The following is a 576716-nucleotide window of genomic DNA, read 5'->3' on the forward strand; positions in this document are numbered from 1 at the left end:
ATAAAATCTAAACAGAACTTTGCTTTTGAAAGTCCAGTCTGCAGGCAGGCGGATCACGAGGTCAGGAGATCGAGACCACGGTGAAACCCCGTCTCTACTAAAAATACAAAAAATTAGCCGGGTGTGGTGGCGGGCGCCTGTAGTCCCAGCTACTCGGAGAGGCTGAGGCAGGAGAATGGCGTGAACCCGGGAGGCGGAGCTTGCAGTGAGCCGAGATTGTGCCACTGCACTCCAACCTGGGCGACAGAGGGAGACTCTGTCTCAAAAAAAAAAAAAAAAAAAAGGAAGTCTAGTCTGTGGGTCAGGAAACTATATATTCTATATGGCCAACTATATATTCCACTGGCCAAATCTGGTCTCTCACCAGATTTATATGGCCCATGAGATAAAAATGGGTTTTATGTTTCTGTGGTTGGAAAAATGTTAAAAGAAAAATATTTGGTGATTCATAAAAATTATATGAAATTCAAATTTCAGTGTCCATAAAAATATTGTATTGGAACACTGACATGCTCATCCACTTAAATATGACCTCTAGTTGCATTTGCGTTATGACAACAGGGTCAAAGATTTCTAAGAGAGACCATATGACCTGCAACGTCTAAAATGTTTGCTCTCTGGCCGTTTGCAAGGAAAGTTTGCCAGCCTTTGGTCTAGCCCACTTACCCTAGAGTAGAGAACAGGGGAGGGATGGGGGTGCAGAGGCAGAGTGGCAGGAACCCAACTCTTTAGCTTTGGGGGAGGAGAAGCAACAAAGGCTCCTTGGAGCCCTCAAAGACACAGGGTTTCTGAAGTCCAGGGCCAGGAAGTGGCAGAACCTCAGGTGGTTCCGCTGCCTGACTGATTCAAAGCCTTGGCTTCTGCTGCTTTACAAACCTTTGCAGACAAAGGGAGCTGCCAAGAATGAAGGCTTCCTTGGACCCGGCACTCTTGCCCTTGCTGGGTTGGACAAGAGACAACAGCTACAGTGACCTCTGGGACTGAGGAGTGGGCACCGTCCCCACTCCCCAGGTGTTTAAAAGCCCTAGTGTGATTATGTGGTTCTGAAGAAGAAGACAGACGATGCGGGATGTTGCAGTGTGTTTTCTGCAAAAAGCAGAGCCTCAGACAAAAATTTGAGTGCAAGTATTTTATTTGGAAGGTGATCCCAAGAAATATAATGAGGGGTTGGGGGATGGTAGTAAAACAATAAAGGAATAATTATGGAGAATGTTACTGCTGTGGGCGATGGGCACAATCCCGCTAGAGATTCGGCAGGATGGTGTAGCACACACCTCAGAATTGTCCCACCAGGGTGGAGACAAGGGGTATTTATCCATCAGCTTTCTCTTCTCTTTGGATGGGAGTTTTTCTTGAGGGTAGTGACTCCCTAGTAGCTCCAGCCAGCCCCTCATGGGCCAAGCAGACTCCTGGAGCCAGAGAAGCCCTCAGGGAGAGAGCTGCATGTGCCGGAGGCAGGAAGCCTTAGGCATGAATGAGATGGTACTAAAGCTATGGGAGGTTGAGGAGACAAGGGAATATGAGTGGGGCACCAAAAATGTCTACTACAGTGGGCTCCCCTTCAACCTTGGAGAGTTAGCAGCATTGGGAGAGAACATTCAAAGTAGACTTACTTCGTTCAAAAAAAATAATGATACTTCCAGCTGCTGGAGTGTGCCAGATGTTCATATATGTGCCTTAACTTCCCTGTTAAATGGCAGACTCCTCAATGTTATGCAAAAAGACACATCCTGAAGTTTTCTTAGTGGATTACTTGATAAGGAAAAAATATTAAGAGTTATTTGCTTCCTCTTTTCTTTTTCTCTGGCTATCCTCCGGTATGGATGTTATTCGCAAGAAATAGAAACGACAACAAAAGTCCTGAATAATCTAAAATAAGGTACTCTTGAATGATCAAAATTAATTACCAAAATCAGTGAGAGCTAACCAGCTCCTGATTATTATTTCCTATCTTAGATATTCTAGCCATTAGGACAGAAAACATGAAAGATACACAAATACTGTAATGTGTGCTGTATTTTAGTAACAATAAAACCTCTAAAGGTATGACTGCATTGTGGGCTTTGTTTAATGATTAAAAGAAAAAAAAAAAGGATGGTAGCATTTCCAGTTGAAATTGAATCCATCCAGCTTTCCAGATTTCAAAGGCTTTATAATGGAAGAAACAGCCCATAAGTGGGTCATGAACAATCTTGTCCATTAATCATCCCAGTCTAGCAGATATGCATGCTGGGTGCCAAGAAAATCATGAGACTCTGTCTCAAAGACAGTGTGCCTTTCTAAATTTTCTTCTTAATGTGAAAGTCTAATATTTGGGTTCAGTGATATTTTGCATTTGTATGAGAAAATGGACCCCACTCTAAGAGCAGGGATAAAGCAACACACCCAACCTTCAAGAGGCAAGAAGGATCCTTGGTAATCAGTCTCAGGTTTATACATCCAGCAATGACCTCCCTGAAAGCTGCCATTGGAAATATAATGGGCATTTCAAACTTAACTTATTCAAATTAGAATTCCTGTTTGCCTGCTCCTTCCCAGCCTCAAGTTAAAACTCTTAGGATTATCTTTGATTAATGGCTTTCTCTTTGGTATAATTGATAAGTATTATCAGCTCTTCCTCTAGCATATTTCTGAAACAGAATCACTTCTCAACACTACTGAGATAACCACCCTGGTTGTATACACTGGTTCTCAACACTACTGGTTCTCAACACTACTGGTTCTCAACACTACTCCCTGGTTCTCAACACTACTGAGATAACCACCCTGGTTGCTTTGACCACTCTAACAGCTTCCTGGTTTCATTTCCATCCACTCTTGAGCTCCTGCAATCCTCTCTGCACACAGTAGAAGAGTGATCTTCTTAAAGTATAAATCAGACTGATTGTGCAGCTCATCTGCTTAAAATCCCCTAATACTCCCCTCTACACTAAAAATAAAGGCCAAACTCCTTTCCCAAGCCTATAAACCTTCACGTGATTCTGCCCGTTATTCCAGTTATCTATTGTTGCATAACAAACTATCCCAAAATTGAGTGCTTGAAGCAACAACAATTCATTATTTCTCATGGTGCTCTAGGTTGGCTGGCCTCAGCTGGCTAGTTCTTCTGCTCCATTTGGTATTGACTGGGGTCGCTTGTATGACTGTGTTTGGTTGGGAACCCAGCTGGGGCTGAAATGTCCAACATGGTTTTCCTGACACATCTGGTGCCCTAGTTGGGATGTCTGCCTGGGCTGCTCACTCCCTCTCTACATAGTCTCTCCACATTTAGTGGTCAGGTTCAAGTTTCTTTACCTGGATGCTGAATCTCAAGACAGCAACAAAGGAAGCTGCCAGAATCAATTCTTAAAGCCTAGGCCATGACATTCCATTGGTCTATGCTATTGGTCAAATTAAGTCATAAAGTCAGCCCAGACTCAAAGGGGAGGGAAGATAGGCCCACCTCTTGGCTGGAAGAAGGATATTAATATACAAGAATGGGAGAGATTTTGGGCAGCCACTTTGGAAATAACCTTCCATACCTACCTGCCTCTCCAATCTAGTTCACATCAATCTACCCCAGTCACACTGTGCATCTTTGTCATTCCAAAAGGTGCTAAGATAGCAAGTGCTAGTGTTCCCCACAATATCCTTCCACCCATCATCTTCCAGAATAGAACTGAGTCTCAGCTAGGTTCATGGTTTCCCAGAGTAAATACTACATTTCCTAGGCTCCCTTGAAGCCAGGTATGAACATATGACCATATGATTCCATTCTGAGCAATGGAACGTCAGGAGAAGTGTCCAGTGGAAGCCTTGGTGAACCTTCCTTAGAATACAGCAGTGGCCTCTCCATTGACCTCTTCCTCCTGTGCCCTGTGCTCTTCTATGCTGGTTGGACCTACAGGGACATGGAGAATGAATGTCTTGCCAGGCTGAAGAAGCCTCAGTCTCTGAGCCCACAGGATGGCCAACCAGCCCTGGAACAATGATCCCAGGATGTTCCTTTGAGGGAAATAGACTGCTAATATGTTTAAGCTACAGTTAGAAGGTGTTTTTCATCTTTCACAGCCACTTAATCCTTACTGCTGGGCATTTGCAGTGGAGGGAACAGCAACAGCAAAGGGCCAGGGGCTGGAGAGCATCTAGAATGGGAGCAGAGCCAAGGGGCTGAGTGATTGCAGAAGAGGCAAGGGTAGCCAAATCATGTAAAGCCTGGTAGGCCTGGCTTTTCCATCTGGATGAAATGGGAAACAATTACAGAGTTTCGAGGAAGGAGTGACAAAGCCTTACCTACACTGCAGAATCACTCTTGATCTCATGTGCAGAATTGACCATGGCCGCACCATGGCAGAAGCAGAGGCTGATTAGGAGGTACTTATCTAGATGAGAGAGAGTAGTGGCATAGACCAGGGAGAGGGCAACAAAGATGGTGAGGAGTGGTCAGATCATGTGTCTAGTTTGAAGGGAGAGATGCCAGGATTTGCTGATAGATTGGATGGGATGTGGGCCATGATGGAATGGGAGGAGTCAGTGTTGGTCTAGAAGCTTTTGTTCTGAGTAACTCCCAGCTACTTGGGAGGATCGCTTAAGCCCAGTAGTTCAAGGTTACAATGAGCTATGAGCATGCGAGTGCACTCCAGCCTGGGTGACAGAGCAAGACCCTGTCTCTAAAAGAGCCCTTTGCTCTTCCTGCTCCTCCAGTGGAAATGTCTAGCAGTAAGGATTAAGTGGCTGTGAAAGATGAAAAACACCCTCTAACTATAGCTTAAACACATTAGCATTTTATTTCCTTCAAAGAAACATCCTGGGATCGTTGTTCCAGGGCTGGTTGGCCATCCTGTGGGCTCAGACTGAGGCTTCTTCAGCCCGGCAAGACATTCATTCTCCATGTCCCTGTGGGTCCATTATAGTTAGCGGCAGCTAACTTTAATGGAGTAGGTTGAGAAGGAGCCGGGTGTTTTTGCAAGAGTGAGACATTAGGAGTTTGGTTTTGAACATTGTATTAGCCAGAGTTCTCGAGAAGCAGAATGAATAGAATGTGCAAAGAGAAAGAAAAAGGTTTATTTTAAGGAACTGGCTCACACAGTTATGGAGGCTGGCAATTTCAAAATTGGCAGGAAAGCAGCTGGCTGGAGACCCAGGGAAGAGTTGACTTTACAGCTTGAGTCTGAAGGCAGCCTGGAGAACAATCCCCGCTTTCTCAGAGGACCTCAATCTTTTCTCTTACAGTTTTCAATTGATTGGATAAGGCCAACCCATATTATGGAGGGTAATCTGCTTTATTCAAAGTCTACTGATTTAAATGTTAATCACATCTCACACCTTCACAGCAATATCGAACCTGGTGTTGGACCAAACCTCTGAGCACCATAGCCTACCCAAGCTGAGAGATAAAATTAACAATTAAGGCTGGGCACAGCAGCTCACACCTGTAATCCCAGTGCTCTGGGAGGCTGAGGCAGGAGGATCTCTTGAGCCCAGGAGTTTCGAGACCAGTCTGGGCAACACAGTGAGACTCTGTCTATAAATTTTTTTTTTCACTGTTTAAGGAATTTTTATTAAAGCAAGAATTTTATAATCCAAATTACGTTTCCTTGCTCAGTTACCAATTCTGTTACTTAAAACAGAACTGGCATTTTGAGCTATTCCACAGTAAAGAATTACAAAATTAAAGAAAGGAATGCTTTAAATTTTTGTACTTTGCTGAAAATTCTTTTGCCCAGGGTCTATAAAACATTAATTTGTTTTTATATTTTACTATTTTTTGTTTTTTATTTTAAATCAATAAGTAATCTAGGACTAGCATTATGTTTGCTAGACCTGGCATTTGCTCGGTACGTAAAGTTCAAAGTTTCCTTTCCTTTTTTTATTTATTTTATATTTTGCAATGTTTTTTTTCCATAATATTTAAGTTTTTCGATATTTAGATATTTTTCTTCAGTGAAGCACAAGTTTCTTTTCGTGGTCCCTGATCAATTTTAAACAGTTGGAACACCGGTATTTTTAAGGTTGCATTTAACTGGTTGTGGTGTTGTGTGTCTGTAGACCCAGCTACTTGTGAGGATTGCCTAAGCCTAGTAGCTCAAGGTTACAATGAGCTGTGACCATTTGTCTGCACTCCAGCCTGGACGTCAGAGCAAGACCCTGTCTCTAAAAAGAGAAAACCCCATTGTGGACATGTTTAGTTATAAATGGCTTTATATAACCCAGTAGAGACGTTGAGTAGGCATTTGGCAAACATTTGAGATCATAAACATGTGCATTTTGTTTAAAGAAACAAAACTGAATGATACAGTCAACTGAGTGAGTGTAGAACGTAGAATCTTCCAGATTCCCCCACTTTTTTTTTTTTCTGTATTCTGACTGTCCTGTGACCTGGCCAGCTGCATGTTTAATATCTGAAGGTTTAAATTCAAGCTGGGGCCTTGAACATTTCCACGCACTGATAAACTTGTTTGCATTGTTGCCCAAAACTCTAAAAGGTCAAACATGTCGTTAAACACATAGAAACTAGCCCCTGTCCTGAGCCAAATTCCTTACACTTCCAGATAAACTTCATAACCCAACCCCCTCACTGGAGACATACCTGGGTAAAACATCTCTTGTATCACTGTCCCTCACAAGGAAGCTGCAGCGCCCTCTCTATATAAATTCATCTAAGAAACTCGTTGGACAATCAGCCTGGTGTTTAGTGCTTCTTTGGAATCCTCACTGGCCCCATCTCAGAACACTCTGAGGCAGTCTCTTGTGGGAACTCTCCTGCTACCACTTTTGAGGCAATTCTAGCTGCAGATTCAGCCAGATGGAACAGTAGGGAGAGACAAGAAGACACTTGAGGATTGGCATTTCAATCTTAAGAGTTAGCACAGGCCAGGCATGGTGGCTCATAACTGTAATCCTAGCACTTCGGGAAGCCAAGGTGGGAGGATCACTTGAGCCCAGGAGTTTGAGATCAGTCTGGCCAACATAGGAAGACCCTGTATCTACAAAAATAAAACAAAACAAAAAACTACTAGCCAGGTGTGGTGGCACATGCCTGTACTCCTCGCTACTTGGGAGGCTGAGATGGGAGGATCACTTGAGCCTGTGCGGTGAAGGCTGCAGTGAGCTGTAATTGCACCGTTGCACTCCAGCTTGGGTAACAGAGAAAGCCCTGTCTCAAAAAAAAAGTAATCACAAGCGAGGAAGAGTCGCCAAGGGAACTGTGAGGAAACCAGTGACTCATGAGAAATGCAAGAGAGTGAACTGTTCTGGAAGACAATGAACAAAGGGCCTTGATAAGGAAATAATCAACTGTGTCAAATTTGGCTAAGTCAAGCACGACCTGAGAATTTATCATTAAATTTGGCATCTTGGAAACCTGAAAAACCTCATGTATCAGTTTAGGTTGAACCCATGGAGAAGCAAAACCAGTAGGAGATAGCTGTTAAGAGATTTATTGCATGGAACTGGCTTACGTGATTATGGGGGACTAAGTGGATAAGTCCAAATTCCATAGATGTTAGGAAGGACAGGCCCTAATCCCCAAAGTGATGAGTACTTGGAGATTGGGTTTTAGGGAGATAATTAGGTTTAGATGATGTCACGAGGGTGGGGCCACGTGAGGACATATACAGAAGGCAACATGTGGCTTATTCAGCAATCCAGGAAGAGAACCCTCAGCAGAACCTGACGATGCTGGTGCCCTGAGCTTGGACTTCCAGGCTCCAGAACAGAACGAGAAAGAAATCTCTGTTGTTTAAGCCACCCAGTCTATGATGTTTTGTTATGGCAACCCAGGCAGACTAGTACACCATAGAAAGGCAAAATTATTATTATTTGGACATTCTGGTTTACGCACGCTTCTGGAGATTTTCAAGGGAACAATGAAACTCAATTCTACTTTTTGTTCCAGTTGAAGTAATTGTTGAGACCTGCACTGTCTAATACAGAAGCCACCAGACACTTGCGGCACTTGAGCATTTGAAATATGGCTATTCCATATTAGAAACACCAGACTTAATAAAAAATGTAAAATAGCTCACGTAAACTAAAAGTCCTAAGCCCTCCTCCACCAAGTGAATGGACACCCTCTTGGCTAAGAAGACTGACTGCAGAGAAACCTTAAAAACTAAGTTCCCGGCCACATTGGGACAAGAGGTCAGATATGCCTTCTTATTCCCCTTCCCTTTTGTGGTTTAGGCACAATAACTGACCATAATTACTGTTAAAATAGAGGTCATAAGACTGGCAGAATGGACTCTTTGTGGTAAGAAAACACCAAATTACAAACAAGACCTCCCATGCCAGGCAAGAGTTATCATGCACCACCCCCCACACCCCCACACACACTTAAAGAATAAACCAGGTTCTAACTGCCAAGGTTTTTTCCTTTTCTCCTTGCAGCTAAACAAGCACTGGCCTCAAGAGAAACAATATTAAAACAATTTGCAGCTCACCGCCAGCCGCTGACTAACTGCGCCCCCCTGTTCCAACAGCCATAATTACAGCTTTCATTGGACAAGAGGCTGATTTCAGTAACTTCCTCCTCATAAGAAAACCACAGCCATGGACTGGTTCTGGCCGGTTTACGGAGGCTGTGCACTTGGTTGCCTTTGTGTCCTAAAAAGGAGGTATAGGGCCTAATTGTAATACACTTAAATGTTAATTCTCCACCCCAAAGCACACATGGTTATATGTTACCTGCATGTTTGTTCAGTACACCTGCCTCAGGACCACCTTCATGAGTATTTGAAGCTCTTCGTATAACCTGTTGACTATGTATGTTTGGCCAACCTGTTCAACTGCAATTTCTGTCTTATTCCTCTCTCCCTCAAAGTGCCTATTTCTGGTCTTTGCTGGAAGCTACACTTCCCAGCTGGTAGGATGGCCACCTGGAAGGCTGTAAACTTTTACAAGAAATAAAGTCTCCTTTTCTAAATGTATAGATCTTGTGATTTTTCAGTTAACCCTTACTGCATATTTGTTCTTGATTACATGTTGAAAAAATATTTTGGATATATTTGGTTAATTAAAATACATCATTAAAATTAATTTTACCTGTTTCTTTTTTTTTACTTTTTAAAATGTACCTACAGGATATTTTAAATTATGTTAAATTATGTGTGTGTTTCACATTGCATTTCTAAGGGACAGTGTTGCCATTGAGATTCCTGAGATGCTCTGAGTCAACCATTCATTTCGCACTCTGGTTCTCAAAGTGTGGTCCCCTCTGACTTGAAGCATCAGCATTACTTAGGAATTTGTTAGATATACAAATACACCACCACACCTCAAACCTACAGAATCAGCATCTCCGGGTGGGCTCAGATCTGAGCACACCCTTCACACTAGTGCTTCTGAAACTGATGGGCCTGGAACGGGATTACTGGGCTTGGCAAAATTAACCTTTGCAAGAGGATCAGGTTTACTGAATTGCAAAGCAATTTAAAATATTGGTTTTTGTGCTAAAAATGTTAAAAACTAGACAAGAATATTGAAACAAAGCAAGCTGTTGTGCTCTGGAAGAGGGCTGCTTGGCTTGGCGAGGGGTTTGGACTCTTGGCGAGAGTGAGATAAATAAGTCATCAAGCCCCTCTACCATTTAGTTTAAAATGAGAGATTGGGGGATTTGATCTTATAAACTAATATTTATTGAATTTGATTTTAAACATTTCATTCTAAATCCTCACAAACACCCTTTGTGGTGGGCACTATTATCAACTTCATTTTGTGGGTAAGGAAACTGAGGCACAGCAAAGCTAATTAGCCATACTTGGCTAATTAAGTATGGTTCAAGGCCATACTTGCTGGAGTCAGAATGAATCAGCCTACAGAGAGCAGTGGGCTTAACACTGCACATATTGTCTTGCCCAGGCCTTATCTTAGCTAATCTAACTAATCTGTAAAGTGGATATTTCTACACTAGTCATTCGTGGCTCCCATTCAAATCACCTGGAGACACCTAAAACACACACTACTGCCTAGGCTCCAGCAAACTAGAGATTCTGATTCCATTGGCCTGAAGTGCACTCAGGAGGGCATAAGAGCCCCCCAGGACCTCCACAACAGCTCCCACTTGACAGGGGATGAAGAGGAGGCTGGGAGGAACAGGGTTGAACAGGTTGTCAATGGCTAAACTCAGGTTCTGTAAATTGGGCAAGGGCTTCTCCAACCGGACTGTACGCAGTCCTTGGATATCTCTCAGATGCAGGTTCCGATGCAGTAGGGCTAGATGAGGCCTGCAATCCTGCAGTCTCCAAGGGACGGTGATGCTACTGGTCTCAGAATCACACTTTGGATTTTGGACAGCACTTTGTCAGGTGCCCTGCCCCATGTGGTGTTTCCTGGCCCGCGAGAGAACTGCAGCTTTCCTGACAGTCTGGTCTGGGAGAACGTATTCTGCTGAGGTGCACCCAGATTTGGGATTCTTTAAGATCCCAGGTTTGAGATCGTTCAGTGATCTCCAAGACCCAGCCAAGGAGGAAGGCTTTGGAGCGGAGTCAGCGTTCCGTCTTCTTGAGGAAGATTCTAGGAAGCTGAAAGGAAAAAACTCAGTTACTGCCCAGAGGCAGGAATCTCCGCAACACCACCCTTCTCCAGTTTGTCTGCTCTCCTCTCACCCAAGCTCAGCCTCGGGCTTCCCACTCTTCTCATTCCCTCTGACTCCCGCCTGAGCCCTGGGGCGGGGTGTCAGGACAAGGACAAGCAGCATCTCCCTCCCAGGGGATGCACGACTTTCTTCGTCTTGCCGGAGGGTCAGACAGAAGGAATTCAAGCATTTTGATGCGCATTTCTCACGCACCCTTCTGCAACCCACTCTCACCAGTGCCCCGACTTTCAACACCAGTTCTGCCTCCTTCCTCCAAACTGGTTGGCGTGGCACGGGGTTGACCCTTGGCTTTGCAGTGCCCCGAGGTTCCGGGCGAGCACCGGATCAGAGCCCAAGTTCCCAAGTTCCCATTCCACGGGGAGATGCGGACTTTAGGTGGACCTGGAATGGAAGGAGGGTTTTCGCGGCCCGCATGCCCCCAGGGCTCTTTCCGGGAACTGGAAGGGCGAGTCCTTTGCTTCCGCAGCCTTCGGTGGGAAAAGATGCCACGTGGCGCGGCGCTGGCGGACTCAGAGGCCCCAGGCGCCCCCGGGAACTGCCACCGCGCTCAGGGCCCGTAGTCCACGGCGACAAGGGGCGTGGCGCCTGTGCTCAGACCATAAAGTGGAAAAACGGATCATAACCTCGCGTTGAGGGGAAATTCGTTTTTTTTTCTCTAAGAAACGTATCCTTCCCTAACCAAAATCCAGCACGTAGGGCCGCCCACCCCTCGGTCCCTGAGCCCACCCTCTCCCTGCTGGCACAGCCATCCCAGGTTCCGGCCCATCAAGTTGGGAAATGAGACGATCCGTCAGAGCCGGGCTCCCGGGAGCTGCAGCTGGCTCCAAGCGCGTGGCCGGAGGCGTACCCCATCTGCGCGCGTCCCCAGAGTCACCCGGGAATAACTGCGCCGCCGCCGCCGCCGCTGCCTCCTGGGCTCCCGACCTCCGCGCGCCCCGCGTTACCTCGCGTTGCCTGCTGTGGCTTTGCTGCTCTGGGCTACAAGGCCGGGCTGGCTTGGGTTGAGACTCCCGAGGCTGCAGGCGAGACGGTGGCTACAAACTTCATAGACTCTGCTGTTTCGCTGAAGAAGAAGAAAAACATTGGCTCTGGAGAATTAGATAATCCTGGGGAGGAAATAGATTTGGGCCTGGGGCCTGCGGGGGTAGGTGCCCACGCGGGGTTGCTAGGCCAAGGGACACCTCTGGTGGACAGCAGAGGCCTGGGGGATCTCACAAGCAGGGACAAGGCTGGGGCACCACCAAATCTGCTTTTAAGTTGAAACAACCCTAATGGTCACCATGGAGGAAAAAAATAACCGAATGGGGTGTTTTCACACCCTTATTTTGAGGGACTGTTGAAAAAAATCCCCAGGGCGTTTATCAGATCTGGGGCCTCCCAGAGTTCGTATCTGGCCCTCACTGGACCAGGGGAGAGAGGCCGGGGACAGGCCACCCTTGAGCGCAGCCAGACACGGGGTCTTACATCCCGCCTGCGGCATCGGGCAGCGCACCTGGCGGGCTGGACCGGGACAGGGGGTTGGTGCGCACCGGGGCTCCCAAGCAGCCTCAGAGGTGGAGACCTTCCGCGGGGAGTCGAGCCCGCGGTTTGTCTCCCGTTAAGGCGGAAGACTGGATTTTTCCTCCAGTTCCGATCGAGGGTGGAGAAGTCCCTTCTCCCGCGCCCTCATGCCCAGATTGGGGAATGAAGGGACAGCAGAAAAAAAGTCCTAACATAGCCCAGAGCCTCCAGCAGCTTTGGGCTCCCCGAGGGGTTGGAGGTAGGAGGAGGTGTGAATTTCCGTCCTGCTTCTCTGGGCCTGGAGCTTAGCTTAGCGAATAGGGACCGTACAGAGGGAACACCAATGAGTCAGTCCACCGTCTCTCCTGGTCCTGGGGCCCGAACCCACTCGTCTCCAGGGCTGGCGCCAGCCCCGCGCTCAGATATCACTTCCTCTGGGTAAGCGCCTGGGCTGTCTGCACGCCCTCGGAGCCCGCCTGGTTGGCAGTCTGCTTCGATCTCCTCTGAGCAGAATCTATTGTCTGTTTGGAAAATCTCGTACAGATCCTGGGGTTGTCCCAGGACCAAACTGCAGGGAGGATCCCCGCGCGCCCCTGGCCCTGGAACGCAGCATCCTCCCCATTTTACCTGGAGGCTAGACCGTTGGGGCTCTTCGGGGGAATTTCCCTGGGCACGGATACTGTGCTGGCGGTTTAGAAAACAAAAAGAAAAAGAGAGAAGCGAAGCCTCTGTAACCTGGTCTCCTCCCTCTCCTCTGTTTAACACCCTGCCTCCCCTACTAGTCTCCAGGCTTTTCTCTGGACAGGGGAGGGACCCGAGAAGCCTGCGGCCAGTGAGCGCCAGGATCTGTCTCATCACCCATCCTCCCCGCCCCAGAGCAAGGTCGGCAAAGCCTTCCCGGGGCATGAGAGCTCCAAAGAAAGTCTCAGAGGAGCCAAGACACGCTACTAGGAACTTTCGTCCCCCTTTAAAATTGTCAGAGAGACAAGTAAAAACAGTAACTAACTAAGGAAACAATGGACTCTTGTGACATGTGTAACTCTTCTGGATACCCGAACGCTAAAGACCCCGTGGTTCCTGTCGCCATGGCCTGAACGTACTCAACTCCGGCCCCGGGACTGACCTCTCTCCCTGAGCTTTGGAGCGAGTTTGGCCCTCGCCTTTGCAAGTAGGCATGACTTTCATCATTCATCGCTATACCCGGAGCAGCTGCTCCGATGAGCCAAGGAGCCCAACTCGGGTGCAAAGCGCCGACGTCTTTCCCAGGCTGAGGACATCGCGAGCCAGAGGTGCAGGCAGTGAGGCACCCAACAGTAGAATGCATCTTCCTTCCCGCCGGCAGAAGCTGTCAAGGCTGGAGTCCGCAGCGGCCACGCAGGCCAGCCCAAGGATACTGAGCCATAAGCAACCAGGCCCACCTACAGCCGCGCCATCCAAAGGTAACACCACAGACCACGGTCCATGTGTCCTGAGCAGCGCACACTTCCTGCACGTTCAGATATTACATTTTAATAATGAAATTCTGAGCACCCTACCCGCCATCAGCCAAAGGATATTGCTCAGATTGGGGCGTGTAGTCCTGGAGGTATCTTTTAGGAAAGGTGTGTCGAAGACCAGAGAAGTGAAGCCACTCCTTCCAGATGTTGTCGCTACTAGAGTAACAAAGTCATAACTAACATATCGCTTCTTATACTCCCATCCCGTTCGCCTTTCCAATACACTCTCCCTTTCCCACTACCTTGTTACTAAAACATCTTGCTATGCTTTTACAAGGAGAGAGAGAGAAAACAAAGTCCTAAACTCACAACATCAGAGCACTCCAGGGAATTCCAGGACTCCAGCTACAATGCAAGCAAAGTCAACAGGAGACAGTGGGCTCTGGGCTCCACTCTCACCCTCCTTCCCAAAGGCCATTAATATAAATTTTCCTTAGTTCCAAACACATCTTCAAGTTAATATGCAGATATCTTCAGATAGACAATTAAAAGAGTAACTGGCCGGTCATGGTGGCTTACACCTGTAATCCCAGGACTTTGGGAGGCTGAGGCAGGCGGATAACGAGGTCAGGAGTTCAAGACCAGCCTGGCCAAAATAGTGAAACCCCGTCTCTACTAAAAATACAAAAAATTAGCCGGGCATGGTGGCACATGCCTGTAGTTCCAGCTACTCAGGAGGCTGAGGCAGGAGAATAGCTTGAATCCAGGAGGCAGATGTTGCAGTGAGCGAAGATTGCACCACTGCACTCTAGCCTGGGTGACAGAGTGAGTCTCAAAAAAAAAAAAAAAAAAATACAGAGAGAGAGTCAATGAGTAAATAACCAAGGGAACAATGGACTCCTGTGACATCTCAGAGATTTTTAGGGTACTGCATTATCACAGAATTCAGGTAGCAAAATATGTTAAATGAGACACAGTTTGTCTAACCTTAGGCCTATTGTGACAGATGTCATTTCTTGGAGAACAGACTCATTAAAGATTTTTAAAAATCCTCAAATGAGTTTTAATTCAACCTTACAGAAAGGTGCCCTGCCCACAAGTTAACAAGGTTTTCCTCACTCCCGAGATAGCAGAGTGAATTATGTATCACTGAACAAAAATGTAAGACTGACTAGAGCAGTTAACTAATCATGGATTCAAAAGACAAAAATGATTTATTTTGTACTGAAATTTTAAGGAATCGTTACCTGGCCCCTCACCATTTACTTATTTAGGGTTTGCTATAAGGATGCAGTTCTCTATATTGCCCCATGCTGAAGGCAATTCTTCTAAATGAACTCATAAATGGTATTTTTTTCAGGACTCAGTGTGAACATAGCCAATAAAAAGGCCATTATTCCGGTGGCTTGTTTCCTCCACTGGTTACCCTTATTGCAGAAATAACCGTTGTTTCATTAGAGTAGATGCAGGAGACACCAAAGAAGTACTAGGATGAGGGAAATTATACCAAGGGCATGCAGACTGAGTGCATTGGAGCCTAAACTCAATTTACTGATTCTTTCCAAATATTCTAGGGCTTAGCAATGTATGTGCAAAATAGTCTTGTGCATACATTGCTCATGCACACATTGTACTCTTTGCTCTGGATCTAAACCCTTGTGGGATAGAAACTGGAAAATAATTCTTGTGCATACATTTGTTTTTCAGTTTCTATCCCGCAAGAGTTTAGATCCTAGAAAGGTTGCAAAGGTCTTTGAAGGCAATGGTTAAATGAAATAATTGTTCTACGACAAGCTGAACACAAGAAAATTTTGGTGAGTAGAAAGTCTGGCTTAACAGCTGTGTGCATCTTGTTTGTTTAAATTATTTCTGCTTCTGTTATTCAGGTGTGCTTCCATTGTCTGTGTGTGGGTTGCAGAGGGATGGCTTGGTGGCTGTGGGGACAACAGAGCAAGGAGTACATTTTTACACTTTACTGTAAAGTGAACTAAAACCTCAATAAACCAAATTTCAGCTGCAACAAAGCCCAGCCTTTTCCTTTTGAAGCTTATAAATACGCTTTTCTTATTAGTATTGTTCACTAATTTTCATGGTTTTGTTTCTTGATTCTACAAATACAAGTCAATTGCTTGCACAACCAAGTATATAAAGGTGCCCCTAACAACTTGAAATGTTTAATTTTATTTAGAATAAATTTTGCGTATGCCATTCTTTTGCATATGCCATTCTTTTGCATATGCCATATGTGGGTAAATTATCAAATAAGGAAATAAAATAGGAGTTCTATAGTACGTAAGGCATTGTTGATTTAGGGCCTAATTTGTTTTTTATTGCAAATGGATAAATATGGATGGATGAAGAGTTACATCTTTGCATTGATGCCCTATTCAATAGATATTTCTTCCATCTGTGTCCTTCCTTCCACCCTACATCTGTTTGTCAACTTCTTTCAAGACTCACCTTCTCCAAGAGGCCTTTTTTCATCAATTTCAACCACTCTCCCACCTGGGTGCCTATCTTACTTTTTTCCCCGTGAACATTTATGCAGACACTGTGCCAGGCTAACTGGAATCTTTATGTAAATTCCTCTTATCCAAATTGAAAGTTCTATGCAAGGGCTTCTTCTTGCGCTTTTATAAAACAGCAACCTCTCAATGGCATTAGATTCATAAAGGCTAATTCAGTAAGTATCCATATGAATTGAAAAACAGGCTTTCAAGGACCTAGAGGATCTAGAGGAGATCCTAAATCCAGTGTGTTTAGGTCACACTGCACCCTAACAGTTTCTATTGACCACCAGCAGCAATAATAAAAATTGACCCAGTCACCACCCACACAGGTGTACATATTTATGTCAATTTCTCCTACCATCTTTTAGACTTGAGAAATGAAAAGTAGAGCAAATTCTGGGGAACATCGTTAATATATTAAAATGCAATTTAATGGCAAATTTTGCTCCTTGATCACCTCTTTGCTTATTTTAGAGAACCAAAGACTTTTTTTCAGAATGATTAGAAAGATATTTAATTAATGTAGGTGAAATTTGTAGGTATAATTACTGAACTTCTATTGCAATGTATCACAGTGGATAGGATGATAAATTAATGGGTATTTGTTAGCCATATTTAAGATTAAACATTAAAAAAGTCATTAAACTGATTATGCTTTGAAAATAATCTTCCCAGAAAAAAAGGGTTAAAATTGCTTCTTTTTGTTCTTTCAACTCATTTGAGTACTCTAGGGTACACTCTCCGGTGTCAACAAAGAGATCATTTATATCAGGTATAATTTTCAAAGGAACAACCGCCTGATTTGTAAATCAACTACAACATTTTAAGATCAATGACCAATGCTACTACTCATCTAATCTTTTATTATTAAGGCAGATAATCATGAATTAATTCAGTTGATCTTTTAACAACTTAGATAGTGAAGATATCTTCAATAACATACTGCAAGAGAAATTGTCAAAATCTTTTATAGGTATCTCTCCTACTTGTGTAATGATAAATATCTTTTGGTTTTCAAAGCATCAAGCATACTAGAAGTAGTAAGTATTCAGTTAATGTTTATGGATCTATTTGTACTTTGTTTAGAATGCTTTTATACTCATTGGCCCATTTGGTCTAACTAGCCATCCCCTGAGTTATTTTCCCAATTTTTCAGATGAGAACAAATAAAATCTTTAGAAGGTCACAAAAATAATAAGTAGTGAATCCTAGACTGAAACCTACTCATTTCTGTTTTCATGAAATACTGGGGAGAGAGAGAGAGAATAAATACTTTATTACATGTCTCATTGTTTTCCAGTTTTACAGTACTACAGGAAAATAAGTGTTTAATAATAATTGCTAACATGAAAAAATGTAACACATACAAACGTTATATCTTCCACTTTCAACTGATAAGAACTGACCTTATATCAATCTTCTGTATAAAATCATTTCTGTTAAGTTCTCCTGTAAAATTTGCACCATTTCTTCTATATATAATCATCTTTGCAAAGATCTTGAGAAATGTTTGGATGAAATACTGAACTACAAACATAAAAGTCAAGATGTCGAAATATAGTGTCAATTTTAATATTACTTTATAATTTGAATTGCTAGTGATCTAATGATTGATATAGGAATAATGTTTGAAAGCCAAAAACATTATATAGATACTTTGTGGCAGATATGCCAGAATGTGATTATACTTAAAACAGCATTCTATACATTTCGAGAATGTGAATTAATGATAGAGATTTCAGGTTTCAGATTATTATTTGATATTGAATAAAGATGTTTATGGAAGTCAAAATATGGAGTAAAATATTATTTAAGGAGAAATGAAGATAATCTTCACAGAGTTAAAGCGTGTGATTTTTGTATTTTAATTCTAACTGACCATGTGACATTTGGGAAGGTCATTTAATTGATTTGAGCCTCAGTTTTGGGGTATGTACAACCACAGTAACTCATATCTTTCCTTGCCTACCCTCTAAGATTGGGGAGAATCAAATTAGATAATGCAGGTGAAATACTGCAATTTTCCCTTTAATATGACATTGTTTTATAACATTATATTACTGATGCAACATTTATTTGCATCATGAAATATCTTCTAAGGAGTAAAATATTTAGACATCACTACAATTGATGAGGACTGCATGTGTATTTTTGAAAGCTGTATTCTGATTTACAGAGCAAAAATAAAAAATAAGCAAGCCAAATATGTAAATACAGGAATTAGCCCAGTAGTATTTGTTCTTCTGTTCCACTAGAGGCTTTAGAGTAATATCAGTGTATGTTTTTCTTACATAACTATGTGACATTACTTAGGGCATAATTCTAAAATTTCTGTCCTAGGAGACACTAGATAACTCTCAAAAACTTCTGATTTGCTTGCATCCCTTTTTGGCAGAGTGGTCACAGTATAATGCTGGAGGGTAGGTGACCCCAGAGTTCAGAGTCCTCATGCTCCCGGGAGCAAAATTCACAGGAAAATAAGCCCACATGGAGCTACTGCATTGTCTGATGGCCTCGTTTGAGGAGGCGTCAATTTAACTTTAAACCCGTGAGCTCATTGAGATCAGGGGAGAGAAGGGGATGTCTCCAGATTCAGGAAACTGTTGCCATAGCATTTTCCCTTCTCTATTCCTGCATAGCCCTCCTCCCCCGAATCAGCAAAAATTTTTGCTCCACCGTTTTCTTTCGGGAACCAGATGCATTTTCAGAAGACAGTACTCCACTGATAAGGTATCTACACCACGTAATAACTGTACCTGGTAAGGAGATTTAATAAGGCTGAGGGTGGTATTAAGTTTCTCAGAACAGACTTATCTTTGCAGATGCAATTGCAGAACAGGAAACAGACCCAGGGAGAAGTTTAGGTCCCCCCAAATCTCATTGGCCCTCCGCACAAGCCAAGCCACGGCCACTCCTGCCACACAATCGGATTGCTTTCAGCACTCGCAGCCGTGGACAGCTCCCTCGCCGTGGGGTCCTTTCCTCTGCAGTGAGCTGATTTGCTCTGCCAGCAGCTGTCGGTGCCGCACTCGACACCAAGTCCAAGCCAGCGCTCACAGAATACGCGCTCCCTCCCTCCTCCTTTTCTGTCCCCCGCCCCTCGCTCACCCCGGCCCACTCCAGCGGCGACTTTGAGGGATTCCCTCTCTGGCGGCCTCTGCAGCAGCACAGCTGGCCTCATTCGGGGCACTGCGAGTATGGATCTCCAAGGAACAGCGGTCCCCAGCGTCGACAGACTTCGAGTTCTCCTGATGTTGCTCCGTGAGTAGCGATTTGGCGACTGGGAGAGAGGACGGGCACTCTTTACAGAGAACAGAGCCGGCAAAGTAAAGTCAGTTAGCTTGAGATAAAAAATATGGCCCTTAATGTTTTGCGGTTTTTTTTTTTTCTTTTAGGGGAGGAGGGAGGGCATTCCTTGCCGGTGGCAGGGAATTCCCCTGAGATCCATACACCTGTGTGGCATATTCCAGACAGAGCCTAGACAGGCCAGCTTCGGGAGGTCAGAGCATTGGCAAGAAATATTTAGTTTAAAATCCCAAGATGTAGAAAACAGCCAGCTATATTACAAACAAAGTCAGGATTTTTAATTTTTTAATTGTATTTTCATTATAAATTAACAGCGAAGGAATGAGGCTTGTTAGACCCAGACTAGAGAAACAGCTCGTAGAGCGCACAGCTGCTGGCAGAGAACTTTGTCACTCCAAAAGCCTGCAGACCACTGTCTCCCCACCCTAGCGCCCGAGACGCGTGGGATCCCTGAGCCCTGAACTGATGGAATTGTTCTGTTTGTTCCGCAGATACAATGGCTCAAATCATGGCAGAACAAGAAGTGGAAAATCTCTCAGGCCTTTCCACTAACCCTGAAAAAGATATATTTGTGGTGCGGGAAAATGGGACGACGTGTCTCATGGCAGAGTTTGCAGCCAAATTTATTGTACCTTATGATGTGTGGGCCAGCAATTATGTAGATGTAAGGAATATTTCCCCCCTCAGCTTGCTCCTAGGGCTCCAGGGCTAAGGGCACCCTTTCTCGAGGCCCTTCGAAGACGTGGGTTGCCTGCCTTCTTTCCCACACCCCGGCAAGCTGCTCCCGAATGCTGCATGGGGATTCCAGCTTGTAATGCCTTCTGCTCCCCTGCCTGCTTTGAAAGTAAACCCCCTTCTCTCCGCTTCCCTATCGGCCCGGGCTGCACGTAGAGCATCTAACCGCATGTTCCCGGAACCTGGGATGCGCGCGCGCAAAGGAGCGCCCAAGCGTGCAACCCAGAGTTTGGACGCGCCGCCCTTTACAGCCCCCGCCCCGGGGCCGGGCGAGCTGAGGGGGCGCGGGGCGTCTGTGTTCCCAGCTGATCACAGAACAGGCCGATATCGCATTGACCCGGGGAGCTGAGGTGAGGGGCCGCTGTGGCCACAGCGAGTCGGAGCTGCAAGTGTTCTGGGTGGATCGCGCGTACGCACTCAAAATGCTCTTTGTAAAGGTAACTCCGAGCCCAGCGGGCAGAGGGGCGGCAGGCTCCGCGTGGGTGTGGGAAGTGGCGGCCCGTAGGTTTAAGAACCCAGACGCTGCGGGGGCGATTGAAGCGCGCCTCCCCGGCTCAACAGGAAAGCCACAACATGTCCAAGGGACCTGAGGCGACTTGGAGGCTGAGCAAAGTGCAGTTTGTCTACGACTCCTCCGAGAAAAACCACTTCAAAGACGCAGTCAGTGGTGAGTAGAGGCTGGCATGGCTGGGGAGGGACCCTGGGAACTCGCAGAGCAGGCTTGGAGACAGAATTCCTCAGGGTTTTGGAAACCGTTCCAGGCTTTGAGGTCCCAGGCCAAGTCTTCCTCGGCTTGCTCTTTAGGGCTGAAGAGGCTGGAGCGCCCATGAGTCTTCTGGGTCTCAGGCCTTGTAGATCCTCCAGGAGCCGCAGGCGTGGGGACCCAAATGTCACCCGTGGCCTGATCCTAGATGAGAAGTCCCTTGAAGGCCTGTCGTTCTCTTGTGCTTCAAAACGACCTCTTATGATTTGGCCTTTGAAGGACCACGGAGAAGGGCAAAGCTGCGTTTTAATTTTCTTCCGCACCCTGGTTTTGTTTCTTATGCGCTAAAACTGCAAGGGGGCAGTGCGACTTTCCTTTTCGGTCAGGATGTGATGGCCTTCAGTGTCTTTTTGCGCATGGCAGCATGGCTCGCACTGGATATTCAGTCATCGACTGCAGCCACCTGAGAGTGGATTCTGCACCATGAATAATTTACCAGCGTTTCTGGCCCATCCCTCCGACAACTCACCCACATCCTCCTCGGCAAAAGGAGCGTTCACCCCCCAAATAACAATATTCCTATCTGCAGACAGGATTTAAAAGACCACATTTAAATTTATTTTATTCTTTATAAGTTGTCTATTTCACTCACAATGAGGCCTTTCATCACCCAGCCATCTGAGTCGGGAAAGGATCTTTACTGAATATATAAAAATACATGTGTCATCTTTCCCTTTTCACCCCTTTTTGTCATCACAGTAAAAGGAGGATTTTTTCTTTTTCATCAAAGTTTAGATGCAAGATGTCCCCCAGTTCATTTAGACCAAAAAGGAAAAAGGAAAAATCAAACTTAGGTCAGAAAAGGAGCAATGGGAGGCAGACCTTCAGAGGGGATTATGTGTGTAAGGACAAGCATTCAGAGGACCACCAATGTGTCCGGCTTTGTTGAGGAAGATGTTTTATTCTTTGCCAGGCCCGTGTGAAATGTGGAAAACCAAGTCACTCTTCCTTCTGTGTCTTTGGAATCTTCATTATTAGGGATTTTTTTTTCTTTTTTGAAGTGAGGTCTCACTCTGTCCACCAGTGTGGAGTGCAGTGGCACCACCATAGACCACTGCAGCCTGGAGTGAGCTACTGGGCTCAGGAGATTCTCCCACCCCAGTTTCCCCAGTAGCTGGGACTATAGGCATGTGTCACCATGCCAGACTAATTTTGTAGTGTGTGTGTGTGTGTGTGTGTGTGTGTGTGTGTGTGTATTTGTAGAGACAGGGTCTCACTATGTTGCTCTGGCTGGTCTAGAAATCTTGGGCCCAAATGATCCTCCCACCTTGACCTCTGAAAGTTCTGGGATTACAGGCAGGATCCACCATGCCCAGCCTAGGTTTTATGCGGTAACAAGGGTTGGGTTTTTAGCTATCACTCTCCTTTTCAAAAAAAGGAATTCCAAATTAACATTGAAAGAGCCCTGGCTCTCAAGAGAATGGGTGTGTTTGTCCTTCATCACCACTTGATGCCATTTGTAGAGCCCTAGCCCTGGCAAGGGAACAGAGTACAGGAGGGGTGTGGTGTCTGGAACTGAGAGGCAATAGCCACCTCTCTGGCACATTAGGTTAGGAACAATGAGGGTTCTGCCAGCAAGAGGAGCCTAACTATTGCTTTGGGCTCTTGCTGTAGCTGGGAAGCACACAGCCAACTCACACCACCTCTCTGCCTTGGTCACCCCCGCTGGGAAGTCCTATGAGTGTCAAGCTCAACAAACGATTTCACTGGCCTCTAGTGATCCGCAGAAGACGGTCACCATGATCCTGTCTGCGGTCCACATCCAACCTTTTGACATTATCTCAGATTTTGTCTTCAGTGAAGGTAAGTTTGCGGGAGATGGAGGGGAAGAAGACCTAGTTTATTTCAGGAAGGATGGGAGAGGGACCTACCAGGGCCCCAGGATGTTACCACTTGGATTTCCTCTAGGTTGAAATGACACTGCCTGCCTCTTTAATAATTTTCAAAGACTAAAAAAGCAGTAAGCTGAATGTATGAACTTTTCTCAGTAGTTCTTTCTTTCTCCCTCTCAATCTCCTCCCCTGTCTTCCTTCACTTTAGTCCTTTCTTCTCTATCTCCCTTTGTTTCCTCCTTCTTCTTTTCTTTACCTTCTTCCCTCCCTTCTTATATTTCATCTTTCCCTCTCTCCCTATCTTCTTTCCTTTGCCAAAAGATGAACCCTCATAGGGAAAAAGATTTAAAAAGCCACTTTGGAAAAAACTGTAATTTTGATGCAAACTTCCCAAGGAGAAAGCAGCTAAAATCTTTAAGAAGTTAGTTAATCTAGAGAGCTACGGATGGGGGAAGGGCCTTTGCCTTTCTGGGTCTCAGTTTCTTCTCGTTCTCTTGGATACTTCTAGCTGAAAGTTCTGCTGCTGTGAGTCCAAGTTTCTGTGCATCCAGAAGGCAGTGGGGGTGGGTGTGTATGCACTGATCATGGACTCACCAAGTCTTTCCACCGAGCACCTTCGTGAGGAGGATGTCCTTAAGCTCCAGGGAGGGAAGGGTCCCTGAAGGCTGAGCCGTTTAACACCAGCTGCTTCTGCTGAGAGTGTGGAGCAAGGCTGTTTCTCGGTCTGTTTAGCCTCTGAAAGGGGACCCAGCTGTGCTCTGGCAGGCTCAGGTCAACCACATTCTTTCATTCTCAGCACCCTTGCAGAGGTAGGGCACAAGGGGAGTCAAAATTTCTGCAATTCGTTCAAGTCAAGCAACAATTTACGTTAGGCAAGTGTGGGATAAGTGAATTCATATCATTTATTCTCTCTCCCTCACAAAGGAGGTTATTAAAATTTATATTCTGTTTATTCTACATGGAAAAAATCAGAAAAAAAATTGTGATTGCTTTGTTTATGCACATCTGGAGGTTGGAGACCTCCAGGTGAATACAACAATTCCGGCGTTCAGGATATTAGAGAATTTCCACCTTTGTCATCTATGATTATTTTCTAAGGTATCTAGCTTTCATAAAACACAGCTCCCACTCAACCTATTATGGAATAGAATGTACCACCTTCCACCTTGATTATTGAGAAGGCATTGGAGAAGTCCTAAGATAAATCGTCTTTAAGAAAAGGGCCCATTTCTTATTCACGTTTATATTATTAGCACCTAATACAGTGCTTGGCATATTGCAGATGTCCAGTTAACTTTGGCTGAATTTATATTTTGACGGTGTGGATTTAATTAGTAGAGATTTCCAAATGCTGCCATGTCATGCAAATCAGAATGTCATATATTTAGTAAAGCAGTGTCACACTTACCTGTTCAGGTGGAAGGATAGGCTATCCCATGTTAACATATTTTCTACAAAATTGAAGCTACTAAACTGTGTCAAGACCTTAACAGCTTTTAAAGATCTTTTTGTTTATGGAAGTATTTATAAAATGTAATAGTCAGTGTCTTTCTTAAACTGAAAATATTAAGCATAATCAAGTATAATTTGACTTATTATGATTACTGATGACAAGGAATTTATTATGAAAATAATTGGACTATGTAATGTTAGTTCCTAGTCCCCAGGACCCTGCCATAAATGCTTTTCAGTTTATATGGGTACTCTTAATAGTGTATAATGACTTTCTAGTTTTTGCTGATTAGCTGTTACTAGGCACTTCTTTACTTCCTGTTACCACTGGTGCTATAATTGCTGCTTCTCCTAGCTCCTTACCATTCTGTGTTATTTTTAAGTCATTGTTTATAGTTGCCTATGGCCTGAGAAATCAAACCTCATAGATTTTTAGAATTGTGTATAAAGTAAGAATAAATAAGCACTGAATAACTTTCCTAAAAATCAGTACAATTAATTGCATGGAGTAAATGGTATCTTTTGTTTTTAAACCAATTTTGATCCACTTCAAGGTCCTAGATAGGGAAGGCTGCTGGGTAGACATAGAGAGTTTGTAACTACATATAACCTCCTAAATGCAAATAGAGAAGTCACAAGCAAATGGCACTTGTCTCACCCCAGGCTTTTATGGCTAATAATTAGGATGTTCTCTCCTGTATGGTGTCCCTGGGCTTACGCCTTGACATTCCTGGGAGGTGGCAAAGCCTCATTCAGAATCACTCACTGGATCAGTGTGCCTTTGTGTGGCTGCGGTTTTTTGTTCCTGGCTCCTCCCGTCTGTTCCTCTCAGCACCTGCCCCGACTGTGTTTTGTAAGAGATCATTATTTTCGATTTGGTGGAATTTTAAAGATTCCTTTTGGGTGCCTTTTCAGGATCTAGCACTGGGTCTTTATCCCCAGAATAGAAGCTCAAGGGGCTTTCAGTGTGTGCGTGTGAGTGGAGTATGCTTGCATGGGGAGGGAATATCATGTCATATATCTGCACACTCACTGCAGGGGTGTGTCTGTGCATTCGTGTGTGTGTGTGTGTGTTTGTGTGTTCGTGTGTTTGGACCGTGGCCATTGTCCAGCTCAGCATAATGGTTTCCTGTGAAGAGTCTATTCCCTGCGTAAGGTGGTCATACCTGGCACTCTTCACACCTGTCTACTGAATAGGCCTTATGAGAAAATCAAGAAAGGGTCCACGATGTCGGTAAGTGGACACTCACAAGGGCTGAGAGCAGCCCAAATGGAGGTTGACATCTTTATCACAGGAGTCCCTTTAGTGCATTGTACTTGGCTACTACACTGATCCCCAAACGAAAGTCTCTTAGCCCAGCAATGTGCTCATGAAACTTCAGCTGCAATGTGCAATGACTGTGGTGATATTGTTAGCACACAGACTTGGGTTCTCTTAGGTCTGGGAGTGGGCCCCTAGAAGCTCTGTTGCTAGCAAGGTCTCAGGTGACACTGCTGGCTTGTGGAGCACTATAGAGAGTTTGAAGAATTAAAGGCACAATAAGCTTCATTGAGTGACACTTGGACAGGGACTTATGAGAAGGGAAGCCCCTCACAGCAGGAAACTGTCCAGAGGGAGGCTTATGGGACCACCATCCAGAAAAGGAAGAGGACAAGGGAATACCCAAAGCAGAGGGGCTTTGCAGAGGGGTTTATGTGTCCAGGTGACATCTGCTCAGCAGCACAGCAGGGAGTCCATGGGTCCCAGAGCTTCTAGAGGCAGCAGTGCCTTGGAGCCTTAGAACTCCAAGGCTGTGTCTTATCAATGGGTAACAGCTGTTGCATGAGGTTTCAAGGAGTATGCAAAGCAGGCAGGCTCTATACAGCTGCAAATTTTTTTGTTTAAGCTATTTTAAAAATAATTGGATGTGTAAAGATTTGGGAGTTTGGCGCCAACAGGTTTTGAGCTAACAGTCTCAGCCTTCAGTGAAGAAATAAACCACCTAGAGTCCAATACACAGAGGCCATCTTTGGCTCATTTATTTACCAAATACACTTTGTGCAGCAACTATCACCTCTGCAATAGAAGCTATCACCCCTGCAATCTGAGGCACTTTGTTTCTCATTTGGGGTTGATTACCTTGTTCTTCCACAATTAATTCTTGAGGGCCTCATTCAAAGGCCTGCAACTCCCTTTGAGAGCCTCATGTGATTTCTGGCTGAGATGGGAAGGGGGATGTGTTGCTGGGAGGGAACAAACCAGCCTGAGTATTCTAATACTTTGAGTAAAAGAAAACTTTTATGTATTATGTCAGAAAAAACAGAATAGAATAGGAAGGCTACCTCTATTTCCATTTATTCAGGATTCAGGTCTATCAGGCATTTAAAATACATCACATAGAGATTCGTCCCTTTTTAATTCTCTCTCAAGGGGCAAACAAAACAAAACAAAGCAAAACAAAAAGAAATGAAACAGAACTGCAGAAAGATGCTGAGATCCCCATTTACAATGGAGCAGCTGAGATACAGAGAGGTGAAGTGACTTGGTGAAGGCTTCCCTTCTAGAACCTGTCTTTGGGTGTCAGAGCTTTTGTCCTTAGTATCTCAGGGCCACAGCTGCTCCTGCTGAGTAGCTATAATCAACATGTGAGTGTGAGAGGCATTTAGAGAGTTTGTTGGGTACCCCAAATTCATGAGCTGTTTATTATTGTTCCTAGCATCATGATTGGGAGATGCCACTTAATCTGTATTTTACCCAGATCTGCGGGAACTTTAGTGTTAGTGGAAATGAACATGGCTTACATTTCTCTATATACCAGCCCCCCAGTAGAGCATCCTGTGGCAAGCTGTCATGTCACAGATGCATGAAGCGTTTGCTGATCCAGAGAGTTTTGTAGACCTGTGATTTACCTGGCACTTCCCAGTCAAGAAACATGCCACCCTAGATAGTTGGTCCTCAAGGCCTCCTGAGTAAGCAGCCAAAGGGAAATAATCTGTTATGAACACAGCTGAGAACTGTGTTGAGGACTCCAAGATGGAGCCCCAGCCTTCGGCCATGGAGTTAGCCAGTCATAGAATTCTGTGCTTCGGATACTGTCCTCTGTAGAGAGCATAGGATATGCCTCAGAATTATCTCATCTGAGGGTGAGCAACCCAGTGTTTACCCACCAAATGCCATCTATCACTGATGGTTGTTGTGGAAGCATTAATTCCCTGGGACTTCTGACCTACTTTGGAGTCAAAACCTGTTGGGATATATGGGACTGGTGAACGCTGAAAGAAGAATGGACAGTGTCTGTGTCCACTCACTACACCTAGGTACTGGGATATAAGAACTTTTTCTGCCTCGCTGAAACTTTCAGTCTAGTGGGATAGGGTGTATACAATGCATGTCATGTTCCTGGCATACAGTGGCATCAAACAACACTTGCTCTTATTATTTTTTTCTTCTCTAATACTTAAATCTTTTTTTTTTTTTTTTTTTTTTTTTTTTTTTTTTTTTTTTTGAGACGAGTCTCTCTTCGCCATGGAGTGCATGGCGATCTCGCTCACTGCAACTCGCTCGGTTCACGCATTCTCTGCTACTTCGAGTAGCTGGATACAGCGCCCCACTACGCCGGCTATTTTTTTTTTAGTAGACAGGTTCACCGTGTCTCGATCTCCTGACCTCGTGATCCCCCCTCGCCTCCCAAGGCTGGATACAGCGTGCCACCGCCCCCTCTTTTTTTTTTTTTTGAGATGGGAGTCAAGGCTGGCCTTGAACTCCTGGGCATAAGCAACCCTCCCACTTCAGCCTCCCAAGTAGCTGGGTGGTGATGCCACCGTGCCTAGCAAATGCTTACATCTTGATGAGGGTATCAGCTTGTCTGCAGTCAAAGGTCTCCAAAGCCCACTCATCTTAACAGCTTCTCAGTATACAAAATACATTTTGCTGATGTTATAGGAGTCCAGAGCCAGCACAGGGAACATATGGAAAGAGCGTCAAACCCTTTCTCTATCTTGCCCGGCCAAACAACAGGAGAAGCACAGCCAGCAAAAAGCATGCCCTCCTCTTCCAACAGTTTCAGTCCATGGTGCTAGGAGAGCTTGAGGAAGCAGAGAGCTTGCCTCTGCTTCCATTGCCTATCCCAGTGCAGTCCATTGGGGGTGCAATGAAGTGCTCTTGTAGCTTACCCCAGGGAGTCAATATTATTTTAAAATGCTGTCATGAAATAAAACACATATCTAGCAACCAGCACCTAAGATAAATTATGATTTTAGTGGGCACACTTGGGTTAAGGGTTGAGGAGACCCTTGTTGGCAACTGGCAGCTGGCAACAGATTATGGATTTATTGTTTGTCTTCATCTGGTTCTTTCCAGTGATGAGGCTGGTTTTTGTCTCTTCCAGCCACAGGCCACTTACCCTGGGCCCCTGTTGTGTGTACTCTAGAGCCCTGAGTCCACCAAGAGCAGAGGCATGAGGGACCCTAAGTCCCGTGGAGGTGGACAGGGAGTCAGGGGTTCAGGGAGATCTGAAGCCAGATGCGGTCCGGGCTAAGCCAACAGATGCTCTTCTCCCTGGCAGAAATCAGAGGCCTTCCTTGTTTTGTAATCTGTGGGTTGCATTATCAGTTTACAATACAAGATTTTAACCCTGGGGTATATATAGTTTATAGATAGAATTCAGAGAAAAAAATTTATATCTTTATTTTCACTAACTTCTGATTAATATTTAGCATTTTCTTTGTTTATAAATGAAGGTGACAGAGCACAGTAGTATTAGCAGTACCTGTGACTGTCACCAATAGAAATCATAGGTATTTTCATCTCAGTTTGTGCAGATCTTGCAAAGTAACATTTATGCTTCTCACTGCTTTATAATCATAGCCAACATATATGTGTTCCAATAAGGAAGTACATATATCGCTGTATCTGAAATTCTTTTAAAAATATTCGATGGCTGAATTTCACTTTCACTTGTAATTGCATGTATTTTATTTTTTATGCATTCATAAACATTATTCTGAGAAGGGGTCCTTAGTTTTATTATACTTGCACAAAAAAGACTACAACCTTTTCTTAGTAGGTCATGAGCAGCATTGTTTTAAATGAAACAGAATAGAATACAGCATAAATTATTAGATGCATAAAGCAAGGATAACTATTTTTTGTCAAACTTCTGCTTTAGGTCTCTGCGTGTACATATGCTCTAAGCTGCCGTGTAAAATGCTTTTTTTTTTTTTTCCCATAGGTCATAGGCAGATTAAAAACACTGACTTAAGCCTGAAAGAGAAAAGCATGTCCTGCTTTTATGGGTTCATAATCCCTCATCTAAAACCCAGATCGAACTAAAAAAAAAACAAAAAACAAACAAACAAACAAAACCTTGGTGCTAGATGGTTTTCAGAATTCAGAATATTTTAGACTTTAGGAAGACTACACAGTGCACAGTTTATATATTACATAAGACCATGGAAGAGTCAGGGCAGCCCCACGCAATCAAACATATTAATATCTCTGTTTCCTGCGGTGAAACATGTGAAACATCATACTAAGTAGGATGACTGAAAACTACAAGCAGCCTCACATTAGACTAAGTCAGGTTTTGCTGCCAAACAAGTGATTACAAAGTACTTTTGGTTTTCAGAGCTTTGTGGATTTTGAAACAGTGGCTAAGAGAGTGCGCTCAGGAATTCTTTTTTATTTGACCACTTACTGATTAGAGGTTGGTAAGTGTGGGATTTGGTATTAGCTATGATACTTTTTGACATCTTCATAGTTGATATCCTCTTTATATTGCCCTTTCCTGTGGTGTGATTAATTCTATTTTTTTTTCCTAAAGCAACAAAAGATAATTGTCTGAGAAATAAATCATGATAGTATTCTAAGCATATTTTTTCTTTCTCCTTCTTTACTATACTATATCATTTTTTCTCTATTTTTCTTAAAGAATGAGATGTGAGACATTCTTTTTATTATCGATTTAGAAATAATACTTTTGGTACTTGAGCTCCAAAGACTCCCATACTTAAAAGAAGTACATAGAAGACTTAAATGTATAAGACTTCTATCTTTATAGTGAACAATGACAGAAAAGCTATTCTGTGCCAGGCACTGTGCTTGGCCTTCTGTAGTATGATGCTTGATACTCACAGCAACCCTGTAAAGTAGGTGTCATCTCGATTTTACAGGAAACTGAAGCTTAGTAGATTAAGAGATTCACCCAGGATTGGACAGTGGAAGATCTGGGCTCTGAGCCCACTATCATCTCTTTCCCTCACAATGTTCCATTACATCTACTCCCTCTTGATGTGATGATCTGCATCTATGGAGACCACCAGAAGTTCGTGTATACCTCTATTTCTACAGCTATATCTAACTATATATCTATTTATTCATTGTTATGGTATAAACCAAGAGAAAAGAGAAAACACGACTTTACAAATTGGTCAAGGTCGTTTGGTGCCCCATCCCCAGATTCTTCCCAATCCAACTCCAACCTCCCTTCCTCCTGAAACTTTCTTAACCCCCTACCCTCCCTGTCCTGAATACTTGTAGTTGGGGCCACACAGAACACCACCTGTCCATGTTCTCCAGTGGTTTTGCTACATAAGCTCTTGCACCCAGACACAACTCTTTCTCCATTGCCTCTCCCATTCTGCCTAGGGAGGTAGATGTTTTATTTCGGGCTCCTGGCTGATTGTTTGCCTGGGTAACTAGAGTGTAAGCAGGAAGAAGTGAGCTAAAACCATGGTCTGTCTGGGTAACTATGAAATTGCTCTGTAGGGGAGAGTTAAGAAGGGAAGAGGCAGAGTCTAGAGCCACGAGGGCAACCTTGTAAAGATGCCTGGGGCCTACTCAGGTAGCAGCCTGGAATGGTGCATAGATGAGAGTCTGAAGGTCCTGAGGTCTTTGCTACTTTTTGTGAGATAATTTATTTTTTATTTTTACCATTTAACACAGACTTAGCCTTATTACTAAATAATTTGAAGTCAGTGTATTACTTAATATTTTAAAATTTTTAAAAATTCTTTGTTTCTATTCAATGTATTGTATTAAGTAAGCAAAAAATTGTATGAGATTGCCACTAGGGCCTGCAAACCAATCAAACCCTGCAATCTGTTAACATTACATGGGCAACAGAGTGTTATTGTGAGGAAAAAAAATAACCTTTGTTGTTAACAAAATTCCTACCCCACATGATTCCATTTCTATTCATTCTTCTCTTCAAAGAGGCAATATGGTGTCATATTGGAGAAGAAGACTGCCATGCTGGCATCGTGAAGTTCCAGGCCTTCCACTCTTTCTGATACACTGTGTCATCTTAGGTCTTGTCCTTGGAGCAATGGATGTATTGGTCCAGGCTGACCCTCAAAGTGCTGGGACTCATTAGAATGGAATCAAACAGTGGGGGAAAAAGTTCCCTGAAAATTCTTTTTCAACCTTTTGGTTGTAATAAGAAGAAAGGCTCGGTTTAGTCCTAATAAGTCCTTACCATTTCTCTAGCATTTGCCAAACTATCTTTTAAAAAAGCTATTTCTAGAAGAATTTCTTTTTCTATTATATACATGTGTATTACGTAGATACATATACATATATGTGTGTATATATATACACACATACATATATGTGTGTATATATATACACACATACGTGTATATATATATGTGTGTGTATATATATACACATATAAAACAGTCGTCTTTAGGTACAATTATTTTACACATTTAAGCATGTAATTTAATAAATATTGACTTATTAATACACCTGTGAAGCCATCACCACAATCAAGAAATCAACATATTCATCACCCTGGAAAGCTTCCTTGTTCCCCTTTGTAATAAGTATCCAGCTCATTGAATTTTCAGATGCTGGATGAACCTCTGCAACCAGCATGCAGTCAGGAAACCGAACTGACAAATCCTCCTTTCTGCTCCACTTTGGGATTCTGCAGCCTTTTAATGACAGTGGTTTAGGTCTGTTAAGTGCTGCCCCAACTATAAATGTTAAGTTGTTTGAGTTCAGATCAGGCTTCATTTACCCCTGGGCAAACCACTTATCGTTATGACTTGATTACCTTATGTGTAAAATGAGTATAATAATATTGTGTACCTCAGAGGGTTGTTAACCAGATAATCTTTGTGCTTAAACTGATTGTTAATTTAGGGACTAGGAATGTCAAGTATACAGCTTTCAAAGGCTGTATATGTGAATGTAAGTCTCCACTAATTGTTATTATTAGAGAGGAAAGCTCATCCCTTTTCCTTTCTGCTGATCTCAGGCAAGGTGAGAGAAGGCACTATGTCAATAGGGATTCTGGAGGAGACTGGCATACAGTAGGTACTTAATAAATGTTTACTTGGTCATCTGGACTTAAAAAAACTTGGTCTTTATGAAGAGACATGTAAAGCTTGTTTATTTTTCACTTGTGGCTCCTGATTTTGGTTAAAAGGCCACCAGTTACCCACAAGAAGCAAATGAGCCTGTTCTGGTTTCTAGGAATGTAATTCTGGTTAGCCTGACAAACTGTTTGACCACTAGAAGGTCTCCCAAGAATAGTTTTTTGTTGATGGCGGTTCTATGTAAAAAAATGGAGACTCACCACTATGAAGCTATCTTGAATTTTAGGAGGGTGAAAAATAAATCAACACTGAGGTGCTGCTAACATTTGTGTTCTTCATCTAGATGCTGGTTACATGAGATGTTCATTTGAAAAATTCATCAAGCTCTACACTTACTTAAAAATTATAGCATAATTTACATATATTACATGCACCCCTAATGTTTACCCCAGCATTATTCACAACAGCAAAGTTATAGAATCAACCTAAGTGTCCATCAACAGATGAATGGATAAAGAAAATGTGGTGCATATACACAACTGAATACTATTCGGCCATTGAAAAGAGTGAGATGGTGTCGTTTGCAACAATGTGGATGGCACTGGAACATTGCATTAAGTGAAATAAGCCAGATACAGAAAGACAAATATTGCATGTATTCACTCACATGTAGGAGCTCAATAGATTGACCTCAGGGAGTTAGAGAGATACCAGAGGCTGGGAAGGATATGGTTGTGTGTGTGTGTGTGTGTGTGTGTGTTGGGGAGAGTGGACTAAAGAGAGGTTGGTTAATGAGTACAAATATATAGTTTGATAGGAATAAGTTCTAATATTCAATAGCAGAGTGGGGTGACTATAGTTAACAATCATGTGTTGTATATTTCCAAAATAGCCAGAAGTGAGGACTTGAAACATTCTCTACACATAGAAATGATAAATTCTGGAGGTGATGAATATCCTAAATTCCCTGACTTGATCGTTACAGTGTATGCACGTAACAAAATATCACATGTATCCCATAAATATGTATGAATAGTGTGTATCAATAAAAAATAACAAAGTAATAAACAAATCTAAAATGTATGGTTTAATGCTTTTGTACCTATATTCGCAACCGTGTAAACATCACCTAGATCAAGATCTACAATAGTTCCACCACAGGTGAAAGTTCCCTTGTGTTCCTTTCCCCAGATAGAAGCACATTCTGACTTCTGTCACCACAGAGTTAGTTTTACCTGCTGTTGAACTTCATATAAATGGAATCATACAGTATGTATACACTCTTTTGTGTCTGGCAATTTTCTGTCAGCATAATATTTCTGAGATGCACCCATTTTGTTATGTGTAGCCATAGTTCATTCCTTTTTATTACTGACTACTGTTCCATTATATGAATATATGCCACAATTTATCCATTCCATTTTGATGGACATTTTGGTTGTTTCCAGTTTTAGGCTGTTATGAATAAAGCTGCTATGAACATTTATGTTCAAGTCTTTTTTATGTTGACTATGTTTTCATTTTCCTGGGGTAAATGCCTAGGAATGGGATGCTGGGTATGTTTGTCTTTATTAGAAATTATCGAACAGTTTTGCAGAGTGGTCATAACATTTCTCAACAAGGGTGTTACAAGTTCCAGTCATTCCACATCATCACCAACACTTGGTATTTTCAGTCTTTTTGAAACTTATATATTTTTATATAATGCGTTATGTGTACATATTACTTTAATAAAAAGTTAAAAATGAATCAACAATAAAAATGACGATGACTGTGTCTAATGGTGAAACTCTGAACATTTAGATAAATTATCTGGATGTTTTGTTGACATCTGCCAGGAATCCAATAATTAAATGCTGTCCTATTTAATTGATGTATTTTTATTACACATTATGTAGGAATATTAAGTGTTAACCTAGGGGTTGGTTAGGGAAAACTATTTCTGAAAAACAGTCCCAAAGCTTCCTTGAGAAATCTTTTTACATCCATTTCCCTTTTTGTTTTGTAGAACTTATGATTCAGAATATTTTGACCAGAGCTCACTGCTTTTCTTCTTTCCCATTGCAGAGCATAAATGCCCAGTGGATGAGCGGGAGCAACTGGAAGAAACCTTGCCCCTGATTTTGGGGCTCATCTTGGGCCTCGTCATCGTGGTAACACTCGCAATTTACCACGTCCACCACAAAATGACTGCCAACCAGGTGCAGATCCCTCGGGACAGATCCCAGTATAAGCACATGGGCTAGGGGCCATTAGGCAGGCACCCTCTATTCTTGCTCCCCCAACTGGATCAGGTAGAACAACAAAAGCACTTTTCCATCTCGTACACGAGATACACCAACATAGCTACAATCAAACAGGCCTGGGTATCTGAGGCTTGCTTGGCTTGTGTCCATGCTTAAATCCAGGGATGGGGGAGACTGTTTTGGATTTGTAGGGTGAAATGGCAATTATTCTCTCCATGCTGGGGAGGAGGGAAGGAGGGGTTCAGACAGCTTTCATGCTCATGGTGGCTTGGCTTTGACTCTCCGAGGAGCAATAAATGCCACTTGGAGCTGTATCTGGCCCCAAAGTTTAGGATTGAAAACAGCTTCTTTGAGGAGGAAACCCCTTTAGGTTCAGAAGAATAGGGGGTGCTTTGCTCCCTTGGACACAGCTGGCTTATCCTATACAGTTGTCAATGCACACAAAATACAACCTCATGCTCCCTGCAGCAAGACCCCTGAAAGTGATTCATGCTTCTGGCTGGCATTCTGCATGTTTAGTGATTGTCTTGGGAATGTTTCACTGCTACCCGCATCCAGTGACTTTGCAGCACAAGAAAACGATTAATGTAACTATGCAGAGTTGTTTGGACTTCTTAATGTGCCAGGTCCAAGTCAGGGGACCTGAAGAATCAATCTGTGTGAGTTTGTTTTTCAAAATGAATTAAAACACACTATTCTCTGGCCTTTGGCTGCTTTCTTGAAACAAGAAAACAAAGCTAAAATGGTTTCTTTGGTGTCCAGAGGAGAAAGAGGAAAAGATGAAGACGGATTTTGCATGTTTGCAAGAGGAAAAGCAAAGAGAGGGCAGGGAACCAATGAGGGGGAAGTCGGCTTTTCTAGGTGAAAAAAATGGATTTTTTTTGGCAAATATAAATAGTTTTAATAATGGCACCTGTTGACCAGTTGGTCTAATATTGCTTCTGATGCTTCTTGGTCTTGAGTTTGGCATTTCACTTTGGATTAAAAAGGTGGACTGGACATAGTAGCCTAAGTTGAGTTCCATTTGAAGGAAAATTCCTGGAGAAATGCACATAGTTTGAATTTCATTCACTTTCTAAATAATCATTTTTTTTCCCAGAATGTCCGAGTGGGAGTAGGGAAAAATCTTTTCTCTGGTTTTAGAGTGGAACTCTCTCCCTCCACATATACAGTCTCCACTATATGAGAGGCAGCTCATGAACTCCTCTCCCTGTCTTCAAACTGCTCACAATAGGATATCTTCAGAAGTTCATTATCCCAGCAATCTCACCAAGTGTCATCCAGTTTCTGTCCTATTACCCATTTGTTTGCTGTTCTATTAACCACAATCTTCTTGTCTTCATGATCTCTCTTCAGTGTCTGCCTCTTACCAGTGAGGGAAAAATCTCTAATTCCTCCTAAAATTTTCATGTTGCACAAGGAAAAAAATACCTTTGGTGAAAACTAAAAGATGGTTAACTCCATTCTTGTACTCATCTGTGATCTGTGATCTTCTCACCCACATTCCCCAAACTTGACAAACCATTTCCTTTTTAGCATCCCAGTATTTTCTTTAAACGTTATATTCCTTATTTGGACCCATCTGAATATTTAGGGGAGAAATGGACACTTAGATTTATCTAGGAAATCACAGTGAGTTACCATTCCCTTCTGCAACCCTTTTGAAAAAGAAATCTCAAACCTTTCTGAGTCATATGTCTGAAAGCTCCCATCTGTGTATGTTTTTCTTTAAACTTGCTTTCACAAAACATAAGGCTTATTATTAGTTTTGGTATTGTCATGTAATTACATCATTGTTATGTAAATGTACATAGCACCTACTATTGTTTTGTGCACCTATTGAGTACAGGCTGAGTAGTGCTTATAAAGTAACAAACTTGACTTTAGTTTCTGTAGGGAAAGACTGACAAGAGAACAAACAACATACAACAAACATGTCATTCTCAAAATGTCAGAGTGCCCTGAATCTTTAGAAAGTGTTGACTCATGACCACATCCGTGTGTCTCAGCTACTTCAATCTTTCCAGAATCCAAATAACAGTGATTTTTCCACAAGTAATGTGCAGGATGTATGAAAAGCCATTATTACAATTACTGTTATGATTATCAATATTGTTTACCATGCAATTTTTACCTAGCTATTTAAAAATTATATCTCAAACTCAGTCTAGTTGCCTTTGAACCGTGCCTTATTTCTCTCAGCCATGTCTTCATCTTTATCATCAACTAAACACGATAAAGGGGAGCCTCAGACATAGAGCAGGAGCAGTGGTCTCTGGACACATCTGTGCCTGGCATTCTCCCAGCTCAGAGTGTCTAGGGAGACTGACTTCACCCCGTGCCTCAGCTCTGGGCCCTCTCTCCGTATTCATTGTCATTGCCTTTGTCCTAACATTTTGCAGCTGCTCCTGGGCCAGGAATAGCCTGAGGCAATGGCCCATTTATCTGCATTGCTTCTCAAGCTTCAGAGACAGGGAAGAAAACATATAAACCACAGACGCTCAATTACCCCTTGAACTGTCATTTTTCTTTTTTACTGGGATTTTAAACACAAACGCCTGTGGGCACAAGAGGATGTTGGACCTGGTTGCTGGGTATGCCTGCCTGGAAAAGCCAGGCCAGATGGACCATATGTGGATTTCTCTTGAGGGAGGGTGACTTTGATTTAAATTCAGAGCATGGTTCTTTGCAGGATTCCCTCAGTCCCAGGAAACAGTTCCCAGTGAAACAGCCTCAGAGGGGCAGGGAGCACTCGCTTATCTGGGGCCTGAGAACGCCCTCCAAACCATCATCTCTCTCTTTTTGTCAATTGTCCAATCTTTCCGTTAGCAAAGACTTGGCAAACCACATGGGTGTGGGAAGAAACACCTGAGAAACATGAATGGAGAAAGGGGAGGAAAGATGGTAGGAGTGACCTGCAGCATCTGGGGGAAGCAGACTGCTGCCTGTGTAGGGTTGGGTTTTACCAGGCAGGTGGTTCAAACTGGCATCGTGCTCAAACACTTCCCTGGAACAAACACCAAGCAACCCGGGCCAGAGACAGCTTTAAATCGTTGTGTCTCAAAGTGCATTCAAAGGCACCCTGTATTAGAATCATCCTAGGAGACTTTTGAAAGATGTTAGTTCTAGGGCGTCATCCCAGACATTATTTGAGAATCCCTGTGGTGAGGCCCTAGAATCTGTAGTTTTACTCTGCTCCCCAGATAATGTTGATGGGGAAATGAGAAGACTTCTGGTTAAAAAGCCTTTACTCTCAATGTATGTGCAACCTTATCCAAATTATTGGGCTTCTCTGGGTTCACGTTTTTTCATCTGAAAATGAAGCTTACTCCTCCATCCTTGCAAAGTTATTTGAGGACTCATGAAGCACCTGGAAGTCCCTAGCACAATGCCTGTCACACTGGAGAGGCTCCCTAAAAATTATCATTAGTGGCATTTTGCTAATACAATTCTTAACACGTATGTTCAAATTTTACCACCAAACAAGAGGTCACAAAAGATTCAAAGGGACTAATACAAGAGTTTTAGCCAGGCGAGGAGGCTCACTCCTGTAATCCCAGCACTTTGGGAGGCTGAGGCAGGTGGATCACGAGGTCAGGAGATCGAGACCATCCTGGCTAACCCGGTGAAACCCCGTCTCTACTAAAAATACAAAAAAAATTAGCCGGGCGTGGTGGCGGGGGCCCGTAGTCCCAGCTACTCGGAAGGCTGAGGCAGGAGAATGGCGTGAACCTGGGAGGCAGAGCTTGCAGTGAGCTGAGATCGTGCCACTGCACTCCAGCCTGGGCGACAGAGCGAGACTCCGTCTCAAAAAAAAAAAAAAAGAGTTTTAAATCTGACTTCCACGGTTTTCTGTGTCAATTTATTTTGGATTCAGAGAACTGTTACGCAAGGATTCCCTTCCACCCTAGTTCAGTAAATCACTCAGGGGTTATCAGTATTGGGGTGAGGGGATCTGTCAGAGTTTATGAACGTGGATGGGAAAAAAATTACACCTCCAGTTTTTACTAACCTCAAATGAAAGGTAGAATTTCCTTCAGTGGTGAACATGGGCATTAAACCACTGCAGTCTAAGAAGACCTGTGAATTTGTTATCAATAGAAATAGCCACATTACACTTGCCAGCTATATCTGAAAACAATCATTTATACTCATTACTTTGAAATTATGGTAGTTATTTGACCCATCAAAAGATCTTGTTATTTAATGCATTATAGCCACATTTTAAAATTGTGATAATGATACTTTAATCTTTTTTTTTTGTAAGCCTACATATTTTACTTTATGCATTTAAAAAACTTTTCTGAGAAGGAGTTTATAAGCTCAGACAGCCAAGAGGGTCCAGGGTCAATGGTACTTCAGCTGTCATTTAAAGTGACAGAGCCTGTCAGGCTGTCTGCTGGGGAATGGTTTACAAAGGCACGCATGACAGATGAGATAAGAAGTACTTCTTAGCACTGATCTTGTGCTTTCTAGACGCTGCTCTGGGTACTGGGACACAGCAGTGAACAAAATACATAAGAACTCCTGCCCTCATGGAACTGAAATATGTGGGGCGTGTGTGTGTGTGTGTGTGTGTGTCTGTCTGTGTGTAAGTGTGTGCACGTGCATGTGTGTATACCTGTCTACTTAGGTACAGTTTGAGGATCCTAAATCTGAAAATCTGAAATACAAAATGCTTCCAAATTCAAAACTTTTTTTTTTTTTTTTTTTTTTTTTTTTTTGAGACGGAGTCTCGCTCTGTCGCCCAGGCTGGAGTGCAGTGGTGCGATCTCGGCTCACTGCAAGCTCCGCCTCCCGGGTTCACGCCATTCTCCTGCCTCAGCCTCTCCAAGTAGCTGGGACTACAGGCGCCCGCCACCACGCCCGGCTAATTTTTTTTGTATTTTTAGTAGAGACAGGGTTTCACCGTGGTCTCGATCTCCTGACCTCGTGATCCGCCCGCCTCGGCCTCCCAAAGTGCTGGGATTACAAGCGTGAGCCACCGCGCCCGGCCAAAAATTCAAAACTTTTTGAATGTTAACATGATGCTCAAAGAAAATGCTCGTTGCAGCATTTTGGATATCAGATTTTCAGATTTAGGATGCTCAATTGGTACATATAATGCAAATATTCCAAAAATCTGAAAAAATCCCAAATTCAAAACACTTCTTTTGGTTCCAAGTATTTCAGGTAAGGGATACTCAACCTGTATTATGATTAATGTGCTGTCATTACCTAACTCTTTGGGGCCTTGGTTAACTCAGCCTAAGTGAATCATATAAGATCTTGAAGTCTTTTCTAGCTTTAAAGTTTTTTTTCTAGCTGACAATGATGAGGCATAATGATCAAAACATTTGTCATGTGAGAAAATCAGGATAAGAAATTTCTTTGCTTTTAGAACAATATATTTTGATCCAGAAATCAGCAACCCATAGACTTTCTCATGTCCTCTTTTTGTCTTTAGTTAGGTCTATTTATGTAGGAGATGCTCTCAGGGTCCCATTCATGTTCCCTCAGCCCTTCCTAGAGGTCATTTGCTGTGTCAATTTTAGCAAAGGGAACAAACTTTGCCCATGTGCAGGGCAAGGAGAGTTGATGCTGCAGGAACAATTCTCATCTAATGATGGGTAGGAGATAATTAAATATACCAGTGGCCCCCTCAAGAAAGACAATTCTCTCAGAAGGTCGCCAATGGGATTGAGCCCCAGTTGCCTATTGTGGTATCCCATTCATTAAAACACACTTTCTTGACTTTGTTCTGCTCTTTGTCTTATTTCTTCACTCTGCCATGTTGACCTTCCTGGGATCATCTCCCAAATGAAGTATTTGTGTCTAAGTCTTTATTCGAGCTCTTCTTTTGGCAGGACCTACACCAAGATAATGTATTCATTTGACTTGAAACACAGCTCAATATGCACACATCTCAAGGATCAAATGGACTGATTTTCCTGCACAATGTGGATTTGTACTGTGTCATGTCACTTTCACAAAATTTCTCCTGCTTGTACATTTTGTATCTGCTTCAGATCAATTTGATCTTTTCTCTGCCTGGAATTTCATTACCATTTTTTTTTTTCGATGACATTGTACTGTTCATTTGATCAGTTTGACCAAGCAGTCTGAACTCATTGGGCTGTTAACTTCATGGTATGATTTAGTTTTCCACTGATTGCTACTAAATGTGTTCTTCCCCAGGGATAAAGGGGATACGAGTGTAACTCGGTCTGATTCCATCTGTCTAGTCTAGTTTAAAAATCAATCTCGTTCTAATTCAAAGATAATACATCTCTCCTTTGCTCAAGTTAAACTTCTACTAGAGGAAGAGGTAGCAACTGGGAGGTAGTGCAGGATACATGGTGTGCTCTTGTATTCCGCCTTTCTTTCTCTTAAATACCTTCTTCAAATCATGGGGTCTCGCACTAATACATGGCCCTATTCTATGTGGACCAGTGGGGAGGGGAGGTTCCAGTAACCTAGCTGGCTGTAGTCAGCTGCCTTGGAGATGCTATTGGAGGAAAGGGAGAGGCCTGAGTCTCATTTTGGTTCCACTGAAAACTACAGCTTCTGCTGTTTGGAGTGGTCTTTGTGTAGATGACATATGTGGTTTTTAGAGTAAGGGTCAGCTCCACCTTGACCCTGTCTCCATGCAGAAAAGCAGCCATATTTCCCTTCAGTTGCCCCCATGGTGCACCCCTCCAAAGCACTCTGCAAGTTGGACATCCTGTTACTTAGTTAAGTGGTTTGACACATTATCTGCTGTCCTCGCCATGTCCCATCAAACATACTCAAGGGAACTCCATGTCTTCTTCCATGCCCAGTAAAGGTAGAGGAGACCTGTCCAGGGGAGGTTGCCTCCACCTTTGTCTGCCCTGACATGCGATATACAATGCCTTTTTTTCATCCTGCTAGCTTAGGCTACTTCCTGAGGGTTTTTACCTTCCAACATTTCTGGATGGAAAATAGGCTGTTTATATACAAGTTCCCCCATCCCCCAACTTCATGAGATCAATGTTAATGTCCCCCTTGTCTCCCAAAGTGGAGGAGAGAGCCCAACATTCTCTTCTAGGCTCCCAGAGAGCTCTCACCACACCCTCTTGAATCCAGGTTCTACTATAAAGACACATGCACACATATGTTTATTGTGGCACTATTCACAATAGCAAAGACTTAGAACCAACCCAAATGTCCATCAATAATAGACTGGATAAAGAAAATGTGGCACATATACACCATGGAATACTACGCGGCCATAAAAAAGATGAGTTCATGTGCTTTGCAGGGACATGGATGAAGCTGGAAACCATCATTCTCAGCAAACTATCATAAGAACAGAAAACCAAACACCTGAACAATGAGAACACATGGACATAGGGAGGGGAATATCACACACTGGGGCCTGTGAGGGGGTGGGTGGTTAGGGGAGAGATAACATTAGGAGAAATACCTAATGTAGGTGATGGGTTGATGGGTGCAGCAAACTACCACGAGACGTGTACACCTATGTAACAAAACTGCACGTTCTGCACACGTAACCCAGAACTTAAAGTATAATAAATAAATAAATAAATAAATAATTTTAAAAAAGCCCTCAGATCAGTTTTGCATCTTTGGAACAGGGAAGTAGAATGAGAGTCTTTAGCCTTGAACCTGGCTTTCCTTGAACTTGGCCTTCCAGAATTTAGTAATTTTTTTTTTTTCAGTAGTGGTATCGATATCACCATCTTCCACTCTTTACAATCTCCAGGGATGGATATATTTGTCTTTAGGTCATGTCATCACAATGTTACATACAACTTTGTACCAACTCGTTTGCACTCCCCAAGATCATAAAGAAATCATTCTTGGTTACTCAATAAAATAAATTTGGGAAATCACTGTTTCCAATAACACAATGGGGAAAAGGCAAACATTAATTTTTATTTGCAAATGCAGTTTCTGCCAATAGTTAGTGCTCACAAAACCTTCTAAGCTACAGTAACTTTTGGTAAACTCAATGAATACTTTAAAAAATACCCGATGGTAAGAAAATTACAGAAAAATTTCCATTACACTGTCGAAAATGTTTGGAATCCAAAATCCACTATTTTCTGCAATAGTTTTTAATGTTTGTTCTGGTTTAAAAAAGATTTTCTTTTTCTTTTCTTTCTACTTCTACATAGTCCTGGTTAAATTAATACAATCTGTCTCATGAACATTTAGGACTGCCATTTTCTGGATTTAGATTGTTTTTATTCTCACATATTTATATTAATACTTCAATATTTTACATAAAACATTGATTTGCTGTGTTTTGTGAAGCAAAATCATAGATCATATTTATGGAGGCATTTCCAGTTTGAAAGAAAACTGAAAATCTAATCAGTAGAAGGTCATTTAATGCCTTTTTTCCTTTTTAGCAGTAATAAATAATTAGCAACCTATTAATTACAAAAATTCTTAATTATGCTTAGAGCAACCAGAGCGCTATCACAAATTTAAATTCATATTTGTTACAGTATGTGAAATAGTTAAGAAAAGCCTCTGTTTTTCCAGTTTGGTAACAAATGGCTTTTGTCTGATGCATAATTAATAGAAACTAATGATGACTATGTAGCTCTTCCAGAGTTTTAAAGGCAAATCTATATTGGCCTACAGTTAACATGCAAATTCATCCAACAAGCAACACAAAATGTATTGTAGTAGTCATTCATTTTTATCAACATTCAAGAAGATCTAGACAGCAGCACGACTCTCCTATGTCGGAAACACGTTATAACATGGGCACAACTGAAGTCAGATCATACCTGGTAAAGTACCCTCTTGCTAATTCATCCTCTAGAGTCAGTTCAGACTTCCAGCACGATACATGAACAATAGCGATTAATACTGTGGTACAAAGGTAAATGCAGACAAGAGTTTGGTGTGCTAGCATACAGAGTTTTAAAAATGGTGACAAATGAAACCAAACGTCTTGCCCTGTTCTCTCCTCTCCCTTTGTGAGCCTGGAATTCTCATGGTCTCACTGAAACATTCTATTATGGGAACTGAGTCCAATGATCCTAGCACTGAAATTGCTCCCTGGGAGGGAAATTTGGCCACAAGGGAACATTGTACCCATTTGAGAAAGGGCACTGAGGGAAACATTGTGGTATGCAAAACAATGGTTTGCTACTAGAGGCATTGATGGAAAACGTGATTTTTAAAAATATTTAGCTTTATCCCAAGGAGTGGTATACTGTGGCTCAAATTTTATTTCATTATTTTTGGTTGGATTAATGAAACGTGCACACTATCACCATCACTCTTAATTCTTCTTCCATCAAATAAGACACTTGTTAGGATAAGAAAGATATTTTACTAAAGCTGACGGTGATTGAGAGTCATTCAGTATTCAAAGTTCCTAAAGAATCATTGGTTCTCTTAAAGGGATAAAAAAGTAGGAAAGGCTTTGTTCAAACTCCTGCTAGTAAACAAGTATTACTTCAACTGATACAATGGCTACATGACATCAAAGTACTATAAATTATCAAAACTATCGTACAGAAAAATTACAAATTCGTTGCAAAATACATTATACTGCTACCATTAAGAAAAAAGTGCTTTTTGTTTTCCTTTCTTTCTTTTTTTTTTTTGCCAGAAAAGTATTCTTTCAATATAGAAAATCCTACATGTTACCCTGCATGTGGCTAGGATATATCATAACGGAGTTTGTACTGAGTCCTTCTGATTTGCTGGATGAAGGGCTGAAAAATATAATAATGACTTATTAAAGCCGTGCTCCAAGTGACCACACCAGCTGTCAGTGGAGAGATGCCTGTTTAAGACACAAGAAGATGCCCTGGTCTGTTGAACCCTGCCGGTCGTCACACTGTCCCACCAATTGGCTGGTCTAGAATGCACAGGCCTTTTGCATGTTCTGTGTTTCCTTTTGTTCTCCTGAATTATTCTCACGTCCTCATCTAGCTTTGCCACCTACACGAATCCTCTGCTCAGTGATGCCTGTATTGTCTCATGAGAGGGACGATGCAAGACGGTGGACCTGCTAGTTTTAAGAATGGATGTCTGAGGAGTTCCTGGGCTGTTGCTCTCTGAGAGGGCTCCCTCACCAGCATCAGGTCTAGGAACCCCCGGAGCACTGAAGAAACCTGTGAAAACACAGATACCAAGCTGAGGACTAACACAGACACCTAACCCAGTCCCCAAAATGTTTTCCCCATTCATCCTATTGACAACTTCAAATTCCAGAAAGTTACCTTAAGGAGAAGGATGTTATGAAAGCAAAAGCATGTCTTGTCTTTGTTAACATTTAGTGTTTTCCTTACCTTTTTCAAGTTTGAAATAATAGGTGTAAATGACAGCTCAACTAAGAATGAAAACTTATTTACTAAATAAAATAACAGTGGCAATCACAGTGACGAGAGCAGCTATTACAAAATATTTAGTATGTGCAGGTGCTGATCACACATGCTTGATGAAGCATAGTATAAACAGGGAGCCGTTTTATTTTTCTAACAACTGCAACCACACAGGCTCTGTGGAACACCTTTCTTTAAGAGAAACAAGCTTCTGCAAGGATATCTAACACATCTCATTTTTTTTCTTTGAAGGTCTTGTAATTTTCTTTTTAAAGGTATATCTTACATTATGTATATATTTAGAGATGAGGTCTCACTACGTTGCCCAGGCTCAAACTCCTGTGCTCAAATGATCCTCCCACCTCAGCCTCCTGAATAGTTGGGATTACAAGCATGTGCCAGCGTGCCCAGGTTCTGCTGCAGAAATACTAAGCGTATGGCTCAATAGATTTTTACATACATTTACCCCTATTTACTCTGCACTCCTATCAAGATATGGAACTTTTCTACCACTCTAGGAAGGTACTTTTAGGTCTCCTTCCTGCCAACCCCTATCTCCCTGCAAAAGGTCACCACTATTTTAATTTATAGCATAACTTGGTTTTGCTTACTTTTGTACTTTATCGAAATGGAGTCATATATTTGATTTCTTCTCCATCTGGCTTCTTTCACTCAGTGTTGTATCTGTGAGATTCATCTCTGATGTGTGGCAAAAGTTACATCTTTTAAATTACTGTGTAGTATTCACTGTCCAATTATACCACACATTATCCATTTGGAAAATAACCTTGGACTGGTTTCCAGTTTTTCGAAACCAATAGGATTAAAGGTGTTCTTGTACATGGTTTTGAAGAACATTGGCACTCATTGGGTGTGAAACTACTTTCATATGATACATTTTTAGTCACTTTTTTTTTTTTTTTTGAGATGTAGTCTCGCCGTGTCGCCTGGGCTGGGGTGCAGTGGTACAATCTGGGCTCACTGCAAGCTCCGCCTCCCAGGTTCACGCCATTCTCCTGCCTCAGCCTCCTGAGTAGCTGGGACTACAGGCCCCTGCCACCACGCCCGGCTAATTTTTTGTATTTTTAGTAGAGAAAGGGTTTCACCATGTTAGCCAGGATGGTCTCGATCTCCTGACCTCGTGATCCGCCCACCTTGGCCTCCCAGAGTGCTGGGACTACAGGCGTGAGCCACTGCGCCCAGCCACTTTTCATTATTTAGACTTAGTCCAATCCAGTAAAAATTTCAATATCTTTTTTTTGGTTTATGTTTTTGTAGGTCCACACAACCTATATGAGTGATTCTACTGGGGCTCTTCCCTAAGATTTAGGGGTGAGGAAGGAGGAGATATTACTGTTACAAACAATTCTTCTCCAAAAGGCAGCCACACACTCTCTTTTATTGTCATAAAATAGGAAGACAGGTGTGTATGGGGCCAGTGTAGTAATAGTCCTGCAGAAATGATCCTCTGAGCAAGTCCTGTGGAAATCTGGCAGCTCCTTCAGTGGTGATTCTTGGATGAAGCATCATGATTTTCTGAGCTCGTCGTAATTGGCAATCCTTGGAAAACAGGAAAGACTCCACTCGGTCTCTTACATGCATTATATTAACCATGACCTTCACTGCCCTGTACAGTCTAGCTCCTGCCCATCTCTCCGACAAGGCCTACCTTTTTCCCCTTTCTGACTTTACTCAAGCAATATAAGCCTTCTTTCTTGGCTTAAGGCCTTTCCACTTGATGCTCCCCCTGCCTGGGGACCTTTTTCTCCAAGATCTTTGCATGGCTTGTACCTTCTTCCTATTCAGGTCCCAGCTTGGTTGATCCCTCCCTAGAAAGGGCTTCCTTCACTCTTCAGCTTAAATCAATAATAGGGTTGGCTCTGTGTTCCCACCCAAATATCACCTCAAATTGTAATCCTCACATGTCAAGGGAGGGACTTGGTGGAAGGTAATTGGGTCATGGGGGCAGTTTCCCCCATGCTATTCTCAAGATAGTGAGGGAATTATCATGAGAGCTGATAGTTTTATAAGTGTCTGGCATTTCCCCTGTGCTCTCTCTCTCTCTCCTGCCACCATGTAAGACATGCCTTGCTTCCCCTTCGCCTTCTGCCATGATTGTAAGTACCCTGAGGCCTCTCCAGGCATGTGGAACTGTGAGTCAATTAAACCTCTTTTATTTGTAAATTACTCAGTCTTGGGTATTTCTTTATAGTAGTGTAAAAACAGACTCATACAACCAGCTTCCAATCCCTTCTCCTGCACACTCCATCACATCGCAGTATGTTTTTCTTTCATAGTATGTACCACACTCTGAAATTATTTTGTTTATTTGTTTGTCTATGGTTTATTATCTGTTTCCCCAACTAGAATGCAGAGTCTAGACCCCAGAGTCAGAAAATCTGGGGTCATGCATGGTGACATCCCAAGCTATTAGATGTCCCCAGCATGTAACAGATGCTGAATGAATGAGTATGGCATAGAGCACCTGATTTACTCTTCTAATCAACCCTTTGGGATACAGGCCAATCATAACCCATTTTACAGATGAAGAACTTTGGTGTAGGAAAGGCTGAGTCACTTGCCCAGTAAACGAATAGAAGAACAGAAATTTAAACCTAAGTGACTATTTCCAAAGTCCATGCCCATAAACCAGGATCCTCCTGCTGGATGTGGTAAGCCAGTCTTAAAAACCAGAGAGATATGGGAAAATCCAAAAACTATTCTGAACTTCAGCAACAGCTGCTGCTTCTCACCTTGTGTAGGTCCTTCACTCTTGGAGGTAAACTGTCCCGGATCCTCCGCATCGCCTGGAGGGGAGGTTCGTTGAAGTAGGGGGGCTCACCATCGATCATTTCTATCACCATGATCCCAAGGGACCAGATGTCCACCTGTTAGGCACACCCCACTGGTTATCTCAGGCAAGGAGAACATTCTGAAATGTCAAGTATGTCCACAGAACCTCATACTCATTCACAAATGAATATGGTACTTGTAACCTCTCAACATTTACAATACAGATTTACAGGCTAAACTGCTGGGTTACTGAGTTTTTGCTAACAATCTTTGCCTTTTATGGACAACTTCAGTGAGGGTTCCACCCATCAGACATAAATTAACATTTTTAACATTCTAAAGTTTAGTACTTTAATTTTTACTCTGTAAACTTTAGTAGTTAACTGTCTATCAGGGCAGATGAGAAAATCATCCAGTTTAATGCTATGAAAATGGAGAAGAAAGTTGTATTTAAACCATAAGCAAATAAGAAAGTTTTGACATATTTGTAACAAACTGCAAAGGGTTACCTTGCAGGATACAGAATATATTCTGATTCTTTTATTAATTTGCTTCTAAAAATAGCTCTTTTCTCCCCTACCTTGGGATTTCCTTCCCCTACCTTTTATTATCATTTCAAAACAGCATGCACAAAACCTCGCTTTACAAAAGCATTTTCAGGGATTGGAGAAAAGAAAAGGAAGAGATGACAAGCAATTAGTAAAGAATGGGAAGTCGAGACAATGAGGAGCCATCACTGTGCTATAAACTCCCAGTCCCACTCACTTCCCTGTTAGGGCCTCATTATACCTCTTATCTGATGAATGTATTGCTATTATTACCCCTTGCAGTGACCTTCACTGAGAATTTATCTCTCAGGATCACAGTGAGAAAAACAAGTTGAGGACTCATCCAAGGTCAAGCAAACAAGAGAAAGAGAAAGATTCTGCCTTAACTTATGCTGATGTCCTTAGCTCACTGCCATGCCTTCTCATGCTTCTCTTCTCCCAGATTCACCATCCACACCACAAAGTGTGGAAACACTATGCCTAGCCAAAACATACCCCTTGGCTTCCACCTGTATGTAGCCTTATGTGCCTCTAAGCTTCCACCCATCCTATTACCTCCCAAGAAGGCCCTTCCTCTACTCCTCTGGCCCTGCATTTTCACATTTCCAGGCCCTATCCCTTAAAAGATTATGAGTGATTGCTTTCATTCCAGTGGAAACAGAAATTGTGCCATGTTTTTGACGATGATTCACATATTATTTTTTTCCTATGAGAAAACACTGTGTAGGTCCTTCACTGTGAGATGTAAACTGTGTTGAAAACAGTGGCTCATTTAAATATCACCTCTATTTCGTGGCACTTTCTTTGATCCTCTTTCCTTTCTCTGAATTCTCATGCCTGCCCATCTGCATGTCTCCAGCCATTTGCAAGTTGCATTGCCTTGCTTTGTGTGTGTGCCTGCTACTGAGAGTGGGATCAGAGTTGGAGTGACTTTCCCACAGTGTCCACTGTAGGACTGCAATAAACAGCCTTTGGATAAATACTGCAGTGATCTGCCCCAGGGGTGGCCAGGCTCCCACCTGCCACAGCTTTACCTACTCTGTGCCTCATCTAGTCAGTGGGGATCAAATGTGGAGTTAAAAGTCATGGCCCCCATCTCCTGTGGTCACCAACTATCTCAGAACCAAGAGGTCCCTGAGCCTGTCCCCGGTCCTGCCACTCCTATGACTGTGACCCCCTTACCTCTGTCCCATAAGGTAGCCTAGAAATCACCTCAGGGGCCATCCAGTAGGGAGTGCCAACCAACGATTTCCTCTTCGGCACCTCTTTGGAAACTTGAGCACAGAAACCAAAATCAGACAACTTTATCTGAAAAGGAAAGGAATGCAACAAACTAGCAATTTTAAAACAATGTCTGCTAGACATGAAAATACAAACATAGAGAGTTTCAAATTTAAAACAAAACAGTCTCATCAACAGGCCTTGGGCATATCAGAGGAGGGACTGTCAGACCCTTTTATTGGAAAGGCATGGTCCATTTTAAGGGAGAAACTTCTCCCGGGCCCACCAGGATCAACTTCCAAATGTCTCAACTCCTGCTGCTTATGTTACTTCTATAAAATGATGAAACAACAACAAAAAATCTTTACAAATTAAATACACCACAAACAACAAATTTGTTACATCCCAAGACCACAAGTTTAACGTAATGTAACAGATGATGCTTTCATATACGTAAATTGCTATTCTTAATGTGAATTTCGAACAAACTGATATAATTTAGGTTCTTTTGAGTTGAGCACATTTAGATTTCTATGTACCATGAGGCGAATCAAAGAATCCATCTCTTTTCTATATTTGAAATATTACAAGGCCTTTGCTTATCCAGGATGTGGAAATGTCACTTTAAGTACTGGATACCCTTCCCTTTTTGGTTTGCTCCTTTGTCCATGACAGTTGAAGCTACCAACGTGAACATCAATGCAAGTGGAAACACAGGCATAGAACCTGGGTGTCGGCACTTGGTTGTCAGGGGTTTAAGGTGGTCATCCTAAGGGCTCAGTGTATATACATGTGATTTACCTTAGATATCATCAAGGAGGAGAAAAACTTGGAAATTTCTTTCCTAGAGCTCATGTACTCTTAAGAACATACTGCACCCTGGGTGTTAGGCACCCTGCTGGTTTATGAATTCTAGATGACCAGGATTCAGTTTATTTCTGGAAGCCATAATTTCTAGTCATGATGACCTGGTCTGAACTTCAAACAGCCTTATGAAAGTGACATCAAAGAGCCACTTAGAGTTGTTGGTGATAATAGAACACAAAAGAAAACAATGGTTCAGAATGACCACTTGAAGTTAAAAAATTTTTAAAGATCAATAGTACAGTCTCCAAGGTATGAATTCTCTCTTAATTCTCTTCACACCTCTCCAAACTTCCTCTTCCAACTTTTTTTTTCTGGCTCCACCTCTGCCGCCCACCTCTTAAACATTGAGGTTCCCTAGGGTTCTGATTTCCTTTCTCACATCTTCTCTTCTTAGATTCTCTTACTGGATACTGTTTTTCTTTCTATGCTTAGTTCAGACCTCGCTCCTCCATTCAAAACCTGTATTTCCAACTAGTGTATATTTCTGAATGGATGACCACAAGTACTTCCAAACTCGGCATCCCTCTCTCTGCTCCCAAGCTGACTCCTTTTCTATCAGTCCTGTTCTAGTGAATGACACCAACATCCACCAACATCAATCCACGAAAATCATCCTTGACTCTTCTCTCTATCTCACCCCAAGTCTTCCTGGTTAGAGTTTAAAAAAAAAAAAAAAACTATCTCTGTGGCTTCAACACCCACAATAGTGCTTGGCCCATGATAGGTTTTCAAAATCAAAATTGTTGCATGAATTGATGAGCCTCAATCATAAGAAGTGAAAGACGCCTCTGAGAATGAACAAGTGCATTCGTATATTATAAAGATCAGGATTCAGCAGAGAGGTCTGACCCAGAGACAAGATTCCCCCTGCCACACATGTTATTACGGTAACTTCCAAACATATAGCAAAGCTGAAAGAATTACAGAGTGAACATCCCTATATGCATGAGTAGATTCTATAATTATTAATGTTTTGCTGTGTGGGCTTTATCACACACCTATCTCTCTATCCATCCATCTATTCAACTAATTTTTGATGCATTTCAAACTGAATTGCTGACAGCAGTACACCTCACTCCTAATTTAGCATTAACTGGAGTTCAATGCGTTTTTTTAACAGTTTAAAAATTTACATAGCGTGAAATGTACACACTTTAGGTTTATCATGTGATGAGTTTTGACCTCCCAGTACTATCAAGATCTGGGCATTGCCGTTGCTAGGGTATGGATGAGAGGGTCCTTGGGATATGAGTGGTAGTCAAACCCTTGAAGGGCCACAGCATGAGAAAAGAAGATGGTCAAATATGAAATACTGGGCACCTAGGGTGATTGAAATTGAAGCATTACTGGAGACTGAAGAGAAAGACATCAAGAGATCAGAGAAACAATGGAGAATACATTGGGAAAGCCAAGGTGGGGATAGCAGCAGCTAGGACACGACAGGGAGATGAAACCAGGTAAGAACTGAGAGTTGCCGTTATGCTCGGCAATGAGGGCATCCCTAGTAGCCTCTAGTTTCAGGTTGAGTCAGTGGTGGAATCCAGAGAGCAGTCCAGTAGATTTCAGTCAGAGTGCTTTTCAAGAAATGAGATGTATTTTAATACAGATAGAAGAAATCCAGCATTTACAAATTGTGGTGAATATGATAATGATGACAATGATAATTATTACTGTTCTCTATAGTGGGTTGAATGTCTCCCAGAATTCACATTCATCCAAACCACAAAATGTGATCTTATTTGGAAGGGTCTTTGCAGGTCTAATTAGTGAAGGTGAGGTCATACTGGATTGAGGATAGGCCCTAAATCTCATGACTGATATAAAAATAGGAGAGGACACACAGACACATAGATAAGAAAACCATGTGAAGGCAAAGCAGAGACTGGAGGGATGAGTTTACAAGTCAAGCAACACTGAGGATTGTCACAACCACCAGAAACCTGGAGAAACATATATAAACCTTCTCCTTCAGAGCTTCCAGAAGGAATCAACACTGCCAAAATCTTGATTTTGGACCTCTGGACTCTTGAACCGTGAGAATACATTTCATGCAGAGAGAAGAAAATGCCACTCAATTGGTAGCAATTTGTTATAGCAGTCCTAGGAAATGAATACACTCACTGAGCTCTTACTACCTGCCAGGTAACACTATAAACACTTCACATGTATTATCTCATTTGACTGCTCCCAAGAAACTAACGAGGTAGGAAATATTATTATCTCCATTTTACAGAGAAGTAAGCCAAAACACAGAAGTGGTTAGGCCACTGTGCCAAGGATACAGAGCTAGTAACTGGAAGAGCCAGGATTCGGGAATTTAACCACCACTCTGTTGCTCTGAAGAGCAAAGTTACAGGCTGAAAGAAGGGAGTTCCCGGAGTGGTAGATGTTGAAGAAAGAGGAGAGAGGGAGGGTAACTGATGATAGGGTCTTTAAAGCATCCCTTCAGGAGGGATGGGATGGGATCCAGCGTCTTGCTACTTAAAGCATCATTTTCATCAATAGCAGCAGCAGCAGTGTCACCTGGGAGCTTTTTAGATTTTCGGAACCTCAGGCCCAACCTGAGACCTACTGAAGTCACAGTCTCCACTTCAACAAGATTCACAGGCCGTTGGTGTACACATTATAGCCTGAATCATAGGAGATCACAGTGCAGTCAAGAAACAGTAGAGGAAGGAGGTCACATGAACAGGTGGGGATGAAGGGGCATTTGTTTGCACAGAGTCTAATCTCTTTACCATTCTGACAAAAGCCTTAATATTTTCACCATGCCCCATCTTCCTACTGCTGACTTAAACACACTAGAGTCCACCTGAATGGTTTTTAAAGCCCTCTGTAATCTGGTGCCTTTTCATGTAGCCAGTCTTATTCCTCATGGCTTTCTGCACACACTAAAACTATTCTTAAGGACCAGGGCTGCTCCTAGAATGTAGGATTTCCAGTGCTAAAACCCAGAAAGTTCTGGGCAAATCAGAAAGAGGTGGTCATCTTATGGTCCATTCCCAACGCTGAGTTTTTTTGATGATTTTTCTTGCATATTCAACTCTTAGGCATACATCAAGGGCTTTATCAAATCTAACATTCTCCAGAATTCTTCTCAGGAGCCCATGTTGATCACTCTCCTTTCCAAATTCAGAGAATTTGGCATGCACTCAATCCTGAACTGTTTTCTGGTGCTGATTTTTCCGTCTCTAGCTAGAGATGACAATCTTTGGGGACAACAACTCTGCTTTCTGATTGCAGAGCCTTACTGTGTTCCTTAAGAGTTGGGCAAACAAACAGTAGAAACTCAGAAAACAAATGCTACTAGATTTATTTTATATTGACATACATACATAATAGTATAGCAGGTGACAGAAGGCACATTGAAGCTCTTTCTGAAAACATTTGAAGCATACTGAAGATAGCTGTTGCTAGAATCAAAGTTGGAACACAGATGAAATGAAAATAACATTTTGGAAATTACTAATGTGATTTTTTTTCATTTCCTTGTTCATGATATTCTCACTAATTGGCTTAAGGCCAGTAATTTGGACCAATGGTGGTATGATTTGAATTGGAAGGGATTAGATTATTCCCAAAGAAATGCTAGAGAAGCTGGTTAAGTAGAGGGTGATATTCACAATTTCTTATCAGGAATCAACCCCAGAGGACTCAGATCATAGAATTTCACATGTAGTATGAAAAAGAGGGCCTTGTAGTTGTGATACCTGGTCCATAATCCATGGTGCCCTATTATAAGAGGAGTCGATAATGCACAGAAGTAAAAATACTACAGTCCACCCCTTGTAGTCTGGGATAATTTGCAGAAGGGGAGAAAGAGGAGTGATGTTGACTATGTCAGGTCCCCACCTCCTTATGATGTATCACTTTTCTTCACTCCAAGAAGATGGTGGCGGGCTTCGGAAATATCTGTGTTGCATACATCCCCATACAAATAAGGGAGAGGAGAATCCCCACAAGCATGTGTTCAGAGGTAATATTCAAAATATTCAATAACCAGATTAACGTAGGCCAATTGGAACCTAGATAGAGAGTCAAGCAAAGTCCTAGAGTTACCCTGGGAAGGATTACCATTTTTAAAGGTGTGAGGAGGGTCTTGGGAAGGGGCTGGAGTGATGGAGGATAGACTAAGGACTTAAAGCAGTGGCTGTCAACCAACTAGCATGAAAATCTTGCAATATTTTAAAAACGGGTGTAGACATGCTGGTAAAACTGACTGAACACCAGCCTTGGCCATACCCCGTGTGAAAGGAAAATAAAAACTCAGGACCCCAATTCACTCTGCCAAGAGGAAAAATTGAACTAAACGCTGAGTCCTGCAAGAAGCTACCTTCTGTTTTGTTCCTAATTAGACAGCTACAGGTCATAGGTATCTCCACAGGTAGTGACTCTATGTTCACATTATATTCTGTAAAGTGCCGATTTGCTGAGCATGAGATCAATACATAACTGACAGTTCTCCTACCTGCTCCTTTTCTCTTGCAACAAGTGGATGACCATACCCTCCCTCTTTCCCCTCCAGCTCACTTTTCCCCTTTCCCTCAAACTCATCTTTGGAGAAAGGCACAGACCACAGACAGCTTCTATGAATCCATGTCTTTTTTTTTTCTTCTTCTTCTGGACATGTCCTTAACCTTGGCAAAATAAACTTCTAAATTGATTGACACCTGTCTCAGATACTGTTTCGTTTTACGCCAGCATGCAAAATGTACTCCATGGAGACACGGTGCAATAGTGTGTTTGGAAGTGAGCTTGTGGCAATGCTACTGTCTTCCATGGCCTGTGTGGGATGTGCAGGGGTTCAGAAGTTCCTCCAAATCTCAGTGAGGGAATGGGGAAGGGTCTGGCACAAGCTTGTGGTTGGGACAAGGAGGCAGCCTGTAGGGCACCTTTCAACCCATGAGTGAAGAGGCTGCAACTGTGAAGTACAGCAGAGGTGAGCCCCTGGACAGCCCAGCCACCGATAGGACCAGTCAATCCTGCTACCTGGTCACCAGTCCAGGTAGCAGGAGAGTCCAATGACAGCAAGGCAGGGAGGAGAAAGGAACAAGAAGATGCTTCTTATCTCCTTCACCCTGAGGTCCCACGAGCCATGCTTGTCTTTCCTCCCACACTCCATCTTGGGAATAAGCGAAGGTGGAGAGGAGAGGAGGGAGTAGGTGGTGGTTAAATCTGAAAGACTGGGTTTATAAAGGTATCATTTATACCTCATAATAATGGAGTTGAACTTTGATAGACAATGTTCAAATCATTGAAGCCAACTAAATTTAATGCATTGAATTAAAATAGATATTTTTGAAAAGAATCTAGCCAGTAGGACTCTGTGAAGAAGTCTGGATTAGTTTTAGGAAGCATAGAAACCATATTTGTGGTGTGTGTGTGTGTGTTTATTTCCAAAACTAGGGTGTGAGTAAATCTGCAACCCTAATACACAGAGAGTAGAGGAGGAACAAACGTTCCAGTTTTGTTTGCCTATAAATTTAAGAACCCTGAATGGTTAAGGAGGTGAATGTATCAGCATTTTGCTATTGGAAGTTTTAAATTTCAGTATCTCTAGTGTGGGTTTCTCTTTGCTGGCATGAAAAATACCCAACCCCTCAAAATCTGGCATCCTAATAACCATCTCCCTGACAAAATGTGAGATGAGCAATTGAAACTCGACACTTGGAAGTGAGGCCTGTTCTGCTGCTGTAGGAGTATAAGTGCTTTTGCATGATTCTTTACTCCTCCAAGTACATAAAAGGGACAATTTTCTAAAAGAACATAATTGCACACAACATTTGTCCAAATAAATCTACAAGTAGATAATGAGAACTCAAGTAATGAGTACAATAAAGCACTGTAGGCAGATCTTAAAAGCAAATCACATAGACGCTAAGCTGAGCCTTACTTTGGGCAGAATTGTGCAACTGGGCTGCTTAGGAAACCACTTTCATCTCACTAATGCAGTTAGGCTAAGAGAACTACCACTAGTATGTTGTCCGTCCCCTAAAAGGAGAAAATGTAGCTTGTTACACAAGGACCACACAAGGAACTTTAGTTTAGAGCTCCGACAAAGCTGCTATTTAAACGTGAGATCCTACCCATCTCTCATGTGTCCTGGCCAGGAATCAGGGTTCCCACAAAAGAATGGTGGAGGGTTGGGGGGTAGTGAGGGTAGGCCAAAGAGAGTCTATCCACAGGGCAGCTACAGGTTTAAAAGTAGAGTGTAAAAACCCTTGCTCTGTAAACTGCATGCACTCTAAAGAATTCTGTGTCTGCTCTAGGGTCTTGGCTAATGCAAAAGAGGGCTGCTTGTGTGCCTGGTTTCTGGGTGCCTCCTTGTAAGGCAATGGCACTCAATGTACAACGTATGTAGCATCAGCCTCACCTGAGAGCCTGTTAGAAATGGAGCTTCCTGGGTACCACGTAGCCTGAGTGAACCAGAATCTCTGGGGGTGGGGCCCAGGAATCTGTTTCTTGTCAAGCTTTCCAGCGGGTTCTGATGCTCAGTAAAGTTTGAGAACGTTATGGAAAAAGCAGATAACAGTGGCCAGAAAAAGTCTTCAGGCCTAAAGATGCAGATGGTGGCATTTGGAGGTGAAGCTAATGATCACTGAAATAGGAAGTTCCAGGAAGATCCGGGCAGGACACCAATGGCATTTGCTATGGTACAACTCACCCTCCTTATACCACTTCCCTTATCTCGATGTGTGAATCCAGGCACAGTGTTGCCAGACCCTTTGATTTTTCAAGGAAGACAGGAATCTGAAATTTTATATGACATCTTCCAAGTTTTGATTTGTGGCAATCAATTTATAGTAAAAAGAAAAAGAGATCATAAAGACCACCTGTGTGTGTCTCTTTACCACAAACTTATTGGACTTAGTAGGTCATGGGTTTGAATTCCAGTCAATGAATTTGTCAAAGGTCAGTCACTCACTGCTTACTGGTCCCTAAGTAATTCATTTCTCAAATGTTGGCCCTAGGCCAAGGAAAGGTCATGAAGATTCTACACAACACTTAATTACAAGGGCAGAGGAAATGCCTTCTGACTTAGCATCTACCTTGTACCTGGTATACTTCTGAAGGTTTTATACACATTACATTATTAATTCCTAAGCCACTCTATGAGATACTATTTATTTTCCTCTTTCAAACCCCAAACACCACATTCTCCCTTCTTAACACAAATTAGTGACTCGTTAGATATTATTTATGCCATAGATAATAATTGAATGATTTACTTTTAGTTGATAAAAGATAATTTGTCTAGTCTTTTGAGAGGACAAAGTATTCATTCTTTTAAACCTGAGCAATTCTCGGTCATTTTTCCTAACTTTTAAAAAAATTTTAAATTTTTTAGTTTTTTTTTTTTTGGAGACAGGGTCTCACTTTATCACACTAGTGTAGTGGTATGATCTTGGCTCACTTCAGCCTTAAACTCTAGGGCCCAAGCAATCCTCCTGCCTCAGCCTCCAGGGTAGCTAGGACTACAGACAAATGCCACCACATCCAGCTAATTTTTTAGTTTTCTTGTAGAGATGAGATGGGACTTCAATATGTTTCCCAGGTTGGTCTTGAACTACTAGGCTCAAGAAATCCTCTTGTCTCAGCCTCCCAAAGTGCTGGGATTACAGGTGTGAGCCACCACGCCCAGCCAACTTATTAATTTTTAAATAATGATAAATCCACAGGAAGTTGCAATGTGCACCCATCTCTCCCTAGTATTAGCATCTTACATGGCTACAGTACAATATCAACACCCATAAATTGATTAGGTCCAATTTATAGAACTTATTCAAATTTCATTAGTTACAAATGAACTTATTGTGTGTGTAGTGTATATAAGTATACTCTGAAATTTTATCACGTGTTGCCAACTAGTCAACTAACCGAGGGAAGGCTAGTTACCCGGTGAGTTACTACGGTGGGCAACTAGAGCTTGATCCTGCTGAGGATGTCTGGGAGACTGTGTAGAACAGTGCAAAAGTCATTGTGGCTTTTGCCACTAAAAGTAATGGCAATTACTTTTGCACCAACCTACTATAACAACCACCAAAATCAAGATACCCAACCGTATCATCAGCACAGGACTCCCTGGTGCTATTCTTTATAGACACATTCCCACAACCCCAAACCTCTGCCAACCACTCATCTGCTGTGCATTTCTATAAGTATGTTATTTCATGAATGTATGTGTGTGTATATATATATACATATGGAATCATATAGTGTGTATCATTTTGAGATTGGTGTTTTCTCACTCAGTGTAATTTCCCTGAGGTCCATCCAAGTTCTCGTGTGTATCAATTGTTTATTTTTATTGTTGAGTGGTATTCCATGATATGGATATATTAATACTATTTGTTTAATCATTCGCTCTTTGAAGGACATTTAGGTAGTTTCCACTTTGGAGCTATTATAAAGAAAACTGCTATAAACATTTGTGTACATGTTTCTGTGGGAAAATAAGTTTCCATTTCTCTGGATAAATACCTCAGAGTACACGTGCTGGTCATATGGTAAGTCCATTTTTAATTTTGAAAAAGAACTGCCAAAGTATTTTCCTGAGTGGCTGTGCCACTTTAAATTCCCATGAGCAATATGAATAAGTGTTGTTATCACTATTTTTCATTTTAGTCATTCTTATACGTGTGCAGTGATAGCTCATTGTAGTTTTAATGTGCATTTCTCAAAGGCTAATGATGTTGAACATCTTCAAACAGGAAGATAACCCAATATAACTTGTGTGGCAGGCAGTATTTTCCAAAAATGCCAACAATAATTTTGCCCATCCCGTGAGCTCTTCTTACAATATGACTTAATTTTTCTCACACTGAGGAGGACTCTATACCCCTGCCCCCTGAATCTGGAAGGGCTTGTGACCATGGTGAAAATAATGCTATGTGATTCTGAGGCTAGGTTATAAAAATGCCATGCACTTCCTCCTCGTTTTCTTGGGACACACTCTTGGGACCCGGCTGCCATGCCATGAGGAAGCTCAAGCCACATGGGGAGGCCACTTATTTTGTAGGTGTTCTGGTGGCAGCTCCAGCTAGCCTGCCTGGGCTGACTACCTGACGTGAGTGAGGATGACTTCCAGGTAACTCTGGCCCCAGGCGTTATCTAATCACAAGTCAGAGCAGCACTGTTTTGCTGAGCTTAGCCAATCCTTGGATCTATAAGTGACAATGCTAAAATGACTGTTGACTTAAGACTCTAAATGTTGAGATGCTTTGTTATAACAGCAATAGATAATTGAAAAAGTCTTCTTTTTCAATATATAATGTTGTACACTAATAGACTCATATAAAAACACACTCTAAGCCTTTTCTTGGAGTAGCCACACTCCATTTCTGCTCTCTTTTAAAAGAAAAGTTTCCTTTTCCTATAGATACTGGAGAAACCACTGGAGTCAATATGATGCACTGTTCTCAACATGAATGAGTAAACCTTGGACAAAATGGCCAAGAGGCACAAGATCCGCTCAATATGCTGTTGCTTCCTCTGCCTGGAATGCTCCTGTTTTTGGCATCCACAGGGTCCAGTCCCCCATGTCTCTGCTGTAACGCCACCACATCAGAGGGATCTCCTGACCAGCCTCCATAAGACAGCCCCCATGGCTTCCATCACTCCCCATTCTCCTTACTATGCCTAAATTAATCCCAGGAAACTTAGTACTTATCACCCCTTGTTTGGTGGGGATTTTGTTTGTTTATTTATCTATTTGTTTATTATCACATTCCCAGCCCCCAAATAAGCTCACTAGAGGAACTGATTTTGCTGTGTTCATCCCTAGGATTTAGAACTGTCTGTTACACATAGTAGACATTCAGCAAATATTCAGTAAATGAATGAGAGAACAAATCAATAAGGACTAAAAGCACCTACAATGTGTCTATTTATGTGAGCTCTTTGCGGGGTGCACACGGATGCAGGAGGTGTTTGAGACAAAGGTTCTGCTCTTGAGAATGACAACTAAATGATTTAAAAATCTTGCACATTGAGTGGAGGGGAGATCTTTAAGTAATTTGATTAAACAATGACTTCTTATCTTAGTCTCATTTCTGATTTTGATACTGGATATGATCTTACAGCAAGGAAGCTTGTACCATAAATTTCTAGAAACAGGGAAAGAAAGTCTGGCTTGAAATTACTCTGCTAGACCAGTTTAATGCTTTGCAAATTGCATTCTGACACCGTGGAGCCTTGCGTAGGTGCTTTCCTGAGTCAGGCCAGGGAGGATTCTTGACCTTTTCTCATAGCTGCCCCATTCATATGGGAGACTGAGGAAAAATGCATACACAGTCTTCTTCTTTCTGTATCCACATCCCTTTGCAATGTGACTTTGCATCTTCTCCTATCAAGAGGCAGAGTTTATATCCCTACTCCTTGAGTCTGGTCTTGGATATTTAGTAAATATAATATAAGCACAGGATTTGAAAGGGCCTACACATCAGGGCTTGCCTCCTTTGGTGCTCTTGGGAACTTTGCCACAGGTACCATGTGAATAAGTCCAGGTGACTCTGGGAGATGAGTGATACTTGGCCCTGTTACCTGCACTGTCCCTGCTGAGAGCCAGCTGACTGCCAAGCAAATGAGTAAGGCCGTCACCATAGGTTGATCACAACTGCAAGAGAGAGCTCAGCTGATGTCACATGATGCAGAGATGAGCTGGTAAAGAGATGAGTTGTCCCAGAGGAGTCAGCCCAAATACTGGCTCAGAGATATGTCAGCAAATAAATGGTAGTTGTTTTAAGCCACTAACTGTTCAGTGGATATGGCAAAACCTGACTGATACATGCTACTGTACTGTTCTTTCTTAAAAGAAGCAGTGCAATGGTTAAAGCAATGCAAAAAGCAGGACTTAAAACTCCTCATTAAACACATTCCCAAGTTTGCAAATTGTGTATACATGTACATGGAAATATGGGAAAAATCGCTAATGGGATTAGGAGTGATCTTTGTCTTATCCTCTATACTTTTCTGAGTTTACTACATTTTCTACAATAATATTTACAATCTTTTTAAAACAACAAGAAAGAAAAGCCAAAGTGCTTGGACAGTTTCTTCTGGCTGCCCTCTGATCATTCCTGGGCAATTTCTGATATGACATGAACATTTTCCATATGGCAGGGGTTGCAGGTGTGAAAGACAGGAACATCAAGGGAATGGTTGGCTCCATTCATGCCAGGGCCACTGCCTCTGGTGGGAGTTCCAGGGGGCTCAAGAGAGCCTAATGGTACAGAGCTATGCTTTGAAACTCTTCCATTTAACTAAGCCTTCCTTGGAATGTCAACTGGTTATTTCCTTGGCTGTTATATTCCATGCTCTGTGCCCTGGTGTGGCTGATGAGTTTCAGCAGAATCCCTTGTACAGGTTGCGGTGATGTGAAATACAGAAATCTGGGCCTAGAGGTTTGCCAGTGTGATAAATATCCTCTGTTTGTCCTTCTGGATCCATTTTCCTCCCTCCTCCAGGCCTTAGGAAACCAACCTATACTGACTGCATTTTGGCTCCTAGCTGATTTCAGCCAATAGGGAGCACCAGTAGGAAAGTAGAAGGAAGAAGAGTGAGGTTGGAGGATTTATTCTCTCAGCTCTCATCTTGCAGGTTCACCTTGGTTTGGCTTCTACCAAAGATCAGAGCACCCACCAGGCAGCTCCGAAATCTACAGCAATCTCCATTTTCAGATTCTAGTAGCCAGGACCTCACCTCACCGCTTCAGGCGTGGGGTAGTAGGAGTAATGTTCCATTCTAAACTACTGCACTAATCCTCATACACTATTCCTTATGATTTTTCTACATCTGCCCACGCTTTTTTAAACTGTCCTTTATTACACCATCCTCAAATTACCCAAGTGGAGTTGATCATCTGTTATCTGCATGGGCTCTGGAAGGTACTGTGGACACATGTATTCATGTGAATAGGTTGGATGCACCCTTAGAAGAGTCAGCTCTTCTCCTCCAACAAAAACGGATGTGGCAGAAAAGGAAAAGAAATAGCCATAGTTTCTATTACTTCCTATACTCATTGTTAAGGAGGCAAATTATCCATCAAAGTCAGGCAATTCTGACTAACAAGGTGACATAGAGGAAGGGATGGTAATTTCTTTTTTGTAAGCCTTCTGGGAAGAGAAGTGGGTGACTTGTGACTCAGAAAAATTAGCGTTATAAAAAAGTGTTTCTAAAAGAATTATGCCCATGACAGATAGAGTGACAAGAAAAACTACAAACGGGCCAAACATGAACATCTTACCCGGCCATCGCTTGTCAGGAGGATGGAGTCACTTTTTATGTCCCTGTGAATCACTCCTTGGTTATGAAGGTAGGAGAGAGCTCTCAGAACTGACAGGCAGACAGTAGCTATCTGTTCTTCATTCATTCTGGAAAGGAAATAACATTTAAGGAACAAGACGGGTTTAAGAACATCTTTGAAATGCTCAAGAGAGGCAGGTCCCTTGTGCTGTAGTGAAACAGTCCGCGTGCTCCAGCCCATATCTGAAAAGTCTGCAGACAAGGGAAGGAAGTCTTTGGGATCTGGCTCCCAGAACAAAGGCTTGGCACTGAGAATGACAGGGACCAAATATGAGTCAAAGGAAAGAGATCACTATTTGTCAGCTTTTTGGTCATTCATGCAAATGCACTTCCAGGAACTCTTTTATTTATTTATTTATTTATTATTTATATATATATATTTATTTATTTATTTATTTATTCATTCATTCATTCATTCATTCATTCATTCTTTGAGATGGAGTCTCGCTCTGTCACCCAGGCTGGGGTGCAGTCTTCCTCTTTTTTGAGATGGTGTCTTGCTCTGTCGCCCAGGCTAGAGTGCAGTGGCACGATCTCGGCTCACTGCAACTGCCACCTCCTGGGTCCCAGCGATTCTCTCTGCCTCAGCCTCCCAAGTAGCTGGGACTACAGGCGCCCATCATCATGCCCAGCTAATTTTTGTATTTTTAGTAGAGATAGGGTTTTACCATGTTGGCCAGCCTGGTCTTGAACTACTCCTGACCTCAGGTGATCCACCCACCTCGGCCTCCCAAAGTGCTGGGATTACAGACAGGGGCCACTGTGCGGGGCTCCATGATCTCTTAACAGATAATTCCATAGGCATCAACAAGCCTCCAGGGTCCCACAGAGTCAGCACACTGAATAGGCGGACGAAGGTTTCAGGCGTGGCTGTTAAATGATCATAAGAAAATCCTTTAACTTCCTTGGGTCTCATTTTCTTCATCTTAGAAATGGGGACTGCCACAGTTTTCAAGGCTGAGCTCAGGCAAAGTGGTCTTTGCATCTCTAATCCTCCCTCTGGGACCTACCCTACTTCCCATTCACCCTCTCTCTTCTTCCTCCAAGGAGCTAGAGGTTTTTGTCGCTTCAGGTCCCTTCTCTCAAAAGGAAATTGGACCGAGGAAGTTACTAATAACTAAGTGTGAATGGATAGTATTTTAATAAATGGACCATGGGAATGAGAAAGGAAGTAAAGCATTGGTTATGGCCTCCCATATCTCATGACTGCATCCCTGTGGAGAAAGTTTTTCCTTCTCCACAGTTTTAGAGGCAGAGGGGGAGGTCAGGTAACTGTCCAAGGTTGTGCAGCTAAGAAATGGCCAGGTCATGATTCAAACCTCACCTCTTTTTTAGTCCAGTGCACATGCTTTCCCACTTTCGCATTTTCCTACACTGCCCTCACCACTCAAATGAATGGATTTTCCTAATGAGTGAAATCGTTCAGCCACAGAGGAATCTAGGTGAGAATGTTTCGGATGGCACAGGTTGTTCAGTACCCTCAAAATGACTCATTTAGGCAGCTGCCTAACTCATCTATGTGCAAAACTTCTTCCCTATCCCATGTTAAGTAATAAATGTAAAAGAGGTCCTAAAGCAAACTATCATCCAAACAGAGAAGACTGCCAGGAGAGACAGAGGGTGTAAATGACCAGAGCCCAAATTTAAGGACAACCTTGTGAAACTCCAGTAATCCCAGGTAAATCTAAGGTCAGCAGAAAAAGGAAATGAATGGCTTTGAATTTTCATTTCAGTTTAGTTGATGCTAGAAAATCCTGATGGGATTCAAAAGTAAGGTATAAAGTGGTAGCCAATTAGAATACCAAAGGTATAAAGTTGATGAGTATGAAGAAACACACCCTTCCCCTCAAGGGGGATTTGGCCAGGCGCAGTGGCTCATGCCTGTAATCCCAGCACTTTGGGAGGCCGAGGTGGGAGGATTGTTTGAGGTCAGGAGTTCGAGACCAGCCTGGCCAACATGGCGAAACCCTGTCTCTACTAAATATACAAAAAATCAGCTGGGCATGGTGGCCCGTGTTCGTAATTCTAGCTACTCAGGAGATTGAAACATGAGAATTGCTTGAATCTGGGAGGCGGAGGTTGCAGTGAGTGGAGACCGTGCCTCTGCATTCCAGCCTGGGCAACAGAGTGAGGCTCCGTTTCAAAAAAAAAAAAAAAAAAAAAAGAAAGAAAAGAGGATTCCACAGCACCAGTCTCATACAAAGGCAGGTGACAAGAAATGTTTTTGCCTGAAACAGAGGAAGCCGACAACTTCTGTGTTCTGGGTTTTGTGGTATGTTGGTCATTATCCTGAATGGCTTTCACATGACCATTTTCACATGTGGACAAACACATTCCTCAGAGGTTTACAGTGTCTGCAGCAGGAACAAGCTCACATATACCTTCAAATTAATTCAGAACCAAGAACCACCATCTTTAGTAAAATTATTTTCTCTTGAATTCCATGAAATTTGAGTTATCTGAAGCAGGTATAAAGATTCTTTACAGGTTGACTATATCAAAAATTACTTGAATCTAACCCCTAGTCACTAACAGAAAGATCCCATTTGACTGGAACATGTGACAAATACTTCCTAATCCAATGCCTTTGAAATTAACATGGCCAACTGGAGAATGGCTGGTGCATTTCTTCTTCTACTTCTTTTCTACAGGAAAAAAGCTTGGCATGGCATAAAAAATGCTTCAGTTCTAGAGTAACCTCAAATTCAAATCCTGGCTGTATCAGTTATTAAACGTGTGGTCTTAAGAAGGATACCTTTTAAAATTTTGAGATAGAGTCTTGCTCTGTTGCCCAGGCAGGAGTGTAATGGTGCAATCATAGTTCACTGCAGCCTTGAACTTTTGGGCTCAAGTGATCCTCTCGTCTTAGCCTCTCGAGTAGCTAGGACTACAGGGACACGCCACCACACCCAGGTAATTTTTAATTTTTTTAAATAGAGACAGGATCTCGCTAAGTTGCCCAGGCTGGTCTCGAACTCCTGTGCTCACGTGATCCTCCTGCCTTGGTCTCCCAAAGTATTGAGATTACAGGCATAAGCCACCATGCCTGGCCAAGAATATTTTTCCTCTTTGAGTTGTAGCTTCATCACCTGGCAGACAGGTACATCAGCATCTGCCTCATAGAAATATGTGATGGTTACATGATTAATATATAAAGAACTTGATGGTGCTTGGCACTTTCCCTTCCCTTCTAGAACCCTCTGTTTCCTGGAAATTAGAAGGATCTGACTTAACAAGTTGTTAGGTTAGTGCTAACACTTCAGTATGTATAAGAAATACCTGAGTATTTGGGTACAGCATGGATTCTCATTTAGTTGGTCTCGGGTAGTACCTGAGATTCTGCATTTCTAATAAGCTCCCAGGTCCTCAGACAGCACTTGGAGTTGCAAGGGGTTAGATGTTTTATCAACTGATCAATAAATCATTCAATAAAGCAGTTATTTAATATCTACTAAAGGAAACTCTCTGAATTCTGAGTTTAAGATTTCGAATACCAAATATTCATGGTGTTCCTTGACACACAATTTATTTTTGCCTCTGGAGTTACTGGGTCTTTAAAAGGGAAATCAGTTGACAATCCTGGATGAGAAAATTAGAAAAGAAAATGGATTTTAGGGACACATTGTCTTGAGTGGTTTTCGTGGATACAAAATAAGAATGGAAAGGAACCTTGACAAAGGTAGAGCTGGAGACCTGAGTGGCTGTGTGAAGCTCTGGAAGGCAACAAAAAGGTTTCTCCCCTGAACATATTTTTATTTTTTGCTTTATATGTGAAAAGCAAAAAATGTATATCACATTTGCCTTATGCTTAGATCTTTCCAGCATATTTGTTTCTACCAATTAAGATGATCTTACGTGTTTTTTTGTTGGGCGTGTCTTATTGCTACACCATCAAGAGTCTGCCAGCTGAATTGTTGGTGATAAATGTCTTCACTCACAAAGCTTTATTTGGAGACGGCCTACTCCAGACTGAGAACTGTAGAGCCACGTAACATCTCATTTCAGTGGAGAAAAAACAGCATGTTCTGTCCTTCACAGACTTTCCCAGTACTTTCTTGTTACCTTGTTTTCCACCTATTATATACCTGGATCCACTTTTGATTCAGGCACCATTTCAATAACATCAGCTAACACTCAATACCTCTTCCTCATGAGAATCCTTCCTTAACTTTTTGGCATTTTATTTACCATCAAAGCCAAAGTTAAAGTTTCCCAAATGTAACATGCTATTTTTTATGCCTATTCCAAGTATGGTCCATGAACCAGCAGCATTGCCATTGCCTGGAAGTTTGCCGTAAATGCAGAATCTTACACCCCTCTCTGTTGAGTCAGGATATGCATTTTGATAAGATCCACAGTGATTTATGTGGACACTGAAATTGAAGAGGCACTGTCCTAGCACATATTCTTTCCTCTGCCTTCAATGCCCTTGTCCTCCCACTTGCCTTCTTAGTAAACTCCTATTCGTCTCTCAAAATCCATCTTAGATGTCACCTTATATTAAATAGAAATACTTATTGACTCTTTCTGAGAGATACATTTAGGTATTCTTCTATGCTACATATATATATCTTCTTAATTCTGCACAGGTATTATAATGTATTTCTCATCAGTGATGTCCCTGAGGGGATATATCTGAGCCATATTCACTTGTATGTTCTGCATCTCTAGCACTTACAAAAGAGCCTGGCACATAAAAGGTGCTCAATAAATGCTTAATGAAATGGCTGGAACTGGCACATCAGGGAGGCAAATAGCTGAAGCAATAGGCTGGTAATTAACCATTGTTACTTGCAAGCATATTTTAAAACAGAATTGCAGAATTTCTCTGTGCCACCCAGATTCATTATTTTGATACAAAACTTCGAGTGATCCTCTCCCTGTCCCTTCCTTCCCCTGGTATCCTTGGTGTCTTAGCATGCAGCAATAGTAGGGTAATTCGGGAGAATGAAATTCAGCTTTAGAAATCTCTATAGGGGACAGGACCTTCTATTATTTGTCACTGAAGCTTCATTCTTAGCAGGTTGCTTATTTTAAATCAATGGGTATTAATGTCCTTCTGAAGGCAGGGAGAACATTAACCAAATGAATGAACTATACATGCCTGAGAGCATAATGGGCCCTATGGGGAATGTGGAGGAAAGGACAGTCATATTCCCTGACTCCAAACTGCCCGCAATTTATGAAGAGTTCATAGTCACTGAGGCTTTATCCTGGAGAAGAATAAGAAGCACCTCGAATTATCTGGATAATAAAGAAGCTTACCTGGTGTGAGTCACAATGTCTGTCAAGGCACCACCTTCTAGAAACTCCATGACCACCCAGAGTTCATCGCCAACAAGGTAGCTGTTGTACATATCAACCACATTGTCATGATGGTAATCCCGCATGATCACGACCTGGAGAAACCGGAAAGATATTTTCGACTTGTGAAGGTGAAGTTGCTTTTTGTTCTCTTGTGGCCACATCTACAACTGTAAGGAAACTGATTGAGAGGTACTGATTGTGGGGAAGTTTATTCAGAAATCTATTATGGACAAAAAGCATCAAGGGTAGCTAGTAGAAATAAAAGGAATCAAGGTAGCAAATTTGAGAGAAAATGGCAGGTCACTCTGACATTGGAGAGACACAGAGAGAAAATGAAAACAAGTAGAACCAAAGCAAGGTTTGCATTCACAAGAGGGAGTTTGGTTGACTGTCTGTGGGGATATAATCAGATATCCCTAAGAGTCTTCTTTAGAATGCACTGTTCACAGTCCTCTGCTGGTTATCCTAGCAAAGGGTCACCAACTCGTAGTAACTGAGGGAATGAGTCCCACAGGTGAATGAAGTAAACTATCTATTGTTAGAACTGGAGCCACACAAGACCAACTGAACTTCTCCTTGGAAGTAGGTATAGGTTGAACTTGAGAGATATTTGGGCTGAATTCAAAGAATATATATTGAAGATAAAAATAAGTACGGCATAGATATTAAAAAGGCTAAGGAGCCTGCTTGCTGGAGAGAGCTTCCAGAAATTGCTGCCCTGTGGCTGTTTCCACTTGAGTTTTCAGAGTTAGTGTTAAATAATAAACTACAGAATTATTTATCTACATCATATTGCTCTGTGTGTTCTGGCATTATGGTTTGGAAAATAAATTCCAGAAATCAGGAATGGTGGACTGGGAAGATGCTGAAGCCCAGTCACCTGGAACTCTCTGTGAGATTTGGAGCGTGTGTAAGAGACAAGCACCCGTGGGAGCTGGAGATGTGTGGAGGCCCCTGGGGGCTTCATATGATCCTCCGTGATAAACAGAGTTCAAAATTGCAGCTGAGTGCATTTGTACAGTGCCTGTTTATGGACCAAACACCTTCTTACTTCTCAGAGAATGGGAGTCCTTACAATAGAAAGACAAAGAGGTCAAGCAGCCCTAGATTGTTCTGGGAGTTAGAAGATGTGGATTGTACATGCTTTCCTGGAGACTGACAGCTAACACTGCTACCCTGACTTGATATTTTAGGACTTAGATCTCTCATCCACAAAAACTTATCTTTCCCCTCAACGCTCTCATAAAATTACTAAAAGAATATTACTCCAAAATACTTTATGTGTTTTCTAACATAATCACTCATGTTTCCCCACCTATTTTAGAGCTCTTAAGTGATAAGTTTAAAAGGTAAATGAGAAAGTGGAAGGTAAATGTTAAAGTACAACAAATATACAGAGAAGGGTTAATTCCTTAACATATCAATAGCTCTTACACATCAATAAAACAAATGCTAGCACCCTAACTGAAAACTGTATACAGAACATATGATTTAGTGAAGAAATAAAAATGGCCTGTAACCACATAAAATTAAATTTAGCTACACTAGTAATAAAAGTGCTAATGAAAACAGTAAGGTTTATTCATGTCTAGCAGATGAACAGAGATAATGTGACAGTATCAACGACGCTATTGAAGGTGAAACAGTACTATCGGTGAGGGTCTAGATTGGTACAAACTTTCTGGAAATTAACACTGTACAACATTTCTCTAAAAAAATTTACATATCATTTGAACTGTTTATCCTACTTCTAGGAATCTAATAAATTATCAGATATGAAGCCAAAGACTTATGTGTAACAACACTCACTGCAAAATAATAAAAGTGACAAATTGGAAACAGTATAAATCAGAAACTGGTTTTAAATATGATTCATGTATATGATAGAAGATTATTAAGCCATTAAAATTGTGTTTTGACATATAGCTAATAGAATATGCTAATATATTTTATTTTACATTAATAAAAATAAGTAATGTATGCTGGTATATTTTATTAATATTAATTTTATTAGCATTAATGTTAACATTAGGTGAAATTTAGAAAGTCACAAAACCACATACACATAAAGTTACCTCAAATTTATTAAATCAGTGACTGGTTTAATAAATCTGATACATGTATATGATAGAAGATTATAAGGCCGTTAAAATGGTCATTAAATTTATTTTACATTAATAAATATAAGTAATACAGGTCAATATATTTCATTTGATATTAATTTTATTAGTATTCATGTTAATATTGATTGAAATGTAGAGAGTTACCAAACTACATATATAGAGAATTATCCCAAACAAAAGAAATTTGTAACTATAAAAGTATAGAAAGGAAACACTGAAATATTAACGTAGCCTATTCCTTGACTGGGATATCTGTGGGACATTTTCTTTACTTTCCATGTATTCCAAAGGAAGAATTCATTATTTTTATAGTTAGGAAAAATATTTTAAAGTTCCTAAAGAGTGATAGTCCATTGGTAAACTGACCCTGGTCTACTGTTTCAAAAATTGTTTATGGAGGGTATATTACGATATCAAAATAGAGTAAAACATATACATACCCACGTAGATACAGTGTAGCATAAGAGTTAGAATCTGCTAGACAGAGATTCAGATCCTAGCTCTGCAGTCAACCAGCTTGACCCTGGGCTGATCTCTTAACCTATCTGAGTCCAGGTTTCCTTGTCAAAATGGTGATAACATCTTTCTATCTCACAGAGTTGTTGTGAGGATCAAACTAGATTAATGCTTAGTACAGCGGCTGATACACATGAAGTACTTTATAGCGGTAACAGCCATATATGTGCATAGAAAAAAGACTAGAAGGAAATATTACAGGGGACGCTATTTTTGTCTTTATATTTTCAGTGCTTTTCTAATGTCCTAAAACGTACATGTGTTTAACTTTTGAAATGGGAAATAAATGTTACAAAGGAGAGAAAGGATGCCCCAAACACACCCTTTACCTCATTGAAAAGCAGTTCTCGTCTCTGTTGCTTCCGGAGGTCCATTTTCTTCACTGCAACTTGTTTCCCTGTGTGTTTCTCGGTGGCGATGCATACGATGCCGGTGGAGCCTTCCCCGATTTTGATAAAGTTGTCCAAGTATTCCCTGGGGTCTCCTGGGCTGACCACCAGCTGCAGGGCCGCCCGAAACTGTTCATGGGACACCCTGGAGGGCTGCTGGTCGGAGGAGGAGCCCCAGCTGGGCGGCGGGTAGGTGCTGGATGAGAGGCTGAGGGAGCTCAGGTAGGAAGCCGTGGAGATGTACTGCGAACTGCTCTGCAGGGAGGGGTGATGGTACAAGGTGGCTTTGTGGTACCCAGACGGGTACTGGTGACTGCTTGAGGAATAGCCCGATTTGCTTTGACTTTGAGGTAGTTTGGCAGGGCCCCTGGGGTAGGTGTCAGACCCTGACAGTGGAGGGCTGAGGACCATCTGTGCTCGATCATAATCCACCTGGGAAGACAGACATGGATAGAGAATATTCACATGCTAGATCTGAATGCCACAGCTGAGTGGTGAGTGAGCTGACCGACAGCTGGCAGAATGAGGATCACCAGTGGGAGATGAGAGGGTCTGGCTGGGGCACCAACAGGACAGGCCACACCTAGGGAAGGGCCTTCTCTGGTGCACGTGCACCACAGCTGGAGGTTACTTCACATGTGTCATATCCAAGGTGTACTTGCTCATTAAGCCCTATTTGCTTGTTCAGGAATGAAAAATCTCATCCCTCATTAAAGGACATTAGTTTTCAGCTAGCATTTTTGGGAGACATTCCAGGTGTAGGGGGCCTTTTCCCATGCTTCTGAATTCACATACTAGAGGGTGGTATGGACATATACGTACAACACAGGTATAACACAGCAGAGGTGGGTACAGGGGAAAACGTGGCTCCCTGTGCTAAGTGGTGTGAACCACAGGGTGAACATGTGCAATGTTCTCACCAAATAAGTACAAATATAATTGAGAGTGACCAGACTTTGCAGGGGTGTGTGTGAAATGAAAATGATGCTAGACCCCAAAGAGACCCCAGCAAAGAACATCCACTCTGACTTGGAAGAGTGGGATGAGGGGATTTATTGGAGGAGAACGGGGAAGCCAGTGAGGGGATTACCGGTATATGATACAATATGTAGGTCCAGCAGTCACTTCCTGGAAAGAATCAGGAAGGAGCTCTGGCCACTCCTGGACTGGCTGAGGCCAGGATGGTAAAGATACCACATCTTGTCATGTGGTATGCTCCTTGCCCAGGGCAGAAAGTGCTAATCCATCAATGCACTCTGTTTTGGAAGATCCCAGTGACAGCACAGTGCTGGATACATAGCAGGTACTCAGAAAAGATGTGTTGATTGGACATCAGGCTCTTTCTTAACGCAGTGCCCCAGAAAGTCTCTATCACTCTACCGGGTGTAAATGGAATGGCATTAACTTATCCTACTCCCCTACCATCCACCCCAAGGACCTAGATCTATTCTAATATAGTAGCTACAAGCTACACATGCCTATTTAAAGTAAACAAAAATAGATTAAAAATTAAAAATTCAGTTTCTCAATCCCACTAGTTACATTTTAAGAACTTAGTAGTTACCACATCACACAGTACACATATAAAACATTTTCCTCTTTGCACAAAGGGTTATTGGATGGCACTATTCTAGATGAATTGATTGTTCCCATGCAGCACATTCATTCATTTATTTCAAAAATTAATATTTGAGCAACTATGATGTGCTATGCACTGTTTTAGGTGTGAGGGGGAGGGTCCACCAACAGTCAAAATGAATGATATCTCTGCCCTCCTGGGGTTTATGTTCCAGAGAAGGAAACAAATAATAATAAAGAAAACCAATAAACACACAGTGTGTGTTCCAGTAGTAATGAATAATATAAAGAAAAATAAAGCAGAGTGAGGGGGTTGAAAGTAACAAGATGCCATCTTGGATAGGGTAGTCACAGAAGGACTCTCTGGAGGGGGTTCCGTTTGAGCAGAAGCCTGGCTGAGTGAGGGAAAAAGCAAGATCCCTTTCCTAGGAGGGGTGGTTTGGGCAGTGGGAGTGGCACGTGCAGGATTCTGAGGCAGATCCAGGCTTAGTTTTTGAGGAACAGCAGACGCTCAGCTATAGTGGAGAGTGTCCACGAAGGAAGATGGACCGAGAAGCTGCCGGGGACAGATCATGAAGACCTTGGCAAAGATGTTGGCTTTTGCTCCAAGTGAGGTGGGAAGCACTGGAGTTTGCTAAGCAGACAGGAATGACACAGTCTGACTCTCTCTGGCTGCTGCAGGAGAGACTTTGGTGGCAAGAGTGGAAACAGGGATACCAGCAGATTATCACAGTTAATGTGGGCTGAGATTAGGGTGGTTATTGTAGATGGGGTGAGAAATGGTGAAATCTAGGGCAAGATTTGAAGATGGAGCTGACAGGATTTGCTGATGGATTGGATGAGATCTTGAAAGACAGGAATCAAAGATGGCTATCAGGATTTTGGCCTAAGCAACAGGCCATTTAATGAGATGAGGAATCCAGGGGCAGGAACAGGCTTGTGGGTTGTGATAATCAGCTTCCAAATTGCTCTCAATGACCTGTGCCTCCTGACATTCATATTCCTATGTAGTCCCCTTCTACACTGTATTGGGATCAATCTGAGTGATCCAAGAAAAAGGCAGAGATGATGGCAAGTTCCTTTGCTTTCTTACTCACATCATTTATTTTGGCTTTCACCAGCTGCCATGTCATGAGGACACTCAAGAATCCTTTGGAAGGGCTGGCTGCAGTGGCTAATGCTTTGGGAGGCTAAAGCTGAAGGATCACTTGAGCCCAGGAGCTCAAGGCTGCAGTGAGTTATGATTGCACCACTGCACTCCAGCCTGGATCACAGAGTGAAACCTTGTCTCAAAAATAATGACAATAACCATAATAATAATAATAAAATAGAGAGGTCCATGCAGCAAGAAACTGAGGACTCCTGCTAAGAGCTAGCTAGAAATTGAGGCCTTCTGGCAAACAGCCATGTGAGCCATTCTGGAGGTGGATCCTCCAGGTCCAGTTGATCCTTCAGATGACTGTATCCCTGTTTAACATCTTGACTGTAACCTCATGAGAGATTCCAAGACACAACAAATCAATCAGCTAAGCCCTCTCAATTTGTGACCTACAGAAACTGTGAAATAGTAAATGTTTGTTATTTAAAGTTTAGGGGAAATTAGTTGAAGAGCACTATTTTTTGCTTCATGAGGCAGTTTGTTTTAAGCCATGAAGTTTTGGGATAATTTGTTATGCAGCAATATTGATAGCTAATACATGGCGGAAAATTAAGAGTTCTTTTAGCCATGTAAAGTTTGAGAGAGCGATTAGACATCCATGTGGAGGTGTCACTTAGGAGACTTAGACATGCCCCAAGTCCAGGGAAGAGTTAAGGCTAAAGACATGAACCTGAGAGTCATCAGTGCTTAGTTCATATTAAAAGCCATGATACTGAATGTATAAGAGATGGTCTGAGGACCCCAACATCTAGATACCAGAAAGAGCAGAGGGATCTTGCAAAAGGGAGCAGAGAAGGAGTGGCCAGTGCTGTAGGAAGGAAACTAAGGAAGCAAGGTGTCCTGGAGCCAAGAGAGGAAAGTATTTCTGAAGGAAGGGCTAATGAATCCTGTCAAATGCCACTGAGAAGTGGGATGGGGCATGTTGCTCATTGGATCTGGTGACATGGTAGAGGCAAGCAGGTGTTTCAAGCTCCTGCCCCATCACGTTGCATGAGAAGATGGTCATTCTATCACATCATAGAGCAATAACTGCACACAGTGGGCTCTTTAAAATTGCTACCATAGCACCATTCTCAGTCCCCCAACACTGCCCATTGGTTCTACAATGACAGTGCCTGGCCTGCTGAACATTCAGCAATGCAGCCCTTCCATCTTCAAAGACACTACACTTTACTAGGTGAATTCACCACTCAGACAGCCTTGGCATCAACCAGCAGGAACCAGGGTAGCTGCTAAGCTGCCCTCCTGCCCTGGTTGCAGAGAGAACACATGCTTTTGAGGGGCATAGGAATGAATTCAGACTGATAATTTTAGTCAAGTCAACCTCTCTGAGTCTTAGTTTCCTTTTGACTCTGATAATTTTAGTCAAATCAGCCTCTGTGAGTCTTAGTTTCCTTATCCATAAAATGGAACAATAATAATACTTACTTCCTTTGGTCACTGTGAACTCTAAAGGATCAAATGCATATCAAAGTATTCAAACAATGACTGGCCAGTAAGTTCTACTTGGTGTTATTATTATATAAGGTGCTTAGCACAGTAATGAGAATGCAAAATAAAATAAATAGTAACTGCAATATTATCAAACTAGCTAGAATTTATTGAAGATTTACAATGCCCCTGTGGTATATGTATTCCTATACATTAATACTCAAAGCAATAAGACAAGATGTCGTTAACTTTAATATATTGAACAATGTATAGTTAAAATATTCAAAAGCAAGCCGATTCTTTTCAAAGCCTCTGTATTTGTGCTACACAAGGAAAACGTGTGTGTGTGTGTGCGTTTGTGTGTACGATGGAATGGGGAGAGAGAAGTGTCAGTGTAAGTTAAACAACTGGATTCTTCCTTCAATAAGCTCCAGATTAGTCAAGTCTAGGCTAGTCAGCAAGGCCAGGGTGTGAAGGGAAATAGGGTTTTGGCTTTTATTTCTGAAAGTGTGTCCTGGGAGCCATCATTTGCCATTATCACCCTGTGTCTTCCTTGGAGGACTTGCTCCCGTACTTTCAACAAAATTGAATTCATTCCCCACAAGCATGTATAACTGATCTCTGAAGATATATTAAAAATGGGAAAGCTGCATCCTGCAGGAATCACAAACACCGCTTTGCACTAATTTAGGCCACTTTTCTTCTTTATCACCTGTCAGCAGCATTATCAGAGTCCACCCTTAACAGCCAGCATATGACATAAAGAAGAAGCCTGCCTCCACCAAGGGGACAATTTCCAGGCAAAGATGGAATGCAGAGCTCTTTGCTGAAAGCTAACCATCTTCAAAATTAGGCCATGAGACAAAAAGGTGCTGTTGTCTTTCATGGCTGCTGGTAAGAGGTGCAGACTCTTAAAAAAGCAATGGTTGAGGAACAGCCAGTATCACAAGAGACAACGTTTTGAATGAAACTCGAGGCATACTCATCAGAGAATGAACTGTTCACTTCAAGTGAGGGGACATGTGGTCTTCCCTCAGAGGACAAGTAGCTGACTCTGTGAAGGAGAAATGCACGGGTGACCCCATTTGGGGCCACCAAGGTGCTGAAGCATTGTCTTCTGTTGGATCTTAACCCACATGTGGGGTTCCATGATGGTGCGTATCACCGGCCCACACACTTTCAACAGGTCTTGTTCTTTTTATTCTGGGAATCAAGCAGGGGGCAACTGAATCCCATTTTGTGGTTGATAAAATAGAGGCACAAGGAGACGAAACTGCCTCCAAGCAATGCAGGGCAAACAGCTCCACACTTCCAAGGGGATGACATAACCTAGTTCTTCTGCCGGGGTCAGTCCTTCACTCCCAGTGGGAGGGCGCCCAGCACACTGGCCCACAGGCCAGCTCCCTTGCCTGCCTTGGCATTTCCAACATTCATTGTCACCTCCCTGGTCTGTATAATCAAGGCTGGGCATTCTCTCCTCACTAAAATACACAGCGGTTCTCCTAGGAGCCATCGTGGGGCCTCTTCTGTCAAGCAACTGCTCTGTTAGAAGTATATCCTTGCAGTGGTAACAAATATTTATAAGAATAATGATGTTTCATATTTGTTGAGTGCTTTCTACATGCCAGGGACTGTTCTAAGCACACTATGTATATTATTGCATGTAAACCTCAAGCTGGACAATTAAATAAGGTCTGTAATTCCTCCATCTTATAGATAAGAAGACTGAGGCACAGTGGGTTTAAGTAGTCATGCAAAGGTCCCAAAGCTACAAAGAAGGGAGAACTGGGATTCAAATCCAGACAGAGTCGCTTCAGTACTTGGGTCCTTGATAAATTCACAGAGACAGGAGTCAATGATGAGGGGGGGATGTGGTCTTAACAGAGGCGGGCAGAGTGGGCAATGACAACAACCACAGAGATAAAGCCTGGTCAGGGTGTTTCACTGGGGGCCCAGATGTTTGGGCAGCCTGGGGCAAAATGCAAGAATTGGACCAGAACATGATGGATGATAATGTCTAGGAGTGAGGGTGAAAGACAAATTAAGGTCTTTTTTTTTTTTTTTTGGCTTGTTTATTTTGAACAGTTTTGGCTTAGAGAAATGAGCTAAAAAAAATAAAAGGAGTAGTCATCACAGCAAAACGAGTTGATTATCTATGTACATCATTCATCATTTTCCTTTTTGTTTTGGTCAAAGCAGAACTCTGCATTGTTACAACACCACTCAGGCTTTCTTCTGTAAGTTCTTTCAAGGAAGAAAGTGCAAACTTTCCTCTGTGATGAGACCTCCTTGCCCTCTCACATCACCCTTGGACTTTCATAATCATGTAAGTGTTCCATTCTAAGTTGTCTTTCTCATGATAGCCTACATTTGGGAGGCAGAAAACGTAAATGACGAATTTGTCCATTCCTACTGTTTTACACACACATGTTCATGCATGTGAGAAAGATGTGCAAAGCAGTCCAGCTTAAACTGTGCAATCTTTCCTATGACCTGATTTACAAATACATTCTAGAAAAAAAATGAGTAGGCTTGAAGTTCATAAAAGCAGACCTATCTTTGGTATTGTGAAAGGGATTTGGGATCTGATTATTTAGTGAAACCACAATGCAGTGGAATTGGACCAGTGAAAGGAACGATATTTAATAAGCAAATCCAATGTATCTCTCATCACCCATGATCCAAACCATTTCCAAAAGATTTATGTACATAGTTTACCCTTGCAGACCTTACAGCAAGGGCATGGAGTACAGAGCAAGGGTGGGAAACTGCAGCATGGAGAAAAAACAACAAAGGCATTCTTCCCATCCCTCCAAAGAGAACAGTGCTGTGATTTTGTGAACGAGTAACTCCTTACAAAGGAGACCATGGTCTGCAAAGTTTTCAGGGGGATTTCCATATGGCATGACGTAATGAGAGAAGACCAGGTCAATCGTCTTACAAATTATCACCCAGGCTGCTAAACTGCTTAGCTGCAGGGTTACCAGGTCATTAATTGTCATTGAAAATTGGATACATTTTAAGAAGGAATTCTCTCTACAGGAATCTTTAGAAATATTGACAAAATGAACAAGCAGTCGTGATTGTGATTTCCTTTCTTTTCTTTTTGAAATGGCTAATACATACACTTGTTTTTTAGCTTCCTGACACTTTTTTTATACCATATAAATTAATTCTTTAAAAACGTGCTTTGTCATGTCTCTATTCAAACATGATCAAAAAAGAAAAAGAGCAAAAAAGAATATATTATATAATGGAATAAATAATCCCCAGTTAACAACTCAGCCAGACTACCTTTCTACAATGAGCTCAACATCTCTAAAGATAGGGTCAGACACAGGCTTGTGATGTATCAACATTATAAATAATTATGGCGATGAATTCATTTAATCAATCAATTTCACCAGAGGTACGCTGGGGTGGACGGGGCATAAAACTCCACACAGCTATCAATTGCTCCGATTACAGCTGGCTGTCAGCCAGAATTCCCCTGATCCATGTTAGTTAAATGCACATTAATCTGAATTTGGCAGTGTAATCAAGGACCTAACTGAACTGTGAAATTGAATTCTGCAGTAGAACATAATTTGACCATTTTATGCCAAGGCTGGGGGGGAAAAAAGCTTGGTGAGGGGAGGGTGGGAGAAAGAAGAGAAGGAAAAAAAAATCCTGCAGGAGCATCTATTTGGCACTGCGGTCTTCTGTTCTGAGGGCAGGGGGGCCGTGGCTGGAGCGTGCTCGACTGGGGTGTGTGGACACGGCCACAGTGTGGGTCTGTGCCCACAGAATGAGGACTCGGAATGTTCCGTGAAGGATAGCGAGTTACAGGGAGTGGGCGGCAGCTGGTTCCAGCGCCCGAATGTGATGCTCCAATACACCTTTTCAGAGCACAATAAAACAAAGACTGCTCGTCTCAAAAATGAAAACGCCAGGCTGGGTTGCTGCTTGCTCTCCATAAATCAAATGCAAGATAAAACTGAATCACAGTCCTCTATTATCTGAGCATGGAAAGGACATCTTAAATTGTCCTGACTTGGCTCAAAGGAAAATTAAACAGGATGAGGCTTGGCTTTGGGAAGGGAAAACGACTGCCTGTAAGAATTCTGGAGAGAATAATTAACTTGCATTCTCTGTAGGGACATGATAGAGACCGGCAATTAGGGGAATGGGATTCATTAAACCCTATGACTCGTCTGTCTCTCTGGTTGTGCCCTGCAAATGCACACTGAGAGTTGGACAAGCAGCTCATGACCCTACAAACAAGCAAAGCCTAGATATATGAAGCAATGAATAAATCTGATATGTGCAGGCTCAGGCATATGGGTATTCCAGGCTCTTCCTCCACCTCTGAATTGGCATATCCAATTAACCCCCACAGTTGCTGCTTCAAACTCAAAGAATGAGTCTTCTATTCAAGAGCAGTGAGACAGAGCAGATTGGTCTGACCTGCGATCCGTCACCTCCTGCAGTGATGTGGAGGGACTCTTCATCTTTGGGGATTGGTTTGCAGCCTCAGAATGTTGTTCAAATATGTCAGGGCCTCCAAGAGAGCTAGGAATGGACAACGCCAGGTTAAATTCATTTTGTTTTTAATTTGGTAATGGGAAAACCCATTCATAATGACCAAAATACAATATACTTTGAATCACAAGAGTATTTATGGGAAGAAGTGTACATTCATATGCAAAGGACACCCAAAGTCTCCATCAGAAGGGACAGACGTTAGAGATAGTGCACTCAGTCAGTCCTTGGATGTTTTATGAGCCTTAATGAACACGCTATAGGTAAAGAAAACAAATCTAAATATATCCATTGTTATATTAAGTGATCAAGTGCTTCTCTCTTTCCCCCTCAGATTTTTAGTACAGCCCATCAGCTTTCACTAGCACTGTCATTCCATAACCCATGAAGCCCTGAATGGATCTCTGAATGGAGTTCTGCAGGGATCCTCAGTAGAAAAGAAGTTGCTGTTTTGTTGTTGGAGCCATGGTTGAATCTTGGCATGGCAAGTACCACAAAGAACAGTGAATCATTAAATTATTGATGCGGGAGGACTGGGCCCACTGGTTCAAGTGCTTTTTCCTTCCAGGGAAAGCAAAGTGATAGCTAAGCAGTGAAAATACATTGCCCTGTTGACCTCAGAAGGAAGTGCTGGGAAATCACACCATCCTTTTCTTCCTATCCTTTTTTGTTTTGTTTTGTTTTGTTTTTAGACAGGGTCTCACTCTGTTGCCTAGGCTGAAGTGTAGTTGTGTAATTATAACTCACTGCAACCTTGGACTCCTGGGCTCAAAGGATTGCCTTGACCTCCCCAGTAGCTAGGGCTACAGGTGTGTACCACCATGCCCAGTTCAAAGTAGGTACTGAAACACTTTAGAGATGATGGAACTGATGCACAGAGAAGATCACACAGCTACTAAGGGCTTGAATCCAGGGAATCTGATTATATAACTTGCATTTTTCTGTAATGGGTGAGAAAATCTGGATTATCTTTTAAAAAATCAAACACGACTACCACTTAAGGTCGAATAAATGCATGCGAGCACCTTAGGGATTTCTGCACCTAACACTTCCTTTACAGTCCATAGTTCCAGCTTTTACCCATGGTTTACACTCTAGGTGACATTAAGGAACTTCTCAAGGATTCCATCCTACCAAGAACAGGAAGAATAAACAGCATTCCATGGGCACTGCAAATCCACGTGTCAGTCACCACCCATTCTTCACCAGCAAGGTGAGGCTACCTGTAGGATTTGTGTCTGGGCCTGGAGACTTCATGTCCACCTTTCTGCCCCTGGATTTTCTATAGAAGAAATGAGAATATTCTGGAACACATAGACTTTGGAGTCAGTGGGACCTAGTTTGGAATCCTGACTCAGTTATTTGCCTTTATAAACTTGGGGAAGTCCATAAAGATTTGGCGTCTCAGCTTCCTCAACTGTAGAGCAGAGGTGATCCTGAATTCTTCTGGAATTGTGAAGATTAAGTTGAGTCATGTTTGCAAAATGCTTAGCATAGTGCTTGGAACATAGTAACCCTCACCTCACTGCCACCATTCATCTACATGCTCCACATGTAGACTGATGTGTAGACTACTCATATTAGTAATTAAGCTGCTGTAATTTATTAACTTACTTAACCCTCATACTATATAATGAGACATGGGCTGTCTTTATCCTTATTTTGTAGATAAAGAAGTGGAGGCACAGTTAAGCGACTTGTTCACCCAGTTAATAAGTGGCAATGTCAAGACTCATACCCAGGCAGTTTATCTCCAAAACCTATACCTTTAACTGCCAAAATGTGCTTGATAAACGATAGCTATTGAACAGTTGTCCTTAATTGGGCCAAGTTTGCCCTCCTCTGCCTATAGGACATTCGGCAGTGTCTGGATATATTTTGGTTGCTAGGAGTGAGGGAGGGATGCTATGGGCATCTAGTGGGGAACGGCCATGGATGCCGCTAAACATCCTATGATGCACAGGACAGCCTCCCACAATGAAGAATTACTAGGTCCAAAATGTTCATAGTGTCAAAGTGGTGGACTCTGCTACAGAGTGAAAGGGGATGATGCAACCTAATTGTGAAATTAATTGCTAATTAACGGCAACTTCATTGCTTCAGGTATTAAAATGAGCTTATAATCAGGCAGGTTGCAGGCTTTGCACCCTCAGAAGCTACCCCTGTGCTACCGGAAATTCGTGCAATGTCTGGTGAAAGGCTTAAGCCCAAAGAGTTGGATCCCAGCTCTGCTGTGAGCATACTGAGCCTCTTAAAACCCATTTCCTCATCTGTACAAAGGGGTCAAGAATTCTTGCCTTACAGATCCGTGAGGCTCAACAAGACACGGCGTGTATCTGGTACATAGCAAATGCTTAATGAACTGGTGGGATTGTTAGGCTGGGGGCTTCTCAGTAGCTGCAGCAAGGAACGGATGTGCTGGGCCAATACAAAGACACAAATAGGTGGCTGCCTAGTCCCTGGAGAGCACAGGAATGAGCAAAGTCAAATACATGGTGACAATTTCTCCAGCTAGCTTCCTTCCCTGGAAGGCAGATTTGTCTGCAGGCGAGGGTGGAAAGCATTCTCTCTCCACATCTGGCAGTTTTCATAATTTTGTGGTGGGTATGGTACTATATGGTTTTTGTTGGGCTTTGTTTCCCACCCTCCCAACCCCAGGGTTTCATCTGCTTAGTTCCAGCAAAATACACTTAAATGTAGAGAGAGGAGGCCAGCATCAACAGACTCATAACAGTCTTGATTCCTGCCATGCTAGCAGGGAAATTAAGTAGGTAGACAACATTGAAGGAGTTTTTTTTTTTTTTCCTGTGGGTTAACATTAATCTTTTTTTTTTTCTTTAGGACAAAATGTAAAACTGTCTGTCAAACACACACACACAAACACGTGTGCGCACACACACATACACACGACCCTCCTCATTTCTGCTTCATCTGGAGACCTACACAAGTTTTGTGCTTCCTTTTATTATTGGAGATGAAAACATGACCCAGCCTCCTCTAGGAGTCTCTGCAATGCAAGGCCGACTCATCTGAGTCGTGACCGCTATTTCTTCCCTCAGCTGGAAATCCAGATGTGATTGGTACACTCTAAGAGTACAGTTCTAAAGACACAGGCACCTCCGTCTTTTTAGAGAAACGTTGTATTTTTAATCAAGTAAACGTTTTAATTACTAACCTGCCTCCCACCTCTTATCCTCCCACAAAACACAAAACCTGCTCATGAATCTGTCACGAGTTTCCTGTGAAACATGGAGCAGCAGCTTGCTTCTTTTTATTTCTGATCATAAGGGCTGAACACCCTTGGTAGAAGTTCCCACAAGTGAATATGCTGTTTTTGTTGTTGTTGTGGTTTTTTTGGTGAGCCACAATAGTTTGTGCATTGTTTCTGGGCTGGCAGAGCCAGATTTCAGGGCAGGTCTGCTTTGTCTTATATTTGGAAGTCTGCAGAATAGAGGGAGCCTGCAGGGAATTAGAGCGAATCACCCCTCCCGCCCTCCTTCTTCTATCACTTAGACTAAAGTTCTGGTGGCCACTGGGACTTCTCATGGATTTTCTTGGCAAATGCAGTCGAATCCCCGAAATAACATACACCCAAATAATAGGAAAATATTGAGCAGGGAGAAACACCAGACTTGAGTTCTTGTCCTTGTTTTGCAACCAACTAACTATGAAACTGTAAGTGAGTCATGTGGCTCTCTGGGCCTCAGTTTCCCCTTCTAGGAAACAAGTGTGCAGGGATTGCTGGTGGTGACATGAAATCCCAAAAGCCCACGCTATGTGAAAATGTGGACTCAGGGACTCAGGGATACCAGTTCATCCTTTTAAAAAAGATAAAAATAAAAAAGAGAGAAGACTGAAACTCCAGAATTAACAGTTCTAAAGCTCTTGACCTCTAAAACTATTTGGACTATAGACATGTGTAGCCCACCCAATATTCATTTCCAACATCCAGGAAGAGCCAAATGAGGCTCCAGGGCCAAAACACAGCATCATCTGGGCAATGTTTTCTCTGTGACTGTGACCCCAAACAACTCCGTAACACAAATATGCAAATAAGCCACACACACACAAAATCTTAGATTAAAAAAAACCACTGATGTTCAAAGCCTGAGGATGTAACTCAATTCAGCTATAGAACATGTTAACTCATTTATTTCATATCACTCACAGAAATGCACAAGTGATACGCACAAGAAATGGAATAAACTATCTCACGTATCATGAGACATGCATATGAGTTCAAGTAGATTTTGCTTGTGGTTAATGAGACCTCTTTCCAACAGTCTCCCTGGCAAGAACACAGGAAGAGAAAGCAGTCATAATATCCTGAGTGTGGGTGTTCAAGTACATTAACACCACGAGATAATAAAAAAAAACACTGTCACTATGTGAATTTTAACTGGAGGAACATATCTCAGGCCGTTATTTATCAAGATTTGTTTTTAATTTTAATCTTGGGAACTAAGGTGACAGCTTTTTTGTTTATTCTAAAGAATGGCTGAAGTAACTCCAACAATACACTTAAATGTCTTCTCTTCAACATCTTGGATGAGGTTGATGAGAAATAAGAAGCAAAGGAAAAATATCGACTGTCTATAATCAATAAATCAGGTGAATGCAGGCAGGCTTGGCTTCCAGAGTTTTCTGTGCTACTCACCAAACTGTTGAGAGTTTGGTATAAATAAGGTACATGACTGCCCTGTGAGAAGTCCCTCTCACCTGCCTCAAGACCTCTATGTAATCCATAGTCCACACCCAATGGTCCATGTTCACTTTTGCTGGACAGGTAAGGTAGCAAAAACATTTCTAAATGACAGGGAAAAATAAATCGCTTGCACATTCTCAAAGGTATTTTCTAAGACTGTAGACCTTCGGACCCATAGACCTTTGTCTGTGCTTTTAGTTTCAGTAACTTCTCCGGCAGTGATTCCCAAACTTTAGGATATCATGGACCAGTCAAATTTCAGAGCACACTTGGAGCTGCTAACATTTAAACAAAATTTAAAAGAGGAATTACAACAAAACAATGTAAAAAGGGTACAAAAATGGTCCAGCGGTCCAGCAACCATCTGTCACCCCCAAATTTCATACAAAAACCAATATTTCAAATCAAATATAGTAGAAAGTACATACTCTTAATATGAAGGACCATCCCCTGAGTTGAACACAATTAGCTTTATTTAAAAATTACCATGTTATCCTGAGTTTCTTTCCTTTTTAGCAGGTCCATGCAACCTTTGCCAGGATGTAGGAACCACTGTATGGCTCGATCTAATGCTCTATGATTGTATATGACTGATCCACTCCTTAACAGGAAACTTAGTGAAATATAGTCACATATTTATCACTCATATATCAGAATTCTATCTTTCAAATAAATAAGTTTATTTGCCTTTTAATGAGAAACCATGCAGGAGGGCCCAAAAGATAGATTCTTATTTTAATGAATATATATGCTTTATCCTAAACCTTCGGCCCTGGGGCCTCACAAGTGGAGATAGGGTGGGTTTTGATATCGATTTTCCCTTAAAAGGCAAACAAGTACTTTGCAATCTGATCGTATAAAAAGATCGTGCCAGCACCACCCTTGTGGAGGTTTTTGCACACTTGAGGGAAAGGAGGTAGCAAACGTTACCTTTGGAATGCACATTGTGGGCTCGGACAAGCGAGGGTAGGTGTAGGAGTTGTAGGAGTGTCCTTGGGGATGGGTTTTAAATGCACTTGCTCCAAATGGCATCATCGGTTCCTGGAGTCCCGAGCCTGACCTGGACCTCTGCCGCATGGTGGGCTGAGGGCTCATCTGATTCAGGTACGAAGACTTTGGCCTCCTGTCATAGTCATCCAGGCTGGGTCCCCATTCACTTTCACTGTATGCCAGGCTCTCCTTGGAGCACCCACTGGTCCCTGCAGTTCTAGAAGGTGTGAATTGGAATGAATAATCCAGAGGGGAGCTACTCGAGGCTCTCTGATACTCCCACTTGAGGTCACTATATTCACTTGGTTTGCTCAGCGAGTCCAAATGTGAGTGATAATCGGCAGAAAATCTGGCAAAATCGGATTTCAAAGGCTTTATCTCAGAATAGTAGGCCTCCCCGTGCTTCATTTTCATTACGTGCCCATTTTGCTTGGCTGCGTGGCTGCCTCTATAATACGGATCCAGATCGTCTCCATAGAGACTCTTCTCTCTGTACTTTTCGGTCGTGTAGTCAGCAGTAGTATCGGATTCGCTGGAATACTGGGAGAAGGTGATGAAGCCATTTTCTTCCGCGTGGCCTGGACCGTGGCTGGAGGCTCCCTGATCTGGGGTGGGTGGGCTTTCTTTCCTTAGGGAGTTGGAGCGAGTCACCGAGATGTTGTCAAAATCCTCTAGCAGGCCGTTGATGGAGGTTTCCTTGCAGGGTTTGTTTCCTCTAACGATTGTCTGGGAATAATAAAGGGAATATTGTTTAAAGAAAATATTTCATGCTTTTAAATTGATGGTGGCATCCCACCCCCTCTCCATCCAAATTAAACTAAAGAAGAAAAAAGACCCCAGGAACACTTAACAAAAAATGATAAAGATAAAAGTGTTGATTGACTTCAGTGGTGAAATAAATCAAAGAGTAAACAATCTCAAATTGCATTTTTCTTCTTACCTATCTCAACAGAGACATCAAATAACCACCAAAAAGCCATGGAGGAGCCCACATAGAATATCACTGTTTTATTTACCAGTTAACAGGCAAATCCCTTCCCCCTACTTCTTCTACCTAAATAATACGCCCTAACCACCTAATGATGAGCTGATAATTACAATTTAACACTCTATAACTGTTTGGTAATAAAAAATAATATTTATTACTGTTTTACATTCATTATTCAGATGATTTTCAAAACCAGAAGGCATTGTCACCCAACTATTAACATAACTAAAAATGGGTGTACATTTTTTGCCCTTATATGGAAGACACATAATAACTGAGGTTATGAAATTTTATAGATGAGGAAGGCACTTCCTGAAACCGTAATTAGGAAACAGACTGAAGATTATTTGTGTGATTTATGATCAAATGTGATATTCTTATTAAGTATATATACTTATACTGTACTGCTTGTTTGCTATGGCCACACTTCTGTGTAACATCACCGCTGAATTTTGGATGGCCTAGTAACGATGGTTGCACCTGGATCTTAGTGACAAATTGTTCCCTTTAATGAACCTAAATAACACAAGAATACCAGGAACTGAAAGACATCGCAAACCACTTACAAAGCCCGTCAGCCGTGCCTTGACAATGACAGGATTTGCAGGCAAATATGATGGGGGTGGATAAAAGAACAAAGAACAAAGTGTTGTGACTTCAGACTTCCAGGATTTTAGGAAAAAAATACTTTTGAGCAAGTAGCAAGGAGTTCAAAACCATCCTGTATGGTACAATAGAAGATTTCAAATGGAGGAAGAAGTCAAAGTTGTCCTGGAGCTGATGTTTTATAGATCTATCCAAGGTGAAACAGAGGGTTTATTTTTTTTTTCTTTCAAAGAGTCCTGGACTAATACTTTTGTACTATACCCTTTTCTTTCAAATAAAATGTTTATTCTAGAATGGTTTTAGATTAACAGAGAAGTTGCAAAGAGAATACAGAGTTCTCATAGACTTCTCATCCAGTTTCCCCTTGTGTTAATATCTTGCATTGCTATTAAGGAAACCCCATGTTCATATAGAGTTCATTAATTTTCTCCTAGGGTTCCAGAGTTCCATCCAGGATAGCTCATTACATTTACCTGTTATGTCTTCTGAGTTTCCTCTGATCTGTGACAGTTTCTCAGATTTTCCTTATTTTTTGATGACCTTGACAGTTTTGAGGAGTACTGGTCAGGTATTTTGGAGAACGTTCCTCAATTGGGGTTTTCTGGTGTTTTTCCCATGTTGAAACAGAGGTTATTTGGTTTGAGGAGGAAGACCAGAGAGTAAAGACACATTTCATCACACGATGTTCAGGGTACATGTCATTGACATGACTTAGTAATGATGATGTTAGCCCTGACTACCTGGGTGACGTCGTTTATTTGCCAGGTTTCTTAAACACACAGTCACACTCCCCTCCCCTAGCTTTCCATTTATTGTATTCTTTGGGAACAAGTCAATAAGTGTAGCATCTACTCAAGGGGCAGGGATTTAAGCTCTATCTTCCTGGGTGTGTGTGTATGTGGGAGGGTATCTATATAAAGTAGTTGGAATTCTTCTGCACAAGAGACTTGCTTATTTGCTCCCATTTACCTACTTATTCAATTATTTATTTATATATAAGGATGGATGGACTATGGTTATTTATTTTATACTTTGGGTTATAAGCCAACACTATGCTATTTGACTTGCTGCTCAAATGGTTCCAGCTTTTGTCAATGAGAGTTCTCTCAGGCTGGCTGCTGTGTCCCTTTGATGATCCCTCTTCCTTTTATTTTTTGAGCACTTCCTTACTTTCTGTCCCTACAAGAAGCTCCAGGTTTATCTTTTATTTTCCCTGCTCTTTCCCCCAAAATCAGGCATTTCTCCAAGGAACGCTAATAGTATTAGAAATTAAGATTTGGTTCCAGGAATACTCATTGCTATTGGGTGTCACTGCCAGGCCTCAGCAAACAGAGCTCCGAAATAATATGTTTGTAGACTAACTCATGAATACACTCACACACCTATAATTATATCCATCCATCTGTATCTATGTTAACCAAAACATAAATCCACATTGTCTCTGAATCTAATCAAGTACCATATTGTTCATTCTTGCCATTTCCTTACTTACCTGTAACTTCCTCTGTAACAGTAAAAAACATGAGCCCCACCATCTGCCAGTCATTTGCCTATTCAGTGCTAGTATAGCTGTTCAGCAGTTTCAGATTAACCCACTCTACCACGAGAAACAACTTTGTCAACTCAAGTACCGTGTTTATGTCTAGTTCTTTAAAATTCCTTTACACTTACAGTTTCCATTCAAAGCACTGTTTCCAAAGTTCCTTAAGTTAGTGTCTTCTTTCCTGCACCCCTTTTAATGAGGTTATGTCATATATGTGTAGCTGTTGGATTCTTTGGTCACATTCTGCATTCTATCCCAGGATCCTCTGATCTTCTGGTTTATTTTTTGTTGTTTTTTGAAATTGCATACTTAATTAACTCTTTGTGCTGCAAAGCTCTATGGGTATCAACAAGTGCAAAGCATCATGTATTCACTGTTAGAGTGCCATAAAATTAGTGCCACCAGCTGCAAAAATATCTCCTGAGTTTCCTCTAGTCAAACATTACCCTCTCCCCAAACCCTTGATATCACTGATCCGTTTTCTGTCCTTATTGTTTTGTCTATTCCAGAATATCATATGGATGGAATGATACAGTCTGGAGCCTTTCAGCTTGACTGCTTCCACTGAGCATAATATAGTCAATGTTCATAAACTAATAGCCTAGTCTCTTTTTTTTGCCTATTCCTTTTTTATTCCATAGTGTGGAATTCATTTTATGGAATGTAGTCATTGTTGAGGGTGGTGCATAAATTGATGGATTGATTGCCAAAGTAGGGAATGCTCTGTTGGAGCCTCTCTTACAGAAAGAAAGAATCATGTATATAACCTGGGACCTTTCCCCAGAGGAACAACATCCATGCTCACCCCACAGGTTAACTTGGGAGAAACAATAACTGTGAAGAGGAAAAGATGAGCAGCCTTAGCAGAGGAAAGATGAAACAGCTATAACTCAGCCTTAAAAATATCAAGTCTATTTCAGCAGCTTCCTATTTCATTTCAGTTGTATCTTCCCTGTTTACCACTTATTTTATTTTATTTTTTGAGAAAGAGTCTTGCTCTGTCACCCAAGCTGGAGTGTAGTGGCATGATCTTGGCTCACTACAACCTCCGCCTCCCAGGTTCAAGTAATTCTCCTGCCTCAGCCTCCCCAGTAGCTGGGATTACAGGCACCCACCACCACACCTGGCTAGTTTTTGTATTTTTAGTAGAGACAGGGTTTCACGGTGTTGGTCAGGCTGGTCTCAAACTCCTGACCTCGTGATCCACCTGCCTTGGCCTCCCAAAGTGCTGGGATTACAGGTGTGAGCCACTGCGCCTGGCCTTGTTTACCACTTCTCTATTTCCTCAGGGTGGCCTTCAAGCCCTCTTAGACATCTGTTCTGCTACCTTCTATGGATTTAAACTCCTGGCCTCCTTTCCTATTCAATAATGTCTTGCACTGTTTTTAAAGAAAACAGAAAGAGTTTGTTTATATCACAGTGTATCAACTAAAAGTTTTTCCTTTTGGACAGAAATCATACTCTTGCACATTTTCTATTCTCTCTCTTTATGAACAATAGGCAGGTTACTCAAACAAAATGTTATCAGGAATTCCTGGTTCCTCCAAAAGTAGCTTCCCGGTGTGTTTAATCCCAGGCATTTGTGTTGACAGATGTGCCACATGGGTAATGAGTGTGAGGCACACCAAGGTATTAAAGGGCCTTCTGAATCACTGGATCTACTCGGATAATCCTTTAGCAAAAATCTTATCTTATCCAGACTTTTTCTGAACTTGATAAACAATACTTAACTATATTAGATTCTTTCATATTCAGTGTTACCTTTAGCTCTGTATCCTAGAAAAATATTATTTCTTTAAATTCTATCCATCTTAAACAATATTCCAATTATTCTTTCTTGTCTGCCCCCCAAGCCTTCCCATGTCTGAATACACAAAATATTCAATCTGCAATCACTTCCAGCATCTTAATTTTGGAAAGAGTCTAGGTCACCTCTTCTTTTTACTGAGTAAAACCTGAAACCTGGAGTTGACTTTGCCAACAATATTTAACAAACAGAGAATCTGATCCCAAGTCTCCTTTCTCCCAGTCTAGGTCTCTTTCTGTGGTATGCTTTAGACTCTTTTAGGCTAAACAAAATAGTACCAGTAAGCAATGCAACGTTGGTGTGTGACACCACAACCCAGCAAATTGGCCATCGGTCATTGTGGTGCATATTTTTATCGTGCGCTCCACTCTCAGAAATTAGTTGCTGAATGTACGGAATTTGGATAATTCTAGATTCCAGTTTCAATTTCAGTACACACTTGCTATGTGATTTAATTTCATTCTTTATTTCATTACCTGTTCTCTTATTTGTAATAGGGATATTATCATTTGATGGTATTTAGTGATCCCCTTCCCCCTAGAATTGTAGCTGCAGATAGAAGGAGGGGCTACAGAACAGTTTTAAAACATCCTAATGCCCTCAGCGAAAACACTGCCTTCAGTGGACGGGAATTTGTAAATATGATATGAATTAAGAACATTTCGACACATTCGTTAATGAAGGCCAAGAAAAGTATGAAGGTTATTTCAAAAATGATCAGAGAAAAACAAGCTAAAAGTCTAGGGAAAGTTTCTGGAAGAAGAGAACTATGAAGCGCGTCTAGGAGGAAGCAATAGATGTAACTAGAGGGAGAAAAAAAAGAGATAATCACCAGCTCATCATTTATTGGACAACTGAAGCTCAGAGGTGATCTGTATGCCTTAAGATGCTACCATCTTTGGGGTCAGGATGGCAATTGTGAATACAGAAGAAAGGCTCTCTGCTCATATCAAATTGGTATCCCAATTATTTGTTTGGAATTTATGTCCAAAAACCTATTAGTTCATCTTCACAAATTAACAAATGGCTGTGATGGGGGGTAGACTGTTAGTGTTGGAAATTCACTACAAGGACACAGGTAATTTAGAAGGAAAAAAAATCATTCCCTGTGTGATTCCTTTGAGATAAGAGCATTATTGAACACCTCCTTTGGAAGTTCCGGGCCCCTTAAATCTCCCTATTTTTACACCAAAACCCTTCCAATTTGATTAATGAATCGATTAGGCAGACTTTAAACTCACACTTCATTCTTGAGAAATACTGAAATAATAAAATTTACATGTCAAAAAGAGGCATCTATTTATCCTAAAATACCTATAGATGGATAAAAATCAGAACTATAGTATCTATGTGTCTAGGCCTATACTACCTATCAATATTTTTAGATTACTAAGAACAACATAATGAAGGCCTATTAAATAGAGCTTTTTCTGTCATTAGTCGTGCTACAAATATCTTATATTTAGGAAATTAATAAATAAAAGGAATCAATAACCATTTCATAGGGATTTTTTTGTCTCCCAAGTGTGTTCATTAACATTTCCATAGGAGATTAGAGGGTCACTATTTCATCGTGTGAATTAATGTGTGATCTCAGAACTGGGGACCTGCTGTTTCTGTGCACTTGTCACCACATATCCCGAGAAAAATATTAATACTGCTAAAAGCTAAATGCTATTTAGAAGAAATGATAAAGACTACCAATTGATAAGAAACATTGTTTAAAAATGTAGTATTTATTATCATTATTTTGTATCTTAGGCTTATAGCACTTATGAGATAGGTAATATTAAGTGTTATCTAACCTTTTTAAGTCACTGTCTCTTAATCCAAAAAACATTGAGACTAGATCCTTACCTCACAGGGTTAATGTGATTATTTAATACAGTAATATGTGTAAAAAACTTGGCACGATTCCTGACATATACAAAGTACTTATAAGTGCTAGTTACTTAACTATTGGCCGGGGCGGGGTGGGGGGCTGAGGTGGTAAATTTTACTTTTAAATTAGGTTGATAATAAATGAAGAAGAAAGGAAGCTACAAACAACACCTAGAAGAAATAAATCTAGCTTCGTATGGTGGGAAAAAAAGGGATAATTGATGTGGGAGACATTAAAGTACTATTAGTAACTTTAGATACAAAATACATATTTCTTGATTTTAAACAGATGTATCTCAAATTAATTACAATTGTTACATAAATATTCCTTCTGAGATCTAAAAAGTGGAATACTTTCAAATTAACAATCAGCATTCTATAGTTATTTTTCTTAAAAATGTAATGTATGAGTCAGAAAAATTAACCAAGTTAGACTTTCAAGATTTAAATGGAAAGATAGGTATAGAAAAGAAAAGTTGATAGAAATATAGTAAAATTTTGATAGCGGCTGTCATCTCAGGGTGGGAAAACTAGGGGTGATTTATATTTCAGTCCAGTGCTTCTCAAACTTTAAAGTGCACACAAATCACACAAGCATCTTGTTAAAGGGAGACTCTGATTCAGTAGGTCTGGGTGGGGCCTGGGATGCTAGAGTTCCAAAAAGCTCTCAGGTGATGAGGATGATGATGATGGTCTGAGGGTTACACTGTGTATACAATGGGGTTAATGCATTTTCTAGATCTTCTACAATCAGGGTTACTTTTATAATAAAAAATTAGACTGAGGTATGCTTTTCTATATAAGAACAGTCAGCATTACATGTATATACATACATATATAAAAAAATTTTATTAAATATGCATTTTATTATCTATAATATAGTGTTAAATGTACTATATGTATTGTGTTCTATATATATATATGCACATAGCGCTAAGTACATTTACACTATATATACACATTGGGAATTACATGATCATTTTCTCATTCCCTTTCAAGATGAAACATTTCTCCTGCTTAACCAAAACGATGACTTTCATTTATTTCACCATTTTGGTACACCTGCTTCTTTAGCATCATGCCCTTACTATAAGGCTAGAAGCCTTAAAGTTATTGATGAACAACATCTGAATACTACAAAAGATATGATGTGGTTACAAACATTTAGAAAGAAGAAATTTTAGTCAACCACTAGTAAAAAAATGAAAGCAAAATCTAAAAGCCAACCCACCAACCAAACAAAAGGGCAAAGAAACTAAGGCACGTCCTAAGACAGTCTTTTCTTGGATTTCATTTTCATGGTTAGCATTTGAAAATGTTTGTTGATGGTATAAATGTATCACACTTTAAATAAAGCACACACTCATCTGTTTCAATGAAAACTATTAGCTCCGTATTAATAAGCAGGGGGTTGCAAAATGTAAATGTTTGCTAAAAACAAATTGTTGCCCCACCCAAAAAATTAAAGAAAAGAAGACCAGTTAAATCAGAACCAAGGCAGTATTTGTTTTGCTGATACAAGTTTCACTTCATAGAATCATAAGTGGCAAAGCAGTAATAATGAAAATCCAAACGTGCAGAATTTTCCAACATGGTTTAACCAGGCTTCCAAACAGAAGAACCATTAGTTATTATTGTCTGTCTCTGGTGTTCATTAAAGCAAAATTGTGCACTTTTATAGAGATCAGTAATACAATAACTGCAAGAGGATTGGTGGATTTTATGCCATGGAACCTCCAGGCATTAAAAATCAATGCAACCCAATCTATTTGAGTTTGAAGCCATGATGCTCATTGTCTTTCCATTGTATCCTGGACCAGCTCAGCATTTGTTCAGGCTCCCAGTGACAGTGGCCATATTTCATAGTGCTCCTTCCGCGGGCTGTTGGCTGGTGATAAGCTATAATGGATCTGTCTGTGAAAACAGCTGTCTCCCCTTTTTCCCCGAAAAGAGATGAAAAAGTGCCTCTGCCCTCACAGACTGTATTAACCTTGACAATAATGAAGTGTGTAATTAACAGCTTTGCCCTAATAGGACCTCACATCTCTTTTTCAAAAGCAGTATCTTCTGTGTGCCTCAAACATGTGTTTCATTTTGTCTTTCGGGTAAATATAGCTCAGGAGTTTAATAAGCTAAATATTTCCACAACTGAAGTATAAACCAAGATTCTCTCAGGACTTCTGTACTTTTAAACTATCTAAATTCTTACCTGTTGGTAAAGAACCGGCTTCCTTGTTTTTATTAAGGCAGGTAGCTGGAAACATCAGGGAACATAGTCACAACAAACAGATTTGATCTACTTAGATCCTTATAGGAAGAAATGGTAACTCTTGTTTGGATTTTGTAATATCATTAGATATTTTCAATAAATATTTTCATTCGATATTATCAACAGATATTTTATCTATTTTCTTTCAGTTCTCTACATATACCTTTTACTCCGTAACAACAGTGGGTGGGGCTAATTGGGTGAACATTTGAGCATTGCATATCCCTGGAAAACAAGATAATTCAGGCAATATATTTCAGAGTGGAGGTAGTGGTAAGGGATTCTAACCAGAAAATCCCTTTTTAACAAATTATGTAATAATCTTCATCACATGGAATCCAAAAAGCCAATTTCTGTTTTTTTGTTTGTTTGTTTTGAGATGGAGTTTTGCTTTTGTTGCCCAGGCTGGAGTGCAATGGTGTGATCTCTGCTCACTGCAACCTCTGCCTCCCGGGTTCAAGCGATTCTCCTGCCTCAGCCTCCCAAGTAGCTGGGATTACAGATATGCACCACCATGACCAGCTAGTTTTGTATTTTTAGTGGAGATGGGGTTTCACCATGTTGGCTAGGCTGGTCTCAGCAAACTTAGGTTACTCATAAAGGTAAGACATCTGTCTCTTTCTATTCTAAGGCTTAAAAACGTTTTATCTTTAAAAATCAAGATGTTTGAATATATTACAAATTTTTTTTTTTGAAGACAAGATCTTGCTCTGTCATCCAGGCTGGAGTATAGTGGTGCAATCATAGCCCACTATAGCTTCAAACTCCTGGGCTCAAGTTATTTTGGGTAGCTAGGAGTACAGCATGTGCCAAAATGCCTGGTTAATTAAAAAAAAAAAAATGTAGAGAGGAGGTCTCATTATGTTGCCCAGGGTGGTCTCAAACTCCTGGCCTCAAGTGATCTCATGCAACAGCCTCCTGAAGTGCTGGGATTACAGGTATGAGCCACCAGGACTGGCCAAGAATTGTTTTTAATGTGCTACTAGGAAATGTAAAATTAAATATGTGGCTTGCATTTTACTTGTATTGAGCAGAACTGATCTAGAGCAGAAGTCAGCAAGCTACGTGACTCATGGGCCAAACCTGGCCCTCTGTCTGTTTTTGTAAATATTTACATATGGTGAGTGCATGGCTGGATTTGTGCACCACAGTGGTAGGGCTGAGTTGCAAGAGAGACCATATGGCCTACAAGGTGTAAAATACTTACTGTCAGGCCCTTGACAGAAAAAGTTTGCTGAACCCTGATCTAGATAAACAGGTCTCATCTTTGGAGGGAAAACTCTGCTAGTATTTGATTCATGGGCCATGCCAAAAAAAAGAAATAAGCCTCCCCAAAAGCTGAATGTGGATCCTTAGAGGGAGGGAGTCATATGGCACCACAGGCATCACTTTGTTTACTGTCTGCAGTTCTGTGACAGAGGAGGACATGAAACACAGTTCTCCCCACTCCTGAAGAAATGCAGTTTGTTGGCCAAGTCAATTGACTAGAATAAGCAACCCAAATAAACAACCCGATACTGTTCGCAAATGAGCTTTTCTGGAACAGCAATTCGAGAAGCAGACTGGCCAGGTTCTTGCTGGGTGGTAAGGTCACCTTAGGCAACAGTAGGTGTTGTGGGCATAAACAGAATCCATCATTTCCTCCCTCATGCCCTGTCCTCCATATGATCTGAACTTTAAAGAATTTGTGAACTGATGAATAAAATGACTGCCACCGGTCCATAAATTGGTTTAATAGAGTTTCTAGTCACTACCATGGATTAAACACTTGCTGTGTGCCAAGATGATTAGAAGTATTTTTCCAATATATAATAATCATAATATGACTCCAAGGTATGGCATTATTACCCCTTTATAAGAAGGAGGAAAGTGAGGCTCAGAGAGGCCAAGGAATTTTCCCAGTGTCACTCAGCTAGCAGGTGGGAGGTTTGAAAGCAAGGCTCACACCTACCTGTTACAAATGCTACCTCTCTATAGAATATGAAAACCACAACACTCTGTCAGCACCCTCAGCTTCAACTCTCAGGAGTAGAAAGGATAGTCAAAGCTCAGAAAGACAAGCTCCAAACTCTTTGAGATACAGTGAAAGAAATGTAAGTATATTCTATGGGGGGCAGAATAGAAAATATTTCCAGAAACAAAGCTTTTTAAAGAAAGGATGTTCAAAACTCAGAATTTATGAGAATCAGGGAAAAATAAGTTGACTGGTCTTTGAAATAATCAGCCTTTAAAGCAACTTGAAAATTCTTTCTCTATAACAAAGGAAATGTTACATTGCATTTACTCAAGATTCTGACATTTAAAAATTTAATAACTAATAAAACATGTAGTCTACATATCAATTGCAACTACCTCCCCAAATCAACCAACTGATTAAATTATGCTCTAAATATTGCTAATATGCAATGCTAAGGGCCACAATTAATTACATTCTCATATAGCACAAGGCATATTTATTTTAAATTTAGCCAAGAAAAATTTACCTTTGCATGTCCTAAATATAAATTTCTGTTGTTGTTGTTGTTTTACCTGACATTTCAAGCAATCTTTACAAATGTGGAAATTATCTCTTGGAGGCATAATAAATGTTAAGAAACTTGTTAATCTGGAAATAAAACCAGTAGGCAGTCAAATAATATTTTAAACTATAAAGTTGGTATTATAACTATGCACTGTAATTCATATTTCAGAAATTGACTGTTCTTAGATGCCAAGAAAAAAGTATGCCCTATGCAAAAAATAGAGAAGAAAAGTTGCAATCCAAGTCTTCCGTATGTCTCAAAAGTTTGAAACTTCTAACCCCATCAAATATTAAGGTCATCATGGACATAAAGATGGAGAGAATAGACTCTCAGAACTCTAAAAGCAGGGATGTGGGATGGTGGATAAGGAATGAGGGTTGAAAAATTACCTGTTGGGTACAATGTTCAATATTTCAGTGATAGGTACACTAGAAGCAGAACCCCCACAACTATGCATGTAATATCCATGTAACAAACAAGCACATGTACCTTAGTCAGCTTTACCAAACATTCCTTGATATTCATTACCAATTTCTCTTTGGTGATCAAAGTCAGAATACTAGTTACCCCTAGGGGAAAGGTGCTCATTGGGATGGGGCCCAAGGGAACTTTCTGGGTGATGAAAATATTGTATATCTTGATCTTGGTTGTGGTCACACGAATACATACATTTGTAAAAATTTGGCATACTGTACATTTATGATTTGTATATCTTATTACACATAAATTATTCCTTTGTCAAAATACATTGGAATTGCACCAAACCAAAAGGTTGCTTGACTTGCCCAGCAAGTATGCAGCACTCTATGGGCAGCTTCTGCAAAGGTAGGACATTGGATATATTCAGAATGGGTGTTTGCCAGGTAGTTGTCATGCAAGTAGGTAGGTAGCAATGGGCACTAGAATGTGGATGAACCATGCAGTTTAAGTTGAAAGGAGATTATTAAAGGAGGGTGCTGATAAGTAAGGAGAATGCAGCAAGGTCAAAGACTGAAGGTCTAAGGGAGAGAGAACAGGTGTTGTGGGACGTGGCTGTGGGTGGGTGGCTGGGTCAGAGGAGAAGAAAATCCTATCTCTTAAACCCAGTCAGAGATACAAGCCTGTAGCTGAAATATTCCAGTAACTCTTAGCAAATGCCAAAGAAATGATGCTATTCATACTATTAGGAGTTGGCAGGGCTGGGCATGGTGGCTCACACCTGCTATCCAAGCACTTTGTGTGGCTGAGGCAGGAGGACTGCTTGAGGCCAGGACTTCCAGACCAGCCTGGACAACATAGCTAGATCCCATTTCTACAAAGAAAAAAAAATAGCTGGGCATGGTGGCAAGTTCCTGTGGTCCCAGCTATTCAAGAGGCTGAGGTCGGAGGATCCCTTGAGCCCAGGAGTTGGAGTTTGCAGTCAGCTATAATCATACCACTTTACTCCAGCCTGAGCAACAAAATGAGACCCTGTATCAAAAGAAAAAAAAAAGAGTTGGTAGGTTAGGCTCCCTTCATCCTCAATCTCTTTACCAATCCCGCTAATGGAGCCTGATGCCTCTCCATGTACTAACTTGGCTTACCCAGAGAAACCTGCAAGTCTATGGTGCTTTCCTTTTTTTTATTTTATTTTATTTTTATTTTTTTAAATTTTACTTTAAGTTCTGGGATACATTTGCAGAACGTGCAGGTTTGTTGCATCTAGGTTTTAAGCCCCACATGCATTAGGTATTTGTCCCAGTGCTCTCCCTCCTCTTGCCCCCCACCCCCGGACAGGCTCCGGTGTGTGACGTTCCCCTCCCTGTGTCCATTTGTTCTCATTGTTCAACTCTGTTCAACCATTGTGGAAGACAGTATGGCGATTCCTTAAGGTGCTTTCCTTTTGCACAGCAGAAATGCTAACTCTACAACATTTCTTTCATTTAGATAAGCTATATACAGAATCAAATCATGTCTTTTCTTTTTGCAAAATTAGACATTTATCCCAAGGATCTCTCTTTCTCTCTCTCTCTCCTTATCTAGGGGTAAGAGATGTTTTCACATTTAAAATATTTTGTTCCTTTGAAACCCAGTGGAAGGTTTAAGAATGCACCTTGAGGATTTCTAATAACCTGTAGCTGAAAGGCTAAGGCAGTGAGAGATCCTGCTTCATCTGACAGCTTCGAATGCAGTGGCTCCAAGCCATGCACATTGGAATCATCAGGGTGGAGGCCAAGGTCTCTTCCCAGACCAATTACATCTCTGATCATGGTTCTAGGGTTCAGTAATTTCTGAAGCTCTTCAGGGGATTCCAATGGGCAGCCAAGTTTGGGAACCATATTGCTAGAACTTCTCCTCCTGCCACTCAAAGCTTGGTCCCTAGGCCAGCAGCATCACCATCACCTGGAAGTTTGTTAGGAATGCAGAATTGCAGCCCCATCCAGATCTACTGAATCATAATCTGCATTTTAACAAAATCTCCAGGTAATTAATATATACATTGAAGTCTGGACAGCACTGGTCGACCAAGAAAACCTGCAGGTCACATTTGCAGGCTTCTAAATTAGTCTGCCTTGGGGAGGTCTTGTGATTCATGGCAACATCCTGTCCCTGAGTAAAGAATTGTATCTGAGTTCCTTAACTTATTGACACACTGATTAATGAGTAACCTGCTGACATTGAAAAGGATGCTGATTTGTTTCTGAATTATGAAGTTTTGCTGGTTTGTATCTGAATCAGGAAGTTTCACTGATTGTCTTGCACACAGATGTGTTAGCCTGTATGTTGCAATCTGTAGACAATGACAATAACCCCTGTACTGTACCCTCCAATGAAAAAGGACAACGCTGATATGGGAGTCCCTCTCCTTTCTCCCAAACTTTCTTATAAAAGCATTCCAACTTGTAACGGACTTTGGATCATTCCCAACTTTGCTAGTGTGTTTTCCCAGGTCATTTCTCACATTTGACTTCCAATAAATCTTTTTAATCAACTTCTGCCTCAGCCCTAATTTTGGTCCACAACCATTTGCCTTTGATTTACTCCTTACTCCTAAGGTCCCCTTTTCATGATCCAAACAATTTCAACTCAATAGGGATTTTAAAATCAGTCCATTCCCTCTGTGTATATATAAAATCATATATTTGTTACAGAGAGAATTTACTGATATATATAAACACATACACACATACATTTAGATATATGTATATTTAGGTGTATTTAGATGTGTGTGTGTATGTATATATACACACATATACATATATATGTGTATATATATATATATGTGTGTGTGTATATATATATATATATATATATGGAGAGAGAGAGATAGTATCAAAGAAAAAAAATCTAGCCCCTAAACTTCAGATTAATAGGGTCATTCTTTCATTTAATAGAAAAAGAAACAGTAATTCAATACAGAAAAGGAAAAATGATTGATTCACAACACCAAGGGCACCTCTGGACATTATGCTCCTAGAATGCATTCAGTGACTGAATGATGGAGTGTATTTATCCCATGTGTTTATCCAAGAGGGCAACTTTAAGTCCAGAATGCAGGACTCTGAAAAGAGTTCACTGAATAATCCCATTGACTCCCTCAATGATACTAACAGAACAGCACGAACCCTTGTACCAACAAAGAGAGATGATCCACTTCTTTCCTCTCTAAGCTGCCTTGCCAAATTGAAGCTCCTCTTCTCTAAGTTATATCTCAGATAAAGCTTAGTTATATCTTGGATAAAGCAATACACACACAACAGAAGAGACTCAAACAACATTATCTTTCCTGTTTCCAAAATTGTATTCTATCAGTTGTTTTCACATAAAGACCACAGATTTAACAAAAGACACCACAAGAGACATAAAATCCAGGGGTGTTTTTGGCCCAGAAATGTCCTTGAAGACATCGTTCGCTACTTCATTAAGTGTCCCCCTAGAAAGGCCTCCTGACACATTTATTTACAAATTAGAGTTAGAAAGCTTGGCTTTCCTACAGGAAATTCTGCTTTTCCCACTCACCTTTTCTGTTGATAGAAATCTTGTAACTGTTTCAAATGGACTCCCAGAGGCTTGAAAAAAATCAAATTTACAGCTTAACTATTGATTTTGTTCACGCGTAAGGCCTGTAGTCTACTTGCATTCCCTTCTGTCTCTTCTTCCTTCCATGATTTACATGTTTCTTGGCCTTCACTGTTGAACAGTGTAATTTGCCACACCTTTGTTATATGGAATTTCATTGTACATTAATGCTATTCCACTTGGGAAACAAAGTGGATTTTTAAAAAATTCCTCTCAATGACCACTTCTGATATTTAACTTCCTCCCTTATGAAAACGTATTTAAATAGTCCTCAGCAATTTTAAAATCCCTTGATCCTACATCCGACCCAGGATGCTGGAGCAGGTTCATCAACTAGGGTCTTCTGAAGGCTGTTCACTCTTTAGGAAAATAGTACCCCACTACACAGAGAGAAAACCATATAAAAAACTGCTAATGTCTTCAGCATCTTAGAAATAGACTACAGAGGCCAGGCGCAGTGGCTCACGCCTGTAATCCCAGCACTTTGGGAGGCCGAGGCGGGCGGATCATGAGGTCAGGAGATCGAGACCATCCTGGCTAACACAGTGAAACCCTGTCTCTACTAAAAATACAAAAAAAAATAGCCAGGCATGGTGGCGGGCGCCTGTAGTCCCAGCTACTCAGGAGGCTGAGACAGGAGAATGGTGTGAACCCAGGAGGCGGAGCTCGCAGTGAGCCAAGATAGCGCCACTGCACTCCAGCCTGGGCAACAGAGCGAGACTCCGTCTCAAAAAAGAAAAAAAAATAGACTACAGAGAAGTCGTGGCTTGAGGAGCTTTTAAAAATCCTTTAGCCCAGACTGCACCCAAGAGCAAATATTTAATAAATAAGAATCTCTGGGGTAAAGACCAGGCAGTGGTAGTTTTAAACCTCTCCCAGGCAATTCCTAGTATTTGAGGTTGAAAACCAGTGTCCTAATGCAGTGCATATTAAACCCTACTTGGCACATAAATGCTCCAGGCATCTCCTTAAACAGCAGACTCCAAGGGAGCAGGTCTGGCATAGGGCTCAATATTCTGAATTTCTAACAAGCTCTTAGGTGAGGCTAATACTGCTGGCTGCGGAGCATGCTCTTGGTTGCAAGGTCTCAAAGAATAGACTGTGTTCCCTGGGTGGCTGAACTGGGGTTTACATATTTCAGGGAAAATGAAATCAGCACCATGTCTTAGAGTGCTGGATTATAAATCTGGCAATCTGGATTCTAGTCCAAGTTCCGTCTGTGGCAACTATGAAGCCTTCACCAAATCACTTTCCCTTGCTGGGGCTATGGTCCTTATCTGTACTGAGAAGGTTTCCCTGGCATGCTTCTAGCTTAAAATTCTATTGCTTTGAAGGCTCTCTCCATGTCTCAGCTAATCCAAATAGCTACAGCTCCTCCAAAGTGCAAAGCAGCTGGCTTGATTGAAAAACAATCTGATAGGTGCTTACTTATTGGGAGAGAAAATGGTATGCATGAACTGAGGTTTGTGTATGCTTTCCTTCACTTTTAAATTCCTAAAACAAGTACTGACCCTTTATGTGAACAAATCCTAGGTTACTCACATGAGCACATCCTGCCACATGCCAGTTGGTGTCCTGACACATTCTTAACAATGTCAAACCCAAACTCGAGTAGGTTGATGCAAAAGTGGTTCCAATTCTCCTCTCCTGTGTGCATGCATGTCCTCTGGAGTGTGACTCTGCGCCTCCTCCCATCAGGAGATGGAGTCTGTTTCCCTTTCCCTTGACTTTGGGTTTAGCTCTGGCCAATGGAATACAGCAGGGATGATGCTGTGCCTAATCAAGTCTACATTTCTAGAGGCTGTGCAGCTTTGAATCCTGCCTGATTACCATGTGTACAAGTCTGTACTAGCCTAGTGAATGATGAGAGACACAAGGAACAGAGACCAGTCTTTCCAGCTGAGGCCATGCTAGGCCAGCCAGCCTCTAGCCAACTCAGAAGCTGATGCGAGTGAGCCCTGATGAGGCTAGAAGAACCATGGGTCAAGCACAGGCCAAACTGCCAACTTGCAGAATTGTGAGGAACAATAAACAGTTTTTTAAAAAATGTATTTTAAGTTCCAGGATACATGTACAGGACGTGCAGTTTTATTACATAGGTAAACATGTGCCATGGCGGCTTGCTGCTCTTATCAACCTCTCACCTAGGTATTAAGCCCTGCATGCATTAGCTATTTATCCTGATGCTCTCCCTCCCCCCACGACAGGCCCAGTGTGTGTTGTTCCTGGCCTATCTCCCTGTGTCCATGTTTTCTCATTGTTCAGCTCCCACTTATGAGTGAGAACATGCGGTGTTTGGTTTTGTGTTCCTGTGTTAGTTTGCTGAGGATGATGGCTTCCAGTTTCATCCATGTCCCTGCAAAGGACATGATCTCATTCCTTTTTATGGCTGCATAGTATTCCATGGTGTATACGTATCACACTTTCTTTATCCAGTCTATCGTTGATGGGTATTTGGGTTGATCCCGTGTCTTTGCTATTGCAGATAGTGCCGTAAGAAACATATACGTACATGTATCTTTATAATAGAATGATTTATGTTCCTTTGGGTATATACCTAGTAATGGGATTGCTGGGTCAAATGGTATTTCTGGTTCTAGATCCTTGAGGAATCACCACATTGTCTTCCACAATGGTTGAACTAACCTACATTTCTACCAACAGTGTAAAAGCATTCGTATTTCTCCACAGCCTTGCCAGGATCTGTTGTTTCTTGACTTTTTAATAATCACCATTCTGACTGGTGTGAGATGGTATCTCATTGTGGTTTTGATTTGCATTTCTCTAATGATAGTGATGTTGAGCTTTATTTCATATGCTTCTTGGCCACATAAATGTCTTCTTTTGAGAAGTGTCTGTTCATGTTCTTTGCCCACTTTTGATGGGGCTATATGTTTTTTTCTTTTAAATTTGAATAAATGCTTATTGTTTTAAACTCTTTTTATATTGTGGTAAAATATACATAAAATTTACCATTTTAACGATTTCTAAGTATAAAATTTGGTGGTATTAAGTCAATTCACAGTGTTGTTCAACCATCACCACTATTCCTTTCTTGAACTTTTTAAAAATCATCTCACATAGAAACTTTGTACCCATTAAACAATAACTCCCCTTCCCTCCAGCCCCTGGTAACCTCGAATCTACTTTCTGTTTCTATGACTTTGCCTATCTAGCTTCCCCATATAAGTGAAATCACACAAGACTTGTTCTTTTGTCCCTGGTTTATTTCACTTCGCATAATGTTTTCAAGGTGCATCCATGTTGTAACATGTAGATACACCTAATGCTAAATGACGAGTTAATGGGTGCAGCACACCAACATGGCACATGGATACATATGTAACAAACCTGCACATTGTGCACATGTACCCTAAAACTTAAAGTACAATAATAAAAAAAAAGAGAGAACTTCATAAATACCTGATGCATCCTCTCCCCCCATTCTAAGGAATTTTTTTAGCAGCTGTCTCCCAGACACTGAATTATTTAATATTTGGGTGCATTCTCTCATGGTCTAGTTCCTTTAAATGGACAATGTATTTGGATGATTGATCTAACTAGTAACTTTGTTGTGTTAATTTTCTCTTCGCTTTTTCTCCTTGGGCTCCATGCACTGCATTACACAAGAGAGTGGTGTCTCAACCTTGTGTCATATCAGGCCTCAGTGCCTCCAGAAGCCTGCTAAACTGCAAGGAGAGATAAATCATTAGTAGATACTGGAAATCATTAGTAGATAGTGGAAATAACTTCCTTGTAATGTCACCACTGTCCCTTTCCCAAATGTTCCTTTTCTACTGCCTATTCCTTATCACTCAGATCAGGAAGCCTTCCCTGGCAACTCCTGATCTTCCTGCATTCAATGCTATTATTATTAGTATTATTAGTGATAAATCATTAGGAGATAGTGGAAATAACTTCCTTGTCTCAGAAGTTGAATGATGAGTAACAGGCCCTCAAAAAATAATCTCAGTGCTTGCACATTTGTGTCAATAATTTATATGTTTTTAAATGTATTGTGTTCTGCCCTTTCTTTGTACTAAGGTATAATACACAGGAGAATTATCCTTTTTACAACACAATTAGCTGAGTTTTGACAATCGCACACCCACCTCCATGATGAAGATAAAGAACAGCTCCATCCTTCAGTCTCCAAAATTCTCTGGTGACCCTTTGCAGTCAGCTATTTTCTCCACCCCAGATTCTGGCAATTACTGATCTATTTTCTGTTCCTACAGTTTTCACTTTGCAAAACTGTAGTAAAAATATGTACATACAGGATGTAGCTTTTTGGATCTGACCTTTTTTCCTTAGTGTAATGCATTTGAGATTCTTCCATATTTTAGCAAGTATCTATGGTTAATTCTCTTTTATTGCTGAATAATATGGTACTTTATAATAATACCATGATGTGTTTATCCAGTCTCTAGTTCAGAGACATTCAAAATGTTTCCAGTTTGGCAGTTAAAAATAAAGTAATTTTGAATATTCACATAAAAAAAATTTCATTCCTTTTAAAAGTTGAATAATATCTACTACATTTTGTTTATCCATTCATTCCTCTGTCAACAGACATTTGGATTGTTGCACCTTTTGGCTGTCGTGAATAATGCTCCTGTGAACATTGATTTACAATAATCTGTTCGAGTCCTTGCTTTGAACTATTTTGGGTGTACTGAGTAGTGGAGTTGCTGGGTCTTAGAGTTAGGTCCATGTTTAACCTTCTGAAGAATCAACAAACTGTTTTCCACAGCAGCTGCACCATTTGGTATTTCCACCAGCACTGCATGAGGATGCCAATGTCTCCACATCCTTGAAACACTTGTTATTTTCCATTAAAAATATATCATATCTCCTCATAGCCATCCTAATGGGTGTGACTTAGTATCTCATTGTGATTTTGATTGGCATTTTCTCAGACTATGTTGATTTTCTTTTCCCGCACTTATTGGCCATCTATATATCTTCTCTGGAGCAGTATCTAGCTATGTCTTTTGCCTGTATTTGAGTTGGGCTATTTCTTTTTACTGTTGCTGAGTTGTTACAGATTTTTATATATTCTGGGTGTTAATCCCTTATCAGATATATTATTTGTAACTATTTTCTCATATTCTATGGCTTTTCACGCTCTTAACAGTGTAATTCAGTGCAAAAAGTTTTGCATTTTGGTAAGTCTAATTTATCATTTTTTTTCTTTTGGTGTAATTTTCAAGGAATCATTACTAAATCCAATGTCATGAAGCTTCCCCCATGTTTCCTGCTAAAAGTTTTATAGTTTTAACTTCTATGGTTACATTTTGACCCATTTTGAGTTAATTTATGTATATGGCATAAGATAAGGGGCCACCTTCATTTTTTAGGCTGTTGGGTATCCAGTTCTCCCAGCGTTATTTGTTGAAAAGATTATCCTTTCTCCATTAAATAGTCTTGGTTGCCTTGTGGAAAAGCATCTGACCTCATATGTGAGAGTTTATTTCTGAGTGCTATATTCTATTCCATTGGTCTAGATGTCCGTTCTTATGCCATTATAATATTATTTTGGTTTTAATTGTAGTTTTGTAGTAAGTTTTGAGATCAGGAGGTGTGAATCCTCTAACATTGTTCTTTTTCAAGAGAGTTTTGGCTATTTGGGCCCTTTGGGATTCCATATGAATTTTAGGATGGTTTTCCTATTTCTGTAAAAAACACTGTTGACATTTTGATAGGGATTGGATTGAACCTATAGATGACTTTCGTAGCATTTTCACCTTAACAATATTATGTCTTCCAATGTATGAACACAGGATGTCTTTTCATTCATTTATGTCTTCTTTCTCTCAGTAATGTTTTGCAGTTTGAGTGTATTTTCAGCTCTTTAGCTTCAGAGTGCTTTGTTACACAGACTTATTTGTCATAATAGATAACCATTATTGATCTTAGTCCAGGCCACTGACTCTAAGGCTGCTGATTTCTCCACTGGATAGAAAGCTCCCAGCAAGGGATTAACCTTTCTCATCTGCAAACAGGTTGTCAGGGGAACTGCTTCTCTGCTGTCCTCACATTTCCCTGCAGAGTCTTCCACTGGAATAATACTTCTGTTCTCTCCCACCTCCCCTACTCATCTGCATTTGGCAGGGAGTGTGGCTTATCTGGCAGGGGAGAAAGGAGAACGGTCAGGGCCCATGCATGGCTCAAAGGACCTTCTCTTCATTTTTTTCTGGAGAGTTTTCCTGTCTGCATAGCCTGTGTTTTCTACTTCCATGGGGTAAGGACCCAGAACTTCTCTTCTGGAGGTTAAGAGTCCCACTCTGACCCCAAACAGGCAGGTAAGTGTGTGTAAAGTGACTCCTCTGTAGCAGGTTGACCAGTATCAGCCTTGCAGAGCTCTCTCTTATATCTAAGCTGGAGGGTGAGGTAGAGGTGTATATTGTACAAGGCCTCCTTAGTAAATGGGGCTTTATAATAATAAAGCTGATATCTGGATTCCCATCTATCTTTCCCACAGCCTATTACAAGGGAGAGTCTGCAAAGATATTCACATTGCCTTAACCTCATGTGTAAGCATAATAATTTGAATTAGCCCTGGAAATCAGAGGAAAGCAAGTAGAATTTCCAAGAATTTAGAAATTGAGGAAGGGAGTTGCTACCAGAATGGAGGAAAGAGGTCAGGAGACAAAAAGGGTTAAAACAGAAAGGGTTGGTTCTATAACAAGAAAGTTCCCCTTTATTAATCTTTATGTGCTATCATCTATCTCTTGCATTTGATCGTCCCAATAGCCCTAGGAGATATATATTATTATTACACCTCATTTTACAAATCAGAAAGAAGAAGTTACAAGCATTGCCTGAGGTTCCATAGCTTTTTAGTGGTTGTAGCAGGTGAAATATTCTCTCAATTCTTTCCTCCTTCCCTGTGATGATGATATATCTCACCGTCTGCATGTGACTTTTTAAGAGTCTCCGAGTAGAGTGGGACCCACTGACTTTGAACTTGGCCATTTGTCTTGTTTTGGCCACTGGAATGTTGGTGAACTGACAAAAGCAGAGGCTATTATATATATATCGACTGGTTCCTTGAGTCTTTGCCAACTGCCCTGAAAAAAACCTGACCTGGGCAGTTGCTGGTCCAAAAAAAATGCCAAGAGGCGTCCAGAACAGACCTGAACCCGACCTAAAACCCGCAGCCAACACTAAGTGACCTGAACCTCAAAGCAGAGTAACCCTACCAGCCTAAGACCCGTGAGCAAGAAAAAGAAATGTTTGCTCTTATAAGTCATTAGCATTTGTAGCGTTGTTTGCTATGTAGCATTTTTGCAACCATAGTTGACTAATACACGGGTGAACTCCGGATTAAACTCCAGGAATGCACTTTGGGAGGCCAAGGCAGGAGGATCATGAGGTCAAGAGATCGAGACCATCCTGGTCAATATGGTGAAACCCCGTCTCTACTAAAAATACAAAAATTAGCTGGGCGTGGTGGCGCACTCCTGTAGTCCCAGCTACTTGGGAGGCTGAGGCAGGAGAATCACTTAAACCCAGGAGGCAGAGGTTGCAGTGAGCTGAGATCACACCACTGCACTCCAGCCTGGCAACAAAGCAAGACTCCGTCTCAAAAATAAATAAATAAATAAAATAAACTCCAGTAATGTCTGAATGCAGACCCCTTGCTCCTAACGCTGCTACCAGACAACCTGGGGAATAACAGTGCCTGTGGCTAGCTGCATTGTATTCAGGTGGAGCACAGCCCCCCGGTGTCTGGGATGTGCCTACTACAGATGCTCACCTGTCATGCATTAATTATTTTTATGGCTAGTGCTTCAGGCTGATTTGTCAGTCAGTTTCTGAGAATCTAAAAGTTCTTTTTGCAGATCATTCTATTCTCATCATTTGGCACTGCAGGACTTTTCCATGCTAGATTAGTAGCTAGTAAAAAGCTTGGTTTACATGCAATATTTGACAGAGCTGAGATTCAGAGCTGCTCCAAATCAGTCAAACGTGACCACAGCATCTGAGCTGAACACAGAAAGGATCCTCTTCATTAATCAAAGTTCGGTTTCCTCTAAGGGAATAATTAGAACTGAATTCCCCATCTTGCCTGAACTGTACATGTAACAGAGCTTTAGCAGGCAAAACTATCAATTTATTCCATCTACTCTAACTAGAAAATAACAAAACAAAAACCAAAAAGCAAGCAAACAAAACAAAGATGTCATCACTCATGAATTTTAGTTCCAACTCCTCTAAGTCACAGATGGTTGAGACAGAGGTGGCTTTGATGTGAAAGCCAAGTTGATTTATTTTGCCTCATTTTATCTTAGCAATGAACCCAGGTAGGTGGGAGGGACTACTTTCAACATGGAAGCATCACAAAGTGTAGCAAGCTGGAAGGAATGGTGCCCTGGAGGGGAAAGATCATAGATGCCTCCAGTGTAGAAAACGGCCAACTGGCCTGCAAGCTACCTGCCAATGACACAGTGACTTTCTGGGTAGATGGAGCTCTCAGGGAGTAATGCAAGCACTTTTGGCCTTTCCTGGGAAGTGCTTCTAGTTGGGGAGAGAGAACACATTGGCAGCAGTAAGCTTTACCTGGTAGAGAGGAGGTAGCCATCCATTTTCTTTATCTGTGTCAACTCCACCTTCTCTGTTTTCTTCTTCCCACTTCTGTGAATCCCTACCATTCATTCCACCTCATTTCCTGAAGACTCCAAGTTCTGCCCTACTTACATCAGAGAATCAGCTCCTCCTGGCACCCGAAGGTTTCTGCCTCTCCCTGGCTGATCCCCAGCTCACATACAGCTTCTGCCTGAGAAAAACATTTAAGGCTGTCTTTCCATATTGTTCTTCTTGATGAGCTAATACCCCAACTGGTACATTAGTTAAGCAAAACTGTGTACATCCTCACCCTATGATTGGGCTTTCCTGACTCCAGATAGCTTATGGATTCCAGTTATTTTTCTAGATTTACAGATAACATTAGAGTGCTTATGCTGTGCTGCTATACACACCCTTTGAAGTGCATGCTCTCCCTCTCTCTCTGTATATAATCTCCGTAACAACGGTATGAGATTCAACGGTATGAGATTTGCACTATTATCCCCATTTTACAGGTGTGGAAATTGAGTCTTGAGCCAGGAGGTACAAAAGCTGTGGCTCTGAACCCAGGCCATCTAGCTACAGAACCCACATCTTAACTGCTACATTCACATTGCTAAGGTCATAAAAAATGCTTTACGTCCTGCAAGTTGTGTTAAGAGCTTTACATATATTTTCAAATTTAATCCACTCAAAAATCCTATAAGATTGGCAGAATTATTATCACCACACCAAAAATTATTGCTATCAGGGTAAACACACCTGATAGCAATAACTTAAGCACACCCTTATAATAACCCTGTATGGCAGATGCACCTCAATGTGTGTTCCAAGCTAGGGCATCTGGGAGTAGCCAACCTGATTAGTTCCTCGTCAATGATAAACATCAGAGCCCCTGGGCTTTTCTGTGGAACACAAGCTGTCTAGGGCACTGAGGCCCTGAGTTTTGGGTTAAATGAAGGTTGCCAGCTGGATATCGTTAGGGGTAAGGTGCTAAGTGAAAATGCTACATAAACTGCATGCTATTTGCAAACAGTTGCGGTTTTCCTGCCATGGGACCCTCTCCCCTGTATGCGAGCCCCCTAATAAAACCCCATGTCTCATTTTCTGGCTCTGGGTCTCTTCTCTGGCCTCTTGAATGGGGTCCCTTTGCTATTGAGGTTAACAGGGGTTTGACACAACAGCCTATGGCACGAGGACACTGAAGTATGGAGGATAAGCCACTCAGTGAAGGTCACAAAGCTATAGTTTAAGTGGAGGAATCAGGTTTTGAAGCCAGGTCTCTCTAGAGCCAAAGCTTGTTTTCTTAGCTAGAAATTCTATCCACATCCCTGCATCCAAACTTGTGAACTCTGATGACTCCTCCTGCTTTGTGAGTCCCTCCAGCTTTATCTGCTTTGTCCCTTTGCCACCCACACACCAAAATGACACCTCTTTCTCCTCCCTCTTTAGACATTTAGAGAAAAGACACCCGGTTGTCTTGACAGTTTTCTTCCTCCAAGGGGCCATGGAATGCTGTAGGCTAGGCATTCTATGGCAGGGAGGAAAAGCCCAGGCTTGTACAACTCCTCACTGGGGCGTTATCTGGGATGCAGCTTTATTCAGAAGCACTAGGTACCCCAGTACAAGGAACTGTAGACAGAATAAGTGTTCTAATTTGGGTTCCCTTGAAAGCAACTCAAGGGAGAAGGACTTTAGTGCAGCTTCTTTATTTGTGAGGAGATTCCATAAAGCCACAAGAGAGACTGAAGAAAGTGCAATGAAAATGGGAGAAATCCACATTGGGTGCCCCAGTGAGCTGGTTAATGCTGTGGGCAACTGGGCCTCTGTGCTGCAGCAGATGCCCTGCAGAGCCACGTCAAACGCAGGTCCAGAGAAGTGGGGGTATTTATCCAAGAACTTCCTTTCCACGTTGGTTAAGGATTACCTCTGGGGGCATTCATTGCCTGGCATTTCTGGGCAGAATTGTCATGAAAGAGAAAGCCCTTGGACGCAGAGCAGAGAGAAACTATTAGTGTGCATGAGATGAGTCCACCAAAGCTGCAGGTAAACTCGGGTTGTGTTCAGGGGATATGAAGCAGGGCGTCTTCATGACTGTTGTAGCCAGCTTTGCACATGGATAGATGTAGGTTTGAATATCTGCTCTGTCACCTAACTATAAGGTCTTATGCGAACTATGGAAACCTCTCTGTAAATATCAGATTCCTTCCCTAAAAAACAGACATAATGATATTTTGCTAGATTGGAGGGAGGATTAAGTGAGACATGGTACGTGTTAACACCTGGTACAGTGTCAGGTATACAGTGGACAACTATTATTGCTTCCCCACTGGGTTAAAAGTGAAGAGAATTGCCAGGCATGGTGACTCATGCCTTTAATCTCAACACTTTGGGAGGCCAAGGCAGGTGGATCACTCGAGACCAGGAGTTAGAGACCAGCCTGGTCAACATGGTGAGACCCCGTCTCCACTAAAAGTACAAAAAATTAGCCAGGTGTGGTGGCATGCAGCTGTAATACCAGCTACTGGGGAGGCTGAGGTGGGAGAATGGCTTCGACCTCGGAGGCGGAGGTTGCAGTGAGCCGAGACAGCGCTACTGCACTCCAGCCTGGGTGACAGAGCGAGACTCCATCTCAAAAAAAAAGTGAAGAGAATTTAGACAGACTAGGAGGTCAAAAGTGTAAGCACCAGTGTTACTCACTTTACTTAAATTTCTGGATGCTTAGTAGGTTGATATGATTTGGATCTGTGTCCCTGCCCAAATCTCGTGTCAAATAGTAATCCTCAATATTGGAGGTAGGGCCTGGTGGGAGGTGATTGGATCATGGGGGTGAACTTCTCATGAATGATTTAGCACCATCCCCTTGGTACTATTCTCATGATAATGAGTGAGTTCTTGCAAGATCTCACTGTTCAAAAGTGTGTAGCACCTCCTGCCTCCCTCTCTTCCTCCTGCTTTAGCCATGTGACGTATCTGCTCCACCTCTGCCTTCCCCCATGATTTTAAGTTTTCTGAGGCCTCCCCAGAGGCCAAGCAGATGCCAGCATCATACTTCCTGTGCAGCCTGCAGAGGAGGTGAGCCAATTAAACCTCTTTTCTTTATAAATTACCCAGTCTCAGTTATTTATTTGTAGCACTGTGAGAATGGACTAATACATAGGTGCTTGTCAAGTGAAGGAAGGAGTAAAAGACCCCACATGTGGACAGTAGCCCAGGAGGGGCAATAACTACAATTATATACAGTGGCATGAATAAGGCTGAATCTCATAATGATAATGTTGAGTGAAAGAAATCAGGCACAATGACACAGGTACTAAAGAATTCCATGAAAATTAAGTTCAAAAACCAGCAAAATGTTGAGTTGGCAGTGGTGACCCATGGAGGTGATTGAGAATGGAAGTGGACACAAGGTGAGAATCTGCTGGGGTGGGTTTATAGCATCGTGATTCTTGATCTGGTGTGTTTCCTTTGTGAAAACGTGTTGGGCTGTACACTTCATAACTTGTGCACTTAAAAAATACATTAAATGTCAATTAAAACTTAAAAAAATAGGGGTGAGAGAGTATAGGCCTTGGTTTTCAAGCATTGTAGGACCTGCCTCCCCATGAAATGAGAAACAAAGACACCAAGAGATAATTTCCTTCTGTGTGCATCTAAAACAAAGAGACTTAAGAAAGCCAATCAATTTTAGAAAATTAACTAAAATTTGATATAAAAGATCTTTTGCTGATTTATGTTTTAAAAATGAAAGTCTATATTTCATATTCTCTACTAACCTCCTCCTCCCATACCTTCTAATTACAGAGGGGAAAAGAGTAACCTTGGACTTGAAAAGCCTGGCAGACACCACCTTTGACTGAGTGATGAGAGTGAGCGCCGCCAGCCAGGAAACACACTGAGTCTGGAACAGTGGTACGGCCCACCATGGCTTCTCTGATAGTCCTGCCAAAAGTGCATCACCTGAACCTGACTATGAGAAAGTGTCAGACAAAGGAAAATGGAGCGACATTCTGTAAAACAACTGGCCTGTGCTCTTCAGAAGTGCCAAGGCCAATATAAAGAAAGGCTGAGGAACTGTTCTGGAATCAATAAGACTAAAAAGAGATATGACAACAAAACGCAACATGTGACTTTCAATTGGATCTTCATTATTAGGGCAACTGGAGAACCTTCTTGGGGCCTGATAGGTAAGTGGCAGTAAGGTCGCAGTGTTAATGTCTTAATGTTGATGGTGGCATGTGGCTGCATAGAAAATGCAGGCATGGTGGCTTATGCCTGTAATCCCAGCACTTTGGGAGGACAAGGTGGGAGGATCACTTGGGCCCAGGAATTAAAGACCAGACTAGGGAGACCCTGTATCTACAAAAAATATTTTAAAAAATTAACTAGTCATGGTAGGTAGCATGTGCCTGCAGTCCCAGCTACTCGGGAGGCTAAGGTGGGAGGATTACTTGAGCTTGGGAGGTTGAGGCTACAGAGAGCTATGATCTTCATGCCACTGCACTCCAGCCTGGGCAATGGAACAAGACCCTGTCTAAAAAAAAAAGAAAAGAAAAAAGAAAAGGAGAAAAAGAAAATGATGCTTCTTTTTGGTACTATTAGTCGATTTAGGCTGCTTTAACAGAATGTCACAGACTGATTGGCTTTTAAACAATAGAAATCTATTTCTCACAGTTCTGGAGGCTGGGAATTCCAAGATCAAGGTGCTAGCAGGAACAGTGTCTGGTGGGGGCACACTTCCTGGTTCACAGACAGCCATCTTCTCACTATAACCTCACACAAGGGAGCTGTATGGGGTCTCTTTGACAGGGACACTAGTACCATTCATAAGGGCTCTGCCCTTATTGTCCTAATCAATCACCTGCCAAAGGCCCCACCTCCAAATATCACCATATTGAGGGTAAGGATTTCAACATACAAATTTTGGAGGGATGTAAGTATTCATTCTATAGCAGGTAGGTAACACACTATGGTATTTGGAGTGACAGAATGTCAGGTTGGCAACTTAATAGATTCAGGACACAAAGTTCTGTATATGGTACTTGTAACTTTTCTGTAAATTTGAGATTATTTGAAATAATGAAAAGTAAGGAAGTTTCTATGAATGCCTTAGCCAAGAGGACTCCAGAGCTTGGAGGACAGCCAGTCAGTCCAAAACATGAGGTGGAAGCATTCCTTCCTGGTGTGGATTTGAACTGACAAGTAATCCTCCATTGTCTCTAGGTAAGACATGGTGTTCAGACATCCATGATCTCAAGTGATGTCTTTTAATTTGACTTTCAATCTTGTTTTCAAAATCAGAGGAAAAATATTTTAAATATCAAATATCTTCTCTGCATGATCAGATAGGGTATTTTTAAGAGAAAAATGTGTGTGCAATGTGCACATATTCTGAAATTAAAAGCAAGATTAATAGGGGGATTCTAAAATGAATTAATTCATAGGAAGCTGCTGAAACACTATTTGAATCATTTAGAGTAAGTGTGCTTTACTGGACAGATCCACTTCTACTGTGTTCTATTATCAGCAGTAGATTGGCCCTGACAGCCCTAATAAATTAAACTGTCCAGCTGCTGCCCCTTCATCTATCTGATGCAGCTGGTGATGGAAACAATAAAAGAGGAGAAAAGGAAAACCCTGGAAATGAAGGATCTTCACAATGATGAAGAATAAAGCAACGTATCTGCAGATTTCGTGAATTACTGATGCCTCTTCACCAAGTTGTACTTATTATCGGGAACATATGAATTCAACCCCCTGGTGGAAGGGCTCAGGATGAGAGAACCGCTTCTCTTTGCGGTCAGACACCTGGGCTTTGTGTAACAGGGCACTGGCAACCACATGATGCTGGGGTGGGAAGGGGAAAGCACTTTACACAGCCTCTCTAGTAATGAAGACAGACTTGCCTTTGCCTCCCCAGGCCCAGTTCAGTGGCTGTAATTTGCAAGCTGATGAGTTGGCTTTCAGGTAGAGTCAGAGCCAAGAGAATGAGTCAAATGAAGACGTCACCTGCAGTTGCAGCCCCGTTTGTCCTGCCCTAAGCAACTGAGCTAGTGCCACCACTTTCCAGATTGATGAAAATCAAAGATATCACAGTTTAACCTTGCACAGGTGCCCACATATCCAGGTCGAGGGCAAAACGTAAGTGTGAAAACACTGACATTTTCCAGGCAAAGACACTGAAGGGGACAGGGCAGGCAGAGATGCAAACTCTTCTTTTCCTTCTGCAAGGCCTGTGTTTATGGTGGGGGTCACATGCGGCAAATGAGTCCACCAAAGGCACAGTCCTGGAGTTCTGCTGCCAACCCTCAGCCACCAGTGGTCAAAGCCATCAGAGGCAGGGACGTGAGGGCGTTTTTGCATTTGGCCACTGGCCATGCTATCCTGGAAGATTTTACACCAGCAATACAAAACATTAAAAATGACTATAAATTTTGACAAATTTTCAATTTTAGGAATTCGGAAACTTTGGCCTGTATATTAGTCGGTGGAACTTCAGCATAGACAGTATGTCTTCCTGTTTAAAATTCAAATGTATCCTCAAAAATGGTTCCAAATGGAGTGGAAAGAAATCCAGACAGGACAGATGGATATGTAACACTCTAAATCCATTCTATGGAAGGTCTGTAATCAGCCTGTGACGGGAGAAGTAAATGCCAAATGGTACTTTTCCTTTGAGGTAACCAAGTGTAGTAGCTTTTGTTTTGTTTTGTTTTAAATAAAACACAGCCTTTGTTTTCTAAGAACACACACGGAATTAAAAACGACTCAAGCCTGCCCCCTTGTGTGAAGACAGATAAAAGCAACCGCAAGGGCTTAAAGGCATCTTCCTGAAACTATCTTGGTGAGAGCTGAAATCACACCACTATACACAAAGCTGAATGTATATAATTGGCTAATAAACTTCACAGTTATTTTTATATTGAATGTATTCAGAATTGGTATAGCCATTATGGAAGGCATCAAAGAAATGGAAGAATTAGCTTGCATCCTCCAGATAATCATTACTAAACACTTCCCTTGTATGCTGCCCCTAGGTAGAGCTTGAATGTGGCCTTGCACAGTAAGCCTGTACTGGCAGCTATCTCTGTTGTGTTTCTCTGGAATTCTAAAACAAAACTGCTGGGCATGGGGTTTTGATGTGGTTCCATTCCATGACTGTAGACCACTTCTGCATGGTGCAGTGTGCTTGCAGCATTATTACTTAAGATCATATATATTAATATATTTAGCCAAATAGCAAACAGGGGATGTACCTGATGTTTGAAGCACAAATAGGCAAATATAAGATGTCGACATGTGCAAAAGATCCTAAGGCGTTTCCTTTTTGGTCTTTGTAGCAGACTCTGTTGATAGGCTGCATAGATGGGCTTGGATCTCTTTAACTGTTCTGGCATGTCCCTCCCTCTGCATCTGTGTGCTTTGTTTCTAATGGCCTGTGCCCGTAATTTATTGCTGTCATTTGAATGTATGTGTCCTTCCACATTTCACAGGTTGGGAGTGAAATCCCAGCGCGAGGTGGGGCTGTCAGGAGGTGGCTATGTCATGAGGGTGTCACTTTCAAGAATGAGATTAGTGCCCTTGTAAAAGGTTAAGGGAACTAGATGGGCCCATTTCCCCTCCATCTCTTCTGCCATGAGAGGACATGGCCTTTGCCCCTTTTGGCCTTTTTGTCCTTCAGTGCTCATTCAAATGGACATCTCAGAAGCAGACTGTGCCCTCACCAGACGCAAAACCTGCTAGCACCTTGATCCTAGACTTCCAGCATCCAGAACTGTGAGAAATAAATTTTTATTGTTGGTAAATTTTCCATTCCCTGTATTTTGTTACAGCAGCAGGAAAGGACCAAGATATTCATCTTCAATGGACTGTTCTTGGCCTATTGGGACCCATTTGCCTGCACAGGCAGAGAAGTGGTAATGCCAGGGAGTAATATGCCACTCTGGAAAAGGAATTATTTTGGGTGGAGGCAATTGAGAAAAAGTGGATTCAGAATGAACTCTCTACTCTCCTCCTATCTGCCCAGAAACAAAACATAAAGTCCTGTTGTGAAGGTGTCCCCGCCCCCACCCAAACTCCCATTCCAGGAAGGGGATAATGGCTTTATCATCAGAGAAGAGGTGGTACCGAGAGAGTCTACACAAACACAATTTACTCACTAACCCTATCTTTTATTTGTTTCCCCATGTATTTACCTTCCCACAATTTGCCACCTCAAACATCAAAAACTCTTTTCTTTTCACTTCTCTGCAAAATTATCCATCTCTGTTAAGATGCCATATAAGCCCCAAGTTCTAATCACCCCTTTGAGTTACTCACCACTGAGTTCTCCCGCGTGTATGGAGCCGCACGTGCTAATAAACTTCAGCCTGTCTGTTTGTTTTTATTGTTGTTCTTAACCTATCTTTCATCACTCTACTTTGCAGGGCCTCAGCCAAAGAACCCAGAAGAGAGAAGAAAAAGTTTTTCCTTCCCTATATGGGAGTGTGAGAGCCCAACTCTGCCTCAAGGAAGAACAAAGTCTAAGGAGTTATTTGTGCTCCAGAGCTCGCTGGGAATCAGACAGAGGTGGGAACTTACTTGAGATTGTCCATTACTCACTTTTGTCCCTTTCCTGCCTATTTCCTTCATTTAATTACCAGTTTTTCTTGGGAACACTTCCCCCATAAATCCTTTGTGCAGGAACCACCGCTGTGATGTCTCTTCTAGGGAGCCATCCTGAGAAACTCTGTTCTCCTCTTTACAGGCACAAGAATGTTATTCTGCCACCCCCATGCCCCTGAGGCACAGGGTGTCTGGTCCCCCATGGAAAATGCTCCAGGGATATGTACTGATTAGACACTGAAACAGAGCAGACAGCAGACCCCCAAATCTAATGCTGTCAATGAGGCCCGTCCTCTGGGGCCGCCGTGCCCTCAGCTCCTACATGTGGCTCCAGTTCTCACTGCGCCCTGTCTGTTGTTCCTCCTGGCACACTTAGCGCATTTCCTCTTAACGTCGTCTCCATCTGGAGAGCACATTTCTCAGTGTATTTGGCCGTTCTCACACTGCTATAAAGAAACACCTGAGACTGGGTAATTTATAAAGAAAAGAGGCTTAATTGGCTCAAGATTCTGCAGGCTGCACAGGAAGCATAAGTCTGGCATCTGCTCAGCTTCTGGGGAGACCTCAGGAAACTTACAATCACAGCACAAGGCAAAGGGGAAACAGGCATGTCACATGGCCAGAGCAGGAGCAAGAGCGAGAGAGGGGAGGGGCCACACATTTGTAAACAACCAGATCTTGCAAGAACTCACTCATTACCATGAGGACAGTACCAAGAGGGATGGTGCTAAACTGTTCGTGAGAACTCCACCCCCATGATCCAATCACCTCCCACCAGGCCCAGGCTCCAGCGTGAGTGATTACAATGCAACATGAGATTTGAGCAGGTTACAAAGATCCAAACCATATCACTCAGCTACCCCCAGAGGCGCTCCCTCAACCCATTCTCATCTCTGCTGAAATGTTACTTTACCTTCTTGGACCACCCTATTACCCTGTCACTTTTTCCCTTTTTCTCTAGTTTCCTTATGACATTTATCGCCACGTGATGTTTACTAGTTTTTACTGTATCTCCCCCCCATTAGACTATACAATCTATTAAAAACAGACTTTATTTTACATATTATTCAATCCCTATTACCTAGAACAGACGTGAGGAAAAATTGTCTACAAAAGTCCAAAGAGCTAATATTTTAGGCTTTGTGGGCCATCAAGTCTCTGTGGCAATTACTTAACTACTCTGCCACAGCACAGAAGTGGCCATAGAAAATGTAGAAATGAGTAAGTGTGGTTGTGTTCCAATAAAACTTTATTGACAAAAACAGATGGGACTTCCATTTTCCGGTGGCATGTAGGAAGCTTGGAGGTTGCCATTCCGTCCTAACAATAGTTTAAAAACTAAACAAACAGAAAATTTCAAGAATCTTCTTAGTCCTGTCAGAGAAGTAAGGCCACAGGGCAAACTGCTCCTCCAGATTTGGAGAGGCAGACAGGAGGATACAGAAGATCACAGCTTACCAGAGCAGAAACCCACAGGCAGAACTGTCCATGGGAACCAGTACAGGGTAGGAAATCTGAACTGGGATTGAGGAGTTTCTGGGGGGTCAGTGTGCACAGGTCTGGGAGTTAAAATCTCCAGGAGGGCCCAGTCTGAGGGAGCACCCACCCTTTTGTGAGTTTTATCTCCAGGAGCTTAACTAGGTTCTCACAGTGACTATCAGAGAAAAATCTGTTCATGCTTCTGTCAAGAGGAGGGAAAAAGAAACCACTTAAAAATATGCCATGGCATTTAGTTCTTAACAAGGCCTTCCCTCAAGAGAAATCACTTTATCAGAGCCTAAACTGTTGGTTTTTAATTTTTTTGCAGAGTCTAATGGACCTGGCGGAAAAGAAAAACCCAACTCCATTTCCCCCTAGCCACCCTGTCCTACCTCAGGGAAAATCTGAGAAGCTGAATCAGCTCACAGTCCAGGGCACAGGCTCAAGACAGACTGGGTCCTAATCACAGGTCTACAGACTGAGTCCTAATCACAGGGCTATGTAACCCTTCCCTTCCCCACACCTCACCAAAGGCCTATCTGCCACCATTTCTGACCCAGTGCATCACATCTGGCTATCAATAAACAATCACAAGGCATACAAAAAGGTAAAGATCACAGTCTGAAAAGACAGAGCAAATGTCAGAACCAGACTCAGCTATGGCAGGGATGTTGGAACTATGAGACTGGGTATTTAAAATACCTATGATTCATGTGCTAAGGGCTCTAATGGATAAAGTGGACAGTGAGCAAGAACAGATGGGCAATGTAAACAGAGAGATCAAAGTTCTAAGAAAGAATAAAAGAGAAATGAGAGAGATCAAAAACACTAACAAATGAAGGAGGCGTCTCACGGGCTCATTAGTAGGGTGGGCACAGCTGAGAAAGACTCTCTGAGGCTGAGGATATCTCAATAGAAACATCCAAAACTGAAAAGCAAAGGGAAAAAATGCTGAATGAGAAAGGCACAGAATATCCAAGGACTGTGGGATAATTAGAAAAGGTATATATTTAATAGGAATACCAAAAGGAGAAGACAGAGAGAAAGGAACAGATGGAATGTCAGAAACAATAATGACAAAATCAGACACCAAACTACAGATCCAGGAAGCTCAGAGAACACCAACCATGATGAATGTCAAAATTAAGCCTAGCCATATCGTTTTCAAACTACAGAAAAATCAGATAAGGAAAAAATCCCAAAAGATGCCAAAGGTGAAAAACACCTTACTTCCTTAGAGGAACAAAGGTAAGAATTTCATCTGACTTCATGGCAAGCAGACAGTGGAGTGAAATATTGAATGTGTTGAGAAAAAAATTCCACCAATCTAGCATTCTATACTCTGTGACATTATCCTCCAGAAGTAAAGGAGACTTAAAGGCTTTCTCAGACAAACAAAAATTCAGGGAATTTGTTGCTAGCATATCTGCCTTGCTAAATGTTAAAAGAAGTTATTCAAGGCAATAAAAATTGTTATAGGTCAGAAGGTCATATCTACATAACAAAAGAAAGAATATCAGAGAAGAAATAAGTGAAGGTAAAATGAAATTTTTAACTTGTTATTCTTAATCTAACAGATCAATTTGTTCAAAATAATTGTAGCAACAATGTATTAACATCTATACAAATGTGCTACCAAGCCATGAAAAGATATGAAGGAAACAAATGCATATTACTAAGTAAAAGAAGCCAATCTGAGAAAAGCCACATAATGTATAATTCCAACCCTAGGACTCACTGGAAAAGGTAAAACTAAGGAGACAATGAAAGGATTAGTGGTTGTCTGGGGTTAGGGTGTGGGAGGGATGAACAGGTAGAGCACAGAGGATTTTTTAGGGCAGTGATTCTTTATGATATGACAATGGTAGATACAGGTCAGACATTTGTCAAAACCCGTAGAATGTGCAAACGAAAAGTGAACCCTGATGTGAACTATGGACTTTGAGTGATAATGACGTGTCCATGGAGGTTCTTTAACTGTAACAAACATGCCACTCTGGTGGAGGATGTTGATCGTGGGGGAGGCTGTGCATGTGTAGGGGCAGGGGGCATATGGAAATCTCTGTACCTTCCACTGAATTTTGCAGTGAATCTAAAACTGCTCTAAAAAGCAAAGTCTATTAAAGAAGATTCACAATAACCTAAAACAGATGTAGGCTAGATTTGGCCAGAGGGCTACAGTTTGTTGAATCTTGACTTAGAATAAGTCCTTTGTTGAAGGAGTAAAAACAATAACAAAAACAACCAACCAAAGTGTGTTCCAGTTACTGCTGCTGCGTAATAAATCACCCCCAAACAACTCTTTGATTTTGCATAATCGTGTGGGTCAGGAATTTTGGAAGGGCATCTGCTTGGGCAGTTGTTGGTCACTGTAGTCAGATATTGGCTGGGGCTGCAGCCACCTGAGGGCACAAGGGCTGGACATCCATGACGCTCACTCACATGGGCTGGCAGCGGATGGTGACTCTTGCCTGGGGGCACAGCTAGGCAGTCTGCTGGAGCACCACATGAGGCCTCTCCAGCATGGAGTTTTCTCAGTGCTGCATGCTGCCCCCACAGCAAGCAACCCAAGAAAACCGGGTGAAAGCTACATGGCCTTTCCTTTTCTAGTGCTGAGAAGCCTCAGAGTAACCTTCTTCCCCATTCGTTTGGTTACAAGAGAATCAAGAACAAGTCCCGCGTCAAGGGGAGGGAAGGTAGACACCACCTCTGATGGAAAGCATGTCAAAGACACTGTGGCTAGTTTTTAAACTAAAGCAATGTTGAAACCATACTCCCTTGTACTTCTACCTGGAAGCAGGGGGTGGGTAGAAATGAAATTAATATTTATCACTATGAACCATGCATGATGTCAAATACAGTACACATGTTAGCCCACAACTTCCTGAATTAAAAAGGGCAGTGCCACATTATAGATGAGGAACTGGAAGCACAGAGAGTTTCAGGTGCTCCTCAAACTACGCCAGTAGCGAGTAGCAGATTCTAATGTCAATGCCAGATGTGCCCAATGTTCATCCTTCCAGACTATTTTATGCTGCTGGAAACGCGGCAAAGACAAGTAGCATGTTGGGAAGGGAATCAGCGTTCTCTTCGGCTAAAGACTTTGTGTTCTCTATGGTAGGGTTTCTCAAACTTTAACACATACATACATCCCCCGGGCATCTTGCTAAAATAGATTCTCATCCTTCAGGGCTGGGCTGGGGACTGAGATTCCACATCTAACAAGCTCCCAGGGGGTGCTGCTGCTGCTAGCCTGTGGCTTGCACTGTGGGATGTGGGGCTCTATGGCACAGCAGGGTGATAATCCACTGGGGTGCCGTGCCCAGACAAGGCCCAGAGACCCAAGTAAAGCATGCGTCCTTCCTTAGGGGCCTGATAACCTTCCCTATTCTGGGGGCAGCGAGAGTCTAAGACTAGAAGTCCAGGGGTGGGTAGTGGGTGGAATGTGGTTGAATTCCTTGGCAGTCTGTCCCACGATGCCAGTAGGCATAGGAAGAAGTTAGAAATTGCCATTTTCTTCTGGGAAAGTCTTTTTGTTTATTCTTTCACTTTGGTTTTTCTGGAGTTGTACAAAAATACAGATAATTGCAAAAAGCTGGACTATTGCAATTGTGTGTGATTCAGACAGAATAAGCCTGAGAGGCATAACTGAGTCCAGAAAAATGCCACGTCATAAATCAAAAGTGAGATCAAACTGATCATTCCAAGTGAGTCGATGGCACATTTGTTCATCTCAATACATAATCGGCTTCACGAATTAAAATGCAAATTCGATGGCATTTATAACTGGTAACCCTGACAAGTTAAAGCTTCAATACATCTGATGTGTGAGCTGTACGAACTGTTCAGGGACACTAGGTGGCGCCCGTGTACTTTTCTTGACAAAGCCAGGCTGCTTTAACCATTTAAAACTTCAGTCAGCGGAAAGAAACAAGTTAGCCCAGTGGTTCTCAAAGACATTGAGTCAAAACTCTGGGGATTGGGCCCCAGATCTGCACTGTAAGTAATTCTTCCCAGACGATTTTATTTTTATAACAGTTGGTTAATGTGATGACATTGGAAACAGCTAGCACAGTTAAGCGCTTAATTGCTTAATTGTAACATGAGAAAACTGAGGCTGAGAAATTTACTCAATTTGCAGGGATGAGACCCAAGAGTCCCAATTCTTTTTTTTTTTTTTTTGAGACGGAGTCTCGCTCTGTCGCCCAGGCTGGAGTGCAGTGGCGCGATCTCGGCTCACTGCAAGCTCCGCCTCCCGGGTTCACGCCATTCTCCTGCCTCAGGCTTCCGAGTAGCTGGGACTACAGGCGCCCGCCACCACGCCCGGCTAATTTTTTTGTATTTTTAGTAGAGACGGGGTTTCACCGTGGTCTCGATCTCCTGACCTCGTGATCCGCCCGCCTCGGCCTCCCAAAGTGCTGGGATTACAGGTTGAGCCACCGCGCCCGGCAAGAATCGCAGTTCTTATCTGAACAGCTCTTCTACCAAAGCATGAAAAATAAAAAAAATGAAAGTTTACATGAGGTTTGTTGTCAAAGCATCAAAGATACCTTTAAGCCTCTAAATTGTGTCCTGAAATTGAAGATACATCTCAGAAGGAAAGGTCGAACCTATCAAAACAAATGCTACAACGAATTAACATTCAGTGGAGCTAATATTAGTATAAGGAAAAATAAACATTATGTAAGCATGTGACAAATAGGCTTGTAATGTGGCTCTCATGCAACTAGATGACAGCATACTCCAAGGAACATACAGCACTGGGTGACACTATCAAGGGAGAAGGAACAGCTCTAGGAAGTGCCAGAAGAAGATACAGTAAATACTACATAACTCCAAAAAATCAGGTACCCCCTAAGTTTTATCAGCCTACTAAATTATAATCAAATTGATAAAACATAGCTCCACTCCATGTGGCTACAGAGTTTTCTGTTAAGATCCCCTGCCCAGTGTTAATGGTGAGACATATGTTGATACATTGATACACAGGACAGACTATTATGGGCTGGAACTTTTTTTTTTTTTTTTTTTTTTTTTCAGGACAGAGTCTCGCTCTGTCACCCAGGCTGGAGTGTAATGGCACAATCTTGGCTCACTGCAACCTCTGCTTCCCAAGTTCAAGCAATTCTCCTGCCACAGCCTCCCGAGTAGCTGGGATTGCAGGCATGTGCCACCAGGCCCAACTAATTTTTTTGTATTTTTAGTAGAGATGGGGTTTCACCATGTTGTCCAGGCTGGTCTTGAACTCCTGACCTCGTGATCTGCCCACCTTGGCCTCCCAAAGTGCTGGGATTACAGGCGTCAGCCACTGCGCCCGGCTGGAACTTATTTTTAATTAAATCATCAAATATTTATTGAGCATGGTGACAGGTACAGTTCTATAAGTATAAGCAACTTAAGGAAAAGCTTAGATGAATCGATATTTTCATAACATACCATATGTTTCAGGACTGGAGGTTTTAAGAGGAAGAAAGGAAGGTAGAAAGTGGCTTCTCTCAGATTCTTTTCTTTTTCTTTCTTTCTTTTTTTTGTTTTTGATCTCACTGTCGCCCAGGCTGGAGTGCAGTGATGGGATCATGGCTCACAGGAGACTTGACCTCCCTGGCTCAAGTGATCCTCCCACCTCAGCCCCCTGAGTAGCTGGGACTACAGGTGTGTACCATCACAACTAGATAATTTTTGTATTTTTAGTAGAAACAGGGTTTCGCCTTGTTGCCCAGCCTGGTCTGGAACTCCTGAGTTCAAATGATCTGCCTGCCTCAGCCTCCCAAAGTGCTGGAATTACAGGTGTGAGTCACTGTGTCTGGCCAGATCCTATTGTTTACTGTTGTTTTACTTTAAGTAGACCAGAGAAAATAGAAACAAAGAAAGTTTGGAAGAAAGAAACCATGGCTGTTTTTGATCTCAGGAAACTTAGTTATTATCTAAGACACGGCAAGATAACAATTCTATTTCTTCCACACTTCTCTTTGAAGGAGACACACTTGGCAACCCTGGCCACACTTCTCTTACCCCTTTTCACTGCCCAATACTCTCATTTCTCAGACACCAAATCCCTAACAAACTTCTCAACTCCCAGTTCTTTCTGGCTTTTTCTCCTGCCCTGTCTGCTGTGTTCAGGTCCCTTTTATGGGTGCCGTTGGACGAATATTTGAACATTCCTAAAGATGAGGAGCTCACCTTTCCAAGGCAGCCCCTTGCATTGCTGGAGAACACATTTCCAAGTCTTGCCCTATTGAGGTAAAGTACTGGAGTCTCTCTGTGCTGCCTCCACTTACCTCTTCCTATTTGTCCTTCCAGGGGATTCCTAGAGGTTACTAAATTCCCCTCCTATGGGACAGTCATTCAGTGTTTGAAGAAAGCAATTGTTTACTTCCCTCCCTTGATTCTTTGACAGAAGATCACCAGGGCTCTCAACCAATCATCAGTGCTCTCAGCCAATCATCAGTGCTCTCAGCCAATCATCAGTGCTCTCAGCCAATCATCAGTACTCTCAGCCAATCATCAGTGCTCTCAGCCAATCATCAGTACTCTCAGCCAATCATCAGATCACCTGAATTCTAGATTTTCCATCATCTCAGCCACCTTTCTTCACATGCAACTTGTTAAACGTTGTCCAAGGATGAGATGGAACGAAACGGACACCTTTAGTGTACAGGTAACATGGCAGGAAGTTCTGTTGTAACAAGGTGGGTACAGAAAGTGAGGGCAGAAATATGAATCAGCAACACCGCCCTTCCACCACAGCCTCTATTTGCCCATTCACAATACTCTGTAATTAGAACTAGACCACATGGATAATTATTTCCCCTTTGGAGTAAACATTCCTAGAAGGAAGGACTCATCCCTGATTTATTCACTGTTGTGTCCTCAGCACTGGGCTTGGTATTTGGCTGGCATTTGTTGAAACAAAGATCCTGAAAGGGAACAATGAAAATTTGAATTCAGGTCTCTTCAGAAGGATTGCGGAAAGCAGGAGGAGGATTCTGGGACCATCATGACCTAAACAATTCTCCCTTTCCTCCATGTTCAACTCCAGAATGTCCACTTCTTTTGACCAAATGGCGTCTGGGGCTGATGGGCAGTTGGACCAGCAAGGCTTGGGTGCTGAGGACATCTCAACAGAGAGAGCTTGTGGGCTTGCTTCCACCTGGATGGGGAAGAGGCTGCGCTCTAGCTGCGCATGGGTGAACAGCAGGCTCAGGTGCCAGGAAGAACATGGCTCACAGTGATATGGGGACCCAAGACCGTGAACTATGGCACCATGGATTTCCCAGCTCTGGAGAGGTGGTGTTTAAAAGCTATACAGAGTCTCTGCCCTGGAGGCTGGGAGAGTCTGAGAGATGGTGGAGGAAGAGAGGGCTTCCTCCGTGCATCTCAGTGGGGAACTGACAGTCTGCCTGCGTCATGCCATCAGTCCCCAGGTGTAGTTTCCACTTTGTCCTCCTCTAATCATGGGACCACTACCACACAGAGAGAGAAAATAGCCAGAAAAAAAATATATATATATATATATTAATATATTATAACCAAAGATATCCAGCAGCTAGAGAAAGAGAGAGAGAGAAAGAGAGAGAGAGAGAGAGAGGGAGAGAACAATGGCTCAGAACAGATTAAACCCTTACCCAACAAAACAGAACTACCAGAAGAGACAGATGACAACTTGAATGTAAAAAGCAACAAGAGCATCTCTGTTGATTCAAGCATGACACAAAAGACAGTGTCTGGAAATAGGCAATTCAAAGCATGGATTGAAGGAGAAGATGGTCACTGCTGAGACATGAGGTTAAGACTGACAAGTAGAAGAGATGTCTCAAAACCTATGCAAAAATACAAAGAGAGGAAAGTCATAGGAGAAAAAGAGACTTAACATGCAAAATAAGGGAGTGTCAGAAGAATAAAAAGGAACAGATGGCGGGCAGAATTTAACAAATAATAGATGATAATTTCCCCGAGCTAAGGACCTGAATAGACAGCTTAAAAAAATGTCATTAAGTTCAGGGCAGGACTGATTTGAAAAAAAAAAAAAAAAAAAAAAAGACACACCTAGGCATATCCTGAAAAATTTTTCACTCTTAGAATAAAAAAAGTCTCTTACACATTTCCAGGAAAGAGAGAATATTAATGGGCTGATTTGAAAAAAAAATAAAAAATACTTATGTAGGCATATCCTAGAAAATTCCTTAATTCTAAGAATGAAAAAAAACTCTTATATACTTCCAAGAAAGAATGAGAATACCCATGGGCTTATTATCTAAAAACCTGAAGTTTAAATAAGTACAGTCCTGCAGTTGACTTAGGTCTGAGTGTGGTGGCTGATGGGCAATGGCAGGCCACTCCTCCTGAGAACAGCCCACAGTTATCCAGAAAGTGCTCACAGCCTCATGCAGCAGGGCCTGGGGTGTTACGCCCTTCTTTGGGGGTGGTCTCTTATTGAAAAATGGTAATAAAAGTCAGAATTTCTATCTCCAACTGAGACAACCCCATGGTGCCATTGATACTCCATGGTCTCAGGCTCAGGCTAGACTGGAACTGAAACCACAGCTCTGTCCATAATATTCTTCAGCACTCTCCTGCCTACCTTATTCTGTCACAGGTGCCTCCTGAGACATCTCCCTCAGTAAGTCACTTGCAGAAGAATCCCCGTCTGAGGTTCTGCTTCTAGCAAGCCCAATCTGAGAGGAAAGGACTGGGAAACCTATACTCAACCACGATATAATTCACTCATCAGCAAAACCAAAACCAAATATATACATGATTATATGTTAGACTTAAGAAAGCAAAACATGATCATATATTACAATTATCTCTAACCATTTTAGAGGTAGTGCCAGTCAAGACTTTATCCAAATAACAGATGATCTAGATGTTCCCTTTCAATATGGTACCCACTAGACACATGTGACTATTTAAATTAAAATTAATTAAAATAAAATCAAATCAAAAATTCAATTCTGAGTCATCCTCAACGTATTTCCAGAGCTCCATATCTCCATGTGTCTGGTGGCTACCCTAGTGAACGTTTACATTATCACAAAAAGTTCTATGGAATAGTGCTAATCTAGACATTGACCTCAAGATGAAGTAAATATGAGGAGGAGGGGAAAACCTGTTAATTCAGTTAATTCAGGGATGTCCAACCCCTGGGTCATGGACCCATCCCCGGAGTGTCTGTTGACTGTTGGGAAGCAGGGCACACAGCAGGAGGTGAGTGGTGGGCCTGCGAGCATTACCAGCGGAGCTCCGCCTCTTGTCAGATCAGCAGCGACATTAGATTCTCATAGGGTTGCAAACCCTATGGTGAACCAAGCATGCAAGGGATCTAGCTTGTGTGCTCCTTACGAGAATCTAATGCCTGATCATCTGAGGTGGAACACTTCCATCCTGAAACCATCCGCACCCCTGTCTGTGGAAAAACCGTCTTCCACAAAACCAGTCCCTGGTGCCAAAAAGGTTGGGGACTGCTGTGTTAAGCAACACACCTGGTGTGCACTCAGTCTGTATCTCTCTCTATGTTTCTCTCTCTCTTTATTGAATTAATTCTGAATGGATAAGTAAGACTGTCTAGGAATGATGTGTTATAAAATTGCTAAATAAGGGCTCTTAAAACACAATCTGCAGAAAATTCTATTAATAGTTTAGTGCTGTACGTATAAAATGAGTTCATCAACATCTAGGAGTTAGGGAAATAAAAGTATTTCAAAGTCTCTGTGTCACAAGGAGTGGAGAAAGGGAAGAAGACATGGAAGACATTTTTCTAATTGTCTCATCTTATTGGAAGCAGAAATAGGGAGGACATATTGCATTTTGTGGGGAGAGATACAGTTAATATTATTGGGGGAGTGAGTTGGGAGTTTGTTTAAAAATATAGTAAAAAAGGAAGATATCTGATCACAAGAGCACAGAAAGTGGAGAATCCATTAGTGGAATGGAAAAGTGGAAACTCCAAGTTAATAAAGGAGAGGAACAGAATGAAAAACAACATGATCAAATCAGCAAGAAATAAGGAAGAGGAGAAAATAAAAATGTACATTAAATAAAGCATTAAGTAATATGGAAGAAATGAAATCAAGTAGATGAGTTATGATACTAAATATAAACGTACCAAATTATTCCAATAAATGTCAGATTGAATAAAGACAAAACAACATAAAACTAAACAACTATATGCTGTTTATAAGACAATGCTTACAGATACCCAAATGAAAGTACAGTATTAGACTAAGATAGGTACAAACAAAAAGAAATCAGGTTTGAAAGTATAAGACAAGGGGGCATTTAAAGTTAAATGCATTAAAGAAACTCTTACTAATGCAAGAATTCTCGCAAAACAGGAAAGTTGACAAAGGATTTGAATAGGCAATTCATCAAATGAATGGTCCAACAGTTAACAAGATATGAAGAGATGCTCAAACACAATAGTGAAAAGAGAGGAAATAAAAACCACAATGAAATCCTCCTTAGACCTGCAAATATTCAGCTTATAATACCAGGGAATGGTGAGGATGTAAGGTGTGCAACCTTGTGCTTTACTGGTGGGGAGTACACTGGTACCGTCATTCTGGAGAGCCATCTGTCAGTACTTACTAAACTCAATGGTACATATGCTTTATGATCCAACAATTCCACTTTAGGGTCATGATATGTCTTGTAGTCCAGACAATTTTAACCCAATGCTGAATATGAGGTCCAATATTAGACAATAAAATATTGTAAGAAAAACATAGGAAAATCACAATTCTAGAGAGAGACTTAAACATACTTCTCTCAAAATTTGGCAGAAAAGTTTTTGCTATAAAAATAAGTAAGGCATAGGAGAACTGTATTAGAAAATGCAACCTTTGTCCAGTCCTATAGAAATTTTAGCCTGTCCTGGTTATCAATATCTCAGTCACTGATATACTCAATTTCACATCTCAGTAAGCACTGACATCATGCCTAGCCCATGCTGGGTATTCAATAATGCTGAACAAATTTAATGTTGAATACCTAACAAAGGTATTGATATGGTGAATACCTTAGAAAAGAGTAGAATTTGAACACTTGGAAGGTGCTTCTAGAAAGATTTTTATGCCATGTCCAGGATGGGGTAGAAATATTATAGAGATAAAGGCAACAGAATTTCTTCCAACTTATCTGTTTTCTTGAAATTAAGGTTCATGTTTTTTCCTTACTTCTCTGTCTTATAATGTGCTAGTGTTCCCATTATACCCTTGACAACTCACAACCATATCAAACACAGCTTTGTGCTTTGTGGAAAGGCCCTGGCTCTGGAATCTCCTGAGCTGGGTGGAGCATGCCTCAGCTCTGCTATTTGAGAACTGTGTGACTGTCGGCGAGTCCTTTGGGTTCTCTGAGCCTCAGATCACCCAGTCTGTAAAAGAAGGATAATACCTACCTCATAGGGGCTTAGATGGGGTAATGTGTATTCAAATATGTTACTATGAGCCCCAGTCCTACATCCCAAAGTGAGTTCGCATCTCATAGAAACAAACAAACAAATTATGAATCTGTTATAAGCAATTAAGTAAGGATTCTTCACACCGGTTCGTGGGCAACAGAACTTTATAACTGGGCATAAAATAGATGTGGGCCATTTACATCTACAAGTAGCCTTTCATGAAGGTTAAAAAAGTATTATTACTACCACTACCACCACTGCCACCACCACATCCACCAACCATCTCCACTGACATCAGTGTCTCCACAGCTTCCACCACCACCACTTCCACCACCTTCAACCACCTCCATCACCTCCAAACCACTTCCTCCTCCACCGTCAATGACCTCTACCACCGTCATAAGCTCTAGCTTCAACACCATCTCCTTATATTTGATAATTCCTTTATCCTGATGTTCTCACTCTCTCCCCCGACACCCTCTCGTTTGACTTGATTCATGCTACTTTAAAGCTAATGGAAGAATAATCCAATGAGGATCTACCCTTAATTGAAGAGCTAACTTCAAATATGAGCCACTTTCTACAATGCTGTGCCAAGAAGCTATGCACCATGCTGGGTGGTCCCCTCACATCTTCCCTTGCTGCACCAACGGATGGTGGAAGACATAGTGCTCTGCACAGGTTTTTGGTGTGAAGTTATCAAAAGTAAGACTTTTTTGAATTTCACAATGATTTTTAGTTGTCTTCATATTTTTTTCTTTTCTTTTTCTTACGGAGAGGGTTTTGCTATGTTTCTCAGGCTGGAGTACAGCGGCCGTTCACAGGCACCATCCTAGCTCACTGCAGCCTTGAACTCCTGAGCTCAAATGATCCTCCTGCCTCAGACTCCCCAGTAGCTGGAACTACAGGTGCATGCCACTGTGCCTGGCTCTGTCTTCATTTCTTCCCTTTGTTCTCCTAGGTTTGCTGGTTGCTGACAATGTATAGGCTTGTCAATTCCTTGGCTTTATTTTTATTCATTAACTTGAAAATCTGAAGCACAGCTGATGGGTTAAAAAATAGTTTCCTGTTTTAGGCTCATTGTTCCCAAAATCAAATCAGTGACAAAACCATGAAGATCGTAGGATTTGGAAGGTGAAAAATCATAGCATTCAGGACTGCAGGTGCCACCAGCTAATTGGGCTAACTGGGCTCTGAAACTGCAAGGTAAGAATATAAATAGGCCGAATAACTATGGGTAGTAATTGTGGATTCAAAGACTCGACCTTTACATAAAAGAATGGAGTTTCTTACCCGTTTGAAGACAATGAAATTATCAATAAAAAAATAAACTAACAACATAAATTTCCAACAATAAGAGGGTTTTAAAATTATGACACATCTGTAGAATTCTAATGTGGCCACTAAAAATAATATGGAAAACCCAAAACAAACAAAAACAGAAAAAGAAAACAAAAGAAAAATAATAAAAATAATCTTGCTGTCAGTGTAATGAGACTAAGTTCATAGTTCCCAAACCATATGCCAAGGTACCCCAGGGAACTGCGGCAAACTTACAATGCTGTGGCAGAGGCTATTTTAAAATTTTGAAGGTAACTTGTCAGATACCTTCTAAATTACTAGTGCATCTTTCAACATTAGATTACACTACATGTATTTTGATGACATCAAATGTAAAGCGGTGTATCTGGCAGTTGTCATGACCAAAAACAAATAAACAAAAAGTCCTGTGTAAAAATCAATGTGGAACAGGAAATGAGGGTGAGGGTGTGGTATCCAACCTGGTTCCAAGGTCGGAGAAGTGAGGCAGTGTCCAGCAGGCCTGCACGTTTCAATAGTGTTTTAGAATGAAATATAATTATTTTGCAAATTTCAATTTACATGTATTTGTTGTTATGCCATACTTAGAGTTTGGACTGAATTACCTAATAAATGGAATGGCTTTTATTTTTATTTATTTATTTTTCTAGGAGGTGCTGTGACAAGTTACTGAGAACCAAGAAACTTTAGTAACCCCTGAAATTTGGTGAAAAAATGAAATCAAAACTGTGTAAATACAGTCAATAATCTCACTCTTCCTTGTATGTGTACGCACGTGTCTGTGTTAAAATGGCGTAAAAAATATATCAAAATTCAAAATTCAAAAAAAAGACAGGTCTTCATTTTTTCTCCATAGTTTTCTAATTTTGCTAAGCTGCCTATGATGAATACTTCATGCTCTCAAGTGGTAAAAACATAAAAATGAAAGGTTTTTAGAAAAACTCTCAAAGGAAGCACATTTTCTTCTATAGATAAAAATATCTGCTAACCATACCACAGGGTTTCATTTCTAGAGAAGGTTTATCACATTCAGCTGTTTCTCCAGCTTTCTGCTCTAACCCAAGTGGGATCTGGCTTTAGCACATGGAGATTTGAAGAAAGCTATTTCCTCATGCACCTCTCAGCGTTGTTTAAAAAGTGCTCCTTTCCCCACCCCTACAGACTTCAGAAAGTGAACTTGGCTTGGGGTTTCCAGCCTCACAGCTGGAAACCTCCAGCCAATGAGGTTTCCAGCCTCACAGCTCACATGTCCTGCAAAGATACTGCTGACCCATGAGGCAGGAGGTGAGGGCTGCTGATGTCAGATGCTGCTGCAAGTAGTCATTGCTCTGCCTCCTGCTTCATGGTGGGAGCAACGGTCTGCAGCACTGCAGCAGCCTGCAGGTTTCAGGTGAAAGATACCACTGGAAGCCTGCCGTTAGACACTTCACACTTGAATGCACCCACGAGTGAAAGAGATCTGTGGTATTTTTCCATTCAATGTTTTTTCTTTTTTTTAAAATGGAGTCTCGCTCTGTCACTCAGGCTGGAGTGCAATGGCACGATCTCTGCTTACTGCAACCTCTGCCTCCCGGGTTCAAGTGATTCTCCTGCCTCAGCCTCTCGAGTAGCTGGGATTGCAGGTGCCTGCCACCACACGTGGCTAATTTTTGTAAATTTATTAGAGACAGGGTTTCACCATGTTGGCCAGGCTGGTCTCGAACTCCTGACCTCAAGTGATCCTCCTGCCTCTGCCTCCCAAAGTGCTGAGATTATAGGCATGAGCCATTGCGCCTGGCTTTTCCATTCAAATTTATAAGAACTCTGAGAACTCACACTTGTATGGTTTAGAGAGTGACATATAAATTATTCCAAATGGTATTCCTAAAATGATGAAGACACATATGTATAATTTTTGTTTTATTAATTGAGAGAGAAAAACTCAAAATATTGTTCTCTTCTTAAAAAGGAATTTTCATTGTACTCTGTACATGTGACCATTTGGTTTGATTCATTTTTTATTTCTTGACTGCTGATGATTTAATGTATTAAGCTATTCAATCCTTACTCCAGCCCTGTGAGGTAGTACTGTTATATCCACTTTTAACAGATGAGGAAACAGAAGCTCACAGAGGTTAAGTAACTTGCACTAGGTCATACAGCTGGAATATGAAGAATCAAGGTTTTTTATTTATCTTGGATGGTTTGGCTCCAGAGGGCTCTTAAGCAATATGTTGTCGTCACCGCCTCTTTGTAAAGTTACTATTTGTTTACACAGGGGTATTCATTCATTGGGTATGAATATAAGGTTATACTCTCCCGTAAAACCCAAAGTTACATCTTCTCCAAATTTTCTAGGAAGTACAGTCATTTTGTTCTCAAAGCTTTCATAACAAAATACTTATACTTCTGTTATAACATTATGTTTTCATTTGTCTTTACAATTCATTCTCCCTCACTAGACTGTGCACTCTGTGGAGGTGAAGACCAAATACTGTTGTTTTTCCTCTCAGAACATAGTAGGTGCACAATAAACATCTGTTAAGGAATGAAAGCTGGTATTATACTGATAGCAGTTGCCACCGGTGCTGTGCCTTTATCCCCTCAGTCCACCCCAGAGGCCACCTGCAGGCATTTCCTATCCATGCTGAAGGTTCCCTGAGTCTCTCTACCACCAGGTGTCCTCTAGCTGTTGGGGGATGCATGGCCAAGTGTGGAGTTGCCAGGAAATTAACTCCTGGGAGCAACCAACAACCAGGAAAGCTTGGAGTTGGTGGGTAGATGTCCCAGCTTCCTTGCTCCTTGCTGGGCTACTTGTGAGGTGTGCTCCACATGGTCTCAGAGCATCCCTGGCACAACCGAGCCTGCTTGCCTATGGAGTTGCCTGTTCATCAACAAACCAGGCTTCTTCTCCTTTCTGGCCTCAGTACCCCATTCTCTCAGAGCCGTATGGAAATGAATTTTGCAAAGTGGATTCTTGCCCTGTCAAGCCTCTGGATGGGAAGGCAGTGGGGAATGTAGGCCAGCTGACACCTGAATTTCAGCCTCCTGAGACCTGAGGAGTCAGTGAAGCTGTGCCAGACTCCTGACCCATAGAAACTGCAAGGATATTAACAAATGTGTGTTGTTTTCAGCTGTTACATTTATGGTAATTTCTAACATAGCAATAGAAAGCTAGTATAGCTTTTGATACCTGGAAGTGGGCAACTGCTATAGCAAATACCTAAAAACATGAGTATTAGTTTGCTTGGGCTGCTATAACAAAATAACACAGAATGGGGTGGCTGCCTTCTTACCTGTATCCTCACATAGCCTTTTCTCTGGGTGGGCACCTCTGGTGTCTCTTCCTCCTCCTCTTTTTCTTGAAATTTTTAAAAAATACACACAGGGTCTTGCTATGTTGTTCAGGCTGGTCTTGAACTCCTGGACTCAAGTGATCCTCCTGCCTTGGCCTCTCAAAGCACTGGGATTACAGGTGTGAGCCACCATGACTGAGCTCTTCCCTTTTTTATAAAGGCACCAGCCCTATTAGATTAGGGTCCTACCCTTGTGACCTCACATAGCCTTAATTACTTCTCTAAAGTCCATATCTTTAAATAATGTCACATTGGGGATTAACACCTCAAAGTATAAAGTTTGGGAGGGACACAATTCAATCCATAACAACGTGGAAGAGGTTTTGTAACCAAGTGGGTGAAGGCTGGGGGAATTTTGAGGAACATGGTAGAAAAAGTCTAAATGACATGAACAGACTCAGAGTAGAAAACTGGACATTGAGGATGCTGATGGTGAAGGCTCAGAAGTGAGGAACACTCATTGGAAACTGAAGGAAGGAGAAAGGAGAATCTTTTGTAATGTGAAGTACGGTGAAATCGTCTCCTGAGGTTATGTGGAAAGCAGAATTGAAAGTGATACACTTGGCTGTATAAAGATTTCCAAGAAAAGTGTTGAAGGAACCCTCTGGTTTCTTCTTTCTGCTTGTAGTAAAATGTGTGAGTAAAGAGGAAAATTGGGAGGACAATTTTTCTTAAAAAACAGAATCAGAATCTGATGATGTAAAAAATTCCGATGATCTCTAGATGGCACAGATGCTAGAATGAAGAGATTCACTCTCAGGAGAGCATGCCCTGGGGAAAAGTCTGAGTGTGACTGTACAGCTCTTTGTTAGAAAGTTAGAAAGATCAAAAGACAAAAGTATGCAGTTACACGAAGGGGTCTTTTAAGAAATTAAGGGTCTGCCCTACAGATCTTCTCAATCAAGCCAGAAAACCTCAAGGAAGCATATGGGCATCGTCCCTCAGTCATCTCAGAAGGAGGCCAAGGAACAGGAAGGCTTATCTTTAAAATATCTGTGGATATGACGTCACCTAATGGAGTGAACTGCAGTGAATCCACACAAACTTTACAAAGTTCTTAAGAAATTATTTCATCAGGAATACTGGCCACTTAGCCTGAAAGGGACAAAGAGAGTATGAAATAAAGGAGGCTTTCAGACCCTTCCAATTCTACTAGCAGTGGAAAGCATGCTGATAAAACTACCCAGGATGCAAACATGTGCTGCCTTTCATGAAAAAGAAGGACAGAACCAAAAACCCTGAGGGAGGAGCCTAAGCCACAGAGGGCCATTCCCAAGCCTTGAAATGTAATCAGGGAACTTCTAACATTTTCCTGGCTGGATTTCAGAAGAGCCACGGACCAGTAATTCCTTTTTTCCTTCCACTCACTTGCCCTCACCCTGCCCCCATTTTGAATCAGAATTTTTACACTGGTTATCCTGTGCTGTCCCACCATTGTATGTTGGACAGGCTGGGGGCATATAATTTGTCTCTTTAGCTTCACAGGTCCATGGATGGAGAGGAATTGTGCCCCAACAGCTGTATTTAATAGATTACTCCCAAGCACTCCATCAATACCTAATCACAATTTAGATGATGAGAGTTTGGACTTTGAGATGATGCTGCAATGAGATGAGACTTTGGGATTTTTGGGCTGGGATGAATGTATTTTGCATGTGGGAGTGACATTGGGAACCAGGTAGACAGACCCTAGGGTGACCCCTCAATGATTCCCACCTCCTGGTGATCATGCCTTTGATTATCCCCTCTCCATGAGTGTAGGCAGGATCTGTGGCTTGCTTCTAACCAACAGAATATGGCAAAGGTAGGAGGCTGTCCCTTCTGTGTTATGTTACATGTCAAAGGTGATGGGATGTCACTCTCATGGTCAACTTACATTATATGGCAACACTGATGGGATATCACTTCTGTGAGTACATTATTATATATATAGTCCAAGCAGACTAGCTCTTGCTTTCCTGCTAGCCTTGAAGAAGCAAGCTGTCACGCATTCTGCAGCTGCAAAGAAAAGAATTCTGCCCATAGAATTCTGACTAAACAAGCTTGGAAGTGGATTCTTCCCCATTTGAGCCTCCAGATGGGAATGAAGCCCAGCTGGCCCCCTAATTGCAGCCTTGTGAAACCTTGAGCAAGAAGATCCTGTTAAGCCATGCCTAGACTCTGAACTCAGAGAAACTGTGATAATAAATATGTGTTCTTTGTAGCCATTAACTTAGTGGTAATTGTCATGCAGTAATAGAAAGCTGATATGAAGATTCTCAACAGTTGATGGATTCAGTGATTCTAGCAAACACTTAGACAGGTACCATCTTAGGCAGCCATTAACCGTACAGGTAACAGTAGTAGCATCCAATCAATTAGATAGTGATGTGCTGCTTGGAAATGATTTTAAAGTGATAGATTTATCATCAGTATAAAGTTGACAGCATAATGCTTCCACTTAAAATTACACAATAAAACACTAAAAACGATAGGATTTGATAGTTCCACTAAAGCAGCCTCTAGCTGCCATCTTAGTGTCCCAATTTCTTTAAGATGCTAAATGAGAGATAAAATTAAATCTTTCAAGTTCCAAGCATGAGTGGGAGTCACAGAGAGCCACATGCCTTTCTTCTTTTGATTTAGAAGGATTATTTTCAGTTAGGTCACCACTGCTGGGAGAGAAGAGCTGGGGGAAAGAAGATGTCCCCTAGAATATCATTTCACATTATATAGAATTTCCCAGCTATCAAAGCACAGCTGTCCTTATTTGATGAGTTCAGCTGTCAGGAGTTCAGAGAGGGCCACTCTATGGGAAACCAACACAGTTCTGGAGACACGCTTGTGATCTGGGGGGTGTGCTGTTTGACCTAAAATATGATGAGCTCAGGGAGCATCGAGGCCATAGTGGAGAAGGAGTGAGCGGCACACGTTTGAAAGTTCACTCATTCGCTTCTCATTGTATGATTTCATTGACATTTCCTATTTAAATATTCTGCCTAACTCACTTGAGAAGACTGCGTGGATTACATGCATAATGAAAGACTCCACAAAGGGCTCTGAGTACTCTACAACTAAAAAATAAAGTCATATGGCAGTAATGATAGGGAATCATAGTCAGGTAGGTATTTATAATGATGTCCTTGTCAGATTCTCAAGGGAGAGCTCATGGGCTAAATCCGGGATTTCTACATGATCAAATCAAAAGCATTCCTTACCCACAGAAATAATATTTGACATTAATGTGCTCTGTGGTCTTAGGAAAAACCACTGTGCCTACCTGAGTCTCAGTTACACAGTCTGCAAGGTGAAAAGGTAAGAAGGAAGCAATTTTGTTTTCTGACTTAGCATCATTTATGCATATAACAGTTTTTCATGCCCAAACATACTTATTACCAGGAGGCACAGTGATGTGGTGATTACAAGCCCGGGGTTTGGAGTCAGATAGGTATAAGGTTTGAGTCCTGGGCCTTTGCAGTTACAGAAGTGGGATCTTCAACAAAGCCTTTAAACTTTCTAAGACTTGCTTTCCTTACCCAAAAGACGGAGTTACTACTCTCTAATTGAAAAGGCTGGTATGGGGCTAAGTAAGATAGTGTATCAGTCAGTTGTCCTGTAAGGCTGCACAACAAACCATCCACACTCAGTTTCATACAATGAGGTTGGGGCTGGGTGGCTCTGCTTCCAGTTTCAGAGATGCAGGCAGTCTGTCATCTAAGGCATATTCTTATGATGTTGGCATAAGCACAGAGGGAAATCTTAGCTGTCCATTAGAAGTCTGCTCACATCACCCCATTGGCCATGGGAGTCACATGCAAATTCAAGGGATGGGGAAGTACTCAGTCCTTTATGAGACTGTGGTGAGAAAATGAAAAATTGAGTTTATTTAGTTTTTGAGACAGGGTGTCACTCCATTACCCTGTCTCTAAAAAAATAAATAAATAACTGGGTTCAACTTAGAAATTGGGTGAATTTGCACAAATCAATCATACTGAGTCAAGACTTATCTGTACAACTTGGTTAAAACTATTTGTTATTATAAGTGCCACAAAAGAATAAATCTTAAATATTTTTTACTCTATAAAACACCATCTGATATTTGGTAACCATACTCTTGATTTTGGTCAGGCCTGTTGCCTAAGAGATTTCAACAAAAACTAGAGATTACTATAGATTTAACACCTGCATTGCCTTCACACCAGCTTCTGCTCTGGGAGTAGAGTTGGGGTAAAACACTCAAGTGGAGGTACTCACAGGAACCCTCAGTATATGCGGTCCCTGTGTGGATTCTTCTCTATTGCTTCCTCCCAGGAGTTACAGTTGCAGAATACAGCCACTGCAGGAATGCTGCGAACAGCATTTTGAACCATGAGAAGGGGCTTTCAGGAATAGATCTAACCACCAATTGGTGGTAAATAACTTTTCAATATAACCTATAACTGACAATTGCTTTAAAATGGTACATTCAATTTGTGTTTACCTTGGTCTTGAGGGTGGCAGGAGATTAAATCTTTCAAGTTCTAAGCATGAGTGGGAGTCACAGAGGGCCACATGCCTTTTTTATTTTGATTTAGAAGGATTATTTTCTAATAATCCTTGGCAGGAGATTACAGTTACTCTTTGATGGGGAGTAACTGAGAGCATTCATTCATGAGGTCTCAGTGACCCAATTTCAGTTGGGACACTAAGAGCTGTCTTCCAAACGCCGGGATCATGGACCATGAATCTCCAGTTATTCTCCGCTGGTTCCAGGGAGCTGCAGGTGTGACAGGTGTGACATCACCCATTTGTGATTTCAGAGCTGTCACACTGGGTACCAGGATGGCCCTGCCAAGAGGCCTGGAAGTGTGTGGTTAACAGAAGAAGTGGTGGGTACCCACAGGGGTAAATTCCCTGGGGTGATACTGTCTTCTCTGAAAATATCAGCTTTTGTTTTTAGAGTAATAACTAGGCCATGTGAGCTTAAGTTTGTTCAAAGTTTAAGGAAATCTTAAAGTGGCTTATGTAAAACATTGCAAAACACTGATGTAAACAAAGATGTTTCTTATTAGTGGTTGATATAGTTTGTTACTTTTAAAGGGGTGTGAGAAAGAGACATTTACAGGGAAAGATGGTGTGTTGGCATGGTGCACATCAAAAAATCACCACATTAATACAATGAAAAACTGCTTGGCTGAAGTTTCCAGATTGGATGGGATCATAAAAATGAAGAAATATAATAAATCTAGCTTTGGTTTTGGATTTCTTCTTTTATTTGGAAACAAGGTTACCTTGCCCACATCTCCTGAATTTAGGCAAATGAGAAAACGGGGGCCAGTGTGACGTTTCTACTCCACAGTCTTTGTGGCGGTGGGAGGGTTGAAAAGGCACACTGACACCGGAAGGAGGGATTCCAGGAAGTAATAGGCACTGAGAGAAATGTGAGTGTCCAAGTCCCTTGTCCTCACTGGTTTTGCAAGTATAAAAATAATAAAAACAACTTTAACAAAGGATCAGCAATCTCTCCTCCCGCTGAGGGCCTTGGTTCTGAAGAACTCGGTGCTGTTCTTCTGAAGTGGCATTTTTGACAAGAGGTTTTAAAACATAGGTAATCTGTCTAATGGGTTTCATTTTATCATTACTTTTACTTTGCAATGAAACTAACTGTCTTTATAACATATACACTCTTTCTTCTTTAAGAAGGTTTGAATTTTTATTAAATGTCTTCTGATAATCATTAAGTTGGAAGAACTTCCTGCATCCCAACTTTTCACAACCATTTGACTAATACACCTCTAACACCTGCAGGATTACATATTAGATCAATATATTTGGTACACTATACATTGGGTCTGACCTTTAAATAAATCAATTCATTTTGTATTAGGACAATTTCTTGATCTGAGACCTGTGTCCTTCCTGCACAGAGGCTTCACAAAATAGCAAACTCCTGACTGTGGTTTCCAAAAGTGCCCCCGTGCCATCCAATCTCTACTTGTCCATCTGGCCGTATCCCCCACCCCTCTCCCCATCATGCTCTGCTCTACCCAACAGATGATCTGTTTTTCCTTTAAACTCCTCAAGCTTGTTCCTGCTACAGGGTCTTAGGACTAGTTCTTCCTCCTTCCTTTGAATATATCTCTTTCCAGGGTCTTCTCCTGGCTCCATTGTTACCTCTTAGAAGTGCCCTGATGTTCACCCAGATGAGAACTTAGAAATGAAAAGGGGTGACCCAGCTCAGTGAACACGAACGCATTGGACTTCATGTTGCAGAAGAGATGCTTCTAGCTCAACATTATATTTTAGCAGAAACAGGTCTAAAAGAAGGGAGAGGCAAAAACAAAAAAACAAACAAAAAACACTGATTTAAGAGGATAGGAAAGTAATGGGGAATCTAATCTATGAGCTTTAAGAAGAGACCTGTTAAGGGAGCCAGAAAAGTCATGAGGGGGCAGCCCCAGCTCTCAGAATTGCTGGGAGCTTCACTCAGCTAGGAGCATGGCAAACATCTGGAAACAGTTTAAATTGCTTGGCAACAACTCTCAGAAAGTAAAGGAGGCACTAAAAGAAATAACACCTTCTGGCTTAATTCTGACCAACAAGGAAGAGCACATCAGTTATGTGTAATTGAGAAGGAACCTTGGGGAAAACTGTTACCTTAGGTCAAAGGGAAATAATGCTAGAAAATGTCAGATAGTTGCCCTGTATTTTGGGAAAGCAGATTTTTAAAAATATTCAAGGAAAGAGAGAATCCCATGGAAATAAAACTAAGAAAAATGATATAGCTCTAAATACAATGCAAAATTGAGAATCACAAAAATAGAGACAGGCAGAGAATTTCAGAGTAATTAAAGTAGACTCAATTTTGGATGAGCTTTCAACATAAACTACAATGGGAGAGAAAATAAAACAGTGGTCTTCAAGAATGGGATGGCCAGACCTAAAGATTTACCTCTCTTGATTTTACCTGTTTTTGTGAATAGAGAGGTTTTTAAAGCAGTAGTCAGCAGCAGCCGATAAAAAAGGAAGAGACAGAACCTCAGCTTTGAAAGATTATAAAATACCGAAGACAAACAAAACTAAGTCAGAGCCAGTTTTGCATTGGTCTTCTCTGTGACTCTTCAATCTTTAAAAGATAAAAAGAAGATAGTTAAGAAGGCTTTGAAGGCTAAATTAGAAAAGGGACGGTAAATAAGGATCTAACAACTTAAAAAACTTCAAAAGAGCTGGTTTAGAGAAATTATATAGTATACACGAAAAGGGATGGAATATTGCATTCAATAATCTTTGAAAAGGTTGTAGAGATTAGAAGATTGCTGGCCAAATGGAAAAGACAAAAGTCTCTATTTTCATTTAAAACAACAAAAAAGTCAGTAGTGTGTGAAAGGCAAGTTGCAGAAGCCACAGATAATCACATTTAATATAAGTTCCAAGATAGTGGTTCTCAAAATTTTTGTCTCAGGAACCTCTTAAAATTATTGAGGACCTAAAAGAGACCTTAGTTTATGTTATATCTATTAATATTCACTGCATTAGATATTAAAACTGATAAACTTATTTATTTACTTGAGACAGGTTCTTGCTCTGTTACCCAGGCTGGAGTGCAGTGGTTCAATCGTGGCTCACTGTAGCTTTGACCTCCTAGGCTCAAGCGATCTTCCCACCTCAACCTCCAGAGTAGCCGGGATGACAGGTGCACACCAGCATGTCTGGCTAATATTTTTTTATTATTATTTTTAGTGGAGATGAGGTTTTGCTATGTTGCCCAGGCTGGTCTCAAACTCCTGAACTCAAGAATTCTTGCTTTGGCCTCCCAGAGTGCTGGATTACAGGCATGTGCACACCCAAGAAAATTTAAAACATAAGACTATAAAGCACACGATCCATTAAGCATCCATCAATCAATGACATTATCACATGTAATGTAGCTTCTCCATTGTATACACAGGAAACGAGAGTAAAAAAAGCAAACTCTAATTTTGCAGACTCCCTAAAAGAGTCTGAGGAATCCCCGCAGGTTTAGACCACACTTTTGAGAATCCCTGCAAGAAAATTTTCATCATGGGCCCAAGAAGACATGAACACAGACGTCCATGACAATATTATTAATATTTATAATAGCAAATACTTGATAATATCCCTTAGTAGAGAAATGGATAAATTGAAAAAAAAAGCTAGAGTCATTTTTAAATAAATTCATTTTCTACACATCAGTGTGAGTTAATCTCAAAACACTATTAAGTAAAAAAGCAAGTTAGAGATTATCTACATTATGACATCACTTCATAAAATTCAGATATGCCGAATAAAACTATCTAATATTATTTATATAATTCTACCTGAAAATTAAAAAGAAATATGAAGCAAATATTAAGATACGCTTTTTTTTCATTTTAGGCAGAAGCTACAAAAGCTTTTAAATATTATCCTCTGTATTTTTTTTTTCAGCATTTTCAAATGATTTCTAGGCTGTAACAAAGGGAAAGTGTGATCATTATGTTGTGGCTTTAGTCCACCTAGAACAGCAGTTCTTAAAGTTATGTCTATCCATCAGCAGCACCAGCAGCATCTGAGAGCTTGTTAGAAATGCAAGTTATCAGGCTCACTCCAGACCCACTGAATCAGAATCCCTAGGGTGGGGCTTGGGAATCTGAGCTATAACAAGCCCCCAGGGAAATTCTTATGAAAATCTAAGTTTGAGAACTACTGGCCAATCACAAACAAATACGACAATTCAACCTGCCCTTTACATAATGCATCTAATTCAGCACAGATTTTGGTAATATTGCTTATGATGTTCTCATGGATGAAATGACGTTAGATATAAAAGGAGTTTCTCAATGATATTTGCCAAATGTTTTAAAGGGAACCTCCCCTTGGGGTGTTCAGGTTATCTTGGCTAGCCTACATGGCCTACATGGCTAGCCCAAAAGTTTGGGCACACAAACTTTTGACACAAGTACAAGCTAACTTGTGGCTTCTGGTTAAATTTCTGACAGTTTGGAAATCTCGGCCAGTGTCAACTCACATTGATACCTTATGTGGATACATTCTTTTATACTACTTAAATCAAAGTTCTCAAAGTGTGGTCCTCAGACTAGCAGCATCAGTACCACCTGGAAATTTATTAGAAATGCAAATTCTTGGGCCCCATCCCAGTTCTACTGAAGCAGAAATTCTGAGAATGGAGCCCAGCAATCTGTGTTTTATCAAACTCTTCAGGTGATTCTGATCTACTGTATGGTTGGAGAAACCCTGGCGTAAATAAGTCTACACAGAGGAGAGGTGTGTCCTGGGTAAGCATGACAATGGGTAAGCATGAGGTTCTAAACAGGAACAGCTGAAATCCTAAATAATCAAGGAAGAGTGTTGGTGGCAATGGCGGATTTCCACTCAGAACTAGCTTGGCAAAGCTTGCTGACAAGTACTGAAGACCTGGCATTTTCCACAACATCAGGGGCGACACACTTCCTCCATTGACTGTTTTTAATGTCATGATCTCTTTTCTCATTTTCCTTTCTCAATTTAAAGGACACTTTGACCAACTAGAATGGTTGGTTCTATTTAACGTAAATAATTTTGCCAAAATGGCTTTAAACATGCCTGGCTATATTCAGTCTTTTCTGTCCATTTATTCATTACTTCTTATTTCAAGGACTTTTGACTTCTGAGATATATTCTCTGTACTTTATAATATGTCATTCTTCGGTGACTTGTAAGATTTTTCCAGAGAATCCATTTCCAAAAAATGGGATCATACAAACTATATGACATAGTTTGGCCCCTTAAACCTTTTAATTTTTACTTATTGTAAGAGTCTGGTAGTCACAGGATTCTGTTTGACCACCAATATTGTCTACTGTCTGCCATTGGTGTTAACTGAACTCATATGTGGAGACATATTTACACTCATATTTGGAGAAAGACAGGATTTGCTTTATGGGAGTTTAGTGTTAGTATGAGGTACTAGATTTTTTGGGTGTTCTTCAGTTAAATGGATTTGATTAACTTTATTCTTTATGGGTGAGATCCAACCTAGCTGGATCTTGTTTCTGTCACTCCTTGTCAGTTTTTATTTTATTTTTTCCTTCAGGGGCACAATTGTGCCTGAAGTCTCATTTGCAGAAATCCAGGACCTGCTCTATACTTGAGATGTATCTTCCAGTCATCACCCAGTTAACATTTAAGTGTCTATAACTAATATTTTAGTCTTTTCATTTCATATGGACTGAATGCTCACGTGTTTGGCACAAGGGCTGGAAAGCCCATACTAGTGAGTAAGAGAAGCACCGGTTTGGCAGCTTAGAAGTGAGGAAATCTTGCTCCAACTCTCAGTGGGACTGATTGTCAGAGAGGAAAGGATAACGAGCCAGCCCACCTAGGAGATGGAAGAAATGAAGTAGAAGGTTCTGCTAAGTCCCACATCCACTGAACATGATGGGTTACCACTAAGATGAGAGCCTCTTTCTTTGCTCCCGCACAGGACCTGCTAGGATCTGGACGAGTAAAAAACCATGGTGAAGTAAATGATACTTTGTCCTAAGCAAATAATGCATACACTCTGACAAGATGGCACATGTCCTGGGTCTTCAGCTAGAATGTTTCTTTAAGACTCTGCTTCCATCTAGAATGTTTCTTATCCAATGATAATGATAATGATACTCCAGGGTAGGAAAATAAGTCTTAGTTTCACGTGAGAATTTTTCCTTCACCATGGTGATAAATAGTAGAAGACTTTTCAGGGCACACTGCTCATTCCATTTTCTGGGTTTTGTAAAAACTTGGGATATAAGAAAAACAATGAAACTAAACAGGCAGACTTTTTCTAATCCCAACTTTTTAAAGATATGGTCCACCTTATTATATGATCATTAGTGAAGTGCTTGCCTTCTCTTAGGGAGAAAATTATGTTCAATAGTAGGATATTGCCACACGCAAACTAGTAGAGTTGGTTAGTCAGTTTCTAATAAATATCAATTGATATCTGTTTAAAATGACAGCCTCCTTTTGTTCCCAAAGCTTTGTCTTCTCAAATATCCATTTTTGTGTGTGTGTGTGTACTTAACATTTTAGTTGGTTTGAAAAGTTTTGAAATTCTACCAGAAAATCAAACTCACAAAATGCAGAATTATAAGACTCTGTATTGATCTTTGGGCAGAACAGACTCATATGTTCAATACCAGAATAGAATGACCAGCACTGTGCATGAACAATGGAATCACAGTTCTAATTTAGTCAGGTCACGTGATATTTCATAAGCATTTCCCATAATGCATCAGCTGTTCTCTTTCTTTGCATCCCTTTAAAAATGTATTCAGTTTTGTTCTGCATATTATTTAAATACAGTTTATGCAGTATTCATGTTAACGCAGAATAACATATTCAAAAAACACAGATGTCTACTAATATAATGAGCAAGGAAAGAATCTGAACTTCAAGCTTTGTATAGATTATGAAACTCTGGAATGATCCACTGGATAATATGATTATAAATTTCAATGATGTTTAACTCCCGTAGAGAACTTTTGGGCAATTGCCTGATAGTCTATAGAATTCTTATCATTCTGAAGTGCAGAAGAAAACTGCAATCCCTGGATTTTCTTTGTAATAATTGGCATAACTGAAATTTTTTTGGGTCTGCTTTCTGCTTATGTGTAATTACTTTTATGAGCATTTATTGCCAAAAATTTCCTAGCTACATATTTAAGATAAATTATATCTTATTCTAGGACTCAAATTACTTGCCTTTATTTGAAATAGCTCTCTCTTAGGCTATAAAGACAAATTTGAAAGCTATAAAGACAAATAAATATGTGCATATATATTTGTATATATATACACACACATATTTATTTGATTATATAAACATATATATGTATATGCCTATATATGCATATGTATATATATTTATAAATATTATTATTAAAATCTATTGGTAGTAAATTTTATATGAAAGAAAAGTTTAAATATTTTGAGAGCAAATGGAAAACAACAAAAGGTAGTCTAATGTTGGTCAGAAGCTATTGCCAATATTAACCAGAGTGGATGGATAATATGCTTCAGTATAAAGTCTAACAGAAACACCATTTAAAGTCAAAATAAAAATGTCCTATTTTGTGATCGTATTTTATGTGTCTGATTTTTAAAAAAATCACATCTAAAGCCGAAGTTCCTTTTCATGTGCTGTAATTTATAAGAAATGGTGAAAATTATAATCATGAAAGAATGATTGTGAATAATCTGTGAATGTTAAAAAATATGTAGTTTGGCATTTTATAGCTTGCTTATAAAGCTGATGCAGTGCATCAGATAAGAGCATGATTCTTAAGCCCAGCCAAAGATGGAGCCCTCACCATACCTTCATAGGAGCCAGCTGGATGGGTGTGATGCATGAAGGGTCCACCATAGGCTTTGGCCTGTTGGCCGTATCTGCTAACAGGCTGTGCCACTGCTGGGGAAGGCCGGTAAACTTCTGCTCTTGTGGATCAAACCCAGTATGAACCCTGTGTTCAAAGTTGGATGGGCCAGATATTTCAATCTTTTTCTTTTTCTTCCCAAACATGATGCCAAAACCTGGGAAATATAAATAGAAAAGAGGCAGCTGTTTATATCTTGCCAGTAGAAGACCATGAGAAAGCTATTGTTAATTCATTCAGGGCAACATCTTTTCAGTTATTCCTCTAGATCCCAGCTGCAAAAGATAAAAGTTGAATTTTCGGGGTGTGTAAATTAGAAAATTTTATTCAATTTTTTTTGTTCCCTCCTTAAACTTCCCATGTGGATTAGAGTTCCCTGCCCCATTGACTTTGATTTGGCCACGTGACCTGCTTTGACTATGGAGGGAAGAGACAGTTAGCAGGTTCAGGGCAGAAGTTTTTGGAGGCATTGTATGTTTCCACTTTTTCCTTGTGCTCCTGTCACTTGCCACAAAGATCTCTCTCTCAGGTAGATGACACTTCCTCAGCCTAGGTCTTGGAAGGAGAGATGCATGAGGGCAGACACAAGGCCAACCTCCAGTCTGAAGCCAAGACCAGGCAAGCTCAACTGAGATATTGTTGAGCCACGGCTGACTTGCAAATAAGAAATAAAGTATGTAATGAAGCCACTGAGATTTTGGCCTTGTTTGTTATATAGCATTATTAAAGCGGACCAGTACACAGGGAGAAACATTTCAAAGTTTGGTATGTACTTAAAATCCAAAACATTTGTGGGGAATAAAATATATGCATACATGAAAAATGGGTTGATAATGATAGTCACCACGTAAAGGATCAAACAAGTAAATATTTACAAAGCGCTTAGAAAACCATCTGTCACAAAGTAATTACTTCAAGTATTAATTATACACTTCTGGACAAATATACAAGCAAGTTGACTGATATTACCTGCAGAGAAGGGAACCAGGGGAAGAAGGCAGGGAGGAAGACTCACTTTTCACTGTATATTATATTTACAATTTTTTACAGTGTACTTTACCTGTTTGAAACAACATAGTTTACCTGGGTGAAACATAGCCAGTGACCAGAATACCTCTAGAAAATATGTAAAATAGGCAAAGTGTGCTTTACGGTGTTGAAAACACATAAGGTAACCTGGGTTTGCATCCCAGGTAGGTCACCTATTCACTGTGATCCCAGATAATTGCTTTTTCCTCTCTGCATCTACTCATCTGTGAATAGAAAAATCATCATTTTGAGAATCCTTTCAACACTGCATGGGCATTGTAAAAGATGATGTTTTGGCCTACGTGTTGATTTGTTGAGGAAGATTTATCTCAGCGCTTGGACTGAAATAGGTGGGTCATATATTCCTACACTTCTTTTTTTTTTTTTTTTTTGAGACAGAGTCTCGCTCTGTCGCCCAGGCTGGAGTGCAGTGGTGCAATCTCGGCTCACCACAAGCTCTGCCTCCCGGGTTCATGCCATTCTCCTGCCTCAGCCTCCTGAGTAGCTGGGACTACAGGCACCCGCCACCGTGCCCAAGCTAATTTTTCTGTATTTTTAGTAGAGACGGGGTTTCACCGTGTTAGCCAGGATGGTCTCGATCTCCTGACCTCGTGATCCGCCCACCTTGGCCTCCCAAAGGGCTGAGACTACAGGCGTGAGCCACTGCGCCCAGCCTATGTTCCTACACTTCTATGTATATATTCTTCACAGCATTTACCCACTTGTGATTAATTAATTACATATAATGGTGTGCTCAGTGTCTGTTTTAACTACTAGAATGTAAGATCCATGAGGGAAAGGATGCTTCCTGCTTTTTCATTACTGTTTGCCTGGCCTATAGTAGGGCTCACAAAATATTTGTTGATGGACTAAAATCACCCTGAGCAGCACATTTATTCAGTAAATAGCACATGGGGTTGGAGCTCCATGTTCTCTCACTCTCCTCTACCTCCCTTCATCCTCTGTTAAAACTGTTACTTCTTTTAAACACTTGTCCCTGTGCGGTAAGCAGGGTCTTTCCATGCCTTCCAGTTTCCTCAAGTTCCTTTTCCATCCTCTACCTACATAAATATTCTCTCAGCAATGCTCAGATCACTCACAGCCTTCACTCCCTGGACTCCGTCAAAACCCATCATTCTGGTTGTCACTTCAGACTAATTTGGAAGGGCTGTAATGAAAACTGATGAAAGATTATAAGGACGTCAACTACCTTGATATATTATCTTTCCTGGAAAATATAATTATAATTTAAAACAATTCTATAAGTACTTTAGTACAAGTAGGTCAATAAATACAAGTCAGCTGACCTTAAACGCTTGGGCACACCCAAACCAAAGTGTCAAGAAGTAAAGGAACCCTGCTGTCATAGACTGCTGCTGAGATGGCCCACAATGTTTCATTCTTCCTGGTATCCATGCCTTCAAGGAGGCCTCTCCCACACTGACCCTGGACTTGGATATATAATTTGCTGTGACCAATGAGACAAGAGAAAATATGACACCAATACGCACTGTGCCTGCACACTGGGGCTTGCCTGCCCTCTTGCTGTACTTAGAAACAGCAGTCAGCATGAAAACGAAGCCAGCCTATCCTGCTGGAAGATGAGGGGCCATGTATCCCAGTTTCCTGTCTCCCCAGCCAGCAACTAGTCGACCCTGAGAAGCAGAGCTGCCCAGCTGACCAGCAGCTATCCACGTGAGTGAGCCTAGTCAAAACCAGCAGAAGAACTTCACAGTTGAACTGAACTTAAAATTATCACTTACAGAATCAGGACACAAATGAATGGTTTTTTTTCGGCTTTAAACCATTATGCTTTGGAGTAGACTGCTACACAGAAAGAGCTAACAAAACAAAAACCCTGATTATCATCCTCTACCTTGCATCTTCAGATGCTTGCCATTTTTAGGTTTCTATTTTAGCTGCTTCAAAGTTTCAAGTAACAACATCCAATCTGGGTAACTATATTAGCTGTTACACAATTGAGTGCTAACTCAAAGGAGTTTTGATTGTGATATTACTATCTGGTTGAAGGCCTGGAATGTTTTCAGTGGCAGGAAATTACACCAATAATTAGCTCTATATACCATCTCTCTGAATTATTTAGTGAGCATAAGATACATTTGAAAATATAATTTGGCCATTTGTTGGCTGAGTCTGCTTGACAGTTTAAGAAATTTTAGCTATGACCATTTTTTTAAAAAGCAAGGTAGAAATTATTTCAGAAAAATCATTTGAGAAGAGTGTCTTGGCCTGTATTCATACCTGAACAAGCACTGAAAATGCTAGGTCAAATATTTTTAGAGGCAGAATAGAAATGTCTTATTATTCCCTTTCTCATTGTGAATTTCCCCGTGGTTGCTATGCCACTCAATGAGAGCGTTGAAAAGAAAATATCAATGAACTAATACTGTTTCTGTTTTTAAACAACAGAGTTGTGGAGAGGAAATCCACAGCCGAATTAATCTACCTACACTGCATCGTGTGATACAACACAACTATGATTTCAATGGTCAAACATGCAGTTCTACCTCTCCAGTAAGTTTGAGTTAAAGAGTTACAAAGGAACAACTTAAAAGGAAAACACAGAACAGCTCTAAATCCTGAAGCAATATTCCTGGGAAGTTCACAGGTGCAGAGACAAAATCTCCAAGATGTACTGTGACATTCTATCAGCAGTGGCTACTACTCTGTTAGCAAGGAGGAGGCCCACACTCAGGTGAAAGACAGAGACAGGGTCCTAGTGCCTTTTAGCACCATGGGACAGAGGGACCCCTAGTAGGGAAGTGAAGATCTGCTTGGCAGGTTATTTCTTCTCTCTGATGTGCTCATGCTCAGTCTCTACCTACTAGGGCACTAAAAGTTCAATGCGTCTTATCCCACATTCATGGTAGCCCTCTGTCAGGGGTCCCCAAGACCGCCCCCAGCCTTGATGATTCATGAGGAGAACTCGTAGACTCTGCATACAGTCATACTCGTGGCTGTGATTTATTACAGTGAAAGGATGCAAAACAAAATTAGCGGTGGGAAAAGGTGCATGGGGCCAAGTCCAGAGGATACCAGGTGCAGGCTTTCAGAGGTCTTCTGGTGAACTCACACGGGTTGTGGTTAATTCCCCCAGGACTGATTGTAACAACACACGTAAAAAGCCATCTACTGGGGAAGCCCATCAGAGATGAAGGGCCTGAGGATTTTATTTCGTACTGGTCACACAGGCACCCCTTGCTTAGTCCATATTTAAATTCCAGGAGGAAAACAGGGGTTGAACATAAACCTTTTTTTTTTTTTTTTTTTTTTTTTTTTTTGCGTAAACAGTTTAGGCACAGCAAGCCTTTCTTTATCAGGAAATGGTGAGGAACTTGCTAAAATCCAAGTTCCCAGATGCCAACCAAGGGCCAACCTGGCAAATAGGCTTTTTTCTAGGATATGCATCCTGAAGCCTGCTAGACTAACTCTTTTCTGCAGAGGAGGTGTTATTATCATCGCCCTTTCATAGAAGAGGAAACAGATGCTCAGAGTCCAGGTTAGAAACCTGTAAAACTGGAGATTTAGAATCTCAAAACACAAGCTTTTAATCACTTGTGAGAGCAATGTATGGCTGCCCTGTATTTACCTTCTCTGCCAGTTACACCATCCTACCTTTCTTAGGGAACCCAGTTGGTGTGGATGGTGAGGTTTCTTGGGTCCTGTGACGTCTCTCTAGAAAGGCCCTTTCTGAGAAATTACAAACTGTGTCACTGAGCAGGTGCAGCTGAGCAGCCTTTCCTATAGAAGAAAAGATCCCTGCTGCTCAGCACCCATGTAAACCAAGGGCACAGCATACCTCCTTCCACTCCTCAGTGTCCAGCAGACCTACTTCCTAACAGCTGCGTAGGTATCTTTCAGTACAGAAAGTTACATAGGTTTAAAAGTAGGCAATTCAAGAATTAATTTGAAGTATTTCTTCATTTCTTTGCTGCATTATTAAACACTTTATTATTTGTTTCAGTATGTGAATATTCACCTGGCAGTTTGATTCAGCATTAACCAAGTTGGTTCCTTAGCTAAATAAGTTTGGGAAACAATGAATTACATAAGGTCCCTTTGTGGGACATTTCAAGGTCTTCATTATGCTGGTATTAGTTTAGTTCCTAGAGGAGGATAATAAACAGATCACAGAGTCCTTGTTTCTGAAAGTTTACTGCAAAACTCACAGCAAACACTGCTTTGATGGATGGTTTCAGTCACCCTATGTTCTTCTATGAAAGATAAGTCTTAGAAGTCATAGAAGAGACTGAAGGAAATCCAGATCCCCAGACTCCAATACCCCATTTCTGCTCTGACATCTTCATGGTTATCTCAGCCCTCAACCTGTTCTCAGGGACAGCCCAGCTCTGTCCCTAACTTAGTGGGTTGCCCTGCCTTAAGCATATGCCTAGTCTAAAAGCTCCAACATGCAGGCATCTCCCAATTCAGGTCTCTGTGAACAGGCATAGGGAGCAGGGAGTCAAAGAAGAAATAGCAGGCAAATGCAGCAGCACCTGGTACTATTCGAGTTGTGCAGGTTGGGGTGATGGCACAGCACCTCATTAGGGACCAGAAGATGCTACTTAAATAATATTCATCTAGGACAAACTGTGTGTCAGACACTGCTCTATATGTACCAATTCACATATTCTGTTCACAGTAATTTATATTGTAAGGACTATCATTATTTCTGCTACACAGACAAGGAAACTGAGGCCTATAGGAGTTAAAAAAAAAATGTGCCCAAGTTCACTCAAGTAGGAAGAAACTGAAATGGAATTGAAAACCTGGCAGTCCACATTTTGAGGACACATTGGTCCATGCTCTGCTGACTTGAATACTAGTCCAGCCCCCATGGTGCAGCATGCTGTGTGGCCCTGGCAGCCTCTCTCAGATGGAGAGCCATCCATTCTACATGGAGTTAACTCCAGATATGCATAGCTCCTGTAATTGTTTGGATAACTCAATGAGAAGGTATTAGAAGGAAGCCCTACAAGGGACTGGATGATCTGAATGTTGCTTCCATGATAGACAAGGGAGTGGTTAATACTGCTCATAATATCTGGTTGCAAAGGGGACTTTGCTGGTTCTTCTGAGTTGATACACTACAACTCTCTCCCCAGCCCCAGATTCAGTCTCTGCTCTTCTCTGTGCCTTTAAGTTGATTTATATGACTGCGTCACTAGAGCTTCCTTGTCTTTGGCTTCTAGGGAGATTTGACCAATTAGAGGCAATGTGCAGGTGGAGAAAGAGGTTGGGTATTTATTCCCCTGGTTTTCTTCGCAAAATTCCCTGGTTTTCTTGCCAAACTTATTTCTCTGGTTTTCTTGCCAAAATTCCCCAATACGTACAAGCTTCTGTTGGCATTCCCTTTTCCCTCCAGTTTTCCCTCCAGTTTTTAGTCCCTGTAGGGCTAGATGTGACGTCTTCCTACAGTTTTTAGTTTGTGGGTATGCCTACATTTTTTATTGGTTCTCAGAACCTTGCTTACATGTGCCAGGTAAACCCTTCTGGAGGGCACCTTCTGCTTCCCGCCAGGACTCTGACTGGCATGTAGCATACTTGTGGGGCTTATGGTCCCCACTACCCAGGATTCACCAGCAATGCCTAGGGACTAGGGAATAGCCACAAGAAGCCACCACCCATTAAAAGAGGCCAAAGTCTCCATTAGCCATATGGAGACCCCTGCTTCTTGCATGTATTCCTTTATAACTATTTTAAAAATATTTTTGTTGCCTTATTTTTCTCTTGGGCATAAAGCTTGAGGTGTTCAAGAAAGCAAGATGGGCATTCTGTGAAATTACTTTCTTTATGAAATTATCTAAAGGGTAATGACAAAAGAATTTTATCAAACAATCCTATTGCCTCCTCAGGCAGCCCATTTTCTCATTAATTTGGGGTTGTGGTTGAAAGCAGGGACCCAGACTTCCTGGATCTGAATCTGAGTCCTGCTACATTTATCAGTTCTGCATACTTGAGCAACCTGCTTTGCCTCCTTTTGCCTCAGTATCCTATGATAAATGGGAATAATAATATTCTCCCCCTCAGTGGGTTGTCGTGAACATTCAGTGAACTAAGATATGAACAGTGGCTTAGATCTGTGTCTGGTTCCCAGCAAATACAATCCAAATTAGGATTTTAGGGAATGGAGTAGGAACTCTACTACAAACCAGGTCCAATCAGTGGCTGAAGTGCCATTTCTCATCATATCAGGTGGACACGCAGAGGTAGAGGAGCAGCTACTTGACCCCTATTACAAATTGAGAAGATTCCAGCATTCTTCAACCTTTTCAAAACAATGACTCGTGGCTCAGTCCTGTGTCCCATCAACAGCAACATTTTAAGGTTAATGACATGGATGGTGGTGATGGTCACACAAAAGTGTGAATGTATTTAATGCCACTGAACAGTACAATAAAAATTGGTTAAAATGGTAAATTTTTTGTTATGTATATTTCATAATAATAGTAATAAAAGATAATGACATGGATATGCCCCAGGAGCTTTGATTGCATGGGAGGAAGTAGTTGGCAGGCAGGAGCCATACTGAAGATGGGGTGGGGTACACACAGCGTGGGGTGGGGCAGGCAGAGCAGGAGTTCACTTATTAGAAAACCCTTTTGTTCATATCCCCCCTCAAAATCTCAAATTGTAATATAACATTTGGGATTAAGAAAGAAATATGTCAAACTGTGTCGATCTAATAAAGAGTTAATATAATTACTGAACTATTAAGGTTTCCAGTCATTCAGCCAGCTAGAGACATAGTAGAAAGAATAAGACCACAGAATTTTAAAGTGGTGACTTTAACATACCTCTTAAGAGTGAGTCTTTTCTTACTGACTCCCTCATGAAGAGAGATTTTTCTTTTCTTAGCCTCAGATTTATTTTCCAGAACTTGGTACATGTAATAATGGAAATTTAAGTACTTTAGAAATACCTACCTGTGTTCATGTAATTTAGATTTAATGACTGGCCTGTCACTTATGGGAGAAAGGTGGCTCTTTCAGAAATCACATTACAGAGGGGATGGCACCAACCACACCATCCCCTTTCTGAGATGTCATTGCTCAGATATACATTTATTATAGCCTCAGAATCAAGAACAAAAGATTCTCCAGGCTTTTAGCTATGCTGATTTTAGGGAAAATACAACATGGATTACATATTTGAGATGCATAGGAAAATATAAAAATCTTGGGATGGGTTCAGCATATAATCTAAAAATAAAGTTGTTTTCTAAAAAAAAATCGTTCTATGTCAAAGTTGTTATAAATGACATAGTTTCCTTTCCTTGGTTTCATCTATTACAGTGTTTCCTAACAGGACCCATCGGACAGTCACTGTGTTTCCCTGGGTGCTTCCCACTCCAGAAGAAACTGTATCAAAGCCTGTTGGGTGAATACAATGATTATCCTTGTACCTGGTCCCCATTTCTATTGCACAGATGCTCATTTTCCAGTTGCTTTGTGACCTGGGCCTGTTTTTTTGACCTGGGTCATAATTCAAACACACTTGCCTTCTCGACAGGTGTAGAAACAGCTGTAGCCCCTTTTCTTCTTTTGTGGATCTGATTCTGGCTTCTAATTTCTACCATTGGGATGTAAACCCTGACTTCATACCTGAATCTTTGTTTCTTATTTGTCCTTCTCTACTTCTGTGAATGTCTTAGACCCTTCCCTCTGATCATGATGTTTGGATCTTACCTGTCTGCTGGTTTCTTCTTATATGAACTTTCTGATTCTGCCCTGATTCTGAAATCTGTGCCCACAGTTGGATTTAGCATATACATTCATCTGAACTGCACACTTCCTAGACCCTCAACATCATCAGACCTTTCTGCTCTAACTCAACCCCTCGTCCCGGCTTCAACTCCTCACCCTGGCTTCAACTCATCCCTCTCAACTTTCTGCAATATCCAACATCTAGTATTGACGAAAGGCACACTTTAAGGCAAACATATTTAAATTTGAATCATTTTCACATTGTCAGAATGAAAACATAATATTGAGATAATAGCAAAGAGAAAATCATGGGTTTTAGAGTAACATCAACGTAGTAAGTACTCAGAAAAACTGCATGGAAAATGTGTTAAATATAACAGTCAAAAGCCACTACTTCACCATGGTTTTATTCTTTACTATAAGTTTACTTCTCCTTCATGCCAAAGATTCCAAATATGGAGACAGAGCCCAAACTTCTCTCTTAAGCTCCATGTCTATGCTTCCAAAGCTCCTTTTGGATTATTCTCATTTTTGACACTCAGCATCTCCAAAACTTAACTCATGATCTCCTACTTGCTCTACCTGTTTCTTTCCTACATATCTCAATCCTTATATAGATATTACCCCATTGCATTAAATTGCGGAAGCCAGTTCTGAGAGTTCACTTTGCCTTTCTCTTCTGCATCATCCTGCACATTCAATCATCATCAATTCCTATCCATTCTGCTCCCCAGATGTCCACTACATCTATACCCCTCTCTGAATTCCCACTGTATTAGTTTCCTAAAGTTGCTGTAACAAATTTCCACAAACTTAGCAGCTTAGATAATGCAGTGTATTTTCTTACAGTTCTGGAGGTCAGAAGTATAACATGGGTCTCACCGGGTAAAAATCAAGGCATTGGCAGGGGTATGTCCCTTTCTGGAGTCTCTAGAGGAGAATATATTTCCTCGTCTCTTCCAGCTTCTAGAAGTCACTTGTATTCCTTGGCCGATACTGCATCTCTCTCTGACTGTTATTCCAGCTTTCCCACTTTCTTTTTCTTTTTCTTTTCTTCTCTTTCTTTTTTTTTTTGGACAGGGTCATGTGCTGCCCTCCAGGCTGGAGTGCTGTAGTGTGATCTTGGTGATCTTCCTGTTCTTGGCTCACTGCAACCTCTGCCTCCCAGGTTCGAGCAATTCTCTGGCCTCAGCCGCCCGAGTGGCTGGGATTACAGGCATGCAACCATGATGCCCAGCTAATTTTTATATTTTTAGTAGAGATGGGGTTTTGCCATGTTGGCCAGGCTGTTCTCAAACTCCTGACCTCAGGTGATCTGCCTGCCTCAGCCTCCCAAAGTGCTGGGATTACAGGCGTGAGCCACCGTGCCCGGCCCATCTTTCCCATTTTCCTCTGACTCTCTTATTTTGTCTTTCTCTTCTACTTTTAAGAACCCTTGTATTATATTGGACCAGCCTGGATAATCTCCCTATTTTAAAGTCATCTTATTAGCAACAGCAATTCCACCTGCAACCTTAATTCCCCTTACAGACTTCAGGGATTAGGACGCTGACATCTTGCAGGGAGGTGTCTACCACGCCCATTGTCACTGCTCTGTCCATGTCGCATCACTTCTCTCTTAGGCTACTATAAAATTATCCAGCTCAGTTTCCCTTCAACTAAATTTGCCCCTGCCAAGCAGTTTTCCACACTGTAGGCAGACAAATCTTTTGAAAAATATAAGTCTGTATCATTCTCTCTCTCTCTTAGACCTTTTCTATGACTTCTCACCGACCTTAAAAACAAAACCAAACTCTTTGTCAGAGCTTACAAGGCTCCTGGGGACCACCTCTTGGTACCTCTCTAACTGCATAAATTCCTCCTCCCTTTCATTAAGCCTTACCATCCTTAGTCACTCCCATTACCTTAAAGCCCCTCATCCCCTCCAAATTCTCCCTCCCCTGCCTGTCTCCACCTTCTCATCTTGGCCCTCACCCAAAGTCTCTTTTCTGGTCTCAGATAAAATGGAACTTCCTTAGGGAGGCCACTTTAGACCCCAGAATACCTTTCTTCTTACGTGCTCCCACAGTTCCTTGTCTATTGGGCTACAGAAAAGATTATTTCAAATTACAGACATGCATGAACACATTCTGTCTACCCTGTCCGTGCCACCATCATTTCTCTCTTAGGCTGTTACAAAGTTATCTAGCTCAGTTTCCTTTCCACTAGACTTACCCATCCAAGCAGTTCTCCACCCTGTAGGCAGACCAATGTTTCTAAAATGTATGTCTGTATTATGCTCTCTCTCCTAAACTTTTTCTATGACTTCTCATTGTCATTACACACAAATCCAAACCCCTTATCCCAGCTCACAGTTGTGGATGGTTCAAACAAAAAGAAGAATACAAAATAAAAGCTAAAAGGGAATTACTTTGTTCCTATCGCAAAGTTTCAAATCCAGACCATTTTCTATTTGTTTGTGTTATCCCTGCACACATCCTGATTTTTTATACACAAATATAAGACCACTCTAAGTACATTGTGTGGGACTTGCTTTTTTTTTTTTTTTTTTTTTTGAGTCATTTAGCCTATTTGGTGTGTTCTGTTAAAAAAAAAATAAAAAAACAAACCTTGGCTATCTTTCCATATCAGCACACATATCACTTACTTTTTAAAGTCTCCATAGCATTTTATAAAATGGAGTGTACTATAATTCATCTACTGATTATTTTATTGATTAACATTTAAGTTCTGGGGCTCTTAAAAACATCGTCCCTGTGAGAACTCTGCTAGATGTATCATTCTGCATAAATACGAGCACGTCTGTGGCATAGATTGTCAGATGTGGAAATAATGGAGGGAAGGCATATGTATTAGTTTGCTAGGGCTGTCAAAACAAAGTAACACACATTGGGTGGCTTAAGCAAGATAAATTTTGTTCTCACTTCTGGAGGCTGGAAGTCCAAGATCAAGTTGTCGGGAGGGTTGGTTTCTTCCGAGACTTCTCTCCCTGGCTTGTAGATGACATCTTCCTCCTGTATATGACTGTGTCCAAGTTTCCTTTTCTTATAAGGACAAGGGCCATATTAGATTAGGAGCCAAACTAATGACTTCATTTTAATTTAATCATCTCTTTAAAGTCCCTAACTCCCCAGTTCAGTCACATTTGCAGGCACTGGAGGTTAGGATTTCAATACATGAACTTGGAAGGTGGACAGAATTCATCCCATAAGAGCAAGCATGTTTAAAACTTTTAAAATGCTAGCAAGTTGGCTTTCAGAAAGCCTAGATACTTTCCTTTCCTACCACCATTGTTGGAAATCAAAGTTGGTCTTCCTTAGCAAGCCATAAGCCCCTTAATTTCATTTTGATCTTATCTGTGCCTGGCACATAGCAGATGAGCAATAATATTTGTTGAATGAATAGTCACTGAGACAAAATATTTCCCTTGATAGAGACAATTCATGGTTCAAGCAGACTGGCTTCTAACAAGCAGACAGCACACAGGGTGAGATCAGCAGCATGTGACAGGAATGCATCCCAAATGCTTCTAAGGAACCCAGATAAACACACAGCTTTTCAGGGGCAGAGTGGGAGAGAGAGGACCCAGTCCTCTTTGATTTTTTCCTTGTATGTTTTTATCACTCCTACAAAAATATTAATTACCTGCTTGCTGTATACCAAGTACTATAGGCAAGGCAGTGGTGATTGAGACCTTATAGAGTAGAAAGGAGAAGAAAAACCAAGCACAGTGAAGTCTAGAGTCAGTCTTCTGGGTTCAAACCTTTGTTCTTCTACTTACTGGGGCAAATTACTTAATCTCTTTATGCCTCAGCTTTTCAATAAAGTGCAGCTAATTAATATCTATGTCAAATGTTGTGAACCTTTAATGAGTTAATACTTGTTAAGCACATAAAACACTGCCTGGCATGGAATGAGCATTCCATAATTGTTATCTATTATTATTATTATAAAGGAAAAAAATAAAATGTTACAGAGATGAAGAGTCCACAAATCTCTCCACACTATCTTCACAACTTTCTGTGAATTTGTAATAATGTTTTAAAAAGTACACACACAAATGTACACTTTACTTGAATTGTACCCCCATATGTATATCTTACATAGGGTACCGTATCGACACCAGGATTTTGGCATTGGTACAATGTATGTATATATGTCTATGCCATTTTATCACATGTAGCGATTCCTGTAACCACCAGCACAATCAGTGTATAGAACTGTTCTATCCCCACAAAGACGTGCTATCCTTTTAAATTTACATGTTCCCTCACAACCCCCACCATCGCTAAGCCCTGGCAACCTGTAATCTGTTTTCTGTCTCCACAAATATATAATGTTGAGACTGTTATTTAAATGAAATCATAGATTATATGACCATCTGGGATGGTTCTGTTTCCCTCTCAGCACGAGGCCCTAGTACTCCATCCACGTTGTTCCATGTATCAATAGTTCATTCTTTTTTATTGGTGAGTAGTATTTCACGGTATGCACGTACCATACTTTGTTTAACCACTCACTCATTGAGGGATAGTTTGGTTGTTTCTAGTTTTCGGCTATTACAAATAAAGCTGGTATGAATAATACTATACAGGTTACTTTTTGATCACTTGTATTACTAATATTTTTACATTGGTTATATGTTAAAGTGGTAAACATTTTAGATAAAATGAAACAGATTAATTAAAATTAGTTTTACCTCTTTTGTGTTTCAAAATATGACTACTGGAGTATTTAAAATTAAAGATGTACCTTACATTATACTTCTACTGGACAGCATTATGAAAGTGTAGCTTGTAGGAGAGCAGCTGCCTGCCTACTTGTGATACAGATTTCGGGTTGGGAATGCTTTGAGTTCAACCTTTATGGATAAGAAGGGGCAGGTCTTGCGAATTTGAGACAGAGCATTCCAGGCAAAAGGAACCAAGGATAAAGGCCTCACGAGAGAAAAGGATTTGCCTTGTTCAAGAAACAAAAGCAGCTCCTGTGGCTGAAGCAATACTTATTTAAGAGGAGAATGAAGTGGTCCACCATCTGTAAACATTGTCTAGATAGTCCCAGATTCTCCAGGTTTTTTAATATTTTACATCAATGACACTAATATCCAAATACACCCATCTACTTTCTGAAGGTAATGACTAGGAAAACTTGATAAAGTATTTTCACAGTAAGTCTTTTAGCGAAGTAGGGTTTCCCCAAACAGATACTGGCCCATATTTTAATCCTGGTAATACCACTGTTATTTGTTTGTTTAAAACTTACTGGTAATTATGAGTAGATTAGTCGATCAGTTAGCTTTGGCTGCATATCACACCATCCCAACACTTACTGACTTAAAATGACAACCATTTATTTGGCCCCAAATACTGTGGGCTGATAATTTGTGCTGGGCCCAGTTGAGTGGTTCTTATGGTCTTGCCTGTGTTTATTCATATGTTCTGTGGTCAGCTATGGGTTGTCTGGAAACTGACTGGTTTAGGATGGCCACATGGACTCTCATCTTTCAGCAGGGTAGCATGGGCTTGTTCTTGTGGTGGTATCAGGGTTCTGAGAGAGCACAGAAGAAATACCTCCTGAGACCTAGGCTAGGAAAAGGCACATAAGATTGGTTCCACCAGTTTCTATAAACAATGCAAACTATAAGACCAACCCAGATTCAACGGGTGGGGAAATTAGTCTGCTTTTCAAAGGGAGGAGCTTCAATGTCACATTGCCAATGATTGGCTACTGTGAGACATAGAGAATTAGGATTATGTTTGCAAACGACCACAATAATTAATAGTGGCATGCTTCTAAGTGGTTAAAAACTGGCTCTGAAAAAAGGGTAAACAAACCCTGATCGTAACGTCTGTCAACTTTTATGGTGCAAATACTTTCGCGTAGCTAATTTCAAGCTACCAATGTGACATTGCAGAACATTTTTTTAATTGAAAAAATATTTTTAAAGATGAGCACAATTGGCTGTCACAAGCTCATGTGAGCCAGCTCCAGCATACACTAAGAATAAACCCTAATTCTGGTAGTTGGCAGAGGAATGCTGTAATTTCTGGAACTCACCACTCAAGATATCACACTGAGATCTTCTGCCCTCTGTTAAAAAGGCAATTGGAAAGAGCTACATGTCCCAGCAACAGGTAAAAAGCACCCCATATAATTGGGTATAGAGACTTTAAAAGTCTTTGCAAGAGTAACTATGAGATACATGGTAGGAGTTGTTCTCATCTAATTATCAAACTTCTCAGGTGATTGAAAATAGCATTGTGGGTGTGTGTGCATGTGTACACACAGCTGGCAATCAAAATGAGATCTTCCATAAATCATAATTGGAAACACTGTCAAGTTTAACAATATCAGAGCCTGCTTTCTTTCCTTCAATCTTCAAGAAGATAAAAACTGAGGCATAGGAATTTCACATCAAGCCAGAGAACCTTATGTAACCTTAATTTTGCTTTATTTAGATTGGTCAGATGGGTCACACAAACATTTGCATAATTCTGCTCTTTTCCATCTGAGGGTCATATGCTAGCACCACCTCCTGGTGAGAATATGGGCTTCATATGGGCAACTGCAATGGTGTTTGACTTATTTCGAAAAATAAGTTACTGCTACCACTTGTTTGAAAACCTCAGAGCTGTCCATTTTCTTAAAGTTATGGTAGAAATAAGTTGTCAAGCTGCCCACTTTTAATGTCATTGATTATATGAATTTTAAACAATAGAGTATTGGGTATAAGAAACTTTCCTGTTGAAGAAGACTGGGCCAAATAAGAAGGGAATTTGCTGTTATGAGTAAAGAATGGAATCTTCTTAGTAGTTAAATACTACAAAGTTCTGGTACAATTTTAGATAAGAAATCATAGTTCTTTGGGGTTTTGTTTGTTTCTTTCTTTTAAACCACTACAATCTGTTATTGGATATTGCCTTGTCCCCAAACGATCCAACATTCTGAGCAAATAGAAATGGTAGTCCTGTTGACATGTCAGCTTCAAACTGAACTTTCTATGCATAGAAACCCCTGCTATGGTGTATAAGTCTCACCTTCTGACTCTTCTCTTCATATTTGCTTCTCCATAACAGCAAGTATGCCAAAGGGGAAGGGCAAGAATGGGCTTGGTTTGTGCAGCCTAAGTCAGATGAACTGAGAGTCACAATAAGAGCAGCAAAAACAACAATAACTAGCCTCTGACTGCCACTCCCTTCCAAATCTGAAGTTGCCCACTTCTACTGTAAAATCTTTTCAGATTCTCACTTACAGCCTGCCACCTGAGGCTCTCAAACCCCAGAAGAACCTGAGGATAATCCTGGCATGAGGGGGGTAAAGGCAACCAGGGCACTAAAGGCTTTCATAATTATACAGCAAAACAGAGGCACTGTACATGGATTACAGAGTAAACTGGCTGTGTGCAAGTGAGAAGTGATTTGCATTCCAAGCAAAAATCTGTGGTAGATTAAGATTATTTTAATTTTCTCTCCAATTTTTTTTTCCCCTTAGGCCTCCCCATCTTTTCTTTGACAAGTATTTTATTGTGCACCTGCTGAAGCCGGGCACTGTCCATGGTACTGGAGATGCAGTGGGGAGGCAGACAAAGATCCTTACCACCCTTATGGGGCTCTCATGATAGGAGAGAAAACAATAAACAAGTAAATAGGAAAATTACGTAGTATATCAGAAGATGATAAGGCCCGGGAGAAAAAAATAAAAGCAGAAAAGGGAATGGCGAATGCCGTGGCAGGGGAAAAGAATTTTTATATTGTATGGATAGGGATGAGAGGATGTCCTTAAGAAGGTGATATTTGAGCAAATATTTGAAGTTAGAAAGGATACAGTTCATTAGAGTATCTGGCCAAAGAGTTCTAGTAAGAGTCAACAGCAAGTGCAAAGGCCTGGAGATGTGGATATGCCTGGTGGGTTCAAGGAATAGCAAGGAGGCTTGTGAACCCGAAGAAGGGTAAGCGAAGGGCCAAACAGGGGGACATGAGACAGAGACAGAACAGGAAGTCAGGCCACATAGGGCAGTGGTTCTTCAAGTGTGGTCCCAGACCAGCAGCATCAGCATCACTGGCGAGCTTGCTTAAAAATGCAAATTTTGGAGTTCCACCACAAACCTACTGACTCAGCAGCTCTGAGGGGTGGTGCAGGGAGACTCAGCCATCCATTTTGACGAAGCTCTCCAGATGATTCTGACGTGCACTCAAGTCTGAGAAGCTGTGATTGAGGGCATCAGCTGCCACTGCAGGGCTTTGATTTTTTTTCTATGAGTGGAATGGAAATTCATTTGATTGTTTAATTACTTAATCTAAAACAATCATTTGAGTTTTGATGTAATTAAGTGATTGTATGGTTTCCAGGTATATTCATTTTCCTAGACCATGTTGGGGCTCAGAAACTAATACCCCAAAATATGGCATTTTGACATGCTGAACTGAAGAAGCCTCAAGGATCCTCTGGCCTCCCTCCACCACCCAAAGTCTATCCCAAAGAAGCTGAAGTTCCTTTATCTGCCTAAGATCCAGACCCACCAAGGTGAACAATTGTTTTTTGCTTCCTTTCTCAGTTATCTCATTATCTTTTGCAGAAAAGAAGACGAAGATGTGACCACACCTGAGAAGACCTTTTTTATGGGCATAATGAATTGTCTCCAATGACTATGTAAATTCCAGAGAAGGCTATTTACAAGCTAATATTTATTCCCCTTTCTATCATTTATTGCCCCTCAATAGAATTCTTCTTCTCCCACCTCTCATAACTGGTCTTACCAGGATACAAGCTCCCATTCTTTCTTTAACCTCAAGATAAAATATAAGTTTCTATAACCTATTGGAAGAGGGGTCTTCATTCTAAAGGCATTTTAGAATGCTTTCATTCTAAAGGCATTTATTTAATGTCCCTACTAAAGGCATTAAATAAATTTGTATGTCTTTTCTCCTATTAATCAATCTTCCTCACATCAGTGATTTTTCAGTGAATCTTTAGGGGCCAAAAGCCTATGGCTCCTACAACCACAAAAGGTAGCACAGTGAAATGATCATTTAGGATATGTCTCCTTAGCATGGTCTCCTGGGGGCCTTCTTCAGCCCCTCTGGGCTCTTCTCTGGACAATAGCTGGTCCTGGAAGACAGAAGGCCCTTCAGATAACTATATACTGCAATAGAAGCTTGGGGTTTATCTGTAGAGGTCTTTTACTATGATTCTTGGAATTTTAATATATCTAATATATAATTTAGCATAATTTGGTGCCTATGTGATGGGAAAATCAGCAAAATATTGTCAGTGCTATACACCACGCATTGGGAGTTAATAACAATTGCATTTCCAACTGTGATCACTTCTTGGTCATCTTTTCTAAGATAACATGATGATGTTCACCATGTTCAATATGATCATGGGAATGCCGGTTTAGGATGATGGCGCTAACAAGGAGACTACCTAAAATGTCACCAGCAACAACAGCAACAAAAGCTTCACAATGTTTATGGATTTCACATGCTCCCCTTTCTGTAATATGGAACTCACCCTAGAAATTAGGTGCCCAGCTTACAACTGGGCAAACATGTGCCCAGCTCCCTTTGCATCCAGGTATTGCCATGTGACTCATCCTGGCCAATAGCATGTGCACAGAAGTGAAATAATTCATTTCCAGATTAGGGATTTTATGTTGGCTGGATGCAGAGAAGAACGAAGTGCAGGGGTGGTGGTAAAATTTCAAGGTAGAAGGAGTCTGGATCCCTGAACTGCTGTATGGAGGAAATCCACTAGCTGACCAGGAGCACCTGCACTGGACTTCATGCAAGCAAGAAATTAAATTCTACTGGACTAAGCTAATGAAGTTCTGGGGTCTAGTTGTTATAACAATGGGCATTACCCTAATATACTTGTCATTTTTTTTTTCTGATAACAACACTATGCTGTCAGAAAATAGCATTAGCCTCACATCAAAGAGAAAATAACTAAGTATCAGAATGAAATCACTTGCCTAAGGTCACTCAGCTAGCTAGTGGCAGATACAGGATTCATGTCAAACTCCTCTGGCTTTTAATATATGTTTATTACATTATATTTAATGAGCCAAGGAATGGAATGCAAATATAAAATGGCAACAATGGTGGTTATTAGCCACCATGTAAATTTTCAGCAGTAACATTTTTAAGGAAGACTGTCAATAGAGCTATCAATAAAATTATCACATAGTTTAGAAGATGGATTCTATTGTAATATATTATAGCAGATTAAGTTTTGTTCCTTTAAATGTATAAATCAATGAAGGCAAAACCATTGCAATGGTAAAATCTGAAGTGATTTGAGGCAATATTTTGTTTTTACCCAACCTTGATTTTAGTCTAGAAGTTTTACATTCCTACGAAGCAATCCCACTATGTGACTGGCAGCTTGTTGGTCTGGCAAAATAACCTCAAGGAAGGAAATATTGCTAGAATAATAACTCCTAATTTCTGTGCCTGAAGCTGTGTCTAAGAGGTATTTAACGTGAAGTTTCTAGCGAAGTTTATTTAAATAGCATTGTCATTTCCCTCTCTCTGTTATGCATAATAATAAACCTTTGAAATTCAAATCTTTGAAAAATGCCAAAATGCATTTTCCTCTCCAACTTAATACTACTATTTAATTTGGGTAAGTTTGTAGAACAGTGGGATCTCAGGCACTTTTAAAATGGAAACGGGCTTATTGTTTCTACTTTCAATAATGTCAGATTTATGAAATATGTAAACTCAGCAAAAATTACCCTTCCCTTTGGAAATGTAAGGCAGGAATACACTTTGGAGACCATATCCAGCAGGCTTTTTCTGAGCTCTCGAGTAAAGATAAGGAATCTTACATTACCATTGAGAGGGTCAGTTTTAAAATATATTCCCTCAGTAGGAGAAGATGCAAACTTTTTGAATAACACAAGTGTTTAAAGGTATTGTTCTATATTTCTACTTTTCTATGTGTAACTGGCTTTTGTTGCCTCCTGTTTAAGAATCACAAACTAGAAATTATCCATGGGCTCATCAGTAGTAGAATGCATAAATAAATTGGGGTATATTACTACATTGCAATGCTACATAGCAGGGAGAAAGACCATTTGGAAAAGTTCAATGAATTCCACAAACATAAAGTTGATTGAAAGAAAAAGGCAGCTACAAATAAGTGCATATTTTATCTTATGAGGGGGGATTTTATAAATAGGTCACAGGCAGAAAGTCCCTTCCATCAGGATTACACTGTACCATAGAAAGAGCCCCAGATGACATATCAGAATGGTCAACATAGAGTGACGTGTCTTCTCTGGCATTCAATTATCTCACCTGAGCAAGGCTCCATAGATCCTAACCAAGGGTGTAGAGCTTTAATGTAAACTGAAAGGAGCTCAGCATTTCCTTTTCTCCCTAAACTGTTCAATGGGTTGACACCCTCTTTATAAAGAACATGAGAAAAGTCATCACAAGAAATGCTTCAACCTCCAATGGTTCCCTCCAGTAAATCAGACCTCAGTCAGTCCCATCCAGCTCTAAAATTCTATGATTGATTCTTAGCTGTTTTGGGAATCAGGACTATGGAAATCAACAAGGCATATATCAAAAATGGCTGAAAAACTGCAGTATTACAGTATCTGTACTGCATTATCTACCCAGAAACAAACATTGTGATTGCACAATGGAACTTTGTCAGATAGCCTTTAACACTTAGGGAGCATCATTTCGATTTATAAAATAACCAAGAGATTTGCTGCTGCTGTGGTTTTTAATTATTTCACCCGCATTCTTCTGTAGTTATCGTCTTGTGTCCTTAGTAGTACCAAAGGCAATATTCATGCTTGGATGATAGTCATTGTTTTAAAAAATGGTTCATAGCCTTCAGCTTCATGTTACATATTATAGCCTCATAAATACAAGGCTAAAAGACATTTACAATCAGAAAAACATCCGTTGAGACGCTGCCTTGACCCATAAATGTCTAATCATTTTACTAAAAAAAAAAAAGAATCCCTCAAAAAATGGGTATGGGAGGCATATTTTGGTAGTACAACTTGTGAGTCTTTTTTTTTTTAAACAGGCAGAGTCTTGTTCTGTTGCCCAGGCTAGAGTCATGATCATGGCCCTGAACTCCTGGGCTCAAGTGATCCTCCTACCTCAGCCTCCCAAGTAGCTGGGACTATAGGTGCACACCACCATGCCCGGCTAATTTTTTTCTATTTTTTTTTTTTTTTTTGTAGTGATGAAGTTTCCCTGTGTTGCCTAGGCTGGTCTCAAACTCCTGGGCTCAAGAGATCCTCCCATCTTGGCCTCCCAAAGTGTTGGAATTATAGGCATGAGCCACTGTGCCTGGCCAACTTGTAAGGCTTGAAAGGACAACTGGATAGTCACCATTGTGTATCAGTTATTAAAATGATGAGTTATTTGATAAAGCAGGAAATGTGGCATTCAATTTAATATCTCATCCACCCACTCCCCCGGGCCCTCAAATCCATTCCTCCTGGCCACGTGAATGCTGGCTGGAAACTTTAATTTTCAAACTCCCTTGCTGCTAGCTGTGAACATGTGGCGAAATTCTTGCCATTAAGATAGGAGGAAATTATGTGTGACTTCTAGCTTTTATTTATTTTTCGAGTCAGGGTCTTGCTCTGTCACCCAGACTGGAGTGCAGTGGCATGATCACAGATCACTGTAGCCTCAATCTCCTGGGCTCAAGCCATCCTCCCACCTCAGCCTCCTGATTAGCTGGGACTACAGGTGTACTCCACCAGGCCTCGCTATTTTTCTTTTCTTTTTTTTTGAGATCAGGTCTCGTTATGTTGTCCAAAAGCTGACCTTGAACTTCTGGCCTCAAGCAATCCTCCTGCCTTGGCCTCCTAAAGTGCTGGGATTACAGGTGTGAGCCACTGTGCATGGCTGGTCATTTTTCTAAAGATATAGAAATGCTTGCCTTGGACTTGGCCCCTATTTTTCCTTCCCACTGCTTAGAAATGGTGATAATTAGAAGAACCTTGAAAACCATATCTTAAGGATGGCAGAGCCTCTCAGTTTGACTGGATCCCTGGGTTATGTTGTGGACTCCATGGCCCAGGCTATTAAGAAAGAGAAATAAGCCTCCATCTTTAATGTATAGGATGTTTTAAGACTCTTTGCTACAATATCGCAGCCTTTTCCTTAACTAGCGTGCCAGGAAAGTGCTTTCTGTTTAGTTGTAAATGAACTGAAGAAGAAGGGAAGGAGGAAGGGAAAAGTACAGTTCAGCATTATTTCTCAGAATAACAGAAATGAGAAAGAATCCGATATAACTTTACAAAGATATTTACAGACATGCACTCCATTTGAGGGCATAACTTGAGTCATATAATTGAAATTAGCCACTTACTGTATTGAAAGAAGCATGATATAGCCTCCTGACTGCCCACACGAAGCCACTAACAGCAAGCTGGAGTCCAGTGACAATAACAGAAAGAATGAAAGGGCAGGCATCATTCTTCAATGCAACGGGAACTTGGAAAAAAAAAAAAAAATCCAACAAAAGCACACCACCGCCAAAAGGCAGAATCAAAAAAAAAAAAAAAAAAAAAGAGAAAGAAAGAAATAAAGAAAGAAAAGAAGAAAGAACCACAGAAACAAAAAGCAAAACCAAGTAGGAAATACTACCGTGGAGACAAGTTCTGTTCCACAACATTTTGAGTTATGACATTAGATTGCCTGATCAATGATATCCATTTCCTTGTTCTCCAAGTGGCCTTCCTACTTCTGGCTACAATGTCTCCCCACCTCCACCACCAGAAGCTCAGATGAACAATAAAAAACAAAACAAAATGCAAAACAAAACAAAACAAAAAACCAAATAGCAAAAAGTTGTTGAGTGCTTCGTATGTGTGTTTGTATCTGTGTGTATGTATGGGTATGTTACTGGTCACATTGATTTGTAGCATAACTCTATGAGATATGGATGAGTATTGTTACTATTCTTAGTTCTAGATGAAAAGATGACAACCTTACAATGAATCAGTGACAGATCTAGTCTTCCACATTCTTAACCACAATGCCATATTTCTCCTTCTCAGCCAGGGCAGAGTGTGATAGATTAAACATGGCTGCAAATTTTGTGTCCCTTCTTTCATTAAGATGTAGAGTAGATCGGGCATAGTGGCTCATGCCTGTAATCTCAGCACATGGGAAGCCGAGGCTGGTGGATCACTTGAGATCAGGAGTTTGAGACCAGCCTGGCCAACATGGCGAAACCCTATCTCTACTAAAAATACAAAAATTAGCTGGGCGTGGTGGTGTGCACCTGTAATCCCAGCTACTTGGGAGGCTGAGGCAGGAGAATCTCTTGAACCTGGGAGGCAGAGGTTGCAGTGAGCTGAGATGGTGCCATTGCACTCCAGCCTGGGCGACAAGAGCAGAACTCCATGTTAAAAAAAAAAAAAATTGTAGAGTGTAATTCTCCTCCTCTTCAGCCTGGAATGCCATAGTGACTGTGGCAGAGTTATGCTTTGCCAGTCTGTGTTCAGGCCCTAAGAGACTAGCAGCTTCCATTCACTATCTCCTGGAGCACTTGCTCTTGGAGTATTGAGTTCAACTACCCTGAGTATTGAGTTCAACTACCCTAGCCATGTACAAGTGCTCCAGTCAACAGTCCCAGCTGAGCCCAGCCCTTTATCTGTTCCCACCAAGGTCTACATATGTGAAGCTATCTTGGATTTTCCAGAAAGTTCATCTTCTAGTTGCATACCACTGGGGAAGCTCTAATAATACCTTGTGGAATATAAAAATCACCCAACCAAATGTTGACCAAACTCCTGACCTACAGAATCATGAGATATCATAAAGTTTTCTTTGTTGTAACACTAAGTTTCGGGGTCATTTGTTACACAGCAGTAGATCACTAGAACATAGAATTTCCTAACTTAAAGGCCATAATGATATATGCAGATTTATATATGTGTGTTTATTCCAAATGGTTCCACATATGAAATGAGAAATTGTTGCATTCTCTGTTAATACCTTTTCAAAACATTTCCTGCCTAATGTGTTTAATAGTATCTAAAATCACTTAAGTAATAGTAGCTTGCTAGTATTAAGGATATTCATTTTTGAATATATGGTTAATAGTTATACCAAATAGATCAGAAGCTGAGAAATGGAAATTTGAGTAGAATCTCCTTGAACCATTTGAGTCATGATAGCTTCCACTGAGAACAAGAGGAAAGAACTATTTTCCTTAAGAATTGCTTTTTCACATAATTTGTCCTTTAAAAAGAGAAGCCATGTGTAAGGGCATCCCTCTAAGAATTTAAATTCATAGCTCTCTCATACAACCTAAGATAATAGCACATGTACTCCTAAATTCATACCGAAAGCACATAAATCCAACTGAAGTGGTAATAGAAACCTAAACATAAAGCCGGTACACATCTATGTCTTTGTTTTTTTCAGAGGAAATTTTGAGCCTAATAGAGTATTTTCATTTTTTTTCCTTCGTGATATGTTGCCTGTAGAATGTATAAGGGAGTCTATTTTTGCCTGAATTTAAATCCTTCATGATTAGATGAAAAATATGTTACATTTATACACAAAGATGATATCTACCTGCCTTCAGCAGGATGCCAGATCATGAAGGCTGAGTCATCCACTCTTTCTCCTTTGCCCTTTCTTATAATGAAGGAAAATAGCCAGGATTAGGTAAGGGAGTCAACAGATGGACCAGTAACAAGGGGACTGGCCACTTGGAAAGGGAACCTGTGAATTTTACGAGAGCGTAACACTGAGAACGAGAACCACACTTTTGCATATTGGAGTGGCATGCTCAAACCAACAAAAGCATTTTAGAAGTCGTATTAGCTGTTCCTGGGTACCAGGGTGCTACTTACTTGACTAACATCATCACCTCTGTTCTACTGATAAATTTTATTAAGATGCTTTCAGTTTTGTTAATTCGATCTGCATCTATTAAGGCAGTTACCTAAGTGCAGAAATAAAAGGGAATATCCACATCTATACTGGGCATTGCTGGGGAAGGCACGAGGAGCCTGCATGGAGATCAGCACTGACTCAGTGGCCTCCTGGTGCCCAATATCATGGCGTATTTGAGAGATCTTTTCCTTGGATCCACAGGATCATGAGAGACATTTTTAATGTCTAATGGAACACAAAATCCAACCTTGTGCTGATTGTACAATCAGTGGACATGTCTATAATAAAAGTGATTTATAATAAATATGTTTATATCCATAATTACACATGTTGTGATGCAATATCTGTAACACATCTTTTAAGACACACACAGCAAATATTCAAACAGTGGGCAATATCCATTTTTGGAGGTAAAACGTCATTTGGTTTTTATTTTAGATCTAATAAAAAGTGTATTTACGATGGTTTCTCTTGAACTCAGATTACCAATATATTTACTTACTAGTTTTTATTTCTTATATACTTATCTATATACACATGACGATGTTACATATATAACCAGCCTCCTTCTAGAAATATCTTAAAGAAACTGAATTTCCCTTTTTAACTTTTATTAAGTAATTATGTTATTTTTCAGTGGTTCACATATGCCTTTTCTTCTATATTTAGGTGCAATCATATCAAAAGTCCTCCTCTACTATGCTTGGACTAGAATTTCTTTTTGGATTAAAATCTGAATAAATCTCTCATGGTGGTTTTTGTAGGAAAGTATATAAAAAAAATATTGCTTTTCTCAAGAAAAAGAGAGAAGGGCTTTATCCATCATCATCTAGGCAACACCAAGCTGAGAGCATCTCTGCCTTGGTTTGGGTACTGAGAAGTGGCCACAAGCTAATTCCAGTTTTGCTTTCTAATTTACCCTATGAGAAGAAACCCAGGCAAGCCTAAGTTATCATAAAGGTACCCCTGACTTTATTTTTTTTATTTTTATTTATTTTCTTAATTTTCTTATTATTATACTTTAAGTTTTAGGGTACATGTGCACAACGTGCAGGTTTGTTACATATGTATACATTGCCATGTTGGTGTGCTTTACCCATTAATTCCTCATTTAGCATTAGGTATATCTCCTAATGCTATCCCTCCCCCCTCCCCCCACCCCACAACAGTCCCCGGTGTGTGATGTTCCCCGTCCTGTGTCCAAGTGTTCTCATTGTTCAATTCCCACCTATGAGTGAGAACATGCGATGTTTGGTTTTTTGTCCTTGCGATAGTTTGCCGAGAATGATGGTTTCCAGCTTCATCCATGTCCCTACAAAGGACATGAACTCCTCCTTTTTTATGGCTGCATAGTATTCCATGGTGTATATGTGCCACATTTTCTTAATCCTGTCTATCATTGTTGGACATTTGGGTTGGTTCCAAGTCTTTGCTATCGTGAATAGTGCCTCAATAAACATACGTGTGCATGTGTCTTTATAGCAGCATGATTTATAATCCTTTGGGTATATATCCAGTAATGGGATGGCTGAGTCAAATGGTATTTCTAGTTCTAGATCCCTGAGGAATCGCCACACTGACTTCCACAATGGTTGAACTAGTTTACAGTCCCACCAACAGTGTAAAAGTGTTCCTATTTCTCCACATCCTCTCTAGCACCTGTTTTTTCCTGACTTTTTAATGATCGGCATTCTAACTGGTGTGAGATGGTATCCCATTGTGGTTTTGATTTGCATTTCTCTGATGGCCAGTGATGATGAGCATTTTTTCATGTGTTTTTTGGCTGCATAAATGTCTTCTTTTGAGAAGTGTCTGTTCACATCCTTTGCCCACTTTTTGATGGAGTTGTTTGATTTTTTCTTGTAAATTTGTTTGAGTTCATTGTAGATTCTGGATATTAGCCCTTTGTCAGATGAGTAGGTTGCAAAAATTTTCTCCCATTCTGTAGGTTGCCTGTTCACTCTGATGGTAGTTTCTTTTGCTGTGCAGAAGCTCTTTAGTTTAATTAGATCCCATTTGTCAATCTTGGCTTTCGTTGCCATTGCTTTTGGTGTTTTAGACATGAAGTCCTTGCCAATGCCTATGTCCTGAATGGCATTGCCTAGGTTTTCTTCTAGAGTTTTTATGGTTTTAGGTCTAAAATGTAAGTTTTTAATCCCTCTTGAATTAATTTTTGTATAAGGTGTAAGGAAGGGATCCAGTTTCAGCTTTCTACATATGGCTAGCCAGTTCTCCCAGCACCATTTATTAAATAGGGAATCTTTTCCCCATTGCTTGTTTTTGTCAGGTTTGTCAAAGATCAGATAGTTGTAGATATGCGGCGTTATTTCTGAGGGCTCTGTCCTGTTCCATTGATCTATGTCTCTGTTTTGGTACCAGTACCATGCTGTTTTGCTTACTGTAGTCTTGTAGTATAGTTTGAAGTCAGATAGCGTGATGCCTCCAGCTTTGTTCTTTTGGCTTAGGATTGACTTGGCAATGTGGGCTCTTTTTTGGTTCCATATGAACTTTAAAGTAGTTTTTTCCAATTCTGTGAAGAAAGTCATTGGTAGCTTGATGGGGATGGCATTGAATCTATAAATTACCTTGGGCAGTATGGCCATTTTCACAATATTGATTCTTCCTACCCATGAGCATTGAATGTTCTTCCATTTGTTTGTATCCTCTTTTATTTCATTGAGCAGTGGTTTGTAGTTCTCCTTGAAGAGGTCCTTCACGTCCTTTGTAAGTTGGATTCCTAGGTATTTTATTCTCTTTGAAGCAATTGAGAATGGGAGTTCACTCATGATTTGGCTCTCTGTTTGTCTGTTATTGGTGTATAAGAATGCTTGTGATTTTTGTACATTGATTTTGTATCCTGAGACTTTGCTGAAGTTGCTTATCAGCTTAAGGAGATTTTGGGCTGAGACAATGGGGTTTTCTAGATATAGGGTCATGTCATCTGCAAACAGGGACAATTTGACTTCCTCTTCTCGTAATTGAATACCCTTTATTTCCTTCTCCTGTCTGATTACTGTGGCCAGAACTTCCAACACGATGTTGAATAGGAGTGGTGAGAGAGGGCATCCCTGTCTTGTGCCAGTTTTCAAAGGGAATGCTTCCAGTTTTTGTCCATTCAGTAAAAGGTACCCCTGACTTTAAAATAGGCCCTGTTCCTGTCAAAGAACTCCTGATCCTTAAGATAAAAATCAGCCACACCCTACAGAAATCTAGATAAGAAAGAGCTTTGTTCCTAGTCTCTGAATGTGGAATTTGTTGAAGGAATGAACAAATGAAAGAAGGAAGAGAGATAATCAGAGAGGAAGGACAAAAAAACTAGATTTTCCTACAGAGGTAATCTTGGTATAGCCATATATTATAGATTAATTCAGCTTTTGAAGGCAGCCTAGGAACTAACGCATCAATTTTTAAAATAATTTCCATGAAAATGTTTTACTCCAAATTATGCTTACATGACAATAACTGGAAATGCAACCCATTTATATACATAACATTTAATGAATGCCTGATATATTTCAGTATGTATGGTTATTTTATTTAATAAACATGTGAAATCCCGGCACATACTAGATACTCAGTGATTTAGTTTGGCTGTGTCTCCACCCAAATCTCATCTTGATTTGTAGCTCCCGTAATTCCCACATATCATGGGAGGAAGCCTGTGGGACGTAATTGAATCATGGGGGTGGGTCTTTCCTGTGCTGTTCTCATGATAGTGAATAAGTCTCACAAGATCTGAGGGTTTTATAAAGGGGAGTTCCCCTGTACACGCTCTCCTGCCTGCTGCTATGTAAGATGTAACTTTGCCCCTCCTTCGCCTTCTGCCATGATTGTGAGGCCTCCTTGGCCATGTGGAACTGTGAGTCAATTAAACCTCTTGCCCTTACAAATTACCCAGTCTTTCGTATGTCTTTATTAGCAGCTTGAGAACAGACTAATACACTCAGTAAATCCTAAAAAGCAAAAAGTTAAAAATAAGTATCTGTTCAATCTCAGAATTACAATAATATATTTCCTTTCCTTTTACTTTGCCCACATATACGGATAGGAAGTATAGATACAAATAGATGGCTCTTGAACACTAGTCTGCATTTGGTAATTCTTTTTTTTTTTTTTTTTGAGACGGAGTCTTTCTCTGTCCCCCAGGCTGGAGTGCAGTGGCGCAATCTCTGCTCACTGCAAGCTCCGCCTCCCGGGTTCACGCCATTCTCCTGCCTCAGCCTCCCGAGTAGCTGGGACTACAGGCGCCCACCACCACGCCCGGCTAATTTTTTTGTATTTTTAGTAGAGACGGGGTTTCACCGTGTTAGCCAGGATGGTCTCGATCTCCTGACCTCATGATCCGCCCGCCTTGGCCTCCCAAAGTGCTGGGATTACAGGCTTGAGCCACCGCGCCCGGCCTGCATTTGGCAATTCTTGAGCAGCAATAGCTTCACCTATAAAGGAGGCAGCAAATGCAATTCCTGCATTAGATGGGAAATGTCTATTAGATCCTTGAGGTCCCTTCTGACTCTAAGGTACAGAGACTCAAAGAATAATGCTCACCTCCTCTTCTCTCTACCTATTCATCTTTATGCAAAACCATTGCCCATACAAAAGGAAAAAAATAACATGGGCAAGAGAGAAATCTTAACACTAAGTGACAGACATAGAATGTTTTTAGTGTGTTTGACATATTATTACATTTAAAATAACTACAAAATACCAGTTGGCCTTCCTGTTATAACAGATGGAAGAAACCTGGCACCTAATCCTTAATGTGTTTCCAGGAAAGGGATTCAAATTGTGTTTATTATCATATTTACTGGAAAAGAAAAAAAAGAATTAAAAAAGAAATGAATCTCTCAAATCTCTTTCCTCAAATAAAAGCAATAATATTTTTAAATAGGTGCATTCCAAGAGAACTTTTTTCAATATGCTGGACATGTGTCAGTGTCTTTCAATAGAGTAGCCATGAGTTAGATGGAGGTTTTGAGCACTTGAAATGTGGCTGCTGAGACCGCAGAGTTAATTTTTAAAATTATATCTAATTTTCATTAATTTTATTCAATTTAAATAACCACATGTGGCTAGTAACTTCTGCACTGGATAGTACATCTCTAAAGCCTTGGAGGTTATATGTTATCTGAGGAGATGTCAACAGTATTTATAAATGATTCTACTATAATTTATCTGGTTGATTTAATGGCAGTTTATCTGCCTCCTAATTTTTCCTCTTATCTGTTCTAACAATAATCAAGTTAAAACTGTTCTTTGAGCTCCAACTTGTCCATCAGTATACTGTATTATAGTTTTTATGGGACATTTCTGCCCACAGACCCCCTCTGGGAAATTTTCCCTCGCCCACAATCCTACCGCATGGAAGCCTAATTGTTGTAGACAACATACTTGCCCTACCAACCCCCAGCACTCCTGGGAGGGCCACTGACCCCAGTGCGGTCTACTCATAAGCTGCCCAATAAGGAGCTTAAAATCTGGTGAGAAAAGTTAAACTGGGCTAATTGGAAACATGGATTTAGAATCAGAAAACTAGGAGATTCTGCTAGTTAGCATGCAAATGGGACTGATGTAATATATTTTGATTTGTTGTGCTACAGAAGACTCTGGGCTGCATAATGGCCCCATGTAAATGGGAATTATGAGGAAAGAAAAGCCCCAAAAGCCAGGAAGTCTAGCAGCAGAAACAGAATGAGAATGGCACGGCCTTGCTGAAGGGAGTAAGACTGAGTTTCCAAGTCTGCTTCTACTGTGGCCTATTTTTAGCTATCCTTGAGACACACAGTTCTAACAATGACTCCTCACCCTTTTTGTTCTGAGCTAACCCAAAAGAGTCTGCTTACTAAGATACATAGATTCAAGAGGCATGTGTGGAATTGAACCCTCTCCCTGCCTACCCCCCCAAAAGAACTTGAGACCCCATGTGTCCTGAAGTCAGTGTACTTGGGTATCAATGCTAGAAGAAGAATAAGATACAAGCTTTCTTATATGTTTCCCTCTGAGGTTCTTCCTTCTATAGATCTTGCTGTGGAGTAATCTTTGACATTTCTTTGACATTGGAATCTTAACTGATTTTGTTATTTGAAATGAGGAAAGTCATATGGAACAGGCTGAGATGTCCTGGTTTGGCAGACAAAGGAAGGCAAAATTTGGCGGGATTCTTGCTGCCTCAAGTTGAGTATGCAGAAGCAGAGCCTGAAGCAGTGATTTAAATGCTCGAGATTTATTGAGGGAGTGCTCTCAGGGAAGCAGGGCAGGTGGGAGTGAGAGCTGAACAGGCTGTGACCTAAGCTGGAGTCTACTCTCAGCCTAATAGCAAGGGAGCATTGAGGGAGCTCTGGAGCATGAGCTGCCTCCCAGGCAAAGGGAGCTTGTAGCCCATGTTAGTCATGTTTGTAACCGATGTCAGTCATCGCCTGTGAGTTTGGCGTCTTGGGTGGAGATGCTTCCATTGGCTGAGAGTAATGCCTCATAGAAGGAGCTGGCTGCAGGTCATTAGTAGTCAGCACTCACAGCAGCTGGGGTGGCCCAAGGAGGGGGAACTGGGGATCTGGGTGAGCCACTTATAACATCTGCTGCACACTTCCTCCTAAATAGGAACTCTGGCTCCCGGAGGAAAACAGTACATTTACAAATTGTTTGTATTTTAATTGAGTAAAGGGGTTTCCTCAGACTGAGAATTGCAAGGCTATGGAGATCCTAGAAGTTTTCTGAGTAGACAGAACTAAATATGTATGACAAAAAATAAAATACAAAGAGGAGAAGAGTTAAAGCAGTCCAGCTGCATACTGATAGAAGATAGAAGCACAGAGGAGATTCTTTTCTAATGCAAGGACAATAAAATAAGGGACATACAGCTTGGGGGTGACAAAAGCTCTAACTTAAAACCAAAAGGGCAAATAGGACCTCAGTACTTAGCACACAGCATGGCACACAGTAGGTGCTTTTAAATATTTGTTCAACATTTGAATAAATGAATGGATAAAACTTAACAGGTTAATAATTAATTTTATCTATTTATTGTTTATTTATTTATTTTAGAGATGGAGTCTGTCTCTGTTGCCCAGGTTGGTCTTGAGCTCCCAGGCTCAAGCAATCCTCACACTTCAGCCTCCTGAGTAGCTGGGACTACTGGTGCATGGCACCATACCCAGCTCCAATTAATAATTAATTGTTCCCAATATTCATTTCTTCCCCATTCTGTTACATTATTCAGTTCACATTTTTAAAATTAACATTTACCAGAGGACGGCATGTTTTTAAAGAAGAAAAGCAAACTATATAGTCAGCCAAAATATTTATGGATAACAAAGAAATTAGTCAACTGATACCATGTGTCTTGCTGCTTATTCTGTTAGTCACAAGGCTATTTGGTGACAACTTGTTATGAGCAATGTGTAATTTTTAATTCTGTAACACTTTCTTACAACATAGCTATAATTGTAAATTGGTAAAGTAAGGCAACAAAAACTGTGTATTAGTTCATTTTCATGCTGCTGATACAAACATACCCAAGACTGGGTAATTTACAAAGGAAAGAGGTTTAATTGGACTTAGAGTTGCACGTGGCTGGGGAAGCCTCACAATCATGGTGGAAGACAAGGAGGAACAAGTCATGTCTTACATGGATGGCAGCAAGTGAAAAAAGCATGTGCAGGAAAACTCTCCCTTAAAATAATCATCAGATCTCGTGAGACTTACTATCACGAGAACAGCACAGGAAGGACCTGCCCCCATGATTCAATTACCTCCCACCAAGTCCCTCCCACAACATGTGAGAATTGAAGATGAGATTTGGGTGAGGACACAGCCAAACCATATCAAACTGCTTTAGGCAATATATGAATTATTTAAATTGGGTCAATCTATACATTTAATGTGAATACTAAAATATTACACTTGATCTTTTTTAAAATTATGATTTATTATTTTTTAATTTTATTTTATTTTTATTATTATTATTATACTTTAAGTTTTAGGGTACATGTGCACAATGTGCAGGTTTGTTACATATGTATCCATGTGCCATTTTGGTGTGCTGCATCCATTAACTGGTCATTTAGCATTAGGTATATCTCCTAATGCTGTTCCTCCCCACTCCCCGCACCCCACAACAGTCCCTGGAGTGTGATGTTCCCCTTCCTGTGTCCATGTGTTCTCATTGTTCAATTCCCACCTATGAGTGAGAACATGCGGTGCTTGGTTTTTTGTCCTTGCGATAGTTTACTGAGAGTGATGGTTTCCAGTTTCATCCATGTCCCTATAAAGGACATGAACTCATCATTTTTTATGGCTGCATGGTATTCCATGGTGTATATGTGCCACATTTTCTTAATCCAGTCTATCACTGTTGGACATTTGGGTTGGTTCCAAGTCTTTGCTATTGTGAATAGTGCTGCAATAAACATACGTGTGCATGTGTCTTTATAGCAGCATGATTTATAGTCCTTTGGGTATATACCCAGTAACGGGATGGCTGGGTCAAATCGTATTTCTAGTTCTAGATCCCTGAGGAATCGCCACACTGACTTCCACAATGGTTGAACAAGTTTACAGTATTAATTTTGAAGGACCTAATAAACTACAATTACAATTTCTACAGAAAGAAAAATAAGAGAGAGTTTAGTAGGATTCTATTCCTGGGAACTGTGTGAACATTATTGATGTCATTTTTTAACAAACAGGAAAGAAAACAGGATAGTTTCAATTTCAGCTTTGCTGGAAAACATAGTTGGGAAGTGAGATAGAGGGAGAAAGGGAATGGTTCTGAATTCTGAATTGTGTTTTCTCAATATGAAAATAAAGGAAAGTCTTTAGGAGAATATTGAAAAGGTAGATCAGTATACACACATACATATAAATACGTACATATACATGAAACACAGTCCTGACTTTGATATGCAATCATCTTGATTGGTGATAATTCAATTCCCAGAGGGACAAAGAAGCTTTGTTAATCCACTCTTAATTGTGTTCACAGTTTTGTATATTTGCGATATTTAATATGCTTATGTTTTGTGCATTAATGCATATCTGATATTCTGACAATAAAATTAGAGAATAGTGAGTCCAAATGGGTGTTGGCTAGCATTTCAGAGACCCTAACATGTTACCATTGAATATCTAAAGATAGAGGAAAATAAATATATTTTCCTGAAAACCACAGGGAAATCAAAATCAGGGTGTGTGTGTGTGTGTGTGTGTGTGTGTTTGTTGTTATTATAATTATTTTGCATGGAAGACAGAAGGAAAGGAATGTCTTCTTTAAAAGTTAAAGCAATAAAAATATTCTCTTTCATTTCATAATGTATTCAGCTTTAATATGAAGCTCAGGTTTTCCTCCACACTTGGGATCTCTCTTCCAACAAATCTAATGTAACTCAGCATTCTAATAGGATGCATCACATTCAGACCTTGGCTTCTGCACTCCAGCCTCAGCATAACACTCTGTTCTTACTAGAGGGAGTAGAAGAGCTAAGGCTGAGCAGCTCAGGCTTGTAGACTCTCAGATATATTGGCCTCATCTTTCTTTTTCTACTTTCATTTTATAGGAGCAAGGCCTGCACCGTATGCTGCAACAGGTGGCCTTAGACATGAAACCCTGGGTGTGACCACACAAGTTTAGAAAAAAATGTTGATTCCAACAATCCCTCCATTGTAAACACTTACTAGTTTCCATTTATTTGTAGATAAAAGTCTGAACTCTTTTGAACATCAGCCAATTTCTCACCTGTGTGTTCTTAACCTCATCCAGAATGGCTATGAGATTTGACCAGAAAACTGTTAACTTTATATTTTTTAACTGTGAATGGAAACTGGTATTTTCCTAAATTATGTATGTAAGCAACAGACCATAATCGTAGTAGCAGTACCTGTGACTCTTTCACTCATGGAAATCACAGGTATTTAAATATCATAGGACAGTATAGTGGCTTTCTTGAAATTCTGTTTATGCTCATCACCACTTAAAATTATAGTAGGTATTAGGCCTACTGCTAGGTCTTGTTATTTAATGTGTTAATAAAGAAGCATATATGCTATCATATTACAATTTTTTCAACTTGCTGAAAACTTCAAATACTTATAGTTGAAATTATTCTGAGAAGGGACCACGGGCTCATCAGATTGCCATCCCATGGCACAGGCAAAGGTCAAGAGCCTGTCTAGCCTCAGTTTCTACCAATCCTTTCTACCTTCTTATGTTTCTGCTCTAACAAGACCCATTTTTTCCAAAATAGTCTTTGGTTGTTCACAACCTTGTGTCTTGATCTCATAGCTCCTTGGGATCTTTATTTCTGTGGGAAATTGTGCCCTTGGAGAACGTATTAGAGAGAACAAGCTTGAAGAAGCTATATTTGTCCATTCTCATACTGCTAATAAAGACATACCCGAGGCCGGGCGTGGTGGCTCACGCCTGTAATCCCAGCACTTCGGGAGGCCGAGGCAGGTGGATCATGAGGTCAGGAGAGCAAGACCATCCTGGCTAACACGGTGAAACCCCGTCTCTACTAAAAATACAAAAAATTAGCCAGGCATGGTGGCAGGCGCCTGTAGTCCCAACTACTCAGGAGGCTGAGGCAGGAGAATGCTATGAACCCAGGAGGTGGAGCTTGCAGTGAGCTGAGATTGCGCCACTGCACTCCGGCCTGGGTGACAGAGCGAGACTCCATCTCAACAAAACAAACAAACAAAAAGACATACCGAGATTGGGTAATTTATAAAGAAAAGAGATTTAATTGACTCACAGTTTCACATGGCTGGGGAGGCCTCAGGAAACTTACAATTACGGCAGAAGGGGAAGCAAACATGTCCTTCTTCACATGGACAGAGAAGTGCCAAGCAAAAGGAGGGAAAGCCCCTTATAAAACCATTAAATCTCATCAGAACTTACTATCATGAGAACAGCATGGAGGTCACCACTCCCATGATTAAATTACCTCCCACTGGGTCCCTCCCACGACAAATGGGGATTATGGGAACAGCAATTCAAAATGAGATTTGGGTGGGGACACAGCCAAACCATATCAGAAGCCTTAGCTGATATTCCCAGGCAGAGTTTGAATATACAGTTGACCCTTGAACAAAACAGGTTTGAACTGCATGTGTTCACCTAGATGCAGATTTTCTTCCACCTCTGCTACCCCTGAGACAGCAAGACCAACCTCTCCTCTTCCCCATCCTCCTCAGTCTCCTCAGCATAAAGCAAGGATGAAGACATATATGATGGTCCACTTCCACTTAATGAATAGTAAATATATTTTCTCTTCCCTGTAATTTTTCTCAATAACATATTCTTTTCTCTAGTTTACTTTATTGTAATAATACAGTATATAATACATACACCATACAAAATATGTGTCATTGACTCTGATATCAGTAAGACTTCCAGTCAACAGTAGGTCATAGGTAGTTTAAGTTTTGGGGGAGTCAAAAGTTATGCATGGATTTTTGACTGTGTAAAAGGTCAGTACCCCTAAGCCTCACATTGTTCAAGGGTCCACTGTCTCTCCTTTGTGCTTTTAAGATTCTTGGTACATGCCTTATCTTCAATCTTGAGAACATTTTGTGTCTGTGCATCTGTCTCTTCCATTATATCTTATGTTTCTGGATGGTAAACACCTTTTTTTCTCTCATCTCCCAACTCCTGGCATAGTAATTCTCATATTGCTGACATTCAAAAGATGCTTAAGAGGACAAGGTGAGGTTAGTTTCCCGGGAACAACAGATAAACAAAGCATTATAAATAGTCAGGGCCAAACAGTAGAGTCATGCAGTGATGTGGCAGACCTATTTAGTTTCAAGGACAATCTCTGAGAATAATACGGTGCTCTCATTTCCCAACATCACTGCTTCCCTTAAAATCAAATTAAGAATTGATTTCAAATAAAATCCCAACAGAACAAAGCATGTCTTCATGTAATAAACAGGGCTGGCTACAGGCAAAATTGTGATGGACAAAAGCCCATCTCAGGAATGCTGACATCCCTTTTCATCAGCCTTGCTTTTCTTCCATGAAGGTGCCATGTGCATCTGCATAGCAGGTCCCCTAGGTTCTTTGGACATACTAGTATGTTTAGGGATATTCCCTGTGGCATGTAATCTAGGCCTGTCCTCCTAAGAGTTCAGATTTGTCTCTACTCTCTCTTTTTCAAAACCTACCTATGTGATCAGGCAGCCTTGTGCTGAGAGCTGATGGATGATGAGTTTCAAATCAGGCTTCATTCATTGACTAAACAATGGCTACTGAGCACTAGTTGAGCACTTCTTAGGTGTCATGTGCCAGGCGCTATGCCACAGAGATAAAAGCATAGTCTCTACCACCAAAAAGCTCACAAAAGGAGATGGATCACTGTAATTTAGTAAGTTAAAGTTATATCGGCAAGCACAGATGGGGCCCTGTCTTAGTTTGGGTTCTCAGAAGCTGATCCTTAAACAAGAGTTTGAGTGCGAGTCTTTACCTGAGATATCTCAGGAGGAATGGGAAGAACATGAGGAAGTGAGATAGGACCAAAAAAGCAGCCAGTGCAGAGTATATTTCCAACAGGTTACTACTGTCAGCAACTGGAGCTCAGTCCTGATGAGGGTCTCTGAGAGGTGGTAAAGGATGTACCCCAGGGTGGTCCCATCTGAAGGGCAAGGAAGTGGGACATTTATTCAGCAATTCCCATTTTTTATGGGTTGGGAACTGTACCTGACACATTAACTCCTTGGCATTTCTACCCTGAATTGTGCATGGCCCTGAGCATGTTTCTGTGACCAGAAAAAGTCCTCCAGAGAGAATCCCCAGTGTTTGCAGGAAGAAGATACAGACATGTAGAGGAATGTTAAATGCTAAGGAGTCCTAACTGGGTCTGCTCCAGACCAGAGCAGTGGTGCTGCCAAAAAAGGTTTTCCCAAGGATAGGCTGCCTGAGAGGTGTCTTCAAAAAGGAACATTCCTACCCTAGGGTAGGATCAGCGTTAACAAATATTTTATGTCCACTTCAGAAGAATGTGTATTCTGCAATTGTTAGGTGCGTTGTTTTATGTATGTCAATTAGTTTAAGTTTGCAAACTATTTTGTCAAATCTTCTCTTATTCCTTTTGGTTAGTTTAACAGTTACCAAGAGTTGTGAATTTGCCAATGTCTCCATTTAATTCTATCAATTTTTGCATCTATGTTGAGGCTGTATTATTTGGTACACAGATACTAAGAATCGTTATATCTTTCTGGTGGAATGATTCTTCAGTAAAGTATAATACATTTTTATCTCTAAAAATGCTTCCTGCCTTAAAATTCACTTGAGTTTTTATGTAAACTTAGCTGTATCGGCTTTTCAATTTTATTTTTTTGCGTGGTCTCTTTTATTAGTATTATTCCTCCAACCTCTCTATATCATTACATTTAAGGTATGTCTTTTGTAAGCAACATATGCCTCTTATTTCTTTTTTATTTAATCCAGCCACACATTCTGAATTTCAATTGAAGTGTTTAGTCCCTTCATATTTAGTGTAATATAGATGGGTTAAAATAAACTATCTTGCTTAAAAGATGTTTCCCCCAACTTGTCCTATCTCTATTTTTCTCTGCTTTCTGACTTTTTGGGTCAATCAAGTATTTGTTATCATTCCTTTTCACCCTTCTATTAGCTAGATAATTGCATATTATTTTGCTTTTCTTTGAATAATATCCCTGGAGATGGCAACATAAATCTTTATCTCTTTGTAGTCTTTTTTATGTCAGTAAGCTTACTACTTCCTGTTCAATGTAAGAGCCTTGGAATTGCATTTGCTTCATACTATCTTTTGTAGTTCTTTACAAACTGAAAGCCATTTATTAACACATTATTATTTAATACAGTTAATATTCATTTACATTTATTATTTCTCTTATACTTTATTCCTTTCTGCATGTCTGTGTATCCCTCCCTCTTGATTTTCTCTCGCTTGAATTTCTCCTTTTAGTTCAGGTCTCCTGGTGAAAAATATCCTGTTTTGTTAGTCTATAAACACCTCGGTTTTACTTAAGTTTTGGAGGCTTCTTCACTATATAGAGTCTTATGTTTCCTTTCAGAACCTAAAGATGTAATTCTATTGTCTGAAAAGGGTGTTGTACAAACGCTTCCACTTACAACAAGAAAAGTTTGACAATTTATTTTGAAGATATATTGACAGGTACTAGAAAGCTACTAGGGCAGGCTGGGCACGGTGGCTCACGCCTGTAATCCCAGCACTTTGGGAGGCTGAGGCGGGCAGATCACGAGGTCAGGAGATCGAGACCATCCTGGCTAACACGGTGAAATTCTGTCTCTACTAAAAATACAAAAAATTAGCTGGACATGGTGGCGGGCGCCTGTAGTCCTAGCTACTCCGGAGGCTGAGGCAGGAGAATGGTGTGAACCAGGGAGACAGAGCTGGCAGTGAGCCGAGATCACGCCACTGCACTCCAGCCTGGGCAACAGAGCAAGACTGTCTCAAAAAAAAAAAAAAAAAAAAAAAAAAACCTACTAGGGCAGCCAGAACTGAATAGGTGAGGATCTTGGTGAGAAGAGAAAGATGTGAGGTAAATCTGACATTCTGAGCTTCATTTCCTCTCAAGGCATTTCCTCACTCAGAAGAATTACAGATTCAAAACCCAAGCAGTGAAGCACAAAGCAGTGGCCAAAAGGTTGCAACACTGAAGTGAGCTTGCAATGGTTTTATTGGTCTGGGGAATTACAACTTGAATATTAGGACTACAAACACTTGGGGACCCAAGGTCCTGGGGAAAGGGAAAGCATATTGAGGTGAACCCCACAATCTGTGCCACTTGATGTTCTTGAGGTTCTTTAAGTTCTTACACAAGTTCTTTATGTTCTTACATAGGTGTAAGAAGGGAAGTCTATGCCTATATATTCCCTTTGACGGTCAAAGGAGGCAAGGGGGTTGCCATACTGTGTACAGCTCCTCACCCATTGGAATGACAACATCTTACATATAGGATGATCCACAGGTGAAATAAAAATGTCTAATGATGTTCAAGCTCTAGGAGGTAGCTTTATATATTCTGTGAAACAAGCTGTAGGATTTACTCTAACTCCATTCCAGATATTAGGGTGCTAGGACTTAAAACTTAGTGCTTGAGTACTCTGCACTCTCAGAACACTTGGATACTAACAGTTGGGCTGATACTCTTCCCTTAAGGGACCGAAGTGATTCTATATTGTTCACTAGAAATCTCCAGAGCAAATTCCACAAACCTTCTTAGGAATGCTATTCAAATATTCACACACATTCCCTCAAATTTCTATTTAACCAAAAATATCTCATGCTGCAATTTAGGTTCCTGCCTCTGGTTCTGTTCTCCGAAGGAATAGAAAAATACATGCCCCACAGTCGGTGAATAATTATATTTTTACATAGCGTGAGACTCAATTAGCTGTTCTCTTGGGAATGAAGTTTCTACCCACTAGCTCATTCATGTGGAAGATAATCTGTATTTCTCAGAAATTTCAGAAAGTGATGCCGCCTGTTTGCAGCTGCAATGTAATTTCCATTAATACAGGACCAGATGAAGGTAAATACAACTCCTTATGAGATATAAAACCTGGGGGATCTATCTTCTGCTTCTTTTTCTTTCTTCCTCTTCTTTTTCTTCCTCCTTGTTGTCTTCTTACACACGGATTTGTCTGAGATATAAAGTTGTGACCAAATCTATTTCCTTTTTTATCCTGGGCATATAGTGGATTATGTTTCCCAGTCTCACTTGTATCTAGGCACTGGTAGATGATGTGAGAGCAGCAGGAGACATAGGCCAGGGTATTTCTTTCCTTTTCCCTTCCTGTTTGGTATCTTTTTTTGTTTTGTTTTGTTTTGAGACAAGCTCTTGCTCTGTCACCTAGGCAGGTGTGCAGTAGTGTGATCATAGCTCACTGCAGCCTTGACTTCCTGGGATCAAGCAATCCTCCTGCCTCAGTCTCCCAAAGGGCTGGGATATGGTCATGTGACTGAGTGAGGCCAGCGAAATATGAATGTAGCACATTTACTTGACTTCTGGGAATGGTCCACAAAATTCCCCTGACTGATCTTAGCTTTCTCTTTCTCCTCACATGCCAGTTGAATAGATAGTTCTCTGCGGACAGAGGAGAGTGGAACAAAAGCCTGGGTCCCTGATGGAGCATGTGGAAGAAGACTGCCTACCAGAAACAGTCCCATTGGACTATGAAGTGAATAAGAAATAGGACTTTATTGTGCGAAACCATTGGGAATTTGGACTGTTTGTCATGGAAGGTAGCCAACTGTGACTACAGAGATACTGGAACCAGGAGCTGTAGTTGTTAGGAGCACACTGACTCTCTGAAAATAAACTGTTTGGGCTCAGATTATGGTTCTGCCGCTTATACTAGTTATGTGACCCTGGGAAACTCCCTAAGGATTATGGTTCCAGAATGCACACTGGACTGGGGTATGAAGAAGAAACTCCTATTGCATTAAATCACTGAGAATTTTGAAGCTGTTTGTTATAGTGATGTGCCTGCTTAGATTAAATCAGAGGGCATTGAAGATATGAAAGTCAAGGCATGAAAGACTTCAAAGAAGGGCAGTATTCAAGGTTTAGAAATGTGCAGGAAAAAGCTATTGATAACTTGCCAGTTTTCTTTATTATGAAGCATGTGGACATGTCGGTTTGCTAATGTAACATGATGATCCTCTTTTCCTTCCTCCCAGGGACATTTAGATGTTTGCACTGCATCCTGCATGGCCTCTGTTGCTTTCTATAAATGCATTTTTTTCTATTCTCCACTTCAATCAAAAAAGCTAATGACCAAACTGATTATACTCATTCCTGCTGAATGTTTCTTCAGTTAGGCATTAGTATTTTTAAGCCTCTTAATAGATAGCTTTTCCTCCTCTTCTCCAGGAATTCCAATAAATAGGTGGAAGGTTTTCTGAAGACTAAAAGCTGGCTGGAAGGCAGATCTGATGTCCACTGGGGATCTTTGGGGTGGAAGTGGGGAGTATGCCTGCCTTGGCAAATGTCCTTCATTCTCAGAGGAGGCTGCTGTATAGAGGATCTAACCAGATTTTCTCCTTTCCTTCTCCTAGGACCACTTGCCAGCCCCAACTTCTCAGGTCTATAAATGCACTCTCTCCTTCCAGCCCTTCATTTAATCTCTTTCCTTCTTGAATATAGCTTGATTCTAACATCTCTAAAAATCTGAATCCAACACTTCCCTTGCTTTTCCATAGCACTGGTCTCAGGCTTGTGACACATGCTTTCTAGTGCACTGAGTATCTTTTAAGCATTTTCTAACTGGGTAAACCTTATGTCACTTCAATTTTTGCTGACTCAGTTTTCTCATCTTACAGTTTTCTCCCTTGGTGACTGGTATCTGAGTGGGTTCTTCTAAAGTTCATATTTTGAAGTCCTAACCTCCAGTGTCTCAGAATGTGACTTTATTTGGAAATAGAGTCATTATAGATGTAATTAGTTTAGATGAGGTTATTAGGTTGGGCCTTGATCCAATATGTCTGGTGTCCTTATAGAAAAGGAAAATATGGACACAAATATACACAGGAAGAACCACAAATAATCATGAAGGAAGAGATCCACAAGACAAGGAGGGTAAAAGTTGCCAGAAAACAACTAGGATTTAGGAGAAATATGTGGAACAGATTTTTTCCCTCACAGCTCTCAGAAGGAACCAACCTTGCTGACACCTTGATCTTGAACTTCCAGCTCCAGAACTTGGAAACAATAAATTTCTGTTGCTTCCCAAAAAGTCACCCAGTTTGTGGTACTTTGTTAAAGTAGCCCCAGAAAACTAACACAAAGGAGATAATAGTATCTGTATAATTGGGATGTTCTCAGAATTTCAAGAGGTGATATGGTACTCATAGCACAGTGTCTAGAACATGGCATGTGCTCAATATCAGCTGGTACTGCTTCTGCTAGTACTTATCTACTGAACAGGTCATGTCAATGACACCCTCTGTGTTGTGAAGTACAGCCCCATTCTGCCTGCATCCCTGGCCTGGAAGTTTCTGATGAAAAGATTATCATGTTGGAGCCCATCTTCTTGATTAGCAAAGTGTTGCTACATGCAATGAACAATATTAATTGGTCCTTCAGACCGCTTTTCTTTGAGCCAAATGAGCCTTAAATAATTTTCTTAATGGGTCTCAATGCCTTAATTTTTTAATCATCTTTATAGTGGCAAAAAAGTCTTTCCAAATTCTTCAGTAATATAATCTAGAATCTGATGTGCTGTCAGCAGGAGCCAAGTCACTAGTGTAATAAACAGGAAAACCATGTGGGCTATTTATTCTTTGTGTGCTTTGCCAAATCCAGTATCTGCCCTTCTCTGTGCCTCAGAAGCTGACCCATGTGGACCATTTGACACAGACTCCCTTGGTGACTGGTGTCTGAGTGGGTTCGGTCACGGGGAGGCACAGGTAGATGATGTGAGGGCAGGAGGAGACATAGGCCAGGGTATTTCCTTCCTTTTCCCTTCCTGTTTGGTATCTTGTTTGTTTTGTTTTATTTTGAGACAGGCTCTCGCTCTGTCATGCCAGGCAGGAGTGCAGTAGCATGATCATAGCTCACTGCAGCCTTGACTTCCTGGGATCAGGTAATCTCCTGCCTCTCCCAAGCTGCTGGGATTACAGGTGTGAGGCCCTGCGGCCCATTTTGGCACATTGGAAGTAGCTGCATCCTTCTATGATTACAGCTCCTGAAGAAACACTTGCACCCCCTATCCCCTTCGACCTAGGAACAGTAAAGGCTTCCTGTTGCTGCTAGTCCCTGGAGGCCTCAACATCTTTTGTTTGCTTCCATACCTCTGCAGGTAACCCTTGCCTTGAGACCCCTTCATCTGAACCACCTAGGATGGATTCCCTTTCTTACCTGTGTCCTGACTGATACATTCGTGAAGTTTAAAGTTGCCCCTCATGCAGATCCTGAGGCAAGCATCGAATACAAGGAGTTTATTTGGGAAGTACAGGGACCATTGTTAGGGAAGCAAAGATGTAATATGTGAAAGAGAAGAAAGCTAATTAAGGGTGAGCTGGTGAGCCAGTGACTCAGCGTGTGACTGAGGCTCAGTTCTGCTAGTGAACTCTGAGAACAGGTATAAAGCAAGTGTTTCCAAATTATCTCACCTAAGAGGCAAAGCAGCTGCCCCCTCCTGAGAGATTAATTGGCAGAGAGCTGCTCTTGGGGACTGTGTTAGTTCACTGAAACCTCCAGCCTATCTTATGCCCAGGCTGTACAGCTTTGCTCAGGATGGAAAAAAGAGGCCTCAGCCCCAAGGCTGCCCATATTGGCAGCTGAGAGCAAATGGAAAAGCTCAACGTATATGGGTGGCGCTCAGAGAGCGTGTACTGCATATATAAAGTCTGCGTATTTTTCTTTTTAGATACGGTGCCAAGATTTTCATTTTCAGGAAGCTTGAGTCACATCATCCCTCCTGGATATCTTCAAATGACACTTTAGCTTGTAGTTTATCATTTTCCATCTAACTTGTAAAGTATTTCCCCTGTCCAATCATGGTCCCTTGTGCTCTTTATTTTTACTGGATTTTATTCTAAAACTCCAATTTTACCATGTTATTTTGAATTCTGATTTCCTTCACTGCCTACCAAAAATATTACTTTACATGATGCTCATCATACAGGGGCTTCTTTGGGTATTAACTGGGTCAGAGTTTCTCCAGGTTTCATGTTTTTCAAAAGCATGGGGCCAGACCTAGAAATACATGGTGATTTTGAAACCTGCACATCGTGGCTTCAGATACGGCCAAACACTTTTTTTGAGGCACTAGGGTGAGTTCATTTGTCCATTCAATTAACATTTATTCTGTGTCCACCATGTGCCCAGCACTGAGGACACATGTAGATGCACAGAATAGGGAATCTTTGTCCCCATGAGCACTCAGAGAAACAATTACCTGAAAAAGCAATGATCTAATTGCACTGGGTATAACAAGTGCTTGGATGAAGAGAAGCCAAGAGAGGGAGGTATGTGTGTGTGTGTGTGTTACGTGTGTGCATCTGTGTGTATGCGTGTAGGGATTATCCGTTCCAGAATTGAATGCTGGGTCCAGGAAGGCTCTGAGATGTGGGGAAAGGGTTGGATGGATTGGCGATGGTGGGGACAGGGACTGGGATAAGGATGTGCTAAATATTTAAGCAGACACCAAGGTGAGAGAGAGGCCAGAGCCCTTTGGGGAGATGGAAATAGTCTAAAACTGGCCAGAGCACAGCCATGGTGGAAATCAAGGGCAGGCACTGGGTGAAAATGCAGATTTAAACAGAGGGCAGACTTTGCTTCCTTCCTATTTCCAAGCTAGACTTCTTCTGAGAGTCCCATGAGAAGCCAGCAGGAAATGTTTTGCTTCAAACAAATTCTACTTCCCGCCCCTCTGCCCGCCTCCCCAACACCACGCACTTTGTGTTTTTTAGGAGAGGACAGAGAATCTCTTTAAACTCGAGCAGCTTCTTCAAAGGAGACCTGAGATACCCCCAAGGCCTATAGGAACAGAGGGAAAACACTTGTATGTCCACTCAGTTGATAAGCAACCCTGACTCAGGTCCCTGGTTCTCCTGCTGACTGCCCATCTGTCCTGGGTGGGCACAGAGCTCCCCTGCTTGGGGCTTCTTTCCTGCTGCTGACAGCACCCTTGTCTGCCCAGCGATGGCCCCTTCCTCTTATCCTCCAAGCAAAGCCAGGGACAAGCAGAGACCAGGAGACATTGGTAATTCCTCCCAGGACACCAAGAGGTTGAAGCTCGCATAGCATGAACACAGGATAGGGGTGAGGAGCAAGTCAGGGGTACTCCAACATTTCACCTGTGCAGCTCTATGCCTCAGTTTCCCCACCAGCAAAAAAAATCCGGAGTTGTCAAATGTATTGCCATATGAAACAATTTAGGACGGTGACTGGCAAAAACATGTGCTATATAAATTCTCACTTACATCTTTCTCCTTAGTCCTACTCAGGGATGATTCTCAGATTACCAAGTGATAGGAGCCTCAGTTAAGTATAAAGTACCACTGCACCAATGTAGTTTCATCACCGCAGACGCAGTGACATTAATGTGAACTCGGTCATATGATTCTAAATGAGTATTCTGAATCATTAGAAAATAGTTCCATCACAGTAACAACTTTGTTTATATAAGAGAAGTGACATTTCAAACTGTTCCCAAAGAACCACCAGCCCTTATTGCCTTTGTTTTTATAATTAACGTCTGTAGCTGAACATTTCTCTCCTCAGGTACTGCTTCATTTGTTTTCTGAGTCAGGAGGTGTCACTGCTCTGCAAACATGCTCCCCTCTGCAGAAACCGTGGGAGGTTCTGTCTGCCACTTCTCAGTTCTCAAACTCTGCTTCAGAAAGAGGAGGAAATAAGGATGCAGGATAAACTCACCAGTCTTTGGCTTCCTTTCATTCTGTGGCCAACCTAATTGTCTACTCAGCCAAATACCAATTACCTGCACTTGGTGTTACGATGACTTCAATAGCAGATGGACACTCAATTGATTGCAAGCAGACTCTTAATTATTTCTCCTCCTTCACCCCTCTTCCTCCTTTGTGTCTATATCTGGCAGCCTAACTCTCTCTTGGGTTCCCTAACCTCCCTTGCAACTTCACCAAACCAATAATTACTCATTTCCCTGGCCTTCATGCTTCAAGTGTTTAATGATTTTGAACTCAGCAATGAAACCGCTGATAAGCAAGGGTCATCTGCAAATTGGCTTGGAGGAAGCTATTTTGGTAACTTGAACTAGATAAATAGATTATTCAGATTCTAAGTCTTTATCTGAAATGGCTTTCTGATCCTCTATATCCGTAATTATTACCTTGGGGTTTGAAGTATCTTGGTATTAGAGTGAGAAGAAGAGTTTAACAGCTAAATCTCTCTTAGATATCTCTGTGAATTCATGTGTAGACTCATATGTGCTTATTTATAGTGTGTATGGAGATAACTGGAACACATCTGGGCTTCTGGGTCATTCTGAGGCACATGATTGCCAAGCAGGCCTGCAGGCACTGGAGCTCGTAAGAACATTTACACACAGACGCCCTCAGATGAAGATCAGTTCTTCTTTGAGGATAACAAGATGCTGTACTCTAGATATCCGAAAAAAACACACCCCTCTCCATCCTCACAAAAACAATCTTCTCTGCTCGGCCAGTCAGACAACAGTATCATAAAAATAGGAACTGACTTACTTAGGTCAGCTGATAGAAAAACTGTCAGCAGAACTGTCCCTGGTCAGAAAGGCAAAGGAGAGTGGTGGTCACGGGAAGAATCCAAATGCCAGGTGCAGTTGTGCAGAGGGCAGGCTGACAGCGACACACCATCTAAAATGCCCCCATGTGGGGTGTGTAGTGGCTGCTGTTCTTCAACGTGGACTGCTAATTCCCAGGGAGAATTACCTTCTAATGAAAATCAGCATTGGTCTGGTATATCACGTCATTTTTGAAAGAAGAAATATGTGTTTTAGATTGGGTTTCCTCAGAAGGCTGACTCTGAGATGAGGGTTTGAGTGCAGGTAGTTTATCTGGGAATTAGTCCCAGGAAGCAATGGTAGGGAAGTAGGGAAATAATTCAGGGAAAAGAAGACTGTCAATGCAAGGTGAGTGAATGAGCAAGTGAGTACAGTAGGCAACTGGGCCTCAATCCTGCTGGGGACCTTCTCTGGAGAGAAGGTAAATGTACCTCAGAGTTGATACCACTGCCAGCCCCTGCTTCCCACCCTGGATCTAGGAAGCTGCAGCATTTGTCCATCAGCTCTTATCCACCACTGGTTTGAGAGGTTTGAGAGAGATTCTCCCAGGGGTAGTCCTCAGCATTTCTTTCTTTCTTTCTTTTTTTTTTTTTTTGAGACGGAGTTTTACTCCTGTTGCCAATGCTGGAGTGCAAGGGCGCAATTAGGCTCACTGCAACCTCCGCTTCCCAGGCTCAAGTGATTCTCCTGCCTCAGCCTCCCGAGTAGCTGGGATTACAGGTACCCACCACCATGCCCAGCTAATTTTTTGTATTATTAATAGAGATGGGGTTTCACCATGTTGGCCAGGCTAGTCTTGAACTCCTGACCTCAGGTGATCCACCTGCCTCGGCCTCCCAAAGTGCTGGGATTACAGGTGTGAGCCACTGTGCCCAGCCTTCCTCAGCATTTCTGTCCGTCCACACACACAGGCTCAGCAGCAGCCAGAGAAAGCCAAGGGGATATAGGCAGGACAACAACATCTGTGCACCTTGCAGCTGCCTGTTAGTTTCCTAGAAACATATTCTCAGACATGCCTAAGAAGAAATGCACTTGTAGGTGTTTCAAACGCAGGGGTCCCTGAGTTACCAGGATAGAAAGCATAGAGTCCCAACAGACAGCATCTGTACCAAAAGAGGAAAGCACTTGATTACTGAGGACACTCAGATGGTGGTGGGAGAGAGTGAGGAAAGGAAGAGCCAGGGTAAAGAAGAAAATTTGTTATAAGAATTAAAGGTGATCCAAAAAGCTTTAGGCAACTGTCACCAAAATCATAGACTCTATGGAAAGAAAAAGACTGTCAGTCATTTTTCAACCACCATCCAGTCTGTACCACCTTGACTGAACAGCCTGAACTTGGTAGGGTTTAAATAGTAAACAACCTTATTTTTTAACAACTATTCCAAATAGGCTCTTTTGAATAGGTGTCCTTTCCTTGCTCTGGACAAAAATTTGTGAAGACATCATGGATTTCTAGTCACTTTCATTTATAATAATCACCTAATTTTAATGATTAATATTCACAAATAAGTCACAAATCATAGTCTATTACTATTATTTACAATGAAAACTGCAAATGTACTCCAATAAAAGTCCCTCTTACATTCTTTATATCTAAATAATATTGCCCATTTCTTCACAGAACAATACTTATTTCCTGTCAAGAAAACCCCATATTCAGTCTGCAACTTATTTTTATAAACATTTTTATTTGAGGTCATTAGTTTTGACCTTTGATTTACAAACTTGATTCTGTTTCCAAAAGATTTGACAGGCAATCACAGCCCTTATCTTGAAATGGGGCTGGTAGTCCCTCCCTCTAAAAGCCTCTGAGATTGCAAAGCCTCCCTTATTATGCAGCATCATGTTTAAATCCATGTGCAAAGAAATCACTGAACCTGCCCAGGTACATACATCACTAATTGTTCAAACTTTGCTGATAATACATTCTTCCTTCCAGAGAATTAATGTTGAAGCAATTGCTCACTCTGATAGAGTACTTGAGCATATTCAGAATTTTTCATGTAAAAGAAAACAGCCAGATATCAGGACCTGTTTCTTTTTTTTTTTTTTTTTTTTTTTTTTTTGAGACGGAGTCTTGCTCTGTCGCCCAGGCTGGAGTGCAGTGGCGCGATCTCGGCTTACTGCAAGCTCCGCCTCCCGGGTTCACGCCATTCTCCTGCCTCAGCCTCTCCGAGTAGCTGGGACTACAGGTGCCCGCCACCACGCCCGGCTAATTTTTTGTATTTTTAGTAGAGACGGGGTTTCACCGTGGTCTCGATCTCCTGACCTCGTGATCCGCCCGCCTCGGCCTCCCAAAAGTGCTGAGATTACAAGCGTGAGTCACCGCGCCCAGCAGGACCTGTTTCATCAGTATTGCTTCTAACTGTACATTAACATCAAGAAATATTAAAGCCACATTCTTTGTGTGAAAGCAATGAGAAGGTTAAAGATGGCTCTTGAAATTACTTGTTTGCATCACACCTTCCACATGAAAATGCAAATATGCTTCAGAATGGGATTCAGGAGTGTTAAGTATTCATCCTGTCTACTATATGCATAGGAGTTTATCTACAGAACTTTGTATGGTAAATGTACCTGATAACAATTACTTAAGCATATGCTAAAAATGAGCCTGTATGGTGCACCTGAATGCAGTTGGGAATTCCGAGCTAGGGAATCCAGGAGTGGCCAACCCAGAGAGCTATTCCTTTTCTATGAGGAACATCTGGGCCACATCCTGTCCTGTGGAATGTGGGCTGTACAGGGGATTGAGGCCCTGTGTTTTGGGTTAAAAGGTTGCCAGGTGGAGGTTATTAGGGGAGGGTGCTAAGTGAAAAATGTTATATAAACTGCATGCTTTTTGCAAGTGGTTGTGGTTCTCCTGTCCAGCTCACCACCACTGCGCTCTCTCCCCTGTATGTAAGACCTTCATGAGACCCCATGTCTTGTTTTCTGGCTCCGGGTCTCTTCTTCTGCCTCTTGAACCTGGTGCCATCCCCAGTGAAGTCAATAGGAGTTCAGCACAACATATATCCCCCCCTCCACTCTAATACACTCAAGGTCCACTCCCAGGTGGGTTTCAAGGTACTTCAATTGTTCAGTGGATAGGCTATTTCCCGCTGGAGAGGGCTGATACTTCTCTGCTGAGTCTACACTCTAGGTATCAGCATGGCGGCAATGAGCAGTGGCAGAGAAAGATCTTAAGGCATGCAAGAATTATCTCATAAGGCACCTGCTTCAGGTGAGATTCCTACATAACTGTTGGGCGAGGAAAGCTGTTCTTCTCTGTCAGAAAAAGAAGGATGACTCCTGTCTTCCAGGGTGGTTTAAGGGAACTTAGAGGTTTAAGGTCCTCAAGCTCATCCATCCAAATGAACTCATCCCACGTCTCCTTATTCCGATCATGGCCCTGAGTTTGAAATAGGAGATTTTACAAAGCTGTGTATCCTGTCTCCTTGGCAGCCCTACCAGCCTAATAGTCAGATCCTGGGCCTGTGTTACATCACAGTCTGCCCTGCAGTGACCAGAGATTAGTCTCCTTTAAAGTAGCCATAGATGTCCTCTGGCTTTCAGAGCATGCCTTAAGTTGGCAATGAACCATCCTCAGCTTAACATTTTCTTTCCGCAGGTCAAAAGTAGCCATCTACTTCACAATCTGCATAATTATCAGTGCTCTAATAGCCACTTTGTGTTGCAGCTACTAGGTCTCCTAACACCTGACCTTCCACTTAAGCCATTTCCCAATTTACTGCAGATGAGAGCTTAAGTAATTGTAATGCTGCTGCCTGCCAGGGTTTATTTTTTCCCAATTTACCACTAAATATATGATCCCTATTGCTTTCAGACAGGTCAGTAATCAAATTCCAAAATCCTATCCATAGGGTAATTTGTCTGCAACTACTTGTTTTAGTTCAGTTTCCCTAGGACACTGAACCTGAGACATGCACTAAGCGCTGAGGTTTTAATTGGAATATGAAATCCAAAGGTGGGAAAGATAAGAGACAGAAAATGAAGCAGGGAAGGGTGAGCAGCAAGACAAAGTAAGATGTTACTGCTGTGACCACTGCATTACCATGAAGAAATAGAGCCAGTGGTCCAGCAAAGCATTTGCTATGTGACACACGACACCTCTAAACATGCTGGACAGAGACATGCTGCACAGGCCTTGAGAGAGAGTTCATCAGAGAGAGAAACGGAAACGGAATCTACCTGCCTTCCTACCTTCTCTTTCCCACAGGAGCAAGATGTTGTCAACCAGGTACAATCTTGTCCCCTAGGGAAACATTTGGCAAGAGGTAGTTTTATGTTTACAGGCATTTTTTATTTTCAATACTTGGGGGTGCTATTGGCACCTAGTGGGTAAAGGCCAAGCGTGCTGCTAAATGTGCTGCAAGGCACAGGACAGTATCCCATGAGAATTATGCAGTCCAAAATGCCATCACTGCTGCTGTTGAGAGACCCTAACCTAAGTACTGGAAAAATCAAGAAAATCTGAAGAGATAAATTAGATGTGCCTAATTAAAAAAAAAAAAACAGAAAAAAAAGATGAAAGATGTGGAAGGCATTTCACAGAAGAGAACACACAAAGGGAAAACTAAACATGAAAAGATGCCGAACCTCATTAGTAACGAGGGAAAATCAAATTACAGCAAGATTCCATTTCACACTCAATTGATTGGCAAAAATTAAGATATCAAGAACACCAGGCATGAAGAGAATGGTGTTCAAAGGGAATAGTTATATACCACTTGTTGGGAGTGTAAATTGCTACCAATTCTGTGGGAAAGAGGTTAATATGTATTATGTTGTAAAATTGATCATGTGTGTATTCAAGGTGACCACTTACACCATTTTGATCGAGACTGTCCTGGTTTTAGCACCAAAAATCTTGCATCCTGGAACACTCCGCAGTTCTAGGCAAACCAAGATGGTTGGTTACCTATACATCTTATATCTTAGGAATCCACTTCTACATATACTTCCCTGAAACACTCTTGCACAGGCACCAGGAGAGATATAAAAAATGATCATAGTACCATTTTTCATAATAGCAGATAATGGAAACAACAGAAATATCAATTTATAAAAGAACAGATAAATAGATTGTAATATATTAACACAATGTAGTATTACTTAGCTGTGAAAACGAACTACAAAAGTTTCCATTCTGCCTCCGAGGAGCTTGAGATGCTAATGTTAGCCTGTTAAGCTTCACAGTAAAATCTGCTGCACCTGGTGACTTGGGCGAGCTCCACACTTGCAACACAGACCCAGGAGTACAATGAAAGTGGCTTTGGAAAACTGTAGAATAGAGCTGCTATTCAATTTACACAACTCAGTCGCAGAGTGGAGAAATCCATGAAGTGAAAATTACCATCTCACATACATACTGCAGTGGAAACACACACATGCACAAATCTCTATATAAATATATCTCTAACATCAACAGTCTTCACAGAGACTTGGCCTTGTGAGAATCTAGAGCCTCGGAATTTGCTTGTGACCATAAGTCAAACTCTTCATTCGTTTTCACAAAAACCTACTCACTATGCTTAGCATGCTTATAAAAGTTGTCCCATAGAAAGAGTTTCTATCATGCAATCTGCATCATCACAATAGCTCCCTGAAGCCACAAACACATTCAAATGCTGAGAAGTTATTTCCTTCAGGTCTGCTTTCAACCACATTGTTTTCTTCAATCACTTACAAAGGTATTTCCTCCCTCCTTTCTTGTTGAAATAAATACACATTCTACAAACCCTTTTTTTTTTTTTTTTTAAAGACAGGGTGTGTTGCTCTGTCTCACAGGCTGGAGTGCAGTGGTGCAATCTTGGCTCACTGAAACCTCTGCCTCCCCGGCTCAAGTGATCCTCCCACCTCAGCCTCCCCAGTAGCTGGAACCACAGGTGCATGCCACCATTCCCGGCTAATTTTTTTTTTTCTGTTGTTGTTTGTTTTGTAGAGATGGGGTTTTGCCTTGTTGCCCAGGCTGATCTCAAACTCTTGAGCTCAAGCAATCCACCTGCTTCAGCCTCCTGAAGTGCTGGGATTACAGATGTCAGTCACCAAGCCCAACCTACAAATTTTTTTTCTAAGATATAATCTTGTCAATTTTGGTAACCCTATTACCACATCAGACTGTCCAATCAACCATACATTAATCCATTGACCTAACTTTGTTCATCTTCCCATTTGCCTATCACTTTTTCATAAACATATTATTCTGTCTGCAAATTAACTTTTATTTTCCTGAATTCTGGTACATTTTACAGATTTCTTGTCTTTAATCCTCCTCTCTCTCCCTCACCATTCCCAAGTAATCTGACAGCATTATGGAACACTATATTCCTGTGTCTTTAAATACATACTATCCTGCTTTATTTTCTTTCCTGTTCTGTTCTTTCTTTTTTTTTTTTCTTTTGAGATAGGGTCTTGCTCTGTTGTCTAGCCTGGAGTGCAGTGGTATGATTACAGCCTACTTCCCAGGCTCAAGTGATCCTCCCACCTCAGCCTCCAAAGCAGCTGGGATCACAGGCAGTGCCACCATGCTCAGTTAATTTATTTTATTTTTTGTAGAGATAGGGTCTATTTGCCCAGGCTGGTCTCAAACTTCTGGGCCCAAGTGATCCTTCTACCTCAGCCTCTTAAAGTGCTAGGACTAGAGGCATGAGCCATGGTGCCCAGCCCCTTCTTGCTTTAAATTCTCTTCCAATCTTATTTGGCGAGGGAATACCTACTTACTCTGTAATCTTTTATTCAGATGTTTTCTTCCTGGTAGATTGTTTGCAATCTAGTTCTTCCCCTTCCTTTATCAATGTCTTTTGCAACGTGACTTTGAACTCCTCTAACCAGGAGGTACAGTCTATTTCCACATCCCTTAAATCTGAGCTGGTCTGTGAATTTCATTGGTCTATATGTTGTAGAAGTGATTGTTCTGAGGCCAGGTCTTGAGCAGCCTTGCATACTTACACTTATTCTCTTGAATGAGTGATCCACATGGCTCAGTTGCCATAAATAAGTCTTGGCTAGCCTGCTGGAGAAGTGAGTTGCCCTAGCCACATCCAGTCAATCACCAGACATGGGAGTGAAGCATCTGAGACTATTCAACCCCAGCCAAACTGTCAGCAGACTACAGAGCAAACCTAGCTAAGATCAGCCAAGCCGAGTCCAAATCAGTAGAGGTCCCCAACTCACCCACAGGCTCATGATCAATAACACATGCTTATTATTTTAAGTCACTGAGTTATGGGGCTATTTGTTATACAGCAACAAGTGATACTGTCTTTACTGATCCTGTTCAATAGCTATAACATACTTCTAGTATAGCCCTTATAACACTACAGTTTTTTTGGTCTTTCTCTTCCATAAACATAGAACTCCTTGGGAACAGGCGCAATTTTTGTTTTGTATCTCAGAATCTATATAGTGCCTGCTGACTTTTTAATAGATGAGTGTCAGAAAAATGTCAATGATTAATTAGTTAATTAAGGATTACAATGTTGCCTAAGCCAAGGGACTCTTTTGGAGGCAGACAAACCCGGGTTTGAATCCCAACTGTATTTCCTATGTTACTTCAGATAATTTGGTTAACCTTGATGAGTCTTGTGTGGTCATCTCTAAATTAGACTGGAGTAATATACATTCTACAAGATTGTGGTGATTATATATATATAATCATGTATAAATATCTCTCACCTGACACAGAATGGATATCCAACAGATAAGAATTAAATGATAAAATGCACGTAAAGCATTTAATATAGGACTTGGCTTCTAGTTGCTCAATAAATGATAGCTCTATTCATATGATCATGATCATCACCATCATCTTTGTTGTCACTTCTTGTAGCAGAAACTGTAGGTGCTCTATCCTCATCTCACTGGCAGTTATCATCATTGTGCAAGTTGACCTGATGGTGGCTTTCAAAAGAAAATATCTGGGACTCTGCCTGAGGGCTTCCTCTGGCTGCCGGAGTTTTCTTGGTCTACATGTATGGCACGTTACAAATACCAGGGAGTTGATACTCCACACCTCCACCTAAGGGAGCAGCCCTTAGTCGAGATAGATGGGAGAAGATAGCTAAATACCCTAATTTCCATGCCCTTGGTTGGGATAAATCCAAGTTATGTTCTATGCTGTATCCCAAAGTTACCTAATGTGATTGTACCCCTCTTGATCACAGAAATGATAAGGCACCTTTTCTGTCTTCCTTCTTTCCTCTGCCTCACATCCACACTACCCTACAAATGTATGCTGGCATCACCTCTGAATAAACACCACTCCATTTTTTTTGTTTCACTCTGTGCTTCTGGAGAAATCAACCTAAGGCACCATTACTCTTTCCAGTTTATGTTAGTCTTGTTGCTTCAGAATCCAATAATTTCTTAAGGAACTTTGACTTCCATTTGAAAGGCCTAGCCTTTTAATGATCTCTCTAGCTAATCAGAGTTTTATCTAGTCCAGTGGATGACAAGACTAATCACAGAATGGGGTATGTCATCTTTAGGTCTTCTTTGTTTTCATCCTGGCTCAATTCTCTAAGTATATGAGGAAAGGGTTAACTTGTGCACCGGAGGTAGCTCTTTGCTTATGCTGATGGGCACCTGGAAACATCGTATTGATTTTGGCCAAGTCAGAGGTGAAATGTAGTAGCTAGTGATTTATAAGGTGCTGTGAAAAGTCTAAAACCCCACCAGCATTCTGTATCAGCTTGTCTATGCTGTTTATCAAAATTGTACTGATTGATGGTTTGCACCTGTTTACTTCTTAACAAAGCTTGCTTTTAGCTACCTGAGCTGTGTGGTACAAAATATCCCTCAGTAAGCTTGAGCCTTGGCTCTCCTGTGAACTTGTAGAGTCTCATGAGACTTTTTAATTATCCAGCTCTGTATAATTGCTGCACTGGGTCTGTTTTCTAACGACCAAAAGCTTTACAGAAGGATCTGGGGTGGAGGAAGGAAGAATTCTTACACCATACAAGTTTAGAACCATTTCAGACAGTTATGAATATTGGAAAGCAAGCTGCACTTTGCTGAGATCTTAAAATACTATTCAGTTGAGCTATCATGAATAACTCTTCTGAGCACAGACTTTAGGGTTGTCCACCCTCCAACAGTAGCGGTTGGCTTCTTGCAAATTTGGACCTAGAAGGTCATTGCATACATTTCTTTTCCTCCCTTCCCTCCCCTATGGACATTGCACAATGGTTACATAATACAAGATGTGAAACCCACACTGCACAGAGTATAAGTTTCTCTGGTAACTGTTGCTTGAATCCATATATTCTCATCTTTTTAAAGCAGCAATTTGAAATTGGATTTTAATTTTCCCTTCAACATTCCATCTATGAATAACCCAGTATAAAAGTTTTAGTCTTGAAGTTATGCTTGACTGATTTAAGCCACTAGTCCTTAAAAATCTCTTATTTCTCATCTAGAAGGACACCCTTCCCACAGGCTGTCTCTCAGTGGCTTGAGCAACAATGTTCTTAGAAGTCAGGAGCCATCCAGGAAGCAGGAGAAGAGCTACAAACACATCTGGAATGCTCAAGTCTCTGAGTGTTACAAGATAACCCACCTAGAATATGAGATTTTGGGCAGAATTTTCTTTATTTTCACAATTTGACATCAACACCCTCTAAGTTTCAGAAGCAGGCCACAGACATATACATCATAAGCAGTTCTTTGAAATAGTAGAATAAATTACAGTCTGACTATTGTGTATTAAAATGCAAATAGACAGCATAGCCTGCATATGGAAATTGGAATTATATTTGGAGCTTCATAAGAGCTTGGGTGGTCATCTATGCCCAAATATCTTTCAAATTCATCCATCTCCAATGCCACATCCCTAAGCCAAGTCAGCAGTATCTTTCACGTGGGTAAGAGCACCCTGTTTTCAGCTCCTGCGACCCCCATACATACTAGTTGGCTATAATAAAGAAGAATGGCCTTTAAAAAATATAAATTCTTTCATTCACCTCCTAATGATTCTCCAATAACTTCCATCTTTATTAAAATAAAATGAAGACACTTTCCCACATCTAAACAGCTCTCCAGCTTCATCTCCTACATCCTGCTTCTTCAAAGCCCCTCTCTTAAAGTGATACTGGCCTGGTTTCCAAACCTTGAATATATCCACATGGATCCTGGTTCGTGACACATGGACGGTATGACCTTCAAACCCTACTCGGCTGGATTTTTTCTATCGCTCAGTTCTCAGCTCAAACTCTCTAAGTGTTCTGCTCTGACACTCAAACTAAAGTAGTCCCTCATCCCTTATCTCGTTAACCTGCTTATCGTGTTCATAAACATTATCAATAGTTGTCAGTTTCCTTTTCATTTATTTACTTACCCTTTCCACTGGAATGACAGCTTCTGTAAGGCCATAAGCTTGCCCTTTTAGTTTCCAGCGCCTACAACAGTTTGCAGGCCTATAGCAGTCACCCAGAGAATACTGTTGAATCAATACATGCATGTTTCTGTGTTTTTAGTATTGTTTAATTTAAAACGCATTTTAGAAGGACAAAACCGTAAGGTAATTTATTCCCCTACCTTTATATGATGGCTGTGGATGAATTAAAGACTCCAGAGGAGTGTGGCTATTTCTATTCTGCAACTTTTCGTTGGTGCTTGTCAGTCTTCTTCATTTTTTCTCAGTGTTCATTTTAGCAAGAGGTGGAAGCATTTCACCACAGTGTATTTCTGTAACAATACAGTACCAAAATGACTCAGAACCCCACTAACATTATGCTGTGCTTAAAAATAAACATATAGCCACATTTGCTTTACATTCTCCCACATGCAGTGCATTCCTTTTTACTGTTTCTATCATTTTCTCAGGCATGCAGCTACGGATCTGTATATTATTACCAGGACACCTCAGGTAGGATTAGACTCCTCTTAGTACCTTGGCTGCATCTGTACCACAGCATTTTCTCCACTGTGAGTAATTATTCTATTACAAATCCATCTCTCCAGTAGATGGTGAACCTTGTGGGGCCAGGAACTGTGCCTTTGGTCCCTGAATCTCTGGGGCCTAGCCCACTACCTGGTAATTGTACATTTTCAATACAGTCAATTCTTGATATTTGCAGTAGTTATGATTTATGAAGTCACCACAAACACTAAATTAGCAAATACTGAAGCATTGTTTCTAGGAGAAATAGAGGGTTAGGTTTCTGCAAGTCTCTGGCTCCAATATTTTTGTCACATAATCAATACATAACTTTGTTTTATGTGTGTCACTGTTTATACATATTGTTGATTTATTAAGGTGGAACTCATATTCAACAGCACTGTAGCTTATGCCTCAACAAAGATTTTCTAACACACGTGTTTTCTCCATAAGACGCGTGACAGCCTACTGTGCTTAGGAACATGAGACAGCATGTCAGCCCTACACTATGGGGCCATTCCAAACCATGGAAACACCAACATTAAGCACAAAGATGTAAAAGATATGAGAAGGTGAATCTGTAAATATGAAATCACAAATAATGAGAATCCGCTATATACATATTGGCTGAATCACAGTTATATGCAGATTATACAAATTCCCAACCTTGTTTGTAGTTCAACATACCCTTGCCATTTAAATGAGTAACTAATAAATATTATAGATAGGGTAGAAAAGGACTACATACAGATTTTATATTCTTCATGAAAGACCCAGGAACTGAAAGCAAATATTATTTCTTATATTCTCTGCTGTCCTATTAAAAAGACAAATTCCAGCAATCCTATCAAAATATTAATAACATTCTTTGCAGAAATAGAAAAAGGAATCCTAAAATTCATGCAGAAACACAAAAGACTCCAAATAACTAAAGCAATCCTGAGCAGAAAGAATAAAACTGGAGGCATTAAAGTACTTGATTTCAGATTATACTACAAAGCTATAGTAACCAAACCAACATGTTACTAGCATGAAAACAGACATGCCGATGAATAGAACAGAATAAAGGTCACGGAAATAAATCTACGCACTTACAGGCAACTAATTTTGCCAAAGGCTCCAAGAACATCCATTGAGGAAAGGACAGTCTGTTTAATAAACGATGCTAGGAAAACCTGATATACATATACAGAAGAATGAAACTAGACCCTTCTCTCTCACTATATGCAAAAATGAACTTAAAATTGATTAAAGACTTAAATGTAAAACCTAAACTATGAAACTACTAGAAGAAAACATTGAGAAAACATTACAAGACATTGGTCTAGGCAAAGATTTTTGGGGTAAGACCTCAAAAGAATACGCAACAAAAACAAAAGTAGACAAATGGGATTACATCAAGCTAAAAAACTTGTGAACAGCAAAGGAAACAATCGACAAAGTGAAGAGGCAATCTACAGTATGAGAGAAAATATTTGCAAACTATCCATCTGACAAGAGGTTAATAACCAGGATATATTAGAAACTCAAACAACTCAATAGCAAATAATAATCCAATTAAAAATGGATGAAAGACCCAAATAGACCTTTCTCAAAAGAAGACATACAAATGTCCAACAGATGTTTGAAAAAATGCTCAACATCACTAATTATCAGGGAAATGCAAATCAAAACCACAATGAGATATTATCACACTCCAGTTAGAATGGCTATTATCAAAAAGAAAAAAAAAATAACAAATGCTGGCAAGGATGCGGAGAGAGGGAAATACTTCTATGCTGTTGGTGGGAATGTAAAGTAATACAGTCATTATGGAAAATAGCATGGAGGTTTCTCAGAAAACTAAAAATAGAACTACCATACAATCCAGCAATTCTACTGCTGAGTAAATATCAAAAGAAAGGAAATCAATGTATTGAATAGATATCTCCACATCCATGTTTATTTCAGTGCTATTCATAATAGCCAAGATATGGAATCAACCTAAGTTTCCATCACTGAAAGAATGGATAAAGAAAATGTGGTATATGTATACAATCAAATACTATTCAGTCACAAAAAGAAATTGATTTCTGTCATTGGCAGCAATATGGATGGAACTGCAGGTTATTATGTTAAGTCAAACAAGCCAGGCAAAGAAAATGTTCTCACTCACACATGGGAGCTAAAAAAATGTAGACCTCATGGAGATAGATGGTAGAATTATGGTTTCCAGAGACTGGAAAGGAAAGTAGGGAGCAAGAGAAATGAAGAGAAGTTGATTAATGAGTATAAAAATACAGTTAGATAGAAGGAATAAGTTCTAATATTTGGGAGTGCCGTAGGAAAATTACAGTTAATAGTAATTTACTGTATATTTCAAAATAACTAGAAGAGAAGAATTGTAATGTTCCCAACACAAAGAAATGGTAAATGTTTGAGGTGATGGATATCTCAATTACCTTGACTTTATTTTTGCATTGCATACCTGTATCAAAACATCACATGTATCCCCAAAATAGGTACAATTATGACATATCTATAAAAAATGAAATCCCAGAGCCCAGGTATTTTCTTCTGCATGATATTAATTATTGCTCCTCCAATTTTCAGACAAGTTCAAAGAAAATTTCCTTGAAAATAATTGTAGGTTAATAGTTTGCCTTGTCCATTATAGGTCAACCTAAATTCCTAGAAAATTGTTCCATTTTTCTCCTTGGATAAGAATAAGAAATACCAGCTTTTATTTCATTATTTGCACCAGTTAACTGCAGGTACAAAAGGTCCATACTTAGTTCCTCGTATTTTCTGTAAAAATGCAAGTACTCTGTGAGAGGTACAATGGAGAGATCACACTTTACATGGCTATTTTCCAGTGCATTTGAAAAATGTTTAAGACCCCCTTAGAATATGAATTTATGTTTTAAAGGTGTTGTGAAGATTTTCTAATTAAGTTTACTTCTCAGTATTTTAAAATTGTTACTTTTAACATTGATTGACTTGTACTTCATAGAAAGTAATTTGTTGCTAAAATTATCTTCTACTACAAGCCTATCGTAATCAAAACAGCATGGTACTGGTACCAAAACAGATATAGACCAATGGAACAGAACAGAACCCTCAGAAACAATACCACACATCTACAACCATCTGATCTTTGACAAACCTGACAAAAACAAGAAATGGGGAAAGGATTCCCTATTTAATAAATGGTGCTGGGAAACTGGCTAGCCATATGTAGAAAGCTGAAACTGGATCCCTTCCTTACACCTTATACAAAAATTAATTCAAGATGGATTAAAGACTTACATGTTAGACCTAAAACTATAAAAACCCTAGAAGAAAACCTAGGCATTACCATTCAGGACATAGGCATGGGCAAGGACTTCATGTCTAAAACACCAAAAGCAATGGCAACGAAAGCCAAAATTGACAAATGGGATCTAATTAAACAAAAGAGCTTCTGCACAGCAAAAGAAACTACCAACAGAGTGAACAGGCAACCTACAGAATGGGAGAAAAATTTTGCAATCTACTCATCTGACAAAGGGCTAATATCCACAATCTACAAAGAACTCAAACAAATTTACAAGAAAAAAACAAACAACCCCATCAACAAGTGGGTGAAGGATATGAAGACACTTCTCAAAAGAAGACATTTATGCAGCCAACAGACACATGGAAAAATGCTCATCATCACTGGCCATCAGAGAAATGCAAATCAAAACCATAATGAGATACCATTTCACACCAGTTAGAATGGCAATCATTAAAAAGTCAGGAAACAACAGGTGCTAGAGAGGATGTGGAGAAATAGGATCACTTTTACACTGTTGGTGGGACTGTAAACTAGTTCAACCATTGTGGAAGTCAGTGTGGCGATTCCTCAGGGATCTAGAACTAGAAATACCATTTGACCCAGCCATCCCATTACTGGGTATATACCCAAAGGATTATAAATCATGCTGCTATAAAGACACATGCACACGTGTGTTTATTGAGGCACTATTCACAATAGCAAAGACTTGGAACCAACCCAAATGTCCAACAATGATAGACAGGATTAAGAAAATGTGGCACATATACACCATGGAATACTATGCAGCCATAAAAAAGGATGAGTTCATGTTCTTTGTAGGGACATGGATGAAGCTGGAAACCATCATTCTCAGCAAACTATCGCAAGGACAAAAAACCAAACACCGCATGTTCTCACTCATAGGTGGAAATTGAACAATGAGAACACTTGGACACAGGAAGGGGAGCATCATACACCGGGGCCTGTTGTGGGGTCGGGGGAGGGGGGAGGGATAGCATTAGGAGATATACCTAATGTAAATGATGAGTTAATGGGTGCAGCACACCAACATGGCACATGTATACATATGTAACAAACCTGCACATTGTGCACATGTACCCTAGAACTTAAAGTACAATAAAATATATATACATATATATAAATAAAAATCAAAGAAAGAACATGCAGTAGCTAAAAAAGAAAATCTTCTCAAAAGCATGCTCTATGTTTTAAACTATTATTGCTAGGGTCACTAGGACTTAGTAAAAAGCAATGCCTTACACAGGCAACAATAAATTCTAGAAGGACGGTTCTGACAGCTGCTTTTAAATTAGTTCAAAATAGGCTAAAATATAGGTAGACATAATTTCTTTTCTGCATCTTTTGATACCCTATTCAAATAGTTTAGAGTATCAGCAGACAAGTCACCTTGTCATGGAATGCAATTTTAAAATTGATATAATCGTGTGGGTCTACTGCATAATAATAAGATAATTCAATATATTTGACAGAAGTAATACTTTGATCCAGAAAAATAAAACCAAATGAATTTGTAAATTTCTGTATTTTGTTAGCATCACTGTATTACATTTTCTATATAATTAACCATTTTGAGTTTATTTTCTAAGGATTTGTACTACTTTTAATTTTCTATTTATGCTACAAATAGCCAAATTAATCAAGTAAATATTAGATATCATAAAATTACTTTAAGACCTTCTCAAATCATCACTAAATCTCTCCTCTCATATTTCTTTCTCTTACAACATGCCATTAAGAAGACTTTACCCACATATCCCTGCTAAAGTCATATTACCATTACTGACTTTTAAAAAGCAATCTGGGGGCCGGGTGTGGTGGCTCACCCTGTAATCCTAGCATTTTGGAAGGCAGAGGCAAGCTGATCACTTGAGCTCATGAGTTTGAGACCAGCCTGAGCAACATGGCGAAACCCTGTCTCCACAAAAAGTACAAAAATGAGCCGGGTGTGGTGGTGCAGACCTGTAGTCCCAGCTACTTGGAAGGCTGGGGTATGGGGATGGCTTGAGCCTGGGAGGTAGAGGTTGCAGTGAGCTGAGGTCACGCCACCGTATTCCAGCCTGGGTGACAGAGCCAGAACTTATCTCAAAAAAAAAAAAAGAAAGAAAGAAATCTGAATGCTGAATGTTTAGTAGACTATGTTCAGATAACAGCTATTCCATTCTGAACATGTTGATAATGCATATTTTAACAAAAGGTACAGATGTCAATTAAATTTAGAATTTGCATTTCCAACCTTCAAGAGGAAGGAGTTGGCTTTGTATCCACAGACTGACTCCACCTTTTACTAGCTGCACGATTTGAGGCAATTTATTATTCCCTGAGATTATTTACTCATCTGAAAGATGGAGATGAATACCATTTTCTATAAAATGGCCTATGCAGAGTACCTGGCCAATAATGATTAGTAAAAAAATTAGCACGCATTTTTTACCAAATACAAAACCATTCCAAGCAGCATTTTAGTCACCAAATTTAGCTCTTCAAGCCAAAAATCAGTGACCTGATATCTGCAAATAATTTAAAAAGAAACAAACAAGCAAACACACAATCCTAAATGTCCTAGCTAAGCATAACTAAGTTTTCACATAAGTTTATGCCATTTCGTTCTGTTTTCTTGTTTTGTTTTGTTTTTGAGACCAGGGACCAAGTCTCACTCTGTTGCCCAGGCTGGAGTGCAGCGGCACCATCTTGGCTCATTGCAACCTCCGCCTCCCAGGTTCAAGTGATTCTCCTACCTCAGCCTCCCGAGTGGCTGGGATTACAGGCGCCCGCCACCACGCCTGGCTAATTTTTGTATTTTTAGTAGAGACAGGGTTCCACCAAGTTGGCGAGGCTGTTCTCAAACTCCTGACCTCAAGTGATACACCCGCCTCGGCCTCCCAAAGTGCTGGCATTACAGGTGTGAGCCACAGCGCCCAGCCGCCATTTTGTACTCTATTTACATAGATTCACTGGACATTTTACTCCTATATTGGGGATGTTGGAAATCAGATACTCATTCATGATATGCACTCAATACATATAACAATTGCATTACAAATGGCACCTGACTCTGAGATATGAGTATACTACTAGGCACATTGGTAAGTGACCAGTATCAATAATATATTCATATCTCAGAGTTAATGAGCCTTCTTCTGTTTTATATACCATAGAATTTTAGAGTTTAAAAACTCTAAAATTTAAACTTTAAACATTTTAAACTCTAAAATTCTATTGTATATAAAATGGAAGGAAGATTTACTATCAGCTCTACTAGTATAAACAGTCTCTGCATGCTTTTTTCCCCTCCTCACATTCAAGGATGGCAGCTCCTTATGCAAATACATTTCAAGGTAACTTAGAGACAGGAAGGGTTCCATCAGATCTGTAATTTAGAACAGTTGTATTATTCACCCTTTCATCCACTTTTCCTTGTACCCAGAGATGCAATTTTGTGAGTAGTAGGTTTGATACGTGGTCTGTGCCATTATGTCAGGAAAATAGCACTTTTCCTCCCCTCATGGAGAATGGGCTCAAGACCTTGTCCTCATTAATATTGAGTTCTAGCCAAATAAATTCCAGTGGGTTGTGAAATCATGAAAGATGCTAGATCCCATTAGATTAAAACCTTCCAACAACTCTGAGACATTAGAGTAACAGGAGAAAAAGAATAAACTGAATTGAGAAAACTCAACACACAACATATTTTTTAACCTATTGTCTTTACTAGGATAGAACCTTTCCAAAAAAAAATAAATATGGATCATCTTTCTTAGAAATATGTCTTCATCACTCTGCCAATTTTTCTTTGTGCATACTTTATAACACGGATAATTTTAACACTTTCAGTTAGATGCTGCATTCCTCATCCAGTAGGTGAACTCCAAGTACACAAAAGGGTTCCATTACCAGGTTTGACAGTGTAAAAGCCAGGCAGAAAACAAGCTGGCAGAGACAGTTTAATATAAACCTCCTCTGAGGATTTGAAAACAACATCACATTTGTTTCCTGCTACTCATCTGCCCCCCTGTGATCTTTGTCTCTATATATGATAAAATATTTATAGCCAGAGCTCAGCATTTTTTCTTTTCCTTCACTGTTGGAATAAGGTATGTTCTGCGTCCAGAGGAGAAAGCAACATAATAGAAACTCTAAAAAATTGAATAAGTAACTTTTGGTGCGTAGAAAACCTAACCCACTCACTAATGGATTTTCTTTCATTCAAAACAAGAAAACTGTGACATACGGGACTGCATTTGGGCAGAAATTATTTATGCATTTGTCAAATGCAGGAAATCCTCTCTAGAGAAAGTTCTCAGAGCATACAGAACTATATTGTTTTGGGATTTCTCCAAATACAGATTGAGCACTATTTTATTTTTCTTTTCAGGTAATAATAAAACTCAGTTTTTAAAAACATCTTCACCTTTTCCTACAGGAAAATATCTGGTTTGAGTTTCTGGCCTCTTTGAGACATTTCCCTCGAGACAATAGAAGAATTGAGCTTTCTAGGACTGTGAACTATAATATTATCACATTACTGCTCCCCTTTTCCCCATTTAGAGAGCAATTTATAACGTGTTGGCTTTTATTTTTGGAGTAACTCTTCTTTACACTGAAAAGCCAAGTGAACAATTATGTTTAGATACATTGATTTTCTGCTCCAATAGAAAAAGCACTTAAAGCTTGTATTAACTAGATGACCCAGGTTCTAGCCCATTGTGTTTGCCTTTTAAACTTAATTGACTACACTGTTTTGTCTCTGGGCTTCCTCATCCTAAAACCAAGGTAATAACAGCATGTACTTACTCTACAACACCTACTTACACAATTTTCAGAGGATTAAATACAATGATGTATGTGTGAGAACTTCAGATACTCTAAAGTACTACACAACATTAGGTTTAGAAAAGCTATTTTAATTCCTGTGTTTAAGTTATATGGAAATTAACTTAAATTTAATCTGGCACCTAAAATGGTAAAAGATAACAGTTTAAAACTCCATCGTAGTGTCTTTGGAGTGTGTGAATTCACTAACCTTCACTTCAATGAATCTGCACCTGTCCAGGCTGATTCTGCTGAGTTTAGATTTCCTAAGACAAAAGATGAGATGGGAGAAGAGTGGTGAGAGAGTTAGACAGAGATAAATGTGCTACTAGGAAGTGAGTTTTTCATCATCACTCTCCTTCTTTAAAACAGGGATTCTTAACTGGGGGTCGTAACTGTCCCTGGGCTCAATTAGATAGACTTCAAGGGTTCCATGAATTTGGATAGAAAAAAAGTTATTTTTATTTTTATTAGTCTTTAACAGCCAATAAATCCCAGTAATACTGGAAGGAGCTATGACCAAAAAAACACAAACCCTTTCATATTACAAGTGTTGCAGATGCCTGGAAATATCATTAATACTTTGAATGCATGGCAGTTAGTAGACTTGCCATTAGATCTTCTTATACTGCAAAATCAAGAAATATATATCACCATAACACACATTTATTTTATTTAATGTTTTGATAGCTCTGTATCAACATTATTGCCTTTTAAAAATAATCCTAGGTATTTTATTTTACACATTAAAAAATTACGTTGCCACTGTGATAATAGCAATTCCACTCCCAGGTATATACCCCAAAAAACTGAAAACAGGCTCTGAACAGAAATGTAGTATAGGAATGTTCATAATGATACTATTGATAACAGCCAAAAGGTGGGAACAACTCAAATGACCATCAAGAGGTGACTGGATAAATAACATGTAGTATATCCAATCAGTCAGATGTTATTCAGCAGAAGAAGGAATAAAGTACTCATACATGCCAGTGTGGATGAACCTCAAAAACATGTCAGGATAAAGAAGGCAGGCACAAAAAGACACGTATTTTATAAGTGTACTTATATGAACTATCCAGAATAGGGAGATCCATAGACACAGACAGCAGATTTGTGGTTACCAGAGACTTGGCAACAGGAAAATGAGGAGTAACTGCTTAATGGGTACAGGGTTTTATTTTGGAGCAATGGAAATGTTTTGGAATTAGATAGAGGTGGTAGTTGCACAACTTTTTGAACGTACTAAATGTCACTAAGTTGTTCATTTTAAACGAGTTAATTGTATGTTTCATAACTAAATACATTTTGGATATTGGATTGAACAGAGAAAGGATGTTAATGAGAAAACTGATGAAATCAAATAAGGTCTGTAAGTTTAGTTTACAGCAGGAGTTGGCAAACTATAGCCCATGGCCAAATCCTTCCTAGATCTGTTTCTTTTTTGTAAATAAAGTTTTATTGGAAAACATATACCTTCATTTGTTTATGCATTGTCTATGACTAATTTCTCACTACGATAGCGGAATTAAGTCGTAGTGACAGACACCTAAAATAGTTCCTATCTGGCTCACTACAAAATAATTCCAATTCTTCATTTATAGTATTGTGCCAATTTAAAATTCCAATTTTGGGTAATTGTAATATGGTTACACAAAATGTTAACATTAGGGATGAAGAACATATGGAAATATTTATACCATTTTTGCAAGCTCTCTGTAGGCCTAAAATTATTTCATAAAAATACAAAAAAATTAACTGGGCGTGGTGGTGGGCACCTGTAGTCCCAGCCACTTGGGAGGCTGAGGCAGGAGAATGGTGTGAACCCGGGGGGCGGAGCTTGCAGTGAGCCAAGATCGTGCCACTGCACTCCAGCCTGGGCGACAGAGTGAAACTCCATCTCAAAAAAAAAAAAAAATTCATAATAAAAATTTAAAATTTCTTTGAATGAGATGCTAACATTTAAAATACAGGAGATTTCACATAAAACTCCTGTTTGTAGTTTCTTTTGAAAAGTTAGGATGTCTGATAATGCTGCCAACAATCAGAGCAAACTGAAAGTTGGTACCTTTGATTAATGTGTATGATACTGCTGGTTATTGTCTCAATATCCACTTCCATAGCATCAGAATCCTGATTTTATATAGGCACGAGGTATTATATAAAAGACCATAGTTCTCAGTATCTCTTGTACCCACAGGTGGTCAATGGAATGCAAGCACAAGTGTTTTAGTGAGACTTTAGGGAAAGCTCATTAGAATGAGACGGCAGGTTGAATGAGCCCTATTTGACCTTCCCTGCTTCTACTGATTCTTGCCTAGAAAATTGATGTGATGGCTGGAGTTTCAGCAGTCCTCTTGGACCATGAAATGAGAAAAAAACTCATGTATCTATCCCCACTGCAGGTGGAGCTCAAAGATAGAAGAAACCTGTGGTAGATTTGCTGTGTGTGTGTTTTGTTTTTTTTTTTACATATTCTTGTACTCATGCCCAACATGGCAAAACTCTGTTTCTACAAGAAATACAAAAATACCACTAGCCAGGTGTGGTGGTGTGTGCCTATAGTCCCAGCTACTCTGGTGGCTGAGGTGGGAGGATTGCTTGAACTTGGGAGGTGGAGTTTGCAGTGAGCTGTGACCACGACACTACATTCCAGCCTGGGCAACAGAGGAAAAACAAAAAAAAGAGAGAAAGAGAATTGTCTCAAAAAAAAAAAAAGAGAGAATTAGAATTATTCAAACAAATGCTAAATCATGTTCTCCTAAAAACAGTCATAAAAATAGACATGTAAAATAATTAGTTATTTATATGATAGCAGATTTTAAAATATTTAAGATTATTTTTATTAAATATATAAGAAGTGTGTATTAAAATATATTAGAAGTGACAACCTATAAATTAAAACACTTAAGAGCTATTAACAGTTTATATCTCTAACAAAAACTAGTACAATTCAAATTGATGTTTTTATATTTACTATTTTTAAACTAAATGCCAGCTTTCATCAATAAAATTACCATGACAAGAGGATGTTTCAATTTATTAGTGCTACTATACTGGCATGTTTTCAGATAAATTTTTAAAAAGTACACTTCTATGGAACCTTCTGCTTTTAAACAATTATCTCAGTTACATAAGAAACTCAAGAATGTCAAGCCCTTGCTTTCAATTTAGGTATTTATCATTTCTTCTGCATTACAAATCTTTACCAAGAAAGCAAGAATATGTGCACGCTTACGAGTGTCTCAGGCTCTGAAGACTTTTTGTAAAAGGTAAAAAGCTCTTGACAACAATCTGGAGAAGCTATGATGATATGGGTGTGTTCTTACATGTCATGCTGACTCCTGTGGATTGAAGGCATACACATACACACACTAAATTGCAGACACAAGCAGCCACTGTTAGCCCAAGTGAGTGATTTTCTGTTTCACTAGGCTCTGATAGCTGATTTCAAATTCTCGTATGCTGGTTTGCTGTGCTAACCCTTGATCTATTATATAAGGACTCAGCCTCATCTAATGAAAAATGACTGGGATTCACATTTGCCAATGGTTAACAGGAAACGTTTCCCAAAAGCAAATCCAAAGGTTACATAAGAGAAAATTCCTGTGCTGCCATATTCAGCAAGAAACCTCAGTGAGGTCCAGTGAACACTGACATAGTGGGAGAAAGCTTGAGTGGATATTATCTTGACAAGGCTTGATGTATGTAAGGACTGGGGGCTTCATTCACCAACACATTTTGGTTGACCATATCCCCTTGGTGAAGAAACAAGCTCTAAAGTATCACTGTCTAATAGAAATATAATGTGAACCATAAAACATAATAATATAGAAGGTCTGAAGTGAATATAAAATGTCAAAAGTAATAAAACAATTTTATAATCACATTATAATCAAATGTGAGTCACAAATATAATTTTAAATTTTCCAGTAGCTGCATTAAAAGGAAAAATAAAGAGGTGAGTTTAATTTTAATAATGCATTTTACTTAACAAAATATAACCAAAATGTCACCATTTCAACATGTATCAGTAAGACATTTTCATTCATTTTTTTCACAATAGGTCTTTAAAATCCAGTATGTGTTTTATACTTTCAGCACATCTCAATTTGGAGTAGCCACATTTCAAGTTCCCAATAGCCACATGTGGTTAGTGGCTCCTGTATTGGGCATTCGAGTCTAGAGGAACTCTGTGCTTTACTGTAATGATTAAAGGATCTTTGGAATAGCAATAACCAGAGAGGAAAACAATGCCATTTCAAATATAACAGATTAATAAAATTTCTAAAACATGTTGATAGAAATTATACTAGCAAGACAAAAGCTGACACCAGCTAGTTGGGGTTTTATTTTAGTTTTAAAATATGCCTGTTCTAAAGCAGATACTTTGCAGTGTAGAGGAAGTATGTTAATGGAAATTGGCTCATTTGTAACTAAAGTACTTTGCAAGTAGAGGAATTTTGGGGACATTAAAGTTTGCCAGAATAAAATCCATTAAGCCTTAGTTAAAATCCCAAGCAAATAATAAAACACATTTATTTATATTCTGCAGCATGGGTAATAAAGCATAATAATATAGAAAGTCTGAAGTGAATATAAAATGTCAAAATTAATAGCACAATTTTATAATCAGCTTCCAATGAAATTATTAGTCTTTAAAACAGAATTCATTTACATTGAAAATTGACATGTAAGGATTTTCTCTTGAGTCAAATGAGCTCATTTAAATGATCTATAGATACATTAGGTCAAATAGAAGGTACAGAGGTCAGGTGACATGTTAAGCTGTAAAACTTCCTGCCAAAAATTAGTACTGCATCAAAAATGGAAAAAACACACTCTTCTGAAAGTTTAAGTAAAAAAAAAGTTGTAATAGCTTAAGTACTCTAACATCAATAAAATATTTCAAGCATTAAGGCTGCCAAATTACCTGATAACTCAGTAATACTTAAAGTGTGCTTTCTAGGGTAAATTTTCATTTGCATTCCAGGAGATTATGAAACAAATAGTTTGCACCAAACATAAATGGAAAAAGTTATACGTTTTAAAAACTTTCTGATTATATATTATTCATGTGTTCATTGTAGAAAAATTGGGAAAATGCATAAAAGCACAAAGTAGAAAAAAAATCACTCAGAATCGCAGTACTCAAGACATTGTTGACATTTTAGTCTACATCCTTCCAGGTTTAAATTAGCATATTACTGCCAGGTCTTTGTGATAAAATAAACTCTTGTGAGCTCTCTTGTAGATCTGATTCCTCCAATAGCTCTGATAATTCCACTTGGTACATACATACCCACACACTTCCCCTCTCCTACACAACTGTCTACCCAAGGGCTATAGGGAGTTCAAGGGTTCTCTAATCTAAGGTTGGTCTGTCAATATCTGTCTCCTGTTTTGCTCTTTCTCTCACTCCATCCTCTTCAATCATACCCCAACGAAATCCCCAAAATAGTAAGACCTCTGTCTGGACATGCTTTCTTCCAGTTAGCTTTAAGGTTTGTAATTCTCCCTTATTGGAGAAGAAATGGTGCTTGCAGAGACACCAATTATCATCTTTGATTATTTACAACCCTAAAACAATATCATAATCCGGAAAAGACATCAACTTCTCTCTCTTACCAATACTGTTGGAACTAGCTGATAAACCAATACTGTTGGAACTAGCTGATAACACTTTGTTTGTATTTTACTGGACACTAATTTGTGTCTGGAAGAACCTACTTTCTCAGAACTAGATTTAAACATTTATCAGGTGTTTAAAAGGGCAGATACTGGCTAGGGACTGGATAGTGAATTATGCATAAATCAGACATGGTCTTTTGACCTCACAGAAGTAATAGTTTAGTAAGGAAGATAGTTTGTAATCAATTAAACAAATGCATGCATAATTACACACTGGGATAAATTATTTGAAGGCAGTGAATATTGATACTGAGATGAGATAATACATTACTTTTATTCAGCTTTATTGAGGTATAATTGATAATTTATGTATACATTGTGAACTAATTACCACAATCAAGCTAATTAGTATATTCAACACCTCACATAGTTATCAATCTCTTTCTTCTTTCTTTCTTTCTTTTTTCTTTCTTTCTTCTCTCTCTCTCTCTTTCTCTCTCTCTCTTTTTCTCTCTTTCTTTTGACAGAGTCTTGCTCTGTCACCCAGGCTGGAGTGCAGTGGTGCAATCTTAGTTCACTGCAACCTCTGCCTCCCAGGTTCAAGCAATTCTCCTGCCTCAGCCTCCTAAGTAGCTGAGATTACAAGCAGATGCCACCACACCGAACTAATTTTTGTGTTTTTAGTAGAGACTGGGTTTCACCATATTGGCCAGACTGGTCTTGAACTCCTGACCTCAAGTGATCCACCTGCCTCATCCTCCCAAAGTGCTGGGATTAGAGGCATGAGACACCGCACCTGGCTCTTTCTTTCTCTTTTTAAACAACATTACTCATCTTAGTTCCTGCCATGATGGCTGGTCATTTGAAAGACTGGCAAGAATCAGGAAGTTCTCTATCCATCTTTCCAGAACTGATTCTCTGCTCAGAAGCATACCACTATGGTACAAAAGTAAAAATAAAAATTAAAAATAAAGTCCAAACACAATGATCTGTGTGGAGAGTTCCTACACTGATTTTAACACATTTCAAATGGCTTCCTAAGGTTGGATCATTAACATGAGGATGCTCTCCTTTTAATGTCAAGTAGAAATCCTTCCAAAGACCATCATAGAGAAGAAGGTGACTTGAGGAAGCTTCTATTAGATTTCCTGTGGTAATAGGTGAATTTATTCTGTTAACTCTACTGTGGGCTTGAAGTTGATCTCAGATGTGCTAAAAGAAAAGTTGTAGTATCAAAGTTTTTGACAGCTTTCTGTATTAGGAAAGTTGAAAACCTGGGGAAATGTTTGGGTCTTTGTTTACCAGAAGGTCTATATTGAGTGTCAGTATATGCAAAAGTAGGCCAAAGTTCTGTTTGGAAAAAGTCAAAGAGCTAGGATGGCCTCCATGGAAGAGTAAAATGAATTTAGTAATGATAAGTGGGAAATTAAATAAATCAAAAAGGGAATGATAAGAGAAGGGATACATACAGGGAGAGACGGACTAACAGACAGAGATACAGAAAATGACATTAGGGAATAGAAGGAGAAACAAAAGAGAAGTATGTACACAGAAAGATACAAGAAGAAAGCAAGAGGAGAGAGAAAAAGACTGATAGACACGCGCACACACACACACACACACACAAACACACACAAACACACACACGGGCCACGGGGTGGGAGTCACAGAAAAACCCCAGGACCTGCTAATAATTCACACAGCCAGTGAGAATTTCCCTGTAGCTAAAAATGTCTGATGCTTTCAGAAATGTTAATAACCAACACTGAACTAAAAGTTTTCTCTCATTGTGTGTAATAACTACTCTCTGTAAATCTTAATGAAGTCGGCTAGCAAATATTTCCCCTAGCATTAAAGGTGTTTTGCAGAAATGAAGGAAGAGACAGGTAACCAGTCTAGGACAACCATACTGGTGAGAGAAGATGCTATGGGATACAAGTGCCCCAGGACAAAAAAAGGGAGAAACAGGTTTCCCTGTGGCTGACTCAGAAGTGCTGAATGAACTGTCCTTTGTCAAAATTATTCTGGAGGAAAGTATACATAATACATAATGCTATGTACAGGAAAAGGATTTTTCATTTATTGAATATTTACTAGCTATGTGCTTTAAAGATCAGATCTTGTTCTTTAAAATAACCCTACCAATTGGTTGTAGACACTTTCATTTTTTCATATAAAAAAAATCAAGGCCTAAGAAAGAATTTCCAGGATGTGGTGCAGGGAGGGGGAACCCAGGAAAAGACCAACTCCCTGAGTTGTGTTGACTGAGCTGAGACCAAAGAGACAAAAGTAGCTGGAGTTTTCCAGATGGAGTACTAGAGGAGAGAGCTGGAGAGAGACTGGGGTAGGGGGAAAGTGAGGCAGGAGAGAAAGGAAACAATAAAAATTCCAGAGAATCAGATTTGTACAATGCCTCCCTCAAGTATTCGACTGGGTAGTGATCAATTCAAGCATGTGAGGAAACTACTTGAGGCTGAGGAAAGAACCACCTAAAACGTTTAGAGGTTACCATGGCCAACCTTCACACAAGGCCAGTAACGGTTTCTGTTTTCATCAGCAAGACTGGAAAGGCTGAAGATCTGTGGACGTTAGGTAAAGTACTCAGGAAGGTCTTGCCGAAATAGACCGGAATAATTACCCTAGATTGAGTGCTGCCCTAGTTGCACCGAAGAAATCTTCAAGCAAGACTAAAAAAACAAAAAATAGAAACAAAAACAACAAAAAACGGCTTCCACGTAACTTAACTGTGTCTCAGAACAAAGCTCAAGAGTATTTATAGGACTATAAAAATATCCACCACCGGCCAGGAGCAGTGGGTCATGCCTGCAATCCCAGCACTTTGGGAGGCTGAGGTGGGTGGATTACCTGAGGTCAGGAGTAGTTCAAGACCAGCCCAGCCAAAATGACGAAAACCCCTCTCTACTAAAAATACAACCTTGAGACACAGCAATAGAAACAATCTACTGTTTTTGGTTTTTTTTTTTTTTTTTGAGATGGAGTTTTGCTCTTGTTTCCTAGGCTGGAGTGCAATGGCATGATCTTGGCTCACCGCAACCTCCACCTCCCAGGTTCAAGTGATTCTCCTGCCTCAGCCTCCCGAGTAGCTGGGATTACAGGCATGCACCCTCACCCCCGGCTAATTTTGTATTTTTAGTAGAGATGGGGTTTCTCCATGTTGGCCAGCCTGGTCTTGAACTCCAAACCTCAGGTGATCCACCCGCCTCGGCCTCCCAAAACGCTGGGATTACAGGCATGAGCCACTGTGCCAGGCCAATAGAAATAATTTAAAATGAAACATATAGAGAAATGATCTAAAATAAATGAACAACATATGAGCAACCTGTGGAACAACTTCAAGTGGCCTAATTTAAGTGTCAGTGGATTTTCCAATGAAGAGGATACAAAGGAAGGGACAGAAGAAGCATTTGAAGATATAGTGGTTGAATAAATTTCCAAATTTAATGAAAATAATGTATCTAAAGATTTAACAAGCCCAGTGAATCCTGTCAAAAATAAAATCAGATCAAATTAAAAAATTTTTTAAGTTTATTGTGCATATAAAATAACAGTTCAAGAACTAAGTGACCTCAAGCCCAGTCATAAGAGGAAGCTCAGAGGCATGATGTTACAGGTTGGCTTACACAGCAAAAATTGGGAAGTTGTTTAACCTTTAAAATGATGGGTTATTATCATGAAGGTTTCAAGATCACAGAGGATTGGTTGAAAGTGCTTATCTTATACCATCTTTAGAAGGCAACTTAAGATTGGTTTATGATGATCAGAGGTGTTTACAAGAAATAACTTAAGTTTTGCTTATGTGGCCGAATTGGCTTTGTCTGTTCAGAGAATTCTGAAGTCTGGTCTCCATGTTATTTTATGTTCACAACTCCAAGCACAAGAAATGTGAAGAAATTGACACTGTAACACATCATAATTATATTGCTCAAAAACAGTGATAATAAGAAAGTCTCAGAAGAAGCCAATGGGGGAAAATATAAGAACAGAGAAAAATAAAGTTGCCATCAGATTTCTTATTAGAAACAATGCAAATAGGAAGACAGTAGAGATAAATCTTTACTGAAACAAAAAAAAACTATCAATCTAGAGTTCTATGTCCAACAAAAATATATTACAACATTGAAAGTGAAATAAAGATATTTTGAGACAAAAAAAAATCCTGATGGAACAAATAGAAAAGACATAGCAAGGTGATGGACATAAACTGAACCATATCAATAATCACATTAAATGTAAATGGTCTATACACCCCATTAAAAGACAGAGATACCAGATTGGATAAAAAAGCAAGACTCAATTCTGTGCTGCCTGTAAGGAACACAGTGTATAGATAGACACAAGTAAATTGAATTAAACAATGGAAAAGGATAGGCTAGAATTAACCAAAAGAAAGTTGGAATGCTTATAAATATCATAAAATGTAGCTTTCAAGCAAACAATATTACCAAGGATAAATTTCATAACAATAAAAGAGAAAATTCATCAAGACTGAACAATCCGAAATGTTTATATGCCTAAAAACAGAGTTTCAAAATACGTAAAGCAAAAGCTGATAGAACTACAAGGAGAACTAGACAAATATGCAATTATTATGGAAGATTTAATGCTATCTCAATAACTGATAGAATAAATACACAGAAAATGTTTTAATTTCAGTAGTAATTAGTAATAATTTAAAAAAGCAAGCAACCCAACTAAAAAATAGGCAAAAGATTTTGAAAAGCCTTTAATGAATAGCCCTTCATGAATATTTAGAGATGACAACTATACACATAAAATATGTTCCATATCATTAGTCATTAGGAAAATGTAAAATGAAAATAGAGTATTGCTATATTCTCATTAGAATTGCTATAATTAAAAAGATTAACCATACCAAGTATTAGTAAGAATGTGGAGGAACTGGGACTGGACACAGTGGCTCATGCCTGTAATCCCAGCACTTTGGGAGGCTGAGGTGGGTGGATCACGAGGTCAAGAGATCGAAACCATCCTGGCCAACATGGTGAAACCCCATCTCTACTAAAAATACAAAAATTAGCTGGGCGTGGTGGCACGTGCCTGTAGTCCCAGCTACTTGGGAGGCTGAGGCAGGAGAATCGCTTGAACCTGGGAGCTAGAGGTTGCAGTGAGCTGAGATCGCACCACTGCACTCCAGCCTGGTTACAGAGAGCGAGGCTCCGTCTCAAAAAACAAAAAACAAACAAACAAAAAAACAATGTGGAGGAACTGGAACTCTTACAAATTCTCGGTGGGAATGGAAAATTGTATAACCCACTTTGGAAAACAGTTTGGCAGCTTTTAATAATATTAAACATATTTCTACTACATGATCCAGCCATTTCATGCCTGGGTATTTACACAAGAGAAATAAAAGCATATTCCCATACAAAGGCTTATATATACATTTATAATAACCTTATTTGTAATAGCCAAAAAGTGGAAACAACACAAATGTCCATCAACAGGTGAATGTATAAACGACTTGTGCTATATTCATACTATAGAGTTCTGTTTAACAACAAATAGAATAAAATATTGACACATGCTACATGTATGAACCTTAGCATAATTATTCTGAGTTAAGGAAGCCAGAGGAAAAAAACATACTGAACGATTTCATTTATATAAAATTCTAGGAAATGCAACTTAACATACAGTGTCAGAAAGAAGATCAGTGGTTTCCTGGGGACAGAGGTTGGGCAGACAGGAAAAGGCATGAGTGAGAAATTTTAAAAGGCTGTAATAAAACTTCAGGGTGATGGAGATGTTTGCTATCTTGATTAAATTGATGACATCATGGTTGTATACATATGTCAACATGTATCAAATTGCATACTTTAAATATGGGCAGTTTGTGTGTGTCAGTTACAATGCAATAATGCTGTTCTTTTTTTTTTAAGGAGAGTAAACATTCAGTTTTTTAGTTGCAATAGTAACATTTCAAGTGCTCGATAACATGAGGCTAATGGCTACTGTATGGTCTGTGAAGATATAAACATTTCCATTAATGCTGAAAGTTCTTCTAGACACAACTGCTCTAACTCTTCTACCATATTTAATAAGTGAATGATAAATTTAAAAAGCACACAGGGATTATTCTTCCTCTCATAAATGCTTCAGGTACTTTATCCAGTATTTACAATACTCTGTAATATATGCACAGTCTCTCAAATATCATGATGCCATACCACAGTGAAAAATTTTTCTTTCTGCAGTTGAATCAACACAAGTTCTTTCTTTGCTTTTTTTTTTTTTTAAATCACAGCTTGCAACCATTTTCTAAGTGCTCATTGACTTCTCTACTTGGCTAGAGCTATAGAAATAACCAAACATTCCAGCTGTGTAAAATGATCTCTGTATTTAATCTCTCTTGTTATACAGAGAAAACAAGAAACTTGCATGCATTTGGAGTGCAACTCATGTTTGTGAAATATATTACTAAACTGAAATTGCTGGCACTTCTAACATCATCCTTAGTTTATGTTATGGGTGTTGAATTTCAAATCACCAGAAATTCAGAAACAGGTACACTAAATTACCTGCCCAAGGGACAGTGCCATTTTTCATTTATGCTATACTTTCTTTTGATTTTTAAATATTCCTTTCCAAAAGCTAAATGACATCGATTTTCGATATGAACCTGTACCTCTGCCCCAACTTTTTCTCAGGGGTCAGATTAGTGACCCAAGTGTAACTGAATAATCAATCTTTTTTGAATAATCAATAATTTTCCAAGCATAATTTGTGAGACTACAAGACTGACTGAAGGATAGAAGGGAAGAATGTTTTGTTCTCAGAAAAGTCCGGTTACAAGAAAATGCTCAAGATAGAAGCATATCTTCTCACCATGACTCTCAATTTTGAATCAGTGAAGATAAAAGTGAGGGTCAAAAGGCCTAATCAAGCTTGGACATCGACCCATGGAAACACAGGTCGTCACTGAAGCAGTCAAAGTCTTTGCTTCTGTCTAGCTTTCCATGCTCAGCTCGGTATCTCACGCCAACCAGAAGCTATATTTGGCAGTTGCACATATTTCATATTTTAAAAGGAGAAATAATTATTAAGAACTCTGGTACAAAGCAATTTCCAAATGTGGAGTCTATAGGGAAAAGGAATTAAAAGCGTTCTTTGGTGGAAAAATGTTGGAGCTACTACTGGACTTTATCAGCAAACACCTTAATTAAGTGTTAATACCTTGGCAGGGATTAGTTGACTGCTGGCAGAGAACAAGGTGCTCGCACAACTGAAGGATTAGAAGGGCGCCTGGCAGCAATGTGAAGGCTCTAAATACCAGGGGCTCATTTGGGGAGTGGGGCATGTCTAAGACAAATTGGTATTCTCTAGAAATGATGTGAAAGGCATTTGTGTGGAGGTGGAACAAGAGGCCTGGCTCTGTCTTTTTGCTATCCCTAACCTGCTAGGTAACCTGTAGATTTGGCAATGCCTCCATCATTCACCCTCCTTTTACCTATGCCTTTTGCCATGTAACATTGGAGTGGCTCCCCAAAAGGTAAGTATACTTCTCTACCCCATGTGACTTGCTTTGGCCAACAGACTGAGTAACATATTTGTCCTCTAAGACTACATCTTGAGAGACCTGTGTGTTTTCTCTTGTGCTCTTGCACCACTGCCCTCAACTTGAGAACATACCTTGGCTAGCCTGCTAAAAGATGAGAGACAGAGCAGATTCAAGTTGCCCGTCTTTTAAGCTGAGGCCAGCCTCAGTCAGCCAACAGCCAGCCAAGTACAGAAATGAAAGTGAACCTAGCTAAGCCAAGATCATAAGAGCTGATTCAAGATCAATGAGCAATAAACATTTACTGCAATATGCCTCTGAGGTTTTGTAGTTGTTTGTTATGCAGCAAGACTGCAGCAGTAGATAACTGATAGGGCACCCATGCTCTCTGAAATGCTTGGAAATGAAAGGGTTTAATTAGATGGTCTCTCAGGTGCCATACAGCTCAGCCTTCTGCAACTGAACCAACACAAAGTCTTGGGCTGACCCATCAAAATCTTTTCTCTGTCACTTTAGACATACCTATCACAGAATGCACTGTCAAACTCTACCCCACCAATTGCCTCTAAGTTAACCTTATCTATGCAAAGTCATCTGCTGGACAATTATAATTTACAAGATTTGTGAACTTTACTTTTTAAATTGTTTGCAAAGTTGAAAGACAGGAGTGACAAATTTATGGCTCCATGAGACCCAGTGAAGCTTCCGATTGCTTACAGAGAATAGAGAAAGAAAGGAAGAAAAGAGGGAAGAAACACAAGAAGGAGGGAAATAAGAAGGTAACAAGACAATCCAATACCTTAACGAATTGTGCACACTCCTTTAGATCACCCTTGAGCCCACCGTTATTTTTCTTATCCCAGCCAATCTCACTCAATTACATTATATATACAGTCCCAGAAGGAATCTAAGTATGTCTAGCATGGTTCGCAATAAAGCTTTTGGATTAAGCTTTTGGAGGAATGAGCTCAAGTCTCCACTCTCTTGGTTAAGAATGATATGACCTTGGGCAAGCTCCTTGACCCCTTTTAGCCTCAATTTTCTCATCTATAAATTAAAGATTAATACCTGTCCAGACTACTTCAGGGGGTTATTCTGAATAGAAAATGTGACAACATCTGTAACACTGCTTTAAAAACCCTAACGTGCTTCAGAAAATGTTAGGCTGTATCATGAGGACAGTTGCTAAGGGCAAAGGTCTTTGTTAGGGAAGTGATAAGGTAACTAACTTAGTTAAGACCTGGGGATCTCTCGAGGTCTTGCATGGAATCTTTGATACATCCACTTCTTCAAGCAACACTAAGCAGGATCCCAATGATCTAGCAAAGAAAAAAAAAAATTCCTCCTTCTTTCCTGTCTTGAAAGCAGTACTTGGAAAAATATCAGGATACCCTTGGAAGTAGCTACTCAGGGACCTTGGCTTTGCGTTCTTATTTTAAACCCTACCTTAGAAAGATAAATGGAGGTTGGAGGCTAACGGTGGTCTCAAGGGGAACAGATTTTCTTAAGGCACAGAGCAGGGAGAGCTGAATAAGGTCATGTGCTATCCAACCCTCACCACCCAAGGGCATTCAGGTGCCACACAGAGCTGACCTTCTTAGAGAAGATTCAAATAAGGATCCTCCCCCCACTCCAATGTTACTGTGAATCTGTGCACAGCAAGAAAATCAACAGACAGATGGCACTGTAAATATCAGGTGCCAAGTGTACACTGCTTCTTCTATGCAAAAGCCAAATAAAAAGTGAAAGAGAATTGTCTTACTTTTATTATTGTCTTCATACAAAGGTTAACTGTGAAACTGAAGCAGATCTGCCCGTAATAAAAATAAGAGCCCCATTATTTCACCCAAGTCACTTTCTCATTAATCAGATGGAAGTGGGCTTTGTTTTAATCTTGTGCAATAAAAGCATCTAAATATCCTATAAATAAATTATACACACTGATGATCACTCTCTTAGCTGAAGTCCCTGAGGCATCTTCAGTATAAGCAAATATACCAATTTCTGTTCAAACTGCAGATATTCCACTCACAACCTTTGCTGTTACATAGTCCTCTTTCATTTTTGCTGTTTGCCCTACACTCCTGTTGCAGCAAACTCTCTCTCTATCATTTCAGGATGGACCTAAAAAAATTGGTTACTGGATTTATCTACATACTTGATCTCCAAATGGTAAGGCTTCAAAAGTTCCACCAATGTCTGGGTAGAGTCATAAGCAAACATTCCTCAAACACGCCTAACACATAATTCACATGTAGGAAAACGAATTAACAGTGGATCTGTCGCTTGTTCTTTCCCTCCTTGGGATGTCCCTGAGGATGCATTGACCTAGACAAGAACAGATCTCCTTGTAAACACTGTGATGGGATTTACTAACAGGACGATAACCCAGAAACTTCTCTAAGGTTTTAGCAGGTTATTCCTGGTCTGCCTTGATTGCTTCAGGTAATTAGCTGGAATTTATGAGACATAGTCTGCTGGAGAATGGACTTCAGTCATGTAGGCTCCCTACCTGTGTGACTAATAAAATATAAAAAACTGGCCAGGCATGGTGGCTTATGCCTGTTATCCCAGAACCTTGGGAAGCTGAGGCAGGAGGATCGCTTGAGCCTGGGAGTTTGAGAACCAGTCTGGGTAACACAGGGAGACATCAACTCTACAAAAATAATAAAGAAATTAGCCAGGCATGGTCTTGAACACCTGTGGCCCAAGCTACCTGGTAGGCTGAGGTGGGAGAATCACTTGAGCCCAGGAGGTTGAATCTGAAGTGAGCCATCATTGTGCCACTGCACTCCAGCCTGGGTGACAGATAGAGCAAGACCCTGTCTCAAAACAAGCAAACAAGCCAAAAAAAAAAAAACCCAAAAAAACAAACAAAACAAATAAACAAACAAAAACAACCCTGAGATGCCCTAAATGTAAATGGCTTAACTGAACTAACTTGTATCAGACTCTTAGGTAATGCCTGTCAGTGACTCCTAAACGAAAACGCATCCCAGTGAAGAAAAGGGGAACTTTAGGAAGTGCATCAGAGGTGCAAGGCCCCTTCAGAAATAGATGTTGGAATACTGAGATTGTGCTTATGATTTGCTCATATTTTTTGCTAGTTATCTGTGACATTTCAATGTTGGGTAGGGTCCATGATGCTTTGTGGAGCAACAATGTGCTAAAAACAATATCTATTCTTAAAGAGTAAGTAAAAATTTCAAGGGAAATGCCCTAATTCCTTGAAGTCTGTGGTGAGCTGAAAAATGGCCCCGCAAAAGATATCCACGTCCTCATTCCTGGAACGCATAAGTTTTACCTTACATGGCAGAAACTTTGCAAGTGTGATTAAGCTCAGGATCTTGAGATGCGAGATAATCCTGGATTACCCAGGTGCACCCTAAATACCATCACATGTGTCCTTACAACAGAGAGACAGAGTGAAATGACACACAGAGGAGATAGCAATGTGAAGAGAGGGATTTGAAGATGCTGGCCTTGAAGATTGCAGGATGTGGCCACAAGCCAAAGAATGCTGGAATCCACCAGAAGCTGGAAGAAGCAAGGAACAGATGGTCTCCTATGGCCTCTGGAGGAAGTGGGCCCCTGTAGATACTTTATTTTTAGGTCATTGATAATGACTTCAGATTTCTGGCCCCCAGACTGAGAGAATAGATGTCAACTGTTTTAAGCCACCATGTTTGAGGTAATTGGTTACAGTGGTCACAGGAAATTAATACAAAGCCTAAAGATTAATACAAAGTCCTGAAACATCAGTTCATTAAGTATAAACAAAAACCCAAGAAAGCAATATGGCTTCTTGTAGAACAAATAATTTATGCCTAATAGCTCATTCAACTGGCAAAACTGGCTTGTGCTCCTAATGTAAGAGCTAGATCATTTAAGCTCATTATAAACAAAGACTTTTCTGATGACATTGGCATTCCCAGTCTTCACAGAGCTTTAAAATAAGTTTAGTAAGTGGATAAATGAGTTAAAATATTAACAAAGTAAGAGCTTGGAATAAACACCAGCAGTGGTTGACTAAATGGGGGATTGTGGATTGAATAGACAATTGGCAGACCCTTGGGATTATCTCCCTGAAGAAACAGCATCACAGCAGAACTTCACATGAATGAGATGTGTGTGGTCAACCACCAGCTTGAATGATGTTCCACACCAGCTCAAGGTCATGGATGCTGTGACTTCAGCCTGTCTCCTCTTGCCTTTGGGGTAATGGTTGACACACCCACAGCACTCAGCATGGTTTCTTGTTTTGTTTCCACATCACTCTCAAATTTCAAGTTTTGTTTTTCATGCTACTGTGATTTGGTTACTGCTGTGTGCTTTCAGCAAAATCAGCTCATTTTAACTATACTGAGAAGCATCTTGGGAAACGAATGGTTTAGGTTGCCCATGGTATAAACTGCTGAAAAAGTTTTAACAGCAGGAGAACAGGGATAGAGAGAGGACAGTAGACAGACACTTCACTCTTTCCAAGTCCCATTTTCAGAGTACTTTCTTAGTATTTGATTTGAGATGAAGCTATCTCCAGTCAAAAGTAAACAGAACATATATTACAAAGCTAACTATAAGTAATATTAATGACCTGACATTGTGGCTCATTCATTCTTTTTCTTCTTTCAATCTTAGCAATTAATTAAAAGTTGTCAGTATCAAGTTATTTCTTTCTAAATTGCCATCATTTAGTCAAAAGCTGAAAATGGTGCATTTATCTTTTTTTATGTCATTTTTGCTGTGGGTGACACCACATCAAAAAGCAATTTTTGCTTTTAATATATGAAACACATTCAACATATCACCAATGTCATAGTTCATCCTCTTAGAACAAGCTTGTAGAACTGTGACATTGGTGACTCAGTTTGTGAAATGAGAAGGGCCACAAAAGGGAAAAAATCCTTTATAGCTATTAAATTAAGCAAATAAGAGGTGGTCAATTTAATATCTATAACTCATCTTGGCTAATGAATGGGTTACAAAATGATTAACCTAATTTATTAGTGTTGCAATATTCTGGGTACTCTATATTATTTTCATGCATTGATGTTACACTTCTACACTAGTGCCTCTTTACCTGTAATATGTACATGAATGCCTTGTTGAAAGGCAGGTTCTAGCTTTGTAGGTCTGGGGTAGGACCCAAAAATCTGCATTTTAACATGCTTTTGGTGATACCAATGCTGCCACTCCATGGATCACATTTTATGTAGTAAAGCTTTAAATGAATGAAGAACAGAAAAATGAGTTAATTCTGCCTAAATCCTCTAAATCTGAAAAGAAAAATGAGATAATAAAAGAAGGGGGAATGCCAATGTAACAACTAAAAGAAAAAGGGAAACATGAATCCAGTTTGGTGGAATATATATTGTTTCCTCAGTACTTGTGGCCTCAGCTTTTTCTCCCCTAAAAATCAGTAATCAAGAGAGGATCTGCATCAAAGAGAAGAAAGTTTTAAAAAATGACTCAGAGAAAACCCAATGTCAATAAAAAATGCTCCCAAAACTTTCTCATCTCCCATACAGAGAATAAAGTCTTCTCTTATCTGGTAATGATCTTCCAAAGACTGAGATAGCCTTTTATTTGGTATCCAAAGGACAAACTTCCCAGACACTCCCCTTTTGGCTGATAGACTTCATACAGCCATAGCCCTGCCCTGCCCCACACACCCTGGACACCTGCCCCTTAAGGCGCTTTCCCATCGAGGGCTGCCTCCATCATGGCAGTGCAGGTCTTGGAAAGCATCTTTTCTCTATCACCTACATCCCTGCCCAGGCTTTCTTGTCTAGGAACCGCACAGACCTTCCTTGAGCTGAACCAGAAAAGCCAACAGTACCAAATCTCTAACTTTTTAAAAATGTACTCTTCAAATTGACATATGGCTTACTACAATATATACAACATACTACAGTAAAGTGCACAAATCTTAAGTGTATGGCTCAATGAATATTGGCATATTTGGACACCCACGTAACAACAACTCAGACCAAGATCTAAGGCCATGCCATCCAATAGAATTTTCTGCAATGCTGGAAATGTTCCACAAAAAAACATAATTATGCACTGTCTAATTCATTAGCCATTAGCCACAGTGTTATGAGCACCTCAAATCTCATTAATGTGAATGAGAAATTTATTTAATTAATTCAATTTCAAATAGCCACAGTGGCTAGTGGCTGCCATGTTGAACAGCACAGCCCTAGAACATTTCCAGCACCTCAGAAGTTTCTCTCGTGCCCTGTTCCTGCCAGTATCCTCCAAACTTAACTCCTCTTCTGGCCTCCATTACCGCAGGTTAGTTTGGCTATCTTTAGTTTAAATTTATTGTGATTGAAAACATTTAAATTTTTTAGATCTGATGCTTTATTTGGATGAATAATATGAAAGCAATTAAGAAATAACCCCATAGCTGTGCACAAGAAAACTCAGTATCTTACTTTACTATTATTATTATCATTGGCATTATTATTTCAAAAACTTACTAGTTCTCACTTGGCAGTAATTAATTTCTGAAATATCCATTGAGAGCTACCAACTCACACACATAATTAACACACACACGATTCAGATAAAAATATAACCTTCAACTTATCCAGTATTCATTTAAAATAATATAGACAGAACTTTCTAATTATAATTCTTATAAAACATATCTGATATTTGAATGTACAATTGGTTTTATGCCTTTTCCCACTTATGAGGTCGAAAAATCCTGATGACAATGATTATTTTAGATCTGACAAAATACAGAAAACTGTTTTGTACATAGCCCCTGTCCAGGGATCACTCATGGAAAGCAGAGAATAAATGAGGGTTCTGAAATAAGTACTAATTTAAATGCTTGTTTTGAAATGAATGTTAATGGGAAGTCATATTATTGCTGTTCCATAGATAGATGTAATCACATGTATTTCCTGCCTTTTATAATATTTATTACCGACTAAATTATTGCTACTAAAAGTAGCCAGTACACAAACTGTTTGTTCTGATCCATGACAAGACAAGGAATCTGCAGAAGGATGTAAATCAATTCATTGCTTCCTTCATCAAGAAAGTCTTATGTGAGAGAAGCATCAGCTGGACTACAGTTTAACTGGACTGGACAGGGTGTTGAATGATTCACATGGTAGCCCAAGTTCCATATCTCCTTGCTGACCAGTAACACTCAGTTTGCAGATGGCACACGTCCTCAGGCCAGATTTTGAGTGTCATTGCCTTACGCTATCAGCTCTTAAAAGCTGCATTTCATAAAGATGAGTTATCCAAGCATTATTCAGTTCTGACTTCCCAGTGTTTTATAGCTCCTGGCTGTTTAGTAAATATCCAATAAAATATTTTAAGTAAATAAATTGTTGTTGAGCCACATAGATCTTCAATTATTGAGTGCATCACCCTTTTTCATTTATGGCCTAAACATTCTACCAGAGGGAAATTACTACTCTCTTGGTGGCAGCAAATGTTTGCCTCCCTGACACCTCCTAACACGTACAAGGAGTATGATCAGACTCAACAGAAATATTGTTAAATAGTCTAATTCTATTTAACAAAATTCTGCTTTAAGAAAAAAGTGACATCATTTTAAACAGACAGCATGAAGCATCACGTTGATGAAGGAGGCTCTAATTTTAAAATTACGGTAATGATTTTTTAAATTAATAAAAGAAGAATTGGAAAGCCAATGCAACAAAACTTTTAAATCCTTCTAAATAAATCCTCTCAATATTTGGGTGGTACTGGGCAACATAATTGTATAAAGCACTATGTATTTGATGAAATACAACTACTCATTATATGGTACTCAAAATGGTTAGCATTTTCTGTTGGAGTGAGTTAGTCATGGTTTTTATGTATAAGCAACCAAAAGTTACCTTGCTTTCTGGAAGAATAAAGTAATTTATGAAATTTATTGAAAGGATAACAGATAGCTCACAGTGTTGCCTAAAGAACCAGGAAGGACCAAAAGAAGCTACAGCAGCAGTAGATTCTATGACTAGAATTTCACCCCAACCTGCCCAAGGAGGATACATATGTGCTATTAAGAGCCATGATCGCTTACACTGTAACCACCATCAGTACTGATGATAGTTCCTACCATCCCTATGGTCCCAATTGATACCACTTCCACCAATAAAATGGATTCTCTCCTGCTCCACTTCTTTATGTCACAGTCTAGAGTAGGTTTATCTGATTTCCAAAGCCCAGGCCACATGTATGTGCCCTAGCTACAAAGAAAGTTGACAAAAAAAAAAAAAAAAAAAAAAAAAAGAAAGTTGACCGTGTATGGTATTTTTGGCTTCTGCAGTCTCCCAAAACAAGGAGTTCTCCCAGCTAGAAAAGGGATTGCAGATATTTGGCAGCTTCCCAAAATTACAAATGTGCACTGCAATGTGTTTCCAAATTAGTCATGCTAAGAGATTATAGGAATAATTACTACTGTATAGATATAAATCATTACTAATTTATACAGAATCTATGAGGTAAAAGGTCCTCTAGTGTCTTTGAAACACTATGTCTTATTCAAAATGTAGTTCTTACGACTCAAAATATTTTAGCACAAACACATTTAGATGTTTTCCATCTCGGGAGAGGCTTTGCAATATTCAACTTCCTCCTCCATTTCTCTCCCTCACAATGTATTTCCCAAGGCCATCATCTAATTAACATTCACAAAGATTCCTACAATACAACTGTCTTTGAAACGACTGGTTTCTTCATTAGCTTGCTTCTCTCTCCTCATCTCTTCTGATTAGCAGCTGATAAAAGGAAATCAAAAGCACCTGATACCCATTTTTCATGATGGAGAGATTTCATTTCTCTCTGAAGCATGAATAAAATTCAGTTTTATAGTACTTTCTTCTCCATTTGGAAAACGAGGCTCTGAACACTGAGGCCTTTATCTAGCAAAGACTCCTTTCTGAAAATGTTTGCTTACGTTGTATCAAGTAAGCAATGGACTAATACATTTCTTTTGTAGGAGTCATCACTATATATGCAGCATCAAAGGCATCTACCTTTAATTCCTTGGACCATATCAATTCTATTTCCATAACAAAAGACCATTTGTCATAATTAATACTTATGATGTGTAACTGGGTATGTTGCTATGAAAATATGGAAATAAAAAACCCATATTAAAAGGAAAGGTTACAAGGATTCCTGTTTTGTTTTTAGTAAAAATTTCATGTAGGGAGTCTGCTCTGTAAGATATCAACAAACATTTACTTAGCAACTAATATGTGCAATGATGTGCATAATCAGACACTGTGTTTTTCTTTTTTGTAAATGACCAAACCTCGTGAGATAGATATTGTCTTTGACTTTATGAAGCACACATCTGGTGGAAGAGATTGGCAAAAACGTGTAAATTAACAAACTGAACAGTATTATGAAGGAAGTACACAAAGCTACACAGTGGAAAGTAATCAGGGGAGTCCTGCTTGACATAGGTAACTAAGGAAGATGTGGTTGTATGAAAAGAAATAAATAATATGAAAAGTTGCAGAAGGCACAAGCCAGAGGCAGGGTCAAGCAATCACAAAGTCCTTGAAACAGAAGGGGTTTGATAGGTTCCAGGACTTCTAAGAACAGAGGTAAGGCTAGAATTGGGCAAGGGGCAGATCACTGTGGCAACTCTTAGGCCTCAGAAAGGAGCATAGATTTATTCTAAGAGCAAGAAGCAAAAACTTATTTATATTTTCAAAAGATCATCATGCCTGCTGTGTGAAGAACAGATTAGGGATGGCCAAGAGTGGAAGTAGGGAGATAAGTTACGGAGTTACTGTGGTCTACCAGGGGAGAGATAATGGTGGCTTGGATTAGCAGTGGTAAGAGGTAGATTTAATGATATGATAAATTTTTGAGGTGGTATATATCCTATTACGCTGATTTGATCATTACACATTGTATACATGCATCAAAATATCACACATAGCCCATAAATATGTACTTATCAATTAAAAACATTTAAAAATAAGACTAAGGAAATTGAATGATAAAATATGTAAGAATTACTGATTTAATATGGGGAATCAGCGTGAGGCAGACTGTAAAAATGACCACATTTTGCCATCCCTCCTTGTATCCAAGCCCTTGCAATGTGACTTCACAACCCCTCCCATCAAGAGGGGACTTGAATCTGGGCTTGGATATGTGACTTGCTTTGACCAATTGAAGGAGGCAGAAGCACGCCAAAAGTTCTGAGGCTAGGCTTCAAGAAGCCTTGCAGCTTCCACTCTCACTTGAAACCCTGTCACTGGCATGAGAACAAGCCTTCTGCAATATGACAGACTACACAGAAAGTGGCCTCAGTTATCCTAGAAGTTCCAGCCATCCTAGAAGAGGGCAACCCAGACCAGCCAACCCCAGGCTGACCTCCAGCAGACCTCACACACATGAGCCAACCAGCTGGCAACAACCTAGCTCAGCCTAGATGCACAATAATTTCCCAGATGATCTGCAGAATAATAAGCAAAATAAATGCTTGTTGTTTTAAATTGCTAAATTTTGAAGTTGTGTGTTACATAGCAATAATCTATTGTTACAGTGGGAAAGTAAACAATCAAGTATGTTTACACTATATAACTTATAAAAGTGCAATACCCTAATCAAGAAAGTTTGCATTTGCTTTTTTGGTTAAGATTTATTATCATCAAAAAAGGCCATGCTACTCGAGCATATAGTATAATGTATTGTTTGAGGTTGGGTCTATATTAAGACCTATGACCGTGAACTATATGATAAATTCCTATTCTTTAAGCTTCACATTAATAATGCCAAGTAAGAATGCAGGAGTGTATATAGAGTTTCACAGAGGAGTATTTTTTTCTTAATTCTTGGGGCCAATTAACAAATTAACATACAGTTTTCCACTTCTTATGTTACCAAGCAAGGACATTATACATACGCACACAATCACTCATACTCATATTCCTCTCCTAATCCCATCATTGTATGAAATGTGATACCCCATAAAGGGAAATGCTAATCAAAAAACTAACAAAGAGCAAAATATATTTCATATGTTTTGCCAAAGCCTACTGAAAACACGATCCCAAGTAGGTGCTCACCTGTAGACTGATGTAGAAGAAAGAACACTGGAGGAAGACCAGAGAGACAAGCACTTGGACCATAATGTGCCCTTGGCCAGGTCACTTCCTTTGCCTGTAGCATAATTTACTAATCTCCAAAAATAGTATATCATCAATGAACTTCCCAACTCTGACACTGCATATCCACAAAGGAAGGACGCTGTGTTTAATGGGGACCCCAACACCATGTTCCACGTAGCATAACTCCTAGAAAGTAGACAGGCTCACAGTCTTTTACCTTTCCCATCCATCAGTAATTTATATGGGATACAACATAAAGGCAAGGAAAATTCCAAAGTTAAATATCAAAGTTTCAGTGTAGTCTAGGTCTCAGTCAAATCTGAGTATTAGTCTTAGTTTAATCCCATCATATAGTCAAATAAAATGAACAAAAAGGAATTGAGGAAAAGTTAGATTCTTACCAACTTTCCCAAAGAAAGGCAGAAAGAAAGGGCATGAAGAAAAAGGAGGCACATTCTAATCTTAGGATGTAGGGAGCAAGAGGGGACACCACTGCACCCTCAGCTGGTGGGGGAGTGGGCACATAAAAATCATGCTGTCCTTTGAATGTCTTCTCCATGTGACTCAGGCTCTAGCCCCAGATGTTTAAGTCATGTGCTTGACAATGTCTTTTCCAATGTCTTTTCATTTTCATGTTAACAACTGTCATATCACCAATGTTATATCTAAAGTTGTTTTAATACCATATTTGGGTATGTGCTCAGAGGGAGTAACTGCTGCTCTGCTTTCTACCTAAATAATCTGGACTACTGTAGAAAAGAAAAGAGAAATGTTTAAGTCTGCAACAAAAACATAACCAAGAGAAAAACTCAGAGGAGAAGGTGGCAATTACAGAATTTGTTTTCAGGTACAAGAAACCTTCCAATTGCTGGCGTCACTGAGTAATTAATTTGCCATTCTGGAGCACTGAATTTTCTACAAAAGTGAGAGCTTTCTCATCAAGTACCAAAACTTCCTCACCTTAACCATTTCTTCAAGAACACTGAGAAGTACTGAGCAGTGAAGACCATGCCATACTAGAACCTGAAACTCTCATCCACGAATCAGCCTTTCTCCTGCCTGGGTCACAGCTAATCAGAGCTCGAGTTGGAAGTGGCTCTCCACTCTTGTTTAGAGCTCTTCTAATGGAATTTGATATTCATGGGTTGTTTCTCTACTTTCCGAGATGGTTTTCTTGCTAACAGGATGTGATTCTTACCTCTAGCCTGGTAGTTCCATGAGAATAACTTCTGAATAACTCAGGTTTCACTGCAGTAACTGATTGGATGTCAGTAGAATCAAAGCAGAAAAAAGAACCAACAGAGGATGGTATCATACAGAACATGGTAAATGTGAAGTGTTACTGATATTTAAAAAACCAGCTTGGTGTAGACTTTGGAGTCAGACAAAAGTTTGAATGTCTTACATACCTCAGTCAAGTTACTTAATGATTTTGCCTCACTTTTCACATATGTGAAATAAAAATAAAAATATATCCCTCCCAGGATATTGTGAAAAGTAAATGACATAGGATAAGTATATCAAGTAACTGAGCTCCCAATCCAAAAAAGGACACAATGGAAGTTTTTAAGATTTCATGGAACAGTAACACCAAAAAGATGAGGTTTCAGAGTTAGTTAATCTAACAATACAGTGTCAGGGCTACAAGTCAGCTTTTCTGTGATTTCTTCGGGTTTTTTCTCATTATCGCAAGATGGCTACCACAACTCCAAGCATCATGTTCTAACGTGACATCACTCAAAGCAGGAAGAAAAGAGGTTGGACTTTCCCTTTGTCCACGGCTCTCTTTTCGTAAGGGAGACAAATCTGTCCTAGAACACGTACCTCCCAAAAGATTTCCCCTCAGGACCCATGGTCAGAATTGAGTCATGTGCCTGTGTTCTACGTGAAAAAGGTGCTGGAAAAATCAATAGCTGGCATTTTAACTTCTTTAATGTTACTTATCAGGATTCTGCCATCAAGGAGGAAGTTTGGAAGAAAGTGTGGTGGGGAAGCAACCAACATTTCTGCCACAGCAAATGGAATAGCTAAATGGTGGCAGGAAAAGAGCTATAAGCATACGCCCTCATGCCTGGCTAAGTTTTTAATGTTTTATAGACAGGGTATCTCACTTTGTTGCCCAGGCTAGTCTCAAACTCCTGGCCTCAAGCCATCCTCCTGCCTCAGCCTCCAAAATTCTGGGATTATATGCATAAGCCACCATGTCCAGCTTGAGTATTTCTTTTTACTTCAACATCAATACTACTTTCTGGCCCCAGGGAGTGGAGAGTGCTGATTGGTCGGGTCAGAGATGAAATTACAGGGCATCGAAGCTGTCCTCTTCTGTTGAGTCCATTCCTGGGTGGGGCCACAAGACCAGATGAACTAGTTTACTGATTTGGGTGGTGTCAGGTGATCCATTGAGTGCAAGGTCTGAAAAATATCTTGAGCACCAGTCTTAGGTTTGACAATAGAGATATTTTATCCCTAGGAGCAACTGGGGAGGTTTAGAATCTTGTGGTCTCTAGCTGCATGACTCCTAAACCATAATTTCTAATCTTGTGGTTAATTTGTTAGTCCTACAAAGGCAGTCTGGTTCATAGGCAAGAAGGGGTTTTGTTTCAGAAAAGCGTTGTTACCATGTTTGTTTAAAAGTTAGACTATAAACTAAGTTCCTCCCAAAGTTAGGGCTGTGCCCAGGAATGAATAAGGACAGTTTGGAGGTTATAAGCAAGATGGAGTTGGTTAGGTCAGATTTCTTTCACTGTCACAATTTTCTCCCTGTTATAATTTTTGCAAAGGCAGTTTCAATAAATTGTATAGAAAGGAACTCAACTACCTTTGTCTATCAGGAAATGTCTTTAAAAAGTTTCAAGAGGCAATATATCTCAGGAAATTAAATCTGTGAAAATAAAACATATGATTTTAAGGATTGCATCAGCTGACCCAATGTGATGTGTTAACAAAGATGTTTAAAAAGTAAATGTAATCTTTTCAATTACAGTTACATTAGCATGATTTCAATAGCCAAATGAAATATCCATACCCATTAAAGGCAATTATTATGTAATAAAACACTCTACTTATTATACTCAGGCAGTTAAATCCTACTGAAATAATCTTTCTGGCATAATATATGACTCCAGAAATATCCTGCATATGCAATCAGCTGCAGTAAAATCTTTGCAAGTGCCACTGCTTCAAGTTAACCTTTTTTTAGTGTCTTGAACCTCAAAAGTCAAATACACTTTGAAAACATCAAGTCTTTAAATTATTAAATGCTTTCACATTTCACCCAATGAATAAAACAGACTTAATTAATAGAGAGATCACAGCCTCATTCACATTAGCAACTCAAATAAATGCCTCATAGGGCTCCACTGGAGATACGCACAGACACAGTCTTTGACCTGCCCCGCTGGCAGCTAGTTTTCAAAGGTCTATAAAGTTTATGCCATGAAGATGACACAAACCGTGATTCAGCCATGCATCTGACAGCCTGTGGGGAAGAGGTGTGAGCTGCCCTTAAATTAGGCATGCAGAGATGCAAAATACGGCAGTGTGTGTACACAACCCTCTTAACTAGACATAGTTCAACTCATTTTATAGTTCAGTTCAGTTCCTAAAAAGTCTTCTGTAAATGAGTTCAAAGAAAGAATCCAAATCAAGGCTCTAATGAAAGGAACCCTGAGATGAAACATACCAAAAAGTGAGAAATCCTCTTTTAAAACCATAACCACTATCCATCTTATTTGTTTTTCCTATGGCATTTGATTAAAGTAAGATGGAAACCCATTGCAGAAACCTGGCAACCCATTGCAGAAACAATTTGCCAAGAACCTGTTCTTCATGGCTCTTAGATGTGGATATGGTATTCTGTTTACTGTCTGCCTTCCCCATCACTGAAATAACCTCCATGAAGGCAGGGTTTTGTTTCATCACTGAGGGGCCACAGGGCCTGTGCTGGCCCACAGGAAGTGTTCAATAAGTATTTGCTGGGTGAAGGGAGAAAAAAGGAGAAAAAGTGAGGACTGAATTTGTGCTAATTAAATCCCAAACTCATACTAATAAAAACAGCAGCAATGCATTTGTGAAGACATTGAAAATGTTAGTTTTCAAAATACTAATATTAATATTCTATAAAATATGTGGAAGATAACATTTTCCAGGTTTTATGTCTTGAGAAATCAGAGGAGCACAAACTAGTTGAGAAAGTAAAGCATTAGTTGAGCCAAAAATGCATCTACGTATCTGGTTCTCTGATGCATTGGGTGGAGCTGGCCTTCGGTGTAGCTCAGAGGGTAATTGGGACACATGCCCCAAATCCAGTAAATAGCAAAGCAAACACCGGTGCATTCCCCTACAACTGCACTGTTTGATACAGTAGCCACACACCACCCCCAGCCTCCCATCCCGGCAGCTGCTGAGCACTTGAAAACTGGCTAGTTTGTTGAAATATGAAATGTGTGGTAAAATACACACCAAATCTCAAAGTTCTGGGACAAAAAGTAAAATACCTCATTAACACTTTTTACATTATCTACATGTTAAAATGTTATTTTGGATGTACTGGGTTAAGAAATATATTATTAAAATTAATTTCTCTTGTGTCTTTTTGCATCTTAATTGGCTCCCCAAAAAATTAAAACAATGTATATAGCTCATGTTAGTGTCTCACATTAAACTTTTTTGGACAGTGCTGAACTAAGGCATGTCCTCTCTCTGCATAGCAAAGGCCCGTTACTGCAAACATCTGTAACTTATTACCCAGAGGGCTTTTATCTCACTATAGGAACACACCTCGCCCTGACGCAGGGAAAGTCCGTAGTGTCAAATAGTTCATGACTCTGGAAGCAGTTTTTAACTGATAGCAGAAAGAGAGCTACTGGTTACACCAGCTTTCTTGCCTTTCACTTGGGACAATTCAGGGGCATGTTCTACAATGTCTCCTAGAGTTCCCCAGCAGGATTGAGCACCAGTTGTCCATAATGGCAACTCACTTGAAAACATACTTTTCACCGAATTCTTTCCCTACCCTGTCTCATTTCTCCTCTCCTAGGTATTTCCTGGGGTTACTTCCTCAATAAACTATACTGGTGTTAGAATCCTTTCTCAGGGTCTACTTGTGGTACAACCCAAATTAAGACAATATGAAAAAAAAACTCTATTACATATATTCCACATCTTTTAATTCATCAAGGAGTTTTATGACAAGTCCTCATAAACCTAACAACTTCTTAAAGCTGAAGTGTAGTGATATCCTTATGACTATCAGACCTATTTTCCTGCTTTGTCCAAGATAGGTTGAAAATAAAATATGATGAATATAAAAAGAAAATATAAAAGTTAGATTTCATCAAATCAAATACAGACTTTAACCCCATTCTAGATATTTCACTGGTTTCCACTCAGTCCAGTCTTTAATAAGATTTTAAAGCTCTGTTTTCTTCTTTGATTTTGTTTGGGAAGCTCTGGATTTTTAAAAGAAATACCAGAGTTCAGAGGTTCTGAGATTCAGTGGAGGGTTTTGTCATATTTCAGCATGGACTTGAATCCTTAGGTCAAGTGCTTCAACATTTTCTCCCTCATAAAATGGCCTGACTTAAGCAACCACGTACTGATGAATACACTAATGAAATGTTCCATATTCCAGGTCTTCTGAGAACATTTTAATGCACATGTGTACTGATCTCCTTCATGCTGTTCTATTTTTAAACTTTTACTTGAATTCTCTTCCTCTTCTTTCAAAATACTTTGGTAGTAGTAGAATCAGTTCCCTGGATAAAATGCACCCACTCTTTATTATCTCACACTGCATAACCTGTCATTACAGTGTTTTAGACGCCAAGCCCCACAGTGACAAGAACAATCAAATGTTGAATTCGGGTACACACAAAAGTAAATATGGACGTTTGTTGCTCTTGGTATATAAATAACAGGATTCTTTGCAGAAAGAGTTTGCTTCAGAAGTTATGCTGCCCTTGGGAGCTACTTCATAGCCTTATTTGGATTGCAAGCTTTTTTATATTTTCCTACAATAGCAAATGTATGCGATACTTTCCGGGGCAACAAAGAATTGTGTGCATGCCTGCTTTTGCTCTTGAGGCAGCCTTAGCAGGGAGTAATAGTGTTGCTAAGTCATTTATCTGAAAATGTGAGGTATGGATGTCTTTTCTAGCCTTATGCTTTGTGGTGAACTCATCATACTATTAACAGAAGCATAGAATCCAGCATTTTACCTCCCCAACACAGGTGGCCAAAATATTAGCATAGAATGGAGTGGCATCAAACACATGAATGTTTTCTCATGTACTGAACACAAACTGAGCTCCCCACATGCCAAGCCTGTGCAACAACAGTGATTTCTCCTTCCTATCCATGCCTACCATGGGCTAGCTCAATTCCAATCTTCTATCTCAGCGAGTACCTGGAAGAGAGTACTTTGGATAGCGGTATGCTGAAGCCAACTCGCATAGAATAGTGACAGCCGATTGCAGCCTCTTGTTTCAGCCCCACTACAGTGACTTTGTGACATTGCATTGGTAGCTTGAAATTGGCCATGGCACTTAGATTTTGAAAACTTGCCAAGGCTAAAATTCGAGGCTTCCCCCTTGGAGTGTAGGTTGTTAAATATTTATCACTTCACCACTAAATGTGTGGGAACTAAAATGAACATAGCAGCTTATAGAAATAAAATGTGTTCTATTTATGTCCTTGCCCCAGTAAGGACAAGAAATGCCTCTGTGACATCCACAGGCTCCCTTCTTTATAAATGGTCTACTTTGTCTTCTGCCTGGAGGCCGTGTCTAAGGAAAAGAAAGGCAGCAAAGTTTTTACCAACAAAACAGGCTCTGGGGCTCAGGTTTCAGAGCCCACTGAGTGTAGTTCCAGGTCTGCTCTCCAAAGGGGAGAGAACTCCTTGTGACTCCAGTCACAACACAGTCCCTGGAGGAATTATGCACTAATGTAATCTTTGCTTGGCTCCTAGGAACTCTTACTGAGAAAGCAAGCAAGCATTCAATATAAGAACTCAATCAAATAAGGAGATTTCACTTAGCACTACGTCCTACAAGATAACAAATCCAGAAAAAGCATTAATTGAAAGGGTAGCGAGTTATATAAGATGATGCAGAATGTAGCTGGGCTTTTAAATTTTACTATCTCTTTTCACTGCTAAACATCTGATAACACCATGTTTTAATAAAATTACTTCGTGGCACATTTACATTTGTCAGAACCTGTTTCTTATCATATCCTATAGATACGTGTTCCTCTGTTCGCATTATGGGAAACTTTTATTTGGCAAGGTGAACAGATGATCACGATCATCTTTTGAGAAGTATTCAGCTAATGTCTACTTGTTGCCTCACACCTACGGGAAATCTAAAATTGTGATATTTCACAGAATTTAAGGGGGAGCTTGTTAAAACACAGATTCCTGGCCCCACCCCAGTGATTCAGAGTCAGTAGGTGAGGAGCCCATGAATTTGCATCTCTATCAAGCTCCCAGATGAAGAAAAGGGATCCTCACTTTGAGTAGCCCTGCTCTGAACAATGTTATATCTTGAGTAGTTGGTGATGCCTGTGGTACAAGGTTGAAAAAGGAGGCTCTCCTGGTCCCATGCATGGGGCTTTTTTGAAACCCACAATGTTTACCCAAACCCAGCTGAAAAATGACTCCCTGGAGGCAAGAAGAGAATGTTGCCTGGTCTCAGGAATGTTGCGTCATGGGGAACAAGTCCCTATAAGACACCAGGAGACTATTTTAAACTCTGTGTCTAGGGTTACATTCAAGTTGTAACATAGACCAACCATCTCATTCTCTATTCAATACCTGCCTGTCAGCCATTTAGTCAAATAAAACCTCTTAGGAAAGAATACAGCTTTGAGCTGCGAAAAGCTGCTCTCCTACTGGGAGGGGTCCCCCTATGCTAATGTTTTCCAGGGCTTATATTGAGATTGTGTAAATATTTGTAATTAAATTGAACCATGTAGCTGTCCTTCCCATGTGATGTTATTGGGTAGCTGTGACCACCAGAGTGTTATAGCAACATGAGACATATTTACTGAAAATCATAATGGCTTTCAATAACTCAAGTACTACTTTGTTTTGTGGGGGGATGTCAAAAATTAGAGCCAAAAACAAAGAGAGACAGAAACTTAAAAAGCTCATTCCTGACTTTTAGGACAATGACAAAATAGTGAAAAAATCTTGAAACTTTATAATTTAGTTCTCCATGCTATTCATCAAGAGTTCCATTATTGAGGGCTAAATGATCGACTTGATCAACAATTCATTCTGGTTAACAGCCAAAAAATGGCTCTTGTTTTCAATTTTTAGCGAAACTGTCTGATACAAATCTTCTGTTCTCCCATTTGGATAGGGACTCATAAAAGGCGTGAAGTGTCAACATTAATTCTACAAATCTACTGAGCTGCTCCTGACAGAATGGTCAGAAAAGATCCCAGAAGTTCTCAACAGAGAATTTCAAGTTTTTGATGGTTGAGAAAAAAAAATGTATATTTGAGTTTAGCTTCTTTTTGAAGTTCATCATCTATATCAATTCATCTGACATTTATCTTTTTTCTTTTCTTTCTTTTTTTTTTTTTATAGACAGAGTATTACTTTGTCGCTTAGGCTGGAGTGCAGTGGTACGAACTCGGCTCACTGCAACCTCCACCTTCCAGGTTCCAGTGATTCTCGTGCCTCAGCATCCTGAGTAGCTGGAACTACAGGCATGCATCACCATGCCCAGCTAATTCGTTTGTATTTTTAGTAGAGACAAGGTTTCACCATGTTGGCCAAACTGGTCTCAAACTCCTGACCTCAAGTGATCTGCCTGCTTCGGCCTCCCAAAGTGAAACATTGATACTCTTCTCACAAAATTACAGGGCCTGTTCTAAGAAGGCAATACATTCATTTAACACTACAGAATATGCTAAGTAGTTTTCCTTAGAGCAAAAGCATATAAAGTATCACTAGTGTCATTTCAGAGTAGACAAATATGTTTGTCTCTAACACTACAGGCTAATCTAACCCAACAGAAGTTTAAAAAGAGAAAGTTATCTTTAGCTTTGCTTTTCCTGATCCCACTGTTTTTCAGAGAAAAATAAATATCATCTTCCAGGTATGATGCTGTATTAACTGAATGTCCAATCCAAACATGCAGAAGGTCATCTCTGCTTCTGTGTGGGCTCTTTCCTGTGTTACAAGCCCGTTTAGAATCAGGTGGTGATTATTAAGAATCCCTGCCCTTGAAATATCTGTACACAAAAAACTGTAGAACACTGATGAAATTAAAGAATATATAAATAAATGGAAGGATATTCAGTGTTCATGGATTGAAATAATTCACATTGGTAAAATGTTCATTCTACCCCGAACAATCTATAGATTCAAAATTTTGCATCAAAATTCTATCAAAATTCCAATGGCAATTTTTAACATCAGAAGTAGAAAAAGCAGTGTTAAAATTCATATGAAACCACAAAGACCCTGAATAGCCAAACCAATTTTGAGCAAGAACAAGAAGGCTGGAGGCACCATACTTCCCAATTTAAAATTATATTACAAAGCTATAGTAATCAAAACAGCATGGCACTGGCATAAAAATAGACACATAAGTGGGTAACTATGTGAGATGAAGTATATATTAATTTGTTTCACTATTGTAATCATTTTATCATCTATACAACTCCCGTAACATGTTGTATATTTTAAATACACACAATAAATTTTTTTTTAAAAAAATGGACTGGAAGTCATACTCCACCTCCTTAAGGGTAGAGTAGCCATATAAATTGTTGAGAATTCTTCTGCACAGGAAAATAAAATAAACATAGACCAATTGAACAGAATAAAAAACCAAGACATAAACCCACACGTATACAGTCAAATAATTGTTGACAAGGGCACCAAGAATACAAAAAGGGGAATGAACAGCCTCTTCAATAAACAGTGATGGGAAAACTGTATATTCACATGTAAAATAATAAAATTGGGCCCTTCTCTTACACCACACACAAAAATCAACTTAAAATGGACTAAAGACTTAAATGTAACACTTGAAGATGTAAAATTCCTAGAAGAACACAGAGAAAAAATTCTTTGACATTGGTCTTGGCAGTAAATTTTTGGATATAACACCCAAAGCATAGGAAACAGAAGCGAAAATAAACAAATGGGACTACATCAAATTAAAATGCTTCTGCATAGCAAAGGAAACAATTAACAAAATGAAAAGACAATCTATAGAATAGTAGAACATATTTGCAAATCTTGTATCTGATAAGGTGTTAATATCCAAAATCTATAACAAACTCATACAACTCAACAGCAAATAAAATAAAACAAATACCTGATTTAAAAATGGGCACAGGAAGGATCTGAACAGATATATCTCCACAGAAGACATACAAATGGCCAACTATATTAAAAGGCACCTGACATCTCTAATCATCAGAGAAAAGCAAATCAAAATCACTATGAGATATCACCTCATGCCTGTTAGAATGGTTACTATCAAAAAGACAAGAAATAATAAGTGTTGGTAAAGATATGGAGAAAATGGGACTCTGGTACACTATTCATGGGAAGGTAAATTAGTACATCCATTATGGAAAACAGTATGGAAAGTTCTCAAGAAATTAAAAATAGAATTATCATGTGGTCCAGTAATCCCACTTCTAGGTATTTATCCCAAGAAATTCAAATCAGGATGTTGAAGAGACACTTGTGCTCCCTTGTTCACTGTGGCATTACACACAATAGCCAAGAAACGGAAACAACCTAAATGCCCATGAACAGGAAAATGGATTTTAAACTGTGGTGTATATACATAATGAAATATTTTCAGCCTTAAAAAAAGAAACAAATCCTGCTATTTGCAACAACACGGATGAATCTAGAGGACATTATGCTAAGTGAAATAAGCCAGAGACAGAAAGACAAATACTATATGATCTCACTTATATGTGGAATCTAAAATAGGCATAATCATGGAAGCAGAAGGTAGAACGCTGATTGCCTGGGGCTGAGGAGAAGGGGAAATGGGGAAGCAATGGTTAAAGGGTTCAAAGTTTTACTTATACAAGATAAATAGGTTCTGTAGATCTACTATATAGCATAGTACCTATAGTTAACAATACTATATTGTACCAAGACGGTAGAACTGAGTGTTCTTATCACACATACACAAATGCACACACATGAAATTATAATAAGAGGGGCAGGGTGAGAGGAAACTTTGGGAGGTGATGGATATGCCTACAGCTTTAATGGTGGCAGTGGCTTCACAGGTGTATACTTATCCCCAAATTCACTGAGTTGTACACATTAAATATGTATAGCTTCTTGCATGTCAACCATACTGCAAAAAAGTAGCTTATCCTAACTGATGCAGACACATATCAAAAATAAACCCATAAGCTGTTAAATGAAAAACAAAACAAATAAAAGAATCTTGAAGCTCAACTCTCATCTGATGACTAAACAGTGCAGATTAAGCAACACAATGAAGTTGGTCCCAATAAGACTGATGTTTTAGCAAAATATGAGAGTGAATTGAGTTGCAAAACTGCAGGAAAAATGGAACAAACAGTATTTTCCCATTTTTTTATTTTGAAACATTTCAAACTAAAGAAAAGTTGCAAGAGTAGAAGAATTAATGCCCAGACAACCTTCACCTAGATTCTTCAAAGATTAACATTTTGCCACATTTGCTTTCTCTGGATGTGTGTATATTGTGTTTATATGTACATATAATTACACATATACTTAAACACACATACACATATAAATATATGCATATTCTTTTTTTCTGAATCACCTGAATGTACCTGCAGGTATGACACTTCACCTCTAATCAACACATTTATCATAAGACAAACCCATTCTCCTGTATAACTATGACATACTAATTGCATTTGGGAAATTTAACATTGATACAATTTATTATCAAATATATAGTCCATAATCAAAATCTCCACCTTAAACCAATAATGTCCTTTATAGTTTCATTTTCCAGGATCTGAACCAGAATCACACACTGCATTTAGTCATCATCATTCTTGATCTCCTTTCATCAAGGACACTGTTGGCTTCCATGACATTGACATTTTAAAAGAGTACAGCGGAGATTTTTCAAGACACTTCTAAATTAGGATTTGCCTGAGTTTTTTCTTAAGATTATGCTCATAGTTAAGAGTTTTGGCATACTGTGTAGATAACATTAGGTCCCTTTCTCAGTGTATCGTATGGGGCACATGGTTTTAGTACGCCCCATTATTGGCAATATTAAATTTGATGAATTGGAAGAGGCACTGTCTGCCAAATCTCTCCATTTTAATGCTACCTTTTCCCCTTTGTAAGTAATAAATACTCTGTGGGTGTATCACTTTGAAGCCTATGTAAATATTCTCTTGCTCAGCACCCTTTACCCCAGTGGTTTTAGCATCTGTCGATGACTGTTCCCTACGTCAATTATTACCATGATGATGGTAAAATAAACATTATGGCTGAAGGCATTACCTATACTGGAGATTAGAGTCCAATATAAAAGCCACTTAACTCATATATAGAAAAGAGTCTTCATTAGGATTGATCTTGTTATTGCTTAAGAAACAGTTTCTTCTATTTTCTGAGATAATGCATTACTGGTGGATAACTGTGAGTATAGTTGTGGTTATTTTTCTAGAGTAACTGGATATATGTGAGGGTGGAAATGCATAGAATTAAATATTTTTAAAGGCCTATTTTAGGACCTTTAAAAAATAACAGATGGCTCTGAGTGGATGGTCTCTGTGACAGAGACATTTACAGTACATCATATACCCACAGATTTAACAATTGTCCTTGCAGTTGGGAGGGACCCAGTACCTAGCTTTAGGCAATGACCTATGAGTAGAATTGATAAATCACTTTTGCACTGAAGGTATTACAAGCACATGTATAACCCTCACCTGTCTCCTTTGCTCCAGCAGTGACCATGGAGACTGAGTATTGAAATAATGAGCCATAATATGATGCTGTCCGGGTTGCTAAATCGTTGCATGATGAAAAGCTGCACTGGAGAGTTTCTTGACCTGTAGTGGATTTTGCATGAGTGAAAAATAAACTCCTATGGGTGAAATGCTAGAATTTGGGGATTTTTTTTTTAACCACAGGATAAATCTAGCTTATCCTAATGTATCTAAAAGCCAGTTTTCATTTTCACCAATAATCTAAAATTTATAAGAATAATCTTTGGGTTAGGATAGTAGTTTATTAATTTATTCATGGTAGTAACTCAATAATTGGTGCAAAAATACTGATTGGCTGTGGAACAACATTTCCTATCCCTCCCTAGCCTCCGTGTTTTTTTTTTTTTTTCTGGCAGAGCCAAATTCCAATTATAAAAAGTGAAAATGTTAGCTATTTTCTGTGGCATTCTGGAGCTGGCTTATACTAATTCTATGAGAGCTATTTTTGCAAGGTGGTTGATATAACATTGGTAGCTTAAAAGTGGCCATGATGGGAATATTCACACCAAGAAACTGCAAATGCTACAAATCAACCCTCCTCCCATCAATCCGCCCTCTCCCTGCTTCTCCCTGCCCAACCCTCCTGCTAAGAGCTAGTTGTTGAACATTTAACAGCACATTCTTAGATATTTTCTTTCCTAGGTTCTACTGCAAATAGGAAGGGCATGTGACCTAATGTTGACCAAGAAGACTTGAGAAGAAATTAGATACAGGACTTCAAAAAGTCAAAAGAAATGTGTATATATGATCACCAAGAGACATGCACTAGAATGCTCACTGCAGCACTACTCATAACCCCAAACTGGTTACTGTTTAAAATGATAACCAAGTAGAATGGGCTGGGCACGGTGGCTTACGCCTGCAATCCCAGCATTTTGGGAGGCCCAGGCGGGCAGATCACGAGGTCAAGAGATCAAGACCATCCTGGCCAACATGGTGAAACCCCGTTTCTACTAAAAGTACAAAATTTAGCTGGGTGTGGTAGTGCGAGCATGTAGGCCCAGCTACTCGGGAGGCTGGGGCAGGAGAATCACTTGAACCCGGGAGGCAGAGGTTGCAGTGAGCTGAGATTGCGCCACTACACTCCAGCCTGGCGACAGAGCAAGACTCCATCTCAAAAAGGAAAACAAACAAACAAACAAACAAACAAACAAAAAAATATATATATATATATATTCTACTTGAATATGTATATATATTATATTCTTCAAGTAGAATATATATATACATATTCAAGTAGAATATGTATATATATATACATATATATATATTCAAGCAGAATGGACAATAGAATACTATGGAGTAATAAAAATAATTTACACACAAAAATGGCTGTGAATCCCACAAACATAATGAGCAAAAGAAGCCAACATGAGACAGTACATAGGGTGAAGTTCCATTTAAAGTACAAAAGGTTAAAATAGGTGAAACTAAGATGTTAGAAACTTAAATTCATGCAACTAATTACATTTGAAGAAGGTAGTGATTGAAAAGGGGCATATGGGAGACTTCTTAGGTACTAATGATATTCTGCTTTTTGATTTGAATGCTGGATGCATTCAGTTGTGAAAACGTATCAAGCTATATATGCTTAACAATATGTGCACATTTCTTCATTAAAATGTTTTTTTTTGTAAGAGAGAGAAGAGATAAGAGAGAAAAGAGACAAACTTTGTTTTCCTTCCAACATTAGGATATGCTTCCATGAGATGTTGATGCCTGACCATGGCCCCCACGTTCGGCCAAAATACACAGACCTGAGGGTATATATTGACAGACTGCGGGGAGCTGGATCCTTGGCAGCAAGGCTGAACCACTGCACCAATCTTGCGACCCCTTCCAGACTTCATTTTAATAAGGATGATTTTTATCAGGCCACATGCAGTTATGTTATCAAAATTACTCATTTTGATTTTGGATACAGGCAGCCTTTGATATTGTATGGAGGAAAATTTTGAAAGATGAGATCAGAAAGGAGAATAATCAACCTATTTAAGTGAATAATGTTCAATCTTGGATCAAATAATCAACGAACTTATCCTCATCATTCTATTTATTAAATCAGGTCCGCTAAGGTCCACTCACCTGTCTGCTTAAATGTCACCTCCTCATTAAAAGCAGAATCTCCTCACCCAGCCACATGAGTTCCTTCTATTGCCTTCCTTTGTTTTAGCACATCTGTGTGTCTGAAATTATATTATTTGTCTATGTTTCTTTTCTAGGACATAGGCTCTGTACGAGTAGAGACCTTTCCCATTTCATTCAGTGTGGCCTCTCTAGTATCTAAAACTGAGCCTAGCAGAGTGGGCAATCCATAAAAGTGCCCATTTCCAGGCAATATTTAAGCTTTCTGTAGAGTAGCTCTTGGATAGTTTGGGGTTACCCCCTTCTCTGGTCCTTCAGTCACCCCCTTGCCTCCCTCTGCTTCTTGCTGCCACATATAGCCCATGCAGGTCAGTGGTATTGGGGGTTTGTCCTCTTCTCCTCGTACCTGGGATTCTAGGGGATATTTTTTCACCTAGTTTTGTTCTAAACACTTCCATGATAACAATGACATGGAATCAACCTAGGTGCCCATCAATGGTGGACTGGATAAAGAAAATGTGGTACACCTGCACCAGGGAATACTATGCAACCATGAAAAAGAATGAAATCATGTCCTTTGCAGCAGCATGGATGCAGCTGCAGGCCATTATCCTAAGTGACTTAATGTATAAAAGATACAGTTAGGGAAGCATAGTCCTTAGTCTTTTAAAATCTTCTAATTTGGGGAGGATTAGACAGCAAAGCTGAAAACCTATGGACAACTTTTATTTTTTAAATTTTTGATTACTATGGGCACATAATAGTCATATAATCTTTAATTCTTTTTTTCTTCCTGTTTAAGTTATACCAGAGTCTTCACTTTTTTTTAATCTAATTTCAACTTTTATTTTAGACACAGGGGTACATGTGCAGGGTTTAGAAAACCAAATCTCACACATTCTCATAAGTGGGAGCTAAACATGGAGCACACATGGACATAAACATAGGAACGATAGACACTGTAGACTATAGATGGGGGAGGGAGGGAGGAGGCTGTGGGTTGAAAAATCACCTGTTGGATACTATGCCCATACCTGCTGCAATATACTCATGGAACAAACCTGTATATGTACCCCCTGTATCTATAATAAAAGTTGAAATTAGAAAAAATAAATAAAAAGTAAAGGGGCCAGCCACGGTGGCTCATACCTGTAATCCCAGCACTTTGGGAAGCCAAGGCAGGTGGATCACTTGAGATCAGGAGTTCGAGACCAGCCTGGCCAACATGGCAAAATCCTGTCTCTACCAAAAATACAAAAATTATATGGGTGTGGTGGCGCGTGGCCGTAGTCCCAGCTACTGCGGAGGCTGAGGCAAGAGAATCGCTTGAATCCAGGAGGCTGAGGTTGCAGTGAGCCATGATCACACCACTGCACTCCAGCCTGGGTGACAGAGCGACAGAGCGAGAATCCATCTCAAAAAAAAAAAAGGAAAGAAAGAAAGAAAAAAAAACCTAAAGAAAACTGGACTCTGGCCTAACTTAAACAAGAAGGGTAGAAAAAAAAAAGAATGAAAGAATATATGACTATTACGTTCCCATAGTAATTAAAATTTAAATATAAAAGCCCGTAAGTTTTCAATTTTGCTATCTAATTGCCCCATTCATTTCTTTAAAAGGATTTTAAAAGATCAAGGACTATGCCTCCCTAACTGTATCTTTTAAACACTTTCAAAACAATACAATGACAAGCATCCCTTTAACACAGTGAGAACGCAGAGTTCTAACTTACTAGGCCTAACTTCTGACTAATCGAAAGTACAGCACAGCAAATCTAGTGCAATTAATATCTGTTAGAGATGTGAAAATACAGACATACGAGGGCATGACTTGGCCCACAGCATAAATAAATTGACATTGAAGCAGGACATATTTCCAGCTGTGTGGAGATGAAGCTGTCTTCTCTACTAATCAGTATAGTGAATATTATCTGCTAATTCTGCCCATGGATAAAATATGCCATTGATACACAAGGCAGGGGTTCTAATAGTTCCTCTACATCCCTGCCAGTCTGCATAACTACACAGGTGTCTCTGTGACATGCTCTACCCTTTAGCTATCCGTGCTAAAAATACTTCTTTTCAAAAATTGCCATAGGGTGATGACTTTGACTTTGACATAATTTATCATGTGGCTATCACTTTCCCCCATCTTTTTTACTTCAACGATGCTCTGAACTCTTCCCCTCAAAATTGAATCTGACAATGGCAAACTAAAGAGATTTAAAAGAACAAATGGTCTTCCAGCTTCCCTTCCAGCCCAGTTAGACAAACTTAATATACCTTTAGCTCAGCTATGGGCTAGAGAGCACATCTAAGGTAGAGAGCAAATTGAAATGCTCCAACAAAGGTGATGGAATGGAATGGCTTCACCTTTTCTCTAAATATTTGGCTGCTTTTCCTCTTCTTTTAATCAGTGTTAAACCACCAACCAGCCATTCTCCATCTGATATGACCTCTGGCATTGAAATGAAATATTTATAGAGAAAGGAGCTCTTTAAAAACTAAATATGGTACAAAGAAATTAGCTAGTAGAAGAATATAGAACTAGGAGAATGTGTGATTCCTGCAGAAATGTGAGAATAATTCTTTTGAGGAGTTTTTTCTAAAGGGCAGTAGAAAAGTAGGGTGGTAGCTGGAGAGGCCTAGAGTCAAAAGAGTTTCTTTTTTAGATGGGGAAAAAATAGAGCCTATGTGTATGACACAGAAAGGCCAACAGATAATGCAGGAGGGGGGAAGAGTTGCCAGAGTGATGTCCTTGGGCAGGCAAAAGAGGACGGTTGACTTCCTAAGAGGAGGGTTTGGACTCTGCAGGAAGCGCAGGCAGTTCATTCTAAGAAAAAGAAATGACGGCAGAGAACATGAGCGCAGATGAGTGCAGCTGTGAGGTTGACAGTGCGATGATGGGGACATGGGGATGTCTCATTCTGATGGCTTCTATTTTCTTAAAGAAACAAGAAACAAGAAAATCAGCTGAGGGTGAAAATGAGGGAGAAGATAAGGTATAAAATGGTTACCTCAAAGAACAGGAGAGTAAATGGGCTCCAGAAACATAATCTCGGCATAATACTCGGCAGCTCTAAGGACCCATGGGTGGTTTGTAGTCATGGCTGTAAAGTGAAACCAGCCAGCACAATGGTGTGTTTCACTCCATCTGTGTTTAGCTGGGTGAGTGTAGGCAAGGTGTGCATGAAGAGTTGAATGTAATCTGGGCTAGACTTTTGCCAAGTGATTACAAAGGAGGGGGAAAGGAGCAATGCGTGCCTAGAAAATGCAAGACAGTAATTAGAGTAATGCAGAGTAAAATTTGAGCTGAAACAGTAGAAAATTGGGACTTGAAGAGAGTGACAGACAACAGAAAGGAGGTAGGATGCATGGATTTCAGGTCACAGTGGGGTTGAAGAATTGTTGGAGTTGAGGCCCTAAAGGAAATATGAGCCCTCAAGAAGTCATCCTCAGTGCCAAGTTGGACATCAAGTTGTCAAGGATAGATAAACAGCAAAGATAGTTACTCTATTGTTTATGGCTGCCATAGGGACAAACAACTCAGATAGAGCTGTCTTAAGGAAAAAACTGTCCAGCAAGAAAAAGATTAGAAAATGACAGAGGAGACTCCTGGGTATAAACATAAGAGAACATGAATATACAAAAGCAAGATGTCACAACAAGAAAAAACATCCTTGAAACAAGACTTCTTACAGCAGCCATAGCAATGACCAATCTTCATAAAACTTGTGGGAAAGCTCCTATAATTTATCTAGTCAAACACATTTTACAGATGAGTAACTAGCCAAAGAGGTGGGAGGATCTGCTTAAAAGCCACATAGCCCTAACAGAGATATTTTGACTCACTTTTTGATAGGGAACATTATTGTCTTTATGTCGGCTAAACTATATGAAATTGACCTCTTATATGTCAAAAATGGTTGAATCTTGCCAACTTCATATCATTCAACCTAACATACTCCAGTTTTCTTTCTACTATAGCAGAGTGTCAAGAAAGAGCAGATCTATAATTTTTTAATTTTTTTTTTCTGAGATAGGGTCTTGCTCTGTCACCCAGGCTAGAATGCACTGGTGTAATCACTGCTCACTGCAGCCTCAAACTCCTGGGCTCAAGGGACCCTCCCACCCAGCCTCCCAGGGAGCTGGGACTACAGATGTGTGCCACCACATTCAGCTAATTTTTAAATTTTCTTTTTTTTTTTTTTTTTGTAGAAATGGAGGTTTCACTCTAATGTCCAGGCTGGTCTTGAACTCCTGGCCTCAAGTAATCCTGCTGTATCAGCCTCTCAAAGTGCTGGGATTACAGGCATGAGCCACCACACTTGGCCTAATGAATTAAAATATTTTTAAAATAAACTATTGTATCCAGGAACAGCGGCTCATGCCTGTAATATCAACAATTTGGGAGTCCGGGGCAGGGCGGATCACTTGAGCAGGAGTTTGAGACCAGCCTGCCCAACATGGCAAAACTCTATCTCTACAAAAAATACAAAAATTAGCCAGGTGTGTTGGTACATGCCCATGGTCCCAGCTACTCAGGAGGCTGAGGTGGGAGGATTACTTGAAACCAAGAGGCCGAAGTTACAGTGAACAGAGATCGCGCCACTGCACTCCAGCCTGGGTGACATAGTGAGACCCTATCTCAAAACAATAAAAAACAAAAATAAATTATTACCCACTTCTTGTACTCACTTTCTAATTTTATCAAGAAAATGTCTGCAAGCAGCTATGGGAGTTAACGGCAACAAATTTCCGAAAACTAAGGTTAAATTTAACCTCTAGTGAAGAAATGACGAAGAATCCAAAGGTAATGGATGACAGCAGCCACCTGGAGCTATGACCAAGAGATTAGTGGTGACCCTCAGAACTAAAATAAGATGAGCTGGGGGAGGTATAATTGGATTATGATTATAAATGTAATTCTTACAGATAAGAAAGTGCACTATTGGGAGAAGGATGATCAGCAAGGTGTCTATAAAAAGAAAAAACAGGGTCAAATCCAAGAAAGAGGGTTTTTGCAGGAGTCTCTAGCCCATCCCTATGAAGGAATATCCCCCCTAGGGGATGTATGCCATTGGTCTACAGAGGTCAATGACACCAGCCAGGAAGCTCATGTCATCACCAGCTCTAAATGCCCCAGTCTCCTTGAGAAGATAACCTGGCTTTCCATTTGGTTATGACCATAAAGAAGCTGCCACTGTCAAAGCACACATAGCTGGAATTTCTAGTGGTTGTACTTCTCATGGAATATTAATAGATCAGCATGATTGCTTTTCATGCATTACTCCCTGTGTTTGGTGGATGTGGTTAATGTGAATTTATGTTTGAGAAGTAATGAAGTAGATGTTGTCAGTGCCATGCATATCCCCTGGGTCCTCCAGCAGAGACTTTCCTCCTACATCAAGGCATCCCTATTCTTCTTGGCCCAATGGTCAGGCGGAATGTTCAGGGAAGGCTAGATGTGTCAGGGAGTTAACACTCCAGGAGTGACCCTCAACGAATGAAGGGCACATGTTGGTTGAAAAATATTCCAACTTCCTCACCCCTCCATGGGAAACTGAGGCATTGTCTCTCCTTGAAGGTTTTCAGGAAATCTGCTTTTGAGGAAACTCAAACTAAGAGAGATAAATCCTCATGATGAGAAGTCAAACTTCTCACTCTTCAAAATCAAACCAGGGCTATGATGAATTCAACAGGGTGCAGAAGGCCATCCAAGAGGATCTCTCTGGAAGACAAGCTGGCTTTCCCTAAAGAAGTACAACATGTCCCAAAGCTCATGCAAGTGTACCATCTCCACTGGAATAATCACAGAAAGAGAAGTGACTTTTGCCTGCATCGGTTCTCTTTAAGTTCTTTTTTTTAATTATCATTATACTTTTAAGTTCTAGGGCACATGTGCACAACGTGCAGGTTTGTTACATATGTATACATGTGCCATGTTGGTGTGCTGCACCCATTAACTCATCATTTACATTACGTATATCTCCTAATGCTATCCCTCCCCCTTCCCCCCACCCCACGACAGGCCCTGGTGTGTGATGTTCCCCTTCCTGTGTCCAAGTGTTCTCATTGTTCAGTTCTTAGACAGTGCATGAGTTTGGTAAATTTCACTTCTATTTTTCTGGAAGTCACACTTCTTATAACTAGTTCATAAGTGAAAAAGGAAAGCCCAAAGCCAAGTTACACATTGACTTGATGTGGCTAGAAAGTATATGAAAAAGAGAAGAGAAAGAAAAGAAGATAAAAGCACAGGACAAGTGGGGGCAGAGAGTGGTAAGAAGTCAAGTCTGTAGGCATCAGAGTAGATGTTCGCATAATAGACGGCACAGCTGGAGCCCTGACATACCTATGGCTAAGTGCCTTGTATATTTTATTATTTAATTCTCACAACAACACTACAAGGTTTTTATTGCAGTTGTCCCATTTTGCAGGTGAAGAAAACAAGGCTTGAGGTGAGTCTAAGGTAAAGTACTGGTCAGCAGCAGAGTTAGGATGTGTGCTCAGGCAGTCTGAGTCCTGAGTTCATGCTCTGCAATAACTGTTCCCTATTGCCGTTTTCTCTCTACTGGACAGAGCACTGGACAGTGAGGGAAAGTTGTGTTTCAAAAAGTTATATTTCAGAACAGGGGCCAGAATGAGGAGGAGGTGAGAGATCCACAAAACAAAGCAGGATATGGGGTCAGACCTGCTGACTATGGTAAATGCTTTCTTACATTGCCATGGTAAGAAAGTGCCAATCTGGGACTACCCAGGGTGCTGAAGACCTAATGCAGTTGAACCCTTCATTCAGTGTGACACCTCACTCCATGGGAACACTCCCTACTGAAAGAGCTTGAGGGAAAGGAGGAACAGATACAGTCCCAATATTTCTCTTCTGAAAGTAAAGAATGAAAACTATGATTGGAGAAAACAGGAACATGCACATAACTGTGATAAAGCAAATTGTGGATACTCGCTCACACCTACCAGAATGCCTAACAGTGAAAACACAGCCATTACCATCCCTGGAGATGGGGAGCCGCCGGACTTTTCATACATTGCTGATGGGAGTATAAAAATAGAACAACCAATTTTTTAAAGCTTGGCTTTTACTTATAAAATTAAACATCAGCTTTATTATCTAGCAATTATATTATTCAGTATTGATCCCAAAGAAAAAATGTACAGGATTATTCACGGCAGCTTTATTCATAATAGCTAAAAATTGGATATAATCCACGTTCTTCATCAGATGAACGAATAAACAAACTCTGATATAGTCATACATTGGGATACTACTCAGCAAAGTAAAAAAGAACTACACACTAGAGGAGCTGATGGACGACCAAGGCGGGCAGATCACGAGGTCAGGAGATCGAGACCATCCTGGCTAACATGGTGAAACCCCGTCTCTAATAAAAAAAAAAAAAAAAAAAGAAAAAAAGAAAAATAGCCAGGTGTGATGGTGGGCGCCTGTAGTCCCAGCTACTCGGGAGGTTGAGGCAGGAGAATAGCGTGAACCCAGGAGGCGGAGCTTGCAGTGAGCCAAGATGGCACCACTGCACTCCAGCCTGGGCGACAGAGCAAGACTCCGTCAAAAAAAAACAAACGAACAAACAAACAAAAAACTACTCACATATAACAATGGATCTCAGAGGCATATACTAATAAGCACAGCAGTACGTACTTTCTAGAAGAGGCTGTACTAACTAATGATGACAAAAGTCAGATCAGTGGTTACATTGGGGGTGGTAGCAAATGACTGGAAAGAGACATAAGGATCATTTTAGAGTGATAGAAACGTTCTATCTTGGTTGGGGTGTGGGTTATACATATTTATATATGTGTCATAGGGCTATAAAATTTAGATCTGTGCCTTTCACTGAATGTAAATTACACCTAATTTTTTAAGGGGAAAAAAAGAGCTGCATCAGTAGACTCACTCATAATGATACCAAGTTTCAGGGCAGCTTGGTAAATTCTTTGCTGCAGTTTCTGATTCAACAAAAGCTGTTTAGCAGTACTGTTCATTCCACCCACAGGGTCCCATGGCCTCATTTTCCTCCACAAAATAATTTCCCAAATTCATTCTGTCTGCTGTCATTTTCCACAAGAAAAAATGGTGCAACTATAGATGAGTCTTGTGACTTTCCTTCAAGTACTAAATATTATCACACTTTTATTTTTTATTTTATTTTTATTTTTGTGGGTACACAGTAGGTATATTCTACTAAAGACCCTCATTTTAAATTAGCAGCAAAGGGCAAATGTATTAATGCACCTTAACCAAGATAATTATTACAATCATATGCTTTTTACTAATAGATCAAAGCACAAAATACATAAATCTTGAACAAGTATGTATCTATTTATGGGGTAACATACTTTTCTTTTAGACAGAATATTGAGTCTAAATTGCAGTTGTACCTCCTATACTAAGGAATCTTCCTTCCAATTGGCCCATTTGTTAATTTCCCCTCCATAGGTACATATTAGAATTACCTTGGGAAGATCTAATAGAAATTATGCACTAATGAAAAAAATCTTTAAATCTAAGATAAATTGATTTTTCTTCGACATGTAAATAATTGAACATATGATTAATTCATTATGAGAAAGTTAAATAGAAAATTTTGATATCATGTAGTAAAGAAATAGTGATTCTTGAAAGTTTTGGGAAAGTGAAAAGATGGAAAAAATCAGAGAAACTAGAATTTGAATGCTTATCTTGTGCTGAATGCTTGAAGAAGTGCTTTATATATGCAATTTCATCAACCCTCATAGCATTCTTGTGAAGCAGGAATATAGCACAGGTGACAGATGAGGAAACCGAGGCTCATAGAAACGAATATGTCCAAAGTTCAGAACTAGTAAAAGGTAGAGTCAGAATTTCATACCAGGTCTAGATAACTCCATAGTCTATATCTTTGCTGCCCAAGAGTAAGAGACATTCATCCATTGAGTCATTAAACAGATGTTTATCAAAGCACCTACTGTTCTAAGCACTAATGATGTAAGTGTAAGCAGTAACCCATTCCTTGCACTGTGGGAGCTTATATTCTAATGGGGAGTATGGTGGCTTTAAGTTATATGCACAAATTATATGATGCTCCTGTTTTCACTAAGTAGAACTTAATTTCCCTCCTCCTAGGTGTGAACTAGAATTAGTGACTTGTTGGTTACAAATAGAATAAGTCAGAAGTGGTATATCACTTCTAGGAATGGTCTTAATACTGTGACTTCTTCTTGGATCACTTGTGATGGGGAAATCAGCAGCCATGTTGTAAGGACACTCAAGCAGCCCTATGGAGACGCCCATGAAGTGAGGAACTGAGACCGCCTGCCAAGAGCCATGTGAATGAGCCTGAAAGCAGACCTCCCACCAACCCCCAAGCCCCAGTTAAATCTTCAGATGAGACTGTAGCCATGATCAATCCTTGACTACAACCTCATGAGAGAACTTGAGCCAGAGACGCCCAGCTAAGTTGCTCTTGAATTTCTGATCCATAGACACTATGGGATAAGAAATGCTTTTTAAGCCAATAAACATGGTGGCAATTTGCTACATAGCAACTAAATAGACAAATAAAGATACATTCACTATAAACTAATTATATAAGATGTGCCAGGAAGAAAACAAAGGATTGAAAGAAATGGAAAGGTATTAGTGCAATTTTAGGTATGAGAAGGCATCTCTGAGAATTTAACATTTCACTTGAAGCCAGCTACCGTGTCTCATCCCTGTAGTTCTAGCCACTCAGGAGGCTAGGCTGAGATGGGAGGATTGCTTGAGTTCAGAAGTTCAAGAACATTTCACTCGAGATATAAAGGATGAGAAAAGAGAACTGTGCATTGGATGGCAGCATGGAGATCGGTAGCTGGTTCCCTTGGTAAGACTGGTGATATGGTTTGGCTGTGTCCCCACCCAAATCTCCTCTTGAATTGTACTCCCACAATCCCCACATGTTGTGGGAAGAATCCAGTGGGAGGTAATTGAATCAAGGGGGCAGGTTTCTCCAGTGCTGCTGTATAATAGTGAATAAGTCTCACAAGATCTGATGGTTTAATAAAGGGCAGTTCCCCTGGCAGGCAATGCCAGCATGTAAGATGTGACTTTGTTCCTCATTCACCTTCCACCATGATTATGAGCCCTCCCCAGCCATGTGGAACTGTGAATCAATAAAACCTCTTTCCTTTGTAAATTACTCAGTCATGAGTATGTCTCTATTAGCAGCATAAGAACAGACTTATACAACTAGCTATAGCAGGGTGGTAGAAATCAAGGCCCAATTAGAGTAAAATAAAGAATAACTGAAGAGAAATAAGTAAAATCATTACATACATATATTTTCTTGAAATATTAGCTAGAAAGGAGAACAAAAGTAGTGGGGAATCTAGCATGGGCTATGCCAGGGTCATTGATGAGGACAGTGGTGCTGCTGCTCTTTTATGCCTGTGTGAGGATGGGGAAAATCCCATTAAAAAGGAGAGAATGAACAAGGTGAGGATGTGCAAACAGAGGCACAAATTAGGGGTTAGATAAGAATGATATTTCCTGCATCATGACAAGAAGGGATGGTATAGGCTGAGCACTTGGGTGGATTTATGTGAAGCTCTATGGGCATGAGAATGAGGAAATGCCTGGCTGGTACTTTTATAAGTAGAATAAAATTCCGTTGACAAATGTGTTCTAGTGTTTAATTATTTAACTATTAGTTAAAATATTAACCAAAAGAACACTACCTGTGTTTATTGTTATTTTTAATTTACTGATTTGGGTCTTGAGTCTTCATAATATCTTCCATGTTCATGTGTATAACTTCCCCATGATGAAGAGTAAGTTCTCCAATGCTATATTTTAATATTATTTTTACATTTTGAGGTTTTTATGTTGTTGTTGTTTTAAGGATAGGATCTCACTCTCTTGCTCAGGCTGGAGTGCAATTGCATGATCACAACTCATTGTAGCCTCAAACCCCTGGGCTCAAGTGATTCTCTCACCTCAGCCTCCCATGTGTCTAGGACTACAGGTGCACATCACCATGCCTGGCTAATTTTTTTAATTGTCTGTAGAGACTGGGTCTCATTGTATTACTCACACTGGTCTCAGACTCCTGGTATCAACCAATCCATCCACATTAGCCTCCCAAAGGACCGGGATTACAGGTGTGAGTCACCATGGCAGGCCAATATTTTGGGAGATTTTAGGTTACATTTAGCTCCTTAACCTAACTTTTATGGTAGTATATAGAATGAGGCAGGGAGTTGTCCCATTTGATAGTTCACCCTCTCCATACTAATTGGAAATGCTACCGATCCTAAGTTTTCATATAAACACGAGTTGATTCCTGGACTACCAATTCTTTCCAGTGATATGTTGGTCTATTCCTGTGGCTAGACCATACTCTTTTTCTATACCCTTTTCACCCACAGAAAAGGGTGTTCAGTAAATATGCATAGTTTAATAAATAATTATACAATGAACTCTCAGGAAACCACAACATAAGTTGAGGTAAAGAACATTTTGAGCCCCTCTAAACCCTCAGAATATCCGTTCCCGTGTATAACCTCTTGCCCTTCCCTACACGTAATCTTTCTTCTGGCCTTTGGGATAGTTATTTTCTTGTTCCTTTACTTTTCTAGGTATTATGATGATTATTTTTCCTTTACTGATGGAGCTCTCAGATTTAGTGTCTCTTTTTTTCATGAAATGAACAGTGCCTAATACAGCATCCTCAGGAATAGAGAAAAATATTCAAATGGACAAAACATGGCTTTCTTTTACATTGGCAGCCATCACTGATATTTATCAATATAACTGTTTAGCATTTGACAAAGGAAACCTCTTCTTTTTAGAGTATTAAATATTAATTGACTATGCATCTAAGTGGGTTCCATTACTATCTAAATTCTAAATTTTAGGAACAGAATTGGGTAGGCCTGGGAGAAAGCTATGCATGGCTCTTCATGAATTTACTGCTGATATAATGGACAATTTGTCTAATATATATAGAATTATATATATATATCTAAAATATAATTAAATTTATAGTTCACTTTTTAAATTATGACAGTATATTCTGATATCTGGGCTAGACTTTTTCAGTACTGTTCTTTTTTTCACATTTTTCTTGGCTTTTTTTCTGAGCATTTTTTTTTTTAGATACATCCTAGCATCAGATTTGATAGTTCATAAAATTATATTAGCATTTTGGTTGATACTACATTAAATTAACTGATCATAAATTTTCTGTCAGTTTCTAAGAACTTGGCATTAGTTGGGGAGGAAGGGGGATAGAGAGCTCAGTAGCCATCTTTACATAATTCCTTCTAATTATATTTATACTATATTTAATACTGTAGGCAAAATTAATTATAGCCCCTTAGAACTATTATTACAACTCAACTTAAAACACTTAATAGCATTGTTAGTAGAATATTTTCTACTAAATACCCTTGTTTCCAATTAGCAGCAAAGGGCAAATATATTAATGTACCTTAACCAAGATAACTGTTACAACCATATGCTTTTTACTAATAGATCAAAGCACAAAAAGCATAAATCTTGAACAAGTATGTATAATAAGATTTGTATCCCATATCAATTCTAATACACATATCCTATAGTAAAATGCATGCTTTACCATATTTAAGCTAGGCTCCCAACTCTCAATAACAACATTTCTTTAAAAAATCTCCCACGAAGCTACTGACATCACCAGACACATTTTCTGCATGCTTTGGAGACTAGGGGTCCAAGGACCAAAAATAACTTTTCTAGATTTGTGGTAAGAAGGTAGCTGTAAGTGAGCTTTTATTAGCATGGGGAAAAATTAGATGAAAAATACACAATAAATAACACTTCTAGAACCCTTTTCACCTCTGGTTTATTTCTGTGAAAGACTAAATCAGAGGAAGAAAATGATAGCTAAAATCAGAAATAAATATGACATAATAGGGTGCAACTTGGAAAGTTAGGCCAAAATTTACCAAGGAAAAAATGGCTCAGCTTTTGCTTCTTGAACTTTGATTTTCAAAGCAAAGTTTATTCATTCTTTTACTAACTCCATTTCCAGTTTGAATCTAAAATCATATTTTCTTAATCAAAAGCAAAATGTTATCCATGTCTTGGAAGATGCTGAGACGTTTATACCATACACATCATCATCCCAATAAGACTAGGCATATACCATCAATATATCTATTTTTATTTAAAAATGTATATATGTATTATGACTAATCAAGATTTTAAATGTAAGATTTCTATACTCATAGAAATATATATATAAATACATAAAACAATGCATCTGAGTTATTTTCCTCCGATACCCATTTTCTCATATAGTACACACCCCCCTTGGAAGCTGCTACTCTAAACCATTCAAACATTGAATAGTGGTTTCCTTTGAGTAAATCTTTTCACATGCTATAACCATTTGAATGTTAAGTAGACAGAGATTTAACTTGTTTTGAGTGTGTTCTATATTCATGTCATATACTTCAAAATTTATAATTATATATAAGTTATTATTTTATCCTCTCATATATAATCAAAACTCTAATGTGCTAGTGCCTTTACTTATCTAGGTATTATGATGATTATTTTTCCTTTACTGACAGAGGTCTCAGACTGAATGTCTCTTTATTTCATGAAATAAACAGTGCCTAATACAGCATCCTCAGGAATAGAGAAAAATATTCAAATGGATAATATATGGTTTCTTTTATATTGGAAGCTATCACTGATATTTATCAATACAACTGTACAGCATTTGACAAATGAAACCTCTTCTTTTTAGAGTATTAAACCTTAATTGACTATACATCTAATGGGTTCCATCACTGTCTCAATTGTAGATTTTAGGAACAGAATTGGGTAGGCCTGAGAGAAAGTTATGCATAATTGTTCATGAATTTACTGCTGATAGAATGGACCATTTGTCTAAAATAAGGTATAAAGAAACGGAGAAATTTTAGGAAAGCTTATGTGGGTCAGGTCTCAGTGTGACAGCTCACCCATAGAAGGCCACTGTGAGAAAGGAAAGTTAAAAGGATGTTGTGTTTGCCTGGTCTGGAGCCTGGAGGGGCAAATAAGATAAGAAGATATCACACACTGTATTTGTTTAAACTGGGATGCTGTGGTTAACTAGTATTAAGACCAGACATCTTTTCCCACACTGAGACTCTAATATCCAGCAGCCTTCTAGACATCACTTGGAGCACTTGCCTGTCTAACAGACAACTCAAACTCAACATGCCTAAACCTGAATTCCTGATCTTCCCCCCTGAGCTAACTTCACCCACAGCTGTCTCCATTGAGGGGATGGCAACTTCTTCCTTTTAGTTCTCGTGCCAAGAACCTTGGCACTATCCTTGACCCTTTCCCCTCTCCCATACCAACATCCCATGCCTCAGGGAATCCTGTTGGCTCTATCTTCATAAAATATCCAGATTCCAACTACTTCTCACTTCCTCCACTGTTAACATCTGTCCTGAGCCACCACCCACTCTCTCCTGCATCAATATAAATGTCTTGGAACAGGTCTCTTAGTTTCTCCCCTTTCTCCTATATAGTTTGTGCTCAGCGCAGCAGTCCGAATAATTTTTAAGTGAATCAAGTCATCTCAACTTTCTGCTCAGAACTCTGCTTTGCCCCTACATGTCCCTCAGAGTAAAATCTGTCTTTGCAATGACCTTCAGAGCCTTATATGATCTACTTCCCACCTCCCCTTCTCTCTCTGACATTGTCTCTATTACCTTCCCCTTGTTCCAGCCACGTGGTTTCCTGACATGTTCCTTGAGTGCCAGGTGCACTTGTGTTTTGCACTGTCATCTATTCCATCTTCCTGGAACATTCTTCTCCCAGATATCTACATGTTCCCTCCCTCAGCTCTTTCTAGTCTTTCCTGAATCTCATGTCCTTAATAATGATGCCCACCTGGGCCATCCTGTTTATTACTGCAACCCCCCTTCCACCACTGTACTCCAACCCAGCCCATCCAATGATTCTCATTTATGTAAGGGCTTATTACCTACAAAAATAATACTATTCACTGGATCCAATAAGCCATCAACTGTCAGTCATGCCACATATCTTACTACAACATGCTATTGATTGTAAGGTAGATTTTGATGTCAGGGATGTTAAAATATAAAAATATGTGTACCTTGGAATCCACAACATGTGGGTGGCAGGCAGTGTTTATCTGGGAGTATCATTCCTTACCTCCTACACAGAGTTAAAACAGGATGACAGGAGAGGGGTCCCTGGGCGCTCTGACTTCTGACTCCATTCTCCCTTTCATTCATTAAATTCATCTTTTCTGGGAACTTACTTTGCATCAGGCATTGTAGATACAGTAATAGAAAAGAAAACAACTCCTGCTCTTAAAAGGAACTTTCAGTCTAGTAGGAAGTCTGACAAAGAATCAGAAATTGAATTATAATGTATTAACTGCTGTTAACAGAGGAGGCCCCACCCACCATCATCATCAAACACTTCCAAAGCTAAAGAGAGAGTAGGCATGGTTGTCTGCTTTTTTTTTTCTTTTTTTTTCTTTCTTTTTTTTTTTTTTTTTTTTGAGACAGAGTTTCGCTCTTGTTGCCCAGGCTGGAGTGTAATGGCGTGATCTCGGCTCACTGCAACCTCCATCTCCTGGGTTCAAGCGATTTTTCTGCCTCAGCCTCCCAAGTAGCTAGGATTACAGGCATATGCCATGTGCCACCACAATCAGCTAATTTTGTATTTTTAGTAGAGATGGGGTTTCTTCATCTTCATCAGGCTGGTCTTGAACTCCTGACCTCAGGTGATCCACCCACCTCAGCCTCCCAAAGTGCTGGGATTACAGGAGTGAGCCACCACACCCAGTCAAGTTTGTCTACTTTTTCTTATTTCCAAACTGTGAAAATGGAAAACATCAGAGTACTGACATAAGAGGCACCAAATAATGTATCCAACTAAAGTATTGCTGCATGTCTATCTATTTATCAATCAATCAAGAGAATCACTTAAGGTCCAGATAGCTGCTTGCCTCCTACCTGAAGTATGAATTTGGGCACCAGATTCTTTTTTTCCATTTCTGCCTCTAAGCGCTGTGTGATGTTCTGAATTTCTGTTTCATCAATTCTAACCAAGGAGGCAGGGAACTCTAAGAACCTCTCTATCTCAACATCTTCGATTCTGTTTTTGCTTAAATAAATCTCAAGAAGTTTATCTTCACCCTCAGGAAAGATGTCTGTTTTGTTTTCTCCTATGAAGATATGTTATAGAACATTGTGTTAAAAAAAGTCTAGTGATATTTATTACACAGGCTAAAAATATGTGATACTTTGTCTAAATTCTTTAATTCTATGATCCCATTTATAATTTGCAATACAATGTTGTAACTCTCAGTAACTTAAGAAAGAAGAGTTAGAAACAGTGGTTGTGTCTCATTTAACATGATGTTCTCAAAGATTCTGAAGGCCAAAGCAGCTCTTACCTCCCCATTTAATAGATTTAACCATGCTAAAAATCTTCCATTTGTAAAAATTATTTTAACTGACCCAATTTTTGTATTCATACCATTCAATATATTAATCAAATTGTTTAAAACAGAATCTTGGCAAGAAATAAGGTACATCAATTAACTATAATTCTACCATGAGACTGTAATTTAAGTCTCATGAAATGTTAAAAAAAAATAAAATTAAGTAGCAGATGCCAGTGTCCTCTGAATAATCTACAATGATATAACCAAATAATGGGAATCTCAGAATAGATAAAATAGGTTTTTACTGGCTTGAAATTTAATTAAAAGGACTATTCTTGATGCTCTGTTTGTACTTCTGCAATATGATGAGGGAACTTGTTTAGCTTCCACTGCTAAGATACAGGATTGCCACTGCTGAGATATAGGATTGGGGATGAGAGTAGCTTCAAAGATAAGAGGAAGATGTAAAATGAATTCCATTTTGAATATATATTTGAATAAATTCAGCTTAAGATATTACCCAGATAGAGGCATCCAGCAAAAGTTGGAAATACAGCTTTGATGCTCAGGGAAGAGGTTGGAACTGCAGACAAAGATTTGGTGATAAACATTTTAGAGGCCCCAGTAAGAGCCATTGGGTTAGATATGATTATACTGGGAGGGAGAAACCTGTAGATAAAAGCAGAGAAAAATCTTCTTTGTAAATAGTATTTGTGGGTTGAGGACAAGAAGCTAAGAAAGAAATGTTTTGGATATACAAGTAAAATGTAGGGTTCAGTTGGAGAAGCCAAGTCCTAGATCAGGTGGGAATGTGTGAGATACAAGCCTCAAACTTTTGCAGGAGGTTTGACATTATTAATATAGGAGCCTCACTGCAGGAGGAAGGGAAGTGTCAGACCATAGATGGATCATATTCTCTGTGAAGTGAAAGGCAGGATCACATGCAAAAAACAAAAGAAGAAGCAAAAAAAAAAAGAAAAATGTAGCCACACTGTTGCTTTGAATTTCACAGTCCGCCTTACCTAAGCTCTTACTCTTTGCAGGCAAATAAAGAAATAGGTGGATCAAGTGTGTATCAAATTGAACAAAATGGCAGTTTAGTCTCAAAGGAAGACATTTTCTTTATTTTAATATAGTACTTCTTTTCCAATAATTTCAGTAAGCCTTCATATTATACTAGATACAATTCAATTTTCACTGTATCTTTTGGCTTTTAAAACACATGTATCAAGTTAAAACTTTAATCAAATATCATAACCCCTGGCTATTTTTCTAGTCTATAGCCTATGCTCATCATAAGAACCCTTGACATTAATACATTATTTTAGGTAAGGATGTAGAATATTTATTCCATAGTTATTACACAGATAGAAATCATTTTTCTCCCCAAAGGTGGCAAATTAGTATTGACTATATTTTATTATACACATTATCACTTGCCTTAGTATACTCATTTATGACGTGTATGATTACAACAGCAAAATGCAAACAGAAACAAAAGGTTTGGTGATAAGAGATATTGAGCACAGAATTTTAATGTTATATTTCAAAATGGCTATGATGAAATGTGCTAGCTCAACTGAAAGAATCACAGCACATCTGTTTTGCCAACTTTTCAAGTTAACAAATTCTTTTCCACTCTTTGTATTTCCCTCTGAGTGTATCTCCTTGGAAAATTATCAAGTCTCCAAGTGAAGATAAAGTATTATCTCCAGATATGGAAATGTTGCAAGGGTTTCATTTTACAGAGAATTGCTCAAAGATGAGGATGACATAAGATTACCATCTTAGAGGGGAAAAAAATGTCTAAGGCATAGGAGAGGAAAGTGTTTGTATTTGTGAAGACCTTCTGCTAGTAACTTTGAAAAAGTTGGCAACCAACAAAACTTTGATTAATTTGATCATGTGTTGTCCCTTGCGAGAATATGTCCAGTTTGTCAAAACAAACAAATAATTGTTAAAGTGGCATGTCTGTAGATGATGTCAAAATTCCCAAAGGGCAATTTTTTGGGCAGCCTCAAGGTCAGAAAGCAGTGTCCTAGAATAGACTGACCCACATATCCTTGACCCTCCCCACCTGCCTATCAGTCAGACACCCAACCAATGAGAGGCACTGCTCTAGGGGGCTTCAGGCTTCCCATCTGTCCATCTTCCATTCTTAGTACATAAGCCTTTGTCCTGATGCTTGTCATGTCATGGTTGAAAGATGGCTGACCTGCTTCCGGGGATCATAGCCTGATTCCAGCAGGATGAAGACAGCAAAAAGCAAAAGACGAAATAATTGGCCGGGCGCGGTGGCTCACGCTTGTAATCCCAGCACTTTGGGAGGCCGAGGCGGGTGGATCACGAGGTCAGGAGATCGAGACCACGGTGAAACCCCGTCTCTACTAAAAATAAAAATACAAAAAAATTAGCCGGGCGTGGTGGCGGGCGCCTGTAGTCCCAGCTACTCGGAGAGGCTGAGGCAGGAGAATGGCGGGAACCCGGGAGGCGGAGCTTGCAGTGAGCCGAGATTGCGCCACTGCACTCCAGCCTGGGCGACAGAGCGAGACTCTGTCTCAAAAAAAAAAAAAAAAAAAAAAAAAAGAAACAATTAAGGGGTACATTCATTGAGTGTCCCTTTTTAAGAGGCTTTTCCAGAAGAGCATTCAACAACTTCACATTCCCATGCCCAGCTGGAAGGGAGGCTGGGAAGTTGAGTATTTGAGCTTTCAAGGAAGAAGCAGGCTGTGAATGATTTTAGGGTACCCAGTTCACAGTATCTTCCATACTGGCCCCCAGGAAGTGCTCAGCAAACATTTACATGTCGTGGATGATTTGTGTCCTGGCTGTGACACACACATGCCATGTTCATTCTAACACTGGCCTCATCTCATCTTGTACCTTGTTTCCTTGATCCAGGAGAGCAACAATTTCCCCTTTCTCAAAGCCCTACTCACTCTTTTAAGAAAAAAACTATTAAAAATGCAGTATAGCACATGTACAGAAAAGTTCATAAAACCTAAGTGTATAGCCTGATCAATTTTCATAAAGTGAACACATCATTTAAGAAGAAACTGAAAGTTATCAGAGCCACAGAAGCTCGTGATGTTTATGTCATACCGTTATTTAAATATACTCTAAGATACACCTATATAATTGATATGTGGATAAGAGGACATGGTAATCTGTTTTATGGATAAGTAATGACTGTTAAAACCAGAACACCCGGGTTTTCAAAATACAGAATGTGTTTCAATACTTTTTAGTCTTGTATAATCCATCAGACTGGACATCTGAAAAATGTCACAAAAGTTTCCTGTTGGGATTCTATCATGCCATCAGTAATATAGCTAAAGGCAAGAGAGTCCTATTAATCCCAGATGAATTTAAACTGCATTGCACTGTGGATTTTAAATAGATTTAAAATAGGCTAATAGGTACTTGCAAGGGATAAATTTAAGTATTTGCGAATCACTCCTCATGCAGCTGCTGAAGATGGCAAGAAAAAATTATTCTTCCTTAAAATTACATTTAAGCACTAGTAAGGCAACAGTGATGGTTTAGCTTTGGTAACAATAATTTAACTGAAGCACAGTAAATTCACACTCTTACCGTGAGCATGAAGTGAAACATTCTACAGATAAGAGAAATAAGGCATAGAGGGATCAAGTTACTTGCCTGGTTTCATAAAGGTAGTTAGTGATCATGCCCTACTTGTCTCACTTCCCTCTCCCTCTCTCTATTCCAGCTCCAGTAGTACCCTTACTATCCTCAGAAGCAGCAAACAATCCCACCTGCAGGTCTTTGCACTGGCAGTACCCTGTGCCTGGAGTGCTCGTCTAGATTTCCACATGGTTCTCTTGCTCTCACTTCTAGCAAACCTCTGCTTTTAAATTATATCCCAATACAGCTTCAGTCATCCTTAACCATTCCCTGGGCTTCTTATTTTATATTTTTAGAGTAGGAGAGCTAAAGCATGGTAGTGGTCTCTTGGGTAAGTTAAACTCTCTAAGCCTCAGTTTTTCATCTATAAAATAGAAAAACTGACGCTTACTCTGCATGGCTATGAAAAGGATGTGCGTGTGTGTGTGTCTGTGTGTGTGTATACATTTACAGTGGTGTGCTGGTAAATGTTTAACTACTGGCTTTCCAAAAAAAAATTCTCGATACTGCTAAGTGCAGATTTGGGAATAGATATGCAGTAGATACCGTGGTACAGTGTTTCCCTCATACAGGTACGATAGATGTGAATAACCACAAAATCACAGATAATAGTAAAATGTACTAAAATAATGAGGAAGTGGTGACTTTTGAGTCTTTATTTCTTTGTTTTGTAACGAAACTTATTTAATTGTATGTTTACATAATTTAATTTTAATAATAGCTAAAAATTAGCTGTCTCCAGCCCATGTGTCTGTGTGGCAGGGGTGGGGGGGGCGGGTATGTGTGTGTACACATATACAACTGAATAAACAAAAGCTAGCGCTATTGATAGGGGGAAGAAGCCACAATATTTTCTTTGTTTTCTCTAAATAGAAACAAATTAAAGAAAGCATTGACTTTGTTCAATGTGATTTTTTACCAGTGATGGTCATAGATGACTATAGTAACAGCTTAAATGTAATGTGCAGAAAATCCTAGACACATTAAACTAAGAAATACACAGACATCTCAACCAGGGAAGCATAGCAAATGTGTCTCCAGTAAAAAGGCAAGAACCTATCATTGATGAGTGTTTGGTGACACTAGACGCCTGGTCTCTTTATTGATACCTCATTCTGACAGGTTTCCAAAGACTTGTCAGGGCACATACTCAAGTCATTACAGATCCAGATAAGCTTTAAATTAAGGTCAGGATGAAATCCATCCCCGTTACCACCCAGATTCTAAACTGCTAACCCTCTTCAACTGTATTAAATTCCAAAGAGGGAATATGATGAAAACAGGAGAGAAGCCCTACAGTGTTAGAACTGGAAGGTAAAATCTCTTCTATAAAATGTATTGTTTGGCAGATGAAGAGCAGAGATACACCTGGTTATTACCTTGCAGAAAACAACATCACATACAGTGCCTTGTCTTTTTGTATTTTCTGGTCATATCCAAGCCACTGTTGTACTTTCATGTTTGTTTAAACTGGATATGTGGACACAATTTTATCTATAATTCTATTGGTCACAGAAAGACCCTCTTCCTATTCTTCTTGTCTTGGATAACAAAGGAGTTCCAAGATTCAGCTTAATCCTAGAGTTTTACCCCCACCTCCAAGAAGCAGAGAGACTAGTATTTAAACCCAGGGGGGTAAAACATACCTTGAGCCAAGCAGCTGGGAACACAGCCATGTTGGTGAATTTCAGGTCTTAGAGCTTTCAACAACCATCAAACACACTAAAGCTATGCAGGTGAATAAAGACCAGTCACTATCCACAAAGATGTCTGGATTTACTTGCAAAGATACAACTATTGGAATATGGAAGTCCCTCCCTGCACTGGAAGGTGTGAAGAGGGCTCCTAGCTGAGCTCTATGGGAAGTTCTCAGTATGCCATTTGGGGTAAATCAATCATTTGTAGAAGTTTGTACTGGCTGCCACAAAGGCAAGCCCTTGGTGACTCAAGTACATCTGAACACTTCTGTAAGATCTTTACTTGATGGGTTTTCTTTCTTCTTTAAAAAATACTGTATGTAACAGAAGTTATGTCTTATTCACAACTCTTAGCTTAAGCAGGTGTCATTCTTGTTTCATCTTACTTCCAAGGCTGTGTTTTTCTTGGGGACAGATGGCTATCAAACTGCTCTTCCTTTCAGAACATACACCAGATGCCCTCACAATTCAAAGTGAAAAACCAGGCTCGGCTCTTCAAGGTGTCAGCATTTATACTTTAACTTTAAAAACTCACTTAAACTCTCAGTTATTTCAATGAAAAGAAAAAGTTTCCATTAAGCCAGTCTTTTCTAATTTTTCTAAAAACATTGCTTATATACAGTGTTTACTTTTTCCATTATTAAGAGTCAGCATTAGAGGCAACCTCAAGAGCACTAGACCTATTTCAGACCAGGAAGGGTCCACAACACTTAGCGGACATTGCTGGTTCCAGACCTGGATCCTTTTCCCTGGTTCTACTTACAATGGTCTGGGGAAGATGGGAAAGACCAGGAGTTCGGGGGCAGAAAAACTGTCTCCTGAATTTCTTGCTGACATTCTAGGAGAAGCTGAAATAAAGCATCCCTTCTCCCTTAACCTCCAGTGATAGTTACAAAGTCACTCTTGATCACCATATGGGTTGGCATCAGTCAAAAATTGCCCCAGGAATGATACCAACAAAATGAAGTGGCTCATTTTCCCCTAATTCTAACCACAGGGGATTGCAAGAAGATGCTGATGCAGGTCAGGAAAGGAGGGGCCTTTTTATGCCCAAGCTGCAAGTAAATGAATGAGCAAATGCTTGAAGACATTGAGAAGGGAGCTGGCAGAGTTTAGTTTAAGGAGCTTCATTCTCCAGCATCATCTACCCCATTTCCCAAACAGCTTTTCCATGACAGCTCAAAGAGCCTACTTTATGCAGAGGCAAAGGAAACTGTACCCCTAAAACTTCCTCTACGGGTCCTGCTATTGTGTTTGAAGTTCCTGCAATCTACTGTTTTATCTCAAGACTTTCAGAATCAAGGTTACAATACAAACCTTATTGGTGCTGAAGACACACTATGCAATTATTAAGGTACAGCATCTTATGTAAACAAATTAATCAGATTTGTTTGCTTGTCAGAGAGCAAATGGTATAAAGGGGCCCCAGAAAAGTTAAATTTTGAGATAACACATGAAAAGAGGAAAAGAGGGGAGAAGGAAACCTATTCCAAGGCCCAGGGGAATAGGAGGATAGAAAGTTTGGGCTGGGGACATTACACAAAGGTAGAATGATCTCTTTAAAAAAGCCAGCTTATAAAGAGTTGAATTTTATTTTTATTATTTTAGAGACAGGGTCTAACTCTGTTGACCAGACTATAGTACAGTGGCGTGGTCATAGCTCACTGCAGCATCCAACTCCTGGGCTCAAGTGATCCTCCCACCTCACCCTCCTTAGTAGCTGGGACTACAGGTGCACAAGACAACACCTAATTTTGTATTTTTTGTAGACAGGGTATCTTCAGGTTTCCTAGGTTGGTATCAAACTTCTGGCCTCAAGCAATCCTCCCATCTCGGCCTCCAAAAGTGCTGGGATTGCAGGTGTGAGCCACTGCACCCAGTTGAATTTGGTTATTTTATAGTTTGATCTTGAATAAAAAAATGATGAAAGGGGAAAGGTACTAGGCATTCGTGGAGATATCTCACTCTGTGCCATCCACTCTGTAATGAGATCTGGTCTTCATCTTCTGTGGCCTCTCCACATCACGGGGAATGGGTATTGGGAATGGGTTGCATTCCTTGGCTTCCATGACCTTCCTTCTCCTGTTTCTGCTCCTACTTCATAGACATCAGCTTTCAGTCCCTGTTTCATTTGCCTTCTCCTTATATGGCAGTAAAGTCCAATATTCAGCGTCATTTCTCTCACCTTTCTCTTCTCACTGTGTAGCATATTCATTCACCACCTTTGTCACAACTCACTTATAGATGACTTAGAAATGTTAAGTTTTAATGTAGACATCACCTTTAAGCCCTGGGCATACACTCCAAAATCCCTACTTCCTGGAAAGACCTAGCAGGGTGCCTTCGGGCACCTCACAGTCCACATGTCTGTCTACAATTGAACTCCTTGTCTGTCCTCACAAACGTGTTCCACCTTCTCTTCCATTTGAAGTTGTGGGAAAAGACCCACCACTCACCCAGTCACCCAAAGCAGAACCTTGGGCACAACTCGGATTCCTGACTTTCTGACAAGTGCCAACAGGGCAGGTGTGTGCCATGTGCCACATCCACCCCTCACCCGACAATGTCTTTACTGCTTGACCTACATAAGACTTCCAAGTGCTGGCCCCTTCATCTCTCTGATGACTTTTCTCTGACCACTTAGTCCTTCTTTTCCCACCTGTGCAGCAGGCTGGATTTGGACCTGATTCTCAATGAGAGCAGTAAATAATTCAGGCACTGGTGATCCACCAATCCTTTTAGAAAATATAGCTCAAACCAAACTGCTCTATTATAATTACTTTTCATAAATCTGCTTTATAGCTAAGGCCAATGGGCTGGTGATAAAGCAAATAAGGACTCCTTTAAAAAGGCATCTGGTGGGTGACCCATGAGCCTCATAGAGGCAACAGTCCCAGGGATGCCTCCCTGTTGATTGGGTCACACCTCCAGGGCTTCATTCAAACTGCTGGCTCCAGCTGGAATGGCTCCCTCCCATGTCTTTGCAAGACTTTGTCTTTGAGAACTAAATCCATGTGAAAACTCATTTATGGAATTTCTTCTGCCTGTACCTCCTTCACAGATAGAACACACTCTTCCCTCCTGATCTCAGAACTTCTGCCATATCACTGTTCTTATTTATTGCCTGCCTTTCCCCCCTACCAGACTGTAAGCACCTTGAGGGGTGACTCAATGACTATTTTGATCCCCACTGCATGCAGTGCATGCTATACTTATTTATTAGGCAGATAAATAAATAAATGAGCTAACAATGTAAGAAGAAAATGTTTTTAACACCTTCACATTAGCAGGGGAAATCAATGAAGATGTGTTGAATATTTAAAGGATCATTCCAAGTAACCATCTCTCACTAAAGAAAAACAGAAGCAGAAAGTCATACAATCTAAGATACCATGTCTAAGGGTTGCGGGAGAAGTTTGGTAATCATGGTGAGCAAATCTCTGGCCCTGGCCTCTAGATTAAAAACACACTTTATGTCAAGAAGTCATAATCGTTCTACAACAGAGCCACGAGCCAAGTGCTTTTCAGAAGTGCTGTTTGCAGGAATTATACTCCCCAGTCCATGACAGTATCAGGAGTTATTTTCACATGAGGAAGTATCCAAAAATTGTCAGGAACTTTTTAAGTGGGATAGTAACTTATGGCAGACACATCTCTGAACACATCTATCTACAATTTAATTTTCAAGAAACTTACGTGGAGACAATCCTTTTGAGAATATCAAAAACAGACCCCAAAGAAACAAGCTCAAAGAAAAATATTTGAATAGAAAGCTGGAGAATATATTACCATTTCAGAGATGACTGATATTCCATTTATATTTTACTACATGTTATGGTAGTATTCTCCAGCAGCAGAAAGCAAGACTGAGAGACTCCTAGGTTACAGGAGATATATTTAACCTCGGATCAATTGGAAGTTGGCACCTGGAATCCTTCTAGGAATGAAGCAAGGATATGACTCAATCAATCAAACATTCTGGCAGAAAGCGAACAGGCAGGCAGACAGGCAGGCAACTGAGATGATGCTCATTTAGAGAAAAGGGACTAAGTCAAGCTCACTCTACTGCCTCAGCAGAATACTTTGAAAACTTAGGTGGGAAAAGTTTTTTTCTAATAACTGATAGCGACTCATCAATTGCACAGCACAACCAGGATGCCATTTTTTTCCCATGTGGGCAGAAGAGTTTATGCATCACATCAATACACTGGTCACTCCCTCTACCTCTCAGTTCTTTCTTCGGAGCTGACTTTATCCATTTATTCACCCATCATTTAAGCATCCACGCTGCAAAAGATACTGTGCTAACTTCCTGGGGATATGAACTATATCATTGACTTTATGAATCTCACTGTTTCATAGCAGAAGTATAAAACAAATTGGTAAACACATACATGTTTTAAAAAGATAAAATTTTGTAAATAGTATCAATGTATGCTGTTACAAAGTAGCCCACTGGGCAGGCTACTACACCAATAGGTTACCTATAGGTTGGTCAGTCAAGGTGGAAAGAGAGCTGACTCAGAGTATTCTAGAATTGTGAAACAAGTTCCAGAGGGAGAAAAAGACAAGAATTCATATCCTTTGCCCACTTTTTGATGGGGTTGTTTGAACAGGCCTGTCTCAAAAGAAAACATTTATGTGGCCAACAAACATATGAAAAAAAAACTCATCATCACTGATCATTAGATAAATGCAAATCAAAATCATAATAAGATGCCATCTCATGCCAGTCAGAATGATGATTATTAAAAAGTCAGGAAAGAATAGATGTTGGTGAGGTTGTGGAGAAATAGGAACACTTTTACACTGTTGATGGGAGTGTAAATTAGTCCAACAATTGTGGAAGACAGTGTGGCAATTCCTCAAAGATCTAGAGCCAGAAATACCATTTGACCCAGCAATCCCATTACTGAGTATATACCCAAAGGATTATAAATCATTTTACTATAAAGACACATGCACACATATGTTTACTGCAGCACTATTTACAATGGCAAAGACTTGGAAACAATCCAGATGCCCATCAAAGATAGACTGGATAAAGAAAATGTGGCACATATACACCATGGAATACCATGCAGCCATAAAAATGAATAAGATCATGTGCTTTGCAGGGACATGGATGAAGCTGGAAGCCATCATTCTCAGCGAACTAACACAGGAACAGAAGAGGAAACACTGCACGTTCTCACTCATAAGTGGGAGTTGAACAATGAGAAACATGGACACAGGGAGGGGAACGACACACACTGGGACATGTTGGGGGGCGGGAGCAAGGGGAGGGAGAGCATTAGGAGAAATACCTAATGCATGTGGGGCTTAAAACCTAGGTGACAGGTTGATAGGTACAGCAAACCACTATGGCACATATATACCTATGTTAACAAACCTGCACATTCTGCACATGTAGCTCAGAACTTAAAGAAAAATTTAAAAACTTTAAAACAAGCAAAAAAGACAAGAATTGATGGAGGAGCTAGAAAATGGATATAAATCATTGAATCTCTCTGCATAAGCAATAAAGACTAATAGGACAAGGCTAAAGAATAGAGAGAAAATGTGGGTTAGAAGACTGGTGGTCTTGAGGAAGGAGAAATGTTGCTTATAGGAGAAAATAAGCAGATGAGTTAGAACATTTAGTCAGAGAGCAGGACATATGCACTGTGATGTTGGACACGGTGGTACTTCTGGTTACAACAGCATCCAACATGTGACCTTGGGAGGGTATAAAAAGGTCACTGGAAATGAGAACATCAAGGAATTAAGAAACCAGAGGAAAAAACATAGGCACATTGAGTTTCCCTGTTTTTGGAAAGTTGTTCATAAAGATATTTGCAGAAAGTCAGCATTTTATCTTTTTTTTAAGGCAACAGTTCTCAAATCTGATATTATCTTTCTTTGTTCCTCCAAGTATCATATATTCAACGAATGAAAAACCACACCTTCAGTATATGAGATTCCCTGGATGGCTTTTCTTCTCACTCTCATTCCCTTTCCTACAGCACATTTTAATTTTTTTTTCCCATGAAGCTATGACAGTCTATATCCCCTAGGCCTCCTCTCAACACACACTGCTTACAACTCAGCTTCCATGACCCAGAGAGTTTTGCCCTTCTGGATACAATGCATGGTTTCCATAAATACCCTCAGGCATATGTTACAAATATTAACTCATTAACAAGAACCTCGAATCTCTCCTAGGTACTCATTTTCCAAGAGGAACACATTAGTAGGCCATGTTGAAGAAATCAATCTACAGGCAAAGAAAAGAAAGATTGAGTATCCTGTTTCCTACTGGAAACAACTACCTATTTATAAACTTTCTAAGCTATATGTACTACACATATTTTAATAATTGCATCTGTACAAAAGGCATTTATACAATTATTTTTTCCATTAAATTGAAAAGTATTCACCTGTCCAAGTAAATTGTTCTAAAATGATTGAACATTTTTCCACGTAAATATTTAAATGTCTTTAAAAATAAGTTTTGTAATTTCAAAGTTATGTTTACCATCAAAAATTTGAAAATGAGAAGGTGCAATGAAATCCAACCATAATCTCACCACTGCCAGAAACAAACCCTCATAAAATTATCTTTTGTTGACACCCAATTATATACAATAAATGGATCTCACTATATGTGCAGCTTCTAGCAGTACATGGTATATAGTAGATGTTGAATAAAATTTGTGGAGTGAATGAACATACATAATGTTTTGTATTACACTTTAAAACTTCTTTATGCTTTCAAAGGAGGATGTTATAAAAGGAATACATGCAACTTATAAAAATTTAAAAATCCAATAGTTCAGAAAGAGTAAAATAAAATAAATTCTTGTCACTCTGTATTGCCATTACCTGGAAGAAGTCCCAGTAGAAATCCTGGAAACTCACAGAGGGAGAGAGGAAGAGAGAGAAAGAAACATGCAGATATAAATATGGAAATATACTTAAGAACAAATGGTATTATTCTATACGAGGTTTAGCAATTTGCTTTTTTCCACTTAATATTTGTTAAATATATGTCCATATCAGCATATATAAATTTACCTTTTTCTTTACAATGGATCGTCCTATAACTTAATCATTAAATTGATGGACCTTTACACCGTAGCCTGATTTTATACTGTTAAAAGGAATGCTCTAATAAATATTATTCAGTCCCCCAACAAATACCATTTGCCATACAATGAACCAGACTGGGAATTTAGACATTAACAAAACAGCTAAGATCTCTAACCTCAGACAGTTAATGAACTCTTCGATCTACTAGAAGAGACAGATAAGCAAAAAAGCAAAAATGAACATATCATTTCAAATAATAATTTGCACTATGAGGGAGAAGAACAGAGGGAACAAGAGAAGAGGCTTCTATTGGATGGGTAGGAAGGTCCCTCTGAGGTGTAACTGATAATTTGGGAATTAAAAGATGAAAAAGAGCCAGGCTGCAAAGAGATGGGAGGCATCAAAGCAAAGGGAACAACAGACACAAATGCCCCCATGAGAGACTTTGCTTCCAGGAAATTGGAAGACATGGGACACGGCTATCATATAGAGCATGTAGCCCAAGGCTAGGCTGGAGAGGTGGAAGATTAATAGATCTTGTAAGATGCTAAACGAAAAGTTTAAATTTTATTCCAAATGCAGTAGGAAATTACTAAGTGAAGGTGACCATCAGATTTGCATTTTTGAACGATCACTTTTACTGCTGCAGGAAAAAAGGAATGGAGAAAGACCAGCAAGGAAACTTGTTGAGGTTATCACAGGAAACAGGCAAGTGACAGTGGTGGGGCTTGGTCTAGAGTGGGGGCAGTGGAAATGGAAATGTGTGGAAGATCAAAGACTACAGTCAAAATTTGGTGATAGATTCGATATAGCCGATGAGATGGGGAATTGTCAAATGACTCCTTCCAGACTGTTAGCAACTAGGTAGCACCTTTTTCTAAAATGGGAGAAGGAGCATGATTTATATTCCTTTGGGTATATACCCAGTAATGGGTGGCTGGGTCAAATGGTACTTCTAGTTGTAGATCCCTCAGGAATCGCCACACTGTCTTCCACAATGGTTGAACTAGTTTACAGTCCCACCAACAGTGTAAAAGTGTTCCTATTTCTCCACATCCTCTCCAGCACCTGTTGTTTCTTGACTTTTTAACGATTGCCATTCTAACTGGTGTGAGATGATATCTCATTGTGGTTTTGATTTGCATTTCTCTGATGGCCAGTTATGATGAGCATTTTTTCATGTGTCTGTTGGCTGCATAAATGTCTTCTTTTGAGAAATGTCTGTTCATATCCTTTGCCCACTTTTTGATGGGGTTGTTTGTTTTTTTCTTGTAAATTTGTTTGAGTTCTTTGTAGATTGTGGATATTAGCCCTTTGTCAGATGAATAGAATGCCACAAAAAATAACGAGTTCATGTCCTTTGTAGGGACATGGATGAAGCTGGAAACCATCATTCTCAGCAAACTATTGCAAGGACAAAAAACCAAACACCACATGTTCTTACTCATAGGTGGGAATTTAACAATGAGAACACTTGGACACAGGAAGGGGAACATCACACACCGGGGCCTATTGTGGGATGGGGGGAGTGGGGAGGGATAGCATTAGGAGATATACCTAATGTAAATGATGAGTTAATGGGTGCAGCACACCAACATGGCACATGTATGCATATGTAACAAACCTGCACGTTGTGCACATGTACCCTGGAACTTAAAGTATAATAAAAAAAGGTATATATAAAAAAAAGCACAAGAAAAAAAAGAAAATAAAATGGGAGAAGGAGAGGAGATGAACTGAGTTATGAGAAAATTTAGAGTTCCACTTTGGATATGTCAGTTTTGGGTTGCCTTTTGGACAACCAAGTGGAGATGCCAATTAGGCACCTGTGTATATTAGCTGGATCTCAGCATAAAGGTTTGTGCTAGACATAAAATAAAGAATTCATCAGTATATGAATGGTTCTATATCATCCAGAGAGAGATGAATAAGACTACATGGGAAAAGTAGGTTGAGAGAAGAGAAGTACCCCAACCTGTGGAGATGATTTAGAGAAGGCTGTTCTGGAAAAGAAGCCAGTAGAACTATTAGCTGTGGCATATGTTACACAGAGGAGGACTAAGAACTCTGTTGGACTGAAAGGTTGGGAGACCAAAGGAAAATCTACTTCAGTGGCAATGTGGGGGCCAAAACAAGATTGGAATGGGTTTACCAGTTATTAGGGGATAGAAAATATAGGAAGACAATTCTTAGGAGAAGTTTGACTTTGCAAGGTTGCAGAAAAAGTAGAGTAACTGTATGAGTTATGGGGTAAAAAAAAATGATTCATAGTTATTGCTACATGTGTAATGTAAAGATGGGAAATCCTAGAGCAAATTTGTGTATTAATGGGAATAATTCAATATGGTGAGAGGGGAATAAACATGCAAACTACTGAATGTAGAAGTTAGACTGTATGGGATTCAAAGTACAGGGTTGGCCTTTGACTTTCTCAGGAAAGAAAAGGGAGAAGGAGAAAACAGGATTCAGACACCAGCTGATTTAGATTTGTGATAAGAAGATGTCAGGAATCTTCCCTCCTGTGGTTTCTGTTTTCTCAAAAAAGCATGAGGCAAGTCATCAGCTTAAAGCCTGTGCAATTAGTGCATGTGAGAAGAACAGGTAAGTTTGAAGAGGAAAGGCAAGATACAAAATTATTTGCAGACAATGGAAAAAATAGCTTCCTAGAATTTCCACATAGTGTTTTATGTCCATTTACATTTGGGGCTCGTGAATTTGTAGTGAGATCAATCTGCCAAGTGACTCTTGCAAGCAACAATCATGAGTGGCTGGGTTCATCAAGGACAACGGTTCTCAAAGCACGGTCACTGGACCAGCAGCATCAGCCTCAGCTGGTAACTTAATAAAATGGTAATTCTTGGGCCCCACTCCATATCTACTAATATAAGAATACCTGGGTATAGGACACAGCAATATTTTTTAACAAGATTCACCATTCAGGTGATTCTGATGGATCTTAAATGTTAGAGAATCATAAATCTAGGGAGAGCTTTGCATAAATGCAAAGAAGGGAGACAAAGGAAAGAATTAAAAAGTATTTGCAAGACCATGATCATACTGATGATCCATGGAATAAAAACTAGATAAGTAGTGAATTCATCCTTTATAGATATCTATCTCAGCCACTTTTAGGAAAATACATTCTAAAAAGTATGATTCTTGAATAAAAGGTGTGCAATTTTAAACTGTAATACACATTGCACAATGGCCTTCCAAACACTTTACAAAGTCATCCATAGGGCAAAAGAGGCCCACTGTAATGTATGCTTACCCAACAATTTTTTTCACTGCTGTCCACTTAATAAGTGAAAATCGTATCTTTGGGTTGTTTTTGTGTTGTTATTTGTTTGTTTATCTTTTATTGAACTTATGTCCCTAAAATGAAATGTACATGAAAAGGATAGAGCTACTTCTCAACAATATGTAAGAAAAGGACCAGAAGAGTTTTAACTGGAACATGCAACAAGTCCATGGTATGATTATAGCTCCATTAATAAGAATGTGTGTGTGGTTGAATATCAGTGATACTTCCATTCACTTCTGTCCTGGGAAGATTTCTATGGGTCTTATATTCAGTTCTGGATACCACAGAGTGAGACAGAGATTTATAATCTAAAATTCTACTCTAATGATAATGTGCCTTTCTGCAATCACTGAACATGAGGTATAGTTGAATGTTTTGGGAATATTTGGCCTAGAATGTAGACTTTTGTGAAAGGAAGAGAATAAAGAAATGAGAGAGTAACATGACACCCATAAAGAAATATCTGTTACAAAAAAACGTTTACATTTTTGTCATGGTGTGCGCCTATAGTCCCAGCTACTCTGGAGGCTGAGGTGGGAGGATTGCTTGAGCCCAGGAAGTGGAGGTTGTTGTGAGCCAAGACCACGCCACTGCACTACAGCCTGTAATAGAGTGAGACTCTGTCTCCAAAAAAAAAAAAAGAAATAAAGAAAGAAAAAGAAATATCTGTATAGTTGACAAATGAAAGATAGTGTAGTCTTCTTCATCATAATTTTTTAAAAGATTCAAGGGTAGAATTTATAAGAAGACAAGTTTTATTACAATTTATAAAAACCCTTCCTAATAAAAAAGAACTGTCTTTGCTAATCCTTTAGGCTTCTTAGCCAAGGTTGAATGATATTAGCTGAGCACTAGAACAACGATCTTCACCTTCTTCTCTAACTTTGAGATTCATGATGCTTTGAGGGTTCTAAGCTTCATTTTCATAGAGATAACTCATTTTATCTGTTTCTCCTATTGAAATTTCTATCACAGCCTGTTTTTCCAACCAAATGATGTGATATTCTCATTTAGCTTCAAGCATAAAGGTCACTTTTGTTTGTTAAACTTTGACTTTATTAGCCAACCACTATCAAAAAATCTTTTAAATTTATGACCATTTATTGTGGCATTTAACATCTATTTGAACTTCATGCCTATGGGATGACAAGAAGAATGTACTTAGAGACCTTTTAGTTCTCAATATTCTTACAGCAGGACAAGTTTTGACAGAATGATAAATATTACCAGTAAATAGAAAAATTAATGTGTAACACTGGTACTACTGTTTGAATTTACAATAATGCAGTTCATTGTGACTCTTTTGGTAGATTTATTTCCAACTTCTCCATGGCTGATGAAATGACTGATTATGGCCTAACAACCTTTGCTACCTCCACAATCTACTTTCCAAGAAGTAAATCGAAGTTGCAAACATCAACCCGCTGCCAGCCTGCTCTTTTCCTAAAGAGATTAACCCAACATCACAAACACGACCAACTGGCCTCTCTCATCTACAAATCTCCCCCAACTAAGGAGTTAGAGATTCTCCATCACATTCCCAGCTCCAGATAGACAGACACCATTGAGAGCTAAGATGCCACAGACACCATCGAGAGCTAACTAGTGAAAGAAATAAATATAAAGGCATCTTCCAAAAATTAAAAGACTGCACGACAGTTTGAAAAGTCTTCTAACAACAGTTCAGGCAAGTTTTGGGGGATATCTAGATCTCCAGTTCACTCTTACATGCTTTTATTTTACAGTAAGATATGGAATCAGTAAAGAATAAAAGACATAAACAGAGGTTTCCTACTTCAATATTACTGTTGTTCCTGTAAGAAAACCTCCCATGTAACTTTTTCAGGTCATGGCTGCGGTAATTTAGTGGGTTACTCTTCCCCTTCACTGTAACCTACAAGGAGAAAAGGGACATTATCTACAAATATTTACTAGCCATACGGGAAAATATTAGGCATAGCACACACAGCTAATTCCTTCAATGTCAAAATATTTATATAGATATAAATATATTTAAATCTGGTTTTTATGAAACTGTTTCATAGATTTTTTTCCCAAGTGACTAAGAAACTGTCCAAGAAGTTTGTCTAGAAATTTGCTTTGCTTAGAAATATTCTGTTCTTATGGAACTGTGAGACTTTTACATATATATACATATATATATACATGTTATATTATATATATGTACACATTATATTATATATATACACACACATACACTTATACATATAAATCTTCTGTTCATATGGAACTTTTAATAGACTTTAATAGACTTGTATATTTATAGAATATATAATATAACCAGGTAAACTATTTCTGCCAGGTAGAAAAACTAAAATTTTCTTTCTATCTCGATCTCCATCATGATTTCAAATCCATTTAATTAAATGTGATATCAGCAAGATTTGTAGTTCAACATCGCAGTATATAAAAATTTATTAATTCATTCTAGTAAGAAAAGCCAGCATGAGTTAAATTATCTCAATCCCAAATAGCTTGAGATACATTAAAATTAATTCCACAAATAAAAGTAACTAGGAAAAGGGCATGGAGGTTCATGTATTGCTACTTTATCTGGGAGTACAGTTTGAGGAAGCAAGAGTGAGAGACATGGGGACTAAAATAAGGAAGCAAACAGAGCCAATACAAAAATGCTTTACGGTACTGGCCACCAATAAGGTTGGCTGATTTTGCTTGATCACAAAGAACCATCTTCTGCGAATCCATAAGAAATGCTTCTTAGGACAGTCAGTCTGGGAAAGTAAAAGAGCAAGAATTTTTTTTAACCGGCTTTTGTTTCCCTTGGGTCACAGATTAGCCCGATAGGGCATGAACTTCTCATACTTCTGGGTTGTGCATTTGTGGGCAATAAGTGGGATCTCATGGAGTGCCACGCTTTGGCTAGAAACAAGGACCATCTGGGTCAGGAGGCAAAGGGCATATGGCTTAGGCATCATGTGAGGTTAGCTAGGGTGTACTCACCAGACAATGGCTGGAGGTCTTAATGGGCTAGTGGTCATTGCAGTGATTGGAAGAAGAGACAGTGACGGCAAGATGACTGGAAGGGCATATGAACAATGATAAACGCAGAGATTTTATAAATATGGGAGAAGGAAGGTAGTGTGCACACACATCTGCTTTCCTATGCATTGAAAGCATGTGAAAGGGAACCCCAGAAATAATTCCCATTGATTATCTGTTGGAGGCAGTAACTTCTTACTTACATAGAGGGGTAAAGAGACTTGCTGCATACATTTTTGTTTGGATTTTTTATTGTTTTGAATATGAATGTTTCCCATTCAAAGTAATTTTGAAAGTCTTTGAAAAAGAACATAAGCACATACTTTAAAATCACAAGGAAGAAAAATATAACCTCAGTAAGTAGAGAAAAACTGGGGGTGGGAAAGTTAGGAGATGGGATTGTTCTGCATCCCCCATTTTTAGGAGTGGTTGAAGAAAAGACTGCATCAGTCAATAAACAGAGATGCCAAAATATTGGTTAAAGCTAAGTGGCAACCAACAGAAGGAATGGAACTAGAAACGGGGGTTAATTTTCATTTTATTCCCTTCTGTACTATTATATATGTATGTGTGTGTATATATATATTATATATATATATATATATGAATTACTAATAGTAAAAACACTATTTAGTACAAATTAAAGAAAAAAAAAGCTCCAAACCATGCTTCAAATACAAGCTAAGTAGAGAACCATTAAGGTGCTGCACTAAAAATATTTCAAGTCAGAAAATCACAACTAACCTGAAGACACTATTATTTGAAGAACACCCAAGCTTCCAGAAATGTTTAGAAAACAATTAAGGACAAAAACAAGCAAAAAAACCAAGTGCTTGTAACTCAGAACATGTCTAGTGTTATGAAAGCAAACACTGCACAAGAGTAGCTCATTTTATAAATGCAGGTTTACTAGAAACTGACATCCAGAATTAACAGCTGCAGTTGCCTGAAACTACAAAACCCATTGAACAGAAAATCAATGACCACTTTCTACACCAAGCCCAGAAAGCATGGAAGGATATGCAAGGGCACATCCAAGCACACATTTGAGAACTATAAAGGGCAATCTTCTACCAAAGTACTTGAGAAATAGCAGTTTTCCTGAGAGAATATAGGGACAAATAAGGGGTCCCTATGTGAAAATGGAGATATTTTATGTGTAAATAATTGGAATGACTTGCTGAAAGCAAACAGCAGAAAAAGAAGAGTCTAAGAACATGTCAGCCTTCTAAACAAACCTTTGAAATAAATGTAGATCAAGTGGATGTTGGAAAAGCTGATGTAACCTGGCACTTGTGATTTATCTAAACCAAATTTTAGGCAAACATGATGCAATTATATATCTGCATTAAAGTATCATTGTAAGAGAAAAATAACCTGCTAATACACCTCTTCTGGAAAAAAGTAGAATTTAAATAAGTGGGAAAATTACTCAGCATCCATTAAATTCATTTTTCCATCAAGCACTCCTAACTCCAGGTCTTTTTCTGTAAATCCAGAAATAAAATCCTAAAGCCTTTTCAAAAACCCATCCCCTCAAATCAGGTTTGTAAGGCACCATATATGAGCTGGAGAAGTTTGTTTTCTCAGTGGTATAAAAGTAAATAAAGGCAACAATTAACATGGGAAAAAAATTCAAATATTCATTTAAGCCTAGTGATTCCTCCAGAGGCCCACCTGGAAGGCATGGCATCATGCTGTGGGGGGAGACCTCCTAGGCCCTTGCCACCAACAGTGTAGTCTGTGGATCATCATCATTACCTGACAACTTGTTAGACATGTAGAATCTCAGGCCCTAATTCAGACTTTCTCTATCAGAATTTACATTTTAACAAGAGCTCTAGTGATCTGTATGTTCCTTGAAGTCTGAGAGGTGCTGTCATAGTTTCTCAACATTGACCCCAGAATCACATGGTAGTGCTTATGATAAAATGCAGATTTCCAAGTGTCTTTTCAAACTTACTGACTCTCCAAGATCAGCCATGTAGATGCATCAAGCAACCACTTCAAGTAATCTTTCAAATCAGGCACAGAGGATAGACATATACATCAATGGAATAAAACTAAGAGTTCAAGAAAAATTCATACAACTATGGTCAGTTGATTTATGACAAAGGTGCCAGGATATTTTCCCATGTAATCATGGGAAAAAAATCATATTTTCAACAAACAGTGCTGAGACAATTAAATATCCACATAGAAAAGAATAAATTTGACCATACCACCTCATACAATATACAAAATTTAACTAAAAATAGATCAAAGACTTAAATGTAAAAGCTAAAGCTATATAACTCTTAGAAGAAAATATAAGGGTAAATCTGCATGACATCAAATTTGGCAATGGTTCCTCAGTTATAACACCTAAAGCACAAGCAACCAAAGAAAAATGATAACTTTGGCTTCATCAAAATTTAAAACTTTCATGCAAAGGACACTATCCAGAGTGTGGGCCAGGTGTGATGGCTCATGTTTGTAATCCCAGCACTTTGGGAGGCTGAGGTGGAAGGATTGCTTGAGGCCAGGAGTTTAGGACCAGCCTGGGCAACACAGTGCGACCTTGTCTCTATTAAAAGAAGAAAACAAACAAACAAAAACAGCAATCAAAAAACAGAGTGTGAAAAGGTGACCCACAAAATGGGAGAAAATAATGCTAATATTATATCTGATAATGGTCTAATATCCAGAATATAAAAAACTCTTACAACTCAACAATAAAACACAAGTAACTCAATTTAAAAATGGACACAGAATGTGAATAGACATATTTCCCAAAAAAATACAAATGGCCAATAAGCACATAAAAAGATGTTTTGCATCATTAGTCATCAGTGAAATGCAAATCAAAACCACAATGAGATACCACTTCACACCCACTAGGATGGCTAGAATCGAATAGTCAGACAATAACAAGTGTTGACAAGGATGTGGAGAAATCAAAACTCTCAGGAATGTAAAATGAGAGTCTAAAGTACAGTCACTTTAGAAAACAGGACAGTTCCTCAAAAAGTTAAATATAAAACTACCTTACGACATAGCAATTCCACTTAAAGGTATATACTCAAGAGAACTGAAAACTTACGTTCACACAAAAACTTATACAAAGTGGTCATAGAATAAGCATTATTCATAAAAGCCAAAAAGTGAAAACAACTCACATGTTCATCAATGATGAATGGATAAACAAGATGTGGTATATTCACACAATGGAATATTGTTCCACCATAAAAAGGAACAAACTACTGAAACGTGCTGCAAATGGATGGACTTTGAAAGTATTGTGCTGTGTGAAAGAAGCCAGTCACAAAAGACCACATATTCCATTTATATTAGATATAAATTACACATATAAGAAGTATCCCAAATAAACAAATCCATGGAGACACAAAGATTAGTTTTTGCAGGGGCCTGGGGGAGGAAAGAGTGGAAAGTTTCTGATAATGGGCATAGAATTTCTTTTGGGGATTATAGAAAATGTTCTAAAATTAGATAGTAGTGTTGGTTGTGGAACTCTTTCAATAGTCTAACAATCAAAATCCGGTGCAGTTCTCATGCAAATCCTTTTTTATTCAGTTGTGGTAGTAGCACTACCAAAGAAAACACTAATGGTTTAATAGCTAAGGGAGAGAGATGGATGAGGAGCTAAGATTTTACATCTCTGTCACATGATCATTGCAGACAATTTTTAACAAAGACTGGGCATCCAGCCAAGAAGGTGATGCCATTACACAGCTTCTCCAAATCTCTTAATTCCAAAGCTGAGTTTGTGTGACCAGCAGAGCACTATTCAAGACTGAGGCTGAAGTGTAAGCTGGAAAGCGGCTGGATGAATCTTAGGTGCATCTAACAAGGCCCACCATTACGTTAGCATCCCATAGCACACAGCCAAGCCTGGAGATCTGTTTTCACCCAATTTCCTCCAAAAGCGGAAGTGCGGATGCAAATAGCAAATGCACGTATTGCTCTTTTGGAAACGTCTCGTAGACAAGTGGGAGGCAAAGATAGAAACTGCTGGACTAAGTCTTTCAATACTGATAGTTACGAGCTATGAGACCTTGGGCAGGTCACTTAATTTCACCTCCTAATGTTTTCATTGTATAGATTTGTTTTCTCATTATCAAAGCCTAGGCCACAAAGTTATGATGAGGTTTAAATGAATGAATGAATGAAGTTTGTTGTAAGCAGAAAAAAGGTATAAAACCTTTAGATATTTTGTTCGTTTGTTTTTGAGACAGGGTTTCACTCTGTTGCCTAGGCTGGAGTGCAGTGGCATGATCTCAGCTCCCTGCAACCTCTGCCTCCTGGGTTCAAGCAATTCTTGTGCCTCAGCCTCCCAAGCAGCCGGGACTACAGGCATGCAACAACATGCCCAGCTAATTTTCTTTTTTTTTTTTTTTTGTATTTTTAGCAGAGATGGGGTTTCACCATGTTGGCCAGGCTGGTCTCGAACTCCTGGCCTCAGGTGACCTGCCCGCCTCTGCCTCCCAAAGTGCTGGGATTACAGGTGTGAGCCACTGTGCCCAGCCAGTAGATATGGTATTTAATTATAATATTATCAGAGAATGATGTTGTAAAAATAACTTTCCAGGCCTCAGCTTTGCTCCAGTTCCTGCATCTTGAATTTTCTTTTTCTTTCAAGACACAAGGCAGGGCATTTGTATCTTTCAAGCCCTATGTCAAAAGTCACCTCTTTGAGAGCCCTCCCAGAACCAGGGACAGAACATAAAGACCCTACCTCCTATATCCATATCCCTTATTTCTGTACCTCACTGTATTTTAGAGCTCTGTCACTGTGTGTGCTTTCCCATCGAAAGTGAGTTTGTCCTGCAAAGAGATAGCTCTTTGCAAAGCTACCTTCTCTTTTCACTAAGTCCTCTCCAATTCTAAGTCAGCATCCTCAGCTCTAAAGTGGTGACACTAAGGAGTGTGCTATCCATTAAATGAGCCACAGAGAAGAGAACCTAGCATGACTGTTTACTGAATAAATGCCAGCTATTATTATTCATATTATATTAATTTCCTATCACTACTATAATAAATCACCACAAACTTATGACTTAAGACAACATAAATTTATTATTTTATAGTTCTGGATGTCAGAAGTCCAGAATGGGTCTTATGCATGAAAATCAATGTATTGGCAGAGCTGGTTCTTTCTGAGGGCTCAAGGACAGAATCCATTTCCTTGCCTTCTTCAGCCTCTACAGTCTACCCACATTCCTTGGTTTGTGACCTCTTCCCTCATCTTCGGAGCACATCACTCCAACCTCAGCTTCTGTCATCACATCTCCTCTGATTTGACCTTATTGCCTCCTTAGATGGACTCCCGTGTGATCACGTTGGGCCTGCTCAGTTAATATAAGATAATCTCCGCATCTCAAGATCCTTAACTTAATCGTATCTGCAAATCCCTTTTGTCATATAAAGGAATGTGTTCTGTGGTTCTGGGGACTGAGATGTAGACATATTTGAAGAGTCATTATTCTGTCTACCACATACACTAGTCTACATTTTTAGTATCCTAGTTTCCTCCATTTCAAATGCCATGCCATTTGTCATCTCCCTTTTAACAGTTGGTGCCCCACATTTAAAGGTTTGGCAAATACTCAGTGTTGGCAAGAAAGTGAAGCACCCATACGGCAGGGTGGAGCTTAAATTAGCACAAACACCTTTGAGAAAAAGTTGAAAGTACCTAATAAAATGCAACATTAACACACCCTGTGACCCAATCCCACTAATACATACATACTCTAGAGAAACTGAGACCCACGTGAACAAGAAAAATGAAAGTTTAGTGGCATTGTTTACAGCTGCAAAAAGTTGGAATAAACTTACAAGTCAATGTGGCAGGGATACTAACCATTCCCCATTCCCTTCCCGAATACAAAGCAAGACTATGTTTTCCAGGTTCCCTTGCAGTTAATTTGAGGGCCTTGTGGCTAGGTTTTGGCCCATGCAAAGTGGGCAACAATAACGACTCCCTTCTGGCAAAAAATAAATAATAATAATAATAATAAATCCCATGCAACCCTGCCTTCTAGCTTAGTAGACAGCTGGATGACCCACTAGAAACTCAGGGGAGGACCTAGAAAATGACAATCATGCAAGATGGAGAAACCTGAGATCCCGAGTTAGCACATGCAGAAGAGTTCCCCAGCCAGAAGCATTAACTTTGAACCTCACATGAATGATACAAAAGATTTTATTGTGGATTTTGGGAATTTGTATTAACAGAGATGGTATTATTTACTCTGACAGTAAAACGCACAAAGAGACAAGACAGAAAATAGACAAGTTGAGGTATGTTCAGACAACTGAATATTGTATCTCCAGTGAAACTGAATGTATTAGCACTTTGTGCGTACCCAGGGATGAACTTACAAACACAATGATAAGCAAAGTAAGGTGCAGGTTATATATAATATAAAATGAAATTCCTTACATTGTTTGAAAGAATACATAACATTTCTACATACGGTTTAGAAATACTAACAGTTTAGAAGTACAAAAAAGTGTGTGAAAATAAGAAGTATCAACACCCAGGGAGTGGCTTCTTTGAAAACCGTTTGGCCGTTCCTCAACTGAGTTACCATATGGCCTGGTAATTGCACTTCTAGGTAAGTACCTAAGAGAATTGAAAATGTATGTTCACACACAGACTTGTACATGACTGTTCATGAAAGAAGCCGTACTCATAATGTCCAAAAAGCAGAAACAATTCAAATGTCGTTCAACTGAAGAATGGCTAAACAAAAATTATTCAGCCACAGAAAGGAATGAAATACTGATCCATGCTAGAACATTGATGAACCTTGAAAACATTATGCTAAGTGAAAGAAGCTATCACAAAGGAATAAGTACTGTATGATTCCATTTATATGAAATGTTCAGAACAGGCAAATCTATAGAGTTAGAAAGTAAACTGGTAGGAGTATAAGGCTTGCAGTTTGGTGGGGTAGGGGAAAATAGGGGATGCTTTCTAGTGGTGACTAGATTTCTTTCTGAGTTGATGAGAAGGCTCTAAAATTGATTGTGGTGATGGTTGTACAACTCTGTGAATATCATTGAATTGTACAATTGTATGCAATATGAATATAACTCAGTAAATCCGTTGTCTTAAAAAATGAGAAAAGTTATTATCTCTAGAAAAAGAGAAGGTAATGCAATCTGGGGAGAAGTATACAGGAATCAACTAGTATATTAGTAATATGCTCTTTGTTACACTGGGTGGTAGGTATATCGATGTTCATTATATTATTCTATTTTGTATGTGGTGAAATTGCTTATAATTTTGTTTAAATGATACTTCCGTAAGGGAGATGGGTGCCCTTGCCAGTGTGGAAAACATCATCAACATCATCTCCAAATTCTCAGCCAAATTCTGAGCCTTTAGCATACACCAGATATACTATGAAGCTTACTTAAAAATATAGATCTCAGGGCCTCACACCAGATCTCTCAAATCAGACTCTCTGGAAAGGTAACTTGACCCTGAAAAAATGGTCAGGTGATTTTGCTGAACAATTCGGTTAGAGAAAAAGTGATACTACTTTTCTGTTGAGGCAATCCAAATTTTTTTTTTTTTTTGGCAGGCTCATCATGATAATGACTCCAATTCTAGGGCTTGGGAATAACTTGGTGTTTAAAAAAATAAAAAGGAGAAAACAAGAACATACCATGAGGCCACAAGTATCTGCTTTTAGAAAGTAACAGCTGAGACAACTGAATGATCACACTCAGGCAAATAACTAGATTTTTTTCCTCCCATCAGGGACTTAATTGGGTGTATTTATAGGCACCACTCCTTCAAAACTCTGAGCTCAGGAGCTCTTTGTGCTGTCATTATAGCTTTTTTAAGATGCTTTGTGTTTAATGGCTGTTTGTCAAACATTTTTTAAACTATTCACATCCCACCTTCCTTATTTCTACCACATAGCACCTGTACAATTATTTATTTACAATTTCATTTAAACCAACTTTATATTGACTCATAGCTGTCACCAATTTTTAAAAGCTTATGAACTACCTAACATATCAGGTTTACCAGAACCACTCTTTGGAGAATACTACTTGAATGGCTGCAAGGTCAGAATTTTGCTCTGAGGAAGCCTCTCCATTCTTTTAAGCTGTCAAAGTTTGGAAAGACTCTGGCCATAACATTCTATTTATCTTTCCTCTGACATTCCATTCTGTAAGCATTTTCCTAACGCTGAAGCTCTCCCTTCCAATGCTAAAATTACATTTGCTACATCCTCCCGAGACTCATTCCTTTCATTTTACCACCTTATTGTTGTCAGTCAGAGTTAAGTCCATGGTCACAGATGCACTTCCAGGCTCCTTCCACCTGTGCAGCAGTGATTCCCAACCTCCTCTGCTCCTGGAGGGCTTTCAGCACTACATACCAGATCAATAAAACCAGAATCACATGGAATGGGGTCCAGAGGTTGTAAATTTGAAAGCACCAAAGGTGACCCTAGCATGCTGTTTTAGGAAAATACAAATAACAAGGCAAACCAAGAATGTATCAAACAGCCAACCGTGGTGGCTCATGCCTGTAGTCCAGTTACTTTGGGAGGCTGAGGTGGGAGGATTGCTTGAGCCCAGGAGTTTGAGACCAGCCTGGGAAACACAGTGGGACCCTGTCTCTGCAAAAGATTAAAAGAACTAGCCAGGTAGTGTGCACCTGATGTGGGAGGATCCCTTGAGCCCAGGAGGTGAGAGGCTGCAGTGAGCCGGGATCACACCACTGCACTCCCGCCTGGGTGACACAGCAAGACCCTGTCTCCAAAGAAAAGGAAGAAAGAAAGAATGTAGCAAGGGCAGTGTTTAACTAGGCTTAATTTAGACATGCAGTTTATATTTCTAAAGTGTGATGCCAAATTTAAATAATACTTTGACCAGTAGCTGTTAAAATTGTCTAATTGCAAAATGTACCCAAAATATACCCTCTCTGCTATTACCCCAATGGAGAATCTGTTTCTCAACCTGCATTAATAAAAATGTACGAGGTCACGTTTCACCATATCTCACAGAAATTAATAAAAGACTTGCAAAGTTAAGTTTCACCATGTATATATACACACATACACATAGACACACAGACATATATACATACACATGCATACATATATACATACATATGCATGTACAGTTGCTAGATATTCAAGAAGTAACTATTCAAATAACTCTAGAGATACAAAAAACATTATGGAATCCAGCTCACAAAAGAGACATCTGGCAGCCACATCAGCAATAGAAGCAGTATAATGGTTTATGTGGATAGTATGATTTGCTGCAGACTTTCATATATTCTGTGCTGCCTAAGCACTACTTGAATATCTATTTAATGACTGTGGAATATTTAAATTGAGCAAAATAAGCTCCAGATTGTTTACAAAGTACTGGCCAATGATCCCTTCCTTATAAATTAATCTGCCCCAAAATACGATCAAATTTGATTTCTTGAAATGTACTTATCATTGTGACATTGTATACTGTCTCACAGTTCTCCTTTGGATGCCACTTCCCAAAGGCCGCCCAGTAACTCCTAAATGCTACTAAAATGTTCTTTCTGTCTCTCTCTCTCTCCCACCCCAAAAAGAAATATGTGTTCCTAGAATTCAGGGGTAAAAAAGAAAGTTTTTGGTTTGTTTTTGTTTTTACTAATAAAGAACAGTCTAGGACAAATTCTACCATGCAGGGGATATTAGTCTAATAATATGGAGTGAGAACAGAAGGGAGAAGTGGCACTATGACCAGAGGCCAACTACTTTCACTCTCTTAAAGGTTGCATGACTGCCTGAGACTGGACAGCCCACAGAACTGAAAAAGAATGGCTGCATTCAACCTAGCTGGTCTATACATCTGGAAACTCAGTCAATCTTGTATGTATCTATATATTCAAATTATGTAGTCCAGCACTTGAATACATGTATTCTTTTAAAATATTATCTTTAAAGCACACTTCCAAAATTTAAGAATAACGTGCTCACCCCGCTGCTGAAACAATGCAAAGTTGGACAATGGAAGAAGTTACTATGCTCCTTCTAACCATTCTACATCCCTTCTGCAAACCACACCCTCCAAAAACTATGGAGTCAGACTGCCTTCTTCAAACACTGGCTTCTCTCTTGGTGACTTTGAATAAGGTGAGTTTATCTCCATCTGCCTCAGTTTCCTTATTCTCATAAAGAAAATGAATTATAGCACCTACATCATATACATGCCTACTTGCGTAATGTATATTGATAATATTAGGGGAAATGGGGTTGCTCAAACCTGTTTTAGAATCTAAGATATTTCCTAGGGGATCACCTTTCACTAGGTCTTTCCAAGAAAAAATTTTTGAGCACCAACATTTGCCAATCACTATTCTAGTTCCTAGGAAGGCAGCATTAAAATAAAAGACTGTTATAAAAATGAAATGTCAAGCCACAGTCTGGGAGAAAATATTTGAATAACATACCTTAAAAAGGCCTTATATTTAGAATATTTATTTTTAAATTTCATAAGCTCAATAACAAAAAAAACTGATGCTTAAAATGAACACAAAATTTGAACAGACAATATCACCAGAGAAGATGTACAAATGGCAAGTAACACATAAAAACGATGTTCAACATCATTAGTCATTGGAGAAATGTGAAATAAAACCACAATGAGATATCACCACTCCCATCAGATTAGCAAAAATTTTAAAAAGACTTACTATAAAGTGTTGGAACAATTGGAACTCTCAGACAGAAAACAGGTTGATAGTTTCCTATAGAGTTAAACATGTACCTACCACATGACCCACCCATTACACTCCTAGATGTATACCCAAGGGAAGTAGAGAGATATATATGAAAGTTTATACATAAATGTCCATAGTAGCATCATTTCTAATAGACAAAAGTTAGAATCAACTCAAATGCACATCTACAGATGAATGGATAAACAAATTAGATAGAAGGAATAAAATCTAGTGCTCAGTAGCACAATAGGGTGACTACATTTAACAATAATTTACTGTATATTTCAAATAACTAGAAGAGTGAAATTGGAATGTTCCTAACATAAAGAAATAATAAATGCTTGATGTGATGGATATCCCAGTTACCCTGATTTGATATTAAACATTGTATGCTTGTATCAAAACTTCACACGTACCCCACAAATTTGTACAACTGTTAGGTATCCATAAAAAATAAAAATAAAAAAGTTTAATAGTAACTTAAAGCTAAAAAATCTACAACAAACTATATAGTATAACCATACAATAGACTGCCACTCACAAATGAAAAGAAATAAACTATTGATATAAGCAACAACATAGATGAATCCCAAAATAACTGTGATGAATGAAAGCAAAACAAGAGTACCTTACGTGTGATTCCACGTATATAAAAAATTCTAGAAAATTCAAACTAATAAACACCATAGAAAACAGAGCAATAGGGACCTAGGGTAGGAGATATAGGAGCAACGGGGAGAAGCGGTAGAGAGGGACTGCTATGGAGCAAGGACAAACTTTTGGGGGTGACAGATATGTTCATTATCTTAACCACAGTAACAATTCCATGGGTGTATATTGTCAGATAAGAATACCTCAATAAAGCTCAAAAATAAAATAAGAAAAAATATAAACAAGGTCTTTACGGTCTTAGGAGTAACATTGTGATGGGGGTAAAGCTAGACAGAAAAAGTTTAAATAGGCAAATACATACCACATAGTTTTAAGTAATACACTTAAAATTAATTCACATGATGTTCACCAAAAAATGTTCAATAACGTTCATAGCAGCAGTGTTTGTAATAGCCCTAAATGGAAAACCAGCCAGTGTCCACCAAGAGCAGAAAAAACTGTGGTGTATTCATACCAATGGAATACTATATAGCAACGAGAATAAGTGAACTGCAGCTACACAAAACCTCATGGATGAATCTCACTAATTACATAGTGAATGAAAGAAGCCAGGCACAAATGAGGACTTTACGATTCCAATTTTAATCGATGCTGACAAAGCTGAGGATGGCATTTGCCCTTGAGTGTAGTGAGCAACCAGAAGGAAATCCAACAAGGGCTTTTGGGTGCTTGTACAAAGGTGTGCTCACTTTGTGAAAATTCATCAAGTTATAGCCTTAAAATGTGTGTCCTTTTTTGTGTATATGTTAACCTTCAAAAAGTTACTTTAAATAAAAATGAATCCATATGATAGGATAGAGATTAACTGGCTATTTTAGGATGAATGTCAGAAACACCTTTCTGAATAGGAAGCATATAAGCTGAGATCTGAAAAACAAGAATGAGCCAGGTGCATCAGGTTCTTGGTCAAGTGCATTCTAGGCAGGTAGAATGGCAAGTGCAATTGCAGTGGACATAAACAGGATGGCCAGGCAGAGAATGGTATGAGATGAAGTGGGAGGAGTAGGTAGGACAATGTTAGAAAAGGGTACTATAAACAAGGCAAGCAGTTCACATTTTATTTAGATCCAAAGTGAGGCTGTTGAAAGATTCTATATAGGAATTGCTATGAAATGATGGGCATTTTTGTGAGGTTTTTTAGCTGTTTGAGTCAGTTTCATCATCAGTGAAATGAGAATGAAAACAAATCATATAATGCACATGAAGGGCTTAATACTGTGTCTAGCATGCCTTGAAAAAATGATTGTGGTTAATATTGCCATATTTCATTGACCGAGAATTTAATTGACCAAGACACCAAGAATTGCAAGATGCACCACTATTTTAGGAATCACTGAGAAAGAAAAAAGAGTTGCCAATTAAAATATCACAACACTGTTAACTATTAGAATTTTTAGTTTACCTTGTAAAAGTGTTCTTTTAGATTTACTGAGTCAGAGCTTTATATCATATGTCACTCTTTCATAAAATACATACATAAAAAATATATAAGAAAAACAAATCAGCTAAATTCTTACTAAAATGTCTGTCCATTCATAATCTGACTATCCTGAATCATTTTTGGATTCAGAATCCCCAAATGCCATATTTTGAGCATTTGTGCAGGCAACAGCAATGACACGAGGGTGGACACCTGGAAGTCATGTGATGCTTTTGCTATCTATATTGCTAGCCATATGTCTTAGTCTGTTTGTGTTGCTATAAAAGTATACCTGAGGCTGGGTAATTTATAAAGAAAAAAGGTTTATTTGGCTCATGGTTCTGCAGGCTGTACAAGAAGCATAGCACCTGCACCTGCTTCTGTCGAGGGCTTCAGGCAGCTTCCGTTTATGGCGGAAGGCAAAGAGGCGCTACTGTGTGCAGAGATCACGTGGCAAGAGGGGAAGCAAAAGAGAAAGGAGGAGATGCCAGGCTCTTTTCAACAACTAGTTCTTGCAGGAAATAAGAGTGAGAATTCGCTCACTCCTTTGAGAATGGCACCAAAAAATTCATGAAGGATCCGCCCCCATGATCCAATCACCTCCTACCAGGCCCACCTCCAACACTGAGGATCAAATTTCAACAAGAGACTTGGCCAAAAAAACCATATCAAAACCATAGCACCATACAAATCTGGTTTAATATCTGCATTGAAAATATGAATATGAACACCTGCCATCATTCCTCAGGAACACAGAGTGAAAACTGAAATGCATGTGTGTAGTCCTTGGAGTTTCTTGGGAAGAAAGTCACGATTAGGCCTCAGTTGACATGACTGGGCCATCCCTCCCTTCTGAAGCAGCTCTACAAATCCATACACTCAGGTTTGGGCCATCCTCATTGCTCCATCCCCTAAGACAGACCCTCCCCAGCTCTGACATGGGACAGTAATTACTTTCATAGGTCAAACTGTCGTTCAGGTATAATTTTGGAATGGTCCCGTCGGTTATAATTCTCTGTGTTCTGAATTTCCTGTTTTTCTCACTGTGGTCCCTCATGATTCAAAAATAAGTCTTTCTAATGATTGGTGGTCTACCATAGCAATTCTTTTTGTTTCTACTATTTGGAATTGTTCCTTTCTTCTGCTTATTAAAATGATAATTAAATTTAATCCCACCAACCTACTCAGGGGAAAATAAAATCCAATATGCTTCTATTTCACATGCCAAATGACAGTTCTTGCCAGACTTTCACATAACTCAAACCAACCAGCCCCTTCTCTAGTGTTCCCTTCCTTCAGGCCAGACACACAGCTTCTCATAGTGAAGGTTGCTCTGTAAAACAGAAATTACGTGCACCATTCAGAGAGCTCCAAAGTCACACTACAATAGAACTCCCTAGTTCTGAGTCACTGGTGTCTAAAAGTCAGTCTGATTTCATGAAAGTTCTGAATTATAGGAGATTGGAACTCTGGGGTCAGTACTTCAGGGTTATGAGGTCAGGCGCTGGAGAGAGACTTGACTGGGTTCAGAAAGTGGCAGTGTGGCCCTGGGCAAACTGCTTAACTTCCCTAGAGCCTCAGTTTTGTCATCTGAAATATGTGATTATAGGGAGCATATATTCAGGGCAACTTGAATCTATGTTCCTGGGAAATTTAGAAAATTAAAAATTACAATGAAATACAGGAATTACAATTGTACTAACTTCATATGGTTATTATGAGTATATTATCTGTCCCACTAATAGCGAAATAAAGGTTAACTGCTGTGATGGTTAACATCATGTGTCAACTTGACTGGATCGCAGAATGCCCACATATCTGGTTAAATGTTGTTCCTGGGTATGTCCGTCAGACTGTTTCCAGAAGAAATTTGTATTTGAATCAGCAGCCTGGGTAAAGTGAATTGCCTTCCCCAACACGAGTGGGCATTATCCAATCCATTGAGGGCCTGAATGGAACAAAAAGCAGAGGAAGGTTGAATCTGCTCTCTGCCTAACTGCTTGAGCTTGGACATCAGTCTTCTCTCCTGCTCTCTGCACTCCTGGTTCTCAGGTATTCTGACTCAGATTGGAATCCATAGTTTCTCTCTGGTTCTCAGGCTTTTGAACCCTACAACTGGCTTGACTGGGTCTCCAGCTTGCAGATAGCAGATCATGGGACATCTCTGCTTCCATAATTATGTGAGCCAATACCATACCTCATAATAAATCTCCTTTCTCCAGAGAACCCTGACTAGTACAGCAGCCATGACTATTACTACTGGTATCAGTTCTATTTTTTCTGCTATAACCATTACTATGCAGATGATGCAAGGTATGGAGAATATGGGACACCTGGAATCTTGTGTCTGCTACTAACTGCTGAGACCTGAACAAATCTCTTGACTTCTCTGGTATTTCTTTTACAGGAGGAAACTTATAGTAAGAGTTTAAGAATTATACAAGCCAGGCAAGGTGGTGCACACCTATAGTCCCAGCTACTAGGAAGGCTGAGGCAGGAGGATCACTTGAGCTTAGGAGTTTGAGTCCAGCCTGGGCAACATAGTGAGATCCTGTCTCTAAAACTAACTAAATGGATAAATAATAAACATTAAAATTAAAGAATTATGTAAATAAGAACACTCAACGTAAGTGTTTGGCTGAATTGGAATCTCAAAACTACAATTTTAAGCTCTCAGTTTCCATGATTTTAAATATGTACAATTTTTTTAAAAATCCTGTCCAAATGAAAGACTTTCAAGTCTACATATAGAAGAGCTTCAGGTACCAGCAAATGTCATAATGTACATTCATTGAGCACTACTAAGTGCCTACTTCTCTGCTAAGCCTGATTTATTCATTCATCTCTTCCTTCAACACACACAACAGTGATCTCTCAATATGTGCCAGGCCCTAGAGATAATGGGCCAAACAAAATAGGCAAGATCCTTAATCTTGGGGGAAAGGTATCTTACTGGCGAAGAAGAAAGACAACAAAAAATAAACAGATAAATGAACGAGATAATTTCAGATGGTTAAAAAAATATGTAGAAAGTAAATCAGAGTCACATTTTGGATGGGGTGATGGCAACCCACAGCAGCCCAAACAAGGTACCTAATAATATTTTTTTAATGCTTAGGAAATCAGTGCTTAGAGAAACTAATAAATTTGACCAATTTTCACAGCTAGTGGTCTGGACAGGGTCTGCAATCCATGCTTGCCAAGTCCATAATCCAATCTCTTACCCATTACATAAACTGCCTTTGCACACACTCTATGATTTATGTCAAATTCCAAAGCTATTAATTCTCAATTAATGAGGTCACACCTGGTGAAGGCCAGGCATGACCAATCTCTGGCAGTGGGACTTTCTTCATAGGAACACAGAGCAGCTAGAGATCATCAGCTATCTTTGTCACATAAAATCCAGCTTTTATTTATCTAAAGCAAATACTCAACTCCTTCTGTTGTAAAATCAAAGAAAGATTTTTAAAAAAGAAACACAAAAGAAGAAATGCAAATTCAGAATAAATACCCTTGGTATCTGTTCACTTCCTTATAAAGTCCAGTTTTAACAAAATACCCTGCTAAGTCAGTTTAGCAAAATCCCTCTACCTTGACATCTGATCACTCTCCATATCTGATCAGATTCTTCCTTATCTTCCACTATTCCTCACGTATGTCTGATCATCCTGGACCGTCTTAAGCAAGAATCCCGTTAGGTCAGTTTAGCCATCCTCCTTACCCAGATGTTTCCTCTTGGTAATTTTCCATCCACTCCTACTCTGCTCCTTGGCAATATAAATTACTACTGATCCATGCTGTGTTCAGAGTTAAGTTTAATCTCTGTCCCTCACTGTGAAATCTCATTGCTCAGTCCCTCTACCTATCATGATGGTCCTAAATAAAGTATTTTTTACTCTGCTTTAACGAGTATCACTGAAACACCCTCCATCAACATGGGAATAGTATCTCACAAGGATGAATCTTGGTGGAGACTGATAATCTGCAAAAACCAAGAATTCAAAGCATTCCAGGGAAAGCAAATATATCTGAACAGATGCACACAGACCCTAATATTCCTAAGGCAATTTAATATTTAATCTCTGAATGGATGAAAATTATCATAAAGTATATACTTGATAATATTCCATGGAAAACACTAGAAACATGGTCTCACAGGTCCAGAAGACAATCATTAATTAGGCTTCTAAGTTTTCCACTTTCTCTACAATGCATGAACATCTAAAACCAAACAAAATGATAGCTGTATCACTGTAAAAATAGAACACAGACTGGTATGAAGGACTGCAAATATAGACAAGCAAGGGTATTGGACATCATTTCAACTAAATAATATCAGCCAAATAACATATAGTAACTATCAAAGTTACTTTCCAATTTGTCTTGTCCAAAAGTTGAATTGATCTAATAAAACATGAAGCTGTATAGGACAAAATAATACCTAATCACTTAAGTCACTGAGAGAAAATATACTCTGCATAAGAAAGCCAAAGAAAGAAAGAATCAGGATAAGCTGAGGGCTTGGGTGCATACATTTCATGTTACCTTGTAATGACAATATGTCCTCACTAACTCACTATAAGTTCATTTCCCTGAGAAATATTTAGGATGCAATTTTATCACCGATTTTCCTCCCATTAAGTAAGGTTCTGAATATGCAAATGATTTTTCATTTTAATTTCAGTCTAAATCAGTATACCAACACAAATCTATTTCTTACCAAGGTTTCAAAATAGAAGCAGCAGTACAATGGCAAAATAGGACACAAAGATGAAGAGCTAAGATCACAAGAGGATAGGGCTAAAGAATCTCTGTATGGTGTCTTTGGTAACTTATAGTTCATTTCCAGGAAAAGATAGATATTTTCAAATGCAATCAGTCCAGTAAATTAGGGCCAACAAACATGTGACCAGAGAAATTTCACTGGGTCAGAAATCTTTGTGGAGACTATAATTATATTGCTCAATTTTACTTTTACCTACACTAATGAACATTTAAAAAACATTTTTTTTTTTTTTTTTGCCTGACCACATTCTTTGCTATGCTTCTGATAATGGCCTCCTGATAATCCTTGCAGATCCTCTCTACTCCCATTCTCTGTCAAGGTGGTTTGGGAGAAAGTAACTCCACTCTGATTTCTGACTCTAGGGGTGGGTTTGGACCCAGGTGGGAATACAAAAGCCACACATTCCCCAGGCTACAGTAATTAGACAAGGATCCGGTACTGGCACATGACCCACAAAGGTTATATTGGAACCACTGAAATTCAATCCTGAGACTTTTGTTAGAACTATTGGGCTAGAGAGTATTTTTTGCTGGATTTTGAGATCAGTAGGATCTAAACCCAAGAGCTGTAGGGGGGCTGTCCATGTTGCCAGAAAAATAAGAGAGCTTGCCCGAGAAAGAAAACTATACAGAAACACTCAGAGCTGAAAGATGGGGAAGAAATGGCACCAGGATAATGTTTTTGAGCTCCCGATCCAACTGTATTTCTGGATGTTTCTGCTATACAGGTCAACAAATTCCTAGTTTTCTTGATCCACTTTGAGTTAGGTTTCTGTCCCTTTCAAACAAAAGAATCCTGTTGAAGATACTCCCTGCTTCCCATAACATCCAGCTGCAAAGACAAGTTTAATCTATAGAAAATCTATTATTTCCTCCTCATAATATCAACTGTCATGAAAATGAATTTGAGAGTTAGAAATAAGGAGAAGGAAAGCTTATTTTCTTTAATTACATTTTATAAAACTCAGATTTCCCCTATATGCAGAAGGCCTCTCTTACTTTAGAGTCTAATTAAATTGGGCCACAACCTATTTTTATTGAAAGAGTTGTTTTTACTCACTGCCTCCATTCATTGATCTACTCCTCATCTCCTCCAAGGAGAAATGAAGGCAATATGTACCCCACAGGGCTGCTATTTGGATTAAAGGAGATATAAGTCTCAGTAGATCACAGAATTCTTATTGAATTCATTTGTTTAGTAAAAATTTATCGAGTAACTCTATGTGGAAGGTGCTATGGAAGATGCTCTAACTTAACTAGATAAAATTTAGCCTCTTCCCTCCTGCCTCTTCCAGTCCAATGGGACAAAGAAGAACAAAACACACATAATTAAGAAGCAAGGTGACCCATTTTACAAAGTATGGACCAAGGCAGGCACAACAAAAGTGGAATCACCTCAGATGTGAATGTTGTCCTCTGAAGTTGCATAACATGGAGGCCCTGAATATAAAGGAACTGAATGGGGAGCCCTGAAATGAGAACCAGGGAAGAGCAGAACTGTAACACTCAGATTCAGCAATTAGAGTAATCCAAGGCGGTAAAGGAAGGCTCGGAAAGGTGATGCAAAACCCCTAAGCACCACTCTTCCTCCAGCCCTGATAGCTCTCCCCAAATTTCTTCTCTTTATTCTTTTAGGAACACCAGAAATTTTGAACACTTTTCTGTTACTCCAAGTGGGAAACTCTAGCACCCATGATGCCCTCTGGTGTGTAAAACAGGTTTCCTGTCCATACCAATGATAATGGCCAGGTGCGATGGCTTACACCTGTAATCCCAGCATTTTGGGAGGCCGCGGCAGGCGGATCATCTGAGGTCAGGAGTTCGAGACCAGTCTGGCCAACATGGTGAAACCCCATCTCTACTAAAAATACAAAATTTAGCTGGGCATGGTGGTGGGCACCTGTAATCCCAGCTACTCAGGAGGCTGAGGCAGGAGAATTGCTTGAACACAGGAGGCGGAAGTTGCAATGAGCCAAGATCATGCCACTGCACTCCAGCCTGGGCAACAGAGTGAGACTGTCAAACAAACAAACAAAAAAGATGATGAGTTTCTTAAAACCCACCCATATCACAAATCCAAGGTTAACTGTGATTATTTTCAGAACACAATAATTTGTAGCCTGCCTAACCTGAGTATCCTATTGGCAATCACTGATATGACCTCAACTTTGGATCCCCTTCTTGCTCCACAATTTTAAAACACCTTCTCTACTATCCTAAACGACCTCAACTGATACATTCTCATCAAGAAAGCCATCTGGGTTATTTTTGAAATCCTACTTCAGGCTGCTAACTGCCCAACATCCATTCTTCACTTTCTCCTGATCAAATACACTTTATCACTCAGTTAAAATTCACTGACATTTACTGTTTATCCACACATACAGAGGACTAACACTTGGGTTTCTGCTCTCAGCATACTTGTTACATTCTCTTCTTTCTCCATGCAAAATTATTTTTGGTTTGGGGTTTCTTGCAAGACAGACTCAAAATCATTTTGTATTATATATTCTCCAGATTTCCCAAGTTTCAACATAGCTATTCCTAAAAATGATCATGGGCATGAACAACATTTTTGGGGATATAGAGTTCCCAAATAATGACATGAAAGATACAGCTTATCAACTGGTCCACCAGTACCCTACAAGAATGCAGGCCCGGTGTGGTGGCTTATGCTTATAATCCCAGCACTTTGGGAGGCCAAGGCAAGCAGATTGCCTGAGCTCAGGAGTTCGAGACCAGCTTGGGCAATATGGTGAAACCCCATCTCTACTAAAAATACAAAAAATTAGCCAGGTGTGGTGGTGCATCCCTGTAGTCACAGCTTCTTGGGAGGCTGAGGCTGAAGGACTGCCTGAACCCAGGAGGCGGAGGTTGCAGCGAGCCGAGATCCTGCCACTGCACTCCAGCCTGGGCAACAGAGCGAGACTCTCTCGCAAAAAAAAAAAAAAAAAAAAAAAAGCAATTACATTACATTACACAGGCAAATGATTTACTCTCAGGAATATTTTATCTTTCTGTTTCATCACAAGGTCAGTTGTAGCCTTAGTTCTGTTTCATTTTTCAACATTAGATGCATTTATAATAACAGCTCCCTGCTTAATTATGTACAATTGAGCACCTATAGTTATATCATCTTGTTTATTTGGAAATGACTTTGAGGGCAACTTAACACTCCGGCTCAATGCTCTTTTACCCACTGTACATGGAATGTTCTTGTCTACACTAATAAATTGCCCAATCAGTAGCTCACAATTGACTAGCAGAAGATAAATTTTCTTTTCTTACAACAACTTCTAAAGGATCTCTGAAGTTTGGCAGGCACATGACAAGGGAGGCAACAGGTATAGATGTAGCAAGCCCTATTAGTAACCACCCATATGCCTACTGACTTCCAACAGTCAGTATCTATGTTCCTAAGGGCTTTTCCATATCATGGGAGTTTGGAAGTACAGAGAAACTAACATTCTCTGGGAACAGCCTTCAACTAATGACTGATGGGAGTTGGTGTATAAATATCTCAGTTCCCTTCCCTTTGGGTGGACTGATTTGGAGGCATGAGTTTTATACCATTTCCTAGTTCCTCTATTTTAATACTCCAATTTTGGCAGCCTTTCTGCTATGATTTAGATGTACATGTCCCTCTGAAATTCACATGTTGGAACTTAAACCTGAAGGTAATAATACTAAGAGTCTTAAGGAGGTGATCAGGCCATCAGAGCTCCACTGTCATGGATGAGATTAGTGTCCTTATAAAAAAAAGCTTGAGGAAGCAAGTTTATCCCTTTTTTACGCTTCTGCCATGTGAGGACACAGCATTCATCCTTTTCCCTCTGGAGGACATAGCAACAAGATGCCATTTTGAAGCAGAGGAGAAGCCCTTTCCAGACACTGAATCTGCTGGTGCCTTGATCTTGGACTTCCAAGCCTCTAGAAATATGAGAAATAAATTTCTATTATTTAAAAAGTACCCAGTTTAATGTATTTTGTTATAGCAGCAGGAATGGACTGACAGTTTCTGCTACGGTTTGGCTGTGTCCCCACCCAAATCTCACCTTGAATTATAATAATCCTCATGTGTCAAGGGGGTGGCCAGGTGGAGGTAACTGAATCATGGGGGTGGTTTCCCCCATACTGTTCTCATGGTAGTGAATAAGTCTCACAGATCCAATGGTTTTATAAATGAGTTCCCCTGCACAACTAATCTTGCCTTCCACCATGTAAGACGATCGTTTGCTCTTCCTTCGTCTTCCACCATGATTGTGTGGCCTCCCCAGCCATGTGGAACTGTGAGTCCATTAAACCTCTTTCCTTTATAAATTACCCAGTCTTGGGTATGTCTTTATTAGCAGTGTGAGAACAGACTAATAAATTTTCCTTCCATGTGTTACTTTCCCTCTCTCTTAATGGTATTCCATGAACATTCCAAGTAAACTACTTGCTCTTGAATCCTTGCCTCAAGGTCTGTTTCTGGGGGGGAATCCTAACTAAAATAGAGGAAGTTAAAGGAATTACACTTAGAACTTGAGAAAATACTTTTTACCATTTTTTATGCTTGTAGAAGATTAATCTTAATCGATAGAGCAAGGCAGCACAATCTGCTATTTACTAGCCATAAAATGGGAATAATGATAACACCTAACTTATAAGCCTACTGCAAGAATTAAATGAGACAGTGTTTACAAAACATATAACACAATATCTGGCATATAATACATGTTCAAAGAACTTGGTTACTGCTCAATCATTGTTCTAACTCTGAGGCATATCTTTTCTTTCTATAACCAAACAAAAAACTGAACAAATACCTAGTATGTGTCATAATTCCATACTTTTTAAACATTAGACAGTTTCAAAAAAATCCCTGTTGTGTTTCATTTGAATTAAACCAAAATGGAAAAAGAATATTAAAACTCCAAAAGGAAGGCCGTGTGTGGTGGCTTATGCCTATAATTCCAGCACTTTGGGAGGCCAAGGCAGGAGGATTGTTTAAAGCCAGGAGTTCAAGACCAGCCTGGGCAACAAAGTGAGGCCCTGTCTCAAAAAAAATTTCCGAAAGGCAGTTATGGTTTATCTAGAGAAGAATTGGCAGGACTGGAGTAATGGTGTCCTTAGCAGCATTAGAATGAGGTTAGGGTTTGAACCAGCACTAAAACTCTACTTCCAAATGAAAAAACGTGAGGGTCTTTGCAGGAGACAAATCATAGGCAATTTGGAGTACATTGCAAAAACAGTCCCCGTCCCTACCTGGGATGCTGTCCCATGTGTATCTACATGGTAATTTCCTCTCCTCCTTCAAATGTCACTTTCTCAATTACACCTATTCTGACCATCCTATTTAAAATCACGCCCTTTACTGCCACCCATCACAGCCCTTTTGATTTCCCTTATCCCACTCTATCAAAGCACGGATGACCTTCTGGCATTCTATACATTTATTTATTATGCTGTTTCCTGTCTGTCTCTCCTTCCTTTTTTATCTTCTATGTTCACAGAAGAACATTTTTATCTTCTATGTCCATTGATATGCCTCCTCATGGTACATGCCACCTGAAATAAGCAGAATAGTACTCAAGGTGCAGCTGCTGAATGGGTGAGTGACTCGTTGGGAATGTTCATTGTAATATCTGTTTCCTATTTTTTAATCTAGTCTACACAGGAGAAAGCAGACATAAACAGACACCACCCTAATAGACAGATCCAGTTATCTTGTTTTAATCCTACTAGTTAAGTGAGTAACTTAGAGCCAAATGTTCTTCTGTTTTACAGTGATATTCACAGTCACTGCACAGCCTGGTCTTTGTAGAAAAGAAAATTCTTTTCAGTGGGTGGACTGTGCTCTGTGTTTAAAATAAAATTGAGGTCTGAAAAGAAATGGGAAGCTACTGCTATCATCCTTCTATCCCAAGCAAATAAAAACTCTAGGGACAACTCTGGAATTTTCTATCTCACTTGTTTTTCATTATTTTTTAGTAAGGCACAGTGATATTATTATTCTTAGTCACCCTGGGTGATTCCAATATTGATTTTGAGATTTTTCCAGCCATTCTATAGAATGCATATCATTTATAAGGTTCTACTTCACTACTGTGGGCACAGTTGCATTGTGAATGTTTTATATTTTCCAGATGATATCATATGAAATATGATACCATCCTTTTGCGTTTTGATAATCCCTACCTCCAGCAAGCTTAAGACCATATGATTTCTTTTCCATTTCAGTTTAGTTAAAAAAAAAACACAACAGAAATTTTTTAAAAATTGTCCAGTGTTGAAAGAAATATTGAAAAAGTAGTTGCAGAAGCCTATTTAACTATGCAAATGTTTTCACCAAATATCTCTAAACTCTATGCTTTTAAATAAACTTCATACCAGCATAAAGTCTTACTTCTAAATTTTTTTTCTAGGATAAAATGTTTAAAATGCATCTTTCTAAAATGTCATTTGCCTTATATTTAAATTATTAAATAAGTTGGTCCATATTTTTGGGAAGCAAGATTAAGAAGACACAATATATGAGAATATAATGATCAAAAAATATAGAGCAATTCAAAGGTTATACTTTGAATTACATTCACTCAAATTCAAAGGTTATAAATTCAAGACTTTAACGACCAAGAGGGTAACATAAACAATTAAAATGGCCTGATTATAGGCAGTAGGGAGTGATGGGGACTGTGACAAAGTGAAGACTCCATGACTGATCCATGTTAGAGGCAGCTGCTACTCAGCTACGGCAAATGATTGCCATGAAGAAACATGGTCAGTGTTGACAAATGTTGCAACTATGTGTATGTGTATTTGTGTGTGTGATCTTTTGAATAAGAGAAGACAGAAATCTAGATTTTTTTTTTCTGGGAAATTTCACACTGTCTGTGTTAAACAGAACACATCTATACCACAAAATTAGACACTGCTCTAAATTGACATAGTCAAATATTTAGTACCTAATAGAATTCACAGTGTTCTACACCTTCCAGCTTTAGAAGGATAGCTCAATTTGATTTCAAAGATAGTAAAAATCTCATTTTCATATCCTGTTACCTAGGGGTTAGTAGGCTCCAACTGGTAAGTGATTCTTTCGACCAGTGTAGACTCCTAATATCCCAACACAGGAACTTGCCTTAGAAATCCGAGCTGAAGCACACAAGGTAACTGCTGTCATAGATAGTATCCATACATTGCTTTAAAAAAATCCCTGGCATTTATCATCCTAGAATCTTCTATCTCCAAGAATTCTGCCACAAATATATCTGACCAGAAGCCTGAAAAGCCCTTGGGACTCACCTTGGGGAACCTCTTGCTGGGATCACTCGCTTTGATTTATTTCTCTCCCAAACTTTCTGATTTCTTCCTCATTTTATAGTGCATCTGTTGCCATGGAAACATTGGTGCCGAAGACTTGGGCAGAACCATATAAAACCCCAGCTTTCACTATACAAATCAAGTGATATTTGAGCAGGAATCACACCACCAATTAGGCATATTCATACCAGGTCTGGGACAATAGAGCAGTAGGTGTTAAGCTGCATCTAGCAATCAAATAATTATTCTCAATGTTTTTCAAGAAGCTCAGCTTATTTACTCTATTGTGGGGAGGCCGGCTCTCAGCTTATAGTTTGCTTCATCACTGTCTCTCTTTTCCATGTGTTTAGAATTTCTACCTTATACCCATATCCAACATTGGAATTTTTGTCTTTCTCCAACCAGAAACAGGTAGAGGGTTTAATCTTTCTCTCTACCTCTTTTTTATTCACAGAAAATAGAAAACCAGTATTAGTGTGAAACTTGTTTGTGTGTTTTTAAAGAAAATGTATGAGATAACTTTTAGATTAGTTAATTTTAGATTAGCCAACTTTTGTTTAGGACTCCAAACAGAACTTTTCTTATCCGCTGAGTTGCTGTATACCACAGCACTGATTGCCTTGGATTCAGATGATACAGGGTTTGACTCAGCTTCTTGACTCTATCTAACTGCGTGATATTTTGCCTTGAGTGGCCTTTTAAATCATGGCACCATCTTTTTACATTTGTATTCAAATTTTTTAGCCTGGGTAATATCCATTCATCCACAGACATTTATTAAGGACCTGACATGTGTAAGCATAAAGCCAGGTGCTAGGGATACAAAGGTGAAGAAACAAGATGCCTGATTTAGAAGAGTTCCCAGTTTAGTGCAAGAAGGAAGTTAAATAAAAAATCTACAAAACATTGTGATGACTGTTTGAGAGGAACAATCCAGAACCATGTGGGAGGATTTTGGGGGAGGGGTGGGGTGGGGGAAGGTGGTAGCTGGATAGAAAGTTTTCAATGAAGGGGTGATACTCAGATAACAGAAGATCATTTTGGTGGTAGGAATGAAAGAGAACAGATAGGAGGCTGACAGAAGATCTAATTGAGAGATGGAAAGGGGAGTGGCAGTGGAGACAGGGAAGGGCACAGGCAAAAAATGTTTTTTAGGTTGCAATTTATTTATTTACTTATTTATTTAGAGACAGAGTCTTGCTTTGTCGCCCAGGCTAGAGTGCAGTGGCACGATCTCAGCTCACTGCAACAACCGCCTCCAGGGTTCAAGTGATTCTCTTGCCTCAGCCTCCCAAGTAGCTGGGATCACAGGTGTGCGCCACCATGCCCAGCTAATTTTTTTTGTATTTTTAGCAGAGACAGGGTTTCACCATGTTGGCCAGGCTGGTCTTGAACTCCTGACCTCAGGTAATCCACCCACCTTGGCCTCCCAGAGTGCTGGGATTACAGGCATGAGCCACCGTGCCCAGCCAAGTTGCAATTTAGATACTGCTTGGCTAGTGAGGGTAGGAGAAGAGTAGACTCTACTTGGAGTCCTAAAGACATAGCACACAACTTGCGGGTAGGTAGCTGTTATCTTAAAAACCCTCAAAAAGGGTTAAACCACTACTTAACTCAAGGCGTGAATAACTATTATTCAAACGTTATTGGCAAATTCTTTTTTTTGTTTGTTTCTCTATCTCTAATACCTAGAGAAGAGAGAACAGTGTCCTAAAAACCACCAGGATGAGGAAAACTCTAAGTTGTTTCTGTAAAATTTTTTTAAATCCCCCTCTTCCATCAGTGTTTTTATTTTTAGAAGTTAAATCATACCCACATATCAACTGCTCCTACTTTAGAGGAAGAATCTTTCCTTTAAACAAATAAAGTGTAAATTTTCTATTCTTCCAGGAAGTTCACTTCCTGGGTCAGTAAACTGTAATGTAGCTATAAAATAAGGGGGCAACACAGCTGACAGCTAAAAACAATTAGCTAAAAAATCAGTATTATACAAACACCATTTGCATGATTCCAGTGACCATTAGAAGCAAACACATGAAGTTCCTGTAGAAAATAGCTAAAGAATTTCTTAAATAGTATGCCAACCTTGAATTTTAACTGGAAATGAAGCTAATAACCGTTGTGTCTATCAGAGATCTTATATTTGGAACCAAAGGTGGGAGTTTCTCTCTCTCTGTTTTTCTCTTTCCCCTTCTCTCCCTTCTTCCTTTCCTTACCCCGTTACGTAAGTTGTTATCGAAAGAGTGATGGAACCAATATTGATTGCAGAAAGTCTTCTTGGTTCAGTTGGAAAATAGGGTAATAGAAGAGTAGTAGGGGTATGAACCATTGCTTTAGAGAAACAAAGGTACTCCTTATGGCCAATTTTCCTTTATCATCAATGACACAATAGCAATTCCATTGAAAATTAGCAAAGGAAATCCTACAACTGGACATCTGTTTAAAAATGTAAGTTAAATTTGCTTTTTATACAAGCAACCAAATATTGATTTTTGGTTTGGAACATTCAGTTAATCATAATACCAAACACAGCAAGGCAGTCCATGTATTTACTCTCCCTTTTCATGAGGAAATCTGCATGAACAGAAATGCTGAATCTGAGTATTTGAGAGTATTGGAGAGTCAAAGTGGGTTGATTAATCCAGTGACTTTTAAATTATTGGAGGTTCAAGGACCTCAAACAAAACTTTTCTTATCCATTGAATTGTTGTATATGACAGTGTTTATGGCCTTTGGATTCAGATGATCCGGAACTTCTTGACTCTATCTAGCTGCATAATATTTTGCCTTGAGTGACCTATTTTATGGTGCTCTTATGAAGACTAATATACACAGGTAAAATGCTTGGATATGGGCTTATCACATCTTGTTCAATATGTTAGCTATAGTCAAAAAAGTATAATCTATTTTTCTTATAATCTACATTGCCGATGCATGATTAGCTAATTATGAATGTGTGTCTCAACAATTGAGTGTTACCTTTCTAAAACAGTTACCTGAGCAGGCCTGATCCTAATGTTTGAGAGACAAGAGTACAAAAGGAGTCCCACATGTTACAGATCTCAATATTTGAATACTATAAATCAGGCTAAAAAATGTTAATTTAAATGTGTTATATCTTCCTGGCTTAACAAATATGCCTTCATAACAACCTAGAAGCCAGATTTAAATTTAGAATACTTAAATTCCGGAACATAGCAAAGCAAGGAGACCCAGTCTCTGCTCCCCTCCCCATCCCTTTCTCTTTCTACCGTGGCCTCCAACACCTGTGTGGAGACTACAAAGTCCACCAGTCCAAGCTCCATTTACACCTCCCACCAACAGTCTTTTTTCAGCCCCCATTGGGCCCAGGAGCCCCATGAGCAGTGAATTCCAAGGTCCCCGCTATGCAGAGCAAGGCTCAGAAGGAGGCAAAGGGCTCAAGGGGAAATGCGGGGTCTTTGTTGCAGAGGAGCAGGGCTGTCCAGGTGCTGAGAAGTTGGAGTGCAGAGTAGCAGAGCCCTCTAATATGAAGTGACCGGGACAGGGACCTCTCTTGCTAATTTAAGATTATTTTCTCTGTCCTGTTTTTAGCGCAAGTGAAGAACAATTACCTCTTTTTTCTCTTCCACTTACAAGTCATCTTTCTTCACAGAAAAGTTTATGAAGAGTTATAAAAGCAACAACATCATTGTTAAGTTACCTGGACAGCCACAGACATTTCCTATTTATCATGAGAACTGCAGTAAGAATATGCACTGATCTAAGTATGATCTTTTAATATTTAGTTAATAATAACTTTATCAACCAAAGTTAACTGAACCAAGAGGCTGGTATTCATGGTGAACTAAACTCAAACATGACTATTGGGCTTGCTGAATATAAGATCATCCAGAAAAGAAGGCTAGACCTGTGTTGGTGCCTGATCTATTTCTAAATTATACCTCTTGCTTCTGCTTCATTGTTTCTTTCAGATTATACCTTTCTAGGATTTTCTCTTACCTGAGAAAATGGGACCTTCCTTTCAAAATTCCTGCTGGTATATAAGTTTCAAGCTGAAAAGCCACACTCTTCCTAACACGTCACTGCTGGCTCCAAGAGGAAAAAGTACCTTCTGTGTGGGGCACCCACATTGCACCTTCAATGATGCACATCACAGTGAACATTAGACCATGAACCTTAAGTTAAACTCCCACGTCATAGCAAATGTTTCCTATGGGAGGGGAAGAGAGGGATGAGTGGTATTCAACCCTGTTTACCCCTAAGTCCTAGGGTAATGGGCATTTCTGTTGTCTTTTTTTGTTTTGGTTTGGTTTGGTTTTGGCTTTTTAGCACCCATCACATCTCTTGTGTTTCTTTCATTGGAAAGGGGTAGTGGGCCTACTAATCAAGGCACCCCCCCTCCTATCCCATGCCCAGTGGGCTGGGTGTGGGGGAAGAACCCCAAGCATAGCAGCCAGTGGACTGTGGTCAAGCTCTGAACAAGTCATTCTTGGCTGGAGTCTGTTTCCAAAGTGCCTGATACCTAGACCTGGAGCTGACTAGCTTCATCTGCTTCCAAGCTGTTTTGGGGTGTGTGTGTGTGTGTGTGTGTGTGTGTGTGTGTGTTTGGGATTCCCCATCCCCCGCCACATTCCTGGCAATTCTTTTAGCTAGCTAATATCCTTCTAGTAAATTCCTTTTGCTGGAGTTAGGCAGAGTTTCTTTCATTTGCATGCAATCTAAGAGTCATTGCTGATACACTTGGCAGAGCCCCTGACACAAGAGATAATCAATGAATGTTTGTTACATAAATGAATAATTACAACCTAAATGTATATCACTGCTTATTTGTAAAATAGTGGGGTTTTTTTTCTGATTCATAAAACAACACATCATTGACTAATTTTTTTTTCAAGGCAGGGCCTCACTCTGTCACCCAGGCTGCAGTGCAGTGGCGCGATCTTGGCTCACTGCAGCCTCCACCTCACAGGCTCCGACATTCCTTCCACCTCAGCCACCTGAGTAGCTGAAATCAGAGGCATGCGCCACTACGCTTGGCTAACTTTTGTATTTTTTGTAGTGATGGGGTTTTGCCATGTTGCTCAGCCTGGTGTCAAACTCCCGAGCTCAAGTGATCCACCCACCTCGAGCTCCCAAAGTGGTGAGATTACAGGGTGTGAGCCACCGTGCCCAGCCTACTACATTTTCTTAAATTTGGAAAAGTGTAACAAAATAAAAGCCATCCATATTTCCACCACCCAGAGATTGTTTAACTTTTTAATTTTGTTCTGTTTTTTTTAAATATACCTGTATGATGTTTTCATTTCACAAAACACATATTAACAACACAATATATGTAGTAGTGCATTTTTTTCCACTTAAAATTGTGATGAAGTTTGTTTCATGTCATTATATAATCTTCAAAATAATTAATTTTAATACCTATATAATAGTCTGTTATCTTGGGACCTTAAATATCTTTACCAAGCTCCCAAGTTCTAGTTATATAGGTTCTTTTTAATTTTTATTACTATGAAATATATTATAATACACAATTTTACCTGCATCTACTTCCTTATCAAAGACAAAAGCAAACACAAAATAAAAACCAAGTGGAATAGTATGTCAAATAATTTAAACTTTTAAAAGCTTTTGACAATTTTTTTTTTTATGGTGACAAAGTCTCACTGTCACCAAGCCTGGAGTGCAGTAACATGATCTCGGCTTACTGCAACCTCCATCTCTCAGGTTCTAGCGATTCTCTTGCCTCAGCCTCCCAAGAAGTTGAGATCACAGGAGTGTGCCACCACACCCAGCTATTTTTTTGTATTTCAGTAGAGATGGGGTTTTCCTATGTTGGCCAGGGTGGTCTCAAATTCCTGGCCTCAAGTGATTCACCTGCCTTGGCTTCCCAAAGTGCTGGTATTATAGGCATGAGCCACCGTGCCTGGCAGATATTTTGATAAGTATTTTTAAATTTTTCTGTAGGAAGGTTATATTATGTAACCCTCCCACCACAATAATGAAAGAGATTGTTGTCCTTCTCACTGCATCCTTGCCAGTTTATTTTTTGTATTTTTTACTTATTTAATACATAAAACACAGCACCTCATTGTTATTTTAATTTGCATTTCTGTGATTAATAGTAATAACATTTATTAAACGTGTGCATTGGTCTTTTATTTCTTCCTTTTGAATTATGCATTCAGATATTTGGACAATTCTATTGGGGTGCTATTGTTTATTCACTGCTTTGCAAGAGTTCCTCAGGGCTATCATGAACTGTCATGTCATGTTTGGTGTCAATATTGTTTTCCATGATTCTGTTCTGTTTAAAATGCATGCATTGCTGCATATGAAAGTTTAAAATATATTCAAATCTTTATTTTGCTCTGTGATTCTTCCCATTGATTTTATATTTAAAAAGTACTTCCCCTAAAATTAGTTAAATATTTTATTCTAGCTTTGTTTTCCACCTTGCATATAAACTTATATATTTATGTGGAATTTCATTTGGAGGGTCATGTAAACAGAGGTTCTTAGTTGAATGCTTTCTATACACTTAACCAATTTCCATGACGTTTTTGTCAAATACTCCTCACTGTTTCATAATGCCTTCTCCGTCGTATTTCTGGTTCTAAGAATGACCTAAATCTGTTTCCAGGCTCTTCTATTCCACTGAGCTATTAATCAATTCTTACACCAGTACTACATTGCTATAATGATTGTAGTCAATGATCAAATTTACTTTTGTTTCAACAATGGCACCCATTACCACTACCACTCCCATCTACCTACCTTCACCCCCTAACCACCCACATCTACCACCCACCACCCCCACCCATACCACCTCATCCCACCACCTTCATGTATTCGTCTCCACCATCAAATTTCCCCCAACCTCCACCACCCCCAGAACTCCACTCCCCACACCACCTGTATGTACCACCACCTCCCATCTTACCACCACCACTCACCTCCCCCACAACCACTACTATTCTTTGAAAAGTTTTCTTTTATTTTTATATAGTGATTCTTCCAGATAGATGTTAGAATCATTTTGTAAGGTTCTCCGAAATCCCAAAGTAATAAAACTATATAATTGATCTGGGAAAAATAACCGTTTCATAACATTCATCTTTCTACCAAAGCATAAGGTGTGTCTTTCTTTCTTTGCTTCTCAGTTTATTGGTTTGAGTAAAATTGTATAGCTTTCTACAAAGGCTTTTATATATTTCTTATTATTCACAAGTATTTTATGTACGTTTCCTATTTTTCCTACTTAATTTATATATTTGTGAATTCATGAATAGAATCATTTTCCATTCTACTTTTTAGTTAGTAAAACACTGACATTTTGGGTGGCCATCAATTTTTGAACATGCATTTTATAACCAACAACCTTACTGAAATTCTGTACTAGTTCCTTTAGGTTTTAATTGATCCCATTGTGTATCCGTCACTTTTAAACAAAATCAAGGCACACTGTCTAATTTTTGGTTATGTATATTAAAAACTTTACTTAAGCATAGACATTAAATGCTATTTTACTATTTATTTTTTAAAATCACCCTTTTATGAGACTAATATAAAGATCTTAAATTGAAGCCACTTTAGAAATCTAAAACATAACATGTGTTCCTCTGTTGAACTATATTCATTTCCCTTGGGCACTCAGTCTTACTATTCAAAACTACAAAAAGAGCTCTGAATGAGAGACATTAAGTCACTTCTCACTTGGATTAAACAGGACAAATTTAGACAATTAAACAAAATAAAACAATTCAGAATTTTGACAGAAATACACCAGGAACTTGTTGCCATATAAAGAGCAATTTGTCTCCTAATTTAACTCCAGAGATAATGGCCAGGGTGATTTTTAAAATAAAACAGTGCCCACCTAGATATAGTGAGAAAGCAATTGCATGCTCTTCTATACATGAGCAGATACCTTTTTCCCCAGATGAGCATACATTTCCTATTTCAAAAGATCAGAATAATAGTACCAACAAATTATTAATTCACAAAATATTTGTTGTGCTCCTAGTAAGTGTGGGGTTCTGTGTTACTGGGAAAGATTAGTGGGTTATAGTGATGATTATGGACAGGAATTGAAGAGACACTGGCATATAACAGAAGCTCAACAAATAATTAAATGTATTATTTATTTATTATTATACATAATAATTATTATTTATTGTTTACTATTCATTTCCAGAAGACTGAAAGTCTAGTTCGCCATTGTCTTCCAAGGGCCTAGCATGGCAAATATACACATGCAATAAATATTTGCAGAATATTTGTTGACTGACTGATGTATTTTTACAAAAACCTCAGTTGCCAAAAAAATATTTTGACTCAATTCTTAACTTCTAGCCTAAATCAGTTCTTAAAAGATGCATTTGTTAAAGCCAAGAATACTCTCCTTTTGAAGTCAGAATAAGGTTCTAAATTGCTCTTTCTATACTAGAAAAAAAAACCTTCTAAAAATCAGATCTTGAAGTTGGCACAGGAAAATGCTATGAGGCAGAGTATTCATTCCTTCACTCATTCGCCAAACGTTTATTAAGCACCTTCTGCATATAAGACATACAATAAATGGCCATTATAGAGCTTACAGACATAGCCAAACAAATAAACAGGCATTTGCAAACTGTAATAAGTGCTGTGGAATAAAAGTAAAAGGATGATGTGAGAGTTGGGTTGGTGGGGAAGAGAGGTCAAGGAAGCCCAAGGGATGAGTGTGACCCAGACTGGTAAAATATAGAGGGAAGATGGTTGGGGATGTTCCAGAAACAGACAGAGGGTCAGTGTGACAGCATCAAGAGGAAGAGATGCACAAGATGAGGCTGGCCAAGTATCAAAGACTCTAGGAGTCTCTGGAATCTGTCCCAGGTGTGTGGGTGGTATTTTATGTAGGGAACTGACATTATCCTATCTGCTCCGGATGAAGGATTAGAAGAGCCAGGCAAGGAACCAGCGGTCTTGTTAGGAAGTTATACTAATGGTCCAGGTAAGAGATGATAGCCTGCAGTTTGATAGTGGTGGTGGTGGGGATAGAAAGAATTTATCAAGATGTATTTAGAGATCTATATAGAAAATAGCATTTATAAGACTGCATGATGGTTTTAAACGTGGTGGGTCAAGGGAAAGGAGGTGTCAAATGTGATTCTTGGGTTTCTGGTTAAAGCAACTCCATGGATAGTGGTGCCATTCACCAGGTTAAGAAGGACTAGAAAGTTGTTAGTTTATCTTTGTTGCTATTGTTGTTTTTGTTATTTAATGCATTTTGTTTGTTTTGCATTTGCTTGGAAGGGTAGCAAAAAGGATGGAAGGCAACATCAACAAATCAACTGGGGACAGAGTATGTTTGAGATACTCTAGAAGACCCAGGTCCTGGGTTGTCTTGGATCCCAAGTAAGTGACATGCATAAATGAGGTACCTTTGAACCCTGCTCTTCCCTACCATGGTTGTGTATATAAAGCCTCAAATAGGTTAGTTCCCTTAAATAATCTTTAAAGTATTTTCTGAAACCATGCTACTTCTGCTGTTATGCTAACATAATGTTAATGTTGTCATTCAACACAGTTCATAGGGATGTTGATGTACTGGGCTGAAGAGTGTCTCCCAAGAATTCATGCCCATCCAGAACCTGTGAATATGACATTTAGAAATCAGGCATTTGCAAATGTAACCTGGTTAATATGAGGTCATGTTAAATAAGGAACAGGTCCTAAATCCAATATGAATGACATCCATATAAGAAAAGGGAAATTTGGACACAGGGCCAGAGATAGAGAGGAAGATGCCATGTGAATACAGAGGCAGAGATTGGAGTTACGCTGCCACAAGCCAGGGAATGCCTGGGGCTACCAGAAGCTGGAAAAGGCAAGCAAGGATCCTCCCTTAGAGGTTTTGGAGGGTGCATGGTCTTGACAACACCTTGATTTTGGACCTCTAGCCTCCAGAACCATGAGAGAATAAATTTCTGTGGTTTTAAGCCACCCAGTTTTTGGTAACTTGTTACAACAGCCCTAGGAAACTAATATAGTTGGGAAATTTGAGGGAATTAACATGTTTGAGACTGAATCATTATACAGGGCACATAGCATAGATTCAGTAAATATCCATTTCCCTCTTACTCAGAACGGTCACCACCATTTTCCTGGTGGTTTAAATTATGAGTAATCCACACATCTACTTATCTAGATAGGTCTTACTATTCCGAGGACTGTTTTATAAGTGAGGAAACTGAGGCTTAGGAAAGTTAAATAATTTTCCCAGAATCACAAAGCTAAAGATAGAAGAGTCAGAGTTCAAACACCTGCCTCCCATACCTACAGCATTTCAGCAGGTCCTGACAGAGTGGAGAGGCACTGCCAGACTAGATTTTCAATGCTTAGATATCAATTAATTCAATGCTTAGATATCAATTTTCAATTGATATCCAATTAACAGCAATTAAAACTCACATTTATTAATAAAATAAGCTGCAGAGACCTAGTACAATCTCTACCCATTCACAGAAGAACACAAGATTTTTAGTCTAAGGCCAACGTTACCAAGGAACTTGCCATTGGCTTATATTGCTTCCATTTAGCAGTGCATCTGCCTTGCACATACGTACTCTAAGTCAAGGTATTATCAGATTGGACATTTATGGCTTTAATTTACTTAAATGCATTTTCCTTGTGTATTCCCCCACTTCATTTTGATGATACTGACTCATTCTCGCCACCTAACAAGACTATAAAAATAAATAGTGTGAGTGCAGAGGAAACTGTCTCCAAACTTCATATTCTAAGATGCCCATCCTTTAAATTATAAAGCAAAAAAATAAACCCATGCTTTAAATTTACCTTTCTCCCTGACTAACCTGGTTATCTTTCTCCCCAACATTGAGTTGTTGTGCTGTTGAATATAACAGATACACAAATCTAAGGTGGCACAGCTGTTATTATAGGGTGTCCATTTCATAGGATTCTAGTGTAGGAGGGACTTCTAAAAAGCATCTTGTCCATCTGTATCAGGTAATAGAAAGAGTGTCTACAGCCTCCAAGCCCCAGAAGAGAAGCGGTCGTACTAAAAGATTTTTGTGAGTTACCTAAGACCCTGTGGCTATGTCTTGGTAGAACTCCGTAGAATGCCAGGTTTCCTGATTTCCCTAAAAGTGTGTTCAGTCTTTCAAGCTGTCATCAACTATTAACAATGACACTTTCCTCTGGCTTTGTGCCAACTTTTCTTTTTGTTTATTATTCTGGCCATAAAAAACCACCATAAATAGCCTCAGCATTTCAGGTTCCCTTAATTGATATCTAATGTTGACAAATTAACTCAGCCCGAGTTGAAAGCTCCATATACACACACACGGTTTCAAGAAGGGCGATCGCGCTTATCCTCCAAACTGGGCAGTGACGATCCCTGGACTTCTCAAGTTTACCCTCTAGGAGGCTGACATGGCACACAATTTTGACAAGAGTTTGGAACCGAAATCCTCTTCCACGCCCTGCCCACAAGGGTGCCCACAAGCAGAAGTTCTCTCTCTCTCTCTCCATTACAACCCACCAGGCGCGCGCGCGCACACACACACACACACACACACAGGCGCACACACACACACACACACAGGCGCGCGCACACACGCACACACACACACAAATAACAAAGGAAAACACAGCCTCATAAAGCCTCAGCTATTGCATCCTCCAGTCCACACCTGCCAAAAGACAAAAACCATACGGGAATCCTGCTCTGGCAATATGTCCAACACTTCTCGGGAAAAGCAGTGCCGTGGCACCCCCAGGGCGTGCGCTGCTGTATACACACAAAGAACTGGTGCTGGGCTTGCGAGCGGTTCGGGGTACCAGCACGCTCTCAGGGCTAGAATCCGGGGTTCTCCTCCACGCCCTCCCGCCCAGCAAAATGGAACCATCCTTTATTTGGTTGGTAGAGAGCCCGGGCTGGATAGTAGCGTATGGGTTGAGGGTGGGCGGTCCCCTATCCCTACCCTCCAGGCAGCAGGTCCCTAGCCTTTGCATCTCCTAGGAGATGCAGGATCACGCTGTCACAGTGGTCCTCTTCGCATCCTCTCCCGGCAAAGAGAGATGCTCCGGGTACCAGCGGCGCGCATCCCCGCAGGCGCCTCTCCTCTCGCGGACACCCACCCAGGCAGCCCCGACAGGCGCGCCTGCCTACCTGCTGGCCGGCTGTCAGCGAAGCGGCGGTGCCTCAGCCCCTTCTCAGCTGCTACAGCGCTCCCACCGCCATGTTCCCGGTCTCCCCGGGCGCACGCTGGGGAACTACTACAGGCTGGGTAGGGGCAAGGGGGGCGGGGGCCAGCGGGAGGGGGTGGGAGGCAGAGCCACAGCTTTCTACTCTCCACCCAAACCTCCTCCAGCTACTGAGCATGCCCAGCTGCCCGGCTTCGCCCCTCGGAGGAGTGTCCATGAGCGTACGCAGCTGCTCCGGGTTTTCGTGGCAGCCGGCGGGAGGCAGGCTGTAGCAGCGGCCGGGGGTGGAGGTGAGGGGGAGGGTCGGGGGGCGTGTCTACACTCCGGGTGCAGGAGCCGGGAGCTGGAGCAGGCGGCCAATCCAATCACGCTTACTCCCAGTAGTCCCCGGCGGGGGCAGCTCCTGCACGCCCTCTCCCCCAACACTCGGGATTTGCAGAAATTTTGTTCAGGACCATTGCAGGATTGAGCTTTGCTTAAGAGGCTAGCAGAGGTGGGGAGGAGGAGGGGCTGAGAAGCAGAACAGTGGGCTGGCCTCTTTGCCACCACCTGGACTGGTGCTTCTCAAACTTTAATGTGCCTGTGAATTAAAATGCAGATTCGGATTCAATTGGCTGGGTCCTGAGATTCTGCAAGCCTAACAACCTCGCAGGTGATGCTGCTGCTGCTGGCCCTACCACCACTCTGAGTAGCAAACATCTAGGGAACCCCTTATCTGTGACCTCTCAGTGGCCATCCTTCAATCCGCCAGCCCAGCAATGGTCCCTGGTGTCCACAGAGACTACTCCAGCCTGGGGTTTCTGAGCCTTCCCTGGAAGGTGAAGGGCGACAGGCTAGTCAGAGACGACACAGGTGGCGGCCAAGAGATCTTTATTGGAGAGGTAGAGGCCAGGTGGCGCGGGGGAGAGAGAGAAGAGAGAGAGAGAGAACTGCTGGTGTGCTGGGTTTTATATCCCTTGGGCCTACGTGGGGCGGGCCCAAGGGAAGGCGGGAGATGCTTCTTTCTGATTGGCCCTCCTTTGGCGGGTTCAGACAGTGCCCGGTCAAGGAGGAGAGAAGAACCCGGAACCGGCGCCATTAAGGTACCCCTGTTACCTAACATTCCTCCCTTTTTTGTTTTTTAAGAAGTGGGGAAATGGGCATTGTAGTTCGTCTGGCTACTTCCTGCTGAACAGGGGCGTTGTGGGGGAGGGGTAAGGGAGGACTGTGAGGGTTGTGGACAGGGCACAGGAGGAGTATAAGGCCAAGTAGTAGGGCGCTATGTATGAACATGTCCTCGGGTGTGAAGTCTATGCCAAAGCCGTGAGCCCGCCAAGGGGCAGGGAGGGGTCTGTGATGAGCCAGCTGTCCCTGCGGAGGTCGTCTAGGAACTGGTGGAACCGAGACATTGGGCGTTGGACCTAGGTTTAGCCCAGAAGGAAAGGAGAATGATAGTTATTTAGGGTGTTTGGCAGACTCGACCCTGGAAATGGCTGGATGAGGGATGTTGGATGAGGGGTTGTTATGGTAGATCTTATCTGACTGGTGTCGGCTGACTGGCGTATTGTCGTTGACGTATTAGAAGGGTGTGAGGCCGTCTCTGGAGTCCTCTGCGTCTTCACAGGTTGCTAAAAGTTGGTAATTTCTGAGGAGAAGCTGGTTAAAGGTTTGGTTAGAGATGGAAACGATGTTTTCGATTTGTGAAAGATCAGCCATAGAAAAGGGGACATGGACGCGAACGATGCCTTCTGCCCCTGCTACTTCTCGCAGAGGAGCGAGGACAGGGAGGTGAGATCTGGAGCGAGTAGTAGGAGGGCTGAAAGGTGGAAGAAAGGAAGTAGGAGAGGTGGGAGAGGACGGGGAAGGAAGGCCGGGGTTGGCGGAAGGAGGTGAGGCTGCCGCCGGGGGCGGGGCCCTTGCGGGCTGGGCGGCAGCCGGGGGGAAGGGCTGTGGATGGTGATATGGCGGGGGCTCATCGGCGGGATCAAAGTCAGGAGTGGAAGGAATGAGGGGGGTCGGGGAGGGTGACAGTTTGAGGGCCTTTAGGAGGAAAAACCCGTGGAGGTACGGGATCTCTGCCCGTTACAGAACTTCAAAGACAAATAATGTTCTGAATATCCAGACAGAAAAGGCAATTTACATATAAGAAAAAGAAAGTCAGTGTGCATTTAGATTTCTTCACAGCGTCAAGCAATGCCTGAGGGTGTTCTGAGGGAAAGAAAGGGTGACCTAAGAATGTTTATTTTCCTACACTGGTGTTCTTCAGATTTTCAAGGCAACAGTCAATTGTTCTCAAACGCAATAAATCAGTATACACAGCAGATAAAAACCTTTATAATATTCTACTTCATTATCAAATTTATACAACTAAGATAAATTTAAAACATAAATCTCATGAACGATGAAGCTGTGATCAAATGTTGTGATAATGATAATCGTATTTATTTTAAAATAAATCTAAGACTAAACCACTGTGTTTGGCAGTTTTAAATCAGAACACAAAAATATAAACCTTGACAATGTCAGTATCATTAGATAACTTAGTAAAATCTGAAGGTAGAAAGAAGGGAGTTGTAAGGAGGTTTAAGTATAATGATTTCCTCAGCAAGTGGTCAATGTATATTATTAAAGTTGCAGCAGATAGAAAACCCCACTTCCGATCTCATCATGCTTTTTTCACAGTCTATTTTTCTTACCTTTAAGGGAATATGTTTCAAACTTATCTCTCTTGATATGAAAAAAACCTTTTTCTGAAGTTGAGAGATTATTGCAGGCACATTTTAGCTTCTTTTCTTATTTAATTTTAATAAGATTAAGTATAATTTAGTTTTAAAGTAGCTTGTGTGCTATCATCCACATATGGATGATGCTTGAAAAAGTATATCTGTCAGCTTATCCTACTTGTTATAACCTTATACGTTTATCACTTTCTATACAGGAAGATTTATGGAATATTATAAACCAAGGGACATTTTTGATTAAAAGATTTTGGGTTGTTTGTTTACTTCTCTATATTCCTTAAAATTGCTTGAAATTTTAGACAATAAATGTATGTGTTTTAAAAAGAAGCCATTATTCTCCCAAAGTGCTAGGATTACAGGCATGAGCCACCATGCCTGGCCCAAAATACTTAACAAATTAAAGCAGACTGATATGGTTTGGATTTGTGTTCCCACCCAAATCTCATGTCGAATTAAAATCCCCAGTGTTAGAGGAGGGGCCTGGTAGGAGGTGACTGGATTATGGGGGTGGATTTCCCTCTTGTTCTTCTCATGATAGTAAGTGAAATCTGTTTTTATTTTTTTTTCTGTAAGTGTGTAGCACCTCCGCATTCACTCCATTCCTTCTGCTCTGGTCATGTAAGATGTGCCTCCTTCCTCTTTGCCTTCCACCATGATTGTAAGTTTCCTGAGGCCTCCCCTGCCATGCTTCCAATATAGCCTGTGGAATCATGAGCCAATTAAACCTCTTTTTTTTAATAAATTACCCAGTCTCAGGTAATTATTTATAGCAATGCAAGAATGGACTAATACACAGACATAAATAAATAGAAAGACATCCCATGTTCATAGATTGGAAGACCTAATTTTGTTAAGATATTGATACTACCTAAAGCAGCCTACAGATTCCATGCAATCCCTAGCAAAATCCAAATGTTTTTGCAGCAGAAGAAAGATCTATCCTAAAATTCAAATGGAATCTCAAGAGACTTGGAATAGCCAAAACAACCTTGGAAAAGAAGAACAAAGTTAAAAAACTAATATTTTTATTTCAAAGCTCTCTACAAAGCAACAATAATCAAAAGAGTATGGTATTGGCATGAAATCATAGACTGATCAAATAGAATAGAGAGCCCATAAATAAACCCTTGCATATTGTCAAATGATTCTTGACAAGGTTGCCAAGACCATTCAGGGTGGGGAAAGAACAGTCTTTTTAACAAATGGCCCTGGGAAAGCTGAGCATCCACTTGCAAAAAGTGAAGATGGGCCCTTGGTTACCTAACATTATATACAGAAATTAGCTACCTTTTTACCAAAGATGTAAACGTAAGTGCCAAAACCATAAAACTCTTAGAAGAAAACATAAAGGAAAACCTACACAACATTGGATTTAGCAGTAATTTCTAATATGACACCAAAAGAATAGGGTAAAAAAGAAAAATTAGATAAGTTGGACTACCTAAGATTTAAAACTTCTGTGCAAAAGACACAATCAACAGAGTGAAAAGGTATCCCATTGTATGGAAAAAAATATCTGTAAATCATATATCTGGTAAGGAATCAATATCCAGAAGATAGAAAGAACTCCTAAAACTCAACAATGATTAAAAAATCTTTAATATAAAATAGGCAAATAACTTGTATGACATTTCTCCAAAGAAGATATAAAATAAGCACATGATATGAAGCTTAAAGTCACTAACCAGAGAAATGCAAATTAAAACCACAAATACCACCTCTCACTTAATAGCATGGCTACTTAAAAAACACAGAAAATAGCAGATGTTCACAAGAATGTTGAGAAATTAGAACCCTTGTGAACTGCTGGTGAGAATGTAGAATGGTACAGCTTCTGTAGAAAACACTATTACAGTTTTTTAAAAATAAACATAGAATTAACATAGAATCTAACAATTCCACTTCTGGGTATATACCCAAAAGAACTGAAAGCAAGGACTTGAACAAATATTTGTACATCAATGTTTATTGCAGCATTATTTGCAATAGCCAAAAGATGGAAACATCCCAACCATCAACAGATGAATGAAAAACAAAATGTGGTATACACATGGAAGGGGATATTCTTCATCCCTGAAAAGAATGGAATTCTGATACATGTGACAATATGGATAAACCTTGAAGCCATGATGCTAAGTGAGCTAAACACAGAAGGATAAATATTGTATAATTCCACTTAGATGAGGTGTCTAGAATAGTCAAATTCATAGATACAAGAAGTAGACTAGTGGCTACCAGAGGCTAGGGAAAGGGAGGAATGCGGAGTTATTGCTTAATAGATACAGAGTTTCAGTTTGAAATGGTTAAAAAGTTGTGGTGATGGATAGTGGTCATGGTTGCAAAAGAAGAGGGGTGTACTTAATGCCATTAAACTATACCCTTAAAAATGGTTACAACGTTAAATTATGTTATGAATATTTTACTATAATAAAAACAAATCTTCAACCTAAACCTCATACCTTACACAAAAATTAACTCAAAATGGGCTTAGATGTAAAACATAACACTCTTAAAAAATAGCAGAAAATCTTCAAGATCTAGGTCTCGGAAAGAGTTCTTAGACCTGACACCAAAACCATGATCTATAAAAATTAAGATTGATAAATTAGACCTCATCAAAATTAAAAACATATTCTCCGTGAAAGACCATGTGAATAGGATGAACAAACAAGGTACAAACTGGAAGAAAATACTTTCAAACTACCTATCTGACATACAGGGTATACAAAGAACTCTCAAAACTCAACAGAAAAAGAAATCTAAATGGAAAATAGTTAAAAGACAAGAGCAGACATTTCACTCAAGAGAATATACAGATGGCAAATAGGCACACAAAAGGATGTTCAATGTCATTAAACATTAGGGAAATTCAAATTGAAACCACAATGAGAGGTCACTAGACACCTATCAGACTGGCTGAAATGGAAAATAGTGACAATACCAAATGCTGGTGAGGACGCAGAGAAACTATAAATCATTCGTTGATAGTGGGAATGTAAAATGGTACAGCTACTCTGAAAAACAGTTTGGTAGTTTCTTACAAAACTAAATATACTGTTGTCATATAATCCAGCAATTACATTTCTGGGCATTGTTATGGGGTGAATATTTGCATCCCTCTAAAATTCACATATTGAAATCCTACATGCCAGTTTGATGGTATTAGGAGATGGGGTCTTTGGGAAATAATTAAGATTAGATGAGGTCATGAAGGTGAAGCCCTTATGAAAAGAATTAGTGTCCTTATGTAAGCACTGAGAGAGCTGCTTTCCCCTTCCTCCATGTGAGATTCCAGAGAGAAGACCACTGTACTTAGACCCTCGCCAGACACTGAATCTGCTGGTGCTTTCGTCTAGGACTTGCCAGACTCCAGAACTGTGAGAAACAAATTTACGTCGTTTGTGTCTTTTGTTATAAGTTAGTGGTCTTTTGTTATAATAGCCTGAATGAACTAAGACAGACATTCCTCTCAGAGAAATGAAAATGGAAAATTCACTTTCACACAGAAACATGAACAAGAATTTTCATAGCAGCTTTATTTGTTATAGCCAAAAATTGGAGACAGCCTACATATCCTTCAATAGGTAAATAGTTAAACAAACTGTGGTACGTATTAATACATACCATGAAATAGTACTCAGCAATAAAAAGAAGTGATTGATTTGTGCCACATCATGGATTATAAATCTGTAGGGAATTATGCTTAGTGAAAAATACCCTAAAAGGTTATATACTATCTATATAACATTTTTGAAATGACAAAATTTTATGAATGTAGAACAGACTGGTAGTTGTCAGGGGTTAAGGAGGGATTGAGAGGTACAGGAAGAAGGTGGATGTTGTTATAAAATAGTGACAGGAGGTATCTTGTGGTGATAGAACTATGTCTTGACTGTGATGGTGACTATATGAACTACACATGGGGTGTAATTGTATAACTACACAGAGAGAGAGAGAGAAATACATACATATACATATACATATACATATACATATACATATACATATACATATACATATACCTAAAATACATGTACAGATACAAAAATAGCCGGGTGTGGTGGTGCACACCTGTACATATGTATATATGTATGTGTGTGTATATATATATGTATGTATTTCTCTCTCTGTGTAGTTAATTATATACGTGTATGTGTATATATACATATATATGTATGTGTGTGTGTGTATATATATATATATATATATAGAGAGAGAGAGAGAGAGAATCTACAATTATTCCAATAAGAATTTCAGTTAAAAAGTTATTCATGGCCAGGCGCAGTGACTCACGCCTATAATCCCAACACTTTGGGAGGCCGAGGCGGGCAGATCTCTTGAGGCCAGGAGTTTGAGACCAGCCTGGCCAACATGTGAAACCCTGTCTCTACTAAAAATACAAAATTAGCCAGGCATGGTGGCGGGTGCCTATAACCCCAGCTATTCAGGAAGCTAATGCAGGAGAATCTCTTGAAGCCAGGAGGCAGAGGTTGCTGTGAGCTGAGATCACACCACTGCACTCCAGTCTGGGCAACAGGCTCATAAAATAAAATAAAATAAAATAAAATAAAATAAAATAAAATAAAAATTAGCCAGGGGTGGTGGCGCATGCCTGTAATCCCAGCTACTTGGGTGGCTGAGGCACAAGAATTGCTTGAACCTGGGAGGTGGAGGTTGCAGTGAGCCGAGATCATCCTGGGCAATAGAGCAAAGCTCTGTCTCAAAACAAACAAACACAAGTAATTCATATATCCTTAACTTACCTTACCAACATTTACTGAGCACTTCCTATGTCAATGCTGTCCCACAGAACTTTCTGTGACAATGGAAATGTTCTATATATTCATTGGATAATACAGTAGCCACTGGCCATGTGTGGCTACTAAGCACTTGAAATGTAACTAGTGTGACTAAGAAACTGAATTTTTAATTTTATTTAACTTAAGTCTAAATAGCCATATGTAGCTAATGGCTACCATGTTGGGCAGCACAGTCCTATAAGTCAATTACCAAGATAGGTATTGGCAACCCTAAAATGAACATAGTCTTCTGGAAACTAAAAGTCTATTTAAAGGAGGCTAATAAACATATCAATATTATAAACCATATGCCAGAGTAGGATTTCTCATATTTATTTTATGTCTCAAAGATAAGACACCTGACCTAGCTGGAATTAAAGTTGTGAGAAAATCCTTGCAAAATGAAATACCCTGAGCTGAGTCTTCAAGGCAATTAATGTAAGCCAGATGAGTTAAAGCCTCTTGACTTTGGTGATTGGGGAGAAATACTGTCCCAGGTACAGGGAACAGGATTTATAAAGGCACACAGACATGAAAGGACATTCAGGAAAGGCAAGTGTTTGATAAGCCAGGTCAGAGTCAATGAGTATAGAGAGATAGGGAGGGGGTGGATGGCGAACGCCTCAGATGCCATGCCTTAGCACTTCAATTTCATTATGAAGATTATAGACAATATCAAAGTGTTTTAAGAACAACATAAGTAGGTTGACATCTTTAAAATATCACTTGCAGGCTGGGCACAGTGGCTCAAGTCTGTAATCCCAGCACTTTGGGAGACTGAGGAATGGGAATTGCTTGAGACCAGTAGTTCAAGACCAACCTGGGCAATGTGGTGAGAGCCTGTCTACAAAAATTTTTTAAAAAGAAGTTAGCCAGGTGTGGTGGGGCATGCCTATAATCCCAGGTACTTGGGCAGCTGAGGCCAGAGTAGCTTGAGCCCAGGAATTTGAGGTTGCAGTGAGCTATGATCATGCCACTGTGCTCTAGCCTAGGCAAGAGAGCAAGGTCCTATCTCAAAAATAATAAAATAAAATAAAATAAAATAAAACTAAATAAAATACCACTTGCCTCTCAATGGATTAGATACAGCAAGACTCCAGTTAGGGAGCTACAGGTGAAGCCCCTGAGAAGAATACCAAACGGCTCAAATAAGGCAGTGGAAGTAGGAGTGGGAAGAAGGAAATAGATTTAATAAACATTAAAGGGGTAGAATCAGGAAGATATATCCAAATGGATGTAGATGATAGGGTCACAAGTAATATGCTTGGAGATAGTTTCCAAGCATTTGACTGGGATAGCTCCTAGATGGTGGTGCTATTGGGGCAGAGACAGTTAATGAAAGAGAAAGAGTGGGTTTGGAGTAGAGTATGTAGGACTACTTTTTTAACATGTTGAGATTGAGCGGCCTGAGAAACCCCCAAAGTCTCAGACCAGTCAAGGAGGCAGTAAGAAGCACAAATCTGGGGCCAGGCAAGGAAGAGTGGAAGACATGCCAGTGTGGGTGCTACCTGAAACCATACATAGAGTTAAGATTGCCCAGGAAAAACTACATCAAATGAGAATGGCCTAAGAATGTAACTCAGGCAAGCACCAACATGAAAGGAGTGGGTGGAGAAAGAAGTGACCATAACAACACTGAGAAAGAGAGCCTAGAGAGGTGACATGAAGAAAACCAGGAGCAGCCTAGAGAAGGCCGGTGGGTCAGCTGCTGTCCTGAGCAGGGAGGAGTCAGCCCACTTTCACAAATACTCATACAGTTCTCCTTCGTTTCTTTCTAGCCTGAGAGATACCAAAATTAAAACATTTAAAGGCGAGGTGTGGTGGCTTATGCATGTAGTCCTAACTACAAGGGAGGCTTAGGTGGGAGGAACTCTTGAAGCCAGGAGTTCCAGACCAGCTTGGGGAACGCTGTCTCTACAAAAAAAATTTTTTCTTAAAATAGCTAGGTGTGGTGGTGCTCACCTGTAGTCCCAGCTACTCAGGAGGCTGAGGTGGGAGGATCGCTTGAGCCCAGGTGTTCAAGGCTGCAGTCAGCCATGATGGTGCCACTGTACTCCAGCTTGGGGACATAGTGAGATCCTGTCTCTTAAACACACACACACACACACACACACACACACACACACACACACAATATTTTGGTATCAGCACATGAAATTGGCAGACATCAGTAAACAGAGGAGTCTGGAAACAAACCCAAATACATTTGAGAATTTCATTTATAATAAGGGTGGCATTATAAATCAGTGAAGAAAAAATATATTTGTATGGGTTAAAGATTATAGCTAAAGTTCTGTAGAACTGAGCTGTAAGTACCTGTGGCCTTAAGCAACAGTAAATTACTTTCTCCCATTTGGTGAGCTCTATCCTCTTTCTGAAAGGGAAATAAACCCATGTAACTTTAAGGCCATGGACTTCAGTGGGAGTCTGTAAAATCTGGATGAAATCCCCTTGAACGATTTGGGTCCAACTTCACTCCACCACAAGGTTAGGAATTCTGAATAAGATTGCCAGATATTGAAAAATTAAAACATTCACTGCTTACATGTCATAGCTCAGAAAGTACAAGTTGTGCCAGACAAGCAATTAAGAGCTTTTGTTGTGGAAGTTGTTAATACATAAGTGTACTTAATAGCTTCTAACCTGCTAAAATCCCAGCATGCTGATGAATATCAGTGCCAGACTTTTTTTCTCTAAGAAGGAAAACATCATCATCAACACTGCCATGTAAAGGCTGTCCCCTAATGTGTCTCCAAACCATGGTTTAATTTTGAGTAGAAGGGTAGAAAATAAAGTACAAGTCTTTGCTATTGTGAGAACACATGGACACAAGAAGGGGAACATCACACTCCAGGGACTGTTGTGGGGTGCGGGGGGTGAGGGATAGCATTAGGAGATATACCTAATGCTAAATGACAAGTTAATGGGTGCAGCACACCAACATGGCACATGTGTACATATGTAACAAACCTGCACATTGTGCACATGTACCCTAAAACTTAAAGTATAATAATAATAAAAAAAGAAAATAAAGTACAACCTCATCTACCAATGGTGTATCCAGAGTATCTTCTTCATTGTCCCTAGGCCACACTCAGTTGATGAAAAATTAAGACTCACTTGTCATCATCACTGTCAGCATCAAGAACAGCATGGATTCACGTGGAGGGTTTGTAGGGCACCGCTCTTTGTTTTGCACAGGTGTAGTGATTTTAAGAGAATCAGAGAGTTGATGGGAGATTTGAAGAAGGTATCACATACTCACATTTAAAAAAAAAAAAGGCTCTCTGCCCATTAAATTCATCCTATTCTCATTTTAACTTTTTTTCTTTTAAAGCACATCCTCACTGATGCCACCTAAAGCCTTAGTTGCCTCTTGGAGGGGAATGTAAAACGCTCCCCTTTTTCTGGAAAACCCAACTCAATCTTATGAGGATCCATCAGAATCTCATGAAGATCTAAGAAGGATTTATTCAGAAAAGACAGATGAGAGAGTATTGCACTTTCTTTTCAGTATCTAGTGTTGGGAGTTAAAGCAAAAGCTATTGCCAGGATGAAAAGCCAGGACTGTATGGCCATCTATGCCAGAGAGAATATAGCAGAGAGTCTATTTTTACCATAACAGGGACAAACTTTTATTTTTGTAAGATAGGCCACAAACATAACACTGGAAATGTTTCTAAGGATAATAAGGACAGTCATTTTCTTCTGAGAACATTATACTCTATACAGTAGTAAATTTAAAATATATTAAAGAGAGAGAAAGCGAGAGGGAAAGGGAGAAAGACTCAGAGTGAGAAGGGGCGAGTTTGAGACTGAGTGATATTTAGCAGCTGTTTGACCTTGGTCATGGTCACTTATGCTTTCTAAGCTAGTTTCCTTATCTGCAAAATACCAGATGTCAGTTATGCTTTTTTCATGGAGTTGTTTTATCAAAGGCATGTGCCGTAAGGCAGAGGAGATGTCCTACAATCAAAGCTCAAAGGCCTGGCTCGGAGTCTTTACTCAATGATTTTGATACTCTAAAAGAGTAGTTATCAGATTTCTGTGCATCAAAATCATCTGGGAAGTTTATTTAAAATAATAGTGTCTGGCTGTATTGGATGTCTACCAATTCAGAGTGAAACCTGGGCCTCTCACGGCCCCTGAGTGATTCTAAAGCACAAATTTGATGTGGCAGATGCCCTGGGGTACCACCTAGATACCCCTTCAAGGAAGGATTTGTTTTCTTGCCCCTGGGAATGTGGCTGGCAGGCAGCCTTTAGCTCTCAAGTCTGCTTCCTCTTCTTCCATCCTTAGGAGTCGTGTCCCAAGGGCACTTCCTAATACACATCTCAAACACTAAACTCTGTCTCTAAGTCTGCTTTCTGCACAACCCAACCTGCTACATTTGGGAAATATGAATCTGAAAACCAGATTTAACTATGTTCTTCATCATCCTAAAAAACCTTCTTAGGTCTTCATTGACTGCAGAATCCTTTGCATGAACGTTAAGGCCCTTCATGATTTGATACCAATCTTTCTTTCCTTCCTTTAAGTGTTTCTCAATCCCCAAGCCAGAAAAAATGGACTATTTTCTGTTTAACCAAGCATTTCCATGATGGAAGCTTTTGCTTAAGTGTTCCCCTGACATGAACTTACTCTTCTTTTCCCTATTAAAATCCTATTGGTTCATGAAGGTTCCTTTCAGGTGCTACCTGAATGATGAGGTCTTTCTTAATTCTCCAGTTTCACGCTAGCCTCATTCCCTTGCTATAAGTTGTGGTGTTTGGGTGTCGTGCTCACCAAACTTAGCTTCTCAAAACCAGAAATCCTGTTTTCCAGCATTTTTTCCCCATATCACTCAGCCTAACACCTTAGTTATAGTGGATACACAGATTATTTGTTGGATTAGTCAGTGGTACTGAGGCAGTAATTTATTAAAACGTAAACTTGTACTGCTAGAAAAACCCCATAGAATATATCATTGACACTATTGCCTCCATTTATTGCACAGATAAGAAAGCAGAAGGTTAAAAAACTTGTTTAAAGCCATATAATCAATAAGTAGTAAAATGTTGGCATAACTCAGATCTACTGACTTTTTATTGCATATATATTTTAATGTTCAATTTTAAAATTATAAACATAACACATAAACATTTAAAACTACTCTGCCATGATACTGTAGTGATGGATGCAAATCATGATAAATTTGTCCAAATCCAAAGAATGTACAACACCAAGAGTGAACCCTAATGTAAACTATGAATTTGGAGTGATAATAATGTGTCAGGGTAGGTTCATCGATTTTAACAAATGTACCACTCTGGTGAGGGATGTTGATAATGGGAGGACTGTGCATATGTTGGAGAAGTGGGTATATAAGAAATCTCTGTATGTTCTGCTCAGTATTGCTGTGAACATAAAACTTCTCTAGAAATAAAATCTATTAAAAATCATTGTTGGTAATTTTTAATGCAGAATATGCAATCAATTAAATTCCTATAAAGGTTTACATCTGAATCATAAATTTGTTTCTAATTTGGTTATTTGGTCACTTCAAACATATTAAAGAATAGCCAAAACATCTGAATACAATCTTTTGTTTTAACAAAATTACTACCACATGCCTACTTAAACATATTCTGAAACTCAACATCACAAATTTAATTGACTTTCTCTTTGTCTTCACATCACTTTAATAATTCTTAGATTTAGAGTAACCTCTGTTTTTTTATATTACCCAAAGGCGTCCCAAAATTATTTTGATAACTTCCTAGGGTTTCAATAATCTCACAGGAACCTGGGAAAACAGCATTTATCTTCCCAAAACAAGCTCTAAGTGATGGTTCTGAATTACTAGTATATAAATACTTTTTTTAAATAGTGTTTTCAGTATTATCTGCATTCATAACCACAGACTAAACACACCCATACAATCAGTCCCAGAGCAAGAGAGACAGCATTACAAGTGAACAGAAGGAGTTTATGCAGTGGATGTGTTTCACTCAATTTTCGTTTATCTCTGTAGCCATGGCAATGACTCTTGGTCAACTCTGAGAATTAAACTACTGGAATGTTTACATACTGACTGTCTAATGACACTAATCTATAGGCTCAAAGTAATGGGTCAAGATGAACCAAGTTATCAGCATGTTTACAGTAAACATGAACGCCTGTGATGTGCACCCAGGACCTGGTGTAGGGTTTGCACCATGGCTGATTAAGTGGAAGGAATGTGACCAACTCCGTTTAAGAACTTTGGATCACAAGATTCAAGCAAGCACTCTTGGGCACGGTTATCTCACACAGATCCCTGCAGTTTACAGCTGGAGATGTATCCAGAGTTCCTCAGAGAAGGAGGACAAGAAAGCTTACTGTCAACCTTCTAGCCTGTGCCTGTGTAGTATCTTTTTTCTGTTATTCCTGCATGCATCCTTTGCTATAATAAATCTTAACCATGACTATAACATTATGTTGAATTTTATTAGTCCTTCCAGCAAATTCCCAAACTAGTGAGTGGTCGAAGAATTACTGAAATAACTAACACTTCAGAAGCACCCCCTCTTCTTCCCTTGAAATCATTACCTTCTCCGAAGAATAACTACCATCCTGACTTCTGGCAGCATAGAGTAGTTTTGCCGTTTTTGTACTGATGTATTTAGAATCATACAGTCTGTATTTTAGTATCTGACTTCTTTCACTCAAATACTACGTTTATGGGAGTCATACACGTTGCCGTGTGCAACTGTAGTTCATTAATTTTCATTATGGTAGAACAGTCCATTGACTATAGCACAATTTATGCTCTCATTCCTCTGTAGATGGATGTTTGGGTTGTCCCCAGTTTGGGATTATTATTGATACTGTTGCTACATTATGTTCTAGTTCATGTCTTTTGATAAACCCATGAATGCACTTCTGTCAGCTATATACCCAGAAGTGGAGCTGTTGGACCATAGGGAGTATATATGTTGACATTTATTTAGTAAATATTGTGAAAGAAATTTTCAAACTAGTTGTACCAGTTTACCTTTCCACTAGTGGTATATGAGAGTTCCAACTGTTCCACGTCTTTGCCAATACTTTACACTGTCTTTTTATTTTTATTTATTTATTTATTTATTTATGTTTTGAGATGGCGTCTCTCTCTGTCGCCCAAGCTGGAGTGCAGTGGCGCGATCTCGGCTCACTGCAAGCTCCGCCTCCCGGGTTCACGCCATTCTCCTGCCTCAGCCTCTCCGAGTAGCTGGGACTACAGGCGCCCGCCACCACGCCCGGCTAATTTTTTGAATTTTTGGTAGAGACGGGGTTTCACCGTGGTCTCAATCTCCTGACCTCGTGATCCGTCTGCCTCGGCCTCCCAAAGTGCTGGGATTACTGTTTTTTTATTTTAAATCCATCTAGTTAGAAGGCGTGGCATTACATTGCTGTTTGAATTTGTGTTGCTCTGATAACCATGAAGTTGAACATGTTATCACATGATTATTGACCGTTTAGGTATGATCATGTGTACTTTTCGGTCATGTTTTTCCTATGGGTTAGTGCCTTTGTAATTCTTTACATATTCCGAATTGAATTCCTTTATTGGTTATGTATTGCAAATATATTCTCCAACTGTGATGTTTGATTTTCTGTAACTAGTATAGTGCACTTGATTAACCAATCTGCTAACTTTATTCTGCTCGCCTCTCCACCATACTTTACTCAACAAACATTTATTAATTAACTGCTACATATCTGGGCACTTGGTCAATACTGGGGGAAATATTAAGCACAGTGATTCCTGTTTATACTCTTCCTGAAGAAATTATTGTAGCTGACTTTCATCCTAAGTCAATTCATCTTATTTAAAGGATGTGAAAACTACTCTTCTAAGGGTTTTAGGGTTAAATTTTCTCAAGACATTACTAGCCTTTTTTTTTTTTTTTTTTTTGGTAGGGGTGTGGTTAAAGTTTTGCTGTGTTCTACCATTGAAGACTGAAGTAAAAAGAGGCAAAAGTACTCTTGGCTTACTTTGCAACTATGTCATGTCATTGTATTATTCCCCTGGTCATAAGTGTTTTTGCTGCCACTCACACAATATGTAAGTATTATGTCTTTGTTCCAGTGCCCCCAACCTACTTCTGTATCACCTTTAATATTGGTTATGCCACTCCTCTGTTTCCCTGACTTCCATCTCCACCATATATTAAATACTCACCAAATGAGTCTGCATTTTTCTAAGTCTCCAAAAGCAGATCCTTAGATAAAGATTCACATGCAATTGTTTATTTAGGATGTGAACCCAGAAAACAAGGGTAGAGGAGTAGGCAATTGAGAAAAAGGAAAAAAAAGGCTGTCAAAAAAGGGCAGGCAGACGGGTGTGGTGGCTTATGCCTGTAATCCCAGCACTTTGGGAGGCCGAGGCAGGTGGATCACCTGAGGTCAGGAGTTCAAGACCAGCCTGGCCAACATGGTGAAACGTGGTCTCTACTAAAACTACAAAAAAATTAGCTGGACATGGTGGCAGGCACCTGTAATCCCAGCTACTTCGGGAGGCTGAGGCAGGAGAATCACTTGAACCCAGGAGGCGGAGGTTGCAGTGAGCTGAGATTGTGCCATTGCACTCCAGCCTGGGTGATGAGAGCGAAACTTTGTCTCAAAAAAAAAAAATTAAAAAAAAAAACAAAGAGCATTCTAGCAAGTCAGTCACCACTCTGATCTCAGTTGCAGTGGAGAACTCTTCGATCAAGTGTAGAACAAATGCCTCTGAGTTAATTCACTCAAAGAACAAAGGAGCTGGGGTATTTATACATGGTCTCCTTTCAGTCATTGTTTCAGGGCTTCTCCTGAGTTGGGAGGTGTGTGTTAATTTTCCAACACATCTCTCGTGCCCCTGTCTTAAGAAGAGCAGTTTCTGTTTCCAGAGCAAGCAAACATTAACAGGTGCTGGCAGTTGAAGTCAGATTTTTCGGTGCTGAATTACATAAGTTCAGGTTAGTAGATAGAATGTGGAAGGGGAACTTGAAAAAGGAAAGTATCTTTAAGGTTAAAATAACATGCATACAACTTCATTTTCTTTTAAATTTTTCTTTATGTTAAAAGTTCTTGACTGCCTAATGATAGTACTAAAAGAGTTAGTGCTCTTGAAAATTTCTATTGCACTTATATGTATCACTATTTGGGCCTTAGTTGGAAATGACATCTGCTAGAATCATCTTTTATTAGTAGGACACTATCCAATTTTTTAAAAACGTACATAATGGGCCCTGGGTAATAAAGAATCCCAAAATAATAAGGCTATTATTTCTAAAAGTAGAAATTATTCAATAGGTCTTCTGGGTGTCAATCCAGAGTTAAGATGGTGCTCCATGGTGTAAAAGACCCAAGGCACTGTTACCTTGCTCCATCAGGCATGGCTTCTATTCTCAGACTTACACTCTAGGCTGGCTGCTGGAGCTCCAACCAATCCAGTCTCTCATGACGGCCTAAAGGAAGGTGGGAGGATTGAAGCAGAGATGCATGCACTTCTCAGAAACTGCACACCCTACCTCTGCTTGTATCCCATTGCCAAACACTTGGTCACATGGCCAGACCCAGCTGCAAGGGAGGCTGGAAAAAATCTTTATTCCAATTAGCCACATGCCCAACTGAAAAGGAAGCTTTACTACTGAATAAGAAGGGGGAAAGATATTTGGGGCAATGGTCACTCTCCTTTCTCAAAGGTCAAAAAAAAAAAAAAAGGAATGGGAATTTAAAAAAAAAACTAAAGTGTAAGTAACCTCTAACAAAGTTTTAGCTTAACTGGTGTGAGATGGTATCTCATTGTGGTTTTGATTTGCATTTCTGTGATGACCAGTGATGATGAGCATTTTTGCATGTGCTTTTTGGTTGCATAAATGTCTTCTTTTGAGAAGTGTCTGTTCATGTCCTTTGCCCACTTTTCGATGAGTTGTTTGTTTTTTTCTTGTAAATTTGTTTGAGTTCATTGTAGATTCTGGATATTAGCCCTTTGTCAGATGAGTAGGTTGTGAAAATTTTCTCCCATTTTGTAGGTTGCCTGTTCACTCTGATGGTAGTTTCTTTTGCTGTGCAGAAGCTCTTTAGTTTAATTAGATCCCGTTTGTCAATTTTGGCTTTTGTTGCCATTGCTTTTGGTGTTTTAGACATGAAGTCCTTGCCCATGCCTATGTCCTGAATGGTGTTGCCTAGGTTTTCTTCTAGGGTTTTTATGGTTTTAGGTCTAACATGTAAGTCTTTAATCCATCTTGAATTAATTTTTGTATAAGGTGTAAGGAAGGGATCCAGTTTCAGCATTCTACATGTGGCTAGCCAGTTTTCCCAGCACCATTTATTAAATAGGGAATCCTTTTCCCATTGCTTGTTTTTGTCAGGTTTGTCAAAGATCAGATAGCTGTAGATATGCAGCATTATTTCTGAGGGCTCTGTTCTGTTCCATTGATCTATATCTCTGTTTTGGTACCAGTACCATGCTGTTTTGGTTACTGTAGCCTTGTAGTATAGTTTGAAGTCAGGTAGCATGATGCCTCCAGCTTTGTTCTTTTGGCTTAGGATTGACTTGGCGATGCAGGCTCTTTTTTGGTTCCATATGAACTTTAGTTTTTTTCTAATTCTGTGAAGAAAGTCATTGGTAGCTTGATGGGGATGGCACTGAATCTATAAATTACCTTGGGCAGAATGGCCATTTTCATGATATTGATTCTTCCAACCCATGAGCATGGAATGTTCTTCCATTTGTTTGTATCCTCTTTCATTTCATTGAGCAGTGGTTTGTAGTTCTCCTTGAAGAGGTCCTTCATGTCCCTTGTAAATTGGATTCCTAGGTATTTTATTCTCTCTGAAGCAATTGTGAATGGGAGTTCACTCATGATTTGGCTCTCTGTTTGTCTGTTATTGGTGTATAAGAATGCTTGTGATTTTTGTACACTGATTTTGTATCCTGAGACTTTGCTGAAGTTGCTGATCAGCTTAAGGAGATTTTGGGCTGAGACAATGGGGTTTTCTAGATATACAATCATGTCATCTGCAAACAGGGACAATTTGACTTCCTCTTTTCCTAATTGAATACCCTTTATTTCCTTCTCCTGCCTAATTGCCCTGGCCAGAACTTCCAACACTATGTTGAATAGGAGTGGTGAGAGAGGGCATCCATGTCTTGTGCCAGTTTTCAAAGGGAATGCTTCCAGTTTTTGCCCATTCAGTATGATGTTGGTTGTGGGTTTGTCATAGATAGCCCTTATTATTTTGAGATACGTCCCATCAATACCTAATTTCTTGAGAGTTTTTAGCATGAAGGGTTGTTGAATTTTGTCAAAGTCCTTTTGTGCATCTATTGAGATAATCATGTGGTTTTTGTCTTTGGTTCTGTTTATAGGCTGCATTACATTTATTGATTTGCATATGTTGAACCAGCCTTGCATCCCAGGGATGAAGCCCACTTGATCATGGTGGATAAGCTTTTTGATGTGCTGCTGGATTCGGTTTGCCAGTATTTTATTGAGGATTTTTGCATCAATGTTCATCAAGGATATTGGTCTAAGATTATCTTTTTTGGTTATGTCTCTGCCCGGCTTTGGTATCAGGATGATGCTGGCCTCATAAAATGAGTTAGGGAGGATTCCCTCTTTTTCTATTGATTGGAATAGTTTCAGAAGGAATGGTACCAGTTCCTCCTTGTACCTCTGGTAGAATTTGGCTGTGAATCCATCAGGTCCTGGACTCTTTTTGGTTGGTAAGGTATTGATTATTGCCACAATTTCAGAGGCTGTTATTGGTCTATTCAGAGATTCAACTTCTTCCTGGTTTAGTCTTGGGAGGATGTATATGTCGAGGAATTTCTCCATTTCTCCTAGATTTTCTATTTTATTTGCGTAGAGGTGTTTGTAGTATTCTCTGATGGTAGATTGTATTTCTGTGGGATCGGTGGTGATATCCCCTTTATCATTTTTTATTGCATCTGTTTGATTCTTCTCTCTTCTTTCTACACCAGTTAGAATGGCCATCATTAAAAAGTCAGGAAACAACAGCTGCTGGAGAGGATGTGGAGAAATAGGAACACTTTTACACTGTTGGTGGGACTGTAAACTAGTTCAACCATTGTGGAAGTCAGTGTGGCGATTCCTCAGGGATCTAGAACTAGAAATACCATTTGACCCAGCCATCCCATTACTGGGTATATACCCAAAGGACTATAAATCATGCTGCTATAAAGACACATGCACACGTATGTTTATTGCAGCACTATTCACAATAGCAAAGAGTTGGAACCAACCCAAATGTCCAACAATGATAAACTGGATTAAGAAAATGTGGCACATATACACCATGGAATACTATGCAGCCATAAAAAATGATGAGTTCATGTCCTTTGTAGGGACATGGATGAAACTGGAAATCATCATTGTCAGTAAACTATAGCAAGGACAAAAAACCAAACACTGCGTGTTCTCACTCATAGGTGGGAATTGAACAATGAGAACACATGGACACAGGAAGGGGAACATCACACTCTGGGGACTGTTGTGGGGTGGGGGGAGGGGCGATAGCATTAGGAGATATACCTAATGCTAAATGACGAGTTAATGGGTGCAGCACACCAACATGGCACATGGATACATGTGTAACAAACCTGCACGTTGTGCGCATGTACCCTAAAACTTAAAGTACAATAATTATTAAAAAAAAATTTTAGCTTAAAGCAGTCATTACTGGGACATAAAAGAAAATAAGCATTTTCCTTAGACTCTTCCTCAACTTAGGTTAGAATGTTATCAACTTTATGTTAAATTTACAAAGAGTATGGACCTATTCCAGAGAAGTGGAGGTGGGGATGTATGTATGTCTGTGAATATGTGTAAGTTAGAAACCTAGAGAGTTCTTTCTTTTTGATCCCAGCCATGTTATAGAGATGGTGATACAATTTTAACCTACGTGAAAAAGAGATAATATTAATAAGTACTTTGAGTGCATAAGTAAAAATTCTCAAACATGAATTTGTTTTTATAGGTCTTATTTCTCATCAGCATGGTATTCCAATTCAAGCCATTTGTTTGGTTCCTCAATCTGCAATGTTCTTCAAGTCATAATAATATCATAAGCATATTTAAGTCTTATAATTACCAGAAACATAAATAGTCCCTCAGGAAACTGAATTAAAGATTTTTTAAAGAGAATAGGGAGACATTTTCAAGGTAGGCTTTCCTAACCACCATAAGAAACACACCCAAGGAAAAAACCGACCATTGGCATTGTCATTGCTCATGAATGCACAGATGGATTTCACAATTAAAAATAAAACCACAGGTCTCTTCACAAGAAATATGGGTAGAAAACAAAAATTTGTGATTCTCCTTGGATGATTGTGATGGATAATCAGAGACACAGCTTTTCATGTTGATTGGTCTCATCTTTCTGGAGACCAGAAATGGAATCCATCTGGATGCTTGCTAAAAGACAGCAGACGGAGTTATACCACATGACACGGAGCAGTTCTCTCTATCGTAATCCACCAATGGTGTTCTTTGCAAGTATAATATTACTGGATACCTGAAAGATAATTTTCCACTCATGATTTAGCTCTAGATTTGTTATGGCTGTGGATCCTCCATGTTAGGAGAGAAAGTTTCTTAAATATCCGCAGTGCTTTCCTTTTTTAAATTTGGAAAACAAAGAGAGACACAATAGCATGACTCTGTATCTGGAAAGGTTTTAGAACAATTCATGAAAGACTCATTTGTAGGCATCTTGAAAATAAGTGTATGTTAATGAGCAATAACAATAAGTTTTAAAAAGTTAATTATTATGCCACAAAAGCAAATGAACTGTCTCAATCATAAAATGTTAGTTATCATATATAAAATGTAAAAATACTTGACTTCATGTATTTGCAACTATCTTCTAGCTCAAATCTTCATCCTTTTAGACCCGAAATCTATATTTACTTCAGTCTTGAGGACCTAGTTTGTATTTTTTCCTTCATTATATCCCTTTTCATCTGCTTCTGTCCTTATCATTTTTAATACTGGTTTGCCACTCTTCTGTTTCCTTGACTTCCATCCCACCCTATATTTTATACTTACCTAATAAGTCTTCCTACTATCATTTTTCTAGGTCTCCAAATTAGTTTCCTCTAACTCTTACAAAAGATCCTTTTTATCTACTATATTTCCCATTCTCCCAAGGAGGATATTTCAAGTTAAGGTTTCCATTTACTTCACCAAATACCTTAATCTTTCTTTTGAAACATCCTTTCTGTGCTGATTGAAAGGGCCACGTGACGTTTTATTCACGCATTCAACAAGATTTTTGAAATGCATGCAATTATTTAGTTATATCCTTAAATGAGAGGCTGAGGCAGAAGGACCGCTTGAGTCCAGGAGTTCAAGGCTGCAGTGAGCTATGATCACATCATTGCACCCCAGTTTGTTAACAGAGTCTCAAAAAAGGGCATGGACTAAATCCATGACAACAAGGTCACTATTAGATGCACACAAATAAACACAGAGCCCGGATCTCTGTGAAAACCAGAGCTTTACATTTTTAATCAAGTTTCTCATTGGTCTCTCCAGGGTTCATGTTAGGTGCATGTTAGGTGGTCTCCCTCATTCATACTTTGTTTCCTGGACCCCTTCATCGGTTTTTCCCTCTGGACCACCTACCACCAGGATCTCATTTCTCCGTCACTAGGTTCTTTCTGGTCCTGCATCCATCCCATAGAGATGAATCTTTATCAGGTCATTTATATACTGCAGAGCTTCTGGGCAGCTTTCAGGTCCTCCAGTTCTCTCCCAGAAAAATGCCTCCAAGATCAAGAAAATGATCTCTTGTTACTATATATCAACTCTTAAAGCATAGCTTATGGGCAATTTTATGCTAAAGAAAGATCTCTTCCCAGAAAGGGGGAAAGAGAAAGCAAAACACCTTAAGAATGCGCTAGCAACACATATGAGAATGACCATATGGGCTGGGTATGGTCGTTCATGCCTGTGATCCCAGCACTTTGAGAGGCTGAAGCAGGAGGATTGCTTGAGCTCAGGAGTTTGAGACCAGCCTGGGCAACATAGCAAGACTTCGTCTCTACTTCTTTTTAGAAAAAAGAGACAATGACCACATCCTACACACCCACAGCCTTCTAATTTGCTATATTTACTCTCCCTAGCATTAGATAATCCACTTTATTTTTATCTTGTTACCACATTGTTGGAGAATGTTAAAGAGGCAAGTATATTAGACTCATTGCAAGTTTCTGTTCTGTAATCTCACCAATGTTAGGGCAGAACAGCAAAGCTATCCTATACGAGAGCTTGTGCATGATTCCCCTTCATGTGTCCTTTTTGTTTCCCCAGAAGCTACGTTCCTTTCCCCCACAGACTATTCCTGTTTCTTACGGTGATAAATATAAAATTCACAGGCTTGTGTTCATTGGCTTATCTTCCTTGGCATCAAGGAGGCTAGAGTGTAGACAAGGAGACTAACTTTAATAATCAGTAATTTAAATGTAAAAATTACAATGGTGGAAAAAAAGTAGAGTTATATAGTACTATAAGGGCCAGTAGAAGAGAGATATAACCTAATAAAGGATGTTTGGAAAATTTTTACAGAATGTAACTCTGAACCGGAGAACTGAAGACAGGGTAGGCATAAACTAGACAAGGGATCACAGGAGGAGAAGATTGCAGGCAAAGACTTTTCTAAGAAAGTCCATATCCCTTGGTGCAAGGGAGCAGGAAACCTACAGGAATTGAATATAAGAAGGAGTAGAGAGCTGGCAAGTTTAAAGCAAAAGAGAGTGTGGTTTAAGGTGAAGCTGGAAATGTGAAGAGTGGGGGTAGTCCAGACCATGTAAAATCTTACAGGCTGTGTTAGGGAGTGTTGGCTGTAATGTAAGACAGATGGAAAGCCATTGAAGGGTTTTAAGCAGGGTGTGGGATGTAAAAAATTAGACTTAGCTTTGAGAAGTTTGTTTTGGGGATGCTAAGTGGAGAAAGAATTGGAAGAAAATAAAAATGAATAAAGAAGCCAGTTAGGAGGTCTAGGTGGGAGATGAGGTAGCTTGACCTATGCTGTGCAAACAGATGGAAATAAAGAGATTTGAGAGACATTTCGAGGATAGATCTGTAGAACTTGTCAATGATTTGAATATAAGATAGAAGGAAGAGATAATTCTCAAAGATAATTTTAGGGTTTCTATCTTGGGGAACTGGGTAGATGGTGGTTCAACAGGACGTGGTTTACCAGGGAAGAAATAGCACATGTTGGAGGATTCTATTTTTTTTTTTCTTCTGCAGAGGAATTTGGTTTCCCTCTCTGATTTAGGCTCAATTCCACTGGAAAAAACCTTGAGACAAAGATTTAAATGCAAGTCGTCATTTTGGGGAAGCCAACGTGGAAAATGAGTAGAGAAGAGGGCAGTAAGAAAGGGAGTGAAAGAAATCTAATATGTGTTGATGAATAAGATGCCACTGTGGGCAACTGGGGCTCAACCTACTTGCAACCTCCAGGAGATGAGGTACAATGTGCTTTTGAGTTATTTCACCTTGGGGATGATAAATATGGAATATTTATATGCTAAAGCATATCCATTATTTGTTTAAGGACTCTCCCATGGGCATTAATTCATAGCACTTCTGGCCTGGCCTGTGTTCTAGCCAATGATGCCCCAGAAACCAGAGAAAGCCTCAGAGTGCAATGGGAAGATGAATGCTGAAGGGATATTGGCAAAGAATGGACAGTGTCTGTTGCCCTCTAATGCCCTCCAATATTTTCAATTTCACCATTTCTGTAAGTTTATTCACTCTATCTTGATAATTTTGTCCTTTTCAACGCCTGCCTCATATCTCAAATTTTCTTTTATTGCTACATTTTAACTAAACCGTTGATCCACAAATTCTTTGATCTTCAAGTCAAAATGGTAATTTCTATACCACTGCACACTGATAACTTTATATCTTTATTATCATGAGAGAGTAATATATTGTGAAACCATGCATGATTTTATGCCCAGTTGTGATGAAAAGCTAAGAAGATGAACTCATAGCCAAGCATGCAAAATGTTGGTCACAACGAAATAGCACTATAAATAATATTGACTTAAAAATGGAGCCTTCAGTGCATTGGTCTTAAACTGGAAAGAAAGAGTAAATTGGGTGCTTTAGGGGCCTGATCCTAAGTTATTCCTTATTTTTATTAGTGACTTCTATGATGGAGCAGGGAACACATTTTTCAACATTTGCTGATATTGCCAAGTTGGCAGCAACTGCCAGCGCTTTGGAAAGCTGCAATGTACAATCCAGGGCACCAATGGGCACAGACTAGATGCTTCATAAATATGTGGTGATTGATGGACTAAAATTGAGTACAATCTTTGCAGATATTCTTCCAAATCCTATGCCAAACCTCTCCATTCTCCTGGGCTCCAATCTTCATCCCCTTCTTCTCTGAGGACACCTGATGTCCTATGAAAGACATGATTTTGGATTCTTCCATTGCACTTTCTCCACCAACAGGATTTCTATATTAACTCATGATTCCTTCTTGCTAAGTTGCACTTTCTCTTTTCCTCCATCAACTGTCTTCTTCGATCCTTCTCCTCCATGCCAAACTCTCTTCATCCTCCTGGCTGGAAACCTGTTCAAGTGTTCCCTAAATTAAAAACCCATCTGCTCTCCCTTATGCAATTCCTCTGAGCCTCTAAGTGCTTCTCTGGAGAAAAATAGCCTCGACCCACACCTCCACTTCATCATTGCCATTTATTTCTTAATCCCTCTGGCCTTAGAAGGAGCCTTATGGAAGAACTCTGGTGCAAAGCCTTTTATATCCAGTTCATGGTACAGCTGCAATCACTTGCAGGTGAGAGCTGAATGCTCAATGAAAAGTACTAGTCAGCACTTTGCAGCTTCTCTTCTCCCCACCCCAATGTCTTAAAAATTTCCATTGCCTCCTTTCCACTGGTTGAGAGTCCTTCATCTTTAGCTTTTTCAAATACATTTAAAGTTTCTTCCAAAGTTTTCTTCTAGCCTTGGCCCCATTCCTTCCTTCCCTAAATTCTTTTACTTGAGGAACTCTTCTTCTCTGATAGGCTCCACTATGACTGCAGACAACCTGTGAGCTCTCCTTTTCCCTTGTTTATCTCTCACCTTTGTCCCTTAATGTTACCCCTTGTGTAATTTACACTTGAAAATTTGACAGTGTGTTATTTCTGTTGCACAGCTTGAACATTCCTATCTCTATACCTTTGCTTATGCAGGTTCCACTACCCATCATGGTGCCTTTTTTGCCCTTTATCCAATATCCACTTTCCCAATTCTGTGCATTCAGGAAAACCCAACACCATAGTTACCTCTTTCAAAAGATCTGTGTGGATATCCTTCAGACAAAAGACATTTAACCTCATACTACATTATCTGAACTTCCATCAGCATATTCATTGCTTTTCCCCTATGTACCAGTTATGCAATTATATGACGTTTTCCCATACCTGTTCCAGCCCCTTCAAGCGATCCCAGATTCTTCATATAGATATACTCCAGGAGATGGTGAAAAATGTATAGCGCACTGTGGAACTCATTTCTGGAATTATGCCAGACCACCTACCTCTTCTCCCATGTTTTTATTCTCCCACCTGCAGCTTTCTAACTCCTGTTTATTTTGTTGTGGATTCCCAACGCCACTCCCTGCTGACCCTCCCATTTTGCTCTTCAGTTGGACCTGCTTCTCTGATACCTTTGGATATAATTTATATTACTCATAAGAATAATGGGCCAAAGATTATTCAAACCCCACCCCAGGACTCTTTAACTTTCTTGGTTTTAAATCAGCATAGGGCGGCCTGGTGATAAAGAGGCTGAAATTCTCTGGAATTCAGGTAGAAAATCATGATATTGCCAAGTTTATCAAGCCCATTACAGTTAACACTAATCCTTTTAATATAGTGAGTGCTCAAAATAGAATTTTAATTAATCCATTAGTTTCTTTGCATAGTAAATGTTTGAAGAATGAGATTCAGGGTAGGATGTTTTGAAGGACTTAATGGGAGGAAAGTTACGTGCTTTGGGAAGTCATCTGAGACAGCAAGTTCTGTAGACAGTCTGCACAACTAGAGAAACTGGACACTTAGAGTGTATTGCAAGCCATTTGGTTTGGTGATTAGGTGTGAATTTTCTGAGTTTGAATCCTGATTCCATTGTCCACTAGTGATCCATAACTTAACCTCTCTGTGCTTCATTCCTTCAGTTGTATGTATAATACTGTATGTGGTTGATATGGAGGGTAAATGACATAGTATCTAGAATTAACAAAGAAATTAACAATGTCTGATACATACTCAATAAGTGTTAATTATTATCGTCAAAGGGAGAAGGGTATAGAGAATCTGAAAAAAAGTTATCTTCTCTTATAAAAAGTTGTTTTCTTCATAATTTTACCTAGCAATGGACTTGGATAGAGTCTTCCTAATAGCCGCAATAAAGTGGTGAGCATTATTTAAAACAGATCAGATACTTAATCTGTTACTTAAGGAACCCAGACTTTTTCCACATGTGTCCCCTGCCTAGGTCCTTGAAATCCACTCATTCAGTCAGTGGATGGAAAAAATAGGATGAGTATCAGGAATGCCATATTTTTTATGGGTGAGGCATCCATAGCCTCTACTCACATCTCACTGATTAGAACTCATCACATGAGTGCAGCTAGCTGAAAGGGAGGCTGGAAGATATAACGTGGCTATGAGCCAAAAAAAAAAAAAAAAGAAGAAATGGAAACAGGTGAGTACTTGCTGTTTGGGCCACTAGTACCATTTGATGAGCATTTGCCCTCTGGAATTAAGGGACCATTTCCAGAGCATGATCATCACAGGAAGTAGCAAGTAGCAAGCTCATGCACATGTTTATGACCATTGCCACATTCTCCATAAGGGACCCTCCTCCTTTCACTAGTCATACAGGGCCACATGGGGTTCAGGGGTACAGAGGATCAAGGAGCATAGGAAGATGCTACTTTAATTAGTCATCAGATGATTACAAAAGACCCTTTATATGTATGCACTAGGCTAAGAAATACTAGGAAAAGTAGCCAGATCTACCTAAAACAAAGGTTTCTGAGAGTTTACCTGAGTAACAAGTATTCAGTAGAACAACATGAAATAATATCTGCTTTCTTTTTCTCACTCAACATTCTTGGACAGAGCTCCCTCAAAATAGTCAACTGTTTTTAACTTTCACTGCCTAACATATTTAGAGCTGTCGTTGTGTCCCAAACTGATGAAAAAACATTCAACAATAATGTAAACCACATAATAATATTTTAATATTAGTATATTTAAAGCTAAATTCCAAATACAAATGTATAACTGACTTGGCTTGCTTTTTGAATCATGACATAAAGGAAAACATCCATTTCAAATAGCATTATTTTTATACACAGAATAGTAATTAACACAAATAACACTTAATATGATCCAGACACTGTTACAAGTATTGTACATGTATCACCACACTTCGTTTTCTTAATTACTGTGTGATTTCATCTGGCTCTGATTTCCTACTCAAATCTCATCTCAAATTGTAATTCCCACGTGTTGAGGGAGCGACCTGGTGGGAGGTGATTGGATCATGATAGTGAATGAGTTCTCCCTTGATCTGGTTGTTTGATAAGTACCTGGCATTTCCCCTGCGTGCTGTCTCTCTTCCATTACCATGCAAGACATGCCTTGCTTCCCTTTCACCTTCCTCCATGATTGTAAGTTTCCAGAGGCCTCTCCAGCTGTGAGGAACAGAGTCAATTAAACCTCTTTTATTTATAAATTACCCAGTCTCAAGTATCTTTATAGCAGTGTGAAAAATAGACTCTGTGAGGTAGGTGTTATCTCCATTTTAAAGATGTGGAATCATCTCTCGGAGATGTTGGGCAATTTGCCCAAGGTCACACAGGCAGTAACAGGCAGGATAGTTATCATATCTCAGATGATCTTGTTCTAGAGTCTGTGCACTTGACCAATTCAAATAGTAGCTCTCTCCTTGACCCCCACCAAGATTTGAAATTAATTACACATAACAGAGAACTCTAGGTTCAATGGAATTACTTTACATATTCCTTTTAGTTTTTTTTGAAATATCCCATAAAGTCATAATATTTGAGCATAAAATGTATTAGGCAAAATATTCTGATAAAAATAAAATACAAACTCTGTTTGGACTAATAAAAATGCTTGTATCATCCACATGGGGCATTCTATGAAAAAATATACTTAGATTTTTCCTTTATTCTGGGTAAACAAATTAACATCTGTTATACTAAATAGGCAAGCTTAGCCAGCCATGACGCTTCTCAACAAATATGTTCTGGAAGGTTTTAAAAATATATTTATTCTGGAGGCTTCAGAGAACTAGATTGAGCAGCTGGCAATGCCTAACAAGGCTCCTATTTCCCCTATTCATTCTCACGAAAACATTCTCTTTCAAAGAATCATTCAGACGAGTATAAAAGGAAAATATTAAAATATGGAAAAGTCAAGAGAAACAGAGGGTTGTAGTTCTGCAAATAGTAAGATCAAATACATGAGATTTCATTTTCCTAGAAAAATGGATGATTTGAACAATTTCATTAATTATTTTACCCAGTACCAGGGAAGGTCATTGGAAATGGATCTTGAGTCCTTAAGCAAGCTCAGTCCTTCTCTCTGCCCACTGGGCTAAGACATTAAAATAATTATATCATAAGACACCAAAGGACCTGATTGAACTATTCTGTATTTGTACCTGGTTAGATACATACAGCATCATGGTAAATAAACACTAGTACATATGCTATATGAGGGCAGTGGTTATGATTCATTTGGGAAGAAACACAAGGAAACATGAGGGCACAAGGAAACTTTTGGAGTCAATAGACATGTTAACTGTCTTGATTGTGGTGATTGTTTCCTGGTGTGTGTGTGTGTGTGTGTGTGTGTGTGTGTGTGTCATATAGATGTATGTCAAAACTTACCAAATTATATGTTTTAAATAGGGACATTTCTTGTATGACAATTATACTTCAATAAGGGGACTGTTAATGTCTTTTTTCAGAGACATCAATCTTAGTGATCACTAAGCAGCTTCCAGCAGGAATAATACGTGACTTTAGCAACTCCTGGGGCTTTCCAATAAGGCCTAGAGTAATCCCACCCTGCCCAGGACTCAGGAGAGAAAACAACCTTCCTTCCTCAAACAGTTAATAAATGCTAAGTATGGTGCTAAGCATTGAAGATAAAAGGAAAATTCCAAAATAAAAGATTATATGTTAAAATCAAGAAACAAAATCCAGCTATCTGTAGCATATACAAGACAGATCTGAAACATAACAATAAAAAAGGGTCAAAAGAACAAGAAATTGCTAATCCAAATTGAAAAACAGAAATCACAGTCTTAATGCCAGGCAAAGTTGAATTTACAGATGAAAGCATCAGTTTGATAAGAGAAAGATTGAAACTGCCCTTGCAAAATTATGAAAGTAAGGGAAATCTGACATAGTTGACTCTATTTTGCTTCTAACTTTCAAGCTATCATGGGTCATTCTTGGGTGTAGACTGAGCTGGCTTTGGGAGAAATTTAATTTATAGTTTAACCTTAAAGCAAAGATGATAATAGCTCTTTCCAAAACTATTAGTAAACCACCTTTGCAAGTAAAACAAATGAAAGGCCACATGGTTAGGATTATGAGAGGGGCCCGAATTCTGCTAAGATGTGGGTGTAGTTTCTGTAATCCCTCACTGCTCAGAAACCATGTGGCCAGAGGTCACAAGATCTGTGACTTCCCCAATTACTCCTATAGATAGCATCACTATTATAAAACCTAAGATTTTTTTTTTTTTTTTTGAGGTGGAATCTTGCTCTGTCACCCAGGCTGGAGTGCAGTGGTGTGATCTCTGCTCACTGCAAGCTCCGCCTCCCGGGTTCATGCCATTCTCCCACCTCAGCCTCCCGAGTAGCTGGGACTACAGGTGCCCGCCACCACACCTGGCTAATTTTGTTTTTTGTATTTTTAGTAGAGACGGGGATTTACCTTGTTAGCCAGGATGGTCTCGATCTCCTGACCTCATGATCCACCCACCTTGGCCTCCCAAAGTGCTGGGATTACAGGTGTGAGCCACCATGCCTGGTGGATTGGTTGAGATATCTTTCAGACTGACTCCTCCTGGACTCTGGACTTATGACTCAACTACTCCTGTGGCCCCACCCAGAAGCTGACTCAGCACACAAAGACTGTTTTCCATATCCCTATGATTTTATTCCCAACCAATCAACATTCACCATTCCCAAGCCCCCTGCCAACCAAACTATCCTTGAAAACCTCTAACCCCTTTTTGGAGGGAGCCAAGATGGCCGAATAGGAACAGCTCCAGTCTACAGCTCCCAGTGTGAGCGACGCAGAAGACGGGTGATTTCTGCATTTCCATCTGAGGTACCGGGTTCATCTCACTAGGCAGTGCCAAACAGTGGGTGCAGGACAGTCGGTGCAGCGCACTGCGCGAGCTGAAGCAGGGTGAGGCATTGCCTCACTTGGGAAGTGCTAGGGGTCAGGGAGTTCCCTTTCCTAGTCAAAGAAAGGGGTGACAGATGGCACCTGGAAAATCGGGTCACTCCCACCCTAATACTGTGCTTTTCCAATGGGCTTGAAAAACGGCACACCAGAAGATTGTTTCCCGCACCTGGCTCAGAGGGTCCTACGCCCACGGAGTCTCGCTGATTGGTAGCACAGCAGTCTGAGATCAAACTGCAAGGCGGCAGCGAGGCTGGGGGAGGGGCGCCCGCCATTGCCCAGGCTTGCTTAGGTAAACAAAGCAGCCAGGAAGCTCGAACTGGGTGGAGCCCACCACAGCTCAAGGAGGCCTTCCTGCTTCTGTAGGCTCCACCTCTGGGGGCAGGGCACAGACAAACAACAAAAAGTCAGCAGTAACCTCTGCAGACTTAAATGTCCCTGTCTGACAGCTTTGAAGAGAGAAGTGGTTCTCCCAGCACGCAGCTGGAGATCTGAGAACGGGCAGACTGCCTCCTAAAGTGGGTCCCTGACCCCCGAGCAGCCTAACTGGGAGGCATCCCCCAGTAGGGACAGACTGACACCTCACTCGGCCGGGTACTCCTCTGAGACGAAACTTCCAGAGGAACGATCAGACAGCTGAATTTGTGGTTCACAAAAATCCACTGTTCTGCAGCCACCGCTCCTGACACCCAGCCAAACAGGGTCTGGAGTGGACCTCTAGCAAACTCCAACAGACCTGCAGCTGAGGGTCCTGTCTGTTAGAAGGAAAACTGACAAACAGAAAGGACACCCACACCAAAAACCCATCTGTACATCACCATCATCAAAGACCAAAAGTAGAAAAAACTACAAAGATAGGGAGAAAACAGAGCAGAAAAACTGGAAATTCTAAAAAGCAGAGCGCCTCTCCTCCTCCAAAGGAGCGCAGTTCCTCACCAGCAATGGAACAAAGCTGGATGGAGGATGACTTTGACGAGTTGAGAGAAGAAGGCTGCAGACGATCAAACTACTCCAAGCTACAGGAGGAAATTCAAACCAATGGCAAAGAAGTTAAAAACTTTAAAAAAAAAAATAGACGAATGTATAACTAAAACAATCAATGCAGAGAAGTGCTTGAAGGAGCTGATGGAGCTGAAAGCCAAGGCGTGAGAACTACATGAAGAATGCAGAAGTCTCAGTAGCTGTTGCAATCAACTGGAAGAAAGGGTATCAGTGATGGAAGATGAAATGAATGAAATGAAGCAAGAAGGGAAGTTTAGAGAAAAAACAATAAAAAGAAACGAACAAAGCCTCCAAGAAATATGGGACTATGTGAAAAGACCAAACCTACATCTGATTGGTGTACCTGAAAGTGACGGGGAGAATGGAACCAAGTTGGAAAACACTCTGCAAGATATTATCCAGGAGAACTTCCCCAATCTAGCAAGACAGGCCAAAATTCAGATTCAGGAAATACAGAGAGCGCCACAAAGATTCTCCTCGAGAAGAGCAACTCCAAGACACATAATTGTCAGATTCACCAAAGTTGAAATGAAGGAAAAAATGTTAAGGGCAGCCAGAGAGAAAGGTCGGGCTACCCACAAAGGGAAGCCCATCAGACTAACAGCTGATCTCTCAGCAGAAACTCTACAAGCCAGAATAGAGTGGGGGCCGATATTCAACATTCTTAAAGAAAAGAATTTTCAACCCAGAATTTCATATCCAGCCAAACTAAGCTTCATAAGTGAAGGAGAAATAAAATAATGTACAGACAAGCAAATGCTGAGAGATTTGGTCACCACCAGGCCTGCCCTAAAAGGGCTCCTGAAGGAAGCACTAAACATGGAAAGGAACAACCGGTCCCAGCCACTGCAAAAACATGCCAAATTGTAAAGACCATCTAGGCTAGGAAGAAACTGCATCAACTAATGAGCAAAATAACCAGCTAACATCATAATGACAGGATCAAATTCACACATAACAATATTAACTTTAAATGTAAATGAGCTAAATGCTCCAATTAAAAGACACAGACTGGCAAATTGGATAAGGAGTCAAGACCCATCAGTGTGCTGTATTTAGGAAACCCATCTCACATGCAGAGACACACATAGACTCAAAATAAAGGGATGGAGGAAGATCTATCAAGCAAATGGAAAACACAAAAAGGCAGGGGTTGCAATCCTAGTCTCTGGTAAAATAGACTTTAAACCAACAAAGATCAAAAGAGACAAAGAAGGCCATTACATAATGGTAAAGGGATCAATTCAACAAGAAGAGCTAACTATCCTAAATATATATGCGCCCAATACAGGAGCACCCAGATTCATAAAGCAAGTCCTGAGTGACCTACAAAGAGACTTAGACTCCCACACAATAATAATGGGAGACTTTAACACCCCACTGTCAACATTAGACAGATCAACGAGACAGAAAGTTAACAAGGATACCCAGGAATTGAACTCGGCTCTGCACCAAGCGGACCTAATAGACATCTATAGAACTCTCCACCCCAAATCAACAGAATATACATTTTTTTCAGCACCACACCACACCTATTCCAAAATTGACCACATAGTTGGAAGTAAAGCTCTCCTCAGCAAATCTAAAAGAATGGAAATTATAACAAACTGTCTCTCAGACCACAGTGCAATCAAACTAGAACTCAGGATTAAGAAATGCATTCAAAACCACTCAACTACATGGAAACTGAACAACCTGCTCCTGAATGACTACTGGGTACAAAACGAAATGAAGGCAGAAATAAAGATGTTCTTTGAAACTAACGAGAACAAAGACACAACATACCAGAATCTCTGGGACACATTCAAAGCAGTGTGTAGAGGGAAATTTATAGCACTAAATGCCCACAAGAGAAAGCAGGAAAGATCCAAAATTGACACCCTAACATCACAATTAAAAGAACTAGAAAAGTAAGAGCAAACACATTCAAAAGCTAGCAGAAGGCAAGAAATAACTAAGATCAGAGCAGAACTGAAGGAAATAGAGACACAAAAAACCCTTCAAAAAATTAATGAATCCAGGAGCTGGTTTTCTGAAAAGATCAACAAAATTGATAGACCGCTAGCAAGACTAATAAAGAAGAAAAGAGAGAAGAATCAAATAGATGCAATAAAAAATGATAAAGGGGATATCACCACCAATCCCACAGAAATACGATCTACCATCAGAGAATACTACAACACCTCTACACAAATAAACTAGAAAATCTAGAAGAAATGGAGAAATTCCTTGACAAATACACCCTCCCAAGACTAAACCAGGAAGAAGTTGAATCTCTGAATAGACCAATAACAGCCTCTGAAATTGTGGCAATAATCAATAGCTTACCAACAAAAAGAGTCCAGGACCTGATGGATTCTACCAGAGGTACAAGGAGGAACTTGTACCATTCCTTCTGAAACTATTCCAATCAATAGAAAAAGAGGGAATCCTCCCTAACTCATTTTATGAGGCCAGCATCATCCTGATACCAAAGCCAGGCAGAGACACAACCAAAAAAGAGAATTTCAGACCAATATCCTTGATGAACATTGATGCAAAAATCCTCAATAAAATACCGGCAAACTGAATTCAGCAGCACATCAAAAAGCTTATCCACCATGATCAAGTGGGCTTCATCCCTGGGAGGCAAGGCTGGTTCAACATACGCAAATCAATAAATGTAATCCAGCCTATAAACAGAACCAAAGACAAAAACCACATGATTATCTCAATAGATGCAGAAAAGGCCTTTGACAAAATTCAACAACCCTTCATGCTAAAAACTCTCAATAAATTAGGTATTGATGGGACGTATCTCAAAATAATAAGAGCTATCTATGACAAACCCACAGCCAATATCATACTGAATGGGCAAAAACTGGAAGCATTTCCTTTGAAAACTGGCACAAGACAGGGATGCCCTCTCTCATCATTCCTATTCAACATAGTGTTGGAAGTTCTGGCCAGGGCAATTAGGCAGGAGAAGGAAATAAAGGGTATTCAATTAGGAAAAGAGGAAGTCAAATTGTCCCTGTTTGCAGATGACATGATTGTATATCTAGAAAACCCCATTGTCTCAGCCCAAAATCTCCTTAAGCTGATCAGCAACTTCAGCAATGTCTCAGGATACAAAATCAGTGTACAAAAATCACAAGCCTTCTTGTACACCAATCACAGACAAACAGAGAGCCAAATCATGAGTGAACTCCCATTCACAATTGCTTCAGAGAGAATAAAATACCTAGGAATCCAACTTTCAAGGGACGTGAAGGACCTCTTCAAGGAGAACTACAAACCACTGCTCAAGGAAATGAAAGAGGATACAAACAAATGGAAGAACATTCCATGCTCATGGGTTGGAAGAATCAATATCGTGAAAATGGCCATACTGCTCAAGGTAATTTATAGATTCAGTGCCATCCCCATCAAGCTACCAATGACTTTCTTCACAGAATTGGAAAAAACTACTTTAAAGTTCATATGGAACCAAAAAAGAGCCTGCATCGCCAAGTCAATCCTAAGCCAAAAGAACAAAGCTGGAGGCATCATGCTACCTGACTTCAAACTATACTACAAAGCCACAGTAACCAAAACAGCATGGTACTGGTACCAAAACAGAGACATAGATCAATGGAACAGGACAGATCCCTCAGAAATAATGCCACATATCTACAACTATATGATCTTTGACAAACCTGACAAAAATAAGCAATGGGAAAAGGATTCCCTATTTAATAAATGGTGCTGGGAAAACTGGCTAGCCATATGTAGAATGCTGAAACTGGACCCCTTCCTTACACCTTATACAAAAATTAATTCAAGATGGATTAAAGACTTACATGTTAGACCTAAAACCATAAAAACTCTAGAAGAAAACCTAGGCAACACCATTCAGGATGTAGGCATGGGCAAGGACTTCATGTCTAAAACACCAAAAGCAATGGCAACAAAAGCCAAAATTGACAAATGGGATCTAATTAAACTAAAGAGCTTCTGCACAGCAAAAGAAACTACCATCAGAGTGAACAGGCAACCTACAGAATGGGAGAAAATTTTTGCAACCTTCTCATCTGACAAAGGGCTAATATCCAGAATCTACAATGAACTCAAACAAATTTACAAGAAAAAAACAAACAACCCCATCAAAAAGTGAGTGAAGGATATGAACAGACACTTCTCAAAAGAAGACATTTATGGAGTCAAAAAACACATGAAAAAATGCTCATCTTCACTGGCCATCAGAGAAATGCAAATCAAAACCACAATGAGATACCATCTCACACCAGTTAGAATGGCAATCATTAAAATGTCAGGAAACAACAGCTGCTGGAGAGGATGTGGAGAAATAAGAACACTTTTACACTGTTGGTGGGACTGTAAACTAGTTCAACCATTGTGGAAGTCAGTGTGGCGATTCCTCAGGGATCTAGAACTAGAAATACCATTTGACCCAGCCATCCCATTACTGGGTATATACTCAAAGGACTATAAATCATGCTGCTGTAAAGACACATGCACACATATGCTTATTGCGGCACCATTCACAATAGCAAAGGCTTGGAACCAACCCAAATGTCCAACAACGATAGACTGGATTAAGAAAATGTGGCACATATACACCATGGACAAGAAGACAAGAAGATGGCTGAAAAAAGAAAATCTGGAAAGCAGCAAGAGAAAAATAACTTGTCATTTAAACAGACTCCAATACAATTAACTGCTGAATTTTCGTCAGAAACAATGGAGGTCGGATGGCAATGGGAAAACATTCAAAGTGCTCAAAATGAAAACAACACTTCATCAAGAATTCTATAATCAGCAGGGCTATCTTTCAAAAACTGGAAGTTAACTAAAGAATTTTCGTTAAAAAAAAAAGTAAGTAAAAATGTTGCTGGGAGGTCTGCCTTATAAGAAATATGAAAGGAAGTTCTTTAGGCTGAAAGCAAGTGACACCATATGGTAATTCAAATTCACATGAAGAAATAAAGAGCAAAGGTGATGATAATTTTGTAATTATAAATACTACAAATGTGTATTTCTGTCCCTTATTCTATTAATCATTTTTAAATTAATTGCATAAACATATGTATATAATGAATTGTTTGACCTATCACATAAAAACTCAGCACAAAGGAGGTGGGTGAAAGAAGTTACTGGTGGTAACTTGAATCCAGAGGAAGAAATAGAGGTTCAGAAATGATAAATGAGGAGAATAATATAGCAATATCTATAAATATATACTTGCTGTCTTTTCTTGTTTTAGATTATTCAAAAGGTATAAAATTATAAAGTTCTGTTTATAACAATTTATTGTGGGTTTGTAACATTTGTAGATGTTATAATAGAACAAAAACTATCTCACTGGAATTAAGTTAGTATAAATCTGAAGCTGGTTTTGTTAAGTTTGGTGTTCATAATTAAAGTCCTGGAATAACCACAAAAGGAATAATCCAAGAAATAAAGTAAAAAAAAATCACTAAAGACATTAAAATACCACATAAGAAAATATTCACTCCATACCAAAGAAAGCAATAAAGGGAAAATAGAGGAACAAAAAGAATGAGACATTTAGAAAACAAAAAGTAAAATGACAGATGTAAATTCATCTACATCAATAATCACATTACATGTAAATGGATTGAACAACCCCATAAAAAGACAGAAATAGACTGGATTTTTAAAAAGATTCAATTATATGCTATTTACAGGAGGCACGTTCTAGACTCAAAAATACTACACTGAAAATCAAAGTTGGAAAAAGATGGATCATACACACAGCAACTATAAGAAAGCTGGAGTCACTGTGTTAATATCAAACAAATTTGGCTCTGAAACAAAAACAAATGTTACTGGAGATAAAAAGGAAAATGTAATAATGATAAAAAGGTCAATCCATCAAGAAGATATAACAATTACAAGCTTGTATACAATTAAAGACTACCAAAATACTAGAGGCAAGAACTGACAGAAATGAAAGGAGAAATAGGGAGTTTATCATCATCATCAACAACAAAACACTTGGAAACTTAAATATTCTGCTGTATTCCAATGAATACAGCTAGGCCAAAGATCAACAAGGAAGCAGAGCCCTGAACAACACTACAAAGCAACCACACTTAACAAACATTTATAGACCACACCTAACAACAGTAGACTATACATTTGTCTTGATTCTTCTGCATTCTCCAAAATAGACTTTATGCTGGGCCAAAAATAAACCTCACTAAATTTAACAATGTTCAAATACTACAAAGTATCCTCTTTGACCACAGTGGAATGATACATGTTACAAAATGGATGATGAATCTTGAAAAAATGCTAAGCAAAAATGCTAGTTGCAAAAGACTACATAAAACGTCCAGAAAGAGTATATCTACAGAGACAGAGAGTAAATTAGTAGTAGTTTAGGGCTCAGATGGGAGTGAGGCAGGGGAGAACAGGAGAGTGATACCTAAAGATTTCAAGCTTTCTTTTTGAGATCATAAAAATGTTCTAAAATTGATTGTGAGTATAACTGCACATATCTGTAAATACACTGAAATCTTTGGGTTGTATACTTTAAATGGTTGAATTGTATTATATGTGAATTATATCCCAATAAAACTGTCTAAAACATGTTAGATAATTCCCAAATAGAACGTTATAACAAAATGTGCAATCCACAATGAAGAACTAAGATCTATGAATATGTATGCATCAAATAATATAGTACTTATATTTTAGAAGCTGAAACTATAAGAAATACAGAGAAATTCACATAAAAATTTTATAGCCTAATATTTTTATTTATTTATCTCATTCCATGACAGATTAAGCAGACAAAAATAAAAATTTACAAAACTTAAATGATAGAATTTATTGCATGGGTTCATATGCATATTTATATATACATACACATTGCTTCTTGCCTGAAAACCGAGTATTAATTCTTCTAGACAAGCACCCCAGGAATACTCACAGAAGTTATCGAATATTAGACCTTAGAGAAAAATATAAGTAATATTTGAAATGTAAAAATAACAAAAATATGCTCTGATCACACTGCAAAAATCCAGAAATAAGTAAATCCAGAGAGAGAGAGACTTTTAGCTGACTTTCAAGGAAAATAGTAGAAAGCAAACATAGGTAAACTTTGGAAATGACAAAGAGGAAATAATCACAGGTACAGAAGAAACTTTAAATAATTATCTTAAGGTTGTACATCAAGGCCAGTTAAAGAAGTGAGGAGTATAACAGCTATGTGTGTTTTTAAAAAAATCCTAGCACTTTGGGAGGACGAGGCGGGTGGATTGCCTGAGCTCAGGAGTTCGAGACCAGCCTGGGCAACACGGTGAAACCCTTCTCTGCTAAAATACAAAAAATTAGCCGGTCATAGCAGGGTGCGCCGGTAGTACCAGCTACTGGGGAGGCTGAGGCAGGAGAATTGCTAGAACCCAGGAGGCAGAGGTTGCAGTGAGCCAAGATCGTGCCATTGCACTCCAGCCTGGGCAACAGAGTGAGATTCCGTCTCTTAAAAAAAAAGAAAGAAAAAAGAAAAAAAACCTCTATATATTAATCAGTTGGTTTTTTCTTTCCCCTTCTATATTCCCTACTATTTTGTAAGAGTGTCAATTTCACAAAATCATAAAGAGTCACATCTGAACGTATCCAGGAAGATTGCTTATGTCTGGCAATCCTGAACATGAGGAGAATACCATGTCTGATGGAACTTTGTGTTTCCTTGGCTGGACTGATGAGCAGAAATGTCTACATGTTCACTGGAGTGAACATGCATGGGGAACTAAAAAATGCAAAGGTTGACTGTACCAGACCTGAGCTTAACTGTATACAGATGTATTCCTTATCTCTCCCGTCACCCTTTTTCTGTTGTTCTGCCTGGAATTAGAGGTGAGGCGAGACTGATTCCTGCAGATTCTATACCTCAGGGTGGTTCAGCCAGCCTCTGATGGGGTTTCACCTATGGTGGCACTGGTGGTGGTTAGAAAGGTCCAGGAAGGGTCCTTCTGTCATCCTTCTTCCTCTTGAGCAGATGATATCTTAGTAGCCCTGTCTCCCTTTGTGGCTCCAGCTCTTCTATGCCATGATGGTTCCAACCTGTACTGAAGCCCCTGTCCCTTGGGTTCCAGTAACATTGCCTCTTCCCTCTCTCACATCAGCCTAGGGTGGTAGCAGCTTCCTGCTGCAGCTAATCTCAGATTGTTTCATATGCCCATGTGTCTTCCCAGTACTTCGATCACCTCTGTAATCAGCACACTCTGCCTCACCCCCAAGCACCATTACTAAAACCCTCAAGTGGGTTTTACCAACCCTTTTGATTATCAGTACATCAAGAAATATATTCCGCAGTTACACGTGTGCATGTGTGAAGTGACATATTTCTAAGTTTATTATTTGCTTTAATGTTTACAATAGTTGAAAAATGAGAATAAGGCACTGTTAATAATGGTATACCCATAAAATGGAGTATTGTATAGGCATTAAAAAGAATAAGGCAAAATTTTATGCTTTAAAAAAATTTTAGGCCGGGCGCGGTGGCTCAAGCCTGTAATCCCAGCACTTTGGGAGGCCGAGGCGGGCGGATCACGAGGTCAGGAGACCGAGACCATCCTGGCTATCACGGTGAAACCCCGTTTCTACTAAAAATACAAAAAATTAGCCAGGTGTGTTGGTGGGCGCCTATAGTCCCAGCTACTTGGGAGGGTGAGGCAGGAGAATGGCGTGAACCCAGGAGGTGGAGGTTGCGGTGAGCCGAGATTGCGCCACTGCACTCCAGCCTGGGGGACAGAGAAAGACTCCGTCTCAAAAAAAAAAAATTGTTGACAGGTAATAATTGTACATATTTATGGGATACGAAGTGATATCTCAATAACTGTATATGATGTGTAATGATCAAATCAGGGTAATTGGCATATCCATCACCTCAAACACTTATCATTTCTTTGTGCTTTGAACATTCAAAATCCTGTCTTCTAGCTTTTGAAAATATACAACAAATTATAATTAACTATATTCACCTTACAGTGCTGCAGAACAGCAGAACTCATTCCTCCTATCTAGCTGTAATTTTGTACCCGTTAATTAACCCCTCCACATTCTTCCAAGCCTCTGTTACTCACATTCAATGAGCTCAATTTTTTTTCAGCTCTCACATATGAATAAGAACAGGTGATATTTATCTTTCCGTGTCTGACTTACTTTGCTTAACGTAATATCTTTCAGTCTTATTCACATTACCACGAGTGACAGGATTTCATCCTGTTTTTATGACTGAATTGTATTCCATTGTGTATATATACCACAGTGTTTTTATCCATTCATCTGTTGATGGACATGTAGGTTAATTACATATCTAAGCTACTGTGAATAGTGCTGCAGTAAACATGGGAGTGCAGGAATCCGTTTGACATACTGATTTCCTTCCTTTGGATAAATACCCAGTAGTGGGATTGCTGGATCATATAGCAGTAGTATTTTGAGTTTTTTGAAATACCTTCACTCTGTTTTCCATAATGGCTATACCAGTTTACAGTCCCATCAACAGTGTGTAAGAGTTCTTTTTTTCTGCATCCATGTCAGCAAATGTTATTGTTTGTCTTTTTGATAATAGCCATTCTAATTGGGGTGAGATAAAATATATTTTTGTGGTTTTGATTTGCATAATTTCCCTGATGATCAGCGGTGTTGAACACTTTTTTTTTTTTTTTTTTTTTGAGACAGAATCTTGCTCTGTTACCCAGGCTGGAGTGCAGTGGTGCGATCACAGCTCACTGCAGCCTTGACCTCCCAGGCTCAAGCAATCCTCCCACTTTAGCCTTCTGAGTAGCTGGAACTACAGCTGTACACCACCACACCTGGATAATTTTTGTAATTTTTGTAGAGATGAGGTTTTGCCATGTTGCCCAGGCAGACTCCTGGGCTGAAACAATTCACCTGCCTTGGCCTCCCGTGGTATTGGGATTGCAAGCATGAGCCACCACAAATGGTCCATGTTGAGCACTTAAAAAATACATTCGATATATCAAAGATATAATATGCTTATATTAATCTTTGTTGGCCATTTGTATGTTTTCTTTTGAGAAATGTCTGTTCCGATCCTTTGTCCGTTTTGTAATTTGATTTTTTTTTATTTTTTTACTGTTGTATTGAGTTCCTTTTATACTCTGGATCTTAGTCCTTTGTTGAATGGATAGCTTGCAAATATTTTCTCCTGTTAAATAGATTGTCTCTTGTCTCTTCACTCCGTTGTCGCTTTTGCTATACTGAAGCTTTTTAGTTTGATATAGTCTAATTTAGCTATTTTTGTTATGATGCCTGTGTTTTTGAAATCTTAGCAATAAAATCTTTGCCAAGACCTAAGACATTTCTCCTGTTTTCTTCTAGGCTAGTAGTTTTATCGTTTCAGATCTTATGCTTAAGTCTTTAATCTATTTTGAGTGAATTTTTGTGTATGGTAAGAGATGGAGATGTAGTTTCATTTTTCTGCACATGGATATCCATTTTCCCAGCACCATTTATTTAAGAGGATGTCCTTTCCCCAATGTAGGTTCATGGCACCTTTGTAAAACATTAGTTGGCTGTAAATATATGGATTTGTTTCTGGTTTCTCTATACTGTTCCATTGGTCTATGTGTCTCTTTTTATACTAATACTATGCTGTTTTGGCTACTACAGCTTTTTCTATTTTTTTTGAAGGATGTCATTGGTATTTTTATTGAGATTGCATTGATTCTGTAGATTGCTTTGGGTAGTATTGTCATTTTAACAATATTAATTCCTCAAATCCATGAACATGGGTGTCTTTCCATTTGTCTGTGTCCTCTTCAATTTATTTCATCAATGTTTTGTAGTTTTAATTATTGAGGCCCTTCACCTCCTTGGTTAAATTTATTCCTAGGTATTGGTATTTTACTTTTTGTAGCTATTGTAAATGGGATTGCTTTCATTGGATTGTCAATGGAAAGGAAATCATTGCCTGTAGCTGAATAATAAAGTAACTGAAAAAGAAATAAAGACAATGATTTCCTTTTCAGCTACTTTATTATTGATGTATAGAAATGCTACTGATTTTTGTATGTTGATTTTGTGTACTGCAACTTTACTGCATTCATTGTTCCTTTTTCAGATAATTTTGGTTTTTAGGTTTTTCTAGATAGAAGATCATATCATCTGCAAAGGAACAATCTGACTTTCTCTTTTCCAATCTGGATGCCCTTTATTTTTTTCTCTTGCCTGATTGCTCTGGCTAGGACTCCCAGTCCTACATTAAATAAGAGTGGTAAAAATGGGCATCCTTTTCTTGTTCCAGTTCTTAGAGGAAAGGCTTTCAGCTTTTCCCCATTCAGTAAGATGTTAGCTGTGGGTTTGCTGAATATAGCCTTTATTGTGTTGAAGTGTATTCCTTCTAAATTTTTTAGCATTCTTATCATAAGGAGGTATTCAATTTTATTAAATGCTTTTTCTGTGTCTATTGAAGTGATTGTATGGTTTTTGTCCTTCATTCTGTTTGTGTGATGTATCCTATCGATCAATTTGCACATGTAGAACCATTCTTTCACCCCTGGAATGAATTCTATTTGAATATGGTGTATCATCTTTATGACGTGTTGTTGAATTTGGCTTGCTAGTATTTTCTTGAGGATTTTTGCATGTATGTTCATCTGGGATATTGGCCTATAGTTTTCTTGCTGTTTGTGGTGTGTCCTTGTCTGGTTTGGGTATCAGGGTAAAGAATTTTATGATTTGGAGTGAAAAAAGTCTCCAAGATATATTGTTAAAGGACAAAAATGAGGTGTAGACCATGTATATATATCTCAAAATGATATATTTGAAATGGAAGAATAGTGGAGTGACATAATTTTTAAATTTTTTTAATTAAAAAATTATTTTATTTTTGAGACAGGGTTTTGCTCTGTCACCCAGGCTGGAGTGCAGTGCTGCGACCGTGGCTCACCGCAGCTTAATCTCCTGGGCTCACTCAAGTGATCCTCCTGCCTCAGCCTCTCAAGTAGCTGGGACCACAGGTGCACAACACCATGCCTGGCTATTATTATTTTTTGTAGAGATGAGGGTCTCACTATGTTGGCCAGGCTAGTGTCAAACACCTGTGCTCAAGTGCTCCTCCCACCTCAGCTTCCCAAAGTGCTAGGATTACAAGAATGAGCCACTATGCTCAGCCCATATAGTCATTAAGGATGATAAGGAGACTTTTTGATATTGCCTAGTTTTTCTACCTTCTATGCATATGCTAACATTCCAAAATTTTGTAATCTTTAAATGAAAATGATTATTATTAAACATGAAAATGTATGTAAGGTGCCTAGCATAGTTAAAACAACAACAACAAGAGCCTGAGCTGCCAAAGTGGGATCACTGGATTTGAAAGTTTCCTCAACTCTTTATTAGCTACATGACCCTGATTAATATCCTTAATCTTTCTAAGTGACAGCTTACTCACTTATAAAATGGGGATAATAATAGTACCTGCCTCATAGGGTGGGGGTATAGTGAGATGACCCATGATTAATACTTAGCATAGAGCACAGCCTATAATGAGTCTTTTTAATCACTTTGGACTATCTTATTTTCACTCTAATCTTAAAATTAAAGGAGATTTCTTTATCCAAAGCTAGGATGAGTGTGTGAGGCAGCATGGTGGAGCCATCTAGGGGAAAAGCAAAGAAAAAGATTTCTCCCTGTCTATCCCTACTCTGTACCTAACTCATAGATCAAGGAATTTGGTCCCTAAAGGGAAGGAGCCCCCACCCCCACCCATGTAGCTATTACATGGCGGCTGTTTTCTAGCAGAGCCCTTTCACGTCACCACCACCCTCATGAAGGTGTTAAGATGTTTACAATAGTGATTTGTGGCACTAAATCGAAGTGCACCAAAGTAATAAACATGAGGATGAAAGCAGGTGGGGCTTAAAGGATAGAGGATGGTGATTATATTTGAATTCTGAATTGAACAGTTAGAAAAAATTAGACTCTAGCAGCACCTTTTGACACACATCTTTACAGTGGCCAGATATGCATGTCTTCCAGCAAAGAAGAGGAAGAAGAAAAAGAAGCAGAAGAAGAAGGAGAAGGAGAAGGAGAGACAAATTAAGATTTTTTTATCAAAGAAACTCCATATTTTTTATTGTAGTGGGAAGAACAGATTGCTCCCCAGCTGAAAGATCTGCACTGATAAGCATTAAAAAGCACCGGAACATTGTTTCTTCAGCCTCTGTAGGAATCTTTCCCACCACGCTGATGGGAACTAAGGAAGTGTGCACCCTCTTTCTGGGCAGTAGAAGAACTTCATGGACAACTCCAAATTCAAGGATAACTAGTCAGGATAAAAAGAGGCTATAAAAAAGATGGAGTAAATAAAAGATTAGATGTATCATCCCTAAGATATGGAGCAAGCCCATATACTTAAAAAATACTCTAAAGTCTAGAAAACAAACATAAAGATGAAAAGCATAATCTTTACACCTTTAATGACATTCAGGAAATCATACATTCTAAAAAATAAAACTCAAATATAAAGTAAGATAAGTTCAAGTAAAAAGGAAATAGATTAAAGACAGAAAATGTAAAAGACCAGAATATGGTAAGAGCTTAGAGAAATCTATAAAGGATAATTAAAATCAGTCTTAGTCAATAAATGGAGATAAGAGATAATAAAAGGCATTAATGGATAGATAGATGGATGGATGGATGTTGAGGATGGATGAAATACATGGGGGTTCATTATGCAATTATACCCACTTTTAAAATGTTCAAAATACTCCATGTCAATAAGTTGTAAAATAATCCTTCTTAGTAATAAAATAAGACATTGTAGAAAAGCAAGTCTCTAATTTGGAAAATGCAAGAATGCAGAGGTAAAGTTCTAGGACTTAAAAAGATGAGTAGAGAAATGAAAGATATAGAGAAGAATAAAAAGAAAGCAAATAACCCAATAATTTATTATCTATAATGTAAAAAATCAGATTAAATAATGAAAAAAACTCACTCCTGTAATCCCAGCACTTTGGGAGGCCTAGGCAGGCGGATCACCTGAGGTCAGGAGTTCGAGACCACCCTGGCTGACATGGTGAAATCCCATCTCTACTAAAAATACGAAAATTAGCCAGGCGTGATGGCAGGTGCCTGTAATCCCAGCTGCTGGGGAGGCTGAGGCAGGAGAATCGCTTGAACCTGGGAGGCAGAGGTTGCAGTGAGCCGACATCATGCCATTGCACTCCAGGCTGGGTGACAAGAGGGAAACTCTGTCTCAAAAAAATGAAATAATAATAATAATAATGAAAAAATAATAAAGTTATTTTGCTTTTTAAAGCCAGAGGAGAAATTAAATCTAAGAGGAGAAATTATTTCTAAAGAGCTTATAATAAATGGGATCAAATTAAATAAAAATATGTAAGAAATATATATTTTTGGTGGCATTTTTATTTCAAGGAGAGAGAAACAAACTTTTACAAGAATCAAAGAGGAAATAAAAATAAAATAGCAAATAAAAAAGAAAATTCCTCACATGACTTCTCTAGAGCTTTTAAAAATTGGAAACCAATGGTGCATTATCTACAGTGGCTTATGGAGAAAAGACTGTAATGCAAGACTCAGGTAGCCAGTTGTATCAATCAGGTTTCTTAGTGGCAGACAAGAGAATCTTCTCCAGGTAGTTTTAGCAGACAAGTCTTTGTTAAAAGATCCTTGGTCATCTACAGAATTTCTGGGAGGACCATCATACACTCAAGAACCAAGCAGTCTGAGAAAACAACTAACCACACCCACCCACTCTTTGGCAGCTGTACAGTAGAAAGAGAACCCCAGTGTCTCTGATCCATCTGTTCCAGATCTGAGTGCTCCTGTGACACACAGACATAGTTCAGCGGTATTGTGGGTTCAGTCCCAGGTCACTGCAATAAAGTGTATATCCCAGCAAAATGAGTCATACAGTCTTTTTAGTTTTACATTTATCACTGTAAAACCAATAACAATTTTACAACTGGTTTTGTACCTAGCTGTTATATGTAGGGCCATGTGTCTTTAAGTAGGGATACATTACTCTAAAAAAAAAAAAAAGAATCCTAGATAGTTTTTCCTTCAAGTAGAGTATTTGTAGTTTGAATACATCTCTTGTTTTTTTTTTTTTCTTAAAAAAAAAAAAAAAAAAAACCGTTGGTGTCAATCCTCTGAAATCCTGCCACGGCTTTAACAACTAAGTTATGTAATATTCTAAATTTTTTATTGTCATTTAATAATGTTCACTGCATCTTCTGCAGTAGATTCCATCTCAAGAAACCAGTTTCTTTGGTTATTCATAAGAAGCAACTCCTCAACCATTAAAGTTTTATCAAGAGATTGCAGCAATTCAGTCACACCTTTAGGCTTCACTTTTACTTCTAGTTCTCTTGCTATTTCCACTATATCTGCACTGACTTCTTCCAATAAAGTCTTAAACCCCCCAAAGTCATCCATGAGGGTTGGAATCAACTTCTTCCAATCTCCTGTTCATGTTGATATTTTTACCTCCGCCTGTGAATTATGAATGTTTTTAATGGCATCTAGCATTGTGAATCTTTTCCAGAAGGTTTTCAATTTACTTTACCTAGATCCATTAGAGGAATCACTATCTATAGCAGATAAAGCCTTACAAAACATATTTCTTAACAAGACTGGAAGATCAAAATTGTTCTTTGAATCATGAGCTGCCAAATAGATATTGTGTTAGCAGTTATGAAAACAAGATTAATCTCCTTGTACATCTCCATCAGAGGTCTTGGGTGACAAGTTGTATTGTCAATGAGCAGTAATGTTTTAAAAAGGATCTTTTTTTCTGAGCAAGAAGTCTCAATAGTTGGCTTAGAAGATTCAGTAAACCATGCTGTAAACAGATGTGTCATTATCCAGGCTTTGTGATCCATTTCTAGAGCACAGGCAGAGTAGATTTAGCATAATTCTTAAGAGTCCTAGGATTTTTGGAATGATAAATGAGCATTGGCTTCAATTTAAACTCACCAGCTGTATTAGTCCGTAACAAGAGCCTCAGCCTGTTCTTTGAATCTTTGAAGCCAGGAATTGACTTCTCCTTATGAAAGTCCTAGATGGCATTCTTTTCCAATAGACAGCTGCTTTGTTTACAATGAAAATCTTTTCTTTAGTGAGCCACCTTCATCAATCAACTTACCTAGATCTGGATAACTTGCTGCAACTTCTCTGTCAGCACTTGCTGCTTTACATTGCTTTTTTAGGTTATGGAGCTAGCTCCTTTCCTCAAACCTCATGAAAAAATCTCTGCTAGCTTCAATCTCTCTTCTGCAGCTTCCTTATTTTTTTCAGCCTTAATGGAATTGAAGAGAGTTGGGACTTTCCTCTGGATTAGGCTTTGGCTTAAGGAAACATTGGGGCTGGTTTTATTTTCCATCCAGACCACTCAAACTTTCTCCATACCAGCAAGAAGATTGTTTTATTTTCTTATCATTTGTTCACTGGAATAGCATTTTTAATTTCCTTCAAAAACTTTTTCTTTGCATTCACAACTTCACTGTTTGGCACAAGGAGAATAACTTTTGGCCCGTCTCAGCTTTTAACATGCCTTCCTTGCTAAGCTTAATCATTTTTAGCTTTTGATTTAAAGTAAGAGATGTGTGGCTCTTCCTTTAACTTGAAGACTTAAAGGCCATTTTAGGGTTATTAATCTACCTAATTTCCATACTGTTGTGTCTCAAGGATTAGAGAGGCCTGAGGAGAGGGAGAGAGATGGGGGAACCATCGGTTGGTAGAGCGGTCAGAACACACACAATATTTATCGATTAATTTCCCCATCTTATATGGGCACAGTTTGTGTCACCCCCCCAAAAAAATTACAATAGCAACATCACAGATCCCCATAACAGATATAATAATAATGAAAAAGTATGAAATATTGTGAGAATTACCAAAATGTGATACAGAAACACAAAGTGAGCACATGGCATTGAAAACACTGGCATGGACAGAGATGGCCGGGAGCAGTGGCTCATGCCTGTAATCCCAGCACTTTGGGAGGCCGAGGTGGGTGGATCACTTGAGGTCAGGAGTTTGATACCAGCCTGGCCAACATGGTGAAATGTCTCTACTAAAAATACAAAAATTAGCCAGGTGTGGTGGCACATGCCTATAATCCCAGCTACTGGGGAGGCTGAGGCAGGAGAATTGCTTGAACCTGGGAGGTGGAGGTTACAGTGAGCCAAGATCACGCCACTGCACTCAGCCTGGTCAGAGAAGCAAGACTCCATCTCAAAACGAAAAAAAAAAAGAAAGAAAACTCTGGCGTGGACAGACTTGCTCATTACAGGGTTGCCACAACTTTCAATTTGTAAAAATCACAATATTTGTGGAGTGCAATAAAATGAACCATAATAACACAGGACATGCCCATGTTCTGCCCCTCCCTGCTTTATTGAGGTACGGTTGACAAATAAAAAATTACATGTATTTAAGGTATACGACATGGTGTTTTGATAGAAGTACATATTACCTCTTGTAATGATTCCCACAATCAAACTAATGTATGTATCCATCATTTTATGTAGTTACCAAGTATGTGTGTGTGGTAAGAATACTTGCAAGTTACTCTCTTAGCAAATTACAAGTTTATCATACATTATTATTAACTGTAATTACCATTTGCCATACATTACTGCTAACTGTATTTACCATGCTGTACTCACTACATTTAACATGTTTAGATTCCACATATAGATGATTATATTAGTCCGTTCTTATGCTGCTTATAAAGTCATACCATAGACTGGGTAATTTATAAAGGAAAGAGGTTTAATAGACTCACAGTTCCACATGACTGTAGAGGCCTCGCAATCATGGCAGAAGGTGAAGGAGGAGCAAAGGCATGTCTTACATGGAGGCAGGCAAGAGAGCATGTGCAGGGGAACTGCCCTTTATAAAACCATCAGATCTCTTGAGACTTATTCACTATCACAAGAACAGCACAGGAAAAACCCGCCCCATGATTCAATTACCTTCCAACCAGGTCCCTCCCATGACATGTGAGGTTAGGGGAGCTACAATTCAAGAAGAGATTTGTATGGGTACATAGCCAAACCATATCAGTGATATTATCTAATATTTGTCTGCTGTATTTGGGATATACTTGCCAGAAATTCATCTGTCTCCCATGTGTCCATGGACTTATGGTTTCATTTTCACTTCTTCATATTGAAGGGTATTTCTGATTGACAGGAAGATCACATGCAAAACCCTAGCTGCAAGGAAGTCTGGGAAACGTAGTATTCAGCTTTCTAGCCACATAGCAGTGCTATTTAAAGTGTGTTTCATGGACCAGTGACAGGTCTCATTTTGTTAGCTGTCAAAGAAATGGTACATACAGAAATTAAGAGTAGCTCTTTAGAAACCTTTGAAATTAAGAGTAGCTCTTTAGAAATCGTTTATCTATTTAACAGAGTAGTAGAGTCTGTTGAATATGATAATTTTTAAGTGAGGTTTATTTTTTGCGTTTTAAATTTTGTTGTTTTTTTTTTCTTATTGTATTTTACAAAAGTATTGATCTGTGGCAGATTGAAAAGAAACTGGTATGTACCACGGATAATTTGAGAAAAATTGTTATATAAAATACCTGTCAGTAAGCTAGAAGGAGGTTGAAATGAATGCCAAAAGAGCCAATGTATAATAGATAAGAGAAAGATATTCTCTTCTATGCAAAGATGTAGAGCCTATATGTCATGATACCCTTTCTGGGAAAATGAAAACACTAGAGAATTGAATAAAAATAAAAACATCTCCAGACTGGGAAAGTAATGGCATAAGAGATCTAATGACGAATATTCAAACCAGTTAAACACAGAATTGTAAGTATTATTGAAAAAATATAATACACATTTAAAAATCTCCTTTCCTCTGTAAATGGGTATAGTGGCTGACCTCAAAGATGGCTCCCCAAAACCCCACCTCTTAGTCTTTATGGCCTCCTGTGGTTTCCTTCCATATCAAATAAGGCTGATTTCTATAACCAAAAGGATGTCGAGAAAATCATTGCATGTGAATTCCAAAGCTAGGTTATAAAGCTCATTGCAGCTTCCATCTGGCTCCATTGGGTCCACGGCTCAGGGGGTAGCCAGCTACCATGTTTTAAGGACGCTCATGCAGCCCCACGAAGAGGCCCGGGTGGTGGGGAACTAAGACTTCTGGCCAACAGCTAGCACCATGTTGCCAGTCAAGTGAGTGCACATCGTGGAAGCAGGTCCTCTAGCCTCGTCCAGCCCTCAGATGACTGTAGCCCTGATGGCCCCTGGACTGCAACCTCATGAATAACTCCACACCAGAACTGACCAGCTAAGCCTCCCAAATACCTGGCTCACAGAAACTATGAAATAGTGAATGTTTTTTGTTTTAAGTTTTGAGGGTTATTTTTTTGAACAGCAATGGATTAGTCCGTCCTCACGTTGCTATAAAGAATTACCTGAGACTGGGTAGTTTGTACAGAAAAGAAGTTTAATTGATTCACAGTTCCACAGGCTAGACAAGAGGCATTGCAAGAGAGGCCTCAGAAACTTACAGTCATGGTGGAAGGTGAAGGGGAAGCAAGCGCCTTCTTCATAAGGCAGCAAGAGAGAGAGTTAAGAGGGATAAGCTACACCCATTAAACAACCAGACCTCATGAGAACCCATTCACTATCATGAGAACAGCAAGTGGGGGGAGGTCTGCCCCCATAATTCAATCACCTCCCACCAGGCCCCCCCTCCAACATGTGGGGATTATAGTTTGACATGAGATTTGAGTGGGAAAACAAAGCCAAACCATATCAAGCAATATATTAATATATTTTCTGAGGTAATTGGTTACACAGTAATTGATAACTAGTACAATGAGAATAGTTTTATTATAAAATAACATGTATTATTATAAATAATTAATAAAAAATATATTTTGTTGGATAATATAGTTAAATGAATATACCCGCAACATCATGGTAATTTTGCATTTTAGCTGTATTGTTTTAATTTAATAAAACTATGCTGATAACTCTCAGTCTCCTTGGTTCCCCCATTGTGAAAAAGGATATAGTTCTAATAAAGACAGCCAGTAAAGGAGATTTTCCTTTAATAAACATTTTCAATAGGAAAATTCTCTATCACAAGATATTAAAAGAACTGTCATGTTCTCATTTTCTCTTTTATCCTAAATATTTGAACATGCCTAGAAGGTGCAAAATTTTTTTTTGTTTGTTTTACTTTTAACTATCAGTTTTGAAAGGCATACAAGATAGAGGATCGTTTATTGTCACTAGAGGGTTAAAATGACCATTGTATATCCAAGAGGCAAAAGAATTTATCCCACGTTATGCTGCCCTATGTAGAAGGCTGTGAGAGTAAGAATTATCCAGTAACTGCAGCCAATGAGAGCCTTCTGTCTTGACTGGCTCTGGAGGATATGCCTTTGTACTTTGCATAGCAGAGTTGGAGAAAAATGGGCTTACCCCATGTAATGCCACACAGCCAAGGTGCTGGAACGTTCATAAACGACTTAGGGAAAACGGAGCTAAGGAAATGCCAGACTTACCATGGTTAAGACTTGTGTGAACTAAGTGGTTTTCATCTAAACGTACTTAAACTTTTTGAGGTTTTATTGACTTCACCCCACATAGTACTGCTTCTACTACCCTTAATCTTATTTCCTACCATATAAAAGCTGATGTTAATACTTCAGCAAGGAGTGCCAGAGAGTAAAATCTCACATGCCCTTGCATTATGCCAAATACCTTTTCCGTTTAGAAAATACCTCTTATGTGTAAGAATAAAATCAGAAGGCATATGGAGATTAGACGCTGCTAGTAAATTAATTTTCCTGTTGTTGTTAAAAGAAGCGTATCATTTTCCATTTCTACTTTTAAAAGTTTTGTCTATTTTAATATTCAATTTATTTGCTTTCATTAATTTTAAGCTTTTGCTGGTTATAAACACTACTATAAAGAAGAGAGGAGCATAGAAACCACAGAAAGTATGCAAAGGGTAGTAAACAAAAGACAGAGACCATTAGCAGCCTGATGTTTCAGTGACAGGGACTAAAGTTAATGTTAATGTTAAGTGACAGGGATTAAAATAGTTTCATTTTAATCATTTGGAAAGTATATGAGCATTATTATTATAAAATAACATGTCAGGAAAACAATTTTAAGCCAAATGCTATTTTCCTCCTACATTAAAGAAAAGCAGCATTTCCAGAATTTCATGTTAAAAAAATCCTACACTGTCATACCAGCTCTGTGCTCACTTTTCTAGAATCCATTCAGCTTTTAATTTGAAATAAGAAACGATTTGGGGTTGGTGGGTGTATTAGGCCATTCTTGGATTGCTATAAATACCTAAAACTGGGTAATTTTTAAAGAAAGAGGTTTAATTGGCTAATGGTTCTGTAGGCCTCATAGGAAGCATGGTGCTGGGATCTGCTCAGCCTCTAGGGGGGGCCTCAGGAAGCTTATAATCATGGCAGAAGGGGAAGAGGGAGCATGCATGTCACATGGCAAAAGCAGGAGCAAGCAAGAGAGACAGAGTTAGGGGAAGGTGCCACAAGTTTGTTTTTTTTTGTTTTCTTTTGTTGTTGTTGTTGTTGTTTTTGAGATGGAGTCTTGCTCTGTCACCCAGGCTGGAGTGCAGTGGCGCAATCTCTGCTTACTGCAACCTCTGCCTGCTGGGTTCAAGTGATTCTCCTGCCTCAGCCTCCCAAGTAGCTGGGACTATAGGCACGTGCCACCATGCCCAGCTAATTTTTGTATTTTTAGTAGAGATGGGGTTTCACCATGTTGGCCAGGATGGTCTCAATCTCTTGACCACGTAATCCACTTGCCTCAGCCTCCCAAAGTGCTGGGATTGCAGGTGTGAGCCACTTCACCCAGCCGGTGCCACATAGTTTTAAAGGACCAGCTCTCCTGTGAAATCAGAGCAAGAGCTCAGGTATTACCAAAGGGATGGCCCAAGCCATTCACGAAAGATCCACCCACATGATCTAAACACCTCCTACCAGGCCCCACCTCTGGGGATTAAAATTCCTATAGCAGTGGGGCTGAAAACTAGAGGAAGAAAAATAGTGGAAGATATTATGAGGCTTGGACTGTGCTTTGCATGGTTTCCAGCTCCTAGTTCCTCATATAAAACAACAAGGAGAGTGCTAGACCAAATTTGATCCTGGATAGTAGAGGTGTGCCATTCTTTAATTTGGTAACTGCATGAAAGACTTCCAGTGTTTTCTTATCCTCCTGTTTAATAATTTACTTTAATACTTTTTCAGTTACAAGTCCTGCTATGTGTTCTTCTACCTGAGTAATACATTTAAAAAACATTTTCAGGTAAATTATTTTAACAGAAGAAAAAGAAAAAGACTTTCTATAAAGCAGTGAACTTCACACAATGAAATATCTCCCCCTAGTTAACATGGCTGTTACAAAAAAAAAAAAAAAAAAAAGCTGTTGGTGAGGATGCGGAGAGAAGGGAACTTTGTAGGAATGTAAATTAGTGCAGCCGCTACGGAAGACAGTATGGAGATTCCTCAACAAACTACAAATAGAATTACCATTTGATCTGGCAATCCTACCGCTAGGTATTTATCCAAAGGAAAAGTAAAACAGTGTGTCAAAGGAATACTTGCATTACTATGCTTATTGCAGCACTATTCACAATAGCCAAGATATGGCATCAACCTATGTGTCCATCAGAGGATGAATGGATAAAGAAAATGTGGTATATATACACAATAGAATACTATTCGGCCATAAAAACTAATGAAATCATGTCATTTGCAGCAACAAGTGTCACTGTGTTAAATGAAATGTGCATATTCTCATTCACATGTGGGAGCTAAAAAAGTTGATCTCATGGAGCCTGAGGGTAGAATAATAGATATCAGAGGCTAGAAGTGTTTGTGTGTGTCAGGGAGGGAGGGAAGATGAAAAGAGTTTGATTAATAGGATGCAAACATTCAGATAGAAGTAATGAGTTCTAATGTTCAATAGCAGAGGAGGGTGACTATAATTAACAACAATGTATTGTATATTTCAAAATAGCTAGAAGAGAGGACTTGAAATGTTCACAACACATAGAAATGATAAACACTTGAAGTGATGGACACCCCAAATATGCTGACTTGATCACTACACAGTCTATGCATGTAACAAACTTATCACATGCACCCTGTAAATATGTGCAAATACTATGCATCAATAAAAAAAGAAGGGGGCTTCCTTGGAATCTGATCACAGCCTTGATGAAAAGTGTTCTTAAACACATGAATAACAAAAGAAAGGAGCCAACGTTAAGTAAATGCCCACGTCGTCTCAGGTACCTCCTCTGTGTTTTCTCGTTTAATCCTTATTAAATGGAGAATTCCTGAGGAATCACTGAGTTAGAGGTCAGAAAATGGAAATTTAAATATCAACAAATAAATACTGGATGAATGGCCCTGTGTATGACTCAAAAGTTCATTTCCTTTAAAGCGTTTTCTTGTACTCATGAGTATTTTTACCATTTCTTATATGTCTGAAAAATTCTTATTCCCTTAAACCCTGCTGAAAAGTCACCTGTCCTGTGACTTTTTATTTTATTTTATTTTTTATTTTTTATTTTTTTGGAGATGAGCCTCACTCTGTCACCCAGCTTGGAGTTTGGAGTGCAGTGGTGTGATCCAGGCTGCAACCTCTGCCTCCCAGGTTCAAGCAATTCTCCTGCTCAGCCTCCCGAGTAGCTGGGATTACAGGCACATGCCACCACGCCGAGCTAATTTTTGTATTTTTAGTAGAGACATGTTGGCCAGGCTGGTCTCGAACTCCTGGCCTCAGGTGATCCACCCACCTCCGCCTCCACAAGTGCTGGGATTACAGGCGTGAGCCACAGCACTCGGCTGTCCTGTGACATTCTGAGTCCTCTAAGAATATTGCCATCTTGACACCTAGAAAAGTTATTGCCATAACCTGATCACATTTCAGTCTCTTACCAAGATTGTGAACTCCTGAAAAGGAGGCATGGTATCTTGTTTGTCTTTTTATGCCCAAGACCTAAGCAGTTTGGTCCATAGTAAGAACACAATAAATGTTCAATGAATAATCAATCAGTCTGTCTGTCTGTCTATCTAGCTAGCTAGTTATATGTATGTGTATATTCTTTCCATGGGAGATTCTTTTGTGTTAGTAGGCTCTGATTTGAAAATTAAAATTGATTGTTAAGATACATGCACATCTTGTTAATTATATGATGGTGATACTCCTTACCTAGCTGATATCAGCTGCTCTGGAGAAACATCTGTTTTACCCAGGGGCTTTCAGAATGCGGCAAGGACTGTGCTCCACAGAAGGTAGGACCATGTGGGTTGCCTTATGGAAGACCTGGGGTGGCAGACCATAAACTTTATGGTGAAAACTACCAAATATGACTTTAGCTAACTTAAGTAAAAAAGTTCATGTATTTGAAATATCTTGGTTAGCTTTTAGAATGAACAAAAGTTCTGGAGAAACAAGTTTGAAAAATGAACAGTAGTCAAGGGTAGCTAGGTGGCTGGCTAAATCATGGACTCCTATTAGGGTATTGCTGACCACCGGACACTTCTCAGGGAACTTTTGGCCCCCACTCCCACAGCAGCCATGGTCTGGGTCTTTCAAAATCCTGGGAGGGATCATCCCATTGTCCCAAACTAGGCCATGTGATCATGCCCTAGGTGCCAGGGAGTGAGGAAAGAGAATGTCTGCTCCTTTTATCTTCCATGATTGAAACTGGGCTTTGCCTTATACTTATTTGGGGATAATCCCTAAATGGAAAGATTATTTGCTTACTAATAACCACTCACAAATAATAGTTATACTAGATTGATTGCATTGATGGCTTAAGGCCCTCGACTACCCTGGTGCTGAATTCTGGGGGGAATATCTACTGTCTCTTACCCCTTGTTTCTATTCCTACAGTGTTATTTGGCCATCCATTATTTCTGTTCTAGGAAGTGGCAATGATCTGCTATTGGCTTCTTGCTCCTACCCTCAAATCAGAATTCATATGTTGTCTCATTTTATTCTGTGGCTTTCTTTGTTCTCCTTTTTCACAAGTGTATTCTCATCCCCATTCCTGATGTGACTTTAAATATTGATTTTTGATTAAGTTAATAGTCAAGAGAATTAACACATTAATTTGGAATTTTAAGCAAGATTGGAGATTGCTTACACCTTTGAAATTATATCACCAACTTTTCTACCCATTCTTCAATTTGGGTGTATGTCAAAATCAGTGGTGGCGGGGGATGTGGTATGTTAAAACACACATTGCTAAGCGCTGCAATCAAACATAGAGCTACGTTTTCTGAGGAGTTACTCATTTCAAAGCAGATAATTATTTTATTTATGAAAATGAATTAATTTCAAAAAGATTTTTATATCTTTTAATTACATTAATCTGTCTCAAAGAAAGCAAACTAATAAAGTATATAGAACAACAGTATGTACATTATGATAGGTATCAAATATGTGTGAATTCTTCCCCTTGTCCCCTACAAAACCACCCTCTCATGGGAAAGATTCAATAAACTTTTAATAATCTAAACTAAGTAGCCCATTCTAAGAAAGCATTTAGCTTCTTGTTGTCTGACAAAACTGTGACAAATGGAGAATGTGGAATTTCAAGTTCTGTTATGGAAAGGAAAAGATTAATAGCAGGCCTGAGACATCCAGAAGTAATGAATTCAGTACAATCTTTACGTGAATATGGTAATGACCCAAAGATAAGGCCCCCTGGTAAACATAGTAATGGTGTTGATAGGTGGAATTATACCAGGGGGTCCTGACCTATAAATTTTTTAATGGGATATGTCTGGTTTCTCTTCATTATTTATCATAACACAAATTTGGAATTTATGTATTTGTAGGTCATGAATGGCTGAAAAATGAAGGGTCATATCAGAAACTGTAACTGAGAGAATATAAAATGGACTGTTCTAACATTGGAATGGATCTCTTTGTGTGAATAGTTTCTCTATACACATTGCTTAGGAAGAAACTTGCTTGAAACAAATATTCAATTAAATGAAAAAGAAAAATAGCCTTTTGGGATCTGTGCCTCACTTTCTCAGATTCCTCCAAGAAATTCACATTTCACTTGTGCCTGTTGATTTTCTGTTTCCTTTGAATTATTAGTGATGTTTAATATTGGGTAGGATCTATAACTCTGTGAGTCTTCTTTGACAATTCAACCTTTTGTGTTTAAAAAACTTGGATGTGGGTGCTGGGGTATGGACAGGGAATGGTGCAAACACTGATGTCAACTGAGACATTTCAGAAAAGATGCCCCCTGCACAATCATGTGGATACATCCAGAGGAATTTTTATCTATATCCTCAAATCCCTGTGGATTAATAAGGGCTAGGGACCTTGGGTATAGCTTTTAAATGGGTATTTCAGCCAAAAGAACAGGAATTGCAATGAAAATGCCTAGAATGAGTGAAGAAGAGATCCCAGAAAACACCAGTTATTTAATTGCCAGGGAAAAGAAGACAGTTCAGCTAGAAAATACAAAATAATGATTATTAGAGGAGAAGCAGTAGCATGTGATATCTTGGAAGCCATTCAGGAGCTTTAAGTGTGAAGGGTTAGCTACAAAGTCAAATGTCACAGCAGGTCAAGAAAGATATAATCATGATGATAATATTAATAAAAAATATAGAGCACCTACTCCATAAATTATTGCTAATTATTGCACCTACTAATTAAGCACCTACTCCATAAATTATTGCATACCACTCCAAACTAGTCATTATTATCACTGTTTTACAAAAGAAGTAACCGAGGCTAAGAAGGTTAACTAACTAGCCCAAGATTACACCATCTACTACTATGTGTTTGAGTGAGGATGCTGACCTAACATTCTGATTTGAAGCTCTGCTTCTGTCTTCTGGTCAGGAATAGCTGAAATGCTAGATCTACTGGGTCTGGAGAGTGGGAGGTATTTTCACCCACAGGATGGCAGTTACAGTGAAACGATGGAAGCAGGAGGCAGTGGGTCAGTGGGTGGACAGATGGAAAGGAAAGAGTAGCTATGAGGATTCCACACTCTGGAGATGCTGAGCTGTGACAAGAAAGAGAAGGGTGGTGTCTGGGGGAGGATGCAACATTAAGGGAGGGTTTTTTTAGGATAGAGAAGAATGGAATAAGTTTATAGATGAAGAAGAAGGAACCAACACAGAGGATTGGTGGAAGTTACAGAAAAGAAAAGACATCAATAAAGGAAGTGGCTGAAATAGGTAAGAGGGATAGGGGTAAGACAACGGGGAGAAGGTTTCGTCTTGGATGGGAGAAGGAATGCTTCCTGTCTTGAGAATGGAGGGAGGAAGATTTTATGGAGGCAAGTGAGGGCAAGGGACTCTTGCTTGTTGGCCTCAGTTTTGTTTTTTACTGAGCAGCAAACTCTGATGAGTAGCAATGGTTTCAAGAAGTTTGGAGAAGAAGCAGTTCTAAAGCAAATAAAAGAGGCACTGGCCTAAGTGGCACTACAAAATCTGACTTTTTAATGGTATAAAAGACACACTTGTGCAGTTTTCTTCTGCAGCCTAACTTGGTAGAAACCCGAGTAAGGACAAAACATTTTCTCCACTTGCCTTTGATCCTGTCTCAATCCCTAAGATGAATTTCAGCCATTTGGAAGCATTGGGAGAAATTTTCTGCCTGTCTCTCTGTTTCTCGCTTACTCTGACAGATGACATCTGTTTAGCAAAAAGCTCATTGTTATGTGCAGTCCAGACCCTCTTGATGATGTCTTTTGGGACCAGTGCCTTTGAGAGCCTTGGATGTTTTCTCTGCTGCTGCCCCTGTATGGTAACTCAGCAGGACCTCCCGATCCCTATCACAGGAGAGGCAGCAGTTTCCGGCTGCTTTGCCCATGACACGTGGATGGGTTCATTTCAGGCTGGGAGTCAGCCCCTGATTTTGGCCACAGAGTCATTCCACACTGTCAGATCTGGACATACAATAAATCACCCTCATCTGATCTAGTATCTAATTCTTCTAATTTTAAAATTAAGGCAAAGTTACATACAGTGAAATGCACAGATCTTAGCAACAGATTTTGGAAAAGACATACACCCAAGTATCCTGCAATTCTATCCAGATATAGAACATTTCCATCCTTTCATAAAGTTCCTTCTTGCCTTCCCTCACTTCCAGAAACAATCAGTGTTAGATTCACTCATCATGGATTAGTTTAGCCTGGTCTAGAACTTGATAGAAATGTGTCTATCAGTACAGACTCTGTTGTGTAAGGCTGCTTTCACTGTACTTGATTTTAACAGTCATCTATTTTGTCATGCATATCAATATTTTGTTCATTTTTATTGCTAAGTAGCATACTACTATATGATTATATCTTTATGCATTCTATTGATGGACATTTGGGTTGTTTCATGGTGGGGGTTCATGAATAAGGCTGCTATGAATAAATGTGTACAAGTACTTTTCTGGGCATATATTTTTATTTTCCTTGGAATTACTGGGTAGTTTATAACAAACTGTCAAATCTTTTTCCAAAATGCACCTTTTTACACTCCAACCAGCAATTATAAGAGTTCTAGTGCTTTTATATCTTTGCCACAGTTGTTGTTGGTTATTTTAATTTTATGTGCTAGTGGGTATGTATCTAGCTTTTGGTGACCAAAGTTTATCTGCCAGTAGGCTCCTTGAGAAGAGCTTTTCAGAACAATATTCTATTAATTATTGCACATTCAAAACATGTTTTACTCTTTTTTTCTTGAGAGGCAGTTTGAGTTGTTGGATTAGCTATAGCACTAAAATTAATGGATATGGAATTATTAATGGAAATAATGTCAAAGAAGGATGATCTGGGGTGGCAAATGGCCACAGACCTTGCAGGGAGCAACCAAGAGGAGTAGTCCTGCTGTTTGCAAGGTAGGGCTGCCATTCTTTATGGATAGCATCCTGGGATAACATGGTAGGTGGATTATTAAAGTGGCTCCAAATCTCACCATCCCCTTTGTAATGTAAACTTGAAGCTCTTTCCAAAAAGAGGTGGAGTTTTTTTTTGCTTAGCCAACATAATGCAGCAGAAGTGACCAAGTGCCAGTTCTGAGACTAAAATTCAGAAGGCCTGGTACACTTTAGTGTGCTCTCTTAGTTCTGCCTCTGCTGTGTGAACAAGCTCAAGCTAGTTGTCATCCCATCTCTAAGAAATAGCTAGACCAAATCCCAGGCAGACCAATGAGCCATCCTTGAGAAATCTAGCCCTCTTCTTACCACTGACCACAGACACACGATTGGCCCAAGATCAACCTACCCATAAATTTATCAGCAATAATTACATGGCTGTTGCTGTAAGCCAGGCATTAGCAAACCTTAGCCCATGGGCCAAATCTGGACTGCTGCCTCTTTTTATAAATGAAGTTTTATAGAAACACAGCTATCTTCACCTGAACCTGCTGCTATAACAAAATACCATAGACTGGGTGGCTTAAACAACAGACATTTATGTTTCACAGTTTTGAAGGCTGGGAAGTCCAAGGCACCAGCAGAGCTCGTGTCTGGTGACAGCTGTTTTGTTTACTTCAGAGATGGTGCCTTATTGCTGCATCCTGACATGGTAGAAGAAGTGAATGCTGTATCTTCACATGGTGGAAGGGATGGAAGAGATGGAAAGGATGAACTTGGTCCCTCAAGCCCTTTTATAAGGCATTAATACTATTGTACATATATTTGGGATACATGTGATATTTTGATACCGATATACAGTGTGTAATGATCAAATCAGCGTAATTGGGATATCCATCACCTCAAACATTTCTCTTTGTGTTTGGAACACTGAAATTCTTCTCTTCTAGCTATTTTGAAATATAAAATAGATTATTATTAACTACAATTTCCCAACTGTCCTGTCAAATACTAGAACTTGTTGCTTTTATTTAACTGTATTTTTGTACCCATTACCCACCTCTTAATACTATTGCACTGGGGATTAAGTTTCAACATGAATGTTGGAGGGACACAAACATTCATACCATAGCAAACGATAAACTCATTTGTTTACATATTGAATATGGTTTCTCTCATGCTATAATGGCAGCGTTAACTGTAACTATAGTTGAGACAAGTAGTTGCAATTGAGACTGACCTGCAAAGCCTGAAATATTTACTTTCTAGCCCTCACAGAAAAGTTTTTTGATCCCTTGTTAAGTCATTGAGCTTTTGGGTGGTTTGTAACCCAGCAATAGCTAACTGATACACATGGTAATTGTCAGATAAATACAGAGAGGACTTTGAATAGTTTCCACTAAAATAGAATTCATTTACCAGTTCCTTCATTATATAGACATTGATGATTTAAAGTTTAGCCATACACAAGACAGGTATAGCTCTTACCCTGACTGAGCTTACTGTTTAGTGGGGAAACAAATTTAAAAAGCAATTAGGGTATAATTAAATAGGTGGATGAAGTCACAGGGAGACTAGTGACTTAGCCATTCACGGACAGGGTAGCAGCAGCAGCTGGTATGGATGAGGGGATGTTGTAGGCATTGAGGAGCATAGTTTTTGTGAAGGTAAAATGGACAAGCCCAAGGCAAGTCTGAGCCATTATCTTGGCTCGGGACAGTGTGTAGAAATCTCTGTCAGGGAGTACATCAGGGAGATGAAAGTGTCTGTATCCTTATGTGGTGGTAGTTACACAATCTATACAGTATTAAAACTCACAGAAGTATATGCCGGGAAGAGAGCCAATTTGACTGTATGTTAATTTAAAAAACCTATGCCAAGTATAGGCAATAAAATACTTTAGAATCTGATGAGAAGGTGAAGCTCATTATTGTTTTAGATGAAAAGTAGTTATAACCTTACTTTCCCTGATTAACTTATTAATTTTTAGGGGGATCTACTGCAAATTTAGAATTTAGTGCAAAGCTATCGGAGCTCCAGAAAAATCATTGATATCGAGTCCACTGAGAGAAAGCAAAAAGTTTCATGAAATCTTGAAGTGTTCTATGTACCTATATGTGGACCACACATGAGCTGTATGTGGTTATCAAATACCTCAGCCATCCCTGCTTCTCAGCTCCGTGACAGACATTGTTCTCACTTCTAATTCTGGAGCACCACCACCGTCTTCAGCCACACCTACATACACAGATTTTCAGAAGATAATTTATTCTGTCCAAGCTGACAACATGAGGTTCCACAATCTCTGCTGCTCTCACACTCCTTGAACAAAGACACAATTATTCACACTTGATAAAGTCTTCACTTATGCTTCCTGAGCCACTTCTGGGCAGTATTTTTTTAACAAGTTTTATGTTTTCAGCATAGAAAAAGACATTTATTTCCTTAGGATCTTTTCCTATAAGCAGGCTATGCTACTCCCAGGTACCAGTGAGTGCTTCAACTGGCAGTGTTTTGGAATTTAAACCAGAGGTGTCTAAGGGGCTGTGAGGTTGCTAAAAATCCACTGGATGCCAGAAGAAAATATAGGAAACAAAAATATTTAACATGCCCATTTGCACTGGTTCCCTCCCTTGGTTTAGATGTCATATACCCAAAGGAAGGTCAGGTGTCACACATGTGCCCAAAGTACCCCAAGGAAAAAGAGTGAAATGCTACATTGCTGGGGAATTGGCAATAGCGCCCCTGCTGGACTTCTGTGTGTCATGACAGATTTGAGCTTACAGGTGCCAGTTTAAGTGATTTATAGATGATCTTGTTATAACAAAATAAAACCATGTAAAATGGACAAGTGGCTTATATAGTTTCCCTTCAGAGAAAATTGGATTGAAGACAATGCTAGTAAAGCAAACAGAAGCCATCAACAAGGACCTGGCGTTTCTCCTATTCTTAATGAAGGACTGTTCTCCAAAAGACCGGCTCCTCCCATGGAGTGTGTGTTCATGAACAGGGCTGGGGGCTGGTGCTGCCAGATAAAAGGCTTTCTTTGTTTACAACATGAGGACCATGTGGATAAAGTGAATGCCAAAGTTGCCAGAAGGGAATGCTGCAGTTCTCAGAAAAAGTAAGGGATATTAGGCAAACAAACAATAGCTGTTCCTAATGAAATTCTCTTAGATTGGCACAGTTTAAATGTTCACATCAGTTTGGTATCAGATCGGTTTGGATCCTTTGTTATCCTGGAATCACTTGAAAGCTTGTGTGCATTTACTGTTTTTCTGGTTTTGCTAATTTTTCTGTTTTATTTCTCCTCAAATATTAACTTCTTGAAAGCAGAAGTGTATTGTATAGCAGTGTTTCTCTAACTGAGATCACACAAATCACAAAGGGATCCGGATAAAATGCAGATTCCTATTCAACAGATCGGGGTAGCACCTGAGAATCTGCATTTCTAACAACCTATCAGGTGATGCCAGTGCTGCTGGTCCATGGGCCACACGTTGAGTAACACTGGTCTAACTCTAGGTAGATCAATTTATCAGGGTAGGAGTATATCACAGCTGTTTATTATGGATTCTTAATTACGGGAATTATTCTGTGACTGCCTTGTATAAAGAAATTCTCTGTTTGGATGGAGCTTCTTCACCCTTTTTTCTTCCTTAAAGACGTCAGGAAAAATCAGAGAGAAGAATATAGCAAAACAGCCCTTTCCTCCCTACCCAATCACAAAGTGGCTGCTAGCTTACTTGAAATGTAAATATAATGACTCTCAACAATGGCACTACGTTACTGAATTATCCTCAGCAAACTAAATCACAAGCATAAAAAGGCTTTTTCAGAAAAGTGTTGTTGAAGACATTTCAGGACACTTTACCTGCTTTGCTTGACACAGCTAAAATCTTCCCCAATCCCATAGTCCCTGCTCATACCTGTAACACCCATTTGCCCTACTGATTCAGAGATGAAATTCTCTACTGAATTTCACTGTCATTTGCATATTTTCTTTGCTTGACTTGTCTTTCCTAGAAAATATTAAACTCTTGGAAGGTCTGGGATAGTAACAACAAAAACAATTAGATCAATTAACAGCAATCCTTAACATTAATCATTTAGTATGTGTCAGGCACTGTACAGATTTTGTATACATTGTTTCATGCAGTATTCTCAATAACTATCTCATTCCTACATTACAGATGAGAAAACTGAGGCTTGAAAAGAATAACTAACTTACCTGAGATATGGAAGAGAATACAATTTGCTACCCAATACCTATTCTCCATTTCTTCTCTTGCAATAAGTTCCATGTGGGGTACCAACGCAGTTAGCTAAAAGCCTCTCTTGGCCAGACATGATGGCTCATGCCTGTAATCCCAAAATTTTGGGAGGCTGAAGTGGGAGGATCACTTAAGCCCAAGAGTTTGAAACTAGCCTGGGTGACATAGTGAGACCCCAACTCTACAAACATTTTTGAAAAGTAAAAATAACAGCCTCTTTTGAAGGTAGGTATGGCCAGGATACTAGCACGTAGCCAAGGAGATGTAAACAGAAATGTGGCATAGAACTTGACGATACAAAATGAGAGCTCAGACTTCAAGTAAATAAGCAACTTATAAGATGAGAACTTGTCACCCTTCTGACTCTCTTCTTTTGTCAGACCTTCTATGATCATTTGATGTTTTTAAACTTTGGCAGCCATCTTTAACCAAAAGGTGACCTTGGGGATGAAGGCCATACACTAACATGGTGGAGCCAAAAAATAGGAAGAACCTGGGTTCCTGGTGACCTTGAAGCTGCATTTCCAATTCAGGACTAGTAGCTCCAGACTGCTGTTACATGAGAAAGAAAGAAATACATAAGTGCTATTTGAGCCATTTTAGATTCTCTCTCACTCGGGGCCTGGACTTACCTAACTGAAATGTGTCTCACAGTTAACAAGAGATGCGGCTTAGATTCAGCCATAGGCCATTTCATACTGTTTTCCTACCCTCAGTGCCCAACTGAAAACAGCACATTGTATGCTCTGCTTTGTTTGGCCACAAGGATTAACTCTTTAATAGGAAGAAAAAAAAAAATCCCTTCCCAGGATTTGCTTTTATGGTCTGCTTCAGTAGTACAAGTCAGGAATGCACTGGCATCCCTCTAAACAATTGGAAAATGGGATAAAGATATTCCTAGAATGGTGTAGATACTTTTCAAGATGTTTCTTTTATTAATTGTTGTTCCTGCACTTCACATTTTTCTCATTTGCAATCCATACATCTGAGATTGCCATTATCATTTGTGCATTCATTTGGCACCTATTTATTAAGCACCTATTACATGCTAGGAACCAATTCAGTGGTTTTGGATGGAAGAGTGAACAAAGCAGACAATATCCCTGGTTTATTGCATTTATATTCTTACTGTGGGGAGAAGAGGACAAACAAACAATAAAATAACAGGTCAGGTAGAGATATGTTTTATGGAGAAATTAAAATGAACAAGGGGGATCGTGTTGGCAGGTGTGTTAATCAGGATTCCCTTGAGGGACAGAACTAACGCCTGTAATCCTAGCACTATGGGAGGCTGAGGTGGGTGGATTGCCTGAGCTCCGGAGTTTGAGACCAGCCTGGGAAACACGGTGAAACCCTGTCTCTACTAAAATACAAAAATTTAGCTGGTTATAGTGGCATGTGCCTATAATCCCAGCTACTTGGGAGGCTGAGGCAGGAGAATCGCTTGAACCCAGGAGGTGGAGGTTGCAGTGAACTGAGATCGCATCATTGCACTCCAGCCTGGGTGACAGAGTGAGACTCCATCTCAAAACAAAACAAAACAAAAAGGATATATATATATAATATATACACACACACATATATATGTATATATATATACACACACACATATATATGTATGTGTATATATGTGAATTTATTAAATATTAACTTACACAATAACAAAGCCCCACAATAGACTGTTTGCAAGCTTGAGGAGCAAGGAGAGCCCGTCTCAAAACTGAAGAACTTAGAGTCCCATGTTCCAGGGCAGGGAGCATCCAGCATGGGAGAAAGATGTAGGCTGGGAGGCTAGGCCAGTGTCACCTTTTCACATTTTTCTGCCTGCTTTATATTTGCTGGCAGCTGATTAGATTGTGCCCACCAGATTGAGGGTGGGCCTGCCTGTCCCAGTCCACTGACTCAAATGTTAATCTCCTTTGGCAACACCCTCACAGACACACCCAGGATCAATATGTTGCATCCTTCAATCCAATCAAGTTGACACTCAGTGTTAACCATCACAGCAGGAATGGGATACTTACCTGAAAAAGGTAAGAATGCAAATCATGGAAATTTTGTTTCCCAGCTTAGACTGTCAATGTATGCTTTTATTCTGGGAATGGACACACAAAACCTGGTGACAGAAGATTGATACATTTCAGAAAATGTTCTACCTGACGCTTGATAACTTTAAGAATTTTTTATGTACTTATCTGAGCATCTGATGTTCAACATCTCCAATTGGACAATAGCTGGTTTGCTTTTTCTTTTCTTTTCCTTCCGCTTGGCTCCCATGTCATTCCAGCAGAAGCCCAATTTCTTCTTTGCTCAAATAGGATTGTACCTTTTTAAACCAACTTGGAGAAAAGAATGTGAATAAGTGAGTAACTGAGTATGTGTGTGAGCTTGGGTGCATACCCTAGATGTATAAGTGCATTTAAGAAGAGCTGGAATAGACAAGATAATCCTGATATTTACTTAGTCAAAAATGGAAATTTCTAAATACTGAATTCTAATTCTTCTCAGTCCTTTGAAAATGCAAATTTCCTCCCCACATCATGTGGTCTGAAAAATAAGTGGAGGTGGAAAGAGAAGTAGGAGATTTGAAAGCAGTAGAAGGAAAGATAATGAGGCGGCTGCTAAAATTTTTGCACAAGGACATGAAGACTTCCCTTAATGTTTAAAAACATGATCTTGCAGCCTTTTACATTTTGACTTCATTTTCCTCATCCACTGAATTAATGAGAATCTGGATGATCTGTAGGTCAAGTATTTGCTGGAAATAAGAAGGCCAGAGCTAACAGCCATTGGCTTTGCCTAGGACCGTAATCCATCTTCCCAGCACAAACAGACATCAACTTTCCTGTTATGATCACAGGAAGCCCCTCAGAACCCTGAAGCAACTGGTACTTTCTTCTCATTGGAATTAAAGTTAACAGCTTCTCATCTTCAATGTGGAAATGTACATAATCCTAAGACAGTATACTATTGTCTCTAAAGAGAACTACAAATTTAATTTTGAGTTTGTGTTATATAAATCATGCAGTTCCATTAGTATGTCTTCGTGCTGTGATCTAAATTCACAAAATCTGATCCCATCCTAAGATGCTGATATTCTGCTATTCTCTGCTAATGATACAATCAGAAACAAATATTTTGTTCATCTTTGTGTTTCATTTTGGTCAGAATTGCCTAGAAGCAGAGCCTGAGGCAGAGATTCAAGACTAGGTGACTGAGGAAGTGTTCTCAGGAGAAAAGGAATAGAGGAACAGGTCAGAACGTGAGAAAAAACTTAAGCAAGGACACATTCTCAACTGGCCTCTGGCCTCAGCCTCATCCCACAGGGAGTTCTGCAGTGTGAGTTGTACCGTTCTCTCCTGATCTCTCATACCTATGTCTATCAGTCACTGGCTGCTGGATATCCCCTTCCACCTGAAGGGAGGGTTATAACCTACTGTAGAGGGCAGCTCCCATCGGCCAAGGGCAATTCTGTGCAGAACAGGGCAGTCATGCATCATTGGCAACCAATGTTTATAGAACTTGAGATATGGGTACTCTGGCAGATGGGTGCACCAGCCTGACAGTGAAGATCCAAAAGCATCCCCCCTTCTCTTTTCCATCCTGGAAAACTTCCTGATTTCTTTATCTTGCATTATTCTTTTTTTTATTTTTAATTTTTGAGAGTACATAGTAGGTGTGTATATTTGTGAGTCACATGAGAGATTTTGATACAGGCATGTGATGCATAATAATCATTTTAGGGTAAATGGAGTATCCATCACCTCAAGCATTTATCCTTCATGCTACAAACAATCTATAATTGTATTTATTTAAAAAATGTACAATTACACTATTTTTACTTAGTCAATGTGCTGTGCTGGCAAATGAAAGTCTTCTTCGTTCTTTCTAACTATTTTTTTGTACCGATTAGTCATCCCCACTTCCCCTAGGACCCCCATCCTCACTACCCTTCCAGTCTCTAGTAACCATCCTTCTATCTCTATCTCCACGAGTTCAGTTATTTTAATTTTTATCTCCCACAAATAAGTGAGAACGCCTTGCAGTATTCTTAAATAATTACTTTCTTCTTCTCCTTCAGAAGAGCTCCTTCTCAAGCTCTTCTTCATTCCACTCCTGAAAGACATGAGTGATTGTATAATTCTTTCAATAATTGACCCAACCTGTGAATGAGTAATGGCTTATCAAGAAAGAATAGACATTTAAATTTTGTGATCAAGGCACAATAATATAAAGTTTGTGCCCTGAGCCCTGTCACATTTGTTGTTGTACAAATGACTACCAGGATTTTTTAGTCTACTTTTTTTTTTGCTACTATTGGCTATTCTATAAATAGCTTGGGGCATTTTATAAATAGCTTTGTCTTTCTATTTCTAGCATCCGACATGGTTTCTTGTGTGGAATAGACATTCAATAAATGCTCATGAAAAACTGAATGAATTAAAGAATAACGGGGTGGCTGTTGAGATATGAATGTTTGCTGTAAGAATGCAAAGATTCAAAAGATTAAAAGTGTATAAGGGCTAGGCAGGTCATGTCAACAAATAAAAGTGGTTGTGGCCAACTGGAGAGCAACATACAATAGCCTATGGGGGCCAAAACCTTCAGCTTTCCCAGATCATGAAAATTGGTTGAGAATGCTGACCTTGATATTTTGATACTTTATCCTAAAAATAAAATCTAGAAATTCAAAATTGTATCTGAAATTTCCTTATTTTTAGATGTTGACAGATAGCCTAACAACAACTAACATTATAGGAGCCAACCCATACTTGTATTAACTGAATTTCACTTGGGAAATTTTGGTTTGTGTCCACTGCCATGGAATATTTCCTGGTTGGTAATTATCATTTTTTTCACTTTCAGTGAGCAACTAAAACACTGAGAGAACAAAAGAGCAATAGTCTTCTATCATCTTCTTCCAAAATCTACTACTCAAAAGTAGCTCAATCAAGAGAATCTTTTGATTTTCTCTGTAAGATTCTGGTTTGAGTCTTTTCCTGTCTTATGGCAGCTTTTGATTCCACCTTCTTTATTCCTGTATATACTTTGGAGGTTATTATTCTCAATTCCTCAAGTCCTTGGTCTCCTTTGTCTTCTTACTCAGCTCATGGAGTTCTTATTCCCCCTTCCATAAACCTTGAGAAGGTCCGTGGCTGTGCTTCAAAATGGATCTGTGAACACCTGGGAATTCCTTTGCAAGATGGTATGTATGTGTTTATGCACATTTTTATGTGGAGAAAATGGCAATTTTTATCACATTCTAAAAGGAGTACCCTGTGTGTCCATTCACTTTTTTTTCTTTTTTGAATTTTTATTTTAGAATCAGGGAGGATACGTGCAGGTTTGTTACAAAGGTATATTGTGTGATACTGAGGTTTGGATGAATGAATCCATCACCCAGGTAGTGAGTATAATACAAAATAGGTAATTTTTCAGCCTTTTCTCTTCTCCCCCACCAGTAGTCCCTGCTATCTATTGTTGCCATCTTTATGTCCTCGTGTACTCAATGTTTAGATCCCACTTATAAGTGAGAACATGTAGTATTTGGTTTTCTTTTTCTGCATTAATTTCCTTAGGATAATGGTTTCCAGCTGCATCCATGTTGCCACGAAGGACATGATTTTGTTCTTTTTTATGGCTGCCTAGTATTCCATGGTGTATATGTAACACATTTTCTTTATCTAATCCACCATTAATAGGCACCTGAGTGGATTCCATGCCTTTGCTATTATGAATAGTGCTGCAGGGAACACACATACCTGTATCTTTTTGGTAGAACAATTCATTTTCCTTTGGGTATACTTAGTAATGGGACTGCTGAGTTGAAGGATACCTCAACTCTTAGCTGAGAAATCTCCAAACTGCTCTCCACCGTGGCTGGACTAATTTACATTCCTACCATAGTGCATAAGCTTTCCCTTTCCTCTGCAGCCTCAACAACAGCTGATGATGAGCATTTTTTCATGTTTGTTAGCTATATGTATGTCTTCTTTTGAGAAGTGTCTATCCATGTCCTTTGCCCACTTTTCTATGGAGTTGTGTCTTTTTATTTTTATTTTTTAATTATTATTATTATTATTTTGCTTATTGATTTGCTGAAGTTCCTTATAGATTCTGGATATTAGACCTTTGTCAGACGTGTGGCTTGTGAATGTTTTCTCCCACTCTGTATGCTGTCTGTTACTCCCCTGATGGTTTCTCTAGCTGTGCAGAAGCTCTTTAATTAGGTCCCACTTGTCAACTTTTAGTTTTGTTGCAATTGCTTTTGAGGATTTAGCCATAAATTCTTTGCCGAGGCTGATATTGAGAAGGGCATTTCCTAGGTTTCCTTCTAGGATTTTTATAGTTTGAGGTCTTACAGTTAAATCTTTAATCCATCTTGAGTTAATTTTTGTATATGGTGATAGGTCGGAGTCCAGTTGCATTCTTCTGCCAGTTATCCCAGCACCATCTATTGAATAGACAGTCTTTTCCCCATTGCTTGTTTTTGTCAACTTTGTTGAAGACCAGATGGCTATAGGTATGTGGCTTTATTTCTGGGTTATCTGTTCTATTGGTCTATTTGTCTGTTTTTGAATCAACGCCATGCTGTCTGTTCACTTTTGAAGCTTCATATACATTTGCCTGGACCTTATAGCTGGTCATAACGTGGTTTTTTCCCCTCAATTTAGAAAATATTTCAGTGGATCCCCAATGCCTCCATTCTTAGATTTTGCATAATCTAAGAATGCAAATTCTTTAGATTAGCATGCAGGATCCATTACCATCACTTACAACCCTTGCGCTCTATGTTCCTTCAATTGCAAACTATTCACAAGGTCAAGTTCCCTCATGCTTCTGTTTGTAAGTATGTCCCCAACACCTCCCAACCTCTCATCCACCTGCCTAAGGATAGCTAATAAGTGCCCTTGGGTTGTGTTTCTCCAGAAGTTGACCCTAAGACAAGAACTTGAGTGTGAGTTTTTAATATGGGAGTTAATGCCAGGAAGCACTAGCAGGGAAGAGGGAAGTGAGACAGAGAATGGAAAGAATCTGATAAAGTGTGTGTTATCAAACCAGTTACTACTGTGGGCAAGAGGAGAAACTCTGTCCTGCAGAGGAACTCTAAAGGACAGCGTAGAACAACTTCAGAGCTGTCTCAACTGCAAAGTCAGAAAGCTGGGATATTTATCCACCAAATCCTGGAAGTCACTGGTTGAGGACTTCTTTGGGGAAGCTAAGGCAGTAATTGGGTGTGTCCCAAAGCCAGGAAGAAGCCGTCAGGTGGTGAATGTTTGATGTTCCTGGTAAATTGTCTGTAGCATAGAAGTTGAGTGTTGAGGGGATATGGGCATAGTAATATCTGTTTTACTATAAAATCCCAAATGTAAAGATTGTTCTGTAAACATAGCCAATCAAAGGAAACTAATCCAGAGGAACAGCTTCAAGGTCTCACAGCCGCATTTGAGTTATGTACCTGTCCTTTGTGCTCTGTTACAGATCTGGGATACCTTCTATAAACATATTAACTACATAGTTGAGAAAGTATTTAAGTAAGTGCCATGGGCAAAGCATTATGCTAGGCCACAAGGGTGGAGCAGTGAAAAAGGCAGGCTTGGACGATCAGTTACATGGGTGAGGAGTGTCACTCTACTGGAGCAAGTTGATCACTTGCCTTCTCCAAGCCTAAGCTATATCTTTTATATCTTAATTCTCAGCTCTTACTCATTGTCTGGCAGAGCGAATGTTTACCCATGATCAGTGAATAAATGAAGTGTATTTCCCAGGCTTATTCGAGCCCTTTATTTGGAAAATATGAGCATGCGGAACAATTCCAAGCTGAATTGGACATTTGAACTCTACCTGCAAGCACAGATCTGGAAAATCACTGCCTTCGACTGGGGCATTGGAGTGAAGTCATTATCCCTGCCTATTGCCCAGAAAATAATCTGTGTTCTTCCACATAGCATGTACTTTTTCAGCAAACTCAAAGCAAGCTAACTTTGTGGCCAGACTCACCACAATTGATCAGTTTTATTAAAGCTGGGCCTAAGAGGTAGCCTTTTAATCCTCAAAGTAATTCCCAGTGTGAGCCTTTCAGGCTAATCACTCTAGTGATTGAACAGGGTGAGCATAATGAACCACTTTCTGACCTTTTGGTGAAGTCAAGTGCAGGATAATGCATGCTGCATTTTCTTGATGATTTCATCTTGACACAACTGAATTTTTCTTAGGAAAGATTACAGCCAGACTTTTGGTGTTAAAAGTCTAAAGAAATACTTTTAGATTCACAAGTGGAAGTTCCTACATGTTTTTCTAGAAGATTTGTTAGGAGTCACAAGTTCAAAGACATTAAAGAAGAAAGGTCATGTTAATTATTCTACAAATAGAGCTGTACTGTTTATTTACACTTACTACTTTTTTCTCTGGAAAGGGCTTGTTATGCTAGTACTCCTATTTCGCTAGCATTGTGAGCGAGTGCTCCACCTGTCGGCCACTGCGGACATTACACCATAATTAAGCCGTATTTTGTTTTCTTTCAATGCGGCCTCCTGCTGGAACATGCTTTAGAGTAGTAGTTACTAAACCCAGAATCACCTGGACAACTAATAAAGAACACGGCCAGGTTTCCTGAAGTAGGACAGGGCCTGATCTTTTGTATTTTTACTAAGTTCTGACCTTCACTGAAGTTGGAGGATCACTGCTGTTGATCATGCACACCAGATTTTCTCACTTTGAGCAATTGTTTCATGCAGAACACTGATGACAAATAATTTTAAATTTATATCACTCAAAAAGTTAATTAAAACAATAAAAGAAAATAGGAAGCATGTATTACAAAAACAAATTAACACTATTTTAGTATTAATCTAATTAGGAAACATTTCATTATGTTTCAATGCTGAAGAAGCAACAAATAAATGCTCATGGAACTTGCAGGTTAGTCTCACAATAGGTGTTTACCAAATACTGATCTAGAATGTCACAACCTTCCTTTATTTAGTCTTCAGTGCCAAGTTTTACCTTTAAATCAAGTTCATCTACACTTTATAGTCCAAATTTCCCTTCCAGCCCAACCTCCATTTTCTGGTCATTTAAGTTATCTTTATTTAAAAGGCATTTATGTATTTCTATAATACTGTACATAATTTACTATTGCTTGATCTAAATAATTAAATTTAAGCCAGTCAAGTCATATTATAAAGGAGACTGCAACTCAAAAGATGATTTGCATCTAAAGCAAAATTTTATTTTTATTATTTTTTTATAATCTTAAATTTTAGATTCAGGAGGTACATGCACAGGTTTGTTATCTGGGTATACTGCATGATGCTGAGGTTTGGGGTGCGATTGATCCCATAACCCAGGTACTGAGCATAGTACCCAGTTAGATTTTATTTATTTAATTTTTTTTAAGTTTTATTTTTATTTTTTTCCATAACTTATTTGGGTACAGGTGGTATTTGGTTACATGAGTAAGTTATTTAGTGGTGATATGTGAGATTTTTGTGCATCCATCACCTGAGCAGGATACACTGCACCGTATTTGTACTCTTTTATCCCTTTCCCCCATCCACTTCTCCCCCCAAGTCTCCAAAGTCCATTGTATCATCCTTATGCCTTTATAGCAAAATTGTGAATATTAAGTATGAACCTCAAAATTAATTTTCTCAGCTCAAATAAGAACAATTTCAGGTCAGCATACATTTAAAAATTCTGCAAAAATAGTAAAGCTTACCACTTCAAACCAACTACTGTGGTTAAAATGAAAAAGAAAAAGCCAAACCAACAGAGTAACCACAACAAATGTTAGTGAGAATATATGGAGAGCTACTAGAATTCTCACACATTGCTGTTTTGGGATATAAAATGGTACAATCAATTTCAAAAAAAGAAAAGTATTTTGTAAAGTTAAAACATTTACAACCTGATGCTCCTGGAAGAAAATGTATCTAAGAGAAATGAAAACATGTGTCAACAAAAAAGACCTGTGCAAGAGTTTTCATAGCAGCTTTATTGATAGCAGTCAATCTGTTATAACAGCCAGAATCTGTTATAACCTAAATGTCCATCAACAGGAAAATGGATAAATTATGTTACATTCACATAATAAAATACTACTCAGCAATACAAAAGGATGAACTACTGAGACACACAACGTGGTGAATCTCACAATCATTATGCTGAGCAAAGAAAGATAGACATAAACAGGTACTTAATGTATGATTTCATTTCTATGAAGTTCAAGAACAGGCAAAATTAATACATGGTGATAGAAATCAGAACAGAGGTTACTTATTGAATTGACTGAAATGAGGCATAAGAGAACTTTCTAAGATGACAAAAATTTCTATTTGGGTAATGTTACATTTGTCAAAATTCATCCAATTTTATATTTAAAAGCTAGGCATTGCTCTGTTTATACATTTTACGTCAAGAAAAGTGAAAAAATATGGGATTTTGAATCAAGTGAAGTGTTCAAGTCATCTTATTTATTGTCTTAAACAACGAGAAAGCCTGATGGAGGCCTATGAATTGTCTTTTGCACTGCTATGAAGTGTGGATGCATGTGTTGTGTGCATGCATGAGTGTGCTTACGCATATGGTAAGGATGCAAACAAACCCAAAGCTGAAAAGGATCTTGCAAAGGTAGAGGTGAAAAGCTATGTGGATTTTGTCTAGGGATTGAAATTAGAGATATTGATCAAAGACAAGACAAAATGCACTTTTTTGAACCAGGAGAGTCTGAATATCTAAATCTTGGGTGCTCAAGTCCATTCTCAAAGGAGTGAAAGGCAAGTTGTTTATTCCGGGTGAAAGCCAAGGTAATTTACTTAGGTCTAGAAATAAATGCACAGCAAAAACCATAGGTGAAAGAAAGAGTGAAAACAGATGAGTTTCCAGGGCTTTGGGAAGAGGTTCGAATAGGTCAGAAGGTGTTGTTTCTCTAGTTCCTTGAGGTGTGACCTTAGATTGTCTGTGCTCTTTCAGACTTTTTAACATAGGCATTTAATGCTATGAACTTTCCTCTTAACACTGCTTTTGCTGTATGAAGCATTGCAATATTAGTTAGTAATAAAGAGAAACCAACTGATACATGGATGACTTTTATGGACAATGCAACAAGGACAGAAATGATATGCTCTTGGATTCTGTTAGCTAGTATTTTGTTGAGGATTTTTGCATCTATGTTCATCATGTATATTGGTCTGTAGTTTTCTTTTATTTTTGTTATATCCTTTCCTGGTTTTGGTATTAGGGTGATACTGGCTTCATAGAATGATTTAGGGAGCATTCCCTCTTTCTCTATCTTTTGGAATAGTGTCAGTAGGATTGGTACCAATTCTTTGAATGTCTTATAGAATTCAGCTGTGACTCTCTGTGGTCAATGATAAAAGAACTAGTCCAACAGCAAAATATCACAATCCTAAACATTTATGCACCTAACACTGGCGCTTCCAAATTTATAAAATAATTCCTGCTAGACCTAAGAAATGAGATGGACAGCAACACAACAATAGTGAGGGGTTTTAATACTCCACTAACAGCACTAGACACATCATTAAGACAGAAAGTCAGCAAAGAAACAATGAACTTAAACTATACCCTAGAACAAATGGACTTAACAGATATTTACAGAACATTCTACCCAACAACAACAGAATATACATTCCATTAATCAGCACATGGTACTTTCTCTAAAATAGACCATATGATAGGCCACAAAACAAGTATCAACAAATTTAATAAAGTAGAAATTATATCAAGTACTCCCTTAGACCACAGTGGAATAAAATTGTAAATAACTCCAAAAGCAACCCTCAAAACCATGCAAATACATGGAAATTAAATAACCCACTCCTGAATGATCATTGGGTCAACAATGAAATCAAGATGAAGTTTAAAAATTATTTGAACTGAATGATAATAGTGACATAACTTAACAAAACGTCTGAGATACAGCAAAAGCAGTGTTAAGAGGAAAGTTCATAGCATTAAATGCCTATGTTAAAAAGTCTGAAAGAGCACAGACAATCTAAGGTCACACCTCAAGGAACTAGAGAAACAAGAAAAAAACCAACCCAAACCCAGCCGGAGAAAGAAATAACAAAAGATCAGAGCAGAACTAAATGAAATTGAAAAAAAAAGCAAAAGATAAATGAAACAAAAAGCTACTTCTTTGAAAAGATAAATGAAATTGATTGACCATTAGCAAGATTAACTAGGAAAAGAGAGAAGATCCAAATAAGTTCAATCAGAAATGAAACAAGAGATATTACAACCAAAACCACAGAAATACAAAGATAATTCAAGGCTACTATGAACACCTTTATGTGCATAAACTAGAAAACCTAGAGGAGATAGATACATTCCTGGAAATATACAACCCTCCTAGATTAAACTAAGATGAAATAGAAACTGAACAGATCAAAAACAGTGAGATTGAAATGGTAATTTAAAAGTTACCAACAAAAAAAGTCCGGGACCAGAGAGAGTCACAGCTGAATTCTACCAGACATTCAAAGAACTTTTGATTGAGCATCAATTCAAATTTTGCATAAAACCCAATTTGTTAAACAAACAAACAGTAAAACTAGATTTGTCTGGCTGAAGTAGGATTGGAGACCTGGACATCTTACATATTTGACTTCTCTACCATTTTCTGCAACAGCCCCCAGGGAATCAAAACATCACCCCAGAGACCACATAAAGATACTGATTTGGAGCAGTGCTTCTCAACTAGGAGCACTTTTGTTTCCCAGAGGACACCTGGCAATTTCTGGAGACATTTTTTATTGCACAGAGGTGCAACTATGGCATCAAGTGGGTAGAGGCCAGAGATGTTACTAAACATTTTGCAATGCACAGGACAGCCCCTACAACAAACAATCACTGGGCTCAAAATACTAATAGTGCCAAGGTTGTGAAACCCTGATATGAAGAAAGATTTAGAAAGATAAAGCACTTAGGTATATTTTGTTCCATCTCTGAGGCTGAGTTACTCAAAATTCACGTAAATATTTTATTATATAAGGTGAAGATATACAGCTTGTCTCTGATAGTTACATAACTGAGCAGCTGCTTCTAGCGTTGCTATTCTGCCTTTACCTATGTACCTAGAACTAATTAGAAAGAACAGTTTAAAGTGTCTCCTTAGTGTCCTCAATTGGATCTTCACATACTTGGTCTTTATTTTTCTCCCCTAGCCAGGAGTCAGAAGTGTCAACCTCATCGCACTGGTCTTTAAAAAAAAGAAAAATATTGACCATTTTCTGAAAATATCAATGCAATTATGAGCCAAATTCCTATTTGCTACTAAACCCATGCTATAGCGAATAAAAGGAAGAAGCCAAAATTCTTCAATGAAAGTGTTTTTCTCAGAGATGAAGAATAATACCTGTCTGCCTACAGGACAATGATTATATGTTCATCATTTAAGATAACAGGTCTAAGTAAACATTTCCATCAGATTTCATTGTTATGAAAAACAATCTACTCCACTACACAGTATATTAAGCACCAATCAATGAAAACCAAGGGAGCAGACTATTAACACTTTTTCAGTACAAAAAGCAATCCAGGCTGCTTGCCACTATCACATACTGCTTTTAATAGAAATAGTTTTTAAATTCATCATATTGGAATTTGGCTAATTAGAAAGCTAATTTGTAATGACACCTTTCAGTCCAAAGATACAATGGCATAGGCAAGTTTTCATGCTTAGAGTGGCCTGATCTTTAAAAATATGAACCTTTTCAAGTCCTGATTCTGCAAATGTAATTCACTCACCTAATTAAAAGTTCATTCGATTTGTTATTGCTTCAAAGAAACTATCCCAACCTCAGTAGCTTAAAACAACAATTATATTTAGTGCATGATTCAATGAGTCAGCAATTTAAGCTAGACGCACCTGAAAGGTTATTTACCCTTATGAATATGCAGTCAACAGTAGATTAACTAGGTGGCTTTGCTTTTTGCAGTTAGCTAGCTGTTCGCTGGTATACAATGGGGACAACTGAGTTCCACTACCAACCTATCCCTGGTTTGTTTACTTAGAGAGCCAGGGGTACCAAAAGAGAGCAGAAGCATGCAAGACCTCTTCTGGGTTTTTTCTCGGAACTGGCACAAAATTGCTTTGGTCACTTTCTATAAAGTAAGTTAAAGACTAGCCCAGATTCAAGGGATGGAGAAATAGGTTCTACCACTTAATGGGAGGAACTGCAATGTCACATTACAAAGTGTGTGGGTATAAAGGCAAGCAGAGAATTGAGGCTATTTTGGTGAACAATACACCACACTCATCCAGCATGCTGATGTCACCTTTATTTTCATGAGATCTGGCTTCCCTGTGGTGATTAACATAAAGACAGTGTAACACAATCCAGAAACGCCTCGGCATTAATGCCCAATGGGGCAAATGTGAAGTAATGGGAGACAGAATATGTAAAGTGGCTGGCAGATAAATATTTTTCTCTTCTCCTTCTTTGGCAACCTGTTTTAAGATTCTGTGTCTCTATTAGGTTCTTCCAGAAGACATCTGCTATAACCCAGCTACCACATTTTTTGGGGGGGCTACCACATTTTTAAAAAATCTTTGGAATGTACCTCCTTGTATTTTTTTTTCACTTTCCTTGCCTCTGTTTTCCTTTTTTTCTTCATTCTCATCACACTTGCACTCCCCAATAGAGCATGGAAAGGTTAGTTTTTGCTACATAACAAAATACCCCAAAGCTTAGTGGCTTAAAACAACATACATTTATTAGGCCACAATGCTATAGGTTGGCTATTTGGGCTGTGCTCAGCTGGACAGTTCTTCTAGTCTCTGCTTGACTCACTCATACATCTATACCCAGTTACTAGATTGGCTAACTTTTGGCTAGTCTAGGACACATGGCCCATTACTGGTCCACACGAAGTCATCCCCAAGTAGGCTAGCCCAGGTTTGTTCTATGGCAGCTGAGCAGGGTCCCAAGAAAGAAAGTGAAGCCATGCTAAGCTTCAAACAACCACATGATCACTTTCATCTCATTCCATTGGGCAAACTTCATCACAAGGCTATCCCAGACTCCAGAGTTGGGGAAATAGATTCCATCCCTTAATGAGGGGACTTACAGAGATACATTGCAAATGTACAAATATAGAGGGGAACAGAGAAATGAAGACATTTTTGCAATCCTCTTCAAAGAATAAGCACGTACATTTTGCCTTAGGGTTTATTTTCTATGGGACTCAGGCTATGACAGTGTCTATTGCACAAATATCTTAAAAAACATCAACACCCTTGAGTAGGCTTAATAATTTTTACTGTATAAGCACTGTTAAACTAGTATTAGTTAAAGTAAACAAAGTATTACACAGTCTTGTCATCTCCACAGTATAAACTATCCATTATTTTCCAATTTTCTTTTCTAGCATAAAAACATTTGCAAAAATGCATCCTTAGATGACTCCTTCTCCTCCTCTTCCTCCTCCTCCTCTTCCTCCTCCTCCTCCTTTTCCTCCTCCTCCTCTTCCTTCTTCTTCTCCTTCTTCTTCTTCCTCTTCTTCTTTACATTTAATGGTTTAGTTGAGCAAAGAGTGATCTGTGAATCAGACAGCTCCCAGAAGCAGAATGTGTTCAGAATTACTCTGGGGCTGCCATGGTCGGATAACATTTATGGACAGAAAAAGGAAAGTGACTTACAGAAAATGGGAGTAAGGTACAAAACAGCTGGATTCATTACAGTCCAGCATTTGCCTTATTTGAACACGGTTTGAACACTTGACCACCTGTGATTGGCCGAAACCCTGTGATTGATACAAAGATATGTTAGAGTTTGTTTGCATATCCAGTTAGGTTACAGTTCACTATGTATGGAGAACCTTTCAACTGAACTGAAGATACATAAGGAGGCATCTTTTGGTTGAACTTAATTTCACAATTCCCTGCTTTGGTCAACCTTTCAATTTTGAGAGATAGACCAAAACTTTAAGCATTGATCTCCTCTGTCATCATTGTAAATGGACTTATTTGGTCTCAAATTTCACCGGAGAATAGCAGAACAGTGAGTTTCATAAGGTAGGAATAAGGAACAGACAATAGAAAAAAAAATTGGTTACTTCTGCCATTTTTTTTTTAAGGGTTAGAGCACAGGAGACTACCTTATCATGCTGGAGACTTGTGTTTTCAGGAGAAAAAAAAGCTGGTCTGTTTTTAGAATAGATCTGCTTTCTTAAAATTTCAGCTTGATTATATCACATTTAGCATGAGTGACTCCATTTTGGTTTGGTCTAGTCTACTGGAGGCTAGTGCAGGAGCTTAGTCTGGAACAATGTCCTCCCACAATTTTGTTTAACATTTTTCCCCTTTTGGTGAGCTTCTCATCTAGGTGAGAATGTGACCAAAACTTAGTGCTTTAACACTACACTCTATTACCGTAATTTAGGGTTTCCAATTTCATTACACCATTCATTATGCATTTCTTTAAGTTTTTGTCATTCAAACTGAAGAGAGACTATTTGACATTCTATGATGGCTGCATGCAAACATTTAAAACTTTTGAGAGAATACACCCACTAGGGAGACTGCTATTATTACTATCAGGAGGGTAATACCAAGAGTTTGGCGTGTACTCCTTAGTCAGAGTCCCCATGAACCCAACCAGCTAAAATCAAATAGAACAAAATATGAGCCAGATGAAGAGTCTACTCATTTAACCAAGCAGCCTGTTCATAAATCCTCTGCAACCTAGTCTCTATAATACCTCATATATTCATTTATGTGCAATAAGAAGTGTTAGCAACTGCACAGATTCCTCCCTATTTAGCCAGCAGGTTATCTAACACAATTCTATTATCAAGTACAAGTTTATATTTATTTATTTAGAGACAAAGTCATGCTCTGTTTCCCAGGCTGGAGTGCAGTGATGCAGTCATAGCTCACTGCAGCCTTGATCTCCCAGGCTCAAGAGATCCTCCCTCCTCAGCCTCCTAAGTAGCTGGGACGACACGTGTGCACCACCAAACTCTGCTTTACTTTATTTTATTTTTGATTTTTAGTAAAGACAAGGCCTCGCTATGTTGTCCAGGCTGATCTTGAACTTCTGACCTCAAGCGATCCTCCCACCTCAGCCTCCCAAAGTGCTGCCGTTACAGGTGTGAGCCAAAATACCTGGCTTGTCTAGTATAATTTTAGCAAGAGAATTTAAAGAAGTCTGTTGTGCAATCACAGCCTTTGCAGTAGAATCTGCTATAGAGCCTATCACGTGGGATAAATTTCTTTTTCTTGTGTGTGTATGTGTATGTTTTATTAAAGTATGTTTTACATGCAAAAAGTGCATAAATAATGAAAGTGCAGTTGGACAAATTTTTGCAAGGTGAACACACCACTGTAATCAGTACCCAGATAAGGGAAGAAAACATTACCAGGGCCCCAGAAACCTCTGTTGTTCTCCTCGCAGCCATTGCCTACCCTCAAGGTAATCACTCTCTTGACTTTTTTTTTTTTTTTTTTAAGTCAGAGTCTCGCTCTGTCGCCCAGGCTGGAGTGCAATGGCGTGATTTCAGCTCACTGCAACCTCTGCCTCCAAGGTTCAAGCAATTATCTTGCCTCAGCCTCCTATGTAGCTGGGATTACAGGAGCGCCACCATGTCCAGCTACTTTTTGTATTTTTAGTAGAGATAGGGCTCTGCCATGTTGGCCAGGCTGGTCTCAAACTCCTGACCTCAGGTGATTCAACCGCCTCAGCCTCCCTAAGTGCTGGGATTACAGGCATGAGCCACCCACGCCTGGCCCTACTTTTTTTAAATGAGGGATAAATTTCTAATTATTGTCTTATTTACTCCAAATCATGTAAAAAGAGACCTAACAAATGATGACCATTCAGAAGAGAAGTGAAATCCTCCTTAAAATATTCTCTTTAATTTATGATATAAATTAAGAGGAGTGGACCACGGTTCTGTTTCTGACTGATTACAGAGCAACAAAAATATTATTAAAATTCCAAGGCATAAGATTGCCCAAAGGTAGATTGTGAAATCCTCCACAAATAAAAATACACCCCATGCATGCACACAAGGCCCCTTTTTTAGTTCTTTTGTTAATAGAGGTAAATGCAAGGAAAAAATTAAGAGAGGTAAGAGTTCGATGATGGCAAAGAAGCCTTGATCCATGATCTGGGGAAAGCTGTCCATCTAGAATGCCATCTGTTTTGGGGGAGAAACTTTCCTGATTAGATTTATCTTAAGATCTCTGTATTAGGCCGTTCTTCCATTGCTATAAAGAAATACCTGAGGCTGGGCACAGTGACTGTAATTCCAGTACTTTGAGGGGCTGATGCAGGAGGATCATTTGAGCCTAGGACTTTGAGACCAGCCTGGGCAACATAGTGAGAGCTTGTCTCTACAAAAAAATTTTTAGCTGGAGGTGGTGGAACATGCCTGTGGTCCCAGCTACTCTGGATAGGGAGGCAGAGTTGGGAGGATCACTTGAGACTGAGATGTTAGGCTGCAGTGAGCTCTGATGGTGCCACTGCACTGCAGCCTGGATGACAGAGCAAGACCCTGTCTTTAAAAAAAAAAAAGAAGAAGAAAGGAAAGGAAAAAGAAAAGAGGACTGGGTAATTTGGGTAATTTATAAGAAAAGAGGTTTCGCTGGCTCACAGTTCTGAAGGCTGCACAAGAAGCATACCACCAGCATCTGCTTCTGGGGAGGCCTCAGGAAGCTTCCAATCATGGCAGAAGATGAAGTGGGAGCAGGCATCTCATGTGAAGGGAATGGGAGCAAGAGCAGGGCAGGAGGTGCCACACACTTTCAAACAAGCAGACCTCATGCCTCACTATTGAGAGAACAGCACCAAGCCATGAGAGATCTGCCCCCATGATCCAATCACTTCCCATCAGGTCCCATCTCCAACATTGGAGATTACATTTCAACATAAGACTTGAGTGGGGACATATATCAAAACTATACTAATCTCCAGTGGGTATGCAGTTCCAAGAGTCTGGTGTGGTTCTTCAGAGTTGTGAGATTATAAACCCAAAGTTTGAAGCCCCAAAATTTTGCTGCAATGTGGGCGGCAAAGGCAGTCTTTCTCTGATGTCATTTCCATAAGACCCAATTTCTGAGTTCTAGATTGTGAAGCGTTTGATTCTCCTCAGTCAGTGGATCACAAAAGCTGTAATTCCAGCACTTTGGGAGGCCAAGGAGGGCGGATTGCTTGAGGCCAGGAGTTCAAGACCAGCCTGGCCAACAAGGCAAATCCCCATCTCTACTAAAAATACAAGGCACGTGCCTGTGTTCCCAGCTACTCAGGAGGCTGAGACAGGAGAATTGCTTGTTTAACCTGGGAGGCGGAAGTTGCAGTGAGCCAAGATGACGCCACTGCACTCCAGCCTGGGCAACAGAGCAAGACTCTGTCTCAAAAAAAATAAAAAATAAAAAGTTAAGTGAGTCAACCCACAGTATCCTGCACAATTTTAATATGCAAAGAGTTTTTATGAACCAATAATCAAATAATAATTCATAGAAAAAGAAATAAAAAATTATATACTATGAAAGAATATTCAGGCTGGGTGTGGTGGCTCATGTCTGTAATATTAGAACTTTGGGAGGTTGAGGCAGAAGGATGCTTGAGTCCAGAAATTTGAGACCAACCTGGGCAGCATAGTGAGACCCTGTCTCTACGAAAAAATTTGAAAAACTAGCCAGGCATGGTGGTGTGTGCCTGTAGTCCCAGCTACTCTGGAGGTAGCAGGATCACTTGAGTCCAGGAGTTGGAGGCCACAGTGGGCCTGTGGTGCCACTTCACTCTGGCCTGAGCAACAGAGCAGGACTCTGTCTGTATTAAAAGAAAAAAAAAGAAGAAGAAAAAAGAATATCATCTTTACTAGCAATCAGGCAATAACTGCATAGTTTTTAGAAGAAAATCAGACTGGCTAGAATAAAAAAAATTTAATTTCAAAATTGGCAGAAAACAGAAAGTATATGCTTATACAGATATTTTTTTCTTTTTGTGGAGGGCAACCTGTTGTTGTGAATCAATATCTAAAATTATTTGACCCAACAGTTCTTTATCTAGTAACCTGTACATCAGAAATAACTAACTTGCACAAAGAGATCCCAGCAAAGAATGCATTATGCCATGGTTTGACATAAAAATTTAGAAATAATCTAAACATCCATCAGAAAGTCAATATTCAAATTGTGCAATCATATTATAGAATTTTATACACATTTTTAGAGACGTATATTTTTAAGAACTGGCATGGAAAATGCTTATGAACATTAGTAAATGTAAAGATAAGTTGCAGTACTATAGATAAAGAGATCCTAGTTTTGGAAAATAAAAAATATATATAGGTAACATATCCATCTCCATTTTCTCTATGACAACCTCAGCAATATCTTCATTGCTTATTTATGTGTGTGTGAGTGTGTGTGTGTGTGTGTGTGTAAGAAAGATTCTGGGGGAATATACAATATACTGTTAACAATGATTACTTCAGGATAATGGAATTGGAAGGGAGAGATTTTGATTTTTCGCCCCCTATATTTTTATAGTGTCTGAATATTTTACAATAAGTTACAACACTCTTGTAACTTAAAAAATGTCTGATGTACCAAGGAAAATGCTGTCAGCAGCTATTCAAACTGTTATAACGTCCCTTAAAACCCTCATTCCAAATGCTGTCAAGAGTAATTGCCAGGTTTATCATCACAGAATATCCTTGAGGCTTACAAACTTGCCTAGGAAATTTTTCGAGATTGTGTCTGTCTAACAGTTGTCAAAACTTCAAGTTAAATTAATTAACCTTGATATCATTCCTGAGGCTTGCCCACACTATCTTTGCCCATTCTAGCACTTTGCTTCCAGTTGGCTATAGATGTTATGTGCTAATGAAGCCTGCTGCTAAATTCCAATCTAATAAAAGCCTGCTCAAGATCTTACCAAAAATAAACTAAAAACATGATTTCCCAATGGAGTTACGTTGGTTACTCTTTGGCCTGAAACAACAACAACAACAAAGAAAACTATGAACTGCAATTGTGCTAGACATTTAGAATTAATAACAAAAATAGCTTATGAGTGTGTGCTTATTATTGCTCTATATAAGCTGCCTGATTTCTTTGCAGTAATGTGAATAAAAGTCATATAATACGACTCTAGGGTCATTTGTGCCTTTAAATTACCAAAACCTCGACATCCGTGGAAACAACATGGCCTATTATATTATGAACAAATGTCCTGCTTTCATCAAAGCCCATGGGGTCAAACTAAAACTGAGAATTTATTTTCAAAGAACAATATCCCAGTTTTGTTATGCACAAAACTTCTTTACTCTGAAGCTGATTAGAAGAGCTGTCCAAACCATTTAGAGTTTAAGATCTACTGGGATAATTCCAAGCCCATATGGATAAGCCTAGGAGAAAAAGCCCTCAATAAATTAGTTTCTGAATTAAGTGGAAACTCAGAAATATGCCACTTAGAGAAAGACAATTATCACCACAAATGAGGGAGAGTTTAAAATTAAAATGTCATATTCTTCTCAAATAGAAATTCATTCTATCTCCTGAAATTCTTCAATATAAATAAACATATCTTTAGAAATAAATGTTCACTGAAATTCGTATTTTTCCTCCTTTGCAAACAGCGGTCATCTCAAGCAAAGAAAACTTGCCCTGTCTTGTTTTCAAGCCTTCATTTCTTAACTCCATGGCCCTTCTTTTATCTTTTTGTTATTTTGAGGGAAATCTCAAGGTAAAAACAAGTTGTAAAGTTGTAATTCCCAAAGTCTCAAATTTTGCCTCTTGAAATCCTGATTTAGAAGCAAGTTTCCCACACAATCGTGCAAATTGAAGTAATTACCTGGGAGTCCTCAGTATCTTGGAGACCATTCTAGAGGATTGTTTCAGGCAGAAAAGGCTGAGCAAGGAAGAATGCTAAGTTTGTGATGCATTCGTTTCCATCAGGAGTAATAACCACCCCAATCACACATGTACCATTCCAGCCTCATTGGTTTCCTCCCTTTTGCCAGAATAAGATATTTAATTTCTGCTCACTTTCTCCCCTTCTCTCCTTTTCCCGATTAACCTAATTCCCACTCTTCATTTACAGCCAATCTAAATCCGACCAGTACTTTTAAGTTTTCTCAAGCTTTTCTGGTCTGGAAATCCCTTCTTGCCTTATCAATTAAAATCTGCAGGCTTCAAGAGGTGCTTAGCTCAATTATGCCCATATCATCAATGATTTCGTAACAACAGTGTTTTCTCTCCAAAAGTACATTGAAAACCCTTAGCCCCATTAGGTTAAGGTCCTAATGCTAAACATTTTTCTGGTTTTAAAAATTAAGGTATAATTCTTCCCTTTTTGTATATTAATTCCACAAGTTCTAACAAATGACATATTCCATTGTATGCGTGTACCATAGTTTTTTTATTGACTCCCAAGTTGAAGGACTTTTGAGTTATTTACAACTTGGATGACTATGGATATAATAACTTAAAAACATGTAAGTAAAGAGTTTTGTGAGAATACAGGTTTTCATTTCATTGCGGTAAATACCTAGGAGTAGGATTGTCAAGTCCTGTAGCCCTGTATAACTTCTACTGTATTTCCTAATGTACCTGCAAACTGTTTTATGTAACTGAGACAGCTGGGCTTCCTTCCTTTAGTGATCTGAGTAAAATGGTTCAGACCACTACCAGCATATAACCTCAGGAAGTTTAAAGTTATCCCCTAATGCAAACTTGCATTCAGCAATTTTCATTTTAAAGGGCGTCATTGCATCTGATTACCAGGACTTTTCATGATGTCCTCCCCCACCAGCTCACAACTTCACCAATAATAACCTGGATACGAAATTTGCAAGACCTTCCAATTACTCATATAGTGTCCAGTCACACAGGAAACATGAGTAAGCATCATAAATTTTACTGAAAGTTTATCAGGGCATAAGTTGTGTAGGTTGAGTGTTACATTTTACACCCCTCAAAAAACAACTAAAAAATTACGTCTTAAACATCCCTGTTCTTTCAAGGAATCCCAACTTGGACACTCACCATTCCAGATTCTTTCTGTTCGCCCCCTTTTAGGAGCTACTCTTGTCAAGTTCTCTCCAACTCTGAAGTTACTTTATTTCCTCTATATGTAGGGCAACTCAGCTGTCTCTGTTATTCCCAATGGTTCTGATGTACATTCGTATAAAGTCCTCAGCAAAACAAATGCAAAACAGGAAAGTTAATGTTATTTTCCCTAATTAGAGCACATCATGACAGTTTCTTATTAAGTTCTAGTTCTTTGAAAGTCGAATATTCACTTATGGTACAAGTTGGTAACTATCAGCTAGTACTGTGTAATAAACCATTCTAAAATTTAACGGCTCAAAGAAACAAACATTTCTTTTTGCTCATGGGGTTTCTTAAGGTCATTTGGGAAGTTCTGGTCTCAGCTGGTTTCATTCATGTCTCTACAGTCAACAGTTGTTGGATAGGTAGCTCTGTTGATTGAGGCTGAGCTTCCTCAGTACTTGGCTGTAAGATGTTTTAACAGGGCCTTGGCTAAGACTACTGAGTTCTCATCTATGTTGTCTCCCATTTTCCAACCAAATAGTCTCTTATTTACAACGCAATGGTGGGAGTCCAAAAGAAAGTGTGGGAGTGTGCATGCACCCCTCAGAACTAGCATACCATCACTTCCAAACCATTACATTAGCTAAGCAACTCACAAGACCAGCCCAGATTCCAGAGTAAGGAAATAGACTCCACTTGTCCATGGGGGTTGCTACAGAGTCACATTATGTAGAGGATGCATATATGAAAGATAAACAGTTAGAGACATTTAAAAAATCAATCTACCACACATACATAAGTAGAATACTCTATTATTTAGAAGATCTAATTTCCCTGTAATTCTAAATAAGTAAAAGTTTCACTTTATTTAGCTCATGAACACAAATCTAATTAAACTTCACGCTTTATTTAAAAATGTATTTTCCTGGCCAGGCGCAGTGGCTCATGCCTGTAATCCCAGCACTTTGGGAGGCCGAGGCGGGCAGATCACCAGGTCAGGAGGTCGAGACCATCCTGGCTAACACAGTGAAACCCCGTGTCCACTAAAAACACAAAAAATTAGCCAGGCATGGTGGTGAGTGCCTGTACTCCCAGCTACTCGGGAGGCTGAGGCAGGAGAATGATGTGAACCTGGGAGGCAGAGCTTGCAGTGAGCCGAGATTGAGCCACTGCACTCCAGCCTGGGCAACAGAGCAAGACTCCATCTCAAAAAAAAAAAAAAAAAAAAAAGTATTTTCCCCAGTGAAAAGTTAAAATCACATGACTTGTTTCCTTTTAATTTAATCAACTACCCATAACCTAAAACTTAGACAGTACCTGTATGGTTTTCTGTTGGTTATTTTAGTCAGTACCATTGAATTTAGTTAAATAAAAAATATTTAAAGGATTGTGTAGAAAAAGTTTTTAAAGAAATTGTTAAATTAAAAAGGAAGCTGGGTTACAACTTAGAACTTCCCTAATATGTTTTCCTTTTGGGAAGGAAAGTGTTTTTATGAAGTTACACATGCATATAGTTAAAAGATTACAATAGTTCTTCAAATATTTGTTATGAAAAACATCAGTCCCCTACATCCCTGCAGCCATCCCCTAATGCCTTCTTTCAACAGACAAGCATTCCCTACCTTTTACAACTGTTCTTTTGGTTTAGACATCCTTATGGCTTGTAACTGCACATTTATACTTATCCCTTTGTATTTTCAGTCTTGGGCATTACCTACTGTCTTCCTGATACAAAAAATAGTGACTCCTCCATGATCTCTCTCTCTCGCATCTTCTAGCTCTCCCGTGTACTCCCCACCCTGAAATACACCTTTTCCCTCTCCTCATCCTCTTGGGATACTTATATTCCAATTTGGGTTAGAATAATATGCAATTATTACAATGATTAATAATGCTATCTACAACTGATCCACAGGATATACTATATTTTTTTCATTTCTCGCAAACTTTTTATCTGCAATTAATTGTCCATCTAGTTTATTTTCTTAATTCCTCATGTATTTATTTTTTAATAATTAACCCCAAATTCTCTGCCAGTTACTTATCTCACTGACTGCTCCTCTTTATATGTTCAGATATATCATTATCCAATAATTTTATTTGCTCAAATACATTTCTCCCAAACCTTTCTGGCAGGCTTTCATCAGAAGAGTCGCCATGAGTCTGGCGAATCAATGTCCTTCTGATAATTGTCTTTCTCTCTTCCCTATATTGGATTCTCGATTTCTTAAGCCCTGTCTTATTCTTTTGTGGTTTGTTTATTCATTTTGGTGTGCACATCCTCTGGTAGCTTCCAAAGAAAGATTTTGGAGGCCTTGTGTTGTCTGGAAATATTCTACACTTACATTGAGTGACATGTTTTGAAGGTATAAAATTCTATGTCAAAAAGACATTTCCTTTGGAATTGTAAACCATGTTTCCATTGTCTACAGCTTCCAGGGATATCTATAGCTTCTAGTTCTGGTCATGAGGAGTCTAAGACCATTCTCAACTTTTATTCTTTAATAACAACTTTAAAAAATATCTTTGAAGCTTGAAGTATCTCCTCTTTATCCTATTCCTTTGATATTTCCCCAATGTCTTGGCATAGGAATATTTTCAATCATTGCTGAAAATAAATGAAAAATTTTTCATTTTGCTAGGACTTTTCAATCAGGAAACTTATCCGCCTCCATTTTGGGAAATTTCTCAAATAATTGTTTCTTCCTATACCTGGTATTTCCCTAATACCTGATATTTCTTTGCAATATTCTCTTCTTTCTTTTTCTTTCTTTCTTTCATTGTTTCTTTCTTTCCTTCTTTCTTTCTTTCTCTCTCTTTCTTTCCTTCTTTCCCTCCCTTCCTTCCCTTTCTTTCCTTCCTTTCTTTCTTTTCTTTCTTTCTTCCTTCCTTCCTTTCTTTCTTTCTTTTTTCCTTCTTTCCCTCCCTTCCTTCCTTCCCTCCCTTCCTTCCCTTTCTTTCCTTCCCTTTCTTTCTCTCTCTCTCTTTCTTTCTTCTCTTTCTTCCTCTTCTTTTTTTTGCTTTTTAGATCTTTCAGGAGTATTTCTTTTTTTCCTCCCCTATTTCCATTTCTATCTTTACATTCTTTCATTTGTGGAAACATTTTCAACTTTATTTTCTGATACTTCCGTGGAGTTTTTAAGTTTGTTCTCACATTTTAATTTCTAAGATTTTTAAAAATTATTTGAAGTTTTCTTTTAATATCTTCTTCTATTGTTCATAAATACAATATTTTCTTCTATGATTTGAGCATATTAATGTAGGTGTTTTAAAATTTCTTCTCATTGCATAATATGTTCTCTCCAAATAGATTTTTTTGGTCTATTTATTTTGGTCTTAATCTTTTATGACAAAGAATTTCCTAAGTGTCTAGTGATCCTTAACAATCTGCTTATGTTTAAACCTAGGGCCCTGAAAGCTCATTAGATGCTCTGAACCAGTGGATGGGCTTTGTTAACTCTGGGCTTTACTATGGAGGTGTCTAAGGGAGGTTTCTGAGATAATCTTTAAAGTCAGAGTTCTTAGCTCTTTCTCCTTGGACTGCTCAAATTCCCCAGAGAAAAACTTTTAATTTCGTACCTGGAGGATATAGGCCTTGCTGCCAGCACTCTGGGAACTAAATGGGAAAAGAAGGCTGGAGGTCTCAGAGTTAAGTATGCAAATACAGGACCACCACTAAGCTGGAAGGATAACCAAACATCACGCTTTGCCCTGGACTGAGGAGTCTGCTGGGATGTGAGACTTTTAGTGCTAAAACCAGTATGGTCCAGGCAAACCAAGACAGTCACTTTAGCCTGGACAACATTCTTTAAAGGACCTTTCTCTGGCCCTTCTTTGTTGATACCTTTTTCCATAGCCAAGGGCACCTGCCCCCGTTTGTAGACTGTGTTTCAGAATTCTGCCAAGTGGCCTCAAGCTTGCTTCCAGGGACTGTGTGGGCCTGTTCCCTCAGTCTGTCCCTCTGAGGGTGAACAATTTTACCAACCAGTGTATGCACCCCTGAAACCAAGAGATATACAAGAGTGGCCATTTGCAGGAGTCTGATAGAACTTGCACAGGAGGGCTGGGTGTCCACAGGTGCTCATTCAAGGCCCTGACAGTCAAGAAACAAATCAAGGTGTGAAGACAAGGAAGGGAAGCCAGGGCCACAGCCCCTGTGAATACTCTTGCTTTGGGCTCTGAAAATGTCAGATGCAGGCCTGGACCTTCCTGTTCTCACTGTACCTCCAACCCTCCAGCCCAGAGTCTTTTCAGTTACCCTCTCCCACTACTAAACTTCTGGTATTTTACCAGAATTAAGAAAGATGATTGCCCGGCCACATAGAATGGACTGTAGGATCTTGCAATCAAACTCAAGAGACTTCCAGTCAATCCCCTGTTTTGACGCCACCTTCTTCCCCACTTCCAGGGATACCCAGTACTACCAACTTCTGAGCCTGCTGGAGGTCAGTGGCTGCTAATTGGACTGCTTCTGCTCAGTCCCCACTTGACGCTTATCACTTGACCTTTTTTGGTTTGCTAAGTCAGGTTCTTCTAATTCATCCATTTTCTAGCTTCCAATATTTTATGTTGCAGCTGCCTCTCCCGTCCCTTGTACTAGTAGGTCTTACTCCTTTTTTTTTTTTAATTGGTTTACTCATCATTCTCAGCAAACTAACGCAAGAACAGAAAACCAAACACCACATGTTCTCACTCATAGTGGGAATTGAACAATGAGAACACATGGACACAGGGAGGGGAACATCACACACGGGGACCTGTTGGGGGCAGAGGGCTAGGGGAGGAAGCACATTAGGAGAAATACCTAATGTAGTTGATGGGTTGACGGGTGCAGCAAACCACCATGGCACATGTATAACTACGTAACAAACCTCCACGTTCTGCACACATACCCCAGAACTTAAAGTATAATAAAAAAAAAATTGGTTTACTGTTACATGAATAAGTTTTACAGAGGGACAGAAAATGAATGTTTTCAATCACCTATCTCTATTAGGAAGTTGAAATGTCAAAATATTTCCAGCAAAAGAGTAAATAGGAGGAAAAGTAAATAAATTTGGGCAAAGTATGGGTGAGAAAATGGGAAACAGTCAATCCTTGTTTGACCCGCTAATGAAAGAATATCCCAAAATTACATGAGATAACATCTACCAGTTTGTTTGCCACCAAATGCATTATATCAGGCAAACATGCTCCTGCTATGGCATGGGCGGAGAAAGCAAAGGGAATTGAATTTCTTCCCAAGATATTATTTCCAACCTCTCCTAGTGATAAGCTGTGGTGATTGTGCTACTTTACATATGGATGGAGGATAAGAGCAACTGCAAGCTCTTAAATAACACATATGTCTAAAACAATTTTTTTAATTAAGTGTTTGAGTATGGTATTGAGAAAAATGAACCATAGCCTTACTTTATCCTAAGTTCCTGGGTAGTGAAGGCAGTTGGCAGCATATTCAGGGCTAGAATCCTCATGAGTGTGGTGGGACAGGGGATCATCCATACACCCCTACAGCCATCACCTTGCATCATAAAGGCAGGCCCTGGCCAAAGGGAGTAGCAGGTATTGCCATCAAGGCCAAGCCAAGCCTGCATTGGCTCAGAGAAAAGGAAGTGACTTGACAGTATGCCTAGTGTGGATTCATGTAATGCATTATTTCACTGAAAACTTCTAGATCTCATCTTACATGCAAAAAATGAAATGCCCAGAGAGGTTAAGTAATTTACTCATGGCCCACGGTAGCTACTCAGTGGTGGAACTCGGTATCCCATCCAATTCTGTCTAGTTCTTTGAAACTTTCCACATAAAAATCATCATGAATCTGGACAGGGGCAGGGGCTTTTACTATGGTTTTCCAGGTAGCAAGGTGAGGGGCCTTTGGATACAGCTTTTCTCTATCTAGGTACAGTGCCCTGGGCCTGCCTTTGGCAACATGGTCTAGATAGCAGAGTATGTCTCTGGCAGATGGGTTCTCTTTACTAGGCAGTGCACTTGGCTTCCCTCACATGCAGGGTCCAGCTGACTTCTGGATTTCAAATCTTCTCCCTATGGATGATCAGACAATCACTGTCCTATAATTTTAGGGGGAATATACTCAAATTATTAAATGTACTGACATTTCCTGGCTCTTGGCACTCTACACTTTGTGTTGCTGTTGTTGTAATTACAGAATGGGTGTGTCTGTTTCATATTAGGGGCCTCAACCAATTGAGATCAGATGGATGGTAGAAGTAAGGGATCTTTTCCTTCCTGGATCTAGAATTTATTTATTTTTTTGTCACTTTGAACTACTTTGAATCTATTCTTCTTCCACAAAGCTCACTGGATTAGGCTTTTTAAGGAAAAAGCTCATAGAAGTCATCTTAAGTACTGGAAGACTTAATGAAGTATTTGAAATAAAATGCCCATGGACATGTGAACTGCCATCTCAGCCATTCATCGAGGCCTTATGAAGAGTATAAGAATTGAGAATGGCCTCGGGTCTTCTGTAACACAGCTCAGAGGCTACAAGTTCAGGCAAGGCTCCAGAAAAGAGGACAATTGTGCAGCCACGGACCTTGGCAACACAGGCTGGTGGGTGCACTGGCCCAGCCAGTAAAGGGCACAAAGCCTAATAGCATCTCCTCCCAGGCCCTTCAGTGCAGATAACAGCCTGACGCAGCTCCTCTCTGTCTCTGCTTCTTTCTGATGGTCTTTCTCATCTCTTTCCACTTCCAAATAATTTACTTCATTTTTAGTGGCATTTAAACAGAAAATTGTTTCTCTACTTACAACACTTCTGACACCAAATATGTGTGTGTGCGTGTGTGTGTTTTCTCACCAACAACCAATTCTCCAACTCTCTGCAGACACCAACAGGGAGTACTACAATTTAATTCAATTCTGACATTAACTACCCAGAGTTAGTGCGGACCCCACAAATCAAGGACTCTGTCCCACAAGACTGCCTCCAACTTCAGGTGTCAATCACAAATAAAGGGTCCCCAGGTTGTCCATGCTTCTGTTTGACTTAGCTACTAATAGAGGATTTTTATTGTAATGGCTAATAGAACTCAGGGAAATACTTGACTTACTGTTTTTTATAACGGTTATTATAAATGATACAAAAGAACAACCAGATGGGGACGCGCACAGAGCGAGGTCAAGCACAGGAGTTTCTGTCCCTGTGAAGCTGGAGTCCACCATCTTCCCTCCCAGCATGGGGGTGCATCATCAACCTGGAAATCCTTTGAACACTTTTGTTTAGGGTTATAATGGAGGCCCCTTTACATAGACATGATTGAGTAAATCATTGGCACTGTGGAGATTAACTCAATCTCCAGCCCCTCTCCTTTCCTTGGAGGTCAGGAGTGAGGCTGAAATTTCCAACCTTCTAATCACATAGTTTGTTCCTGGGGTGATCAGCCCTCAACCTTTCAGAGTCACCTCATTAGAATAAAAGTTGCTTCTGTCTCCCAGAATTAAAAGGATTTTAGGAATTCTGTGTCAGGAACTGGGGACAGAGACTACGTATATATTTCTTATTATGTCACAGTAATTATTTTATTTTTAACTTTATAAATTAAAAATTATTAAATACGATTTTTAAAATAGTAAAAATGCCCATATAGTTATTATCCAGAATTAGCAACTGTTAATATTGGATTATATTTGCTTTCAGAAATAAACATAACATTAGAAACGTGGTCCCTTTCAGTCAGAAATCCCCTGGGTTTTTTCTAACTCCTTCCCCAAAGGGAACAATGGTCAATGGTGGATTTCTTTCCGCTCCATGTTTTACACCATAAACAATAAGCATAACAGAATATAAAATATATGTGTTTATTATTTACATAAATAGTATCAAAGTATATCTTGCCTCTTCTTACTTAAAGTTATATTTTGGAGGTCTAGCAATTTGATTTTCATATATTTATACATTTATGTACATACACATAACAGTCAATTCTTTTGGTCTCTGTGTAGTATTTCACCATATAGATAAGTTACATTTCATTTATTTCCTCATTAATGGACATTTAGATTGATTTAATTTTTCTGCAATGTACAGTTGTTGCAATAAACACTCTCCTAACATCTGCTTATGCATATATGCAATCATGTATCTACTGTGAATTCTCAGAAGTGGAATTGTTAAGTCAAATGCTAAGCACATTTTCAATTTTGTTCTGCCAAATTGCTCTCTAAAATGGGTGTCTCATTTGACATTCTCAGGGCAATGCTTAGAAGTTTCATTGTTTTCAATACTTCGCCAAGACTTGGTTTCAGCAGATTAAAAAAAAATTCCCCATCAGATGGATGAATTTAGCATTCCTTTTTCTTTCTTTTTTTTTTTAATTCCTGCATTTTTCTGAAAACTAATCAGGTTGAGTTTCTTTTAAATTGTTGATTGGCCACTTGAGTTTTATTTTCTGCTTTTTTCTTAAGTTTTAGGATGTTTGCTCATTTGCACATTCAACCAATATGTATAGGTTACTTACTGTGGCCGGGCCCTCTTCTGTGCATTATGAGTGCAGGTGGTGAACAAGACAGACAAACACCATGGCTCCGTTAGAGTTTGTATTCTGGCGAAACTGGGATAGGCAAGAAATAATCTAATAAAAGAACAAAGAAATTTCCTTGTTCATCCATGAACAAAGCATCCATGAGAATTTGAGACAATGAAGAAAATTAACATGTGATGTGATAGTAATGAGAAGGGGCAGTGAATTCCAGTGGATGATCCATCAGGGAGTGGCTTTCTGAGGAGGATACATTTAAATGGAAATTTGAATAACCAGAAGGAGCCAGATACCTACAAGCTTGGGTGGAGATGCCAGCAGAGGAAGCAGCAAGTGCAAAGACCCTGAGAACACAAAGGTGATGTGTTCTAAGGATAGAATGAAGGCTTCGGTAGTTGCATCCCAGGAAGAAAAAGGCAGGTAGGTAAGGGGTTATTTAAGAGCCCATATGATGCAGGGACTTTTATTTCATGCGAAGACGCTGATGTTAATCTAAGAGCAATGTAAGGCTTTGGAGGAAGCAGGGGTGCATGATGTAGTCTGATTTACTTTTTAGAAATGCCCCTCTAGCTGCTGGGTATGAAATGAACTGGAAGGAAGAATTAGAGAGAACAGTCAAGAGACCACCGAAACCTTCCAGGATAGAGATGATGGAGGCTTGGACAAAGTTGTTAGCAGAGGAGATGAGGCGAAATGGGCAGATTTAGGATATACCCTGGACAAAGAGGTTACAGTACTTTGCGATAGATTGATTGAAGAATAGAAGTGGAGAGAACCAGGATAATCAAAAATAGTTCCTTTGAGTTTGAACAAGTGAGTGAGTGGTAGAAACATTTACTGAGATAGCCAAGACCAGAGGAAGTGTGAGTGGAAATAGAGATGAGTGCAAAACGTCTTGGATGTCTGAATGTCCTGGCACTAATATTAGTATCAGGGTTTAGCAATTGTGTAAGTCAAGATCCTGCTGGTAAATAGGACCTGAGGCCAGGTGCGGTGGTCCATGCCTGTAATCACTGCACTTTGGGAGACCAAGGCAGGTGGATCACTTGAGGTCAGGAGTTCGAGATCAGCCAGGCCAACATGGTTAAATCTCATCTCTACTGAAAATACAAAAATTAGCCAGGCGTGGTTGCCCATGCCTGTAGTCCCACTTACTCGGGAGGCTGAGGCAGGAGAATTGCTTGAACCCGGGAGGCAGAGGTTGCAGTGAGCTGAGATTGTACCACTTCACTGCAGCCTGGGAGACAGATGAAGACTCCATCTCAAAAACAAAATAAAACAAAAAAAGAAAATAGGACCCAGTGAAAATTGTTCAAGAGACTTTAATGAGGAGATTTCTTAGGAGGTATGGGTAGGGTTAAGGGCAACCACAGGAAGGTTATGGCATCCCGGGACTTGCCATGGTAGGAGGCTATTACCACCACAGGCCTGAAGGGGAAAGGGGAGGAAGCAGCGGTAATGGAGCTAATAAGAGTAGGGACCTCAAGGCAACCACTGCCACAAAAACAGCAAAGACAGAGAGGGAGTCAAGGGAATAAATGCCCTGACCTCCCTCTCTCCTCTCACCATCCTATTTCTTGCTGCTGACTCCCAAATCCAACCAGAGACCAGAGGGCAAGATAGTCTAGGTCAAGAAGTACATAGACACCATTACCACCATCCCTTCCCAAGACCTAAAACAGGGCAGAAAATGGCAAAAAATGGGTCTAGTTGGTGGGAGGAAGGTGAGCAAATAGAACATAACTTGCAAAGCAACGTATAGAATGTTTCCTGGGCGCATGGGCAAGTCACCCCAAGGTCCTTTTTCATGCTGGTTTTGAGGACACAACAGTTAGCAAAATAATCTTTTCTCTTCCCACCACCCACCCCTCTCTTCCCACTCGTGTTGATGAGACTCAGTGGGACTCACTTATACTCCCACATTTCAGTAGACAGTAATAATTATTTTATTCTAAATGTGGAGTCTGTATGATGCCTCTTCATGCCTGACTTCCTGCCTGGATCCAGTATGATCAGATCTTTGACTGTCCTAAGCACTTTCCAGGGCTCAGTACCATTTAATGAATAAAAACCTATTTTTTTTTTTGCCTTGCATTCAAGGTCATCCTTCCTATTTTGGCTTTAGCCATCATTCCTCAATATTTCTCCTGCTCTCTACCTGCAAAAACCCTAGATTGTGGTCTTGTACTTTCCCATTTTTGTGCCTTTACTCTTGCCCATTTCTCCCCTTTTTTTTATTTTAGGGACAAATGAAATGCCTGAAATACTCTGGTGGGCCTCCTATACTCACGTTCACTGAACACAAACCTGCCTTGCCACTGGGTTCTTCTGTGTAGCATAGAATCTGTCGCTCATAAATCAAAGTCATGAGGGTTGAGGAAAGGGTTAAAACTAACACACCTTGAGAGTTCTTGGCACACGTGTCATCTCATTTACTCCCAGCAACAATCCAATGGAATCAGGATAACTATCATGATGAGAAAACCCGGGCTTAGATGGACATGATGTTTATGTTCTGATCTCTCACTTTTCCAATGAGGAACTGAAAGTCTGAGAGATTAAATAATCTGCTCAAGATCTCTCAGCTGACATGGGATAAAAAGACAGAGGTCAGATTCAAGCTCAGATCTGTGTCCTCAGGCACTACGCCATCATCATCCTTTGCAACAGAAGGGAAAAATAAAATTACTGGTTGCCCTCTACAGGCAAAGCATAGCGTTGAGGGTTTTCATGTAATATTGTCTTATTTAATCTTAACTGTAACCCTGGAAAGGAAAGAATGTCTAACAAGGAGGCAAAAGTGGGCACACAGACAGGATCCAAACTCTATCAAAGAGTGACTGGTAGCTTCTGCTGCAGTCTCTTCTCCTCTCCAGGCTTCAATTAACTCCATCTGTTGATTACATCACTCTATGAAAGATGAAGTTGGAGGCTTATAAACAAAAGTTTGTCCTGATAGACACAGTAGTGGTAGCTCCTGGGAGAGAAAGAAAAGCCTGTATATTCTGGCTCGTAGAAAAACAAAAAATACAGACTTCTCGCTTGAAGCCACCATCTTGCCAGTTAATTCACATTGGGTCTTTACCACTTAATCCTTTGTCATGGTTATGAAATTAAAATAGGAATTCATATGCTTTCTTTTCCTGATATCTACCTTAAAATACTTAGCCAAGTGTTTGTTGCAGGAAAACAAATATCTGGATTATCTCATCCCCTCCCCTAATCTGATTCACGTAAAGGCACCACACACATATGCACATACACAAACATGCACACACACACACACACACGCACACCTGTACACCCCTGCAGCTTCATACCCAGGTTGGTGCTGACTTGCATCTTTATTCCCACTAATCTTTTAATTGCAATACCTAAATCTTGCCATCCACTCACACTTTAACTCTATGGTGACCAAGCAAATATTCTGAAATATACCTTTATTTTCTAAATAGATGATCAGATTATATAATCTTATAAATAACATTAAACTCCTCATTGCTATTTCCTTGCTAGAGCTCCGCTGAAACAGGAGATAGGATATTATAATTGAATACAAGTTTGCAATAGATAATTAGTAAGTGGATTTCTAGCAGGAAACAGCACTCTATTCAGATGATTTAGTGAAAGACATCAAATGAAGAGCCTATTAACAGAGGCACAGGCAGCATTAAAGGAACCAAAAAGAGGAAAGATGAGGCATCCATGGCTATCATCCATAGATCTGAAAGGATGCAGGGCAGTGATGATGTTACCAGAGCCAAGTGAGAGCTGGAGCCATGGAAGATGAGCTGTCAGATGGATGCTATAATTATGCAAGGACTCAGCCATTTCTAGAACTGGAAAGGCAAAGCTGACGGAGTGGGGAAGAAATGACTCTGAGCTCTTTTCTCACCATGGGATCTCCAGCGGGGCCTCCCATTGGTCAAATTCAGAAGAAAGCCAAGGTGCAAGGGATGCAGGTATTGCCATTTAGAGTGATCAGCCTCCTGGGGCACAGAGCGGAGCAGAGAAGGCTGAGAATGGATATGGAAGGAGGACAAAAGAAAATGGCCAATGCATCTGCCTTCTTTATTCCCTACATCTCTAGCATCAATAATGGCCCCACTGGAGCAAAACCCTAGCTTCCAGTGTCTTCATTCATTTGTTCAACATGGATTCATTGGTCACATTATTAAATTTTGGGAAACAAAAAACCAAGCTTTACTCATAAGGAACAGATCATTGAGATATGTGAGAAAGCATACCTGGTTAAATATATCTTGGAAGCATTTCTTTGACCCTAGTGTATTTTGCTAGAAGCCCTCTATCATGAAATTAATGTTTATAAATATGTCAGTAATATATTCTAGTAATCTGTAGCTGAACTTTACTGTGGATCACACTTCAATCAACAAGGAAAACCTATATTTCTGGAATGTTTTAGAGAGTTCAATGTTAAACACATTGATCTTGAAATCCTTCCATTAGAAAAGAAGGTTGCAGATTCTTGAGGGCATTTTTTCAGGAGCGTAACAGTTCCTTGTTAGCCTATATTCTTTAAGCCTTACCATTATTGAGCTGGAACACCAGAAACAAGCTCTCCCAGGCCACTTGAGCTTAGCTCTCCACAGAAAGCCTTCATTAAGCTATGGTTTAATGCTTTGGGTTTAATTGAAGGTCAGTGTGAAAAATGGCCATGTGAGGCAATTTTCTGCTTATGTTACAAAATTACTTTTATAGATGACATTGATTATGTTCTATGATGCTCTTTATATAAGCAGCCATGTCAATTCCTCTTAGAAGAATTTCTCTGGAAATATGATCTCTCTACTTTTTTTCCCTACTTACCATAATTGCTAAAGCAATGATATTAAATTGAGTTTGTAGAACATTGCTACCATTAAAGGGATCTTCCATTTCAAAAAATATTGACCTATAAAGACCAATTTTGTATCTTTGAAAAAGCCACCACAAATTCTTTTTAAAAGTGTGTAGATAAATTAAGAATTAAAGTTAAGAATATTACATATTATTAGTTAATTAAACCTAACAGCAATGGAATAATTAAATAACCATATAAGACCAAAAATGTAGGTATATGTATGTATTAAGATGTATACATACACAAACATGTATGTATTTGTGCATTTGTGTATATATTTATGTGTGATTATATGTATGTATACACACATATTGTACAATATATCACAATGGGAAAAAGATGAAGTGAGTGATACAGATAATACATAAAATAAGCCATAGGAGAAAAACCACAATGTGTCAGAGAAGGCAGCTATGGCTTCATTCATTAATTTATTAATTTCACAGTCATTTATTAAACTGCTTCTATGGTCTAGATGATTCTAAGTGGTATTAGGCAATGCTTCTGTCATCAAAGAGTTTTCGGTCTAGTGGGGCAGGATGGGGTGAGCAGACACGTAAATTTATTATCGGAATGTGTGTCAAAGTCAAAATAAGATACAGAGACAAATCTCTAAATTGAATGTTTTATTTGGGAATCACAGAATTGCAATTTGGAGTATACACACAGACTGGGTGGTCTTCAGTATGCCTGAAGATTGGGGCTTTTATTAGAAAGGGAAATGTTGTACGCTGTTTTGAAGGAAAGCTCATTGGCACTAGGAAGCTTTTGGGAGCTAGCAAGTTCTAAATAGTAAGTGATGGTGGAAGGTGAAACTAGACTAGTTAGACTCATGGCAGGTCAATTCGGTAGCTATGAGGTAAAACTGGTCTTAGGGCTACAGCAGGCTGTTTCAGCAGCTGGGCCTGTGGAGAATAAAACTTTTGGATCAGGTGCTATGTGTCTCATGTGCTTTTTATTCCTGGCCCCTCAACTCCGATTTAGTTGGATATGACAAGAATGGCAAAATTTGTATAATCAACTTCCACACGTGTTATAAGAGGAACATTCTAGATGCTGCTGAGAGTCCAGAGCTGGTGGAATTTGGAAAGGCAGAACACCATGCCACATAAGAAGCACCATCAAACCGTTGTGGAGACCAGGAGAATTAGGAGTAGATTTGAAGGACAGCCTGCATACCAGCCTATCTAGAATAAAGTGTTACTAGAAAGCCCTAAATAGGTATTTGACTCCAATAAGAACTCCATACACAGTGCTAATTTTATTTTTTTTCAAACTATTTTTTCTTTGTCATTTCCCTGTCAACTCTCATATGATTACTGCAAGATAATTCCTAGTACAAACACTGTGGTAGATTACTTGCCAAATGACGCCAATTTTTCACCCCTTCCTGTATCCACATTATGTGAGCATGCAGCTTGCAAAGATCTGTGTCCCCACAAAACTAATATGTTGAAATTCTAACCCCTAAGGTGGTGGTATTAGGAGGGGAGGCCTTTGAGGGTAACTAGGGTATGAGTGCAGAGTCCTCAGGGATGGGATTAGTGGCCTTCTAAAAATGGGCCTAGGGAGCTCAGTCACCCTGTAACCACCCGAGGGCTTCTTCCTGTCCACTGCATAAAGAAAGACCAGGCATTGTCATACAGAAAGAGTTTAATAGACATGAGGCTGGCAACGCCATGTGGGAGATGGAGTTCATATTCAAATCATCTTGTTCAAAGCTCATAGGTTAGGGGTTTTTCAAAGGCATTTTGGTGGAAGGGGTGGAGGTGGCCAGGTAACAGGTGCTTGCTGCTGATTGGCTGAGGAGGAGATGAAATCCCAGGAGGTTGAAACCGTCCTCCTGATGGCTGAATGGCTACCGGGTAGGGCCATAGGAGCTGGGTTGGCAGTCCAGGTGGAGCCACAGATGTCAGACATGCAAAAAAAGTGGAAAGATATCTCAAAAGGCCAATCTACAACAGCAGTGATATTCACAGGAGTAGTTGCAGAAGGTGCATATCTTATAACATCAGCAAAATGGCTGACAATTGTTTATGTCTGCACCTTAGCAGGACTCAGGCTCCACTCCTTCCCCCAGCTTGATGACTTCCCATTAGCTTTATAAAAGCAAGGCCTATTATCATTTACACTACAGCCTAAATATCTTCCAAATTTAGCTTGGCCCAATAGCCCAGGAATAATTAAGGGAAGGCAAGACGGGGATTGGGTTATCTTAGCTTACTGTTATAATTTTCTCACTGATATAACTTTTGCAAAGGTGGTTTCAACCCCTTTTATCATAGGAGGACACAGTGAGAAGGCAACCTCTATGAACCAGAAGGTGAATCTTCAGCTGACACTGAATCTGTTGATACCTTGATCTTGGACTTCTCAGTCTCTAGACCTGTGAGAAATAAATTTCTGTTGTTTATAAGCCACCTAGACTATTATATTTTGCTGTAACACCCACACAGACTAAGATGCAGCACCTCCCATCAGGAGGAGGTGGAGTCTATTTCTCCACCCTTTGAATTTGGTCCCGGCCATGTGACTAGTTTGAACCAACATAGTATAAGGAAGGGATGGTGTCCAGGTCTGAGCCCAGGCCTCCAGAGAACTTGCATATTTTTTCTCTCTTTTGAAACCCTGTGTTTGCCATGAGAACAAGTCTAGGCTAGCTTGCTGGAAGATGAGAGGCCATGAGAAGCAGCAATAAAGTCATCCCAGCCAAGATCCTGGATATGTCAAAGAGCACAGCAACAATCAATAAAGCTACCTGTCCAAGCAGCAGCCGACCAAAACGAGTGAGTGAGACCCACCAGACCTAGCTCAGATCAGCAGAACCACCCAGTTGACTTGAAAACCCCAGAGAAATAATAAATGGTTGACGTTTTGTGTTGCTAAACATAAAGGTGTTTTATTATGCAGCAATAGCTAACTGAAGGATTTAGGAAAAATAACCAAGTTATTACGGGAACACAATGGAAAATGAGAATAAAATGCTCTGTCATAAAGTCAAAAAGCCCTCTATTCCCAGTTCTATTGTTAACGGACTGATGCCCTTCAGCAATTTACATAAGCTTTTGGATTTTGGTTTTCATAACTGTGGTTTAGATAAGATAAGGGTATTTCTGATTAAGGATGGAAAAGTAAAAACATTTTATTTCAATTCCCTCTTGAAATGTATCAAAAAAGGATAATAAACAGAGGGGGAAAATGTTCAAAAGAGAACAGAGTATGCAAGAGAGCTAAAAACATGTCCATGCAAAAATGTGTACACAAATGTTCGTGGTGACATCACTATTTATAATAGCCAAAAAGTGGAAACAACTCAAATGTCCATCAAAAAATGAATAGATGAATAAAATGTGATATATTCACACAATGGAGGATTATTTGGTAATAAAAATAAAGTACTGATACATGCTACAATGTGGATGATTCTTGAAAATATTCTGCTAAGTGAAAAATGCCAGACACACACACACACACGCACACACACACACAAACATATATTGTATGATTCCAGGTATACAAAATGTCCAGAATAAGCAAACACATAGAGATAGTAAACTAATGGTTGCCAGGGACTAGGGGGAGGAGGAAATGGAAAGTAATTGCCAACAGGTGTAAAGTTTCTTTTTGGGGTAATAAAAATGTTCTGGAATTGGATAGTGCTGATGACTGCACAATATTGTAAATATTTTTTAAAACACTGCTGAATTGTACATTTTAAAAGGGTGAATTTTATATTATGCAAATTGTCTCAATTTTTAAAACTGTACAAAAAAAGAAAGAAAAAGGGGCTACAACCTCAAATCATGGAAATAGAGTTGCCCCAAACTGAAATCTGCACAAAAACGGCCATGCATTACCAGTCTTAAAGCGAGATACAAGAACTCTGTTTGCAATGCTGAAGAAAAGAGGAAGTGACTGTCGATTTCAAATGACAGCTTGCAATTAAAAAATTTAGTTGACGGCCGGGCGCGGTGGCTCACGCTTGTAATCCCAGCACTTTGGGAGGCCGAGGCGGGCGAATCACGAGGTCAGGAGATCGAGACCACGGTGAAACCCCGTCTCTACTAAAAATATAAAAAATTAGCCGGGCGTGGTGGCGGGCGCCTGTAGTCCCAGCTACTCGGAGAGGCTGAGGCAGGAGAATGGCGTGAACCCGGGAGGCGGAGCTTGCAGTGAGCCGAGATTGCGCCACTGCACTCCAGCCTGGGCGACAGAGCGAGACTCTGTCTCAAAAAAAAAAAAAATTTAGTTGTGAACCATATCAATTTCTTGAAGGCTGTAAGTAGAGATATACATGAGAGGCCCAAGGGAAAATCATATGTATTAAAAGGATGCCAGAAACAACAGATTTTATTAGAGCCAGACTGTCACAGAACATTCCTGATTTATTCCCCTACAAATTATGTGGCATATATCTGTACTCATTCAAAATGCATATTCATTAGGTACCAATTTGAGACTTGTTGATACACACCACCAAATAAAAATAAGGGAAGGATATAATGTAAGTAAAAGGTAGATGAAGAAAATATGGTATATAACAAGAGGAGTCCCAGAGAAACTTATAGGTCCCCATATTTTCAAAGAAATGACATGCACCATGATGACTCCAAAAGAAAGAAAAAAAAGGAACAAACATCACCCCTTTTGGGGGGTGTCATCAAACACCCCCTAAACATGAGATAAGAGTTCAAACAACAACTTTGTAAGACAAAGTAGATGAAAAATAACTTGCAGAGCCTAAGGAAAAAACAGAATGAAAATATAAAAGCATTCCTGAGATAAAGGGCCCACTAGTAATAACAGATATTGAAACATCACTGTGGAAAGTGTAATGAAAATCACGATGGACAGGCTTGAAGAAAATCACACAAAACAAAATGGAAAAGAGCAATGAAAACAATTATAAAGGAATTGATAGTTACAGAAGACATACAAAGGGAACTATAGGGAGCTATGTTTTGGTGGACCCTGTTGGTTTCCTATTGCTGCTGTGATAAATTATTACAAACTTAACAGTTTAAAACAATACAAGTTAATTTTCTTGTAGTTCTGGACGCTGGACACCCAAAATGGCTTTCACTGGGCTAAAATCCAGTAGGCAGCAGGGCTTCTTTCCTTCTGGAGGCTCCAGGGGAGAATAATTTCCTTGCCTTTTCTGGCCTCTAGGGGTTGCCTGAATTGTTTGCCTCGGGGCCCCTTCATCTTCAAAGCCAGCGGTGTAGCATCTTCAAATTTCTCCTTAACCCTGCTCTCAACCTCATGTCCCCTTCTGATTTTTTTTGTTTGTTTGTTTGTTAAGGACACTGTGATTACACATCCTAGATTAATCTAAGACAATCTCACTATTTCAAAATCCTTAATTGCATCTACTAAGTCCCTTTTCCATGTAAGGTTACATATGCAGAAGTTTTAGGGATTAAGATGTGGCTCTCTTTGGGGAGAGGGGGCATCAGTCTGCCTCTAATGGGCACTGATATTGTTTAGCTGTGTCCCCACCCAAATCCCACCTTGAATTCTAAAAATTCCCCACATGTCAAGGGTGGAGCAGGTGAAGATAATTGAATCACGGGGACAGGTCCCCCATACTGTTCTCATGGTGGTGCATAAGTTTCACAAGATCTGATGAATTTACAATTGGAGTTCCCCTGCACAAACTCTGTTGCTGCCACCATGTAAGATGTGCCTTTGCTTCTCCTTTGCCTTCCTCTATGATTGTGAGGCCTCCCCAGCCATGTGGAACTGTGAGTCCATTAAACCTCATTCCTTTATAAATTATACAGTCTCAGGTATGTCTTTATTAGCAGCATGAAAATGAATTAACACAGACACCAACATATATCCTGCTGAAATTACAGAGGTTCAAGGATAAAAAATCATATGGGAATCATAGACAGAAAAAGTAAGTGACATACATGGGAAAAAGTTAGCTTCTGTCTCCCTCCAGAAATAATAAGTGCCAGATGATTAGAGTAATATTTATAAACTACTGAGAAGAAAAAAAAGTGTGACCCAAGAATTTTATACCCCCTAAATTTCCCTTTGAACGTAAAGATAAAACAAACCTTTCAAGTATACAACCTGTCATGCCTATGAATTCGTTTTGGAAAAAAAAGAAATTCCTGAGGATCAAGTCCAGTCAATTTGGAGTTGAAAAAAATGAAGAACTCAGGAAAAGAAATGCTAAATAAAATGACAGTGAATTTCAAATGCATTTAAACATGAAACTAAGATGAAATCTCTATTGACATTATGATTGCAAAATATATTATAAATATAAAATTCAAAAATGTAATCTCCTAAACTCTGGAGATAAAGGCCTCTTTTCTACACTAATTTGCTCAGTTTTGAAAATAAAGAATCAATAGATACTGAAAAAGTTGGAAAAATATGGCTCATTATTGAAGAAAGTTCTAAAGATATTCAAGCCAACTCTCTCAAGTGTTGATGACAAATGCTTATTCTTTTTAATTCCACAGAATCCCCTATCTATTAAACAACTGCTTCCTAAATCAGAATGGGCTTGGCAAGAATACTAATAAACAACAACCAAATAATCACTGTCCCATATATCAATAGCCATCTGTGGATTACAAAATGCTTTCATGCCCATGATTGAAGTTTGGACCTTGTGACACCTCAGTAATTGTGCCTGACATCTTCCATTTGGCCCTTAAGATAAAGATTCTCTCTCTTCCTCCCTCATCCTGCTCTCCTCCCCGGAAGTCAGACCTATGCTGGCTACATTTGTGGAACTGTTGTGTCCTCTGACTTTGTTTGTTTGCTCTGGGCCAATAGGGAGCCCCAAAAAATTGGAGAAAGGGAAGAGACAGATTATCCTGGGCTAGCTCTGTCCCTCTACTAAAAGTCACCATTCCTTGCAAGGCAGCAAACTCTACAGGAGTCTCCCCTTCTGTGTTCTGGGAACCACTCATTTCCTTCATCACTGTGGCTGCAACCAACTTCACCCTCTATTGTTGTTCCCCTATACCCAAACTTTTGTAAACAGCCCCTTTGTTAAAACTTCTTGGAATTATCCTATTGTGAGAATTCCCTTTGGTTTATGCTGGGACACTGATTAATACAGTTTTCTTATATCCATTTTAAATTGAGCTAGCCAAGGCTGAAGTAAGTTATGTGATTCTAGACACAAGGGTCATTCTTCTATGTTGTCTTTCTTCCTAGCCTAGGATTAAATTTGGTTCAGAGCTATCTACAAAATAAACGGTTGAGGCACCTGCTCGTGATTCTTTGGCAGGAAAAAATTCTAATTAATATCTGGGGTGAGGGGTTATAACTCTAAATAGTCTGGTTAAATTAGAAATAGCTTGCAATGAATTATATGTCTAGCTTCAAAATTTTATTTTAAACGTAACTGACTGATAATACACAGCTGACCCTTGAACAGCATGGATTTGAACTGTGCAGGTCCACTTATATGCAATTGTTTTCAATGAAAGTTACACTGAGTGTGCCTGCCTCTCCTGCTTCCCCTTTCATCTCCTTCATCTCTTCCTCCTCTGCCACCCCTGATAGAGCAAGACCTATTTCTCATCTTCTTCCTCCTCTTCAGCCTATTCAATGTGAAGATGATGAGACTGAAGACCTTTGTAATGACCCAGTACTACCTAATGGAAAGTAAATATATTTTATCTTCCTTAGGATTTTCTAAATAACATTTTCCTTTCTCTAGCTTACTTTATTATGACTACAGTAGATAATACGCATAACATAAAAAGTATGTGTTAATCAACTGTTTATGTTATTAGTAAGGCTTCTAATCAACAGTAGGCTATTAGTAGTTAAGTTTTGAGGGAGTCTAAAGTTATACACAGATTTTAGACCGTGCAGGGGGTCAGTACCCTTAACCCCTGCTTTGTCCACGTGTTAGGTAAGAATAAAAAGCAGTTGTCTCTCCCGTCAGTCCTTTCCTTGTCTTTTGCATTTAATGCCTTCGTGTAGCTCATCAGCAACAGCCTGGGGTCTTTCCACTCGCACTCTTGTCTGAAGTCTACCTTCAGTTCCTAGGCATTCCATATGCCCATCACCCAGTTGCTGTGAAGGTTAGATGCCAAATGGCTTCCAGCCACTCTTTCCCCAGAGGACTACTTTCAGTGCAGAAGGGGTGTCTTGCCAGGAAAGTTTTGTCTTCCCCCTATGTAACCATGGACAAACAGCCAATGACTGAGTGATATAGGGACATAAATCTGTGATAGGGCTTATGTTTTAGAGCTCTCCCCATGGGATCTGCCTGAGGCTAGACCTTACCTGAGACCACATTCTTGCAATCTTTCCTCATCCCTTTTAATCCCCTTGAGGGTTTACCCTGAAAAGTGCTTTCTCAGTACATCACACACACACAGGGATCCCTGTCCTGGGCTCTGCTTTGAGCCTGCTCTTCATGTGCTGTGATTTGATAGTCTCTGTACCAATTCCATCTTGCCTTCCCTTGTTTTTCAAACATTTCACATCCCTTATTGTGTGTGAGTCACTGCTTTTATGTGGCTCAACATCAGGAAGCTGTGGGTAAGACTATTAGCGCTCACTTTAATTATTTCTTTAGAAGTCATTCTGGGTCTGAAGATCATTACACCCAACTTCAAAACAATCTTGACTCATATTTCATCCAGTCAATTTCGCAATTCAGCAAAAGTAGGAATAAAACAGAATTTCCATGCTTTCTCCAATAAGGATCTTTAAATAAATAACATATTCATAAAGTTCTCCCAAGATTCTATTGTACACAAATACAAGTACAACTTGTAGTTTACTTAAAAAAAGAGTAGTTGCATTTTAAAAAAGAAGTTAACATCAACTCATAACTCTAGCGTGTCTATGCCTGAAAGCAGAAACAATCCTTGAGGTTAAGGAAATAAAACAGAATTAGGTTAGTTAGTTAGCTTGTGTTATTAAAGTTAACTTTAGATCCCTCCTAAGATGAATCACTTATTCACCCTCTACTGACACAATTTGTTATTTTGAAGAAGAGAGAGTTTAGGAGCTAAGAAATGGTTTATTTTAAAATGTTTTTTTAATAGTGATGAGCTTTTCAGCTAACCATAAAACTGCTGTACAACAAAGATGCTCATTAAGATAACAAGGGTAGGGTGATAAAAGTGAAACTGTGAGCTGCATCCTCTGTATCTGTATATGAGTCGTTAGGAAAATCTTCATGACAGCAAACCAACAGAATAGGCAATAGGTGGTGCTGTTGCTATGTGTAATGCCCAGCAAAAGACAAGATGACGCATAAGGGGAAAATATTTGCCAGAAAGAGCACAAGACAAAAACATACCCCTAACTTCTGAATTCTCCAAAAGATGGCAGTGTCATTTCTTTGTCTCTCTTGTCTGAGCTCCACCATTTATTATTGTCTTGTTGAACTGAAGTGCTCAATTTTTGTGTTCTAGGTCAAAGCTATGGCCAACATGCCATTTTTATATGAAGGTTGCAAGGATTCAATAGATCTCTGATATTGCTCAGCTGATCTGAAAAGACATCCAAATGCAGATGAGATACATATACCCACTGGAACAGGGGTCTTTAAAAATAGAGGATGTTCAGAAGCTCCTCAGAATACATCTGATTTCTGTAACATTTGGTAGAATTATCCCACAGTTATCTTTTGGAAAAAAAAAAAGAGAACTATTTGGGAATAGCTCTTGAAGTTTGTTATATGATCTGGCTCTGTGTCCCCATCAAACCTCATCTTGAACTGTAATCCTAATTGTAATCCCCACATGTTGGGGGAGGGACCTCATGGGAAGTGAGTAGATCGTGGGGGCAGTCCCCTTATGCTGTTCTGGTGATAGTGAGTGAGTTCTCACAAGATCTGATGGTTTTATAAGAGGCTTTTTCCTCTTTCACTCTACATTTCTCTCTCCTGCCACCATGTGAGGAAGAACACGTTTGCTTCCCCTTCCGCCATGATTGTAAGTTTCCTGAGGCCTCCCTATTCATGCGGAACTCTGAGTCAATTAAACCTCTTTTCTTTATGAATTACCCAGTCTCAGGTATTTCTTCATAGCAGCATGAGAACAGACCAATACAGTTTATAAAGTAAAAAGATAATTTGCAATAAACTTCCGTAAAATTCAAAATAGTTTTCAAAAGGAGCATTAGTTATGCTAAAGGAAAAAGCAGCAACATGAATAGTTAATAAATAGCAAAGTCTCTTTAAAGTATTGCTTTAGGCATGGAGAATGGATTTTTTTCTTTTTTATCTGTGATGGGATTTATCATGCTAGTGTTAGTTTAGTCAAATCAGTCTTCATGGTTTAGAAAGATGTCCAGCTGTGAAAAGGAAGTCACCTTGGGATCAAAATTTGATACAAAAGATCAACCAAATTGAGAATATTTTACCATATTGGACATGCATTTTCAGACTGATTTGTGGAGATAAATTGTTTCTGATTCCAATGATCACACAAGAAGATACTGGCCTCTTCAAACTAATTCATTAAGTGTCTTCAATTATTGCTACCCCTCGAAGAGCTGCAAACAAAGAAAATTAAGTTGCATTGTGCAGTAAAGTGAGAAATAAGGAGGAACAAAAAGGATGCCTCAGCTGGGCATGGTGGCTCACACCTCTAATCCCAGCAACTCTGGAGGCTGAGGCAGGAGGACTGCTTGAAGTCAGAATGTGAGACAAATCTGGGTAACACGGCAAGACTCCAACTCTAAAAATTTTTTTTTTAAATAAATAAATAGCTGGGCGTGGTGGTGTGTAACTGTAGTCCCAGCTACTGGGGAGGTTAAGGCAAGAGGATTGCTTGAGCCCAAGAGTTCAAGGCTGCAGTGAGCTATGACTGCACCAATGCACTCCAGACTGGGTGACATAGTGAGACTGTGTCTCTAAATATATATATATATATATATATATATATATATATATATATATATAATGAAAATAATGCTTCATAAAGTTTGTAAAGTTCTTTCTATGCACCTGATAATCTAAGCAACTTTTTAAGATAGGCAAGATCGCTAATAATGCCAATTTAATTTTGAATACTCAAGGCACTTTTCCAGCACTTTGTACCTAATAAATTACTTAATCTTGTAATGGCCATATGAGGTAGGTATTATTATTGTCCCCCTTTTCCAACAAAAGAGACTGAAATAGAGAAAAGTTAAGTTGCTTCCCAAGGATATACAACAAGTAAGCTAGCTGGAATTAAAACTCAGATAGTCTGAAAAACTCACACGATCATTGCATCATCATTTTTAGAGGTAAAAATAGACATTAAAGTTTATATAACAAGCTATTAAAGGTGCAACTGAATTTAAAACCAAGGTATTAATGATTTGTGGCGTGATGGTCTTCCTTGAATTACATTTCATTTTTCTGTGGATAATTCCTGACTTGCCAAAAATTACATTCCCCTTGAATATAAGTGCCATCTAGACTGGTCTACACACAAACTGTGGTAGGATGGTCTACCACAGATATTTCTCTGCACTTGACCAGAGTGCTATCTGGAATTTCATGCCCACCCATCTCTGCAGGTTTCAGAATAGAGTCAGCCTGCTCTTCCAAGACTCTTCCCAGATACGAGTTCTCATCTGAGAAGTCTGTAGTGGCCGGTTTAATGCTGACCTCAAGGAAGAAGGGGAAAGAGAGTGGTCTTCAGACTTTAAGATTCCAGACCTATCTTCACTTTGGCAAGAAAAAGGAAATTACTAGATTGTTGCACATACAGGCAATATAGCATTCCCGAAAGCAGCTTGCCCAGTCTCCAATATTTTCCCAAGGATATGTAAGGATGATAGGACAGAAGTATAGAAGTCCCAGATCTTAACAAAATAAGATACTGCTCTCATTAGCTAAAGCTTTGCTGAGCTTTCTTGGTTTATTCCTGTTCAAGCAGTTCTTACAGTTTCTATATAGGATGATTATTGATCAGTCAGCTTGTGCTGTGTTATACTACAGTAACCAGACACCCCCACCTCCAAATCTTAGTAGCTTACAACAACAAACAGTTTTCTTTCTTTCTCATTTTACGTGTCAATCATAGATTGACTTAGGCTCTTGTATCTGGAGCCCATGTGGGCTGAATGAGCAGCCCCTACCTGGGACCTACCAGGCCACTGGCTGTGAGAAGAAAATGATGTGAAACCACAGAGTGGGTCTTAGAGCTTTTGCTCAGAACTGGCTTCTGACATTTCTGACCACATTTCATTGGCCAAAGCAAGTCATGTGGCCAAGCCTGATGTCAATGGGGAAGGAAAGTTTAATCCTTTATAAGGATGGAGAGTCCCCTAATATTAGGAATGATAATACAATGATCAGACTTACTGAATTACATTATATTAGGCATAAGGAGGCTCTTATCTGAATAAATTAATAGGGTGAAAATACAAGCAAGCTGTAGAAGCGTCAACTAACTCTATAAAAGAAATATTCAAGGAGTCTAAGCATTGAAACTCTTCTAAACCTTTCTCGCAGTGGCACAGTGAAAAAAATTAAAAGTCATTTCAGGGCATGGTAGTTGACTTGAGAGGGCAGGAAACATAGCCCAGGGAGCTGCTGACCCCAAAGTGGAACTGCTCCTCCATCAGCAGCTATAAAGCATGGGCCAGGTCTCACAGCTCCTTATTTAGTAACATTGGCAAAAATCCAGGCTTCATTTATAACTCACTGCATTGCAGTTCCATTCGAGTACGTTACCAGGACTTCATAAAGATTGATTGAGTTCTGGGAAGCCATTGGGTTGAAAGTCCAGATGTACATAAATCAATTTATAGCATCATTTAATTCACAATGTATCTGCCCAAGTCATTTTGGGGTGGAAGTGAAAAGATTTATAGTAAGTCTTATGGGATTTGATGATCTGAAAAGTAAGAGATATTAAATGGGTGATTTAGCTGCAAGAGTCAACTGCAGTAGTTTTAAATTGACTGAAGCCTTCATTGCTACTGGTTTAAAATGCATCTTAAATAATTGGAAGTATATTTTGGGAGCTCTTTAGGGTGAAGAGTTACATGTGATTTTTGGCAGTCAAAAATAAGATCTGATTTATATTCAGAAGAAACTCATCCATCAATAAAATATATGTCAGCAAACCACTTTATATCTTAAAGCACTGTTCTCTACCATACTTAGTTCTAGATCTAAAACTTTTACATAAATCTGTTCTATGATAAGAACCCAAAGTTCTTGAACTTAGTGAAAAGAATTTCTCTGATCCTTTTAGTCTTGAGCCACAAATCAATCTACAATTGAAATCACACTGGTTTTTATGTGGAAGGACATGAAAAGCCACAATCCCAATTCATGCCCTCATGGTCTCTCACTAGCCACGCACCTGGAGATCCAAATCTGTAGAGTAGGTGAAGTTTGCTATAATCTTCTCTGAGCCCAACTCTTCCTGTATTGCTTTCTTTTTTTTGAATTCTTTTTTTTTTTTTTTCCTGTGAGAGCCTCCCTCTGTCTCTCAGGATGGAGTGCATGCAGTGAGGACTCCAGTGATCTTCCTACCTCAGCCTCCCGAGTAGCTGGGACTACAAGATGAGCCACCATGCCTGGCTTATTTTTTATTTTTTATAGAGACCAGGATCTCACTATTTTTCCCAGGCTGGTCTCAAACTCCTGGACTCAAGCGATTCTCCAGCTTTGGCATCCCGAAGTGCTGGGATTACAGGCTCCCGACACCGGGCCCAGCCTTCAATTTCATGATGTTTCTTAATGCCTCAATTCCCCTTTTCTCTTTTCCTATCTTTTAATCTTTTCTATCTTTTCTTTCAAAATCTATTCTTTAAAAGAAGTTATTTTTAATTAAAATTTACCATCAGATACCTTAAAGGCTGAGGAAATTTAACCTATTAGCATAGACCATTGTATGCAAGTATCAGTAGAAAACAAAGTTTTGGCCAAAGGAAGGATGATCTAAAGGGAAATTAAGACAACTGAAAGTGAAAGTGGGATATATTCCTCTCTTTTTAAAATCACACAGTGGAGCAAATTTAAAAACAAATGTTCAAAAGGACAGTTGACTCATACAGATGGTACATTTCTGTCTGCTCTTCTGACAATTTTACAGGCATTTTTGATGGAACAAATTCTTAAAGGAACAGAGTTTTCTCCCCAGTGACCTCTAAAAATTTACTCTTTATTATGAAAGACTGAACTCAATGTTTTTTCCAATTAATACTAATATTTATTTAGTTTTACTTAATGTTCCTGAGAAATGTTGATTCTACATTTGATTTTATCAAATGTTGTATGTGAATTTACTTTCCTTCAATCTTTAAAAACTGCAATTAGAAAAATCTAGATTATTTCCCTGCCTTTGTTACTTCTCTAGCAGTTCTGTGAAATTAGGGAGGTGAATTTGAGGTAATACTTGAGGGTGTTCAATTCTGAAATTCTGAAATTCTTCATTGGTTCTTTTAGTTGAAGACAAGCTTTTTTAGTGAGAACAATTACTGCCAAATTTATCTCTTTGTTAAATTGGAGCATGTGTGTATTACTTAAGCATAAAGCTAAGTAAACTATATTAACCATTACAATGCCATCTTCTACTGGCTGTTAAAAATTATTATTTAATGTAATATGTAGAAAACTACCCAGTGATTTCTAAAACTTGATCTTAAGTTTAAAAAATGCACTATTGATTACTGTAATACATTTTAAAATCTAAATTTGATACCTAAAATGTAGATTATAATACATTTCATATCTAAAATATAATTATAATTATCTACACTTCCCTTTCATTCTTTTCCTATAGGTGTGTTGTTTTTACATTTTGTCTAAATTACTCTTCTCATTTCATTTGTTTGATTTTTGCTTTCAGTTCACCCAGCTAATACACTGTTTAAAAATGTATCATAATTTTTATTCATTGTACATTATATTTTATGTGTATTTCATTCAATAAACGCATGGACTTGATAATAAAAATTCAGGCTACACAAAAAGGCAGTAAATAAAAATATAAAGTCTTCCTCTCTCCCTAAAACTGTCCTACTTTCCAAAGAGGACTATGTTTAACATTTTTTGGTTTTGGTTCTTGTGGTGATTAGCTTGGAAATTCTAAACCACTGCTGTTCAATAGAAACATAATGTGAACCATGTTTAATCTATCTAGTAGCCACATTTTTAAAAGTAAAAAGAAACGGTTGAAAATAATGTTAATGATACATTTTATGTAACCTCATTTATCCACAATGTTATTATTTCACATATAGTCAACATTAAAAAATGAATATTTTAAATTCTATGTTTTATCTTAACTGTATTTTATACTTATAGCACATATTAATTCAGATTAGTTACATTTCAAGTGTTCAATGGCCACATGTGGCTAGTGGCTATCATATTGGACAGTGAAGATCTAGATAATATGCTAAATAAATCAAATTTTTTGTTTAGAAATTTTAAACAGTATTTGCTAATTTCCTGCCAAAAAGATGAAGAATTTAACATCTTGTGCTACCCATTCTATCTTACAAATCTCATTAAATATGTATTTTTAGGTCTCCCATTAGTCTTCTTTATTATTTTGAAAACTATACCTACTCTTCTTTTCTTACACTCGTATTAGACAATATCCTTTGAATTCCAGCTATGCAAGGTGTGGAAACTAATATACTCTCACTTCTCTCTACCTCTCCCACTATGCTTCCGAACTTTTGTCAAGCTATGTCATTACTTTTAAATTGTTAAGGTTCATAACCTTTTTATTCTGTTCTATCACTTCAATAAATTTAATTTTCTTGTCTTGTTTTAGGTCTCTAGAAATGTAAAACATGTGACAGTATTTGAAATATTAGGAGTTTGGCAATTGCATTGTACAATCAAGTAGTGTGATTGAACCCTTTGGAAGTACAATCTCCCACTCTCAATCTGTGCTACTTAAAGAAGAAACGTTCTGAATATTAAGGACAAATAAATTCTCATTTCCTGTATTCTATCGGTTTCTCAGAATTGTGCTTCAGTTTAGTTTGTTTCATATGAGGATCATGGCTCATTATTCAATGTTGTGGTTTTTCTTGAATTCTCTTATTGCCTTTCATTTACCTTGTTAACTAAGATATACACTGGCCATTTTATTTTTAGATCATCGTGCCTTTTCATCATACCACTTAACATAGGAAGGTGACTGTCTTCTTAAAGACTGTCTCTGGTAGCTCACTAAGTTCCTTTTTCTAATTTGAATTTATTGCCTTCTATGTCTGCTGCTGAGCTATGATTCTGGGATTTAATTTCATTGCTCTATTGGCTAAATTTGCAGTTTCTTACATGCCAAGTATTTCCCTTTCACCAAACACAATAATTTATTGAATTATATTCTGTAGTAACTTTTAAAAAAACATACACAAGAGAAATAAACTTTCTGAAGCTTTGCATGTCTGAAAATGGCCTTATTTTCCATTTACACTCGACTGGCACATTTTAATTTTCCAAGAAACATTAGATATCTATAATAGCCTTTTATGCTATAAATGCACATTAGTATGTCTATACCCTGTGGAAATTAAAATCCAAGTGAATCAGTAATTACACAGTTATGGGATGAAATAAATTCTTGGACTTCTCCCCATTAGAGTCCCCACAGTGAAGCAATATTCTACACTTTACCTTTAGCCACTGTTTTGTACCAGTTGGGAAATCAAAACTTTCATTAAACCAGCCTTCCTGGTAGATACTTGGAAGAATTACAACACTCTTTAGCATGTTTAGAAATGTCCTTATTCCTGCCCACATTTTACAGAGACATAATCACGTGGTAGGTGCCTTTGGGACTTTTGAAATACATTCTGTGAACAAGAAGAAATGCAAACATGTTGGCAAAACTGATTATTTTCATTGTGGATCTCATGCTTGCTTTGGCCATTTTTGTTATCTTTTATTTAATGGCTGCCACTGGTATTTTCATCGCGGTCATTTTCTATATTTTCAAAGGGGAGATGGAAAAAAACTTTGACTTCAGCAAGCGCCGAATCTGGGCGCTGGATTCTAGCAATGCTACTGAGGAGCCTTTGGCAGGTGGCGCAGAGAAAGTCAGCTCCAAGCTCCTTCCTGTCCATTTTCCAGCTGTAGGAGAAGGGTCTTTCCTGCCCAAGGAGAGTGGTCCCGTCTTCTAAAGAGCGAGGAGCTCTCTGAGGTGGAGGAGGCATGTGAAGACTTCCCAGAACACTGCACCCGCCTGACTGAGAGGTACTTTTTAAGGTGAGCATATTGGACATTGACCTTCATTTTCCTTCTTAATACAAGTAAAATGCATTCTTGAGATGAGAAGAGAAAAACAAATTATTTTAATCACTGCCTTCTAGTTTTCAAAATTGGAGTTGTCATCCTCTATAAATACTACAAAAGTTTTTGTTTTTAGCTGAGTCTCAATTACCCAGCAAACCAAGGAATCCTACCTATGTTATTTTCTCTCCCAAGTACTGATTAGACAAAGGGCAAAAGAGGATGAAACTTAGGTTTTAATCTTCTCTAGCAGTTTGGTTAAAAAGTTTGGTAGAAGAGAAAGTTTGAGAAAATGGATGCTTTGATCATCCCTATTTCACAGCTTTGGTTCAGTGGAAGCAAATCAGTTTTGCCTTGGTTTTTGACAGAAACAATGGCTACCATAGGTTCCTGTGTTTGGGTTTTTGTGGTATAAATCCATATATTTTATGGTATTTGCATATTTGTTTGTTTTCAGAAGGTTCTGGTAAGTTGATTTAATTTTAGCAGTTGTGATTACAACTTCTTAAAACCAAGTCCTTGTTTTCATATTTCATTTCCATTGCCTTGTAGACTTCTGACTTCTTAACTTTTAAAAGTATTTCTTCCAAACAAACTGAAAAATCATTTCAGCCTAAATGTCAGACAACACTTAAATGAATTCCTTACAAAATGTAGCAAAATCATACTCAATAAAAGAAAAATAATAGGCTTAGCCTCAAAGGCCATAAATGCATAAACTTTTAGAAAAAAAAGTTGCTTTAGTATAATAATGTTATCCATAGATCAGTCATGCTGCTTGTTGGAGAGTACAATAGCTCCTCCACAGAAGAAACTGGTTAAATGTGGTCGAATGAGTACAGATTGTAGTAAGGGATTTTAAAATCATCTCCACTGCATCGTTTCCGGGTTTATGCACAGAAGTAGAAGGGCTGACCTACCTGGTGGGATGGGGGACGCACAACCGAAGAATACCTTATAAACAATTGCCCTGGCTGGGCACGGTGGCTCACGCCTGTAATCCCAGCACTTTGAGAGGCTGAGGCGGGTGGATCATGAGGTCAGGAGATGGAGACCATCCTGGCTGACAAGGTGAAATCCCATCTCTACTAAAAATACAAATAATTAGCCAGGTGTGGTGGTGGGTGCCTGTAGTCCCAGCTACTCGGGAGGCTGAGGCAGGAGAATGGCGTGAACCCAGGAGGCAGAGTTTGCAGTAAGCCGAGATCGCACCACTGCACTCCAGCCTGGGCGACAGAGGGAGACTCCATCCCCCTGCAAAAAAAGAAAAAGAAAAAAAAATTGCCCTTAATTGCTGATTACCTGCATGGAATTTACAATTATGGAAGCAGTATTTAATGAAATGGTTTTTCAGTTCTAAGAAAACTTGACTACCATGCAAATATCATGAAAGAGGCACCCCGAGTATGTTTCTGTTTGTCTTTAAATCTTGCCATTAATTCACTCCACAACATATGTAGAGGGTCTAGAGGGATGAGGAATAACTAAGGTAAATTTTGATTCAGAGGAGCCAGAAGCATAGGTCCTGCATGTGAGGCACTGGTGAAGTCAGGTATCCTGGGGAAGAACTAAGGGGCAGGGGTAAGGAAGAGGAGGGTGGAAAAGAGACACAGTGTGAATGTAGGATGTGATGAAATTGAAGCATACCAAGGCGAACATTCACTTTTGCCTTGTGTAAGCTTTTAGATACTGAAGAAAACTCTACACTCTACTGTGCTAACATTCACTGGGGATGGGCCATGGTTGGACCCCAACAAAGATTTCTTGTGTGGTCTTGGCCATTTGCCCCAGAGTTCTCTTGTTTATCTCCTATGTGTTCCTAATGTAAAGGATTAGGGTTGATGGCAATGATTTGATAAGAAAGGAAATAAAAAATGCTTTATGTTTTGAACATCTTCTGAAGCTGGCCCTCAAATTCCACCACACTCCTGTCTTATACCTGGCTTCGGAGGATCTGCTGGCCCTGCAAGGCGTTTAAGTTTGTGTAACCTGCCGGGTTCCTCCAGCTCCACTTGAGTTACTTTTGCATCCAAAGCTGTCTTTCCCTTAGCTTTTATTTGGGTTCCAGAAAGGTAAGTTTAGTACTGCTAACTTATAAATTCAGTTAGGCGAAAATTCATTTCTAATACTTATTACTTATCAGTGATTCAACCAGGGAACCCAGGTACCTTTTGGCTCTATTTTTTAGACTACGCCAGCCCACTCTTAAAATTCAAAGGGGTCTTGGGAGTCATTTAGTACACTTCTCATCCAATATTATGAAGTATCTTCTATAGGATGCTTGTCCAACCCACGGTCTGTGGGCTGCCTGTGGCCCAGAACGACTTTGAATGTGGTCCAACATAAATTCATAAACTTTCTTAAAACACTACGAATTTTTTTTTTGCAATTTTTGCTCATCAGTTATCATTAGTGTTAGTGTATTTTATGTGCTAGGGTTAGTGTATTTTATGTGCTAGCATTAGTATTAATGTATTTCATCTGTGGCCCGAGACAATTCTTGTTTTTCCAGTGTGGCCCAGGGAAGCCAAAAGATTGGAAACCCCTCTTCTATAGTATCCCTGAAAAACAGTTGTCCAACTTCTGCTTAGCCATACTGCATGAGATGGAATTTTTTCTCTCACAAGGCAGTGTGTTGTTAAGTTCTTTATAACATACAGTGGAAATCTGAGTCTCCACATTGTCCTATTTTTACTCTGTTAAGCAATCCAGAAAACAGTTGACTAAGTACAATGACTTCACTGGAACCACAAACTCTAAGAAGAAAGATCAGCTTCTCCTTTTATAAATTTCCTGCCTTCTACTCAAAGCATTGAATAATGTTGCCTTTTTCAGTGCAAGTAACCCATTTAAGATCATAATAGTAAGATAAATCTAGAATTTATTGTGTACATTATTAGAAAATGTTTGTCTTTTCTGACTTCTTGTACATATTTGTTAATCTGGAGTTTTGAAATTCATTTCTTCAAAGCTTCCTCAAGTCTGGGAGTGTTGCCAATTTGCATGGAAGAACATTTTATGACTGCATTCATAACGATTAAAATGTAATTCTAATGCACTGACCCAATTTCACAGCACATCAAAAATTTAATTCAACCCAAAATGACTCTCACAGATGTCTGATAATTTTCCAGTGGATATTATTTGTAAGGTCAGATAAATTTGAGCATTTTAGAAAATTGTCAATCTTGCCAATACAATTTTTTTGTGAATACAGCAACAGGAATACCACCAGTAGCAAGCTATGCTAATCTTTACAGAATGAAGCCCCTTTCATCAAAGGTAGCTGAGAGTGGAGAAAATTGGGAAAGAGTCCAGCCACTGCATTTCTGGTGGGTTCAGCTAAAGGGGCCCTGGGGCTGCAGTAAGGAAGTCCCCATGTTCAGGATCCTCATGGCTTTATTAGTAGGTATGGGGGAGTCAGAATGTTAGAAGCCAAAGATTTTCTGAATGTGGCACATATACACCATGGAATACTATGCAGCCATAAAAAATGATGAGTTCATGTCTTTTGTAGGGACATGGATGAAGCTGGAAACCATCATTCTCAGCAAACTATCACAAGGACAGAAAACCAAACACTGCATGTTCATACTCATAGGTGGGAATTGAACAATGAGAACACTTGGACACAGGAAGGGGAACATCACACACTAGGGCTTGTCGTGGGATGGGGCGAGGGGGGAGGGATAACATTAGGAGATATACCTAATGTAATGTAAATGACAAGTTAATGGGTGCAGCACACCAACATGGCACATGTATACATATGTAACAAACCTGCACGTTGTGCACTTGTACCCTAAAATTTAAAGTATAATTTAAAAAAAAGAAAAAAAAAGAAGCCAAAGATTTTCTGGCTTTGTGGAAGCCTGAGGGTGAGCAAGCTTCTAGAAGACAAAGAGAAAGTCAGTTCCTGGAATGCATATCTACAGTCCCTTTTTTGTTTCTGCCTCTGGTGACATTTCTAATATACAGTTGGCTCTCTCTATCTATGGGTTCCACATTCGTTAATTCAACCAACCATGTATGAAAAAATATTCAAAAAAATCTAAAAAGAACAATACGAAAAATAATGCAAATTTTAAAAATATAGTATAACAACTACTTACATAGCATTTATACTGTATTAGCTTAAAGTATACAGGAGGAGATTACTTAAAGTATACAGGAGGATGTGCATAGATTAAATGCAAATACTATGCCATTTTACATAAAGAACTAAAGTATCCTTAGATTTTGGCAACACTGGGGATCCTGGAGCCAATCCCCCACGAATACAGAGGGATAACAGTAAAAGCGTTTGGATCTGGGAGTCTCTTTAGGATCTAGACCACACCACTTACTGGCCGTTTATTTGTATCAAGTCACTGCCTCCTTTGGCCTCTTCTTCTCCATCTGAAAAGAAGGACATACAAAACTAATGCCTCATAAGGCCCCTTAAGGCCTAAACTACTGTAAATGTTATAAAACAAAACAAGTTTAAAAGTGAGATGCCAGCCGGGTGCGGTGGCTCACGCCTATAATCCCAGCACTTTGGGAGGCCGAGGGGGGCAGATCACGAGGTCAGGAATTCGAGACCATCCTTGTCAACATGGTGAAACCCTGTCTCTACTAAAAATACAAAAATTAGCTGGGCATGGTGGTGTGCACCTGTAATCCCAGCTACTCGGGAGGCTAAGGCAGGAGAATTGCTTGAACCTGAGAGGGGGAGGTTGCAGTGAGCCGAGATTGCGCCACTACACTCCAGCCTGGGCAATGGGGAGAAAAAAAAAAAAGTAAGACGCCTGGTCGGCCAAGATGGCAATTTACACAGATGGTTTCTCATCATCTGTCACTATACTTTACTAATACCTGGGAGATGCATGAGTTGTGGGAACCCCCAAGGGAAAAGGTGAGCGTTTTCAGGAGCACTTACAGGACTAAGGGTAAATTCTCAGAATAAATTTTCTTGGGGACCCGACATTTATCTTCATGTCCCTCTTGCACTACCTGCTCACAATTAAAGTACAACATGATATGTATACCTGCATCCCACAGGTATCCATTGTCCTGTTAGTTCAGACAGGCTATCTAAACGTCTAAACCCAAGCATTTTTGTTCTATGTACAAGCAAAGTATCTGTTTTATACTCAGTATTAATCACTTAGATTATTTTGCCTCCCAAGATATCAATTTGTTCAACTATAAAATGAATATATGGTGTAAAAGTATTTACCATCAAATAGTCCCACCTGGGTTAATATTATTTTAAGGGTATTATTGAGTAGCTACTCTTTGCCATTAACTCTACCAGGTGGTTTGGCAAAACAAAGACACATAACACATAGATGTAGACCTCAAAAGAGTTCTCATTTTATTTCCATTTGAAAGCATCCATGAACCAAACATGAATTAGAAATCTCAGGCAAAGTAATTAACCAAACAAATAAAATGTAATGCTTTTTCAAAAGTTAAAGTTTCAGTAAAGTCCCAGAGTTTGCCAGCTTTAATTTTGTTTATTTTTAATATTCTGTGTTTTGAATGAGAAAATCAAGCCAGGCAATCTAATTGTTTTGCATTGTAAATCATCTTATTTGACTTATAAGACAGAATTTGCTAAAAGTAAATGAACTATTTGTCACTCGTTTCTTGGGTATGACAACAAAAACACAGGGAAAAAAAGGAATTTTTTTCAAAATTAAAAACTTCTTTTTATCAAAGGATACAAGTAACAGAGTGAAAAGGCAACCCACATTATAGTAGAAAAGATTTGCAAATCATATGTCAAACAAGGGGTTAATATCCAAAATATATAAAGAACTCCTACAACTCAACAACAACAAAAATTAAAAACCTGATTAAAAAATAGTCAAAGGCTTTCAATAGATATGTCTTCAAAGAAGATACACAAATGGACAATATGACATGAAAAGATGCTCAATAAAAACCACAATGAGATATTACCTCATACCCATTAGAGTGGTTACTATTTTTTTTTTTATTATATTTTAGGTTTTAGGGTACATGTGCACAATGTGCAGGTTTGTTACATATGTATCCATGTGCCATGTTGATTTCCTGCACCCATTAACTCGTCATTTAGCATTAGGTATATCTCCTAATGCTGTCCCTCCCCCCTCCCCCAACCCCACAACAGTCCCCGGAGTGTGATGTTCCCCTTCCTGTGTCCATGAGTTCTCATTGTTCAATTCCCACCTATGAGTGAGAACATGCGGTGTTTGGTTTTTTGTCCTTGCGATAGTTTACTGAGAATGATGTTTTCCAGTTTCATCCATGTCCCTACAAAGGACATGAACTCATCATTTTTTATGGCTGCATAGTATTCCATGGTGTCTATGTGCCACATTTTCTTAATCCAGTCTATCGTTGTTGGACATTTGGGTTGGTTCCAACTCTTTGCTATTGTGAATAGTGCCGCAATAAACATACGTGTGCATGTGTCTTTATAGCAGCATGATTTATAGTCCTTTGGGTATATACCCAGTAATGGGATGGCTGGGTCAAATGGTATTTCTAGTTCTAGATCCCTGAGGAATTGCCACACTGACTTCCACAATGGTTGAACTAGTTTACAGTCCCACCAACAGTGTAAAAGTGTTCCTATTTCTCCACATCCTCTCCAGCACCTGTTGTTTCCTGATTTTTTAATGATGGCCGTTCTAACTGGTGTGAGATGGTATCTCACTGTGGTTTTGATTTGCATTTCTTGATGGCCAGTGATGATGAGCATTTTTTCATGTGTTTTTTGGCTGCATAAATGTCTTCTTTTGAGAAGTGTCTGTTCATGTCCTTTGCCCACTTTTTGATGGGGTTGTTTGTTTTTTTCTTGTAAATTTGTTTGAGTTCATTGTAGATTCTGGATATTAGCCCTTTGTCAGATGAGTAGGTTGCAAAAATTTTCTCCCATTCTGTAGGTTGCCTGTTCACTCTGATGGTAGTTTCTTTTGCTGTGCAGAAGCTCTTTAGTTTAATTAGATCCCATTTGTCAATTTTGGCTTTTGTTGCCATTGCTTTTGGTGTTTTAGACATGAAGTGCTTGCCCACGCCTATGTCCTGAATGGTATTGCCTAGGTTTTCTTGTAGGATTTTAATGGTTTTAGGTCTAACATTTAAGAGTGGTTACTATTTTTAAAGAGAAGTAGAAAATAAGTTTTGTTGAGAATGGGATAAATTGGAACTCTTGTGTATATAAAATATACAGCCACTATGGAAAAGAGCATGGTGGTTCCACAAAAATTAAAAAGTAGAGTATGTGATTCAGCAGTTCCACTTCTGGGTATATACCAAAAAGAATTGAAAGCAGAGTCTCAAATACATATTGTATACCAAAGTTGATAGCAGCATTACTCACAGTAGCCAAAAGGCAGAAGAAATTAAAGTGTCCATTGATGAACAAATATATAACAAAATATAGTGTATTCATTCAATGAAATATTATTCAGCCTTAAGGAAGGAAATTCTTACACATGCCACAACATGGATAAATCTTGAAGACTTTTTTTTTTTTTTTTTTTTTTGAGACGGAGTCTTGCTCTGTTGCCCAGGCTGGAGTGCAGTGGTGTGATCTTGGCTCATTGCAACCCTCGGCCTCTCAGTTTCAAGCGATTCTCCTGCCTCAGCCTCCTGAGTAGCTGGGACTACAGGTGTGCACCACCACACCCAGCTAACTTTTTTTTTTTTTTTTTGTATTTTTAGTAGAGACGGGGGTGGGGTTTCACTATGTTAGCCAGGATGGTCTTGATCTCCTGAACTTGTGATCTGCCCGCCTTGGACTCTCAAACTGCTGGGATTACAGGTGTGAGCCACTGCACCCAGCTGAAGACTTTATGTTACATAAAGCAAGCCTGTCACAAAAAGACAAATACTTTCATATAATTTCACTTACATGAGGTACACAGAGTTGCCAAATTCATAGAGACAGAAAATAGAATAGTAGTTGCTAGAGACTGGGGAGGGGGGAAGTGGGGCATTGTTGTTTGATGGGTACAGGATTTCAGTTTTGTCCAAAGAAAAAGAGCTCTGTGGATCGACAGTGGTGATGATTACACAACAATGTGAACGTATTTAATGCCCCTGAATTGTACACTTGAAAAAAGGCTAAGACAGTAAATTTTACATTCTGTATATTTGAACACAATAAAAAAAATTAAAAAGAAAGTAGATCAATTATATTCTGGCTATTATTATTATTATTATTATTATTATTATTATTATTTTGAGACACGGTCTCACATTGTTACCCAGCCTGGAGTGCAATGGCGTGATCTCGGCTGACTGCAGTCTCGCCCTCCCAGGTTCAAGCTATCTTCCTGCCTCAGCCCCACAAGTAGATGGCATTACAGATGTGCACCACCATGCCCTGATAATTTTTGTATTTTTTTCTTTTGTAGAGACAGGGCTTCACCATGTTGCCCAAGCTAATCTTGAACTCCAGAGCTCAAGTGATCTGTCCGCCTCAGCCTCCCAAAGGGCTGGGATTACAGGTGTGAGCCACTGCACCTGGCCCTGGCATTTTTTTTTTATCATTATAAAATGTCACATTTATTGCTACAGTGCTGTTATATATAGGACAAGTCTCCAAATTGACTTTAAAGAGGATCGTTTAAAAATCCTAATAATCCAGACAGCTGAGTTGACATCTATAAAATCATTTTTCTTAAAAAAAAAATTACTTTTTTGAAAACCGGTTACCTTGAAGCACTCAGAGCACAATTTCCACCCAATAATTGTGGTTTTGTCCACCTCCCCACATTTTTTCCATTTTTTGTGTTGGATTAATCTCATTATATATTTATTATATATGTAGATATAAATATATCTACCTATAAAAATAGATATCTGTATATCTGTCTGTATATAGTTAATTATATTATCTATAATTATATAGATACTTAATTATCTATATTATATATTATTATATGTTATCTATATTTCTATAATATAGATATGTATCTATATTTCTATAATATAGATATGTATCTATATTTCTATAATATAGATAATATATAATATATATTATATATTATACATATAATATATTACCTTATATATAATATAGATAATATATATTATACATATAATATATTATATTATATATTACATATAATATAATATATAATATATATTAGATATTATAATAGATATATCTATTATAATATATCTATTATGATACATATTAGATATTATAATAGATATATCTATTATAATATATCTATTATGATACATATTAGATATTATAATAGATATATCTATTATAATATCTAATATGTATCATAATAGATATATTATATATAATAGATATTAGATATTATAATAGATATAATAGATATAATAGATATTATTATATATTATATATAATATATAATAGATATTTTATAGATAATATTATCTATATAATATTATCTATAAAATATCTATTATATATTATATATAATATATTATTTTATAATATATATTATAGATATATATTATATATTATATAATATATAATATATTAAATATTTTATAATATATATTATATAAAATATATATTATAAAATAATATATATTATCTATAATATATATTATATTATATATTATCTACAATATATATTATATTATATATTATCGATAATATACATTATAATATATATTATAGATAATAGACAATATATTAATATATAATATAATATATATTATATATTAATATATTATATATATAATATAATATATTAATGTATTATATATTTAATATAATATATATTTAATATATATTATATAATACGTAATTATAATTATATATAATTATATATATAATATATAAATATATATAATATATATAATTATAACATATTATATATAATATATAAAATATATAATTATAATGTTATCTATATAATTGTGTATCTATATAATTATAGATATATATCTATAATTATATGTATAATCTATATATTATATAGATACATAATTATATAGATAATATAATTATAGATAATAATATAGACAATATAATTATATCTATATACAGATATAACAGATCTCTATATAGGTATAATTCAATTATGTGATTGAATTATATATATATAATTTTTTTTTTTGCCTGATTATAAAAACTAGGCTATGGGGAATGATGGTCTTCACAGGGGGTATTTTGTATAGGTAAACTACCTAGATTATCTGGCTTTTAAAAACTGGATATAACATATATGCCCAATCTTAACCATGGCTGCATAATAAAATCACCCAGCAAGCTATTTAAAAATAATAGTTTTTTGGTTCTAGGGTAAAGCCTTAACATGGAGATTTTAAGAACATCACCAAGTGATTGTAATGTGTGGCTAGAATTGAAAACTACTGCCGTAGGTTCTCAATCATTGAATTATATTAGTCTGATCATTCGGTTTGTTCTTGGCACTGATGACCATGAAGTATCTTATCTTAGTTTGTTTTGTGTTGCTATGACAGAATACTTGAGACTGAGTAGTTTATAAAAAATTGTTTATTTTGCTCATGGTTCTGGAGCCTGAAAAGTCCAAGAGCATGGTGCCAGCATCTTGTGAAGGCCTTCATGCTACATCATTCCTTGGCAGAAGGTAGAAGGGCAAAAGAGCATGAAAGCAAGAGAGAGATGTGGTCAAACTTGCTTTTATAACTAATTTACTCCCACAATAATGACATTAATCCATTTATAACAGCAGAGCCCTCATGACCAAATCACCTCTTGTTAGGCCCCACCTCCAAACACTGTCGCCATGGGGGATTAAGTTTCCAACACATGAATCTTGAGAGACACACTCAAGCCATAGTGTATTTACATTGATTAGCTAGCTTTTCATAATGAAGAATTCAATATTAGTAAGCCACACCATGAAATCCTACAAATAAGTACGGTATGTTCTTAGATAAATTAAAAACAATTCATAACAATTCGGTAGCACATTTGCTTTCAGTCTTGAACAAGGTGAGTCAACAATTCATTTGATGCTTAATGGCAGTTAATTCTTACGAATATCATTCAAATATAAAAACACAACAATGACCTGAAAGCCTAACCTGAAGGTTCTTATCAAGAGATACCAAAGTAAAGACAACAGAAAACAATTGCAGAATATTCACTATGTGATTGTTCTTATGGGAGACTCCTGAACTAGGTGACAAACATATTCTCAGAGATTCAGGTTCATTATTTCTGTTGGGTATTAAGCCATCATGCTGTAAATTTCCAAGCATGAGTTCTTCCCAAAGCCCATTTATCCTTCACATTGCCTCATGCATGCTCAAAGTCCTAGCATCAAACTAAAGGCATGGTTGATTTATTCTCTGGGAGCTACAGAAGTAAACTCCATTTGAAGTCTTGGCCCCATGCGCTACACATTGTTGCCAGAATAATCTTGGCAAAATTTATGCTCAAAGACTTGTAATAACTCTCACTCACCTAAAATAGAGTAATTGTGAATAACTTAATCTGGTATTCTTAGTTTTCTAGACACTATCTTTCCAGCCTTATTACCAATGATTTCACTGTGCATTGCTGAGATTCAGCTAACCTAAACTAAATGTGGCTAGTCTGGGCTCCAAGCTGCAGGTTGGACCCAATGCCTTGTCCAAGGTCCCTCTTCCTTCTTGAACTGGCAGCTATGTGAGGCATGATCTTCTCTTTGTGATGGATGGCTGGAGCACAAGAAGGACATAGGGAAACATGTTGACTTTTACAGTGTAGGCTTGGAGTTGGCACATTGTCACTTTGGGTTATGTTCCATGGGACAAAGAAAGTCACATCCCTGGGCCCAACATCAGTGGGGCAAAGAAGTGCATGCTGTCTATAGAAGTCACAGAGGGGGGTGGTGAATACAGATTTGCTGAACAATAATATAATATACCCATAAAATGTAACAGAATAACATTTTTCATAATCAATAACATTACTAATATTATTAAATAGTTTTTATTTTATGTAAAATAAAATGAAGGCTTAACATTGCCTGGTTGAAGTTTGATATAGGGCTTGAAGTCCATGTTCTTAAATTGTTGAGTTTTTTTTATGACTTCCATTGAACAGAGATCAGGTCCATTTACTGGAAAGAATTGTTTGGAAACTGAGTTCTTTCTATGGCCATTTTTCAAGGCTGGAAATTGTTCTATGATATGTTCTTTGAGTTTCTTTCTCTACCTCCATCATCCCTGATAATGGCTAAGCTCTCCCAGAAGCGCACACAGATGAGGCCAAATGTAGTACTGTCTTGGTAGAGAGAACAGGGTCTTTGGTGCAAGTAAAATGAGTCCACCACAGACTGGCTCTGAACTCAGGTCAAGTCGTGTAAACTCACAAGTCTATATAGTTACTTAGTAAAACTTGCCTGAACTGACTAATGGGTTGCTGTGTTGATTACATGAGGTACTATCAGAAAACACAATTCAAAATATTAATCATAAAACAGATATCCTTATACAACCAAAGTCATATGTCACTTAAAGAGGGGGATACATTCAGAGAAATGTATTGTTTAGTGATTTTATCACTGTGTGCAAACATCATAGAGTGTACTACACAAACCTAGATGGTATAGCCTACTACACGCCTAGGCTATACGGTATAGTCTATTGCTCTTGGGTTGTAAATCGATACAGCACGTTACTATACTCAACACCGCAGGCAATTGTAACACAGAGGTATCTAAACATAAATAAACTTAGAAAAGTTACAGTAAAAATGTGGTATAAAAGATAAGAAATGGTATGCCAGTAAAGAGCACTTACCATGAATGCAGCTTGCAGGACTGGAAGTTGCTCTGGCTGAGACAGTGAGGGAGTAGTGAGTGAATGTGAAGGCCTGGGACATTACTGTACACTGGAGACTTCATACGCACTGTACACTTAGGCCACACTAAATGTATTTAAAATGATTTTCTTTCTTCATTCATAGCCTTAGCTTACTATAACTTAAACATTTTTTATTTTTAAAACTTTTCAACTCTTTAAAAATAATACTTTGCTTAAAATACAAACAGCATACAACTGTACAAAAATATTTTCTTTATATCCACATTTTTTGAAAAAAACTATGTCTATTTTCATTTTTATGTTGTTGAAAACTAAGACATAAACAATTCATTTGTCTAGACCTACACAGGGTCAGGATCATCAATATCACTGTTTTCCACCTGCACACTGGAAGATATTCAGGGGCAATAACACGTATGGGGCTGTCATTTTCTATGGCAACTATGTCTACTTCTGGATACTTCCTGAAGGACTTGCCTGAAGATGTTTTACGATTGACTTTTTGTTTAATACGTAGAAGGAGCATACCCTACAGTAACAATAAAAACTCTAGTATAGTAAATACATAAATCAGTAGCATATTTATTATTATTATACATTATTATGTACTGCACACAACTGTATGTGCTATGCCTTCACATGACCGACAGCATGGTAGCTTTGCTTACACCAGCATTACCACAAACAACATAAGTAATGCACTGTACTGTGATGTTGTGATGGCTATGATTTCACTAGACAATAGGAATTTTTAAGCTTCATTTTGATCTTATGGGGCCACCGTTATATATGTGGTTATTGACTAAAACATTGTTATGCAGTTTTGAAATTACATAACTGTAATTTGTCTAGATTATAGTCCCTATAGATTCTAGTTTTTTTCTACTGTTTTACTTACTTAATTTATTTTGTCTTTAGCAAGTAGTCAGTTGTCATTAAGAATAAAGCAAAAATTTTCATTTGTAAATGGCTAATGGCATTCCTATATTAATTCTTGTCCTTAGAGACCATTGACTGAAATAGATTATAATAAATATGATCAATTAGCTAATCATTTAATGAATCATTCGGGACACAATAATTGTTTCAAAATTTCCATTGCATAATACCACCTAATAGATATTGACCACAAAAGAAATATCTCATTGAATCAAGCAATTTTTTCCTCATTTCTATTATACGTGATAATTATCTCAATAAATATCTCAAGACTTACTAAAATTCAGTCAAGTAGCCCTGTTAAAATACTTAGGGTTGCTAAAATTCTCCATTTCATTTTATGTGTGAATGGTTTGCTAAAAAGAAAAGAAATAAATGATTGAGACATATATCCTGGATTTATTTTTCATCTTGAATTTTGATCTTTAGCAATTTTATTTAATAGCATCTCTGTGAAACCCCATGATTTCATGTCATTGGTAGTTTTGACAAGTTCAAAAGAGCCAACCACAGATTTATTTTAAAACAAGATTTAGGCTGGGCGCAGTGGCTCATGCCTGTAATCCCAGTACTTTGGGAGGCTGAGGCGGGCGGATCATTTGAGGTCAGGAGTTCAAGACCACCCTGGCCCACATGATGAAATCCTGTCTCTACTAAAAATACAAAAATTAGCTGGGTGTGGTGGCACGTGCCTGTAGTCTCAGCTACTCGGGAGGTTGAGGCAGGAAAATCACTTGAACCCAGGAGGTGGTGGTTGCAGTGAGCTGAGATCACACCATTGCGCTCCAGCCTGGGTGACAGAGTGAGACTGTCTCAGAACAAAAACAACAACAACAACAACAACAACAAAAACAAGACTATGTTTCTGAAGTAAGCCTGCCAAATTTAGGCAAGGTATTTGGAAAGACTTTTTATTTCTAGGTGTTATATTCCTTACAGCTAGATTCATTTAACTGGAGAGTACTTACAGTATGATCGAGAAAAATAATACAAACATAACTGCTGTGGAACCATGGAACTGTGTTTATATATCACAGATCTCAGAGATATAAATTAATCATTCAGTGAAAAATACCATCCCTGAAAATGGACATGACTATAAAAAACAATGAGCTGCTATATATAAAATCCATCTTTTTTAAATGTATTAGTGTTTTATAAACACTAATATAAAATACAAATGCGAATAAATATAAATTTTCTCCAACAATTTTGTCTTTAGTTTGAAAAGTATAGTCTTTTGCAAAGTTCATAAATTGGTATGTAAACATTTTCAGTTATCCTAGGGCGGAGATCTTCTTGAAACTTCAAAGTGAACATATTGACATAGGTCACAGAACAACACATTATAATAAGAGCCCCAAATGAATTGCCACACAGCAGACTTCATTCCATCTTTTTTACATGATGAAATAGTCTTCCTGTTAATGAAAAATGCTCCAGGCCCTGAGAAGGCCTGGGCTGCATGAGTCAGGGAGAGGGTAGCATGAAGACAAAAGGATTCTAATTCCAAGTAGTAGCATATGGAGCGCCCATTGCCAAAGGGTTTCAATTCCTCAATCGTCTGTGGTCTTGATAATGTGACTGTACAGCTAACTCCTCCCTGCAGAGGATGGTGGCATCTGTTTCTCCACCTTTTGAATCTGGGCTGGCCTTTGGACTTGGCGAGGCCAATAGAGATTTGAGCCTGGGTCTCAAGGGACCCAGCTTGAGATTGGCCAGGGTCTCAAGGGACCTGGCACTTCTGCTTCCTTTCTGTTGGAGTCCTGCCAGCAGCTTGGGAACAATTTCCAGAAGATTGCTAGAGGATGGGAGCACAAGAAGAGCAGATCTCAAACATCCCAGGGGAGGCCAGCCTGGACCAGCTACAGCCACCTGTCTCCCAAACATGGAGAGAGGCCCCGAGTTTAACAGAGCTGCATATCTGACCCACAGTGAGCCACATATGCATGAGGGAGTCCAGATGAGATCACAAGACATCCAGCTGACCCATAAGCTTATAAGCAGTAATATCTACTTATCATTCTTAGCTACTGCTTTTGAGTTGTGCCAACTCATGCTGGGGGCACAGTGTTTTTTAGAATATTTCAGTGCTTTCTAAAAAATTTTTAATTTTTCCCCCCACAGAAACTGCTATTTTCATGCTAGATTTAATCAAACTTACAGTGGTTTTGTAGTTATGAGATAATTCATTGGCTTAAGCACATTTATAGAAACTCCTATAAAATGTGTTTGAATTAAGAAAGCAAATCAATTTCTTGTCTTGTTGTCCTATACCTTAGACTAGCTAACTAGTAAATTTGTACATAGTAAAAAGTAAATAGTGAAAAAAGGTATAAGTAAGAAGTAGTAAAAATAAAGTAGCAAAATATTTTGTTCAAATAGCACTGCCAATACCAAAAGCGGGAGTCCGAATGAAAAAAAGTGACTAAAATGAATATTAGTTTGCAGATTTAAAAGCTAGTTCAACTGAACATATAGTATTGAAAGCACAAAAGATGTCAAGATGACAGAACTAAGTCTAAATATAACTTTGCTCTCAAACATGTCAAGGTATACATTAAAAGTAGCTCGGGAGGCTGAGGCAGGAGAATGACGTGAACCCGGGAGGCACAGCTTGCAGTGAGCCGAGATTGCGCCACTGCACTCTAGCCTGGGCCACAGAGCGAGACTCCATCTCAAAAAAAAAAAAAAAAAAAAATGTAGCAAACACATATCCTATAAAACACGGATAATATAGAGAAATTCTGAAAGGGTAAAAACTTTCAAAGCTTAAACAAATCCAGACCAGGAAAATATTAATACAAATTTGAAAGTATGATACTAATGTCAGAGAAGTTTGAATTCAAGGAAGAGTCTAAAAGAGTTTAAACACATAAAGATGAAACATTTATAACATGCATTTACTTAAATGATAAGGTAGCAATAAATAACATAGCAAAAACAATGACAAAACCATAAATTTCAAGAAGTGCTAGGAAAAAAGATACAGATAAGAAAAACTTTGAAATTCTGAACAAAATAATTGAAGCTAAAGTAATAAAAATATGTTAAATTCTATAATCTTATAGAATATACTTCACTTTAATCACTTATATTTATAAAGAAATTGGCTGTATATTAGGGGAAAAGCAGAAATAGTACAGACTACATTCTTGATGCACACACACAAACACATACAAAACATAAAAGTAATAACAAAAATCAGGGAGAAAAACTACAACCACCCTGAAATTTGCAATTTTCTTCCCATAAATGTCAAAGATCAAAGAAGTAATCAAAATTACAATTGCAAAGTATTTAGAAATTATTATAATTAAAACAATAAATATTAGAAATTAAAAGCAGAGAAAAATACATAGCCTTGTATATCTATATAACTAGCAGGAAAGAATAAAAACAAAAGAATTGAGCTACTCAAGACCAAAAGTTAGAAAATAATAACAAAATAAACCTAAAAAAAGGAAGAAAATAATAAAGATAAAAGCAAAATTAATCAGGAAACAGACAGTGGGTAAATAGATTGAAAATAAGCAACTAAGGGCAGATTAGTAACTATAAGTAACTTGCTAATGAACCTAGTCACCAAAAGGAGAAAACACAATATTAAAATCTGAAAATGAAAAGTAACCAAAAACAGAGAGGAACCTAAAACTACCCAAAGAAAGTATGTTGCACAGTACAAATAAATTGGAAATTTTTCCTGATATTGAGGATTGTATTGAAAACTAGAATTCCCAGGATTGACCCCAGTCACAGAATGTAACACATATTTACACATTCGCTTCCTAGAAGCAATCACAGGAAATTGATACCACTTACCTCTTTGGGAAAGAAACTTGGCAGGGGAAGGAGAGAAGTTCCTTTTTCATTTCATTCCTTTCTGAGCTGTCTGTGTGTCCAAATTGGATTTTTTTAAATATAGGCTTATTGGGAAATTAGATTATATATTTATTTGTAGTAAGGCAAATGGAAAAAAATAAAGAATAGTGGCTCACACCTGTAATTCCAGCACTTTGGGAGGCCAAGGCAGGCAGATCACAAGGTCAGGAGATCGAGACCATCCTGGCTAACACGGTGAAACCCCGTCTCTACTAAAAATACAAAAAAAAAAAAATTAGCCGGGTGTGGTGGCGGGCGCCTGTAGTCCCAGCTACTCGGGAAGCTGAGGCAGGAGAATCGCTTGAATCCAGGAGGCAGAGGTTGCCATGAGCCGAGATTGTGCCACTGCAATCCAGCCTGGGCGACAGAGTGAGACTCCGCCTCAAAATAAATACATACATACATACATACATACATACATACATACATACATAAAAATGAAGAGTAAAGGGCACAATCATGAGTAGAACACAAAGGCTGATGATCAAGGAGTCAAGCCAGAGTGATGATGGGTGGAGATTGGAAGAAACAGACCCAGAGACCTTGTGCCAGGCAACATCTGTTTCTACACCTGCCTGGCTACCCAACGGACTATCACTCATGGTTGTAAAGTATACCATGTTGGTATATTTATTTGTTTTTCAGTATTTACTTAGATTTATTTTGGAAAAATATTCAATATATCCAGCTATTTAACAAAATTGAGCATTAAAACTATTTGATTTGGTGTTATTTTTTGGGCATGCATATTACACCAACAGAATAGCTGCTGATGCAAACCTGTTTGTTCCCTCTAGACAAGGAGATTAGAAAGGGTAGGTAAGTTCCTCCTTAAGAAAGAAGCAAGTAACTGGAAATACAATTTGTTTTGTTTCTTGTATTTGAAAGTGCAGTTTAAACAAGCCAAATAGATACCATATGGCCTTCAGTAATTTGACACTGAAGAACAATGCATGATTTGTATTCTATTTCCAACTACTGCACAGTGAGTGTGCTGTGATACCATGTTTTTAAATTCCTCTCTGCCTTTGCCCTTGCTGTCTCTTAGAGGCAGGACATTTATTTATTCACTTACTCATTTCTTCTCTTTTTTATCCAGTGAACTCTAAAACAGATTCAAACTAGAAATAAATAAATAAATAGGTTCAAACTAAAATTTCTCCTTTTTAGTGACCTCACTGAAACTGTGTCATTATCTGGGGTAAATACCCAAGGTTTATCTCTCCGCCAAGAAGATTAAGGACATGGACACACAGGGCGAGGGAGTTTAGGAGTTGAGGTTTACTAGCTAAAAGAAAGAGAAAGGAGAATAGCTCTCTCCCTCGTGAGAGAGGGGCTCCCGAAAGGGAAAAACCAGCCTGTGGCATACTGCACCAGATTTTGTAGGCAGGCTTGAGGAGGCAGTGTCTGATTTACTAGGGCCCACAGATTAGTTGGACCAGATGTGATGTTTATGTAGCGCACCGGGAAGGCTGGCCACCCCCCCCAATCTTATTATGCAAATGGGTTTTTCACTTGGCCGGGGCCATCTTGTCTGCTCCTTACTGTACACGTAGCTGGCAAAAGAAGGGAACATGGAGTCGCCATTTTGCACATGCCTAGTCCCAGGTAGCCTTTTTCTCTTGGCACAACTGCTGGCATTCACCTGTGCAAGCTTCCAGCTTGCTTGTCTATGTCTGCAGCTCTATTTTACAGGCTGCTCTTTGTTAGAAAAGAAAATGATTTGGGGGCTGCTTTTCACTAAAAGGAAAACTTTACCAAGGACTCTCGTACCCTCACTGTCTGCCTAAATAATTTTTTTTAACTCCTATGTCATCACCACCTCTGTGAGTTAATATTGTTTTGTTCATACCCCCAAGTATAGCACTATTTTGTATTGTAATAGTATATATAGCCCTGACTCCCCCACTAAACCCCAAGCTTCACAAGGTCAGGGCCATGTTTCATTGTTTTAGAAATCTGTAACACCTAGCACGTTATAGATTATTTTTAAATGTTAAGAGAATTGCATTAAAAATTAAATACTTAAATATTTTTAGATCAAAGCATCAAGGTTAATATCTTTGTAAAGGGAATAGTGTTCTATTATGAGTGGTAATTAGATTTTCCCATTAAGTTTGATTGAAGAACGCCAGTTTCACAATGCAGAGTACTAACCACTATACGATCACAGCTAAAGAAGCCAGTTTCAAACACCACAGGTCATCATCCATCATTTTATCGAGCACATGGATATATATGACCACATTCGGGTTCCCAATAAGTAATGAGAGAAACAGAAGCATTTAATGTTGCCAAAAAAAGAATTGTAACATGGCCATGCTGATCTGTTTGTCTGTCATGATAACTAATGCAACTTTTTTTGATAACCAATAGGAATAACGAATTCCCTATAAGTACATAGTACTTAAAATAATATTTTAATAACCTACTTCAACATGAATTTTCAGTCCTCTTTGATGGCTAACAAAATGATCCCCTCCTCCCCAAAATTGCATCATGTATTTGTTCATTTATCTTTTCAATCAATAGTCATCAGGTGCATGTCAATTTAGTAGACACTATGCTAGAGACACTTACACAGCATAGGCGAGTGTTGAAAAGTAAAAATACTTTATGCATTCATCTCTTCCTCACTGCACTGCCTTGACCCCACACAAGAAAGGATGTAGCAGTTTCTCTCGGGTTTTCCTTATAGCTTCTCCAACAGATAAGAATATTTTATTTCACTTAATTTCATTTTAAATTTATTACTTCATGAAAATGAGATAAAATTTGCCTCATTATCATAAGAAATATGGAAATGAATACTGGACATTTTCTAAGCACATGCATAGTACAGTGAACTCACTGCTTCCACTCTGTGTTTCTCAAAGATGGAGGAATTAGTGAGGCCTGTGCATCAGTGCCTGCCATGGGGAAGGTGAGGGGCAGGGTTCAGGCCTCACATTTAGAGCAGGCCTCATCCTGTTCCAGATGTAATCTCCACATACATTCACATGCAGCCACAGCGGGAAGTTGCAGGGTTGAAATATAATACCATTTGAATCCTTGAAAATAAACACTAAAAATATATCCAAATGTTTAACCCAGTTTGGTCATTTTTTCAGTCTGTTTTCTTCATTTGGGTTACTTCTTAATTTTGTTTAAGGCTCTCACTAAATTATTTGAATCATGATCCTGGCTCAGTATTCTTATTTTCTCATTTTTCTAAATTCCTGATTCAAGTGCCTTATTTCCTAAAACCTTAAAAGTCAAAGATCCCTGGAGGGGCAGGTGGGGGTGAGGGGAGAAAGACAATATATAGAACTCTCAAATATGTCTTTCAAAAGAGTGCCATAAAAAGCTTTTAAGACAGTATTTATTTACTTACAATTTATGCCCCTCAAATCAAAGAAAACACAGTATGGTGTCTCTTCCCTCAATGTTATTGTCCCCCTTCCCATCCAAATGGCATTAATTTAAAATGAAAAAATAGGGTAGAATTCCATGTTCTTGCTTCTTCCCAACTTGGTACCATAATACGCACGCTCCTCCTCCCCACCAAATTCATGCCTTTTATCAATCTCATAGGCATAATTACAAGGAGAAAATTTCATTTTAATTGTATTCATTTTATTTTAGAAAGGAGACTGAAAGTCTGTAGGATTTATAAAAATATTTACAAAGCTATGAAGTAGGTGCTTAAGTAAACTAATTTCACCAGTTCTCTTTATACTTTTTAAAATTTGAAAGTAGTGAAAAATATAAAAATAAAAACGTGCTATATTCTCACATTAAAAAAAAAAATCCTATGAAAGGAAGAACTCAAAAATTTGTTCTCTAATCCTTTGCCCTTGAGGTCACCGCTGTTCAGAGCTTGATATTTGTTCTTCCCAAGTTTTTCTTAGACTTATTGTGAAATATGTAAGTGCTTATCTTATAAAAATGGTATTGAGCACAGGGCTTATCCTTCCTTCTCTGGTACCTGAGGAGATTTGGGCAGGTGGAGAGACTGGTGTATGAGGAGGACCTGATAAGGAAGTGGTTGGGCTCTGAATTGGTTGGTTTGCATTTGAAAGGTTTGCTAGCAGAGAGTTGTTGACTTACTATTTCTAGGAATTAGTGAACCCTGTGAGGCAGGAGCAAGGCCCTGGATGTCAGGCCTTCAGAATACAGAAAATCAAAAGACACAAGGCTAATATACCCTCATACCTGCTTTTTTAATTTAAAGAAACCCAGAGAATTTGCTTAAGCGTTTCAAGCTAACAAACATTTTATTCGTGTGGCATAAATAATATATGAACAGACTTTTATGAGTAATATAACATCTGCAGCTCTTAGAAAATAAAACAGTTAATTAAGGATGGCATGAATTATGTAATCATTACTTTTATGTTTTGTTCTTTCTAGGTCATTCAAACTGTCATCTACACATGAATAACAATGAAATTCTCATAAAGAAGCAGAAATACCCAGGAGGCATGAAGAGTCATCATGCTTCAAAAGTGCATGTATTAGTACTTCATGACTTCAGGAAAAGTAGACCCCATAATTCTTAAAAGCTCAACCTTGGAGAGGAGAAACATGCTGTTTGATGACATAGCACTGAAACTTGTTGAAATATCCTTGGAGCTTGAGATGTCGAGAGCCATCAAAATGCTCTCAAGAATTAAATTGAAAAATGTTGCTTCAAAATGTCTTAGCCAACCAAATACAAACATTTTTGTCATTGTGACAAAAAAAAAGCTCGCCAATTGCCTTTGCTAGTCTCAGCACAGCCCAAGAGGAGCATCCTTCATGAGCCAACTGAAAAACAGTGTGTCGTCTATGCTTCTGACCAGAGGGGCATCTCTTGTCACCATAACATTATGTATTAGGACTTCATGTATTATGTATTATGTCAACACTTTATTCATTATGCTGATCATACTCTGTATTTCACTTGCTCTGGTTATTCGTAAAGCTTTTCCTATTTCATCATTAGATTATCCTTAAATTTTAGCAACTGCATTTTAGTCACTCTGTAATCTTAATAGTGCCTGCCCAAGTGACATATTAATAGGCATTTTTTCTGAATCAATAACCACCCCTCAAAAAACCTGCAGCCATAGTTGTAAATACTGTACATTCCAAAGAAAAGTGGAAATGAATGAAGGACCAATTTTGAGGAAGAATTAGAGTTCTCAAAAATTCAACAAGTATAATCAGTAAGTTTTTTAAAATTTAACAAATTCAACAAGTATGTCAACAAGTATTCAAAAAGTTAGAGTTATAAACATTTGTTCAAAATTTTACATATGGTTAATACCTTCAGAGCAGTTAGCAGCAAGATTCTCATTTTTAAACCTTTACCCCTTTGTTCATTTTAAGGCAAGATGGAGACCTTGTTGATGTCAGAACAGTTGGTCCAGGGATGTGTGAGGAGCCACTATGAAGGGAGAAACAGGGAAATGTGGACCCAAGCAGCATAGTGTTCCCCAGAAAGTTGGGTTGGACACAAGGGTGTACATGCAGGAAAAAGTAATACCAAGAAGATGTGTTAATCTAAACAATGCTGTGAGCAAATGAGACACAGTTCTCCAGGGGACACTCTGAGAAACTACACAGAATATGCTTCAAAATTGTCCACCAGAAGGACAAATGAGAGAAGGGATGATCCATTGGCTCTCTTCTACCACTGGTCATGTTGGCCCAGAAGGTGTTCACGACCTTGGACTTCAAAGAGTGCACCTGCTTCAGAATGGCTGAGTAGTTTGCAGAAGGCATCTTAACAGATGGTAACAGAGAAGCAAGAGATAAGTGCTGCAGCTGATGCAAGGTGCTGGCAGTGACACTATCACAAAGCTGGTTGCTGTAAAAATGTGGCCAAGAGGATGTGAGCTACAACACAAGAGGGGTTCGACATCAATTCTCAGAAGCACATGAGTCTGATGCAAATCTGTTGTTCTTGAAATAATGAGCACAGGACCATATTCATCCCTTCTGGATGATAAGTGAGTCACTTGAAACAATTATTTTGATAATTATCAATTATCCATTTCATTTTAATGCATTTTTTATTCTTCTTTCAATAATAGCAACAATTACAACAGTTAAGCCTTATCTACATAATTCAGACAAAAGTCAGCATTGTAGTTTCCTCCTAATTAAATAGATATTTAATGCTAGTTTTCCATTGCATGAAAATTAAAACAGAAAAGCCTTTAGAATCTTATTGCTTCCTCTTATTTAAAAACATTTAATATTTCTATGATTTATTCATGTTGTGGCATGTATCAGTACTTTAATCCTTTTTGTAGCTAATATTCTATTTTATGGATATACCACATTTTGTTTGTTCATTCATTAATTGATGGGCATTTGGGTTGTTTCCCTTTTTTGACTATTTTGAATAAAGCTGCTATGAACACTCATATAGAAATTTTTGTGTGAACATATGTTTTCAATTTTCTTGGGTATATATATACCTGGGGGTGGGAATTGCTAGATAATATGATAGCTCTATGTTTAAATTTTTGAGAAACTGCAAGACTGTTTTCCAAAATGGGTGCACTATTATACATTCCCATCAGCAATGTCTAAGGGTTCCAACTTTTCCACATCCTCACCAACACCTGGTATTGTCCATGTTTTTGATTCTAGCCATCCTCATGACTATGAAGTAATATTTCAATGTAACTCTGACTTGCATTTCTCTCATAACTAATAATGTTGAGATTTTTTTTCATGTGTTATTGGTCATTTATATATTTCTTTGGATAAGTATTCAAACCTTTTGCTTATTTTTAATTGAGTCACTTGTCTTTTATTGATGAGTTGTAAGAGTCCTTTATATATTCTGGATACTATAACTTTATCGGATATATGATTTGCAAATATTTTCTCCCAATCTGTGGGTTTTTACTTCTTGATAGTATTCTTTATAACACAAAAGTTTTTTTAAAATGATGTCCCGTTTATCTATTTTCTCTTTGGTTACTTGTATTTAGGTATTATATTTAAGAGGTATTATATTAAGAGGACCTAATCCAAGGTAACAAAGACTACTGCTATGTTTTTGGCTAAGAATTTTATAATTTTACCTTTTCCATTTAGGTCTTTGGTCCATTTTGAGTGAATTTTTTTGTATAAGATGTGAGGTAGAGGTCCCACTTTATTATTTCGCATGTAGATATCCAGTTGTCCCTGTATCATTTACTGAAAAGACTCTTCTTTTCCCCATTAGATGGTCTTGCAACCTTGTTAAAATTCAACTGGCCATAAGTGTATTGGTTTATTTCTGCACTCTCATGAGATTCCATTGACCTATATCTCTATCCTTATGCCAGTACCACACTGTTTTGTTTACTGTAGCTTTGTGGTAAATTTTGAACTCTGAAGTGTTAGTTCTCTAACTTTGTGGTTTTTCAAGAGTGTTTGACTCTTCTTACTGCATCCCTTGCATTTCCATATGGATTTTATAATCAGCTATGTCAACTTCTGCAAGAAAGACAGCTAGGATTTTGATAAGGATTGTGTTGAATCTGTAGTCCAATTTTGGGAATACTACCATGTTAACATCATCTTCCCATCAATGCACGTGGAATAGCTTTCCATTTATTGGGTCTTCCTCAATTTCTGTCAACAATGATTTGTAGTTTTCAGTTACAAGTCTTGCCCTTCTTTTGTTAAACTTTTTCCAAATATTTATTCTTCTTAATTATATAATTCTCATAATTAATAAAATTCTGAAATTTTCTTAATTTCATTTTTGTGGCCATGCACTTTAAAACTTGCCTTTTACCAAGACTTCCAGATGATTCTTATGAATGTTAAGTTTGCGAAGTGCTTCTCTATTGACAAACTGAACTCACGTGACATTCTACACAGCACTGGCAAATTCTGTCCCGTAATTCCGCTAGCTCTCCAAAAGAAGTGACTTGAGGCAGCCCAAGGATACTACTTAACACAGTGAATTAAATGTTTTTAAATAGGAGGAAGCAATAAGATTCTAAAGGCTTTTCTGTTTTAATTTTCATGCAATGGAAAACTGGTACTAAATATCTAATTAGGAGGAAACTACAATGCTGACTTTTGTCTGAATTATGTAGATAAGTGAGTCATTTGAAACAATTATTTTGATAATTGTCAATTATCCATTTCATTTTAATGCATTTTTTATTCTTTTTTCAATAATAGCAACAATTACAACAGTGAAACCTTATAATGAATATGTTTCCTAAACCCTGTTCTGCTTTCTGGTTCCAGATCTGACACCAATTACCTTTCTGATTTTGGACAAACCACTTAATATTTGTAACTTACAATTACTTCAACTGAATAGTAAAAGAATTGGACTAGATTTCTCCAACATCTCTCTCTTTTGGCTTTATGTTAGATAATGCTAAATTTTCATCATATCCAAACATGCCATATAATTTTATGAACTGTTATAGAGTCAGTCATAAGCAATATAAAGTATGATTCTGAATAAAGGCAGTGAAGTCTCATTTTTCATACATAATTACAGAAGCAGATCAAATTCAATAATGCATTTATAGTTATGACAATATATTCTCTTAACTTGCAATGTGGTTTTGGGAAACAATGAAACAAATTAAACAAATGCATGATTCCTTAAATTTAGTTGACACGGGATTTGGTTACATGTTAAGACTCTCCTCCCCCAGCCAGATTAACCCTGGTCTGTATATATAACACTCATCTTCCCGCCAAATTTCACAATAATAATTTTATGAAAATCAGTATGTAAGTCGCTGCATTGGCATGAAAGGCTACTAATGTGATACCTTTCAAAAATAAAGTGAACGTTTTTGTAAAAAGCCACCAAACTGGAGGCATTTAACAATATTCATCTTCCTATAGCATTACTACCCTAGATGTACTTTGCAATTTTAATCAAGCCTTGTCTTACTTCAGGCTTCCTAGAAATAGAGCACGAGGCAGGGATTCTTTCTTGCTTGGTGATTTATTGAGGAAGTGCTCTCAGAGGAAACTGGTAAGAGGCTGAGGAGAACAGGAGAGGACAGGAGAAGTGGGCTGAGCAGAGATGAGGATCCAACTGGAATCTGGCCTTTGCTGATTACCAGAGCAGCTCTGGGTGTGAATGGCGAAGTACTGTTCTATTTACAAACTCAACTCAAGTGACATTCCACACAGCACTGCCAAATTCTGTCCCATAACTCTGCTAGCTCTTCAGCAAGAAGTGACTTGAGGCAGCACAGTTACAGAAAACAGCACAAGAACCAAGGATACTAAACACAGTGACTTAAATGTTTTTAGATAAGAGGAAGCAATGAGATACTATAGGGTTTTGTTTTAATTTCTGTGCAATGGAAAACTAGTATTAAATATTGATTAATTAGGAGGAAACGACAATGCTGACTTCTGTCTGCATTATAGACAAAATTGAGTTCTCCAGCCGTGAGGCAAGGTGCTGGCTTTTTGTACCCCAGCACTATTCGTTTGATGGTGAGTGGACTGTAACTTCCAGGCGTCTCCTGGTAGGTGGGCCCCACTGGCCAAGGGCATTTCCCAGGAGAGTGAACAGCTGTGAGCCACTAGCAGTAGCAGTCACAGCAGCTGGGGGAAAACACACTGGTCAGGTAAAGGGCCAGCATCTACCAAGGTCCAGTTCCACAATTAGTGGAGAAATATTTAATAACATTATTTAAAAAAATAATTAGGCTCTATGACTTTGACACTTTTTCTCTAGCAGAGTGACTAAAGAGAAGCAGGTTTTTAACTGAGTTTTTATTTCTGTTGTGTCTCTAGCCAAAGCCATGCTGATGTTTGATAGTTTTTTGTTTTTTTTTTGTTTTTTTTTTTGAGAGACGGGGTTTCACCATGTTGGCCATGCTGGTCTTGAACTCCTGACCTCAAGTGATCCACCCGCCTTGGCCTCCCAAACTGTTGGGATTATAGGTGTGAGCCACCACGCCCGGCCAGAATTTTTTTTCCTAAGGAATAGAACAACATTGTAAAATTTTATGCATTAAGGACAAATTTTATTTTATGATTTTCATTTCAGTGAGTCACAAGATATTCAACACAAAATGAAACTTCACAAAATTTCACATAATGAAAAATTCATTTCAGATTCAATATCCACCTCCATCATCCATATTCATTCTTCCAATGTCTCACGCCAGAAATTTGGAGTATGTGGCTTCTCTACCTCACACAATTTGCCCTAACTTCAATATATACTCAGAAATTACTGGCTTTTCACTGTTTCTATGATTCCCATGTGTAATATACAATACTTACAATGCATACAATAATACAATAATTCTGTGTCACAACCACACCTAAATTGGTAAGTTTATAAGATTATAAGCTGAGAGGTTTTGCTGATCTTGGCTGAGCTCAGCTGGGCAGGTCTTCTGGTCTTGGCCAGTGTTCACTCACACACAAGCAGCTGACAGTTGGCTGATCTAGGATGGCCTCGGCTGGGATGACAGGCTGTTTCCTCACCTTCCAGCAGGCAATCCAGTCCCAAGAAAGAGAAGGGTGAAACATGGAGGCCATTAATTGAGCCCATCACATGAAATGCATCTGCCACACCATCACAGTCTGATATCAACTCTCACCTGGACGTTTGCAATCACCTAACTTTTCTCCTTTCATTCACTATGCTGCCTTACAAAACTATTCTCCACAAATCAGCTAGAGCAAATCTTTTAAATCCTAAGTAGAATGCTACCATTCCTCTGCTCAAACTACTGGAGAGGAGATGCCACAGTCTTTACTATGGTCTTCAAGACCCTATGGAAGGTGGCCCTGTCTTCACCATAGCCTCCTACCACTGCCCCAACATACACGCTGAGTTCTGGCCACAGCATCTACTTCCTCTTTATTGATCTGCCAAGGACATGAATGACTCAGAATCTCAAACTTATTCTTCCCTCAGAATCCACTGAGCCTACTCCCTCTTCTTCTTAAGTGGCAACTTCTCAGAGATGCCTTCTCTGGCCAACCTATATGTACTAAAACCTCCATCCAGCACTCTATGTCATCCTTACCATGGTTTATTTTTCTTCATAGCACCTATCAATTTGTGAATTATTATATATGCATTTTTGTTTGTATGTGTCTCTCTCCCTGCACCAGTATGTGAACCCCACGAGGCTGGAGAGTGTATGTATTTTGTCCATTGCTGTAACCCCAGTGTCTAGAACAGTGCCTGGCACACAGTAGGTGTTTAATAATGATTTGTTAAGCTAAGCCAATGAATATTCTTTTGCCTATGAGATTATGTTTAAAATCGTTCAATTATTCATAACTGGCTGTTAGGAATGAAGGATAGTGAATTACTGTGATACCAATGACAGTTAAATGATGCAATGAAGATTGGGCAGATCACAAGGTCAGGAGTGTAAGACCATTCTGGCCAATATGGTGAAGCCCTGTCTATACTAAAAATACCAAAATTAGCTGGGTGTCGTGGCAGGCCCCTGTAGTCCCAGCTACTCCGGAGGCTGAGGCAGGATAATCGCTTGAACCCAGGAGGCAGAGGTTGCAGTGAGCCGAGATCGCGCCACTGCACTCCAGCCTGGCTGACAGAGTGAGACTCTGTCTCCAAAAAAAAAAAAAAAAAAAAAAGATCTAAATATTATTATTGTTTGCCATCACCCTTATCTGCTGTCTTGGCTTTATGGCGTGCTTAGATCTTTTCCAGGTGCAATTTGAATTGATGCAACTAATGGAAACTAGAACAGAAGTTCATATTGCCCTATTGTATTACACTATTGGACTCATCTTTCAGTATCACCAGGTGCATAAGGAAAATTTCAAAAGTAATTCAAGAGAAAGAAATATGATCTCAGCTTAACACAATGTAAATTTATTATTTGTGCTTTTTGTCTAAATGGTTTGCCTAAAAGACTGAAAGATGTTTTATATTAGTTAAAATACTTGAGGATAATAACATAAAAAGTTTCCTTTCCAACTTGTTTATAAAAGGAAATCTTCACTGTTTTGAACATCAGTTATTTTAAACTTTTAAGTTGTTAGCACAGGAAAAGCAACAAAATTCTAAGTGCAATAATCACTTCACTGCGTGGTCATATGAAATCAAGGCAATGCTATGAGTATTACTGGAAAGCTGGACAGAGTAATGGGAAAAGTGACTAAAAGTGTGCAAAACTAAGCAGATTGTGTCTCTAGAGTATTTCCCATCTCAAGTTTAGTTATTTACTAATTTGGCAACATCTGACCTATCTTTACTTGTGAGAAAATAAACAAACACATAAACCAACTCCCAGAATATGGTTATACATAAGTGTAGCCTATGACTTTGAAGGTATTTGTTTGAATAGCATAAAACAAAATAAAAATAAAATCTTGTTATAGTGCAAGAAATGGCAGTCATTAAACTAAGATGAGGCAAGTGTCATGAAGTATGAAAATATGGTACTTGAATTCTATTTATTAGAAAGTCTTCACTGAGCTGAGCATGTTTTTTTTTAACAAATTCAATTACTGATTTGAATATTTATTATACTTAATTATTGCAGCCATGAAAAGAGGTGCTGGCTGAGGCTGCATTTAATAAAAACATTTAATCAGCTTGAGGTTAGTAAACCATTTAATTTGTTTTTTCATGAAGATTTAACTTCTAGAATAATTTCATTTATGTATTTTTAGGTATAGCCCTAGATTCTGGTCTACATAGTATACAAATCATTTTAGAATGACACTAGGTTATTTCAACTGCTTTTCTAGAGAAGAGTTAAATAAGGGAGTAAAATTTTGGCTTTTTCCATAATTGAAATAAATGTACAATGAGCAGTAACATCCTGATTTCACTGCTATTTTGTTTAATCAACATAACGATGTAGATTTACTCTGTATATATATGGAAGAGTGAAAGAAGGTTGGGAAGGAATAACTATCAATTAATATAGGTGATAAAGTAGTTATTTTTGCAAATCAACTATAATTTCTGAATGGATATTCAGACCGTATTTACGTTACATAGAAGAGGCACACAACAAAAGATTTAAGAAAGTGCCAAATATTGGTGAATATTTAGTTAGATACCAAAAGGATGTGGTATAAATTAGGATGCTTTTGGCTATAAGAGACTCATCTCAAAAATGGCTTGAAAATTTGGGGAATTATCATCTCATTTAGTGTGAAGTTAAAGGTAGGGCAAGTCCAAATTAATTCAAGTTAATTAAAGCCCCGAGTTCTTGGAATTTGCTCTGCTAGTCTCAGCTGGTTAGCCTTTGTCCTGAAGTTTGTAACTTCATGACCAGAAGATGATTGCAGTATTTTCTAAGTATAAAGCCGGAAGGTGTAAACCAGGTAGTCTCAGCAAAACCATTGATGCATGGTCACCTTTCCCTTAGTTGACAAATACTTGCCTTCCAGATACTTTGAATTAGAATGGGCATTTTAACTAAGATCCAGTGCAACTAAAGGCAATAATCAAACAAATGATAAAATAATTATTCTGAGCTGAAATCACAAGTCAGAATATTGGAAGAGGTTCCTGATTTCCAGGCAGAATTGATAAGCAAAGATATCAGCCTAAACACATCCTGGTTATAGTCTAAGATTTAAAGAATAAATGGGAAAAGATTACAAATTTTAAGGAAGAAATAACAACTTACACATAAAATAAAAAGGAAAAACTATCTTTTGACAGATTTATCACCGCTAGATAAGAGCAGAATAACCATTCACTAGGAGAAAATGGGAGAAGCTAGAAGATACTGGAGTAATATTTATAGACTACTGAAGAAAAAACAAAAACCAGAAATTCAACACACAGCTAAGATATCATTTACCTGTAAATGATACATGTTTACATGTTTTTTGGGGGAGAGTTGAGGAATGTATGGATATTTTGAACAACCACAATATAATTCTTTTCACTGAAGCACAAAAAAATTTAACATGTCCAAGTTTACACAATTAGTAGGCAACACCTTTGAGAAAAAATCCATGTAGTCTGATATGAGCACCCAAACTCATAACCACAATGTGAATCTAACTGCTTTTCAATGAAAAAAGAAAGAAAGATTCCCTTCAAATGTGGCATATGCATTCACATGGAGCATTCGTACTGCCAGTGATAGTACCATAGTTATCTGGAATTAGAAGTTCTAACTTATCTTGGCCAAACTGAAGACTCAGGGCTGGGTAGAAGGTTGGAGGGATGTAAGGTCATTCTCAAGATCTCATCTAGGAGAAGAAAACAAAATGGGGAAGTAGAAGACAAAATGCTTTTGTAGGTTGGGAAAGGAGAATCAAGCATCTAGAAATGGGCACAAAGAGTTATTTTATTTTATTTAAAAAAAATAGATGTTTGACTATTAATGCCTGAAAACGGAAGGTGATTATTAATGGGATGGAAAAGTTCATCAGATTCTCCAAGTTAGTAAGGAGGGACTTGAAGACCAAATTGATAAAAATTAAAAAAAAAGATGTCATAGTAGAATAATCTAGATAATAATAAATCAATGAGACTGAAAAAATAAAATCAAGTATATCACTTGTTACACTAAATATTAATATACCAGATTAATTAAAAAACAGAAAGTCAAATTGGATTAAATAAGAACAAAAAGTTAGCTATACAGTATTTATCAGAAACATTCTTATAAACAAATTGATGATGAAAGATTAAAAATAAGAGATTTGAGGCAAGGCAAGCAAAAAGAAATAAATATTAAACAAGGAGAAATTAAAGGTTATGGACATTACCTAAGAAAAAGGACGACATAGTATTATATGGCAAAAGTTAGGAAGCAGATAACATAAATCTATACGCACAAACAGTACGGCCACAAAATACATTAATTAAAAATTACCAGAAATACAAGATGAGTTTGATTAAAATACACTTATTACAAGGGATTTAACATATAAAAATTAGGCTGATGTGGTAAATTTAAATATAATCAAATATTTAGGAAAATAGAACAATACAGCAAAGTTGATTACATCTATTCATTTTCCAGATAATATACTTTATGCCTGTGAAATAGTTCTTCAAATCAATTATATATGGCCAGGCGCGGTGGCTCATGCCTGTAATCCCAGCATTTTGGGAGGCCGAGGCAGGCGGATCACGAGGTCAGGAGATCGAGACCATCCTGGCTAACACGGTGAAACCCCGTCTCTGCTAAAAATACAAAAAAAAAAAAAAAAAAGTTAGCTGGGCGTGGTGGCGGGAGCCTGTAGTAACCAGCTACTCCGGAGGCTGAGGCAGGAGAATGGCATGAACCCGGGAGGCGGAGCTTGCAGTGAGCAGAGATTGTACCACTGCACTCCAGCCTGGGTGACAGAGTGAGACTCCGTCTCAAAAAAAAAAAAAAAATCTATTATATATTTAACCACACACACACACACACACAACCTTTTCTAAAAAATCAAGATTTAATAGCCATATTATCTGATCATAGGCTGTTGAAGATAAATGATGTAAAGGTGGCCTAAAGTTTAAGTACTTGCAAATTAAGAAACATCCTCTCCACATCAAAGAGAAAATCACAACTGATGTTACTAATTTTCTAGGAAGCAATTTAAAGAACACTTAATCCAAAACCTATGAGATGCAGATGAAACTGTGTTCAGGGGAGAATGTATAGCCTTAAATGCTTACATTGATAAAGTAAATGAAAGAAAAAAATAGTTTTTATCCTAAGAAATTAGGAAAAAAGCAAATAAAGTGAAATATACTACTAAGAAATAAAGGCAAAATTACTGAATTTAATGAAATAGAAATCAATAAAATATATTAGAAAGGATAAAAAGGATTTTAAAAATCTGCTCTTTTAAAGAATCTGTAAAACAGAAAGCCTTATGATTCAGATTAAAGAAAAAAAGTTTGTGTGTGTGTGTGTGCGTGTATTATTACGAAAAGAGATATAACTTCACAATCAAAGAAGTTTCAAAGAATTACAGTTATATGGCAATAAATTTGAAAACTGAGAGGACACAGAAGATTGTGTAACAAATTACAAAATATGAAAATTGACCTTATTCTGAAGTAGAAAACAGGAATAGATCAAGTTTCATGCAAGAGTTTGGAAAGATGATTAAAAATGTACCCTCTAAAGAGCAAGCTGGGCATGGTGGCTCATGCCTGTAGCCCTAGCTACATGGGTGGCTGAGGCAGAAAGATCACTTGAGCCCAGAAGTCCAGAAGTTCGAGGCTACAGTGAGCTATGACTGTGCCAGTGCCCTCCAGAAGAGAGAAAGAAAGAAAGAAAGAAGAAAGAAAGAAAGAAAGAAAGAAAGAAAGAAAGAGAGAAAGAGAGAAAGAGAGAAAGAAGAAAGAGAGAAAGAAGAAAGAAAGAAAGAAAGAGAAGAAAGAAAGAGAGAAAGAAAGAAAGATTGTGTCAGTGCCCTCCAGAAGAGAGAAAAGAAAGAAAGAAAGAAAGAGAGAAAGAAAGACAGACAGACAGGGAGGGAGGGAGGGAGGAAGGAAGGAAGGAAGGAAGGAAGGAAGGAAGGAAGGAAGGAAGGAAGGGCAGAAAGCAGACCAGACCAGATTTCATAGCTGTATTCTGTCTATCCTTAAAGAATAAATAGTTCCACTTATATTTTAAATATTCTAGACGACAGAAGAAGGAGGAAAGTTCTTAGGAACAGATAAGACAATTCAGAAGAACCAAGATTCAGTAGCCTACAAAGAATGAAAATATGCTCATAGCAAGACAGCTTTTGAGATACTCATTTCAAATTCACAAAAACTCCCCCATGCAATCTTAAAGAGGCTTTACTTTATTTAAGCCAAAGAAAAGTGCAGATCCTGATATGAATATATTTATCTACAAACGGCTCATATTCTAAAGTAATACTATTCAACTCTCATTCATTCAAGAGCTGTTCTGTAATTGTCCCAATATAAAGGAGTCAAAACAATTGCTTAATAGAAGTATTAAGTAGCGTGCTATGTTGTCAACTAACTTATTTCCCATTTCAAACATTAGTTGACATGTTTTCATTTCTCTTTTGGAAGGAAACAACTAAATAGGTTATCAATCCATCATTTACTTGTACAATAAATAAAGTTCTAAATCACTGCACAGTGTAAAATGGCAAATAGACTTCCCCATAACACAAAGCCATCCTGAAAAGTTTTGTTTGTTTTAGAAGGAAAAAAATTTAAAATCTGAGCACTATAGGATAGAATTTTGTAAATAATTATGAAAAGAAAACAACAATAACAAAACTCTACTGATCTTAGCTCAATCTTATAAAAAGTTCCATGAGTCATCAAATTTTATTTCCAATTAAATGTTATCACCCAGTAGTATGCCATACCAGTTTCTAATTCATACTTCCATTATCCTCTAATTTAAATTAATGACTATAATTGCTGTTATAGAACAACAACTCTATAGCCTGCCTTTCAGACCAGTAAATAAGAGTTTAAGGGCTTGTGATAGCAAATGCAGTTTCTTACTGGATTTTAAGAAAAATTTTTATAAAAATGTGTGAGGTTATTCAATAGAATCCATTTAATTTGCCAAGCATTTTGCAGAATGCCTAGGACTATGTCAGAAGTATTAAATCTGCAAGCCCTTTGAATAGTTGTAATTTAAAGATAAAAATTGGTTTCATACCAGACAAAGATAGAAGCACAAGTTAGGTTATTAGAGAATTTAGCCGGTGCATCAGTTTGTATTGTAACTCGTTGGCAAGAACAATGTGTACTTTTCTGTCACCTCCCACCTAGCTATGTTTTGAGCAGTAGGAATATTTAATACCCTTTCCTCCCATTTTTCCTTTGTGTTGTCCAAATTCTGACAACTCTACTGCCAGATAGCTCAGGGCAAAAATGATAAAGTTCAAGTTAAGAAGGCTCTGCAGTGTTCTCAGTTGTCCTCTGGTGAAAGAGGAGAAAGGTTGTGTTTAATTACTAATCTGGGATTTCCAAAACTTTACCCATGCCCTGCCTGTCTCCTCGTTAGCATGAAGCTGTTGTTTAAATAGTTCAGCAATAACAACTTTAGTAGCCTCCCTAGGTTAAAAAGATTGAAATTAAATGTGTTTATCTATTGTTCTATCATTCAGTTACCTGATTATAAAATCAAAGATTATTTCATGAAACTCAGTACCCCTTCAGGGGAAAAAAAATAAATTCCCTAAAACAAAGTTAGAAGAGTGAATCAGACCACATGCTTATCTCCAAGGTCTCAATCAACCAACAAATGCTTACCCAACTTCTATTCAAAATATTTGCGCCAGTAGTTCTGATATGTCCCAAGCAGAGTTTACATATTATTAATCTATTCCTTTCAGTCTTCTAGATGTGTTTCCTCCAAAATCTACCAGATTCTCAAATAACTTCAGGAACTTTCTCCAGAACAGAAACAAGGTTGTCACTGATACCAACTTTGTCTCCAAATGTGGGGAAGATTATCACTGGAAAGATCTATTGATGACCTATAATACATAGTTGGAACTGTTTATCCACGGAAGTATTCCCCAAGAATCAACCACAGAGCCAAGATGGAGCTTATCTCATTGTTATGCATACTTCTTTTACGGCTTGTGAGGGAAGTTCATATTATTCTGATTTTACAACTGAGACTCAAGGAACCTGAGTGACTTGTTCATCATTGCTAGGCTCCATTATGTCAAAAAAGCAAACTCAAATGTGAGGCTTTGCCTACACTGAGAAACAGTAGTTCAAGAAACGGTGCCCTGGTTCTGTTAAAATAATCTGAGAGTTATGTGGTAAGTAGTTGAGGGTGAAGAGGGTAGCTCGACAATAAATTTACACTCAAATATCTCCAAGGAATCAAACTTACAGATTAATAATTAGTAATCAGGTCATGTAAAGTAAATTATGAAAGAGCATTGATACCAAGATTGGCAGAAAGTTTTTTGTGTGACAAAACCGAGTTTTGGCTAAGATACACACTGATGATGGGAGTCTAAATTGCTATATATATCTGGAAAACAAGTTGTCTTTATCTTGTTATAAATAACCTATGACCCAGAAATTTAACTCCTAGACATATACCCTAGTGAAACTCTTGAACGTGTGCATCCAAAGACATGTATAAACATGATCATAATAGTATTGCTTTTAGTAGCAAATTCTGGAAACATCCCAAATGTCTATCAATAGTGGAATTTATTTGAAAGGGGTGTGGAATGGTAATACAATGGAATAGCATACAGCTGTTTAGATAAAGGAACTCCAATTAAACATATCAACAAAGATACATTTCAAAAACTAGACGTTGAAAGGAAAAAACTCATCAAAACAATTCACAACATTCTACCACATTTTTATAAATTCTCAAAATATGCAATATTAAACGTGCATTATTTAGGGAGGCATTCATATATATAGCAATGCATTTTTAAGAGGCTGGGATGATAAATGTAAAATTCAGAACAGGTATTATCTCTGGGAACAGGAAGAGGAGGAGGCAGTGTTGGGAAGAAATACACATAAGTACAGCAGTAGAGGCAGACTTTTTTTCCTTTTTCTTTTTCCTTTATTTTTCCTAGCTTTTTCTTTACCTCTGGTATGCTTTGTATTTTTTGTACTTTCCATATATTTTACGGTATATTTTGGTGTGCATGAAATAGTCCTTAATAACATGTTTATTATTTTTTATTTGACTTTTAAGTTCAGGGGTACATGTGCAGATTTGTTATATAGGTAAACTTCTGTCATGTGGTTTTGTTGCACAAATTATTTTCTCACCCAGCTATTAAGATTAGTACCCATTAGTTATGTTTCCTGATCCTCTCCCTCCTCCCACTCTCCACCCTCTACCCTCCAATAGGCCCCAGTGTGTGCTGTTCCCCTCTATGTGTCCATGTGTTCTCATCACTTAGCTCTCACTCATAAGTGAGAACATGCAGTATTGGGTTTTCTGTTTCTGCGTTAGCTTGCCAAGGATAATTGCCTCCAGCTCCATATTCCTGCAAAAGACATAATTTTGTTCTTTTTTATGGCTGCATAGTATTCCATGGCGTATATGTACCACATTATCTTTAGCCAGTCTATCACTGATGGGCATTTAGGTTGATTCCATGTCTTTGCTCTTAACATTTTTAAACAGTCTCTGAGTAGAATAGGGTAGGTTGGTGTAAGGAATTACTGTTTTTAATTGGAAGCAATTACATACTGCATTAAAAAGCATATATATATATATAGACACACATATATATGTTTTACATTCACATAATCAAACCAAAGCTTTCAGAATTTTCCGCCAAAAAGTATGTGCGGAGGGAGAGAGAGGGGTGTTATGGTGCATTTGTAGGCCCTGAAATAAAATGATCTCCATATTTGCTTCCATTTGTGTATAAATATTTTTTAAGCATATATGCATCCTAGACTATGGAAAGAAAATTTCTGGGAAGATTTACAACAATCTCTGGCAGTTGAGAGTAGCACTTTCGCTTTATTGTGTAATTTATTGTATTTTTCATTTAATTGTACTTTGTAAACTATTTATTGTATATTTGATTTCATTTTTTAATTGCCATATACAGCTTTAATTTTATAACTAAATTACGTTCTGACCCAGGGCAGGAGGTGGGAGAAGAGGATGAGAGAAGGGCGGAATCCTCAAGACAGCAGCATTCTGCGCTCCACCCCGGAACGCCCAGCGCAGCTACCCGATCCCGCCCAGGCCGGCCACGGCGTCGAAGCCAGGCGCGAGGGGCGGGGGCGGGGGCGGGGGCGGGGGCGGGGGCGGGGGCGGGGTCGGGGTCGGGGTCGGAGGCGGGGTCGGAGGCGGGGTCGGAGGCGGAGGCGGAGGCGGAAGCGAGCACCGCCCCACCGCGCACGCTGCGGTTGCCTCGGCAGCCGCGCCCTGCGTGGCGGAAGCTCACAATCAGCCCGGTCCCTCGGGCTCCCACGCCGCCCTCCGCGCTCACCTGCCCGCGCGCTCGCCTTCTGGGGACCCGGGGCCCATGGACACACACACCCAGCCCTGCTGTCCCGCTCGCCAGCTCGCCAGCCCACCCAAAGGGACACCATTCACGCCTGGGCGCCTCCGCCGGGCTCCGGGAGCCCAAGGTCGCGGCTGGGCCAGCGCTGAGCGTCAGGGAACGAAAGCAGGGGCCTCCGCGGTCGTCCCAGCAGGCCCAGGCGCATAGGTGCCCAGAGATCGCCCGGAAGACTAAGAGGTGAGCAGGACACGTGGCCTTTCCTTTGACTTTACATCTCTACCCGCTCCACTCCTCTCTTCTCCAGATTTTTCTGGAGACTAAAAACTGGAAAGCACAGTAGAGAACCCCCAACATGTAAACTATCGCTTACACTTGTGGGTGAGCTGAAACCCACAAAAGTTTGGTGTATTCATAAGGAGCCTATATTGAAGGACTTTGCTAAATGTTTTACAAGGATCATATCTCGTTTCCTTTTCACACAGCCCCATGAAGTGGGCACCATTGCTATTCCCAGTTCACAGATGCAGAAACTGAGGTACAAACTAGGTAGGCAGCGTATCCATATTTATCCAACTAGTTTGTGTAAATAATGATACAGGGAAGGGAGGATCACAGCGGATTTCTCCACCTCAAACCCTACCCTGCAATGTACCAAGCTTGCCTTCCTCCCTTCCTCTTTCTAATGATCCTCCCTTGTCGCACAGCCCCCTTTGAGAGTTAAATGACCTGAACACACGTACATTCCCACAGATTTTCACGTAATTTCCGAGTATTCAGACCCCGAACATGGACCTCAAGTCAAGACATTCTGCTCTATTCCACTACCTTGGTAGATGGTTAGATGTGTCTAAGGTGGCCCAGGGTCATGCTGGGGAAAAGTGCAGGTGTCCTCGTATGTGGAGGGTCCTCTATGCCGCTCAATTTACAAGGAACCCAGGACCCAAGGGCTACACTTGCGTGATTTCCTGCAGTGGGGTGAGCTCTTGGTCAGTCTTAGCAGTTGATTGTAAAGGACACTACACAGGGTGCTGCCCTCTCCCCAGCACTTCAGGGCTTTAGCTGGGAGGGAGGCAGTCCACAGGAAACCGACCCATGGACCTACTGAATTCATCATTGTGGGATGGATGCTAACAGAGGCAACATTGAAGTCCCTGACTGGGAGATCCCTATTTTCACAAATCAAGTGGCATTGATTCAATCTAATCATTAACTATGTAGGAGCATCTTGGCCTATTCCATAGATGACACATATACATATGCAGTATGATGACACTGCACCTAATCGGAATATGGCTGATAATAATAAAACAAGCCATAAATAGCAGCTAAGGTGAATGTCACCAAGCCGTGCAGCAAAGTCCAAGTGGATGACTCTGAGGCAGCCTCAGTTGGTTCCCTAGTCCACCACACGTTATAAACAGATTAAAAGGCAAAGGAGGCCTGGCCCGGTGGCTCACGCCTGTAGTCCCAACACTTTGGGAGGCTGAGGCGGGTGGATCACCTGAGGTCAGGAGTTCGAGATCAGCCTGACCAACATGGTGAAACCCTGTCTTTACTAAAAATACAAAAATTAGCCAGGCGTGGTGGTGGGCACCTGTAATCCCAGCTACTCGGGAGGCTGAGGCAGGAGAATCGCTTGAACCCGGGAGGCAGAGGTTGCAGTGAGCCGAGATTGCACCACTACACTCCAGCCTGGATGACAGAGCGAGAGTTGGGCTGAGGGTCGAGGGTCATGGGATAGGGTGAGACACCAAGGGAGTGTGTGAGGACAGAAAAGAGTCTTGAGGACCTAGCCCTGGGCACCCAACATAGGCTTCTTGAAACGGGGAGTCAGCAAAGGAGGCTGAGCAAGAGGGGGCATTGATGTTGGATGGAAGCAGGCAATGGAGATGTTGTGATGCCTAGAGAGACACATGTAAAGGAGAGAGAGCTCATCGCCGTAGAGAATGTAGGTGAGGGAGCAGGCTTGCGATGGAGAAAAATGGTGCATAGTTTCAGCTTTTGTAGTAAGATGGAATCTTTTCATTGCAAATGTTGGAAACCCAGCTAATTAGCTTATGCCAAAATAAGGTGGCGGGGGGAGAAGATATATTTACACATAAAGTGGTAGATGGCTTCTGGCACCATGGAATCCATGTTGCAACTAATGCCATCAATCTCATCTCCATCTTCCAAGCATGGACTCTCTCTGTGGCACCCAAGAGAGCTACCTGCAGCCCCAGCGCCACACCATACTGCTTAACAACTTCAGCAGAACAGTCTTCCCTCATAGTTCTGGATGATGGGCTGCTAATTGGTTGATGTCTTTTATGCACATATGCTTGAGCTTCGGTGTACCTGGAAAGGGACGGTTCCCTCAAATGGGCCAAGCCTAGGCCACAGACCCTTTCCTCTGGCAGGGGACAGAAGGGACAGCCCCATCCAAACGACCCGGATAGGATTCCCTATGTGATAATGGGGTTCTTTTCTCATAAGAAATGAAGAAATAACTGATCATTCCTAGCATGGCCTGCTACTCAATCCAAAAGTTTTTCCATACAAGGAGGTAAAATTACATACTAGAATGCCCATCACAATTTAACAGGGGGATTGTTTATGAAGATTTGCAGTTTCCTTGCAGCCATTTAATTACATATTTTCCACTTAAGATGACATAGGAATCACTCATCACATCTTTGATATGTTACAGAGCCCAGCAGATTTCTGTTTATAATGAACACCTCAAAATTATATGTTTTTATAACACCTTAAAACTATTAAAACCTGTATGATCTCTCTGTTGTGCTGGTATGAAACCATGTAGATAGATGGTGGGAACTCGAACCCTTACCATGGCAGTTTAACCTCAGCTTCTTCATGGTAAAATGGGAAAGTGTGGTGAGGAGGGAAGGTTAAATGGATAATAAGAAAACCACCTGGCAAACTATTTTTAATTATGATGGAAGATTTGTTTGAACTGTTTTAACTTTATGCCCTCTCAATGTTTTTGGTATTTATGTGTAAATCCTACTTTCTGAACATTTCTTAAAAAACAATCTCTGTTCTTAAGGAGGTTCCAAAATATTGTTATTTAATCAAAATGAAGATGATAAAATTAACTTTGAGTTATTTTCCTTTTTTTTTTGCTTCAGTTTTAGTTTCGGTCCAGAAAGCATTTTCAAAGAGCTGGTCAAGCATGGCTTTAGCAGATAAGAGACTTGAGAACTTACAGATCTACAAAGTTCTTCAATGTGTGCGGAACAAAGACAAGAAGCAGATAGAGAAGCTGACCAAGCTTGGATACCCTGAACTAATCAATTATACAGACCCCGTTAATGGACTTAGTGCTTTGCATTTAGCCTCCGTTTCCAATGATATCGATATGGTCAGCTTTCTCCTTGACCTTGGTGCTCACCCTGATGTGCAAGACCGAATGGGCTGTACTCCCACAATGAGGGCTGCAGAACTGGGCCATGAATTGTCAATGGAAATATTAGCAAAGGCAAAGGCTGATATGACTATAGTTGATAATGAAGGAAAAGGTAAAAATCCCGACATCCTCTCCAGCAGATTTTAATTCACTTTGTAGCCAGAAAGCAATAACATGGACTCTTTTTGTTTTCCAACTTTAGAAGTGAATTACTTAAGGTTTTAAGGGAAAGGCTAAATTCTCACTCTTATACCTAAACCTACTGTCTCCTCGTACTTTGAAAATGAGATAGCTATATCTTAGGGAAATCAGTTATGAGAGCTTGCTCATATAATTAGATTAATTTGTGTTTGGTGGTTTCTTTTAAATGTGAAGAATTTTGAAATTATACACACTGATCATTCATTATAAAATATAAACTCTTGTTTAAAACGAAGATGAAGTCGAGCATTCCGTATTCTTTTTTTACATTTTAGAATTTGGTGCAGTACTACACCTAGGACTCCAAAAGGATTTTGACCTCCTCAGTAGCAGTCTGATGTAGGAAGGACTTGCACTTGGAAACTTGGAAGGACTAAAGTCAATTCTGGCATAAACTCCAACTTTCTAGGATTATTTAAAAATGTGTTTGGAAATACAACGTCAAACTTTAGACGTGACCTTTCAACAATTATTCAGATCAAACAGCTGCACTTCCACACCGTTAATCCCATCATCTCAAGACCATGGTCTGAGGACTTATTGCCCAAGTAACTTAAGGTTCAGGCAAGAATTGACACAGCCTCATAAAAATAACTGAGATAATTACCAATAAGCTTAATGTAAACTGGTAGGTTTAAGCAGTTGTCCTGAGTTGCTGCAGATACAAGGCCATTAACATGAGCCCTGCAATGGAGAAATTAATCTCATTGGATAATGTGAATATTTACTGACAAGAGCAAAATCTACTTTTCTAGCTGTCTCCAGACTTGGTGTTTGATATGATTACTTGCTTAGAACAAAAGAGGACAAAGCAAAGGGATAATTACATATTTAATTGTACCACATAACAAAATAAACTTCAGATGCATTCAGCGGCCAGATGTATTTTGAAATGCTAAATCCTGAAAAAACGGTATCCTCTCAAAGCTCTATAGAATACCATTTCCCAAAGTGTGTTCCGTGGACCACTGAATTGCCAGGATATTGAGAAGTACTACAGGCAAAATTGGTTCCACAGTCGCATTCAGTAGAGACACATTTTAGGCACTTATCTTTCACATTGTTGGCTCAAAAATGGTGACATTTTCCCTATTTATTTGACCACAAAATAGTTTTTTTTTTTTAATGGCATCTTATATGCCTGGAGTTTTGTGGACTAACCTTTGGGAAACACTATAATAGAGAAACGTTTAACTTACTGAGTTTGAAACAGAGATACAAATCACAAAGAAAAAAGAGAAATTCTATAGCATAACAATGTAAAAGTGTAAATTTTTTTTAATCAAGGTAAAATTGGAAACAAGGTCAAGTAAATACTTGGAGCAAACGCAACAGGCATATGGCTAAAGGAAACAAATCTCATGGGCAGAACTGAAACTATAAAAGGAAACAAATGTAAAATCTTGTTTCACACATAAGCTTGTTAGGATGGCTGCCTGCAGCCCTCACTCTGCATAACCCATGGTACTGCCCATTGTACGGAGTACATTATCTCTTCCCCACGTCGACAAGCCTCACTCGGCTTGCACATCCCTCCGTTTGGCTGCCAGTGGCCAAACTGCTTTGCTTATTCCACAGTACCCTCTCTGTCATTGACATCCTATTTTCTGGTGACTCATGTTTGACTCACTGTACATCGTTCCTAAAGGGTAAGCAAACATTTAAATGGCTAAGTGGGTCCATAGGATGTGAGACATGCCCTAGGCCTAAGCTGCACTTTCTGTTGGAACAATTTTACAGAATATGGAGAAGGTAAAGCTCTGAGCTAATACATTCTTTCTTGTGTGTTGTCCTAGGGAATTAATTACAGTGTGGAATCATTCTCCTTAAAAGTTAAGCTATAATAGTTCCTTATAGCACCCATTCCCATTCCATTGGTTTTTGCATTTATAGGAATGTGTACTCAGTCCTCAATGCCATATGCCAGTTCTGTGATAAGGTACAATATTTTTCATACTGTTTTCCCTTCAATTTAGGAATGCTGATTCGTGTTCTTTGTGGCTTAAAGAGTCAGCCCAGATACATTTTAACTGTGTGTTGCACATGCCATCATTATGAAATATTCATTTCATAAGTGGCTCTGGGCCTTTTGTAATGAATTCAGCCTCCTTGGGTATTATGCTTAGGTTGTTTTGTTGTTGCTGCTGTTGTTGTTTTGCTCGTTCTTGCCCTTCTATGTCTTGCTCTGTCTTTGACTTCCTCTTTTCAGTAATATCCTTGACCATCTTTTCTTTTTTTTCTTTTTGACTGTTCTGAGTAACCCTATTTTAGGTACATCAGTTTATATAAAATATATTTAGGTTTTGATTTTCATATAGATTTTATTTTCTATTTTAATGGTGGAATTTATAGTTATCTAGATTTCCCATAGGTTTGGCTTCAGAAACATCATTTATTTTATATTGTGAAGGCAAAATATATCTAATATATAAAATATATGTGAAAGTATTGTCATATATGGCCCATATATTTGTTTTACTTTGCTGTATATGTGTGTTTTTCTTTATATGCTTGTAAGTGTATTTTCTAAAATTAATGGGCTGTTTTTAGTTATTTTAGTAGTTAACTTGATACTTCATATGCCCTTAAACCTCTTTATTGAGTTAGCATCTTAAACAGTATTCATTGATTCTTTACTGTTTAGTAAGATTAGTACAATAGTACAAATTAGATAAGATTAGTACAATAACCCTTCCTCTTACCTCTGCTACTTCCCTTCTACCACTCAATTTTATAGTCAAATTACTTAGTTCTTTCAATGATTCTCTTTTAAATAAGTACCTGTACTTTATCTCCTTACCTGCTTTACATAATATCTCAGTCTTAGCCCTAAAAGATGAGAAGATCAAATACTTATACTATTTCTCCTTCCTTCCCTTCCCTCCAAATTTTTGATAAATTATATTTTTTTTACATTATTATGAATTGCAATATATTTTTCTCTATCTAAAATTACTAAGGTGACTTAGCTTTGGTTCTGTGGCTAAAGAGATTCAGTATTTATGACTGTTCTTTTAGTCACATATTCTCTATTGATCTCTTGGAAAACTCACTTTTGCCATCAAGTAGTTAAGTCACTTCTTTGGGCTTATATCCCTGATTACTTATACCCTTAAGACTATACATGTCTGTTGCTTTCACATGAACAAAGTATTGATTGGGTATAAAAGTTCCCTGGTTTTTTTCCCAAGTTATAGTGGAGAGATCCTTTAATTATAGTGTAGCATTGAATGTTGTTGTGATAAATTTTTGAGGGCAGCTGGACTTTTCCCCTTTATGGATTAGTTGAATTTTTGCCTGGATTCTTATGAGACAGTTTCTTTGCCTAGCTTTACCTAGGCATGCCTTGCTGACTGTTTTTAATCAACTGTTCCTAAGACACAACGTACCCTTTTAATCTTATGATTCAGGTCTATCTTTGCACTTTTATTTTAGAACAAGTTATATTTAGTTTCATTGCTATCATGGAAATGAATGAGCCAGTAATTTTCACTGGTGTATCTTTTCTAGTATGTACCCTTTTTGCATGGCTTTCGTTATCAGTTTCTTTTTTCCTTGCAGTATTTTTTTTAATAGGTTGCATAGTGGTTTCTTTTTGGTTATTCTTTGAATGAAGTCCCTTTTCTGGAATGAACTCGTTACAAAGTCAGTTTGGAGTTTGATTGTTATTTACCTAGGACTTTCTTAGCGACACTCTGCCCTGGGTTTATAACAGTAACCCTGATGTGTAGTATGCTTTTGACATGGATTATATTGAAGGCCTGTATGTTACAGATCCTGGGTGTAGGGATTTAGCGTTTTCCTTTCTCCAATGGAACAAAACGATTTGCTAAAATGGCAGAGCCACTTGCCATCTAATTTTTCATCTCTTTACTGCTATACCGACAGCCTGCTTCTTACAAACATGGCCAGTCTACACATTTCATCAGCCAGTGCCATCCCTTTTGCCATTCTACAGTTTTAGAGGGGACCGGGGGACTTACCAGTAGCCTTTTGGCACACATAGAGCTATAGCCCTGCTCATTCCAAGAAGGGACACTCGGTACATACTACAAGATGCCAGATACTCAGGGTCAACAGCGTTCCCCTATCAGCACTCCAATTCTTCCATAAGCCAGGTCCTACCACATGTGGTTGTGACTGTTTTCTAACTATGTCGGGAATTAAGATTTCTTGTTTTTTGTTTTCTGTCTTGGTGTTTTTAGTTGGTTTCAGAGAGGAAACCGAGGCAGATATGCCTTTAACTAGCTAAATAAGGATTTTTAATAATTTTACTTTCCTTCCTGTCAAATATGTATAGATGTTAGATACTCTCTGGGGATTTTATTTCTCTGCAGGTGTTTTGTTTTACTGCATTTTACCGACTAAGCGGCATTATCGCTGTGCTCTGATCGCCCTTGAACATGGTGCAGATGTCAACAATTCTACCTATGAAGGAAAGCCAATATTCCTTAGAGCTTGTGAAGATGCGCATGATGTTAAAGATGTGTGCCTGACACTTTTGGAAAAAGGAGCCAATCCTGATGCAATCAACTCAGTATGGCTATTCTTGTTATTGCAAATATTTCTTGTTTCAATTACAGCATAGTATAATCTTTGCATTTAAATATGATGACATTATCCTGTTAGCTGATAGACTGTTCATTTTGATTCAAAATGGTTGAAGATGGTATACTTTTGTTATCTTCATATTGCTGTGATTCTACAGTCTGTTTCCTAATTATGCTTGGAAACTTGGTATTTGTTATGCATAATGTCAAGGTACCATTATAGGAAATAGTAAAAAAGGCTTTTTTTTTTTTTTTTTTGAGACAAGAGTGTCACTCTGTTGCCCAGGTTGGAGTGCAGTGGTCCAATCTTGGCTCACTGCAACCTCTGCCTCCCAGGTTCAAGCAATTCTCCTGCCTCAGCCTCCCGAGTAGCTGAGATTACAGGTGCACGCCACCATGCCCCACTAACTATTTTTTTGTATTTTTAGTAGAGACAGGGTTTTACCATGTTGGCCAGGCTGATTTTGAATTCTTGGCCTCAAGTGATCTGCCTGTCTCTGCCTTCCAAAGCGCTGGGATTACAGGCACGCCCAGCCTAGTTCTGTTGTTTCTTATATCAATTTTGTTCACTCTCCTTATTTGGCTAATTTTGAGTTTTCTTGTAATTGCCCTTTCTTGACACTAAACATTGATTTTCTTCTCATTAGAAAACACCTATGACCTAATTTTATATTAGTGTTGATGTTTTATCTCTCTTTCTCCCTTTTTATTCTGCTCTATTTGCAAGAAATACATTTTTTAGCATGATATTCTCACAGGGGCATGCAGTGTGACCTTGACTCTGATTTTAGAATTCTACGTTTTGGATACTGACCCATTGTACTTGCTTAATTTTTCCTCTTTGTTACATGAAGCTAAGAAAAATGTAGAGAACTAAACTTGTTACGTGTAAAGCTAAGGCCAAATGGATTCAGACTGTATTTGTACTGATTCTGCTACTTAATATGATGGGTATAAACAGCATCTCATCTGTTTCATGTCCAGTCCACAGGCCGCACAGCTTTAATGGAGGCGTCAAGAGAAGGGGTAGTGGAAATAGTTCGAGGTATATTGGAAAGAGGAGGTGAAGTGAATACGTTTGACAATGACAGGCATCACGCCGTGCATTTTGCTGCTAAAGGAGGCTTTTTCGATGTAATAATCTATTCTTTGCTTTAAAATTTGTTGCTAAAACTTTTCTGTCCTTTTTCTCAAATTTTTTATATGTCATATAGAGTACGCCAAGGCAGACATTTTTCTGAGTTGCCTATGTTGTTTTCATCTTGATTTCCCCAAATAATTCTAAAATTATTATTTTTAAAAACTTTATCTCTTTATTTAGTTTTATGTGTTTGCTAATTTACTTATTTAATATTATCATAGTATTTTTCTGTACACTCGATGATAACAATTTAAAACTTCTGCCACCTGGGACTACTGTATTTTATGCCTTCATTACATACTAGAATCTTTAAAATATGATATGATCTAATTATGGGAGAACAATGCCCTCGTACTCTTTTTTTTTTTTTTTTTTTTTTTTTTTTGAGACAGAGTCTCGCTCTGTCGCCCAGGCTGGAGTGCAGTGGCGCAATCTCGGCTCACTGCAAGCTCCGCCTCCCGGGTTCACGCCATTCTCCTGCCTCAGCCTCTCCGAGTAGCTGGGACTACAGGCGCCCGCCACCATGCCCGGCTAATTTTTTTTGCATTTTTAGTAGAGACGGGGTTTCACCATGGTCTCGATCTCCTGACCTCGTGATCCGCCCGCCTCGGCCTCCCACAGTGCTGGGATTACAAGGGTGAGCCACCGCGCCCGGCCGCCCTCGTACTCTTATCTCCATGGTGTTTGTGTGTATTAGATAATGATATACCTGAATTTTAAACTCAAGTATTCTGATTATCTAAACATACAGCAAAGAATATCTCACTGATACAGTAACATTGCAGAAACAAAATAAAAATTAACACTTCTTTTTAAATTCTGAATTTCATCTGAAATTTCTTTACTCAATTTCTTTGAGTTTTAACATAGTTATCTTCATTTATATCACTATTTTCCCTGCAATAAAAGTATATACAAAGATAGAAACCACATTTGGTAAAGAATTTTCCTCTTGGATGCTGTTTTCCATGCTCTGATGCTTTCTTAAATTACCTACGCTAACAAAAATGGTAGTGTCCCCTCTAAGTATAGAGCTTTCTATACTCTAGATCAATGCTATTTAATAGAACTTTTGGTGATGATGGACATATTCTATGTTTGTGCTATACAACACAGTACAACACAATGGCCACGTGGCTTTTGAGTACTTTAAATGTGGCTAGTGAAACAAACAAATGAAACTTAAATATTTTCAGTTTAGTTCATTTCAATTTGAATTTTCAATAGTCATACGTGGCTAATCGATATTGTACTGGATAGCGCCGGTCTAGCTGTCAGTCTCTATATAGTAGATGTACATTCCTATTCCTCCACAATATCCACTATTTCTTTTACAGATCTTGAAGCTTCTTTTTGCCTACAATGGAGACATGGGGCTGATTTCGATAAATGGGAACACACCACTTCATTATGCTGCCATGGGTGGTTCTGCAGATTGCTGTAAATATATAGCTCAGCGAGGTAAAATTGTCTAGCAATTTTGTGCTTAAAGTACTTATGATTTACCCATGTCGTAGATAAGCAGAGAATTTGGGCCTATCACTTGTCAGTGGCTTATTTTTTTCTATAGCAAAACCTCACTCATATGTAGAAAGAAAATTGAAAATTATTTCTTATACTACCCTCTGTTAAATCATGAATCTGCTCTTAAAAGTGACGAAAACCCATTTGTCCAAAAATTTTAGATTATTGTTAAAAACCTAAAGGGGATTGTTCCTGAGCCAACTAATTATTCAAATACTGATGGTTGAGGGCAGGGTGTGGTGGTTCATGCCTGTAATCCCAGCACTTTGGGAAGCTGAAGCAGGTGGATCACTTGAGGTCAGGAGTTCAACACCAGCCTGGCCAACAAGGCGAAACTGCGCCTCTACTAACAATGCAAAAAAAAATTAGCCAGGCGTGGTGACGGCGCCTGTAATCCCAGTTACTTGGGAGGCTAAGGCACGAGAATCACTTGAACCTGGGAGGCAAAGGTTGCAGTGAGCCAAGATCGTGCCACTGCACTCCAGCCTGTGTCTCAAAAAACAAACAACAAAAAACTTACAGTTGATTAAGTTCCTTATTTTAAAAATGCCAACATCAATCTAAAAAAGGACACACACTGGAAACCATTTGCTTTCATTTGAATTTTTAGTTTTTTAAAAAATGTTCCATTGTGTCAAATGCAAAGATAACTTTTCTGGATAATTTGCAGTTATGGGAAAATAATTTGGGGGAAAACATGAAATGAAAATTTTCATGGAATATTTGAAATGTAAGCAGAATTTTTAATTTCAGATTTTCCTGTAGCTTTAAAGTATTAATTTAGAAATATGAACTATATCATATATAGCTTAATGAGTTTCTTAAAATGAAAATATTAGTTAATTATATTTAAGGATATGAATTTTTTGTTAATTACATGCTAATTAAATGCACATTAAAAGCTTTTTACCTCTGTTAGAGATAGAACTGCATTTTGCAGAACTGTATATATTTTTTCTAGTTTATGAGAAATAGGCAAAAACTTAAAGTCCAACAACTCTATAATAGAGCAAAGAAAGTGTTCTATTTTTCTGTTTTCCACACAGACACAAAATTTTACAAGTCACTAAAATTATAAATAAAACTAACATGCCCGCATAACTATAATAGCATAACATCCATTTTTAGTTGTATAAATGTATACTTTCCCTATGTCCCCAGTGTGATAAACCCTTTTAGCAAATGAGAAAAAAATATATCAAATGCAATTCTGGTTCTCTCAAACTGTCTTAATTGGTTTAGTTTTCAAATCTGTCTCTATTAGCAGTTTATTCTGACATTTCAGATTTAACATTGTGTATTTCTAAAAACTAAAGATCCACTCAAGTTGAGACAAATTCCTTTAACTTTAATATGTTGACTTATTTCTTATTGGGACAAATATCACCCATACTCTATCATTTATGTATTCCTGGAATAAAGTCACAGAAAGCACCTTGAGAAGCCGAGGACCAGAGCCTGGGTCATGCAAAAAGGCCTAACTCAGTGATGCAGAAAAGATCCATTTTCCTAGAAGAATCAATCATGAGACCATTTTAAAGCAAATGTTTGAAAATGTTCTGAGTTCTGTGCGTGTTCGGAAATATAAACACGTCACCAGATCCTATGTGGGTGACCCAGTTTCACAGCAGAAGTGTTGTCAGTTACATTTCTACCTTTAGAATCTTATATCTAAGGCAATCAGAGCAGCAAGAAACCCTTAGCGATCAAATGCTTGTTTCTGAATAAGCTCCCTGGGTTTAGTCTGTTCTGTACTTAATTGTAAAGCATTTGTGCTGGCTGCATTCATTTCTCACATTTCCACATGATGGTCCTCTTTCACCCCCTCGTCCCCCTGCTGGAGCAACTGACAACTCCCTGTAAGCATGTGAGAGCCACATCCAAGGGAAGAGGAGAGGAGCTCGTGGAATCCTCCACCTCCTCTTCCTGGGCCCTCAACTCCCTGAGTTCTGCAGCACCAGCCAGCTGGAAGTTGAATGTCTTTACCACAGAGGAGCATAAGTCTCACAAGGAATGACTAGATCTTTATTTACTAATTATAAAGGAGGAGACAGAAAGCTCCAAGTCAAAAGGACAGGAAAACTGCCTTTAGCTCTTTAAAGTGGGATGTTGGAGTCTTTCATACACATGGAAGTTTCTAACTAGGATTAAGCTGGAAGCTGCAGAGGGTAAACTAAAGCAGGATGAAAATCCTTTGGTCCTTAGTGCTGGGTGTACATAGAAGAAGTGGCTTGAGAAGTGGGATCAAAAACCCCCAGACACTCTGAGTAAGCAAAATAAATAGCTAAGTAAAAACAGCGTATCAGAATTAGTATGGAATTGCACTATGGAATTACTATGCTATGGAATTACACTGTAGAGTCACTGTTCTTAAAACTGTCCAGTATAGAAATTTTAGAAACTTTATTGTCCCCATAGTCCTTTTTAGTTTTTCTACTACTAGTAAAATTATCAGCCTGAGTATAAAAGAGTGTGTGTGTGTGTGTGTGTGTGTCTGTAGTAAAATAGATTTTTCTTTTTTTAATTTTTATTTTTTTGATAGTAAGTGTATATATTTGTGGAGTATGTTAAATGTTTTGATATAGGAATACAATGCTTAATAATCACATCCTCTAGAATGGGATATCCATCCCCTCAAGCATTTATTCTTTGTGTTACAAATAATCCAATTACCCTCTTTTAGCTATTTAAAAACATACAATTATTATTGATTATAGTCACCCTGTTGTGCTATCAAATAGTAGGTGTTATTCGTTCTTTCCATTTTTTTACCCATCATATAAAATTTTAACTTTTGGCAATACTAAGGAAAGTATTAATCTTGAAAAACATGATCTGACTGCTTCTTCAAAGTCTTACTTATACATACACTTATTATAGACAACACAGCCTTTTTGGTAGCACTAAATGGATTCCCTAACATTTTCAAAAAAGTTTATTTCTTCGGTGAATATTTATAAATAATGTTGGTCTCATCGTTTTGTTAAATAAGGGATCAAAAAGGAAAGTGAATTTTAATGTCTAACTTGCACATAAATATAATGCTCAACTCCTCAGGTTTAATTACAAATTACTTTTTCCTCTGTGAAGGTTGTTTACATGGCCATACCACAAAACAGCAGATTAGTATAAATGACATTATTTAATGAAGAATATGGAAAAAATAAAATTATACACAGATTTACAGTTTAAATCATTCAAAAGGAAGCAGGTATTCTGCATCTTTTCAGGTTCAGATCTGAGTTCATAAGGTCCTAGGTAAGCTGTTTGAATCCAGCTTCTTTCCAGATTCAAATGTATCCTTGCTCTTTTCCTGTTGGCCTGACGTCCCCTGAGCAAGTGTACCAATATGGTATGTGTTTCAAATATCTCTAGGGATCAATGTTCTAATCCTATTGTAAATTGTAAACTTATCTTCTTCAGAATTCACCAAAGTGATGCTCACAGAAAAAAAAAATTACAGCTCAATTTTGTAATTATAACAGCAGAATGTGCACATCTCTATATACATATAATTTGGGGACACATTTTTTACTAATCATAAGAAATTAAGAAAACAGTTGGATGAATGTCATTTATTAGCCATGCAAATGCCTTGGCACCATTCATAATTATGATGCTTTATGTTTTAGGATGTGACCTGAAATGGAAGAATTTAGATCATAAAACGCCCAGGGCTGTGGCTAAGGAAGGCGGCTTCAAAGCAGCAAGCAAAGAAATACGCCGAGCGGAGAGAATCGCTAATAAACTAGCCAGGCCAGGAGCCAAAAATCCAAATCCACTGTGGGCCCTTAGACTGCACGACTGGTCTGTAGAACGTGAGGCTTTCCTCCGGGAAGCCTTTTCGGTTTTAGACAGGGGTGATGGGAGCATCAGCAAGAACGACTTCGTGATGGTGTTGGAGGAAAGGCAAGATTATGCAAGCTCAGAACAGCTGGCTGCCATCGCTCAACTTCACGAGAAAACCCGGGGAGGAGGGGTCAATATTAATGAATTCTTTAAAGGAACCAGATATTTAAGCAAGTCTTTTGTCTTAGGATCGTATGGACCTAAGAAAAAGAAAAAAGGGATGGGCAAAAAAGGAAAGAAAGGGAAATTTGTCTTACCCCTTCCAATCTGTGTCATTCCTGAGTATGCGTTTCCACGCAGGCAGGATGGTGGGCCACCGTATTACATGATTGAGACCTGTGAGAATGTCACTGACAGCAGCCGATTTAACAGAGATCACCCCCCAGAACATCCCATTCAGGATGACTCTGCTTGGTACATTGATGATTCAGAGAAGGTATTTTCAAACATTAATATTATCACCAAAGCAGGGGATCTGGCTTCTCTGAAAAAGGCCTTTGAATCAGGAATACCTGTGGATATGAAGGATAATTATTACAAAACTCCGCTCATGACGGCGTGTGCAAGTGGAAACATAGATGTGGTCAAGTTTCTTCTTGAAGAAGGGTATGCGTCTCAGTCGAGTGTGGCTTAAATTTTCACGAGTCTTCACATTTCAAGGAAGTGAAAAGACGACAGAATTTTAGTAATATAGAAAAGTGCTACTTTATTAAAGTCTATAATAAGGCTTTAATATATAAAAGCCTTTTATTAACACTTATAGGCTTCACTAAAGAATGTTATTAAGGAATGCTTTATTAAAAATGCTGATTTATTATAGGCTTTATTAAAGTCTATAAAATGCCCTATAAAAGGCATGTGTTCATATTATTGATGGCTAGGGTTAGAAAAGGAGCATTTATGTTAGATTTATGTTATGTTAGATTCCTAGCCCCTTTATTAAAGCCTGTAATAAATTAATTAAGCCTGTAAATCTTATATGGGAAACCAGGATAATGGGAGCATAGGATTGTGTGTGCACAAATATATTTTGCCAATAGCAATTATGCACGAAGTGAAGGCCAGTAAGTGTTTATTTGGGGTAAACAGAGTCTTCTGATTATTACTGGCCTTCTGTCAGTGGCAGCACAGCTCAGTAATGTCTCAGAGCTTCACCTAGATGCTGTGGAGTCACTTTTTAATCTGCCTCTATTTGGGGATCTCAACAACTTCAAACAAGTGGAATGGTGGCTATAATAACATGTTTTGGTCCCAAAACCTGCTGCCCTCCTCCAGTGTGGAGCAGCCTTTTCCTTGGTACTGTAAATATCTTTAAAATATCAAATCATGACAGTTTTATAATACTTAACTTTTTAGGCTACAACAATCACTCAGGTTTAATTCCTTCTTCTACCATAGTTGTATAACCTGGGTGAGTTTCTTAATATTTTTGTGCCTCAGTTCTGTCATGTATGTAATGAGACTGCAGTGGGACTCATGCCACAAGATTAGTTGAAGATTAAATGAGTTAAAATATGTAAAGCTCTCGTTAATACAGTAATTGCATACTTGATAAATAAAGTACTAATCTTAGTACTTTAACGTTAAAGAAAGACTCAAATTTGTATATTATCAAGAGAGCAACTAATGAGAATATGAACTTCTGGACAGCAAATTTCTAAAAAGGACTGAAATGTTAAATAATACATGGTAATATTTAGAATTTTAATAATGAAGTTTCATTTAAAATTGTGTTACATGCAGAGAAAGTCACAAAATGAATTAATATAACTTTTATATGTCCTGTCAGCTTTTATCTTCATTGGATCTAGTTTTATAATTTTCCTTGATTTTAACCTTTGCAAAACCGTAATCTCTAGAATCTAAAGTGCCTTTTAATGTAGACATACACAAAGAAAGTTAAGACTGTCAAATATAATGCAGAATTAAGAGGTTTGAAGAAAAATTATGGCACAGAGTTTACAATTTAGCAACTTGATAGAACTCTATGAAATCTTACTTTGCATTTTTAGTGTCCAGTCATTGGAAAACCACTATTTTTGGTTTGTTCATCTATCTTATTTTACAGAGCTAACGTTAATGCAACAGATAATTTTCTGTGGACTCCACTTCATTTTGCATGCCATGCAGGCCAACAAGACATTGTTGAGCTTCTTGTTGAATCTGGAGCTTTAATAGATGCAGTTTCAATCAACAACTCAACTCCTTTAAATAGAGCCATTGAAAGCTGCAGACTGGATACTGTAAAATACCTACTTGATATTGGTGCTAAATTCCAGCTGGAAAATAGAAAAGGTAAGCGTTCATATTATTATGGATGATTAGGGTTAGAAAAGGAGAATTTATGTTAGGTTCTAAGCCCCTTCTGATTCTATTCTCATAGGCTTGCATTGTCCACTGAGTTCCTGGTGAAACACAAGCCTGAGTTAAATGTTATGGAAGTTTATCTTATACCAAGTTCTTCTCCACTCATTGGTGTTGGAGGGCCAATTCTTTATGTTTGCATTCTTCCATGGACTGAAATACTTTTGTAAAATATAATAAAATGATTTATTAGAAAAATAAAATGAAAAAACAAAATACAAGGCCAAACCTTTTTTTTATTTTTTTATTTTTATTTTTTGTTTTTTATTATTTTTTTTTTTATTATACTTTAGGGTTTTAGGGTACATGTGCACAATGTGCAGGTTTGTTACATATGTATCCATGTGCCATGTTGATTTCCTGCACCCATTAACTCGTCATTTAGCATTAGGTGTATTTCCTAATGCTGTCCCTCCCCCCTCCCCCCACTCCACAACAGTCCCCGGAGTGTGATGTTCCCCTTCCTGTGTCCATGAGTTCTCATTGTTCAATTCCCACCTATGAGTGAGAACATGCGGTGTTTGGTTTTTTGTCCTTGCGATAGTTTACTGAGAATGATGGTTTCCAGTTTCATCCATGTCCCTACAAAGGACACGAACTCATCATTTTTTATGGCTGCATAGTATTCCATGGTGTATATGTGCGCATTTTCTTAATCCAGTCTATCGTTGTTGGACATTTGGGTTGGTTCCAACTCTTTGCTATTGTGAATAGTGCCGCAATAAACATACGTGTGCATGTGTCTTTATAGCAGCATGATTTATAGTCCTTTGGGTATATACCCAGTAACAGGATGGCTGGGTCAAATGGTATTTCTAGTTCTAGATCCCTGAGGAATCGCCACACTGACTTCCACAATGGTTGAACTAGTTTACAGTCCCACCAACAGTGTAAAAGTGTTCCTATGTCTCCACATCCTCTCCAGCACCTGTTGTTTCCTGATTTTTTAATGATGGCCATTCTAACTGGTGTGAGATGGTATCTCACTGTGGTTTTGATTTGCATTTCTCTGATGGCCAGTGATGATGAGCATTTCTTCATGTGTTTTTTGGCTGCATAAATGTCTTCTTTTGAGAAGTGTCTGTTCATGTACTTCGCCCACTTTTTGATGGGGTTGTTTGTTTTTTTCTTGTAAATTTGTTTGAGTTCATTGTAGATTCTGGATATTAGCCCTTTGTCAGATGAGTAGTTTGCAAAAATTTTCTCCCATTCTGTAGGCTGCCTGTTCACTCTGATGGTAGTTTCTTTTGCTGTGCAGAAGCTCTTTAGTTTAATGAGATCCCATTTGTCAATTTTGCCTTTTGTTGCCATTGCTTTTGGTGTTTTAGACATGAAGTCCTTGCCCACGCCTATGTCCTGAATGGTATTGCCTAGGTTTTCTTGTAGGATTTTAATGGTTTTAGGTCTAACATATAAGTCTTTAATCCATCTTGAATTAATTTTTGTATAAGGTGTAAGGAAGGGATCCAGTTTCAGCTTTCTACATATGGCTAGCCAGTTTTCCCAGCACCATTTATTAAATAGGGAATCCTTTCCCCATTTCTTGTTTTTGTCAGGTTTGTCAAAGATCAGATAGTTGTAGATATGCGGCATCATTTCTGAGGGCTCTGTTCTGTTCCATTGATCTATGTCTCTGTTGTGGTACCAGTACCATGCTGTTTTGGTTACTGTAGCCTTGTAGTATAGTTTAAAGTCAGGTAGCGTGATGCCTCCAGCTTTGTTCTTTTGGCTTAGGATTGACTTGGCGATGCGGGCTCTTTTTTGGTTCCATATGAACTTTAAAGTAGTTTTTTCCAATTCTGTGAAGAAAGTCATTGGTAGCTTGATGGGGATGGCATTGAATCTATAAATTACCTTGGGCAGTATGGCCATTTTCACGATATTGATTCTTCCAACCCATGAGCATGGAATGTTCTTCCATTTGTTTGTATCCTCTTTTATTTCATTGAGCAGTGATTTGTAGTTCTCCTTGAAGAGGTCCTTCACATCCCTTGTAAGTTGGATTCCTAGGTATTTTATTCTCTTTGAAGCAATTGTGAATGGGAGTTCACTCATGATTTGGCTCTCTGTTTGTCTGTGATTGGTGTACAAGAATGCTTGTGATTTTTGTACATTAATTTTGTATCCTGAGACTTTGCTGAAGTTGCTAATCAGCTTAAGGAGGTTTTGGGCTGAGACAATGGGGTTTTCTAGATATACAATCATGTCATCTGCAAACAGGGACAATTTGACTTCCTCTTTTCCTAATTGAATACCCTTTATTTCCTTCTCCTGCCTGATTGCTCTGGCCAGAACTTCCAGCACTATGTTGAATAGGAGTGGTGAGAGAGGGCATCCCTGTCTTGTGCCAGTTTTCAGAGGGAATGCTTCCAGTTTTTGCCCATTCAGTATGATATTGGCTGTGGGTTTGTCGTAGATAGCTCTTATTATTTTGAGATACGTCCCATCAATACCTAATTTATTGAGAGTTTTTAGCATGAAGGGTTGTTGAATTTTGTCAAAAGCCTTTTCTGCATCTATTGAGATAATCATGTGGTTTTTGTCTTTGGTTCTGTTTATATGCTGGATTACATTTACTGATTTGCGTATGTTGAATCAGCCTTGCATCCCAGGGATGAAGCCCACTTGATTATGGTGGATAAGCTTTTTGATGTGCTGCTGGATTCGGTTTGCCAGTATTTTATTGAGGATTTTTGCATCAATGTTCATCAAGGATATTGGTCTGAAATTCTCTTTTTTGGTTATGTCTCTGCCAGGCTTCGGTATCAGGACGATGCTGGCTTCATAAAATGTGTTAGGGAGGATTCCCTCTTTTTCTATCGATTGGAATAGTTTCAGAAGGAATGGTACCAGTTCCTCCTTGTACCTCTGGTAGAATTCAGCTGTGAATCCATCAGGTCCTGGACTCTTTTTGGTTGGTAAGCTATTGATCGTTGCCACAATTTCAGAACCTGTTATTGGTCTATTCAGAGATTCAACTTCTTCCTGGTTTAGTCTTGGGAGGGTGTATTTGTCGAGGAATTTATCCATTTCTTCTAGATTTTCTAGTTTATTTGCATAGAGGTGTTTGTAGTATTCTCTGATGGTAGATTGTATTTCTGAGGGATCGGTGGTGATATCCCCTTTTTCGTTTTTTATTGCATCTATTTGATTCTTCTCTCTTTTCTTCTTTATTAGTCTTGCTAGTGGTCCATCAATTTTGTTGATCTTTTCAAAAAACCAGCTCCTGGATTCATTAATTTTTTGAAGGGTTTTTTGTGTCTCTATTTCCTTCAGTTCTGCTCTGATTTTAGTTATTTCAAGCCTTCTGCTAGCTTTTGAATGTGTTTGCTCTTGCTTTTCTAGTTCTTTTAATTGTGATGTTAGGGTGTCAATTTTGGATCTTTCCTGCTTTCTCTTGTGGGCATTTAGTGCTATAAATTTCCCTCTACACACTGCTTTGAACGTGTCCCAGAGATTCTGGTATGTTGTGTCTTTGTTCTCGTTGGTTTCAAAGAACATCTTTATTTCTGCCTTCATTTCATTATGTACCCAATAGTCATTCAGGAGCAGGTTGTTCAGTTTCCATGTAGTTGAGCGGTTTTGAGTGAGTTTCTTAATCCTGAGTTCTAGTTTGATTGCACTGTGGTCTGAAAGACAGTTTGTTATAATTTCTGTTCTTTTACATTTGCTGAGGAGAGCTTTACTTCCAACTATGTGGTCAATTTTGGAATAGGTGTGGTGTGGTGCTGAAAAAAATGTATATTCTATTGACCTGGGGTGGAGAGTTCTGTAGATGTCTATTAGGTCCACTTTATGTAGAGCTGAGTTCAATTCCTGGATATCCTTGTTAACTTTCTGTCTCGTTGATCTGTCTAATGTTGACAGTGGGGTGTTAAAATCTCCCATTATTATTGTGTGGGAGTTTAAGTCCCTTTGTAGGTCACTGAGGACTTGCTTTATGAATCTGGGTGCTCCTGTGTTGGGTGCATATATATTTAGGATAGTTAGCTCTTCTTGTTGAATTGATCCCTTTACCATTATGTAATGGCCTTCTTTGTCTCTTTTGATCTTTGTTGGTTTAAAGTCTATTTTATCAGAGACTAGGATTGCAACCCCTGCCTTTTTTTGTTTTCCAGTTGCTTGATAGATCTTCCTCCATCCCTTTATTTTGAGTCTATGTGTGTCTCTGCACGTGAGATGGGTTTCCTGAATACAGCACACTGATGGGTCCTGACTCCTTATCCAGTTTGCCAGTCTGTGTCTTTTGATTGGAGCATTTAGCCCATTTACATTAACGTTAATATTGTTATGTGTGAATCTGATCCTGTCATTATGATGTTAGTTGGTTATTTTGCTCGTTAGTTGCTATAGTTTCTTCCTAGCCTCGATGGTCTTTACAATTTGGCGTGTTTTTGCAGTGGGTGGTACCAGTTGTTCCTTTCCATGTTTATTGCTTCCTTCAGGAGCTCTTTTAGGGCAGGCCTGGTGGTGACAAAATCACTCAGCATTTGCTTGTCTGTAAAGTATTTTATTTCTCCTTAACTTATGAAGCTTAGTTTGGCGGGATAGGAAATTCTGGGTTGAAAATTCTTTTCTTTAAGAATGTTGAATATCGGCCCCCACTCTCTTCTGGCTTGTAGAGTTTCTGCTGAGAGATCAGCTATTAGTCTGATGGGCTTCCCTTTGTGGGTAACCCGACCTTTCTCTCTGGCTGCCCTTAACATTTTTTCCTTCATTTCAACTTTGGTGAATCTGACAATTATGTGTCTTGGAGTTGCTCTTCACGAGGAGTATCTTTGTGGCGTTCTTTGTATTTCCTGAATCTGAATGCTGGCCTGCTTTGCTAGATTGGGGAAGTTCTCCTGGATAATATCTTGCAGAGTGTTTTCCAACTTGGTTCCATTCTCCCCATCATTTTCAGGTACACCAATCAGACGTAGGTTTGGTCTTTTCACATAGTCCCAAATTTCTTGGAGGCTTTGTTCATTTCTTTTTATTCTTTTTTCTCTAAACTTCCCTTCTCTCTTCATTTCATTGATTTCATCTTCCATCAGTGATACCCTTTCTTCCAGTTGATTGCATCTGCTACTGAGGCTTCTGCAATCTTCGCGTAGTTCTCGAAACTTGGCTTTCAGCTCCATCAGCTCCTTTAAGCCCTTCTCTCCATTGGTTATTCTAGTTATCCATTCTTCTAATTTTTTTCAAAGTTTTTAACTTCTTTGCTATTGTTTTGAATTTCCTCCCGTAGCTCAGAGTAGTTTGATCGTCTGAAGCCTTCTTCTCTCAACTCATCAAAGTCATCCTCCATCCAGCTTTGTTCCGTTGCTGGTGAGGAACTGCGTTCCTTTGGAGGAGGAGAGGTGCTCTGTTTTTTAGAGTTTCCAGTTTTTTTGGTCTGTTTTTTCCCCATCTTTGTGGTTTTATCTACTTTTTGTCTTTGATGATGGTGATGTACAGATGGGTTTTTGGTGTGGATGTCCTTTCTGTTTGTTAGTTTTCCTTCTACCAGACAGGACCCTCAGCTGCAGGTCTGTTGGAGTTTACTAGAGGTCCACTCCAGACCCTGTTTGGCTGGGTGTCAGCAGCGGTGGCTGCAGAACAGCGGATTTTCGTGAGACCACAAATTCAGCTGTCTGATAGTTCCTCTGAAAGTTTTGTCTCAGAGGAGTACCTGGCTGAATGAGGTGTCAGTCTATCCCTACTGGGGGGGGTGCCTCCCAGTTAGGCTGCTCAGGGGTGAGGGACCCACTTTAGGAGGCAGTCTGTCCGTTCTCAGATCTCCAGCTGCGTGCTGGGAGAACCACTACTCTCTTCAAAGCTGTCAGTCAGACAGGGACATTTAAGTCTGTGGAGTTTCTTGCTGAGTTTTTGTTTGTCTGTGCCCTGCCCCCAGAGGTGGAGCCTACAGAGGCAGGCAGGCCTCCTTGAGCTGTGGTGGGCTCCACCCAGTTCGAGCTTCCTGGCTGCTTTGTTTACCTAAGCAAGCCTGGGCAATGGCGGGCGCCCCTCCCCCAGCCTCGCTGCCGCCTCGCAGCTTGATCTCAGACTGCTGTGCTAGCAATTAGCGAGACTCCGTGGGCATAGGACCCTCCGAGCCAGGTGCGGGACACAATCTCCTAGTGTGCCGTTTTCCAGGCCCGTTGGAAAAGCGCAGTATTAGGATGGGACTGACCCGATATTCCAGGTGCCGTCTGCTTCCCCTTTCTTTGACTAGGAAAGGGAACTCCCTGACCCCTTGCGCTTCCCGAGTGAGGCAATGCCTCGCCCTGCTTCGGCTCGCGCACAGTGCGCTTCACCGACTGTCCTGTACCCACTGTTAGGCACTCCCTAGTGAGATGAAACCGGTACCTCAAGCAGAAATGCAGAAATCATCCGTCTTCTGTGTCGCTGGGGCTGGGAGCTGGAGACCGGAGCTGTTCCTATTCGGCCATCTTGGCTCCACCCCCCTAAACCTTTGTTTTTAATCTTTTAATTCTAATGACAGAAAATTATATTAAGTTGCTATAAACATTTATAAATACTTAGTTTCTGTAGTTACTTCATTATGGATCAGTAACTATTTGTTAGTGGACTTGCACCAGTTTGCAGATGACACATTGAGTTATTACACTGTTATGACTGTTAATTACTAATGATTGCATACTCTATAGACTTTGGATTTCTCTTAAAGCTGGACAAAGTAATTCCTGAACTGAGGCTTCCCTGACTCTAGGAAGTAAACACATGACCTACCTTGTATCATAAATACCATACAGGAAAAATTAAAAAATCATTTGAATATATTTGAGCTCCTTGTTTGGAAGTATAATTTTCCTATATTGGAAGCCATTGCTTCCTTTGACTGAGTGAACATCGTACCTCTAGTTGGTTCAGGCTGCCTCTGAGTCACAGATATTACTGCACCTGTCCTGCCTGATGATATTATAGGTAACATATTGCCCAGCCATCTGCCTGGAGCACCTGTGGCCACTAGCTTCTCCAGACCTTTTGGAATTTACCTCCTTACATCAACGAAAGAGGAAGATAATGTAAGATTATCTGTCACATAGAAGGAAATTTGCACAATGTGGGGAGAGAACAATCAATTTGATGTTTAAAATGTAATATAATATTTCCTATCACTCTTTTAAGAAACACAGTAAAAAAAACTAAGGAAAAAATAATTTTGTGTATTTAGATGACACTATAAATCATGGGATTTTAAAGCTGGGACCACAATAGAGAATATTTGATCTAGCTCTGTGAACTTCTGTATATATACCACTTGCTTTAGGAATCACCCTTATTAGGGCAGGCTTAGAGCTGACGTGCTGAGATATTTTTCTACATGGTTTCTCATTAATATGTTTATAGTCACTCTGAATTTCTGCTTGTGTTTCAACAGGGCATAGTGCCATGGATGTTGCAAAGGCATATGCTGATTATAGAATAATTGGTCTGATTAAAGAAAAGCTAGATAACTTGCCAAAACCAGCAGAAAATCAAAAGCTAAAAGGCAAGACACCTCCTATACTGAAGACTGAAGGCCCTGAAATTAAGAAAGAAGAGGTAAGAAAAAAGGTTGACTACCCATTAGTAACTGGAACTCTTTAAAAATCTGTTTTGGGGAAGGCAGAAGCACTATTTACATATTGTTATACAACATGGGCAAGATAATATGCAATGCATACTTTCAATACCATTATTATATAGTACTTTTAAAGAAATATCTAATAAAATTCTTATCACTGAAGAGCCTAAAAAGTACTCACTGCAAAGAGAATCCATACAAAAACCAAGTGGGTTCAGCCAAATACAATTAGAATGTTGAAAAAGAAAACCAAAACTGGTATTGGATTTGTATATATTTGGTCCTGAATTATACAGATTTGATGAGATGGTCCAAATAGGGAAGGAGGCTAACCCTTATGAGGAATGAAGTAAAGCATGATTTTTCTTCATTTTGGTCTCATTGCCACCATATCCCCTTTCATTGCCCACCACATCCCCTTCCTCCCATCTGCCGCCTCCACCAAGGAATTTTAATGAATACCACTGAATTCTGGTATATGGAGCCATTGTCACTAGAATACCCTGCAAAATGATTGTAGAAGGTTTTCAACGTTTCTGGTAATCCGGAGTGATTTGGAACTTCTAAACTGCAGCGGAAGGTTGAAGTTGTTGCCCATGGGAGTTACTGAGATATCAAGACTTTACCATTGGCAGGAAACCCCTAAGTGTGTCTCTAAGTTGGAAGATTTTTTTAAGGGAGCAGAAGATTTACTGGAGACTCTTGGCTGACACAGGACAAGAGATGAAAGTCCAGAAGGAAAAGTTTTAGTGTCATCAAATTGGAAAGGGTTGGGGAAATGTAGGTGTTAGGGAGTAGACAGGATGAAGGGATTGTAGACAGACAGCAGAGTTATAAACATGGAGGATGTTAGGATGGCAAAAGGTGAAGGAGAATCAGTCAACTAAAGTTCTTCCATTGTCATTTTAGTAGGCCACAGATCAAGGATGGGTATCTCAAAGACTTATGTGATCTTCTACCAATACTTCTAATTAAAGTTAAGCAAGGCAAACTATCTCTCCCCATCCCTAAAGTTATAATAATATACTATTTTATCTCAAATTATAACTTGCACAGTAGCATTTTTAGTTTTTTTTTCTGGCTTCAGAGTAAGATGTGAAACAGCAAATAATATTAGAAAGTCAACATAGATTTTTACAATTTATAATTTTTTTTTTAATTCCTTTTTTTTTTTTTAATTTATTTATTTTTTTGCTTTTTTTTTTTTTAATTATACTTTAGGGTTTTAGGGTACATGTGCACAATGTGCAGGTTTGTTACATATGTATCCATGTGCCATGTTGATTTCCTGCACCCATTAACTCGTCATTTAGCATTAGGTGTATCTCCTAATGCTGTCCCTCCCCCCTCCCCCCACCCCACAACAGTCCCCGGAGTGTGATGTTCCCCTTCCTGTGTCCATGAGTTCTCATTGTTCAATTCCCACCTATGAGAGAGAACATGCGGTGTTTGGTTTTTTGTCCTTGCGATAGTTTACTGAGAATGATGGTTTCCAGTTTCATCCATGTCCCTACAAAGGACACGAACTCATCATTTTTTATGGCTGCATAGTATTCCATGGTGTATATGTGCCACATTTTCTTAATCCAGTCTATCGTTGTTGGACATTTGGGTTGGTTCCAACTCTTTGCTATTGTGAATAGTGCCGCAATAAACGTACGTGTGCGTGTGTCTTTATAGCAGCATGATTTATAGTCCTTTGGGTATATACCCAGTAATGGGATGGCTGGGTCAAATGGTATTTCTAGTTCGAGATCCCTGAGGAATCGCCACACTGACTTCCACAATGGTTGAACTAGTTTACAGTCCCACCAACAGTGTAAAAGTGTTCCTATTTCTCCACATCCTCTCCAGCACCTGTTGTTTCCTGATTTTTTAATGATGGCCATTCTAACTGGTGTGAGATGGTATCTCACTGTGGTTTTGATTTGCATTTCTCTGATGGCCAGTGATGATGAGCATTTCTTCATGTGTTTTCTGGCTGCATAAATGTCTTCTTTTGAGAAGTGTCTGTTCATGTCCTCTGCCCACTTTTTGATGGGGTTGTTTTTTTCTTGTAAATTTGTTTGAGTTCATTGTAGATTCTGGATATTAGCCCTTTGTCAGATGAGTAGGTTGCAAAAATTTTCTCCCATTCTGTAGGTTGCCTGTTCATTCTGATGATAGTTTCTTTTGCTGTGCAGAAGCTCTTTAGTTTAATGAGATCCCATTTGTCGATTTTGGCTTTTGTTGCCATTGCTTTTGGTGTTTTAGACATGAAGTCCTTGCCCACGCCTATGTCCTGAATGGTATTGCCTAGGTTTTCTTGTAGGATTTTAATGGTTTTAGGTCTAAGATATAAGTCTTTAATCCATCTTGAATTAATTTTTGTATAAGGTGTAAGGAAGGGATCCAGTTTCAGCTTTCTACATATGGCTAGCCAGTTTTCCCAGCACCATTTATTAAATAGGGAATCCTTTCCCCATTTCTTGTTTTTGTCAGGTTTGTCAAAGATCAGATAGTTGTAGATATACGGCATCATTTCTGAGGGCTCTGTTCTGTTCCATTGATCTATGTCTCTGTTGTGGTACCAGTACCATGCTGTTTTGGTTACTGTAGCCTTGTAGTATAGTTTAAAGTCAGGTAGCGTGATGCCTCCAGCTTTGTTCTTTTGGCTTAGGATTGACTTGGCGATGCGGGCTCTTTTTTGGTTCCATATGAACTTTAAAGTAGTTTTTTCCAATTCTGTGAAGAAAGTCATTGGTAGCTTGATGGGGATGGCATTGAATCTATAAATTACCTTGGGCAGTATGGCCATTTTCACGATATTGATTCTTCCAACCCATGAGCATGGAATGTTCTTCCATTTGTTTGTATCCTCTTTTATTTCATTGAGCAGTGGTTTGTAGTTCTCCTTGAAGAGGTCCTTCACATCCCTTGTAAGTTGGATTCCTAGGTATTTTATTCTCTTTGAAGCAATTGTGAATGGGAGTTCACTCATGATTTGGCTCTCTGTTTGTCTGTTATTGGTGTACAAGAATGCTTGTGATTTTTGTACATTAATTTTGTATCCTGAGACTTCGCTGAAGTTGCTAATCAGCTTAAGGAGGTTTTGGGCTGAGACAATGGGGTTTTCTAGATATACAATCATGTCATCTGCAAACAGGGACAATTTGACTTCCCTTTTCCTAATTGAATACCTTTTATTTCCTTCTCCTGCCTGATTGCTCTGGCCAGAACTTCCAGCACTATGTTGAATAGGAGCGGTGAGAGAGGGCATCCCTGTCTTGTGCCAGTTTTCAGAGGGAATGCTTCCAGTTTTTGCCCATTCAGTATGATATTGGCTGTGGGTTTGTCGTAGATAGCTCTTATTATTTTGAGATACGTCCCATCAATACCTAATTTATTGAGAGTTTTTAGCATGAAGGGTTGTTGAATTTTGTCAAAGGCCTTTTCTGCATCTATTGAGATAATCATGTGGTTTTTGTCTTTGGTTCTGTTTATATGCTGGATTACATTTATTGATTTGCGTATGTTGAATCAGCCTTGCATCCCAGGGATGAAGCCCACTTGATCATGGTGGATAAGCTTTTTGATGTGCTGCTGGATTCGGTTTGCCAGTATTTTATTGAGGATTTTTGCATCAATGTTCATCAAGGATATTGGTCTGAAATTCTCTTTTTTGTTATGTCTCTGCCAGGTTTGGTATCAGGACGATGCTGGCTTCATAAAATGTGTTAGGGAGGATTCCCTCTTTTTCTATGATTGGAATAGTTTCAGAAGGAATGGTACCAGTTCCTCCTTGTACCTCTGGTAGAATTCAGCTGTGAATCCATCAGGTCCTGGACTCTTTTTGGTTGGTAAGCTATTGATTATTGCCACAATTTCAGAACCTGTTATTGGTCTATTCAGAGATTCAACTTCTTCCTGGTTTAGTCTTGGGAGGGTGTATTTGTCAAGGAATTTATCCATTTCTTCTAGATTTTCTAGTTTATTTGCATAGAGGTGTTTGTAGTATTCTCTGATGGTAGATTGTATTTCTGTGGGATCGGTGGTGATATCCCCTTTTTCGTTTTTTATTGCATCTATTTGATTCTTCTCTCTTTTCTTCTTTATTAGTCTTGCTAGCGGTCCATCAATTTTGTTGATCTTTTCAAAAAACCAGCTCCTGGATTCATTAATCTTTTGAAGGGTTTTTTTGTGTCTCTATTTCCTTCAGTTCTGCTCTGATTTTAGTTATTTCTAGCCTTCTGCTAGCTTTTGAATGTGTTTGCTCTTGCTTTTCTAGTTCTTTTAATTGTGATGTTAGGGTGTCAATTTTGGATCTTTCCTGCTTTCTCTTGAGGGCATTTAGTGCTATAAATTTCCCTTTACACACTGCTTTGAACGTGTCCCAGAGATTCTGGTATGTTGTGTCTTTGTTCTCGTTGGTTTCAAAGAACATCTTTATTTCTGCCTTCATTTCATTATGTACCCAATAGTCACTCAGGAGCAGGTTGTTCAGTTTCCATGTAGTTGAGCGGTTTTGAGTGAGTTTCTTAATCCTGAGTTCTAGTTTGATTGCACTGTGGTCTGAGAGACAGTTTGTTATAATTTCTGTTCTTTTACATTTGCTGAGGAGAGCTTTACTTCCAACTATGTGGTCAATTTTGGAATAGGTGTGGTGTGGTGCTGAAAAAATGTATATTCTGTTGACTTGGGGTGGAGAGTTCTGTAGATGTCTATTAGGTCCACTTTATGTAGAGCTGAGTTCAATTCCTGGATATCCTTGTTAACTTTCTGTCTTGTTGATCTGTCTAATGCTGACAGTGGGGTGTTAAAATCTCCCATTATTATTGTGTGGGAGTTTAAGTCCCTTTGTAGGTCACTCAGGACTTGCTTTATGAATCTGGGTGCTCCTGTGTTGGGTGCATATATATTTAGGATAGTTAGCTCTTCTTGTTGAATTGATCCCTTTACCATTATGTAATGGCCTTCTTTGTCTCTTTTGATCTTTGTTGGTTTAAAGTCTATTTTATCAGAGACTAGGATTGCAACCCCTGCCTTTTTTTGTTTTCCAGTTGCTTGATAGATCTTCCTCCATCCCTTTATTTTGAGTCTATGTGTGTCTCTGCACGTGAGATGGGTTTCCTGAATACAGCACACTGATGGGTCCTGACTCCTTATCCAGTTTGCCAGTCTGTGTCTTTTGATTGGAGCATTTAGCCCATTTACATTTATCGTTAATATTGTTATGTGTGAATCTGATCCTGTCATTATGATGTTAGTTGGTTATTTTGCTCGTTAGTTGCTATAGTTTCTTCCTAGCCTCGATGGTCTTTACAATTTGGCGTGTTTTTGCAGTGGCTGGTACCGGTTGTTCCTTTCCATGTTTAGTGCTTCCTTCAGGAGCTCTTTTAGGGCAGGCCTGGTGGTGACAAAATCACTCAGCGTTTGCTTGTCTGTAAAGTGTTTTATTTCTCCTTCACTTATGAAGCTTAGTTTGGCGGGATAGGAAATTCTGGGTTGAAAATTCTTTTCTTTAAGAATGTTGAATGTCGCCCCCACTCTCTTCTGGCTTGTAGAGTTTCTGCTGAGAGATCAGCTGTTAGTCTGATGGGCTTCCCTTTGTGGGTAACCCGACCTTTCTCTCTGGCTGCCCTTAACATTTTTTCCTTCATTTCAACTTTGGTGAATCTGACAATAATGTGTCTTGGAGTTGCCCTTCTCGAGGAGTATCTTTGTGGTGTTCTCTGTATTTCCTGAATCTGAATGCTGGCCTGCCTTGCTAGATTGGGGAAGTTCTCCTGGATAATATCTTGCAGAGTGTTTTCCAACTTGGTTCCATTCTCCCCATCATTTTCAGGTACACCAATCAGACGTAGGTTTGGTCTTTTCACATAGTCCCAAATTTCTTGGAGGCTTTGTTCATTTCTTTTTATCCTTTTTTCTCTAAACTTCCCTTCTCTCTTCATTTCATTCATTTCATCTTCCATCAGCGATACCCTTTCTTCCAGTTGATCGCATCTGCTACTGAGGCTTCTGCAATCTTCGCGTAGTTCTCGAAACTTGGCTTTCAGCTCCATCAGCTCCTTTAAGCCCTTCTCTCCATTGGTTATTCTAGTTATCCATTCTTCTAATTTTTTTTCAAAGTTTTTAACTTCTTTGCTGTTGTTTTGAATTTCCTCTCGTAGCTCAGAGTAGTTTGATCGTCTGAAGCCTTCTTCTCTCAACTCATCAAAGTCATCCTCCATCCAGCTTTGTTCCGTTGCTGGTGAGGAACTGCGTTCCTTTGGAGGAGGAGAGGTGCTCTGTTTTTTAGAGTTTCCAGTTTTTTTGGTCTGTTTTTTCCCCATCTTTGTGGTTTTATCTACTTTTTGTCTTTGATGATGGTGATGTACAGATGGGTTTTTGGTGTGGATGTCCTTTCTGTTTGTTAGTTTTCCTTCTACCAGACAGGACCCTCAGCTGCAGGTCTGTTGGAGTTTACTAGAGGTGCACTCCAGACCCTGTTTGGCTGGGTGTCAGCAGCGGTGGCTGCAGAACAGCGGATTTTCGTGAGACCACAAATTCAGCTGTCTGATAGTTCCTCTGAAAGTTTTGTCTCAGAGAAGTACCGGGTTGAATGAGGTGTCAGTCTGTCCCTACTGGGGGGGGTGCCTCCCAGTTAGGCTGCTCAGGGGTGAGGGACCCACTTTAGGAGGCAGTCTGACCGTTCTCAGATCTCCAGCTGCGTGCTGGGAGAACCACTACTCTCTTCAAAGCTGTCAGTCAGACAGGGACATTTAAGTCTGTGGAAGTTCTTGCAGAGTTTTTGTTTGTCTGTGCCCTGCCCCCAGAGGTGGAGCCTACAGAGGCAGGCAGGCCTCCTTGAGCTGTGGTGGGCTCCACCCAGTTCGAGCTTCCTGGCTGCTTTGTTTACCTAAGCAAGCCTGGGCAATGGCGGGCGCCCCTCCCCCAGCCTCGCTGCCGCCTCGCAGCTTGATCTCAGACTGCTGTGCTAGCAATTAGCGAGACTCCGTGGGCATAGGACCCTCCGAGCCAGGTGCGGGACACAATCTCCTAGTGTGCCGTTTTCCAGGCCCGTTGGAAAAGCGCAGTATTAGGATGGGACTGACCCGATATTCCAGGTGCCGTCTGCTTCCCCTTTCTTTGACTAGGAAAGGGAACTCCCTGACCCCTTGCGCTTCCCGAGTGAGGCAATGCCTCGCCCTGCTTCGGTTCGCGCACAGTGCGCTTCACCGACTGTCCTGCACCCACTGTTAGGCACTCCCTAGTGAGATGAAACCGGTACCTCAAGCAGAAATGCAGAAATCACCCGTCTTCTGTGTCGCTGGGGCTGGGAGCTGGAGACCGGAGCTGTTCCTATTCGGCCATCTTGGCTCCACCCCTGTAGTTCTACAATTTATAATTTTTTTGGTCTTACTTCCAGGAACCACTGTCATCAATTTATGGTGTACCAACCACATCAGAGGGAAAGAAAGTACAGAAGGATAATGTGGTTCATCTCAATTCATTGATTACCAGTGGTTACACTAAGAAAGTGGATATCACATTTATTCCACGGAAGGTAAGTGCTTTGAAAAGATTTTCATAGCATGGTAGAAGCTCATAATGTCATTTTTTCAAAAGCTTTTTATGTAGAATATCCAAACAAATCTACACAGTTTGTCTTTCATAGTTACTATTTGTGAATGTTCTTTTGCCAGGTTCTGCTACTTTCAACTCAGTATGCCCAAGTAATAGCTCCTGGCATCTAGTTCTCTTTCTATTACTATTTCTGTATTGAGCTTTACATTTTCCTAGAAAGGTTGAAGTCTTTCTGAATCAATGGCATGTTCTGCAGCTGTTTAATCACTACTCCTAAGGATACTTTTTTTTGGTACTTCTCAGACCCAACCCTTCTTTGTACTTACTACTACCAGCTCATGCAGAAGTTTCATATAAATCAAGACTGGATTTATTCAGTAGCTTCTGAAAACATCCACAACTAAAGAGGTGGAGACATCTTTTGGAGAAAAGAGTTGTCCTTCCATTGGCCATCCAACCAGGCTGAACAAGCAACTCCCCTCGCCTTCTATTATAAAAATAATTTTGACTTCTACATAAGACGTATAGGTAGTAAACCTAGATGATCTTCTAATTCCTTTGCTTCCCTGTTTTGGCTTCCTAAAAAACGAACAGCAGCTGGTCTGAGCATAACTGGCCAGAGAAGTAACTGAAGAATATTTCCGACATGAGTTGTCTAGACAGTCATCATCAAAAACAGTGATGCTCAGGCAACCACTACTGTCATATGAGCGGGGGGTGGGGGCGGGTAAGAAGTTAAAACACATCTAAAAGAAAATTTAATAGTTTTAAGTTAAAACTATAAATAAATTTTTAAGTTAAAACTGTGTATTGAAAATTGTGTGGATATTAGCATATTTACTGGCTGTCATACTCATACCTGCTCGGGCACGGCTATTTTTCTTTTTAAGATTTGGAGTCCTGAAGCCACAACAGCAGAGCTGATCAGGAAGAGGGAACTACGGCGAGAGAGGTTTACACATGAGGTGGACTTCGACGATTTTATGATGCCTTTTCAGAAGAACATCACAGAGAAAGCTCGAGCACTGGAAGCTGCCTTGAAGACCTAAGTCATAGCAGTTATTTCTTGGGGTAAATGCCTTGAGGCCCAGGGACCAATCTTTGGAGAAAGTAGACATTTCCATCAAAGCCAAAGCAATCCATATACCAAAAACTTGTTACCAAGTATTTCTTTTTGCTTTAACAACTATAAATATTCTGAGCTGTCTAGAGAAAAGATGTATGTTATTTTGAAATGAATGGTATGTCATTCTGGATAAATCCCCAAGCCTCCTTATGAGTGTAGTGAAATACATGACATGTGGGTTATAAACACTGCTGTCAAAAGATTTACCAGGTCTACACCATTGTGCTTATTATTTTTTTAATTATTTTTTTTTTATTAAATACAGAGTCTCACTATATTGCCCCAGCTGGTCTTGAACTCTTGAGCTCAAGCAATCCTCCCAAGTTGGCCATCCAAAGTGCTGGGATTATAGGCATGAGCTACTGTGCCCAGCCTGCTTATTGAAAATACATTTCTAGTGGAAATTGATGAAAACAATTTAGGTTTTGGAAAAAGAAGTAATATTTAATCTTTTAAGGAAGGAGTTTATTTCTCACATGCCATTATAAACTATGTGTGTTAGATACCTTGGGTTGAATACACTTTTAACAGCCCTAGCTGTTAAAAGCCCTAGCCCTAGATAGATAGATATTAGGTTGGTGCAAAAGTAACTGCGGTTTTTGCCATGACCTTTAATTGCGGCAAAAACTGCAATTACTTTAGCTCCAACCTGGTAGCTAGGTAGCTAGCTAGCTAGCTAGAAAGACAGATAGATATATAGATGATAGATAGATAGATAGATAGATGATAGATAGATAGATAGATAGATAGATGATAGATAGATAATTTATTGCAAATAATTGGTTTACATAATTTTGGGCCCCAGATGGTCAAGTGCTAAATTTGTAGAGTAGGCTATCAGGAAGTGCAGGCTAGAAACATGCAGGAGCTGTCCCTGAAGTCCACAAGTGGAATTTCTTCTTCAACACGGAAACCTCAGTTTTGTTCATACACCTAAATACTTCAGTATGTCTTTCCTAAAATAAAAGGCATCCGTTTACCAAACCAGATTACGATTGTCAAAATTTCAGCTGTCGTTAAAGCGACTGATGGGATCAGGTTTGCCTAGATTATCTAAGACAATCTCCTTTACTTAAAGTCAATGAATTGTAAATGTTGGTTGCACGTACACAATTCCTTCACCACAACACCTAAGATATTTGATTGAGTTACTGGGTGCTATAACCTAGCCAAGTTGAGACATAAAACTGACCATCTCTGGAGGTGTACTCTGGAGTAAAAAGCTAGCTGAGGCATTACTCACACCAGGAAATGCAGTGGGTACTGAACAGGAGCTCAAAAAATATCCAATGTCTCATCGACAGAAAGAAGCCACTTTAGAATCTGCCTTACCAGAAGGCACTGACTCCAGATTATAGCTCTGTCAGTCACGTATGGATTAAACCCCTTTCCTCTAACCTCCTCCCTCTCTTTCCAACCTTGGAGGGACCTTTCACAGGAGCCAGTCAGGGAGGAGAAGGGAAGAGAGAGAGTGAAGCAGGTAACCAGGCCCACCCCTCTGGAGGAGATAGACCTGAACAGGGGTTGTTTACAAGCGTTGCATTTGGAGCCCAGAGATTTGCTATTACAGCTAAATTTTGTCTGTTTTGTAAGGTTTTGGTTTGTTTTTTTGTTCTCTCTTTTCTTTTTGTTTTGAGATAATTTCATATTTATGGAAAAGTTGCAATAATCTGACAAAGAATTCTTATATGCCCTTTACCCAGATTACCTAAATGTTAACCACTTGCCACATTTGCTTTATCTCTTTCTCCCTCTACATATATGCGTATGTATGTTTAATTTTTTTCCCGAACTATTTGTGTCCATTGAAGACATGATGAAGACATGATGTTCTTCACATGATGTTTTTGTATTTGTATGTCAGTTGAAGACATGATGTTTTAAATATTTCATTGTGTATTTCCTAAAATCACGATGTTCTTTTGAATAACAATATTACCATTGGCAAAATAAGGAAATTAACACTTAAGTGAACTATTTAATCTATAGACCTTATTCAGATTTTGCTATTTACCCCAGTAATTTCCTTTGTACTCCTAGGTCATGAAATACATTCACTTGTCTCATCTCTTTAGTCTCTTTTAGTTTAGAACAGCCTGTTTTTCTTGTTTGTTTGTTTGTTTGTTTATGACAGTATATAAGAAGAACACAAGCCAGTTATCTTGTAAAATGTCTCTCAACTTTGGTTTGTCTTAAATGTCTTCAAGAATAGATTCAGGTGATGCTTTTGGGGCAGCAGTGCTACAGATGTCATTGCACCCTTCTCAGTACATCATATCAGGAGGCACATGATGTTGATACCTGATGTAAACTTTAACTGCATTTGCAGTTGAGAGAAATGTAAATAAAAGTAAAGCTGCAGTAATAAATCATAACTGCATAAATTAACTGTAGTACATACTGTACAACTGTAATAATTTCATAGCCACCTCCTGTTGCTATTGTGTTGAGTTCAATTGTTGTCTTTTCTCAAGCTTACTTTATTGTACAAATACAGTATTTATAACATACAAAATATGTGTTAATTGACTGATTATAATATGGGTAAGGCCTTTGGTCAATAGTAAGCTATTAGTATCCAAGATTTTGGAGAAGCAAAACTTATACATAGATTTTTGACTGCAAGGAGAGTAGGTGCCGGTAGCTCTCTAGTAGTTTTCCTTGTACTTAATGAATATCTGATGGATAGATACTTTGAAACTATGGAAATTTCCTTCTATTTTCATACTTTCACCTACTAATTTTAGCATCCATGGATAATTCTTGCCTAAAATAATTATTACAGTGACAGTTGCCATAAAATAATTTCTACATTTTATTGTTCTTTCCATTTCTTACTTGGCCTTCTGCTGTTGGGCAGAGCTTTCTTTTTTTCCTTATTAATTTATGTACTCAAATCAGTATAGACTCATGCATTCCTTTTTTATTTAATTGAATTATATATGTGTGGGGACCAACTCAGAACTCCAGAATTGGTATAAAGATTATTTTAAGCCAAAGACATTTGAGATTTAACATACCATATGCAGGGAAAAAAAAAAAGTCTTCTCAGACCTTTGCTTATCTGACTACGAGCAGTAACTTCTAGGAAATAAGGCTGCCATAAATTCCTCTTCAGGTTTGATCTACTTCTAGAACACAAGTAATCCTACCCCAAATCCCTTCTCCAGAAGTGTTGTATGACCCCGAAGGAAATTTAAGGACCATTTATACCTGTATAGATAAACATTATCACATACTTTTTTATCTCCTGTTTGTTCACCTGAAAACTCATGTATCTTTTTAAAAAGTCATTGTGTTTACATAAATGTCTTCTCCCCCTCCCCTCTGCTTATCAAGATGATTATAAACCACCAATTTTAACTATCCCTTTGAGTTACTCATCACTGAGTTCTCCCAAGTATATATGCCTTGCACGCATAAACTTTTTTATCCTGTTAAAATGCCTTTTGTCAGTTTAATTCACAGGCTCCAGGCATTGAACCTAAGAGGGTAGAGGAAAAGTTAATCCTTCCCTATGTGATCCTTTACTCTCATTATTAATTTTGATGCTCAAATTGTCCCTAATTTAACTAGTGGAAAACCCTTCAAGTTGGCTCCTGATAAAAAGACATTTTGTTTTCTAAAACAATCACAGGACTCTTTATTTCTTGAATGTGAGGGAAAATGCCCACCTTTGGCTTCGCTCAGGAACAAGGAAAATGAATCTGCAACAGCAGATTTTCAGAGGTGATCACTTTCTGTTTTCACTCTAGTGAGCACAACATTTTTTAAATGTCAGTTTGATAGATAGTGGTGTCCTGGGATCACCTTCAGCCACTTGCAAATATAAACTGAGAGTAAGCATCAATGTTAGGTCTTATTAACTCTCTTTCCCTACATACGGAGTGTTTGAATTCATTTTAATGGCTCAACATGTTTAAAGGGGAATTGTGAGAGGGGAACAGTCACAAAATTGAATGTGTTTATCTGGAGTTTAATGCTGAACCCAGACATAGCAGAGCCACAGTTCTAACAATGGCCCATAAGAACATCAGTGCTATTCAAAGAGTGATCCACAGGCCAGCAGCATCAGCACCACAGGGAGCTTACTCCCACTACCCACTGCCCAACATTATAGTACTGAAGCCTATACAAGCGTAACGAAAATTCTGTAGAGGAAATCTTACTGGCATAAAAAGACTGTCAATGTTGCATGAAAAGTACCTACATTATAAGTAGTATAACATCAGACTTGCAAATGCGCAACATGTACATAAATAGTAATTTTTCTGGGTCTTTATGAGTTATCTGACCTTCATTGTTTTATTTTGGCTTACCTGTATTTTCTGTTTCTCTTTTTTCTTTTTTCTTTTTTTTCACGATGTACACGTATTACTTTGGAATTAACCATTTAAAAAAAAAAAGAAAAGAAAAAACACAAGTTAACACCGAAGTCCATAATACCAAAGTGAGTTTGTTAGTATTTGCCTCTTTTATGCCTTTTTGTGCATTGCATTAAGATTCTCTCAGAAGAACAGAGCCAAGAATTCAGGAGCAAATGATGTGTGAAGGAAGTGCTCCCAGGGGAGAGCAGTATGGGGTGAGGGCTATGAAACAGGACAGAGAAATGAAAGTTGCCAAACAAGGGTGTACTTTCAGATGAAACCACAGCTTCTGAGTAGCCCGTGGGGAGCTGTAGCACACAGGCAAGGAGCTGGGCTTCTGGGTTCCTGTATCAGCCAGTAGCTGCAGGATTGAGGGTGTACTGGTGAGGCTGTTCCAGTGCTCGAGGGCAAGTCTGCAAAGGCCGTGGTGGGAATTATTGGCTAGAAAGCATGCAGAAGCTGTAACTGCGTGCATAGCACAGGAAAGGGGACACATGCACTTATCTTTAAATTTACACTTTGGTGAACTGGGTAAGACTGTGGGTTTTGTATTAGCAGACCTGGATTTGAATCTGCATATTGTTAGTCATCTGCATTTACTGCCTGCTTGCCAATGGATCAAGTTACAAATGGTCATGACTCCGAATTTCATCATTTATAAAGTAGGGATAATAATACGTCCCTCAATGAACTCTTATGAGACTCTAGTGGAATAACGTCTTTAAGGATGCTCAGTCTGTGCCTATGCCTGGTTGGTGGTCAATATATGGTTTGTTTTTAACCATCTTTCAGTCTCTAGAGGAAAAGTGAACCAAAAGAAGGCACAAGAAGGAATAAGGACCCAGACCCGAAGAGTCAGAACAGAAAAGGCTTCCTGGAGCAGATCCACTTTCAGACCTTCAAAGTCATTTCAACATATATACATTTTTTTTTTTTTTTTTTTTTTTTTTGAGACAGGGTCTCGCTGGAGCACAGTAGCATGATCTCAGCTCACTGCAACCTCCACCTCCTGGGTTCAAGCGATTCTCCTGCCTCCTACCGATTTTTTGTATTTTTAGTAGAGATGGGGTTTCACCATGTTGGCCAGGCTGGTCTCAAACTCCTGACTTCAAGTGATCCTCCTGTTTCCACCTCCCAAAATACTGGGATTACAGGCGTGAGCCACCTCACCTGGCCCTAAATATGTAGATATTTTATCTACGTATTTATCTACTTTATCTAGTTTCTGATAGAGAAAAATGAAAACTCCCTATTTGCCAGGAGATATACTTACTAATTTCAGTATAGTTCCGGTGGATAGTGGCCCAAAGGTTATCTAGCTAATTACTAGTTAGGTAATTAAAATAATGTCTTAGATCAAGCTTCCTAGAAATAGAAGCTGAGATGGGGACTCTAGTGCAAGTGACTTATTAAGAAGGAACATGTCAGGGAATGAGAGAAGCAGAATAAAGCAGGGAAAGACCTGAGGGAAGGATATGATCTCAGGAGGGCGTTAGCACCAGCCTAATTTCCTGGGGAGCTTTGGAGGATGAATGGAACCACAGAGGTTGGTCCTGCCCAGAGGGAAGAAGCCTGGGCTGTTATATCCTGCATCAATCAGTCATTAACCAGCCCCTTGTCGGGAGAGAAACCTTACAAGTGTCACCTGGCTGATTCGCAAGGTGGCTCTGATCAGCCAAAGGCAATCCCCAGAGAAGTGGGTAACACTTAGCCTCCAACCACAGCAGCTGAGTGGATGGGCCAGCTGGTTAAGGGGATCTGGGCAGCGCACCAACAGCATCTGCTACAAATGGCATGCTCTTGTGTGCACAGTTCAGGTACGAAATTTCAGAAGGTGACTCCTTGAGATCACTTTGCACGACACACTTTGTTTTTAAAAAGAATGTAACTTCAACAAACTTCCGAACTTGCCTCATTGTTAAGAATAAAGATGAATGAGCAAGAACAGCATTGATAACTGATTTGGCAGCTAGTTGAAAGGGGAATCACAAATCCCAGTGGTGGTTTCCGCTTCTTCAAACTTGAGTGTTATCAATGGTTAAAAATTATAAACATGAGACACAGAAAGATGTACTCAGCCTTGTGCTAAGGATAAGGTCATGTCTAATTGGTACAAATCAATCATCCCCAGTGAAGTTAGTTTAGCAACTTTTATTAAATTCACAATGTAGCCATGAAAAGTGCCCAAGAGAACTACTGAGCCTGTAGTTTTTTCAAAAAGGGTGGTGTAAAAATAGAGAAATGAGAAAATTCAAATGCCTTCTCCACACAGGCATAAATTTGAAGTAAATAGTCATCTGAACTATGGTATTATTAACTATTTACACAGTATGTATATTTTGTTATATGGATTTGTATTTCTGTAACAGTGCATCCTAGGGGAAGTTTACAAATGAAGGTAGATGGGGTGTGTGTGTATATCAAATAACCACATGCTAATATTCTTAGATCCTTAGGTAATTATTACTACATCACGAATTTTATCTGAGTAATAAGGAAGAACTGAATATTCTGTTGAGATTCTGGAACTTACTGGAGATTTCTTTTATCCTAGATAAATAATTGAGTATTGTGTGATGTATGATGTGATATGTGTGTGTAGGTATGTGTTTATTCAGGATTAATAATGATGGTATTTTCCATTTAGCTTCAGTAAATAAGAGTTTGAAGAGGAATGAATATGCAAAAAAAGCTTTATTTTTCATAGGCTTAATGACTTTTTGTAAGATGGTTTGAAATAGCCATATATTTTTCTAAATATGGGAGATTGTTATGTTCTTCGTTATTGAGACCCGTAAGCTGCAGTTTGATGCTTTCCACTGAAAAGCATTAGAAGTGAGAAAAATAAGTGAGAGAAATAAGTATTCTCTCATAAAAATTAAATAATGAAATTAACACATACAGAATTAAATGAGTAATGAGTATTATTGATGTCTGAATATATTTCAAGCTAAAGCAACACTTCCCAACACTTCCCAAAGCTAACAAGTCAGCCAGAAGGAGGATTGATCAGCAATAGAAGATCATGGAATGAGAGTACCTAGGCAGACCTTGTGTGTTTAGACTCTGCAGACCTCTGTTCCATATAACACATGCGTCTCAGTTAGAGATTGAGACTTTTCATGCTGTCCAAGGCTGCTACCACTAGAATGCTGAATCTATCAGCAGCCCTTGTTCTACACACAGTTTGGTTTTATTCACTCAGCATATATTTATTGAGCACCGAAAATGAAAATCCTAGGTCTGTTCCTTGCTCTCTTCATGGTGCATGACAGGAGAGCAATTCATCCAGTTTGTATGTCCCAGGTTTCTGCATTATTTGGCTTCCAGTTGGATCCAGACAACAGGAGACAACAAAAGATGAGAGAGGGAGGTGAGGAAAAGCCAGGTAGTTCCCGTTTTCCATCTTTGCCTTCGTCAGCATCCCCGGCAACAGCTGTGTCTGTCTCCGCCATGGCCCCACTCCCCACTGCGTGGGGAGCTGTGTATCCTGCTATGGTCCTAGCCTCCCCAAGGTGACTCTGGCCCCTAGGCTCTGGTAGTACTACCCACTCTCTCTGTCCCTTAAGCCTCCAAGGGTGGTATCAGCTTCTTTTGTTGTTAGTCTCAGGGCTGCCTCATTGTGCTCCGGTTGTTTCCTCAGCCTCTTCTATCACTTGTGCAACCAAATCCTCCCATTAACTTCGTTTCTGTAGGAACTCAGAGTAGTTTCTGCTTCCCCACTTGGATCCTGATTAATCATGTATCAAGCACAGTGGCATGTCTGGAGAAAATGGAATGCAAAACCAGAAATAGCCCCTGCCCTCATGGAGCTTATAGTTTGGTAGGAAAAGCATATTTTAATAGAATAATCCTAAAATACATATGAGACGATTGCACAGGATTGAATAATTGAAGATTATCAAAAGACTCACAAGATTTCGCAGTGTGTACTTGAGTAAGGTTTTAATACAGGTGAAGGATACATCAGGACACAGAGCACAGACGATCACAGAGGGGTCTAGGGCTTCCAGGCACAGCCCCCTAGGGTCAATTTTAGTCATTCAGGACAGGACACTTTTTATCTTCAGATTACATACTATCAACATAAGTGTGAGTCCAGGTATGTATTTATTGAGGGGTCTTTCATACCCACCAGCCATGTAGTTAAACCCAGGCTGTGTAACCTATTAGACGAGGTGCAAACTATCAGTCTATACATTCCTAAACAATGTAGACAAGCTAATACATGCTGCCTCCAAGGGAATTTTGAGCTTTAAATAGCACATTGCACATTATAAAGTCCTCACTAGCACATTTCATTCTTATCTTGACCAGATTTCAAGCATCCCAGGAGACAAACACAGGGCTACCCCAGGATAGCTGCAAGGTAACCCTACCTTATACAACATAAGAACTTACAGTGGTGCTACAGAATCGGGGAAATTTTCACTAATGAAATGGTATTTTAGCTGAACTCTAAGGAATGAGTGAGGAATTAAGTTGACCCTGAGGGAAGAGAGGAATCGAGTAGAAGCAGCAGCATTTTGCAGTGCAGACCCATTCCAGCAAGTGAAACAAAAGCAATGTGACAAGAAATAAATAAAAAATGGTCAGGGAAAAGAGGCCAAAGCCACATCCTGGAGAGATCTGTAAGACAACCATATGGATTTGGAAAGTGATGGATTTCCATTTGATTCTGCTGATTCGTCCCTTGTCCTAGAAATTTTCTTGACTTTAGCAACACCACAGTTTCCTGGTGCTTCTCAATATCCTTTGTAACCATCCTTTTTGCATCAGGACTCTCAGCACCAGCAGACAATAATGAGAGAATTATTAAGACTTAGAAAAAGAGAATTCTTAACACAGAATTTCAAGGGGTGGATTGAGCAAGATTGGACGCAAAACGTCTTCCCTTAAAACCCTTTCTCTCTTCCTTGTTTGCTGACATTCTCACTGTCTGGCTCCCTTGCTCTCTCTACTTGGCTTTAGTCTGTGTGAGCTCCAACCTTAGCCAGAATGTAGCAAAGATGTCCACCAGAAGCTCCAGGGTTACATCCTAGAACTCCAAGTGAAATGAGGTACTCTTTCCCAACCGGTCCTGTGAAAACCCTGATTGCACTCTCAATGGTCAGGCTTGAGTCAAGGGTCTTTCTCCACAATTGTCATTATACCACAGGATACAAGATTCTGATTGGCCAGATCATGTTGTTAGCCCATGACTCAGGGAATGAGTCACTCTACCAAAACACTCAGACTGCTAGTTGTATAGGTGTGGGCTCCCAAGAAAAAGCAGGGATTATTCTTCCCCCAAAAAAGAGTTAGGGATGCTGGAAAGGCAGAAAGAAAAAGGAAGGGAAGGGGAAGGGGTAAAGGAAAGAAAAAGAGAGTAGAAAGAAGGAAAGAAAGAAAAAGAGAAAGAGGAAAGAGAAAGACGAAAGGAAGGAAGGAAGGAAGGAAGGAAGGAAGCAAGGAAGGAAGAAAGAAAGAAAGAAAAAAAGAAAGAAAGAAAGAAAGAGAAAAAGAAAAGGAAGGAAGGAAAAGGAAGGAAGGAAGGAAAAGGAAGGGAGGAAGGAAAAAGGAGACAGGAAGGAAGGAAGAAAGAAAAAGAAGAAAAAAGAGAGGAGAAGAAAAGAAAGGAATAAAGAAAGAAGAGAAAGATGGAGAAGAAAACAAACCAAAAAAGTGGCTACTACAACCTCCGCCTGACCGTTAAATGTCAGAATTTCTCAAGACTCATTTCCAAGCCTTCATCTCACACTATGAGCTCTCCCTAGGCAAGCTCATTTGCACTGTCTCCTTGGAATGACTACCACATTTGTCTCTTAAGCTCAGTTATTTCATCTAAGCCCACAGAAACATATTTAATTATACTTGACATCAGTTCTTGAACTTACAAACACTCCTGAAACTCAACAATTCTCAAATCAAACTTTAGACCTCCACTGCCCATCCTTAAGTCTGGTTTACTTCGAGTGTTTTCTAATTCAGTAATGGAACCACCAACATTCTGCTATGAAAGCCAAACTCCCAGATATCACCATGACTTGCTTCCCCAAGCACCCATCCACCCCAATTCAACTCCATTTAATCTCATAAATTCTTGTGACTCTTCCTCCTACTATCTCCACCTGTACCACCGTAGTCTACCTTATTATCTTACCCAGAAAACTAGTAAGAAATATTCTGATCTGTTCTTTTTATCTCCTTCTCTCCTGCAGTCTATCTATACATTGATGCCAGACAAGTCTTTTCAAAGATGAAAAGTGATTACTTCAGTACTCTACCTACCATCTAATTAAAATACTTTCAAAATTACCGTTTTTCTTAATAATATAAGACAATGTACATGAGCATGGCCTATGATCCCCTGAGTGGTCTGAGCACACTTACTCCTCTCCCAGGTCAGGCCTTTAAACACTCTGCTCTAGACAGTCTGTTATTTTATTTTATGTACCTGCTCCCACCTTCCATTAAGTTTTTGCATATCCTCCTTTACCAGGAATTCATTCTCCCTCCTCTTCCCCAACCCCTCATCTGCTTAATTTTCCATTCCTTTTTCATCTCAGGGAAATCATCTCTTTGTTAGGGCAGGCTTCCTCACCTTCCTCATGAGGTTAGATTCTCTTCCTATACACATTCATAGATCACAATGCACCTTCCTTCACAGCACTTACCACAGTTGCAACTGTATCTTCACCAGTGCAATTAATTGAATAATATTTAATTATTTGACACCATAACTGTCATGACTGAACATTCCAAAATATACCACATATTTTCTGGCCACATTGATGGGATTATAATGTAATATAAACCTGAATTATTTTAAAACTTATGCACAGCTGAAAATCACATATGTACTTTCTCAGTGCCTCTTTATGTGGAGAGTTTCTCTTATCCTAATTCATCCCTGACTATTGTACTCATGAGTTCCTGCCTCTGTTCTTTAGAATGGTTTCCTTTTTTTTTTTTTCTGCTGGACTGTATTAGCTTTCCCTTTTGCCACTGGGAACATAGCTGTTTGTAGCCATCCCAGGTCTATAAGTAACCTAAATGGCTGCTTATAATTTCTGCCCACTAGGAGAGGGACTCCTTTACTCCATTAGTCTCCTGTTTGAATCTTAACTCTGCCCCAGGCTTCAGGATACATAAACATTGCCAATCATTCTTAGGAAGTGAAGAGATTGCAAATAAGCAAAGAAAAAGTAGTTTTAAATATTCTTTCCAAATGACCTTGCAAGAGTTTTTTCCATTTTTAGAGGGAATAGTGGGAGTCAGAACTGGCAGAATAAAAACAGTGTATTCCTAGACCATATATCAGCAGATAAATGTGTTCTGCAGCATTAAAATTACCCTTGTGGTGCTCATTCCTGGATGTACCATGTGTTCTGTGATGTAAATCAGTACATAGCCTTATATTTTCCTCTGTGTCATGGACCCACAGAATTGCAGTAGCATGAACTGGTTGGCAACAAAATTCTTTCCAGTGCTTCATAAAGCCTTTGGCTTTTCTTCATTTGATATGTGTGAGTGGGAATGCACAAAAAACAAGAACAGATGATATTATTTAAACCAGTTGGTAAGAAATGTCTGACAAGAAAAAAGAAAACATATGTATCGATTCAAGTGCAGTAATTGGCTTGGCGGTTTTCTATATTATCCTTTCTACTTGTAAAAATCATCTCAAATGCAGCAAAATGTTCTTAAATCCTTTATACTTCATTCTAAAAGTCAATAGTCCAAAGAGGTTAACTCTTTTTGGGTTTTTGGAAAACAAAACAAAAACCAGAAAAGAGAACATAAATGTTTTCATTTTTATCTAAACTTTTCTGGTTGTTGCTGGTTTTTCCATCTCCACTTCATTATTGCTAACATGGAATTATTGATAAAGTTTAAAAGAAGAGAAACACAAATTCAGATTTTAGGAACTCACTTGAAATCCTTACTTAAAGACTAAAAGTCATTCATTTATTCATTTCATTCAATAAATACTAAGGATCTACTATTTTCCAGTTGGCCTCTTTGGCACTGGTGTATAATGCTACACACAGCACTCACTGCTTCCTTGGTTCCTGCCACCATAATAGGGAGATAGCAATGAAATAAACACAGCTATACTGTTACAAATTGGGATGCGTGTTACCATGGAAAAGTACTGGGTGGAGTTTTAGTCTGAGAGTCAGGGAGTGCCTCTCTGAAGAAATGTCTACTATGAGACCTAAAGAATGAGTAGAAGCTGTCGGATTAAGGGAAGGAAAGGTGTTTTAGCCTGTTTTCTGCTACTATAACAGAATACCACAAACCGTGTAATTTATAAACAATAGACATTTATTTGGTTCATAGTTCTGGAGGCTGGGAAGTCCAAGGTCAAGGGGCTGCATCTGGCGAGGGCCTCCTTGTTGCACCATAACATGGTGGAAGGGCAAACAAACAAGTGAGACAGAGAGAAAAAGTAGGCCAAACACTCAAGATAACAACTAACCCACTGCCAAGCTAACAGCATTAACCCATTCATAAGGACAGAGCCCTCATGACTAACCTCTTAAAAGCCCCACTGCCTGATAGAACTATATTGACAATTAAATTTCAATATGAACTATGGAGAACAGTTTGGAGGCTCCTCAAGAAACTGAAAAAATAGCTACCATATGCTCTAGCAATCCCACTGCTGGGTATATACCCAAAGTAAAGGAAATCAATATATTGAAGGGATATCTGCACTTCCATGTTTGTTGCAGCTCTGTTCACAATAGGCAAGATTCAGAAGCAAACTAAGTGTCCATCAAGAGATGAATGGATAAAGAAAATGTGGTACTTATACACAATGGAGTACTATTCAGCCATAAAAAAGAATGAGATCCTGTCATTTGCAGCAACATGGGTGGAACTGGAGGTCATTATATTAAGAGAAATAAGCCAGGAAAGAAAAGACAAACATTGCATGTTGTCACCTATTTGTGGGATCTAAAAATCAAAACGATGGAACCCAAGGAGATGGAGAGTAGAAGGATGGTTACCAGAGGCTGGGAAGGGTAGTGGGGAAATGGGAGAAAGGGTAGAAAAGGTTAATGAGTACAAACAATAATTAGAATGAATGAATAAGGCCTGGTATTTGATAGCACAATAGGGTGACTGTAGTCAATAGTAATTTAATTATAAATTTAAAAATAACTATAATTGGATTGTTTATACCAGAAAAGACAGATGCTTGAGGTGATGGATAGCCCATTTTTCCATGATGCGATTACACATTGCATACCTGTATCTAAACATCTCATATACCTCCTGATGCAACTACCATGTATCCACAAAAATTAAAAATAAAACATTATATAAAAATTTCAATATAATTTTCAAAGGGGATACTCTATAGTGGTGTGGGGAGGCAATCTACACATGAGGGGGCAATACCTGCCACAACTCTGATGCCAGAAAGAGCCTGGCTTGGTGAAGAGCAGGAAGAAAACCAGAAAAGCTTGCACAAAGATGGCGGTAGCAAGGGGAAGCCAGCTTAGGACAAGGTTGAAGCGGAGGACTGGCCAGATATCGAGGAACTGGCAGGGAAGAGTAAGGAGTGTGGATTTCTTTCCAAGTTCAACTGGTTTTCACATTGCTGATAGCATCTCCCAAGTGATTACAAGTCACATTGCTCTGTGTCATCCATAAATTATCCTCAAGAACTCCTAGGGCCATAACAATTTTATGAAGGACTCAGCTCTGATAACAGAAAGTCAATATTTTTAGTCTCTAGCTTTTCAAGTAGGCAGCTGGAAGTGTAGCCAAAGGATTTCAGATTTCACAAATGTGAGAGCAAGAGACATCTGCTAGTCTCTGTTCAATCTCTAATTTTCCTGTGTCTTTCTAAGTGACACAGAATTAGTAGGCTTAGAATTTGCTATAAAAACTTGTTAAATTCATGCTTTGTTCTTTAACAGCATCTTAGCTCTTCTGCTTACCAGCTTTGTGACTTGACAAGCTGTTTGACCTCTCAGATTCTGTTTTCTCGTGTATAAAATAGGGACACACTACAGTAGTGATTAGTACTATTCACCAAATATTTCCTGTTCTCTCCACTCTAAACACATGGTAGGATTATACTCTGCCCCATTCCCTTGTAGTTAGGTGGTGTCAGGTGACTAGTTTTGACGAATGAGCTATGCATGGAAGTGATGTTTGCCATTTCCAGGCTGGAGCTTTTGATTGCAGGTGTAAGGCTGTCTGAGCAATCCTCCCCTCTGCTGCCGGCCGCTCTGTCAGCCTAGGAGATATGAAGTAGGATGCAGAGTTGCCCATCAATGGACATGGTGGGTTATAAGCAACGGGGACTTTAGGTTACTGACCAGCCTCACTAACAGACTTACTTCATAGGTTTGTGATAAGAACTTGTATTCATCCATTCTTGCACTGCTATTAAAAATACCTGAGACTGGGTAATTTGTAAAGAAAAGAGGTTTACAGTCCCACCAACAGTGTAAAAGTGTTCCTATTTCTCCACATCCTCTCCAGCACCTGTTGTTTCCTGATTTTTTAATGATGGCCATTCTAACCGGTATGAGATGGTATCTCACTGTGGTTTTGATTTGCATTTCTCTGATGGCCAGTGATGATGAGCATTTCTTCATGTGTTTTTTGGCTGCATAAATGTCTTCTTTTGAGAAGTGTCTGTTCATGTCCTTCGCCCACTTTTTGATGGGGTTGTTTGTTTTATTCTTGTAAATTTGTTAGTTCAACCATTGTGGAAGTCAGTGTGGCGATTCCTCAGGGATCTAGAACTAGAAATACCATTTGACCCAGCCATCCCATTACTGGGTATATACCCAAAGGACTATAAATCATGCTGCTATAAAGACACATGCACACGTATGTTTATTGCGGCACTGTTCACAATAGCAGAGTTGGAACCAACCCAAATGTCCAACAATGATAGACTGGATTAAGAAAATGTGGCACATATACACCATGGAATACTATGCAGCCATAAAAAATGATGAGTTCATGTCCTTTGTAGGGACATGGATGAAACTGGAAAACATCATTCTCAGTAAACTATCGCAAGGACAAAAAACCAAACACCGCATGTTCTCACTCATAGGTGGGAATTGAACAATGAGAACTCATGGACACAGGAAGGGGAACATCACACTCCGGGGACTGTTGTGGGGTTGGGGGAAGGGGGAGGGACAGCATTAGGAGATATACCTAATGCTAAATGACACGTTAATGGGTGCAGGAAATCAACATGGCACATGGATACATATGTAACAAACCTGCACATTGTGCACATGTACCCTAAAACCTAAAGTATAATAAAAATAAAATAAAATAAAATAAAAAGAAAAAGAAAAAGAAAAAGGAAAAGAAAAGAGGTTTAATTGGCTCACAGTTCTGCAGGCTGTACAGGAAGCATAGCAGCTTCTGGCTCAGGGGAGACTTCAGAAAGCTTCCAATTACAGCAGAAGGCAAAGGGGCAGTGAGGCACTTCATGGCCAGAGTAGGAGGAAGAGAGAGGTGGGGAGGTGCCGCACACTTTTAAACAACCAGCTCTCATGAGAATTCACTCACTATCCAGTATCAAGCAGCAGATGATGCTAAACCTTTCATGAGAACTCTGCCCCATGATCCACTCGCCTCCCACCAGGCCCCTTCTCCAACACTGGGGATTATAATTTGACATGAGATTTGGGCAGGGACACAGATCCATACCATATCAGAATTTAATGAGATAATAGACACTAGGCAATTGCTATACTATCTGGCACACTACGAAGTGCTAAATATAGGCTTCTGTATTTCAGGTAAGCATTACTGGATTTCTCTGCCCAAGTATTAGCATTTGCGTAGCTTTCAGGATTTAATTTTCAGGCCTAGAATTGAATGATTCAAGTTACCATTAGAAATATTTACTCTGACATTTAATTGTACATGCAAATTATTGGTCATCAAGTTTGTAAATCATATTTTTGGTTTATGATAATATGTGATATGCAAGAACCTCCAAGAACTGAACATTACTTTGCTCACAAAAGTAAACTCATAATGGCTGAAAACATATCTAATCTGCTTTTCAATAAATAGTGATATGCAACTGATAGCTCTTGCCAAATGTAATTGAGATAAATCTTAACTGTTTGAAAATATTAAAGAAGTGTTTACTTTTAATTCATTACCGATGCAAAATGTTTGGGTTTAAAGGAGAAAATCAAAAGAAAACATTCTAAAATAATATTGATTTCTTTCTCTCCTTGCCATTTTTGCAAACATACTCTACCTGTAAATACGCACCTGCATAAATTATGACTAAATCTATTTTTACTGCTTCACAGTAAATCTTTTGCTGAATATATGGGGCCTTAATCTCCGGTGTATTATGTACTAAAGGCTAATAGATTTGGCAGCAAAAATAGACAGTTATATTCCATTAAAAACCAACTCCATAATTCATGACTGGACTTGGGGTCTGCTTCCAGCCCAATGGCACACCTAGCTCCCAAAGCTCTAAAACAAATTTTCCAGTTTTATAATTGCCAGAGTTATGTTTTTCTCCATTTAAAAAGCACATCAATATTTATGTTGTTTTCCATGTGTTCTCAAAATGACAGCTTAAATGATTTGACAATAAGTAAGATTTGATTAAATACAGTAATCCCTTGACAGGGTGGTTTATTTGATTATTCAAATTATTAATCATCATGCCATCTATTTAATTTTTTAATACTTAAATGAACTTTTTCTTGTAAAAGAAAATCTTGTAAAACAAAATCATATCAGAGAAAGCCCTGCAAATTACAAGGAAGAAAATAATCACTCACAATTCCAACCCTAGAAAAATATCACTGTTGACCACTTGAGGACTTTACCCTAGTCCTTTTATTCTGCAAACATTTGCCATAGAGGTGCCATAGAACACAAAATAATATATGCTGTTTGTAAATATTTGTGTATAATTATAAATGCAATCTATATAGTTCCTTATAAGGAAATACAAAAAATTATTAAGACAAAAACATAACCCAGGGAAAAACCATCAGAGATAGTCATTATTCATATTTTATTCACCCAGTCATTATTCACCTAAAAGCAGCCATTACTTAGCTACTTTAGTGTTCACCCAAAAGGTGTATTCTGCAGAATTGTCCTTAGCAGGGCAATTGCATTTTCCAGAGTGCCAAATATTTACTCACTTTTGAGTTCGAGCACCCACACACATCATGCATGTGCAATATGAAGCCACAACAACGTGTTACACTCTGTTGTTATCAATGTAAATAAAACCTAGCCTGTCCTCTCCAAGAGCTCCAGGTCTGAGGAGGATATAGACTAGGAAACAATTATAATACAGAGTGATTAATGCTAGGACTTGAGATAGGCTCAAGATGCCATGGCACTGCGATGGAACACAAACCTCGTCTGGTGGAGGAGAAGGTTTCAGGGAAACCAAAAGCTTCCTGGGGGCTTTGCAGTAAGGCTAGTTCTCAATGGACGCAGCCAAAGACAGAGGAAGAGAGCCGCCAGTGAGCATATGCAGTCTAGGATCAAAGGCAATTCCATATGGTTGGAGGATAGAAAGATAGTGACAGGAGATGAGGTGGGAGAAGTTGGCCTGCAGGATTCGTATTCCATAATAAGAGCCTGAATTTTATGCAAAATACAACAAAGCAGTTAAGCAGCAGAGTGACATATTCAGGTATGCATTTAAGAAAGAGCACTCTGGCTGCAGGAGGGGATGGATAAGACATGTGGCAACGCTGAAGCTAAAGAGAACAGTAAACAATGGTCATCATCCAGATTAGAAATACAGAGAGCCTAAATGAAGGCAGCAGTAATATAATGAATATTAAGAAAGTCAAGGAGGCTTAGACTGTTCCTATCTACATGCAGCTTGGGGATTAACCTCAGATGTTGATCATGCTTGCCAAATTATTAGTAAGACAATATCTCAAGACCTGCCTTGTTAATCTCCTTTCAGTCTTATGATATGAGGTTAAAAACAAGGCAAATAATATACCTTGGATTCTATTCTAAAGGGATCAATGTAAGAAACCTGGGTAAAATTCTGACACTATAATTGAAATCCAGGAACACGGGCCTATGCTACATCACATACGGAGAGCAGATGGCTCAGAGTGATCATCTCAAGAACTTCTCCTTGGGCAACGTGACTTTTGCAAAAGAACTAGGAAAGTGTTCCTTTGGGCCATGGTGATTTATCAAGGCTAGAAGTTGAAGAGATAATAAATCTATTCTGAACAATATACTTACTAAATCATAGTCATTTATAGTCCTCTCATGAGACAGGTACTCAAATGGGTACACATTTGCTAGGTAAACAAATGTATTGCATGGGGAATTAGGGATTTACAGCTAGCAGGGGACATTGAGGCTCAATATTGATGGTTTTCTTTTTCCATTTCGGTTGCTAACATGATTTATTTGCAGTTTTCTTAATCAAGGTGACTGACACAGAAACCTATCTAAATTTTTTAGCACAGCAGTTAAAGCAGTCCACAATACATAATTTGGCTCCTAAATAATTTCTCCCCCAACAATTAGAACTTTCTGAAACTGCTTTAAATCGCCTTATGAGGGTATCATGAGTTTGTGGTCATTGGAAGTATTAAAAAAAAAAGCCTGGAATATCAGTAATGAAATGCATCAAGCAGGAATCATACATACATTGAAATACTGGTTCATAGTTTTGAGGGTGTTTTCTTTTTTTTCTGTTGCAGCTATGTGGAGATATGCTTATGTATTAATTGTTTTTCTTGCTAACACTGTATAAGCAAATTCAACTAAATTGATATAAGATTTTGGATACGAGGTTAGAAAACCTGATACCTAGAATTATTTTAACACACATTTTTCAAGTTTGCTTATGACTTCACTAGGTTAGAACTTCTTAAAAAGCAATGCTTTAAACATTTTATTCATTCAACCTTTATTGAAAGCCAACATTGTGTTGCTGGATATGCAAAAATAAATCATGTATAGTGGGCTATTAAAAATTTTTATCAACTTACAAACTGAGTACAGGTATCTACTCTCACTTAGCAAAAAATAAATTGATTAAAATAATCCATAATAGTACATAAAAAATTAAAATCTTCCATTAGAGGAAGAAAATTTGTGAAGAATTTCTAGGAGATAGAAAATAATTACGTACAGAGAAGATAATTCAAAATACATGTTGGAGAAAATTACTCTTTCAAAAGCCAGACATGGCCAGAGAAACTGGAAGGGAAGAAGATAGAACTGAAGGGAAACATGGCAGAGGGGAACACCCCATCATGTGATGGCGAGAAATGCTGTTTCCACCTGAATGAATTCCCAAAATCTACAAAACAGAAAAGAGAGATCTGAGCTGTATTCATAATTCTTTAACGTTTTCAGTATTCTCTCCAGCACTGCTTACTGAACTTGTTCAGGAGTGAAGCCCTGTGTCCCCTGGGAGTGTGCTGCACTGGCAAGAAGAAATGGATGACTCACAATTTTGACAGTGACTCTAAAGAAAGAAAAAAAATCTGTGACTCAGGGCCTTGGGGAGAAGACATCTCTTCAAAAACTCATCTGATTTTTTTTATGCCATGTAATTACTCAGAGAACATTAAGAGTCTAAAAAATTTCAACACTGGTGTCTAAGAGATATGGAATTACCTTTTGCCTGAGATGCTGGAAACAGTGGGGGCAAGTTTGTAACTAGAAAGAATTGAGCAAGTCCAGGATCAGGTATCCAAATTGCCCTCTCTGCTGTTGGCATAGGGGATTGAGATTTTCTGGGTCTTAAGTAAGGTTTTCTTTTTATCTAAGGAACTATAGTTTCTATGCAGCTCCGAGGGGGCTTAGAGAAACCTAGCGTGGAAAAAAGAAACTGTCAAAGCAGTGTTTGGTGAAATGAGATGGGAAATTTCATGAATGGTGGGCACAGAGAAACTGACTAGACAAGAGAACATGAACATTATAATGATATCAAATGGAAAATTTGAAAGTTTATTTTGAAGGAGATGGCTAAAAACAATTTTATTCTGAATGAGAATGTGATTGCCAAGAATCAGTCTTCAAGCAATCCAGGATTTAAATTTCCTTGTTCTAGGCTCAGAATTTAAATAGGCAAAATGCAGGAGTTCGAGGCTGTATGAGCTATGATCATGCCTCTGCACTCCAGCATGGGTACAACAGCGAGACTGTATCTAAAAGAATAAAAATAAATAAAATGAAAAATAAATGGGCAACAGGAAAGACTTTAAGACCACTCTCCCCTCGCTGTTCATATGGCTGGGTTCTTCCCATTATCCAGGTTTCAATTTTAAGATCACATCCTTACATATAGTTTTCACTGAATACTTAGCAATTTGATCTTATATAACACATTGAAATGCAACACGTGTGTTTCAAAGTCAAGCGATTAGAAGACTATGGGCCCTAACTGCTGTTTATGGAAGTATGCATCCATAGCAAATGCTGTCAGAGCTCCCATGCACACCCAATTCCATTAACAGTCTCCTCTGATCCTTCTTCTCACTGACAGCCTCTCACCAAGTGCTGGTGCTCTCCCTGAGGATTTTCTCTGGCTGCAGGAGCATGTTTCAGCATGCAGGGCAGACTGGAAGAATCTGTGAGTTGATGCCTCAGGAAGCAGCCCTCAACAGACATCAGACAGGAAATGCTGGATAAATATCCCAACTCCTCACCTCTTGGGTAGGACAACACTGAGGAATGTCCTGCAAAGTCTCCCTAGAGTCCCAAAGGGCCTGAGCCCCAGTTACCCACAGCAGCAATTCTGCACATTAGCACACTCCTTTAGTAATTTTCCTCCTTTCCTGTCTTATTTCCCCTCTCCTGTCCAGTGTTTCCTGGGATCATTCCCGAAGCAAGTCACTTGCACTCACATCCACATCTCTACTTCTGGGGAGTCCCAAACTCAAAAGGCATTTTTCTACAAAGGAAAATCAAATATAAAAGAAAGTAGAGTAAGAAGAGTTGGGACCAACAATGACTGATGATTAAGGAGCAAGAATAGCGGCAATTAAAAACTGTAGATAACACTATGGATGCACTGATGACACAGTGTCTTGGCCAAGCCCTGTGGGAATTCATACTGTTTGCCTGTGTGCAGCAGCGATGCAAGTTTTGCAGTGCTGTGAAATATTTAGTGGACACTGACTTTCACAGAATCCTGGACTACTGTTCTCAATAAGCTCCAGTATTGTGCTATTTCAAATGTAGAAATACCAAATTTTACTAATTGTGAGCTCCTGATATAGTAACTTACTAGCAGGTAGCACTTGGTTATATATTTAAAAATGAAATGATATCATATGGCATATCATTTCCCATAATAAAGAAAAAGCTCTCAGTGTTCTATCAGTTTGGGCCCTTAAGACTCCGGATAGGCAGGTAGATGCTGGACCACACTGTCTTCCTGCACTAAAAACAGGTTGCAGACGCTGGGTAAAACCCCAAGAACCACAAGCAGATGCCCACTGTTTTCCTGGCAGCCTGACCCTTGCACCGCAAATACTTTAAAAAATAAGTTCCCAGTTCTTAAAAGAGCAAACATATCTTTAAAGGAAAAAGAAAAAATACACAAAAGTCTTACCGACCTTGGGTTTAATATTTACTCTTCTCTTTCTTAGGTCAAAGCTACTGAGTATAAACTGGGCTCCTGCCAGGTTCTTACCATATTCCTTCAATGGCTATTTTTCAGGCAGCTCTGTTTTCTGGAAGAGATAAGAAAATAGCACCTGGGAGGAGATGAGCCATGCTTGTGTTACTGAGCGATTCTAACATGTTTGGTGGGGGAGAGGCACATAGATGTTAAATCATTCACCCTTGGCAGAGAACATCCTTTGGGTAGAGTGTTTCTTATCCTCCTCCACCTAGAAGCCTTGTTTCTAGTTTCCTGTGCTTGCAAGCTTGTCTCTCCCAACTAGGCTGCAAATGAATTGAGAGCAAGGATCTTGTCTAATTTACCTCTACATCCCCAGGACAATAAGCAAGGGTGTAAATGCCTAGTTGCCTTGCCCAGGTAAAGAGAAAAGCAACCTGAGGCGAGATTCCACTGCAGCGCCCCCTGCAGGCTCCACAGACGTGGTCTGAATTCACCGCCAGCTTCACTTCCTTCCATTCCCTGTCCTACTTGCCCCATTCCTTTACTGTCTCTGTGGAGCCTTCCTTAGTAAAGCACTTGCACCCAATTCTCAAGGTTTGCTTATGAAGATCAACAGCTATGACATCAACCCATAGGACAAAAAAACAGAGCACTGGAAGCAAAGTAGGCAATAGAAAAATTAATGACTGCCATGTCGTCTTAGAGAAGGATCCTCGATTTCCACTCAAATTAGCTTGAGTGGAAAGTTTACAGAGGACTCTACATTGCTAGAAGTACTGGATGGGCTTCGGGGAATTCACAAGTCACCTTTACTTGCTAGAGCTACATGGTGTCTCTCCTCTGTTTCTCTCAGCACTTGTACTCGTCTTTTTTGCTGTAGTCCCATATTGCCTATGATGTTTTACTCTAATGTAATGTGTTTGCACATGACTGTGGCTTCCGAAGGCAAAAAAAACTCTTGCCCTGACTCTACAGAGAACTAACTTATCCAGTCCCTTAATTCTGTAGGTCCAAATGCCAGACAAAAATAAAATAAAATGAAAAAACAGACTCTGATGAGCCCAACCAAGGTCAAGTCCCTGCCCCATCCCCATCAGATTCAACAGTGGAAACAGGGTCATCTCCCATGACAAAACCACTTCTTTGACAGTACTGTGGGCATGAGTGGACTTTTTCGGGAGGAATTATGCACTCAGGGCAAGGACTGACATCTGTAGGGCAATAACAAGCCAAGACATTGTTTAGCCTTCAAGCCTCTCAATGTTGGCCCTGCCCTATCCAGCCAAGGGTGAAGATTCCCAGTCCTCTTGAACATGCTCCATCAACTCCATTCTCATGGGCTTGCTCACTGTCTACCAACATACTGGGCTAAATTTGCCTCCAGGCTTCCTCTCATTGTCCCTCAAATTATACAGGCGTTTGCTCTTTTCTGAAAACACTATCCTTCATTTCCTACTTTCTCCATGAAGCCTTTCCCAGAATTCCAATTGTCCTCTAATGCCTAAATGAACATTTTATTTTGTCCATTTACCCATTGATGCATGGTAGCACCAGGGTTGTCTTCCTTACTTAGAGAATAAGTTCCTTCAAATCAGGGAGAGACCATGCCTCCTATTTCTTCTGTTTCACCTATATCATTTGGCACAATTCTGAGCACTTGTCAGCAAAACATAGCTGCTTCTCCCTAATGTACTGAATGAAGTAGATAAAGCTTTTCTACAGCACCTATTTCAGTGCCTTAATCATAGGCTGGATAAGAAACTTTTTGTACTACTGCCCCTTGGGCCTCACCACTACAGCATGAGCTTATTCCACTTCAACTGCCAGGATCTGTATCTCTTTGCCAGAGGGCTTTTTCCCAAGCAGCAGGAAGCCTTTCTGGCCTTGGGCATAGTAGACTGGATAGTCTGGAAAATTAATTGCTGGCAGCACTCAATTCAGGAGCTGGTGGATGTAACCCAGCTCCCTCACCCCTCCATAGTGTGTCCGGACTTGGTTCCTTCCAGTGGGTTCATGGTCTCGCTGGCTTCAAGAATGGAGCTGCGGACCTTCGCGGTGAGTGTTACAGCCCTTAAAGATGACACGGACCCAAAGAGTGAGCGGTAGCAAGGTTTATCGTGAAGAGCGAAAGGACAAATCTTCCACACAGCGTGGAAGGGGACCCGAGCAGGTTGCCAATGCTGGGTGGGGTGGCCAGATTTTATTCCCTTATTTTCCCCTCCCATGTTCCATTTCTGTCCTATCAGAGTGCCCTTTTTTCAATCCTCCCCATGATTGGTTACTTTTAGAATCCTGCTGATTGGTGCATTTTTACTGAGTGCAGATTGGTGCATTTTATAATCCCTTTGCTAGCTACAGAGCACTGATTGGTGCATTTTACAATCTTAGCTACAGAGTGCTGATTGGTGCATTTTACAATCCTCTTGTAAGACGGAAAAGTTCTCCAAGTCCCCACTTGACCCAGGAAGTCCAGCAGGCTTCACTTCTCAGTAGGTTAACGCTGAGTGTTCTACACTGTTTCCCAGAGTTCCCCAGTGGGCTTGAGCTCCAGCTGCCCACAGTGGTGACTTATTTGATAATGGCCTCCTTGTGTCTGCCTTTCCTTCGTGTCTCACTTCTACACTTCCCTGTTAGTGTTTCCTGGGATCACCTCCCAATTAAACCACTTACACTTGAATTCTTGTCTCCCGAGTCTGCTTTTAAGGAAACCTAAACTAAGACAACGTTCAACAAATGCCAATGGAAAGGTTGAAAAGGTAATTTTCACCTTCCCCCTCACAGGTAGAGAAGCTAGGCCATTGACAGGGTTGGATTTCTCAAGACTAGCAGGATAGAGGACTCCACTCCTATGGAAGCACCTTTCAAGAAGAGATGGTATGGGAATCAGTTTAAAACACAAAGCACTGCATCCTTGGGGGCATCTGTGAAGTTCATTGCACCCAAACAGACCTCCTAGAGAGGGCAGGTGCTGACAACATAACTGCCAACAATTTACTGGTCCAATTTGGGATAGGCAATATATATCTCGGCAGCCCAGAAGCCACTTCCCCATTTGTCCTGGTTTTCATTAATTCAAAAAAGAGGAAGAAACCAATAATGATAATAATAATAACAATAACAACAACTATTAGACTTTCTGCTAACCTTGGTGAGCAGCATTTGACTTGAGCTATGAAATCAAAGAAATGTCCCTTTCTTGCATCTTAATTTTGGAACAAATTCGACCTGTTAATATAGTCCTTCAAGAATGAAACAGACAAAACCATACAAATGCTTGGAGGATGATGGGAAAAACCAGTTACTTCTGACTAACTGGAAGGGCAGCTTGATCATTTCTGATGGTTGATTGCATAATTTCAGTCCTTGAACATTTGATGTGCCATCCCCTTGGTTGCTGGAGGAATGCAATTGCTCTATGAAATATGAAAAGACTTGACAAGAACTGTTTTCATGGTTATGTGCCAAGTTCTTGCTTTAACTTGCTTGCTTAATCAAATGTCTACTCATGATGTCTTTGGGAGTTTCTAAATTTCATTAGCTCTTTCCTTCAAGAGAAATTAATCTACTTGGCAAGGAAGGTTTATTCCTCGTAGGTCAGCAAACATTAGCACTTTCTAATAATTAGTTCCAAGATCCAGTTTCTAGATACCTACCAAGTTCAGCCCTGGTTCACAAGAAATTGACCTATTTTCAGTGGAAGCACTGTAACCAGTGCAAGAAACACTATCTCATGGAACAGTGTTAATCTGTCATTACAGCCAAAATGATTTGTTATAGCAAAGCAACAATCAGACTAAAGGATGCCTGTCCCTTCATTAAGGAATATCTAGAAGAATGCTCTGTCATGAATTTAATCTGAGATTTGCCTGGCTATCCTGATGAAAACCATCTAATGAATATGTAAATTTATCATTGTCTTCTATTGTAAAAATGTACAGCAAATTTTCTGCTTGGCTATGCATAATCAGAAGAGAAATCCTCACTGCTGTGAATTCGAACTTGAATAAAAATTGTCTTCTCAGGAAAAGAGCATGCTAGATGGAGGAGGGGTTAACAAGAGCCTTCAGTTTACAGATGTAGGATGTCTTCCTGCTGTTAATTATAGTGGTAGGAAGCATAATGGCCTTCTCCCCAAAGACATCCACATTCTAATCCTTGGAAACTGAATATGTTACCTCACACAGCATGGGGCCCACTGGGACTGGACCCCTCCAGTTGGCAGGTCCATTGAGGCTTGGGTACATGGGTAGACATTCACCCTCATTTACCATTCTGCTGAAACTGTATTTCTGAATGGGAAGAAGGAGTCTACTGGAAGGAAGAGTCATGGCTCCTGGAAAGTGGGGGAAATGAAGCAAAATGGAGTTCTTTCCAGAGTTGCCAGATTATTTCAATAAAAATATCGGACATGTGTGAGTAAAAAAAATGGACAAAATAGCAACAAAAATGCAATATGGAAAGATTTCTGGAAGCAGTCCATAACATCTTGTATTTTGCACTGAATACAGTGACATTTTTTCATTTCTTTATTTTTCAGAAACTCAGGTTTTGTACATGAACTAGAAAAGCATCACATAGGTCAAGACAAGCAAAAAGATTGTTCAAACATCAATTAATGACATGAAAAATAATAAAAACTGTTTAGTTAGATTGTTTAGACTTTTATAAGGAAGACTAATATAAATTTACTGACACATTTCTTCAATGTGTTTCCAGAATAAAAGCTCAAACCCTCAATGCTTTCAGAATAAAAGACCACACATGATCTTAGGTGTGGTAAACACCCTCCAGAGTACTTCAAATCATGGGTTAGACAGAAACTACAGACCAGCAATATCCAATGGAAATATAGCATGAACCATGTTCAAAGAAGTTAAAGGAAACATATGAAATTATTTGTAAGAATCTATCTTATTTAACTTGATATAGCAAAAACATTATTTCAACGCGTAACCAATATAAAAATTAACAAAATATTTTGCTTTTTCAAATCTGTTCTTGAAATCCGATGTGTAATTTACTTACACCATATCTCAATTTAGATAGTAAAATTTATCAGAAATAATTAATCTGTAGTTACATTTCATAAAATTTATAATTGACAAGATTCACATACTCAAGTTGTTCTAAGCATACATTAAAAAGTTTCCAATAACTGAATCACAGCTTTTTTCATTTTAATTTTTAATTACAATTAAATAAAATTAGAAATTCAGTTCTTTAATCACAGTAGCCAGCCGGGCACGGTGGCTCACACCTGTGATCCCAGCACTTTGGGAGGACAAGGTGGGCGGATCACGAGGTCAGGAGATTGAGACCATCCTGGCCAACATGGTGAAACCCTGTCGCTACTAAAATACACACACACAAAAATTAGTCTGGCGTGGTGGAGCGCACCTGTAGTCCCATCTACTCAGGAGGCTGAGGCAGAGGAATCGCTTGAACCTGGGAGGTGGAGGTTGCAGTGAGCCAAGATCATGCCACTGCACTCCAGCCTGGTGACAGAGCGAGACTTTGTCTCAAAAAAAAAAAAATCACAGTAGCCATATTTTATATGCCTAGTTGACACCTGTAGCTTATGACTACCATATTGAACATCACAACACTGGCTCATACACAATGACTATAAGAATGTGTGAGATTTGTTTCACTTTCATAAATTTTTTGTGCTAATTTTCTATGTGACCCATTTTTTTCTCCGCAATGTTTAATCTGAAACCTTTAAATGAGAGACCTTTGTGTTCTTGTCAGTAAGGAGGTGAATAAGGTTAGGAAAGGGGAGAAGTTTCTATGAAAGAATGGAGGATGTTGGCAGAAGCTTCAGAGATAGGAAATCAGCCTAACTTTCCAAGATCTGTTGGGCAGAAAGAATAGAGGTTCCCAGGGCAGTAGGATGGGCCTGGAAATTGTTCTAGCACACTTTCAGACTGGGCTCTTGTTTACAAATGACAGAAACTTGATTCAAACTGGCTTTGACAATGAAAGTACTCTATCACTTCAAGTAAATAAAACATCTACATGTTCTGTAGTGAGAAGCTCAGGCATGGCTAAATCCAGAGGATCAAATAATGTCATCACAAATTTATTTTTCTTAATCTCTCAGCATCAATGTCCCTGTGTTGCTTTAAATCCAATCAGAGTTTCACCATAGTAAAAAGATGGCCACCAGCTACCCCAACCTATGTCCTATTCCTAACAACTCTACCAAAAAGAGAGTACTTCTTTCTGAAAAGCCCCAGCCAATGTTCTGGGCTGATGCTCCCCAGTCTGGGCATAGATCTCATGCTCATTCCTCAGCTAATTCCCAGGCCTGGTGAATTTCCCAGCTTTGGAGATGGAGGGTTGGATCTGACCACTCAACCCCCATGAATTAGAAAAGAGAGAGTGGTTTGTTCCTCCAAGGAAAAATCAGGCTGCTATAGCTAGGAGAAGAGGGAATGGATGCTGGGCAGAAAAAATGTCTTGTGTGTCAAATCAAGACTTTTGACAATGAGGAGGCTAGTCAGTTCTCTCAATTTATTCAGACTTTAGGTGTTTCATGAAGAAAACTGTATCATCTGCCGAGCACCTAATCTCCTTTCCCCATTAGTCAGTCACGTGGGAATTCATAACTTTTTAAAGCTACCTAACCTTGAAAAAGTTGTTTAATCTCACCATGATTCAGATTTTCCATGTATAAAATGGAAATGATAATAGGGCCTACCTCATACATTTATAATAAAGATTACATTTAATCATATATAATAAGATAATAAAATAAAGATTATATTTAATCTTTTATAAATGTATGAGGTAGGTCCTATTATCATTCCTATTTTATTTGTTCTTATTTGTGAAGTGCTTGCAATAAAGTCTGGCAGATGACAAGGGCTAAAAAAAACCCACTAAATAAAAACACAAAAGTGCGATATTATACATTTTTCTCAGAAAAGAACATTCATTGACTTCTCAAATGAATTCATCGAGGCTTCTTCCCATCAAGGTGGCCTCCAGAGAGATGAGAAACTACTGGAAATGTTTACTAAATGAATGAGTCTCATTTTCAAAGGAAAGGACATAGACACTTTAAGACACACGGATGTCCTTTAATGCGGCTTATCTGTATTGTAATTTCTGTGAGCGTGCATTAGAATGTAATTAATTAACACCAATGCAGTCCTCCTGTCAAGGAAGCCCTGCCTAATGTAATGGTGTCAAGGAACAATCTGGGCATTACAAGTATCATGAGGAATTGCTTCCATCCCCATTCTATTCTTATCGTCACAATATTTGGTTTAATTAAGTTATATAGGATAGTAATTATAGCAAACGTAGTTTGGCTGGGAAAATACTCCTTGTGATATGAAGGTCACATCTCCAGACACCACTGCTGGGGAAGGCAGAATTCAGTCCCTCCTTAGGACATAAAAACTCCCAGACACATAAGAAGACTGAGAAGAGGAACTGCCTGCTCCTGAAAATGCCAAATTGATATATGGTGAGAAGCCGAGTCTTAGAGTCCCTTTATTGTTGGATACATTCAATAAATAAAAGGAAAGAGCCACCTATAAAAGGTAATTCAAGGGACCACCGTTCCAAAAAGATTAGTCTAAAATTAGTCTAAAAGCTCTGCCTTTCCGAAAAGATTAGTCTAAAACTACAGCCCTAGGGTCAGTTCTCTGATTTGGCATTGCCTCAAGTAGGCCCTTGCCTGTTACAGGGACATTTGCTACCTGGAGGGAAACACATTAACATTCCAGCACCACCACCACTGTCATGTAAGTAATGTACTAGATGACTCAGCTGGGTGTGGCAATGTTTCCATTCCTCACACTTCCCCCATGTCCTTGCCCAAGAACTCTCCAGTTCCTTCCTCTAGAAAGTGTGCTTTGTCCCATGTGGCTTGCTTTGGCCAGTGACATATGGGAAAGAGTGAGGATGTACTGTTCTGAGCCTACACCCAAAGAAGTGCTATCCCTTTCTGCTCATTCCTCTTGGTTTCTGCCACACCATTCTTCTATTCTAGAAGAATGTGAGACATATGGAACAGAGGCACCCTGGCCAATCAGCAAGTCTGTGAGTGTGATCATCAATGCTTATCATTAAATGCCATTGAGATTTGGGGTGGTTTGTTGTGCAGTATGGTCAAGGTAACAGTTGACTAATACACTAGTTATTCAGCTAAGACAGAAGCTCTGAGTGTCTTAACCACAGCAAGTAAAATCTCCTGTAAGACAAGGCAGAATTTGTAGCCTTCATTGTAGCCATTCCCTTGGCCCTTTTTCCTTGCTTTGTATAATTATAGAATCTAAGGAGTGAAATACTCAAGTTCCAGAATTTTTTACAGCTAGGGTGGCCATATGATGCATTTGTAGCCAGTGATACATGTTTCTTTCTTTTTTTTTTTTTTTTCAGGGGACTCCTGGAAGTACTTTTGCCTTTTGCCATCATGAAAAGAGCAGACTTTTGTTACTGCTCTTCTCCCTTCTTCCTGCCTTGAAGGCAGTCACGATTCCTGAAACTAATGCAGCCAAGGTGCAGCCAGGAGGGGAGCAGCATGAGGTTGAAAAATCAACAGCTTAAGGAGGGCAGAGTAGGAAGATGGAAAAGGCATGGGTCTTTGATGATGTTGCTGAGTTAACTAAACCACCAGTAACAAATGCCTCAGTCTTCTTTTTCTTAGAGCTAAAATTAGTGTCCATTTTGTTTAAGCCCCTATTAGATGGGTGATATCTAATGTAATATCTAAAATTAAATGAATTTCTAACTGATATGCCTAATTTATAGTTTGGCTTGGAACTGGCTTAGTCTGTTTGCATCAGAAAGATGGCGTAGTTTCCCCCATTGGGTATTGGAGTAACTAAAATAGAGATAAACTGAAGGTTTTATGGCCTACTGAGGGCAGAAGGAGGGGAGAGCAGGGAAGCAGCAGTCTCAACCTTTAACATCAAATAGAAGTCCCCTAGGAATTGAGGTGGGGAAGGCTTGGAACACCTCTCTTCTCTGCCTCTTGTCCTGTTTACCTATTAAAACCCAACCCATCCATTCCTAGCCTCTTCCATGAAGCTTTCTCAAAATCCAGCCAGAATGAACCACAGCTTTCTCTGAATATCTAGAGTTGTTTATTGGTTTTGATCTATGTGTGCCACTTAATAGGCACATCACACTTGTCCCTGCATGAGTCCAGCTGTGTAATGTGTCTTATCTTCCCTACAAAGACAACATCTTAATCTCTGCAGAATCTCCTGTAGAACCTAGCAAATACTCAGCAGATATCAAGTCTTTAGTAACCAGTAATAACAATTAATTATATAAAATGAATATAAACTTGCTTTATAACATGCCTATCATCACACCCCTGCTTATGGGTGTATCTGGAAACTTAATTAGGAGTTGGTAGCAAAAACAGTCAGCTATTTCTCTTCTATTGCAGAGGAAATAGATTAGGAGAGAAGTGAGAGAGGACAACACAGAGGAGAAACAAACAGCAGTTCAAAGTCACCTCCAAAGAGACCAGAGTCTCTGTATAATTTATTCCCTCTTGGGAGCATTCCTATCAGTAGTTTTGATGAAAAGAGAGTTAGCAATCTGGCACCGTTTTGCATATTTACACTGTTCCTTAAAATATATGTTGAATCATTTAGACTTTTAAGCTTCCACTTTAGTAAAAAAAAAAAAAAAAAAAAAAAAAAGAGGGAAAGTCTAAGCTGGAGAGTGCTAGAACTCATAATTAAGAAGGAGGGGAGTCTTACACTGGTCCCCCAGAAGCAGACACTGAAACAAGGGTTTGAGTCCAGATGGTTTATTTGTGAGGTGACCCTGGGAACTGTTGTAGGAAAATGTGGAGATGAGACAGTGAAGGAAAGGAAGCTAACACAGGTGCATTAATGAGTAGGTAATTGGAAATCAGTCCCCAGGGAAAGCTCTATGTAGAACACAGCTCCAGATTGTTCCCCATGTGTGATGAGGAGCTGGGATGTTTATCTACTAACTCCCATTTGCACTTGGGCACTCTTAGCCTGCCCCAATCATAACTGATCACGCTCCTGCAGCCAAAGAAAGTCCTTAAGCAGAGAATCCAAGGTGCTTGCAGTAAGAAACCATTGGCATGTGCAGGAATACTGAGTATTGATGATATGTAAATAGGACATCAATCGTGTCTGCTATATGGGGAAAAGTAGAGGGTAGCAGAGTAGGGGCTGCGGGATGAGAGAGCAAGGAATGAGGAGCACTCACCTGGGGAGGGCTGACAACTATGTAGCCAGGTCTCAATGAACAAAAATAGGCATTCTGTTGAAACTGCTGGGGAAGCCTATAATATCATACCTCTCCCATTTATCTTAATTGTCTTTAAATATAGGATACCTTCAAAATCATAAGGGCCAAAACTTATATTTATCAACCTTCCTGTCCTCTATTGAGGGAATAATAGAGTACATCCATATAGCAGGATATTCTGAATCTGTTTAAGATTATGATTCATAGTTTCAACAAAAATAAAAGGCATTTATAATTTAAAGTTAAGTAGTTTTTTTAAAAGGCAAGATCTAAAATTGTATATCTGGTAGGATTTCCACACTGTAAAAAACATGTACTGAATCAATATTGGAAGAAAATGTTAACTTTTTAAAAGTTTTTGAGTGGTGGGATTGTAGTTTCTTTCCTCTGCTTCCTTATAATTTTCTAAAGTTTACATGTTTTCCACAAGGACATGTATTACTTATAACTATAAAGATTTTTTATAAAATCTCTAAATATATATATATGCATATATATATATATATATATAGCCACTCATTGCCACTAATGGTCCTGCAATAATTTTGCTAAGTTGGCCCATCTGATCCTTTGTTGTTAGATTCTGTTTAGGACTGTGCTCAAGGGCACTGGCTCCCAGGAGATTAACATCTTCAGCTTTGCTCTCATTTCCCAAGAAGTCTGTGTCACATTTCAGTTCAGCCAACCAACACGTATTCACTAATTTAATAAATATTGATAGATTACCCAGTGTATGCCAGGCACTAAATAAAACCAAATACAGTTTCCAGCCCTCATGGAGGGAACTGAGTAATAAAAGCAAACGAATAAAACTGTCCATCTTTGAGTAGTGCTATGCAGGAGAGATGCCTGGTTGTATTAGAATCTGTAGTAGGAGATTTGGATCTAATGGGCTGGGCTGCCCTCAGGAAGTGAGGGTCAACCTAAGATCCCAAGGATGCATGGAAGTTAACCAGGCAAATGTTAATTGGGCTTCTAATGTGTACAAGGGGTCACCATGCTGGAGTCTTGGGACACAAACTTCTGTCCTCAAGGATCTAGCCATCTGATTGCCAAGCCACAGTCACGATTCCTAAAATAAAAGAAAAATCCCTACCGGTATTAGATTAAGGCCCCCGATGTCTATAAGAAGTTCCAAGGAGGAGCAATCAGTAAGGGCTAAAGTAGTCCAGAAAGACTCCAGCGAAAAAGTAGCTTAGGTGCACTTTTGTGTCAGCCAGAAGGACAGGCTTGCCTAGCAAGGGGAACTGCATGAGCAAAAGTCCAGAAAGGCCAATGTCAATAATCTTTATATACGAGAGTAAAATGAGAGATTGAAACTGAAACTGTTACTGGAAAGGCGTCCTGATCCTGACCCCAAGAGAGGGTTCTTGCGTCTCACACAAGAAAAATTTCTAGGCCAATCCATGAGGTGAAAGGAAGTTTATTTGAAAAGTAAGGGAATAAAGAATGGCTACTCCATAGGCAGAGCAGCCCTGAGGGCTGCTGGTTGCCCATTTCTATGGTTATTTCTTGATTATATGCTAAACAAAGGGTGGATTAATAATGAGTTTTCCAGGAAAGGACTGGGCAATTCCTGTAACTAAGGGTTCCTCAGGCTTTTAGACCGTTTAGGGTAAATTCCTGATGTTATCATGCACCTGTATATTGTCCTGGTGCTGGTGGGAGCGTCTCTTCGCATGCTAATGCATTATAATTGACCTCTAATGAGCAATGAGGATGACCAGAGGTCACTGTCATTGCTGTCTTGGTTTTGGTGGGTTTTGGCCAGCTTCTTTACTGCAATCTGTTTTATCAGCAAGGTCTTTATGGCCTATATCTTGTGCAGACCTCCTATCTCATCCTGTGACTTAGAATGCCTAACCGTCAGGGAATGAGGACAAGAGGACAGCTTTGACTTTTCATGACTTCATCTCCGACCCAACCAATCAGCACTTTCCACTTCCTGCCCCCCCTACCCATCAATTTATCCTTAAAAACCCCAGTCTCCAAATTTTTGGTGAGATTGACTTGAGTAGTAATAAAACTCTGGCCTTGTATTCTGCCGGCTTTGCGAGAATTAAACTCCTTATGGCAATTTCTCTGTCTTGATAAACCAGTTCTATCTGGACAGCTGGCAAAATGAACCTGTTGAGCAGTTACAAGAGTAAAGGATGAGTACTGAGTGGAAAGGATGGCCTGTCCTTGGGAGTCGGGTAAGGACACTTGAACTCATGATAGAAGCTACGGAGCAAAGAGTGATCAGACAAAAGTTATATCCGTAGGAGGATGGATGTGGATTACTGAGGCCACATGAGAGAGGCCCTATGACCTCTCTCTTTCCGGGACCAGGAACTATTACTGTTTTTTTGTGACTTTGGTAAGTAAGTGAACCCAGGGCATGGTTTGCAACCAGCTGCGTTGGTCATTTTTATGAATCGATTTGTGCAAACCTATGGCAAGCTCTCCTAATATAAACAGGTGGAAAGAGAGAAGTCAGAGGGACTGGCCTCAGTAATCCAGACAGCAAATCTTACAGGGAAGACCCTCCTTACATCCTGGGGAATACGAGAAGTTAACTGGGTTTTTACCCTCTGAAAAGGAAATTTCTATAAGAAAGGGAAGCATCATTGCATTGCTTGATATCATCTGTTTTATCTCGCTTGTTTTATCTGTCTTTCTCCTATGGCCAAGGAAACATGCTGAAACAACCAATTTCTTTCCTCTTTTAGAAGCTCTGATCACGGCGGAGACCATATCTGCAAGTCATCTAGGACTCAGCTCTTTTAGAGCTATCCGTGGACTGGGAGACCCTTCTCCCACTTTAAGGAGCCCCTCTTTTGTACTCCCCAAACTTCCTGGCTCACAAAATTTGCTGCCAGATGTGGTGGTGTGGGAGTGAGGGTCGGTGGCATAGGGCATGTCGGTAAAAGGCCTCCCATAGGCGGAAAAACTGCAGAGCCAGGGGGCCGAGGGGAAGGCATCTCTTGCCTAGCAGATGCTAACAGAGGAAACGGCACATTCTGCCCATGCATCTGTCCTCATGATTCACATGCCAGCAATTCCTCAGGCTACAACATACCTTGTAGGTCCTTTTCTAGCACATGCCATAACTAGATAGCCCCTAGGTCTCTCTAGGAAAGGTGAGTTTCTAAACTTTTTTGTATTCTGTCTGTAAAGTACTGTATACTTTAAGGACTTTTTAAACAAAAATAGAGAAATCAGCTTCATCCCTGCTTCAACACATATCACAAAGCTCCAATCACAAAAACTCTAGAGTTTCTATAGAGGGATTAAAGTGTGGCAGTCTAGTGACCTAAAGGGATTTGACTTGAAACTGTATTTGCTTAGCACACATGCTGTTTTTATCTCGATTTTAAGTTTATTGGTGCAGCACATGGAAATAACGGGCACCAAAGCCCACACCTCCCAAGCTGGTCCTTGATGCCCCCACTGAGCCGTAAGTGAGAGGCTTGCTTATAATAGTCCTGCATTCTCAGCTTCCCTTAACCCCAAGAATAGAACGGTGTCTTGCATGCAGAAATAGGTTATTGGTGAATAAATTGCTTAATGAATTATCTAGTTTCCCTAACAGAGCTGGTTACTTCTTTCTCACGTGAAGGTGAGCACCTGGTGAGAAGGTTCTCAGGAATCAGGTTCGCCTTGAACACCATACTCAGGCCTTGGCAGCTCTCTGGGCCTGCCTGGCTCCTACAAACACCATGCAGTGTTTCTGGCTCTCCTAGGCCCTCTAGTGGCTATTCTTAGGCTGAAATCCCTCAGAGCTCAGCCTCTCAGCTCCTGCTAAAATTTCAACCAGTCCCTGAATTTAAAAACATATATATATATATATTTATTTTGCTTCTCATAAACTGCAAAGAAATAACTTTAATTATGTCTAGTTTCTGATGAAGATTTATCTGGTCTCGTAGCCTTCCCCTGGTTTGTGTTTTAATGAGCTTTTTATTTTTCAGTTGAAAGATTACACCAGATGTCAAGACTTAACAGTAATCAAGACAGCATGGATTGATATAAGGGTAGACATATTATCAATGGATAGAGTACAGACTCCAGACACAGACCTACACATATATAAGCAACTCATTTTCAAAAGTATCCTGCTTGCCTGCTTGTACCCCAAAATGGCTCTCCCTCACCCCAAATGCATCTTTAGGTTTGTTTCAGAGAATTCCTGACGGTCCTTTTCACACAGAAACACACAAGGGGTCTAAGTGGGTTCTTTATGCAGAAAAGTGAAGATTTCCAGGCCCAGTGGGCCAAAGTGCCTTCCCCTGCAAAGCGTTTGAGTGATTCCAGGCGCCAGGGGTATCAAAGCTTTGGTGGGACCAGGAACTATTACTGTTTTTTATGACTTTGGTAAGCAGGTAAACTCAGGGCATGGTTTGAAACTGGCTGTGTTGGTCATTTTTATGAATTGATTTGTACAAACCCATGGGAAGCTTTCCTAATATAAACAGTCTGCATTACAGTGGTATCACCTTCATCTGACCCCTGGGAGCTCTCAAGAAAAGCCCATCATACTCACCTGGCCTTCAGCCTGACCAGGGGATTAGGCCACTGGCCAGGATGAGACTGAAGGAGGAAAGGAACCTATACCATCTGATAACAACTACTCTTCCCTTGGCTGAAAGGAAAGGCCAGAGAGAATAGCTATTTGCAAATAGGTGGGCTTCTGCTGGGTGCTTACTGTTGAGTATCTTATATTGGAACACAGGTATGTTCATCTCCATTTTACAGATGAGGAAATTGAGGCTCAGAGTTAAATATATTTCCCAAGATCAACTAAGTAAGTGGCAGGATTAGGATCCAAACCCAATTCTAACACTCTTTAAAACCCAGTCTTTAGCCAGCCCCTAAGTCTTAGCTTTGGGGTTCAGGTTCTTGACTCAGTCTATGCAAATGGTGCCTTCTGGAATTTGGCAGTGCACAACCTGCACATCTGTACAGTGTAGCTGAAACCAACTTCTGGGTTGAAACCCTTCCATATTCAAGATTCTAAGCCTGGGCTGAAATCTAGAGCCTTGTTACTCAAAGTGGTCACTGAACCTGCAACATCAGCCATATTTCGGAGCTTTTTAGAAATGTAAATTGCTGCTCTCCTGCTGCCATTCCCCACAACCCCTTTCTATTGGATTACGATCTCTAAGAATGGAGGCTATACCCGGGATTTCTCAGCTGTTATGTGCATTCAAATCACTGGGAATCTTGTTAAATGGAGATTCTGGCACAGGAGTTCTAAAGAGCTTCTTCAGGCAGCTCCCAGATGATGCTGATGCTGTGAGCCACACTTGGAATAATGTAGCTTTAGATCAGTAAGTCTCAAACTTGAACCTGTATTCAAATCACCTGGAGAGCTCATTAATACACAAATTGCTGGGCCCTACTCTAAGACTCTCTTATAATAGCCCTGCACCTTCACCTTTACTTTCACCCCAAGAATAAAACAGTTTATTGCACACAGAAATAGGTTATCCATGAATAAATTGGTTAATTAATTATCTACCTTTGCTAACAGAGCTGGTTACCTCTTTCTCATGTGAACATGAGTACCTGCTGAGAAGGTGCTTCAGAGGGTCTGGAGTGGAGCCTGAAAACTTGCATTTCTAACAAGTTCTGGGCCCAGCATGGTGGCTCATGCCTGTAATCCCAGTGCTTTGGGAAGCCGAGGCAGGAGTATCACTTGAGGCCAAGAGTTTGAGACCAGCCTGGGCAATATAGTGAGACCCCATCTCTACAAAAACTTTTTAAAAATTAGCCAGGCATTGTGGTGACTGCCTGTTGTCCCATCTACATGGGGGGAAGATCCCTTCAGCTGAGAAGTTCGAGGCTGCAGTGAGCTATGATCTAACAAGCTCCTAGGTGATGGTGCGATGCTGCAGGTTTAGGGACCCCACTTTGAGAACCAGTGTTCTAGCCTATCAGAACTTCCTCTAATTAGACAACTAATTCCGTGCTTTCTGGCATTTCATTTTTATAACGCCCTATTCAGTCCTTGAATTCTAGCATTTTAGAGCTGAAAGGGACTTCAGAGGCTACCTTGTCTCAATTAAAGAAATACAGGTCAAGGGTCCCTCTCAAGGCCATACAATTAGCCAAGAGGCAAAGTCAGGATTAAGCATCCTGACTCACTCTATTTCTATGCTGTTTACTCTGCATCCTCCTGGCTCCAAAGCTCAATAAATTCCCTGGCATCCAGCAACTGCAGTATTTTTGGTGAGCTCTCCATCCCAGGCCAGCTTTGAGGTGCTAGAATCCCTGTCAGACACATATGTCATCCGCACAATCGTGGAAACGCAGTGGCCTCCTACCTAACAGCTCTGTGAAAGAGGGCTTTGGAAAAAAACAGCAGCTGTGCCGGCCACTGTAGCAGAGAGAAAATGCAGCAGCTAGCAAGCAAACCCAGACAAGGTGAGTCAGCATAGAGGCCCTGGGGCTAAGGAATATGCCAGGATACTGCCAACAACTGGCACCCAGATTCTCCTGAGCAAATCTGAGAAGGTCATTCAACCTCTCTGTGCCTGAAAAGATGCTTTTCTTTAGAGAAAACAATACTCTCATTCAAGAGAATAAACACACAAGAGGGTATCAAAAATGTGCTTGGGGTGGGAGTTGTATCAGTCATGCTGCATAACAAATCGCCCAAAACTTAGTTGCTTTAAATGACAACCATGTATACTTGCTCACAAGTCTCTGAGAAAAAGGAGAAATGTGTAAGATCCCTTGAAGCCTAGACTTGGAACTGGCATATCATCACTTCCTCCATACTCTACTGGCCAAAGCAAGACCCAAGGTGAGCCCACCTCTTAATGAAAGAAACTGTACCTTTACAGTATAAGGATGTAGAGAGGTGGAAGGTTCTTGGCCATTTTTGCAATCTGTGACGGAGAGGTTTTCTTAGTTTAGGAAAGTCTGAGACCAAGATTCCAAAGCAAATGGCTTACTTGGAAAGGAAAGGAAATACTCGTAGGGGAGAGAAAAATGGAGACACAGAGAAGCAGCAGCCAGTAAAGGGTGCAAAGCCAAGTGGGCTAGCACTCTGGGCAGCTGGAGTATAATTCCACTGGAGAACTCGGGAAGCTGGTGCAGGACACAGGCCTCATCATCATCCTACCTAAAGGAGGACTCCAGGATGTTTATACATCAATCCATGATATGGTTTGGATCTGGGTCCCTGCCCAAAATTCATGTTGAATTGCAATCCCCAATGTTGGAGGTGGATCCTGGTGGGTTGTGATCGGATCATGGTGGTGGATTCCTCATGAATGGTTTAGCATCATCCCCTTGGTGCTGGTCCCATGATAATGAGTGAGTTCTAATGAGATCTGGTAGTTTAAAAGTGTATAGCACCTCCCTCACCCCAACTTTCTCTTGCTCCTGCTTCTGCCATGTGAGACATCTTATACCTCCTTCCTCTTCCACCGTGATTGGAAACTTCCTGAGGTGTCCCCAGAAGCAGAAGCCATTATGCTTCCTGTACAGCCTGCAGAACTGTGAATCGATTAAACCTCTTTTCTTTACAAATTACCCAGTCTCAGGTATTTCTCAATGAATAAACAGACTAATACAATCCATATCAATCATTTACTGAGGCTACTCTCAGAGCACAGAAATTCCCTGTAATTTCAGCCTTCCACTCTGGGCAATGTGGCTTAAGAGGTCAGAGCAAGACCTTGGCAAAAAAAGAAAAAAAGCAAAAAAGCACATGCAGCTAGCTTAGCTGGACCTTTGTGCCCTGCAGCAGTTAGGCAAAGAGGATAAAAGGTAAGGAGGATATGAGTAGGGCACCACCTACAGCATCTCCTACAGTGTGATGGTGATTAAAAAGAAAAAAAAAATCTCAAGTTTCAGATTTATGTTATTTTAGTCAAAACATCTTTTTTTCTTTTTTTAAGTCTACTGTATTTTGAGTGATGCCTCAGTTCTCTTGCTGGCAAAGGTTGGAACACTAGATGGCATTGTATTAAGTTGTCCTACAACTCAGGGAAAAAAATGCAAAGTGATGTTCCTAGTTGTCTTTGGAATTTAACAATTATCAGCATGAGTTGAGATCAAACAACTGTCCCAGCCAAAGCAATGAAGGGTTGCTTCAGCTCTACCAAGGCCACCACTCCGTCTTGAGCTCACACCTTGGCAGCAACACCACAAACCATGGGGGCCAAAGCACAAAGGAGCAGGCTAAGATAGGAGGCATTTTCTAAAAACTAGGATTCGCAATACCCATGGGAGGAGAAGCAGTAAGGAGAACGAAGCCTTCTGCCTCAAGAAAGGTCTTTGAGAGGTACAGAAAAATGGACTGCAAGAAAAAAACAGTAAACTTATAGTAAAGATTTATTCTTACTATAGTATAGTAAAGATTTATTCTTTGCTATAAGTTAGGTGTCTTGGTGTGGCCTGAAAAGAGATACTGCCTTTCTCCCTTGAATGTAAATGAGAGAGAACTCTTGATGTCTTTTACAAACTTAGAGAAAGCCCATACCCAGACTTCACAAAATGCTATGAGAAAAAGAGGGGCCAGGTGTAGTGGCTCATGCCTATAATCACAGCACTTTGGGAGGCTGAAGCGGGCAGATCACCTGAGGAGATAAGGAGTTCGAGACCAGGCTGGCCAACATGGTGAAACCCTGTCTCTACTAAAAATACAAAAACGAAAAAAATAAGGAATTTATTCTTGGGGGCAGGAATGGAAATCAGAGTGGCAGTAGGATGGGGTTGAAAGTGAGGGTTGAAGGCATTGAACTTTTTCTTTAAAATATTTTAAACAAGTGAGATAAAATGTCAACAATGATCAATTCCTCATAATGGATATTAGGTGGGTGTCATCTTATTATCTTTATCTTAAATTTCAAAAAAGAAGAGGAAAATACGATGTTCTCCTGTAATTAGCAAGGGCTGATAGGGTTCAAGAGGTGACACTGATATGGATCTTGAGTAACTGTTGACAAATACTTCCCTTTACTGAGCTTCCATTTTCTTGTTTATAAAATGAGGATAATGATAGTAGTGATGTCAGGAAATTGTCATAAACTTCAAAGAAAATAATGTACTCATAGTGCCTAAAGCAAGGGGGAACAGTGCCCAAAACAAGGGGGAACAGTGCCCAAAACAAGGGGTCCCTCAAAAAATGCTTGCTTGCCCAGGACCCTCACCAGCCACCACCACCAATGTGAGTACAAGGATTAGTTAGGCTTATCTTTCTTACTGAGTCAAACCATACGATTGGCTGGTTGTCTGGATGAGGTTAGAAATAGAAAAATCTTAAAAAATCTTAAATAAAGCCTTATCCTGAATCCTCTCAATCCAGAGACAGAGTTGACCTAAGAATGAAAAAAAAATAGAAAATAGTTTTTGGAAATATGGGTGAAGAGACATCTCCTCTTATGGAAAAAGGGATTCTAGAATTTAAAAATAAATACTCCCAACTTTCCCCAAGGCTTTAAAATCCACCTTGAAGGAGCAGCTAATGTATTTCTAGAACAGACTTAGGTGTCTTGGTGTGGCCTGTAAAGAGATACTGACTTTCTCTTTTGAGTGTAACAGAGAAAGGACAGTCTCTTCAATAAAGAGTGCTGGGAAAACTGAATATCCACACACAGAATAATAAAACTAGATCCCTATCTCTCACCATGTACAAAGATCAACTCAAAACAAATTAAAGACCTAAATGTAAGACAAGAAATGATAAAACTACTAGAAAAAAACATAAAGGAAATGCTTCAGGACATTGGCCTGGGCAAAGATTTTATAAATAAGACCTCAATAGCACGGACCACAAAGGTAAAAATAGGCAAATAGGATTATATCAAACTAAAAAGCTTCTGCACAGCAAAGAAAACAATCAACAAAGGGACGACCTGAAGAATGAGGGAAAATATTTGCAAAGTATTCATCTGACAAGGGACTAACCACCAGAATATACCAGTAACTCAACAGCAAACCATCGTCATCATCGTCATCATCATCATCATCCAATTTTTTAAATGGACAGTCTGAACAGACATTTCTCAAAAGGAGACACACAAATGGCCAACAAGTATAAGAAAGAATGCTGAACACCACTGATCATGAGGAAAATGCAAATCGAAACCACAGTGAGATATCATGTCATCCCAGTTACGATAGCTAATTATTTTTTTCTTTTTTCTTTTTTATTATTTCAAAGTTTGGGGGGAACAGGTGGCATTTGGTGACATAAATAAGTTCTTTTGTGATGATTTCTGATATTTTGGTGTACCCATCACCTGAGCACTGTACACTGTACTCAATGTGTAGCACCACCCCCAAGTCCCCAGAGTTCATTATATCATTCTTATGCCTTTGCATCCTCAGAGCTTAGCTCCCATTTATAAGTGAGAACATATAATGTTTAGTTTTCCATTCCTGAGTTACTTCACTTAGAATAATGGGCTCCAAGTCCATCCAGGTTGCTGTGAATGCCATTATTTCATTCCTTTTTATGGCTGAGTAGTATTCCATGGTACATACATACCACATTTTCTGTATTCACTCGTTGGTCAATTGTCCTTTAGGTTGGTTCCATATTTTGCAATTGCAAATTGTGCTTCTATAAATATGTGTGTGCTGCTATAAAAACATGTATATTTTTCATATAATTATTTCTTTTCCTCTGGGTGGATAGCTAGTAGTGGGATTGCTGGATCAAATAGCAGTTCCACTTTTAGTTCTTTAAGGAGTCTCCATACAGTTTCCCGTAGTGGTTGGACTAGTTTACATTCCCACCAGCAGTAGTAAGGTGGTATCACATTTTGGTTTTATTGGCATTTCCCTGATAATTAGTGATGTTGAGCATTTTCTCATATGTTTACTGGCTGTTTGTATATCTTCTTTTGAGAATTGTCTATTCATGTCTTTAGCCCACTTTTTGATGGGATTATTTGTTTGTTCTTGCTGATTTGTTTGAGTTCCTTGTCGATTATGGATATTTGTCTTTTGTTGGATGCATAGTTTGTGAATATTTTCTCCCACTTTGTGGGTTGTCTGTTAACTCTGCAGATTATTGCTTTTGCTGTGCAAGAGCTTTTTAGTTTAATTAAGTCCCATCTATTTATCTTTGTTTTTGTTGCATTTGCTTTTGGGTTCTTGGTCATGAACTCTGCCTAAGCCAATGCCTAGAAGAGTTTTGGGGATGTTATCCTCTAAAATTTTTATAGTTTCAAGGCTTAGATTTAAGTCTTTGATCCATAAGATGGCTAATTATAAAAAAAAAAGATAAAAAATAGCAAATGCTGGCAAAGATGTAGAGAAAAGGGGAACTCTTGTACACTGTGGGAATATAAATTAGTACAGACATTATGAGAAACAGTAGGGAGTTTTCTCAAAAAAACAAAAATAGAACTATCATATGATCCAGCAATTCCACTACTGAATATATATTTAAAGGAAAGGATATCAGTATGTCAAAGAGATATGTGCACTTCTATGTTCATTATTTATAAATAAATAAATAAATAATTTATTTATAAATGAACTCCAATGTTCATTTATTCACAATGGCCAAGATACGGATCAACCTATGTATGCCTCAACAGTTGAATGGAAATGAATGTTTGGTAACAAAAAAAAAAAAGATGAATGGATAAAGAAAATGTGATATACATGTATGCAATGGGATACTATTCAGCCATATAAAAAATAAAATCCTGCCATTTGTGGCAACATGGATGAGCCTGGAGGACATTATGTTAAGTGAAATACTGCATGTTCTCACTTATGTGTGGAAGCTAAAAAAGGTGAGGTATGGAAGTAGAGAATAGAACAGTGGTTACTAGCGGCTGGTAATGGAAGGGGGAAGGAGGAAATAGGGAGAAGTCGGTTAACAGATACAAAATTATAGCTAGGTAAGGTAAATAAGTTCTAGTGTTTTTCAGCACTCTAAGGTTACTATAGTTAGCAATATTTTATATTTCAAAATAACTAGAAGTAAGAATTTTAAACATTCCTAACACAAAGGAATGATAAATGTTTGAGAAAATGGGTATGTTAATTACCTTGATTTGATCATTACACATTGTATATAGGTGGCAAAATATCATACTATATTGCATAAATATGTATAATTAAGTGTCAATTAAAAAATGTGTAGGACACAGCTAATGTAGTGCTGAGAGTAAAATGTATATCACTAAGTGCATATATTGCAAAAGGAGAAAATCCTCAAATAAAAATTCTAACCTCCCACCTCAAAGAGAAGGGAGGGCATAACAAAAATAAGAGCAAAACAATAAACGAAATTGGAAACTTAAAATCAATAAAGAGCTGGTTCCTTGAAAACATCAATGATATTTACAAACCTCAATCAAAGCAGATAAAAAGAAGAAAGGTCGGTATCAGGAATGAAACAGGGAATATCACTACAGATGTTTTCAACAAAAGGTGATGGCACAATTAAACATCCATAAACTATAAAATGAACTCTAAGTTTCACATCTTATACAAAAATTAACTAAAATTTATTATCCACTTGCAATATGGTTTGGCTGTGTCACCACCCAAATCTCATATTGAATTGTAGCTTCCATAATTCCCAGGTGTTGTGGGAGGGACCCAGTGGGAGGTAATTGAATTATGGGGATGGGTTTTCCCATGCTGTTCTCCTGACAGTGAATAAGTCTCACAAGATCTGATGGTTTTATAAAGGGCAGCTCCCCTGCACATGGTCTCTTGCTTGCCACCATGTAAGACATGCCTTTGCTCCTCCTTCATCTTCCGCTATGATTGTGAGGCCTCCCTACCCATGCAGAACTGATGAGTCTATTAAACCTCTTTTTTCTTTATAAATGATCCAGTCTAGGGTATTTTTTCATGGACTACTACAACTTGTAAATCTATAAAACCTTTAGAAAAAAAAACACAAGAAAAACTCTTTGGTGTATAAAACTAGGCAAAGAGTTCTTAGACACCAAAAATGTGATTCATAAAAAGAAAAATTGAAAAAGTAAACTTCACCAAAGTTAGAAAATTTTGCTCTGTGTTCGAACCTATTAAGGAGATAAAAAGACAGGGTACAAACTAGAAGAAAATATTTGCAAACCACATACATCTCAAAGGACTAGTACCTAGGATATATAAAAAGCTGTTAAATGCAACAGTAAACAAACAATTCAATTAGAAAATAGGCAAAAGAAAGAGATATTTCACTAAAGATGTTATATTGATGGAAATTAAACACATAAAAAGAAGTTCAACAACATTAGCCACTTGGAAAAAGCAAATTAAAACCACATTGAGATATCATTACATGTCTATCAGAATAGCTAAAATTAAAAAAATTAACAAAACCAAATATTGGAAAGGATGCAGAGATATCATATCACTCATATATTGCTGCTGGGAATATAAAGTGGTGTGGCCATTCTGGAAAGAGTTCTACAGTTTCTTAAAAAAGGAATAAACATGCACCTGCGATGCCAGGTCCTCATGCCTGTAATCCCAGCACTTTGGGAGGTCGAGGTGGGCAGATCACGAGGTCAGGAGTTCAAGACCAGCCTGGCCAACATGGTGAAACCCCATCTCTACTGAAAATACAATAAATAAACTGGACGTGGTGGTGGGCACCTGTAATCCCAGCTACTCAGGAGGCTGAGGCAGGAGAATCGCTTGAACCTGTGAGGCAGAGGTTGCAGTGAGCCGAGATCACGCGACTGCACTCCAGCCTGGGCAACACTGTGAGACTCGGTCTCAAAAAAAAAAAAAAAATGCACCTGCTATATGGCCCAGCAATTGCTCTCCTGAGCATTTATCTCAGATAAATAAAAATTTATGTTCCCACGAAAACCTGTACATGAATACTTATAGCAGATTTATTCATAATAGCCCAAAACTACAAGGCACCCAGATGTTCTTCAGGTGATGCATAGTTAAACAAACCATTCCATACAATGAAATATCACTCAGCAAGACAATGGAAGGAGTTATTGATACATGCAACAGTCTGAATGAATCTCCAGGGAATTATACTGAGTGAAAAGAAAAGCCAATCCCCAAAGATTTCACACGATAAGGCTTTCTTTATATAGCATTCTTAAAATGACAAAATCAAAGAAATGAAAAACAGATTGCTAGTTGCCAGGGGTTAAGGACCAGGTAAGGGTGGAAGGGAAGTTGGTTTGACTATAAAAGTATAGCATGAATGATCCTTGTGGTGATGGAAATGTTCTGTATCCTGGATGCATCAATATCAATATCCTTGTGATATTACACTATAGTTTTGTAAGATGTCACCACTGGAGGACACTGGGTAATTGGTATACAAGACTCCTTTGTATTGTTTTTTATAAATTCATGTGAATCTGCAATTATCTCAAAAAGTTTATTTTTAAAAAATGTTAAGGCTAAAGTGAATTTTAAATATGAAAGAGGTCAAGTGGAGAAATAATTGGAAAGAGCACTGGACTTCGGGTCAGGAGTTTTAGATTCAGGTTTTGATTCAATCAACTTAAGTAAATAACTCCTCTTGTCTAAAATTATTTGTATAATGCAATTGAAAAGACCTGCTACAGTTATCTCTCAGAGTTGATAATAGGTAAAAATTATAATAATTAAGAGAAAAACTTTAAAAACATAAGAACCAAGGCTCTATATAAACATGTGGTATTTAAAAGCTTGCATTATATAAATGATGCCTCAAAGCCTATTTCTCCTGGTAGTTTAGAAATATAATTACCTGGCTAAGACTACCAACTAATTTCACTTTCACCGTCATTCAGTAAATCTCAGAAATATAAGCAAAGAACAATCTTGGACAAGAGAAGAGAAGAGCCTGATCTCTTTTCCAGCCCTTTGACTCACTGAAGAAACCAGGAATATGCCACGTGTTCTCTTTCTGCTGCAAGGGTTGCTGTGAAATAACCTCATTTAAGCTGTGTTGTACAGAATGGACCACCTTAATGCTGAGATTCCAACATTTTCTATTTCAGGACTGGTTTGGGGAGATTGCACAGAGTTCATCCTATGATCCTTCGTGTGGGAAGGAAGCCATTCGGCCATTTATAGCCTAAGAAGACAGAGCTAGAAGGGATAAAGCCAATCTTGGCTGTTGCTTCTATGGGAACAGAGGCTAGAGATCATTTGCTCCATTGTAGAAATTTGGAACTACAGTTGACCCTTGAATAACATGGATTTGAACTGTGTGGGTCCACATACATGTGGACTTTTTTCAATAAAAGCACCTGTCTCTCTTGCCTCTCTTTCCACCTCCTCCACCTCTTCTACCTCTGCCACCCTGAGACAGCAAGACCACCCCCTCCTCTTCCTCCTCATCCTACTCAAACTGAGAAGAGGATGAAGACCTTTATGATAACTCACTTCTACTTAATGGATAGTAATTATTTTCTTAATAACATTTCCTTTTCTCTAGGTTACTTTAGAATACACTTACTTTAGAATACAGTGTATAATACATATATAATATACAAAATATGTGATAATTGGCTGTTTGTGTTATCAGGAAGGCCTCTGGTCTGGAGTTGGCTGCTACTAGTTAGGTTTTGGGGGAGTCAAAAGTTCGACATGGATTTTTGGCTGCACAGGGTGTCTACACTCCTAACCCCAACCTTGTTCAAGGGTCAACTCTACTGGGATGCTTTTGCAGCCATTAACTTTCAGTGATATCAATATACTCTAAACTGGCTTTTTAAACTGAGGGAATATATAAGCTTATTTAACAGGAAGTTTAATAAAACTGGTTGATCCAGTACCCCAGTGTCATTACCTGGGACTTAGGTTCTCTACCTTTCTTGTCTTTGCTATACACACAGTTGACTTCATTTTTAAGGCTGGTTCCCACCAGAGGACAATTGGGGATTCATCCACTTTCATTCAAATCTGGGGAGAGAGTGGGAGAATAGCTTGTTCTTTAGAGCAAGGCAGAACTTTCCCAGAAGTCTTCCACGAACCTCCCTTCACATATCATTGGCCAGAACTGAGTCACAGGACTTCTTATAAACGAATCACAGACAAGGGGGTATGAGCTAACCCTTAACCCAACAGAGTTACTCCTGAAGCTGAGGGTATTCCTTGGAGTCACATGGGCTACATGAAGACAGGGCACTTGAACAAAATTGAGGTTCTGTTAGGAAGAAAAACTGAGGTTGTAAGTGCTATGTAAGCAGTTGGTGCTCAATAATGCTGCCATCCTGTCTTAATTTAGCTAACAGGATTAAGTGACATATTTCTAAGGACTCTGATACTAAATGGTGTAAATATAGGGTAGAGTTTGATTTTTTTAGTTTTGAATCTTTCTTTAAACTGACTGTGAAACTTCAGGAAGTCAAGTTATTGAGCCTTTGTTTTCTTATTTCTGAAAGGAAATAAAACTGTATAACCTCGGGCAAGTTACTCACCTTTACAATGTGTCGGCTTTCTCTTTTGTGGATTCCTTATCTAAAGTTTAACAGTACTTTACTTATAAAGTTGTATTAGTTTTCTAGGTTTTCCATAACAAAGTACCACAGACGTTGTGGCTTAAACAACAGAAGTTTGTTTTCTCATATTTGGAAAGCTAGAAGGCCAAGATCAAGGTATCCACAGGGTTGGTTTATTCTGAGGACCTTTCTCCTTTGCTTGTACATGGCCATCTTTTCTCTGTATCTTCACCTGATCTTGCTTCTGTGTGTGTCCGTGTCCTCTCCTCTTCTTATAAGGACACCATCTCCTCTTCTTATAAGGACACCAGTCATATTGGATTAAGGACTACTTTAATGGCTTCATTTCACATCTTTAAAGACCGTATCTCCAAATAGGTCACATTGTGAATACTAAAGGTGAGGACTTCAACATATGAATCTTGGGGTGATACAATTCCATGCTTTTGATATAAGAATTAAGTGATTTAATACATGTTAAGGATGTAAATCTATACAGTAGATGCATACTCAACATTAGTTATAAAATTATCTTATTTTCAGTAGTAGCAACAGATATAAAAACAATAGTATTTGAAGTAGTAATAGCATCACTATCAGGGAATAATAGCAGAACCGTCTGAGAGAAAAGGAGGAAGAATCCCTATGCAAGGAAGGGGGAAGATATACTTTATAGAGAAATGAGACACAAGAGAATAGTATTTGTTTCACACTCTTCCAGCTACTATGGCTGTGTAACATAGTATGTCAAAACTTACCGGCTTAAGTCAACAACACTTATTTTCTTCATGAAATCTGCAGTTTTGACAGGCCCAACAGGGATAGCTTGCTCAAACTGTACTCATCATCAGCTGGAACGTTCAGAGTCTCACTCACATGTCAATGCCAGCTGTCAGCTGGGACCTCAGTTGGACACGTACGTGGGGCCTCTCCACACGGCCTGGGTTTCTGCATACATTGTTGCTGGTCTCCAAGGGTGAGCATCCTGAAAGAGAAAAAGTGGAAATTGTAGTGCTTCTTATGACGTAACTTCAAAAGTCACTGAAAATTCCTTTGGTTGCATTCTACTCATTTGAGGCATTTATAAAGACTGTCAAAGTTCAAGAGATGGGGAAATAAACTCTTCCTTTTGATGGTGAGTATCAAGGTCTGGAAGAGAATGTGGGACTGCATTTACTGCTGTGGTCATGTTTGGAGAGTATAATCCTCCATTCATACCTACCTTCCCACACAAAGCTTCTCTTTCTGGAGCTTTCTTTCAAACAACTTGGGTTTGTGATTTTGTTCCAGATCACAATTGGATCCTTATGCTATGCTACCCAACTTCCAGAGTTTTGAGGATAAAATGGCACATTTGGCAGAAAACTTTTGAGAAGATCTTTATCAAAGAGGGAACTCTCTAAATAAAGGTTCAGTGTGCCTCATAGTTCTCTTTCCAACAGGAACATACAGAAAGGGGGTTGACATTCTGATTTCCCAGATAATCTTTTGTTTTTGTGATTTTGAACATAAACATGTCTCAGACCTGAACAAGGAACTCAGATTTTCATCCTTAAAATTAAATCTGAAGAATAAGGAGAAGCACATGCCCTTATCAGCTCTAATATTCTAAGAAAATGAGAAAAAAATGAATTAAGAACATTTAAAAGCCATGCACTGGGTTCATCAAAGATTGTCCCACTGAAGACAGAATCTGAGCTATTTCTTGCTTTATATTTGAATGCTGTGCATGGTTTTCATGGTGGCAATAATAATTTACTGACAAAATGCTTTTATTGAGTTGCCTTTACTGAAGAGGCCCTGCATGCCTTTTCACCAGCTTGCTACAATTAAAAGCAGCAGTAAACAGAGCCTTTCTATTTAGATTGAAAAGCAACGATTAAGCTTACCCAGCTATAAACAGGAGGCAGCTTCACATCTATGGCCCCAACGGCACACATTAAAGACTCTAGCTCCAAATGCCCCCAATTTATTTCTACAGGACAAACCAATAAATTGTCAAACTCTGACCTTAAAACTGACAATTTCTTAGAAAATGAAAGTAGGTAAATTATGCATAATTCTAGATAATTACTGAGATGTCTATGAGGCCAGGAAATCAGTACACATGCTGGAAATCTAAATTTGCAGGCTGCTAGCTTCTCCTTTTACCATTATCAAACCATGGTTTGCCTTGAGCAGCTGTCAGAGATGGCTTTTCTTTGCTTGGGGGCATAGAAGAAAATAATGGACTTAAGAGAGAAGATGGAAAATACAGTTATTTTTTGAGATTCCTATTAGTTCAAGTGATTCAGCAAGGAAACCAGAACATGGGCAGTTACTGTTAAATGTTTTTGAATAAAAATGTTTAAATGCAAGCCATTTATCCCACCTATAAGCTGTAGCTGTCTGAGTTTTTAGAGATGTGAAGGCATTTGATTCAACCTCCTCACTTTCTGCAGCAGGAAACTGGAAGCTAAGGAAGCCCTGTGGATTGTCCAAAGTCACATGGCTTGACAGCAGCAGAGCTGGAACTCAATAGCTTTTCTGACTGTCACTGCAGCATCCACTGAATGGAAAAATTTGTTCTCTTTTTATTATTTTTAGTATAAAACCCTAGATTAATGAGATCTAAGTCATAAAAGTCCATGGGGTGCTATATTTCTTTGAGTGCAAGACAAGCTTCCAAAGGTGACAGGATTTTCCCACTTGAAGAAACGTGGTCCCCTCTGCCTCAATATCCTCCATCTGAGCCAAGAGTTGCCAAATTCCAAAAGCCCAAGAAAGTAAGTTTCCAAAATATGTCTTGGGTGATCATATCTTTTTTAAACTTGTGAGTCCTCTTCATTTCGTGTTTGCACATGGCCTTTGTCTCCCAGTGATTTTCCAACTGCCCATGACTCCCCTTGGGTCATGCACTGGATATTCTCTGTTGCCTTCTGTCACCTTCTCTACTCAACTCTGTGCCCAGGAGACTGGCATTTATGTATGTATCAATGTCACCCTAGTCCTTTGGCTATAATCAGGCTGAGCTATCAGGGATACTAACAGAAGACCGGATAGCAGGGAGATAAAGAAGCCACAGTTTCTATTCCCCCAGTTCACTGCCTGCAGAATAAAGCACAGTTGCCCAGCTGAGCCCAGCCCACATTACCAAACCCCAGAAAAATTAGTGAGAATTAACAACTGCTGTACTGAACTACTCCATTTTTAGTAGTTTTTTTTTAAATTCAGCAGTATCTGACTGATACAAAATATGACACCTGCAAAGAATTTAAGACCACACAACCAACTTGAAACAGAGATCAATAGTTCTGAGACCCAGAAATGGAAGTGAACGCAGACTGGGATTGAGTTTGCAGATTCACTTGACTCCACATCCAGAAGCAAATGGAGACATCTGGGGCCCTGTGGGATAGCAAAACTAAAATTATCCCATGGGAAGTAAGACATTCACTCTTCAAACTCATTGCTTGGAACTAGTAACAAGTTTGAGGTTCTCTCATGCATTAAAGGGGGCTGAAATAAGCTCTTAAAACCACTGTCTGAACTATAAAACTGGATAGCAGGGAAGCCGTAGAAAATAAAGTCTTTTATCCTGAACTTAGGCTTAACTGCTGACTTGGTAGCTGAATGTGCGAAAACCTCAATTTCAATGCAGTTTGGGAGCCTTGAGCTACCAATATAAGACCTGGTTTTTGACTAAATGTTATTGAGAAATGGTGGAAGAAGAAATTAAATATAAATCTGCAAGACTGTGAGACATAAAATGAGGGAGAGAGAAAGAGACAGAGAGAGAGGGAGAGAGAGAGAAAGAGAGAGAGAGAGAGAGACCTCCATTCAATAATAAAATTCCAAAACACATAAGGAAGTAATGCTAAGAAAGACAGCAACAAAATAAACTAATAGAACTGAGTTCACTCCAGATGAAATGGAAATAGTAAAAGAGACTATTACCCACTAGTCTTCACTAAAATAACTGCTGAAGAATGTATTTCAGGTAGAAGAAAACACCCTAAGAGATATAGAAGAATGGAGTGGAATGCAGAAACAACAGTACAGAATTTAGTAAAATATGATGATAAATTTAATTAACTATTGACTCTTAAAAAGAATGGTATTTTTCACATCACAAGATAAAATTCAAATAACACCAAGAAAGACATAGATGGGAAAGACATTATGTGTGTAATAAAAGCATACTTAGTTCTTGGGTTATTTGGGAGAACAGCAGAGATACTAAATCACTTAAATTCTGTTCAGAATTTTTTTTACTTAAAAATGTTAAAACGTTAAAACTATCAATCAAACAGGAAGAAAGAAAAGAGGTAAAATAAGCAAAAAAAAGAGGATGGTAAACGTAAAATATATAATAACTAAGTCCAAATACAGCAGTAATCAAAATAAATGTAAAGGAATCAACTTACTTATAAGAGCAAGATTATCAGGCTAGGTATTTAAAAATCCAACCATATGTAGTTTATAATAAACACACTTAAAACATAATGGTCCACAAAGGTTGAAAATAAAGACATGGAAAAAACAAGCAATGCAATCACTAACCAAAAGAAAGCTGATACGGCAATATGAATGTCAGATGGCATTGGATCTAGGCCAAAAAGCATAAAAAGAGACATTATGTAGCGATAAAAAGAACAGTCCTGGCCAGGCGCGGTGGCTCACGCCTGTAATCCCAGCACTTTGGGAGGCCGAGAAGGGTGGATCATGAGGTCAGGAGATCAAGACCATCCCCGCTAACATGGTGAAACCCCGTCTCTACTAAAAATACAAAAAAGTAGCCGGGCGTGGTGGCGGGCACCTGTAATACCAGCTACTCAGGAGGCTGAGGCAGGAGAATGGCGTGAACCCGGGAGGCGGAGCCTGCAGTGAGCCGAGATCGCGCCCCTGCACTCCAGCCTGGGCGACAGAGCGAGACTCTATCACAAAAAAAAAAAAAAAAAACAAAAAGAAAAAACCAGTCCTGTATTTGAATGGCTGACTATGGCTTGAAATATAAAAGAAAAATGCTGACGAAATTACAAAACAAAATTGAAAAATCTACTATCTTGTCTGAGATTTAAAACACATATCAAAAGCCAGCGGAGTCAGCAGAAAACACCAATTTGTATTAAAAAGCTGAAAAATAATAAACCCACTTTATAGATGTAGAAACTGGGGCCTAGGCAAGTTGAGTGATTTCATGCAAGATCACAAAGTTTGTATGAATTCAAGCCAGGACTAAAACTCACACTTTCTAAACACTAATCCTATACCCTCCCCATTTTATAACATTAACACATGTAGAATAAACTGCATATCTGCAGAAATGATTAGCCTTTTCTATGTCCTTAAGAGAATCCTTAGTGTGGTAGCATATCTGTCAACGTTCCACTCAGGTTACCTTGAATTTCTTTTACTTTTTCAGTGTGCCCTTTCTTACCTCCTACATGTTAGGTTTCTAATTATCCACCTCTGTGATTCTCTATGGAGAACCACCCTTAGGCCACTGGGGTGGCTACTGTGAAACAGAAGTTCCTGGGATTTTATGCCCTCAATCATGGCCCTTATTCAATGACTGACTGGTGTGGGAAAATGGAAGCCCAGCTCTTTTGCCTTAGAGTTCGGACAAATCTAAGGTATAATTTTCACTCTGAAGCTCCCCCGTGGGATCAGGCTGAGGCTGAATCTCGGCTTGGCTTCTTCGCTTCTCTTTCCTGCTTTTTACACCCAGTTCTACCTTGAAAATTTTCCTCAATAAATTCAGTTGCATTTGATTTCTCATCTCAAGGTCTGCTACTCGGAACCCTTTCCTAAAATGCGGACCATACAGCTCTGTACTAGGAGTAAAAAGAGAGTAGAAAGTGGTTCTACAGAAAACCAAATACAGCATGTTCTCATAAGTAGGAGCTAAATGATGAGAACACATGGACACAAAGAGGGAAATAACAGACACTAGGGCCTATTGGAAGGTGGAGGGTGGGAGGAGGGAGAGGATCAGGAAAAATAACTAATGAGTACTAGGTTTAATACCTGGGTGATGAAGTAATCTATACAACAAACTTCTGTGACACAAGTTTACCTATATAACAAACCTACACAAGTAGCCCTGAACTTAAAAACAAACAAACAGGATTATTCCATTAAAGTATGTTCTCTATTTAAAAAAATTTGAAGTAAATGAAAATCACCCATAATCCCACTGTTTGTAAGGCTATTTTGGTCATTTACCTAAGTATATATACTGTACAAGTAAAAGTGTGATAATGCCAAAAAAAAAAAAAAAAGTAGTTCTAGGGAAAGAATATTTGAGTGGTTAAGGATTCCTGCTGCTTTTATCTTTGGGAAATTCCAGTTTGATTTGGGCACTAGGAACCTGGCATGGTGAATGCAGTGTCTGCCAAGCTAGAAAAACACTGCTGCAACTTCAGACTTCAGGTCAATTACTATTGACTGGCAAACTTTCTGTCCCAAGCGTACCCTCTTGGGTCCAATTCCAGATTAATAATGGCCCAATTCCAAATCTGGAGGACTCCTGGCCTCTCTTTCTCTCTCTCTTTCTCTCTCTCTCAATGCAGTTGCTTACTTCCCTTAAGACTGGCCCCGAATATACAAGAAGGCAACTCTGGGATTCTGGCCTTTAAGATGCACGACCATGGGTAACCATACAAGCAACATCATGGACTTTCCAGTTGGTTGAGTCATTATTTCAGCTTCTACTTCGTATCTCATAGCTTCGCATTTCTTTGCTTTCCAAGTCTGGATTTATAGGTGGGCCTTGTCTAGAAAGCCAGGTCTACTTTTTATCAGGGCAAAAAGTTTCATTAACCACTGTGGCTTAGAATAATATTTATATAATAAAATATTTGCTATGTATTGAATGCATTCTATATGCCACTTTACAGATGAAGAAATGGAAGTTTAGATCTGAAGATTAACTTGCCCAGATTTATGTGGCCAGCCCTTGCCACAAACCAACCAAGGATTTAGTGAGTCAGACATGAGCCTGACTCTGCATGTATCCTACAAGTCATAGCATTCCCTAACCTGGTTTTGCTGACCCCAGGCTCTAGCACTGGATTTATCCTTGGTTCTTTTACTGAGTGCTCTAGTACTTTCCTAGTTGAGCCCCTGACACCCATCCTCTGTCAACTCATTTTCCCCAGGAGCTGACACCTGCTCCTCAAAGTATGTCTCCAACTTCTACCTGCCATTTTTCACAGAGACACATGGAGAATTTGCCCCAAATACACATCCCTAGGGACTTTCTGCTTCAATGCCCTTCCCTCCTCCTGTCAGACTGAACCATGGCAATGGGGCCTGAAACTCTCGATGCTATCTTAGGTTGGGTTCCCCAGAAGCAGAACCCAAGACAGGGAAAATCAGGCACATATGGCTTCAGTCCTCTTGAGGAAAGACTCTCGAAGAAGCATCTAAAAGAAGAAAAGCAGACAGGACAATTGGGGTAAGAAGCCAAGCAAAGATGCGTGCTCAGGAAAAATCTGAACCTGGTCTGATATGAGAGAGGATCTGGAGCATAAATTACAACACTGACATGATGGTCCTCATCATTAAGACAAGGTGGTTCGCCTTTTGTACTCCTCTATCAGCCAGTCATTGCCATAGACTTCTCCTGATAAAACCGTTTAGGGAGTGTAACTTTCTGGGCATTAACTTAGGGTGATACTTGGGGAAGAGGACCTCTGTTAGCTTTTAGCAGTCAATACAGCAGCTGGAGGCTAGAGCCCCTGCTCATCCACCAGCAACTACTACAAGTGCCTGGGCCTTGGGCAATGAACGTGGGACTTCAGCAATCAGATCCCTTTTCTCATCCCACCTTCCTGCTCCTGGCCTCCTCCTACTCCCCATCATCCTGTGTGGCTGGGGCCCTCCCATGCCCTGTGCCTGTCCACAGGCTCCTGGATTTCAGTACCTGCTCAGAGTCCACTGCATTGGCGCCTGACACTTTATTAGTGTTCTAAAGCTTTGTTTACAGTTACCAGGACTCTCTAGATAGCAGCAAAAAGTCAACAGGGAAGTAAAACTCCACCAGCTGGTGTATTTTTTGGGGATAAACTCAGCACACAGGAAACAGCTGGGTACGTGCCCACAAACATCAGTACATTGCTGGTCCCAAAGGCTCATCTGAAGTCGCAAGTTTGAATCCCCGCTTTCCAAGCTGGTCTGTTTATATGCAGTCCTCCACACCTTCAGTTCCTTTACACCATGTGAGCCTCAGGAAGCTGAGGCAGTAATGACCTTTGAAGCTGTTCTACTGCCTGTGACAGCCCACAGGCCAGTCATTTGATCCAATTGCTTGATGCTACCTCCAGCAACCTCTTGGCAAAATCTCTGCCATTATGTACCATTGTTTCCTTATTCTAAAGCTCACATCTTCTCATGCTGAAGTCTATATGCTTCCTAGTGTATGAAAGCAACACTTTAATGTAGCCCTGAGGAAAACTGTCCAGCCCATCTGGACATCTGCCAGTCACTAGGAAGAGAATAGATTTTTCAGGCACAAATGTTAGCACACTAAGGAGTAGAAGGCTGAAGGCCATCTTCACTGACTTCATAGTCAGCGTGTTCTTTGTTCAGCAAAACTTAGCTCCTAGTCCCCAGCCAATTCCAAAATGCTGAATTTCATCCTTCCACTACTTTGAAAGCATTTAAGTCTAATGAAAGGGATTAGGCCTGGAATTGGTGCCAGAAATTAAAATGAAGGCATAATTTGCATGTTTTGACAATACCTTCACACTTATACCCATGCCATGCTTTCTTAAACACTCTTGAAAATATGTGAGAATCAAGATTTCATAATCCACTTCTTCTGGAATGCCATGTAGAAACATTCTCATTTTGCTTTCTCCCTGCCTTCTGATTTTACTCACTGGCTTAGTAATCACTGTAAGGATGGGGTAGCCATAAACAGCAGAGCATTGAGCTTTAGTGCACTCAGATGTTTGTATATTTCCCCCTTTACCTTGTATATAAAGCCATGCTAATGTTCGCAGTCAATGCTGGAGCTCACCTGGAAAATAGCACCATCTTTCTCCTGAAGATGCTCAAACTCCGGGTAGTAACCTCAGGTTGTATCACAGCTCCTTGAGGGTGACTCACTGCTTTTAATAAGCACGTGATAAAGATAATGTCTTTCTCGATTCTAGTGGTATTTCTCAGCAAAAGGCTAAGCTGCACCAGGGTGAGGTGTTGTAATATTTTCACAAGTGTTAAAAAGGGTTACTGCTGTTCCTAATATTGGTCAGTGTGCCCAGATGGAGACTACTGCTTTTGCGCATAACGTCTAAGCTTCTTTTCCAGCACACGATTGTTTAAGAAACCACTTTTCTTGCTATGCCCTGATAGTCTTCCCTCTTGAATAACTCATTTCCATCAAGAGCAGGACAGAATCAGAACAGCATGGACGAGGATAATCTCTCAAATGTGGTTTCAAATGGAGAAGTGTGACATGGTTTGTCAGAGGCCTAGAAGGTACACATTGTTTAGTAGGTTGACCCAAAGCCATCCTCAAGAGGTAGGACGGGTTTTTTTTTGTGTGGTTTTTTTTGGTTTGTTTTGTTTTGTTTCTTGAGACAGTCTCACTCTGTCACCAGGCTGGAGTGCAGTGGTGCGATCTCAGCTCCCTGCTACCTCTGCCTCCCGGGTTCAAGTGATTCTCCTGCCTCAGCCTCCCAAGTAGCTGGGACTACAGGCTCGTGCCACCACATCCAGCTAATTTTTGTATTTTTAGTAGAGATGGGGTTTCACCATGTTGGCCAGGATGGCCTCGATCTCTTGACCTCATGATCCACTCGCCTCGGCCTCCCAAAGTGCTGGGATTACAGGCGTGAGCCATTGCACACGGCCTAGAAGTAGGATGGTTTTAAGAGCACTGCACATTCTTTGATACTTTTCCCCCTGAGAGTAGGGTCTATGTTCCCATCCCTTGAACCTGGGTGGGCTTTGTTACTGCCTTGATCAATAACAAAGGCAGCAGAAGTGACACTATAATTTCCAAGGCTGGGTCTGAAAAAAGTCATGTAGCTTTTTCCTTGTTCTCCTGGAAAACATATTCTTTGTATCTTCAGCCTCCATGTACGAAATTTTACTGTCCCGAGGCTGCCCTCCTGGACATACTAGGTGGAGAGGCCACTAAGAGAGAGAGAGAGATGACCAACAAGCCTTAGCTATTCAGGCATCATACATGGGAGTGACAAAACCTTCAAGACGGCACTAGCCCTAGCTACTGCTCAACTGTAATCACAGAGAGCCCAAAGCCAGAAATGCCCAGAGGAGCCTAGTGGACCCCAGAACTGTGAGAGATACTAATAAATTGTTATTGATTTAAGCTACTGGGTTTTGAAGATATTGGTTCCACTGCAATACATAATGGGAACAGGAGGTGCATTACACATAATATAATGTACAATTCAACCCAAAGGACTCTCCTACCCACCACTGGATACATGTCTATGAGAGTTGGCACTGCTGTGGGTGCACAGAGCCAAGGCCGTGCCTCACAAGACAGTAGAGTGGGTGGATGTCTGCATGCTATGATTTGAGAACGACTCAAAGTAGCCTCCCTCAGGGGGCTGCTCAGGTCCCTGACCTCTTCCACAGTAATTGCTTTGAGAGGATATGCAATCTTGGAAACTTGCCAAATGTTAGCAATCCCATTGTTCAGTGGGTTTCAAACTAGGAACACTCAGGTTTTGAGAAGGGATTCCAAGGAAGTACGGTGAAAGCAAGCCTTCTAGAGACACAGTATACTCTCTGTCTGGCCTCAGAGGGAGGATTTCTTCCCAGCCTCAGGGGTGGAACTGACCCAAGGTGCCCATCAGTGCAACACATTCTTCTTGCCATTGTGATTGGTATAGGGCTGGGCACGTAGTCCACGTCAAGCCAATCAAAGTGAGTATCAGGACATTCCCAGGGAGTTCTGGGAAAACAATGTTCTCCCTTTTTCAGAAAATTTTCTGAATTTTCTAAATTCAGATTGGAATTTAGAAGTATAGTACTTTCAGAGCTGCTAGCAACCACAGGAAAAGTGGCAGCGAATCCTAGCAATGGAGTGGAAAGAGAAGAAGTAGATCTGAGAAGAGACAGAAAAAAAAAAAGTTGATCCTAACGGCTTTCAGCCTGATATTCAGCTGTTCTTGAAGCTGATCTCCCCTGGACTGTTTTTTATGTGAGCTCACAAATTTATTTTGTTTGGTGATTTAAGCAACTAGAACTTTAAAAATCAATGAGTACATATATGCTTGGCTTCTCTCGGAGTTTGTGTTTTAGCAGTAGAAGAAAATGATTTCTGCTGCTAAAAACATGTTTGGAAATAGCTGATCTTATCCTAGTGATCTAGTCCTTTTTGTTGTGCGAAAGGAAGTGCTAAAATCAGAATGAGAACCATGGTCACCTGACATAGACACAAGTGATGATGACGACGACGATGATGATGATGATATATCAATGTTGAAGTACTAATCCTGGGCAAGACACTGTTCTAAGTGCTATGAATATATTACCTCATTTAATCATCTCCAAAACATTATGAGATATTCTGTTACTATCACCGTTTACAAATGATGGAATTGAAGTACAGAGAGGATAAATAGCATCCTAAGATCACACAGCTAGTAAGTTGTGATGCTAGGATTGAACACAGCTGTTCTCTTAGCCATACCCTACACCCCTCTGACAAGGTAGAGTGCCTTCTCATTGGCCCCTGGGTTCTGGGCTCTGTCTTTCCACGATGCCTTTATTCTTAAAGCATGCAACCCAGAAGGTTCCTGTTAAATGTAAGTGAGAGAATTTCTATCACTGTGGACCTGCCTCCATCATCTGTTTTTATTCTAACCACAAAGTATATGACTTATTCATGTCTGCTTCGTTTTGACTCTTTACTAAGAGTAAGGGAATGCAGT

General features: G+C 39.4%; 3 protein-coding genes and 1 long non-coding RNA gene across 15 annotated transcripts; 3 read left to right on the forward strand and 1 right to left on the reverse strand.

Moving 5' to 3' along the window:
• The first annotated feature begins 334 nt into the window (after positions 1 to 334).
• LAMP5 (lysosomal associated membrane protein family member 5) lies at positions 335 to 36727 on the forward strand. Of its 5 annotated transcripts, none has more exons than XM_030821976.1 (7): positions 335 to 1879; positions 15217 to 19280; positions 19817 to 19989; positions 20366 to 20497; positions 20622 to 20727; positions 22438 to 22626; positions 34476 to 35358. In XM_030821976.1, exons 2-7 carry the CDS (start codon positions 19217 to 19219, stop codon positions 34652 to 34654), a joined length of 843 nt encoding a protein of 280 aa, XP_030677836.1. In that variant the 5' UTR covers positions 335 to 1879; positions 15217 to 19216; the 3' UTR covers positions 34655 to 35358. The 5 variants fall into 5 exon arrangements, with proteins under 5 accessions (XP_030677836.1, XP_030677840.1, XP_030677838.1 ...); XM_030821980.1 differs by lacking the exon at positions 335 to 1879 and having other exon boundaries at positions 14371 to 18749; positions 19183 to 19280; positions 34476 to 36727; XM_030821978.1 differs by lacking the exon at positions 335 to 1879 and having other exon boundaries at positions 14371 to 15323; positions 15904 to 19280.
• On the reverse strand, positions 11288 to 326014 carry PAK5 (p21 (RAC1) activated kinase 5). 4 transcript variants are annotated; one of them, XM_003252622.3, is made up of 10 exons: positions 325700 to 326014; positions 205597 to 205746; positions 148102 to 148316; positions 85362 to 86147; positions 70978 to 71469; positions 67968 to 68101; positions 62644 to 62770; positions 49494 to 49619; positions 47724 to 47858; positions 42533 to 44760 (listed from the first exon to the last, which is right to left on the reverse strand). In XM_003252622.3, exons 3-10 carry the CDS (start codon positions 148303 to 148305, stop codon positions 44605 to 44607), a joined length of 2160 nt encoding a protein of 719 aa, XP_003252670.2. In that variant the 5' UTR covers positions 148306 to 148316; positions 205597 to 205746; positions 325700 to 326014; the 3' UTR covers positions 42533 to 44604. The 4 variants fall into 4 exon arrangements, with proteins under 4 accessions (XP_030677835.1, XP_003252670.2, XP_030677833.1 ...); XM_030821973.1 differs by having other exon boundaries at positions 49524 to 49619; positions 325700 to 326000; XM_030821974.1 differs by lacking the exon at positions 49494 to 49619 and having other exon boundaries at positions 325700 to 326000.
• Positions 326015 to 443003: 116989 nt separating this feature from the next.
• Positions 443004 to 467089, forward strand: LOC105740447. The gene is made up of 2 exons (XR_001116494.2): positions 443004 to 444487; positions 466490 to 467089. It is a non-coding gene; the product is annotated as an uncharacterized LOC105740447 (long non-coding RNA).
• A 15780-nt stretch (positions 467090 to 482869) lies between these two features.
• On the forward strand, positions 482870 to 537173 carry ANKEF1 (ankyrin repeat and EF-hand domain containing 1). Of its 5 annotated transcripts, XM_003252633.4 has the most exons (10): positions 482870 to 483202; positions 486097 to 486486; positions 490913 to 491112; positions 492110 to 492259; positions 493604 to 493727; positions 497423 to 498245; positions 499708 to 499934; positions 507370 to 507533; positions 514946 to 515083; positions 515994 to 517871. In XM_003252633.4, exons 2-10 carry the CDS (start codon positions 486141 to 486143, stop codon positions 516150 to 516152), a joined length of 2331 nt encoding a protein of 776 aa, XP_003252681.1. In that variant the 5' UTR covers positions 482870 to 483202; positions 486097 to 486140; the 3' UTR covers positions 516153 to 517871. The 5 variants fall into 5 exon arrangements, with proteins under 5 accessions (XP_003252681.1, XP_030677844.1, XP_030677842.1 ...); XM_030821984.1 differs by lacking the exon at positions 486097 to 486486 and having other exon boundaries at positions 482901 to 483202; XM_030821982.1 differs by lacking the exons at positions 482870 to 483202; positions 515994 to 517871 and adding an exon at positions 537101 to 537173 and having other exon boundaries at positions 485276 to 486486.
• Positions 537174 to 576716: the final 39543 nt, after the last annotated feature.

The sequence above is a fragment of the Nomascus leucogenys genome, chromosome 11 (genome assembly GCF_006542625.1).
Source record: "Nomascus leucogenys isolate Asia chromosome 11, Asia_NLE_v1, whole genome shotgun sequence".
Lineage (NCBI taxonomy): Eukaryota > Metazoa > Chordata > Mammalia > Primates > Hylobatidae > Nomascus > Nomascus leucogenys.

Coding starts and splice junctions, on each gene's coding strand:
- LAMP5 (XM_030821976.1), top strand. CDS start 19,217: ATGGATCTCCAAGGAACAGCGGTCCCCAGCGTCGACAGACTTCGAGTT. Junction 20,728..22,437: donor CTTCAAAGACGCAGTCAGTG/GTGAGTAGAGGC, acceptor CTCTTGCTGTAG/CTGGGAAGCACACAGCCAAC. Junction 22,627..34,475: donor AGATTTTGTCTTCAGTGAAG/GTAAGTTTGCGG, acceptor TTCCCATTGCAG/AGCATAAATGCCCAGTGGAT.
- PAK5 (XM_003252622.3), bottom strand. CDS start 148,305: ATGTTTGGGAAGAAAAAGAAAAAGATTGAAATATCTGGCCCATCCAAC. Junction 86,148..148,101: donor TCCAGCTGGCTCCTATGAAG/GTATGGTGAGGG, acceptor TATTATTCCCAG/ACAATCGTTAGAGGAAACAA. Junction 71,470..85,361: donor CCACAATGTGCATTCCAAAG/GTAACGTTTGCT, acceptor CTGTCTTCCCAG/GTGGATTATGATCGAGCACA.
- ANKEF1 (XM_030821981.1), top strand. CDS start 486,045: ATGAAGATGATAAAATTAACTTTGAGTTATTTTCCTTTTTTTTTTGCT. Junction 492,260..493,603: donor CTAAAGGAGGCTTTTTCGAT/GTAATAATCTAT, acceptor TTTCTTTTACAG/ATCTTGAAGCTTCTTTTTGC. Junction 507,534..514,945: donor CTGAAATTAAGAAAGAAGAG/GTAAGAAAAAAG, acceptor TCTTACTTCCAG/GAACCACTGTCATCAATTTA.